The sequence below is a fragment of the Gymnogyps californianus genome, chromosome 1 (genome assembly GCF_018139145.2).
Source record: "Gymnogyps californianus isolate 813 chromosome 1, ASM1813914v2, whole genome shotgun sequence".
In the NCBI taxonomy this organism is placed as follows: domain Eukaryota; kingdom Metazoa; phylum Chordata; class Aves; order Accipitriformes; family Cathartidae; genus Gymnogyps; species Gymnogyps californianus.
The window spans coordinates 140427248-141003963 of NC_059471.1; the positions used below are offsets into that span (position 1 = coordinate 140427248).

General features: G+C 41.9%; 4 protein-coding genes across 12 annotated transcripts; 1 reads left to right on the plus strand and 3 right to left on the minus strand.

Moving 5' to 3' along the window:
* Positions 1-2003: 2003 nt before the first annotated feature.
* NUP50 (nucleoporin 50) lies at positions 2004-400019 on the minus strand. Of its 3 annotated transcripts, none has more exons than XM_050914934.1 (8): positions 400001-400019; positions 17132-17210; positions 15537-15620; positions 13155-13347; positions 11199-11861; positions 10117-10195; positions 8318-8436; positions 2004-6114 (listed from the first exon to the last, which is right to left on the minus strand). In XM_050914934.1, the coding sequence occupies exons 2-8, from the start codon at positions 17198-17200 to the stop codon at positions 5912-5914; spliced, it is 1410 nt and encodes a 469-aa protein (XP_050770891.1). In that variant the 5' UTR covers positions 17201-17210; positions 400001-400019; the 3' UTR covers positions 2004-5911. The 3 variants fall into 3 exon arrangements, with proteins under 3 accessions (XP_050770891.1, XP_050770889.1, XP_050770890.1); XM_050914932.1 differs by lacking the exon at positions 400001-400019 and adding an exon at positions 20204-20436; XM_050914933.1 differs by lacking the exon at positions 400001-400019 and adding an exon at positions 19827-19854.
* Positions 153170-318019, plus strand: PHF21B (PHD finger protein 21B). Of its 2 annotated transcripts, XM_050914930.1 has the most exons (15): positions 153170-153223; positions 153845-153877; positions 154161-154226; positions 254347-254676; positions 278048-278140; positions 291759-292109; positions 293890-294012; positions 299271-299322; positions 305099-305175; positions 308014-308068; positions 311685-311707; positions 313089-313247; positions 314283-314358; positions 315322-315425; positions 317795-318019. In XM_050914930.1, the coding sequence occupies exons 1-15, from the start codon at positions 153170-153172 to the stop codon at positions 318017-318019; spliced, it is 1821 nt and encodes a 606-aa protein (XP_050770887.1). The 2 variants fall into 2 exon arrangements, with proteins under 2 accessions (XP_050770887.1, XP_050770888.1); XM_050914931.1 differs by lacking the exon at positions 254347-254676.
* ARHGAP8 (Rho GTPase activating protein 8) lies at positions 343160-426897 on the minus strand. Of its 2 annotated transcripts, none has more exons than XM_050914936.1 (13): positions 426775-426897; positions 403328-403439; positions 400001-400138; positions 388674-388761; positions 385864-385995; positions 382755-382841; positions 378824-378922; positions 377578-377688; positions 366548-366621; positions 354606-354683; positions 353800-353928; positions 350619-350722; positions 343160-343827 (listed from the first exon to the last, which is right to left on the minus strand). In XM_050914936.1, the coding sequence occupies exons 2-13, from the start codon at positions 403362-403364 to the stop codon at positions 343630-343632; spliced, it is 1275 nt and encodes a 424-aa protein (XP_050770893.1). In that variant the 5' UTR covers positions 403365-403439; positions 426775-426897; the 3' UTR covers positions 343160-343629. The 2 variants fall into 2 exon arrangements, with proteins under 2 accessions (XP_050770893.1, XP_050770894.1); XM_050914937.1 differs by lacking the exon at positions 426775-426897 and adding an exon at positions 426605-426652.
* Positions 426898-468767: 41870 nt separating this feature from the next.
* On the minus strand, positions 468768-563017 carry PRR5 (proline rich 5). Of its 5 annotated transcripts, XM_050914940.1 has the most exons (10): positions 562952-563017; positions 539754-539890; positions 523917-524030; positions 513258-513338; positions 505432-505480; positions 504701-504758; positions 500466-500557; positions 498139-498279; positions 473011-473149; positions 468768-470135 (listed from the first exon to the last, which is right to left on the minus strand). In XM_050914940.1, exons 3-10 carry the CDS (start codon positions 524018-524020, stop codon positions 469585-469587), a joined length of 1215 nt encoding a protein of 404 aa, XP_050770897.1. In that variant the 5' UTR covers positions 524021-524030; positions 539754-539890; positions 562952-563017; the 3' UTR covers positions 468768-469584. The 5 variants fall into 5 exon arrangements, with proteins under 5 accessions (XP_050770897.1, XP_050770898.1, XP_050770896.1 ...); XM_050914941.1 differs by lacking the exon at positions 523917-524030; XM_050914939.1 differs by lacking the exons at positions 539754-539890; positions 562952-563017 and having other exon boundaries at positions 468768-469768; positions 469847-470135; positions 523917-524118.
* Between the last annotated feature and the right edge of the window lie 13699 nt (positions 563018-576716).

The following is a 576716-nucleotide window of genomic DNA, read 5'->3' on the forward strand; positions in this document are numbered from 1 at the left end:
CTTAAATACGTTATCCCAGAGGCGCTACGACTGTTGCTGATGGGCTTGTCCGTGGCCTGCGGCGGGTCCATCTTGGAGCTGGCTGGCATTGGCTCTATCAGACATAGGGGAAGCTCCTAGCAGCTTCTCACAGAAGCCACCCCTGTAGCCCCACCGCTACCAAAACCTTCCCACACAAACCCAATACAGCTGCTCCTCCTGTATTTCCTGCAGGTCAGTCAGTTACAGGTGCTCACAGTCATATACTGTAACATGCAGTAGTGCAGAGGTTTGTAATCCAACTGTCATCTACTGAATATCAAAGAAGTTTGTTGCTCTTCTCCGCCTAAACTTGAGTTGTCTTGTCTGTCTTATGACATTTCTATGAAGCAAGTATTTTACCAAAGCAAGCTGTTTACCAAACTTTGAGTCTGAACTTATTCACAGCTTCACATGTCGTGTCATATGTAAGGCTGCATTATTCAAAATTACTTGGCTGGCTGTTGCTCTTCATTTGGCTTCCAGTTTTGTCTTTAGCAGGAGATTGATTACAGCAGGTAACCTGTCTGTCAATGCATTGTTTGGATCATGATTAAAGTTTACTTGTCACCTTCACTATTTTTCTAGCCACTGACATGTACATAGCCTTTAGCTTATACTGGATGTGTGTTGCAGATGAATCAGTTCTGACTTCTGTATGACTTGGTTGCTGTAACTAGTGTGCTGTGAGGGGCATTTTCCTGCTGGATTAGGAAAGAGACTGATTCTGATTAAGGCAGACTGTTGTTGGAGTGTTGCATTTTCTTAGCCTGGATGTTCAGGACTTGCTGTCTTCTGCACTGTTACTTTTGCCGCTTCCTGTTGTGCAAGTGGTAAAATCTTTGGTGATTAGCAAAGCATTAGGCATTAGATGTTCTAGATTGCCCCAGCCTGATATGAATAATAAGCTTGTTTCTGCTATTGAGAACTTTGCTTTCTTTTCTTTATGGCTGCCGAAAGCTAGGGAGACTCTGTAAGCAGTGCTGGCTGTCTTTTTAAGTAGAAGGAAGTAAGAGATGTCCAAAATATGGAATAATGCCAACATCCCAAGTGCATGAAGTTGTGGAGTGGGTTTTTTGTTGTTTTTTTTTGTTTTTTTTTTTTAAGTACTGGGCAATTTAGGTAGAAATGTAGCGCTCTATTGATAGCAACTGCAGCCTTAAAAACGGAACATAGGCTCTTGGTTTTCTCAATCATTGTAATTGGGGGGGTGATGAAGGGGGGATGTTAAGATAATTTTTGCTAACCAATAGTTGTATCCTCATGCAAGAAGCAGCTCCCATTTGTGGGCATAAAGTGGATAGCTCCAGAACTATAAACAGAATTAAGGTAGGGCTAAACGGCATGATAACGGCCAATGGCAGAAAGTACAGTTGGATGACAGGCACTCTCATGGTCTCAGCAGTTCATTGTGCATTGGAAGGATCATCTACGCGTCTCATGACGAGTCTGTCTTGCTTTTATTCTCCTTTTTTTTTTTTCTTTTTCTATTTGCCAAACTGTCACAAACCAATGAAGAGAAGAATCACTTTGTGGCCTGGCTTTAGGATAGCGCTTTTAGGCTCGATCTAAAACTATGTTCTACATATGTCATCAGGCAAACAGAGATTACTTTTGCTCTTAAATCTTTTAATATTCCAAGTGGAGGGATTTGTAGAAGTCGATCCCTACAGTCACTCTCTTAGCATGTAAGAACTAGTTTTTCTCTTTCTAGTAAAAGGCAGCCCTAGCTCCTCCCTCTGAGCTGATTCAGCTCACTGACCTTGCAAGAAGAAAGCATTTTTGCTGAACTGGCTCTTAGTGACATGACAGGTTTCAAAGCTGGCTTGAGGAAGGGGCAGGGGAGGACATTGCTTCTCTTAGCAGCAGTAAAGCTGTGCACAGGATTTCTTAGGCAGGAGTTCACCTGCAAGCAACTGATTGTAAAATTCATTTTATTAATACAGTGTTATACAGTCAAAGTGAAAGGGATACACACGAGACACTTCTCTCCCATTCATTTATTCACATTTTCCATGGATTTTTGTACACTTCCTCAACGTATTAGAACGAATGAAAACATTGTTACATGACAAGTTATGTGAAACTTCAGTATCCACTGAAAAATTCAGAGCAGTTTGAAATCTATTAACAATTAACAAATCATCACATTCAGCATTTTCATTGGATTTATACTAGCTCATGCCACTTTAAATTGTTTAATGTCAGTTAATTTCTGCACACAGGCACCAGCTACAAAATTTTAGCAAATGCAAATAAGTTAAGGCATCGGAAAGAAAGTCTTTAAGGACATTTTAAATGTTACAGTGCTGCAAAGGGAGCTGAACTGAAGTTCTTAATAGTAAAGCGTACCTCCTAATTGGTTTACGTTCTACATGTTCATTTGAACTGTAAATTTAATTTAAACTTTCACATCCATCAACCAAAAGGGATTATAGGAACATGCTGTTGTGCTCCCAAATAGATTTCAAGTACATTACCAAAAAAAAACCTGCCTGCATATAGTAATTTAATATTTTAAAATAAAAATCAAACCAACTGTAATAATCTCTCTTACAGATGATTCTGATAATTAAAAGAAGCAGAGATCTTGATTTTTCTATTTTGGGGAGGTGAGAGGGAAAAGCAAGATTTCTAAGCAGCTGAAACGTCAAAATTACAGCAGAAGGAAGAATGCATGATCCGTAAGACACTCCAACACCTATGTACAGCTGAAACAGTGAAGGCATTAACTCAAGTTAGGGAGGAAACTTGCATCTTTAACATCAGGTATCTGATATCCAGCTGTGAAATATATTTAAGTCTCTACCAAGATACAGGAATGCCTCATTGAGTTGGAATTCTGATCAAAATTCCTTCCCTGAATAGCATGCACCACTTTGTTACGAAGGCATTAGTATATTGATTTCTATGCTCTCCACTAACTTTTGCTTTTAACTCATTTTAGGCCTTTATTTCTATGTAATCATCTCTGGCTTTTTACAGTGTTTATGTATTTTAATATTTCTTAACTAGAAACTGAAGCATCATCAAAAATTTGTTTTTGTAACAGTACTGGAGAAGGATTGTGCTTTATAACTGAACACCAAGTGAAAAGGGTATGACTTACTTTTCCTCCTTCATAGTGCAGATAATTGCAGGGTCACTATGAATGATATTGATTAAAATCTCTGATTTGCAGTAAAATTCCTCCCTATTCTTTTAGTGGCAACTTCCCCTGTGTAAAAATTTTTAAATTGTATGTTTATGCATACATTTGACATTCTGATTAACACAAGATTCCAATTATATACCTTCCCCTAGCTTTACTGATAAATACGTATGTTGCTAAAGAATTAAGGTGTCTCATCTCAGTCTTTCCCACAGCTAATAGAAGATACTACTTGCTACCATGGATATTGTAAGGTTTAATTTTTCCAACACAATTTATTATTATTCTACGTATTTCTCCTTACACTCTGTGCTCACCCTCAGAATGCCCACCCTTGAAAACATGACAGAGATGCACTAGCCATTGATCAGTTTGTCTGCTTTACAATTGGGCCAAATACGCGCGTGCAGAACCCCAAGACTGCCTCACTTTGGAGGCAAATCATAAGGATACATAGGAAGTTCAGTTCGTCTCTCACTTGTTTAAGTTAGTTGGTCCACATTTCAATGGATGAAGAAACAGTTACGTACCCATGAGCTTTCAGAAGTAAACAAACACAAACCCAAGACCACCGATACAATCTGTAGAGTTGCTCTTCACATGGGATGCGTAACAGATCGGCTTGCCACATCCAGCGCTCTAGCCTATACACCTTTCTGCATGGAGACATGTTTAAGACGCTGCAGTCCAAAGACAAATGCAAAATTAACTGAGCCCTTGGACATTAAACCTGAGCATGTAATAAACTTTCAGGCAATGTTCTGCTTTTCATTCATACACAATTAACATGCATGCCTTCAGCTTTTGGCCTCCAATTTAGGTATCAACAACTTTTTAAAAAAAAAAAAAAGCACAGTATTTTGAGGAAAGTAATGTCACTTACTTTTACTGGTTAAGTACTGAGCCAGATGCAAAAACAAACAAACAAAAAGCACCCCTTTGTATTTCAAATAACATTTGAAATGGTATCTGAGCTCCCTTTACACTTGAGTGTTAAAAATGCAATTCTTGTGACCTCAGCGTAGCTGATGTGAGCGAAGGCCTTTGGTTTTGAACTTCGGTCAAGAGGGCTATAGATCCTATAAAGTTTTTCCTCCTTTTAGTTAAGAGGGGGGAAAAAAAAGGCCATAACCTGAATTGTGCAGTGATTTAGGACTAAAGGCAGCCATTTCTCCCCCTGCCGAGAGCAGGCAAGATGTGCTCCATCTAATCGAATAGTGCGACTCCTTTTTCCCCACCCATAGGATGCCACTACTGTGGATTTCCACGCCCCCGGGAGAATTGCATCGTGCTGCTTTTTTTAAAGAAAGAATGGGATTTTTCCTCTGTGCCGCATTAGCCAGAGGCAGGTTGGCATGTTTCTTCCATCTCCCCAGAGCTGGTCAGTGTGACAGATCCAAGAGCAGTTCAAGTTTAATATTAACATCTAGCTCTTGGATAGTTCCCAGAGCTGGAAGTGAAGCAGAAAAGCAATTATTAGGGAAGGAGTTTCCAGCAAACAAGATTTGAAAAAGAAAAGGATTAAATAACCAAACACGGTCTGATAAAGTTGAGATGGAAACTGAGGACAGAATGATGTTCTGATCCACAAATTATTGCCACATGGTTAATTTTAACACAGCTGAAAACTAAGTTATAGATTAACCCAGTGCTCCCTACTTGCAACAGAAAGCTTGTCCTAAAGCTGCAAACTACTGCTTTACTTAACGTAATGTAGTAAAGTGCTGTAGTTTTAGCACATGGGAAAAATAATTACCGACACACACATTTATGCATGTATTTCTTGGTAATGGCCAGAGGCAATATAAAGATCTATAAAAATGCTGAAATTTGTTTGTGAAAAGAGCTGTCTTCAGAAAAGTACTAGTAGCAAGACAAGTACAACATTTACAACTCTGCCTCTGGTGGGTTTCAGTTTCAGCCCAAGGGACTAGGGAAGAATACCTCGGAGGGACCACAATGGAAGTGCAACCCTTTGCCTCTGACTTGTCAGAAGTCAGCGAATGCCAGCTGTGGTTGTGGTCCAGGATAAACAGTCTTCCAGTTGTCTGCTTGTACTATTGCACATCATTAGCTTGTTGCTACAGTAAGAACAGAACTGACAGTTCTTCTCTAAGAAACACTACTGTCAACAAGACTACGCAAGCAAATTTTCTTTTAAATATCTGGAGATGCAGGCTCCGAGTCCCAAAAGCGCACAAGTCTGTAAGAGTTAAACACAGTACAAGATATATCATCATTGTTGTTGGGGTACATTATTGTCACAGAGTTTGAAAAATTAGTCTCACCAGAATATGACAGACCAATTAAAATTCAAAATCTGGAGTCTAGAAACAGTTTCAACAGTTAAACTTCAACATCCTCCCTTCTCAAAACAGGAGGTTGTTGCATTGCACTGCAGTCTGTGAGGAAGCTCTGGTACCATATTTTTGTACTCTGATTTCAGTCCATTTGGTCAAACTGACCAGTGGTAAAAACATATGCTTTAATTTAAATCGATGTGCTTTATCCAGAAGAGGTCCTGCATTTAGATATTGAAAAATGAGGGAGCACAGTCCAACACTTGTGTTCTATTAAAGCTTTTATTAGCTAGTTTAGCTTTTCCTCACAGAATTTTTCCAGAAATCCTATAACAGTTCTTAATATCAGAGTAGAGAGTTAAGTGTTCAACTGAAGTTATGGAAGAAAAAAAGAGCAGCAGCAGTTTGGCAATAATTCTTCAAATCACTGACTGCGACTTATTTAAGCCTCCTTTTTCTCCAGTAAGATTTTGTGCAACTCATCTGCATCCTCACTTGTTTTCACCCTTATTAACATAGTGACAGGAACAGCTGGATTCTTCTCATCAATCGGTGGATTAGGAACACAAACTATAAGAACATTGTTTTTTCCGGTTCTTGTACATGGCATCTTAGGTGGAATTAGAACATTCAACAGTATGTTTCCTGCATGTGAGGAGGAAAAAAAATTACAATTAGCAATTTTTCAGCTTTTACTGCAATACAGGTGTTAGTATACTTACTAAATAGGGATTTAAGTTTGTGTTTGGAAGGAAGGCAATTCACAAATGTCATATACACTTGTCTTATTCTTCCCTAAGCATCTGCTCATGGCCACTGTTCTCACAGATTTCTTTCCTCATTAGGGATGAGGAAATCTCTGAAAATACTGTGTCCTCCTTTTTTAAAGGGAGGAGTCTGAAGAATATCAAATTATAGTAGGGACACGCAGGAAAAAGGGAAGGGGACAAGGGAGAAGCAGCAAATGAGGACTTGAGTCACAGTGCTTAGTTTATGCTTATGCAAGTTACTCATTCTGACCATCAAGCACAGTTCATAAGCAGAAGCAAAAGGTTAGCTTTAACACACATACAGACATGTTAATCTAAAATCGGACAAACTATGGTAGAATAAGTACTTTGTATCCTCAAATCGTACAACACATCTGATGTGGTGTACCACCGGGTTACTAACAGCAGCTCTATGTCAACTTGTTAAATTATGTAGTGAGTTTGAGAGCTTCAGTATTAGTGGTCTATTAAAACAGTTGCAAACAAACTCAAATCGGCTTCCACGGAAGATGCACACATTTTGTAAACCTGGTAAATAGTTCAGAACACGGTAGTAGTATTTAGGGAAAAGTCAGTCTTCGCCTTCCTTTCCAGTTCAGTTTTTCAACACAGTGAGATTTTAGGAAAGGATTACAGCACTGTGTGAAGATAGCAAAAAGGAAAGTGTGCATCACTATGACTGCAGCAGCTTCCAGAAACCAATGCTTGGAAACACCAAGCTGAAATGTCTTAGTGTATGAGCTGAAGAAAAAGGAAAGATTTCCTAATACATCACCTCAGGTGAAGGTAGAGGGAATGTAAATCAACATCATGAAAATTAGCATCAGCTGAGTGAAAAATCAAGACTTGTGTTAAAGAGTAGGTAACTTGGAGAAATCAAGTTTTCATCTGCTCTATTCAACACATTCAAATCCCCAAGGAAATGCTGAAAGCACTGACAACTCTGCCAGCCTTCACTTTTATTGCTAAGAACTGCCCTTCAATCTGGCAAACCTGGTCTCCACTGAAAGAAGTTAATGATTTAAAAGTGACTAACACAGGAGTCCCAATCTCACCAGGTATTTGCAAACTGCCCCTAATGGGCCTGCAGAGACTTCGTGTGGACTGCATTATAAACTGAAAGTGAGGTGAGATTTACCAATGGCCTACAGTGCAGCATGGCTTTAGTCCTCAGGTCTTCTATAAGCATAATATTCTATTTTATGGAAGTTGTCAAGTGCATGAGAACCCCACATACAAGTTTGTTGAAATTAGGTACTGAAGTGTAGCAAAGTTTCTCAACAATGAATATCAAAACATTGATTTGCATGGTTTGAATGTGTAAACACTCTTCAGCCAGAACATTACACCTTAAAAACTTTAATACATCAAGTCTGTCTAACTTCTAAAAGCAAAGAAGTGGTTGGGTTTTTTCTCTTTAATTAGCTGTATGTGTTAACATTCATGTCAAAAGATATTCTGAGGAACTATCACTCTACAGGTTACTCTAATTCTGTAGAGTCAACCTACCATTTGTGATCCAACTGAAGTTCGCTACAACACAGTTCAACAGTTGGACTTCAGCATGCATTCTAAGAGTGATGCATCTAGCAAAATCCTGCATGCCTGATCTCTATAATGCTCCCCTTTACCCTCAAGTACAACAGATGTCAGCCCACATGGCCAACTATTTGTTTACATATTCAGGATGAATTGCAGACAAATGACAGTTGGCCTGCCTCTTAGCACAAAATTTGTTCCTCTTCATTCATCACGCCTGATACATATAGACTTCATTGTGGATCTTAAGCCACGCTTCAAAGCCACTCAAGTCAGGGATGGAGAAAAGCTATTAAAAGGGCAGGGGGAGGAATACCCAACATACACTATAACCTTTTACTTCCTTGCACTGCTCATGTGCACTGTTTTGTAATACTCATTAGAGGCATCTAATTGTTTGTTCAATACTTGAAATTATTGGGAAAAAAAAAGTAGAAAAGTTTTCACTAATCGTGTCTCTTATGCTGTGTAACAAAAACTTCCTAATGCTTAGCAGGGAATGTCACATCAAAACTTGCTACTAGAAGAAACTTACTTACCTAAATTGGTATCCGCTCGGACTAGGAGTTGAGTTTTTTCATTTCCTGCTGGTTTTAAGTGTAATGTTCCTACACCTTTTTCTTTAAATTCATTATCCTTTTTGTAGAACAGTTTGCACCTGTGCAAAAAAAAAAAACCCAAACCAACCTTGTCTGTGCAGCTACGTAGAGATAAATACAAAGATATCTCCCAAATACACACACATATATATGCACACATCTGACTGGCAGTAAGCCAATAGTTTAACAATAACCAGGAGTTAACGTGCTATGAGTAGCATAAATCTTTATTCTTCTTGACCTTGTTTCATGTGCTAACGGATAGTACTTCCAGTTCAGAAAGTTAATTATTCTTTCAGTATTGAAATGACAAATGTATTACTTTCAGGGAAAAGTAAAATGCACAGCAACCTGTACTCAGGGTCTATAAGGAGTTGTGCTGGTTTTGGCTGGGATAGAGTTAATTTTCTTTGTAGTAGCTCGTATGGGGCTGTGTTTTGGATTGGTGCTGAAAACAGTGTTGATAATGCAGAGATGTTTTAGTTATTGCTGAGCAGTGCTTACACAGAGCTGAGGCCTTTTCTGCTTCTCACCCCACCCCACCAGCGAGGAGGCTGGGGGTGCACAAGAAGCTGGGAGGGGACACAGCCGGGACAGCTGACCCCAACTGCCCAGAGGGACATCCCATACCATATGATGTCATGCTTAGCATATAAAGCTGGGGGAAGAAGAAGGAAGGGGGGGACATTTGGAATGATGGTGTTTGTCTTCCCAAGTAACTGTTACGCATGATGGAGCCCTGCTTTCCTGGAGATGGCTGAACACCTGCCTGCCGATAGGAAGTAGTGAATGAATTCCTTGTTTTGCTTTGCTTGCATGTGCGGCTTTTGCTTTACCTATTAAACTGTCTTAATCTCAACCCATGAGTTTTCTCACTTTTACTCTTCTGATTCTCTCCCCCATCCCAGCGGGGGGGAGTGAGCGAGCAGCTGTGTGGGGCTTAGTTGCCAGCTGGGGTTAAACCACGACAGGAGTAATAACCGTAAGCTACTGTTTAAAAACACTAATTACAAAACCGTAAGAACTTGCTGTATCATTCTGAAGTTAACAGGACTTGAATGTAAAATTTAAACACATTTTTTAAGTGAAGCTCTAGTAAACCTGATGCCATTCTTCATAAATTAGCACATACCTCCTCTCAGATAAAGCAAATGACTTTTTGTAGAAGGACAAATTCTGTGCTAAGTGTTAAGCAGACATGCAATTACTTGGACTACTGAACATGCTTTGAAAAACTGCTTCTAGTAAAGCTAGTCCCATTTTGGACTCAAGTACAACTTGTTCACTCCTTCAGTTGGAAAATGCTGATTGTTGTATGAAGAGTCTTATTTTAGGCTATGCTAATAGCTGCACACCTGACTGATTTTTCAGAAGTACAGTATGTTATTTCTGTGGTACAAGCCTGACAATTTAAACATACAAAACCTGATGAAGGCAGAAACATCATCTTCATTTGTAAAAAAACTGATCACAAGTAGAACACAAACTAGCTATTAGTGCTGTGTCCAAGATACACAAGAATTTTAGTAAGATCTTACACATTTTTGTCTGTAATTAAGTTTTTTACAAGTGGAACTTCATATTCGGTATGGCTTCCTAACAAGCTTTATTAACTAGGAAGTCAAGAACATATATGACATTAATTATGCACTGCAGTGGTGAAGAATAGCAATATGCAGGTATGAATTTTATTCTCCAAGTTATAATTCTATTCACTATCCCAAGTTAAAGTCACTTACTTCTTTGAGTAGAAAGCATCATCCTCTTTTATTTCATTAACAATGACTTTTGGTGGCTCTTCTTCCTCCTCTTCTCCTCCTTTAAATAAAAAGTTGTAATACGTTAATGTTGTGAGCATATAATCTGGAAGGTAGTTTTGGCATTGTATTAGAACTAGGTTATGCATGCTACATTTGACACATATTTATGTGGCCTGTCAATGATTACCAAAATAGGTTTAAGTCAGTGTGGGCTCTGAAGCAGCTTCAGCTACAGAAAAAAGTCTTACCTTCTTTTCATTCAGCCACACCCCTCAAGCAACTTTATGCTCATCTTTTGTTTAAAGGGGATGAAAACACCCAACCCCCACCAATCAATCAAAACCAAAAAATATAAAGCTTAACAAGTCAAACTTAAGTCAAAACCTTCTGTCAGGGAAAACAGTTAAAACATTTCAAAGAATCGTCTCCACAAATGGGCCCAAGTAAAGCACAATACTTTCAACAGCCAGGTTTAACTTGGAAGAAGGGAATTAGTTGCAGGAACGACAGCCAAGAGACAGTGGCAGGATTATGCCTTTCCAGTCCCTCCACTGCTAGGATTTCTATCAGCTTACTGTACCCAGCTTAGGTAAATAGCAGAGTAAAACTGTCAGGTAGTATGTAACTTCATTGGCCTTAGTGTCTATTAAGAAAGATGTATGAAATTGTTCTGTATCTTACCCATTTTACTGAGGGGATCTCTTGATAAACCTACTGGGAAAAGCAGCAGGATTGAAATGTCCTGCAGGCTCAAAGATGAACATACCAGTTGCTTTAAATGTCATCGTTTCAAGTCTTGTATTCAGCTAAAGAATTATATTCTATTACAGAAAGTATAAATCTGACAGAAATACATAGGTTTCAATAACCATATACTTTTAGTGTTACTTAAACAGTATGCAAGACTGAGATACTTCCAGGTTAGTGGTACAGTTTTGCACTTTCAAATTCAAGAACAATTATGATCTAGTTCAATTTGGTATTATTTCACCTTTGCAGTATTCTTAAGTCACATACATTCACAGCTTACCATTAAAATAATCATTTTAAAGAGAACTTACCTTTATCATCGCTATTGCCACTTTCTGTCTGAGCTTCCAGTACATTGGTGGATACTGCAGTGACAGACTTAGCCTGGTTTGCGTCTTTTCCAAACAAACCTGAATTCCCAGGAGAAAATGAGAAACTACTAAGCGTTCCCGAACCAAGGGAACCCAAAACAGAACTGTCGACACTCTTGCCAAAATTAAATGAGACAGTTGATGTAGCTGCTAATGATGGGTCTTTTTTTTCTGATGTGGCTTCAGGTTTTTTGTCCGAGGTATCCTCAGTTTTGTTGTTGTTAAACAAAAATGTTGATCCTTGCTGTAGCTTTGAATTCCCAAATGTAGAAACAGACTGAGAGCCAGGTGTCTTGTTGCCTTCATTTTCAGAGCCACTATCACTACTGCTTCCATGTTGCTGTTCGATATTTGCCAAGTACTTCTCATAGTCTCTAAAGATCGGCGTCAGGTCACATAGTGGGTTTGTGTTTACATGCTTAACTATCCAGTCACGCACAGAACAGTTTAAAGCTGCTAACTGTTTGTGGTAAACACTTGAGCTACAAACTTTACTCTGAGCATAGCCAGATGAAGACGGTTGGCTGCCACCATTAGCTTTTGGGCTTGCAGCCTTCTTCTCAGTAAATGCAGTAGTAGTAGGACCATTTGACATTGTGGATCCTATTAGAAGAAAAACATGGTTTAGAACATTTTTTTCCTAGAAACCAGAGTTCTCATAAAAGCTTAATGAATGTTCTTGATGTTTCTTTATCCAATCACTCATTCTTGCTCAGTTATGTACCTTCTCTTCGATGACAACACTGTGTACCAGATACTGTGGTACAAGTAAACAGACAATGCTGTGAAACAGACCTAAGCTCGCCAAGTTTAGAAAAGTAAGTTAGTTCAGGGATAGACAAAGTAGATGGAGCACACAGTTGTATAAAAAAAAAAAAATCCTAAGAAATCTTGTACAGAATAACATTAAAAAACCCAAAAGTTTTATGTTTCACCAAAACCTCCAAAATCTTAATGCAAGCTGTACCAAGCTGTAACAGTTATTAAAACAAAATATTCAGTTATCTCTTGCTACTTGTACTTCAAAAAACTCTGAACACACTAGCCCATGAATTTTGCATGTTTTTGAGTGGTTTCCATATAAAAACCATAATAAGCAAATTAAGACAATCCTCATTAAATATTTAAGTTTCTCCTAATTCAGTTAAGCTCACTGAAATCTAAATTACTCTCAACTTCAAACTCCACCATTTCTATTCTGTGGCATGGTTAACATTTCTGCATCTCTAACACAAAGGGATAGAACTAATATTCTTCAGGGACTACCAAAGCACGAGACTAGACTTAGACTTGCCAAAATATTTCAAGTGTCTTAAAATGTGGGTATAAATGTAACAGATAAAATTCTAGTAAGACTGTTTGCAATATAAGATGTACAGCGAAAAAAGGTTAAGACTTTAGCTATGCAGCGTATATTTACCAAGAACTGCAAAAAATACAGAAACAAGACCTTAAAAAAAAAAAAAAAAAAAAAATCACACAAAGAAACTGCAGTCCTACTAAACGGACATTTTCCATTAGTTTGTTTTTTTTTTAAATTAAATTCAGAGAATTGGGACAATTATTTAACTGGAACATGTTATCAGCTGTTTTATACTATTTGGCAAGTGTCTTATGCCAATGTCTTCCATTCCCATTTGTGCCTATAAAGCTTTTACCTCCAGTATTAGATCAAATACGAATTTAGTTTCCACCTCTTAAAACTGCATGCATTTGATAACTTGTCCCTCCAGCAGTCTAAAATCCTTTTAGAAAATCTTACAAAGAGGAATAAAGTCTCAAAACCTTAAAACAGAAGTACAGGGTTGTCTGAATTTGTTTTTTCACTATTAAAATAACCCTACAGATTTTATAGCTGAATTTGTTGATAAATATGTATGCTTATTTAAAACTTACCAAAGGCTGATTGTGTTTCGGAGGTGGTCTTTAAACTGCTGAAAGAGGGAGTGCTAGAGACACTACTGCTTCCATTAGACAGCCCTTCTAAAGGCTTTATTCCTGCACCATTACCAAATCCGCTGAAGCCACCTCCTTTTCCAGAAGGCAATATAAAGCCTTTAAACCCTTTAAAAGCTCCTCCGCTTTCAGACTGGGGAGAGGGGGGGGAAAGAAAAAGACAACCAGTTACATACATCTCCTGCACAAAAATCCTATCCGCGCTTGATATTCTATTTATTTTACCCTGGTTCAGTGTGTCATTTTGTGCATTATTCTAAGTCAGCTACGTAAACAAAGTTAATAGCTTCCTTATGATACATATTGCTACTATTTTTAAAGGACTCAGATGTTTGGCATGAAAATAAACTAGATCTAGGAAGTGGATACATAAAAGTTGTTCAGAGCAGCAGATGTGTTTGACTACCTATTTAGACATTCATAGCATCTTGTTTTCTTTAAATAATTACATAGCAATATATAATTGCAGGCTTATTTTCAGCAACTTTTAGCATTTACAACTGCAATTAGAGTCCAACACTTCAAGCCACTCATCAAAACAGCATACTTTGTACTCACCTATGTAACGTTTAAGTGAGTTACCCAAAATATTCCAATGTGACTGATGGGAGAAGCAAAGATAGACTGTACTTGATAACATAATATGTATGCTTTCTGCAGCCTTTTCATTACCTAGTTCTGAACACTATCTTTACAACCGTATTATTTTACAGTATAGTTTCTTACATGTTTTTAAAAGATGTATTGTGTTTAACACACAAATAGGCACTGCCACTTCTAGGTACTACATAGAATGTCTTTTGAGGTAATGAGCACTTGTTACTGGAAGTGGACTTTCAATGTCTCTGGAAAGCCATTAGAGGAAAAGGAGAATTGCTTCTGAGTTTCATCTGCTTTCGCCACTGAAGAAATAGCAAAACTTACCAATTTTAGGTTCTGTTCCAGTATCTGGCCTTGTGGATATGGGCTCTTTTTGCTTCCCTTTGTGCTTTACCTTTTCCAGTGCAGCCCTCTGTTTCTCACTTCTAGGTAGCTATTTTTATGCTGTCTCTCTTTGATCAGTCCTACCTACCTCTCTCTCTGGACATTCAAGTTAAACTGCAGTCTTTTTCTTTGCAGCATTCTGCTTGCTCCATATAGAAACATCAATAAATTTCAAGTTTACCTTTTTGTAAATATTTCACAGGTTTCTTATGCAACCTCAGCTGTCCTGCCATCTCTTCTGCTTTTTAGATTTTGCCCAGCCTATCCTAGCTCTTCCTCCAGCTTTGATCTCTAACAGCTGACTCCCAGCCTCCTGACTATTTCTTCTACAATCATCTGGTCCCCTTTCTCAGCCAGTTCTGTTCTTCCCATTCCATTTGCCCCTGAATCCCTCCTGTTCAAGTTGTGGTTTATTTCTTGCATCACCTCTTCCCAGTACAATCCTTTAATTAACTGCATTCTCTACCACATTCGTGGTTAAAACTACTATAGGCCAAAGTGGGATAGGACAGCTTCCTCATTTACATTGCTTGGACAGACGGAAAATCAAAAGCACAGGAGAAAACTATCTAGCCCCAATTGTGCCTAGTCCCATTCAATCCAAAAGCAATTTGAGTGATAGGTAAAGTTTCTGTCCTCTTTCTAACATGGTGCATGCCCTGTTGAAAGAATGTTTCATAGAAGGACATATAGGACAAAGCATCTGTCAGGGATTTTTGAAAGGACTACAGTTTGGTTGGACTGGATTAATGCTTTCACAGGGACTAAACTGGTAACAAAGGCCAACTTCCTTTCAATTTTCAATTTGTTATTACAAAGAGTAGGTGGCACTAAAGCTCTTCATGGGGGGGAAAAAAAAAGGTAGCGGCATTCTTAACAAAAGACATGTTTTTCATTCTCCGAACAGCTTAGTATTTTGGCTTTTACTTATTTAGCCTCTGTCTGAGACATCCCCCAGCCCTCCAGTATGGATAACTAGTAACTTTCGATTTCCAGGCTTCCATCTCTGCAAAGAAGGAAACTGGAGCAGTTCGAATGCTATTTTACCCATCCGTAGATGACATTGTGTCTGAAACACTCTGCATTTATACTTCAAAAATACACACCTCTTCACCCAGTCAATACTAATATTACCCATTTTTCATTCTAGCCTTATTCTTGCTATGGAACAGTAAGCGAAAATTAATTTGCATGTATGAGCTGACTAGTTGCATATACCTTCTAAACGACAGCTTTATACAGTATTATTACAAGCCCAAATAAGTAAAAACCTGAACACGGATGTCATATTTTGCAACTGAGTCAAACTACAACGCTAATGCTCAGTGAGTACATTACCTCTGATCCAACATTTCGGCGCTTTGCTTTTTTAATAGCTCTATTCTTCAGGACTTCTTCACTAGCTACTGAGAATGTTCCCACCTTTAAAAGGAAGTTACAGAATCATTAGTGCAATTTTCAGACTGCATAAAGTTATCATAGTCTGAAGAGATGGCTGAGATCAGTTTTTGAACACAACTGTAACACTGCTCCCTAACAAATAAGGGAAGGAGTTACAAAAACAAAAAAACCAACCCACCCAGAAAATATAGTACTGTGATTAGCTTGCCAGCTACTTGGACATTAGTTGATACTTTCAAAACTCGGTCTGTCTTGTTCTGCATTACATTTCCCTTCATGCAATCTCAATTTTATTACAACAAATAATTCAAGATTTTTTTTTTTTTTTTTTTAAACAAAGCCATAAGATATCTATGTTGAAAGTAATTATCAGTATTGCACTGTTACAAACAATCTTCAGTTTGGAGAAGGTATATTAAGATGTATGCTGTAAGTCAATTTCCTGCAGTGTGCTGTAGTTCAAGTATTAGCAAAGGCAGCTAATGACTAATTACTACCCTGTAATAAATGAGGAAATTAAGTTTTCTTATATTCAAAGTTCTGGAAGAGTACTCTCAGTTTTCCTTCTCACTATTTTATAGGCCTAAAAATTTAATACTTTTAGTAGCACAGAAGCTAGCAGTTTGTTTAGAGATAATACGTGAGCCATAAGTACGAGACACTAAACATGAAAATCTCCTTTTACAATCAGATGAAACATATCATTTAACTGTTTGCTTAATTCCTCTGACTGTGTAGGGACATTCAGCTAAGCACTCCAAATTAACGTATTTCTGAAATTAACTATTACTGACCTTTAAAAAAAAAAAAAAAAAAAGGACTTGAGACATGAAGAAAATTTATCTCAAGAAATCAAAACCACTTTTCTTGTGAACTCAATAAATACCTGTCCTGGCTTCAGCTGGGACAGAGTTAATTTTCTTCTTAGTAGTTGGTACAGTGCTGTGTTTTGGATTTAGTGTGAGAATAATGTTGATAACACGCTGATGTTTTAGTTGTTGCTAAGTAGTGCTTATCCTAAGCAAGGACTTTTCAGTTTCCCATGCTCTGCCAGCAAGCAGGTGTACAAGAAGCTGGGAGGGAGCATGGCCAGGACAGCTATAAAACACGAGTTTGTTTGGGTTTTTTTTCTGATTCTCTCCCCCATCCCACTGGGTGGGGGGAGTGAGCCAGCAGCAGCATGGTACTTATGTGCCGGCTGGGATTAAACCACAACACCGATCACACATTTGAAGAGTTCAAAAGTATTATGCATTCTAACAAGCCTGAGGTTCCCTTTAGAAATGTAAAGTTCCTTTCCCCTGAGCTGCTGATGTCATTTTAACTGTTAGAAGTTGCTTTGCCATATGGTCTTCATATATTGGAAGCTTTATTAAAAAAAAAACCAACTTCTTATATAAAATTATCTTTAATTCATACACTTTTAATCAATTTTACTGTAGATTTCACCCACAAGCTAAATAGCACATGTAAATTACTACCCTACTACCTGCAGGGGGTGGGGGGCAGGGAATACCTAATGTGTATCTTACCTCCTCAGCTTCATCCTCCTGATCCCAGTTTCTGTCAGTCAGTTCCTTCTCTGCAATTCTCTTTGCCATTTTTCCACACCTGTGTGGGGGAAAAAAAATATGCATAGAATCAAATGCACAGAAATTAAATTCTAAGCAACAGAGATCTTCAATTTGTATTACGTAGAACAAATAATAGAAATCAGAGTTAATATAGAAGTAGGTCAAAATTGGAATGACAGTTGAAAACCACGTGTTTCTAACAACTGTTGTGCCAACAACAATCAACAAGCACTTGAGATTAAAGTTGTGGTGATAAGCCATATTTGATCTTAAATTTAAGCAACAATAGAAACATGCAGTTCAATTATGGGACAAGTTTTCTTTAGCAGCAATGCTGGCTAGAGAAATTCCTTTCAGTCCCATAACCTATATACCTGGTCACCACTTACTCTGAAGGGCTGCAAACAACAAAAATATGGAAAAAAGATCTGGTTAAAACATTCCATATTCCACTCCATCTTGCCTCAGGATACCCATGTAAGCAGCAAGAGAAAAGTAAGTTGCTTTATAGCATCTAAAATACCAATGACGACCTACTGAAGCAAATGGACAGAAAGCTTGGGTAAGAATGAAGACCATGCTCTCCTACAAAAACCAGCATCAATATAATATTACTAATTAGAAATTTGAAAAATTCTATTACAAATAAATCAGATTATTTTTCCTCCAAAGGACACACAAAGCATATAATGGACTTTAGAGCAATTACTGTAAGCAGCCAATCATCATTTTGCTAGTTATCTCTGCAATGTAAAGGGAAATCAACTTTGGAGAAGGAATGTCTGTAATAGTTCTAACTTCTGAGTTCCATTTTACTGAAGTACAACTTATCAGCTGTGTAGAAAAACAAAGAATGAATGCAGCTATGATATTTTGTATCTGAAAGACTTGGCAAGCAATCACATTACTCAAATTTTATATGAAAAAAGATTTTTTTACTAACTGATTATATCATCTGACACTAAATATGAAAACTTTTCAAAGAAAAGATGTAGGTTTGTAGCAATTTAAGTCTCAAGCAAGCACAAAAATTAAAACTCTTCAAAAAACCCTCTTAGGTTTGTGAATAAGACCTGGCCAGATTAAAAAAAAATAAATAAATTCCACAAATAGTTGAATTTCAGAGCCGAAAATGATAACAATACATGGTTACAGAACATCTTGTTTAACCAATGAAATATTTTTAAACAGAACAGTAAATCCAGATCACACGTCAAAGTCATGAATTATGGTCTGACACACTTCACAAATAAGGTCAAGTTATTAGGATCTTATGGAAGTACAGTGACAGAAGACTGTTTTGTGTAAACACTTTAAAACGCCCTAATACACACCGTCCTGAAAGCAGAGGTCCTACCATGCCCTGCCTCATTCTCTGCAGACTGGGCAACTATTTAAATCCAACCCATTGAAAAAAAAAAAAACCAACCCAACTTATTTTAAAGTCATATTGGCTCCCCAGTCCAGTTTCCCACAAGGATATACAAACACTGGCAACCAGAGGAAGACAAGACTGCATCTCTTTGGCAGCAGCCAGAGCTGAAAGGCTAGTAAAACCTGGAATTACACCATAGGATTCCATGGAAGATCAAATTACTACTCGTAACCCAGCCACTGAAGCATGACAAGCACATGAACTAGAAAGCCTGTTCTCCATTAATAGAAGAGAGGTAAACCTGTCCTTGGCTCCGGGTTCTTTGCACCTACCTGTGTTTACGCGATTTCTCTACATCAATAATGACAACAGAATCTAACATATATGAAGAGAGGAGCAAGAGAATCCTAGACACATTTTCTAACCTGTGAAACAAGAAGCAACACAAAACCATCTCTATCTGATATTCACAGCCTTCAAGAAGTTTTAGTAGCAAATGTTCTGAACAGGTTGAGACAGAGGTATTTTGAGAAACAGCTCTTTTTATTTAATAAACCCACAATATAGATGTTTTGTTGAACTACTAAAATCCACCTAGTAACTATAGCTGCCCTATTTGATGCAGCAGTTTGAGAACAAGACTTAATTTAACATTTGCATTCCACAATATCACCTATCTACCATAAGGTAACAAAACTTGTACTATTGGAGTGCCCAACCTAAAACCAGGTGGCAAAAGAAGTCACTGGTATCTCATCATACTTGCAAGACTTAAGACGTGTGGTGACGCACACCTAGCGCTGCAGACACTTTTCAGTCCCGAGCTGTGTTACAGAGCAGGAAACGCCTGCGGTATTTCGGGGTGCGCAGAGACAGCGGAAGCCAGGCTGCCGCCTGGTAGCTGACCCACGTTTCTCCTTTCCTGAGAAGATCTTCTGTTTCAACGTAGGCTCTTTCGGTTTAGCATACAAAGTCCCGCTTGCTTCCTTTCCAAAGGCCTAGCTGCAGTCCCCTGTAACAGCCGAAGTTCCTCCCTCCCACCGCACACGCGTTACAGAGCAGCTCTGCGCTTTTTAAGCAACTGGATGTATTTCTGCCCCCCCCGCCCCGGTGCGGCTCGCCAAAATGCCATCGCCCCCCAACACCGCGAACCAGGCCCTAGGTAGCCGGGAGGCTCCAAGAGCGAACTCCCTCCCTACTCGGCATCCCTCTGGCTTGCAGTCCTCCTGTTTGAGACCCGCGGGTGACATCTGCGGCCAGATCATCCCTTCTCCTCACCCCCGTTTGAAATCCAGGCGCTTTCTTCAGGGAAGGCGATGCCCGCGGCCGGCCCGCGCCCGGGCGGGGAGGCCTGCGGGGAGACATCCGCCCGCGGTGGGACGCACACACGGCCAGGCGCCCCGGGGGAAGCACCAGCTCGCCGGGAACGAGGACGATCTCCCTCCGGGGACGGAAGGATCTCCCTCCGGGATCTCCCTCCGGGGACGCCGGCCGGCCGGCCGCCGCAGCACTCCACCTGGGCCGACTGCCGGCCTCAGCCCTGCCCCGCGGTGTGTCCCGTCCCCCCCCCCCCGCGCACGTAAAAGGCACCAGGGCGGGCGATCCTGGGAACGGCGGCGGGGGAACGGGAAGGGAAAGAGAGAGCTGGCACTTACCCCCACGGGGCGTCCCCTCGCGGGCGCGGGGCGGCGGGGCCGGGCGGGCGGCTCTCCCCTGCGGTGCTGGGCTGCGGGGCCGAGGCTGCGGCGGGCAGGAGGCGGAGTCTGCTCGCAGGCTGCCCGGGCCCGGAGCCCGCTCACCATCCCCCGGCCGGGCCCTCCTCCCTCTCTGCCTCCGCGGCTAGCCGGCGTCGCTTAACCCGGCGTCAGGCCGCCGCCATTTTCTCCCTCCTGAAAGACGGGGAAGAAATTGTTTTAAAAAGAGAGAGAGAGACGCACCGTCCGCCGCCGTCCCCGCCACCGCCTCCACCGCGCATGCGCCCCCCTGCTCCGCGGCCGGCGCTGCAGGGGGGAAGAGAGGGGCGGAGCCGGCGGCGTCGGCGGGCCCGCAGCCGGCCGCCGGGGCGCGCGTCACGTGGCTGTGCGCAGCCCAATGGCAGAGCTCGTCTTGCCAACGGCCGGCTGGGCCGCGCATGCTCGCTGCCGACAGTATGGGTCTCGCGCCGGCCGTTCGAATTTTAGTCACGTGGCCGGCGCCTCCTCTTCCCCCCCACCTTCCAGCGTGGGCCTGCGTGCGGCGGGGGAGCCGTTCCCGCGGGGGCGGCTGTGGGCTGCGGGGCTTCACGGCCCCAAATTAGGCCGCGTACAGTGGTGGAGGGGTGTCCGAACCACGCGTGGCCGGACGCATCCTGCCCCAGCTGTACCCGCCTCCTTCGGCCGGCCGGCCGGGCGCAGCTGCCGCTGACTCACGGGGCAGGGCCGGCTCCGGCCTGGCTTACGGCGGGCGAAGCGGTTGTTCGCCAGGCTCTGTGCCTGACTGACCTATAAAGCCTTGGCTCGCTTGCTGCCTCGCTCGTGGCCTTTTCTCCCTGCGGCATAATAGTATGTGGGATTAGTGCTAGCGTGAACCGACTGGAGAGAAGGTAACGTCCTTTGCTGTAGTTACAGGTTGAAAACAGTGACTCCCAAGCGCTTTTGCATCATGTACTACCTTAGAACAGTAACAGTAAAAATGAAGGCAATCAGTAAACCTAAAAACTGCAGTTCTCGTGCCCTGTCTTAGGTGCTAGCTTACAGCTACGACTTAGGGTGCTAAGCTTGCTGGCTGAAACACCTTGACCTAAAATGTTAAAAAAAAAAAAAAATTACTTTTTATAGAGAACTTGCCCTTCTAAAGCATATAAATTCATTAAATGGTGGGAAAAACAGAAAAAAAACTTTAACAGTAGATAAGAGGCACTGGTACTTACCGTATCTGGGACCCTAAGACTCCTGAGGCATAGACCTACTCCCCAGTTGTGTTACCTAGTTTTAGCCTTCAAACAATGTATTTTCACCGTATGTTTTTCTTTTTTATAAGATAGTACAAATATTTTGGAACCATCTTCAGGTAGTAATTTGGAAAACTCATTTTACCTGCCCTCCTGGGATTTCAGATACACTATTTTAAAATGTGTGTCACTGCATAATGATGGCATAAACCAGTGTTAAAGCCTTGAATTTAAAATTAAATGTTTCCTAAGTATCTTGTATGGCTTACTGTCAAAAATAGGACTGTCACAGTGCCATTAAAATTTTTCTTTAACTGGCTCTCAGCTGGTTTAGATCCAATTTATGTTTTGATCCCATCGATGACTCCATGTGTTTTTAATATTTCCTTTAATCCAGGAACACAAAAAACATTCTCCTTTAGCCTTTTGTTGTATTGTCTATCTGGCAGCCCTTTTGAAAAGTTTCCTCTTTTGCTTAAAAAATAAAATCCTTGAAATATCCCTATTACCTGTGGTAAATATCCCACCTGTACTTGCTCTCCCTCAGGCTTCTAATAGTTTAAGGTTATGCTTTCCCAGAGTTTGAGTGCATTCTAGTTTGCCCCTTCATAGTTGCAATAACAGTCAGAGACGCAGTCTCTAAAGAGAATTTCTAAAATAATTGCTCTTTGCCTCTGTTAGCACAAACAATGTGCAAGGCTGTTACTAACAAACACTGTGACCCTATTGTCTGATCACACCAGAAGATTTATAGATTTTCAGATGTGTTCCTGGACTTTTCTGTCTCAGCTGTGGAGGTTTCTCCCTGAATCTCGTGTTGTTTGGCTTGTTTAGCCCCAAAACCTCAAAGTTGCTTCCTTCTGCAGGCAAGCTGTCTTGAGTTCCTGCTTAGAGAGCTTTTTTCCCCTCTAATTCTTAAAGACTGACTTGGTGCTAGTATTTCCTGCTTGCTTTCCACTTGATCTCTTTGAAATGTGGTAAGAACACCTTTCATTCTGGCTGTAGCTACTGTTGTATTCAGCCATTGTCTGACCTCTGCGGTTGCTGGGAGCTGTTAACGGCTGCTCTGTTTGTACCCTTCCCAGGATCCTTACACTCTGCACAGAAGTTAGTTCTTTAAGGCCAGGCAGATAGCAGTGCAATGAGTAGACAACCCTAATCAAGCATGATTTGCGTAAACATGCAGAAACATTCCGTGTTCTCCCTATGAGTTCTGGATCAGATAGCCAATTCTTGTCCCTCCCAAAGAATATACACTTCTTAATTGTCCTTCCTAGTAGCTCTGTTGAGGCTCAGTGTAACACAAAACAAGAAGGGTGTCTGTGGCTGAGGTCAGTACTATGTACCAGGTATTTCGTGTTACCTGTGTTCAGAAATGCTGAGATGAGAATGAAACTGTGTAGAGAGAGACGATAAAGTGGTCAGTGAAGCAAAGTTTTGTGTGCAGACACCAGCAGGCAGGCATGGCTGCAGGAATACGAAAGCAAAGAGCCTCAGGCATTCAGAGAATTCTGCAGTTTTAACTGGACTTCATCTGTGCTGTCTTCGCCGGGTCACATTTTTTCCCCATTCCTTCTTTCATATTCTCTTCAGCTCAGTTTCCTTCAACTCCTGCCCCTTTACCTTTTCCTGTGCCATGCCCCCCATATAGTCACTATTGACTTATTTTTTTCCCCCGACTGTCTCGTTCTCTCCCTCCACATAAAACCATTATGCTTTTTCACTATTCCTTTGTTTTATACCCCATTTCTCTATCCTGTGTTCTTCTGAAGCACACTGCTTGCAAAGCTCTGTAGGGTTAGTATTCTTTCTTTGAGCAGTGCCTGCCACACAGAGGAGCCCCATTCTTGGGTGGGTTTCAAAGACAAAAGTGACTAAAAAGAGGATGCTGCAAAACACAGTTTAAAGGAGTTCAGTTAAAAAGGAAATTTTAGAAGGCATTTTCTTGAGGTCTTTATGATGGTCATGGTAGAATAGGATTATCTTACTTGCATGTCATCTCATAATATAGAAACAGAGGTTCAACTTAGTGAAATACTACAGTCAGTCAGTGTTGAACACTTAGAAATAAGTTGTTCAGAAGAAGTGCAATTGGCCAGTGGAAATTCCTCCTAGTGGAGGGCAGTGACTTAGCTGATGCAACTGAAAAAAGTTGTAAGAATAAGCACATAACTTCATAAATCCCAGAAAGAAAATGAAAAGTGTATCATCTCAGAAATAAAATGAACAGACCCTCCACAAATGCAAAGTGTGGAATAACTGGTACAACAGAAGCAGGCTGAGGAGGCTGGGGGTTTATAGCAGACCACAGGCACTGTTTTACAATGTTCTAAGAGGAATTAAGGCTTGGAAGTTTACTAATGAGTGGACTCAAATAATTACAAGCCCTCAGGTGAAATACTTTGTCCAGATTTGGGTGCTAAGCTTTCAGATGGATGCAAAGTATCCACATGCGATCATAAAAGATTATAACAGTGAAGAACAGATGACCGATGAAGCAAAGTCAAAATAATTGTCTGTTTGATGAAGAAAAGTGAAGATTTGGGGAGTAAACGATGATTTGTCCTCCAATATGTAGCAGGTTGTTAGAAAAATAATAAAACCTCCTTTTTGTCAATTGAAGAGATGAGTAAGTAGTAATAGACTTTATTTGTAGCCAGGGAAAGTAGAAGTTGACATAAATTCTGTAAGAACAATTAAATACGGTTACAGGCTACCAAGGAAAAATCACTAGATATTCATCATTAGAACTTTTAATTACAGGTTAATGACAAATATCTTTCAGTTACGTTTTGTATAATTTCTGGACGTCTTGTTTACCATTATCCTTCTATTGTGTTTAGTTAAGATGTACTTTGAGCAATTTCAAGGTACTGTGAGGATACACAGGTATGCCTCCAGGACGATCTGGTTGCAAAGCAAAACGATGTGTATGACAACATAATAACTGTCAGAAGCAAAACGCCTATGCAAATCTTAAAATGAACAAACTTAGACCAAAATACATCTACTTCTGTTTCAGAAGGAACATACTGATTAAGAAATGCATGGGAACGTACAGCATTTTTATACAAAATACCAAATTTCTAAGGACAACCCCCATGTGATTTATGCAAACAGTAGCTTTATTGCTGCATTGTCTTCCTACTTGCATCTGGTTTTCTGTTAATTTTCTTCCAGTACTCTGTGTTCTCTGAGTCAGGGACCTGTACGACTTATTTGCATGTGCAGTCTCACAGTGACATTCACAGTGCTTCTTAAATAGATATATACATCATCAGTTTAGTTTATAAAGTTTTTAGGATAGTCAGTGTTTTTCTTAGTTTTGTACAGCACCCAGCACATTGGAATCCAGACAGAAGAAGTATGCATGTCTGCATAATAAACACACGTGAGAGTATTCACAAGAGGAATATTCTCCGCCATGCACACTCTTTAGGGCAGCTTTTTAAGACAATTAATGTAACACTATATAGGATGCCATTGTCTCACAACAAGTTATGCTGCAGGTTGAAGTTAGCCTTTACTGAACTTGTATGTCTTAAAGATTGGAGCATAAATTGTAGCTGAAGTAAATTGGGAAAAGAAGAGCTGATATTTTGGCATAGTTGTATAAATGTGTATTTTTCTGTTCCTGTAAATCAGTCATTTTGACTACATTTTCAGGAATGGTTTTGTGCAAGTCTCTTGCTGGGTACCAACTTCTGATACCCTGAGCACTTAAAAACTGACAGAGGTAGTGGCCTGGCCCAAAACAAGACATTTGATGTCTCTAGTCAGCTTTTAAACATTCATTTATGAATACATTTTGCCTGGTTTATATAGTCACCTTGTAGTACAATGATAGACAATTACATAAAAATACAAAGCTATCTATTTCTAAATAACTTTTAGTGTAAATTGAGTCATCTCTGCTTTATGTAACTTCGCTGTTGTTACAGTTCATGAAAGTTGCATACCATTTTCTTCCCAGAGTGCTTTCTTGTACGAAGTCTTGAAATATTACCACCTGATGTGTAATGCATTTTTCATTGGATGCAATAGCACTAAATTTAGGTGTTGAATCTGCAGTGCTAACATGTTTGAGCACTCTTAAACTCAGTAGGCTTGTTCAAAGGTGTGGGTATTAAGAGGCTCAGGGTCTTACTTTGAGAGACCCTGAACTGAAGTGGGCTCTGTATTTGTTGTTGGCATAGTCCGCATGTCCAGATGAATGTCTGCTAAAATGATTGCTGTAGTTAGACTTCACTGTAAACTAGCTATACATGTATATAGAATTTACTTAAGCTTTTAAGTAAAAGTAAAAACAAAAAGCTTAAGTACTTAATCCTCTTCTTTAAAAAAACAAAAAACCCACACTGATATTGGCAGTATCCTTTTTAGGCTCTAGCACCACATTTGTTTATATACTTCTTCTGGGAAATAAGGAATAAAACTAAATAAGCTGATTGGGTTTGATCACAGCTTGTTTAGTCTTAAAACTCTGTACTATAATCTTGTTAGAACTTAGTATAAGTAGACCGGATTCGAGAAATAATATACTTTTGAGAAAAGAGCTAAGTGTGTCGCAGACCTTACAATCCTTTATGTAGTAAATTAAGCCACTTGATTCTCATGGGAATGCCGACCTATGTATCAGTTTGTAGAACTGGCCCAAGACTCTCCCCAGGCGTCGTGGTTTAACCCCAGCCGGCAACTAAGCACCACGCAGCCGCTCGCTCACTGCCCCCACCCAGTGGGATAGGGGAGAGAATCGGAAAAAAAAAAACAACCCAAAACTTGTGGGTTGAGAGAAAGACAGTTTAATAGGACAGAAAGGAAGAAATAATAATAATAATAACAATAATAATAATAAAAGAATTAGAATATACATAACAAGTGATGTACAATGCAATTGCTCACCACTCGCCAACTGATGCCCAGTTAGTTCCCGAGCAGCAATCCGCCCCTCCTGGCCAACTCCCCCAGTTTATATACTGGGCATGACGTCATATGGTATGGAATGTTCCTTTGGCCAGTTTGGGTCAGCTGTCCTGGCTGTGTCCCCTCCCAACTTCTTGTGCCCCTCCAACCTTCTTGCTGGCTGGGCATGAGAAGCTGAAAAATCCTTGACTTAGTATAAACCCTAGTTAGCAACAACTGAAAACATCAGTGCGTTATCAACATTATTCTCATACTAAATCCAAAGCATAACACTATACCAGCTACTAGGAAGAAAATTAACTGTCCTAGCCGAAACCAGGACACCGGTACAGTGAAAGATATCAGTATCATCCTGGTTGGATGTAAACCAGAGATGACTCCTATGCTTTTGTAATGACTGATTATTTTCCAGCATGAGAAACCAAAGATCAGTACATGACAATACTTTCTGCTGGCCTAGGGAGCTGAATTTTCACATCCGCATCAGGCAACACTGATGTTTGCAATCCGTAAGTCCATGCAGTTCTCTTGTAATCAGAATATCCCATTAGAACAGCTTCGAAATCCTCCCTTTCATTATTGCAACAGTCTAAGATCAGACTTTACCTCCGGCATAGCCCCTCTGGGGCAAGCCAACACTGCCAGATAGAGGTTGCATCTGATCGCTCTCTGGCAGGTAGGAGCTGGCTGCAGTCTCCCGGTGAGCAGAAAGCGAGAGAAGGGGTGTTTGGGGGGTGCCTGCACTCCAGCCAGCCTTGGCTGCCAGCTGGCACAAGCGAGAGCACTGCCATGACTTGCATGTGCACCGCAGACTCGGGGAACCATAACCTGCTCTTAGCAGATTTTGGCACAGGAGAAATTCTGGCCCATGAAGTGTTTGAAGTAAGTAATCAAAAAGCATGAGTAGGCAGATACAGTCTTAGTGATGCAGGAAAAGCTCCCCAAAGAGTGAGTTTGGGGAACATTCAGACTGGCTCCAGTTAAAACACCAACTCCAAACATGCGCTGGAGAAATATGGATTCACTCCAAGGCTTGCAGTTGAGCTCTTTGTTCAGCCAGGTTAAACCAAGCTTCTGGTTTGCAGCTACACTAGAGCTGTATGAAGTCCCATTCTAGAAAATGCTAAATAGTGTCTTGTTCCAGCAGCAAAAGTAATCATCAGAAGTAACTATATGAGACAAGAAGAAAGTCACCCGTAGACAGGGGTTTGCATCCAACTCTGTCTTCAGCCTGAATGCTGAAAATAAAGATTGTAATTTTGTCTCAGTAGGGGGCAGAGAACACGTAAAGAGGAACTGAAAGACGAATCCAGCATTGTCCTCGCAAGACACATTCGATTTAAATTGAAAAGGTCACTGCCCACATGATTGCATCACCCACCATGCCAGGTCCGTTGAAGGTATGAGGCTTTGACAGGTCGTCTGTTTTTACCAAGGGTGAGGCATTTCAGGTGTAGTTTGCTGAAAAAAAGCCAAGAAGCTGAATACAGATATCATGCTGAAATGTAATAAACAGGAAAAGAAAAAATATCTTTTTTTAAATACATTTTTTTATTAAAGTAAATAAACATTTCGTCCACTGTTTGCACATTTTATTATTCCAGAAGTGTAGCTTTTTAAATTGCTTTACCTGTCAACTCTTATTCGTTGTAACTAAAGCACTCATAGTGCTTAAGAAAAGGTCCATTTATAAAATGTTCTTTCAATAAGGAATTTTCCGGGGTCGCTTAGTAGGATTCTAGGCATTTCCTCATTCTGTTTTTTATGCTTGTATGGTTGGACATTGTTGCCTGGAAGGTTTCTGAGGAATTCCTAGCAAGTATTTTAATTGGAAATGTGTCTGTTATGTTGTATAAGGACTCCTGATCTACACTATGCAAAAGACTGGACGATTAGAAATATTCAGCACTGTGTGATAATACAGGCATTAGCACCTACATTTCTGTTGGCAGGTAACAAACTCAGTATTGATCCAGGGTTAGAGTGTCGTTACAGGTTTTCCTCTTGTCATTGTCTCTGTTTTACAATGTTTTACCTGATCATCTCTTACAACCCTGAGTACCTCAAAATAACTATCTGTAAGAAGGCTTTGTTTTCTTGGCTGTTTCTTTCTAGTCCAAAAATTATAGAAGAGGGAATTAAAGGAATATCTCCCAGCAGGGAATTGGATTTGCTAAAATGTCACCACCAATCTCTTAATTAGCCCCTCAGAACACCATGTTGTCTCTTGGTCCTCAGTGAGAAAGAATATGAGTGGAAATGAAATGGAGTTTATTCTTAAATAACAAAACTAAATAACTCCTAAATAACAAAAATCACCAGTGCAAAGTCAGGGGTCATGTGAGAGATCTTTTACAAAAGCTGCATTTCAAAATATTGACTGACTTAGAAATTTGAAAGTTGATGAAAAAAATGAGAATGAAATATAATTCTGAGGAAAGGATTAATGTTTACATTAAAATAACCTGTACTTACACAAGAATATCCAAACCTTTTCCATTAATATGGCTAAGAAATGGGAAAATTTCTTCTAGTGGTCTGTAAGATGTGTTGACTACAGTTGTTAATCTCGATTCCCTATTAATTTATGTAAAGTTAGGCCTGAAACCTCCTTCCTGTGTTTTCAAATTTTTTTTTTGTTTTTGCAGTTCTGCTAAAAGCAAGGTGTCTCAAACACAGCTGTTCTCCCCAGTGAGGAAGACGTTTGAGAATATATGAGAACTCACCTTTTTTTATAATACTCTTGGAGGGAATGAGCACAACTGTCATTCCTGTTGTCTCCTAATAGGATTGTCCCTGCTATAAACTATTTCTAATGTGTTGTGCTCATCTCCAGTGCTACCAAGTACCAAAGATGGCTGTCTAGGCTAGTTAGCACATTTATATAAGTTTCTAAGGGATGATGTGTAAGGCATGTTCATCACTGTGCATCAAAGAGCTCTGGAAGACATAACACCCATTTCCCAAAGGAGACAGAACTCTACAACGTCTTAAAGAGGGTCAGTACAGTAGAGGAGCTATGTGAATTATTAATAGTTCCTTCCCTAAAATATTCTAAAAATTAAAATTTCATATTAACTTGAAAAATTTTTGTTGGCAAAGAAAGGCAAAATTTACAATAATTGAGGACCGGTTGACATGCTTTGTCCAAAATGAAATTAAATATTTCCATTCATTTTTTTGTGTGTTTTAATAATTCTTTTAAAAAATTGGGGAAAGGAAAGGAAAGGAAAAAGTAGGATTTTTCTGCACTCTTCCCTATATTGGGGAGGGGGGCAAATTTCAATAAAATACTCCTCAACTAATATGCACTCACTTAATTCTATATAGTGGATTTGTCCAAAGAAGACACAGTTGATCAGTTCAAAGTCAAAATTCAAAGTCAGGGGTATATCTGTTCAGTTTGGTTTCTGCTACCTCAGTTAGAAAAATGTCTGTGAAAAGAGATTTCTTTGATGCCATTTTCAAGATTCTTCTGTACATTATTAGAACTCTACTTTATCATCATTGTGATAGTAATTACTTACTTCAAAGTGGGGTCATTAGCCCTAATTAATATTTACAAACACACCAGTATTAAGGTGAATCATGTTCTGAAAGAGTGGAATATTTTGTCATAGTAACATATCTCAGCAATCCAAAAGTGCTTACAGCACTCTTCTGCTCAGTCTTAGCTGCAAAATAGGTCAAGACTGTCAATTTTTCTCGTTCTCTGACTGTAATGTAAATTCTGCTCTACCAGACTTCAAACAAAAGATTAGTTTGTACCAAGTTTGCAGATCTTTGCAGCAGTAACTGTCTTAATTTAAAAAATACTAATTACTTGAGCTGTTTTTCACATGTAAGCTTTTTCTCATTTTACAAACAGATGTCATAGTTTTGGCTGCATCTCCATAAACTTTTAGGAAACCATCAGGTTTATTAACATTTTCTATATTTATAGAAAACTATTTCTGTATGAATATCAACTTATGTTATTATCTACATGTGATAGTTTGTAGAAATACAGTGCCTAATTCTACCCACAGTGAGACTGTGGGCATGTTACAACAGCCTAGCTGTAGAGAAGCATTATTTCTGCCTTTCAGTGTCCAGATGGCCAGAATGTTTGTGTGGGATTTTTTTATTGTTGTTGTTGCTTTCCATCGTCTCTGCTGGAAATGTAAAAGTTGTTATTCTAAGCCTATAGTCATTGTTAGAAAAATGAAATTCCATCTGCTATTGACTGAAGGAAGCTGGGGGAAAATCAACGGAAAACCCCATTTGCTAGGCAGCATTTGTTGCCAGTTCTGAGCCAAAAAACTCAAGCCACTGTGCATGAAGAACTCTGGATAGCTGGTGATTTAACCTGGTGGACAAGGCAGATGCACGTTTTATTATGAATCTTCATTTGTTTGTATGATTTTTATTGTGTCCTAGTTCGTAACCATAAAACCTCTAAAGGTGATTGTAAAGTGACAGCAAGCTTACCATTAAACAGACTTTGTATATTCATTTAGGTAAAGACATGCTAAATCAAGAGTAGACTTCTCAATACATAAAAATATCTTAGCTGTCATGGGCCAAACTTCCAGAAGCCTCAAATACTTTGCAATTAGTTCAGTAGAAGTTGTTGAACTGTTGATATTTTTCATTAGATATGACCTTGCTTTCATTATGCTGGGTACATATTTGGGTAGACTCACAAAACTCTGGGGAGGGAGAATGGCAATGATTCCTTTTGTTAGTCCATTTCCCCGTGAATATCTTTCATGATGACATTTTTATTTTATGTAAAATAGCTAGTCCTGTTCCTAGCCCTGCTTTTCCTTAGCCAGTCCTTTCCCAGCTTCCTTTGGCTACAACAGTCTGTAAGGCTGACCTCCTGAAACCCTATGTCAAAACTGTTTCTGGTGCATGGCCTTTTGCACATTACATACATTTTATAAATCTTCCTGATCTTCAGCTGCTTAATGATACCACTGTTAAATTGCGCATTTGTATTTTAGGTACTATTCTAAATCATTGAAACCCTCTATACAGGGCTTAGGGATGTTTTAGCACTTGGGCACCTGAAGGGACTCAGTTGTCAGTCTCACACCCCTCATAAGCGCATGTTTGGCAGACCTTGTACCCTCCTCCTCCTGTATTTCCGAGAACTCTAAACCTTTGACATAGTTAACAGTCTAACAGCCTCTTTTCTTCTTCCACTCTTTCATCTTCTGCATCATTGTTCCTTGCTACCAACTCGTCTTTCCCTAGCAAGATTCCTGGTGAATCCAGGATCACAGAGGGCCAGCTATATTACTTCTGTGTTCCTGGCATAGGCTGGTGTTAACGAAAGGTCAGAGGAAGATGTTGTACAATCTTGAACTTCCTCAACAAGCATACTTCACCCCCGAAGGCTTCCTCAAAAGCAGTTTAGATTGTGGGGCACATACGAATATTGACCGATCAGAGAGGTCCAGGCATAATACGTTACATTTCGCTGTTCTTTATACGTTGTCCACGTGGGATAAATGGAGGCCCGTCTGGTAGTACAAAGTTATTCTGTCTTCTGGTTTGCTCAGCAGGATGAGGGTCCCTTTGCTCCATCTCATGCCACAGGGATTCCATCTGGTTATAACCATAATTCATGTGGTGATGAACAGGTCTGTGAAAATGACTGGCGCCACTCGCTGAGGTTGCCTGAGCCAGAGGAGGCCTTTTCCCTCATGGTTGGACTCTCTCGTTTATTGCTGTAAATAAGATTAATGCTCTCAAGAATTAACGGTCTGGGCCTCTGCCTGTGCTCTGTGTGCATGAGCTCTTGTCGACTGTAAGTTCTCATAGACTGTGTAATTTAGTCAGTGGAGAGCAGACGCTGACTTCAGTTACTCTGAAGTAGACACCTTATGGCTGGTCAGCTCAATAGCTTTCTAGATACCACTAGGTAATATTGACTGTATCTCCATTTGATTGTAATGCAACCTTATAGACAAAGTGCATGTATAATCACCTGCATGTAGACACCTAGATTTATGTCTTCATCTCAAAATTGAACCGTGCCTCTAGTCTCTCTGTTACAGCCTTTCATAACAGGTTTCAAGATAAGTGTCTGGAATTTGACACAGTGGAAACCATCATTCTTCACCTAATGTTGGCAGAAAGCAATTTACGGTCCTTCTGCTGCTTGCTATAGAATCTGTTCCTTGAGAGACCAGGCTTGCCCGGTCTGTTTAAAAAGCAGGCACTTTTCCTGTCTCCCTTTGTTCTTCTATAGAGGTTATATGCCTGCAAACACTTTCAGCGTCCACAAATTTTCGGCTTTTGTCTTGCTTGACTTAGATTTCTCTTTCTCCCAAGGTAATGGAACAGTCCACAGTAAGGGGAAATATAAGCCAGAAAGTGGTACCTACCATCTGCAGTGATAGTTACAGTTTTTGGGTCTTCTAGAAAATTTATAGCCTTGCCTGTTTCTGGGGACTTTTAACAAACTGGTTACAGTCTGCCTTCAACTTCAGAGTGTTAGTGTGCTATTGACCACCATTGCAAAAAGCCATGCAGCTTCCAAAATGTAGTAAAACTCAAACGTTATTTTATCTTATCATTGTACTAATTCAAAATACCGTTTAGTCCAGGGGAACTGAGTAAAGACAAGAGTAAGACAAGTTAAAACACCAAGTCAGTTACATAAATAATTGTTTCTGTTGTATCTCTTAATTTTGATTTTTATTATTTTTTTCTTTTGTCCCAGAAATCAAGGGTAGCCATAATGGTATTTTTCCCTAAGGAATTGTATTTCTGCTTTTAATAGATTGTAAAAGAAGCTGTTGAACGAAGTAATATATAGGGAAAGTGAATTACTGAGCTTAAGGGATATCTAAGAAATGAATTTGGGATTTTCAGTCAGTATTAAGGAAAACCTCTTCCAAAGCTGTGACAGCAAGAATAAATAGCTTAAAAGAAGTTAACAAGCTTTAAAAAAATCAAGCTGTAAAGGTTTTTACAAATGAATGTTTATTTTTGTCCTCATTTAACTTTGCTCTGCAGAAGCAGTGATATATATTTAGTAAGGTGTTTATGGATAGCTCTAGGCCTTAAAACTAAACTTCTGCATGATAGTCAATATTTTGTCTGTTGTCCGAGAACAACACGGACAGTAACCTACTTTTCCCCACAGTAACCTACTTACCCTATCAATAGGATCAGCTCCAGAGCCAGAATCAAACCAAATACTTTTAAGACTCACTTATTACTAGGGTAGAGGGAGCAAATTAAACATTTTTCTGGGGAAAAAAAAAAATTGTCACTGAAAGAATCGGTGAAAGATTTGGGAGTTTGAGGAGAGAGAACATTTCTTCTGGAGTACCTGAAGGTTTTCAGTAACCATGGGTATCATACATGGCCTTTGCATTGGTGTGCCGTCTGCTTTTGATTTAGCCATGGGTGGATTATCCAGGTTTCTGGATAATTTGTGCTGCAGATGTGCAACACTTGCTGAATAGGCATGTTGCATCTAAAAGCAATATATTTTCATATTTTTGTTGCACTATCTGCACCTATCACCTAATGTGTGTAGGTGTCATGTCATCTGTGTTTTGCTCTACCCTGTGCAACAGTGTGCTGTCTAATGACCAGTTTTGATGATGAGTTAAGAAACATGGAGCTGGAAGAGAGAGGAAGAGAGGTGGTTTGCTAAGAGAGACATCTCTTAGCATGGTTTTTGTTGTTTGTTTTTTTACAGCAATTAGTATTATTCAGTACTTCATGTATTTAGGCACAGTGACAATTGATTTAATTTACAGCCGTGAGTGCTGGAGACATCTGCAAATCGTAATCCAGGATCTGGAGATGCAAAAATGAGAAACACACTATTAGTGATCACTTGTAAAAAATCTGTACTTTGAGTAAGATTTTCCAATTTTCAAATAGATTTAAAGCCACAACATTCTTCATACCTGAAATTCACTGATAAGTACTTTTACGAGACTTCAGATTGGCAGAAACTGCAATTGGTCCCTAAAAATCCAAAACTAGTAGAAAGATGCAGAAGGCAGGCTGCCCAGTTCAACGCTAGCCACTAGGAAACACGTTCTACAAGCGGTACTCTGTGCTGGTGTTGCCCTCTCTTTTGGAAGCAATGCCTCAACTTAGCATTTAAAATCAGTGGATTCTTGTGATCTCAGGTCTTCAGCTGCCACCAACAATACTCTTTGTACCTGCTGGGTATTTGTAAGAGTAAACTCGCTACTCAAGAGACAACCAGGCACACTTTTGCTAAGAAATCTTAAGGGGGTAAAAACAAAAAAAGGGCAGGGAGAAAATCAATTACTTCAATTTTTAGAGCAGGATTTGAATAGCATGCAGTAAGAAAGGCTTGAGTCTCTCATTGAATGAGGAAAAAGCAAAGTGTTATGAGACTCTCATCCACCTTGTGTGCTGAATGAAGTGGGTTCCTGTTGGAAATCGATCTAAAAATGCTGTCAAATATAAGGGAAACTACAAAACGTTTCTTAACAGAAATGTAGGGTATCCATAGTACACAGTAACTGTCCTATGATGCATGACAGCTGTTTTCTGCGAGGCAGTGAACTTGAAGGTGGTATGGAGGACACTGGGAGGCACATGCTTTTGTGGATAGTGTCTGCTGTTTTATAGATATACGGTACACCATGTAGACAGACTAGTATGGACATGTCCTTTCAGCTGATAAAAACCCCTCTAACTGTCAAGAAATATGTGATAAAATATTTATATGTGCTGTTTCTTGACAATAATACTGTGCCTGCCATCCAAGAGGAACAGTCTTCAATTCTGTTTTATAGTAAAATTATTTACATTCGTCTTATTTTTGAGGCCGAACAATGTTTCATATTGCATACTTTCATGCTTCTTTTTTGCGGGGCTTTTTATGCTATGTTTACATAGAGAATAATGTTTATTCTGAATTCTGTAGCTGAGGCTGTTTTGTTATGATGAAATAGGCATTTCTTTATACCTAGAAATAATAGTCCATCTATGATGTAGGCAGCCTAAGATTTATAGGGTCCTTAAATACTCATTTTCTTGCTTTTAAGTACTTGGCTTTTCTAAGTGAGGTGATAGATAACTCTGTTGTTTACACAGATATAAGGGGAGGGTTCTGGACCAGTGCTTTGCACTTCAGTATAGTTTTTTTATCTGCATTTCACCTGACCGCAAAGATCTCCATGCATTTGAAAAATGTACGTTTGTGCTATTAACTTGTTTTGTGATATGCCTGCATAAATGCAGAAATTTCAGCAAATGTAAATGCATCACACTATATATAACCTCTCTGAGTTTGTTTTTAATGGGTAATGCCTTTTTGGCTTTGTCCTTTTTTAGGAAGTCTCTCAGTTACCAAAGGGGGGAAATAAAATTTCCTTTATCAGATCTCGATATGTCCTTTTTTTTTTTTTTAAAGTAAATGAATTTTATTTATAAGTTTATAATGGAAATATTTTCTAATAATTTTTGAAGTACAGAAAATGTTTTAAAACATTTTTATCCATGCTTGGAAAACTAGCTCTTCTAGGCATCGTTATCAAGATACAGTGATTGCCCTCTATGTCAATGACCAGCTGGAGTGCATGGAACTCCGCCTGGGGATGGTTGAGGAGCCGACCGAGAGCCTATGGATCAGGATTAAAGGGAGGGCAGGGACAGGTGACATTATAGTGGGGGTCTGCTACAGGCCACCCGACCAGGAAGACCGAGCAAATGAGGCCCTCTATAGACAGATAGGAGCAGTCTCATATTCACAAGCCCTGGTCCTCATGGGGGACTTCAACCACCCCAATATCTATTGGAGAGACAACACAGCAGGGCGTAAGCAATCCAGGAGGTTCCTGGAATGCGTTGATGGCAACTTCCTTCTCCAAGTGACAGAGGAGCCAATGAGGAGAGGTGCTATGCTGGACCTTGTTCTCACCAACAAGGGTGGGGAATGTGAAGCTCAAGGGCAGCCTTGGCTGCGGTGACCATGAAATGGTGGAGTTCAAGATCCTTAGGGCAGCGAGGAGGGCGCACAGCAAGCTCGCTGCCCTGGACTTCAGGAGAGCAGACTTTGGCCTCTTCAGGGATCTGCTTGGTAGAGTACCATGGGATACAGGCCTGGAGGGAAGAGGGGCCCAAGAAAGCCGGTTAATATTCAAGGATCACCTCCTCCAAGCTCAGGAGTGATGGATCCCAACAAAGAGGAAGTCAGGCAAAAACACCAAGAGGCCTGCATGGATGAACAGGGAGCTCCTGGACAGACTCAGACACAAAAAGGAAGCCTGCAGAGGGTGGAAGCAAGGACAGGTAGCCTGTGAGGAACACAGAGACATTGTCTGAGCAGCCAGGGATCAGGTTAGGAAAGCCAAAGCCCTGATAGAATTCAATCTGGCCAGGGACGTCAAGGGCAACAAGAAAAGCTTCTGTAGGTACATGGGTGATAAAAGGAAGACTAGGGAAAATGTGGGCCCTCTCCGGAAGGAAACGGGAGACCTGGTTACCCAGGGTATGGAGAAGGCTGAGGTACTCAATGATATTTTTGCCTCAGTCTTCACCGGCAAGTGCTCCAGCCACACCACCCAAGTCGTAGAAGGCCAAGGCAGGGACTGGGAGAATGAAGAACTGCCCACTGTAGGAGAAGATCAGGTTCGAGACCATCTAAGGAACCTGAAGGTGCACAAGTCCATGGAACCAGCTGACATGCCTCTGTGGCTCCTGAGGGAACTGGCGGATGAAGTGGCTAAGCCACTATCCATCATATTTGAGAAGTCGTGGCAGTTAGGGGAAGTTCCCACTGACTGGAAAAGGAGAAACATGACCCCCATTTTTAAAAAGGGAAAAAAGGAAGACCCAGGGAACTACAGGCCAGTCAGTCTCACCTCTGTGCCCAGCAAGATCATGGAGCAGATCCTCCTGGAAACTATGCTAGGGCACATGGAAAATAAGGAGGTGATTGGTGACAGCCAGCATGGCTTCACTAAGGGCAAATCGTGCCTGACAAGTTTTTTGGCCTTCTATGATGGGGTTACAGCATTGCTGGATAACAGAAGAGCAACGGACGTCATCTACCTGGACTTGTGCAAAGCATTTGACACTGTCCCGCATGACATCCTTGTCTCTAAATTTGAGAGGCATGGATTTGATGAATGGACCACTCGGTAGATAAGGAATTGGCTGGATGACTGCACTCAAAGAGTTGCGGTCAATGGCTCGATGTCTGAGTGGAGACCAGTGACAAGTGGCGTTCCTCAGGGGTCGGTATTGGGACCGGTGCTGTTTAAGATCTTTGTCGGAAACATGGACAGTGGGATTGAGTGCACCCTCAGCAGGTTTGCGGATGACACCAAGCTGAGTGGTGTGGTTGATACTCTAGAGGGAAGGGATGCCATCCAGAGGGACCTTGACAGGCTTGAGAGGTGGGCCTGTGTGTTGCGGAGTCTCTCAAAATAGACGAGGCAGGTACTCAAAATGAGATTTATTCTAATCAAAATTGTTTAGCACTCCAACAAACATTAGTAAACTACAGGTTCAGATGTCTGTCAAACAGAACTAATACTACACAGTCGATTTAAGCTTAAGTTATAGGGATGATGACCCAAAATGCGCAATCACTCACCCAGTAAGGCAAGGGCTCGCAACCTTGAGGAGTTTCCTTAGGTGGCATCCCAACCTAAGGGGAGAGCCCCCAACTGCAGACTCACTGCTCCAAGGAGAACCAACTCAATTTGCCCTCTGACAGAACTCCATTTATACCCTAGTCAAATCTGATCTGTGGTCATATATGGTCAGCGGTCTAGAAACTTCTCCCAGCCAAGGCATTTCATTGGCTGAGGGCCTTGTCTGTTGACCGAAGGGCCTTGCCTTTCGTATCCCTCAACTGAGGTGTGTATGTGACCACGTGGCTGGTTGGCTTGACCCCCAAACTGCGGCTTCTAGTTTTAACTCTTTCCTTTCAGAGGTTGAGAAGTTTCAGTCTTTATTGGGGCGAGCGCACCTGCCACACCGTGAGAATCTCGTGAAGTTCAACAAGGCCAAGTGCAAGGTCCTGCACATGGGTTGGGGCAATCCCAAGTGCAAATCCAGGCTGCGCGATGAGTGGATTGAGAGCAGCCTGGAGGAGAAGGACTTGGGGGTATTGGTGGATGAAAAACTGAATATGAGCCAGCAATGTGTGCTCGCAGCCCAGAAAGCCAGTCGCATCCTGGGCTGCATCAAAAGAATTGTGGCCAGCAGTTCGAGGGAGGTGATTCTGCCCCTCTACTCTGCTCTCCTGAGACCCCACCTGGAGTACTGCGTTCAGCTCTGGGACCCCCAGTGTAAGAAAGACATGGAGCTGTTGGAGCGAGTCCAGAGGAGGGCCACAAAGATGAGCAGAGGGCTGGAGCACCTCCCCTATGAGGACAGGCTGAGAGAGTTGGGATTATTCAGCCTGGAGAAGAGAAGGCTCCGGGGAGACCTTATAGCAGCCCTCCAGTACTTAAAGGAGGCCTACAGGAAAGATGGGGAGGGACTCTTTGTCAGGGAGTGTAGTGATAGGACAAGGGGTAATGGTTTTAAACTGAAAGAGGGTAGATTTAGATTAGATGTAAGGACGAAGTTCTTCACTGTGAGGGTGGTGAGGCACTGGAACAGGTTGCCCAGAGAGGTTGTGGATGTCCCCTCCCTGGAAGTGTTCAAGGCCAGGTTGGATGGGGCTTTGAGCAACCTGGTCTAGTGGAAGGTATCCCTGCCCATGGCAGGGGGGTTGGAACTAGATGATCTTTAAGGTCCCTTCCAAACGAAACCATTCTATGATTCTATGATTCTACAAGTCCTGTTTTGTAGTATGATATACTGTGATATCAATGGATAGATAGAAGATCAGACACAATAGATTAATAAAGGAAGAGGAATTGTAATATCCTTTAACCTTAGAAAGATATTAAACTTTTAGAACACTCTCTAGTTGTCACGGTACTGAAGATACATGCTGGCTGTTTGGAGTTTTTGTTAAATCTCTGTGTGTGCTTGGAATACCCATATGATCTCTGTAATAGTTCCCCTACATGTTAAATAATGGAAAAACTCTCACCTGTGGGACTGGAAGTCCGTTTTTTTGAAAAATCCTGGGGGTTTTTTGCTAAGAGAGCAAGGGAAAATCTGTCTCTTTAGTCATAACATAAAGAAATAATTTTGTCTTTGAATTGTTGCACTTAACAGAGAACAACTTTACACACATTTAGGGGTAAATCTGATCTTAAACTGATGAGAGTTCCCACATCCACCCAGTATTCATTGTTCTAAATGCTCCTCATTTACATTTGAGGATCTTGCCAGTAGCGCACAATAGTCCTTTAAATGAAGTCACTGATAAAAAGATGGTGAAAAAAATCTTCTTGATATCACTGTGAGTTGAATTGGGTCTTCAATTGTCTGCAAAAAAATCCTTAATAGTTTTGTTTAAGTGTTTTGTGTTGTCTTCAAATATAGCTGACAGGTGAGATTTTAAGCAGATTTAGTTGAGATGGTGTGGGGGCAGAGTTGAAAGAAGCATTAACAAGGTGTTTCTGAATTGATGGGAAAGAAGATTTTAGTATTTCTTTGTGATAATTGTTTAATGACACAATGGTGGGGTTTCACAGTTTGCAAAAGCACTGTCCTTTGTCTTCCCAACAACTGTGGTAATTTTCTGTTCGTGCTTCTCTCAAGCTGAGGAAGCAAGGAGGTTAAAACAGGACTTCAGAAAGGAAGTTTCTAGCTGATGCAGAGGTTACATATTGTCGGTGTTACCCTCCGTAACACCAGTTTTCCCTGGAGTCGGTTCAACCAAGTTGTCCTGGTTTCGGCTGGGACAGAGTTAACTCTCTTCATAGTAGCTGGTACAGTGCTGGGTTTTGGATTTAGTGTGAGAATGATGATAACACTCTGATGTTTCAGTTGTTGCTAAGTAGCACTTATCTTAAGCCAAGGACTTTTCAGTTTCCCATGCTCTGCCAGCAAGCAGGTGTGCAAGAAGCTGGGAGGGAGCATAGCCGGGGCAGCTGACCTGAACTAGCCAAAGGGGTATTCCATACCATGGAACATCATGCCCAGTATATAAACAGGGGGGAGTTGGGCGGGAGGGGTGCATCACAGCTCTGGCATCAGTCAGCAGGTGGTGAGCAATTGCATTGTGCATCACTGGGGTTCCCCCCCCCCTTTTTTTTTGTTATATTCCTTTTCATTACTATTATTATTATTGTTATCATTATTCATTATTATTATTGTTAGTATTATATTTTACTTTACGTATTAAACTGTTCTTATCTCAACCCACGAGTTCTGCCTTCTTTCCTGATTCTCCTCCCCATCCCACCAGGAGCAGGGAGGGGGGGACAGGGAGTGAGGGAGCGGCTGTGTGGTGCTTGGCTGCTGACTGGGGTTAAACCACGACACGAGTAATGGGTTAGCCCAATGTTGCTTCATTTAGTTCATTAGGTAGCAGACTGAAATGTTGTCCTTCTATTTAAAAAAAACCAACACAACAAAGTACATAATGTTGATCATAAAATAATGAGGAAAGATCGCTCATCCTGATCTTTCTCTGATATAATTCTTTTCTGGGAGCTTATTGCAAGAAGACATTTAACACCTTGTCTGTCTGCAGCTAACCTTACGAGTCTTGTTGAATAAGGCAGGCTATAGTTTTATAAACACTTAAACTGGTACCGCTGCCAGAAAAAGAAAAAGTCGTCCTACTACCAGTTCCCAGTTCAAGCTGTTGTTTCCTCTGTGTTGGCAGATATTTTCTGCAGCTGAGGTTAGAGAACTGGTTTGAATTAATACTAACTGTTTTATTTCTTTGCTAGGATGGTTTTCACTTAGATGAGTTTCCTGATCAGGTTCACCACCTGGCTGCGGAAACAATTCTGTCAGCTCAAGGGAACAGCAGCACAAAGACCAAAATAAAGCTCTAAATTGAAGCTGCTTTTGTTTAGTGGCAACCCTAGTTAGTTGCTGTAGGACTTTATGAATCCACAAATTACAGCTGGACGAGTAACAGAAGATCTGTGTCAATTGCTTTGGTAGGCGCAGTGAAGATCATCGCATGGCTCGTTGAGTAAGCAGCACACCCTGGTTTGGGTTGGATAGGTCATGCCTGTTCTGCACACTGATCCCAGTGCTCTACAGCACTGAAGGTATCTCACAGATACCCATGTATCATACATACAAGCTTCTCCAACACGAACTTGTCTGCCTCTGTCACTGTCCTCAGTGACCACATCATCACACTCGAGAGCAAGGACTGTAACCGCAGCTGCCGCCTAGCCGCTCCTTGGCCCTAATTGCACAGCCGTGTTGCATGCTGCTGCTAGTGAAAGCTGCTGAGGACAGCAGGCTTAGGGCTCTCAAGACAGGATAAACTGAGGTGATCCACAGGATAGGGTGGCATGCATATCAGACACTGAGAGTAAAACTGTGGGAAAATTAATTAAGAAGCTGCAAACTGTCCACAATACATGCAATGTTTGTGTGCATTATTTCAGAAGATTTGTTTTCTTCTGAATTTGCAGAGAACAATGAATTAAGGAAAGACACAGGATGGACAATTTTAGAATTCCCTCAGCCTCACTGAAATCCTTTTATTCCAGTTTTATTTGTGTTACAGGAGGAAGAAGCTAGACTAGCACATCACATAGAATAATCCACACAGTATACAAAAATTACTTTTATGGAAGAGGCTAAACAAAGCCAGGAGATAGTATAGATTTCAGCGTGGCATGACTGCAAGCAGACCTAGTTTATGCTACCTTGTTTATTATAATTTTTGGCCTACAGAACTCTTCTCTAAAAAATAAATGTCACTGAAAACAATTATAGCAACTCCAGAAAATAAGCAGAGGAACAACATAGGACGCAAGTCAATCGCACATATGATTTTTTCCAGGGACACAGTAGTTGAGACTAATCAAGGTAAATCAGATGGAGCACAACCTTGATACGAATCTTGCTTCTAGTATTAAGTCCCACAGAGCTAGACGTAACTGAAATCTTCACTAAGGTAGCAGTAGAACAAATTCTTGAAGACATTTGTAAGAGCTGTCTCAGATCACATGGACAGTGGTCAAACCAGGAGGGATAAAATAGCTTTTTCATCCATGAGCTCTTTTTTTTTTCTTTTTTTTTTTTCCTGAAAAGTTTAATATGAAACAAAGTTGAAAAGATCATACTTCCAGTCTGGGTATTACTGATTTCAAAGGAAGGAAAATTTTAAGAAATCTGGCAAATGACCTGTATACTATAACATGATAGTTTTGAAAGAAATATTTATTGAGGATGTTACTAGAGTACACAGGATTCTGTGGATGTATCTTACTTAAAAGCAAAGATATAAGGTATATTAGCATATAAAAGCAGCTGAAATATTAGCCAGTCTTAGCCCATCACAACACAGTATAGGATTTTCTGTGTCCCAGTGACTTGGACAGTACAAATGAGCTGCCTGAGGGGCAGCTGGGACCTCATAGATGGGGGCCTAATATCAGGGCCCTGGCAGCACTAATAGACCTTACTGTCCTTGCCCAGCCCCACCTGGGACCCCCTCCCACCCCTGCCCATGGCCCCAGACCCCATTTCAGCCCAGCCCGGGGCTGTCAGTCCCTGCCCTGGCAACCCCACAGCAGTGCCGGTCTGCAGCTCTGCTGACATCCTGTCCTGTCCCCAGAGAAGTGCCCCATGTCCGGGGCTGGGGCTGTCCCTGGCTCCCCCACGAGCCTGCCCTGCTCCCCCACAGGGAGCCCTCGCTGCCCCCAGGGAGCCGCTGGCTGGCACGGTGCCCTGCCACTCGGCACCTTTCAGGGCCCACGTGTGGAGTATGAAGCACACATCGCAAGTGCTGAGACAGGTGACCGAGTTAAGAAGAAGGGGCAAAAAAAATGAAGTCATTAAGAGAAGTGAGAGCGAGGCAGCTCATTTTCTGTCAGGATTTGGAAAGATTATAATGAGGCAAGGAATAAATGGTTCAATGGCAAAGCTCAACACAGGGCAAACCTTTGTGGCTGCAAGTCCGCTATCAGTAAGAGGACACAGCTGTGACTATTGCCTTGAAAGGAAAAGAAACTAGAGAGCAGCTCATGTGCTTATGGCACACACTGATGCCAGGCTCCCAAGGTGTGAGAGGGCGGCAGTGAACACGGTTGGTCAACGGTCTTTCCTGCCTTCCTTGCACCATGGTGCACACCAGCCCCGCTGTTGCTCTTGAGGACAGACGTAAAGATCCTAGAATTTGTCAGTGGCTGCTGATGTGAAGGGGATGTAAAGTTACATGAAACGTGAAGGCTACAGAAAGACTTTGAATTATACTGTAAGGAGGATACAGATAGTGTTGCAAGGGAGATACGGAAAAAGTTGCAAAGGTGAATGGTTGTGGTTACGTATCTATAACTGAATCCATTTTCAAAGCCAACAGAATAGATGTTTAATATTTAGCTGTAGTTCTTCAAAGCCTCCAGACTGTCTTTTGTTTCCTCCTTTAGGGAAGCTAGAAAGATTTTGAACTCCGTTATCAATATTTTTTGCATCTTCCGATGCTCAGGACAAGTGTCCTTGAAAGGGCAGCAGTTTTGGATTTGCTGATTGTCATGTAGACAAGGATGTTTTCAAAATAAAGGCACACAATCCATTTGTAAATCTTCCTGAATATATGAAAGTCTAATCAGGCTGACTCAGACAGCCAAACTATGGCATATCTCATTTGAATTCTCTCTTCCCCCAGGCCTTGTCTACAAGAAATATGCATACATTGTATTGTAAGTAGAAAACATGAATGATAACAATACTCAGCCTTGGTGGAGTTCTGAATGTATTTTAGTTTTAAATGCATATGAGCATTTACCTTTTTCATATACTGCATGTAGCTGTAACAGCCCTATATAATGCCTTTTTTTGTCACCAACAATATAGTCCTGAAGCAACACAACCTTCCACTGCCCCGTTTTTCCTGAGTGTTAGTAGTTGACGGTACTTTCTACAGTAAGCTACATGTTTATTGATTTGGTAGATGAGCAGTGACAAAGGGTCCTATTGAGTACAGATGTGTTGGTTGTGTGGGTATGATTTGTGGGTCTTCTCTCTGTTCTGAGAAATCTCCTGTTTTATTCAAATAATAATTTGCTGGTTGTTAAATATACTGAACTGCTGGCTGGTTTTGATTTTCAACGTTACCTTTCATAGTCGATATGTAAACAGTAACACTTCTCACATCATTGAAAACTGTTCTTCATGGCTGTGTCTCTTACAGTACCTATTTGAAATGTCTTTCTTTTCAATGACAAGCATTTGAGGAAGAACTTTGCTACACAGGTAAGCAGCAAGTTCAGTGTTTCTGAGCAGTATAGGTAAAGCGAAGTTCTACCACCCTCAGGGTAAGGGGCAAAGTAGCTTGTGTGATCCCGTTACTGGCAGCAGCAAAGGTAATTTCTGTGGTCGTGGCTTGGTGGAAATAATGGGGAGGCCTGAAGTAGGTTGCTTGGGCTGTGGAGAAGAGAGGGTGGGAAGAGGGCTGTGAAAGTCTGTAGAAAGAGAAGTTTCTTTCTTCCGCTATAGTTCAAGGGCTGCAACCTGCTTCTAGAGGGACTTCATGGTGGCCATCATACTTCTTTGGTCCATGCCCGTTGATTGTAGATGGCCATACTCTGAAAAGCAAGTTGAAGATACAGGTTCTTGTCTCCCAGTCCATTCCCCTCAACTATCTCCATGATTTAGAGACCCTGTTATCTCTTCACGTCCTAATGTAGGATCTGAATGTGCATGGACATTTGGTTCTGCTCTGTCTGCCCTCAATTCCATCTCACTTGTGCTAAAAGCCCTAATCTGGTTGAAGACTGGGGAGGGAGGACAAAGATGAATTAGCACATATGGCATCTCCTGCCTCCCTCTCCTATGCCAGAAACGGGAGGAGCAGCTGAAGGCACACTGCATTCCCCTTCCTCTCCCCTGCTCTTCTTCAGTGAGCTCGTGCTTTCCACAGGCAGCAAGTCACAGCTGCCCTAAGTAGGCATTTACCTGGAAGGCATCTACCTAGAAGGTTCTCTGGTACCTCTCATGTTGTATTGGGTTTGCGTGGCAAGGTTTTGGTAGCGGGAGGCGGGGGTTACAGGGGTGGCTTCTGTGAGAGAGAAGCTACTAGAAGCTTCCTCTATGTCCTATAGAGCCAATGCCAGCTGGCTCCAAGACAGACCTGCTGCTGGCCAAGGCTGAGCGCATCAGCGATGGTAGTAGTGCCTCTGCAATAACATATTTAAGAAGGGTTAGAAACTGTGCGGAACAATAGCCTGGAGAGAGGAGTGAGAATACGTGAGAGGAACAACCCTGCAGACACCAAGGTCAGTGAAGAAGGAGGGGGAGGAGGTGCTCCAGGCGCCAGAGCAGAGATTCCCCTGCAGCCCGTGGTGAAGACCATGGTGAGGCAGGCTGTCCCCCTGCAGCCCATGGAGGTCCACGGTGGAGCAGATACCCACCTGCAGCCCGTGGAGGACCCCACGCCGGAGCAGGTGGATGCCCGAAGGAGGCTGTGACCCCGTGGGAAGCCCGTGCTGGAGCAGGCTCCTGGCAGGACCTGTAGACCCATAGAGAGAGAGGAGCCCACGCTGGAGCAAGTTTGCTGGCAGGCCTTGTGACCCCGCGGGGGACCCATGCTGGAGCAGTCTGTTCCTGAAGAACTGCACCCCGTGGAAAGGACACATGGAAAGAACCCACACTGGAGCAGTTCGTGAAGAACTGCAGCCCGTGGGAAGGACCCATGTTGGAGAAGTTCGTGGAGGACTGTCTGCCATGGGAGGGATATCATGCTGGAGCAGGGGAAGGGTGTGAGGAGTTCTCCCGCTGTGGAGGAAGGAGCAGCAGAGATACCATGTGATAACTGACTGCAACCCCCATTCCCCGTCCCCCTGCACCGCTCAGGGGGAGGAGGCAGAGAAATAGGGAGTGAAGTTGAGTCCGGGAAGAAGGGAGGGGTGGGGGGAAGGCGTTTTTAAGATTAGGTTTTATTTCTCATTACCCTACTCTAATTTGATTGGCAATAAATTAAATTAATTTCCCCAAGTCAAGTCTGTTTTGCCCATGACGGTAATTGGTGAATGATCTCTCCCTGTCCTTATCTCGACCCATGAGCCTTTCGTTATATTTTTCTCTCCCCTGTCCAGCTGAGGAGGGGGAATGATGGAGCAGCTTGGTGGGCACCTGGCATCCAGCCAAGGTCAACCCACCACACATGTCATTGCTGCTGTGCTCTGTGATTATTGCGTACAACTTGTTGTCACTGTGGGCCTTTTCTCCCCTTTACTGAGCATTGCTTTTTTGTAAATTCATTAACATAAAGTAGTTTCTTAATTTGGCATGTTACGTGATAGCCCAAGCAGCCAACAAATAGTCATGAAAAAGTTAATAATTTAATTTATTGCTTTGTTAGACACATCACTGTGGTTGGTGTATTTTGTACTGGCATGGCTGGGTGATGGCCAAGGTGCCCATTTTATCTCTCTTTTGGGGGTTGGGGGGGGGGGTTGTGTTTCATTACTCTGACTTTAAAAGTCAGTCTGTTGCTCTTTCCCTTATTCAAATGTCCTCCTATTTTCCGTCCCAAAGAATGGGGAGAGATTTGACATCTTTAAAATATTTATGGTATGGGAAAACATTGATGCTAAATTTAGTAAGATATGTGTTTTGATTGTTATCTTGGCAAGTAAAAGTCATTCAAGTACTACTTTGCTAACTGCTCTGCTTGTTTGTCTCTCTTAGCAAGGAGATACCATTGCAAATTTCCATTATAGAGAAGAGATGACAGAAAGTTTGACGTGCTATCATTATGTAAAAGAATACCAACTCATGCCTTGTTACTGGCAATTACTGTACTCCTAAGAGCAACCTTTTCCTTACCATCAGAGATGTTTAAACCAGATGCAAAATATGAGGGAGTTTATATCAGGTACTCTCATAAAATGTGCTCTATCATTTTTCTTAAAAACATCATTGACTAACTGGATCTTTCCACTGCGGTGAGCTTGTTTAACACCAGCCAGGAAGAAAGCCTGATACTATGTCTTTGCTTTGCTCAGTTTGCAGCCATTGCATTTGTGTTCTTATCTTAGTAAAAGCGAGCTACACTATGAAGAGACTTCATCTGAATTAAAGATAATTAAGATAAGATTGGCTGCAAAATCTGTCACCTTTTTCTCCATCCATCATCCACAGCAATGAGGCCACTTTTGCTGCACAGTAGATACGATGTGATTCCATTGCCTCTCCCTAAGAGAGGAGAGATGCTTTTCTGGTAGCAGAGCTAGTTGAAGATTCATTACAGTGTATATAATTAATGTCAGCAATGAGACAAATGATAAACATCAGAATTCTTTAGAAAAAAAGAAAAAGCATTTTTGGAAAATAACTTTGAAATAAATGTTAAAATGAGGACTCTAAGGGGATCAACATTTAAGAGGGCTACATTTAATGTCTGAATTACTTGAAACTGCAATTTGCTTTTGTCAGAATCAAATATTCCAAGAAAATGGTACTCAGAGCTATTGTACAAGATATTTTCTAAGTCCTTGTGATTCAAGTATAGAAAAAATGTCAGGAAACATTATGATTTGCTCTCATCTTTTCTTTTATTTTTCAAAATCCAAGGTAATAAAGCCCTCATTTCACATCTAGAAATACTTGAAATAATATGCTCTTCAGGGGGGAAACAGACTGAACAGCAGTTAAGCTATTATTTTCACTAAACCAAATAATAGGCTTTAATAAAAAGCCTCTTCTTAGCTGTATTGTCCATTATTAACATGACTACATCAGTCCTGTAATATTCTTATTTCTAAAGGACTCTTGATGCTGCTTTTTCCTCAAGAGAGAGTGGTAATCTATATGTTAGTAGCTGATACATATGGCTGACTGACCCAACAGTTGTGCCTGTCTGCAGAAAGCAGCATTTTCTATGGCCAGCTGCTTTTTGTGACACAAGAAGGAAGAAGTCTCCGGCAGCTGATGCACTTTGGTCACCCGAGTTTGGTCAGTCATCCCTGTGTAAAGTGCATGGCAACTTTAATAAGCTTGCTAAAAAGATTGTTTACAATGCGCTTGGGATTGCAAATGCTTTGAATTTTCTGTGTATTTGTGAAGATTAAAGGAGATTTTAATGCTAACCAAAGGGATCATTACTGCTGGGGGGTTGTCTGTATTGAACCATGGCTGAAATATATACGGAATATTTTGAAGGCAAAACCTTTCATGTTGTTTAACGTTGCTGTCTCCACACATGCCTGTAACGAGGAGGCCAGGACTTTGGGTGTTAAAGTGTAGAGCCCGCTGATTCTCTTCCTCTCTGAGTTCAGCATCCTGCAGATCAGAAAACCTCCAGAGTTTGTGCTCAAGTGCCCAACAGCTTCTTTAAACCAACATATTTAATCTTTATAGCCGGAAGAGAACAGAACACAAGAGAGAGGCATTTTAACGCAATAAAAGAGCTACATGCCTGCCTTTCTTACCCTAAGGCCTTTGCCCTGTGGTGCGGAGTCACAGAAGTTTTGCTTCTTCAGATTCTACAGTAGAATCAATGCTCTTTATTCTCTGTGGAATTTCTTTAGGGAGAATATTTTAGTCTATCTTCATTTTTTAACTGTTGCCGTCCTTTTGGATCACTTTGCTCCCAGATGGGCAAAACCAGCTGTGTTAACATTGCTCGTAGTCTGTCACAGGCTGGAGTTTATTACGTATATTGCTCCACTGCCATGGCTTGATCTTATTTCAGTAGTTACTACTTTCTCCCTAGGAATTATTTTCGGCTAGATCTTTGTCGAGACCTGGCCTAGAGTGCAGTCTCAAAACTACTGAAGTGGCAATAACCTCTAAAACTGATGAAGATAATGTTGGGAGGAATAAACAAGAGTTAGAACAGGAGTGAATACTAATGTCTTAGTCATCAAATCTACCGTTTCCAGAAAAGAAATGTATTTAGTCATGTCTTGAAAGCAGCATCTTCTAAGGTAAGCGCAAAGATCTTTCAATGATCCTCCACTCTGTTTAGCAGGAGGCTGCTTATTTGAAGCCATTGAATAGTTTTAAGTCAGCTTTCTAGCCAGGCTGTCATTAAATGAACACACAAATATATTAAACGTTCTGATTACCTTATATAATACAGTATCACAATACCGATATTTAAAAATTAACTTCATGTCCTTTGCAGCCTATGCAAACTTCAGGGTTATTGACTAACCTAGCTTGTACTCTGTTACGTGTAGCTGAGTGCCAGTGAGAAAGGACTACTCAGAGGTTCCATTACATTTTGATGAACACCCTGTCTCAAGGCAAGGTGTTTCTTCCAGAATGCTATTTATGACATTTTTTCCCTTAAGGAAATATCCCATAATAAACTGCTGAAAAATGTTATATTTTTGCAGCAAATGTGAAATTTTCAAAGTTATTGGCAGGGTGCCTCATCAGTCCACAAGAAGGTTTGAAAGCCACAGGGAGTTATGTGTAGGGAATATGTTTCCTACCAATGCAAATTTCACTAGTCCAAATGCAAGAAAAATTTCCATAGTTGCTAGTTTTTTATGTGTTGTGCTGTACCACCACTGAGCTACATGACTGGAAGAAAAAACAAAAATATTCTTTTTTTTTCTTGTGGAGTAACAGATCTAGTGTATTAAGGAAAATGGATGCAGCTGTTGGATCTGAAGTTGAGAACAAACAACATGATCACAACTTTTCAGTCATCATCTTAGAGGTCAAAACTGTAAGTGGACAGGCTGAGGCTTGTGTCGTCATCAGTTGCTAACTATATTGTGGCTATTCCTGCTAGCTTTTGGCTAGCTTAAGGAGCATGTTTCCAATACACAAGGTGTTGTATGAGATCCTGGCCATTTCATCATCTGAAATTGTGGTGATCATTTTTCTACCTGGAAATAAGTAATCAGATGGTCATCTATGTACCTATACAGAGATTATGCAATAATATAATCTTGACATGAAATGTGTGAAATGCTGCTTTCTTTCTATTTGTCCTGTCCTGAAGGGTTTAAAGACAAGATTTTCAACGTAGGATTGCCAGTTTTCTGGGTACTCCTTTGATAGAAAGTATCCGCAACCTAGCTCACAGCTGAGTCCTTTGCCTGTATAGTAAAGTGTATAGATTTATGGGTTACGTTATGTTGTCTCTTAACAGAGAAAAGTTATTTTCCCCTGTCTGAAAAACAAGCACATTTATTTTAGAAAACCCAGAGTCTCTCACTTCATATCCTCAGTATAACTGTGCTGTAACTGCCCTTATGAAATAGGATCTTCCCTCAAACACGACAGGCATTTCCCAAGTAAACTTTTAATTTCATTAATTAACCAAACAAAAGCAAATCCACTGGTCGAAGAACAGCCGTTTTCTGCAGCTTTTCGCATAACTGCTCTGGGAACAGATGTAAAGAATGATTTAAGTATCCCATTACTATAATTCAATTTTTTTCTCTTACCACTTTTCTGTAATACTGTGTACTGATAATCATGTTACTTCATTAAAGAGAGGTTCAACTTATTTCTTTCAGAAAGTTGGTAAGATATTTAGAGCAAATCAATTTTGTGCTGTTAGCACTTGGGTGGAAGGATTTGCTATAATGAGTGCCTCCCATGGCAACTCCTATACCATAGCATGAAGTAGGTGGGCTAATCCCTAAAATACAAAACACTTGCTTCAAGAAGCCACACAGCAATGCGTGAAGGAGACCCTTTTCATCCTTGCAGTGGGATGGTGGAAAGGAATGTTATAAGCTCAGGATGAAATTATAATTGTAATGTGCTGTCCCAGACATCAAGGTTTTTCTGGCTTCCAGTGGATACTTTACTTACTGAAGGCCCCTGTGACCCAGCAAAGTGGGTGCTACATGTTTTTTTTAGGGCCGATCATCAGGGGTGCTTGCACATGGTGGCATATCTGTGGCTATGGCATATCCGCCTTTCACACTGGAGAGACTTCTTCCAAACTTTTATGTTATTAATACCCTAAAGGTGAAAAAGCATTTAAATTGCTGCGTTTCTTTTAGCATTCGCTGTTCTAGAATAAGGGGAACCACCAAGAGAGGATTGCGTGCTGGAGTCTGCCGGACAGCCTGAATCCTCAGCTGTGAGGTGCCTTACAGAGGCCGTCCAAGTTCTTCCGTTCAGCCAGAAATTCTCATATGGCCCATAAAGTTTATACAGTCTCTCAACCTGTGCACTGATGGCACATCAAACTTTCATGAGACTAGAACTGCGGGCGTTATGTGGCTAATAGCCACTGTTAGTTGCAATGTTAAAGCTCTAAATTCTGTGAAACCTTAGATACAATTCTGACCATACCAATACAAGCTTGCAAACCCTATTCAAAAGATATTTTAGGTGCTGTGAAACCTACAGGCTCCATAGGTGTAGCCAGAAGAGGCTTGTATGTAGATACTTGCCAAATAACTAGTGTTCAGCTGCATACTGAAAGACTGGAAGTGGTCTTCTGCCAAAGATGATTTGGAAGCCAACGGATCAATAAATGGTGCTCAGGTAAACACTTGTACCTAGTCATTTATTCCCTTCAAACGTTGACAATAAGGAATGTTCTAATAATTACTCAATGTCATAGCCTCCAGGAAAGAAAACAATGGGCTGAGTTCATCCCTGGTGTAACTGTAGTTAAATTTGCCTTTTGCAGTTATTTAGAACGTCTTTTAGGGAACAGCAAATTGGGTCTGGCATTGCATTTGTTCAAAGACTGTGTATGAGTAAGCCTTTAGTTTTATGTGTCCTCTAAAGCCTCCTGAAAAATTGGCATGGAGTATCAGGGGTGTTAAATCATTAAATCTATTTCTAAACATATTACATCTATTTCTGTAAGCTTTCCTCAATTCCTGTTTGTTTGTTTTTAATTTGAGTCCAAACTGAGATACAGAATTTAATTTCTGGATCTCTGTTTCTTTCAGCAAATAATACTACTGAAGTTATGCTGGGAAACGAGTTGCAGTTTTATCAAAGCAATTTTGCCTGCATCTAAACCCATGGTAACTAGAGCTTTGAAAAATTACTTCTGGCAGGTCGTTTACCTTTAGTCTGTCAGAATTTTGTTCAAAAATATGTTGTGGTACTTTTGCCTGTTTGTTAACCAAAATTGTTTGACTCCTTTTTACAAATTCATGACAAATCAAGGGTCACTTAAAAGTTGCTTGTTTCAGTGGCATCCTTGATTGCCTTCTGTGATGTGTATTAAGAAGCCCAGGTCAGTGTTGCATTATTTTTGCTCTCTTAGTGGACTATTGAAACTTCTATGGAAAAGGGAAGAAAATGAGATTTCAAGGGAATAAAATGAATCCTGATTTCAGTACATGTTCCTAAAATACTTCTGATATATTTTTGCAACTTGCTGGTAATAAACACTGCTAGTACAATCACTCCTGGAAGGTGAAAGATAGAAAAGTAAATTCAAAGTTTTCATCCAAACACATGTAAATATAAATTCAATCCTAACCAATGTCAGTTATTGCTTGATAATTCTTGTCCAGGCTGTTAAGACCAGTGAGCCTTCAGTCTTTTGATTTTATTGATATACTGTATTTAAGCCCTATTTCTTTCCTTTAATCAGTGTCCTGGTTTCGGCTGGGATAGAGTTAATTTTCTTCCTAGTAGCTGGTATAGTGCTGTGTTTTGGATTTAGTATGAGAATCATGTTGATAACACTCTGATGTTTTTAGTTGCTGCTAAGTAGTGTTTATACTAAGTCAAGGATTTTTCAGCTTCTCATGCCCAGCCAGCAAGAAGGCTGGAGGGGCACAAGAAGCTGGGAGGGGGCACAGCCAGGACAGCTGACCCAAACTGGCCAAAGGAACATTCCATACCATATGACATCATGCCCAGTATATAAACTGGGGGAGTTGGCCAGGAGGGGTGGATCGCTGCTCAGGGAACTAACTGGGCATCGGTCAGCAAGTGGTGAGCAATTGCATTGTACATCACTTGTTATGTATATTCTAATTCTTTTATTATTATTATTGTCATTTTATTATTATGATTATTATCATTATCCTTATTATTATTATCCTTATTATTATTTTCTTCCTTTCTGTCCTATTAAATTGTCTTTATCTCAGCCCACGGGTTTTACTTTTTTTGAATTCTCTTCCCCATCCCACTGGGTGGGGGGAGTGAGCGAGCGGCTGCATGGTGCTTAGTTGCCAGCTGGGGTTAGACCACGACAATCAGCTAAAAGTATTATGAAGAATATGTTACAGCAAGGTATCGTTTCCTCTTAGTAGGTACTGAAAAAAAATAAAAGGAATATGAAGCCGGGCAAGTACATTTATTCTGAAAATCAGGATTTTGACATGGCCAATACACATTGGGAAGGATGAACTTTTAAATACACAACAGTGAGACAGCAGTTAATTTTCAGATCAATACAATACCCAGTGATGACAGTGGTAGTCTTCGCTGATTTCAATATTTGGTGGGTTGAATCTCCTGAGCAGCACTTTTTTAACTCATAAAAGTGTCCTCCTGACACATCTTTCCTGTACAGATTTCCTGCTGTTTTTAAAGTGTGTTATAGCTATCCAAACTTGGGATGGTATTTGAAATTCTGCTGATTTTTTTGAGGTTGGTTGGTTTGTTTGTTTTAATTTTGATATACTTCTGTGTATTATTTTAGTCCTCATTGATAAACTCATTTATTTAAAAAGGTTTAAACTTTTTTTGAGACTCTAGCTTTTACATTATTAACATATGCATAAAGACAAGAGTTGGTCTGAATCACTGAAGATGATACACTGAAAAAGGATTTAAAGGCACTAAAGAGCTGAGATCAGTGAGGCCATAAATAATTACATCTTGAGTTTACTGAACAGGGACGTGTTTTGTGTAATCACAGATAGAGAGAATTGTTTGGTCACATTCATGCTTTTGTTAGCAAGTTCTCTATGAATGGAAATGAAAATTGATATCAATAGGAAAAAACATTTTTCTAGAAAGCTCTTTCTGATGTTGAAGTGCAGTGTCAAATGTTGATTGACTGCATACTTTGTAAAACATTTGAAATATGTATTACCATCTGACAAAGCCACCTCTTTAAACCAACCAAGACATTTTCTGCTACTGGGATAATGTCTTTTAAGCACCTTGTTAGAAATCTTAGGATGTTGTTTAATAGACTTCAAAGGAGCTAGCCTTCAGCCCTGACTCTCCACAACTCCGATCAACACCCTTGTGCATGCTCCCTCAGTGCACCAAACATGACCCACGTATCCATCAGTTTGGTCGTTCTGTAGTATTGGGCCAAAACCTATGAGAAGTGGATTTAGATGTATCTCTGTTTTAACTATTTCTGCCATAGTGTCGTCAAATATCCTGGCCGGCTATGGGCAAAGATACTCAATTTTTAATTTTGTGAGAAATGAAGTCAGGCTTCTGTCATTTTTTGGTCCTCCAACTTTCTCTGCAAAGCCCAAGCAGGGACAAGAATGAGCCATGTGGGAGACCTCGCACCTACAGCACCACCTACCTGTTCATGCTGAATTGGATCAGGATGAGAGAAGTCCTTGCTTCTCTTTGGAAAAAAAAGCTGAAGGCCAGTCTATGTCTCTCCTTCACATGCTGGTGCCGTAGGGTAGATGAGAACGTTGAGCACTTCTCACGGGCGAAATCAAGAAGGACCATGTGTCCGTGCTGCGGGCTGGGACACATGGCCAGGAGCAAGGAGATATGAAAACACATGGACAACCCAAACTTCCCCTAATGGGCAAAAGAAACCTGTGCACTTGGAGTATCTCCACACAGAAGCTGTTTTGGTTTTGATTTATTGATTTATTTAATATTTATTTATATTAAAATAATTTTTGACTCTTCAGATAAGGCTTATTCCTTGGAGTAGGACAGTAGTAACTGGCAGAAGACATGACGGTGTCAGTGTAACTGTATCTATAGTAGGGACAATAGCCCAGAAATTACACTGGTGGAAGCACTCTTCCGATGACTGAAATATTCAAGCCAGTATAAAATTGGCATGCGTTGATATAACTTAGTTGGTTCTGTTTAAACAGCAGGACAGGGGAAAGCCAGGGATAAAGCTTCGCTCTAACTTCTCCTCAGGCTGCAGTGGTTGTTGCAGCCCCCAGCAGCTGCAGCATGCAGGCAAGGGCAGCGGTTGAGGGAAGGAGTGCTAGGGATCAGGTGTGCCCGACACAGGGAAAAGTGTTTCCACACGGGGCTGACAGAGCTTTCTTCACCTGAGTAGCATCACCCGTCTAGGAAGAAGAACTTAAAACTAAGACAGGGACAGAAGGGATCAAGATGCCAGCTGCTGTTCCTCTTACGAAGTTTTGGTAGATGGAAATGAGCAATGATTTGACAGGACCCCAATCAAGAACGGTGGAAAGAAAAGGAATCTGTTTGACCCTTCAATCCAATCGCTGCGATAGAGTCAAATAACCGTATCAGGGTATATAAGTGTATATATACATATATGTATGCACATATCTTTATGTATGTGTGTGTTTAGCAATATAATTTTTCAATTGCTTATGGTTTGCCAGACATGCTGTATGCCTCGCAAGTTACTGTTATGATGTACCTCATCAAAAAAAAAAAAAGTAGCCAATTTTAAAAATGTGTTATTACCCAATATATTAAAGGGGCTTCTGTGGATCAATGACACTCCATTGCATACATATATGTTTCAGTAACTTAACAAACTGGATTATTTGCTGAATGGAATATATATATATATGTAAGATTTGTGCTACTAGTCTTCTGCATGTTGGATGAATTGCTAAAACATGAAATATAAAAGACGAGGTGGGATAAAACAGCAGTCTGCGTATACACTCCACCTTTAAATATATACCTTATGCTAAAATGCTATGAAATCTCTTTCAAGTCTGTAATTATTTTGCATCCACTATTTTCAAATACTGACTCTTTTGATAAGATGAGATTAACTAACTCGTGATGGTGTCACTGACGCTTGAGATACCTCTGTATACTTTCTCCACTTGAAAGCACTGTGTATTTGTGTCCCATTCTGTGGCACTGTGGAGGGCTTCTCCTAAAAAGACAATGCGTGTCTCTTAAAAGAAAAAGTCACTGTTGTGGAAAAACAACAAAACCAATTTCTGAGAATTAAGAAGCATATCAAAAACCATGTAGCTCTTGGCTTAAATTGTTCAGCGCGGTCTTATATTCTTCCGAGCAGTTCAGAAGGGAGCCATTTCCTCCTTGTTTTCTAAGCCTGAGCCCCTAAAGATTGGGTAATGGATGAGAATAAAAACATTTTGATGATAAGAGGTTTACAATGGGATCATTGTCAGATTGGTACCTCGAGGGCTCTACTGGGGGCCATTGTCATGCCTGTTTCCTTTCTGCTAATGAGTGGATCCTGGTTCTCACTGAGGTATAATGAGAGATCAGTGTAGCTACCCAAGAGCTAGCAGTGGCTCATCTTTCTTGTCAGCCTCCCCGTACTCACTGTGACAAAGTGAAAGGCTTTGGAAAAACCAGACTCATTCAGTGTAATTGAACTAAATGGATAATAGGACACTTATTAGAGCATTAAACAGAAGAATACTCTTCGCCGGCTTTTGCAAAGACTACAGCTCTTTGTCATTTTATAATAGACATTCACTTAGGAGTCTATTCTTTTTTGTGTGCATTGGGATTTTTAAGATATCTAACTCCCATCAATATTAATGGGAGTTGTGCAAGTAAACCCTGGGAATTCAGAAAAATAAAAAATGAGACCTTTGTGTTTCTAGGAAAAATGCAACCAAAAGCCTAGAATAACTCAGAGTCTGTAATTGTTTCTATTATGGGACTATCTTGGAGGCAAAAAAGAGCTCGAATTATAAATAAAAGACAACCACGTAAGGGCAAATTCTACAGTCTCAACTTAGCCTAGATAGTAACTTGCCCTTCAGACAACCTAAGTCTGTCCAGTTATCTCAGCTTTTTGTGGAGTGAAAGGAAACTCAGAATAAAGCAGTACAATCCTTCTGCTTCCCAGTCTGAAACCTTCATATACATTTCTTATATAGGGTTATCCTCTTGCTCTGTTGATATCAGTCAGAAAGATAGTTTTCAACATGAGGAATCAGAAGTGTGTTTTAATTCAATGTTACGATTTGAAAATCCTGGTAAGGCTGGTAATTTCACCTTTCCAATTCAGCTCTGCATAGATTCAATAATACTCAGTTTACAGCTTATTGATGCCTTTTATCCTCAAAATGCTTTGCAAATATTAAACCAGACTCTCTTGTCATTTAATCAATGCTTTGGCATAACCCAGAGCTAGGTGTGAAACTATTAGAGTTCACAGCAAATGTAAATTAGATAAAACCAGGAAGAAATGATTACTCATTAGCATTTATCTTATGGAGAAGTGTTTCAGCTGGACACAGCTCTTAATATCAAAACTTACATGATAAGACCAACCTCGCAGTAAAAGAATCCCAACTTTTAGGATTTTTTCACCCTGCCGTTTCTCTTGTTTTACAGGTGGAGAAACTGAGGAAGGAATATGGCTGTAAATTGCTCTAGTCTGGTGTGCTGGGATTTTGGCTGGGATAGGGTTAATTTTCTTCATAGCAGCTAATATGGGGCTGTGTTTTGGATTTGTGCTGAAAACAGTGTTGGTAACACAGAGATGTTTTAGTTATTGCTGAGCAGTGCTTACACAGAGTCAAGGCCTTTTCTGCTTCTTATACCACCCCACCAGCAAGGAGGCTGGGGGTGCACAAGAAGTTGGGAGGGGACACAGCTGGGACAGCTGACCCCAACTGCCCAGAGGGACATCCCATAGAATGATGTCATGCTCAGCATATAAAGCTGGGGGAAGAAGAAGGAAGGGGGGGATGTTCGGAGTAATGGTGTTTGTCTTCCCAAGTAACTGCTAGGCGTGATGGAGCCCTGCTTTCCTGGAGATGGCTGAACAGCTGCCTGCCGATGGGAAATGCTGAATGAATTCCTTGGTTTGCTTTGCTTGCGTGCACAGCTTTTGCTTTACCTATTAAACTGTCTTTATCTCAACCCATGAGTTTTGTCACTTTTACTCTTCTGATTCTCTCCCCCATCTCACTGGAGGGAGGAGTAAGTGAGCGGCTGTGTGGGGCTTAGTTGCCAGCTGGGGTTAAACCACGACACCTGGAAAGTGAGTGGAAGTCAGGAGCAGAATTAACATTCAGTTACCACTGCTGCCCTTCACTAAAGCATCTCTCAGTCTTTCAGAGTAACTTGTTTCTTATGAACCCAGCTGGCAATTAAAATGAAAGTATTGGAGTGGAGAAGGAACAGGGGAGAAAGGACAGGTAGTGCAGTTCTGCATTCTCTTTTTACTAGTGCATGGAAAAACAGAGAGATTTGCCTGGTATAGAGTGCAGCCTGAATGTGTTTTGCCTCCTCACTTAGTTGCTACGTTAGCTGAAAAAATGTCCTGTTTGTCCCTCGTGGTTTCCTCATTGAGTTGGTATAGTGCTGCGTGCATTTGCTTCACACTTACAAAAAGCAGGACTTTTCCCCCCAAGGTATTTTATGGAATGGAGCAGTACACACCCGCTCACAGCTGCAGGGAAACTTCAGTCCTTTGGGGTCACCTGTGGCTGTGCTAATGGTAAGAACAAAACCAGGTTTCTTCAGGCAGTGAGTTAGTTTTTCTATTAGTTGTTTATACCTGTCTCAAATAAGCAAGGCCTGGTTTTGGAAAAATAGATTGCTTAGGGAAGCAGCTAAATATATGCTTAATAGGCCCAATTCCCATCTCATTTACCTTTATGTAATCAGAAACAAACTCATCTATTGCAGAACAGAGATACATCAAAGTAGAACCAAGCTGATAGGAGAAATCAACCCATTACATTTGGGGATCCTATATTATGTTTTCTTAAAGACAGGAGGTTGCCTAATAAAACTGCTACTGTGTAACTGAGAATTATGCTTTAGGAAGACTTTCAGTGAGGTGGTTGTCCCTTTCGATTTACTGGGTCTTTGTACCGAGGTCTTCTGAACGCCTGAAATAACCCTCTCTCTTTATTTTTTTCCTAATTGGGAATATTTCGGTTGCCTTCCACTAGATGGCTACACGGAAAGCAGTTTTGCAGGGAGCAGAGGCATGCAGCCCTTAACGTCTGTGGGAAACTTATTTGGTATTTTTTTCTTTTCTTTTCTAGTTCAGTCTCTATGTGATGCAGCTGAGCTTTCCAAGCCAAAAAGTCCTGTTCAGTGGGGGCTGGAGAAGGTCACTGCCTTGGAGGAGCCTGCCTCAGAGCCTGCAGCAAATCACACATGATGATCCATTTGATCCTGGTTTCATTCAGCACCAGTTTGAATGCCAAGGCCACGCTCAAACCGTACATCCCCACCAGCAGACTGAAGGAATATCCTGAGTGTTGTGTGCAGCAGACCTTAACACTGGCCCCTGTTATGTGGCAGATACAAAACCATAGCCGTGCGCAGGTTATGCTGTGCAGGGTATTTGGCCATAGTGCTACAGCAATTAATACTTAGATCTGTGCCTGACTTGATCACCTGCAGTACCACTGTGATCCAGAGCACGTGTGGGCACATGAGTTTGTGTTCCCCAAATTAGCCAGAGCACCTTATTCCAGCTTTCCACCAGCTGTAGGAGGACAGAGAGTACCTGCTTGAGTATAAAAAGCTGCTAGGACCACACTCCCTTGTCAATACTTTCTGAACATATGTAGATTGGGAGAGTGAGCTTATACTAGGTCAGCATTTTGAGTTATGTGGCAGTGGTGGTTTTGATCTTGGGGTACAAGCCCAAAGCTACTGCCTTGCTGTTTTTTTTCTGGAACCAGCTTATCTCTAAGGGCATGAATATTAGATAGTCTTAACTGGGATCAGTGAGATGTGGCAGGTAAGATTTCTGTTGTTTCTTTTAGCCAACAACTGTGCATGGAAAATTTCTCCTAATTATAACAACTTGTTAGGGTTTTATTATTGTGTTTTTCCTTATTTGACTGCAGCATGTGAAGGAAGTATCATTATTTGCATTTTATAAATTGGGAAATGGAAACATTTCCCAGTGAGGTGACTTCCTCAAAGCCTTCCAGCCTGTCTGTGGCAGACCTGGGAAGAACAGAGGTAAAAATCCCATGAATCCCAAAAGAGATGGGGAAGTGGGGAGACCAAACTGCAACGTCCCGGAGGTTTTGGTGTGGGGGTTTGGCTAGAGGGAGGATTGTAGCTAATGTTAGTGGAAAAACTCCTACTGACTTCTTTACTGGCTTTACTTGTGCAGCTCAGGATGCAAACATGTGGACACCCTAGAGAAGGCTTTTTTTAAAGCCCTATTTGTACCTAAACATCATGTTGAATCTGGAATTTACTCTCCAAAAAGCTAAGGATGCAAATAGTAACCCAAAAATAAATTCATCTAGAGCAATGGATGCTGTATTGTAAACAAAAAACACTGTGAAAGAATGAAAAAATCCTGCTTAATCTTTATGACCCACTTTTTCTACATTTCATGTAATATTTTAAATCAAGACAATCAGATATAAGTCCATATATGAAAGTTATACTTGCATATCAGTCTTAATTCTGATTTAAGGTTTGGCCAGATCATGGGGCATGACTCTCCTTTGTCTATTGCCCTTTCTAGCTGCAACAACAGAGCTGAAACTCTCCTCACAACCCCAATTTTTAGTGGGTTTTGTGAATTTATTCCTCCTCCCCCAATATATCTTTCTACTCTGCACTTTCTGCATCTCTGAATATTACTATTTCTATTGTGTTTTAAGGTATGAGTCTCAGTCAGGATATAATCCTCTGTGTTCTTTTACTGTAAATTAGTACAGTATTTTGTGTGGGAACATATGTAGGTGTAGAGATAGAAATAGTAATCTTTAAAGTTCACAAAATGAGTCTAAGTCAGACTTTTCTACAGTTTAATTTTAAAATATTTATGAAGGACAACCTGCTGTTTTTCTTGCAGCCTCAATTATGCTGTGTGGGAATATAGTTCTACTGTGCCAGTGGTTTCTGATATATCCATTGCTTTAATGAAACTCAATTCTGTAGCTTACATACAGCTAGGGAATAAGGGTGAGAACAGAGAAGTGCCTACTGCATCATCCAATTCTGTGCGCTGTATGAAATTCAGTATATTGGAAACTTGCGGTCACAGTTAAGGTAGTTCTTGCACAAATTCTAATTCGTGCTTATATTTTATCAGTGGCCGTGATTTAGCACAGCCAGTGTGTGTCTTGGGGTAGAGAATGACGATGCTGTGGTAGGAGGGGGACGAATCTGGACTGGTGCATGCACAAGTGATGGAGAGCGCCCATGCTTCCACAGCTGTATTTCTCCCCCAATTTACCAGGGTGTCTGAGACTTGCTGCTGCTCTTGCTATTGCTTCACCTAACACACTCTTCTAGCCCACAAGTACAATGTCAGTATCTCAACTGCCTGTGTTTACCCTAGTTTATCTTTTCGGACTTGTCAACAACCAAGGACTCTGTATGATACAGTCAACCCCTGCATTACTTTGTACCACCTGCCATTTAAGAACATTTTCCATGTAATTCCTAGGGTAGCCCTCTCCCTACCGCAAGAAAACTTCTTAGAATATGAATTGGTATCTATCTTTAGGAACTAAGTGTGGAAAACAAGACACAAGTTGTATTTCATGTGTAAGTTAAAGTCAGTATTTCAAGGAATAATTATGTTTATGGATGGGATCCTCAGTTTCCACGCAGTAGCATTTTGAAGAATCAGATATTAGAATCAACATATTAATTGTGGCATCTCTAGCAGTTTTAAGTGTTAACCCTAGGGACCTCAGTCATAGTTGTGAGGCACCACATAAATACATAGGATTAACTCAGTCCCTTTCCTCAAGCCCTTGCCCATCTCACAAAGTTCAACTCTTCAACAACTGTGGGTTCTCCAGTTCTTGCACTTGGAAGAGAGTTGAGGGTTTTTGTTGAGTGAACTGTTTCTGTGTACGTTGACACTGGATAAATCAAACAGTAAACAGGAGATGAAAATGAAGGGGCCATAAAGTGAGGGGATGTTACTGGAGGTTACAGGGTTATAGCTCGGGAGACTTGGTTTTCGTTCCTAGCTCTCTCAATGCATCTGTTGAACAACTTTGCAAGGCACTGCACCTCACTTTGCCTCACCTGCTCCATCTGTATGCACCTGTCTCTTAGGCCACTTCAAAATCAGGTAATGATAGTGTAAGTGTGAGTTGTTAATGCTGAACACAGACGGTGATGCTGCTAAACTCTAAAATCATTTTGTTCACCTTACCAGTTCATCTCGGCATTACTGGCATGGTAAATCTGTTTATCCCATGACTAACTTGCAATAACTGGAACTGAAACGTATAAATTGTTACTTTTTCAGCTCTGGCTCCCAAAGACGCTAAATACACAATGACTATACCTACATTTCAGATCAGTATTGATCAGCAACAACAAGGCTAGGAGCTAAAGTGCTCTTGTCCATTATGCAGAGGCAGTAACTAGAATGAAAACTCAGCTTTAAATAAACCAACGCCCAGACAAAAATCCTGCTTTCTGTGAGCAAGTCTCGATTGTGTTGTGTGGAGGAGCCGAGCAGCACTGTGCATCCCTGCCAGAGGAGTCTTCCCAGGCTGGCGTGGAGGGCGAGGAGCTCTGAGCTGCACTGCTGACTCCCCTGGATGGGACCCAAGAGAAGCACCTGCACTAATTCTTGCTAATTGTCTCCTAGCAGACACCAGCTCTGCGGGGGCTGCTCAGGAAGAACCAGCTTCAAAAGTCAGCTCCACTGGAAAAAAAATAAAATTCAGCAGCAATTAGGAGATGGTCACCCAGATGTGAAATTTGTATTCACTTGCAAACAGTAGTCACGGTTAGATTCCCCACAACCTCTCTTCACTTCACATGCATTCACAGGCAATAGAGAGGATAGTCAAAGCTTGTTGCTCTGACAGTGATTTTTCTACTGCCTGTATGTTTTCCTCATTGCACGCAGGGAGCTGCTGTGGGAGAAACATGAATGCAATCAGTAGCTGCACAAAGTATATCAGGGAATACTGCCAGGGCAGCCAGTTTTCTCTTCACTTGTTGCAGCTCTGTGAGCAGAATCGTAATCTGCATGTACGCATGGAAAAAAACCCCAACAACAAAACCTACAGTGATAAAATAACGGAGCTCGCAAAAGCCAGAAAACTCAGAGCTAACACTGACAATCCTGCGCTCCCTGTGCAGCTCAGAGAGCCAAACTATCTCAGCTAATGCAAAGGGATTTCAGTGACGCTATGAAGTTCAAATACTCTTTCAACAGATACTTGCTGTTTAGAGAACCTCCACCCAAACGCTTGCCTACTGATTAGTTAAATTTGACAAGCAGCTTTCGTTCCTATTTCTGTATTGCTTTTCAACAGCTTAGTGTATATCCCTCGTGTTACTTTACTGTCGTGTTTTGATAACTTCATTTCTTTTAGGCTGCCTAGTCCCCTTGTTCTGCTTCCAAGTGCTCAGTTTCCCAAATTCCTTTTCAATCCATCTTGCAGCAGTAGAGAAATGCTTTTGTTTCCATAGGACTCTGCTGCTCTGTGTTCAGTGGTGTTGTATGCACTAAAGGAGCCTCTGAACAGATTCTCTGTTGTATTGGTTGCTGAAGCCTAGGATGCTTATTCTGCACCCAAGAGAGGGGAAAACAGAGACGGGTGGAATTTTTCAAGTCTTCTGAAAAAGTTTAGTTTGAATATCGCTCTTATGCAATTTTATCCTAATTTATCTGAGACTGTAAGTCCCACTTTTGCTTCTTTCTGATGTTACTTACTCATTCTCAACATGGGCTGCAATAAGGCTGATCGTGTAGTTTGACTAGAAACCAGAAGTCTCCACAATAAAATCTGTGGCTTATATTCAGAGATATGAAGGTAAATTGTGAAGTTTAAAGATTTGATTCCTGTTTAAGTCTGGTGGTTTGAATTGGAACCTCTCTGCTGTTCTATGCAGGCATCTGGATGGGCTTTGTCTGTCCACATTTGGACATCTAAATTTTCTACAGTCTAGATCTATGGTTGGGATTCCCCATCTAGTCAACAGCAAGAAAGCAGCGTTACTAAAGTACAATGACTTGTGTAAGGTAGATGTCTAAAACAAATTTTGCTCTGTGAGTATCTGTTTCTCTCCACTGCCCTTGAAGGATCCACCAGATCAGGCAAAGACAGTTAATATTAAACCTCTACAGCCTGGGCAGAAGAGCTTTGCTTTTGGTGTCTACAGAGCACAAGCTGCACCATTTTTCTGGCACGAGTCCCTTACTGTGCATTTCCTCGACAGCTTATTTTTGTGTCTGCCTCTGTTACAACCTGTTTGGTTGGGCCCCGTTGGAGGACTGCCTTTTTCATTAGGAAGTGTAAGATGTAAGATTTACTTACCTTTTTTCTAACTTCATAGTGCAATAAAGCTACGGTGGAAGACCATAAAACAAATAAAGATAATTCAGTGTTTAATATCTTTCATCCTACTGGATGAAAGTTATTCACAAGGTTTAGATCTAAATGCCATCCTCTCTGGGGTGGAACAGGGCAACTCTCTTCCTATGATGCAATAATATGTAATGATGGAAAAGACTTTCCCATCCAAATGAATTTGAAACTTAGCAAGAATATAATTATTTCAGTTGCCATGTACCCAGCAGCATGCATTTCTGTGATTCAATCCAAGATCAAGTTCCCAGAATAAAGGAACATTTGTGGATTAACACACAGACATGCAGACACACACACACGCTACAAAGGGTAGAGCTCTGCAGATAACTTGTTTCCTTCTCAAAGTGCCAACAAACTATGAAAACGAATAGTTTGGAGTAAAAGAAATCAAAACAACATTAATGCCAAGATGGCACTAATTGTCTTCCAGGTTAAGAGGAGATATTTTAGTCAAAACAATATAAAACATTTGCAAGTAACTTCACGTTTTCATGATTAAATTTACTTCCAACGAAACAGTAAAACAGGTCTGAACTGATGAAAATAATTTCTATGAGGAATTTGTTCTGACTAAAACAACTCAATTGTAATCAACACTTCAGTCAATGTGAACTTTTGTTTCTTAAATGAAAGAATTAGTAAAAATAATCTACTCTGTTCATGTTGCAATCAAATTGCAAAACACAACTTGGAGAGATCTAAACACAGAAAAGGAAACCCAAATAGCAACCAGAGGTAAAGGAGGGCAAGGAAAACTTCTGAGTTTGAATTTTATAGTGAGGGAAAGATTAAAAAAAACACGTAATGAATGTGCTCATTTCTCTACTTTCACCTTGGCACATCTTACTATCGTCTTCCAATTACTGCAGCACATGAACAAGCACAGTGTGCACAAGGTAGGGATTGAGCTGTGTTTACATCAAGCGGTAGCCTGGGATATTAATTAGTCTGAGGATCCCCAAGCATCAGCTGAGGAGCTTACAAGCCTCCTTTACCAGAGTAAAGCACTTGCTGAGGGAGATGAGCTCCTGCGGCCCATTTCCCATGGTGGGCCAGAAACCTTTCCTGAAAAATGCTTGCCAGCGCCCTGTCCTTGCTTCCCTCATTCCTGCCCTCATGGGTTTTGTCTTCCCCCAACAAGGCAATGGTTATGGAAATTGGCCAAAGCCATCGCTGGCTCACTAGAGAAAGGTTTCTGTCCCGTAAGATTGCTTACAGCAGGCAAGGAGGCACGCAGGCTCACGGCAAGTGAGCTGTGGCTCCGTGCGTTCCTGGGACGTCATACGGCATGCCCTCAAATCACAGCCATCGTTACTCTGTTTAGCTTTAATTGCGTACGCGGGTTGATCTGCTCGAGATTGATGAGGTACTTACTCCTAACAAAGAAACAGTTCAGGGGATGTGCTTTCCATCAATGTGTATGATAGATAAATTAATTAATGCCTTTCACACCCCTCTTTTCTTTCTGGGGGGAGGAGGCTTAGAGGAAGGTCGGAGGAGGAAGAAAAATGAGACGAGAGATGCTGTGAGGAAGTTCTGAGGTTACTTTTTCCTGATTATTATTGGAAGCAGTTAAGCCTCTGAAAGGGAAGAGCTGCTATGTGATCAAATAAAAATAATATAATAGGCAGCAATGTAAGTGCAGGTATAGTTACTCTAAATTAATTTAAGCTGACAGAAGGAAGTAACAAATGCTTGGTTCCCTTGAAAAATAGGTTCTATGCATTTTCTTCATGAGAAGAAAATGATATCTTTTAAATTTTAAAGTTGTTTCATTTTGCAGTTCAAAATGTGTCCTGAAATTCGGGGGATGGAGAAATAGAGAGGTTTCTTTTCATGTCTTTATGAAAATAGTCATTGAATAACAATCAGAAGAGTAGAGTTTAATGTAGAGTTTTGGGGTGTCATGGTTTAACCCCAGCCAGCAGCTAAGCACCACGCAGCCGCTCCCTCACTCCCCCCCTGCTCCCAGTGGGATGGGGAGGAGAATCGGGGGGGAAAAAGGTAAAACTCATGGGTTCAGATATGAACGGTTTAATAACTAAAGTAAAATATAATACTAACAGCAATAATAATGAACTATTATAATAATAATACTAACTGTAATGAAAAGGAATATAACAAAAAAAAGAAGAGGAAAAAAAAGAAAAAAAAAAAGAAAAAGACAAGTGATGCACAATGCAATTGCTCACCACCTGCTGACTGATGCCAGAGCCGCAATCCGCCCGTCCTGGCGAACTGCCCCCAGTTTATATACTGGGCATGATGTTCTATGGTATGGAATACCCCTTTGGCTAGTTCAGGTCAGCTGCCCCGGCTATGCTCCCTCCCAGCTTCTTGCACACCTGCTTGCTGGCAGAGCACGGGAAACTGAAAATTCCTTGGCTTAGGATAAGCGCTACTCAGCAACAACTAAAACATCAGAGTGTTATCAACATTATTCTCACACTAAATCGAAAACACAGCACTGTACCAGCTACTAAGAAGAAAATTAACTCTATCCCAGCCAAAACCAGGACATGGGGAAATGAAAGTACTGATAATCACCTCAAAATTGTAAATAATCTCTTTGTAAGAAGACGTAAATTAAGCGCAGATTTTTGATCTAATCACAAAATAGTTGTTACTTTACAGGCATTTTTGGGAGAAAAAAAGGAAAAAAGCAAATACATTTAGGTAAAAAGTTTTCAGAGGAAAATTCAAATTTTCCCTTTTTGATAAAGTTGTAATTTCAGGGGAGAGGGGTTACAGTCCACAAAGAAAATCGTACTTGAAAACGAATTTCTTGTTGAAAACTTGCTTCAATTATTTTTTGTTAATAGTTCCTAGCTGTTTTGGTAGAAATAGCTGTATTCAAAATATGTGAGACATTAAAAAAATAAAAATTTTGACAACGTGAAAAACATTGAAAGATGTTGATTTACAGAAGATTATATAAAATCCTCTTCCTTTGAAAAATTATGGCCAGCTGTATTTAGTATCCTTTAATTATGTATTTGATCCAGAATGTCATTTATTCATCCTGCTTTCCCCAGCTGATTTCTGGCTGAGCAGCTCTAAAGCATACAGTGGTAACTGGGTCAGCTATATTTTTGGTGTGACTTGAAAGAGAGAATAAGTTTTCCTCCCTAAGAAAAATTTGGAACGTATTTGGTTTTGGCCGTGAGAAGAAGAAGTCCAAAGTGAAGGAATCAAGCGTGAAAACATACAAAAATTATGTTTTGTGGAAGAGTTTATATAGGACAAGATAAAATGATGTTTGCATCACCAGTTATTCTGCGTGTCAACACTCTTCGCTTTGGGTGAGGAAACGTCCTACTGTTGGCAACATTCGGGAACCTATTCCAATACGTAGGTGGCATTCAGAGAAAATTCAACGCCAAGAGAAATGATGTGACAAACTACTGTTTACTGCTGTTGTGGTTTAACCCCAGCCGGCAACTAATCACCACACAGCTGCTCGCTCACTCCCCCCACCCAGTGGGATAGGGGAGAGAATCGGAAAAAAAAAAACCAACCCAAAACTTGTGGGTTGAGAGAAAGACAGTTTAATAGGACAGAAAGGAAGAAAATAATAATAATAATTACAATAATAATAATAAAAGAATTAGAATATACATAACAAGTGATGTACAATGCAATTGCTCACCACTTGCTGACCGATGCCCAGTTAGTTCCCTGAGCAGTGATCTACCCCTCTTGGCCAACTCCCCCAGTTTATATACTGGGCATGACATCATATGGTATGGAATGTTCCTTTGGCCAGTTTGGGTCAGCTGTCCTGGCTGTGTCCCCTCCCAACTTCTTGTGCCCCTCCAACCTTCTTGCTGGCTGGGCATGAGAAGCTGAAAAATCCTTGACTTAGTATAAACACTAGTTAGCAACAACTGAAAACATCAGTGTGTTATCAACATGATTCTCATACTAAATCCCAAACACAACACTATACCAGCTACTAGGAAGAAAATTAACTCTATCTCAGCCAACACCAGGATAACTGCCTTGAGAAATTCACCCTCCCATGCCCAAGATTTGTAAACTTTCACACCAGAGCTTTGTCTTCGTCAGTAATGAGGAAGATCCTTCTCCAAAACACCATTATTTCTTCTCACAACTGGCTAGAGGATAAAAAGACAAAATGATGGAGCCGACCAGGGCTCCAGCAAGACAAACAGAAAAGCAAAAGTCAAGGAGGTCTTATCACACTGTTATTTTTGATGGACCATTGATCTATTCTTCTATTTTAATGCTTGCACCTTGCCTGTTTGGGAATCAAATAAATTTTAAATAAGGAAATGGGTATTGACACTTTTAAAAAGTAACATTATGAAAAGATTTCCTCTTTTTCCTCTTCCCTTATATCCACAAATTGTTTTCACTGAAGTGCGCACCTGAGGACTGCAAAGTGGCAAGGCCCCAGGTATTATTCTGGGGAATATTTTTGTTGGAAGCATGAAGTTTTATAACCTGAACTGTGAACTCAAGTAAACTCTTCTCACTGGGGTGGGCTGTAAGCTGGTTCAGTACAACCTGTTTTAGGGCACGTCTGAGGAGCTTGTAACTCTCCAGAGCTGCAAGACTCTCCTCCAGCCCACGGGATGCTTCGGGGCGAGGCTTCCCTGCTGCTGACTTCAGCTGGATGCTGGTGCTGCGGTGATCCCACCCAGAGTCATCTCAACATGGAAGCAGAGCCTTTCTCTTTTGTGATTATCTTTATCTTCATCAGTTCAGGCTTATTAAGTTTATTTTGGCTTGTGAGTGTTCATTAAGCCTTAGCTGGCTGCTTTGAGAGGTAAAAATGATTTTTATTTCTCACGCGGAAAGGGCCACTTAATTGTGAGGAGAAGCTATCTGCTCCTACTGGTCCCTCAGTATTTCACAGGTGGTCACTTTGGCCCTTTCAAAACAGAGACTTGGGCATAGCACTGTAAAATAGTTCACACCTTTTCTTGCAGTTCATCCAAATTAAACCCAAAAATGTAACAAAATCCAAATCCATATAAAGTATGAGGGAGGGGGGAGACGTCCAAGTGATGTTGGCCCCAAAGCGCCTTTGTTTGGAAATTTTTTGTGCTGACATTTCTGCCCGCTTACATAAGCTAGATGACACTGCTGCAGAACAGATGAAGCATCTGTCTTGGATATTTATAAAAATGCCACTTTTGGAAAAGTGTGATTAGTTGTTTATTTGTTTTTTTTATAACTAGAAAGGCTGGATGTGAATCACTGGCTGGGCTGTCCCAAGCCTGCAGGTGTTCTGGAACAGACGCGGGATGTTTTTGGTCTCTGCTGCTGAGTGTGGACTTGTTGAGGGATGGCTTTGCTGAAGGAGGCTCTGAGAATCCTGCCTCCTGGGACAGCTTTGCTCTGGGGCCCTGCCTCAGCAGCAGGACTGTACTTGTCCTTGTGCCTGTCCCAGCAGCACGGACGTGATGCCAATTAGGCAGTGAAAAACATCTCCATTAAGTTCAACTTCTCCCTGTTACCTTCTCAGCGGGGCAGCACAGCATCTCAGCTGGATGTGCAGCTCCTGCTCTGACATCCCTACTCATCTCACACGTGCATCCTTTGCACAGCCGTGGAGCTGCCTGGTATTAGTTGGCACAGTCCTGGAATAGATGCTCCTGCTGGCGGCCTGGATTTTGATGGCAGAAACTGCAACCATTACCTTTGCAAACAGATAATGATGCTTTTACCACGCTGCATTTGTTACCACCCTGGTGCCTTCTGAAAGGGGTTAGCAACTTGAATTTCTTCTGTAGCCTGAAGGGTGAGTGCCTCTCACAACAACCCTGGCATGATGCACCTGCCTTTGCAAAGAGTGTGCTAACACTGATGGGGCCAGAAAATTGTACTTGTTGAAAGAAAGTTTCCTAAGGAGTCAAATTGCCCTCATGGCTCTCATTAAAAACGTCCAGAAAGCGAGGAGGCCACAGCTGCTGTCACTGAAGAGGAAGCAACACCAATGCAGTATGATGCTTTAAGACACTAGGAAAAATAGGCCTTTATTTTCTGGCCCAACACAGACTCTAGAAGTGGCTCATTTGACTTTATCTATCCTGACAGATACTTTTGCTTACAGTGAGTGCATCACTGTCCACTTCCACAACGCTTTTGTGGTTTTTGGTTTGCTGTAGAAGCTGAGCTATTGCTTGATAAGTCTAAATCAGTGAGTTTTCAACATTTTCCAATTGCAGTCCCCTAAATATTTTTCAGTGGCGGTGCAGCCTGTTATCTAGCGGATTTAAGTGTATTGACAACAGGCTTGCTTCACTGCATGACCTGTCACGAATCTCTTAGAAGCTGTTCTTACTCTGTGGGGATATTTCCACCACAGGTTGAAAATTGCAGGTCTGGATCATTAATATCCTCCTAGCTAAATCTGTAGTGCACTCTGCAGCAGCGTACACGGGCTAGATGGCAGTACAGCCTGCCGATGTGGTGTTACCTTGCTGCTGTGGGGCAGCTCCCCGCTTCTGCACGCAGAGGATAAAGGCATCTTCCAAGCATCCTTTTCCTCCAGATTTTGCAGCTGCGGTGCTGGGACGAGATGTGTATCTCACTTCTTCCACAAAATCCAGCTGGAGGAGAAGGCGGAGATGAGCACGTGCCTGTGCCTTCTCCGTTATCTGCCAGGCACAGAGCCAGTCCGCCACCAAAATCCATCCAGCGGTGGTGAATTTAGGACAGATGCCGATGAAATCCAGGGATGCCAAGTGAGCTCCAGGGGCCCAAGTGCCCCAGCGGGGAAGAGGCTGGACATGGGGGACTCAGCAAGTAACCCCACTGCAGCCGCTGCCAGAGGCACAGGTCACTGCCGAGGCGGGCGATGGACCTACCTACAGGCACTGGTAGGGCAATGCTCATGGTCCCTTACCCTACGTGTTCTTGGGGCTACCCTGCCTTTTCTACAACACCCTTTCTTTTTCATCTCACACAGCAGGGCATTTTCTGGCGTGAACATGACAGCAGTGCTTTCATTGCTGCTCTTCCTCCAGGGGCATCAGTAGAAGATTTTGTAGCTTAAAAATTTTTGTCAAGGTAAGGAAGTGGGTAACACCTATTCCCCCAAATACTGTACCATATGTATGGTATACCATACTTCTAGAAACTGGGCTTACATGCCATCAGCTTCAGTATGACAGATACACGTATTTCAGCTAAACTCATGTTTACGTGACCCTGAAAAGGCAACTTTCCAAAACTAGTAGCAGCAACATACGCCTACAGCTGTGCGTGGCCTTCAACTGGAGCCATCATTTATTAGCTCCCCTGAAAATAAAACCTGTCAAGACCGCACTGGTAAACTTATTCCTGACTTTCAAGAGAAAAATGGGGAGCACTGCACTCTCAGTGATGAGATGAAAGCTTCAGCAGGAATGTGAAAGATCCAAAGAAAAAAAGTCTCTGAGTAAGTTTTGATTTACAGCATGGCCCCTTTTCCCCATACAGCCTGCTCAATGGCTATTCAATGGCTTTCTGATATTCTCTATGTGAAATCTGCATTGGTAAAAAAAATACCACCTGGCTGGGTAAAAAAATTACTGATGACCTGATCCAAAGCTAATTGAAATGAATCCTAGTGAAAGGGCTACAGAACGACGCTTTTGCAAAGACTTAATTGGATTTTGGATGGAGCTCTAAAGGGGCCAGTTTTGTGGGAGATGCTTTACCCGCTGTGCTTTTATTTTTTTTTGCCTCCGACCTGCTGGAGCCCAGTGGTGGTATTTCAGGCGCAGCCTGGTTGCCAGCTCTGCTGGCAGGCGGAGGATATTTCTGAGTCCGCCCACGTGAAATCTACATTGGCGAATATCCCTGGATGTTTGCATGCACGGACGTAAACAAACACACAGGCTGCGTTAAAAGGCATCGCTGGGGTTATAAAGTCAAATAAAGACATAATAAAAGGCAAAACGAAGGCGGTGTAATTCCGTGTCACTGTTGTATACTCAAGGGCATTTTTCTGACTTCTTAATGGTAGATTTTTCAACCTTAATAATGTCCTTTTAATGCATTTATGAAATCGCCTAAGGTTTTTCAGTAGCAAATTAAAACAAAACAAAAATCCCATTGCTCGGCATTGTGTTGACACTCAGTTTGATCGTAAACAGGGATGAAACTTCTCAATCCACTTTTCCTGGCTGGTTTTCATGGGACGTGAGCTCTCTTCAGTCCCATCCCATCCTAGAAGACAGTGTCACACACTTTTTCCTTTCTTGTTCCCGGCTCTGGGTCACCAGTCTTTGTCTCTTAGCCATCTCCACCTGATTTTCATTTCCCAGCCTGTATTAATCTTATTTTCTGCATACCTCAGTCCAGTCATAGGCTCCTTCTGAGCCCCAGCTCCCACCTCCTGGTTCCTCAGCCGGTGTCCTCTCCTGCCTGGGTTTCCAGTCACCCTGGATAAGTGTGCTCCAGGCTGCCGTTTCCAAACACCTTTCCTGAGATCTTTGCTTAAACTTACAGTTTCAGGGAACGTCCTGCTTAACCTCTCCTGCATCAGGCTCAGTGAGGATAAAATAGTTAAAGAAATAAGCTGTGAAGCCTAAAAAGAGTCTTCCATCCATGTACAAACTGATTTTTTAATGGTCTTGCAACTTGGCCAAATTTTGCTAAAATATCATGTTCCCCACAAAAGGTTTTTCTTTCATTAAGCAAGCTGTCTCCCATGACTTTCAGGATACAAATCATAAGGAAAGATGCGCTGCTCGAGAAAAGGAGCACTAAGTTTGTGTGTTTACTTTTACCAGGATAGGGCCACATCTTTTCCCATTGTTTTGTTTACAGGAAGAGCAGATTCACTTGGACTGAAATGAAATTAAATAAATGCAAACACCCTGCAACCTGTCTGAGCCTGATAACTGGAATGGTAAAATTCACCCGAAATGCTTCAAGTTTGGCAAAGTTATAAGCAGAGAAAACAGGCCTCACAATATCAAATATTGACTGACATAAAAACTAGGCAGCGATATCAGCTCCACCTATAAAGTTACCGTGTCACGGAGTCAGCAGAGGGTGAAAGGAGAAATTCAAAACAAAACCCAGTACAAAAGAAAGACGCTTTAATGGCTTAGAAAAATAAAAACAAGGTCCCTACTTGGGCAGTTTTGGAGTCTGAGGAGATAATATGCTGGGTTCCTTCTTTTGCTGGCTGTATAACAGAGCTGAGAGAGAAAATTGATTTTTCATGCAAAATATTGAGTTGCTGTTCACTTGTAATTTAATTTATTATTTTTATACTCTGCACATAATTTGTTAGGGCTCTCTCCTATCTCTGTAACATTGTTGGAAAAGGTAATATTGAACAATTTGCTAGCAATATTAATTTGCTATATTATAGGCATTTCTCTTATCATCATTACTATTGTTTCCAGGCCATAAAATGTAACTGGTGTGTGAGCATGCAAGTATTTGCAGGCTGGGAAAGCGCTGCGCACTGCTAGAACACATCGGTCACGCAGGTAGGTGGTATACCCACAACATCTCCAGGCTAAGGATTGTGTCACAGCTTGTGTGGAAAACTGGGTTTGGGGCCATTTTTTTTTTTAAGTTGCTCATCTGTTTCCATTTCCCTTTTTCCCCGGTTCTTAACGCTTCACTCCTGCCTCCCTCCTCCTTTTTTGCCCTTTACTTATTCTAGAAACTCAGGAATGCAGGGTTGCAAGAAACCAAATTTTGCAGGGTTTGTGTCTGTTTGATACGGGCTTTAAGAGGAGTTACAGATGAAACAAAAACAGATAAACCTCCCAAACCCTAAAGCTGAGGACCCCCCTCTTGAACTGCCATGTGGTTTGCAACGCATGGATGAAAAAGACGGTACAGGTGATACAGAGCGACCTTCAGCCACCTTTACTCCAGGAGAGATCTCCTCCAGCTGGTGGTGGAGCCCCTGAGGCGTGGTCGTGTCTTCTTGGTGCAAATGAGCCAGAGGAACCGGGGAGGGTTTGTATCCCGAGGAGGCAACTGAGCTCTGGTGTTGACTGCCCGCTCTCAAGTGGAGCCGGGGAGGCCAACAGACCGACCTCCTGTGGCTGGTGTTTCCCGTGAGCCCACCTTGGTTGCCTGATGTAGACCGAAGCACCGAACTGAAAGGATTCCCAGGGAAACCCTAGGGACAGTCTGTCTCTGGCTTGGGGTTTTTTTTATAGATGTCATGAAGCTTAAGCTCTGCCTCTGTTCAGGGGGAGGGAAGGTCTGCTGCTCACCCAGTTCCCCGGAGGGCTCCCTGAGCAGGTAAAATATGTGCTGCATGGGGCAGGCTGTCCTGAGCACCAGGAGCAGGCTGTGCCGGACACCGTAACATGATGGTGCCCTGGTGGTGTTTGCAGTTTCCCTTTCAGCTGGGTTCAGCAGCTCCATCTTTCATACCCAGTCGTGTCTTTGCATCCTTCAGGTCTCAGGGCACAGAGGGCTTCACAGTTGTCATCTGAGGTAGGAACTAAGATTAAGTTTCACTGGAAAAGAAAAGGGGAAAAAAAGATTCCAACCACAACTTCACCTTGTAGGATAACGTCATCTCTTCCCCTCTCAATCTGATATATTATTATTTTCCTTTTATATTTTTTCTAAAAATACCAAGCCAAATTGAACCTAGCTATGACCTGAGTTATGTCAAGGTTAAATTTGCTGTAATTAGGTTTTTGTCAACTTCTTCCTCCTTTGCTCAGTCTTAGTTTAATTATTGAGTGGTTCAAAGATACCCCTCACCCCAAATGTTTTTCAGCTTACGAGTAAAGCTAGGTAGCCTGCCAAGTGGAAGTTATTGTCGAGTGCCTGTAGGTAGAAATGAGTAGCACTTACTTCAGTAGCCAAGCATCTCTAATCAACAGTTTTATTCTCAGTCACCACATATGTCCAAACACCCCTTTGCCAGTGAACCTCTGCTACCTAGCAGACCTCGGGCAGGAAGGAACAACGTGTCTCTTTCTTTCATAAAGGCTTTTTTTCTACAGCCTGGAAAGGCTGGAGAGCAGCCAGTTGTGTTGGAGTCACTCTATTAACTGCTAAGGTTACACTTTGGGAAAACCTGCATGCGCACAGAGAAAAACACAACCAACAATTTAGTACAAAATGTCATTCCTTAGTCACACAGAACAAAACCAGGATTGCACAGAGAGGGCTTTTTCTTTTATTTGTCCAAAATAAATTTATGTGCATCTATTCAGAAGGTGTAATTCCTGTAATAAATGCTGAGGAATATCTGCAAGTGACTTACAGCATGGGGCTGGACCTGAGAAGGTGACTGAGTACACAGTGGGGCAGGGAACATGGTTTCCTTTCTTCAAAGAAATTATTGAATTCAGTATAATTAAGACAGATGGGGGCAAAAGTTCTCCTGGTACGTGTCTCTTATTTGAACCAGCATCTGTGGCTTCACTCTTCGCTAGAGAGTGACTGCAGTGTTGTTGGCAGCAGGGGCCTTGGCGCCAGATGGTTTGATCAAGCTCGTCAGTGAAACACTTCTCACGCAGCCCTTGCTATACACCTCTGCATCAGGGTACAAGCCAGCTCCAAAGCTCAGCAGCAGCGTTTGTGCCATTGCGTGGCTCCAGGTGGGTACCATCCCTCTGCCCGAGGCTAGGGGGCATACCCCAACTGCAGCAAATTAAGAGTATATATAAAAGTGACTACACAGCAACAGCTCCATAGTTACTATCTGCATGTCTGCTCTTACCCTGCCATAGGTAACAGCATGTCAACCTCTCGGTGAAGTACCGCAGGGCACGAGTGGGTCCAGTGGGAGGTTATCATGGGCATCTCCTTCCCCACCTTCCCCGTGGTGCCTGGCCGGTGTCCTCAGCTTGCCCCAGGCTCTCCACGCGACCCCTGGACGTGCCACCCGGACAAGTTTACACCTTGGGAGAGAGGCGAGAGCTGCAAGACACTCAGGTTCACTGGTTTGGCACTAATTACAGGAATCCTAAAAAGCTCTGTTTACTACTCATCTCTCATTGTCAGTTCCTAGAAATAATAATCCCAGGAAAGAAAACGAATGTTTCTAAGCTAAGAGGGTACTTCTCATGTCAAGTGAGATATTTGCCATTTTTCATGATGTTACAAACAACTGTATTTAAAAGAATGACATGAAGGTTACAAAGTAAAGCATAAAAAGATTGTGAAATGTCAGTATTAAGGTTGCCCTTCCTGTGTATACGGTATGACATAAACTTTAATAATAAGTTTGGGTGTTATGTTTTTCCATGGGGCCTTTTCAACAGTGGATGTTAGCAGTGGTATACTCAGGGTTTTACAATGCAGAAAGCTTTTCTTCATAGGACCTCCATATCATTTCCTATTGAAACAGCAAGTTGTTATTTAGGTGGGAGATTTAGGAAGGGAAATGAAGTTTTTATGGACTGGAGGAGCTGACTGCTGCCACGAGGAACTAGATTCCCCCTCTGTTCTTTAGGAATAACCTAAAGTATGTCTTTGCAAAGCACAATGCCAGACCGTGCACACCCAAGTGAGATTTAAATGAGCTTGTGCAAGTGTCAGAGGTAATACAGCAGTGCTAGTGTAGGTCTTAACCAAGTACTTCCAACTAGCAGGCAGGTTTTTCCAGAGCTACCCCAGGTGTCTTTGTAGCCCTGAATTATGCTGCATAGACATGTCACAGATGTGTAGACACCTGTGGGTGGTGTTAGAGCATGTCTATGTGGCTTTTGCAAGCAGATGCTAGGGAGCTTTGCCTGTGCCGAAGCTGGCTGAGCACATCTGGCCCTGTGTCATGCAGCCAGGCAGATTTACCCTAAGCCCACCAGTGTCGGTAGTAACCTGCAGGTATCCACCTCCAGCATGTCCCGTTCTCCTGTACTTGGTTAACATCTCATCCTCCTTTGCCCCATAGCTGGGACCCTGTGGGACTGCACCTGCAGCACCTGAGCTGCAGAGAGTGGGAGGATTTTAGCAGGGCTTCACTTCTTCCTACCTCAGCTGCTATTTGCAAGTAGCCTGTTAGCAGCTGCAGTAGCTCTGGGTTTCTCCAGGTCAGTTTTTGAGGCCCAGGAGCAGGGAAGCCTGTAGAAGTGGGTCTCCCTGCTGACAGCCGTACAGGGTTGATTTTTTCCAGGCAAGCATCTCCAGCTAGGGCTGCCCTTCATCTGTAGAAAATCCACATCGTGTGTTTTCAGAGAGGAACCCCTTGTCTGCCTGTGCACAATTTCACTCTTCTCTTTGGAAGTCAGCGTTTCAGCATGTCATAATAAGGTCTCCGTTGTGGCGAAGGTGATCATAATTAGCATACCCAAATTTCTCTGGAGACTGAAATCAAGATCTATTGACTGAGATAAAGAGGAGGTCAATGCATTTGATACCAGGCAGAAAAAAAATCCAATATATGGATGACCATTATTAAGCACTTTCAGGTGTTGTACCTTCTCAAGCACTTCAGGTGTTGCAACTTACGGAGAAGGGGGAGGAAAAATCAGAAAAGTACCATGCTTAACTAACAGCTGAATAATTGCAGCGACCTTACTTCTCATGCACCAGACCAACGAGGCTCACAGCCTGCTCAACCAAAACTGTATATCAAATTGATTGTAGGAGGAGGGGGCAAAGTGATTTTTCAATGTATATATCAAAGGGGAATCCCAGTAATGAAACCCTAATGACAGATGTCTACGGATGATCTATTGGAGTAGGCCTTTGATTGAGGTGGAGGTGAAATAACTTCATGTGGCAGGGGTAAAAGCTGGAAGCTCAGTTCTCCTTGATGCAATGAATTTCTCAGTCCAATGTACATGAGGACAGAGTCCTCTTGTTTGGACCTCACATCCCTTCAGGTTGACTATGGCCAGGGAGTAAAAGAAGAACAGAAGGATTCAAAATTTCTTTTGAGACATTTAGTATTGTAGGCTGAAAAATACGGAGGCCCTCACTTGTGAAGGCACATGCAAGTTGAAGCATTCAAGTGTGGTCTTTGCTGCTTGGGAGGTCCTGCTGGTGCCTCAGCTTACATGTGCACACACCAAGCCTTCTGGTGGGGTTGTTCAAACCTCTGGCAACTTTCCCTGGGTTTTCAAACACTCACTGGTGATCAGCAATCAGAAGGAATATGGACACTATGCTGCCTCTTTCCCTTTTTTGTGCTCAGGATACTGGTGGGTGTGAAATTCACCAACCAGGTTCACAATTTGCCCCAAGATTTGTCAGAGAATAATTTGTCATGGTTTCTGCATCCCCTTTTTTGTTGTAGGTAAAGCCTACAAGCTGCCAGGGTAAATCAGCACTGCCAGGAGCTAAAAGGAGAGCCTGCTTTCAAACTCAGAGCGCCATCACTTCCAGTAATCTGAAATCCCTTTCCTCCTTAAATAAGAGCATTATCTTTTAAAAACTGTAGCTATCAACCTGGAGGGATAAGTGAGCACGGTGAAGTGAAGTGGGAATGCAGTTCACAACACCTCCATGAGGTAACGAAATATAATTTCTGTTTTACAAATGGGAAACTTGAAGCAAACGACTGAAATAACTGACTGAAGGCTAAAGAGGAATTTGATATTAGTGTTTTGTTGGGAAATCAGTGTCCCCAGTCTAGTGTTCATGATATCAGATCACATCTTTCCCTTTTAGACAAATAACTAATTAAAACAGTTTCTTATATAATAGCTGTCTTTAAGCCCGTGCATGCCAGAGCATACTTGAGTGGATGCTGAAGGGTAAACGATGCCAGCCAGAGACCCACAGCGGCACAAGCCCCGTAGGAGGGGCAGGTGAGGAATGTCTGCATGAAACACTCAACAAATATCTTTTGGGGCTTTTATCACAGAAAGCTAATTAAACAGAAAGCATAAAATCAGACAGGACAAGACATCATCATGAAACGAAGGACCGGACAAATAGCATTTGACAAATATAATGTTGAGTGAATGTTACAGCGCTGAGCCCTCTCTGTCTTTGAGGGAATTATATTCAGGGAAAAATAATTTCACATGTTCCATGGAATTTGGTATGCTTTGAATACTTTTTTGTCCTGTTACTTGACCAACCCTAATGCAAACCTTCAGTTTATTTTGTACGTAACCTCTTCTGGTCAGATTGTTTCAGAGTGCAGCTATTTTGAAAGCATTTAGCTGGAATTTTGTCCACAAGCCATTATTATGATTATTACATTTTTATTTTTAATATTCAAGAGAAAATGAATGAAACCCTCATCACCCTCCGTATATTCCGTCTTGCTCAAGATAGATTATCTCTATTTTGGGAATTAACCTTCTCTTCCTCCAGCTCAACATAATGGAGTGCTTCTGTACAAAATACAGTGGTCCTCAGGTGGAACCTGTGCTTTTTTCTGCCCTTTTATTGTCTGAGTGTATTGGCTTAAAACTCCTCTCCCATGCAAGCTCATTCTCAGGACTATGGAAATGAAAGATAGCATGCAGCAGTTCACACACTGATTAGTCATGGTCAGAGGGAATTTCGTTTTTGACTGTTCAGAGAAAAAGATCTCGTTAGATGCTGGAGAATAAGTGTGTTTGCTATTGAAGTATCTGAATAATGAGTCCAGAATTACGTTTGAAGGAAATCTTAGTCATCATAGACAGTCCCTTGCAGGTGTAGCTGATGGGAGTAGGGCTATTCATACATCCTGCATGAATGGGCGACAGTGTGGGTCTAAGATGGACAAACGTAACCGTGTGAAATTTAGCAAGAACAAATGATGGATTCTGCACCTGGGACAGTGTAATCCTGGATGTATATACAGACTGGGGGACAAGAGGCTGGCGTGCAGCCCTGCAGAAATGGATCTGGGGGTTTTGGTTGATGGTAAGCTCAGTATGAGTCCACAATGTGCCCTGGCAGCCAAGAGGGCCAAGTGTATCCTGGGGTGCACCAAGCACAGTATAGCTAACTGGTCGAAAGAAGTGATTGCCCCAGCATTGGTGCGGCCTCAGCTCGAGTACTGTGTGCCATTTTGGGCTCTGCAATATATGAAGAATATAAAAATATTAGAATGTGTCCAAAGGACGGCAACAAAGATGTTGAAAGGACCAGAGGGCATGACTTACGAGGAGCGGCTGAGGATACTAGGTTTGTTCAACTTAAAGAAGAGGAGACTGAGGGGTGACCCCACTGCTGTCTACAAGTTCCTCATGAAGGGGAGAGGGGAGGGAGGTGCTGATGTCTTCTCTCTGGTGTTCGGTGATAGGACGCGAGGGACTGGCTTAAGGCTGCATTGGAGAAAGTTCAAACTGGATATTAGGAAAAAGTTCTTCACTGAGAGGGTGGTGAAGCACTGGAACAAACTCCCAGGGAAGCGATCATGGCCCCAAGCCTGTCCGTGTCCAAGAACAGTTTGGATAACACTCTTAGATATATGATTTAACTTTTAGGTTGCCCTGTGTGGAATCAGGAGTTGGACTCTGTGATCCTCATGGGTCCCTTCTAACTCAGGATGTTCTGATTCTATGAAATGTCTTGCAAGACAGCTCCACTCCGGAGCTGATTGCCCACTGCACTGCTGCTGCTACAGTAGCCCGTACCTTATACCTTACCTTGCTGTTCATGTTCAAAGAGGCCTATGCCTCCGCTGCAGCTAGCAGCTTGAACAATTTCTGCTCAGTTAAGCACACCTCAGGTTGTCTTTGTTTTCTTGGACAAGGATGCTTCCTTCTTCCATGCTCTGTTTCATTGTATAGGAGGTGCTTGGTGTTTACCTGCTGTCCATAAAAATCATGTGCCTGCCATTTGTGTGATCTTTGCTGTCTGTGCCTTTACAGCAGGATTCAGAGTGGGACATGGAGGTGGGAAACCAGGAATCTGTCCTATCTATCCATGGGAAGTCTACCAGGGCTAGCTGTATTCCTTCCCTTTACTGCCCTCATGTGTTACCCCTCCTCTGTCCCCGCCGCACTGCTGCTCTCCCATTGCTGTTTTGGCTCCATTGCCGAAATTCCACTGTTGGTAGAGGTGCAATATTATTCCTTATCCATTGAGAGTTTTCATCCCACAGGGTTAAATGGTGATCCCTGAGCTTCTACTGTCTCCCTCCTGCTATTTTTTGCGCTCTCTCCAGCAAGCTTTTTCCCCTGTCGCTCTGTGCAATAAAGCTACTAAGTGATGTGGTGCTCGATCCGTGTTAGTGTAGTGGCTGCAGTTTGCCAGCCAGCAGGTCGTGTTTCTCAGCGAGCCGTAGGAGCAGCCATGCTTCCGAGAAGCTAAATGTGAGGGGAGAGCTGCTGTTCTCGCTGCTTTTCTAGCTTTAGGGGCTGCAGAACATATAGGGAGGAGGAGGATGGCTGTGAGCTTCCTGCAAATTCAGGTGCACAAAAAAGGGGTGTGAACAAGAAGTACAACCAAAAAAGCTACTACTTCTGAGACTATTTCTGTACCCATCCTGCTTTTTGCATAGCATCCGTGAGGCCCAATGATATTAAAAGCACTTATCTGAGAACAGAAAAGTTGGAAAAAAGTAGCTTTCTTGCTGTCTCCACTAGAAGCTCCTTTTTGGGCTTCTGGGACTTTGAAGGGACCAGAGGGACAGTTTCTACAAGCCAGGAAAACCTCAGTGTTGAATAAAGCAGGCAGTGGGCACGCATAAGCAGTTGGCTGCAAAAGCCTTGGCCAAAAGTTTATGCCAGCCATACTAAGCACCCAAAGGAAAAAACACTAGTGCCGAAAACCACACCTACTACTTGAGGGTTTGATGCAAAAAATAGTCTCTGTTGTGCTAAAGGTACTTAGCTTCCCTTCATCAATTCACCTGTCCTGGTCATCAGCGGATGATCTTTCTCCAGTCCTGCTGGGTTTTGGCGGTGTTTCCCGGTACCAGTCCCCCAGCAACCCTGTTTGGTGGGGACAGTTGCTGTGCTGCAGACAACGGCTGTAAAATGGCTCAGTAGATCTCAACAATAAAAATCTAATTGTATTATTCAATCATGCAATAACTTGCTTTCATCTGTACAAATAATGCAGCACAAATGGCTAAATTCATAACTCAGAGGAAGTATTTCATAATTTTGCTGAACTTTTTTGAAGAGAACAACTAACTGTTAATTTTCTCCTTACTGTATTTCTGCTATTTTTTAATGATATCACTTACATCTGAATGCTTCAGTGCCCATGTAATTTCCCTACTTGTATTTTTGAAAGAAGAATGGCTAATATTTTCCAAATTATATACCGTGGCAATTAAAGGGAAAAGAGACCTATATATGATTTGACTGAAGAAAAATAAATCTTTTCTTAGATTATCCCCCCCTTTTAAAATAAAATTGCATTTCTTCAAGCTCATACCTGTCTCATTGACACCTGAAGCTATAAATTACCTACATAACACAACCCCATTAATTTCATACATTAGGACACATCAGGGCCCAGCTCTACTCAGAAAGCAGAGTACAGCCCTACCCACACGCTCACCGTACAGCAGCAAAAATCTGCAGGCATGCACAGTAATAACAGTTGAAGAGAAGTGAACTGTTACTCTTTGTCACTATTAATATGAAGTTCGGTGTTCACCGAGAACAGTCACCTTCACAGAATATACAGAAGCAAACGCATATGCAGGTTTTCCTGGCTGCCACCTCCTGCTGCTTAGCTGGGATTCTTCAAGTTGCTCACGAAGCCACAGCTCTTGGAAGAAGATGATTACTGAGAATTTCAGCTGGGGTTAGCTGGCTGGTCACACAGCTTTTTTTTTTTTTTTTGTGGTGGAAAATAGCTTGAAAATACAACCCCTAGATATCCAGAGCAAAAAAAAAACAACAATGAAACTCCAGCATTTTTTTTTTTTTTAAATTTCACTATATAGAGGGTTGAGAACAGATGATAAGACCCACTAAGTAACTGTAGGTAGTGCACACAAGAGCTAGTGCTCACTTCAACCTTTGGGGTTCAACTGGTAATATTATTTAGTTAAGACCCATGTCACTGGGTTCTCATAGTCTGCTCCTTTTTCTCACTGAATTTGAGCAAAAATATTGGCGTAGAGATTTAAATCCTGATTGTGTTTCATCCATGTTTTAACATCAGAACATCAGCTGAAATCCCAGTTTCATCTACTTTAATTATGTGCTCTGTGAAGAGAGATGCTTTCCTGAAGCCTATGAGGGTCTTAATGTTAGTTAAAGTGGTCTTAAGTTGTGCACAAAGGCTTGCAGAAGCACGAGCAGAGTGGGGTTCATCTTTTCCAACAGATAATTCTAATCGTAGCATCAGAGAGAATATTTCCCTCCAGTACATTTCTTAGTGCTTTGCATTGCCTTGTTTTCATTATCCCTCACGTTGCTTCGCTCTCTTCCCAGGAAGCAACATGCAAGGCTGATTTCTTTTTTTCTTTGCCTTCCCTCTAGGAATGCCACTTCTCAGGTATCGGCATCTCTTGCAGCCACCGCAACAAACAAACAGTGGCTCTTTGATGCAGAAGCTGAGGAGAGAGCACCTTGCATCATTTTAGAAATCCAGTAGGCTTGGCTGGCTTTGCGGCTTTAGGCAACTGTGTGGAAGCGATTGCTCCAAGTCCAAAGGGTGATCCAGGTCTTTTAAAGATCTCTTCCCGCCCCCCCCCCCCTTTTTTTCTTTTTTTCAGATCAAACAAGCAGCAGTTCTTCATTTAAATGATCTTGATCATGATGTGAGTAGGAAGGCGCCTTCCATAGTTAGCATTGTGAGGGAGAAACCTGATAATTCATTTATTCCATGATAATAGCAGGGGTAGCTTTAAGGTTTTTACCATCTGTGCTCCTATGGGAAGGAGGAGCAAAGCCAATACAAATTTAACCTTCAGATTTATGCTTCTGTGCTTCTCCATTGTGCCTCTAAAGTTCTTCAGAAAAAATCCTTAACCATTTCACTACTGTACGAGAAGAAAAAATACAGCTTCCAGATTCCACTTTTATTTTATATCTGCAGGATTTCATTTAATTTTAGACTTTAATAACTATTCAAGGCAAGATATATATTTAGTAAGTGTTAAGTTTGATTGCATCTGTTTGTCTGTGTGACCAAAATACCCAAACCTAACATTAAATGCTGTGTCTATCTTCAAATCTTTATCTCCTAGCAAGTAATCTCACAGTATTGTAGAATACATAAATAGAAAATGCAAGATCTCATTTATGCCTACTGCTTTTACAAGGACAAAATTCTCGTTGAAGTGGGAGTGGGGACCTGAGACAAAAGGAAACTGTTAGCACAGTTACATGCCAAAATTTAGGATAAAAAGGCATATTGATTTGTAGGTTCGTCTGGATTTACAGACAGATGACCTAGGAGAAATCAAGGATATCTGAAAGTGGGCAGATGACCTTTGAGCCAAGAGTCAGTTTATTAGGCAAAGATCAAAATGTAACTGAATCCAAAAAGGGTCAGTGAGTCTTACTCTTCCAGCCTTTAACTGGGAAGGACTGAATTTCCTTAGTGCATTGTAAAATGATTAAAGGTTCAAGGTTAAAATTCAAAAATGGCTACAAAGTTGGGGGCAGGCTCTAGAGAGCAGAACTAGTTATTGTTGTGAGAGCCAAGGATGGAGTCATATGAAAAACTACGCACTTCTTTCTTTCTCTTTTATCTAGGTCCTTATCAGACTATGGAAATGCTTCACGTGTACTTTACTGCATCTAAGTACTTGCTAATTACACTGCAAAAGTTTAATCATTGCTACTTTCTGGTGAGCTTGCCCCAGACAGTGGGGTCTTCAGGGGCAAAATGTTCTTCTTGCTCTGGCTTGGCTAAAAAATTAAAAATAAAAAACCACGGTCCACTAATTTTCTGCAGGACATTGAGTTTAGAGTTCAGTTTAGTCCTATACAATGTACTTGGTAGAACAAGCTTTACAGGGGGCAAGAAAAGGGATGTGTTTCTTATTCACCTACTTACTGATGAATGCCATGGGATTCTCTGGCCACGTTGCATGGTGGGGCGTAGAGTCTGTCCCACAAACAGCAATATGGGCATACCTGAACTACACTACCATGATGCTCCCTTGCAGCCTTTCCAAAACTCAGATGAGTCCTGCTGTAAATAATCGAAAGATGGATATATTTGGATTAACTGTGCCTTGAGAACAAAGGCACTTAAACTAGGTCTGCGTGAGGCAGCTTGGCTCTGCAAGCATTATGGTTATGTCTGAGTGCCTCCGCATTGCACGGGCTCAGCTGCTTGCTTTGGTCCTGACTGAGGAAATTTCAGGCATCACAGCAATGGGCTATCTGGCCTTTCTTTTCCTCTTAATGCTGTCACTGTGTGGTTTCATTTGCTGTGGGTAATGTTTTGACTTTATGCAGGTTATCCACTCCTTCATCGCAGTAGACAGTGGAGAGCTGATTGTAGATGCCTCTGGTTTTCCAAATGAGAGTGTTCAGGCTTTGGCCTGTGAAAAGTTGAAGTTTTCCATGGAAGAAGTTGAGGAAGCACTTGCTTTCATTCTTGCCAACCTTTCCTGTGAGGAAAAACCCTGCTGTTTCTGACTATCCATGGTCCTTCAGCAACAGCTACCTGTTTTGGGAGGAGAGAGGCTGGGCAGGGCTGCTCCCCCCCTGCCCGCTGTGCACAGCCCAGCTGAGGAACGAAAGGGGTGATCATGGTCCTGCCCTCTGGGCATCAGGAGGCACCTGGTTGTTTGCCAAGAGCCATGACAGAGCACCGTGTCCATAAACCATGGTACAATACAGAAGAAACTGTTTCATCTGAATAGGCTGCTGCTAGGGCAGTACATCTCCATAAATGCTTTTGCTAAGAGGCATCTCAAGGAAGTCACGTAGGAGTTGTGGTACCCATGCCTTTCCTCATCAAACTCGACAGGAAAGTCTCTAGTGCGAAGGGCTTCTTAAAAAAAATTGTACCTTGCAATGTTTTTGATAGTCATTTCTACTTAGGATAAAAATGTTGAGTTTATGTCTTACAAGTTGCCTATCTAGGCAAATAACTGGGACCGCTTCTCAGGAAAACCCATGAACTGAAGCTTCATTATCACCTCCCACTGGTAAAAGACAAGACAAGCTTAGCATTGAAATGGATGGAAAATCGGAGAGATTGCAAGCCTAGTTCCACTATGATTTTTTTGTAAAAGTTGGCTAATTATTGTTCTTGAATTAAGAACTCATAATCAGCTTCATGCCTGATATCTTTGGCTTTGTCATGTGGTCCATAGGGATTTGCAGGAAAAAGACTAAAACAAGGAGTAATGCACTTAGACAATTGTACGATGTTATGGCTGGGAGGAAGAATTGTCTGCCTAATCTCTATCTGGATACTGTGGAGGAAAAGATCTTATTAGTGTATTTTGCTGGCTAAAAAAGAGGAACTCAATAGTTTTTTCTGTGTGTAGGTATGATCGTAAATATGCCCTTGAGTTTTCCTGTTTCAAGGTTAAATAAAAGCAGTTGTGCAGGCTTCTGTCATACAAATAACCTGATAGAAATAGGAGAATAACCAAAAAAAGCACAAATATCACATGCTTACAGGAAGGTTTCATTAGCTTGTAAGCTACATTATAAGCATTTTGATAAGGAAGGATTAAGACTGCATCAGAAATTTTGAGCTTTATGAGTCTTTACGTACTCATAACACCTGTGCTTAAAAGATAGGACACCAGGAAATGATCACTTAAGTACTCCTTTTCACGAAAACCCACCTGGTACCTAAGACTCCTCAGAAATGTCTGGGGTACAAGAGAAAAAACAGCCACTAACTTACAAAATATTCAGTCAAGACATAGGAATAAAACTTTTCACTGAAGAGCCGAACCCTACCACATAACATAGGATGACTTTGCCTGTAGCCCTTTTGCCAGGCTGTAGCCTGTGCTCTGTGCGTGACACTCCCCTTCCTCTGTCCTGAATGGGGCTCAGAGCAAAAATGATTGAAAGGAGAAATAACCCAGGTCCCTTGGGAATCAGCAACACACATTTAAAAAGCTCTCTGCTCTCCACTTTGTAGACTCAAGAAATATCAACAAGCTCTGAAAAATCAGAGAAACAGAAAGTAAGAGTATCAAGGAAAAATTGATTTGATTTTATTTGATTTGAACTTATTTCAGGGCTGGAATGATTGTCATCTGATGCATAACACCAACTGAAATTTGCCAAGGCTGAATTGTACTCTACTCCATCACTTGACAAGCAGTTGTGTATATAACCAAGATGTGCTGTTAAGTCCATCTAGCAGGTCGGCATACCTCTGTCTACATGATTCTTAAAACAAACCTAAGTCTTCAGCGCGTGCAAAGCTGCCTCTGCTGCTCTTTCTAACCCTTTAGAAAACAGAAAGACAAGCTGTGAGGAGTTCATCCTTCAGAAATCTCTGAAAGACAAGGAGTTCATCCTTCAGTCATGCAAACTCCTACACCCTTGAGTAACTTAAAGGACAGCAGTAGGCCCCTTCGTATATGTAAGCCTTTGCTGGATCAGGCCCTAGACTGCATAGCAAACCACATGGTGCTGTTAAGTCCACCAGCTCTACCTGTACTGATGGTAGGTAGGTATCAGTCAAGTTTGTTGTGTTGAGCTGCCCGTTACCTGGGACCAGACTTCCAGGACTACTAACACCGGATCTGTGAGCTCAGACATCAGCTCACTACAGATATTCCATCAGGAGCAGGCAGGGCAAGCGATCCCATTTCTGTTGAATTAACCAAAATGCACAATTTGGAGTTTTTGTAGGCTTTTTCCTTTTATGATGGGTTTGGGTCAGTTACAAAGATACTTGATCCTTCCTGGACCCTAATGCAATGTTAATCCCCAAACACTGTGAAGCAGCGGGATGAGCTTGTACGAGATGAGCACCACTGTGTCACGCAGCCAGGGCAGGTTTGATTACTGTTGGAAGACCAAAAGCCAGATTCACAGTAAATTATTGAACTGGGGCACTGCGCCCACTGACTGTCACGCTAGCAATAGCAGCATGGCATAAATCTTTGGATCGAATGGTTTATGTGTTGCAGTCACGTATTGCCCTGGGAGGGCAGTGGAAAGAAACACAAAGGAAAGCAGCAAACTTCAAGCACTGAGTAGGCAGTAGCCTCTTTGGTAATGCTTTGGCACAGGTACGTTTTGTTGTCTTCTTGCCTGTTACTGTTTGATGATCATCCAGAAGTCACGTTTTACGTTGGGGTGAGAAGGTTTTTAACATCTCTCAGCCAATTATACCTCAAATTACATGTCCTTACTAACACACTTTTTCATTAAAGAAACAAAGAACATTTTTTTCCAAATACACACTTCCAGATGTTGCCTAGATACAAATTTCTGTTTCTGCTCCCTAACCCTCCATCATCTGCCGCAAGGTGCTGGATTTTGCTGGGCTCAAGTCCTCTAGCTGAGAAAAGACGCTCGGTTTGTAATCAGGCATGTTTGCGGCTCTCTTCTCCATTGTTATCCACAAGGTTAGCTGCAGATTCTGTTTGACAAGCCATAACTAATTTATTTGAGCTAAATTATATGAAAGCAGTTATCATATTAACCGTGCTCACAGCTCCGCCTCTCGTATTGTGTTTTTTGGTTCTGGTCTCCAGTTATAATAGGTATTTTTTTAGATTTGTGTTTTACCCAGATGCTAAGGATTAAATCATGGCTTTTTAGTTTCTAGTGTAATTGAATTTTATACTGTCTGGGCAGCCTTCATTTAAGAATCTCAAAGTGCTTTGAAAATGTTCCTTAATGAAGGTTCACAAAACTTGAGTGAGGGAGGTAAATATCGTTATTAGCATGGTTTTATAGGTGGGTGAACAGAGGGGCAGGGAGCTGTAGGGTATTGCAAATGCTTTCCAGGAAATCATTGGTACAGAATTCAAGAGCAGACTTGATCAAAAAAAGGATTTAATTTCGCATGGAAAAGAGCTACTAGCAATTTTTGACAAAAAAATTTAAAGCTGACAATTGCTACAATAACCATTCTTTTCAGTTGTCAGTCAAAACTTTAATTTTCTGACAAAAGGAAATAAATGTTAGAGAAGAGCAAAGATATTTGACTGCTTACGCTGAGGAGAAGTAGAACAAATACACACATATATAAATTAAACTTCCTTCAAAGAACTCCAGTCATCCAGGTTCAGATGTTCAGGTATCCTTACACATCTCTCTTTTATTGGCATTTTTTTTTAAATTAATAGGAGTTTATCACCCAACTTAGTGAAGTACCTAATCGTTTTTAGGATCTGTGACTCACATCCTTTGGAGATTCAGTAGATTTCACTCGTGTAGCTTGCTTAGGTGGTTCTGAAAATCTCCGTGTGAATGTTGGAAGCTGAATCGCTTCATTTTTCATTCAGATCAGACTTAGTGTCATCTGTCTCCTGGTTCCACTCCAATCCGTTGTCAAGAAGTTCAAACTAATGGTTCAGTTTTACTTTGAGATTAAAAAAATGGTCTGAGCCAATCTTCATTCCGTCTGTTTTTGTGTTTGGTTCGATGCCCTGGTTTTAACTTTGTTTTCAATTTGTTTGCATTCTCATTTTCGCCCTCTCTTTTTTTTTTTTTTTTTTTTAAGACAAGGAAAGTGTTAGGAAAGGCTTAATGTAGGAAAAGTTACTTTAACTGTTTTTAAAAATTTTTTGTTTTCTTTCCTGTTTTGCACACAGCATCTGCTTCATAGGCCACCCGGCGTGGGCTTATGGGCCACCTGGTGCTCCAGCAGATGCTGAGCACTCAAGGAGTGAACCATCGCTGTACCACCAGCAACATTTGCAAACGCATTTAGCGCAGGAGCCTCTTCTGGGTTTGGATTTTACCCAGGACGATGACCACACGGGAGGTTTCCAATCCGCAAACTTGTGCCTGACCTTCACTCTACTGCCAGGCAAATGTTAGGATGTGGAGCAGCAGGAGCTGAGGGTCTGTACAGGGCAAAAAAAAGCTGCAGCCCTTTTGGCTGAGGCTAGTGGCACATGCTCACACAAGCCCCTTTTTCCTCAAGTCAGACAGATAGATCAACTTACCTGTGCACCAAATTTATAGTCTGATGGTACCAGCCAAGGGTTCATTTCGATGCTCTTCATCAGCTATGCTGCAAGCTCTGGAAGTGGAGATTACCCTGAGCAGCTGGCCTCCTCCCATCCTCTGAGAGAAACTTCTTCTAAAGCATGAAACTATGCCTGCTGTGGTCTGGGAAGAAACAGGGCTTTATTAATTACACTTTAAGAGCATATGAAAAATTAATAATTGCACTGCTAACACTGTTAATATATGTACCGTTATAGAGTCTGGTTTGTAAAACACTGATAAAATATTTACTTGCTGCTGTGGTGACCACTTAAAATGGAAGCATTATTGCTGTCTTGCAGCTCTGCTTAAAAAATACAAAATTATTTCTCATACTCCACTGGAGCCAGAATTCAGCGAGGATATATGCACTCCAGGCTTCAGGTGCTGGTGGCCTTTCCACATTGAATTAGATCATTGGAGATTAGATCATCCATTAATCCTCAAGGCTTAGAGCGATTAGCTGGTAATCTGTATTTACCCCTTGAAGGCTAAGAACCACCCCAGGGAGCTACTCTTCCCTGCAGTGCAAATAAATGTCTCAGGGAGGGGTGGCACGGGGGCTCTGTTCTGCCCTGCCGCCAGATGAGGAGCAAGAATGTGCCACCCTCCCTCCGCACCGGATCCGCTTCCCAGCTGTCTGGCAGCCAGAGCCCTGTGGCTCTTGCTCCGTGTGGCTTGCTTGTCTTTTCATGGAACTAAATTCCCTCCCGCCGAGACAAGCTGGCTTTTCTAATTGTTGTTCATTTTTGTGCGTATGAACTTAGCGATCATGAAAGGAGCTGTGCTGGCAGGCCTGGAGAGGGAAGGTCTCTGTTTAGCTAGAGAGCTGGAGCAGCGTGGATGGAGATGACTGTGTCCCTCACATGATGCCCCACCGATGGGACTCTCTGACTTGAGCGACTGGGTCTGAAGGAATAAAGGGGAAAAAGCAGGGGTGGCCCAGGCATTGTGGTGTCTTGTTAATGCTTCCTCACTGGACTGTGGTGGGGTGGTTGGGGTGGGGAATGGGGATGTCCTGGTGAAAAATGCCCTGGGTTTTGGAAAGTGGCTGCTCACTGAAGAGAAAATTAAAAAATGGGAGCCAACCTTAGCAGAGCAGAGGTCACCACGAAAATGTCTTTGATGTTCACAAGAAAGTCTATTTGAAAGACAGCACAGGGAGATGCTCTTTTGCAGAACTTAATCTTGGTCCAGCAAAACTCTGGGATGGGGTGTCCCAGTGAGCAATTGTCAGGGTTCAACTCTTCCTGCTATCAGCAAACATAGACAAGGCTAGCACACCTTCTCCTAAGTGTTCTTCATGGTTCCCCTAAATGGGCCCCATTTGCATGTAATTTCTTTTAATTTACTCACTTCTGACAAGCCGTAATGATTTCTACTCTTTTAAAGCCCTTTTTGCTTGTTACGTTTCCTTAACTTAATTTCCTCTGTGAGCATCTCTTCCAAGGGACATCCTCTGGCCTCTAAAGAAGATAGTACATCGTCTACGCTTCTGAAAGTCAACAGAGATTCTTGATACAGGTGCGAATGAAAGGAGAAGGCAGCAATAAAAATAAAGTTCATGATTAACAGAAGTTAAACATTTTAAAAATCGGATGCAGAACAGTTGGGATGAATCAGAGCTGACACAAAACCCAGTTGTTCTTTTTACAAACAAGCCGGTACTTTAAACACTTCATCTGGTACTACTGAAGTCAACAATAATTTTGCCATTAATTTCCACAGTGGGAAGAGTTGGCTGTCTCTATGAGGAAAAGCCTATGTTTACAAGTGATCTGAAAAGAGTGATTGAAATTACAGTAAAAATGTCAGTACTTTGAAGAAAGGAAAGGGAAAACTGAGGAGTTGGAAAAATAGTACTGGGTTTCAGTTGTTAACACTTGATAAAAAATAACACCAAATTTTAGAAAACTTTTTGCATATGAGAAACTTGGTACAAGTGAGTATTCTCAAACTACTCACTACAAGTGAGTAGTTCACAATATAGTGAACTATGCCTACAAATAAGCTCTGTTAGGATACCCAAGTCCTGGTCCCCACTCCAGTGAAACTTGCAGAGCTTCTGCCATTGGGTTTATCATGGAACCAAGACTGGGGAAGGGGCCAAACTGTGACACCGTTGTTCCTCCTGAATAACACTATGTATCATGATAACACTATATATCATGAATAGACCCATTGGGCTCAGTGGGAATTACTCATGACAGAGGATGCTATTCTGTGTGAATGAGACGATTGCAATCTAGACTGCAGAAAACAGCATCCGAGCCTCTAACATGCCTTGGAGCTGGCAAGGAGTGGCAAAGCGATGGGCTTCCCAGGGAGTTTTATTGGAATTTTGGGGATGTTTCGGGAAGAAGCTGCTGGAAGTTTATAACAGTGCACTGTGGAAAAGCGAGCTGACAGGATCGATGAGCCAAGAAGAGCTAATCACGTTGATTTACAAGAGAGGAGAGAAAGAAGACACATCAGACCGGGAACCAGTCTCTTACTGAATACTGTGAATACGATATTGGCAAAGGTATGGCAATGGCATTAAGAGCAGCTATCGAGGAAATTAGACTCAAAAGCGTGGAGTCCTTGAAAGATAATTTGATTTGAGAGTCATGTGATTTGTTATGGGAGAGAAGGAAATATGTTTCCTACTCTCAATCCGCAACTGTCTGATGTCGTGATCAAGTATGAAAATTATTTGGCAGAGTCAGCCAGAGATTTCATTGGGCAGGTTTATTGAGAAGAAAATGGAGATCCATAGTTTAGCTCTTTCATCTTTATTTTATAGATTTCATGTTTTTTTCCTTTTTTTTGTCATATATTTTTATCAACTTTTTTTCTAATGAATACAAAGCCCAGTTGCACTTTGGATGTGCATCTTGTCATGGTAAAAAAGTCTCAGCTGAAAAAGGACAGACATATTGCTAGAGAATGCACCTAGAAAGAAATTTAAGACATGACATAAGTACACAATAAAGTAATCACCATGAATGAAAAGAAAAACATAAAATACCTGTGTTTGCAGGAAGTGGATTTAGTACTGAGCTGACAGCACAAGAGACAGCAATCCTCTATTTATCTTGGAACAAATTCAATGCTAAACTGAAGAGAGGACACCTTACAGATGCAAAAATATTAATACCTATTCAGTTAGTATGAAAACAAGTTCCACGCACACACAGAAATCCCAAGGCAACATTCATTGTATTCATGTAATAGGCATTTATAACCCTTTTGTGGACAGTTTGACCAGAGGCTGTTAGCTATCAGAGGGGCAATCCTCCTACACAGCTAGGCAACTAGCTTTTGCAGGAGACCATGTAAAACCACTGAGAGTAGCTCGCACATCTTGGGGAAAAAAGCACTTCTACAAAAGGCTTGCTTTGTGCTCCTCACACTTTCATGCTGGATGACATTTCGGATGACTTGAAAAATTTGGCTTGCATCAATCAGATGGTGCAGTATAATTAAGAGAGATGTGGATGCCATGTCTACAGATGATGTCAGCGCTAGCGTATGATGGATAGTGATGGACAAGATCATCAGCTGTTGTTGCTCTGGGCAGCAACATAGGTTATCTTGAGCCAATACTGTAAGATGTATTTTATTTTGGCAGTTGGTGAGGACAAATATTCTGCTCTCAAGTTCAAAAGCACCTGCTAATGCTGCAGAAAGGTAACTGCTTGGGGAAGTCCAGTCCTGGAATGAGAGGGGAAGTCCTATGTGTTGAAAAAAACCCCTTGCGTTCAGGTCTTCCATTTTGCCCTTAGATCAGGAACACAAGCACCACTGCAGCACCTAGCCATGATGGCACCCTACTGCCATTTGTGCAACAGCAGTGGTGTGTCACTGCCCAATTCTTTGACAGCCACTAAAAAGACACCTCTTGCCATTGTTTTCCAGGTAGGTACTCTTGTTAAAGGGGCTTTGATCCCAAATCTGAGGTGGTCTTGTATTTCCAGTGAGGTCTTCAAAGACACAAGCAAGTTACTGCTGCACAGTAAATAACTGCGTGTCAGCTGAGTCACAGTCACTGACTGTGTGCACACGCTTAGCCCGCTGCTCATATACTTCAGCTTAATTTAACCCTCTTTCCTTGTGGTGAAAGTGGACTCAGTAGCTGATCGCTTACCGTCGGAAGGCATTTAGAAACCTGGCTGTGGACATCAGCATTCAGATTTGTGTGCCAGTAATGCATATGACATGTAATAAGCGCAAGGTTCTCTGTCATATGGCTTTTATCTCACTTTATAGCATATATTAATTACTAGCATGGCTATATTTTTAAAACCTGCTTAAGCGATAGTAGGCTGTATTTGCATGCCAACAAATATAATTAGATTGCTTTCACTTGGCACGGATTTGACTGTACTAGCTACAAACAGGCAACGATCACCTTCTGCTGAAGAAAAGGAGGGCAGAGAAGCAGAAGAGAAACTGGATGCGAAGCGTTAGTTAATGGTATAATGTTGCAGTCACACCTGTTTTTCTGCTTTCCCTTCGTTGGTAGTTCTATAACTAGCTTAGGTTTAGCCTGAAATATGTCTCTCTTCAGACAGATACGTCAAGTAAACCCGAGTAGTCCTATTCTCATTTAAACTAGATAAGGTGCAGGACATTAGTTTCTCCTCTTTGCTGCTAGGAGTTGCATACAAAACACTGAAATCTGCATAAACGCTATACTTCTCAAATAAGTGAATTTACTAAGCCAGCTCTATTTTTGTGCCTACATGTGAATTGGGTCTTAACATGTGAATTTGTTTGCCAGTTACATAACCAACTTGAACTGTGATAATCTACATACAAGAAAATGTGAGTTTCCTGTGAAGGGAGCAAAGATTTTTATCCTGAATCTTTTCTGCAGGCGATGAGGTTCCTGTCTAGACACACTGCATTAACTTTATTGTCCCTTTAGTTTCTTGGCTGGAGTGCTGTGTTTCTGCTTGTTTGCAGTTTTTCTAGATACCAGATGAAAGTGTGCTTCCAGTCCGGACACTGGTTTGGAACAGGCCAGTTCCAGTGAGTGAACTGGGAGCTAAGCCCCTGCACCCCGGTTCAGTGTCTTCATCAGAAGCCTGTCCCACCTCTTCAGCCAAGCCTTGGCTGGAAGCTACGTGCAGAGAATAGTCCAAAGCAATGTCAAAGGTCTCTCTTGGCTTGACAGTGGTGAGGAAATCCTGAATTAAAGCTGCTCTGTTACTTTCAGCTTACTCCCCCATGCTGGAGCAGATGCTGTGTAAGCGCAAGGCTTTGGCAGAAGGGGATGAGAGGAGAGGGCGTCTCAGTGGGAACTCTTCTTCCTTTACTTGCTGCAAGTCACAGCTTTAATGCGTCTGTAATTTTTTTTCAATTTTGTTAATGGCAGGTCAGCTGCTTCCGAACCATACTTTGCACTTTGCTCCCACTCACTTCATTTCCTTTCTCCACCATGGTGATGTGAGAAAGGGGGGGGGGGGGGGGGGAAGAAAACTTTGTGGCACATCAATATTTGTCTCAATTCATTGTCTTGCATGATGACTCACCGTCAAAATAGTGCTGCAGTAACATTTGACATGCCACACTGCAACAGCTTCTGAACTGCTACAATGTGCTATTTCCATCTATAAGATTATGGGGGAATTAAAAAAGCAGATCTTCTGACACAATTCAGCATAGCAACCTCAGTGTATTGTGCTACTTTATACCACAGAGTCACTACTAAATGGGCTGTTTGACGTGATGCATTATAAAGGATTTAGAGGTGTCATGTATAAGTACTTTATAGTCTTTGTGATGCAAATGAAAAAGGATGTATCCTGGAAAAATATTAGGAGTATTGCAGACACCATTAGTCCAAAGGTGTTTCTCTGCACAGCTGTGCCATATAGCCCGGGTCAAGTTCTGGTCCTTGCTAATAACTGTAATTAGGGCCAAGCAATGGCATTGTAACAGCTAAAAGACCCTTTATTCCAGCAACGTTAAAACAACAGGTGCTGCATGCCAAACAGCTGGTAGGAAGCAATATGTAATTAAGAGCAAATAATGACACAGAACATTTAGATCGCACATTTCTCCTATGTCTTTCAAAGTTCTCGTGTTATCTGGCTACCATGCAGGGCAATTTGCATAGCTATGTATTTTCAGTTCACTTAAAGATAGCTGCAATCGATCCACACTTGCTTGCACTGCAATTGCAGGTGAAGGGAAACAGGGAACGGTGAAATCGGGTAATTATAGACTTTCAGCACTGGTGGCAAAATATGTGAAAATGAATTTTTAATAAGTAATGAACACAGAGTTACACTATGTGGACAATTTGAAAAATGTGACTGCCAGCTGCGAAGGGTGAAGGAAACCTCTCTTTGTCCTGTGGACGTGTAACCCTACATCTCACAGTGAAGCCCTCATTTTCAAGTCATATGTGCTCTCAGCACCAAAGTGCTCCCTGCCTCATGCTCAGTTTATATCGTGCTTATTCAGAGCTGAGAAACCCTTTTCATCTTTCACTGCCATTGCATGGTGCTTCCATCACCTTAATTACCTTGTTTCACAGGAATCTTATCTGGGTTTTGAAGGACCCCTCCCCAGCATGCATGCAGCTCTCTTCTGTACCACTACATCAGAGAGGGAGAAGCTGCTTTGGCCCCAAGGTGCATGTTTTGAAGGCACCTCTTTGCAGGCCAAAATCCTTCCTTCTAGCTAGCAGTTACTGTGCTCTGGCTCCTCGGTCTCCTTCCAACCTCCCTCTCTGGGAACAGGCTGTGGTGGTGGTGGGGTAGACAGCAAAGGGGATGGAGAAGCCTCACTTGTGGCTTCTAAAGCTTTTGAGTGCTCTAGTCTTCACCAACTGAACTTCTTGTCCTCTGACAGGTGCAGATGCTCTCAGGAGCAGGTTTCTGACAATGTGCCATGCCTCGTGTTATTTAAAGACAGGTACCACCTGGGGACAGTATAAATATATTCTCTGGGAAACTGAGGTAGAGCCTCCTTCTCACTGCTCATTCCTTTTTTTCCCTTGGAGACTTGACATTTTTTGTGTTAGTTATTTTTCTTGGTTTTAATTTTCAGAGGCAAATGAAACAAGCCATTCAGCCTTACCAAGCCATAGCATGTTGTCCTCACCCCGACCTCCTGTGGTCACAGGATGGGGCGCCGTTCTTTGAGCTTACCAGCCAGGTCTGCCAGCTCAGGGGGAAAGGGAGACCCAGTCGTTAGGCTGTTTGCCCAGACCTCATGAGCTCTGGTATTCCCTTTCTGTTTGACTACAGACTTTTTCTGATCTCTGAGTTACAGTGCCTAACATGTAGGCAGCAGGTTTCCAGAGTAATGTCCCTGTACTGTTAGACACGCTAGCTATATGTGTAGGCATACATATATATATGCACGCGTATATGTGTGTGCATATATATGCTTTTGTACATATGTATACGTGGTGGTGTTTTTCATGGGGTCGATGTAAGAGATGGGGACTAGGACCAGCTCACGTGCTGCCACTTCAAGGCAAGGAAGACGATATGCTGAGATCAGGGCTGGTTTTGAAATCCCATGCTTTCTATCAAAACTCGAGGAGAAACCTCTCTGTTTTAAATGAGTGGCATTAACCCTTTTCACTCTAAATGGGGGTTTGATTCTCCACCTCTGCAGGGGCCCTTAAGTTAAAGACTTGCCTGAGGCAGGAGCTGGGGTTTTTTCTGCAACCTTTCCAATTTACCTGGCATAGAAAAAAAAATAATAATCCATGGGGAGTGAGAGAGAATGATCAGAAATATAACACTGATGGGACTCTTGTAGACGATGATTGGAAAGGTTGCTTCTAGTTCAGAATAGAAACCTAAACCTGGGTTTTTCACGTATGGTGTAGTACTCCATTGGCACTTCCAAATACTGAGTGGTTGTAATTAGAAAAGGAGGGTGATACTGCTGCTCAGCCCTTACATTGTGGCCATGTTTTTGAGTAAAAGCTACAGCTGTCACTCTGTTTTCTGAGCCTGTGTGGGTGAGAGAAGGTCAAGCCAATACCATGATAGCAGGGGCTGTGTCAGCATCACAGCCAGGCAAGGGCAGTGGGAGCTTAGAGGCTATCCAAAGCCACCGGAGCCCATATGTGTTTGGAAAATACCGTCACAGGTCTTTTCGCTTCTTTCTTAGCAGAGATTCAGAAACATTTAAATCCTTGACAGACTTCAAAATCAGAATCACAATTAAATTAAAATGACCAGGATGGCAGTTTCTAACAGAAGAACACGAATGCAATGACTGCAACACAAACAATACAGCAAAACAGCCCAAAAGTTAACAAACATTTATGCAACAAAATGTTGTAGACTGTCACTTCTTTAAGGGTTTTGACTTCAGTCAAAGCTTGGGTAATGAAGAGGAATCCCAGTGCATTCAATGGTACAGGCAGGAGGAAAGACTGTGTGAGGTTTGCATCGGCCCAGTATGTAGGGTGGTAAATGGAAGATTCCTTGTAATTTAATGCTTTTTTTTTCCTTCAGAAGCTTCTTAGGACTTCTTGGTTGTGAGATTATAAACAATTGTCAGAAATTATCTGTGTCAAATTTCTTTTAGGATTTAAATATACCAACAAGAATGTACTTGCTGTGGTGGAGATAGACTTCTTTTGACATTTTTCTGAAGTAACCCATTTCAATGACAGGGAAATAGCAGTTTGGTGGTTTTGTTTCAAAGATTCACTCCACCATCAGTAACTTTCTCTCAGACAGAAGGCGAAGGTGCTGGAGGCAGTGATCCTGTGCAGAGCATGGCTGCTGTTGTCAAACAGCTGGCACATCTGGTAAGACTTCTGTAGCACTGGGTTTATGAGAGGCTCTCCATGGCCACGAGACAGGATTGCTGCTCCTGTCTATGGCCTGGGTAATGTGCTGAGGCATCAGTCAACGTGCCTTCAGTAGGACCTCTGTCAGGTAAGGATAGATACCTTGGTTGAATTCAGCTGTCCCTAATGCTTCAGGCAAAATGAGGCTGATAACTCAGACCAGGTTAAGGTGCTTCGGCTGATCCAGGTGAGTTTTGCCTGAAGCAAATTAGGAAGCACTTACAAAGCCTACTCTGTTAGCAGGTGAGGAAGTGTGTTAATTTCTGACTAAGGGTATAGTGTGTGGGATCTTCTACTGCATTAGCTGCACTCAGAAGACGACCTCTGTCTGGGGCCCTCAAGTGACTAAACAGCAAGGTAATTCCTATCACAAAGCTGCCTGCAGACCTTTTGTTGTTGATATGGGTGTGCTAGTGGAAGTGTTCCTTATAACTATTGTTTATTTCCATACAGGAAGGAAAAAGAATGAGGTATGTTGGTGTAAATTGCCTTAATGCTGCTCTAACCATATTTATCCTAGAACGGTGAGTACACCAGTGTGATAATGCATTTCAAAATAAATTACATCCCAAAGTAGGTACGCATACACAAAACCTGTGTGCAGAACTGCTCTGAGTGGTTATGAGTGTGTGATGGATCTGACTCCTTACTATGCTGCATCAATATTATACTGTTGTAGCAGTCAGAGGAGGGAATTGGCTTTCAGTGAAGAGAGTTCATCAAATTCAATTGTAGACTCTCCCTATTCCTTTGGATGTGTAAGCCTATGCTTGTGAAACAGCTCAATCCTGAAAGTCCCAAGTTATTTTGAAAATTTGGTCACTCCTGTAAATGCCCAAGTAGGGACTGTTGGGTACTCCGGTGTGTGGTATTGTCCAGCAGAGCAAATCAACCGAGAAAGGAAACTCTCACCTAAAAAACTTTCAAGGGAGAATTAGTGTGTGCTGAACCACAGTCCGTGCAGTTACCATCCTGGTTTTATTCAGCATGGAGGCAGAGAGATTTCATCATTTTGTTCTGAATCAAGAACTGTGTTTGAATCTTCTTTTTCACTTGTGCCAAGGACCATTGCTTCTTTATCCATTGAGGTGCCTGGAGAATTAAGGTGCTAGCGAATAAGAGGTAGTCCTCAATTGCTGTTGCTTATAAACAATGCTGTTGACTACTTGGAAAGGCTGCCAGGATAACGGGTGGCCGTGGATTGCCTCTAGGACAATCCTAGATTCCTGTTAAGATGCTATTAGCTGACTTTTTTAAAGGATTAATAGATGATAAACAGATGCCGTAAGCACACAGTTGACTTGAGAAATCTGTGTTAAAATGGTAGCCACAAAGCCATGCAATCCATTTACCTACTGTGTGCTGATAAACTGACCATATCCATAAGGCAATTAATAGCTCCCTGCAAGTGCAAATGTGAAGTGTTTCTATTTTTGTTGGTTGACTTCTAATTGTATGTGTGAAACTGTCAGGATTAATAGACACCCGAAAACCTTGATGGTTCTGCAAACATGTTTAGAGACTACAAGCTGCTCTAGAGGTCTGAGAATATGGTTCTTTCCACCTTTAGTTTCAGCAATGGCACAATAAGTCTGTTCCCATTTCTTTTCCTGGCTCTATATAGAATTAGGACATGCAAAGCAGTGGAAAATGAAAATTGTGTACAAAAAATACCTTAACCTTGTTTGGCGTTAAACACCACCACCAAAGTTTCTGATGGGTTTGAGTGGTGCTATCTGTTGAGGTGGGAATTCTGTTTTCAAGAGAGCTGACCCAGACAGTGACATGCTGCTTCGTCAACCTTTGCTAGTTTGGATTCAGCCAGCCTTGCCTGAGTTAGATTTCAGTCCACCCTGCAGAGGTGGACATGAAGGGCTTGATGCTGTTTTTCCATCACCTCCTTCCCCAGTGTGTGGAACTGCTACAGGCCACAGGAATCCCTGAAGTGAGTCAGAATGAGCTCAAATCAAAAATATTTGGTCTGTGCAGCAGTGAACTGAACCTCACAAGAAGCCCCTCCACCAGGCATGATTGCCAGACTGGGTTTTGCAAAGGGGTGCCCATTATGCAGCTCTGTCTGCTCACCTGGGCTCTTGCCATGCTCCCGGTGTCAGCTCCCTGAGTCTTCCAACATCCAGGATAACAAATGACTGGGAAAAGCAATGTCTCATTCATTTAGTTGAATTGCTTAACCCTGGCAATACCGAACAGGATTTTGCCTTTGTGCCTCAGTTCCCTGTTTGTAAAACTGGGATAATAACACTGTCTCGCATCACTGACGTGTGCAGTGGATGAACATGTTAAAATTGCAGGGCCCTCAGTTGATATAGCAATGGGAAAGCTATACTCATTTGTCTCTCTCAGATGCCTTCCCCCCGCAAAGGTGACACTTAACCTGTAGCTGCAGGTATACTCTTAATTCTGACATAAAATGAACGTAGTTCCTGCCCACCACTGGCTTGGCTTTGCTTTTCTTTAAAATGTAATGTGTCATGGCCAAGTTGTTCAAAATAAGAAAATGTCCTTTTTCCACTTTTCTGTTTCTCACTTAGTCTTTCTTTGACTGAAAATTTGTAGAGAAGAATAATTCTTTATGCTAACAACTTTCTTAGCCTTGCTAGTTTAACCAAATCTGCTTGACTGCTAATGGTGATGTGAGTATCACACAAGCACAGGCGCTACTGTCTGTGTTGGCCTTTTCAAAGGCTGTCTGAAAACCCCATTTTCAATGCTTTCCAAATATTTGTTATAAAGATGTTTCTCAGAGTGAAGAGTTTGAGTGCTTTGGAAAACGTGCTGTCTAGTACACTGTCGGCTCCCTAAATATTAAGGTGCAGCAGTACAGGTATTTCTTCCACTGAAACAGCTTCCTGTGGCCGTAAGGTGGCAGTGGCCTGGAAGGGGTGGGGGAATAAAAAAAAAATCTTTGGGACATTAAATCATAATAAAGCCAGGGCACGAACTGCAGGCAGCAGCCAGCTCCTTCTGATTCATTCCAGCAGAAACTTTTCTGTCTCTCTCTCTCTCTCTCTCTCTCTCTACCTGTAACGTTGTACATTTTTTTGCTTTGTCCCTTTTCATGAGCTCATCAAAGCCGATTACGCAGCCCCGCTGTAAGTGAAAGCTGTGAAGCTGAGCTGAGCAAATCAGGCCATCCCTGTGGATGTATAAATGAGTCAAATGACCTCCAAAAGCATGAATCTTAAAATATGGTTGTATAAGCTAACAGATCTCAATGGTGATTAGTGCAAGGAACTCTTGGAACATCGGGGGGGGGGGGGGGGGAAGAAGCAGCAACCTCTTTAATTCAAGTTTCATTTTGCTCTTCCAAAACACAGCACTGACACGTACAAGGGCAAATGTGCACAGCATTGAAATAATGGTGGGGAGGAATGGGAAGGCATGTTAGCAACTACTGCTGAGGTACTACGGCTGGCAGTAAAAGTAATTTCTACTGGCAAACCAAATGGTTTGTTGAAGTCGAAGCTAGAAAATGAAGTCCTGTTCCCTGATGCACCAAATGGGAGCCCTTGATGTTAAAGGTTTAAACACTGTGTTTGACTTGTAAAGTAGGGTACCAATTATTTGACGGAGACCAGGAGTAGGGAAGATTACCAGAATATGTGTTAACTTCTATTTCTTTGTCGAATCATGGCTGGGTAACAGGAGCTGCACAGGCACATTGCAGGGTGTGAAAAACATGATCTGTTAGCATATATGTGCCTGGGATAGCAGGAGATGGTCTGTGGCTGACGGGCGCCACCATGGTTGGCAGTATGTGATAGCTGTTGCAGCGTGGTGTGTTCCTGGTTTCCTGTAACAAATTTATTTAGCAATTTCAATCCAGTTTAGGGCAAGGACTATTGCAACAAGAATGGTGCAAATGATAATAATGGTTACACTAGGACTCACAGTTATTTGAAATTGAGGCCTGATAGGAAGCTCATGCTGCCAGAGAGCTTATTTTTCAATTATCGAAGTAGAACAGGTGGCTTAAACAAGTGGTGGCTGAAGGGAGAAAGAACAGATTTTCTGGGGCATGGAAAGTCACAAGTGACACAACGTAGGTGAGGAGGGGTCCCCACCAGCCCCATCCTTAGCCTTGCCTGGGGTGCCCAGCCTGCCACCTCTGCTGGCCCTTTCTGGACACCATCAGCCAGTCCCACTTCTCATCCTGGGGTGGGATCCCCAAACAATCCCGCTCCCAGAGTGGCAAATAACTGATGAACGAAAACTTGGGTGATCTTCTTCCATAGACAGAGAGGTGGCTCTTAGCTTTTGTATGAGAGAGACATTGGCTGAATATGCTGTACATATGTTTGACTTGCCATTTTGCATGTATTCTGTATCTGCAGCTCTGACTGTGAAGGCTGTCAGGCCAATTGTTTTTTAGATTGGATTTGATGATAAGGAATCTCCTTCTAGGACTGAAGAAGGACCTACTAGTGCAAGAAAAATGCAATGTTCCCATTGCATATTTCTTTCTTCATTATACTTTGAATTTTCCCAGACTTCCTGTTTCTGTGGCTTCCTGGTACAGATTTGAAGAAACAGTAAATAGACATGAGTTTAACTGTTCTGTTACTGATTTTTTGCATGGCACAAGTTTGAAGGCTGAGGATGGGATTGTTCTCTGGTGGCCTGGAAAGCACAGAGGAAGAAAAAAAACCAACTTTCAGCTTTTGCTGAATTTAATCACTAAACTTTGCAAAGCTCAATAGAAAATTGCAAAACAATATTGACTGGCAATTCTCATGAGTTAAGTGACAAGAATGAGCTTCAGTTTAGAGAAGTGTCCCAATATATGAATGCTGTTCTGACTTTCTCAAAGCTGTTTGAGAAGCTTTTCAGACTGTCCCAGACTCCTCTTTTTCAGGCCTCTTCCAACTCTTGCTTGATCCCTGTGAGCTGGTAGCAAGACTCTCCTAACATCTTTTGAGGATCATAATTCCAAATTTCCCTTTTTACAGTTCTATGACATACGTTTGCTTTTCTGATAAAAAGAAGTCTTCTAAATGAGGCTGAAAACTTCTGGATGCTGAGATGTGGAAGCAATTTTTTGTTAGCTTTTATTAGTTTTTAATTAAAAAAACCATTTTCCCCAGGAAAATAAGTACAAGACTATTTTTTTTTCCATGAAGGCTGCTAAAGAGCTGGAACATCTTTCTTCTGTTCTTACTAGGCTCTGCTTCCTGAATAAGTCCTGTGAGGGAGAACTATTATTTCTCATTAACACCAGAGCGTAAGCACTTTCCACTTCCTGATGGACATATGTTCCCCAATTTCACTGTACAACCTTACTTGAACTCAGCATTGTTGAGCCCAAAGCAAAATAGGAGAGGGCAAGCAGGGGTTGAGACCAGGAGAGAGTTCAAGATGTTTATCTGACTGCTGAAAAAGTTGTAGAAGGCAAACATCAAAGTGTTTGGGACAGAAATCTTGTTATGGAGCCTGGGGATAATGAAGTTGAACATTCTTGCCACTCAAGTTGTCTTCATAGCTGTTTGCACACCTGTACAAAGGGTCAGGCAGTTTGGTTTGCAGTTTGGTTTGCATAGCTGCTGTAATAGATATATTTTTAAGGATGTGATAGAAATGTGGCCAGTTAGCAAAGTAAAATCAAGTTTAATTATTCTAACCCTGGTCATGGTGAAGATGCCTTTCTTCTCATTATTATAGAGGAAGTGTGTAAGTCTTAGGGACCAGCCTGTGCTTGCCAGATACCACAGGAAAGGGGCTCTGTGTAGCTCAGTTCTGCAGTGCTGTTCTACCGAGTTAGATATTAGCAGCTCTCCTCTCTTTAAAAATCACACCCTGGTTATATCAAGTACCTTAGCAGCCACAGGGTCTATCAAGCGTTGTAGCCATGTCCCTTGTCAGACTTGCTCTGTTCTTCTCAGGAGTGGGCTCCTGGAGCCCCCTCATGAGCCACAGGTGTGATCTTCCCAGGTTATTAGATGAGGAACCTGCTAATAGCCTCTATTGGGTTAAATCTGGGGGCGGCTTGTGAGCTATTTGCAGTTGAGCCTATGGCAATGTGAGAGCTTGTTCTTTAACTTCCAGGTTTCTCTTTGAGTGCCTGGATCTGGAAACTTGACTGATAACCATGGTTACTACTCCTAGTTGATGCACTTGTGCATCAGCAACTGCTGCCAGCTCTTGTAACAATGTTAGATTTTTTTTAAAAAAACAAGCATGAATGCAAAGTTAGAGTCCAATCCTGAACCCGGGTGACCCTGCATCTGAATGATTGTGGAGCTCTTCTTTGCGCTAGCAAAATAGCTTCTGTGTAGTAAGACTCAGCAAGCATCTACCTTTTGCTTTGTTCCCACTCTTGGTATAAATTAGATGACTCTGCTCTGATCGCTCATCCAGGTGATCGGATCAGAGGTGGTAGTTGATAAACCGTGAGACATCAGTGGAATTAAGTTAAACTGCTGGAGACAAAGGAGCTCTGAACCCCCTCCCTGGCTGGCAGATCAGAGAAGGATTTAACAGCTTGAGCAGAAATCGCTCCATTGAAAGAGAGGCAGTGCAGTTACATTGATGCTCAGAGTAGAAAGCTAGAGGTATCTCTTCTTAAACATCCAGTGAGCCTTAATGACTCGCCTTTTCACACCCTGGAGCATTCCATTTGCCAGAGGAAAAAAGCAAGTAACATAAAGCGTTTTTGTATGTGAATCCTCCTCCTATAACACTCCTGTCATTTCAGGACATTATTCAAAACAGGCTGATTATGATTGCTTCTCAGAGCCCACGGAGGTGACTTATTAAGCCCTCTCTACTTGCTTCTTGCTACTGGCATGCAAGACACCTGGGCTGCATTCATGAGCTATTTCTGTATTTCACTCGGAGCTCCCTTTAGTGAGTCAAGATACTCACACTCTTCATGCACAGACTTATGCAATGTGTTGCCATTACAGGAGTCAGAGATGACTGCTGAGAAACTCTGGAGCTAAATATGCTATATATTTAAAAAAAAAAAATTTTTTTTTTGCTAGTGCTTATAATTTAAAGGGATCAGTGTAGAGCTATGCAGAGGTCAAAAGGGCAGCTACACCATGGGTAGCCATGCATGTGCTAGCTTTAAACCAGCTAGCTCAGTTGTCAGAAGTGATAAAGAATGCAGGAATGGACCTTGGAAGAGGATGCAAAAGCCCAGTTGGACCTTAAGTGCGTACTTGTGCTATCAGCTTGTGATGGAGATCATGAACATGTCCTGCATGACCACGCGGTAAAGTTAGCTAATCACCCTGATAGCTGTTCACGCAACTTAAAATATGCCCTGCATATGTGCTCAGGAAACACAACTCTCACAGTGGCTTTATTTAAATAGTGTGATTATACTACAAATTCTTAAATCAAGGCCTCTGGGATGATGCCTTCTTACCATGCCAAAAGTATGACAATCCCAACTCAAGCCCCTGCCTTGCACCAGTAGGTTCAGCCACGGTGACAGGAGCGATAAGGCTGTTTTTCCAACATCCAGGTCACAACATGCAGGAGTTTTAACATTAAAAATATTACTTTGAATGTTATTTGGAAGTAAACTTCTAGCCTGAACAATTGGCAGATAGGGGACTTCTCACTTTTATTCTCAAACTCCTTTGAGAAGGGTGGGACAGACGTTCACGTCCATTTGCTGTGGGGCATTAAAATGAGAATAACTTGCATTTACAGTTGTTGTAAGCTTTTTCAATTATGAGTAGTGTAAGAGCACCCTTAGAATAAATGAGAATTGCCCTTTGAGAAGAGCTGTTGTAACTAGATGTTGCATTCCTACAGCCCCAAGTATCTCAAAATACTAGATAAGCAGCAAATAATTATTTTTGCTGTATCCAGCTCAAACTGAGATAAAGTGGGATTCCTACCAATTTTTTTCCAAACCTGTATATAGTACTCTTCAACCAGAAACAAAAAAATTTTAAAAGCACATGAAGTGAAATGATTAGTTTAGATTGTGCCTTTTTTTTTTTTTTTTTTTTAAAAAGCTGCCTTTTTATTTGTCTCACAAGTTTTAAGCTTTTGGAGCTTATGTTTCCAAGCTTACCAATAACAATGGTATGGGAAGATGTGAATTTAAGCTGGGAAATGGAAGCTGGGAATCTTTCATAATCGGATGAATCCAGCAGCTGGGGCTATAACGACCAAAATGCTCAAGTTATCTCCCAAATAAAACTTTGTACTGGAGTAAACTTCTATGGGTGATGAAAAGCCAATGCATGCTTTGCCTTTAAGGCTTTACTTCTAGGACACACTTGAAAATGTGGTTCACTTTGGGAATAAAATTCTGAGACCAACTTTCTTTTTTCAACCAAGAAGCCACCTTTTGCCCTCCAAGTCTGTCCCAGCCATTTAGTGGATTAGTGGTTGTGGCCTCGAATGTGGCACCCTGTCAACAAGCTTTGCTCTGCCGGGGAGGGGTTCAGGGGTACTGGTGACTGACCCAGCTTCAGTCCCATGTTGAAGTGAGGTAAGTGGGGAAATACTGTGGTAGAAAAGATGTAAGGCATGAACTGAGTGGACAGATGAGCCCTTGTGGAGCTGCCCTGGAGGAAACTGAGCAGGATTTTGTTTAATTTGTTATCTTGTTGTTTATTTATTTGTTAATAACATGAAATCCTTGGAAAGAGGGTGAGTTTATAGACTCTAGCTAGCACACTGACTATCTGAGAAAGCATTGGAAAAGATAGCAGCTCATAAACCATATCGTAGCATTGATTTTTTTTTTTTAAAGTTCTCAATTGATTTCTAGTTTAAAATCAATGCTGTGATATGACCTAAAGACAGGAAAGAGGCTGGCCATCTAAGAACATATTTCTCCCAGTACCTTTAAAAGATCAGCTTCATCATGTTCCACAGCAATGTCAAAATCACTTAAATAAAGCAACAGTACAAAGCTCTCTTAAGGAAAATTTTGTTCATGTTGGCATCTTCATTATAAATACACATTAACTCGAAATAACTTTGGTTGGGAGAAATGAAAACAGCTTTGTTTCCAAAATAAGATATGAAGCATTTGCACTTAATCACAGTTACAGAATATTCTCATTGCTTTTAATAGTAATTCAGCAACTGGAGGAGTCTCCACCCCAGTCAGCAGCTCTGCTTCCAGCCTGACCATGTCCAATAACTGGCCCCCTCTTCTTTCACCTACTGGACTGTCTGGTAGATGATCATGCACCAGACCCTGCACACTTATCCAGTAAATTTAAAGCATCAGCTTCTTAGACAGAAGCTCCACTGGTTCTCCTCTATTGCAGAATAGTTATTTATTTTTACTGCATTTGCTACACTTCAATTATACAACAGCATTCTTGTAGGTACCACTGTCTAGGACTTGAGGGTGCTTTCCTCTTTGACATGCTCTGCTGACAACAGGCAGAGCTGCTGTCTCAGCACTTCCTCTTGGCAGTTGTTCCATTTTGTTGTACACTAACATCTTTTTATAAATCAATAATAATCGTTCCCTTAATTGAAGTTCTGTGACTGGAGGTTTTGTGTTTACTGGCATAGCATTTAAACCTTACAATATGGCCTTGTGCTGGTGTTATTTAACACCTGGATCTGGGATCCTAGATCCACTTAAGCACATGTTTTCCTTAAGTTAATTTGAAATTTGGTGCATTAATATATATTTTTCTGGCTACAGTTATGGTAATGGAGGATTTCATAAGCTCTTAGGACAATTTTTTCACTAGGAACATGAACAGTGCATGTTCTATCATTAGAAGAAACGTACTAGTTCTTATGTTCAGTGTGTGTATGCATATGTGTATATATACATACATTATTTAGTATTATGAAAATTGGCACAAACTTCCACTGGTTTGTGCTATGGTCAGTGGCAGTGAGAAACCCCAGGAACAAGCAGGCCTGGAGCTATGTGTCAGTTCCTAAATCCACCTAAAGTGAACCTAAAGGGTCTTTCCATCAACCTCAGTGACTTTAGAAGAGTCTCTATGTGGTTTCAGATGTAAGAGAAGATGCTGGTTTTCTGCTGGGGTAAGGAGAACTGGCATAAACATGTGGGAAGTAAAACTGCACCAGCAGTTTTCACACTGAGGCTATTCTGTTCTGAGGGGAATGTAAATACCAGTGGAAATACCTTTTGCCCAGGATTTCTGAAGGGACATCTCAACTGACTAGGTTTTAATATATCTTGAGCACCAAAGAAACTCCAGGACAGTGAAAAAGTAAACACAATGTACTAATATTTAAAAAAATAAAGGGGGGTGGGGGGGAAAGCAAGGTGTGGCAGGTCAGCTTTGGCGAGCAACCAAATTCCCACTCAGCTGCTCACTCGGTCCCCTGCTGCTTTAGCAGGATGGAGGAAGAAAATAGGAAGAACAAGATCAAGAAAGCTCATGGGCTGAGATAGACAGGGATATTGCTTACCGGTTACCCTTGCAGGCAAAACAGACTCAACTTGGAGAAATTAATTTATTGCCAACTTAATATATATTTGATTATTGATTTGGATATTGGGGAACAAAAACTAAAACAAAACAACCCCAAGCACTAAAACCGTTGGTGAAAACACCTTTCCTCCTATTTTCCCAGGCTCAGTTTCACTCCAGACTCCTCCTCTGCCCTTGTTATTGCTGGAGGTCATGCCCAGCCCCTTCAGTGGGGAGATGAGTGGCACAAGGGATATGAGGGGGTTTGCAGTGAGTACACAATGGTTTCTCTGCTGCTCCTTCCTCATCACTCTTTTCCTCTGCTCCGCAGGGGTCCTCTGTGGGCTGCAGTCCCTTTGGGAATAGCTGCTCAGCCATGGGGCACCTCCTCCTCCTCTGACCTCCATGTTCTGTTTCTTGTTCTCTGTTCCTTCCTCTTTCCCTGTAGTGTTTTCTGCCCTTTCTTATATACGTTTTCAGAGAGGTGCCACCAGATTGGCTGGTGGCCTCAGCTATGTGCTGTGGTGGGTCTGTTATGGAGCCAGCTGGAACTGGCAGTGTCTGGCATGGGGCAGCTCCTGGCCTCTTCTCACAGAAGCTGCCCCTGCAGCCCCCCATTATCAACACCTTGACATCTACACCCAATATGTAAGGTTATAGACTGGTTAAAATAACATGAATTCCAGGAAAAATCATTGAAATTAGACTTTCAATTTATGCAGAATATAATTCTATGGATATGAATACAGTTATTGCTAGTAAACCAAACTTTATGCTAAACCCAGCTCATTAAACAAATCTCATGTAGTCCTTGATTTGACTACAAATTTGATTAATAGAAGTAACCTGGTGTAATATGCTTAGTCTTGTATAGTCAGTCCAATATCATTGCTCCTTTTCACTAATGACCAGAAGGAAGTGTAAAATCCCTCCTGGTAAAACTTGCATATAGCAAAAAATATTGGACCAGCAGTTCACAATCTAGAGGGCAGTTGGGTTCCTCTGGGTTGCTGTGTAGCAAGGGCTCACTTAAATGGCCTGTGTCTTTATCCAAGGGCAAACACTAAGTTGAACGTGTAAGACCAAGGGATGGGGATAACCCCTATTCCCCCATGGGACAAACTCTGGAAAGGACTTACAGGAGATATGGAAAAGCATGAACTCCAGCATCCAGTTAGATGTTGTAGAGAGGGAAAACAGAGGCCTTATGGCGCTAGCAAGTGAGAGCAGTGAGTAGGAACAGAGTGGTGATACCATCTCTCCATGCTGTGGAGCAGTATTTGAATTGTTTTGTCTTCCACATCTTGGAACTAGGGTAGAATAGTGGAGACGGCACAGACTTGCAAATGTTATTTTTGCAGGCAAAATCACATATTTTTTTTCTTGAGAGATTGTAGGTGTGTCCATACTGAGCAAGGAACAGCAGTGTGGAGAGTCCTCTGTTGGTGGCAGACAAGTGAGTTTGCATCCTAAAAGCACCTGGCAGCTTCAGTGCTGTGCTGCTGTGTTAGGAGTTGTTCTGCTCCTTGTGGTGCTCTCAGTAGAGCTAATCACCCTGGGGGCAGGACTGTATGAAAATGCTCCTCTGCTCTTGGGACCTGTGCTAGTGTTTCTGCCCTCTATATGCGCATCTGAAGTCCCTGGGAGACAGGCTGGTCATCTCTGCTGTTCCCTTAGGGAGTTCATCTTCATGGACCCATCAGGTTACTGTGGGGATGCAGTGCACAAGTACACTTGCAAAAAGAAAATATTGGTTAGCCAGCCTGGACACCCTTGAGCTCTTAGCACCTCCAGGCCCCCACTTCCTTCTCTGTAAAATGTTGAAACCAGGGGGAGAAAAGTTGTTTCAGTCTGGAAAACATCATGAAGTGGCCTTGGCTGGCACTGCTCAGCTCTGATTAAAGAACACTTTGTTTGGATGGGCATATCTAACAGAATAATGTCTTTAGCTTGCTTTAAGTTTGTTTTCTGTTGTTGATTTTACAGTATATAATGGAGCTTTTATGCTTAAGCTTTCCATCTGAGACACGAAAGGAAGTTAGCCTAAGATTGTTGATGTTTATGTAAATCTGGAGAGGTGAATAAACATCACTGTGCTTCCTCTTAACTACTGGGCAATCAAACAGTGGCTGATAATTTACTTAACTCAATGACCTCTCCCTCTTTGCTGCAGTTTGAAACATTCAGAGATTCAGGTACCTGGCCTGTTATTATCCCTATAGTATCTATTGGTGCATTCAGCAGAAAATCTTGCACTATGTACAAATCTTCCATTCTCCACGTTCATAAATGCCTGGCTAATTGCTTATTATCATATTGAAAAGCTGCACATTACAGAGCAGATGCCAGCAATTCGAACGGCTGGATGAAGCTTGGATACCTACTTCAGTCTGCCTAGTGCGGCGGCTGCGAGAACAAGAGGCACCAAGGAACACTGGGAAGCACAAGCCAGGGACAGCCTTCTTGAAAATCAGGATAGTCAGCAGTAAATGTTAAATATGCTGTTACAGACCAAAGATTTCCCTGCTTTAATCCTTTGGCAGTAAAGGAATACATCATATGAAATAGGTATAACAAGTGGTCTTCCACAGAGGAAGCATGCTGATCATCTCCTAACAAATGCTGGGATAACCTTTTTAGTCTTGCTTGTTTGCTATGTATCTTTTTATCATTTCTGTCATTCAAATCCTGTTGTGTCTTTACCTTGAATGTGTATCTAATAAATGCTCTTTTGAGCAGCTTTGAAAAAGCTGTTTGTAAGATCCTAGTACCTTTTCTACCCCATGTCTCTTTTACCAACTAATGCATTTGCTCAAAGAAATCTCAAGAACAATTTGCCAAACACTACCTTCCTCCTGCATACAAGCAGCTCCTTTCTGCCCCTGCATTCTGCTTCAGTTTTGCCAGCAAAAAAAATCTGCGCTGTAAAGCACCCTGGATCAGGGAACTGATCAGAGTTGAAAATAATCTGCCAAAAATCTGAGTTCTCCTTTAGTAGGAGTGGCTCCTTGGTTTGTTTCGGAGCGTGGATGTATCTACCTCCAGTACTCAAGAAAAGGCGCAAGGGCAGAAGTAGGGACTGGGGCAACTTAAACCAGTGTCACTGGCAGAAAAGTATGCAGAGCCACAGTCTTACTAAGATACATTTGTCTGTTCTAATTTATTATTTTGGGTCTTTTTCTTCTCCATAATACTTAACACGGTGCCTCTGCAGTGACTTTTCATAGTTTCAGAACAGGGCCTATAAACTGTTCCACCCCAATGCACAAGTTCAGCTAATGTCTCATGGGAAGCGCCTACAAGGTTAAGGCCCAAGAGGCTCTGATGTCTGCTGGTACCTTCAGATATTCTGAATTTTAGTGTACTGAGGATACTTGGATGAATGGTGTCTGGTAGCGGGGATTTATTGCCTGGAAGTTACCCAAGTTGTTATCACTCACTTATTTTATACCAGCACAGCCTGATCCTCCAGACTTGCTCTGTCTTCTTGGACAATAATCCTACTGGGCCAAATCTTAGCGGGCAAGAACTGGCATATCTCTACTGAAACAGCTGAAATTAGGTGAGAGGGTGGAGCATCAGACTATGGAAAATAGAAGTAGGAGCAGCAGGAATCAGCTTTGTAAAACCTCATCATGCCTTGTAATAAGACTGATGCAAAGAAACAGTTGAAGTGGTATACAATTTTCCTGTATTCTGTCATTTCCATCTCCATTTTGGATCACTCACCTGATATTATAGTATACATTTTAATAGCCCATGTATGTAGCTAAAAGTGTTTGCCTATAGACAGCAGAGATTACACAGGTCCAGTGGCTGCTTCTGACTTCAGGAGGAAGTTTGAGGTGACGCAGGTAACTCAGCCGAGCCAATCAGTCACTTCAGCTGATGTAAAGTATTAAGTAAACTTTGTGGAACTGAGAAACTTGTACTAAAATTTTACATGAAGAAAAATACTTTTGATTCCAGAGTTTTGGGGTTTTCTGCCTACATGCAAAAATAAATTGTTCCTTTTAATCTTTAAAAATTACTATTTTAGGCTTTCAAGACAAGAAAGATTGAATAAATACTGTAATCCTTTCCCTTTTCTCTCCAAAGTTATCTGTCTGCAGCATTGTCCTATTGCAGTAATTTTTCTTAAATTGTATACTGTTTATCTATTTTTGAATATATGTCTATATCATTGCCAACAGTAACACCAGTGAGATGTTGGTACAGAGGAGACATCCGTTTTTCCTTCCTTTTCTCATGGACCTGAGAGGATCGTAACTGACAACTGCGGTTTGGCTGAGTCAAAAGCAAATCAGAACAGACATCAGAGTAAATGAAATGGTATTAATCGAGGCAAAAGGTGATCATGGCACAGGCAAACGTTTTGACTGCTGGGAAGAGCTGCGAGGCTGCAGCAGAGCCAGCTGCGGTATGAAGTGTGGTTGCCACCTCTTGAGAGCAGAGTGACAGATAAAGCTGCTCTGGGAAGATCAGGTTGTTGTCTTTGCCTTTCCCACGGTGTTTTTCACAACACAGTTACCTGATTTTTTTGAATGGACTAAAATCCTTCTTATTCTTTCACTGAAGTCTGATAATTATAGCCACACGTCTGCAATTTGTCTACTCTAATTTTACAGGCTGATCATGTGAAGGGGGAGGTAGAGCTCAGTAAGTTATTTAGGAAAGGAGGTATTGAATGCCGATGCAATATGCCCCATCTTAACATCCAGGTTGTCACTGTGTCAGCTGTCTGGCTGGCAGGAGAGTGTAAAAATATTTCTGGGCTGACTGGAAGATTTTCTGAAGGAAACACCTGGGAAGCTTTCACTTGCATGCAGGTCACTGAAGGAAGACAGCAAAGAAGGGTGCTCTGAAACTTCAGGGTGATGTTTTCTAGAGAGAGGGTGGTTAAACTAATTCTGTTGCTTTTTTTCCATGTTAAGACCGAAATCAGAAGGTGAAAAATACAAAGGTGGGAAAAAAAGTCATCCCACAGCAGAAGGCTAGGTTTGCCAGAGAAAGCCATCTAGTGGTCACTGCGTGCTTTTCTCCACCTCTCCCTACACTCAGCCTTGCAGGCATCTCGCCAAAATGTTCAGGTTTTTAGCCATCACAGAGGTTTCATACATGCTGCAGGAGATTACACGCTGACGGGGCTGTAGTTGTACCCTCCCGAGCAGAGGTGGAGGATGGAGAGGGCCGGTCTCTATTGAGTAGGACAAGCAAAGCGAAATGACCCACCTGAGCAGAAGAAAAGTCAGGTTGTCCGTGACAAAAAATTTTTGTAACGGTGAACAGCAGAGGACACCAAAGGTTGTGGCTGGTCTGGAAGAACACTGCCAGAAATGGAGTGACTCAAGTGTGTAAGCCTGTGCTGAGCATCGAGACCGCGGTGACCCCAGCTGTGCCTGGGATGTACACATGGCAGCAGAGTAACAACTACTGCTGGCACGTTGCACATGTTAGGAGATGTAAACCCTGTTTCACCAAAATGCTCTGTTGCATTAATGCTGAATTTATTAAATTGTTTCATCCTCAAAAAAAAATTCATTTTAAAAACCCAAATGTTTTTGTTTTGACATATTCTAAATGTTTTGACATTTACATATAATTTTTAAAGTTGAAAACCATGGAGTTTGGACAGCAGCTTTCACTTGATCACCATATGCAGTTTTTCCACTTCCCCTGGAAAAAACAATCAAGCAACCAAAAATATTTCATATTAATCCAAAACACTCTCCCTTGTGTTCTGTAGTTCAATCAATGAACAAAAATCATGAGTATTTGCAGTGTGAGGCCTTGGTTTAATGCCCACTTTACTCTTTAAGGTGATACTTTGAAACCTAGTCATCTGCTGCTATCAGAGCTGGCACTATAAACTTTTCAGAAGGTATTAAAGAATCCACACTAGAGGTACATATTTATTAGGAAAACAACCACCTAGGCAACATTGCGTGACAGAAATGCAGAGTTTCAGAAAAACATGGTATGACTGCATGCAACGCAGGCTGTGCACACTCCTTTTATGTTTGCACAATAATTTTCCCGCCCTGCGGAGAGTAACTAAAATATTCGCAGTATCGTTCTGCCTCCACCTATGCCGAAGCCCCGTGCAATTGCACGTACTCCTCTGAGCAAGCTGCTCCTGTCTTTAACTTCCAAAACTACATCCATCCTGCTGATGGATGTGTGTTATGAGTTCCCCTCTGCGATGAATCTGTAGGAGACTTAAGTTTGTGCAGAAGGTGGAAGTCTGTGGCGAGCTCTGGGGATCCCCTGACCAACCCCCAGGGCGTTGATCGAGATGAGGATTGTCACGCAGCCTCAGTATGTTTTTGATCTCTGTGGCTGTTACAGAATTAAACAGGCTGTTTTCTTACAGAATTGGTGAATAAGCATCAGTTTTGTAGTCTGTGCCCAGGCAAAGCATCAGTGGAGTCCGATGGCTGTTGCGGTATTGTAGGACTGAGTGCCTAGCTTTATTTCTCCTCTGCCCTGCCCCAGCCCAACGCGTGCATGTGGCCACTTCTGCGTGATCCTGGTCAGACAACCGCAACTGTAGGAAGGTTGTATTGCAGGGAAGCACGCAGATCGTCAAGAGAGCTGATGAAGTGAATGTGTGCATTGAGTATTTTAAAGTGGGTAGAGATGAACCGTCAATGTCTGTGAGGAAATGCGGCAAAGTAGACAAGCCCGGTAGAATTTTTTCTGCTGTGTACCCTTCCAGGGGAGAAGACAGAAGATTAAACAATTCATTACTTCAGTGGGTGAGACTAATTGCACAGCTTCTAAAATGTCTTCATAGTGCATGTATTGTGGATTAAGCCACAAATACAATCCTGTTATTAAAATCCAGCTCCAATGTATGTGGGTGTTACAGGGCTGTATTTCTCACCTTTTCCAAAACTTTTAAGGAAAAAAAATTCAGAAGTGTGCCTGTGTAACTTAAAAGCCTAATTTCAAAAAAGTCCCAAGGAGCCCTGAGCTAAGCAAAAGCTGGCAGGATTTTTGGCTCCTTAAATCACCAAGGTGCTCGTTGTAAATTTGTCTCTTGCCAATATCAAAACTCTAGCACATGAAAAGTGAGCCCAAACTCTCAGTAATGAGGAGGTAGAGAAAAAGAACGTGCATTTTATTTTATTTTTTTTCCTCTCCCTTTCTTTTATCCTGTCCCTGGTAAACTATTTTTGGCTATTCCAGGGATCCAGCTAATGAATCTTTGTACGTTTGGAGTTTGCAATGTTGCACCTTGAATGACTGCAGAGTAAGTTGAGTTCTTCAGGTGCAAAGTTACAAGGAGGAAGGGAGAGTAGAGTGTGCCTCAGGAGCAAGCAATAGAATTCATCTTCTTTTAAGAAAAGAAAAGACCGGGCAGTTTCTTCTGGTTTCCTTCATGGTTTTTTGTTTGCTTGTTTCTTTTGAAGAGCACAAGCTCAAGAGAGGATATCGGGTCGGAAAAGATCATTTTGCCTGTCAGCTGGAATAGAAGAGACCATCTGGATGATCCTTCCTTCTCTTTGCCAACACGACGTAAAACAAATAGGGCTAACAGAGTCAGCAGGCCACATTTCCCCCCGTTTTCAGTGTAACTGCTCATTTTAAGTTGCTGTTTTAATAAGCAGATGGATTTTTCATAATGCTTAAAAGGAGTTAAAGCATGAAAACACTTAAAGAAACAAGATGTCAAGTCTTTAACTAATGGGATTATACAGTAGAGGCCCTTTCAAGATGGCTTGGCCTAAGTGATCCAGCAGCCATAAAGACCTTATTATAGGTCAACAATTTATTTTGTGGACAATAGTCCCTTTTGAAGAACTCGCGCAATCAAAATCTAGATTTGTGCAAAGTGCTTAATGTTACTGAAGTGTCTTAATATAAATGCATGAGCTTTCCTGAGCCAGCTGTGTATGCTTCTCTCTGCATTTCTTTACTAGAATGCTGGCTCTTTTGCATGTTTTAATTAATAAATGAAAAATTCTGTAAATTTCTTTGTTTCAAAATCATGTTTTTATCTCCTTTGGGATCCAATGAATGCCATCCTTTCAGGACTCTATTTTTGCTGGAGCAAGAGGGGGGGGAAGTCACCACAAATTTTTTTAAAAAAGAAAAAAAAATAGTTCATGCTTTAGTATTTAACAGTGCAGTGATGTTTCTTTAAAAATGACACAAAACTCAGCTGTGGGCTAAGGGCCATGCCTGTTACGTTTGACTGTAAAAGGCAGGGTTTTTTGTAAAGACTTGAGCATTTGAAAACATAAGGTTTTATAGAAACCACACTGCGTCTTTATTGCCTTCACTGCTGGTGAAAGTCAGGATGCCTTATGGGAAACATAAGGAGCTGCTGAAGAGATGTGAATATTCTTCTAAATATTCTAAGGTCAAATCTCACCTACGAATTCTCCACTTGCTCTAAAAGGATCTTTCTCTGTGGTGTCTAGGGCCTGATCCAAATGCATTCAAATAAATTGCAGTTCTTGCATTGACTTCCAAAGCCTTTAAATCGCATCCTAAGTGACTTACTGACTAAACACACCTTATTTGGTAGACTCCTCACTGAAATCAATGGGGAGTTTCCCAGGTTAAGGAGAACTTTCCTTTGTACCTCCAAAGAGTGTTGCAGATAACTTTGGAAGATCTGCTTTGGCTGTCCGTGCTTTTGAATTGAGTCACACCTGTTGGTACAGTGCCCTTTTTGGCCGCTTGTTTCAGTTCACGATGATTTGGGGTTCTGTGCGTCAGGTGCAGACATGGGGCTAGCGCAGGCGTGGTGCCCATCCTGTGGCTCTCAAGCTCCTGAGCAATTCACATATGGATCCTCTACTGCGCCTATGTCGTATCGCTGGCAGCAGGGCTGGGCAGACACGAGGGCTGGCGGCTGCCAGGAATTCCTCACTCTTGGAGGGCACAAGCCATCAGAGGCTAATGCTGATGCATTGCCATGGGAGCAAGAGGCACAGTCAGAGTTGCCGTGGCCCACAGGGATGTTTTGTGACTCTTGCAGAGAACCACTATCGTCTCTGATTTCTGAGCTATTTCTGGAATTTGCCCTTTTTTCAGCTTTTTGGTAGTGGTTGATATATGGCTTATGAAGCAGGAAGAATGGTGACTTGTGGACTAGGAGTGGATCCTGTTGGCAGAGTTTTCGTGACATTAAGTCAGGGTATCATCCTGGTGAGTCCAGAGGCAGGAGACCCACCTTCCTGGGCTGCCTGGGGGAGATGGAGGTGGCTGGTCCTAAAGTCCTACAGCCACAACTTTACTACTGTGACTCTAACACCTCTAGGTGGCATGTAAGGGGTGTGTGTGTTTCTCTAATCTCCCACTAAAAAGGACTTGAGTGGTAGGAGAATGAACCCAGGAGTGACTGGATTGCATAATTACTGTTAGTTTTGAGTTCACATTTCACAAATTTTACATACAGTTACAGATTTTAAAGAACAAGGAAACACATAGGCACAAGACTTTTTCATCTGCACCTTATATATGCAGGCACGTGCATGGACTTGCTGAAGTGTCAGGGCAAAGGAATAAATCAGACATTCCTATAGATATGCTGATCCGAAGCTAGGGACTGTGATATGCTATTTGACCACTCACTTCTGCTCCAGACCTGCCACTGGTCTATGCCTGTTGCAGTCATTCGTGGTTTTAAGGTGCCCAGTTTCCCCCAAAGGAAAAGTAACACCACACTTGTTTTGCTGCAAGATGCCCCAGGTACATCTGCACTGGAGCACAAAGAGAGAGACCTGGGCTTGCTCTGTCTCTGCTGGCTCTGCCATGGGGAAAATGGGGAACCTGCTCCAGGGCTGACTGGTGAGAGCCAAGTGGGAATGAAGAGGGCCAAGGTAGCCCAATGCTGACAGACCCCAGCTGGTATGATCCTGCCCTCTGTTAGCTCCGGGCGCTGCTTAACCATGCTCCATTTTGCAGTGTAAGCATGCCCCAAGTGTCTTCTCCAAGGTCCACAAAAGGAACTGACCCCAGGTTAGCTGAGTCCCCAGCCAAGCCCCCGTCTCAGGCGCGATACGTTTTGCTAGAAAGGCAGCTCTGTTGCAGGCAGGGAAAGGGGCGTGACCCAAACCCAACTGAAATCTTCAGTAGGATTTAGATTAAGCCCACAAATCCTGATTCTGCAAAGATTTAAGCTTGTGCATAACTTTACATACGTGAATAGTCTCATCGAGGTCAAATGAATTAAAATAATGCACGAATAACGAATTAAAATAATGCACCTGCTTAAGTCTTGGCAGTATTGGGGCCATAATGAACTGGAAGAAAACAGGAAAGAAAAACACTGACTTTTTCAGAGCTATTAAGGTGTTATTTCAGAAACCTAGCCAATGACAATTGTATTTACATGTACCATGCAAAGTCTAAATGAATGGAAGTGTTTGTTCATCCGTGTCATGTATTTGGGTCAATAAGGGATCCCATATGGCTTCAAAGGTTTGGCTTTTCTATTCTACTCAGAAAAGCACCTGAAAGTATTAGCTTTGCAGCCTGATCCTAGAGGGATCAGTGGGTGTTTTTACTGTACAGAGACTGCAGGATTGGGATTGCAGGCCTTATTAAAAATGGGCCCATATTGAAGGAAAAAACCATGTGACAGGCTGAGTGAAAGGTCTGCAATGCTGCAAAGGCTTCCTCATGGTGTGAGAAGCTGATTCCTCTCCAAAATAAGGGTAGGAGAAGTTAAATTATTACAGGGGGAGAACGAGCCCTGTGCTAAATCAAGGTTTGAGCTGAGCTGTGAGGGTGATATGTGCTGGTGCCTGCAATGACTTTGCTGCTTGCCTGTCCCATCTTCTCCTCCCTCCCCTCTGCCTTCAGTCCCGGGTTTCAGTCCTTGGGCTCCTCTCAGCTGCCACTGGAAACCAGTGCCTCCCCGCTACTCTCCCAAGTGGCAAAACTAGTGAAAGCAGCACCCTTGGTTTTCGCCCCATCTTTCCTCTGTGTTCAAGGGGCACAAGCTTCCCTCTGAAGGCATGGTGTTTCTGGGGAAGGCGCCTGCCTGCTTGCCCCTTCTGCTTTTTGCCTGGGTTGGGCTCCATCTATTTGGGTGTTCAGAGCAACAGGTCATCGCTGCACAGGTAAAGCAACTCAGCGTAGAGGGAGAAATCACCCTGTGCCAACAGCTGGCAGCGCTTGTGTGCCAGCAGCGCCCTCAAAATGGGGTCTAAGCAAGAGATGAATTGTGCGTGGGCACTGGAGCAGCTCTGTATACAGGGAAGATTTTATCCATAATGTGTAATCATCACCCTTATGCTTAAAAAGTCTTCTGTGCTTCATCAAGCACTATTAAAACATGCTTACTTAGGAAAGGCAATACTATGCCAGACACAGCGTACGTACAAACTTACTGATGGCAATTTTTTCCCATGAGCTGACCTAGATCATTCCCCCAGTGCAAGCACTGCTCTAGGTCTTATCGAAGACAGAAATGTATTTCAAAGATGGAGAGCTCTTATTTTTATATTTCCCAGCCCCAGAGGAGCAGGGGGGCGAAGCTGGCCTTGAAGTGCTGGCCTGGACTCACGAGCTGGACTTGAAGATGCTCCACTTGGTCTGACCAGTGTCGAGCCTTGAGGGAGGAAACGGAGCTCACCAAGCAAAAGGTGACATGCTTATAGTGTACATTTTCTGGAAACAGAAGCCCCACAAAGGGGTGATCAGATGGGACTGTCTGGTCCAAGCCCTAAGTTTGGGAGGCCAGAGATTACATTGCAGTATGAACCTAATATAGGAATCGAAACAGCCTCCCCTGTTGTACTGGGGTCCTGGAGAGACACTGTGCAGTTCCTATCCCAGGAGCAGCCCACGCTATTTAAACAACCTGAACCAGAATCAAAAGGGATAAAAGACAAGATGCTTTCAGTGTCCATACCAGCCATCAGCTAGTGTCAAGAAGCAACACTTGGGGAAACCAAAGCCAAAGAAAGTCCGTCGCCCAGGCTTGAAGGGTCCAGGGCAACCCCACGGACAAACTGCCTTGTCCCCAGGAGCCATAGCTGGAACAGCGTGGTTACATGCACCATGGTGGGCGAAGAAGCAGAGCACATACCAGTACATATGGGGAACAAATCGTAATTCAGATGGTAAGATCTGATTGCCGCATTATAGGAGACTAGAGGCTTCTGCTATTGTCTTTGTGGGAAAAGATTGGGCTGGCTGGGAGTTTCTGCTTATAGTAGCATTGTATAACAGCGTGTGGGGGCCAAAACTCCAGGGAGTGGGGAAGATTTATTGAGATATCCAAGTCTAAAAGTAATCAGAAGAATACTCATCTCCCACATGGCATTCCTCATCTCAGGATCACGAAAGGGAACACGTTGCTCATATTAAATGTAGGGAAATGAGGTGAAATGGCTTTCTCCAAATCACCCAGCCAGCCAGCGCAGAGCCCTCTCAGCACTGGGCTGTCGTTGCCCAGTGGTCTGTCCTCTAAGCCAGACCAAAGAGGTCTGGGGAAGAATACAGTCTCCATCTAACTCCCAGTGACAGGATTTTTAACGATGGCTTTGAAAATACTTTTTAAATGATTTTTTTTTTTGTGAAGAGAAGACAATGTCACTGTGAGAAAGTTCCGCTCTATCCCAATTATTTGTGTATATTTGCAAGTACTCCCCACGAAGGCACAAAAATACATACTCAATAACTGTGGCTTATTAGTGGCTTCAGACCCACAGAATCAGTCCTGTAAACATCTCCTTAGGCACAAAAATAATAGTTACAAAAATATGAAAAATTATTTTATTGCATATGTGCATTCACTCTTCATTTGCTGTAGAAAGACACTTTCTAACTACTAAATGCTATTAGACTTTTTAGAGGGGAAAAAAAACCCTGACAAGTGTATTTATTTATTTTAACTAGAAATTATTTGGAAGGACCAGAAGCATGAGCAGCCGGTAAACTTCTCTTGATTATTTTCCCCTACATTTCTAATAATGAACTCAAATGATTTTAGCACCTTAAAAATACTCTGCTTAAACAGACTATGCGTAGGCAAATTTAGAACTGTACAGAAGTCCTGGAACACAGAAGTAATGATGGGGAAAAAAACAAAGAGAAATGAGAGGTAAAGAGAAATAGTAACGGGGAGAATAAAAAGCCATTTGAGGGACGCACACAAAAAATTAAGAGAGAAGTCCACATAGTAAAGGGTGTTGCAGCCTTACCGGAATGTATTGAAGAGCAGGTGGTTTGTAATAATGCCAATAATTTTGTGGGTCTCTGAGCTGTGAGCTGAGGGAAAGCTGAGGATCAGAATATGACAAGATGGGAGGGAAGGGGCTGGGGCAGCAGTGCTTGAGGAGAGCAAAAGAAGTGGGTACCTCTCCCTACCCTCCCTGACGGCCAAACACAGCGTAAGCCTTTCAGGAGCAGATCCTGTTGTCCCTCCACTGAAGTCACAGTGCCAGAGGGAGACAGGACAGAAAAAGAGCCCTTCGCATGCACAGCCCCCCAGCAACACCTCCCGGGACCCGACCGTGCCACCCTAGGAGCCCAACCGAACCATCTCAGCCTGCCCCTGGGATCTGCTGTGCCGTAGCCTTGATGCTGAGCTTTGCCTTTGCTGTCCGTGAGAAAAAATGAGTGTGTTCGTAATGACTGGGGGGGCAAATTCAATGTTGCTCGCATAGCTGAGGTGGCTCTGAGGGGGAGTTTAGAAAGATGATTACCAGCTATCTATCTCCCGTGCCTCCCTAGGAGGTTGGTGCAAACCTGAGTCCAACAGAGGGGTAGGAAAATGTGTTTGGCAGAGCAGGACGGGCATGGGTGTTGTTTTCAAGGTGTTTGCAGGAACAGTGCAGTAGTGGCAGCCCTGTGTGGGGTCTGACCTGTACAACTACGTGGATAATACTGCTGGTTTGGAAGCAAGTATGGGATTTGTGGCCCCAGCTGTCTTCAGTTAGACTGTCTGTAGCTTGTTTTGGAGGCCACATCTTTCCAAAAATCTCCCATTCAAAGGGCAGTCTCTAACTGGGAAGTGTATGACTTTTTAAACTCACTGGAGCTTTCTTAAGGGAAGACTAATTTCATGGTGTGTTTGAACAATACCTGGCACAAATATGTTCTTTTGGATTACTTCAGTATGAATACTTAATAGAAGTAACTAATGACAGATATCCTGAAGAGCTGTGCAGAAGAAAAAGACCACTGCAAACAAAACTGAAGATGTACTTTAGGATCCTGTTTTTAAGAGACCTTGACTGTGCTCTACACTTTAATAATGTATTTGAAGACTCATGTTGTGTTCCCCCATCAGTGAAATTGTGCAAATAAGTAAGTTTATACACCAAAAGTACCATTATGTAATTTTGTAACCATGTCTAATTTTCCTTGAGTACACCAGGAACAATAGGAGGTTATGAGCAATCTACACCCTTGGTCACCGCTCCAAGTCCTCTCCTAGCTAGCTCTGTCTCCAAAAGATTCCGCCCACCACCACCCCACCCCCGTGCCCCCGCCCCAGTTTACTCCCAGGCTTTTTTTTCTCCTGGCAGCCTTTTGGCTTTTCTGGTCTTATCTATCGCTTCTCACTTTAACAGTGTCTGAGCTTTCAGTGTGCCTGAGGAAAAACTCCTCTCCCCTCATAGCTGAGGGAAGTTGGAAGCAGGAGGGGAGAGCAAAGGCAAGGGGGCTGAATGATGCTTCCCTACAACATCTCACTAGTGATCCCTGGAAAGAGCGAGGCTGGAGTTCAGCCTGGCTCTGCTGCTCCTTCTTCATTCGTGAGGTGTCTGCCAGGCTGTTGACTTTGCCGGCGTCCTATCAGGATTTCCTTGTGGATTTGAGAAGTCTTTCCCTTCGTCGCAACTCACACTCGGCTGGGAAAAGTTTTGATTTTGATACTGATATTTTATGACCAAAAGTTGTTTTGAGAACTCTCACGCAACTTCACTACGTGTTTTGCAGCAGCACAGGGAGGTGAAAAAGTTATTCTGTATTTGTAAAATCAAGGAATAGGTTAATTGCCAGTTGCCTGTAATCTAAGTGGAGGACAGCAGCGTGAAGGTCAACTGGAAGGGTAGAGCACCTCAGATGATGTGTTATTTCTCAGCTCTGCAGGGAGATTGAAAGGTGGCAGTGCTGCCACCGCTGTGTAAGCTTCCTTGGAGTAGGAGGGTCATCAGATGTGCAGTCCAGCTAAGTACAGTTTCCCACACAAAATGAAGAGGGAAGATGGAGAGGCAAGAACAGCTAGGATGGCACCGAAGTGGAATTGCTGTGGCTCTTCCAGGGACCATGATGCTACCGAAGGCATTGAGGTTGGTCGTTTTTCCTTGTAGGTAGCTCTGTATTTAATTTGCATAGCTCACAGTGAGAGCCTGGTGCTCTGGCACCTTTAATAGACAGCCAGAGCACAGGGATTTGCTGTTTCTTTAATGAGATGGAAAATATGTGAATCTCACTCATTCGACTGGTTGTTGTAACCCCTCTGCTCCAATTGGCTCCTGCCCTGCAATATTTTAAGCTGTTTTGCAAGCAAGAAAAAAATGCAACCTCAGCTCTTCGTAACATTCAGCTGAAGTAGGAAAAAATCCAAAAATTACATGAAAGAGAAGAAGATGGGAAAAAAACCCACCCCAAAAGGCAAAGCAAATGGGCTGTGAAACTGCTGATAGGGAAAATGTTTTCATAAAGCAGAGAGTGCTCTGAGTCACTCTTCTCCTTTGAGTCCGGCATTGCTCCTGTTGGTGTCGACAGGAGTTTTGGCAGTGGAGTGTGTGGGGGCCGGATCGGGCCTTTCCCTTCGCTCCCATTGATGCTATCTGAACTCTCTCTCTCAGGTGGTTTTGCTGTGTTTACGATGCTCTCGAACCTTCTTGTTCAGTTTTGTGAGGAGTCCCCACAAATGCGTGCTGCGCATCCCCCTGAGATGGTGTAAGACCGTTCCCCAGTTTTTCCCATGGAGGATGTCACCTGGGGGCTCGGAGACTGCTGCTTCTGACAGGTGCTTTAGGAATCCTCCGTTCCAGACCTGCGGACACCTGGGAAGGGACTTGTCATCTCCAGGCTGTGGGAAATGTTCTTCTCTCCCCACTGCTGCCGACTGTGGCCTGCTTATTCCTGGGTTTACCACAGCATCAGGGGAAGAGCAGCCTAGAAGACAAATAAGCTAGATAATGGCTCTTTGCAATTTTACTAATCTCCCTTCCAGCCTCTCCTATTTTCTGCCACTTCCCTATGCTCTGACTGAAAACCATCCCGGCAAAAACCAGGTATGGAGGTTATGGAGCAAGTCAAGTTTGTAAACACTAAGGAGGGAGGCTATGTAAATCTGTTTAGGCGATTTTCACGTTGACAGTTGGCATTTAGCACTTAAATAACTGTGTAAGCAATTTAGGAATAATGACCAGTGTGCTCAGCATCAATGCTTTTAAATCTTCCTTAGCTTTTCTCTGTTGAAAGCCCTACAAAAATACCTTTGAGAAAGTAGACAAGCAAATAACAAAAATTGTTGGCGGGCCTTAAAATTTATGTTTAGTTACAGAAATGGAAATCAAAATTATTCTACCTGAAACAAAGCATTTCTGATAAATGCATCTGAGAGACTGCGTATCCCAAATCCAATCCTAAAAGTACCCATTCTTAAGGCAAAGTCATGCTTCAAGGCCTTTGTTACCAGAACGACAACATCTTCCCATGTGGTCTCTCTAATATTATCACAAATGGCCCTTTTAAGTTTGACTGACAGCTCAGACCAGTGTTCCTTTGATTATAAATGAGGTAAAGTGTTTGCATAGAAAAATGGTATTTTATAGAAGATCTCTCAGCGGTAGAACTAGTAAAATTTTCAAACACAGAGTTTAGTCATTGAAAAGTGGGAGTTTGGCTGAAAAAGTAGGAAAATCTGGATCTTTTTAACTACCAAAGTTACTATCTTGTGTTTAGAAATAAGGCTTCATTTAAAAAATGCTGTTAAGCACATTTTTAAAGATGAATAGGACAGGAAAACAAAATATTTCAGGTTGAGCTAAATACTTAGTTTGGCACCCAAAATACAGTTTTCAGTTCTATGCAGTTTGGGTTTTTCTTTCTGGAAACACGGTTTGATGAATTAAAAGTGCACATTTGGGGGAACACAAAGCAAGTTTTTACCTGATTTTTCTTTTTATCTATCATGCTAAAAAAAAATAAAATCAGTTTGATGTGGTCAGATGGTCCTTAACAATTGAATTCCAGTGCTCTAGAAAGTTACCATCCCTCAGTTGAGATGTGATAATTGACCATGTGTATCTTCCTGTTTCAAATGCAAAGTAAAATGAGCTTATCCTGTTTACTGTTCTGGTAACATCTGAAGATATTTTCACTTAGTAGTTTATGATTATATTTCCATAATTTGGTTTTTAAATTAAAGTGATTGAACTTCCATGTTTAGGTAAGCTGGAAGTCTGGTGGTCTTGATTCCCACTAGTGACATAACTTCTGTACTTAGAAAAAGAGGCTCACAGGCAAAATTTCATTTAAGGAAAAAGAACATATATTTTCTGCTAGCATATGTTAACATTTAAGGTATGTCCGATAACAAGTCAAACCTGGTCCCCTGTTAAAATTTGCAGTTCCAGGCTATGTCAAAGAAAACAGATGAAGTCTTTGAAATAAAGCTGAGTCAAGTACATAGGGAAGTGTTCTTTGCTTCAGCATTCATGCAACTGAGCAAGGCTCAGGTATGATGCATTAGAATACGAGGAAAACTGTTAAGGTTATAACACTATACAGAAGTAGTGAAAATACTTTATATCTGAATGAAAATAGTAACTTCATATCAGTGCGGGAAAAGAAGTTTAAATGATGGAGTCATCAGTGAAAACAATTTTGGGCAATTTCTTCAATGGAGGAACTGTTTTATTGGCTGGTAACTTAATAAAAAAATTAATTATAAAGAATAAGCAGTACAAATGTCAGCACTGTCTGTAGCTTATTAGGTTATCTGATACAATGGGACAGATTCTGATTGAATTCCTGTTGGACGTAAACCTAAAATAACTTCCATGATGCCATCACACTTTTTTTTACTACTCTGGGGAAAAAAGAGCAAGCAGAAGGTCCTTTTTCTGTCTTTTTCAACACTGTCAAGGGGAATCACACATCACTAATGAAACCCTTTTGGTTACCAATGCGATTACCTGTATGAAAAAGGCAGGGGGTATAGACTGTCCATAGAGATACCTGGGCAGGTGGGTGTTGCTCTCAGGCATGCTTCCTTGGCTCAGCAGCCTGCACCCACTATAAGAAAGCCGGGGCAGGCACCATCTCAGATCTGCGTACCTGTCTTCTTGGGCACTGTGGATACATGGGTCTCTTGTAAGGAGGAATTACAGCTTCACCTCCATCATTTTGTTGCTCCTGTTACCCATGGTGTCTCAAATAAGTGGTCACAGCTCTCACTACAGAGATACAGGAGATACAGGGCTTCCCATACCATCCTCTCTTCCACTCCTCTTGCCAAGTCTGATTTGGGATCCATCACTCTAGAAAATTCTGCCAGACTAGTGTCCCTTTGAGATTAATATATTTGAATGAAATATAAGGCAGTGCAAAATTTGCCTCTGTACAGCAAAGCAATGTGTTTCTTTCTAAGACTGACCTGCAGATAGGATGTCTTACACAGGGCATTTGCTTCAGGGCAGTATTTCCTAGCAGCAAAAAAAAAAAAAGAAGATAATCAATAACAGGCTTTTACTACTTGCCTTAGTATCTATTTTACTCACTGTGTCGAGTAAGAGACCTTGTTTTGGGGAATTCAGGTTAAAAGGCATATAGATTAAAAATCACTGGTATATTCTACCATATTGCATCAGACTTAGGGTCACTTTTCTTCAGTATTTAATCTACTGCTCATTTACTATTAGACTTATTTTTAATTTAAGTCAATGTGCTGCGATGTATCTTGGAGATAATAGCGGTAAAAATGGAACCTCTCTATCCCTACTTTCACTTCTGCCCTAATACTACCGTGCATGATCTCCACTGTCGCTGCTCTATTTGAACCATGCTGTCATGCCACAGGAGCGAGACAGCTCCTCTTTTAAGTGGCACTAGATGTCAGGTGGTCCACGTGAATGCCAGGTAGACAGAGTCGTACGTGATCCTGTTCTCCTTTTATTTGAGGGGCAAATATACTTTTAAGATGACACGATCAAAGTCATAATTCCACTCTGGTTTTCAGATGTGCATTCCCCATGCCATTCAACTACTGTTACTGATTTTTAGCAACTTTTGCAAGGAGATTTAACTTTGCATATGATTAAACGGGTGAGATCTTGGAGTCTCCCTCTGATCATTTATTTCTTCTTTGCAAGTCACAGGGAGAGCAGGGTTTAAATAGCAAATTGACATCTGCCATACAGTCACATGGAACCTGTCTATATTTAGATCGATGTCTATAGCAGCTACACTCATCAGGATCATCCTCGGTCAGAAAGACTGTAATTACGGCATTCAAACAAACCAAAGTCTTGCTTTCCTGCTGGATTGAATCTGGAGTCACATCACAGAACTTGCCTGGTGTAACAAAAAGAAGTATCTGCTTCCCGCTGCTCAAGCAAGGCTTCAAGTAGAGTTTACGCCAGGTTGAAACCATGTCAGTTTTTAACGTATAGTCACAAATAGTTACCTGGTTTGTGAACATGGAGAAGATGGCTTCTGTCCATGTTATAGCTACAGCTTTGTCACATGGTATGGGAATATAAACTTGATGCAGAATCTTTGTTCAGAATAATTGGTATAATTGAAAAAATGGGGAGGTTTTTGGCACATGAGTGTTTCCTCCATTTTTGAAAAATTTTCTGGCTAAGAAATTGCGGAGTTTAAGTGTGGAAGACATTAAAGTTTTTAAAGTCTTTCTTGCTAGAGTTATGTTTTAACATAGTTGCTTGCTTAGAACTTAGTGAAAAAAGCCAAACTTGAATAAAAAGAAACATCTGAAGGTGTATCCCAAACTGAGACACCTTTAGTAGCAAAGTTCTCCATGTTGAAAAAGCCCATAGGTTGAGATGGCTAGTAAGAGCTAATGGCAGCTGAAACTGAAACCCTAAAATGGCCTAAACATGGCAACTTTGGGTTCTGAAGACATCATCTGGAAGTTTTTCAATTTGCTAACTGAATATGAATTTGTTCACATTTACGTTACATTATGTGCTTGGGGGTGCTGACACCACAGTCCTGACAAAACTACCGGCGTAGTTGCAGCTACTCTTTCTCTTGGCAGGATGCTGTCTCTGCTTGAGGGAGCACAAGCAATATGATTATGCTGGCAGAGCAGTATGAAAAAATGCTCTGTGGTGTGGACAAGGCTTTCAAGCACTGATCTGATCTAAACTTCTGGAAGTTAACAGCTGTATTGACTGCAGTCTCTTTTGGACTAGAGCCTGAAATGCCCTTCACATGCTGCTCGGAGGGACTGGTCCTCTTGCAGGAAGAGGAAGATGTTTTGCCAGTGGTGGTGCAGTGGACTTTCTGGGACACCTGGAAAATGTGGAGTGAAAATGGCAGGTATATATAATTAATGCAATTTGAAAAGGCTTGTGCTTGCACCTGGTTGTACTGTGCTGCTCCTGGAGCCAGTCTCGGACCACTCTTTGCGTGGAGTGGTATCCAAACACAGAAGTGCATACCTTCTGCCCCTACGAGTCTCACCGCAAGGGACAGTGTTGCCTCGAAGCTAGATGCAGTGAAGCTTTTGCAATTCTCCTGCCTATTCCAGGGATGCAGAAAGCAAAGTAAAATGTCCTTGGTAGGGTATTATGATACTTCTAGGAGAGGATTTGAAATTTTCTCACTTGTCGGTGGTCAGTGACGCAGCATCCTCTAGGGAGTCATCAACTGCCAGGAAATGTGTACACTTACTCATGTCTGCAGAGAAGCTGAATAGGAGAAAAGGTTTGTGTATTCCTGGGTTGGGTTGGGTTTTTTCTTTTTTTCTTTTTTTTTAGTAAGATGACCTGTGCCAGAGAAAACAAACTAAACTCTTTTTTTCTCCATTCTGAATCTCTCAATGTGATATAAATACCATCCCACAATTTAGCGTTGTTAATTAATATGTACTTTCCATTACCTTCCTTTTGGAGAGTTCATTATCTTGAGGAATGTAACTCTTCATTCAAACATTTCATTTTGTAGCAGGAGAAAGAGACGGAGGCACAGAAGAACTATTTTAACTGGATTGTGTAACAATGGCTGTGATAATAATTGTCTGGGAGAATTATATGGAGGTAACAAAAGGCCTCACAAAATGAGTACATTACAAAGACTCTTTTATGACTGAAAAATACTGATGTCCTTAAAAGAGAGAGAGAGAGAGAGAGAAGTAGGAGTTGGGTGATTTTGTAGGAAAATGCAAAGATTACACTGAAGTTTGTCTTTGCACAGGGTAGACATTTCCTTAGGATTGCCAGAGGAAACCTTACACTTTTCTCTCTTGTTTCCCCACCCCTATTTCCACAGCACATGTTCCTCCTCTTGCTCTAACACCAGTGAGAGGCTGGGCTGGTCAGCCCGACCTGGTCTTCGCCAATTTTGCGTCCACTGAGTGTTCATCAAGTGGAGCAGCTCTGTGACTTTCTTCAGCTACTGTGCCAGCATGATTTGCCTCTGTACAGACAGCCTGTGCCCAATTTGTTTTGGTAGTCTAGGCTCGCTGCCAGTATGTCACCTTTTAGGATCCAGTTGTGCAAATAGGGCCAGATGAGGTAGTCCAGAGTCTCCACTGAGTTTGATGAGGAGAGGTTGGGGCGACATATAGGCTAAATAAGTGGGAGACTGAGAGGAAAGCAGAGAGAGAGGCGGGGGGGGGGGGGGGGGGGGGGGGGGGGGGGGGGGGGGGGGGGGGGGGGGGGGGATACTAGTTATTCTGGGCACCCATCACCATGACAGCTACCTATTATTAGATCTATCATACACACACTTATTTCCACAGCATGCAGAGGGCTGGTCTACTAGTTGAAAGATGGTTTTCTGCCCCTTTTAAAAATGTCAGAGACTCTTTATTGGACCAGCTTGACAAGTGGATTCAAGCTTGTTAGTTTTTTCTTAACTCTAAGTTATAATCATGAGAAGTCTGTTTTTCTTATCATTTATTTCTGCTAAAAGGTTGCACTTGCTGTCACCATTTGGAACGCTGTAGCCATGTGTACTGAACACTGTGTTCAGAAATTCTTATTTTTGTCACCAAAGTACAGCTGTATTTTAAGGGTGGTACAGAATTAGAATAAGGTATAATGAAGTACTGTAGGTTGCTAATACACATTACACTTAGCAGCACCTTGGTATGTGGAAATGTGCTACTTTACACATCTGGATAAAAGGAACAAACAAGGAAGAGAGATTGAAATTCCTTTAACGCTAGCAAGGGAACTGTCGTCTTCAATGTAACTGGTGATTTCTTCCTGTCGTTCGTGACTCCCCAGATGACCACCTTTCCATGGCTAGCGTTAACGTTAGGCACTTTAAAGGGATGAGAATGTGGGGGGGGAAAAAGTCTGCTTTGCAAAGCAGTTTATGTTGCTGAGAGGGTAGTGGTTGGCTGGATCAGCTCTCTGAACCGGCTAACCACATAACTGTAAGTGCCGCTGCTGCAGGGAAGGTGGTGGTGGGGAACAAGAGTGTGTGAATGGAAGCAGGAGAGAAAGCAGAGCATGGCACTCCCAGCTAAGGTGCTGCTGCGGTGCAGCACCCACCTCTGCGGTGGAGGTGGCTCTCTGATGTGAAGTGCTGCCATACCTCATTTCTGTGGGCCCAGCTACAGAGTGAAACTTGCAGCCTTTTAGGTGCGATGCCGGGTTACAAATGCAACGTGAACTGGAAGAGCTAGGGAGCCTCTGAATAAAATCCACCAAAGTCAGCAAGCGAAGCAGAATTTGCTTAAGGTTAACAGGAAGATCTGAGGAGAAAGGCACTTCTTAAATCCCATCCCTGTCTGAGTGTGGAATGTCTCAGGCAGCATTAAGGACCCTTTGGACTTCAATTTGGAAGTGTCCCCTTGAGGCAGACATCTTAAGTCTCTCTTTCAGCAAACTGTGGATGGTAGAAATACTGAAGTCCCATTTCCCTATGGATTTGTGACCCAGCCTCTCCCACAATCCCACTGCAATGATCGTCCATTCCTGCTCTGTTCCCCCACTGCAATATGGCTTTTGTCCTATAAGGAGATGATTTCCCAGTTGCGTGTTCAATACTTCTCCTGACCAAAGTCTGTGGTTGGGGGCAGCATGGTCACCGCCATGTCCCTGTACTCCACAGACAGACCAGGGCTTCGGCTTGCATCTCTGAATGAAACTGAGTCACTGAAGCTGGCGGGGAAAGAGAAGAAAGACTAGGGACACCGGTTAACAACAGAAAAAGTATGTAAGTACACATTAATAAATGACAGCAGTGGTTTTCAGTGTGTGTGTGTGGGGAAACGGAGTAATCCTAATCTTAATCTCATTTTTGACTACAGGGTTTGTAGTTCATGTAAAAATCGGGGCAGTCCTGAAATGGGAACAGGAGGTGACACCCACACACCCACCCTGCCTGCTGGGTGCTCTCAGGAGCTCTGAGCGAGGCTGGTGGCAGCGGGGCTCTGCCTCATGGACAAAGTCGGTGAGAGTCCTCATGGCTTCTTCCGAGCTGGAGACCCAGGACCTCTGCGGTGACATGGGCTACCGGTTCCTCCCAAGCAGTGACTGAGAGGCAGAGCTGCTTCGGGGATGCTTGTGCAGCCCCCGTTCAGGGAGCGCAGGGCAGAGTTGCTTTTCCAGGGCTGCCTGCTCATCTCAGCAGATGCTCCTTCCTTAACCCTCCCTCTCTCTCCCTTCCCCCCAAACAGACCCTTTCCCCGGTCAAAGCCTGTTTTCCCCAGCCAGTCACTAAATCAGTCGGATGTGTCTCCCTTCCCCCACCTGACACGGTGACGATGAGTGCCTGCTGATCATTCCTTTCATGTAGTCTCTGCCGGTTGCTGCTTCGGTTATTTAAAAGACCAAAAAAAAAAAAAAAAAAAAAAAAAAGGAAAGAAAAACCCAAGCAAGCCCACTGGTGCTCCCACCTTTGTGGCCGGAGCGGTACCCTCAGACATACGAATAGCAGAGATGTGGCGGCGGTGCAATCTTTACCCGACCCATCCACACCCCTCCGGCTGAGACCGAAGGAGGGGGGGGACGGGGGGGTGCTGGTGGTGGTGTAAAATTATTCCTGTGGACCTGGAGGAGGTGGAGCTTTCGTTTCTCTGCTTTCTTTGAGTTGCAGCAGTCCTGAGCAAGCCCAGGGCTGCAGTGTCGGCGCGTAAGGGGAGGGCTGAACTTGGGCGCACTTTGCCAGCCCTGGGTTTAGAACAAAGCCCCCGTCCTGGCGAGCCGCGGCCATGCGCCCCCTCCTCTCCCACCTCCCACAGCAAGGCAAGGAGGAGAGGCCGGAGCATTCCTCCCCTTCCCCCGGCCGCTTTCCCTGCTGCCCGGCGGATCTGGCATCCCCGGCTGGCTGGCTGGCTGGCTGCCCTTCCTCCTTCTCCTCCTCCTCCTCCTCCCCTCGCCCCGCTAAAACACACGCACCCAGCGGCTTTAATGTGATAAAAGACGAGACCTTGAGAAAAGTCAAAAGCATCTGGGGAAGAAAACAGGTTGGACGTGTAAAGAGAAAAAGAGTTCAAGAGTTTCACCAGTGAGCCATGAAATGAAAAGTAACAGCTGATGTACTGGAGGGAAGGAGCAGAGAGTCATCAGCAGAAACTATGGATCCAAGGTTAACGCGGGGGGGGGGGGGGGGGGCGGGGATGGGGAGCTGAAACTTAAAGTAATTACCAAGGCAAAAGAGAGAGCGAGAGAAAGAGATCCGGGCTATTGCCTTGCATGTGCTGCAATCGCTGGGAAAGAATCACTAGGAAAACTCCCGGCGACACATTAGCAAAAGCCTTTGCGTTGTCGAGAGCCAATGTCCCTCTCCTTTAAAAGCACGAGGCTGAGCACCTGATTTCCTTAAAAAAAAAAAAAAAAAAAAAAAAAAAATCCCAGAGGGCTTCCAAGAATTTGCATTTTCTACCCCCACAGTTGCTTGCCCGGGAGGCTGAAAGGAAGAAATTATTTCACTTTTTCCGCACCCCCCCGCCCCCGCCCCAGCTAGAAAATAAATACAGAAATAAAGAGATGACGAATGGTAGTAGTGGTGTAGGGGGTAATCATGCAACTGGGTGTAGGTTAAAAATACCAACAATAATGGTGAAAGAACACCCCCTTAATTTTTCATTTAGAAATATTTAAATGAATGTGTTAAAAGCTGGGAAGAATGTTGTGTTGTCCTGGCGAGATGCGAAGTTGAAGGCATAAAAATGAAATCAAATCCAAGTGAGAATTTTTCCTGCTCCCATTTAAATTAAGTACCTCTTATATACAAACAAAAAGCAGGGCCAAAGTTTTCCCGTTCGGCAGCCCTAGGACTAGGAGCAGCAGTTCCCGTTGCTCAAGCCCGAACACAGCGAGCGGGGTGGCACGTCATATCCCCGTCCCAGTTGTAGCATCCCACAGCAGTTCGCGTGTGCGGACGAGGCTTTTCCGCCAAGTTGGCCAAACCCCAAGAACAATGAAGCCAAGGTGCTTTGAGGGAGGGAGCTCTCCTGCAGCCTCCTCTCTTCCTCCCCAGCCGCCCCCTTTGCCACGATGCCCTTGGCCAGTTGTCCTGCCCGGGTACCCTGCGCGGGGGCTGCGGGAAAGGGCCACGGCAGCGAGACCCTCCTCACAGCAGCCCCTGCTCTCTTTTGTTCCAAGGCAGCTGCAGCTGGACTACATTTCCCAGCAGACTTTACGGGGGGGGGGGGGGGGAAGAAAGGCTTTTCCACCCTTCTTCCTCCCCCATCACATTCCTCCTCGGTGAGGGGAAAAAAAAAAAACCCAAACATATTCACTTTGCTGACACATCATGTGTGTTGAGCATGCAAGAAGGGCAGGGCTGCAAGACGCAGATCACAGAAAATAAGGGGGAACTTGCTGCCTCCAAAATCAAACTCCAGAGACACATTAAAAAAAAAAAGGGGGGGGGGGGGGGGAGCCACAACACTTAAATCCTGAACTAGGAAGGACATAGCCCTGAGCTTTGAAATCTTAATAAATACATACAGAGAGATGATACTTTGTTCTTTTGTGTGCAGGGATGAACAAGATCGTTGCTTGTCACTCCAGATACACAACTTATGCAACTATTTCTCCATCACAAACTAAAGCACATGTATGTCTTGCATAATATTGTTTGTCACCATACAAATGTTTCTTTTCTGGCCCCTGTAATGCCTACAGATTGCTTTACTGATCTTCTGCATCAGATGGCTTTATCCTTCTGGTACTGCATATATTCAGATCTGAGGTCTGTGTAAATATATATAAACAAAATGCATATTTTGTAACAGGTTTATTTTTAGTCCCTGTGTTTTTACGCTAGGGAGAAGAAGTTTGTTTAATTAATACTGAATCTGTTGGTGTAAGAGTGGTTAGTGCTAACAGAGATCTGGTGGAAGCTGAAACCTTATCAAGGCTTTTAAAAAAAACACATTAAAAATTGCTGGTTTTAAGTGGTCTTCCTATAAACACTAACCTCTCAGTTATACCTTTGACTTCAGCAAAGTGATGCCAGTTTAAATGAAGTGATGTTGGCCTCAGGTTTCTAAAGAATCCTGGTGATAGAGTTTTTCTCTAACAAGAGATTGGAAGCGGTGATTATAACAAACTACGGAAGCTGCTCGCCAAGCCTCTGCTCCTTGGGGAGCTGATTCAACTCACACAGTTGTGTGCTACGGTGTGTGCATGTGTTTAGAAGCCAGATTTGAGTGACTAAAGCAAAACTTAGTAGTAGACTTGACATTCAAGCATGTGGGTGCGTGCATATATGTGTGAGTGTATAGGTATTTACGTATGTGTGTGCATATGTGTGTAGACATATATAGATATATAAATACCAAGTATCCACTGTGTATCAATTGTCTGTGTGATAAGAGATAAATATGTCAACATACACAATTGTCTGTGTGCTAAAAGACAAATATAATGTCAATATACATGAGATTGAATTTTATTTTAAATGGTAAGTTAGATTAACTTCTCTGGCTGGTTTGGCAGAGCAAATTATTCTTGTTCAGCTGTAGATTTCATCACAGTATTTGTCCTTGGTGTCCTAGGATACCTTGCCATGATTATTTTATTTTAAAGACCTTTACATGTATATATTAAAAAAATATATGCCTGTGCTGCTGATAGCACATAATGATTCTGGAGGGAACAGTTTTAAATCTATAGTTTTCGCATTAGTATTTTCTGTTCACTTTTGAAGTGTAACAAAGGTAACAGTCCAAGCTGTTTCATTCCATTATACCTTCACTTTTGTCCCTGAAGTCTGGGCTTCAACCTGACTGAGGATTCCTAAAATATATTAACAACCAGCATTGTTTTCACTGAAATGAAAATCGATATCAAGGTGGTATTTTTATATCAACCGAGTAGGGCTTAGATGGTTGTTACATTTTTATTACACATAGGATAACAAACAGAGTTTTGAGCCAGATTTGTGACTTCAAGCCCCAGCCATGAGAAAGAGGTGGTAAGGAGGCACTAAGTCTCAGGTGGGCCCCTTGGGGTCACATTTTCTTCCCAGATCCCCTTTGTTCCTAAGAACAAGTACCAATTTCCCTCAACAGCATGTTGCTACCTCCTTCCTTTTCCAAACACCTCCTGGTCCCATCCACTCAGTGGTGGAGGGATGGTGGCAGGTTCTCTCCATTCCCCCATCCTCACCTTTCCACCTGTTCCAGTGGAGAAATATCTGAACTTCCTATTTTCTGTTTGAACTCCAAGCTCTGGTGTGTTTTGTGTGTGTGTGGTGCTAATGGTGGGTTTGCTCAGATTCCTGTGGCTGAGCTGTAGTATGAGTCACAGTCTAGTCATCTAGCAGTGACAAAGCTCTGCCAGGATGTTCGCTTGAACGGTGAAACTTTATACTGCATTTTTTAGTCCGTCTTGAGGCTAGCATTACATATACCCTCTCTATAGGACAAGCTCGAGGGCTTCGTCAGCTCTGGTATAGGAACTATGGATTAGAGCCAGATGAAGAACATTTTTCCACATTTGCTAGAAGATGTTGAAGATGTCCCTGCTCATTGCAGGAGGGCTGGACTAGATGACCTTTGAAGGTCCCTTCCAACCCAAACCATTCTATGATTCTATGTTCAGATATTCAGGTGCCTTCAGATTACGTATAAGGTAAGAAGGAAGGAGGATACATTTTCTAAACCATTTGTTGCTTAGAGTGGACTCATTTCTATAATTCTTTGATTTCCCAAAGCTGAGTGCAGAATTGAGTAGAAGTGGAGTTTCTCCACTGCAACCTTCTATATAGCAAGAGTTAGGTGAACTTGGTTTAACCAGTTTATTCTATGGCCTCCTGTTTAACACTTTTGCCACATGTTTTTTCTGCAGCTCTTCATTCTATGTAGCTGCATCTTGTCAAGACATCCATCCTATACTTGTGCTCACTGAATTCCTCCTGAGCTCAGAGAGAATATGATGTTTCTAAGGTGTTCGAGACTGGGCCCAAACATAAATTTTTCCCTTTCAACATAATGAAAACATTACTCTTTGTACCCTGTTCTCGCTGAAATTCTCTCTTGTTCTGCTATCATTTTATTAATAATTCTTGTCATTATATAGCTAAAAAGCTAATTTTACTGCCTTGTTGGTGTACTGAGCCCAGACCTGGCTTCCATGAAAATAAAGATCTCCTAGGTTTAAGAAGGATCAGGGCTACCGTTTGCATGAAAGGCAAGCTGTAAGCCCAGTCTTGCAGTTCACACTCAAGCAAGCTGGACCACTGGAACAAACCCTGCATGTCCTTAGGCAAGCCTCATTGAAGTCAATGCGCGTTAAGGCTGAATAAAGGAATTCATTGATTTCAGTGGTTCTAATCTCACATGTCAAGATTTATTCATGTGAGCTGCAGAATCGTGTTTCAAAACTGATGGTATTTCATACTGTAAAACAGATACCCAGACCTGAAGCTAGATCTCTGGTTGCTATTCTGCTTATGATTACTGCTAGATTCCTGTTAGTATTTTATGTATAACATTTGAACCAATAACTGAGGATGTTTTACATCAGGTAGATACAAAAATATTGTTAGGGGCAAATACGTTTTGTGTTTTCCTATTGCTTCAGAGCAGATGAGTGTGGAATGCATTCAGCAAGGTAAGTCATGTGTTTCAGAGCCTAACATAAAGATAATTAAGAAAAAAAGATTAACACAAACCATTGTATCACTGACATTGTAACGAATCAACACAAGTTGAGAAATGGAAGGGAAGAGTAGAGACCAACGGGCTCACTTCCAGTCCCGTAGAATCAAGTGAGGGAAAAATTGGACCCCAGCAAAACTTGTTTGCTTGTTTAACTTGGTTGCTGCAAAGTAGTCCTAAAGAGATTCATCACTGAGGGAAAGTGAGGACAGAAAGTCGCTGGGCCAGCCCTTTTAGTAAGATCGCATTTATTTTCATGATGTCTTTTTACAGTGTAGATTTACGACTGGGAATTTGAAGGGAAACCTTTAGGAACAGAAGCCAGCCAGTACAGGAGAGACCTCTCCAAGTCAGGTTCTTTAGATCCAAATTATTTTTCATTACTCTTCTTTAACTTTTGTAATCATGTATTTCCCCAGCAATGCAAATCAGCTGAGGGTGAGATGAAGGAGCGTGGGGACCAGAGGACGTACGCAGACGTTCTGACAGCAAAAACAGTATTGCTGAGCCAGGGCACTCAAACGTCATGAGTCAGCCTGTTCCTAGCTAATCATGAGACTGAATAAAAAAATCATGAGATGTTCCCAAAGTAAATTTGGGCTTCCTTTTGCTCGCTTTCTGATTCTGGTTTTGTCGTATGCCTGGGATACGTCTGCAAGTTTCTTCCAATAAATAAAAGGACTAGAACGGAATTTAAGTCCAGAACAAAGGGCATTTAAAAAAGCAAGTCAATGCTAGTCTTGCAAGAATGGGCAAAATTGTAAAAAAGGTTCCTGCAGAGACATAAACAGAGTAAAACAGGCATTACAGAACATAGTAGTATGAATTGCTTGGCATCCTTATACAACTCCCCTAGTATTTAACTGGGACAAGGACAGGGAGGCTGACATTTAGCCCAGAAAAAGACAGGGAAAGCATATAGACTGGGAATTTAGCGTGGAAAATACATAGGAAGTATCAGGACACCGGTGGCCTTTTTTGCTCAACTTGGATGAATTGCAGCTCCAAGGTTTGCATCAACTTTCAGGCTGTGTGTAATTCAATCTGTTTGTTCTTATCTATGTAGCGTGGCCATGGCTAGCGGACAACATCTTCCCACGAGAGACACCATTACACCTGAGACCTGCAGAGGCACTTAAAGACTTTCTATGTTCAACTGGGAAAGGAGAACGAGCAAGGTGTATATACCTAGTGTGTATACCCCCTCCTTTATTTTGACAGCCCTGGTGACTTTTAGAAAATGCTCAAAAGCCTTTTGTTTTACTAGCTTTTGGAGGAGCTTATGAGTGAGGTGAGAGCGTTTTAATACCCTACCAGAACATCAGTGGTCAGGAGAGAAAGACTCATTCACTCAAGGGTTTAATCTATTTTTTCTGGTGCTCTGTTGTGTTTTGCAGCCTTTGCACATCTTTTGTTGCACTTATGCTTAGTGCAGAGAGGACTATTTAAAGAACCTCAGTATGTTTATTTAAAGAAGAGAAAAAAACCCTGAGAATGCAGAATGTACATTTTAATATTCTTTAGAGCTGTTCCCCATGATTACATGTTAAGTAAGACACAACAACCAATAATTGCATTGAACACAGGGACTTTCTGTCATAACTGTTTTATTTATTTCCTTTCATTTCATTTTTTTAACCTCAGCATGTACAGCTCCTAGCACAGTTTTCATACCGGGGAGCCTATGTGTGTGCTGCTGCAATACTAGGAGATAATTGGTATCTCCTGCTCCAGAGAATGAGTGCATGGACTGCATGTACAATATTCTGTTGCTCAACAGTTCTCATTTGGCTTTCTCAGACCCCCTATTTTGAAGATGATATTCCCATAGCCTCGCTGTGGTGCTGTTCAGTGTTACTTTCAAGTGATATTAACAGGGATGATATTGATCTGAATATATTCCCAGAGTGATCCTTGGAGCAAAATTTGTTGAACGAGTGTTATTTACAAATTCACCCCAATGTACAAAAGAAATTCAATTCTTTTTTCAAAGCAGAGTGATAAAAGGATTCTGGTGACTGGATCAGCCTTGCAAAACAGAGCGAGGCTGGAAGTGCAGGACAACAGCAGCAACAACAAAATTGAAAAAGGGGGTGGGGAGGAAGAGAAAAGAGAAATACAATATCTAGGAGGTTTCTGTAATTAAAACCAGATTAAATATTCGTGCTTTGCAAATGATACAAATTGATATAGTTTTAAAAAGCCATTACTGGTACTCCACTATGGGAGTTCAATATGTTTTCTGCCCTAGGGCTCTGTTCAGCAGAAATGTTAAGCAGGGCTTCTTTGTGCAGGAGCCTGCTGAATACAGTGAAATGGCCTTCTTCATCTTTTCATCCTATTCAGCAGAAATTTGACTGTCCCGTGAAAATGTTTCTCAGTACTGCTGGGGACTTTTGCACAGAGCCAAAGAGAGGTGAAAGCTTCATTGTAATACTCCTCTCACTCCCTGCTGGGTCACTGTCTGTTCATTGCACTACAAAGCCCTGTTGCATTCTGCCACAGAAATTAATTTAATATTTTCATCTGAAGTAAAAGTGGTGTTGGGTTAAATCACTGCCAGCGCACAGGGGAACAAAACCTTGGGAATACGTTTGCAGGCACTTTGTGTAAGAGCAAAACGTGGCATCAGGCAGCTAAGTCAATTAGGATGGAGCCAAGGTGACAGGTGTCAGTGCCTTTTCTACACTGACCATGAGAAGATGACAGAGATCAGAAATTTTGTGGCCTCTGCCAGAGCCAGGCCTCATTTCTAGGGTATTAGGACAAACACAAAATTTCCCCCATGACAGATGACTTGTTTGGTAGAGTGAAGACATTAGTGGCACAGGTACCTTCCTCTACCATAACAGTATGGCTGAAGTGTGAGTAGGCTTGGGCTGATAGTTGGTTATTCTCTCCTATCTTTCCCTACTAGAAAGCTTAAATAAAGGATTTTCCAAACTGCCTGTGAGATTCAAATTTGTAACACTTGTTGGAAAGAGGCTTCTAAATCTCCTTGGCAGCCTGGGAAAGCTCAGGCTTAGCGTGAGATGTTTTTTGCATTACTGTGATTTTCAGCCAGGTTTATGTATCAAGCTGCCCAAGTTTTCCCATGTGCAACTGGGAGCTGAACCTGTTCAGAAAGCATTTTGTAGAGACAGTTGGCTCATTACCTCCTGCCTGAAAAGGAGGTCAAGGCACGCTCTGGAGAGTGATGCTGGAAGGTATGGACCGCTCATTCCTGAGGAAGAAGACAGATCAACTAAAAGCGAGGAGAGGACTTGCTATGACCTTCAGTATCCTGTTGAATTCTTCATTAATGTGAAATGTCTGGGAGTAGGTGATATTCAGCAGAGATAGGATTCTTTTCTCAAAGGAGATTAGGAGCCCAGTCTCGATGACTCAATGGGACTCAAGTGTGAATGCACACAACCTGAAAGGGATGGAGCATCCTGAGTCCAAGTGACTAAGTCACTTGGAGGATATAAGTTTCTTTACTAAACCTTTTACACTTTGACATAATGTTATGCTTTACTAGCTGTATGCCCCAGTTCTTATGCTTCTAGCCTAAATTAAAAAAAAAAAAAAAAAAAGGCAGCTAGTGAATTTGGCTACTCTTTGTTTTCAGGTGTGTAACTTGATACATCTCAAAGTGACTTGATTCTCCAGAAAAAATAGATAGCACCTTTCCAACATGAGAAGAGAAACACCCAGAATTTGCTGATCAGATTTTAAAATATTCTTTGAGCCTCAAGGTCATGGGAGGGATTTTCAGAAGTGCTCAGTGTTATTATACCTCATTTGAATCTTACTCTTCACTTTGAAGTTAGTGATGTTAGCCCAGTATGAGAGCTTTTGAAAATCACACTGCATTGATTTAAATCTCACAGGCAGCGATTATACTGCCCTGACACCACAGGTGTAAATCAGGGGTGTGTTACACTCTCAAGACTTGCTTCAGCCGTTCAGCCCAGGCACATCTCCTCCTCAGAGTAGGGTGCTAGATGTTCTTTCTGCACTGGCTGCACTGTACAATTCCTTGACATAGTAGGAGCCTTTTCCAGAAAGAACATTTTCTTGACCAGCTCTTCCCAAATGTCCAGGACTACGTGGAGCTTAGCTACCTTTCCAAACAGGCTGCTCTATAATATGGGGACAGTGCTAGAGCTTGGGTTTTCACAGTATTACACTTTGTATGGTCGTTTACATGGATATAAAAGTCTATTTAGAGAGATTCAAAATGTTGTTCTTTCAAAACAAAAAGAATTGACTGAGAAGTAAACTCTTTAACTCTTCCCAGGGAAAAGGAACACAAAAATCTCCTATAGGGAATCATGCTTCCAAAAAGCAGCTCTTTTACTTTACCAGGCACTGTAGAGTACGTGACATGTGAGAAGCAGCATACAAAAACTAAGGTTGGTATTTAGATTAAAAATAAGTTGGGTAAAGAATGGAGCTGACTTTACCTCTTTGCCCCCCAAATAAGGCATGTGTACCTAGCTTGTGATTTTGGGGGGATGAGTAAGAGAACTTAAGTAAATTCTTCATGATCACTCCTGACAAGAGAGAGAAATGTATTGTTTATCCCTTTTACCTGAAGTTCTACTATGTTATGCTTACTGATGCAGCTGTTTTCCATAAAAACAGCATGAGGGCAGTACTGCTGAGACTTGCAAATGTGCCAAAAGTTTTGATTTCAATAGATCTTTTTCTTGCATCGGAATGCCTGCATTTTTCAGAAGTCCTTTTACCTGTGGGTATGACAGCACAGGGAGGGACTTTCCAAGGACTGAAATGAAAGCAAAAGCCCAGTTGATGATTTACACTGTCATGTAACCCACTGGTGGTTTGTCAAATGCATAAAAATACTGGTGGCATTTTGCATTTAAAGGGCCAAATCTTTTCTGCAGAGGTAATCCGGTGTTTTCCATTGAAGTCAGTAAGAGTCGTCTGCACATAGAACAGAATTTCATCCTGTCTTGAGATTCAGAGTCTGCTTGGTAGGTCTGATCCTGTGATTCAGATAGGAGGCTAAAATGAGATGGCTGGGAAAAATCAGGGGAAATAAAAGAGAGAGATGGAAGGACAGGATGAAAGGCAGAACAGGAAAGCGCTTATAACACAATGGGAGAACAAGGGAGATTGTTATAACTAGAGAAATGCTTAGAGATGATAATGGAAAGGAAACCATTTAATTGCAAACAATGGACTTGAGACCACAAGATGAAGAGCTCCTACCTCAAGGGAAAAGCCAGATTTCAAGGGTATACAGGCACCTAACACCTTCTGAAATCAAACAAATTGGTGCTTTGCAGGCCGAGTCAGATTTCTAAAGGTGCTTGGGATCCAAGTCAGAGGTGTAAATACCTTTACAAATCTGGCCTTCTGGGCCCTCAAACCTTCAGTATTAAGGAAATCTGTGTTCCAGAACTGCGATGCAGCTGATATGAATGAATGTAGCATGACAGAAAAATCCCACGAGCCGAATCCTGAATGCCTCGCTAGAGCAAGGAGAGGGAAATTTGCACTTATAATGATAGGACAAAGACTGCGGAAAAGCGTCAAGACGTTCCATTGTGAATGCCAGTTTTGTAGAAGTAACTTTTAGAGACAGGCCAAAGTGAGTATTGTTGTCTTTTGGTTGCACGCTAAAATTGCTGCGTATCTGCTTTTAGATTATGACAATACCCTAGAACAACATCCTGTCTTCTGTTATATTGATACTGTAGCTTCTACAGGTTTTGATGCGATCCTTCTCTCACAAAGAAAGCCAGGAGAGTGCGTTTGTATCTACTTGCCTCTAGAGTCTTTGAGTTAGGAAGGATCTTGTGCTTGTCCTGACTGATACTAAGAGTATTTCTGAGAAGTCAGTATGTGTAAATCATTTCTGTGGATGTGGAAAAAGTAAAGTAAGAAGATAAACACGTTCAGAAAAATTGTGATACTTCTTTAAAGACTAGCAGTATTTTAGACTTCTTTCAAGTTGTGTTTTACATTTGGAATTATTACAAAGAAAAAGTGTCTATTTTCTTTCTTTCACTGACTCCACCCCAGATGAAGGTGACTGGAAGTCTAAAAATCCTGGTAACTGGAATATGGTCATAGGGAATCACTTTTTTCTCCCTTTGCTATTCAAGCAATCAATGGGAAGTTTGGGGTTATGATAGTTTAACAACAGAAGCAATAGGTTGCAAGGCATAAGGTTAATATCTATTGTAATTGGGTAACTGGGAATGAGAGTTGTGTCTGGCCAGTTAGAGAGTGAAACATAAGACAGGACAGCCGAGTATCTACAGGAGAAGCCCTGTGAGGAAGAAGGAGAGCTGGTAGTAGATGCAATTTAGGGTATCCTAATATGATGCATCAGCTGTGTTATCAGAGGGATAATAGTATACTGGTCCAGAAGAGGTCTTAAAATGTCATCTTGCCTCTCTCATTCCTCCAAGAGCGTATCAAACAATACTCCTATCTTTTCTGGAGGTTGTTTAACCTCTTCTTAGAGATCTCCAATACCAGTGATTCCAGCATCTCCAAAGGGAATGTGTACCAGCATACCTACTTTTGCCTTTAGTTAAGTTTTTCATAATGTCTGGTCTGAATCTCCCTCTCTGCAATGTAAATCTAACCCTTCCTGTTCTCTCCCCCTGGATGAGAAGAGCCAGTTATTCCCTTCCTCTTTTTATATGTCCGAAGACTGTTAATACATCTCTCCTCAGTCCTCCTGCTAGCCTAAGTAACTCCAAGCCTTTAACTAACTCTTTCTTTGCAGATTAAACATTGTCCGGACCTCTGGTTGCTCTTACTAATGTCCTCTGCTTTCTCTCCAATTCAGCCACGTTTCTTGAAGTGTGGTACTCAAAATTGGACGTAGTTGTCCAGCTGAGACTTTGGCAGTGCTGAGTAGAGCAGAAGGATTATTTCATGTATCTTAGTGACTTCACTCCTGTTTACGCATCTCAGCCCTTTCTGCAACAACCTGACAGTTCTGACTCTCATTCAGCTTGTGATCCATTATAAACTCAAATCCCTTTCCTGTAGAACCACTGTCTAAGCAGTTAGTTCCTATCTCTGTATTTGTGAAGTTGATTACATCTACATAAATTTAATCTCTAACACTTGTTCATATGGAACTGCAGATTACTTTTTCAGACCATTTCTCCAATTTGTCACAATCATTCTGAACTCTCATCCTATCGTTTAACATATGTATTGCCCTCCAAACTTCAGATTATCTCCAAATGTAATGCTCTCCGTTACATCACATAGTTCACAAATGACAATATTACATAGTCATAATCAACAGTGTGAGAAATCTGGTAAGATGTGATTTGCTGCTTCTCTTCCATTCTACCTTAGAGGAATAAATGTTACTTGGAGTCAAAGATTTTCTGGCAGGAGATGGGCAAGGGAGTAGGTGAAACTATTTGTCTGTATTGCCAGAAGATCTCTAGATGTCAGACCACCATCGGAGACAGGCTGAAGTATCTTAAATGCTTGCCTCATCTGCAGGCACCTGATGCTGTCATACCATTGTGCTTCCAGAACCATCTGAGGGAGCAGAATCAGGTTGGATAAAGTATGTGAGTTGAGCAGCAGCTGGAGGGAACTGAAAGACTGCTGAAAAAAACCAAAGACGACAGCAAGATGAGGAAAAAGGTTGCACACAAGGAATAATAGCTTGAGGAATTCCAGTTAAGTGGGGGTTGCCAAAGTTCAGCAGAGGTCTTTGTCATGGTTGGTAGGGCAAGCTCTTCCCCCACCCCCCCCCGCACTGAATCTCCAAAGGAATTGAAATGCAGTCTGATGTTGTCATCGTCATGCGTCATTAATAGTTGGGGTCCTCTCAGCTTTCAAATGCATGATGCAGAAACAATCAAAGGAGAATAAGTTCTGCTCCTGTGACCCTGATTTTACTCAAGTAAAGGAAGGCAAAGGACACAATTCCTCTTGCAACTGCATGGAAGGGCTAACTTATGAACCTGTGAAGAGCGAATGATTTGCAACTCTGGCGAAGGAATTGTGGGGATATAGGCACTCCAGGTAATGAGACAGCGAGGATGTCGAAGACTTAGAAACGAACCCAGAGGATCAGATCTTTAGACGAATGTTGCAGCCTCCTGCATATCTTGGGCATCAGCATTTCATTGTTCTTCGTATCCCTTCCCTCTGATAATCACAGGGAATTAATGAATTTCCTGATTCATTTTGCCTCTCCTGAAGGTTTTTCCACCAAAGACAAGAGCTGGCTACATCTCTCAATCTCACTGAGATAGCCATTGTCTCTAGTCCCCAGTTAAGTTGACTTTGGGAAGAGGAAAAAGTTACTTCCATAAAATAATTCCTGTTCTCTAAAGCATCTTCTCAGTTAAACTGGAGAGGTGATCTTAAAAGGGGAAGGAACACGTTGCAGGATGGAGGTATCCAGAAAATACAGGGCAAACTACACATCTTGGATAGACCAGCTAACCTTAAGCCTCTCAGTGTGGCTTCAAGCTCCGCTCTTCTTTTTTCTTACCTGGCTGGTTCCTAAGTTTTATTACCACTGGCTATTCCCACTTGCAGAAAGAGCCCTTGCTCTTGCAGGAGAGTTGATAGTGGCTTACACAAAGATGAACCTGCATGGTACATTGCCATTCACTTCACGTACTTTCCCAGGGCAGCCTGTGTGGAGCAGCTGCTCCCTTCTCGTTCAGGTGCCCATGATCTTATTATCTTCAGACACTTTTCCTTGCCAGTTTGGGAATAGGAATTCGACGTGCATGGAATTTGCAATAAAGCCATTGATTGTCTTTACAAATCACTGTCCACTTTATTCCTCCACATCTTTGTAGCACTCTTTGCAGGGAAAAGCGGGAGCATATTACACAAGGGTATGTGGGGACGTGGATTTTCCAAGTTAATTGTAATAGAAATATGGCATTACCAAAAGCAATGAAGTGCCTTGTTCTCCTTTGTAGCCTTGCAAGTCTTCTGAATCAGGAATAGTATCTGATAAGGGGGGAACATCATCACCTCTTGCGGGGACTTGAAGTGTGAGATTCGACTCCCAGGTGTCAGATTCCTGGCTACCTGTAATTAGATGCATTAGAAGAAAGAACTTTTGGGTGTCTTGTGTTCTTGATACAATAATTGGTCCTGAGTCTCTGTATGCAGGAAATATTGTTACAAAAAGTGTTATTTATTGGTCTTCTATTGATACGGTACTGTGCATTTTTAGGTAATCCTATAAGGTAGGTCAATCTGTCAAATACATTTCTGCAATAACTTTTGCAGAAAAAGGGTCTGATTTAGAAATGCATGTGCACATAAGTAACTTTATTACCAAGGACTATCAAGTTGATTCACGTGCATAAAGCTTTTCATGAGCGGAAGTGTTTGTAAAATTGGCCTCTGCATCCTTATTCATCCAAACAACATCATACAGAAACCAGCAAAACTTTTGGCAACAGAGAGGTTACATTCATACTTCACTGTAGAACACACACCTTTTCTCCAGGACTGCAGAGTATTTTTGTATGTAGAAGTCCCCATCCAGGCTCTGAACATGATCTCCACCGCGAGGAGAAAGGAGGGGTACAGTTTCTTCTGGAGGACTTCCGAAGTTCCACAACTTCTAAGAGCAAGGATAATCTTTCCAGGGGTGAACGAAAAATGTGTTTAATCACATGACATGTCACACTTCATATAACATGACTTTTTTTTGGTTAGCACCAACCATAAACGTCCATGCTTAAGCAGACCCCTCTGCAACGCTGCCAGCCGTTCTATTTGGCCTCCCATTCCCTTTGCATTTTCCAGCTAAACTGTAAGTATCCCTTATGCAGATGAATAGATGGAAGGGAAGCTCACTGAGCTCTCATGTCCCTCCAGCAAGCAGGATGACTTTTGCTACCATAATCTCCAAGTAAATTGCATAAAGCTGTTAACATTTTTATAGGTGACTGCATAATGTCATTGCATAAATGTATGACAGATTAATGTATTTTACGCAACTTCCCTAGAAAACAATATAAGCAGTATCAATAAATGAAAAGCAGTGTACTTCATTATGTTTTATAATTTATAATTTATATTTCTATTAAAATCTGTGACCCATCATAGCATTGTAGATATATAAACCAATTTTTGAATGGCGGGCAGGTTGAAACAAATTTCTAAACTTTTCCTGTTGGCATCTCACTGACGTGGGAAGGACAACACAATAACCCTTGCCCCTTGCAGGTAATGTCATAAAATTGTACACTTCATGAAACTGTACACTTCTTTGCAAGAAGTTAGGCTTACAGTAATTGCTATTTTTATTCCAATGAACAAGTGACTATTTTATAATGCTGAGAAAAAGTCACTTTGCTCTACCAATGAAATATGCATTAAAACAAATCAACCAGTGTAATGTCAATGAATTAACAACTAATACATAAAGAAATCACACTTGACTAGTTTAGTCAGTTTTCTTGGCCTGATTCTGAACTCACAGAAGTTTTGCGCTAATATAACCAGAGGTTACAAAGGTAACATTCCCAATTTACAAAATCCTTCAGGCTTCCCTTTTTCAAAAGTTAGTTCAAATGCTTCATTAGCTTGTTTAGAGCCACTTTAATTTTCTGAATAACTGCTTAGAAGCCTAGCCTACTCACGCACCTTACTTCAGACATCAGGTCTTATCAGGTATTTATGTACCTTGCAAAGCCCTACTTTTGTTGGGTCTAGCACTACAAAATACCTTTGTACAGAATGCGTGAGAAGTTACACTGATTCTACATTGAAACATTTTCATATTCATCAGTATCTGCAGGATTGACCTATTTGTCTTTACAAATGTGAGTGGAGTGTAGATTTTAAAAATCCCCCATACGGCTAAGCCATTTTATTGATTGAAGAATTAAACACCCCCTCCAATATTTTCAATCCACACACCAAGTACACTATGGAAAACAAACTGACTTAGACATTATCTTGAGAAAGAATGAAACTAGCTTCTTGATTTCACCTGTTCAAGCCATGTGCAGACACTAAGCAAATGCTGTAAATGTAGTCCGTTACCATAACAAACATTACTAACTTGAATAAGGCTCTTCTAAAATAATTTCTTTAATTGTAAGGTTAATAGAAATTTTCAATTTAATCTTTATTCCTAATTTTGGCAGGCTGAGAATATTTCACAATGAATCTTCATATGATTTTAATGTCAGAAGTTGTGTTATGTTTGGACAGAATATATTTGAGAAGTTTAATGAAAATTGGATAAATTGTTCTGGACTCCCAGCATGTTACATCTCAAAACAGTTTTAATTACAGTATAGTTGATGTAAGTTGGTTTTGGTGTATATTGGTGTCTTTAATTAGTTTTGAGATGAATTTAATTAGTTATTAAAATTGGCATCCAAGCACATCTGGAGCACAGTGGTGTTTTAAATACTGACTAATCATTTAGAGTGAGTTTCAACTTAATGTTTTAGTGAAGTTTAAATAAAATATCAGCATTCAATCATTGCAGGAATGGGAGTGTGTATGCACCAAGGTTCTTGTCCCTAGCACTCCATCAGCTTAACTGCTTGTTAAAATGTGCCCTAAATTTTGACTGTCATCAATAAAATTATTCTGAGCATTATTTTTGGCTTCCAACCCCACTCCGGCCACGCGTGAAGACGGCAGTAAATCTAACTGCACAGCTCCTGTTACTGCATCGAAAATACTGCAGCTACATGGCAAAACACTGACTTCATATAAATTTGTGCTGCTGGTTTAAATGTATTTTAAAAAATTGACAGCAGGCTTGATGCTGGATCAGGTAGTGTCTGTCCGTAGGACCTGAAGCTGGGTCACATGTTTGTGGAACCAAAGTGACATAAACATAAAGGTAATGTATTTCTGTCCACACCTGATCTAGACCACATCTGTGGTGCAGGGTGACTCAGTGGCACACACATCTGTTACTGACAGCCAAGGAACTGTAGCTTCACTTGGTTGAACTGGAGTATCCACTTAAGCCAGCCCTTCTGTGCTGGCTTAAAGTCTTGCTGCTGTTGTTTAGTAACTCAACTGAGGCCGTGGTTCCATGTTGCCATCCCTCCGCAGCAAGTTTTTTTGAGCAGGTCGTGTGACCGAGCATCCCACACTTCCCATCCCTTTGCCCTTTGGCTGCTGCAACTCGCCGTTTGGGTGCTTGTGCTCTCAGTTAGCTGCAGACCTGCAAACAGCTCGCCCACCAGAAAACTTTACCTCCCCTAAAAATACTTTGCTTTTTAACGCGGCTCAGGTTCGACATCCCATTTTGGGGTGCGAGGGCACCAGCAGCGGGCTCGGCACAACCCAGGGGTCCAGCAGCTTCTTCTGGTGAGGAGCAGGCGGCCGAGGATGGGGTGAGCGGGGAACAATTTAAACTCGACGCGCTGCCAAGGGGAGAGTAACCCTCCCTGACGCCAGGCTGCCCGTCGCCTGAAGTTGTGTGTTGAAGCGGGTGAAACCCCACTCGGTGTCGAAGCCAGTACCTGCTGTAGGTGCCGGTTGTTGCACGCACTGCCTGGGTTCCCCTGGACTGCCGGGACGCCGGCAGGAGCCCGGGCTGCCGGGGAAAGTTTTTGGGGGGGGCAGGCGGGGGCCCCTCCGCGGGGCAGCGCCGCGCAGCCTCCCGGGGGCGGGGGGGGGCAGGGGTCCCTCACAGCCCTCACCAACGGCTCGCCGCGCGCCGCCGGGCAGACCCGGTCCCGGCAGCGGGAGACGCCACCGGTCTGTGGCGGGACGGGGTGAGGAACGGCTTCGCTGGCTGGCAGCTAATCCCGTGCCGGCAGGGGCGGCGGGGAAGGGGAGAGGAGATCCAGCAACGGGAGAAGGGGAGCGGGGAGAAGATGGCGGGAGAGGGGGACTGGAAGAAACTTCCCTTCCTCAGCCGCTGGGACCTGTCTCCCGCCAAGCTGTGGCAGGGGGGGGATGTCCCCTTCCTCCGCCCCAGGGCAGCCCCTAGGGGACACCCACGGGGCGGGGAAGGAAGGCCGCGCTGCCCGCCACGGAGAAGCCCATGCCCCGGCGGCGGCGGCCGCCCTGAGGCGGGTGGGGGGGGGGAGGAGGAGGAGGCTCGACCCGCCCCGCGCCTCCGCCTTCGCCCCGCCCCTCTCCTCGCGGGCCCTCGCGCCGCGGAGCGCGCGCGCGCGCGCGCCGACACTTTGTTGTTCTCTCGCCTGCGGCGGCGGCGGCGGCGGCGGCGGCGGCGGCGGCGGGGGCAGGGCGCATGCGCGGGCCGCAAGCCTTCACTCCCCCCGCTCCTCCCCTCCCTCCCCGCCGCCCCCCCCGCTCCATCCGGGCACCGCCGAATTAGCATTGACAGCCGAGGCACAACTTTTTCCCCAGGCAAAGTGAAATCAAGGCGCGCACTCTGAGGAAATATAGTCCCTCCCGTTTTCAGCCCTTGCCGTCCCCATTGGCGGGGGCGGCGGGGCGGCGGGAGGCGGCGGAACGGCTGCGGGGCGGAGCGGGGGCGGCGGGGGGGGGGCGGGGGGCGCGCGGGCGGGGGCGCGGGGGGAGGGGCCCCCCTACTTTGGCGGAAAGTGAGTGATGAGTCTGTGTCCCCAGCAAAGAGGCAAAGAACTTGCTTTGCAGACTGAGTAGTTGTTTCTTTCGATTGTTGTTGTCGCTTTTTTTTAATATTATTATTATTGTTACTGCCATTCCTTTTTCCTTTTTTTTTTTTTTAATTTTTCCTGGCCTTTCTTTCCTTCCTTCCTTTTTTTTTAAATTACTTTTTTTTTTTTTTTCCTTTTTTTCCGTGGAGGGAGGGGTGGCTGCCTGGCTGGCTGGCGGGTCGGTTGCAAAAAGCGAGAGAGAAAAAAAAAAAAGCCAAAAAAAAAAAAAAAGAAAAAGAAAAGAAAGCGAGCAAAAAAAAAAAAAAAAGCCAAACAAAACCAAACCAAAAACCAAACCAAACAAACAAACAAAAAAACTTCATTCGGATCTGAAAGTGGCAGGAAAGTGCCTGGCAAGTTGCAGGGATGGAGCTACACAGCTTGCAAGAGGCGTTAAAAGTGGAAATCCAATGTCATCAGGTAAAAAAAATAAAATAATAAGCAAATAAAAAATGCTCTTCTATCCCCGGTGCTTTTTAGAGGGAGAGGAGGATCGGAAGGGAGCCAGTGTTGCATGCTTATCAAGTAGCCTTTGCTTCTTGTCGCAGGGTCTATCGATCAGGGGAGGGGGGGGGTGCGGGGCCGGGGCCGGGGCCGCGGCCGGGGCGGCGGGGGAGGCCGGGGCCGCGGCGGGGCCCCCCCCCGGGCCCCCCCGGCCCCCCGCGGCAATGGCGAGCACTTCGCCAAAGTAGTTTTGCGGCTTGTTTGGCTGAGTTTTTTTTGTGTGTGTGTGTGCGTGTTGTGGAGATGCGGAGTTAACGTTGCGGTCGGTGCTTGTGTGAGTGTGTGTGTGTATGCGTGTGCGTGAGTGTGAGTGAGTGTGTGCGAGTGTGTGTGTGTGTGTGTGTTGGAGAGATTAGGACGAGACTTGAATATTTATGAGCTTTGCTTGAAACTGACTCGCAGTGTTTACTTGCCTCTTTGTTCCTTACCCCCCTCCCTCCCCCGTCCACACACATACATACATTTAAAAAAATCCATTAAACTTGAAACAGTTTCTAATTCCTCCTTTTTTGGGGGTGATTTTTTTTTTTTTTATAGAAACTAGTTGCACAGATGAAGCAAGATCCACAGGTAAATGCAGATCCTTTTTTTTCTCTTCTTCAGTATTTTATCCCTGCTGTAATAAGCGCAGTTGTGCTGGGACAGCAGGATGAGAAACTTTATCAGTAAGAGATCTCATTTTGTAGTCTGCACTGAGCTTTCTTACTAAGGAGGGTGTTTTGTGTGTGCATGCTTTCGTACGGCTTTGGTGGAACGGTTTTGCCTTTGAACAATTTCTAGATCGCAAGTTTATTCATTACAGGGGTTAGTTTACACTTTGCCTTTAATATGCATCTTATTGCCGTTTTTGCAGAACGGGGATCTTAAGAAACAAATCCATGAAAGGCAATCAAGAATAGCAGCTCTTAATGAGAAACAAGTAAGGAACAGATCGATTCAGTTGTGTTTGGTTTTTCTTCTTGTTTTTACAATGCACTATCTAAACATCCGAAAAGTGTCTGCGTTAGCTGAAAAATACCGACAGCAGAGAATATAACATCCATTTTCCTAAGCGTAAAGTAAGAAAATGCATGTTTTCAAAATGAGGTCGGATTCTCGGATGTCTTGCTGGGGGAAAGAATGATTTTAGTACTAGTAGTAAAAAGATAAGCAGTAGTTAAAACGTAAAAAAAAAATGAGGCGTCCATTTTGAGTTGGTCGACATGTTTTAGGAATATGGAAAATTCTCCTGTCTTGGGCTACTTTGTGCACTTCCGTGTAATGTGCAGAGCAAGAGTTGGGAGGGAGGGGGCTGGAGCCCAGTTCGGAGCCATTTCTGGGTTTGATTACAAAACTGTTTTTTATTGATCACTTTATTTCTTTTCTTCTTCTTCTTCTTTTTTTTTTTTTTTTTCCCTCCCCACTTGCCTTTCTCTTCCCTTGGTCTGATCTGACGTGTTAGCTTTTGATTCGAGTTCACTTAGGCACTTTCACTTTTTTCCCCCTTCCAAAAATACGAATAAAAACAGATTAACCTGTTTCAGCTGCCGGGGGAAAAAAAAAAAACCCAACCAAAAAAAACCGGAGGAGGGGAACAAAACAAACCAGAAACCTTCCTTCCTCCCTCCCCCTCTCTCCCCCTCCCTCTCCCTCCCCCCTACCCTCCCCAAACTTTCTCATCTCTCTTTTTGTGCCGAGTGACCCCCGGGCCCGCTGCTCCGCCCGTGACCCGCTCCCCGCCCCCCCCGGGAGGAAAGTTGCCGGGCGCGGCGGGGGGCGGCGGGCTTTCAGCACCGCGGACAGCGGCCGCCGCCGCCGCCGGGCGCACACTCACTCCCGCACACTCGCACTCACACTCACCGAACTATCCGCACCCCCACCCCCCTCCACCCCCACCCCCCGGCCCCCTGTCCCCACTTTCAGGACTTCCAGTGCAGGAAGGGCAGTTGACAAAGCCAGCAGGAGATCTACCGGCTTGAGCCTCCCCCCCTCCCCTCCCCCCCCCGGGGTGAACTTTCCCTCTCCAGCCCCCTGGCCCTCATGCCCCCCCGCCGCCTCCGCCTTCCCGGAGGGCCGGCGCGGCCGTGCCGAGCTGCCCTCCCCGTCCCTCGGCTCCCGGCCCCGCCGGCGGCGGGAGCGAGCGCGGTTCCTCCGGAATGCAGCAGCCCTTTCAGCACCAGGGCCGGGGACAGCGCCTGCGGGGCGTCGGGCTGCCAGCCCCAAAGCCGCCGCCTCCCTCCCGGCGAGGGACCTCCGGGGGAGAGGGGAAGGGGGCACGTGTGCGATTCCACCCCCTTTTTTCCCTTCTTTTTTTGATTTGTTTTGTTTTGTTTTGTTTTGTTTTGTTTTGCTGGAGTTGTGGTTAAAGTTGAAAAGTGATCCGTGCATATATAATCTGTGCCCATAGGTGATGGGGATTATATGCCACCCTTTTCCTCCCAGTTTATTGTAATCAGAATTTGTCAGCACTCTCAATTTGGTAGTGGAAGCTTCCATTTTGTGAGGAAGGGGTGTTGGTTTCTTCTAACATGGAGAAAAGTCTGCAGAGTTTGAAGGTGGGGGATGGGGCCCCATTCATGCTGAACATTACCATTTTGATTGCTTTGATGCCATTTTTGGAGGGGGGAGGGGATAGAATACCCTACTCAGCAGAGCACAAAGATGTTTAATCACTGTATAGAATCAAATCAGATACTTTCTTTTTTAAAGCAAATCTGACACTACATGATAGCTAAGGGCTGTTAGTCCTTTCTTGCAGTGTAAAACAGCAAGTTGTTGACTCTAATACTACTATACGGAGTAGAAGATTTTTTTTTTTTAAACAAGGTAACAGCCTTTACTGCAACAATGCATCTTTATGTGTTCTTTCTTCAATATGGAAATAGTTTTACTGTTCTAAGTGGGTATTTAGAACATACATTTGATCATTTTCCCCTGTATTGTAGCAACTATTTCAAGGCTGTTTAAATTTTTATGATGATAGTAAATGAGAAGCTATTTATTATGTGTCATGTTGGAATTTAGATAAGGCAGAGAGACACATTTGAAAATACAGTTTGAATGTTCTGATTCAGCTCGGTGAAAAAGGTTTTTGCTAAGCTTGCGCAACATATTTATGTATAATCCAAACTAACTAGTAAACAATCATCGTATATTTATGACTTGCCCTTCTCATAATCTTATAAATAAATCTATAAACTATGAAGTAATTAAACATAAAATACTAAAATTCTGTAAACAGCAAATTTGGCCTAGCAGGAAACCTACTATTTTTAGGCAAAAACCTGGATTTCTTTTACTGATTTCAACATCCCGTGCAACAAGAGCTTATAAATAAGAGACTAGCTGGTGCTGTGGTGTCCTCTTGCTCCAGACTGCCACCTCTGGAGCTCTAAACTGAAATCCTTCTTGGGTCACAAGTGAAATGAGTTTGGAGGTCTTAGCCTTTGACCAAGTCACAAAACCATCGTGTAACTTTGCAGACTTGCTATAATTAGTAGTTACTTCTTAGGTAATGGCTTATATATGAACTATCGGTCCTTGAGGGCATGAAGAAGGTGCACTGAAGGCTACTGAGATGATAGATAGGCTAATGTTGGAGCCGTTTAGTGGTTTCAAGCTCTCACTTTTGTGGCTATACCAAAACACTGATGTAAACTTAAGTAGGCAGTGTATGTAGGGAGGTTATTTTTACATACGTATTTACATTTCTTCCCTCCTTGCCCCCCCGAAGATTTGTTTAGGCACAACTAATTCATAATTCAATAATGTATACCTTTGATTGTGCATGCACTGAATACAAAAGATGCTAAAATTGCATTTCAATTAAACTGCACATGTGGATGATGAAACAGATACTAAAATGAATGGATGATCACATCATCCACATCTGTTAGAAATATAGCAGGAGTGAGTGTTATCTTTCAGTACCCCTGTTCATCAGTTTTCCATTCTAGCCATTGGCATTTGTCGCAATATTTCCTTTTCTTGAAAGTTACAAATAAAGACAGAAAGAACTGAATGACAAACTCAACTTTTGGTGCATGAGGTAAACGTATAAAATAGACTTTTATGCACAGTTGGATTTTAAGTTGCAACCTAATTAAGGATCCCTAGCCAGTCATCGATGTTTCTTTTATGTTGGTGGTTTAGAGAAATATGGAATTAAACATAGTTTTAATATTTTCTCAGTGTTTTCAAATAAGTACTGTAGAGCCATCATTTTCATTATTGAAATGGTGCAGCTTCAGTCAATACTTAATTTGGCATCCAAGTCAGAAAGACAAAAGTTAGGCTTTTGTTAGAAGTGTGTCTTTCGTCTACTATAGTTTTGATGAATTGTAATAGCATTTGAGAGTGGGTTACCTCTTCTTTAACAAGATATGATGTGTGAAGACTCCATTAGTTGGTCCAGTGGTTTTACACCTTCAATCTACAGCACATGCAGAGCAGTGGTAACATTTTTATCTAAATTGTCAAGCAACAAGCATTTATATGTAAATAAAAGAGCTATCATAAGAGCCAGCAATGGCCTTAAAAGCACACCAGAGGTGCTCTGCTGCATGTGTTTCTTGCTTTCTTTATGTCCTTAAAGAGTCATTAAGGGTCTTTTAATTTTAGAAAGTTGTTTCTTATTAATTAATAGATCAAAATAAACAAATAAACAAACCTTTAACCTCCAGTCGGAAGTTACTTGTTACTGACATAAGTATTAGGTGGTAAGCCAGGTCTTAAAAATTAACAATGAGCATGTGTGGGCTACTATATTTTCAACTGTGATGAACTCTGAATTCAGACAGCCTGTCCTGGAGCGCAGTAATAAAAATATGTCTTCCTGAAAGACATTATGTATATGCCATTCACTTGTGCACTGCCTCATTTCTTTACCATAATTTACTATCTATGCAGAAAATCAACATTAGTTTCAGGCAGACTGTCCCAGCCTGTGTTATTGCTGGTTTGTATTTTTGGATAGTGTATCTGAAATTAAATCGCTGACTGTATTTTGCCTGTGGTGATCACCAGCAAAGCCTGTTTGTGGAAAGTGTTAGACTTCTTAAAATTTAAGTACAGTTCTTATGCAGGTTGTTGGAAACGATTTAGTTCAAGATGTCTGGTTTTACTGATGTTGCATCTTTGTTTTGGGGAAAAGGAGGAATTGTTTTTTTGGTTTGTTGAAATTCATGCTGCACTGTGCCTGGAAATGGCAGCATTGTTTACACATGTTAACGGGTAAATTATTGACATTTGCCAAAGCTCAGTATTTCGTATGGCTGGGTACTTTCAAAATTGTTGAAGTAAAATAAGGGTTATAAACTTCAGTGAAAAATGAGGTAAAACCTGAAAGGCATGTCCAAATCAAGTTGAACCTAGTGTCAAACTCTGTCCCAAGGTACACACAGCACTCCCGTTGGTTGTGGCAAGGATTGCATCTATGTATGACTCGCTGAAGTCAAGGGAGACAGGGTGATGAGCTCCCAGTTGAAGTATTAAACTTATCAATCACTGTGTTGAGTCTTTAAACACAAAGACAACAGGTATTAAATATGGGCTTGACTTTGCAGTTCTTCCGCACATTGAGGTCCCGCTGACTTTGCTGGGAAACCTGAACAACTGCGGAATCAAATGAACTTACTGGATCAAAGTAAAGATTAGTTCTGGATTGTAATTCAGAAAGCTTCAGTTCCTTTTCTTTTATTGCTAGAATCAGCTAGTAATTTATTGGTTGCTTTGCCATCTGTAGAAAAAGTGACAAAACTAGGGAAGAATATACCTTCAGCTCCTTGGAGGAGAAACTTGGGAATATAGTTTGCATAATGGCAATCCTAGCATTCTGTTTGTGCTTTCAGTAATACCATATTGAGATTCCCTGTTCATATTGGGGAAAAAGGGTAATAAGGGACCTTTCCATAGAGGTGAAGCACAATGGAAATATGTATATTTGTGGCTTTCTGCCTTCCATTAGGTTGCCTTTATAAGATTCATGGAACTTGCACATCTGTAATGAAAATATTTACTGGAGGGGGTTAGAACCACCTTGTGTTTGGTAGCTGCTTGACTGGCATGTGAAATGCTATTTCATTCCAGCATTTTTCTTTGACTGTACACTTTTCTGTATTTGTACAGTATATCACTTGGCAGGGCTAAGAGTTGAAAAGTGAACATTACATTCATTCTAACCATTTTAAAGAGTTCACTTTGATATTTTAGCCACTTAAAACACCTGCTGTCAGAACAGTACAATTGATTTCAATTAACTTTGAATTTCTTCAATAAGATGACTCTTATAATAACTCCAGTAATCCCATGATGCCTCATTAGAGGAGCTGGCTATGATGATTATCCCTGTGATTTAGCAATTTTTTCCTTACAATGCCTTTGTCTATTCAGAAAAAGGAATTATGCCAACAATACCTTTTTATTTCGCTTCTGGTTTTACACTAACAGTACTTGCTACCTGTTACACATTGTAAAGTATTAAATTTGTACTTGCAGCAAACAGGTATTTGTTCAGATGTACACAATACTTTGGTAGGGATACCCTTTCAAAGAAACTTTAGTTCTATATAGGAACTCTGCATCTTGGAGTTAGAATTTGTTTTAATTTTTTGGTAGACGCTTGGACAGTTAAACACGGTGCTTCTGCAGGAGTCTTTGTCTAGAGCTCTGGTTTAATGGAACAAATTCTCCACTGGTTCATGCCATGTGTGCAGCTTATCCAGAACAGTGTATCATGTCAGATGTTTATACCAGTTCACCTTGTTTCAGGATCTGGTCCATGGACTCATTCTGCTTGTGGAAGAAAAGGGGAATATGTCTCTAGATGTCTCCTTTCCATAGCATGATGCTAAAGAAGGGGTTTTGACTGGTGATTTTAAATGACATTTCCAATGGGATACTGCATCACTCTAAACACTTCTGGTATGTTCAAGTAGAGAAAATCCCTTTTCATCTCATTCCAGATTTGATTTTCAAGTTGAAAGCATGAAGGCGTATAAAGGCACGTTAATACAGTTACTTTTAACTTTTCCCTCTATGCCTTTCTCTTTGTGATCAAAGATAAAATATGCAGTATTTTTGTACTTGATTATAAAATGATACCTCCCTCTCCCCTCTGCCCCCAAAACAAAATCTGAAGCATCAACACAATTTCTAATCAATAAAGTTAAAGGGTAGAAGTTTGCAAATCAATAAGACAAGGCCGTGGTAAATGGTGTATGTGCGGCCACGATGTCAAAGAGGGCAATTTGTACACGCAGAGTAGTTGGAGGTAAGGGAAGTATGAAAATGGGCTGCAAGTTTAAGATAAGAACAAAGAAGAACAAAAAAAAGAACTGGACTAATTGAAATGCAAATTTGTCTTTCTGCCATTAAAGTAGACAGTTATTTCAACCTAACAGACTCATATTTGGTCTATCCAAATCCTCGTCATTGAATCACCTTAAACACACTTCCCTTATATGCATGTATATAAATGTATGTGTATCTTTTTTTTTTACCTTAAGGTGGTACTACTTTTTTATTTGGAAATGTTCTTCTTGAGCCAAAATGTACTTCCTTAAACATGCTTTCTCCCCCCCACCCCCTTTTTTGAATCAGCTACTTATTGTTATGTAGTAGCAATTTCCAGAGTGTCATATGAAATTGCTGATGCGGCTTAGTTCTAGCTACAACCTGCAACTGCCAATAGTAAGCATCTATTGAAATCTAATATGTACCACAGGGCTTTTTTTGCACATGTACAGACAGACCCTTCTGGTTAATATACAGAGACAGTGGAAAAACAGGAGGATGTATTTTCTTTTTCTAACCCATGGAGGAGTTAAATATATGCCCGAGTTTAAACTACAAAATGACCCTTTTGACTGACTGAAAGTAAACCAGAGAACTGGCCTTAAATGCGGCAGCAGTAAAATCAAAACAATAAGTATCTGTGAACTCTGTAGATATGATGGGTGGTGTTAATTTGAGTTTTTGAGAGGCAATCTTATTTTCAGAGTTGGAATTTAGTCCTAAGAGCCTGGGCATTGAGGCTGTGGCAAGAACAGTGTGTTCACCTGAAAGTTTGTCTGATTGCTTGCATTTAATCAAGAGAAGCATACAATTGGTCTTGAAACAGAAGTTAAATCTATACAGTGTGTAGGTCGTTTTCCTTTCCACATTGATTTAACTTGATCGTGTTGGTACTTGTGATGTAGCTTACCTCTTAGCCAGAGAGAAGGAATAGAATAGCCTTTCTGCACAAACTCAGTTATTGATGACAAATCTTACAAGGTTACATAAAGTGAAAATGTATATTACATTTTGATTAACATGAGTCAAGTGAGAATCATTGATACTTTTGACATGCAGCAGAGATTAACCTGCATTTTCTGTAATTTTCCGTTTTTCTAAAGCGCTTTGAATCAGCTAAGATTGCCTAAAGATTTATTGGTCAACCGAAGCTTTTCTAAGAATGAGAAAGATGAGAGAAGCTTCCATTCTCAGAAATGTACAGACTTGAGTGTCTCTGTGTATAAATGTGCTTGTGTGTGTGTGTGTTTGGGTGTGAGCATAAGGTCTTTCTCTTTGATATCATTCAGGCAGAAAGCCAATATGCGCATGTAAATGAGCCTGAAAATGTAATTAAAAATATATACATACTGGGGACTGTGATACAGAATTTAATATGAGATGCAGGTTACAAAGTGACAAGTAACATTTCCTATATAATCACTGATACTAACTCTCATCTGTGATTTATGCATCTCGTGTTATTAAGTGCTGAACAGATAAATGCTGAAATTATTTCTTTAGATATAATTTTACCACAATGAGTGAATGCAAAGTATGCCTTGCCCATTCTTTTCCCTTCAACCAAAACAAAAGCCAAAATACACCTACCATGAAAATGTTACTACGGAGACTAGAAGTATTTTATATAAGGTCAGATAAAGACCTCTTTGATAACATATCTTTCCTGGCAATAAAATGTGACAAAATAGACTTACTTGTGGTGTTAATATATTAAGATCAAGGAAATTCTACAAATTGTTAACACACATCTAGGAACCCATACAGATGAAAAAAGATAAAGATTGCCAGGTGGAAGACATAAACAATCTTGGCCTTTATTTCAATTGTAGATAACAAAGGCTTGCACATAAAAGCTTACATGAGAGGCATCTCAGAAACTCCAAACTTTAGGCAAGAAGCCAGTTTTCTTTACGTGAAAGTATTTTCTAAAAGTTAGGTTAGAGTGCTGGGTGCAGAAGCTGATATTTCTGCTCTCCAGCTTGGGGAGAAGCTACTTGGAAAAGCTTTATTTTGCATTTAAAAATACAAGTGGAATCCAGATGTATTTCTATCAACAGCTCCGTAGCCCATAAATATATACAACCTAAGCCAGTGCCTTATTTACGTTATTTTATTAACATTCTTTGCTGAGTGGGCTTGAATGGAGCACAATCTCTCATATAGAGGATCTAATTATAAACACAAGGGACAGAACCAAATAAGCAGTCTTTAAAGGGAAAAGAGTCTGGCAGCTTTGTTTAAAGTGTCCTTTAATGAACTTCTTTAGCAGCTTGTATCTTAGCAACACATTTTATTACATACCAGTGCGGGAGAAGCAGTTTGCAGATGGAGTTGCACACAGTAATTTATTTCCCCCCCCTTCTTTTTTTCCTTTTTTTTTCCCTACTTCTCTGTGGTGACTCAACTGGAATGTGCAGAGTAGCTTTTCTAACACTGATAGCTCACTCGAAATCCCTGATTGGTTCATTTGTATCTGTTCTGTTTTGTTAGTTGATGAAAAAAGCATTTAGTATGGTAAATGCATAGTGATTTTGCTTGCTCTTAGAAATTCAGATATGACTGTTTTGAATAGGCATGGATTTAAATTAAAAACAACCCAAGATTCTTTCAATGCACTTTTTTCCTTGTATGTGTTCCACTCAGTGCTAGTCCTCGTTGCACACACAGACGAGTTTCCAGATTTGTAGGTTATTTACTCTCCACTGTTACATGGGGTTGTTTTAATCTATTGTCTTTCACTCCTCTAAAACTAATTGGAATATAGCAGTGGCAGGAACATTTGCAATCTTTTTTCTTTCTTCTTAGACAAAACCTGGCACTTAAACTGCAAATATATTTAAAAAAAACCTGTTGTTTTAAAACCAGTTGAAATACTGCACTACTGTCACTCCCTCAAATGACCTATAGTGCTTATCTTTGAAGAAAGAAATACTTTTTGTTCTCTCCATTACTAATTGCAGACCAAGTTCTGCTTCTATGTTTTGAGTGAAAAAGTCTGTGAGTAGCTTTTTTCAATAGAGTTTGTTGAGGAATGCGGTACTACTGAAGATGTGTATGAGCAGTAGAATCTAGACTTCATTTTTTTTTTCTCATAAATTAAAGGGGAAGAATGCCTTTTATGAGCAAACTAAATACTATTCAGCTCAATTTACATTTTCTGCTGGCTAGGCAGGTGTAAATCCAGAAATATATTTCCCTGGAGTTCACTGGAGTTACCCAGAGTTTGCACCGGTGTGATAAAAATCAGAATCTGGCCAGAGGGAGAAAAGCAGGTAAGAAGATGAGGGGGCGAATGGAGGCAGTCCAGAGTGTTAGAAGAACCCACAGAAGATGGAGATAGTTGGCTTAGAGATACTGCTCTGGGGGATGGTTTCATTAAACTTCTGTTAAGAGCTAATACGTTAGGGGTTGATATTAAAAAGACAAAACCCATCCATTTCATAAAGTCCATTGATATTTGCAAGTAGACAGGAGATGGTTTTTGAAAGAGATTGAATTGTTTCTTTGCTTAACATTAGTAAAATGTAAATGTATTTCCATTAACTGGCAAACTGTTACATTTCTTGAGTCCTTAGTTCAAAACAGAAGTTTCTTTTCACTCCAAAATACGGATGGATGGATGAAATTGACTCCAGTTTTCTGTTTTCAGTATGTCAGGTGACAGTCTGCCTGTTCTCCCCTTTGGATCTGCAATATCTCAGCCTTAGTAGGAGCATAAAAGAAGTCCTTTGAATTTTAAAAACAGAAAGTGTGCCACAAATGGAGGAGTAAAAGACACAGTCCTACCTCCCTTTAAAATGCTGTGATATTAGACCCAAACCAGAAGAATGTCCTCTGAAGCCAAAAGCGATTAAGTTGCCATGTGATTAACTTACTTTTTTCTTTTGCAATTCAGTCCACTGTTTATTAACTTAAATTGGATTGAAAAAAATCTAAGCTGGGGGAATGCATCAGAATCTTGCACAATCACCGGGATTAATGATGACAGCCTGAACTGTCGAACAAGCTAAATCATGAAATTCGCAATATTGCTAGACAAAGGGGTTATATGTTTTTCTGCAGCTATAACAGAAGGGACCAGTAGTTTCTGGTACAATTCATGTCCTGTCATGAGAAATAGTATTTACATTATGCACAACATTTGAAGACCGTGTCTCAGGGTCATTCTTTTTAATGTGGTAGTGCTGGGAATGTTTAAGTGAGGTATAAAAGCAAGAGTCTTAACATATTTAGAAATTTCCTCTGCAAATGTTGCAGTAACAGAGAACAAAATGAAGAACTTAATTATTTTCTGAAACATTTAGGAAGTAATTAGGAACCTGTGTTTCAGATTGGCCAAAACAAATCAACCAGCTCCAGTTGTTCATTTTTCCTTCAATAAAGAAAGAAAATATTGTTTTTTCCAGAAGCACAAACATTTCCAGAAACTTCTTTAACCCTCTGAGCGCTAGCACCGCTAGTACTTCATTACAGAAGTACTTTTACTAAGGGAAACTTAAAGGAACTTCCATCCCCAGATGAAGCAAAGACTCATTTATAAACAATGAGAGCAGGAACAATAGAAAGCTGAGTGCATTCTGCATGAATAATATAACTGAGGGTTGTGAAAAGCCTATGATTTTTGTATGCCAAACTCAGTGTGGGAGTGCAGCATTCAGCTGATTTTTTCGACACTGGAGATTCATCCCTTCTCCCCCCCACGTGTATGTGCAAACATACACACACAGAGGACTAGCACTGATGATTAAAGAGGGAAGTCATCAGTAGCTCCTATGCAGTAATGTTGAGACTCGGGTGTAAATTCATAAAACTGATGGAACTTAAGTTGAAATCTAGGCCAACGCTTAGCTTTAATATATGCCTTAGGTAGGTGGAGGAAAGGCCGAAGACCTGTTTTAAGAATAGAGTTTCAGCGTCAGTCTGTATTCTTGGCTGTGAGTCTGATTTTGTTTGCATTCATGAGTTTTTAAGTCAGAGAGCTTACAAGGCCTTCAGTATGAACTCATATTTCTGGCACTTTTAGATATATCATTTTTATTTATGAGACTATATCTGGATTTAAGCTCTGGATTTCAGGCCTCTTGGTTGAAAAATTTTGGCTATAGGTGGTTATTTTCTCTTTTTTTTTTCACTTGCATTTTCTTAATTAAAGTCATTCTCCTAAAGGTGCTGAACTGTAAGCTCTTTGGATCTGGGTCTGTCTTTGTCCTGTGTGCGTTTAGTGTTTGGCTTAATGAGATTCTCTTCCAGGACTCCCAGACCATAAGGTAATGCAAACAGTGAGTAATAAATTGAAGGCAGTAGTAGCTGATGTTTTGCCATAGACAGTGGCAGAATAAACTTTTCCCAAAACTCATCTTTGAGTGTCTTTGCCAAATATGTTACAAATATAGAGCAAGCAAGCTGGAATTTTCCTGGCTTAGGCTGGCTGAGGTGGTCCATTCCATCCACTGTTATGGGTTTGCTATCCTATAAAGATGTTCGTAGTTTTATAGAAAATAATATATATAGTTATTTTCTTAAAGTTGAGTTGTTGGGTTTATTTGCAGTTCAGCCCCTGGTTGCTCTTTGAAATTGCCACCTGTTAAACTGAGTGCTGTCAAATGGTAATGATGGATTTTGTAAGATGATCCAATGTCCTGAAAGCTGGACTAAAATCCACTAATGTATTTCCTGACCATCTTTTTACTGTATGGCACATTTTAGTTCTACTAGTGTTAGCTGGGCATAGTGGCGAGCAAAAGCTTTGTCCATAATTACGATTTCTGATAGTCTTCCATTTTGCTTCACCATTTGAAAAAAAAAAAATAAAAGAATGAAAAGGTATGACATCAGTCAGATTAAGATTTTGTAGTTTCGTTGGGTTCAGTTGAGCTGTGACTGTTGATACTTTCCAAGCATCTGGGCCAGGTGGACATAATTTCCCCCACCATCCCCAAACTACTCTTTATAAAAAAAAAAAAAAAGTCCTAAATTGGCCAACCACTGATACAATGTTTGACTTGATCCCTAAGATTCTTACTCTTTCATTAAGCTAGTTTCAACTGAAGCCGCTGTTAGTTTGCTGATGGTCTTTCTCTAAAGACTATGGCTAAACCTTCAGATTTTGGTGTCGCTTGCAGTTATTCCTTTAAAAAATAGCTTTAAAAATGTTATTGCAGAACAAGGTCCTAATAATAACTAGCTGAAAATTACTACCTATTTACTTAACAATTCACTATTGCTTGAAAAAGATCTTTTGATCATCGGATACTTATGTATTCATCAGCTGGGCTGTTGCAACACATCATGTAAATATATAAAGTTTTTAAAATGCATAGTTCTCACCAGATTGGACACGTACATGACCTGAGGTTTATTAAAATGCAGATTCTTGACACGACTGAGCTCAGAGGTGTTGGGTTATGATCCACTGAAGGAGTTTTACCTTCCCAGGTTAAGGATCCATTAGGTAGGAACAATTCCTCCGAAGTCATTACACTATTTTCAGCTTAGAAAGGCTTGAAATTAGCATTAATGGAGTACTGGACTTCCGTGGGAATTTGGTTTGATATACTGAATGTGCAATGAATCAGTCTTAAACAAAAATTATTTCATTGCTTTACAAGCCTATCCAATGTTATTCTGAGAGATCTGTCTGCTGTCTAGACTAAGAGCATCCAAAATGTTTTTTTAGTGGAAATGGCTTAGCAGGAGAAGTAGACAGAGATTTATCTTTCAAGGGCCAGATTCTGCCAAACTCAAGGGCTTTGGCATAAGCACCCTTCATATTTTAAGGCAAAAAAATCCCCTCCTCCTGGCAGAAGAAGTTTCCAGACTGTACGGACATCAAAACACCCAAAGAGCATGAGAAACAGGAGTGAGAGATGATATCTAGAACAAAGGGAATAAAGTTTAAGCTTATGGGTTCTTTGTGAACACAACAGGGAGGCCCCAGTATTGGGATGAGAAATCAAGAGGGATAGGTAAAATTTTGCGTTGGGAAGGTGATTGTCTTTCCCAGTTCCCAGCAAAGGGGAGGCTGACGAGTTTCTGTGGAGGAACTGCTAGCAGGCAGGTTGTGACTGTATGCATACCCATAGCTGGCATAGGTCTGAGCAGTTTCCTCTTCCCACACTTCCTCCTTTCCCAGAAGAAATAGAAGCTAACATTTTAAGACTAATTAGCTCATGATCATAGGCAGAAATTCTGTTCTGCAAGTTTGATGCTAGATGGGGAGTTAAGATGAGGATTGATACTCCTATGCACACTTTTCAGTCTTATTCTGTTTATTTGCATGAAGTTGATCCATTCTTACATGGAACAAACTTTTGCTGAATGTGTACCCGGGAAATGTGCGGGGAGTTGAGTTTTAATGTGACTCAAACCAGTAGTGGTTGGAATTGTCAAAATGCTGTGCATTTTTATTTCTTAAGGCTAATATACTCCGTCTTTTTTTAATTACCAGCTATAACTGGAGGTGTGATTGATTTTCTCTACTGGAGTGTCATTACTAGCCTTTCTATATTCAGAAGTCCGTGTTAAAATGTTTGATTAACCCTCCAGTTACAGTTACGATGTCTCTGCTCAGTGTAGTAATTTAAAGCTGAATCATTTCATTTGAACTTATTCTTAACTCCCAGAATGGATGAGTTGGTTTTCTTACCTTAGCTGTGTACCAAGAGGTAATATAAAGCTGATCTAGCAAAATGCATGAGGGACCCCCTCTTTCTTTTTGTTTAGGTAGGTAAACCTACCTCAGCTTTCATTGGGCAAGTAAGAAAATACATCAGCGTTGTCTGAGAGATGTTCACACTTGCCATGACTAAGATGACCTGTTTCTAAAGTGGATGTTTATAGCACTCTCTGAGTAGTGGAAGCAATTGCACAGCAAAGACTGAACTTCCGCTAGTCACTGGTAACTGGATTGGCTCCCAGCTGGCTTCCTGTCTTTACTGCACGGCCTTGGCTCCTTCACCCTGAAGGATTTTTAGATTGAAACATAAAAACATACTTTCTTGCGATAAGATACCCTTTTCTTTAGTCTCTTGGGGTTCGTAGGAAGATGGTGGCTATGCCCCCATCAGCGAGTAGTGCAGTGCAATGGAAGGAGATCTGGAGAGCAGAACAGTTGGTGCTGAGGACCTGTTGATGCTGAGGACACTGTACACATCCTGAGGGTTCAGGCTAGCCCTAGTCTGGTCCTGAGGACTGAGTGTCTGTTACTGCATGGAACATGTTAAGTGTGCTCCGGAAGTGTACTATTCTACTGAGTTTAATCAGAAAGGAATCCACTTGGTGTACTCCAAGATGACTTTCTAATGCAAACCGAAGTACAAGGTCTGCTTTGAGCAGATCACTGGGTGATCTGCTTCAGAAGTGAGCTCTTGATTTGGAAGTGGTAATTAATGTGGATTTACCCGATATGTATTCCTTGCTGATGGGTTCCTTTGACACTTAACACAGCACTGCTCAACTCCAGCCCTTCTGTCTTTATAATGATATCGCAAGCTATGAATGGAGAGGAGGGAGGAAGACAGTTGACCTCCTCGTGAGCATGGGTTGACTGTATTCCTCTGTATTCTGCATGCTGGAGGGAAAGGGAATGAAGAGCCAACTCCTGTTATCTTTTCCCACGCTATTTTGAGGGCTAGAAATGTTTTACACCCCTGAGCTCTGGGCCATTTCAGGTCTAATGGAATTCTGGAATCCTACTTAAAGCTTTTATTATTTTATTTCAGATGTAAGGCCTATACCTCACTATGGCTGGGAACAGTGTCCCTCAAGGAGAAAGTCCCTTCCATGGCATAGCAGTATTTTGGGTTGCAGTCTGCAATCAATTTATCTATGTTAACAGAAGTTAGTGTCTGTCAATTTTGTTACCTTGGTTGGATTTAACATTGGAGGGACACTTTGGCACTCCTTATATTTCTTTAAGAAAACATCACCAATTCACTTTTTCAGTAGGAATTACTGCCTCTCTTTTCAGATTCCTAATGTTTGTAGCATTATCCAGTACATGAGACCCAGAAAAATCAATGTGATTCATAAACACAGTTGAAACTTATTTGGCTTAGTTTACTCTTAACATTTTGCTCACTGTAGAAAAGTAAGCAAACCTACTTGGAAGAAAGTATACTAGTGCCATTGTTTAACATTAAATAATATTGGCTGTTATAAAACAAGGGAACAAATGAGTAGTCTTCCAATATTCCTTTTTTAAAAAAAGTAGCATTCTTTCACCCAAAACTGTACCACTGCAGACCTTCAGTGCTACTAGGAGCTGTGTAAGCAGCCTGGTAGGGGATCAAAATGCCAATGGTGCTTCCTCTTACCAGACTGGGGACTGTATAGGTTGGGTTAGGTCTCACACTGACCTAATGGTATGAGGGTTGTGCCATAATGTGACTGACCACTCTTTTTTCCCAGCAGGTGCTCAGATACCACAGGTATAGTTGACCTTATATGATTCTTGCCTGACACACAGTCATGATTTCATGCTGTCAGGATGTTTTTCAATGGCGTGACACTCCTCCTCCACAGTAATGAGTCTGCATAGAAGCACATGACTACATCACACAATTAAATGGAGAACTGTGTATTCTAAGGGATTAGTACAGTGGTGTGCTTGGTGTGTCACAAGCATTTCTTTAAAACTCGTGAGATACATGGTGTGTAAAGGTAAATTATACAGTAGTCCTCTTACTGCAACTACAATAGAAATGAAGGTTGGGTCTTGTGTTAGCCTCAAAGAAGTGACAAGAAGAATGAGGTTCTGGAACAACTTTCCAATAGAGAAAGTGGAAGCAAACAACCAGTCTCTTAATATCCAGGGGAATCTGTGACATGCAAAGGCATTGAGGAGCCTTGGCTGGCTGCAGGGGAAGAAAACGCATAGCAGCCACTTGTTTGTGAGCTATAACGTTTGGAACTATTTCTGCAGGATACAGAAAAAAATGTTAAGGGATGAAAGGGTAACTCAACACGGTAGCCAATCTCTATTTACCACGTGTGGGGAGTCAGTTCCAGCTATCATAAAATACCTGATGCACAGATGCTTTTGTCATATTAAGAAACTGATTTCAAAATTATTCTCTGTTCTGGTTCTTACAGCATCAATCATAGGAGTGTCTTTTATAATAACTTGAATACAGAGTTTTTTTCAAAACAGAGGTTGCTGACTTAGTTTGTAGGACAGAGTTGGTATTCTCACAGTAAGTCAAAATGTTTCTGGCACTTCATTTTTCGTTGTGAATTTGCTACCTGGAAGGGCCGTGAAACGTTTTTGCAGAGTGCAGTGTTGCACTCAGATACAGGGTGGTAAAGGGAGGGCTCCCTACACAGTCAGAGATGGAGGTGACAGTTTAAGTTCTGACACTGGTATTTCTTTTTTGCTGCCAGGAAGCACCAGAAGATGGCATGGTTTGTACAGATGCATGCTTGAAAGTGAATGAGTGAGCTTGTGAAACTGCTATTAATAATCTTTGGTAGAATGTTAAACACTGTCATAAAGAAAAGCAGCAACATGCAGTATTTTAATCCTTATTTCTTCTTTCTGCCAGTAAGGGACAGCAGTGAAGTCCAGCCTATCCGCCTATCCTTTTCTGAGTTTAGATGGCACAGAAAAGGGGAGGGAGAAGTGAAAAGAAAGCAAGTGTGATGTAATCTTGGTGCAACATACACAGAAAGGTCAGCCTGACAAAAAGGGTATTGATGGTAACTGGAAAAGATGGCACCTTCTCTCAAGAATTTTAACACAAAATTTTCTGTACCTCCTCTGTATCTGTCAGTTCAACCCTGAAAGGCACAGACTTATTCCACTCGCTTTCCCCTTCTCTCCCTTCAGTTCCCAGAAAAAGTGCTGTGAGGAGCACAGGGTATTAAGATACTATTTTACCATCTTAACTGAAGTGCCAGAGTCTGCTAGCTTTGTAGATTCAGGGTGCAAAAGTATTTGTTTCATCTTAACAATCCTAATGTTAGAAAAAGTAGGAATGTATTTTAAAAAGCTGTGTTTGTGGGATTCTGCAGTATTAGCAGGCTCTGCGTGGCCTCCCGACATTTTCACTGGAGGAGAGGAGGAGGCTTCCACACCTCACGCTGCTCCTTTCCACGCGCAGGGATCCCGGCTGCCGTCCAGAGGGAGGAGAATTGGTGGAGCTTTGGCTCTTTGAGTCACCATAGCCTGACCAATGCACATTATAATCTGCTTTTTACAAATAGAGACAGAAGTGTATTTGTTTTCTCCCATGGGAGGAAGAGGACAACAGGAGAGGAGCTGTATATGATGTGAAGGGACAAGATGCTGTTAATTTCACTTTAATGAACTGAGCCAGCAGATAAACATTTAGATTTTTTTTTTTGGTGTTTGAAAAGCTCAAGCAGGGAGGCTACTAAGAGGCAATAATTCATGTGGGCACATTTGAAAGGAAATTTTTCTTTTGATCAGATATAGAAAGAAAAGTATTGCCTGTACTTTACTGGACTCAAAGTTTGCTTTCACATAGCTGAAACTGGTGAAGGTTCTTACCGGTTTATTGAAAGACTACTTCAGTGCAGCAGTTCAAGATTATGGACTAATTGTTTAATATTTCTCTAGCCTTCTGAAAGTGTAACGAACTATGAAAATTTAAAGAATTATACAAATTCTTACTTAAAAATTAATTAGTACAGATATGAATTTAGACAGAAGAACCAGTTAAAACTATCTTCCCTACCATAATTGTTTCAGCATGTGACATGCTGTGGCTGATAACCACTACGTTGTAAAATTTGTGGAAGAACTATGTGGTTAAGGTTGACAGTACATAGTTGCTTTGATTTTTATTTTTTTTCTCATAGGCTATCCAGACACTGGTACTTCCTTTTTTAAGGGCAGGTTGAGTTTAACTCTGTGACTCAGTGTGTTATGAATTTTTGATGCAGAGAGCTTGATATAGAGTCTGATTCTGATGTACGCCAGGAGTAACTCTGCAGAAGTTGGTGGAGTGCGGTAATGTTGAAACTACTTTTAGACTGACCACAATACTTACAGGGTACTTGAAATTTGCTCTTTGCCATCCTGTAGGCTTGTTTCTGCAAATGGGACGTTTGAATGTACAGGGACATCTGGGGGATGGGTCGTATTTTCTGCTGGTTTAAAATTTTCTGAAATCAGTACATTTATGCTAGTGGAGAACTTGGCTCAGTAGGTGTAAAGGTGGGATTTTAACAGAACTATCAGATAAGTGCACTCAGTTCACTTGTTTTCGTCTCTCCTCAGGTGCTGTCTTTCATTTTCTGTAGTAACTACTGTATTCTGATGCAGAGATACACATAAGCACATTGAGTTGCGAAGGTGTATAGTTTGGATTTTCATGTTAAAGCTGTGTGTGTGTTTATTTCACGAAGAATCTGTGTGTATGTAGAGGTGTAAAGAGTCAGTCATTTTTTTACATTGTTGACCACAGCCTTCGGGCATTGAATAATTATTTCAAACTTCTTTGGAGTAACTCATCTTAACTGGGATCTCAGACTATCTGTTAAGGATGCTGGAACTCCCTGGTGGTTGGCAGGTTAGAAAAGCTGCCCATGTATTTTCACGGTCTGAAAGAGCTGAAGGAAGGTTTGTATCAGACTCTTTTCTTTTTTCTTTTTTCTTTTTTTCTGGCTTTATTGGACTAGTTAGAAGTAAATGTTGTGTTGGATCGTTCTGGAATTTTATATCTGTGCAGTATCATGTGAATCACTTTGCAGATGGGATGCTTCCAAGTATAAAGAGTCTATAGATGATGTAACAAAATATAATTTTCAAACTGAAACTACACTAACCACAGTGGGGGAAGGAAACGCTGTGCATGTATAAAGCTAACAAACATTACAGTATTACAGTCAGAAGCTTGTAAGGAATACAGGGAGTCGGGTTTTAAATGCAGTTCTGTACCTGTAGTTGCATTGCCTCTCCAGTATGCTCTTTGGTGTATTCCTCATGGCATAAGGAGTAGTACTGTTAAGTGCAGCTCTGCTCTGAGAAGTGTCAGTGTGTACAGCTAGACTTTTCTTGCTCAACAGATCTGCTTTTTGCTGTGTAGCTTAATGATGCAGCATTGGATTTTCAAAAGCTCTTGACAATGGCCTCTACTATCTCTTGCTAAAGTCAATAGGAGTTTTACTATTGACTTCAGCTGAAGCAGACTAAGTGCTTCTACAGTGAGAGCTTTTGTTGAAACCTGTCTGTAACTACAATCCCGTGTGTATGTTGTCCCAGAAGGGACTGATCACAGCAGCACCTCTGGTCCCTGTCCCCAAGCCCTTGATAAGTGAAGTTCCTGTCTCCAGTGTCAGCCTTAGTCCAGCAGCCCCTGGGATTTTCTGATTGGGAAGGGACAATAGACAGCAGGACTGATGCTCATTAAACTTCACTAGATTTGTAGGAACTGCCCAAGGAACATGTTCAGAAGTGACTTTTTTCCCAATTACCTTTAACACGTTCTTCTTTCCCCTCCAGATTTAGTCAGTGTTGCTGTCACCAGTAGAGACTGGGCCAGCCATTTCAAAGTCAATTGAAAGGTCCCTGGCATACAGCATGGATTCAGTTCCACTTCTTTACCAGTTAGACTAGTTCTTGGTGCCTTCACTGGGCTACAGATCAGTCTTGATGTCCTTGACAGCTGAGACAATATGGGTTTAAAATGGGGAAAATGTATTTACATTCACTCTTGGAAATCCCCAAACATCTGAAAGGGTTTGGTTCAGATTAAGAAAACCCCCAATGCTAAAGCCAGAGGTCAAGCAGTGACCTGGAAAGTTTCAGATGAGGGTGAAACACTGGTGCTGCAAAGCAAAGGAAAGCAAAGAGAGGTTTCATCTGATTGGGAACCTGGAGTCAGAATTAATTCTGCAAACAGATGTTTCCAAGGCCAAGTTATGCATGTGTGGAAATGGAATTATAATAGGTGTTGTTTTGCTTCTTTAACAGACACCGCAGGAAGCTTTCTGTAATATTGTTGACCTTCAAAACACTTTAGAAACATGGCTCAGTTAAGTCAGGCTACCAAAATGGTGTGGGTCTCAACTTGCTGTGCATGCACAGCTGTGGTTATTTAGGTCTAATGGTCCTATGGCATTTTTGCTGTCTTAAATATATTGTTCTGTGAGCATAAATGCTTTGGAAACTAGGTTTTTGATGGTTTTGTGCCTTATATTGGTGCTTAAGGAAGAGGCAAACTCTGATTCAAGATTTTGCAGTGACAGGGGCATACAAAGGTGTTCTCAAATATTAATTCTCTAGTGCCTGTTAAGGGGTGGTCTATGGTACCTGACCTTCAGTTAGGTCAAATAGTGAACCTCATGTTTTTGTGAAGCTTGCTGGTAACTTAATATCGTTAGGATGTCTATCCTTCTGTCCAGTTTTGTTGAAATTGCACAATAGGTTGAAAGTAGCATACAAAAGTACTGTAATTTTGTAAGTATCACTTCCTTAGAAAATGAACTTTAAAATGGTTTTATTAAAATACTTTTGATACACTTTTTTTTTTTTTTTTTTTTTAAGCTCAGTCTTATCTAAGAGTTTCATCTGCTATCTGATGGGAGTGGTGGACTCTTTGAGCTGAAAAGGTGTCCTTGCTATAAGTAGCTCAGTGTTCTTTCCTACTTAGCAAGTCATAATAAGAATCTTTGCACCCTTTTCAGCACTAGTGAACAATATTTCTACTTTCCCGTTTATTTCAGTAGGCAGCAGTGGCATTTAGCTGTCCCCTGGAAGGGCTGAGAATCTTGTAGGACGAGGCTTCAGCCAGGACACCTACTCCAGGAGCTGCTGGCCATGTCCCTGCTCCCTCTAACGGGAGCATAGCTTGGCTTTTGTTCTGTCTATGCTGTTGCCACCAGATTGTGCAGCTAAAACTGTATTTTGCATTTTGAATTGGAATTTGCACAGGGTGGTAAAATTTTAAAATGGAACAGCTTTTTAATTTCCCCTCTGGGGTCTAGGTAACAGCTATGAGGGTAAGAGCACCTATAGGAAACCCCTCATATTGACTGGGCCAAGCACCTTGCTTTACTCCCCTGCAGAACTCCAGGCTGCCTTTGCTTCTCAGAGGAGGCTGCTCTAAGAACCTCATGAATGAAGCAAAAGTCTTCTGGAACCTGTAGGGCTTTGGTTTGGTGTTGTTATTTAGGTGCAGAGTGATATGCCAGCCAAAGTTAAGGCACAGTTGTAACATGCTGCAGATACAGGTCTAAAAGACTGTTCTTCAGAGAGTTTACCTTCTTCGTCCTCCATCTAGCAACTAACTCTGAGTAAGGGCAGCAGAGCAGTTGACCATTTGGTAGCTAGGTAAAAGCTTAATTTAATTGCGACGGGGACAAAGAAAGGGAGGAACAAGGAGGTATAGAAAGGCCCCAGATTTGATGTGACTTGGAAAGAATATTCTAGTGGCTGGCTTGTTGGCTCGGGTCTTTGGCGATCTAAGATCAGTTCCTTGTTTTGGTGGTTTCTTCCTGTGTGTAATTTAGCCAGTTCCTTAAGGCACCTGGGCCTCCCTTCCCATTTTTAAAATGGAAGCAGCAGATCGCTCTTGTTTCAAATAATCACCGTAGTATACTTTCAGAATAAATACTTTCAAGATTGCTGAGTATGACAATGCTGAGTAGTCCAATTGCAGTGTATATACATTTATACATATAAATGATATAACTGTAATTTTGCCATGGTCATATAAATATCTGAATTCAAAGGTATCTAAATATCTAAATTCAAAGATGTACAACACAGAAATCCCAGAGAAACTGAGAATGTTCTCTCTTTAAAATACAAAACAAAGCTCTTCTTCCCTTCAGAAGGTACAACCACACTGCTGTTCACTGGTTTGTTTCTGTCGACAGTCTTGAAATAAGATTTGAGGAAAGGTCTGAAAACCTGGTGGACTAATTCAGGTCAATGTATTGTCAAGAGCTCTTTGTATACTCATGCATTGGGCAAGGGCCAAATGAAGCTAGGAGAAATGTTTTCATTGTATCACAGAGTCATTTGTTCCAGGAGCCTGAAAAGGAGCCCTGTTTTCATGAGAATTGCAGTTCTTGCTGTCACTGACATCAGTGGCAAGACTTCATTTTTCTTCAGCAACGGCACAGTTATCATAAGTGTTCACATTTTGGGGTGCTATTTTAAGTGAGGATGTGGCCACGTTTTACCTTGCCCTGGCATGATGCTCCTGCAGTGATGTGATGAGCCAGCTTAGGGAGCTGATTCAGCCAAAGTTAACCTTACAAAAAAAAAAAAATAAAGTTATTTGTTTCCCCCAGGCTATGGGTTGGCTAGTAAGACCCCTGTGCAGGATTACGGCTGCCATTTGGCCCAAACTATTCTTTATGAAAGCAGAACTGGGCTGTATTATTTTGTGGCACATGGCATACAGATCAACAGTGTCACCTGTAATGTAATGACAACTTTGTTACAACCAGAAAACACATGACATGCCTGTTTTTTTACTGATAGTTTGCAGCGTGCCACAGAGTGGATTAATCCCACGGACCTGTCATATAAAATCTTTCCATTTGGTTGCTTTCTTTCACACAATGTTCTGTAGCAGTTAACTAAAGACTATTTATAACTGTGTTAGTAACTAATATTGAATTATGCTTCCATTTTTACATGAATAATCACAAAAAATTCAAATGAGGAATATTATCCATATTCTGTCTCCCAGAAATAGAGATTTTCATGTATACATTGGTGCAATCAGCGTGGTAATTTACAGTTGCATAGACCTTCAACAAGTCATGCAAAATCCATGGGGTGTCTATTGATGCTAGAGTTTTAGCTGGAAATCTGATAGAGCTGACAGATGTATACTGTGCAAGCTCTTGTTCCTTCCCACACAGTTTCTTTGTACTCACTCATCTGTGAACTCTCATCCACAGCATTGGTTCCTTCTCAAAGCCAGAATAGCTCCAGTCCCTTTAACACACCTTAGGTTAAATTAATTTCTGATGTAGTGCGTGATCCTCCACCAGAGAAAGTTTGATTTTTTTTCTGTGATTTACATTGTTGAAAGGGTTCCCTACTAAATTTCTTGAATCTTAACAGTGCATAGTTAGGTGGTGTTAAGATACAAAGCCTATGTAAAAAGCATGCATTATCTGGAAATTATGTGATTTGCTGAAGTGTAATATTGGTCTCGTGGCTTGCTTCATAGACTTTATTTGATTTTGGTGGCCTAGAGGCAAGGACTTCATGGCCAAACGGAGGTCCTGGTGAAGTTTTGTCTTTGCTTCTGGCAGTTCTGGGATGAAGCTTTCCAGTAGGCACTGACCACATGTCCTAGTAACCTCTCTGAACTTCAGTTTCTTTCCAAGCATATTCTGTTTGGCAATAGCATGAGAAATTGATTTTTCTGCTTCCTAGCTGGAACCAACAGGTAAGTACAGTTGGTCGGTTGAGCTATACACTCAAACTGACACTAACATTGCCATTTAGAAAGCCTTTTAGCTACACCCTGCATTTCTTCAAATGGATACTCAGTCTGGGTGTTGGAATTTAGGCACTCCAAAGTGCAGGATAGTCATAGTCATATCTGTCCAATGCCCCAGGTTTTATCTTGTTCATGTCAAACATCAGGAAGATGATGTGTGCCTCACACTCCTGTTGAACTGCAGGGAGTTGAGGATGTGTAGTACCTCTTAGGAAGCGCCTTACAGAACTGGCCTACAGCTTGCCAGGCAATTTCTGCTCTGTGGTGTGCGTGACTCTTGCATTTAGTGGAGTGCCAGTGCCTCTCACAGCACAGAGTCAGGCTTCCTCAGAGATTTCACATTCCAAAACAATTGTTTTAAATAAATGTAGGGGAGAACTGATACCGGCTGTGATTTTTAGGAATACTAAAGTCTTCTTAAGCAGGTCAGATTTTTTTATGTCTATATTCGGCTAATTTTGGTCATCTTGTCACAATTTTAAGTCCCCCTGATTACTGTTTGCTTCAGTAGCCTCCAGGTGCTGCTTCTTGTATGTGGAAAACTTGGCAGTTACGAATGTTTACTCCTAATGAGTTGCCTTTTGTGAAAGTGCATTGATTTCTAGACCAACATCACAATTTTAAATGGCCTTTGTAAACTCTGTTACAAGTAGCTGTTTGCAAAGTTCAAAGACTAAAAATTAATTAAAATCTGAGGCACTCTTCAGTATAAAATATTTAGTTGTTTTCTTTCTTCTTTGCTAGGAATGTCAAACGTTTGTGCTAAATTGGCAACTAATGCTAGCTGTAAGTTAATTTGGTTGAGGCACCGCTAAATATTCAAATACAGTTCCACTGTTACAATAACTATGGTCTTTTCTGCATTTGCATTTGTAAAAATAGTGGCTAATGTTTTGGAGCAGGAGTTAAGTGACTGCACATTTACTGATGACAGCATTTTGAGGATATGTGTTTCTGTTGTGACACAATACAAAAAGTTGGCTGTTGGTTTTCCCTCAGAAAACTGTTGGCTGCATACATGGAAGTGGTTGGATTTAGGTTGGGGGAAAGTCCTCAGAAAAATGGAAGGATTTGAGAGCCTGATCTTTCAGGAACCTTAAAGATTTCCAAGGGCTGTATCGGTACTTTGGGGAATAAGCTCCAACCTTACTTCAGTGTTAAGTGTGTGTCTGTGGCAATTTGTGCTGTATGTTGTGCAGGACTGTGGGTGGAACAGTAGAGTTCACTTCAGTTCAATAGTATCAGTACTCTGGAACTGCCTTTTTACCTGCCTGAAACTCCTTTCCAGAGTGCACAGATCTCTGGTACACCTTACAGTCCCCAGTAGGATGGTCACCTATTAAAAATGTATAGAACGGTGCAGTTTTTAAAGGAAGAAGTTCCATTAATTTTTTTCAGGGTGAAGGAAAATCATATATTTGCAAATGTAATTTCATTTCTGGAAACCAGATTTTAATTATTTTTATTAAAAGAGCTTCCAGAAGCCTGTTGGGGTCTCTTTGTGTTAACCCAGGCACAGAAATGCAGTGGAGAACATTTTCTATCTGAAGAGCTTTCAGTTTAGACAAAGACACATTATAATCCCACTTCCACAGACAGGCAACTGAGGCACAGAGGTATTTAGCAAGGCAGCCAAGGTTGTGCTGGAAAGTTTGCAGCAGAGCTGGAAACTGAATCCAGAGTTTCTGCGTGTAGTTTATCGGTTTACCCACAACACTGCCTTGTCTTTCAATTAGCGCCTTCTACCACTGAAATCAGGTGTTTCTCAATAGCTCCTTCGCAGAGTGGATGTGTGGACATCCTCTAAAGGTGCTGCTCACCTGCATGTCTGCTGGGAGTGATCTGAGCCATTCCCCTCCTTTGTGGGCAACAGCAGCGGTGGCTGTGTGAGGCTGAGAGGCAGTGCAGTACTGTGCGCGTGTCTGCTCACCTGCTCTGGCTCTTAAACAAAAACATTTGGAGTGCCAAATAGTCTTTCTGATGGCATTTTCTACTACTTTTGTCGCAGTGTGAAATAAATGAAAAAAGCCACTGGCCTCTCCAGACAGCCATAACAAAAAAAATGAGAACAAAGCTTCATTTTTTATCCTTGCTGAAATGTTTATTTGAAAGCAGCACGGCAAGGTGGAATAGTTTGATTTGATTAGCAAGTCTAAATGTATTAGCAGCAAGACAGAAACTATATTACAATTAGTGATAATTAGTTGCACTGATTACTTCAGACTGCAATACTGTTTGACAGATGTTTTTCTGTGGTACGGTATTGAAATAGGAGGGTGCTTTACCCTTGTGGTGGTTCTTAGCTTTCCTTCTGGTGATATCTTTGTCTTGTCATTGTTTGCTAACGAAGTCTCCACTGTGGCTACTGTAATTTGTGGCTTTGCGAATACAAGTACTCTTTTAAAAGTAAAGTTTAAACTGGGAAAATACATCTTAGTGATGCATCTTCTCGTATGGATGGTTAGTCCTAGAGAAGGCCTCTTGTTCTCCAGAGGAGGCCTCTTGTTCTCCATGGAAACGATTACAGCCCAGCCCATCATCCCTGCTACTGCCTATCAGCCCCGTCCTTAAAGTCTGATCCAAACCCATTAAACATCACAAGAGTCTCTTCTTTGACTGTAGAAGACTTTGGATCAGATGCCTGCAGTGAGAGAGGAATCTAGCTTCACTGTCCGTTCAGCCCTCTGTCTCTGTAAAACACAGTAGGGGCAGCTGGTGTTTTCAGGATTAGTAGCAAAAAGATGCTTCTTGGGGTCAGACTGGGTAGAGTAAAACCCTTTGGGGGACCACATCCCACAGGGAGGAAATGACCTCTTCAGCTGTCTTGCTCAGGCCCACCTGTGCAGAGAAACGTGGAAACCAAATTGCCATTTTCAGACTGAGTAGCAAGCAGGGAGGAGAATGAGCGTTCAGGAGCGACAGCTTATGTGTCTATAAACCACCTCACATTCACTGATTTGTTAGTTACAAGGTCCTGAAACATTCCTGTGAATTACAGGTACTGCTCCAAAGACAATCACTTTTCAGATTGGGTGTCCTTTTTTATAGACGGTTGCTCTATCAAACACTGACTAAGAATCCTGTGACACAATCATATTCTCTAATTTCCAGGAACCATATAGAGCTAACCCCGCTGGCTCAGCCTCATGATGATAAACATATTAGGCTCTGACAATCATTCAGTTCCTTAGGAATAAACTGATACAATTTTGGATGTCTTGCTTTTGGTGTATGAGCAATAATCCCATTATCAGCCATCCAGAATAAAGTGCATTACGGTATGTATTAGTATAGACCTGTGCACCGTCTGTGAGCTGTTTGGGGACAGATAAGCTAGAAATATGAATTTGTACAAGCCAAATGTTTCTGCGTTTCTCCTAAACATACATCTTGTGTTATTGTACATGTGTTTTGCTTGTTTCAAAAGAGGGTTTTACAGACTCTACAAAGTACTCCTATCAGTTGGCAGACATGATAGGTCGCACCAAAAGGGATCATTTAAATGTGTGACACAGTTATTTACTTATTGGTATAGTAGCAAAAGCCAGAGGATGAACATCTGGAATTGCCCATGAAAAACATTTGAAGATTTCTGGACAGCTAGCTCTGTAAGAAAGGCCTTGGTTGCTAATACTGCATGACCAGTTACTTCATGCCTATCAACTCTTTCAGAAATATGTGCATATTTCCAGCCAGGTGAAGTTATGAGTCAAATTTTACTTACAAAAAATAAAATGTAGACTCTGTCTTATCATTCAAGAGATGAGATGTTTATGTCCTTTACCAATAAGGCTGTATTTCTGGATGTTTCATTTGGCAGATCACCTATTCCTTGTCACTGCTCTGATAACATTGAGCATTGAAGGATTTTCCTGTATTGTGACTTACTGGGGACCATTCTAGGTGACTTGTACCTTGTACAGTTCTCCAGGTCCGTTGTTAGTTTGCGGTGTAAAATCAGGGTAACTGTACAGCAAGTAAGGAAGTATCAGCTAACCTATGTTGTCAAGAAATGTTAGGAGAGATTTGTTTTTTCTTAGTTTTTTCTCTGATGGTGGGATCCTGCCCTTCTGCAAAGCTCTGAGCACCGTCGGTGCTTGCTGACTTCTCTGGCTGTGGGGCATTTCACAGGGGAGCTCAGCACCTGGCAGGACTGAGCCCAGAGCTTGCAGTGAGCTGCAGCAGGAGCAAAGTGCCAGCTCTGGTCTTGTTCGAGGAGAAAACAATCACAGAGGTTGGGAGAAGTACACAAAATGTGAAATGAAATAAATTTGAGGAGTACATAAGAAACAGAGAGTGGGGGAGTGTGAAGAAGGCAGGAATGAAGGAAGGAGGCTGACTAGTTGCAAGCCCGATGGCAACTGCGCCACAGTGCTCCCTCCCACAATCGCTGCCTCCCTCTGTGCGCCCTTTCCCAGTTGGGAGCCTTCCTTCAGGATTACAGAAGTTGTCCCACTTTTTGTCTTCCAACTTCCTTTAATAAAAAACCTTTGCTTTTATACTTCCCTCTCTTCCACAGCTCTCCAAGCAATTAATAAGCACAAATTAATACCAAACTCCCCAAGCCCTTGTTGTAGATAATGCTTGTCCTCCTTTCCTCCGTTCACAGGTAGGTGAGGTAAAAGATGAGGCTAAGTGATGTGATGAAGGTCATGCTAAGAGTTTGTGGCAAAGATGGGAAGAGATCTGACTTGCATGCAGATCCACAGAGGCATTTTACAGCTAATAGCCCCTTGAAATCAAAAGCTTATAGATATGTTTATGGATCTGGACCTTATTTCTGACAGCTGCACTGTCTTTGTGGTATCCACCTAGTCAGCAAAAGAGACTTCACTGAAATAATTATGCTCATGTGGCTTTGCAGCTGTAGCAAACAGGAACTGCACAGTATCTCTTAAAATAGTATATGAGTTTTCCTGCATGTTCCCAGTGCAAATGGAATACTTTTCTCTAGCTTGAGCCTTACAGGCTTATAGTTAGCTGGTCGACATAATGAGTCGAAAGCCATCTGTGAATGCATGGTTTCCTTGGAGCATTTGTATGTAAACTACAACGTCATGACAGCAGTCCATAGAAAACTTCCTTTACTGGAATTGTAGAAGGTGGCATATTTATTGGTCAGCTGAAACAGGAAGTTTAAATGAAGGAGAAAAAGGGTAGGTGATATAAATCTTGTTACGAGGAGCTTCAAATATGGAAAAATTGGATTTGCAGAATTAAAGATAACTTAAAATGAGGCATTAGAAAAGACATAAGGTAACCTTCTGGCTGTCTTGCTCTATCTGTCTTGATTTTGGCAGTGCACCTGCATAGGCCATTAAACGGATTGTCTCAGGATATATGCTTGAGATGGAGTAAACTACCTGATATTAATTTAAGAAGAGGTGATAATGGTATCATGCTGACAGTGTACATTTGTAGTGATCAACCCTGGCAACTGTTTCTTTGAAAGCTCTGAAACGTAAGAGCATGAATTTTCATTAATGGGGGGAAAAAATTAGAGACATGCCTAAAAAAGAAATTAGAGACAGCTTTATACCAAGCTATTAAAAACTATGTTTTTAAAAAACATTACTTGGATTCTTGCACTGATCAGAATGTTGCATTAAGGGCCTGTCGTGACCTGCTGTACTCATTGCAGAAAGCTGGTAGAAAGCCTGGAGAAACCAAATCAGCTCAGAGCCCAAGTTCACAACTACATCTTTTCTTAGTTACTTGGCCAGATGACAGTCCCTTTACCACTCAGGATGTTATCTTAAAAATCAAAGTCTGAATTTGGATTTGGATTTCATAGCTTGGTTATGTAGATTAATTTTTGTGTATACATATACATACATGTATTCTTACATATATATGTATGTAATCTCAGCGTGAGTATAAAGCTTAGAGTCAATGCAAATTTTTAAGTCTTTGAAGCTGACTTACAGAACGTCCTTAAAAATAGAGGCCCCAACTGAGTTATTTTAAAATGTATAATTTTAAAATATAAAAGCTTTATTCTGCATCCCCAGTGATGCTTCTAAGAGTCTTTTGCCAAGAGGAAGTAAATGAATATGAGCATAGCAACCCCAGATAGCTACTGCCTGAGACAACTAATCAAAAGCAAAACTCTGAACCCATCTAGACACAAACTGCTGTCGAATGTACGATGAAGCTTACTTAAAAAATTACCGGGAATGGTTTCCCCTTTGCTAGTGTAGTTCAGTTGTAACAGAGTTAGTCACCATTTGTAGCCATAATAGATAAAGTAATTTCACTGTTTTTTGAAGCTGATAATGTTTCTTTAACTACAGTGTTACAGGTCATACAGTCTTTTATACAGCTGGTCACCCTCAATAAATCTGTTTTTAAAAATCATTTGGCAGTTGTGGAATATATGACAAGTGTCTTATTAGATCTAATCTTTATATAAAACATACTTAGCGGTGTTCACTATATAATACTTGCCCTGTTAAATTTCAATTACTATCATAGTTAGGAAATACTGATTTAAAGTACCCTTCTAGGTGGAATGGAACAGTGCCTAGTATTTAAAAGAGCCATTTTTCTTTCTTTTCTACTTTCTAGTGTTTTTTGAACCCAGTATCCTATGCTAGGTCACATTGGGTAATATCATGGACCGAATGAATACGGACATAAGCTAATGCAGCCAGGTGCGTTATGATGTCTGTGTGCAGCTGTATTAGAAAATTGAATAAGGCCTATGTTCAATGTAGATTTGTCTATCTGTTTGCAAAAGAATAAAAATCTAGAAGTGTCTGAAGTTACCTCTTGGAGCAGACATTTGCTGCTGTTCACGGATAGGGTATACTACACTGGTGATTATTTTCTAGAGCTAGTTACTGCTATGCTCAGGATTATGAACCCAAAGTCATAAGAAATGACACAGTTGTGTTTTAGCACTGCAAACATCCAAGTATATATCCAAAAGACTTGAGTATATTAAAACATTTGCAAAATATAGCTGTGTTTTATATATTACACCTGAGCAGTTGCTTTCTGGAAGTTGTGCACTGGAAACTTCTGCAAATTCCCTCTCCTTTTCTACGACAGCAAATCTGCTGGCTTGCTTTCCTAGCACAATGTAGCAACATAAAGCATCGCTGGCTTCAATTTCCTCCTGAACCCCTTTAACTTTAATCTTGCAGCCTCCTGCCCTCTTTCGCACTGTTTCCCGGTTATCGAGCAAGAGCAGAGGGTCACTTGGCTTTTCAGAATTTGATTAGTGCCATTGTTATGAATCACTCAGGTTGTTTGGTACCAGCAAAAGTAATCCAACTAGCAATTTGCAAAATCTGATTTAGGATTTAACATCACTTTAAAAAAATTAATTAGTGCCACTGTTGAGGGCTCTCAACTGTGTACGTTCATATTGATGAATTTAGCACCAGTGAAAAGCAAGATAGAAATAATCCAGCCAAAACAAATGTACGTTTCTGTGACACAGAGCCCATATTCCATTATAGACAGCCAGTGCCGCAGTGCATACACTCCTTCCTTTTCCGTTTCAATCTGACTGTCTTACTGTGTGCACTTTTCTTTCTGGACAGTGAGTTCCTGAAAATGGAAGCTGTAGTAAGGTGCTGCTGTCAGTAATGGTAGGTGTTGCATAGGTGATCATGTGTCCATGATTTCTTTGTGGATATAGTTTTCTGTGATCCTACTATACATTAATTCACAGAACATTCCGCTTCTTTTGTTCTGTAGGAAATTGAAACTGCAAAAATCCACCTCATTTGTGACCAGAGCTTAGTCAATGACAGCAGCCAGGTTTGCCTCTGACGTAAGTCAGTGAATTTAACTTGGACATAAATTTGACACAAGTCTTTCCAATACTTTAATATTTGAACAGTGATACAAGACCTTTGCATGTTTAAGACAGTTTTGCACTGCTTTCATTAAAGAACTAGTTGTAAGAGTCAGGGGTCACTGCAGTCACTGTACCTCTTCTCCTTTTCTCCGGTGTCTGAAGTTTGCAGTCTCCCAAGCAGTAAGATGTTATTGTTTTACCCATTGAGGCACTGAGAGATCAATGGAGAGATTTTCAGGAATGCCCAACACTTTCCCCCACTCTTGTCAGTGGGAACCCCTAGCCACTCTGGAGGATGAAGCTTTGTGGCAGAGGTGAGCACAGCACCCCTTGCCTTGAGTCCCAGGGTAACGTCACAAAGGATTAACCAGTGTCAGTGGGCCATGGCTAAGGCACGGCTTGGAAGCTTTCATGCTCTGAAAATCTACCAAAATCCAATTGGTAGATCTTTTTTGGAAAATAAGAACTTACACTTCATCTTTGAGCATCTGGCTGGTGACTGTGTGAATTATTTCAGATTCTCCCTGGCAGCTTTATTAGATGTGATCTGATAGCGGCCCATCCTCCAAGGGTCCCTGCACTAGCATGCCTCCCACCTGAAAGAGCCCCATGAGAAGGCCCCTGTTTGCCAGACATGTTGGAGTTTCAACTCAGATTCTGTTCAATCATTGTTGAGTTAGGCAGCCACAAGATAATTTCTAGCTTTGTGGATGGGGCTCCCTCAGTTTTGAACGATGCTTGTTTGCTATGCCCCTTTTTATTCAGTCAGCTGTCAAGTTGGCATCTGCTGAGAAACCCTCTAATTTTGGCCGGTGTTGGTCAGCCATTTGCTCTGCGCTGCAACGAGAAGCTGCCTGCATAGCGCACATCAAGCAATGTGCCAGTCTTTATCCTTGTCAGCGTTATGCAAATCCTCAGCACTGATGTTAATGCCAGTTTGGGTTTTATAGCCTGGTGACAGCAACAGCCCTCAATATTAAATACAAATGTACGTACACAGTTACGGCAATGATTACTCTAGATGTTCAGCTAGTCATAATATTTGCACTTGGCGTGATAAGGAGCTTTGAATGATAATAGCACTATAGTAGAAGCTTATTAAAGTGACAGTAACCCTGGTGTCATTATTGAGTGGTGCACTCGCGCTTGCTTTCCTACAGCTTTCTCATAGACTGTCCGTCTCCATTTGCGTGTATGTAATGTGTAGAAAGAGAAAGTGCTCTAGCTCAGCTTGAGGATGCTATGTGAAGTCCTCTAAACTTCTTTCAGAGTTTCATCTGCTCTAAGACAGCACTGAGACTTCAGAGTGATTGTAGTCATTAGGAATCTTTTTCTACGTAAGTCTTGTTTCGTTAAAATAATCCCGTCCTGATGCAGGATAATTGAGTCCCAATGGATGCTGCTTTTATTTACTAACAGAAAAAAGGCTCACAGCCTCCATCCAGCTTCTTTAAATGGTACCAGCTGCAAAGGGGAGCAAGTAAGAGCCATGCTGTCATATCATGACAGCATTTTGTGTTTTGTCTTTCTGTTTTGGCTAAGACGATAACGTATCAGAAGAATAACAGCAGCCATTCCGAACCCTGTGTCTTTTTCCAAAATGCAACCATGCAGACTGGCTTCTATTTTGGGAATTTCTGGGATCCCACACCACAGTTGGGTTGGTAAGACCCAGGACACTTCTGCTGTCAAGTGAATAGAAGCAAGCTTCCAGAATTTGCTGGCAGGGTCAGTACTTGTGTGCCATTGCACCCACAGATGTCATTCAGTAAACCCAAGCCAACAATCCCCCACTTCCCAAAGTCCCACTCCCCCTAGGCATGGGCTGGTCAGAGTTCTCCTTGCACTTTGGGATCTTTGTTGGCTCCCAGAACTTTTAATGTCTTGTTAATGCAGGGTTGTCTTCATGCGGTCACTGTTATGGCCAAGTGTGTCAGCACATGAATGGCCCTCTTCTAAGGGCTTTTTTGTGTGCATGGTTGTAAAAACTTGGTCCACGCTGTACTTGGGGAACATTTAGTGTATAATAGTATCTACTGGCCCTTGGGATTTTGGAAAGGGATGAAAAGAAATATGTTTCAGTGGATGAAATATTTAATAGCTATGCTATTGCATTCAGCTTCTGCCAACAACATGGTGTGAGGATGATCTGCATCATCTGCAGAAGCAGTGAGTTTTAGGACCCTCAGCTTTTGCAGTTGTGCAGCATTCACGTCTGCTGGCCATAAGGTTGACTGACTGCACCGCTGGGCAAGAGAGGGAGGGTTACATGTAGTGTAGGGGGCAGACAGGCTGGGGGAGGCTGGGGGCCACACATTGGCTGGGTAGTAGGCCCTCACTGGAGCCCAAGCCAGATTTCAGAAACCTGCTTGTGTGCCTAATCTTGAAATGGTAGATACTTGATGGTTTATAAAAGTCAGACCCTTTAATCTGTGTCAGTCTTACACCCAAAATAAAGATGCAGCGGTAAACCTCTATTATTGTGTATAGATCTTGCGTCATCTAGCTCCCTGCTTGGCAGCCCATACAAGACTTGCAGCTTTCACATATTTATTGCATGTAACAAGTCCTCATAAGAAGAGCCAAGTGAGGTCTAACCAGAGATCTGTCTTGCCAAAGCTTCAGCTTCCAGTCCTGACCAGTAACGATTGTGTAGAGAGACCTCCCTGGAAAAGGAATTTAGATGTATGCCTGGAAACATGTAAATAACAACAATACTAAAAATATATATTTATATAAGTATATGAATGATAACTGAATACTCTTGAGTTATTTTTTAAAAAAAAAAGAAAAGAAAAATGCCTTTTTATCTGATATCCAAGAGACCTCTCTGGTAAATAACAGGCACTTTTGAATTAGTCTTTAATTTGACCCATCTTCAGGAAAGCTCTCCGGCCATGAGCAGGAAAGCTCTCGCCATGCATTACTAGAGACCCATGGAGCACCCAAGCTATTTGCCAGGTATTGTACCACCCATGTCCCCTCTGCGACAGTGGCCTCTCTGATGCTATTAAGAACAAGAGGGATGCAGGAATCACAAGTAACTGACTTATGGCAGAACAAACACTAATGAAAAAAATCTAGTTATTTCAAATGGGTTTCTTGTTAAAGCTGATGTTCTACAAGTAATAATCACATTTGGAGCAGGCTGTATTGGCAGATAATGTGCCTTTAATGCCATTTTATGACTTTGCCACCTTTTCATCGTGAATAACTGAGATTAGAGCCCATTATTTGCCCAGGAAGCCCACAAAAGTCCCTAACTAAATGTAGTTACCTGAGTGTCCTCATCCAGGAGACAGGAGTTGCTTCTTTGAAGCCATTTTGTTGAACATTTAATGTGTATTTTAATTCCAGTTCTTCTGTGTTTAATATGCAGTACTGCAGTTTCCATATATATTATACGTATGCTGCTTCTAAAAGATTGGAATAGCTCTTTTTTTTAATTGAGTTTCAATTTTATTTTACTTTTGCAAAATTAATGGGCACTAGACAATTAATTTATGTTAAAAAAGAATATGTGAGAGTTTTGGACAATTCGTTGAAGGACAGAATATTCTAATTTGAGAATATAATTTGCATAGTTTGTTGTGAAATTTGAAAAACATGGAGCAGTTGAACTCCGAACCAGCAGATATTTCTTTTTCTAAGGTAAATTGAAATGAAACACTGACAAGATACGTATTTTATAGTCCTTTACGATCTTGAGTACATGTGTACAGCTACTTAACTAATGCTAAAGGTTGTGGATGTCTATTAAATGTTACGAAGTTCAGTGTGTTCATGCAGATTAATTATGTTAGTATTTTGCAGTTCAAGTTAATATATGCTGTAATCTTGTGCATATTTCAAAATCAGTAAAACATTGCAAGGTTGTTGTAATTATCCCAGAAGCAGCTATTATGCATACACAGAAATAGAGTTAAAAGATTAAAGTTTGGAAGTGCATCAAGCATGTTTTAATATGGAATTGCAACATTTAGCCACATGGATGTTCTTAACTCTGCATTCAAGCAGTGTCTGGCCTTAATCATACGATTGTGATTACTACAATTTACTCTTTGTAGCACTAGTTTTGATTGATTGGATTTGTTTCAAAACACAGGAAGGCTTTTGTCCTTTGCTTATTTTTACATTTGTGTTTGTGCTATCACTTCAGGACAGAGTAAGGGTGACTTGATTTTCTGTCATAAAACATGCTAAAATGTACAAGAGAGATGCTATAGCATCGGCTGTGGCATTTTAACACAAATAATCGGAACAGAATTGGTACTTTCTTGCTGTTACTTCATAAGTATTGTAGCAATTCCTACGAATGTCAGTCACAGCTCAAGATCCTTTCTCCTGCTTTTTACAGAAATGCAGTACAAAAAGGATAGATCCAGTCCCAAGATCTTACAGTCTAAGTTACCTTAATTTATAATAAAAATTAGCACATAGTGTTGTTACGATCTGAAATAATGCAGTGAGGTCCTTTTATAATGAACTGACTTCTAGACAAGCATGATAATGTATTTTTACATGAATAATAAAATGAATTTTAAATTAAGAAAAATGAACCATGTTCTTTGCAGTTTTGAAAATGACGATACTGAAACTCCAGTAAAGTCTTAGGTATTCTAGAGTCTTTTGTCAAGGAGTAGTAGCTTGTCATGAAAACCCTGACTAGTAATTGTGCTGTGTGACTTTTTATCATGCTGTCTCTCCACTGGGGAGTTTGTCATCAGTGTGTACTACAGCAAGCTCTAGCTGGGTAAGCTTAGTTGAAACAGTGTGTTTTAAGCAAACTTGTCCTGAGCACAATGTTCCTTAATACCTTTCCTGAATACATTACTGGTAGTTTAAAAGAGGTGCTGCACTGGATGGGCAAGATTCAAATCTTGGGGAAGCCAGTCCTATTGATTCCAGAGGTTTTCGGCTCACATCTTATGTTCAGACCTGTCACGTCTTTTGCTTAGAGAAGGGTCTCAAAAGAATTTGCTTCCCATTTCCCTTCCCCCGCAGGCAGACTGAACACCTCACTTGAGTGCAGCAGTGTACAGTGGCCAGTGTCCTGCTCCGGGATCATTTATGCCAGATGCAGCATGTTAGTCAGATCCATGCTTTACTGGTCAGCTGGCTGGGGCAGGGGGTTGCAGAGTTGGGGAGGGCTTGAGACAGGAGTGCTGCTAGAAAATGCGCTGCCTGACAGACATGCTTCTCTTAAGTGCTTGCTTCTCCTGGCACGTGATTCAAGATGGTGCTGAAATCCAAGGAGTGATGTTCACCTAGTTTTTGAAAGTATTTCTTGGTATTGCTCTGCTCCCATTGTGGTCAGAGCTGTAGGAACTGAAATGAATGCCAGGATGCTGAGCTGGAGTGGAGAGTGGTGGTGTCACCAGAGATACCAAGAGCTGTAGCTTCTCTTGGGAGGTCAAGAAAAGTTGGGATCAGCTAGGAAACTGTATGTAGAAGCATCACTGTTTTTCAGAGACCACAACTCCCAAAATCTGACATCCCTTGAAGATCTGTATCTCTTTGTTTACTGCTGCCTTTGAATCAAGCTTTTGGTTATTTCTGACATCTGTACATGGTCAGCCCAGTGATAGCAGTCTATATCTTTAATTATTACAGCACCTTTCTCAGTACGCAGTATCCACAGTAGGTTTTCAATGGCGTATTACTGAGTAAGTGCAAAAGGAAGTACATCTTATTTTTGAAGTAGTTACTTTGAGGGGAAAGCAAGGAGACAGATGTGCAAATTGTACCAGCAGGTTAGGCTTAACGAACCATTTGTGGACAGTTGGTGAGGAATCAGAGTCATGGGCTGAAAGGGTGCTCTGATTTCAGTGCTTCTAGCTCTGCTCCCGAGTTACAGTTTGGCCTCAAGTCAGTTGTCCTGCCCGTGCATCGTTTCCTCTGAGCAGCCTGGCTTTTCTCATCCGTCTTGATAAGGAAATCCTTGGGGCAGTGGACTGCCTGGTGCTGAGTTCGTACAGTCCCTCTGATGTGGTGCTTGGTCTCAGTTGAGGTATCCTAGATCCAGTGTGCAGGGCCACTTCTGTGGACACAGGCACAGCTCCCCAGCCCCTCCATGCTCCAGCAGGACCAAGGCAGTGGTGGCACAGGGATGGCTCTCATTTGGACAATGCCCTTAACAACATGCTTTAACTTTTGGTCAGCCCTGAAGTGGTCAGGTAGTTGGACTAGATGATCGTTGTAGGTCGCTTCCAACTGAAAATATTCTCTTCTCTTTTCTCTTCTCTTCTCTTCTCTTCTCTTCTCTTCTCTTCTCTTCTCTTCTCTTCTCTTCTCTTCTCTTCTCTTCTCTTCTCTTCTCTTCTCTTCTCTCTCTTCTCTTCTCTCTCTTCTCTTCTCTTCTCTTCTCTTCTCTTCTCTTCTCTTCTCTTTCTCTTCTCTTCTCTTCTCTTCTCTTCTCTTCTCTTCTCTTCTCTTCTCTTCTCTTCTCTTCTCTTCTCTTCTCTTCTCTTCTCTTCTCTTCTCTTCTCTTCTCTTCTCTTCTCTTCTCTTCTCTTCTCTTCTCTTCTCTTCTCTTCTCTTCTCTTCTCTTCTCTTCTCTTCTGTAGGTGTTGTTGAATAACCCCTTATTCTGTTAGAAGCCAGAGTAACAGAAGATGCTGATTTCCTTACACCCTTACCAGAGGGGCCATGCTCAAATTGTGTGAGCAAAGCTCATGTCTATCTTTGGCTTAAGCTCTAGAAAATGTGAAGATAAATGTGTATTGTATGTACATAAAAGGCAGGGCTCTCAAGTGGCTCTTGTGGTTGAAAGAGTACCACAAGCAAAACACTACACTCCAACACTGTGTCCAACTTCCAGTTTCTCATCTCTAACTGTGGGCAGATCATTACATGCCTCTGGCCTCAGTGTCCCCATCTGTTGTTGAGGGTAGTCGAACTCTGCTTTAATGTGATAGTTAATGTGCAAGTGCTTTGAGACACATGCATAGAAAAGGCTGCCGTGTCACTTCCACCCAAGTTATTGCACATGCTGTTTTCTCTTTAAATATGGGAGATGCTTAGTGTGTCACAATTTTTTGTGGCCAGACCTTTTCTGTAGCTAGCAGAAGCAAGGCAGTGAATGCCATCTTTTATACAAAACAAGAGGAATAAAGGATGAACAACATGTTATGACCGGGAACTCTAGCTGCACCCATTGAAATCTATTGATTGAAAGGGGAGCAAGATCAGAGCACTTATGCTTTTATTAATGATACTGACAGTTTAGTATGAGTGGAGAATGGCTTGTAATTAGGTTTGGAACCGTTATTGATTATTGTCATTTTCAGTATCGATTATCTTACCACTTGGAAAAAAAATAATACCGAGACTCCTCAGCAATGCAGAGCAGGGCCTCTCTGGCCTGCCTTTCTGCTGTTGCAGTGAAGATTAAGCTGCTGCTTGTGATCAAATGAAGTCCTGTCAGCCGTGTGGGTCGGGCTTTTAGTTTAATGATGCTGCCTGCGCTCTCTTCCTCCCGCATGGCATCTTAGTTCATTGGCTGCAGTTCAAGGAAGGATACACCCATTCTTTTTTTGAACTGCTTTCCAATATAAATTTCTGAAGGAGATGGGGGCTAAATCCTTACATCTTAGATGGAGAGCCAAGATTAATGGTAGTTATTTGTCAGCTGATAACCTCTGAAAAGAAAACATATTTGTCACCCACCCCTACAATCAATGTTGTATAAAGCCATGCATACAATGACTTGGAACAAATGAGAATATGCATGATATGAGGTAACAGAACTGAGGTACAAAATACACAGAACTCCTTTGAAAAGTCTCTGTGATCCATCTGATGCCTCAAATAATTGCCACCAGTCTGTAAAAACAGACACTACACTAACTTTAAACAGCTCCAAAGCTGCTAGATTTCAAAGGCCAGCAGTGCTGACCGCTCAACATATCTGTAAGATCGAGGTTATATAAAAATAGATTCCAGAGCAAAGGAAAGGTGTGCTTTAAAAATAACAGCAATGCCCGAGTTGCTCTTCAGTTGTGGTGACATGGCTCGTAAAGGAATTTTGTGGATGGCTGTTTCAGAGGAGAAGAAAACCTGTGTGGTTCGGGTCTGCTGAGGTCACTGCACCTCTGTCAGCACCCTGGGAGAGCAAAGCTGTCTGTAGCAGAGGCTTGGGATTGCGGCGAGGTTTAGAGGGCATTCCAGTGACTGGGCAGTGTCGTTCATTTGTCTCCTGCATTCAAAACAAAACAATAAGATTTCTGGGGAAGAAAAAAATTCCTCACATGCCTGGGATTTTTTCCAAGTCTTTTGCAGCAAGGGCATTTTGCTGAAGTAGTGCCGAGTATTGAATTTTTGCCTAATGGAAGTTTCTTTGAACCCAAGAAGATGAAGTGTTTCCAGTGAATAAGAAGAGAGACAAAAGTATGCTATTTTTTCCCCTTGGTCAACTTCTGCTAGATCTTAAGGTTTTGTTTTTTCCACCATTTCTGTTTTGATTAGTATGAAACATCTCATTCCACAGTGGATTTTTTTTGGGGGGGGAGAACAAAGACCCCCTTTGACCTGGATTTGGATGCATCTGTGACAGCCTACTTCACTGGCTGCCAGCTGAGCATAGTGCATTTAATTGATGAAATAATAATGATGAACCGCGCCTGAACTTGCTTTGACGACCACTTGAAGCAGAAGCCGTAGTAAATCAGGCCAGTGCAGCAGCACCCCAGTGGTCACAGTCCATCCTCAGGCTTGGTGCATGGAAGACATCATCTAAGTGCTGTGCTCTGGGTCCCGAGCGCGTCCCCACAGGCTTGCTTCATTCCCATCTAAGAACTCACCTCTCCTTCCTTTAATTAAAAGCTAAGTGAAAAGAATCTGTAACTCTTTTTTTTTTAAAAGCAACATTTTTATGCATCATCTTAACTGCCCACTGCATTAAGCTGATTAAAACAGAGAGCTTTCCCGTTCTAAACTGTCTTAATGTAGAGACAGGCTAGGGTAGAACTGCTAAATAGATACAATGGCAAAGCAATATATCTGCCTTAGTAACAGTTCTTTAGTGTGATTACTGCTGCATGTTCCCTCTAGCAGCCCAAGCTTGCATATCATTAGCTTCCAAACTGGGACTTTCACTGATAACTGAGGCTCCAGCCCTGCAGTTTTCACATGGGGAAGGTGTAAAAGTCTCAACAAACTTTGTATCAAGACTCAGCCTTTTTGTGTACATTCCTAAAGATCAGCGGAACATACCAATGGTTTGTTGTAGTGCTTTAATGAGGGGAATAGATTTGGAGGGGGTTTTGTATGGCTTAATTAACATTACCCATTGGCTTAATGTTGTGAAAGAGGACTTTAAGAAGATAAATACTTTGCCTGTAAAGTTCCCCTAGGTGTCCTTTGCCTTGAAAATTGGGCTTTTGTTTTCAGGACTCGTGTGGAAAGATAAGTACAGGATGTAGAAAGAGAAAAGGTTTTCTTAGGCCTTTGTTCGAATTTCAGGCTGTTTGTCTCCCCGCGCCCCCCCCCCCCCCGGTGCTCTGACATGCCAAAATGTATCAATTAACTGCAGCAAAGACATCAAAGCAGTTCTTGCTTTGCAAAAAGGAATATTTATGCTCCAATATTGTCTTTTAGAGCATGGGATACTGAAAGTTTCTTTTTAAAAGTACTACAATGTCTTTTTTCCTTTGGAGAAGATACTTAATCCCACATAGTGATGGTAATTAAATGAGCAAATGACATTCAAAACAGAAAATTAATTTTTGTTTTTTCAACATGAAACACTTGGTAAAGGAATTGCATGGGGTAAGACAACTATGTACATGTATCGCTAATAATTGTGACTGTTAAGTGTGCAGTTTATTCCAAACAGACTGGTAATGGAAGAACTTGAGCAGATATACTGAAGTCCTTGATACTTCATCATGATGGTCAACTGCTGCAGGATTTTTTGTAGAATGTAAGGAATTTTGCAAGCAATGTGAGATGTGGTATTCCAGGAGATGAGGATCACTTAGAAGCCCATTTGATTTGCTTAAGACTGTATTGGGCTAGATAACCTAGATAGACTTTACAAATTCTATTCTACAGAATATTATTTTCCCTTAGTCATCCCATATAAAAGTTATCTTTTGAATGTCAAGGAAATACAATGACCAGGTTGAGAGAGAACTACCTTGCTGTGAGTCTCAGTTGTGTAATGTTTTGCTGTTAACTGATTTTACCTTCCACTCTAACCCAGGTATGTGCCTATTGACCTGCAGCCTGGGTGCTTTAAATCTTCTGTTCACAAATGCTTATGGAGAATGCTGTCTAATGAGTAGAGTACAGGGGTAGGAACCAGGACTTTTGGGTTCTTCCTTGCAGCCTTGTGGCTTTTTCACTGTGGGCATTATCCGACTCATAGTGAAGGCATTCCCATCATCTTCAGCAAGAAGTCACATATGGCCTTGGCTGCATCATTCAGTTTATTGGTGTTTTTAAAGAGGGATCCCAAGTGTTGAAAGACCTAATTTGTATTTGTGAGAGATCAAAGATATGAAAAGGAAGGGGTTCCCTAGAACAGTGTGTCATTAGTGCTTTTCTGCATTTTTTTGTCTCTCAAAACTTAGATGCATTGCTCCACCCAGTAGGTGTTTTGGTTAAGGTGCACAGGTAGTCACATTGGCAACTTTAAAATTGTTGACTTGGCTGTGTTACAAATATGGTAAAGCTGTTGGTGTGTTGGCTGTGATGCTGTGGCAAATAAAAATCCAGCTGCATTCTTGTGAATAACTTTGTAACTTCTGGACTTTCAAGATCTCAAAGGCATTTGTCAAAACTCAATGCAGATCTTTCAGGAGATCAGTAGCATCAGCAATTAGAAATACATACTAGCATGATTTCATGAACTTTAGCAGTTAGTAATTGGCTTTATCTTCTTTGTGGTTTGCCATACACCATACATGACCTCTTCACTACTTAAGCACAGTGTTTTAGGATCATAACATAAGGCATGATTCTGGTTTCAGTTTTATGTAAATTAGGAATGGCCCTGTTAACAACAGTAATTTTACTTAGGCAAACCAAGTGCTAGGGGAGAGAAGTCGAGTCAGCAATCTTAGAATTCCTTCTTGAGCTGTATAAATCCTCAAAAATGGGCATGACTGATACATTGTGGGTAGATATTACTGAAATTCTTTCAAAGTGAACAAGTGTTGAGAGTCAAGGCTTTGTTTGCCCTTTTTCTTATATCTCAGTCTTACTAATCTGGAACTGAAATGCCACTAACTGCCAGGATTGACATTTCTTCACATGGCTTTAGTGGCATGTTCCAGTGTCCAGCAGCATTATGACAACCTGTCTATAACTGGAAACTGATCTGTCAGTGCTTAAGTGGAGCGAAATAGAAGCAAACAGTAGGAAGAGTGAATATTATTGACTTAAAATTGACTTCTTATTGGCCTTGTTATCCTAGACAGTGTATTAGGATGGACGAGGCATTCCCCATACCCACACAGCTTTCAGCTAACAGCATTTGTTTTGAAAAATGTAATCTTATAATACAAAGAAATACTTGTGTTACTCCATTATTTTTAGTTTGCTGCAGATCCTGTAAAAACGCTGACAGCATCCTGTTAGGGACTAAGTCTCATTTGGCACTAAGTCTTGCCCTTCACACAAACCCTCCAGCCTGTGCAACCTGCCTGCCAGGACACCCCTTATCAGAGCACCTTGCTTATTTATTATTCCCCACTCAGCACTGTGGTTCTCTGAGAGCGCAGAATGATGCCAAAGGATTTTGAGATTCTGCCTCAAGTGTGGCTGATTTTCTGTCAAGCTAAGGAATTGTGAGAGAAATGTAGGTCACTTTGGCACTCCGCTTCTCCCTGGCTTTCAGGCTGTGGTGCAAGTTCAAGCAGCCTTCAGGCCACTGTCCCAGCTGGAAATTGAAAAGGGCACAGTATAAAGACTATAAAAATAGCCAGACTCTGCCTTGCTGAGTGTATGTATGAGCTGGAACTGTGCTAAAGTGCATTTTTCAATGTGCAAAATAAGTTCATGTTTGGTGGATGAAAATATTACAGGATTGATAATGCTTCCCGTGTTTTCAGCTCAGAGCAGTCTGTTTTTAAATCAGCTGAAAGAGAAGTCCCAGATTAAAAAAGAGAAAAAAAGAGAGAGCGTATGGAAGGGAAGGGCTGGCAGAGCTTTGACAATGGAGTTAGCATGGAGTTGAGCTTTAGATCCTACAGAAAAAGACCGGATAGATGAGAAGGAGATAGGGGAGCAGAGGTAATAGGATGGCGTGGTGACCGGCGAGGTATAAAAACCCGCCTCACTGGAGAGGCTACCTGATGCTAAAGGAGGTTCACGTCTCACATTCTGATGGTATGAAATTATCTGCCTGGAACTGAGAACCTTAAAATGTCAGGTTTTGAGTTTTCTATTTAGCGTTCATGCTATGTTGTTGAGTAATGGAGAATCTTGGAGAGCAACAAAGTGTCTTTAAACCCCTTCCATGGTACCTGAGGGGATTCCTCCCCCCTTCCCTTCATATTAAGCAAGGATGTGCCTCTCCAGTGAACGAACAGGCTTCTAAAAATGTACCTCCTGTCTTAAAATGCCAGAGGGATGGCAAAAGTACGGCAAAGCAGATAGAAAAAGTTTAGTCAGATTGAGATAACACAGGAGAGAGAAGGGGAAAAAAAAAGAAAAGAAAAGCTCCTACTAAAATTGTACCTTAAATGTGAAGAAATGGTGCTTATATGAAGTGACAAGGAGCTAGTTAATGGGATCCATATCCACAAGTTACAATAATGCAGTTTTTAAATTGAGTTTTTGTGGCAGACTGGCTGAATAAAATTGCTAAGCTGTGCTTCAGTTGTGTAGTAAGTGGTGCATGTGGTGTGAAAGACAAGCTGCAGCGTGATAACAGACTATCTCTTTTATGCACAAAGAGTTCTGTATTCTGATCAACTCAACAGCATGTGCTGGTAAATATTGGTCCAAGCTACTTGGTCATTAGAATTTATTGTGTTGGTTAATCACACTGAATTTAGTCACTCTTTCTGTCTGCATTTACTGGTTTACTTTCAGAGACACTCCTGTGCAATTATTACCTTGTGTCCTATTGGCATGGGATGCAGGATTACCGGCGAGCCCAACGAGATATAATGGCACATGCGAGAGATTGGGGTGGGTGAGAGTGGAATCAGCTTTTGCTTCCCTCTGGGTTTTCGGGGTCGATTCCAGAAGTGAGCGTCTCCAATCTGAGTTTTTGGCAGGACTAGAAATAGAACAAATTCCGCCATGGTTCATTGATCACCTGAAATTCATTTGGAGAAGTTTTGGCTCATGTTTGTCAGCAGTGGGGTAGCTCCCCTGTGTCTCGCACCACCACCTCTTGCTGTGGCAGAGTTGCCATCCTATAAAGAGGGACAGCATAACCTTGAAATCGGCTGCTTTAGTGACTTGCCAGTGATGCTGCTGGGATTCTTGCAGCGCACACCCAAAGCATTGGCTTCATTTTCAGACATTTCCCCCATGCTTTTCCTCCTATATTTTACAGACGTCAACAAGACCTTCTCATTTTTTAATTTGGTTTTGTATTTTTGTTCTAATGTAAGGTCTGTTGCTTGTTGAAGTGAAATAGTGGAAAAGTCACATTTACTTTGGACATAGCTACATGCCTCGCAAGTATCCTTCCATCCTGGGCTGATGTGAGCACAGAGATCCTGTTATTGCAATTCCAGGAGTCTTTTGGAGAGATACTCCTAGTTGTCCCACTATGTTTTGTGAATTTGGGATGTTGACAGACGGGGATTAGGATGAGATGAAACACATATTTTACTGCTTGTGATTTAATCCAGGCTTCAAACCCAGACCGATGCCCTAATTTAAAATGCTGGGACTCTTTGAGGCTTACGTTGCTGGCGGCCCTCATGGTTTTATCACAGATCTCACAGTGGTGAATACTTTTTGGATTAAGGCTCAGCTTTTGTCAGCAAATGTTGAACTTTCATTCTGAAAAAAGAAAAGTTTTTAGCTCGCCTGATGGTGGAGAGAAGCTCGAAAACTCAATTCATTTACAGGAGCCCACCTGAATTATTTCGCTCACATCTTACAGTTTTCAAGCTCATTTCTGTTCTTCTGTATGTGGGAAGGGGGCCTAGGTCTTGAGTTTTTGAGTGTTTGGAGCTGCCAGTGTTGCTTTTTATATACCACTGCAAGATTGTAGTCCCAGGTTTTTAGGCATACAATAGCTTTTAACTCTCACTGAAATCAAAGAGAGCACAAGCACCTAAATACATTTTAAAGTTTCATACTAGCTTCATACTAGCTTGTACCTTCACAGCCGAGGTTATTATTTCTTTGAAAGCAGTGTCGGGGTCAGATTCTTTTGGAGGGAAGAAAAGTTTCTAAAATCTCTGAAAGAACTTAGAATTATCCATGTTGTCTATTCTGCAGGCTTCCCTGAAGTGGAAGTAAGTTAGTGAGAAGACATAAGCTGAAGCTTTTTATTTTCTAATTGCAGTCACAGCCACACCAATTTACTGGATCCAGCTTGCTATTTTTGCCTGTGATGTTTGGAGAAATAAACTCCTTTTAAGATGTAATTTCCAGAGTACTCTTTGTAGTATCTGCAATCATTCTGGCTCTGGAAATGCTAGGAATTATTGGAAAGTCAGGGTTAGGCATTCTTTCTGGTGCCAGTCAAATGGGAACCTGGTGTCAGAGTTCATCATGTGCCTGCCAAGTTGGTATTTTTTATTCTGGTGATGGTAACTTGAAACAGTTAGTATTAGGGTTGAAATTTTTCAATCCTCACTTCTTACTGATGCTGGCTTCTTAAAAACCAAAATATCCATAAGAACTTAGAGTGACTTACAAGGTCAAATCAAAGGTCTACTTAGCCCACTATCACATCTCTGATAGTGGAGTGGCCCATAACAGGTACAAGGGAAGGGTATTAGAGCAGGGCAGGCAAACAGGGCTACTTCACTCAACCTCCCACAATTTGTGGCTCAGGGACTTCCTGAGCCAGAGGTGGTCTTTTTCTAATGTCTCTGTAATGGTCCTTAGCAATGTCTTTATTTAAAATTCAAGTAATCGTTTGCCTACTTAGACTTGAAATAATTTTGGAGGCATATTTATATTGAAGGCCAGGGGCCCATTGGATAACCCAGAATATATTTTGAAGTGTGAATCACCACAGGCAGCATATATAGCTGTGCTCAGAAACATGAACCCGTATCAGCTGCCTTCATTATAGTATTACACTTGAGGGGAGAAAGCGAGATGAAGAAATTAAACCCCACAGCCAATTAATGAAACAGGAGTGGACTGTGGATTTACAGCCAGATTTTCCAAAGTGCTCAATACTCAAAGGTCTCACTGGAAGATGATAGTTGGATTTTCTAAGCAGCTCAGTGCCCAATATGTGAAGCCCTTTTGAAAATCTGCCTTAGACCCTTAGTGAGGGGTTTCTGAATGGTTGGCCTTTAGGTTTGCAACCTGAGGAGCCCTGGCAGACATTCAGGAGTCATGTCTAGTGCTCTTGGGCTCTTCAAATGAGCCCCAAGCTGTTGTGGTGACGTGGGTAGAGGGTGGCTGGCAGAGTGGGAGTGAAGCAAATTGAGGGCAGACGAAGTAAGCCTGTGCGTGATTGACCCACACGACACAGAGCCGCTCGCTGGGCGAGCAGGTTATTGCTGCTGCTGCTGCTTTCCCAGCTCTCATGCTTTTCACAACCAAGGGCACGCCATTTCTGCCTGGAGACCAGTGCTTTTCCTCACAGTGGGGCTTTTCTTGTTATTTGTGGCTAGAAGCTTGGACGAGCTGGCTGATAAATTATAGTACGCTATCCTTAAAGCACTCTCTTGCCCAACTATTTTTCCACCTCCTACACCTCTGTGCACCATTCATGGACTTGCTGAGGCATTTGTGTGCCAGCAGGACTATTTGGAAAGCATGGGGGCATCTTGGAGCAGTCTGAGGTGACAGAACTGGGCCTGAAATACAGTGAATGTAAACACTCGAACTACTCGTAGGCCAGCACAAGGTCAGACTGCAAATGCATGGGTGGTAAATGTAGAGGAAACCCTTGCTAAATCATCACTTGACCTACAAATCCCTGGAGCAGTGCTTCTATCCAGCCACGCAGGTGTGGTGCACCTCCTCCTGCCTCTTTGCATGGCCATGATCAGATGGATGGAGGAGTGGGAGAGGGTTTTGCTCGGTCACCCGAGGGTATCAGTGAGCGCTGCTGAGTGGGGTTGGTGCATTGTAATTTACTGCTGCCGTAGATCAGCAGCAAATTACTATCCCTTGGAGCAAAGGGGAGGCAGAGATTTGATTCTCTTCCGATGCTGATGCTGAGGAGGCAGAGTTATCCACAGTGCTTGGGGCAAAGATACAATCTGGCTCTCCATTGTTAGCGTTGTAGTTTTTGCATGGGATCATTAACACACGCACAAATGTAAACAACGCACCCACAATTTGTAGGGACTTACACTGAAAGTTCAGATAAATAAAAATTGATCTCTAAGCGGAAAGAAGGCTTTTTGTCTATGGGCACAATTTTGTTTTCAAATAGCTACAAATATGAAATTATTCAACTCATTAATTGGCTGCGCAGCTTTATGAGAATGAGCATATGGCTACAAAAATCTTTTTCTCCCTTATTCTGCTGCACCGCCCCCCCCAGTGATAATCAGTCTGTGTTTAGACCTGGAAATTCAATGCACCATAAATTTCCTGACGTTGTGAAGCATAAAAGTCTTTTTAGTATCAAGCTCATTATTCCGTTCTGTCAATTTAATAAAGATTAGAAATACTTTTGGTCTGGTTCAAAAATTTAAAGAGAGAAATTTCTAAATGAAAACCAGAAAAGTTTTTTGTTTGGTACAAATGCTTATGACAGGACCAACCAATTGAAATGTTTGTGATGGAAAATAGGGACAAAATTTCACAGATATTTTTGTAAAGTGTGCCTGTTTTTCAACCAGATCTTTACACATTAACAGAAAGCAAAGTATGATAACTGTGCGTTCCGTAATGACATACACAACACATGGAATTCCAAACAAGTATATGCAAACACGTGATTAGCAAAGCAGATTGTTACCCAAATTAATCCCAAAGCAGCTTTTTAACTAAATCACTTACAGGAAACAAAAGCACATTTCCGGAAACTTTCTTTATCGACTATGTAATTGCACAGGTTGTAACGTTGTCTTAGGGCTGAGCTGTTTCTTGCTTTGCAGGCAGATACAGGGGACACCTTTTTATGCGCTAGCATCTCGGTTTGGGAAGCCTTGCCTGCGAGTGGCTGCTGTGAGCACAGGATTTCTCACTTCAAGCCAGTGGGGAGCAAGGAGCAAGGGATGTGCAGAGCCCCCTCGTGTGTGAGTTCCTGCAGCTGAGCCTTCGTGCAGGGAGAAATAATGTGCTGCCAGTGTTCATAGTGCAGAAGGGACCCTGTTCAAGGCAATGTTGGAAAAACTCAGTTGCATTTTTCTGCGGGCAGGAATTCGCAGGGGACTAGGGGGTGGTAGAGGCCATCCTCAAGCACCCCCCTACAAAGCTGCCTTGATCCCAAAGCACAGATGAGCTTCTGTAGCTTTTCAGGGGGAGAGAAGGGCTGAAGTCTTTGTGCTTGTCTGCTGATGCTCTGTACCAGCTTTCAGCTGGTGCTCGCTAGCGTCCCCCTCTCCTGCAAACACCGCCTCACTCACCCCCCAGGGAGTCACTTGAATACGGGTCTTTATACAAGCAAATACTCCTTTGAGGTGTGCGGGGATTAAGGCAGACTTGGCCCTCAGTCCCCTCTCAGCAAGAGAGGGGATGAGAGAAAGTTGAATGCTCAGCCTCGTTGCGCCTTTTCTTTCTAATTTCTGACCTTTAAGCAAGAGCTAAACTGTCCATGGCAGATATGGTGAGGTTTCCTATATTGCAGGAACTGATGATAGTGGAGAAGCCCCATTTTTCAGGGGGAAAGGGTTTCAGCGTAAAGTCTGTCTCATCAGGGAGCTGAAGTGTGTATTTTGGTTCACCCAAAATAGTGCTAACGAAACGCAAAAAATTGTAGCATGTTCATGAAAAGGGAGCAATAACATTGCTGCTTGTTTTCTCCTCTAGAAACAGGGCGAAAATGATCTGTCTTCAGTTGATGAACTCTTAAGTGGTCAAAAGGTCAGTAATGAATGTCACCAAAATGTTTCTGGTTGGACTCCCCCTACTTGTGTAATGGCTTTTATGTAAGTAAGCCAGCGGGGTCAAAAGAGTAGGAATTAACCCTGATTGCCCTGGACTGTCATTGGTATATCAGGTTCTTCTAAATCCAAATGTTCTGTGCCACTAGCTAGTCAGCAGGTGCTCTTAGAAGAATAGAAGTGTAGGTGCTGTCACAATCAGCTTACTAGGTCTCTGGACACTCACACAGCACCCTTATGCCTCTTCAGTGATAGTGAGCACCCAGAAAAGCAGGGAAAAGGAACATGCCCTTAGTGTTCAAAATCTGCACTCTCTAAGAGTGACGTATGACTTAAAGCTGCATGGACATTTTGCCTAATGAAGGAACCCCATATCTTCTGAAGACTCATAAAAAGTGATAAATACCAATATTTCTGTCATTAAATGATATCGTAACTGGAGCTAAATCGCCACCTGCAATGAGTAAATTAAATATTGACTATTTCATTGACTGTTAGATTTAATTTGAAGCAATCATGCAGGAGCTATAATGGCGCAGAAGATGAGTGACTATTTAATCTTGGCTGTCATCCCTGTTAAGTGTTGAATAATGAGAAAAATATGCACTTGACAGAGTAAGGGAGTTGACTTCATCTTGGGTTTCTGTGTCAGGACTTCCACTTCATAAATTTGTAACAAAGCTGTTAGGAACAGCTGTTGTTGCAGCGCTTGCCTCCCTTTTAACATGGCAGGATTTGGTAACCTCAGTACTCTGTCTATGAAAGATCCAACTTGACTCTGTTTCCAGCAGAAATGTTTGTATGAGCTAGCAGAGGGAATCGGTGCTTTTTCGAGAGCCTGTGCTCTGCCACAGAGGACAGCTGTGCCCAGAGGCCAGATATAGCTCTCATTAACCACATTGCCTTCTGCAAGCTTATCTTAGAAAGTAATATGGCCTGCCGTGTTTTGCCTGGGATAGTGTTGTGCAACTCGGACACACATATAACGTCTTCTCCTCTTTTTCCTTTTCACTTACTACTTTGCCAACTCTATTAAAATCCACACCTTCTTAGCAGAAATCTTTGTCGCCTCTTGGGGACTGCTCTCTCATTTAAATAGAAAAAAGCCTGGTTCCCATGGAGTGCTGAGCACTTTCATCTCCCATTGAAATCAGTGGCATTTCAGGTGCTCAGCACTATTTAGCATCCAAACAAGTCGTGTACAGCACCACCGCTAGCGGCATTTTCCAGTTTTTGGTCTCCCAGAATTGTTGGGTTTCTAAGGGACAGCAAAGGGTGTTCTTTACAAAGAATGGGAAGTTGATCTTATCCCATGCTTAAAACCCAGAGATCAGATAGAATTTAAATCTTTCTTTTCAATTGAACTTATTTTTTAAAATCTTCTCATCCTTCTCATTTGAATGGATATTTCTGGAGTGTGGAACAGACAAAGGTTCTTGTTTGCACAATGCTGACATTTTTCTCCCTTACATTCACATTTCTTCATGAAATAGAGGGTCCCTCAGCAGTGCATTCAAACTAGTAGCTCTCTGCAGGTGAATGCCACCATTACTATGTATGATGAAGAAATCTGCTCTAAGATGATTAAATTTAAAAAGCAGCTGTCATTTACAGGCAAGCATAGAAAAAACTATTAAAATGGTTCTGTTTGCCTTTAATGCCTTCTGGGTTTTCAACTTTGCTACAGTATTGCTTACTTAATTGTTTTCTCCTGCAAGTAAGGTCTTCAGCTCTAGCTGGTCAACTCCCGACCTGTCTTTCAATGCATCTGTAGCATCCCAGTCTTCAGCTACACAGAAAAGATTGGGGTGAATTTAATACAGTAAATGAGGTCCCTTTGCTAAACAACTTATGATCTGACTTTGAATGTAATTACAGGCAGTCTGTGTTGCCATATAACATCTAGAGGCTTTTAAGGCTAAGCCATTAGGTCTGTAGTTTTTTTGCAATGTGCTCACAATCTATGAGAAATGACAGTAAAAATAAAGGGCAGCTGGCTCTTGAAAGGACAGTGACACTGATATCCCTTGGAATCAGCATTGCATTAAACTTGGCAGCTGCTGCTAGACCTAGTTCCTAGGTTTAGTTCTGGTTTGTTATTTGAAGAGGAGTAGCAGCAGGCCCAGACTTTCCATCTCCTACTCCTAGATCCCAAAAAGTGAGCTGATGTGAAAAGTTCTCTGCTTTGCTGTTTTGAGGGGAGGATCAGTTGCGGGATGAGAGAAGTGGAAACAAATCCTGTGTCGGATTTTGCGGTATGACTGTGGCGGCTCCCACCTGCCATCCAGGGCTTTGCAAGAGGCACTGAGATTCCTTCAGCCTTGCTGTAGCACGGCAGGCCTGATTTGTGCGGTTTGTTGATGGCAGACAGCTAGGCAGCCACCTGCACGAACACTTCCTCATGTGGCTGGACCTGCTGGAACAAGCACAAGGTGGCTGCTGCAAGCAAAGCAGCTGCCTTGACCTTGTGCTTGGGTGGTCTCCTGCACACGATATGTCCCATGTAGGGAGTCCTGCTTTGCGGATGACCCGAAGCTGTTTCACACAAGGCCCTGTCCAGGCGGGTCTGGTAGCATGCAGGCACATTGGTCCAGAGGCTATGTCTGAGCCTGAGCTTCCACGTTTGCTGTCCCCAGCGGCAGTAAGTCTGGTCTTTGGGGTAGCTTTGTGAAGCCCTTTGTAAGACTGTGGCCCCACTGCTCTGGGGCAGTCCTTCATGTAATCACCCATCCTGGGCAATGACTTCAGCAGAATTGTGCCTGGTTTAGACAACACTAAGGAGCTCAAATTCAGGCCCAATATCTGCTGGGACAGCCCTCTGCATCCTCTTTGGATTGAAATTTGTGCTTTAGGTGGTGGAGGATTTAAAGGCATGCTGCTAGTTAAAACTGTGAACTACTTAACATTATCTCCTTGTGTCAGTCACACTAATATGTTCACCATGAAGGTACCATGCTGTAAAGTTTTGCATGTTCCATTGAGCGCACAGAAGAGTCCAGTGTGTGATCCCCATCCTAGTGTGTTGGCAAAGGTGCTAAATGAAGTTTGTACTTCTGCAAGATAGTTGTTTTGCCTGGCTTCGCTTGCCCAGGTGGGTTGTGAAATAAGGAATGTAGATCTGAGATCTTCAAATGACTGTCATCCATGTGGTGTGCTTTCTGTGAAGATGCTCCTGGCAAATGTTTAATAAGCCTTGAGGGGAAAAAAGGTAAAAAAGCCACTAGATAATTTGCTAATTAAATGAATTGTGTTTGCAAAGGTAGGTATTAGAGATGACAGCTAAAATTTAAATGGAACTCAGTGATGACTGCAGGAATAAAATAGAAGGACAGAAAGCTTGCAGGTGTAACAGAGAAATAATTATTTCATGTGTCCAGGGCAAGATGGATCAGACTTTTTCTTCCTGCCCCCCCCCCCCCCCCCAGTATTCAGCAGTTCTAAGTGAATATTCCGCATGTTGGATGTTTTTCGAGTTTGACCACAATGGCACAGCTTAGATTTCTTTTTAAGATGATAATCAAGCTAGTATAAAGAAAACAGTAACTTGAAAACTGAGCGGCTGCAAAACTAATATGCTCACCATACCCATGATAATCTAGAATATGCCTTCCTTTCCTAGAGCAGGTAATATCTATTAAACAATTTAATGCAAATTGAAAAGCAGCCATTCTGTGACTTAATGATGCCTAGGAATTAAAAGATCTACCGTTACAGCAATGCAGCTACTGACTGACAAGAAAAAAAGTGTGACCCTGCCAACTATTTGTTTCCAGTGTAAGTAAAGACTGTGCAGGCCCTGATTTAGAGCAGCAAATTGAACAGCTGCAGATTTCTGCAAGTTGGTACTGGAGGTTTATTTTTATTGGTCCATTCTTGATCTTGGATAAAAAATTCCCCCACTTTAGTAAAAGCAAGGTTGGGCCTTCTGCTTGCTGCAGTGTATGTGTATGGTGGTGGCTACAGGTTAGCTAAAAAGTTGTGCTCTTTGGAGACAATTTCATCTGAAGTTCATTTACTACCTGGTGACTCACGAGTAGGCAAGTAACAGACAGAACAAATGTACGTAGTACATGACTAGTTATCTTTCCCTTTTCTCTTTCCCTTCTTTCCCTTACATACTTCACAATTTAATCCTGATGTTTATTATTATACGACTGAGGCCCTAACCCTCTGTTTGTGGCATAATCTCAGCACTGTAAGTAATTGTGATATCACAATGTTCTGCTGTACTGATGAGTCTCTCAACAGTCAATGGTTTTGTCTGGATAAACATAATTTTTTTAAAGTTTCGTTGATCATGGTCCCTCAGTTAAGGCAACTTAATGATATTTGTTTCCTATGTCTTTAATACAGGACTCAAATCCATCACTCAGTTCCAATTTAAGATACGATTTGAGGGCTGAAAGTAGACTGACATAGTGGATTGGATTGGGTGCTGGCCTCCTGCACGGGGTGAATTTCACTGTTTCCTTGTTTAGCTGAAATCCCTTTGAACTCCTTGAGAATTTGTTTGAGTGTAAATTGAGAAGGAAGCAACAGTACCGAGGACTGTGGGGAATGAGTTCAGTGAAAGATTTACTCAATAACTGAGTAAAGATTTCAGAATTTTGTCCTTTGTCTTGCCCAGAAAAGAGCTTCTGCATGGGAAAAGTATCGAGAAACAAAATTACTCATCAGTGAGACCGGTCGTCTCTGGATTACATTGCTCTAAATTGTTCAGCAATTCCCAGAGGGAAGACCTACTCCATTTGAGAAACATTCCCTCCAGAAAACATTCAGGGGTTTTAATTGCATTAAATGAAATACACTGTGGCTGGATTATATTTCAAGACAGCTGATTAATTAATAAATTAGATCGGCTAAAAGGAAATGAAAGTGAATGTGAAAAAAAAAGGCATTGAAAATGTGAACTTATCATACAATTAGAACACAATGAAATACATTTACTGTCTTAATTTGCATAAAGTAAGAATGGTGAGTTTTGTCATTAGCCTGAAATATATGGATTGCTGAAAGTGATAACAAACAGTTCAATACTTGGGTGCAGCTAGTTTTAAATGACCACAGCTGAGAAACAGGAGAATGTCTGGCAGTATGTGACAACCTCTGTACAGAATGTGCCAATGGCCAGCTCAGGCAAAACTCCAGATCCTGCTCTTCAGTGAGCAAAGACTTCCTTCTCTTTCAGCTATGATTACAGGATGAGGCATTTGCATCTCTGAACATTGTCGCTGAGACTGAATATCTTTCTAAAAGTCATGCTGCTTCTCAGTGTTCCCCATACCTTATTGAACCACCTACCATGATGAGCCCTGAACATTTTGGGGCTTCAGCAGATACTGCTGTTTCTAGACTTCTAGTTGTTTTCAAGCTAAAAACACATTTCAGGAGTATGGTTTCCAGAGCAGCTGTGGATTGCTGGCGTACCCAGTGGACCATGAATTTGGGCCAATTGTTCAGGAATTAGAGCTGGAACCCAGTCAGAAGTTATTGAGCAGATATAGGAGTTCCTCAGTGGGACTTGATGCCTGCTCAGAAGGTAGAAGATAAGACTAAACAATCCCTGCTGACCTTGAAATCTTTGAACTGCAGACTGACTGCAAGTCAGAACCTTTTCTGACTCGCGAATTCTTAGAACTATGACTTTGCAGGAGAGAAGAGATTGTATGTTTCCAGCAGTAGGATGGACAGTTGCATGTTTGGGAGGAGCTATGGTATGGTACAAGTGGCAACCAAGAACAGACAGTGTAGGACCAAATACAGAAAACAATCTGTGAGAAGAGAAGCTAGAAACTATAGCCGTTTTTTTGAAAAAGCTGAGTACACACAGCCAACAAATGGAAGACCTCATATTGGTAGCCTTCCTTTAAACAGCTCTTTTAGAAATCCTGCCTTTATTACTGCTAGAGAATGAAGAAAAAACAATTTGTCTTCAGGGTAAAGGTAGAACCAGCTCTCAGTCCTTTCTGAACATTTTAAAGCTAGCATATAAGACACCCCTTAAGAATGATGCTTTGTGTGAAATGCTGAAAATGCCAAGGATTATCAAATTCCACAGAAAGCATCCTATCGAGGAAAAACATTGATATATTCCCAGGAGACCTATTTAAAGAGATTAATATTCCAACTCCTTTCAGACATTCCCAGCAGGAAGTAATAACTTCAGACCTAAGCAGGTTTTAAGATTTTAACTGTGGCAGTTGAAGCTGTTTTAAGGAACCATGCTTATCTGTAAATAGATAAAAGTAAGGACAGAGTGGCTTTGGAGTCTCAGAGCTCTGCAATAAGACATTAAATAAACCAAGATCCTAATTTAAAATGGTGAACCACATCCTGAGCTGGTGTAAATTATGTAATTCCTTTTGAGTGAGTGGAATTATGCTGATTAACATCATCTGAAGATTTGTCTTCCTGTTTCTTAGAGTGATTACATTTTTTTAAAGTCTGTAACAATTCTTTGCATTTTGATAATTGGCCAGATATGAATCTCAGACAAGAAATTTATGTTTATTCAAAATCGTGAGTAAAGCTACTAGTGTCAAGAAAGAAAACATAAAACAGGTTCACCAGAGAGAGAAAGAAAAAATAGATAATTACAATATTTGATTGCTGCTGTTGTTGTCTGTCTTCTTGATAGTAGATAGTTGGAATCAGAGACTCTGAAATGGTTACTTTAGATTAATCTTCATTTTAATAGCCTCACATGGGGTATTTTGCTTGATGTGGTTGAATGTTGCAAACTTTTTTTGTGTTGGGTTTGGTGTTTTTTTTTTTTAAATCACTTCTGCACATTAAATTTTTTACTGAAATGTTTTAATTTTATAAGCTGGTCCAAAACCAGAAAATCTTCATTGGTAATAGAAATGTTGAAAACTTTTTGAACAGTTTCCAGGATAGAAAGAATACCTGTTCTGTTGGATGCCTGGGCTAGAAATAATATCAGTTTCACCAGAGTAGCCTCTAAAGATGCCCCACATGAGATCTCAAATCCACAAGCTATAGAAAGGCAGTTGGCAGTAGGACAGGTTGCAGTGATGTTACTGCTTTGGAGCAGTCTCTCACAAAGCCAGAGCTGGAAGTAGTGCCCTCTATGAAATGGTTAGGATTGTGTGAACTCACCTGAGCCTCCTGGATATAAAGTCCAAAAGTTTCACTTCAACTCATGATGAAAATTGGGTTTGATCTAAGCCTGAACTTTGCATTGAAACAATCGGGGGAACACCCATGTACCTTGTATTCAAAAACTCTGCTGAGGGAATGGTAGTCCTGGGTGAGGACAGATGAGGGCCATAAAGTGTTTGACTGCTAAAGGTGGAGTTGCTAGACCATGTCTGGACTGAAGGAATTCCTGACCTCAAGATTTAGATGAAGCCAACAAAAGATGAGGGAAAGAGGGTTGCATCATCCTCATTTTACACATGGGAAAGTGATGCAGAGAGGGGTGTACCTTAGGTTTCAAAAAAGTGGTAGCACTTAATCCAGATTTCCAGTTAGAGCTCTGCCCACCGGACCTTTAATTAAGATAGAGTTTTGGCCTAGATTTGAATCATTATTCTCTGATTGCATGAGCTAGGCAGCCATAAAGTTTCTATTCTATCTCTGTAATAGTGAGAATGAAATGATAGTCAATCTCAAAACTGATGATTTTTGAAGCATAGAAGGTGTTTCCATACGTGTGAGCTAGGAATGAGCAGACAACACAACTGAATCTTGAGGCTCAGATCAAAATCTCAAACACGCTTCCTATCATGAAATGCTGTTTTTCTCTGTTTTGGGAGAGGTAGTTACTGGAATGGTGAAATGTCAGCAGCATAAAACTCTAAATTCCTATGTACTGAATAGTTCTCATGATAAATGATGCCTCAGGGTAGAAATGCAAATAAAGAGATACTTGAAGCACAGTTGCTTGTGGATTAGATATTCAGGACCTGCTTCTCGGCTCTGTTACGCTGGAGTAAGCTGATATGACACACAATTAAAATCAATAGAGTTGCGCAAGCATAGAACTGGTGTGTATGGGGGTGGAGAATCAGTGCGTTGCATTCTTAGGAGGGCTGCCAGTTGCTAAGGTAAGTCCACGTGCTGTAAAACGCTGATGATTTTAAATCAGGTACCCACTAAAGTGCCTGTAACAGCCTCTTTTGTTCCTATTGACTTTAATGGGAAATGAGAGCGCTCAGGATGCTACGGCAGGAGGCCTGATCTGTGCCTATCTGCAGGCCTTACTTATGCCTGGTTTATGCTTAAGGGCCTGATCCTGCTGTCCCTATGTGCATTCCCGGAGGCATCAGTGCAACAACTATTGTGTGAAAGGGCTGCAGGATCAGCCCCCATCTCCTTCATTCTCCGGTTGCTAATTTTTAAAATATGCTGGAGGAAAAATAATGTGACTAATTAATTATGCTTTTTTTCCTTGCAGCTCTTTAAGTGTAAGGTCAGATTTCTAATGATGAGAATTTCCATTGAGAATTACTCATGAAAAACCCGACCAAACATTTTTCCTCCGCTACAAGAAATTCCTCTTAGAAGAAACATTAGAAACAATTAAAACATTTAAAAAGTTAATAAAGAGCACTCTGAAGTGGGAAAAGGAAAGCCATGCTCATCTATTGAATTGTTCGGAAAGAATTGTTTTATAGTATCTTCCAGGGAGTCTTTTAACATTAATGTAATTAAGAGCAGAATTTTGCACCAGTTCATTCTGGGAAGGTTGTTCACTGAGATTTGTGTCTTCTACTTCCTTTCATGCATTTTATCCTTCTTCCACCCAGAGGATGGATTTTCAAGCTGGGCAGCTCTAGAAGGAATGAAGCAAAGGGGAAGGGGAAGGGGAAGCGTAAGGGAAGAAAGCCAGAATGCAGGTTGCATTGCTGCTGCAGCGGACCCCCCGGTGGCAGGTGTGATTTGCTGCCTGGCCATTTCTTCACCAGAACAATGCCAGTCTGCATTGCCAAGGGGATGCCTTCCTGTCCCCCTCATCTTCCTTGTGGCTGCGCATGCATATGTGTACATATAAGTGTGTATGGGGTTTTCTCCCTCTTTCCACTCTCTCCTGAAGGATAATTGGAGGAAGAGTCAGAGAAAGGAACAGCTGGCAGGTTATACAAATGGTTTTAGAGGGGTCATCCAGGGGGATGTATACATCCTTGCTCACAAAATGGCAGCCTGCAAAGAGATTTACCAAACACATTCTGGCAGATGGACTTCTGCTCCCAATTACCAAAGACAGATGCAACTCTAAACAACAAATCTACAAGCACTTGTCGTTAAGGAACTGCACTTCAGTCATAATCAAACAAAAAAGTCCTTTAAATGCCTGCATACTCCTTGCCCTCATGCAGCTGGAACTCCGAATTTCATCTATGTTGCATGGAACTTCTTAAAAGGCAAGTGTATTTAATGGTGCAAAATGTCACCCCTCCTCCAGCAGGGAGTTTTAACTGGTTTCTTTAAAAATTCATTTGGAACATGGCTTTCCATCTGACTCAGAAGAGGTTATTCTGGAGTACTACAGACTGAAACTCTTGCTGAACTTTAATTGTGAAACATCGTAGAGGCAGTCGAGGACTGTCTGTAGTATATTTCCACATCCCTGGGTCTAAGTGTGGTGTCAGGGGAGTGATTTATGGCTCAAATAGGTAAGGCTTTTGGCTCTAGGCAAGTTGAATGTGCCTTGCATGTGCAGTCATACCAAACTTCTTTGTGTACCCATCAGCTCTTTCTTATAATTGAACTCAGCAAGAGCAGTCCTACCTCTTTGCAGCTAATCACATCTTACACTTACAGTTAAGTTGTGTAGCAGCCGGCACCTTATAATATGAAAACAGTATTTCTTTCACTTATTGCTAATGCTGGCACCTGTGTTTCAGTCTGCTGTGTAGTTAGGATCTGTTTGTTATTGTTTTCTTCTTTTTTAATCAAAGTTGACATTTTTCCACTCATTCAGTAGCTATCAGGAGATTTGCAATCACAGCCAAGAGAGCCAGTGGCTGTGCCAGACTACCTGGAAAGCTCAAAGCTGAGTCGGTTTAAGGAAGTTCTCATTTATTGCCTCAAGGAAAATGTTCATTTTGCAAGGGACAATATCTCTCTTTAATCCTATGTTTGGAAAGCCTTGGATTAAGGCTGAAATTTGGAGAAAGGATATTTTTGATTTGAAGCAAATTAAATATTCTGTGTACTAAATGCTGTGAAAAGAAATGGAAACAGTGTAATTCCCAAATATGTTAAAGTAATCATGGCAATCATCTAGAAGTTTCTGTGACTTTGGTGTTTCAGGTGTGGATTGCAGGCTGGTCTGCTAGGGAACAAGAATGAAGCAGCATAAACCAACTACAGTATCTTTTTCTGATGAGGACACTGCATTTTTGGGTAGGAGTCTTTTGAATACCTTCAGCTGCCCATCCTGACACAAAGTGTTCACAGAGAAGTGAGAGTTCCTCTAAGCTCCTCTTAAAAGTTTTTCCTTTGTCTTTCTCATCATTTGCTTCTTCCTTGTTCTTGGTGATGCCATGTCCGTGTTGTATGTGTCTCCCTGACTCATGTCCAAGTTTTTCAGATTTTTCCAGTTACTTTGAAGGCTGCTTGGACCAAGGCTCGCTTTTGCATGCTGGCAGGGATCCCAGGTGTCCTCCTTGACTAGCCCCTCAAGAGCTGGGAATTAATTCTTGTCCTCAGTCAAGTGAGAAAACAATAGTTGTAAAAATAGCAGCAATATTTAGTTGTTAAATACATGTCACTGAAATATTCTGCTTATCTGGAAACAGTCTCGGCCACCACATGAGAATGTGATGACAGAAATTAAATGTGAGCCTCCTTGGTTTGACAACACACAGAGTGTGTGTGTCACGTGCTGCTGAATTCCACAGGCCAAATGCAATTTTTTGTTCATAGATCAAAATCTAGGTGGTCACCAATCTTCCTCTACTAGGACAAAGAGAGGGAAGCCAGAAGAGTAAATAATCATGGTACTTACCCTTGATACTGCAGTTCCTTTCATCTTCAAAGTGCTTTGTAAACATTAAGTAATTAATCAGATTCTGAACAGATCCTTGAAAGGCAGTGAGACAGCCAAGTATGGTAAGCATTTGAGACACATGGCAGCGACAAAGTCTGCAGCTACTAGGATGAGAGCTGGGAGGTGTGCAGGATGGAGAGGAACGGCACTGGGACCTGTCTTGTACTGGAAGGAACCTTGTGAAAGATACGGTGTGTGTGAGGGGGCTGGGGAGAGACTGGTGGAAAGGAGAGGCGGAATGTCATGACTGATGTGAACAGCTATTCATCTCTAAGACCCTCCTAGAGCTTGTCAAGAAATCCTTGCATTTTCTAAATGCAGCGATCAAAAAAAGTACCTGCAAGCGATGCAAGCATCCTGAGCAAGGAACAAGACCTGCTTATATCTATGAACCTAAAAGGGGTAAGATATTGCATGTGCTACCATACATGCACAGAAGTCTTGTCTGCCCCTCTCCCCAGGACATATAGGCATAGTCTAATCTCTCCATGAAAAGACCCATCTGTCCAGGCTATTCAAGTGACATTTACACTTCAATGGCCTGTGATCATCATTGTTCAGTGGCTTCCTGTATATTCTGGAGAAAGAGGTACAAAATCAGTTTTTCTGCACTCACTTCCAATTGCCTAGTGTGAAATGATTTTAAGGCCTGTGGAACGTGAGGCAGCGTTTCACAGAAATGTCTTCTTTCTCTTAGATGACATCATGATTACATCCCTGCTACCAAAAGAGAATAGAAGGGATTTCTAATCTGACTATTTTCTGATATCCTCCAGATCAAAAGGCATTTGACCTCTCTTCAAACTCAGGTCACTGTTGCTAAGGGGACTGCCCTCGTGTCACGAAACTTAAGTTCTGCCTTTTGCCTTGGAGTTAGCACTGGAAGCGTTTGAATATTGTTCAGTTTATGTACATCTTCAACCACTCCTCAGATGCCTTTAGCTGGTTGTAGACAATTAGGATGGAAGGGGAATCATCTCAATCTTTTATCACCACAGCATTGACTGATCTGTAGGTTTTATATTTAAAACAAAGGACTAATTTCTTAGCATGTTTGTTGAAATAAATAAGCATTAAATTCTTCAGGCATTAGTTTATCCAAAACCTAAAATTAAGGAAAAAAAATAAGGTTACAAATGGAAAGTGAAGGGTTTTTTTAATCTGTGTTGCAATATAAGTAAAAATCAGCAACAATCGCAATAGCCCCAAGATGTTTAAATACATTTACATTTTAACCTTTTCACACTATGGCTGTAATGTAACAACGTGTGACTTTTAATTACTAATGGCATATCAGCTGCCTTGAGGAAAAGTATCATGTAAACAAAACATTATTTGTTAGCTTTATTCTGGCACGTCTGCTGTTCATTAACAAATTAAGTTAAAACTTTATTCTAACTAATTCCTTCTTTAGTTCCTGGGAGCAATAATACTGACAATTAATGTTGCATTTTGCAGTTTGCGCTTGTCTCTGTAGCCTGGCCTACACACAAATAGTACTGGTTGAAATAAATTGGTTTCTAAATCAGTTTAATAAAATCATTGCAACCCCCTTGTGTGGACATTCTTAAAACTGAATTAAGCTAACATGATATTAGCCATTCTTAAACCAATTTATGTGTCCTCGCTTGGGAGCTGCTCCAATTTAACTAAATTGATTTAGAAACCGATTTAGTTAAATCGGTGTAATTTCTGTGTGTGTAGACCAGACCTTAGCTTCATCATAAATTACTGAAAGTATCAGTTTATCTAATCAGAATGCATTATAAAATGTTCATGGTTGTGAGAATAAAGCAGAATCAGAGGCAAGAATTATAGGTGAGAAGTTTCTATGAGATGCTTGGTCAAAAGACAGTAAACAGGGCACTGGCGGGTGTAAATTGGTGTATTAGTGGAGTTGCACTGATTTTTTCAAGTTGAGGACCTAGCAAGATGCCCTGGAAAGCACCAAGTATCCTTAAATGGTGATAATGTGATTCTGTTCTCTGATAGTATGTCTGATGTTGTATGAATCAGATATTGTACCCTTAGTTTGTCATGGCTACAGATGTGTCTGTCCTGTCTGAGGATGCAAAGAACAAGTACGAGAGATCTGTGTTTCTTGTGCTTGATTTTTGAGGTGCTCATGCCAAAATATCCTGAAGGGGAAGTGAGTCCTTAGGTCTTCAGAAATTCAATGTTCAAATAAAATCTCATTATACAAGCAGTCTGGCAGCAATGTTTTACATCAGCAACCAAGGAAGAGCAGGGTCAGACATCTATTGTTGGGTAGCCATCACTCAAAAGTAGAAATTATACAATGGCCTATGAAAGCCTCCTTTCCAAACCTTAATATGATAGGAAGATGAATACCTTGCCAGACACTTCATGGCATTCTCTCTGTTGTTTCTAGATTAAGACAGGTATCAATCCATGTTTTCTTTCATAAGAAAAAATGTGAATCTATGTGCCAGTAGTCTGAAATAGAAGCCAGTAATACTTTCCTCATGAAAACGATATAATTAGTGCAATAGAAGTAGTCACTTATTTCTGTCACTTAGGAAAACAATTTACAAATAACCGTGTGTCTTGGTTTCACCTGGGATAGAGTTAATTTTCTTCCTAGTAGCTGGCATAGCGTTATGTTTTGGATTTAGTATGAGAATAATGTTTATAACACACTGATGTTTTTAGTTGTTGCTAAGTAGTGTTTATACTAAGTCAAGGATTTTTCAGCTTCTCATGCCCAGCCAGCAAGAAGGCTGGAGGGGCACAAGAAGCTGGGAGGGGACACAGCCAGGACAGCTGACCCAAACTGGCCTAAGGGATATTCCATACCATATGATGTCATGCCCAGTATATAAACTGGGGAGAGTTGGCCAGGAGGGGCGGATCGCTGCTCAGGCATCGGTCAGCAAGTGGTGAGCAGTTGCATTGTGCATCACTTGTTTTGTATATTCTAATTCTTGTAGTATTATTATTGTCATTTTGTTATTATCATTATTCTTCCTTTCTGTCCTATTAAACTGTCTTTATCTCAACCTACGAGTTTTGGGGTTTTTTTCTTGATTCTCTCCCCCATCCCACTGAGTGGGGGGAGTGAGCGAGCGGCTGCGTGGTGCTTAGTTGCTGGCTGGAGTTAAACCACGACACTGTGTTTTTTACCGGTTTCGTCAGGGAGCATGTATTTAGTTTTATCACAAATGGACCTGGCTGCAATAGGATGATCAACATTTATGAGTACAGTCATTCAGACCAAGGGAAGTTCTCAATGGCAGTCAGGAATTTTTCATTTAAAAAAGAGCAGAGTGATCTGAAATAGTGTTTTTGTTAGATCCATGTTTGCTAAAGCCCTTGTCCTTTGAGAATGTGTACAAAATCCTACCTGTCATTGATACTATAGCTCAGCTCTACCCCGCTTTCAGCATGTTAGGCCCTTGGTTTATTGTGATACTTGAACAAGGCTTACTATGGACAAAAACCCACAGTTTTTGCAGCACAGCCTTGAGGCCAGTGCAATATGGTCCTGATGGGCTTGCCTAGAGGTAAGAATCTTTACTAATTGAGCTATGACTTGCTCTCCTATTGCCACTCATTGGAGACCACAAGAGTCAAGAACATGACTGCTAATTTCCTGTGGCCTTCCTGACAACACAACTAACAGTTAAGTACTGCTTCTTTTTACATTAGAAACAAAAAACAAAAGAGGTACGGAGACTTTCCTGCAACATTATGCTCTTTGGCAGGAGAACTTACAGATACATAGATTCTATTACGAGTTTGTCCTCAAAAGCAGCTTGTTATCACAATTTTTTTTCCATGAAGGTAAAGTATTTCTTTCATGAAAAGGGTGGACAATTAATAAGTTTATTGTCTTTCAGATCTTGCAGAGGTTTACTTTTGTCTCTTAATTGGAACAGGGTTCTTTTTTCTTTTTTCTCTAGCAGGAAGAAAGTCTTTTTAAGAAAGAACTAATTTAGCATAAAATGTATTTAGTGTCAGGGCTTAATAGAATGAGTAAATCATCATCTAATACAGTAATATCTTAGGCTAGTTAGAAAAATTGTCAGAACATGAAGTAAGCATTGGTATAGTGAAATCCCAGCAGAGCACATCTAACATGAAAAGCTGACTAATAAAATTCCTAGTTTGGCTAATAATTTTTCAAAGCATTAATACTGCAGCTAGTGTGTGCAGTATTCCACCTTTAGCACCATGAATTATTGGAACTCTGAAAACACATTGTAAATAAGTTATAAATGTGAGTGTGTTCACAAGGATCTTTATGTTTCCTTTCATTACAATGAAAAATTTCACATAATTAAGAACCTGACTTCTACTGCCAAGGAGGAATAATGGTTAAAGGTGGATATGAAAAATGATGCTGAGTGTGTAAACATGGAAACATACTTTGAGATAAATCTTACTTCCAAATCTATCCCTGTCAGCTACCATCTGAATTCATATTGCACAGAGAGAGTATATAGAATGCTGCATCCGTCTCCCTGAAAAGCAGGGAATATAATGCTCAAGCAAACCCAAACCTCATTAGCTATTATAATTTCTTATGAAGGTACGTAGTTCGCACTGTCTTAGTAAAGTGCATTAGCTGTCAGGCTTTTTAAATGCCTCATAATAAAAGTGCCAGCTGCCGACAAGCTAGCCTTCTCTCCTCCCCCTTCCAGTGCACGCTGGTTTTATGGTTGCTAACGCAGTTTTTATTAGATGTTCCGATTTAACTAGCAGAAATTAAAGTGTGTAAGTTTTGAAAAATCCGACTATGAGGGACAAAGAAGGCTGTGTGCTCTGCTATATCTTTCATTAGGAACGTGAAGAAGTGAGTGTAGCCATGGAGGCTGTCAAAGGCATTCAGGGCAATGTAGCTACACTTTTATGCAGCAAGGAGCAAGTAGGAAAAACATCTTTAAAATTACGTAAGATATTTTACTTTTTTAAAATGGCTGTGCGAGTATTATTCCAGCTGTAATTTTGAAAACCTAAAGTAAAAGATCCTCCACTGGAATTGCTTTGCTTATAGCTATTAAAGGCAGTAGATTTACATGACCTTATATTGGCTGAAGAAAACACTCTCCTTTGCCAAGCTCGTTTGTGTTTCCAGTGATGTTAATAGGAGCTGTGTTGTTATGCATGTGAATGAGAATGGGACTGTTGTAATTCACACGCTTGTATCTCCAACTAGAGTCCAAAGTCAGCTCTGATTTGACATAACAGTAGAAAAATCAGCTTTCACTTGTTAGTCCTCACATTTTAAGGCAGGGAAAGCACAGATGCTTAAAGATCCTTTCTGGACAATGTGTAAATAACTGTAAAATGGCTAGAAAAGAGGTTGGAGTGAATTTAAGTTAATTTCTTCTGATCCTTTTTTTCAGTTAAGATGCATTGGCAGAATTTACCCCACCTGAGATTTAAAGAGTTTTGTAATTCCCAAATCAGAGTGGATGAGTGAAACAGTCTTGTGAAGTGTCCTGAGTTCAGTAATGTTTTTCGCTGAATATGGGTATTCCAGATCCATTTTCTACAGTATATTTCTTATAAGTTAACTTCTCAGCAGAGTCTTGGCTCAGTTCCTGCCCCTGTCACAAGCTCTTTCTACTAGGTTGGAAAAGACACGTATGGCTACACAGTGCCAACTGTCCTTAGTTCTGCTTGATCTCAGTAGCTATTCAGGACATGTTTAGGAATGTCTAGGAAATACACCTCACCCTATAGATTGTCTCCATTTATAATCGTAAGCCTAGTTCTCTGTCTCCTCTGCAGAAGTAATAATCACAGTAATATCTGGGTATTTTGTAAAGGATGAGGTGTGATGCAATTCATCAGCGTTTGAGAAATTCTTTGGGATCCCAGGAAGAAATTGGCTTCATTAGGACTCACTTTATTACTGGTGCTTTATTGTGACTGGTGCTTCCGCTTCCCCGTGGAAAAGGTTATAACTAGATCAATGGTTTTCAGCATGACCTGAGGGGTCTGGGAGAGGTAACAAAAGGCTCAGAAGGTCTGAGGAAGCCAATCATATTATTGCTGTGATTAAATTTATTGTCCTGATATTAACACATGCACAGGAAAATTTTAGGAGTGCACAAACAGGAAAAGCTCTGTTGCTTTGCATTAAGGTTTTAAGACCATGTAGTGGTATTACAAGCACTGTTAGTTAAACTGGGCACTTAGAAAAGATATTTCATTTATACAAAGGGCTCCTTTACTCCCCTCTGTCCGTGCTCAAAGAGGTCTTAAAACCCTTATAAAGGAGTGTTACGTTGCACTTCAAGCCTCTTTTCATTAACAGAGCGAAGTCCATGAGAATTCAGTCCAAAGCTGCCACACGTGAGTTTCGGGAGCTGCCTGCGAGCCAGGTGGCTCAGTCTTCGGGGAGATTTCTTTAGGGTGAGAGAGAGGAATTCTCTGAGCCAATCTAAGTGGCACCTGGGTAAGCAATAGACTTTGCAACAGACTTTACTACACAGAGCCCTGCTGCTTTACTGCCATCCTTATTGCCTCCAGTCATGTCCCACTGGGTTTCTGTGTGCCTGGGCCCTCGGCACAGGCAGAACAAAGAGTGATATGAAGTGGGAAAGGAAGGGACGAAGAGGAATATATCAGGGGAAGACAATGCAGTGTAAATGTTGAACAGTGGTGTCCATGTGACTCCAAAATAACAATTGGTGGGCAACAAACAAAAATCCACCTAGCATAATAGGCAATCAAAGTGCCGGTGAAAATCAAGCTTATTTGGAAGATGATTTGTTAGTGTTATTTGTGAAGAATGATTCGAAACTGCTGTGTACTTTTTTGTTTCCGTTCTTTGTGCTGCTTTTGTTTGCATGAGCTGGAATACGTTATATTATACATCTGTGATAATGTTAGATCTCACAGGCAGAGAAAAGAAATGAGATATGGGACAGGAGGGACACCAGTAGATTTTATTATTATTATTGGCTAGAAAATAAGAAAGATGGAATTTGAACATATTCACTATTTTTAATCAAGATTTTTGAAGTGTAAATTTTCTCCCTCTGTTATTCCCTTACAGATGGGAATAGTAAAGTGGTTTAAACCTTGAAAGCATATGTAAGTAATCTTAAAGTAAAAATCACTACAGGATGTTGCTCTTAGAAAACAAAACCAGTAAAATCAGGAAATCCAAGGTCAACTCAAAGAATACCTAAAGCTTTATTTAGTTATAGAGATGTGCAATTAACGCAAGCCAAAACAACCTTACCTTATCCTTCCTATGGTATCATTCAGTAATTATATATGACTGGATGTGTAAGAACAAGTGAAATTACGCTGACTCTGACATTTTCCCCTGGTTTTTCCTCTTCCTCTGATATCACCAGAGATCAGTTTTATAGTCGTCTGGACTGAGCTTTCTATCTCAGATTGTCGACTACAAGATGAGTGGTTTGTAAAACCAGCCATTCGCTAGCATCCATGGTTAATCTAAGGATGAGGCCCCAGGCTTGACGTGTATAAAGCTGCTTCAGTGACTGAATGTGCAGTTCCCGTATTAGCAATCGTTTCAGCGGGGACTGAGGCGGGGTCAGGAAAGTGGAATAGGTATGTTTTGATCCAATGTTTCCTGTCCCCAGAGGTGACTGGTTCACCTTGAGTGCTACAGGTGGAGTGTGGAAGTGGCAGCATTGTTCCTACCAGCCGACTGCAATGCAGAGTCACCACATGAGCTGATAGTTCCCCCCTGTTATCAAAGGGATCAGGCATTCCTCTCTTGTTGACAATACAGGGTTTGGCCAGTTCCTTTCCACAAAATCTCATCTTTTCCTCTTTGAAGGACGAACTCATTGTTAAATGTCCTCTCAAAGCTGACTTTGATCAGTGCTGTATACAGGCAGGTTCATGGATGTACGCTGAGAAGCTGTTATGCCTGCCACTCAGTGCAGCGTTCTGACCTTAATAATTTTGGCACTCCAAATCCACAACCCAGCATCAACAAATTAAACTTTTTTTCTCTTGGCAGGCTGTACTTTACTCATGTGAACTATAATTTTCTGCTGCTCCTCTTCCCCACTGTAGAGGTTTTTAGCTTTATAGATTTAAAAACTAGTCATGGTGTGGCTTATTTTGAATGGATATTGAGATGTAAGGAAAGGAGCTTGCCAAGGTAAAAAGGAGCAAAATTACCTGGCCTGATTGTTTTAGGAAGAACATTAACAATTCACTAAGATAAATTCAGCCATGGATTAACTGTGTAATAACATTAATATTCCCCCTGCATTTATACTCTGTTGATTTGTACCGGAATTATACTGCCTTTCCCTTACTGCATTTTCATAGTTGGATTGATACCACAAGGCTTTATTGTCACAAATTCCAAAATTATTTTATGCTTTCTGTTCCACATCACTTCATTGTCTGTTGGGTTTGGGAGTACCAAAAAAGTGCTATGTGTGTCTCCTGGGTGGTATGCAGACCACTTCAAAGTCTGGCAAAGAGCAGGGAGCTCAAGGACAGGGAGTTTGAAGCCCTGGTTCAATGGCCATAGCTGTCCCTACTGCTGCTTGTCTGAGGCCGTCTGGCCCTGGCCTGTGTGATACCACTTCTGCCAGAGATGTTATTTACTGCAGGACGATCTGGCTGGTTATGCCTGGGTCAGTTATCTTTGCTCCTTGACTTCTTTCTTCCTGGCATATGTTGTATTTATTTTTGTGGCACTCTAGTGCCTATATTTAATCCAAATTTGTCAGTGATCTCCACCTTTATTTCCTCCTCTGCTTGCTTCAGCTCAGGTTCTTTGTGGTGTGATCAGGAAATCTCAGTATGTTCTGATATCTGCCTATGTTAAACCCACATTAGCTTTCAGTTGTCCCCCATTACTAGAAAACCCCAAATTTAAAATTAAAATGTACTATCATCCTACTCAGACCTACTGTTATCCTCCTTTTTCATTATTCTAGTTTATTAACATTTGAAGGCCTGAGAAGAATGCAGCGAGACAATAGAGGACCTTGTAATGTGATGACTCGGATGCAGACACAGCAGGCAGAGCTTCAGAAGATTAGAAATGGTAATACTTGTAATTAGAAATTCTGCAGTCAAGTAATGTTAGGTAGGAACTCGCAAGCAGAATTTAAGTACTCAGATTAATCTATATGGTGTGAAAATAATTATGTCAAGCCAAGTGTTTCACCATCAGGCTATCTCTGGGATCAGTCCCTTGGATCCGATCTTCATTTTGAATTCTAGCGATGCGGACACAGAGTGTGAGGCATGACTGAGTAGGGTGTAGGGTGTGCCACTAAATACAATGTGTAACTGCTCTCTTCCACAACTGTAAGAGAAACAGAACTTCCCAATTCTGGGTTTATGGAGGTGCATTTACATACTCAGCCCATCCTTGTAAACTGTGCTCTAAGTGCTGCAGCACTGAAAAGCACTGGGCTGGGCAGAGGAAAGTTTTCAGTAGGTACAGATGAATATGCATTTTTTTCAGCTGATTGGTAAATGCCATTACCATTAGACAAGTATGTCTTAATTCTCTTCAGCGCTGAGTACATATATTTCCTATCCATGTCTCCAGGAGAGTTGTGGGCATTGAACACCTTGCTTACAATTTTCCTTTTAGGGAATTTGTCATTGTATAAAGCAGTAAAGATCGATTTTGTAAGGATCACAAAAGCATTCACCTTTTAACTAGCACTAGAAATATTCAGGTTTTGGCAAAATAATGAATACTTACAATTTTTTTCCCTGGTTCAGTTCTCTCTGCTCTTGGATGTTACTTAGCAAGTCAGGGATCCCCATGCCTGGGTATGGCTTGTTCTCTGATGGGTTTTTTTCCGTCACCTGTACCTGCAGTTTCTCTGGTTTTGGCAGCATGACTTTGCTCCTCAATATGCTCATGCTACATGTGTTTCTCAGGCTAGTTTTCCAAGCTCCAGCTTTTACACTGGCTTTCTTTTTTTATGAGAAGACTATAGACAACCCCCAAACCAACCCCTTCAGTCAATCCCCTGCAGATACTGTATGGCCAAGCTGATTTTCTCAGTCCTCAGCGGCTCCATCACCTTAAGTGAAACCACTTGAGGTGAAGCCATCAAGATGTATCAGCCATTTCTTGTCTGCAGGCTGGAAGATGCATGAAAAAGTGCTGTCAGCACAGGGCAGGCTCTGTATACACTGAGGCACTCCGTGACAGAACCATCTCATGACGTACACCAGAGCTCTACAGAGGCAGTCTCCTGCATCGTCATGCACAGCAAATGCTTCTGTATATTTTAGCATTTAGAAATCAAGAGCTTCTTAAGTTACAGCAATTAAAAAAGGCTGCTGCACAAGATCACTTCAAAAAACTGTCTTTTCTAGAACATGGGAAACTAGGAATATCAGTTCAGAAGCTGAGGTGAAAAAGGTGGCGGATTTATTTTAACGAGCATTAAAAAGCGTCAGTCATTTAAGGTGACTGTAGAATCAATCTTTCAGTGGCTAGGTTAAACAAATATCTGTGGGGGAATGTCTAGATATACTTGAGTGCATTTGAGCCTGCCTCAGAGCAGGAGTGCAGAGATGACTGCCTAAGGTCCCTGGGACCCAATATTTTCTGTGTTTCTGTTTCTTTTTTTGCATAAAGAATGTATCTTGGTCTGAAAACTGTACTGGAATGTACCCAGAATTCTTTACCAGGTTATATCCTTGTTTCACTTCCACTGTAGATCATTATATTTTTAATACTGTAATTGACATAATTAGAAACATTGATTCCATTTCAAATGAAGCATTTTAACTGTAAATGTGCCAAGAGGCCAAAAAATAATCAATCTACAGTTGCTTTGCTTGCATGAATGAATCTTGATCCAGAGTCAGCAGGGTTTTTTTTTCATTCTTTGGTTTGCATCAGTTGCCACTGATTTAGTATTGTCCCCAACTCATGTATTTTTTTGATTGTTTGGTGTCAAAAAGAGATGCTAAAAGGTATAAAATGAGTGTGTTAAAATAATCTCTGATAGTATCATTAGAGGGACACAGCACACTTAAAATGTGAAACAATTTTCAGTTTTAGTGCATGCTTCTCCAGTGGGAGGTCGTATGGTAAAATTTAAAATAGTGTGAGTATAATCCAGGTCCTGGAGAGTGGAGCAGAATGACATTCTGCATGAGAAGAGAAAATTAGAAGTTATGTTACTTTTTGTCTAAATAAAGCAGAAAAGTGAAGTATTTACATTGCATCATTTGCAAAAAACACGGTGTTTGACTAGATGCACATGTTTCTGAAACAAGGGCTTTGAATAAACGTGAATAATGCACAAAGAACATCTTGTTGGTCTCCAGAGTGGAAGGAACAGATTTGAGCCTACAGTTTAAAAAAATATTATCCACAAGAAACCTTTTAATCAACATATTGATTACCGAATTCTCTTTTTGTACCTCTAGCACAGCAGTGTGATTGTTTTTTCTCATAAAGCTTTAGGAAAGTTCCTGGATGGCATTTCTATGTAGTACTTGAAAAGAATGGCAGAAACAGCCAGTGCTACTCTAGGTCTCCCTGGAGAAAATGCCCAATCAATTCATTCTGGTGGAGGAAAAACAGTGAAGGTTCTTTCAGTCGAACTAAAACTGTAAAAGTAATCTTTATATTTAGCGTGGTAAGATTTTTTTTTTCTTGTTACATTTTAACTAAAAGTCTGAAGCTGATTTTCAACTTACTACACATTTCCAGTAAAACGTGCTGTTCTTTCTAAAAATGGAGACTTGGAGGAGAACAGAATGTTTAGTACCACTTAGCCAGGAGTTGGCTGTGTGCATAACTCCTGCTACAAATGTCTTTCTGTGAATGCTGTTTGAAACTGGTTATACAGTTGGATTTGTGGCTCCAGAAAAGTTCAGTGTGGGCTATTAAACAAGCTTGTGCTTTTTCATGGGGTTAGGCTTAAAATAATGGATGAGTACTGAAGGAGGAAGGCAAAGAGTGGAGGAGCGCTTGAAGGCTTGGTTTGTGTGTCACTGCCATTGTGGCACCACATCTTCTTTTGTAATGCTGTCATATACAAACTTGGCATTTTTCTTGGCATGACATTTGGAGGCTGCTTTCCCCCCTCTCCTCCCTCGCTAAATTCATATGGATGTATGGCCAAGGAGAGATTTAAAAGGCCAGAGATAGACTCTGTCATTCTTTAAAATCAATCACTTTTGTTACGTTACACTGACAGTAGTATCCGAAGGAAGAATGAGAAGTGTAATGACATATTGCATTGCCTATTTTTATGCCTGTTGTTTTCCTGGATTGGAATGTTCTTAAAATACAAATACGCAGTCCATTTTCAAAATACTGTATAAAATCTGAGTCAGAAATAACACATATGTTGGGCCCTTTAGAAAAGTGGTAGTTTGACAAAGAGAAAAGTCAAGAGTTTGTCCATCCTCTATGGTTTTTTGTGATCCTCTGGAGCAAAGATACTATAGAAATACGAAGCATTTCTTTCATGAGTCTCACTGGTTTACTCCACAGATCCAAACTTTTAACTTCTAGAAGATTAAACTAGGAAAACAAAAAATCTTTGTATTTGAAGACCAATTTTTTGGTTTCTTTCATATGAATAATATTTAAGATGCCCGAGTAAGAAATTAATATCAGAAAATCAGCCAAAGACAAAGTGGGGAGACATTTATCGAGGAGCTGGTGCAGTTATTACATAATTACTGAAATGATACTTAACATGTCAGGCTCCATTGTACAATTTGCTTGTAATATAAAAGACTTTAAAGTACTCAAAATAATAAAAAAGCAATCCCTGTCCCAGTACACATCAGTCAAGCGGTTCATTTTAGCATATATATGCGTATATATACATACACACACATAAATATATATACTTACATATGTATGTTCTCATATATATGTGTGTGTGTGTATTTATTGCCTTGATTTCATTATTCGATGTCTGTTACAGCATTTCAGCTTGTTTACACTTGTTTGAGTTACGATGTAAATTTAAATTGCCACAGCTAACTGGAATAGTTACGTGTGTAGACAAGTCTTGTTTCCAATAGTGATGCTATGAGAAATCTAATGCAGACTTTTTCACACTTCTCCTTGAATTTCTATTCCTTCACTTTCTGAAAGCCATTTTACCTCACAGGTATGTACTGATGTTTCTTTTAGAAATGTGTCAAGAGAAGATCGATGTATTGCATGTGGCTGTGTGAGATGAGCACAGCAGATGCTGCTAACTTGTCACTTCTTAGCATGCCTGTTAATAATTACATTACCTAAAAACACAGGATGTTGAGAGTATTTAACTACTAGCCAACACTGCAGGGATAATATGCATTTGCTGTTTCATGTATAACTCCCTATGCATTTTAGTAGTAGTCCAAATCTAATACAAACATATTTATTAACTTTTTAATGGAGTAAAGACCGACCCTGAAGTGTTATAATTTTAACCATCCTGGTGCAGAATAGCAGAGCCCTGTCTGATGGCCTTTGAACGATCATGCGTATCACTCTATGGGAGAAAAAAAGCAGAGGTAGCTGGTGAAGGTTCCCATCTGATTGCGGTTATTGATGAAATTCTGACTTCAGCAGAAGCAGAGCAGGGTCCTACAGCAGGATATAAGACATAGCCAGTGCTTTAATTGATTACAACCTCCCAATTCAGCACAAGTCAAACATTTCAGTCTTCCCTGAGCTTGATTTAATTTGTTTAAATGTCGTGTGCAGAAGTGGTGGGGGCTGTTGGCTTCTTGACAATCTCGTTGGCATTTGATCAAAGTCGAATGTTGCTTGCACTCACCAGGAAAAAAAATGAGGAAAAAATGGAGTATTCAAAGGTAGAACTTGTGCAGGAAATGTTACCATTTACCGTGTAGTTACAAAAGTCCCCCCCACCTCCACTGTGTCACTTAACCCCAATTTAGATGAGGAAGAGATTTGACACCTGCCAGCTGTATAGTACTGAAAGGACATTCAGTTTATTTCTGCTCAAAGACTTTGTGGACAGCCCACTATGTTTTTGACTTCAGTTTCCATCAGAAACAGAAGACATGCCAGTCTAGTAGGAGAGAAAACAGTGACCCCGGTCAGCCTGCAGAAGATGGAGGAATGGCTTCAAAACTTTTGCCAGCTTACAGTTACTTTCACACTCTCAATTCAGATAGCACATCCTTGGAGGATGGTTCACTCTCCTGCCAGACTCTTGCTGGGTTATTTTTTTCAGTTCTGCTCACTGAGGTTAGGCTGAAAGCAGCACAGTAACCAATGAGATAAAATATAGATAACTCAGCATTTGAGTGAAAGGGAAAGATTTTTCAAAAGGAATTAAATTAATTAGAAAACAAAGGTCTTCCTTAAAAGAAAATGATTCATTGATTTTTTTTCTGATTGACCGTAATCAGAAATAAGCCTTTCTGAAAATTGCAGCTGTTGTTCCATTGACTCCTAAAATATTTTTTATTTTTCTTTTTCATCAACAGCAAGAACTGAACTCTTCCTCCTCCTCATATATCTTTCAAATACCCACATTTTAATCCTTTGGAAATGATTCAGAGTAATTGGCACCATGAAGTCCCATACTTATTAGCTCTCACTGATTCAAAATCAGGTTTGCATTTGAAAAAAATGGTGTTCTTAAACATTATAACTTCAAAACTATCCTGCCTTCTGCAAATCAAGTTGAGTTCTTCTCAATTACATATCATCCACAAAATCAAGTTAAAACCCAAAGGCCTGATTACTATTATAAGAACATAATAATGGTTGCACTGAGTCAGACTGGACGTCCATCCAGGTCGGCATCCTGTCTGCATTAGCAGCCAGAAGTGAATGTGTAGGGACAAACAGAAGAGCAAGACAAGTATATGGGATACTTTCTCAAAGAATCCCCAGCCATCAACTATTTCATCTCAAGTTTCCTGAGCCAAACATAGTCTCCATGTATTTAGACACCCTCAGTGGCATTCTTTACTATGAACATGTCTAGTTTTCCCCTGACCCCATGTGAGCTTTCAGCACCCACAGTGTCCTTTCAAAAGGCTCTTCATTTTGAACCTGGCTTCCACAGGTTTCATTTGATGGCCCATTGTTCTTACTGGATGAGACATAAACAATGAATCTCCACCTACTTTCTCCGAGCCACTCAAGATTTAGCAAACCTCTATCATATTCTCCTGTGTCAGCTCCATGCAAAACTGAAGAATCACAATTCTAGTCATTCCTTGTATAAAAGGTATTCCTTACCTTTGGTCATGATGTGAAGCTATTTCAGTATCTTATTGACCTCTGAAGCTTTTCCGGTTCTAACAGTAACCTTTTGCGATGGTAGGATCAGAACAGTACAGAATGGCAGGACTTGCTTCTCTAATCTATAATCTCCTTCATTTGTGTTTGGCTATCATATAGAGAATGAAATTGATTACAGCAGAACCTTCTCTTTAATTATTTTCTAATTCAGAAAGAAAAACCCTGCCAGTTAGGAAATATGGAGAACTTGAGAAATAAAATTGCTGGACTTGGAGGAAGGGAGAGGGATTCAAGGTTCCCTAGGAAGAAGAGGGAGGAGAAAGGCATGGTAGAAGAGCTGAAAAAGTGAAAAGCAGAGACCGTAGATGGCTTACTGTTGCATACTATAAATATATTGTTTCTCTTCTCTTTCCTCCTTGCAAAACTTAAATTTGGAAGAGAAACAGCCTGCAAGTTTTTCTTGAGCTTCTTCTTTTAAATTTGTCTTTTACCTTAACCTTTTTTTTTTTTAACATGGAGGAACCTTTTTTATCTAGATATTCACAAACTGGGATCTGTATTTTTTCTACTAGTACGCAACTTTAAGAACCAGATAAAGTGCCCATTAGGTAATACAAAATTTAGAAAGTGAGAATCTGAATGGTTTGTTAAAAGAAGAAAAAAGCTGGAAAAAACCTCATCATGCCCAAACTGTTAATACATGCCAAGATGGCCTCAGTGAAAGAAGGAAGCAATCAAATGAAAAAAGCACTTCAGATGTGCACAGACATGAAACATGGGCATATCAGGATTCTCTGGAATACGTGTTAAAACATAGCTCCCTCGAGCAAAGCCATGGCTCGGTGCTTTGAAAGAAAACCATATAGCCAAATCTCCTATTAAATGGATAAGCCCTCAAAGATAAACAAACACCTCTAGGTTGGTCTTGCTGAGCTTATTATTTTCCAATTCCACTCTATGTCCTCATTTGACATATTTAGTCATGTGAGATGCTCCTCCTGATGTCTGGCCTTCCCTGCCAAGTTTTCAGAATTAGGACCACAGTTGGAAGCCGTACAAATAATCTCATTTTATGAGCAGCAGATCCACAGATCCAATCCACAGCAGAGACTGGACTATCTAAAATATCCAGTCAGCTTTAATTTATTTTATGTATACTTATCCAGCTTTTTCTAAAAAGTGTTGAGAACCTGTCACACAAACCAAAAGCACCATGTGCTATTTATTAACTGCTTCAGCATTTTTGATAAAGCCTGGGTCTTACGCACTGAGACTGACTGTTCAGTTGAAGCTCTTCCCTTTAGAACAGTGCTTGGAGGGTTCCCAACAGAAGTAGTGCAGGCACTTTCCCTGATTTTATAGTTCAGGAGCTGATGTTATTTTTGATGCATACAAAGATGAGAGGGAAAATATAGAACACAAAGTATTACGAAACCAGATATAGTAAGGGATTCACTCCTCCACCCTGATTCCAGCATCCAGATACATTTTCCAATATGATATTGTGAGAGGTGTAATCTGATTCACTGTATTCCAAATCCCCAAATCTTACTTGATGTTCAGACATGGGAGCACTTCAGTCCCAGCAGCTGTCCCCAGTGGCTGAAAGTAATGACACCCAGAAAAAGACTCCTGCAGGTCCAGTCCTCTGAAAGGACAACACTGAGTGCTAAAAGTCACCAGTATACGCACATAATTTAAGCATATTGATGAATTTAGTCTAGAGCCTTTGACATGGATATAGTGAGGAGAAAAGGGAGAGCCTGAAGATCATTACAAGTGCAGTGTATGCAGTCATAATTACTCTTGTAAAAAAAAAAAAACCACCAAAAACCCAGGAGATGCGATTTGCATTTATGTGCGAAGTATATTGTGAGACAGCCCAGCGACATAAAGTATTTCATTAGAGACCAATCATGACAGAAAGACCGACATGGATGCAGTCAAGGGCACTTACTACATGTGCATTTGTATATGCTTGTGCTAGCAGTGGGCTGTAGGAGTTAGTTCTTCTGATTTAGCTGAAAAATAAAAGAACAGTAACAAACCCAATACTTTCTTATCTGGTGGTTCCAAGTTCCCTGTCGTGGATGTTAGCTAGGGGTTTTTTGTTGTTTTTATGGAGAGGAGTTTTTAAAACTGTTTTGTATTCTTTCTGAGCTTTGCTGCAGTTAGCAAAACCCTCTAAAGCATAAAATCTGGCAATATTATATCTCTGTAAACAAAAGGTCATTACTGCCCATATTTTCTTTTATTGTTGCAGTTTTGTTCAAACAAACAAACAAACAAAAAAACCACAAGTAAACATACTTCTCTGTTACTCTGAGTTACTGGTAAGACAAACATTGCAATGCTGTGTGGGTGTCTTTTAGCAAAAAAGTGATTCAAACTGAGGGGGTTTTTTTAATCACATAATATTAGTATTTCATAATAGCACTAACAGGTAATTCTATGTATTAAGCGCTGTAAGAAAACTTGGGCCCAGAGTCACAAAAGCACTTCGGACTTTGGAATTCAAGATCCCCTCTATGTGAATCCAGGACATGGTGTCCTTGCTGAGATGTCATAAGCTGACAAACATTGCCAGGCATAGTCTCTAAAACCGTGAGTAGCGTATGAGTATTGATCCATAGGGGGTGCAAAATTGGCTTCAGTTTACTTAATTCACCTGAATATTCACATTTATAAACCATACCTAGTCCTTAACCCTAGTGCATAATCCTTCAAATGTGCATGTGGTTACTGATGATTCAGAGAAACATTTGTGCCTTGTCACTGCTTACAGTAATTGAAGTCCTGGTCTGTTTTGATACACAAATGTTAGAAGGGTGAAATCTGAAAGCTTGAAAAGCTTGTGACTCACCAAGAGTGAGTAAGGACTGAAATACAAGTTTTGAACAGCAGCATAAGCTAAAACGCTGCTGGAAAATTTTGTTTCATTGTCCAGTTTGAGTATACAGCATGTAAATGAAGTACCGCCAACTGTAGCAGGGATACTGTGTCACACAATACTTGACTTTATTTTTAAAGCCCTAGCTGTTGGAATCATGTGATTGTATAAATTCTCCGCTTTAAGTTGTATAAATAATTGCATTTCTAGTGATTATTGCTGAAAGTTTGACAACACCACTCCTATACAATGAATTATTAGAAGGGGAAAAAAGACCTTACAATTTATTGCTTTTTAAAAGTCTCATATTTTTAAATTGTTTCTGTGATTAGTTGGAGTTACAATATTTGAATACATGACTTTTGTCAGTATTCTGAACTTAAATGAGATTATATAAAGGGATTTTGGGGTTGTTTTTGGTTTTGGGGTTTTTTTTAGATTTTGTTCATTTACATTCACTACTAGTGACCTGGTTCAGAAATATTTGAACAGTGATGTTATTGGTGGTGTCCTACTAAAAATCATGTGTAGTCTTTACACTGCAGTGTGTAAAGGTATCTTAAGATTAGAGACATGGCCAATGTAAAGGTATCTTAAGATTAGAGACATGATATCTGCTGAACTGGAAGGAAGGCTATGAGTTTCTTTCTCGTCTCTCTCTGGTGAAGAGCGATGCAGTTGTAGACCCTGCACTCTAGTTTCCACTATGGTTCCAGAGTTACGGTAGCACAGCAGTGGGAAGGCATGTCATAACAACAGCTGATCTTCAAACTGTTCCAGGGATAACTGAAATAACTCCATTTATTCATTGAAATATTCTCATCAGATAATGTAATTATGGAACTTAGTCTCCTCTGCCTTTAAGTTCTCAAAAGCAATCCTATGTTTATCAAGGTTAGTGCAGGATTTTGACTATTTGTTGAATATCTTCCATGGCTCATATCTACACACATGCAAAATGTGGGGGCAGGAATGTGCAGTATGGCTCATCTTATTCACAGAGGACCAGTTTGGTAATAATCCAGGATGCTGATCTCTCAGATCAAAAAAACTAGTGGTTCAGAGTGAGGGTTGGATGCTGGGTATGTTTTTAAAATCTTGTTATTTTTGAAAAAAAAATTGATTGGGGCATCATAACTGACACCAGAACTGATTTAAACCTGTAAAATGAGGGGGGGGGGGGGGGGGGGGCAGGCAGGGAGAGAGAGACTCTCTGGACCTTGAAAGGACAAATAAATTGTTGGTTCCCATCCCTCTGGAGCACCCCAGCTTATTTAAAGGCTGAAGTGAGCTGTGGGACTGCTTAGCTTGTTTTTAACTTCACAGAGCTGGAAGAAGCATTGAAGGAGCAGGATTTCTCTGTGTAGTGATGAGCCATATGGGGAGTTTGTGTAATATCTCCTTGTGGGGAAAGGAATGAAATAAGATCGTGATTCTCTGTTCCTTCTTTAGAAAGTCCCTCATTATAAGACTTCTGCTCCTGGAAAAGGCTCCACCCTCTGACATGCAGAACCAACCACCTTCTTAATAGCAGATACTCCCTTTTAATACACACACACACACACACGCACATGCACACACAATGTTTGGCTCCATGCCAGGCTGTAATTTGTTTTTGACATCTATCTACTGACTAATGTGACAACCCACACAAGTATTTATTTCCAGAAGGAGGCATGCATAAGGAGAGCAGTAGCTCTCCCAAGTTCTGAAGAGCTGTTTAATGAAAAGGAGGGGGAAAGAGCAGCCTCCCACCCTTCCTCCCAAATGACAGGTTTTTCAAAGCCCAAGCACCAAATTCAACAACTTTGAAGTTGGCCTTTTGCGGTTTTCTTAGCTACCATTTTCTCTCTGCTGTAGCCTCACAGAAGCTGGTATTTGTTCTTTGTTGGGCTGGGGGTATTTGGGGACTTAAAAGAGAAATGTTGCCAGAATGCGAATGGCTGAGAGCTAGGCAAAAGGCTGGATTGCATGCTGCATTGAACATGAATACCACATGCTTCTGCACACTCAGCCTGCTTTGGCTCCCTAAGTCTGATTAAAATACAGAAATCCTAGAGCAATAAGGCAACTGTTAGAAATTCTGGCCATACTAGAGGCCCGGTAGCCCTAGCAAACCTAGCAACCACTGCAGGTAAAACTCCTGAGCAATTCAAGTCAGAAACCAGGCTGAAGGCTTTAAGGGGGAGGGGGGGAGATTTAACTGTTTGACGGGATGACGAAAGGAAATAGAGGATTTGCTATTTCATGAGAGCCTCATATCAATGCAGGATGCCTTCTCTGGAAGGTCAAGCTTTACCTGAAAGTAAGTTATTAGTCTCCAATTGGTTGAATGCTGTGGTGGTGTTATATGAGATGTCAGACTAGGTGAAACTGGATCATCCTTTGTAGCCTGAGAATCTATGAATGGCAATGTGTTGGGTTTTCTTCCCTTCAGCTGTACTACTACAACTACTGGTCTTTGCTTGGATGGGAATTCATTTAGTTCCAGCATAGGTCCGTAAGTGTACTGCTAGATCTTCAAAGTCTGCAGGTTGTGCATGTTACAGGTACCTGGTTGATGTGCTTATATTCTTTTAATTTGCTCCTAGTTATTATTATTACATTAGTAGGTTTAAAAGCAAAACCAGTGATAGAAGAGTTTGCAAAGCTATTTTACCAAAGAGCAATGCATCTTACTGAAAGTTTAACACAGCGCCACAGGCGAGCTTCCCTCTGATTCAGCTTTTTATTACGAATAACTGTTCATTGAATATAGATTTAGTGTAACTGAAATGGGTTTTATTTACACACCATTAGTTAATATAATGAGTTAATTTTATGTGAGGCAACTGTCTCCTGGGAAAATCTCCTGACCTGAATCAAGAGAATTTGGCTTCAGTGCGCAAAATTCTGAAGGTAAAATATAACTTGCTGGTGGGTCCTCTGGCCCTGTTCATTTTTGTCCTAGTATTGAGCTGGGTTCAGGGGTCAGTAGAGCAAGCATTGCATTTCCCAGGAATCCGACAAGCTGATTTGGCCCCAGACATAAGTTGAAGCAGTCAAAAGTGCTCCCTTATCTTCTACGTCAACTGCAGTGCCCTCTGTGGGTATGGGTGTCCTCATGGAGAAAAAGAGAATTATCATTCCTGTCTTCCGGGAAATGAACGTCTGGGTTAGCAGGCAGCTATTCTCTGTAGCTGGGAAAAAGGTATAAGTGGCTAGAAGCTAAAGCTGGAAATAAAATGAGGATTTTTAAGAGTGAAAGTCATTAACCTAGTAAAGCAGTAGGTGCTATTACTTGAAATCCTTAAATAGAGGTTTAACTTTGATTTCAGAATGGCTTCTGGGAAGAAATTGTAAGCTTCATGCACGAATTCCTGAGTTACATTTTCCGGTTGGTGCTATGTGATCAGTTAGTTAAATAATCGTAACGTTGCCTTAAAACATTTAGCTGTGCATATAGTCATGTCCAGACCACTCTGTGATAAGCAGCAGGATGTGATAGCCCATGAGATGGAAACCAATGGTAGTCCAAAGGAGTTTTGGTGTGTACCTGCACCAATGACTTCTGTCCCTTCAACAGATTTTCTGGGAGACATGCATTACTGTGCACACCTAGTTAAGCAGTTTTGGGCTGGAACCTGACTCACACCCTGTGGCTTGAGGCACTGATGGGCAACTGGCAAATAAGAAATGCCCTACAGATCTGACAGGCTTCCTCTAGCAGTCATTGCAAATGCTTTTTCATTGGAGCTTGTCCCAGGAAAAATGGAACCAATTTTGGAGTGCTTGGGCCAGTCTCCAAGGTAAATGTGACTGCTTTGCAGGGACAACAGTTCCTCAAGGTGCTAAGGAAGGTGTGCAGCCCTCATTCATTCTTGCCCACGTGCTAGGAAACATAGCAAGAGGCCAAGGAAAATAAAAATGCTCTTGTAGCTTCCTGTTGTCTCCTGTGTTGGAAGTCAGGTGTGGTGGCAGGCAATGGTTAAATGCATTCCCATTCCTGCAGATGGCTGTGAAAAGATTGTTATTGCCCTTGAAGGGCTTGTCTTTTTCATAAACAATGTACTTCCCATAGTTGCTTGTGGTCCAGCAGACACATGTCTCTTGATATTTTAATATAACGCAATGCAGAGTAATTGTCCTAAAACTCACCTTTTCTTACTGTACGAGGCCCAAAGCCTACAGCACCTGTCCTATTAGTTATCGGTCAGTTAAGAAACTAGGCGTTGTGAGAATTTTTTTTTTACTACAGCATGAAAAGGGTTTAAAAGCCACTTTAACAATATTTCTGTGTAAAATTGTAAGAAATTTACTCTCATATTGCCAGCCCTTAAAAAGAATCATGAGTGATTAAAAAAAATGGAGGTATCTAATTATAGTTTAGTCACGATGATGCGAGGGCGGATTTTTGTTGCTGTGAGCAAACTTTTGCTTGTTCTTGTGCTCTTTGCCAGGACACTGAGTTTGTCCAGATCATTTTGCTCTGTCTCCTGCATAGTTGTAAAAATCCTTGTTGGTAAGGTCACACCCAAGCTTCATTGCTCAGCATGAGCAACCTTAACAGTATCAGCCTACCTCCTAACCAAAATCGGTCTCGTATTACGTTGCAGCCTCTCAAGGAAAGCCAGAACTTTCCAAGGTAGGAGGACTTCTACATAAAACTGTGCCTAAAAAGACAGATGCGTGTTGCCTGTGTACCAAGGGGAACAATTCTTAGGAGCTGTTCTGCATTTTGCCTTGAATTTAAAAGCAGGAACAACTAACTGGCGCTCTCGGAAAGGGGGAAGGTGAGACTACCAAGCTTCACAGGCAGTGCTGTGCCCCCGTTGGGGAATGCTGGCTAGTCAGCAGCCCATCCCTGTGTGTGGGAGATTATTGATGCAGGTGCATGGTGACAGCAGATCCAGTTCAGGGACGGCAGGATATTTTGTCAGATGGCAAGTTATGCACCATTGTGACTGCATCAGTCTGGGTTCTGAACACCTGGATGGGAGATGTCTGTACCTAAATTGCCTGTCCCTGAGATCAATACACAAGTTCTCCTGCTTTTGTCATTTAGACTAATTCTTAACATGTTTGAAGCCAAACTAAATGCTAACATCAGCTATTCAGGAATTTTCTCTGAACATCAGGAGATGTTCAAGGTCTAAGGCGTAAAGTCCTGGACTACGGCAAGGTGAGTCTGACTTGTGGTTTGGGAACAGAATTCCTGCAGCTCACTCCCCACTGAGATATCCCATTTTTATACAAACACGTCTCCCAAGATAAAGAACGGTGCATTTGCATGACCAAAGGTTGCACTCTTTAGTTTTCTGGGCTTGAATTCTGCAACCTTCATCACCTAATAGGGATGATTAAATTAGAAGCCCACATGCCGAGTGTCAGTGGAGAGAGACAGACCTCCTCAGAGGGAAGTTCACCTATCAGGTGGGGTGATTTTCCCTCTGAGGTGCTTGTCTCTTTCCAGGTAAAGGCACTAGTAGGATGTTCCCAGAGAGACTGTGGGTCTCTCAACTCATAGTGGGGTCTGTAGGGTTCCCACAGGGTGACTGAGGAGCCTAATGCTTTGCTCCATGTTGGAGCTGTTTCTCACAATTGACAGTGGAGAGAGCCTCATCAAGCTAGTCTGCCTTGCTTGTAATTACCCTTTATGAAAATAGTGACCACAGAGAAAGCAGTAGAATCATTTAAATACATTAAGTTGGATTTCTTTCTGCTCTTAAGCCAGTTTGAACCCAGACTAATTCTGCTGAAATTGATAGGTGTTAGTCTGCTGTAGGAGAGAAGAATAAATCTCAGTGAGCAGATAAACTAAAGTAGAAGTTTCTTCTGACTCTGTAGTCCGGCAGTGCTCCGAGCTGGAGGTGTGCCAGTGTTAAATCTGCAGTTACTAAGTTCAGCAAGGAGGGAACTGCAGAGGCATAAATCTTGGAAGATGAGTATCACAAAATCTGAGGCCCTGTTTTCATCTCCTTGGCCCAACAGCTGCCTTGCTCTGAGAGTGGGCACCTCCTCTCCCCTTTATGCCAGCAGAGAGGCTAGTCTGGACATATACACATGCCAGTCCAAAACAGTTGGGTTGTTTTTTGTTTTCCTCAGACCTAGAGTTGTTCTTGGAACAGCATAAAGACTGCACTGGCTGCTGTGAAGCCACGTTTGTCCGGAGCAAAAGCCTGGTTTTATTTCTCCCTGTACTCCAGTCATTCTGGACTGGACTTGCCCTGTTTTTCTGCAGCTTATGCATGGGTGGCACTGCAAGTCCTATTATACTCACAGACTGTACATTAACCAGCAAACTCTCTTAGGAAATTGCTCACGTGTCTTAGAGCGCATTTAAAAAAACAACCAACACAAATCTCTCAGCTGAGAACATATGTGCCCTGTTTCAACATATGTGCCATCTTTCATTCATCCACACCCTCCCCAGATAAGCAATCAACTAATAAACTTCTATCATGTTGAGTTTTAGAATGGAAATGCTGATAAGCCCTTAAGTGCAGTGATGTTAATGGATGATACTGATATAATAAATAGCAGGAGATTCAGTCATGCTCACCGCTAAAATACTTAGGAGCTTCGCTTTCTTTCCAGCTTGGAAAAGTTTCCATTTACAGATTGCTTTTCCCATTTATGATTTAGCTACTGCTGCATTCAGCAGTCTTTGTCTCTTGCCACTTTGTCCACCTTCACATTAAGAAAACATCTCTGATGCTGTACTTACTTCTTCCTGAAACTTTTAGTTAAAAAATTGCATGCATTTGCCTTTAGCCTAGCACAGCACTGCATTCCAGCATATCTCGCTTTTGGTTCCTGGAAAGAATGCTGTCAAAAAATCTTAAGTTTTGAATGCCTTTCCCTTAATGTCCTGTTTCTTGTCTGCTCTCTCCCTTTGCATTTGACTGATTTTTTTTTTAATAATTTTTGTTGAGTTGGTTTTTTGATGGCTCCCGTTCTTGTGGTTTATTTCTTATTTTTCATGTCAGTGTAAGACTCGGGGTAGTGTCTTGTAGGTGGACGTGTCTACATGGGGATGTTAGTGTATATTAAGCTGAGGTGTGAACTTGCGGTGCATAAGCTTTTTTGGTAAAGATTGTTTGTAGGTAGAAATTGTTATTAGAATTATTAAATATAACAATATAATAATTTTTATAACCAAGAGATTTATTTTGCTTGAAATGGCTGTTGAGAATACAGAATCTATTCCCTGGCAAGCTATAAATGCTTTAAGACAGGTCAAATTTTAGATCTGAATGACTTGACAGAGACCTATAATCCTCTGAGGGTTGAGAGGGTAATTTACTCACTGTGTCCATACAGTCTTTAGCCTCTCTGCTGAGTCTGCCTATTATCATTGGTTATGTTGTAGGCAGCAGTCTGCTGGAAATGGGACTGCTTCCAGACAGGCTGCTGAACACCCAACTGAAGAAAGTGAGTGTTGATTACTACTGGAAGTGGTATTACTACACCTTGTTGGCCTGGCATTGAAAGGCATGGTGGCTTTTTACTTGGTTCCTTTGGCCAAGGTGCCTTGTCCTAACAGGCTCTTGCATGTGTTCTGTTTCATTCTTTTATTCTTTAATCCCTTCTTTTATATTTCCCAGTTTCCTCACAATTCATTGTGAAGTTGCCAAGCCTATGCCCACAGCTGCCCAAACACCACACCGGCCCTCTTCTGGAAGGGTGATTTTCCCTCCTGCTTCACTCTTCCTCCCCACTGCCTCCTCCGGCCGTGTTGGCCCACTTGTTTTAGCAGCTAGGGTGTGAACTGAGGTGGGTAACCGATCTGCGTTAGAACTTAGATTTTTTTTCTTTGCCAGGTTAGCTTTAATTAGTAGAGCTACTGGTTTATTGCACAGCTATCTGAATGCTGGTGCAGTCACATCGATTGGGATGGCGCAGGAGGAGGATCAAGAGACCAGGAGACGGCTTCCTTTGGAAGTACTGCAAATTTATATTGGCGTACAATGTTTGGTAAAACATGGCCTGTTCCCCTCACCTCCTGGAGAAGGCCATCATTATTAGGCTTTATTTTATTTTTCCACAGTTCCTTTTAAAGGCTTTAGTTCTTCAGAAAAAAGAAGAAATAAAAGCAGGGGCGAAAGCAGGAATAAAATGATACGGGGCTGGATGCAGTCACAGTATTGATAGAGAAGCTGTGCAGAGAGCTACTTCTTCTACATTGAGTGTTGTTAACATCCTCACCTCCTGCTCAGCTGGAGTCCACTGGAATGAGCAAAGCATCATTTTGCCCCTTATTTGCCCCATTCTTTTTCTACATCATGCCTTTGCAGTTCACACAAGTGCAGCCCAATCTTATCCCAGGGTGGGGGTTACACCCCAGATGATTTTGGAACATGGGAACTGGAACAAGGACTTCCTTTTTCTTTCCCACTTATGGCTTGACCTGTATTTGAACTCAGATCTCTATGGGCTGATGCACAAACCTGCAACAGAACTCCACGGCAGTGTCCTAATCCTTGCCTTCTGCTCTGAAGAGCATTCCACTCTTGCAGAAGAAAAGGCTGGCCCAAATGGAAATGTAAAAATTTGGATGCGCTGCAGAACTGGACAGCCAGAAAATCAGTTTTTACTGACCACCCTGTCATTTTTTGTGTTCAGCTTCTTTGCAAAATGGCTTTTATCAGAAGAAAAGCTATCAGCTGTGATAAATGTTCCAGGCAAAGGATCTGAGTGACTGATTGAGGTAGAGTTTGTATTAAGTAGCTGTGATGTTTTGCACTCCATAGCACACAATGGGAAATAAGGCCAAGAGGATGTTGTTTATTCTGATCCTTAAATGTAACACAGTTGTGAAAAAGTTTGCTAAAGCTTCTCTCATTCTCTTCTCGCCTTTCTTTTGTGCCCTTGAATCCTTTCTAAGTATACACACAGATCTGTGTCACTCTGTGCAGCTCCCTATATAGCTCTCGTGGCTGAAGTGTCTAAGTGCTTTCCACTAGGAGAGCAAGAAAATCAACATACAAAATGTCTTTCTTTCTCCTGTCACTGTTCATGGGAGTAGTTTAAAAACTAGTTCAGACACTCACAACTGCAGACTAGCATCTAAATTTTGCAGATAATTTCCATTTTATCTCTGTGTTATATAATCATCTCCATCTTTATGTGTGAAGGCAGTGGCAGAGTTACCGTGTAGTGTGTCCTTGCTTTCTCCTTAGCCATTGTGTTCCTCTCCTATTGTTGTTTTGAAGTGGGCCCCGTCTGTTCTTTCTCATTCTCTCTTCTACGTTCCATTTTATTTACTGCCATTGGCATGATCTGCATTATTTATTGCTCGTTACTCTCTCTTTGGCCTCTGGAATAATGGTTGTGTAGCGTCTTAGTTTCATCCTAGGATCTACACGGTCCTTCATTAGCAGCTCCTTTGTCTCTTTTTAATATTCTTTCCCAACACTGCTGCTGTATACCTTTCTTTCCCTTTAAGCATTATCTTATCATTTGCATTTCCATTAAGTTAGAGTGAAAGCATATCGTTCCCTTGTTTCTTAAATTTACCCAATATTTTCAACATCTGCTAATATATTTGTACATTTTGGTCATTCTAAATAGTTTTTTCATGTGTTCTCTGAAGTCTCATTAAAAGAAAAATATTACATGCTGTATCCCCCTCTTATTATGACTGATCAATTATCTGTATCTAGTCAAGTGGTATTACTTGTGATTCTCAAACTGTAAAAGTTTGCTTTTGATTTTTCACATGTATGTACTCACACAGCATTATTTGTCAGACTGGGGGGGATTAGGGAGGGGAGGTTAATTTTTCCTTTATCTATCTAAACCACCCATGTCCCTAGAGGAACTAGGCCATTATATGTCCCCCATAAAAAAAGTAGAGCATTGCATAGTGGTCTGAGCACATGACAGAGGGCTTGGAGTTCCTAATTTCCAGTATCTCCTACTTCTGTAAGGGGTGATATTTGATCAGGTGGTATTCACTCAGCCAGGTTTTGAAAATTACCTTGTGTTTTTGATAATCCATTGTTTAATAATCTACCTTTTTGAACACTCACTTCTTGAAAGACAGAAAAAACCACTCACTGTTCTTGCTGCCTCAAGTGCTGCGGCAGCCACCCTGCCTGCACATTCAACCATAAGGATGGATAAACAGGGCCGTTCGTTTGACTATTCAAATTTATGTTTTGGGTAGGGCACATGGCAAATGAAGTGGTGCAACTGAAGGAAAAATGAAGTGAGGAGTGAGGAAGACTAAACTTTTTGGTTTGTGACATCAAGGTTCCATTTCCAGCTTTGACTTGATACGTCATGTGAGTGTGTCTCTGTGGCCTCAGTTTTAGCTCCTGCAGCTTCCTTCCACAGGTGTACTCAGAGCTGCTACCTCTGGAGGGCTTTCATCGGATCAAAGGGGTTTCTGTGAATGATGTGGGGATGCTCGGAGATCCTGGGAAGGGACAGAGAAAGGCATTGAGTCTGTCATCCTCTGTGTATTAAGGTGTATTAGGAAGTAGTAAGTCTTGAGATGGAAGTCCATTGTCAACTCATCCTTCTAATTTACTTCTGCAAAGCACCTGCACAATTGTTCGTCATTCTCATTCCATAATTTGTAAGAAATTGTTTTATCTTATGATGCAGGATGAAAATATCTGAGAGGTTTGCCACGTCAACCCTTTTCTGTCCATTGACAAGCAGAGCTCCAAGAGCGCTATTGTGAGAAATTTGGCCGCCTGTGTGTCTCCTCTCCCATTCCTTCCAGCTTCCTTGAATGCCTTTCTTCTTCAGACTTGTAGCACCTCTCTTCAGAGGTGTAGTTATCAGTTGTGTGTTTGTCATCTCTGGCTCTGGGCTTTGCTGCATTTCTGGATCTGTAGATTGCTTTTTATGCAACTCATGGAAAAGAAAAGACATATAATTAACTTTGTGCCCTCCACTTGGTTCAATATGTGGCCAGGCCCACACACACAGACCCAGAAAAATACTTGGAGCTGTGAAGTCTCGTCTTCATCTCCACAAGGGTTCCTTTGGAGGACGTTAGAAAATATTGCCAGGCAAGATTAGATAAACAGTGCAATAGCGCACTACCTTTGATTTGACAGCCATAATCCTGTTGGATTAAGATGAGATCATATGACTTAACTTGCCTTTAATAACAAACAGCATTTAATAGATGCTAGCCAGTTAATTTTCACAATACCTTTGCGAGGAAGACATGTTATCAAGTTGGGAAACTGAGGCAAAGGGATTTATCTAAATCTTAGAAGACACCTCCGATTACATTTCGGTTCTGATGTGCTTAACCAGAAGTAGACACAGGTCCAACCAGAGGCTGGGGTGGAAGGACACTACTCACTGTGCTGCTAAACCATATGGGTTTTTCATTAGTAAGGTGTGCTAATAGCTGATGGGTTTTGTCAAAAACCTGTTCATAATGTTGCCTTCCTCTTCTGTCCTCTGAACTAAGCCCTCTCTTCAGGTTTTGCGAAAAAATCTAGAGCTCGGTTTCATTCATGTACCAACATTCACTTGCAAAAATGAGCAGGGTCACCTGGGTTCAGGGTGCACGAGCACAGGGTGACTTTGCCTCCGGCCGCTGCTGCCCCTGTGCCAGTTGGCACTTGTCTGTGTGGACACAAGAGCCTGGATTTGGACTGAGGTGCCTCGGCGCAGGCACTCAGTTTGGGCTCTTTATTTCCCCTTCTGCTTTGTTTGCTTTCACCAAAGCTATACTTTGGCGTGTCGGAAAATTGAAAGGTTGCTCCGAGCAGTTTCATGACTACCATGCAAATATGCCTGCCGTTGGAAAACAGTAATCACTCCAGAGTAACACAGTAATACTAAAAGCTCATGCTGTCGGGATGAAATGTGCATATGTAGAATTGCTGGGGAAATGTCTATACAAGGTCTGGAGAGGAGGCAGGGATTTTTTTTTTCTTTGCAACTTATCCAGAATTTCTGATGGGAATACTTCACAACGGAAGCTCTGCCTTCCCTTGGGGGAAATGCAACCATTTAACTTCTTTCTTCTTTATATGTATACCGAGGAACTGATGGTTTGATCCCATGGGAAGTCTGTATCTGTTCACGGTTACATTTGTTCATTTCAGGAGGATTCTGTGTTATCTGGGAAAAAGAGAAAAAAAAAAGGATTTGGCTTAGTTTATTGTATTGCCAGTTCTTCCTGCTACAGCAAGGAAGATGTGCATTTCCAAATTTGATTTTAAGCTGGGGTGAAGGAGGGAGAAATCAAAGAAATGATTATCAGGTCTGGGGTGGGGGGAGCTGGTGGGAGGAATATGGGGGGAGGGAACGTGAATCAGGAGGCAGCAGCTTTGAAACTGGATATAATAAATTACTCTTAATTTATTGTTTATTTTTCTGATTGCATGCAGTTGCATCTCCTTTTGCCTTGCTTGATCATAGGAAGCAGCGCATTTTTAAGCAAAAATGAGAAGCCCCTGAGTTCATGTCTTGATCTGGAGACATACTAGGATGCAAACTTCAATGACATTCATGCAGAGGAAAAGAAAATAGTGAGGCAGAGTACTGAAACAAAGGGAGGCAGGATAGCAAGAAATGCGAGCTTTGATGCCATTTAGAATGGGTCTGGATCCCATGATTTATCTAAAAATGACAAGATGCCCCTCTAAAAATGCAAATGTCTGCACTGCATCTTGTAGCTATAATGAATGAGTCTTTCACACAATGGAAACATTCAACTTGTTCTAGGGCACTTACTGTGGCTCCATATGCTAAGCTGCATGCTCCTGGCCTTTAATCACTCTGCCTTTGTTTTTTCAAAACTTAAATTAGAAGCACATTAGTGTTTATATGGTGTACACTTGGGTTTCGGTTTTTTGTGTGTTTGTTTGCGGAGAGTTGTTTTTGGTTTTTAACATTAAATAAGCCAGATGAATGCGGTCCTCTTGAATGCACGGGACATGGCAAATCATGGGAAACTTAAGTTGGCAACAGCAAAAGGATGTAAATTTTGAGCTGCTGATGGCAAGTAGGACTCCAGCTTTGGGGCTAGGGGAGAACCCATGTTACACAGCGGGGAGCCATTTAAACCCTCCTCTGACCTGCCAAGAGGATGCCTGTATGCTTTCTGGTTTATTCAAAGTGAGATCAAGCCAAAGTTTTCCTTTGTCATAAGTTTGGGTTTAAAAGAAGCATTTCATGGATGTGCAGACTGAGCTGCAGTCTTGCCGCTACAGACCTGATCCAGAGCACAATGCACCCCATCCAAAGGCTGTCATTAACAGCGGCTTTAGCACAGGCTGCATCTTACTATTAGCAGTTTACTATGCAGTTTTTCTTGGGATTAAGGGAAAGAATAGAGATCCATCCATCAAATAAAATAGGAAACCAACCACTCTTTCCTTGAAGATTTTTTGGGAGGGGTTTATCCCACATGCATAATATTTAATTTTCTAGATGCATGTATGCAGCGTATGTGTGAGTGGGCACACGTGTAACTCTGTTGCAAGTTTTAAAAGCTCTGTTTCTGACAGAAAAGCGGGCTAATTAATAGGAGTAGGAGACAAAATGCCAGCTTGTAGATTTGTTTCCCCTGCAGAAATCGGCCCCCCCGTTAGACTGCTCCTTCTTGATCTGATGTAACAAGAAGAGAGAGTCAGCTGTGAATCAAGCGCCTTGTTCTCATTTCCTTGATCATTGACATGGTTTGAGAGAGAGAAAGGAGGAGGGATTATTTGTGAGGTTATTAAAAAAAAAAAAAAAAAACCAGCTCCCCCTCCTCCTCTCCTTCAAGATGCACAGGCACTTCCAGAATGTTCCATAATATGAATCTTGACTTTTCTCATTAAATATTGTTCTCTTTCCCCCCTACTTCTTGTTAGTTAAAAAGTGCTGTTTACAAGTCACTAAGCAGATAATTCCAAGCTTTGACGAGCGGATTGCCAGTTAGCAATACAGTTGAAAACGTGTTGGTTTTTTCAGTCAGCAAGCTGTTTAATGGTTTCAAAAATTAAAGGCTAATTGCACTTGAGTGAATATGTGCTTTTCTAAGCCCACTGTTACCATTATTAGGGTATTTACCAGTTTGGAAAATTCTCTCTTTACATAAATCTGCTAATTCTTCATTGCTGCCCTGTCCTGGAAAGCAGCCACGCTGAGAGTTTTGGCCATATCAGGCTGATGAGCTGGGGTGGGGTTTTTTGGTGCAACTTCAATCACTGCCTGTCATCACATTTCTGTGTGATAGTTTTGCTTGTAGGATTGTACAAGTTTGTTCACATAACATTCACGTTGTAAATGATCCCTTGTGAAAGAAAATTGTGTGTCGATATTCTTGTTACAATATCAAGGAGATAAGGACCTTGATTGTCTTCAGAGAATAAGCGAGAAATACAAGGGTAGATTTGGTAGCGGAAAAAGTTTAGCTTTTGTACGCTGCAGTATGCTTCTGCAATATATAAAATTGCTGATGTGTAGAAGAGCTTGGGAATGCTTCTAAAACAGATTTGTAATACCAATAATATTAATGGAAGCCTTTCCTGTAGAACGCGGCTGGTCAGAAAACCCAAAGTCACTGCACCTTAATAGAAAGACTGTTTCATTATTTCCTGGCATTTGCTTTCTTTCTAATTAATGTCATATGCAGAAGGGGTAATCATTCAGCCATCTTTCTAGCTTAAAAAGAGTCAAATATTAAAAAACAAACAATTACCCAATCTAATTAATTTGAGAGAGGATTTTGGGGGGTATGTTTAGAGGGAAGGATTGTTCCCCTCTTCTGTTCCAGGCAGTGTTTGTCATTCTTTGGCAGGAACGACTAATTTATTGTCTGACTCTGCAATCTGGATTCATACAGGGTGGCTTTCATTCCCTCCCCCGCCGCCAAAACTCTTCTGATGTGCTGTGTATTTGTTTGGGAGGGGAAAGAGGAGGGGGGGGAGGGAGAAGGTTATATGTTTCTGACCTGCTTTACTGCTTTTCAACTGAAAGTAAATTAATGCACACACTAGATTCCCCTCTGCTGTGCTGATTGGATCCTTGTGCCGATTAAATATTTCACACTGATAGAGGGATGCTGAAAGCACTCAGCTGGTAATGTGGTATGTACATCAGTGGTACAATAACTGACTTTCAGGTTAAAGTCAAACAAAACCCCCAGTTTGCTGCAGTTTTGATTAGAATGAGTTTCACTTTGAATTTAAATCCTTGAGCCTGCTGCAGCGATGGCTAATTAACTGAGATCTGATAGAGAGAAAGGAATACATTCTTACTTCTAATGACAGGCAGGCAGGAAGTTGTCAAGGAAAAAAAAAAAGAAAGAGAAAGAAAAAGAAGAAACCAACAGACAAAAGAAGCCTTTAAAAAAAAAAATAATGCTGAGATTGTACTTCAGCACACGTAAACCTCCCTGCCCGTGTTTCACACTCAGCTTCCTTTGGCTGAAAGTCCGCCCCTGGAAAGACCGTTTCGATCGAGTCCCAGATTTTCTTCAGCTATTTTTTTAATCCTCCTGACAAGAACTAACACCCGAGTTCCACCTAGTCGGGCAGTCACTACCTCCTCGTTCATTAATAGCGCTTTTGGGGGCTTCCTTTAGGAGAGGGCGGGAGGGGACAGGGTTTTGCTGCACGGAGCAGCCGAGGGGGTGTCCGCTCAGCTCCGCGCAGCGCCGGCCTGGAGGAGGAGGAGGAGGAGGAGGAAGGCTTCCTGCCCCCGGGTACGCACATCATCCCGCGCCGCCGTGACTCCTCCCTGGGGGTCATTAAAAATACTTCTGTCGAGCGATTTCTCCTCCCTCCCCTCCTTTCTCCCCATCCCTTCCCCCCGCCCCAGCTTGGGCGTCGCAGGGAGAGCGCTTGCATCAAACTGACAGGTCATTTACCAAGAGATTGGCAGGAGGAACTACCCCAGCCTTCCTTAAAAACGCTCCCGCTCCTCCTCCTCCTCCTCCTCCTCCTCCTCCCCGGTTGCACGTCTTGAACACCGTGACATCGAAACAGAGTGTTTCAGGAACAGCGCATAAAACTTTTCTGTGCGAGGGTCTTCATCCTTGGTTGTACGAAAACATGTTTTAATGTCTTCTCTCTGGGCACAGGCAACCTGGTGCCCAAGGGTTGTATGCAAAGGGAAGCATTTTTTATGGGAGTCCAGGGGTAAAATACAGACTACGGAGCTTTTCGCCTCCATAAATATCCACCAAAGCCCTGTGGGTGCCCATGTATGTGTACATATGTGTGCTAAGCCAAAGCCCTGCTCATTTCTCTTTCGGTGTGTAAAGGTAGGCAGGTGGTTGGTTTGTGACTTAAGGTGCAGATCAGGCAGGATCAGCCATGTATGTAAGCAGCAACTTGGAAATACATGAGAAATACATGGAAATTCATAGGATTGTACCAAAATCCTAAGACACTATACTAAAGCGCCATAGCTGGTGGCCTGTCCGCAATGCATTTGTGTGTTGTCACTCTCTGAATATTAAATATTCCGTTGTTCAAGAAAATCTTATTGTGACGATTGAGTAAATGAACAGAGGTCATGGCCCTCATTGCTGGAGAAGTCTGTTCAGCTGTTTTGCATGCAGGGCCTTAGATTAGTGCCGAATGTTAAATTATTAATTGACAAGCCATCGTTTTGGTTTGAAAGTGGATTGCCAGTCTTCTGCAAGCTAAATAAACTCTCAGGGTTACGCCAAGTGTTTTCTCTTAGCCATGGGGCCACTAAGGAAAAGAACTGATATTGCTCTGAAAACAATTGCAGTTTTTCACAGCGAAACTGCTTTGTCAGGAGCGCATCGTTCTAGAAAGATTAATGGACTGAAGTCTCTATCTACAGCATGTAGGTGTTAAAATATAAATGTGATGGACAGTGAATTTTAGGTCCTTTTTAAACAGGTCTCGTATTTTACTAGGAAAACCTGAAGGTTTGTTGAGAGGCATGCATCTGTTTTAAATCACTGTCGCGGCGAAGAGCAGCCAGTAGCTGAATATTCCTCCGTTGTAGAATAGGACCGTATTCTTATTTGAGATGTATGTGCGAAGTAAAGTTGACATCAGATCGGTAAGGATTTGAAGATGTGATGTAAGCTGCAGCAGAGTAAAAATGTAAGGTTTTGGTTCCTTCACTAAAAGTGATGCTGTCTGTGCTGGGTCTGGCTGGAGTCTGTGCGCACGTGTATGTGCGTACGTGTACCGTATTGCTCAGTGTGCGTATCACAACAGCACAGCCGCCTTCAAATCCTTTCTCCCTTTGCTCTTTCCATTTCTTTATTCACTAAACAGGATGATTCGTGGTACGTGATGGGAGAAGTAGCGTTTGAGTAACCGCTAGTAGGGAGGCTAGAACTGTTGCCCGGTTCCCTTCTCACCTGCAAACCTTTACAGCACAGACCTCGATAGAAAGGAGGGGGTGGAGAGAGGGCTTACACGTACAAATAAATAGAAAGGCCAGAGTTATTTTGATACATATGGAAAAAATATTAGCTCTGCTTTGAATAGTTGAGACCGTGCCATGCACAAGATGGGAAATCATAAACAAGCGGCAGCTTTCCAGCACATTGTAGTGTGTTTGCATGTGACTGGCATACATATTTCAAACTCTGGTTTGCCTGTGGCATCCTGCAGTGAAAATGAAAGTTGCGTTGCTATTGAAAAGGCGCTGCTTCAAAACTGGTGTATTGTGAGGACTGTTATGCTGTGGATGAGAAGCAGCGACCTGCTTTCCAGCTTTTAAAGCCAATATTTTTTTCTTTTTTTTGTCTCTTTTGGCTCTTCCATTATATCAGCACATGTTTTCAGCTGCAGTGTCCAAAGCTTGCTTAGTTTCTTATTATTCATCATTCCAAAAGTGTCAGAGAATACGTTATGCTGACTGATTCTCAAAATGCAGATTTTCTTTCTCTTTAAAAACGAAGACTATTCTTTTAATTAATCTGGCAGAAATAGAATACAGCAGATGTAGGTTTTGTTGAGGATTTTTTTAATCTCTCATACCGTAATCTTTGTTTCTGCCAACACTCCTTTATCAATGTCTTCACGGGGGTATAAAGTAAAAATGGTTGTTACAAAGAAAAACTGCATAATAGCTCATCTCCTAACTAACGTAATCTGATTAAGGGGGGTATTTTTTAAGTTTTGGTAGGTACATTTTCAGAAAATTAATAAATGAGACACAGAAGAGATACTGTCACTGCTTTTCCCCAGACAATTTTTCTGTAACTCTCTTTTGGAAGCTAATCTTGAGCACCTGATCCTGTGTATATGCTTCCATATTTAGTTTCTAAAATTTGCAGTTATTTAAATAGATTTAGCATAGCATTGTGCCCTGGGGAGGTGACTGGCATGGGCTGATTGGTCCTTGCAAGCCTGTCACAGGGACACAATTTTTTCCCTGTAATTACTTAGAAAAGCCCCAAAACCTAAATTAAAATGAAAGTTTTCCATTAGATGATGAATGTTCAATTTTACAAGCATTTAATATTTATCTCAACTTAGACTGAAACAAGCAGTAACCCTTATTTCCTTAGCTTTTTTTGTCACATACACGTGGATAGACAGGTTTGTCAATTTATTAGGAAAATACTACCACACATCACGTGCAAAGACACACAAAACTAACTCACTGTTAATGCATATAGGGAGAACAGTGGAAATTGGATGGATGGTAGTTTGAGTAGTGAATTTTTTTGTTTGTTTGCTTACAGAATTTCTGCTTTTGTACTTCTTGGTATGATTTCCTCCTTTGGAACAAGACAAAAAACAATTACTTGCTATTGAATTTTGTCAGGAAAGTCATAATCTACTCCTACTTATTTACTTGCTTTTTCCACTGAGCTACCAAGGATTGTATATCTTTTGGGATCACAGAGTTTTGTTTACTTAGATGTTTTCTGTTGCTGAACTGCCTGAGAGAAAAGTAAAGCTGGACTAATACCACTAGAATATTGCATATTAGGAATTTTATTTCTTTTAAGTGAAAATATAAAATCAGTACAGTAACACCGAGTATTTCTGTGAGAAGTTTTTCATTCAGTAATCCAAATGTTCACATGTCTGAGGACAAACATTAAAAGACACTTCATCAATACAGTGACCTATCAGGGATAGCGAATGCTCTTAGTTTCACAAAAAAAGAAACCCTGGTGCTACTGACGTCAGCAGCAAACCTCTGGTTGTCTGCAGCAGAGCTAGGATTTCACTCCTGGACTAACTCCAGTTAGGTAATGGATTTATAGCACTGTAACCAAGTACAGCATTTTCCGACAGTCCGTGAGCTTTTAGCGTTTTTCACATGACATAAATCAAAACAAAAATACAACCACGAAGCCGAACTCTTAATCTGAAAGCTTTGTGTCACTGTACAGGTTAATAAGGTGCCACGGAAGGAGGTTTTCAATAGGGTAGGAGAGGTGGTGTTCAGCTCTCCTACGTGCAGTTGTTTTGCGTCTGTAGCACCATACCACTGGGGCATTGAATCAGTATGAGGAACATCAGTGGAAAATTGTACTACAACAAAACAGAGAAATAGTAGTTTTATAGAATATTGTCATAAGCAACTTTTTCCACCTACATAAAACGCCCCTGAGCTTCTTGGCTTTCACTTGAGTACTTTTAAACTAACAGACAGGTGTATTTCTGTACTGAAAGAAAAGTTCTTTCCTCTTCAAAATATCTATGACATGCAACAGCATAATTTAAGGAAAATATTGCCTATGCTTCCTTGGGATGACTGTTAGGATAATGGAGAATGAAAGGTACAGGCAAAAATGAGCAAAGCTTAAAACAATTTATATGAAGTCACGATTACTAGAATAATGCTGACATTAAAAAAGTGATTTCTTTATAGATACCTGCTTCATATTTTAGTATGATAAAGTGCATGCTTGCTATTTCATATAATCACAAAAACTACAGTTCCTGGAGCAAACATATTTGACAATTAAAGCTTTACAGCCTTAAAGTGTACAATGGGTTTAAAGGTAAGAAGGAAGGTATTTTCTTAGAAGTCAGTTAGTTTTGTACTACAAGGCTTCTACTTTATGCCCAGAAGTAAGATTTTCAGCCTTGATTCTGGAAAGAACCAAGCACGTCTGTGACTTTATATACACACACATGTATATATACACACTGTATTTTAAACAAGCGAAGTTGACAACAAAACTTTTAATGACTTTAATAGTACAGCAGCAGACCTAGACAGGCGGTGAAGTTTTCTGAAAGGCTACACGTTAGATGTAATTGCATTGAAGCCGATAGGACCGGTCAGCGAATGAAGTTAAACACGGGCAGAAGTCTTTGCAGGATTAAGTACCTTTGATGTCAACTCTTGTAAAAATGACATGTTTAATACTTCAAAGTATCAAAAGAGGCTTGAACCAGCTTTTTTTTTTTTCCCCACATATACCTAACCTGCCTGTTTAGGCATTAATAAGAACAGCTTCTGAGATTATTTAAAGTGCAACAACTTTATAGAAGTTTTTTTCTTTTCAAAAGTAAGCATTTTACGCAGACGCTGGCATTTACCATACGGCAACTTCATAGTGCCTGTAGAAATCTCAAATACAAGTCTTTTAAGAGATACTATAACAAGACCGTAATTAATGTATTCCTATTACAGATGACAGAATAGCCACTCTGTAGCAATTTCAAAGTAGAACTGTTAAGAAAAACAGAGAACTGCGAGTTAAAATGGGTGCTGTGGAGAAAAGTTGGCTTGGGAAAAAAAAAACAACAACAAAAAAAACCAAAACACTGGAAAAATAGTGGAAGTTTGTGAGGAAAAAAAAAAGCTAAAGGGAAAACAAAAAAACCGACTCCAAAGTAAGTCAGGGTGAAAGAATACGAGAAGTAGCCAAGCGCTGGGGTGAGGCGAGCACGTGTAATGACTTTCAGACTAATGGAAGAGAAAGTCGAAAATAACATTCTTTAAGCCTTTTATTATTAATTAAAGCTGCAGTATTGTCTAGACCTATACCAGGATCGTTAGTTCCGGGCACAAACAGATACCAAAGGAAAAAAAAGACTTTGAAAACCCCGAGTGAAACCGCGAGTTCCCGAGCGAGTAGGGGAAGCCCAGCCTTTCCCCTGCCCGCCCGCCCGTCCTTCCAAGAAGGAAACCCTAAAAAAAACAAACAAACAAAAAAAACCCCAAAAAGGGGGGGAGGAGGAAAGAAACCCAAATCCACGTTGGCCGGGGCCGAGGCCGGCAGGGGAGCTCCAGCCGCGGGAGCTCGGCCGGCCGGGGGGCAGAGCGGCGGCGGGGGCCGGGGGGCCGGGGTCCGGCTGCAGCCCGGCGGGTGACGATGCCGCTTCTCTCTCCCCTTCTCTCCCCCGGCAGAAGCTGGCGGTGCGGAGCTGCCCCGCGGCCGTGCTGGTGGGCAGCGGCGCCAGCGGCAGCGCCAAGCCCGGCGGCGTCCCGGCGCTCCTCAAGGCACCCGGCGGCGGCGGCGGCGGCGGCGGGAGCCCCAGCGGCAGCCCCGGGCAGAGCCTGGCCATCTCCGTCCTGCCGGCCAAGGCTCCCATCGCGATGGTGACGGCGCACCTCAACGGCGGGCTGGGCTGCGGCGCCGCGGGCGTGGAGCCCCCGCAGAGCGCCCCCATCAACCTGCAGACCACGGCCAAGCTGGTCGGCGCCCGCCGGCCGCCCGAGCTCGGCTCCAACGCCCAGGTAACGCCGGGCGGGCGGGGGGCGGCGCGCTGCGGGCTCCGCCGCTGCCGCCGCCGCCGCCGCCGCGGGGGGCGGGAGGGGGCGGGACCGGCGCCCCGACGAGGCGGGGAGGGGCGGCTGCGGGGGGGGGGGGGGGATGGAGGGGCTCCGGGTGGTGTCAGGGCTAGGGGAGGTGCCGGGGGCGGGGGGGGGAGACCTGCCCCTCCCTCCAGGTGCCCTCAGGGTACGGAGACTCGCCCCGCTGCCCTGGAAGGGGGAAGGCTTCTCCCTCTGGTGCGATGGGGACCCTCCGCCCCACAGCGAGTGTGGGTGTTTGCCCCCTTGGGGGTACGGGGACTCCCCAGCCCTGCCCGGGGCAGAGTAGGTGCAGAGCAGGCAGGGGAGCGGGGAGCTGGGCTGAAGCACGGGGCTGCGGGTGTCCGGAGGGTTTGGGGGACAGGCAGGTCCCCTCACCTCTGACAGCGTGGACGGAACGTGGGCCCTGGTTGAGGAGAGCCGTGCTGAGCGGAGGGGAGTCGGCTACCTCTTGTTGCTTGCCCCCAGTTGCCCACCTTCTGTGGCTACTTTTCTGATTAAGAAGCAGTTCTTAAAAACAACAAGGTATATGTAAAGAAATGTTGGTTGCCACGTTGTGAGCTTAGATGCGGCGTGGAGGGTCTCCTGGCTGTGCCGTCATTTCAAGTGTCGGTGGTGTGGTGCCGGTACCTTCCCTGACTTAGGCAGAGGGAGCAAAAGCACAAACTGTATGGGAGCTGGCAGGCTGGCAGGCTGTTGCTTCCAGGTCCAGGTGTATATATATGTATACGTTTAATGCTTATGTTCACAGTAATCTAAATACGAAGTAAATGGATTGAATTAGTGAAAGGAGGGCAAAAGAGGAAGGGGTACTGTTTGCCGGACACATCATTTTGTGCAGTCCGTTAACAGCCACAAAAGAGAAGTTTTTACTCCAGTCATGGTGTGTGTCAAGAGAGGGAAATGATGCTAGCGAAGTTAAAATGTGAGGAAAGTGACAAAGCCTTCCTAAAACTTTGGAGAAGAGGATGTAAACTATTATTGCTAACATTGGACATGTGGATTTCTTTTCTACTTCCTGCACATAGAGGCTGTGGTCATCTGGTTTTTTGTACCTTAATTCCCCTTCACAAGCTCAGGATATGAATCTCTAATAATCAGGAAAGAAGAACACAATATGAATAAGGGCAACAGGCAAACTGTAGCTGAAGATGTTTGTAAATCAAGGTTATGTTGGAATGCATGAGGCTTTTTAATACTCAGGAAGCCCCTTCCTAAACACCAGACAGGGAATGACCATCACCTACTGCATCCGCTAACAAATGGAAACCACTTCAGGAACCAAATCGTCCTGGCACTTTTTCTGGAGAAATGGCGTTGTCTTTAGCTGTCACACTAAAGTAGCTGTGTGGGGAATTCGATTTTGAATCTCCGTTCTGTATTCATGCTGGGTAATTTCCTTTATTGAAGGTGTTGTTTATGCTTTATTGAAAAGATACTTGAAGCTATCCCAGTAGATATTTCTTAGAATCCTGGAAAATAACTATATAAATGATAATCCTATAAAAGATAAAAGTTTCAATATTTCAATGGTCTATCATTTTGTGAAGGACTATCTTTTACTGTCACTGTCAGGAGCCATAGGAAGAAAAGAATCAAAACAGTGAAGGAAGAAGCTTGAAATGACATTCAATATATTTAGCCTGAATAGTGAAATAACAGTCCCAGGTGCTGGAGAACAGTGCCGGTTAGAACAGCTGGCTGCAAACTTGTAACTTCTGCAAGAGTTGTTAGAGGAAAAGACTTTCTAACCCGGTAAACCGGTGTGCTGCTGAATTATCCGTAGTGCTTCCCATTTACCTTTTCAAGAGGGCAAACGGGTCCCACTTCCACTTTCTACATCCCCAGATGTGCTGCAGTCAGCGGTGTATCGCAACCTGCTGGAGCAAAGCACTGACGCTCGTGCACATGTTTCTATTCTATGTTCTCTCAAACCTGAAACAGTATTTGCCCTGGCATTACAACTTTTCTTGCAAAGAACAGCTTCATTTTCAGCAGAAGCTTGCTGTTATTAGAATAGCATGGGAGTATTGTCCAGCATTTGGGTTTGCCTTGGTTTTGCTAGAGGAAGAGGTCCAGTGTTTTTCTTTAGAAATGTCTTCACATTGCGAGTTTTCAACAGCTGTAGTTTTGTGATTTAGTATCTGTGATTACGTTAGTAATTTACGGAAGAAGAAGCTGAGCAATGGTAAGTTTCTGAAGCAGAGGACTATAGTGGTTTCATCTTTTGAGAATAGTCAGCAGGCATGGATAAAAACAATTAGAAATATTGAATTGTAAATGTAAAAAAATGCGGGCTGACCTTTCGTCCTAAGCTGTCAGGAAGCTTAGTGCTGGATTGCATGTTAATTATCAGTCCTCTACCCAAATTAAATTTGTTTTGCAAGGTTTCTTTTTCTGGTCCAATGAAAAAAAAATCTATTCTTGCTTCATGCTCAGTATTCTTGATTGTTCCCGGAGTGGTGATTACAAATCAATAGCAGTAACACCTTAGCTACTAGCACTGTCATATTGGAGGGAAATTTCATTGTTGACATTTATTAATAAGCATTTACTTTCTCTTCTTTTTTGTGGCATTGTTATGGCTCAGAAAAGTATTTTTTTCTGCTGAAATGTATGAAGTTTGTGAGATGGAGGGTAATGACAGCCTTCTGCAAACTGGGTTAAGGTGGCAAACTGATAGTAGTAAATGAGATTACTGGTGTAGTGTAGCCTATTCCTCTGCATCTGCAAAGTGAGGGAAAGGGCAAGGGCATGAAATGTAATGTTATGAGTTTCTGAACAGTGGTTTCTGCTCAAAAGCATTTAAGGGGATCAGGATGTGTATACGGTCATCTCAAGTGGTATCTAGCGGGAAGAATGAAATGCTATATGAAACTCAGCAGGAAAAATAGGGCATCAAACACTATAATCTAAATACAGAACTTTCAAATATAGATAGGATTAAATGTAAGTTTGTTACAGAATTTTCATTTGGGCAGCTGCGTGTCAGCACTTTCATTTTAGGCTGTTGTTTACCCAGCAGCTTTTTAAAGTGATTTTGAAATGTTGTTGACTATAATGGAAGCCATATCTGCATTGAAAAAAGTGTCTAAATAAATACATGCATAACAGATACTGGAGGATTGTTTAGGTATTTATCACATCTTTTATCAGAAGCAAGAAACGTTGCGATATTAACAATGATTGAAATCTGTAAGCATTGGAATTTGTGAGCTCTAGAAACTAGCACTAAGTCTACACTATTCCTTGGCAGTCTTTCAGTGTCAATCCAGTATATGAAGACATGACTGATGGAGCTACATTGATGAAAGTGTACGTGCAGGGATGTCATGAGTATAGCTCTTTCTCCCGCTTAGAGAAATGAAGCTTAGAGCTTCATTTGGATGATCTGGAGCAAGTTATGTTGGCAAAAGCAGAATTTTGCTGGCATAAGCTGAATTTTGCTGGCATATGCTGTATACACGCTAGGAGTGCTTTGCCTTCAGAGAATAGCTCTTGCCATTCTGTATAGAGAATGCCCTAGAGCTACTGGATAGTTGTAGGCTATCAGCATGCCTATACCTACCAAGTACTCTTGGCATAAAGAGATTTTTTTTTATTGTAATTGTATTTATGTGGTATTTGCTATTTCCTATCCTAGCCACCATTTCCTGACTGAAAGCAGGATCTGAGGGTGCTTTGCTGAAGGACAAAGTCCCATCTGCTGTGCTGGAACAATGTACCGGGTAAAGAAAATGCCCCTCTGCTACGTCCTCATTCTCTTCTACATAGCAAAACCGAGGGCCAGCAGGCATCCCAGAACCTAGTTTGGGGAAAGCAGAAAGCCTTTTGGCCGTTTGAAAGACAGTTGGATCAGCCAGCTATTGGGAGAACAAGCAAAGAGGGGGGAATACAGCTGTCAGACCACTCGGCTGCTTTTCAGGAGCTGTAGTGAAAGAAAAAAGCACTGGAAGGGCATATCTGCACTGGGCCATGAAGCACCATGCTACAGGCACACAAAGTTGCTCCACAGAAACGTGGTGCAGAGTGGCTCCGCAGAGGTAGTCAGTGTCCTGGAAGCAGTACAGAGTACTGCTCAAGGTAACCTTTGCCTCTCAGGCAGCTCCACTTCTCTAGTTCCAGAGAGATGTTGTTTGCAGCTAGCTTAGCTATCTCTGCGCAGCCCAGTGTTGCTGGCTTTAAACTCGCCCATGACCCTGGAGTGAGAGTGCTGCCAGAACTGGCTCTCGCTTTGTCAACATAAACCGTATTCTCTGTATATACCTGTCGTGTGCTGTATGTGCACTGTTCACCTACCGTAAGTCCCAGAGGCTTCTGAAGTGCAAAGTAGATATTAGGTGCAGGAACATTTGGATACTGCTGTAATAAAAGAGCTGTCTTTTGTCTGTGATCCTGGTGTGATGCTCTGTCCCCTGTTATGCCGTGCGGCTCTTAGAAAACATCTTAGCAAGGCACTGACTCCCTGTCCATCAGGACTCCACAAGCAACAGCATAAAATCTGCCTCCTGCTCCTCTCCGTGCTTCCCTTCCCACACGTGTATTCCCTGGGTCAGCTGGAGAAAAGTTTGGCAAGCTTCCCCATGCACATGTGCTGTTGCGTCTTGGGGCTTGCCTATACAGGGAGGTTATTTCAAAGTAAAATACAGTATGAGGATTTATAGTGCTATAAATTCTTGGCAAGATAGTAAACTGTTCTCCACAAATGCTTCATTAACTCCACAGCTCAAAGAACTACTTGTATCCCTGTTTAGATTGAGCAGGCTACATGGGTATCCATTTTTTTTCCGGAAAAAGTGGCTTTTATATGTGTAGGAGGATGCTCATATATACTTCTTAGCTATCTGTATATTCAATTTACTAGAAAAAACTGCATTCCAGAAGTTTAAGAACATACCTCTGCCTGTGATGCCCATTTTTCAGAATAATTTATTTGTAGAATGATTTATTACCTTTCTCTTCACCATCCTACTTAATGTGCTCCACTCTGCTCTCTGTAAAAGTGCTTCCTCCATAATTGGAAATCCACCTGCGTGTATGACTAAGTCTTTTTGGCTTTTATTTATTATTTGTATTGCAGTAGTACTTAGAGGTTTTATTTATAGATATATTTATCTGTATTGGTTATGTGGCTATATATAGCTTTTTTCTATGATCCATGTTACCACAGTGTCTGAGTACATGGCAATAGTTAATTTATCCTCACAATATGGAGTTATTATGACTGAGGTGCTATTATTCCACATTTTGCTGTTGGAAGACTGAGAAATAAGGGATCCATTTATGCTTCTTCACAGGAAGCTCCCAAGGGTTGCCTTAGGCAGGATCCCTGTATTGGCAGCCACACTACTGGCCTGTTCGGTCATTTTGAGAATGTCTCAGACATGTCCATGCTGCACATGGCATCCTTGGGAACAAGAACTGTCCCACAAGTCCTTGGAGCATGCTGCGGCGCCTTTTAGCTCTTGCCATAGCTCTTTGCCCATCTGCCACGTACTTACTTCTTGATCTGCTGCTCAATCTTCAGCATCCACGTTGATCTCAGTGTGCCAAGATGCAGGCGGAAGGGGTAACTAGTGAGCGCAGGGAAGGACAAAAGAAAGATCCAGAGGCTCCGCATAGGTCTAGGGGAGGGGAAAAATGGAGACATTGCATTATGGATTATGACTACCGTGGTCATTTTGGCAATCTACAGGAGGACCGGCAGTCTTGGTGGCATCAGAAGTGTACCAGGCTGTCTGTAATGTACCAAAAAAATCGTTGCGTTTCTGGAGTCCGTGGCTTCTGGTCTTACTGTCACACCAGTTATATCTTTCTCCAGGTACGGGCTGATCAGCAATGGCTCATGAATTTCAAGATGTTGAAGAGTTTTTTTGAGGGCTTACCTGAGCTTCATTTTATCTGGCACTGTGCTGGTTTCTGGATGTCTCTCCTGGAGGAACAGAGCAATGAATTTTTCTGTGTGGGTGACAGTTCCTACTGACTTTCCCCAAATTGTGCTGTTTTTTACAATCTCCTCAAATGCAAAACGGGGGCTGGGTCTCCTGCCGGGGCCAAAGTAGCACCCTGAGCTATCTGCTTCTGCCAGTTTATGAGGGCAACTTGGTGTGGTAACAGGGTTCTATTAGAAATAACAGTACAGGAGAGAACTACACAGAAAGCCTGTGGCAGGAAGATTTTGGACAGGCAGGCCCAAGGATGAGATGGTTGCGGTACTGCCCATGCCATCATGCCCATGGATTCATAAACCAGATTTATTGTAGACAGAGGAATTCCGAAGTATGGTCCTACTAGACAGTATTAGAGGAACCTGTGGAGAGCTCCTAAGGACCAAAATCCTTCTCTGGGATCCCACTTGAGCTGCTGTGAAGAACAGTAGCATAGATAGGGAATTTTGCGTCAAGAACTTTGCAGAGATTGTGACAGGCAGAGGTAGAGACTGAGATTCTCTGAAGTATTCCCTGTCCTAAATCCCATTGGAAATTCTGCTTGTGGTACCTGGGCCCTGTGTCTTGCCTGAGGACACACAGATGCCCTTATAGAGCAGAGAGTTGAAGCAGAGTCTTATTAGCATAATAACTACTCGATTAGCCTTCCTGTTTGGTCTCCATGGCAGACATTGAAGGCATACCTGTTGGAGGGAGTGTCTGCTAAAGAGTATACAATGCAAGCAGGGAAGACAAAATTTGTGGGGGAATCAGAGTGCAGAGAGATGAAGTGAGTTCTGGGGTCACACAGCAGGAGAGAGCCCAGATTCATCCATCACAGTCCTACATTCTGTCCAGTGGACCACACCTCTCAGGCTTTCAGAAGGATGTCAGCCACACTGTGAGTAGGACAAAGACATCGGATGGTTTTAGTTTTGGGCCTCAAAGGATTCAATCTCACATATTCAGTCTCCTGGATCATCCTTTGATAGCTTTAGGGTAAGTTATCTTCAGGAGGTATTTGTAAATGTAGAAGAGGAGAGGTGGCTCAGCCAAATTAAATTAAAAATAATAATAAATAAAAAGACAAGGAGAGGGGGAACCCCAAGGATTCACAGCCCCACACACCATCCAGTGATCCATTCTGTCATTGGGGCTTTACTAACTTTTAACTCTATCATTAGAATGTTGTAAAGAGCATGGTAATTTTAGGAAATGGATTATAGAGAATGTGTGACAGATTCTGCTTGTATTTACACCATCTTAGCTGCAGGTTTATTAAGGGAGGTACATTAATTTACTTCATATTTAAATATAGGTAGCTAAGAGTAGGATTTGGCCTTACTACTCTGATATATACCGCGTAAAAGCACTTTAAAATTTGTATTTCTTGCTAAATAGCATAAAATTACATCCTTTCAGGTTAATTAAACCGTTTTGCAATGCTGGTTGCTGTTGATGGGATATTTAAATGTCAGATTCAGAATAAGCACTTATGCTTCCTGATTATAAATGGCTTCCTTTTAAATATCCCAGATGTACGTATATGGTCAATACCTCTAAAGTGTGTGGATTTCTGCTTTTCTCAATCTGCATTTTCATTTGGTCTACAATAGGGTCAAACACCCACTGGTATCAAAGACTGAATAAAGACTCTCAGGAACTGAATAAAACCTGATTAGGCCCAACATGGTATTCCTTACACAGCCAAAAATTTCCAGTGAAGGCAGTGGAGTATTCAGCAGGAAAGGGTAAGCAAAAGTGGACTCACACTGACTGTCCGACGCTTTGTTGTAAGAATCTAGGAGCAACCTTTCCAAATTTGTTTCTGTGGGGACTGGCAAGCAAACACCACGCTGCAAGAACTTAAACAACCAGGAAACAATAGCAAGTCCTAATTTTGGGGACCATACTATGGTTCTATCCTTTGCAACCTTTGTGTCACTAAACGTCCCCTCTGCAGGTTCATGTGAATTGGGATGTAGGTATGGATGTGCTACTTCAGTGTTTATGGAATGGATTTTCCTGCTGCAAGTGTCTGGGAAGTGTCTTTACCAAGGAACACAAGCAAAAGGAGATTAACTAAAACTACTTTCGTTTTGTCAATGATTCCTGATACTGCAGAAGAATGACGGAGCTCTCAGCTTGTTTGTATACCTAGGTCCTTATAGCCCGAAGTAATTAATCGGCCTGTGTATAGAGAACCAAACAAAAGAGACCAGGTTAAAGGAGGGAAATGCATTTGCTTGAATTTCATGCCTTTTCTTGGGAGCTATTTTAACTTCCTAATAAGGAAAGTCTTAAAATGTAGGAATATATAGGCAGTCCCCTTATGGAAGTTTCTGTGATATTTTTGTACATGCTTATATATCATCCATGTAAACAAAGTTCCAAGTCCCTTGTTCTGATGCTGAGAGTTTATAGCACATTATTGTTTTGACGCTAATCAGAGTAGCTCCCATGGAGAGCTTTGATTCACTTCAGAAAACCAAAGAATGCTCTAAAAATGGTAATACACTGTAGCTATTTCATTGTAATTGGAGGCTGTCTGTGCCTCACAGAAATTACCAGGCAAGCATTCTTGAAAATGTCAGAATTTTCAAGTTAGTTCTATTTAAAACGGGGGAGCAAGAATTTGAGGGGATGGATAGAAAATTTGAGGGCTGTGTGATTCAAACTGGAAGTGCAGTTTGTAATAATGAAAGATGATCAACTTTGGGGGTGGGGAAATCATCTCTTAGGTTTTCTAAATTACAGGATGCATAAAAACATCCACTTATTCTACATGTACTGTTACTTTAATAAAAGGCACCACTTTAGGAAATGAAAGGCTATGGAATATCGCCAAACGTCTCAGTTCTATTTGTTGTCAAAAGGTGGGGTTTTTTCATTATCTGTGGAGTTTGTGGGGTAGTTGAATAATTTGCAGGAATTTGAGTGTTTGGTACCAGACTGAAAACTCTGTATTTATCTTATTTCAATGTTCATATTGCAAATACAAGCATGATAAGATTTCCTGTTGGTGTTATAACTGTATCAGGATTTGGCAATTGGACTGCTACTAATCTCATAATGTGCATTTGTGTCTATATTTAAATTAATTGTAAAACTGTATCAGAAAATACTGCTCTTAAATTATTTTAGGTATAAATGGGGGGAGGGAGAGAGGGAGAGAGACAGACTAGATGCTGTAAATAGAGTGCTGATGAATACTCAAGTAGTAAATAGAAATATCTTAGAAGTCATTTCTGACAGTAATAAAGGCAGCAATTTGATTTCATCTGTGGATAATAAACTGGTTTCACACTGCAATAAAAGCGGTGCTTATGTTATATTAATATTTATTAGCACTTATTGATGTTAGGGTTTAGTTGTTATCTTTTCTTCACATCACAGCCATTTTATAAAAATTCAAGCTAAATTGCTACACAATAAGCAATTAAAAGTGTTTGTGTATGTGAGAAAGAGAGGAAAAAAAAAATCTATCTGTGGAGATCTTACTATACGGAAGGGCAGACCCTCACCGCCTAGGAATCTAGAGGGTTGTGCTCAAAATGATGGAGTTATGTGAGTTTCCACTAGTTAAAGATTTGGCTCTCTGAATGCGTATTTCAACACTTCTGCTGTTTTATATCAGAATTGTTTGCATGGGTTTCCTGTTGTTTAACAATATATTTTTGTATTCCTTGCTTTGACTGTGTGCAGTGCCTCATAAAGGTAAGAGATTATGTATTACATTCAGTGGCCTTTTTTGTGTGGTGTGTGAAGGATTGCTAACTTGCAGGATAATGTGAGTCAGAAAGTGATGTGATCCAAATTTAACCAAGTTTGTTCATCTCTAAATTTAGAGAATAGCTGAATGGCAAGACAGATACATTTCAATTTCCATCAGTGACAAGGACAGAGTGTTGGCGGATGCCTGTTAACAGCTATATCGTGTGTTTTTGATACTTATATATGTGTGTATGGGTGGGAAAAGACTAGTTACTAACTTTTATTTATCATAAGCCTGTTTCTTCTTTGACTGCTTTTAAATTACTCTTGGGCTTGATGTTCCTTCAGTGCAGATAATTCTTGTGCAGAAGGTGTGCTGTAGTCTTGAGTCATGTTTTTGCCCTCTGAGTAGAAAGACTTGCATTGGACTTGGATTTTTATCATTATGAAAACTGAAACATAGACCCTTTTAAAATAAGCCAGGTACCAGGCAAGGTAAGACAAACCAAAATTCTTTTTGTTGATCTTACAGTCAGGCTTCAATATCAATAATTTCAGAAAACAGGTTCAAGTTTATCCTTCACTTGAGCATAACCCTGAGTTTAACATGTATATAATTCACATGTGTTCAGTAGGATTAATCATGTGCTTGTAACTGAGTTTGTATTTACCTGCTTTTCTGTGCTGGGGTCTTATTCTTTTTGATTATTCTAATTCTTTGGCCAAATATTGTCCTTGGAGATTTGACCAATGAAAGCAAGAACATGTCCCCACTGCTTTTATACAAGACATATAGTTAATAGGTACAACTGTTATTTTTTTCTCAGTGAGATCCTTATTATAGACCTCTGTTTAGCCTGTTTCTTGTGTTTGATTTTATTAAGACCCCAGTTCAGTGACTGTGTCATCAAATTTGCACGTATAGTGATGGATTGTGATATTACAAACAATTTGATTGTTGCATCCCTCACTGAATCAAACAATGAGACTGGCTGGGTTGGAGATAAGTTCATTTTTACATACAAGATCACTGAACTAGCAGTGATTGAATAGGTAATACCAGAAAGTGCATGACAGCTTTGATAAGATTTAAGTAACATTGTGTTTCCTGTAGTTTGCTGAAGTGGTAAGGATGATTTAAGGGTCTTACCTTAAATGTTTGCTGTCCTTACGGGTGTAAAATAAAAACACAAGTCAGCCTTGTTTAATTTAATGTAATATTCATTTCTCTTTAAAGAATGAGTACGCTAAAATATCTTAAAAAGACAGCTATTTTAGCATAATAGTAATGAGAATATTGTAGAAATTTGGCAGGGATACTACGGGGTATGATTTTAGAAGACTGTATGTGGTAATTAATTAGCATTTGCTCTAATAAAATCCCACCACCGTATTTGCTGATTTCACAATGTTTTCTTTGGAGTGAAACATTACTATATTCATTTTCCCCTGCACTTGTCTTTTCAAAATATAAGCCAATAATCTATATTCTGTCGACTTGTATCACTTTTTAACGTTTCTTGTTATATGGGAAATTAGACACTGCCTTTGTTAGTATTGCTGGAAAAGAAAAGCCCAACCTCCCTAATAACTATGAGAAGATAAAAAGCTTCAGGTTTCTGCTATATCTGTGTTCTTAATGTGGGCTTTAACACCAGAGTAAGTAGCTTTGAATCACCACTATGATGCCTCAAAGTGTTTACACTTTGTTCTCAAGTCTTGAGGAATATAAGCTCAAACTCTGGTTCCTCTAGCCTGAGTCCAGAAATTGTTTCTGAATTTAGAAGTTGTTACATAGAACCAGAATCAACCTATGTCTTGATATACATGATGTCCTTCAATAAGTTTAAATTTATAAGTCTTCTTAATAACAAAGTATTACTCAACAAATTTTATGCGCATTTTCAAATGTGTGAATTTGGAATATCTCCAGTGAAGTCAAGTATAGTGAAGCTAGATTTGTACCAGCAGAGTTAATCTACAGGATTACATCACTAGCATGTCTCTAACCATTTTCCTAATAACAATACAATAAGTTTAGTATGCCATTGATGATTATTATTATTACATTTTCTTTGAAAAGGAACTTTTAATTTAAAAAAACCCACCATCTTTGTGACCTGTTCATCCTAATTTTTATGATTTTTCAATTTACAGTGTAAAGATGTAGACTATACAGAACTTTCATGTTTGCAAGCAGAAGATAACTGAAGACCTGAGTAACATCCCTTACCAATATTTTGCTCTTTGGGTCAATGGCATGATATAAATAACCTGGTTTGAGTAAGAGCCAGTCGATCTAAAAAATTAATAGAAATTTCAGGTAGTAAAGTTCTCTTTGTATCTCCTTGGCAATTACTTTGGATTTATGATACCATTGTCCAATTAAAAAACAAAACAAAACAATTTTTCCCCTTTTAGCTCTGGGAATGACTGGGTTGAAGTCCTGATCTCTGCAATGATCTCCGTATGGATACATGCGCCGACCTTCATTGAACTGAGTTAAGACTCATAAAGGTTGATGGTTCTGCCTTTATGAAGACATTGTTGTTGTGCTGTCTAATTTGCAAAGCATGCAAGCTGAAAACATAGGACATATTTAGCAAAAGAGATTTAGACTAGATCTTTGGAAGTGCTTCAGTGTTGAAGTGCACCTAGCTGCCTGGAGTTTAAAACTTAGATCCTCAAACTCTGCTCAGTAGCCATCAAGTCTGGACCCAGGTGAAATCCATAAATGCCTCTATTTCTGCTAGTCATATTCCCTATGCGCCAAAATGTTTGCATTGGGGCATTGTAAGAACCGCTATCATGTTAACAGGGTTGAACAACAAGGTAGCCAAAGCATTGATTGGAATTGTCGGTTGTCTTTTCCCCCAGGTGTTCTCTAACCACTAGGCCATGAGACCACATTCTTTCTTCTCTCACTGACTAATTTAGCAGAAAAGCTTGGAAGAAGAGTCTTTCTCCCAAGTATGTTCTGATAGTTAAATGGCTTACAGAGCGACGTGTGAGTGTAGGAACTGAAATCTTCCTTCTCTGGAGCAGGTGATTGGACTGCTGAGAAACTGGTTGAAGGGAAAGATGGGAAGGAGGAAGAAAGGAAAGCACAGCTTTCTTGGAGTGGGTTTTGAATGAAAGTGGTTGAACACAGATTAGCCTCCAGGAGGGGGCTCAGGGAGGTGAATCCCAGTGGAAAAGAAGCAGGTCTCCTCTTCAGAGCAAAGTACCAAGGCCTGGAGTCAGTAACACAATAAAACACACCTACTGAACACATCTGTCTTCTGCCCTAGGGTGCTGGTTTGCAAATTTCTTCCCAAGGTGCCCCGTCATAGAGCTGGACATTGTACCATGCAATACCTTCATGCGTTTGTGGATTCAGTTCTAGGTACTGAGTAGTTGATACCTCAAAGGTGATGTTTCCAGGCTTGCCGAGAAGCAAACCTTCAGGTGTCCAGAGAATATTAATGGTTAAATCTGAAGCACATGAGGATTTTACTGTCTTTAGGGCTAGACAGCAGCTAAGTGGGGGGCATTGAGAAGGTGATTTTGAACTCTTTAGCTGGAGCTAGGTTGGACGCAGACATATTGGGGCATTTTCTGAAACTCAGCCTACTAGGACCTTGGAAGATGTCCCAGTATCCAGGTTATCTGGGACTAGCAGGTTGAAACATCCAAAGTAGGAGCCAGAAAAAGTCACACAGGCTGGATAGTAGACCAGAGTTGCGGTTTGATTTTTTTCCGGTTTTCTTATAATTTCTGCACTCCAGAAACAGATACAATTTCTAGGCTCAGAAACAAAGGAACCTTTGCTGACTTTAGTGTTTATAAAGCTAGTTCAGCTAGCACTAATATTAATGCAGCATCTCAGGAAGAAGAGGAGATTTTCTGCTTACCAGCTCTAACATTTCCTGGCTTTGTCATTGTAGGGAAACACTGGTGCTCGCTTTGGTATATTTACAACTCTGAAAAAATATTATGTGTAATATATTATTATGTGTTCTGAAGTGTGTGTTTGTGTATTCACATACATATAGTGTATATATATATCTTATGTATATATTTATGAGTTTATTTATATAAGCATAAATTTGCCAAATCCTGTTACTGTTTGAACGAATCAACATAAAAGATCAGCCTTTTTATTTGGATCATCAAAGAATCAATTACATTTGTAAGTGAATAGTGTAGAGTTTATCACCCTCCAAAACTAAATAAGGTGCTGCTGTATTTCAGTATTTTCTTTTAATTAGAAGGCGGCACCTACGTAGCAATATCTGCACTGATTTTTCACAGCTGCAATCCTAGAACTGTGGAATACCAAAGTTAAGAATTCAATAACAATGGTAATTCCGCCATGCTGTACTAAAGCAGTATTTTCCACTGGGTTTTGTTGATGGGCAAGTGGCTCAATATTGCTGAGTAGTCTGCCTTAAAAAAAAATAAAGCAACTTATGGGATGTTCTGCACATTCAAATTAAAATTTCCTGGGAAAGTTATTGCTTCCTTTTTTCTAACTAATTATATTAACAGTAGAATTTTAAGATCAGTCATATTTATACACACTTTATATGGAATTCAGGCAAAGTCTTTACGTTCCTTCCCCACGTTCTATGCTCAAGGAAGTTACTTTTGGTAACAACATCCAGTTATTATGGCTGAACTGATCTAATAGCTTCCTTTCTCCAAAAAGGTTGGAACCATCATTCCATTTTTCTGTTCCCCTGCCTTTGTGGTTTTTGTCTTCCTCTCCCTCCCCCCCAGCTAAGAAACGTTGCTTTTTCCCTTGCCTTTGTTCTGTTGCTTGTTGGATACTTTCCTAAGCTAATTCAACTAGCAGAAAACTTTCTTTATCCTAGTTAGCAAGCTGAGTTAGCTCAGCTCAGGGCCTGACAAAAGGGACTGTGTGGCAGTGAGCAATTAGATCGTCTCAGGCTGTCACTTCCCTCATGTTTTCCAGTTCTTCAGAATGACTGAAGAATGCATAATAAAAACGCAGAGCAAGAACTGCAAAGGCAGCTCTGAGCCCTGTGGGTGCTAAGGTGGAATGATTTGGAAGATAACCTTAATTTTTCAGTAGCTGCTAATAGGCTGCGTGGGCCATTCTGATAGGTGAGGATTCCTAAATCACTAAGGAATGATGGTCATTTGCTACTTTATTTTTCCTCTCCCTGCCTTATCTTTCCATACCCTAATCCTCATGTCCTGCAACTGGGGTAGAGCAGTAGTACTTTAGCAGCTGCTGGGGCTCTGCTGAAGATTTTCACTCAGGCTTGAACTCACTTGAGGGAGAGGCTAGAAACTGCTTTGTGTGACATGCTGTGCATGCGTTTTTCCCTTTACTCAGAAATATTTCTGTGGACTGTGAACAGAGAATAAGTAATTTGAAGACATTAGTCATTAAAAACAACATCAACCTGGAACAGTTTAGTAGTTAAACAGCAAATCTTTTATGAATCAGCTGAGCAAGAGACTATAGGTGTGATCACAGCTGCTGAGTGGTGTTGTTGCAACTCAGTGAGATTATACTCATTTGTGCAGGAGGTGGAGACTTAATTAATAGAATATGATTTCTGAATAAAGCTTCAAATCACAGAACAGGTATGTGCATGCTAATGCAGTTCACATAGCCAAACTTTCTTCTTCTTTCTTTTTTTTTTCTTTTCAGAAATTTAGAGTGTGATGTAATGACTGTGGAAAAATCCTGTTTCCTTTGATAAAAAGAATGGTGCTTTAAAAAAAATACTAACCAGTAAATAATGTGATGGAACCTGTGTTTAAGAACAGGTATTTGGCACAACTATCTATCCTCTTGCGTAAGTAACCAGTGGGATTTCTGAACCAGGGAAACTCATGAACTTTATTCATCATGTTTTTCCTTTGCCAGAATACATACCCACAGTGTATTCAAACAAAGTTTGTATTTTTGCGTTTACCCAGCTGGGAATGTGCAAGTGGCAAGAAGTAGAGATAGCGGTCTGAAAAGTCTAAGAGCCGTGGCAAAAGCAGAGGTAAATTAGATGGTGCTCTGAAAAGCCTAAGAGCCACAGTAAAAGCAGAAAATTGTTTGCTTTATCTCTGCATATACTCCTCTGATACACTCAGGAGCTTTGATACCGCTGTGGGTTTCCTTGCAGATGAGTGGTGTTGAAAGGGATGAGTACGAATACCTCAACAGCAATTAAGAATTCGGTCACACCGTGGTTTTCAAAGCAGGTTTGGAATTTAAGGTGGTACCTTGCCTCCTGCTGCTTGTTCCTACCCCGATACTGGGCCTTGTAACGTGCAGTGAGAGCAGTTGTAGGCTGTTTCAGTGCAAAAGCATCTGGCGTAGTTTAGTCATCGTTAATTGGCTATAATGAGGGTTGGTTTAAATGGTATTTTTAGTGCCCAAAGAAAGGATGGTTTCAAAAATACTGATATTTTAAAAAATCAACAGGACTTGTTGTGTTTCTGATTGTCTGCTTCATAACAATAATAAATGTGCATACAAGAGCATGATTAATGAATTCTGAGTGAAGAGAAAGGAAGTGGGGAAAACAAACACTTTTAAAAGCTGGAAGAGAAATCTTTAAATTTCTGTGAAATTCCAATTAAATTACTGTTTACACAAAATATGTGTCTGAAGTGCAGTCTCTCTGGGATACAATCTGAGTGTGAAACTGAAATATGCCATTATTCCACCAGATTATTAGAAATACCACGCACCATGATTTCACCATATTTTGAAAATGAAGAATGATTTCCACAGATTTTTGTAGAAGTTAAGTCTAGAAGGAAAGAAAAAATATGTAAGCATACATGTCTTGCAGGAGCCTCAAAGTTATATCCAAGTGCACAGTGCTTTTACTGGTGGACTATATGGAAAAATAATAGCATTCAGACGTTTAGGTTAGCTAGAGGACAGCAACTATCCTGGATTATTGAGGTAAGGTGCAGCAAGTTTTAAGTCAAATGAACTTGGAGGTTGCATATAGTGCTTGGCATTTATATAAAGCAAGCTCAAGGTTGAATGCAGCATTCAAGTTGTAAAATGGATATAGAATGGGTAAAAAAACCCTGCAATTACTTCAGTGACGATCCATTCAGGTTAAGAATTTTCATCTTTGCTGTTGCCATAGCAATCTGTTCCCCTGTCACTACCACATTAAAAATCCATTCTGTAAAACTGTTGTTGCCAATATTGAACACATAACAGACAAAAACATTTTTTTAATAGCTTAGGTGTCTTATTTGCAACACGAAGAAGATCTAGATCTTAGAGAGATGCATATGTACTTTAAAAAGAAAAAGATTAGTGTTTCTATAATACATTGTAGGAACACAATATTTGTGCTGCAGTATTGATGTCAGTATAAAATAGTTTGCAAATAATACAGCAATGCAGTGTCAGTTGAACTCAAATAATTGAACTGTTCTGCTAAGATATAACAAACCCATATGTTCCTGAGTTAAGTATTTATTTTGGTAACATGCTGTAGTGAAAGGCTTTTGAAACTATGTGGCTTTTTAACCTTCTGTTACTCATTGAGTCTGATTCTCTTCAGTGATTGACTTCAGTGATTTTATCTGTACTGGTGTAATTTTGGAATGGGAGGAGAGTTGTGTCCCCTAACACTTCTACGTCTGTGATCTAATCCTAAACTGCTCATGTACCCAAGCTCAACAATGAGTTTGTATGGGTAATGAGTTGTAGGAACAGGTCCTTAAGCGTTTGTTAGTACATCCAAATGAGGGGGGAAAGGAATTTGTAATTCAAAGCAAACATAGCAATGGTCTGACAAATATATTTACCCAAACAGAGTAAAATGTAAATATCTTTCAATAAAGTAGAGATACGTATCGGGGGGGGGAGGGGGCGGGGAGATGTATTCATTCAGGGCTGAAATGCAGAAGTTTACTAAAATCACAAATGTGCATAAGTCGTGGATTTAAAAACTCAGGCATTGACTAAAGAAGTCTTAACATAATAGTAGGAAACTAAACGTATGGCCCTTAGTTTGATCATCGACAATGTAAATCTCATCCTTGTTTCTGCCTCAGCATCCTTTTATCCTCTAACCATCTCTAGCCTTCATCCTTTGAATTCTTACTCTCTGTCCATACCATACTTCTTTGTTTCACTTTTTATGTTTTCTACTTGCCACTGTCCCCACACTTCTATGCCTCAGTTGTCTTTGAGAGCCTTGACTTAGGGATGGTGTTGATTTAAAGTAGGAGAAGCATAGGAGGAGAAAATACAGCAAATAGTTACAATGCTATTGGGTATTAATAGAAGAATTGAGGGCAAGAAGTGATTTTCTTTTTTAACCACACTTGGCAATAAGCACTGCTTTTTTTGTCTTTTAATGGAACTGTGTCCTCCTGTTTTGGGGCTTTTGGCTTAGTTTTCTTTTTTAAAATTCTTATCTTTATTATTTTCTTAGTGAGTAAACTGACCACTGAAAAAGATTATTTCATTTGCATCTCTTCACCTGTTTTTGCAATTCGCAATGTGACCCTTCGGAGCATGCTGCTGGATGACATTTGCCCAAGAACTGAGATTGCAGGTCACCGACACAGTGGGCCTGCTGTGGTTCCTGTCTGAGGGCATCTGTGGATTACTCAAGCAAAAAAGGTGTCCTTGACGTGCCAGATACCTGTCTGCTCTGTATAGGTCACTGAAGACAGGGGTTTGGAAGTGGCTTGTGTTGCAGCCATATGTGTTCATTAGCCATTAACTCCTACGGTGGGTGATGCAGTGGCTGAGGTTCCTGTTCCAGTCCAGGGCTGGGACTGGTGCATGAGGTAGGAGTTAGCAAGGGGTCATGTGCTCCCAGATGCTTGCCTGGGATAATAAGTGCTGCTGGCTGTAAAGTTTAGTGAATTAGACAGTAGGAAATACACCTGATGAATTTGGTTTTATTTGAAAAAAATTCTCAGTATAAAGATAGTAAATCTGGCTTAAATGCATACAATCAAATCAAAACAATTCTAAGGCAAACCGAAACTTGGCTCTTCACTTTCCCCCATCACTGCACGTTTCAATGCTCCCTCTACATTGTAGGTGTTGCAGGGGGTCACCAGAAAAGCCCAAGTAGACTTAGATAGAGGAGAGATTTGGAGTTATCTTTGACTTTTATGGACCTTTTTTATTAAAATGCTTAGAGCTGTAAATGTAGAAATAAGAAACTCATTTATCTTGACAAAAGTGCTGCCATAAACTATTCAGCACTCATAAAATAACCTTTTAAATTATTGTTTCTGCTGGTATCGATAAATTCATACAAAGTGCTTAAAGGTCAGGCATTGCCAGAAAAATGTCTTTTCAGCTTGTTAATTAAAGGTTTATAAGAATGTGCACCAGCTTGCTCTTTGGACAAATTGGAGAAAAGGAAGGAGAAAAAAGAAAAGGCCTACATGGATGAAAATGATAGTGTGGAATTAGTGAGTGACGAGTCTTTGATCCACCAGGCTCACCATGGCAAGCCTGGACAGTTTGTGAGTGAAAATAGGTAGCACTGTTAACAGGAGGAAAAAAAGTTTATTTCCCTTTTTTGGGGGGAGGTATCTTAATTACTCACTTCTTGCAGCCCATGGGCTTGAGCTGAGGACCCAGCTAGAACTGAATTATTAAGGTGAGTGTGAGCAGTATTCGTCCTGTTACAGCTTGAGCCATGGGAAGTTTGTCCAGTTCTCATTGCCTGGCCAAGAACATCAGATAAGGACATTTACTTTTTTATTTGCCAGGCAAGTGGTTTTATCTGCTCGTTTATTTACCACTTAAACTGGAACAAAGCAGTGCTCTGAAATGCACTGAAAAATGTACCCAGAGCCAAACTGCCCAACCATCTATTCTAGCACCTGTGCCTCCTTCATTGCAGAGACCACGACTGCGATTCCCTCTGTTTTATACTTCACCTCTTTAGCCCATCAACATGGAGACAACCTGGTCTGAGCATTAAAATCTGACCTAAAAATCAGGCGACTCACATGTGACTCTACATCAACATATGGGATGAGGTTAATCAATCACATGGATGAGACACTGGAAGCAAGAAGTCTGGCCTGCATTTCCACCTGCACAACAGTCTAGCCCTGACAACATTATTTTACCTCTACATCTCGATTTTTTTCATCACTAAAACGGAAACAATAATACTGACCTAGGTGAGGTACCCTGAGATAACAGATGAAATGTGTTACAGGAAAAGTACAGAGGTTTCTGTCATTGAATTCTGCTGATACAACAGCTTGAACTATTTATTGCCCAAGCTGGGAAACAATAACAAAACAATGTAAATAGTGAAAAGTAAAATAGATTCTTAGATATCTCTCTGTCTGAACATACTATAGTGCTATTATTAATGTGAGATTAAAGTTTTGAATTTTCCCTTGGCCATATGATTTTTATGCTGAGATTGTTTCCTTGAATATTAAATAACAGATCCTTACTATAAAACCATTTGTAAACAGGAGGCTGCATCTTTGTCACTGAAAATTTCATAACCTAAGAATGCCATAATTTGTTTTTGTTCTCTTGAGATCGTTGCGGAACTCCTATTTCAGGAAGATAAATCTGACGAATTTTTTGAGAGTGCAGGTGACGGAACTAATGATAGTTCATTTCTCTGATACCCACAGACAATACATCCTGGCTTTGTCTTCAAGTGAAGCTAAGAGAACAGTGCAGAGTGGTTTTATGGTGTTGTTTCTTCTCTCATTCCCATTCCTTTTGGCTCAATCGTTCAGTGTTTTGAAACATAAAACAGAGTTGGCCCAGCGATGCACCCAGAGGCTGAGATGAGCTCCTTCCTCACAGAACAGAGGTATTCTGTTCTAGACAGGGTTGGTTTGTTGTTTTCTTTCCTTGTGATTGATATTTGAAGTAGTACAAGAAAAGAGATTTGTTGCTCAGACATGGAGTTTTTGTGCATCCTACCAATTGATAACTGTATCTTATCTAACTTCTGAGTAATTTGATTCTTATCTTTGTAGTCAATTCCCAATTTCACTCAGTGTCAGCGCTTCATATTTTAATACATGGTATTCTGTTGGCCAGTTTGAAAATCCTTGCAAATCCACATGTATCTGTAGGAATAGGAATATCAGAATGTGTGTTTTGAAGGTCAGAGGTAGCATATATAAAAATGAGAAGTGCAGCCACACTTTAAGCACGACCGTCCAGAAGGAAGAACTTCTTGGTTTAACTTTCTGTAGAGGGTATATGTGCAGCCCAGGAGAAGTTGTGGTGCTCCTGGTGTTTCCGGGGAAAACTCAGGCTTCACTGCATTGTGAAAGAAATCTCATTCTATTTATAAACAGTGTTGGGATGGAGGGAAGATATAGATCATACTTGTGATAAACTTTCAGATCCTCTAGTGTGGGTTGGAAAGTTCATTTTGGTATTCACCTTAAAAAGCAAAATAACTGGCCTGAATTAATTTTAGTTCATGCTAATATAAAGCAGGAAGTTGTGATATGTCTAATAAGCGGCAATAGCAGCAGGTGGCAGCTCAAGTGCTCCTTCTCTCCAGACTGCAGGAATTCATCATGTTGTCCTTCCCAACGTGTGAGGCTGTGATATGGTAGACAGGGCAAAGAAGTCATTCATTCAGATAGTTTATAGTATCCTTGTTTTTATTCCATGTGTCACCCTATAGGCATAACTGCAGTGGAAATACCCCCTTCTTTTCCTCGCTCTGCTGCCAATACCTTTACTTCTGCAGGAAGGTATAACTTACTTGTTCTGGCATCCATGGGTAGAAATGCTGCTTTCTCCATGTGTCCCCCCAACTCTGCCCTTGGCTCAAGACAGAATTTCAATGGAGTATGTTTTTCCATGGATAATCCAGGGTACTGATAATCCACGAGTACTCAGGAAAAATTGTCTTGCATGTTTATAACTGTACAGCTCTCCTTGTTTAACTCAGGCAAATCTTATGCAAATTTTAATCTTTGCTGAATATATAACATCACACCCCCAAATGTCTCCAAGAGGAGTAGCGGAGTTAAAAATATAAACTCTGTAGGACAAGTTTATTAAAAATATTCTGCATGAAAATGCATGGATCGTATTCTTATCAAACACTGTAGTTAGAATGAAATAGAGTGTTTTACCACTCTGTTGTTGAGGTCTGAGGAGAGCATATTGGCATCGACCTGACACAGTTTTATTTTGCTTGAGCTGATTGCATGATAGTTTCCTTCTTACTGACAAATTTCATTACCAGATTGGGGTAATATTAGCACACTTTATCTTGCTGGCTGTGATCCGATACTTTTGTTTTGAGGGGAGTTAAATTTAGAGAAATTTAGCTGAATCTGTTTTTCTTTCTTTATTATCCATTTCTAGCAGCCTGATAAGTTTTTGTGATCAGTGACTAAGTGTCTCTTGCTGTTATAATGACAGTCATCTGCTTGCTTATATTGCCATGTCGTCCCAACAGCAATTAAGAAACGTTAGATAGAAGTTATAAAACCTTGTCTTAAGAATATTGGCCAATTAACCAAAATATGAACTGTATTCAGGAGTGAAGGAATGAAAGAGGGTGAAGGGGAAAAGTTAGCTGTGTTCTTTAGACCTATGGCCCAATCTTAAATTTATAAACTATCTGTCCTTTTTAATGGAGAAAATAAAGTACGAGTTATTTACAACATCCCAGATCCAGTATTTTAGGAGCTTCTGCGGGTGAGGCTTGAAAAAGAGGTGCCATTCAGACCATCTATAACAGAACTCATAAATGTACATCTATAGGTACCAGTATCACTACAGATAGATGAAAAGTCAGAAAAGGACTGGGGCTAAACAGACACAGAGATTTTTAGAGGGGGGGAAAACTTGTATGTACTTGAGTCTGTATTACGAAAACATATTTTGCTTACTCTTGGTATCTAACTGTATTCATAAGGGTTAAAGATAATACTGGGTTAACACATATAATTTCTCCATCTACAAAATAAACTTTATGTAGAATACAGCAATATATTTGCTCATAGAAGGATCTACCTCAAATATTTTAAACAAGCTTTGAATAAAATTGTTATACAACTAAGAGAAGGGTGAGTAGAGAAAATAAACGTCGATAGTAATAGCTGCTGTGTTGGCCCAAATGGATGTTGTCTTAGCTGAATGTTATGTTACAGTGTGCTGTAGTATATTTATAGGTAGCTTTCAGTTTTAATAATTCAGTATTTACTATTTACTAAGACACAGTGAACTTCTCTTGTGACCCTGGCTACCATGAAATGCATCATCTTACCAATGCACGTTTTGAAGTTTCACTGTAGTGCGTTTTACCTTTCCTCAGATCTCTTTTGAAAGCAAGATAGTGCCTAGGCAGCCTTCAGCCATGGCAGCACACTTGTATTTTCTTTGTGTACCAAAAAAACTTCACAACAATGAGAGGTATCCTTTGCACTCAGAATTACCAAATGCTCTAAGGAGACAATAGGCTTTAGTTAACAGTGCTTTGTAGAGAAGGTTAAAGAGAAAGACTTTAGTCTTCTGACTCTTTAGGCAGGAAAGAGAGCTTCAAATGGACTGGTGTATTATACTCTTCTGTCATGAGTTGGGAAAAGACAGAGAGCTGGAAGGGGAACCGCTGAGTCGGGCAGATTCTATCTGGGGAAGCTGTGCAAGTGTTTTAAGCTGTGTTCAACTGTTTTTCTTCCAACAGACTTTGGGAACTATCACTGCAGTGCCCATTAAGGTTCCTCAGGTCAGCTCCTTGCAGAGGTTGGCAGGACAAGGACCAGCAGTGCTACCTCAGGTACAAAATACAGTTCCAAAGCGGGTTTTGTGTCATTTTATATGTATTCTACTCTGTTCCTGTCTGGTGCCCAGGCCTGGGTAGGTCAGCATGCTCATTTTGCTGAATACTCACCTGCAGTGAGTTGAACAGCAGAGTTGTGATTTTCTCCAATTCGTGGAAAAAAAAGATAAATCAGTTTTCTTCTGGGAGCATACTGTTAGCACAATGAAAAGCTATAAACAATCCTGTAGACTCGTTGTGGAAGAACAAAGTACATACGGTGAAATGTAAATTTATGCTTTATAAGATGAATCACAAATCACGGAAGTGAAAATCTGCAATTCTGTAATTAAAAAAAGTGGTGGAAGTATTAACTTTTCTGTTCAAGATTTGTCCTCACACATTCTTCTACTAATTTACTTGCCTTATCCCTATCTATCCCAGTATAAAGTTTTGGCCCAACAAACCCAGCTGCCAGACTGAGGTAAGGTTGGCTGGGTAGGAGTGAAAGGAGAGTTACACTCACAGATTTTAAAAATCTTTTCAAACTGTGTTTTCTTTTCTGAATATCCATCACTGTTTCCCTAACCATACACTTTATTCCCCATTTCAACCGCCTTTCTCAAAATTTTTGGATGTCATTTTCAACAAGTGTTTTGCTGCATTTCTATGGTTTGCTTTTTGGATTCAAGATTATTAAGTATAAATATATTTCTCCCTGTGTGGTCCTTAGAGGTCTATTTCTCATATGTGAACACTTTTCTAGCATTGAAGTCAATGTTGGGTCTTCCTCTTGTTCCTTTATTTTTTTCCTAATATTTTCTTAGTGGCAGAATCTAGTAGAAGATCCGTGAGCTAAGTCTGCCTGGAGGAAGGAGTATTTCCAAGATAAAGTTCTTAAATTCTCTCTTTAGATTACATTTAGTGGAAGGCAAAGTTGTGAACATAAAGGAAGGTTATAGTTTTCTTATCAAGTTCAAGACTTTGCTTTTCAGTTGTTCTTACAGCATAATAACACATTGATTTCTGCCATTTTGGGGTGTCAAAGATGAGCAGATTGCTCCTGAAAATAGATGAGGTTCAAGAGCAGCTGAAAGACCGGTAACAGGAGCTTAAATTATCATTAAGGTTATGTTTCAGCAATGATGATGGCATTGCAAATGCTGCACTTAGAGAAGCATCAATGTTCTGTACTTTTGTTAAGTAGAAGAATTTTCATTCACTGTTAGATTCAATTTTGAAGAATTGGAAAAAGTGGAGGAAGCTGATTTCCTCAACTTTTTCAAAAGAAGACATATCCTTTCTGTCTTGCTGTTTAGCTCATGGCAATATTTTTTTTCGTATTTCACTTTGTTTCGCTCCTTTCCTAGCACAGCCTTCAATTTCAGACCTGTTTATGCAATCATACTTAATACTAATGAAACACCAACCCCTCCTCAGCAGCCCTAAGCCATAGTTCACTAAATTTTCTATTTTGTATAGATAGCATGGGAAATAGCCACATAGCAATCTCATTTCTGTCAAAACTAAAAATTAAGTAGGCAGCTGTATGTAAGACCACATTATCGAGGTACGTTTTATGTTCTGAGTTTTTTCTGGCTTTTTCACAGGCCAATACCTCCTTCTTCAGCAACAGCCTGCCCCATTTACAGGCTACGTCCTCCTTTGCAGTTCATCATGGTCCATATGTTCCTCTCCCACTCAAAGCTTACAGAGAAGTTTAAAATTTCCGTATTGTTTCCTAGTGGGGAACTCCCTCCACTCATCAAAGCTTTCTGCTTGATGTCTTAAGAGAGATCAAGTTTTCATCTACAAGTGGAAATTTTGGCTTCTAACTAAACAGTCAAATGCCTTCAAAATATATTTAATATAGCCATAAATCAGTGACGTAAAGCTGTCATTCCCCAGATACAGCTGGATACAGGTGATCTGAGAGGCCACTGTAAGTGAGCTGCAGCACTGTATCACTGTGAAAGCTCTCCTTTGTAATAACTGTAGGTGAGTGCATAGTCACCTCTGGCGAATTTTGGGGGTCGATAGTAATCTGTGGTCCAGGAGAACTGGAAACTTCAGATGGAAATGTAAAAATGCCAGGAAGCAAGGCCATGTAATACCACAAAGGTATTACAGTAAAGAACATCTCTTCCCTCTTCTCCCTCATAGCTCTGAGAAAACAAGCATCAAATGAAAAATTATTTTGGAAATTAAGGGGTGTATATTATCTTCCAGTAGGAGCTGGAAAATGTGCAGGATTAAATCCTATCGCAGTCCATGTGAGCAGGCTGGCTACTAATCTCCTTTTGTCCCCCCTGGGTGACAGGCATGGCTCCTGTACCTTGCTCTGAGTTAGTGGCACAGTCCTACCATTCTAGGACTGACTTTCTGAGAGGCAGTTTTGCCACTATCTCCCAAGCATACTAACAAGTGGGGTCCAACTGAATTTGGCATCTGCTAAAACCTTTACTTTGGGTGCCCGTGTAGCAGCAAATTAAAGGGACAGCTTTTTCAAAACAAAACAATATTCATCACTCCTCTAACAAGAAGTCCATAGTATTTCGCACAAAGAGTTAAAGCAGTATAATGTCCATACTCATGCATGTTAGCTATAGCTGAATCTTGTTCTGCAAGGTATTGCACCTTCGCCGACCTCCATCTCTGCAAAGTCTAGCTTTAACAGTGAAGTGTGTAGAGCCCTAACAGCAATGAAACCATAGCAGCAAAGGCTTCAATAAGCCCACCTGCATGCCTGCCTATTTACTCAAGCAGCTACGTCTAGGTGTAGTTTGAGCAAGTGCAGTGGCAGGCACAGTGGCAATCACCTAAGCTGGTTTAATCTTGTCTCTGGAGGGGTGGAAGGCCTGGATGGATCCCTTTTGGGGTGTCTGCCATGTTAGGAGCCTACTTGTCTCTGAGTCGCCCTCTGGAAATGGCTTCACTCTTAGCCAGACAGATTGCACTTCTGTTTCAGGTGCATGCAGATAAGTGGGATTAATCCAGGTCAGTGTCTGCATTCTTGACAGCACACCGATTGCTACCTGACATTTCTCCTTTTGGCCAGTCTCACAATTTCTTTGAGATTTCAGTCTCCCTTTAGATTTAGATGTAGCAGTAAGAGGCATAAACATTGCCAGGCTGGCTGGAAAGAAGCAGGGGACTCCTCCATTTAAGGGCCCCTCGTCACATCTGAAGGAGTTTTATATTTTTGATGCTTTCATTCTCCTCATCTAGACAGCCTCTTTTGATTTACCTTTATGCGGTCAAGAGGAAAATATTACACAAGTAAACTGAGGCACTTAACAATACTTATGTAAAATAATACATACAGCTTTCTCATTTTCCACATTTGTACAGATACTTGTAATTTGTTTTGTTCATTTGAATGGGTTTATGATATGACCCCCTGGGAGCTCTTCCGTATGGGGAATGAAGTTTCAAAATCTGCATTTTCACAAATGGCAGCAAAATCCCATCACTTAGTGCAGAACTGCTATTAAATGGTGAGCAAACAAGCATTAATTACAAGTTCATTGCACAATACAAACAATATTTCTTTAGGCATTCATTATTTGCCAAAACAAGCCTCTTTGGCAGACTTTTTTTCTTTTTTTTTTAAGATTTTTTTTTTACAGAATATGAAGTTATTTTTGCTTTCATCAAATAAATAAAATTTCTGCTATGAGCTGTGATGTTTGGGAAGTTAATCCCAGATAGTCTGTCTCTTCTTACTTTGGCCTTTGAGGTTTCCAGCTGGGTGAAATGTTTTGAAACTGCAGACTCTCCATTGCACTCTGAGAAGCAAATCCTTGAGGTCCTCTACTCAAACACATGGGTGACGCACTCTCTTACTCTTGAGCTGTTCCTTTGCTTTATGGCACCCATCAACTGTAAGGAGGGGGTGGCCTTATGTCAGGCTGGAGCTCTAATTTCCAGCTGCAGTGCACACAGTCTGTCTATTTCAAACCGGTTTACATAAAAATTTAAGTTGCACTGTAGCCACCTGAAGGCACGTGGGAAATCTTGTTTTCTGTTCTTCAAATGGAAGACTTCAAATGAAATGGTGAAGATATGAAAATACACTTCCTATTTTGTTGTCAGTAATTTGGGCCCAGTCCAATTTTTGTTCAAATTAATGGAGAGACTGTGATGATTTGAATAGCAGTTAAATCAGATTATAATGCTATTTCCCTGACCTATTTTTCTAGTCCTGGTTGAAGGCAGGGCTTGGGATGGCTTTGCTCATGACACTGCTGATTAGAGTAGAGCAGAGAGTCGCGTGGCAGACGCCTGCAGTGGAGCTATCATGCAGGTTAGTGGTGAAAAGAAACAGGTACACACAATCGCTTTAGATGAAACGTGCGTGTTTTTCAATCGACTCTAGCCAGTTCTGCTGTCAAGTGCTGCTTATTTTTTATCCTCTGTGGTGATTTTAATATGCATAATTCAGTAGGGTCTGAATTCGGTCACGGGGTTGCAGCCTCTTTGGGACAGGGCCTGTTTTGTTACCGTGTGTTTGTTCATCACTGGGTACCGTGTGAGCCCAGCCAGAGACTGTGGTCTCTAGATGTTCCCAAAACTTAAACGCGCATTCTCATTTTTAAAATTTCTTGTCATAGTTCTCATGAGCACAGTTCCACTGATAGCTGCTGCTTCTTTTCACATGTGTACCAAACCCAACCACTACTCCTGGCTTCCCCGGCGACAGTGCTTCTGGAAGATTTCTTGAAAGGAAAACAACTCCTATAGACAGAACCCAAGTTGTGTGACGCCACTGTGTACTGTAGAAGAAACGTGTTAACAAATTGGTCTGTGGCAAAGCTCCTCTCTGCATCACAAGTCTAAAAAAAAAAAAAAATCATTATTTTTAAGTGTAATGTGTTAAGACTGTGCATATCCATTAGAAAGTGGAAAAATATTACTGAATGCAAGTCAGTGACACTAGAAAAGACGCTAGCAGATATCCATGTTTGTATAAAAAGTTACACAGAATTGTGCAATGGAGAGACAAGAGCACTTTATTGTTTGTTTGAGTAAGGTATAATTGAATTGAGTAAAGTTGTTATTACAATATCAGAGGAGAAAAGGACTATAATCCCCTAAGGGATGTCATGCACCTTTCTGGTATATAACCCTCAGCACTTCCAGGGGGATGTGTTGGAATGCTAGTGGAGGAGAAGAGAGATAATCTAATTCAAGGTAACTTAATCAGCGTGGTATATAACCAAGCTAAGGGTTTTGCAACAGTATTTAATATTCATTGACTGTATGCCTGCAGAAAACAGAAACAAAATTGCTTTTTCAAAAGAAAGGTTTGCAGAGGCCTGGCTGAAAATGTAGCCCTTAATAAATATAGTTGTTAATCTGTTTTATTCTATATAAGCTTTTATACTGTGCTTGTCACTGTATTTGAAGCACCTTCCAGTAATGTGTTAAGCACAAAGATTAACATCTGATGTAAGCGATTTCTTCTCTCATCCTTTCCCTTTGGGAAGAAGCGTATGCAGCTGAGAGTTCTGGTTAGGGTTCCTTTTTATCAGTTTGCTTATTTTTAATAGGCATGCTACTATTAATTGCATGCCACTATATATTTCTGTCAGAGGAGTATAACACAGAAAGTGTTTACTGCAGAAAGTGATGAGCTTTGTGCCCTTAATTCGTAGAGAAGGTTGAGATGCCTGCCTATATGAGCATCAGCCTCACTGTAGAGTCTCCCTGCACCAGAGACACATGGCCACCTTGGCCTTTCATACTCAGTCTTTACAGGGAGAGCTTGAAGATTGGGATGAAAACACGGTACTTTATTGAAAAGTCTGTGGGAACCTCAGTTATGCACTAGTGGATAGGTTTGATAGCTAGCCTGTGTCGCTGAGAGAGGCATGGCCTTGTTGGAGCATCTGGAGTGCTCCATGGTATGTATTTTACACTGCGGTAGTGCAGCCAAGACAGATGAAGGTATGACAAAGGTAGTGTGATGAGAACTGTTCCTTGTGGATGGTGGTATGCCAGAGGTTGGCAGTGACGAGAAATCTGGTCTTCTGCAGTATGGACAAAGACGAACGCATATGCTATATTAAGGGGGACTACACCCAGATGCAAATTTTCCAGAGTACCTCCCTCTGTTACCTCTGCCTTTCTGAGTTTCAGTGTCAGTTGTCTGTTCCTAATTAGAGAACCGATCCAGGGTGGTGGGGAAGGAGAAGCAGAACTGGCTGTTACTGATGCTTAAGACCTTCAGATCCAATCAGTGTCGTGAACATTTTGAAAAGGACCTCCATGGAAGTCAGATCTCCATGACAGTCTGCATGTAGGAGCCTAAAGTATCCATACAAACCCCAGGAAAGATTCAAGCCATTTTAACACCTGACATGGTACCTTTTTCCCAGGTGAAACCTCTCATGTTTCTCCACGTCAAATGCTGCTTTTGCAGCGTATCAGGAAGATGAGAAGAAATGTCCCCTCTTTCCACTGACGCCATTTGCATCCATGTGAATGATGTGGCTTTAGATCCACGTCTGGCTTGGATCTGGACTGTGCTGTGTCTCTGAGCCTCCGTGCCAGTTGTACAAGTTTGCGGTAGGCCTCTGGCCGAATGACAGGTGGATGGGAAGGTTTTCTGTCTCTGCAGTACGTCAGCAGAGGGTTGGAGGAATTCACTGCACTGCTTTCTGTCCCTAAAACCTCCATTTTCATCTCCTGATGTCTGAGCTTTTTGTGTGCTTCCATCTTGCTCAGGCTGTCAGCAGACAGAAACTATTTTTGTCATTATTTTTATTATTATTTTGTCTTTCATGTTTTTTGATTTTGGCTAGTAAATGAGTTGAGGCTGGTCAAATCATTATAATGTGCCATTATTGTTGTCTAGAAGCAGGAAAAGCTCTTAAAGTGATGGACAGTACAAAGCAATGACATCCATGGTCTTTAAAGTGACACCAGATTTTGAGTCCAGTGAATGCCCAGCTGCGTGGATTAGTCCAGAGCTCTGCTATGAAAGTATACGGATAGGAGGAAAGCAGGCAGATGTTCACTTGTTTGTGCCTAAAGGCTTCATGGACACTTTATATTTAAATTGAAGTAAGTTAATCATAGATGAGTATCTGTGAGAGAAGCAAGCTGACTTGTAATGCTGAAAAGAGAAATGGAAGTAAGTTATTGACTGGTGTGTATAATCACAGTCTAGCTTTTATATTTCTATTGTAATCCTAAACAATAAGGATTAAATTCTTTCCTCAGAGGCACATAGATAACTGCATATTCAAGGACAGAATCATTGTGTAGAAGGAAAAAAAGCAGAAATCCTTGTCAACTTCAACCCCTACTTGTTATTTTTTGGAATAATATTGATTTTAATTTGCTGGTTTAATGGTAGTTTTCCCCTTTGCAAATGGAAAAGAGCCACTTAATGAATCATCAACTCAATAGCAGCAATGCCAAACCAGAAAATGCAGGCAGTATAGCTGAGGAGAAAATGTACATTTCATTAGCAAAAGTCAGTCAAGTTCCTGTGAAAATACAGTTTTGTGTTCAAAACGCTGGTACCATTTTTAATAAAGAACTCCTACCTGACTGCCTTATGCCAACATCCACACAAAGCAGAGCTGGCGGATTCCCACACAAACATCCCTCTCAGCAAAACTTCCATTTCTGTGGTATTAAGCAAAGCTGAAGGAGAAGAAAACCTGAATGAAATAGCTTTGTCTTCTTAAAAATTGCACAGGGGTTATATTATCTGTGTGTCACCTTTACACTAAAGAAGTTGGCTGTCCATGACTAACAAATTGAAATACCAAAGCACAGTAGGTATACAGTCCAGTGGAAAACGTCTGATATAGTGCACGTAATTTGAATATGTGTGAAATACCACAGAGTGATTCTTGGGTTGCATGGCATGTAAAATGAAAGACTAGGGTTTATTTCGAGGTGCTAGTTGCAGTTCTGGCCTTACTGAAGTCGATTCAAATTTGCTGTTGGTTTCAGTCAGATTAAGATTTCTTCCCTGGTCCTCACTGTCCAGAGCAGCAGGATTGGAAACGTGGGCTGCAGAAGTTGCTTGGGTTTTGCCCTGCATTTCATATCATTCTTCTGTGGCTTCCCAGGCTAATAATATTCCAGGTAGATGCTAAGGAGAGGCTTACGTTGTATGTGAACACAGGATTCACTGAACTGGGTCATCTTGCCTGGGGTTTCCTCATGATACGCACTGAAGAGTAACTTCCTTTTTGTGTAGCCCCATCAAGGGGAAGGAGGAAAAGTGTACATGGATCCGCAGTCATGTGTGGTTTTAAATCTTCCCCCTGCGGCAAGAAAATAAACTGTGGTTATTTTGACTGTGGTCTCAGACCAGGCTGAAGATAATAGGAGCTTATCAGTAAAGGAACCAAAAATCAACCAAGCTGGAAACACTTGTATTCAGGTCAGTTGGGCAACCTGGATTTTAGAGTGTGTCATTGCTGTAAAGTTACGCAGAACCTTTTCTTTTGCATAATTTTTATTGATTAAAAAAAGAAGAGGGAGAGAGTCGGTCCTCAGCTGGCATAAATAGACACAGCTTTACTCAAGTCAGTGTGCATCTGTTCATTCTGATGAAGGATATAATTACCCCATATTGCACTCATTTTATCAGCCATTGCTAATGTTTTCTGTGTGATCCTCTAAAGCTTTTCAAGAATGAAAGCTCTGTCTGCTGCTCCCAGCACTTTGCCTCCGTGACATATGAATTGTGCCAAATCCATTTTGAGTTTTTGTTTTTAAGCTCTGAGTACAAGGGTGAAGTGAAAATAAAGTGTGAATAATGGTCTTTCTCTCAAAGGCAATGTGATACTGCGTTGAGCTGAAAAATTTACTCTCATACAGATCGGCCCTGCCAGTATGAAGGGCTGATTGATGCTGAGCACGATCCAGCTGATATCTGATCTTGGGGAGGGGGAGGGCTCTTCAGTGTTGCTGACAAAGCTATAACAAGATCCAGGGACTGGAAGCTGAAGTTAGGCAAATTCAACCTCACAATAAAATGCCAGTCATGAGCATAATAAACTATTACAACAGTTTATTGGGGCTCGTGATGAATTCATCATTGAGAAGTCTTTAGTATTTTCTTTTAAAATCAGTCTTCAGTTTCTGGAAGAAATTCTGTGGCCAGTCTGTGAGCTGGAGGATCATGGTGATCCCTTTTGGTTTTGTAATTGAAGTGCACTTGTTAACTTCCCTTCTTCGCTAGGCCGTAAGGAGAACACATTTACCAGAATTGCCCTTAACAATTCTCATAGCACCTGCAGATCTGCACAGAGATAACTGTTCTAATTAAATCCTGTCCTTTAGGACTACATAGGATTGCCCACAGAGATGGGAGGAATTGTGTGCTTTCCTTCCCTTCTCCTCCTGTTCCCCCATACTTGTTTGGGTTGGATCTTGAGGGCTTATTTTGTAAGAGTTTTTCTTTTTTACCTTCTTTTTCTTTACTGCAGCGTGGGAGCGGCTCACCTGATGGGATGTAGCTCAGGAAATAGATTGCCCATGATCACAGTTGCCTTTGTCAATGGTGACACACATCAGGCTCTCCCACCTCGGTCACTCAGCAGTTCGTTCACCTCTGCAGCATTCAACAATTTGTGCTCTTGAGAGCTGGAATGACGTTTCGGTGTAATGGAAGCCTTTGGGCTTCATATAGGGACATCTGGATGGAACTTAATGATATGGGATATACAAGAAGTCATATTAGTCACAGGAGCTGATTCCCTCCTGATGTAAAACTCTTTAAAATATATTAAATTAGAGGTTGCTGAACAAAAGAGCACTCTGCACATCTCACAGGATTGGGCTCCCTGTTATTTCCCTGTCTGAAAAGCAGACAGCCCCCACCTAGTGAATTCTCAGGTCTGGGAATATCTTCTTGAACAGTGTGCTCACCTGCAGGCTATTTGACAAGTACCAGGGGTGTCTGAATATTGCCGCCTAAAATCAAATGTTTCTGTTATTGTGGGTATTGAGGAAACTCAAGAACAACACGGGTTTGTGAAATCATTATATTCAAGAAGAAGCTCTCTCTTCTCCTGCATTTAGAGCCCTGGTAGTATCACATTCTGTTTTGACAGCTGTCAGAAGTTAAATGAGAGATATTTGGGGAGAGGAGGATTGAGCTACAGGAGAATTGTTATTTGCAGCGCTCGCCAACAGTTGCAGTTTTCACTTGGTAACATACATGCTGTCTGTTATTCTTTCTCTTTTCTTCTCTTTGCTAAACTTTTGTGCCTTTTATTTCTGTGGCTCCTGTAATGGGGACCGGTGCCATCGAACCTGTGCTACTTTCAATAGAAAACGTCTTTTTGATATCTTGCATGTGAAATGCTGTCCGTGCCCTGCCCTAGTTTTTCTCCACTTCTTCTTTGGTGACTGTCAACTTCCAAACTTCTGCTAGTGCCACTGTCCTTTCGTCTCCCAAATTTAAGCTACAGTTTTGCCATGAGGAAAAGGAATTTACGCTAGCTCTTTCCTTCATTTTTTTTCTTCCCAGCTGGCACCGTTTATTCTCACAGATTACTGTAGCAGTTTGGTTTTTAATGTGCAACTCTGCTAAAGGCCTTTCACTTAGCTGTTTAAGTGCTTATGCTTAATGTTTACATTCAAGGGGGGAAGGTTCATAGGTGTTAGAGCACAAGGGGCTTCTATGCTTGCTTTCTGTTTTGGATTCATGCCTGCGGGCTGTAGAAATAAACACTTTTAACTTTAACTTATTTTAGCTTTAGCTCAGGAGCACCTGAAACTTTTTCTGTAGTCAACCCTTTTTATTATTCTATAATTGCAAATAAATATGTTCTCACAACGTTAGCTGAACTTGCCAGGGAATTTCCAGAGGCTTAGACTATGAAGACCGCTATACCTCCTTTGTATCACACGGTGGCAGAAAACGCCCGGCCTAAGTTCTTGTGCTGTACCAGTTTGGTAAGCCGTATCAGCTATTTCAGCATGCAGCACTTTATAGAGAATATGTTACTTTGGAAAATTAAGTCTGTTTAATTGTCTGTGCAGGAAGAGCTTATTTTATAGCAAAGTAATATCCATTCACCCACGACTTGCAGAATGTGTATTAAGGGTGTCTATAGGATTCATTGAGGTATTACATCTGACAGTCAATATATATATGTAATAGTGTAGAAAATATAATTTTATAGCTGGAATATATATAGGCATTTAGTTTTAATTAGGCTTTTGATTAAATATAAAAGTGCAATTAAGAGTGACAGATACACTAGAACCTGGTAGACTACATGACAGGTTTTGGCTAGAAAAACTCCTGAGCTGATTTTTTGTCAGACTTGATTTTTTCTGAAGATCTCAGTGACTGTTCTATTGAATCTTTGATCTGAACTACTCCTTATTCTCTCTCTCTCTTTTTCTCTGTATGTGCTTATCTGTTTGTTTACAGTATTTCTGCTGGTAACATATGTTATATTAATTTACAAGAAAATTATTTTGTTTTAAGGAGAGATGGTAAAATTTGTATGTTAGGCAAAGAACTAAGAATTAAATTTGGATTTTTTAGCCATGGTAATACATTTTAACTGTATTTTGCCAAGCTTCTCAGACTTTCTTTTCTGAATAATGATACTATTTCTGTGAACGTGTCTCTGAGCACATAAGCATGAGCAATTTGTTAAAGGCTTACATATGAGAGACATGTAAGATATAACACAGGAGGGAAAGGATATTATTATGAAAATATGAAGGTAGATATTACAAGATCTGCTTGTGTAACTGACTCTGATACAGACATGAACAAGTTGCTTTAAGTATCATGTCTCCTATTGCACTGAGCTGTTGCTTATGTTAGAAGCCTTAGTTTTGCAGAATGCCTGGGCCAAGATGGGTTTAAACCCATTCTCTGTGCACAACTTCTGAAAATAAGACCATTGACTAATTATGGATATGAAGCTAATTATAGACTCCTCTCTTAAACACCTTGGCCAGGGTATTTGTCTGGTATCTTAACTAAATAAATAATCATTACATAGAGTGATTGGATAGAGGAGAAAGAGCAGAACACCTTTCAGTTACTGTCAGTGTATCTTGAATATGGTTAATCATAGTTTAGCATAGTTTTGCATCATTTCATGGTGGGTCTATGAGGCCTTCCAGTGTTACCCCAAAGCTGTGAGCCGAACACAGCGGCTTCCTGGCTTTGTCACAAGGCTGCTGCAGGACCTCGGGCAAACCCTCGTCTTTGCTCTTCTTTGGCTCTGTTTCCTCTTTCACTTCCCACCTACCTTGGTTACTGTCAATTTAGACATTCCCGAGCAGGACTGTGCCTCTAATACACGTTTGCACTGCTCGTAGGTGTTAGGATACTATCGGCAATTGAGGGCCGAGTTACCAAAACACAAAGAGCTTGCAATATGTGTCTTGCTGTGCTTAATATATGCTGCGGGGACAAATGGGTACGGCTCCTCCTTGGCGCGATAGAGGATGATGGCCAGCCTTGAGAGATGATTTTCTGCACATCAGTAAATCCCCGCGTTTTCATTAAATTGCTTACTTAGGCTCGAGATTGAAGTCGGCATCATTGGAAGGACTCCTGTAGACTACAGTGCAGTGACACAGGCAGCTGTTTCCCATGCCTGTCTGTTACAACTTGTCATTTTGTTTCACAGTATGGAAGGTGCGAGAAGTGACAGGACTAAATAAGCACAGAGGGAACCGACTGTTTTATCTGGCCATGCTAACGAATAAGCTGGGAGTGAAGTTAACTTCATGTGAAGCAGTTTAATTTATTTATTTTCAATCCTGGAACTGTACTTAACGTGTTGTTAAGGCAGAGCTGTGTTGACAGGGTGACGTTAATTACCCCACTGGAAATACATCACATTAGCTGAAAACAATTGTTCGCAGCTATCATTCATGGCTCTGGGTGAAGCCGCAGCCTTCACAAATCTTGGCAAACAGTTTCCCCCTCCATCCGTGGAAATTCCTTCTGCATCTACCTGCAGCTGCAAACTAGCTCTTTACTTACAGCAACAAAATATGAAGTTCGACGGTTGTGTGTTTCTTTTCTTCTCCTCTCTTTTTTTTTTTTTTTTGTGAGCTCAGTGATTGTGTGATTGATCTGCTCTCCATTAGACATGGCACATCTTAAAAATGTGAGGATCTTTCATTCACTGATCCACCAGTAAAAATGCATACGCTTACTGTTCCTGTAAATGCTTTCCCACAACTCCCTTAATGATTCAGTTCCCACTCCTTAATTCATAGCAAGAGTATTGTGTCCTTCAGAACAGGAAATTATTGCATCTGGTGTTTCCATTCTTTGCAAAGGCTTTGACTTAAACATCCCTACTGAGAACTGGATGTGACTTGAGTAGCATTTGTATGGACGTGTGCTAATAGAAGTGAGGAATTGACTTTTTCCTTCCTTCTTGTTCAGCATTGCAATGAGTTAAGGACTCCAAAATGACCCAACTGAGGAGTGCTGGGAATATATCTACAAGTAAATGAATGGCTGGCTACTTTGAGTTGCAACATTATGTTTTTCTAGATGCTCCTGTTCCATGGTTAATGCAATTAGAGATTCTACTGGGGGAGTGCATGTATGTAGTGTTGGTTCATTACAGTGTGAGGCTGTGCCTAATAATGTCTAACTCTCTGTTTGTAGGTTAGGCCAAAGACCCTGATTCCAGACAGCCTCCCTATCTCCCCGTGCAGAGACCAACCTTCCAAGCAGCCTCCTACCTTCCAGAAGGCAACCGTAGTCAGCATCAAAAACCCCAGCCCTGCCCTCCCGACTGCCAATAACACCGTCAGCCATGTACAGACGCCTAACAGCCAGTCACAAAGTGTCACCGAGTCTACAGCTATTTCATCACCTCTGAGCAGTGCAGGTGTGGCGTACGCCATCATTTCCACCTCCCCCAACAATGCAACTCCTATCAGCACCAGCGCGACTGTCTCTGTGGTCAACGATAGCATTAAAGTGCAACCACTCCTCATTAGTGCCGACAGCAAGGTAGGTTCTGCTTTTCACGGCTTTTTTATGTTTTGGTTATCAAACACAGGAATTACATTGCAGATGTAAGCCCAATATTCCCCTGGGAGTGCACAGCCCTCTGCAGAGTGGAGTCAGTGGTTCCTTTTGAAGAAAATAATCAGAAAGCAGTGAGAAAATTCTTAAGGGGAGACATGGACACTAGTAGACATTTATCTGTGTACAAGCATATTTTTTAGTGGGAACAAAATGCATCATTATGTAGCCTGACATTAATGGGACCATATGATCTTCCATTTCCTTAAACCAATCCTCACTAATAATATCCCTGAATTCTGTGCAGGCTCAAATTTCCTATGGACTCCCTCTTCAATTATACAGTGATACTAGTTCTATCAACTGACTCTGGGGGATTATATCAAATAATCAGGCATTCCCTTCTACACTTTTAGGTGAAGACTAAACGAAATGGGAACTCAGGTTTCAAAACTGATCAGCTGATGAATCAGTAGGAAAAAATCAAGTTATGAATTACTTGTTTCCTCTTCGTACTGCTTTTCAGCTTTGAAATGCAAGAACTTCACCACTCTTATACGAGAAACAGATTCAATAAAGGCTGCCAATATACCCAACAGACATTCCCTGTAATTTGCTACTGGGATCCTGCTACTTTGGGTCTTGTTGGCAGCACAGGTTCTCCTACAATGCTAAAAAAGAATACAAGATGTAGGATGGCTTTTGAGGTAAATGAAAGCAGGCATCTCTTCCCCACTTCTCTAACATAATTTATTTTTCTCTTACTTAAATTGGCTGCTGGTTAAGAAAACCGTCCCTTTTTATGCTTTTGAATCTTCTAGAGTGACTGAGTTGAGATAAAGTATCTAACAATTAAATAACATTGATTGAAAGTTAGCAATGAAATAGACGGAAAAGGCCCAGCGTTCAAATCCAATAACCTTCATCAAGAAGGTAAGCTTGGGAAGGTCTTCCATAGTCCTTCATGAAGCTTTGATTATGGGTATAAAGTCACATGTGTAGTTCTGTGGTCAGAAATTGTTCTTCATTCCTTTTAATTTAATAGCTTCTGAGATCATGTTATCTGCATCGCGTAAATCTTCATGTGGTAATTCAAATACGAGCAGCTGGATATACTAACGTATATGCATGTATAAGAGATCTGTGTAGCAGTTCCTATGGGTTCTAAACCAGAATTAATTTTGATTTAAACCACATACAGTTTATTTTGTTTATGCAAAACTGGACATCCACTGCTCATAACACATAAATGCTGAGGACTGAACTCTGATCTCAGTTACATGAGTAGTACTGAGGAGTATCTTCCTTCCCATCCACATGTACTTACTCTGAAATAACATGGGTATGACTGAGATCAGACTGTGGTTTTGAATGTGTAGTAATCCCATCTCTTCTACCTGCAAAATAAATCAAAGGAAACACCTTAAAATCACTTGACAACACGAGTGCTAAAGCTAGGCTGCTGAGTCAGCTTCAGAAGTCCTCTAAATAGAAAGTGTCCTAATTTTCAGAGGCACTGATCAAGTGGCTCCCTTAGGCTGCAGTAGGTTTATAATGCACCAATAAAAAATAACTTTTAGAAACTTAAGTATGGATTTAGAAGCTTAACCTAGGTATCCAGGTTTTTATATTTTTGGCTTGTGACTTGCATTTGTTGTCTGTAGGGGTATCAAGTAACCCTTCAAAGAAGAATCAAAGGTTTCAGGCAGAAAAATCCAGTTTCATATAGTGAATTCTCTTCTTTTATTTGTACATTGTCTTTTAGGTTATCATTATTCAGCCTCAAGTCCAAACCCAGACAGAAAGTAAAGTGGAGACAAAGAAACCTCCTGAAGAGTCAGCTCAGGGACCCCCTGCTACCAAAAAGAAAAAGGAGGAAAATCCGGAGGTGATCTTTTTTCCTTTTTTTTTTTAATAAGTGAGCTACAGTATGATTAAGTTTTGGGGGCCAATTCTAAACATTTTTCTGGGTGCATATGTAATTACTGCATTTGTGCTTGTGCTTCTGCCAGCTGTTCATCTCTCTACCCAATCACTGCAATCAGGGTGATTTCCCCGCCAGTGAGGTGCTCTGACAAATTTGGTTTGCCTCATTCAAACCTTTCAGTGTTATAAAGTGTAAGAATTGTAGGTCTCATAATAATCTAGGCACCTTGCATGTGTATAGCTGTATTTCTTGTGAAAGGTGTATACAAGCTTAAGAAATTTTCTTTTACGTTATCGAGTATATAACATCGAGTTTACAGGCTGCGTATGAGGTTGAATTAACATTTCTTTTGTAAGCTGAGCTTTTACATCTTCTCTGTAATGAATCTTGCAATTTTTAGGTTGTATTTAACAGTACAGTTTCTTGCATTGGCTGTGTACATGTCTTCCCACATGTACACAGATTCTTTCTAGTCTGAAATACCTTAAAATCCTTCAAATTGAGTAAAAGAGAGTAGAAAGCAGGTTATAAGATTAAATCTCTTTCATGAACTATATTTGCGATGTAAACTAAAAATATAAATCAGAAGTCCTTGTAGAAATGGGGTCTCTCTTTAACAGCATTTTGGTTTTTGACTAGACGTATTCACATTAGATTGTGTTTGAGGCAATTTGAGAAGTTATACAAACTGAATGTACTTCTATTGTGGAAAAGCTCAGGTCATGTGAAATCTTAACCTTACTCGTCTAATAAATGTGTAGCACAAAAGCATCCTTGAAGCTGTAGGTTTAAGAGGATTATTACAATATAAATCTATAATGTTACTTGAGGCATGTGGGTGGTCATTTGTTTCACCATTTTAAGAGGTTCGTATAGTTAAAACAGTGTTAAGGATAAATAGTGGCTTTTAGCCTAGAATGTCACAGCTTATGCAGAAGCTCTGCAGAACTACCCTTATGAAACCTCCCAAGTTTAAAATCTGACCCTTATGTGAATCTTCATTGCCACTGAATGATGGGACTGTAGGGTCCTGTTTTGTTTAGGGAGATATTTTCAAAAGATTATTTATTGTGTAGCACCTTATGGGCAGAAAGGCTAGTAGATCCTGCTTAAAAACAGCATGCTAGAAAAAACATCCATTTTTCTTTGCCTGTAACTTATCCCCACGGAAAGAATATTGAGCAAAAATCCTCCAGAGAGATGCAGGAAGAGACCATGGGACTGGGCACACTTTTTGGTATAGCATTCATAAATTGAGTGAGCTTTTCATTAAATTGCTAACTAGAATATCCTGACTACCTTTTTTGTAACCAAGAACATTGTTCCTACCGTGTATACTGGAGGTCTCGGGAAGCACAATTTTCTGGGTAGGATGCTGAAGCTATGCCCTTAAGTATGACGGTTCTTTTCTTCTCATAGATTCGTTTCATGGCCATAAATATGTAGGCCTAGAGTTAATTTCTTTTGTTCTTTGAAAGTAAACTTTAGTTGATTATCATGTATTTATGCAATTAGTGTAATTAGAACTAACAGCATAATTAGTGTAAATACATGTAATGACATAAATAGAACATGTAATTACAAAATGAAATGGTTTTGTAAAAATCTTTGTTTTGCTTCATGAAAAGACATACCGCGCATTTCTAAAAGCACTCATGGCTTTTAAACAGATGATTAAATTTAAGGCAAAGAGTAACAAAGATACCATGATATTTTTAAAAGGAAAATAAGCACTCTAGGCACTTCTCTCCACACCTTTATTTATCTTCAAAGCACAAAACTGAGGCAGGAACTCCAATATGGCTCTACATAACTGTTAGTCATGACAGACTGGGATTTAACAAATTAAATTGAAAATTTAAACCAAATAGACCCGAAATCACCAGACTTAGCAGTAGCCAGGAATCCCATATGTAGTTACTGAGTGTACCTGAACGAACAGAAAAGACTGAGGATAATTACTGTCTCTTGTTCCCGGCTCGGTCATTCTGCTGGGGAGCCATGAAGCCGATCCTGGACACAGCCCCCTGCAACACGTATGCCTTTTGCAGAAGCCAGAGATTTCTCCTTTCCCAAGTACGTCTTCATCAGACTAAAGCAAACCTCCTCGCGTCCGCTGTGTTGCAGCCAGGATGCCTGGACGCCTGGCTGTGGAGCGGCTTTCCCAGGAGCAGGATGGAGGGTCTCTGCCACCCAGGGTGTCCCAGGTCCGGTGGTCAGAGCCCTCTCCTGGGATATGAGCTGTGAGGGTTCAGTCCCCTCGGGGCTGAGGAGGGTCTGGAGGAATGGGCCACCCGCTCCCTGCCGTCAGCGGGGCTCTGCTGCAGATGGAGGCCAATAACTGCCCGTCTAGTGATGGGCCTTCTCCCACCAGAATGAATTCTGCAAAGAAATGAAGGAATTACGCAAGGGAGCTGCTCCTCCGGGGAGAAAGTGCCTGGGGGTTTGGGGTTTTTTTTGGTTTTGTTTGTTTCTTAAAAGGACCTGAGTTCAGCACAGAGAGAAACAGAATTCTGTCCAAAACTTTTTACTTTTTTTAAATTTTATATTAGTAAATTTTTGTATTTCTGGCAACATTTTCCAGCACATTCTAGAAGTTTTTTATTTAAAAGAAAAATTACTGCCATAAGTGCTGGTTATTTAGCCAACAGTGTTTTTAATCCCACCTAAGAAGGACAAGAGAGACACATTGCGATTGTGAACTAAATGCTAGTGTTAGGCCTGGATTGAAAATCTGGAGAAACTGAAGCCTCAGTTTTGTGGATTCCTGCACAGAGGAGAAACAATAGACTCTGTGATATTTGAAAGACAAGCATTGCAGCGGAGGTAGTATTTTGAGTTGAATCCAACGAGCTACATGAGTGTGAAATAGCAAAACCCATAAAAACAAATATGCTGTTAATATAATATGCTTGTTAAAAAGAATACAGCTTCCACTGGGACTTTTTTAAAAGGAACCATCTTTCAAATATCTATAAAAGCTAACCCTTCCTGTGTTTAATAGTGAGATAATTATCAAGTCCATTTATGAAGGCTCTTCATATGTTAAGCAAGTATGCTGTCATTACATTTAATTAGGTATGTATTCAAATAATTTTAGCATGAAGAGAGGAAATTGTTTAGCAAGCATTCCAGTACTCAAATAATTTTAGTTTAGATGTCAGAAAATGTATGCTCCCCCTACAGTTTAATCTTCGGGTAATACAGGCATTCTGCACTCCATTGGGAAAATACAATTGCACGTCAACCGTTCCAACTTTCTGATTCTATATCTAAATGTTGTTATTACTTCTCCTCAGAGTGCTGAGACATATCCTGCCACAAAGTTACTTTTTGGTGGGGGTGAGGTGAAGCTTGTAATTCTACTCAGTTGACTAATTTTCTTCTCAGATCTGCACAATGAATCTCAGATCAAATATTCATCTTTCCCTTCAGGTGTGGAGCCCCCACTGTGTCTAGCTGGTGTTTTAGACATGTAAGGAGTGAACATGATTGAAATCAAGGTCTGACATGCAAATGAACACACGTGCTAGTCATTACCACAGTTATGGAAGGCAGAAATATAGCATAAATATATCTAAATTGCCAGTGATGAGATTCTACATAACAATTTTTTAATCTACAGGGAGAGTTACATACTAGGAGATTGTGGAAAGAAAATATTCCTGTCTCATGAGGTTGTTAGTTCACCTGTTTGACAAAGATATTTTCACAGATACGAGAGGGGTATAGATGTCCAATCCTGACCCTCAGATCTTCAAGAACCCACCCCATAGCTAGATATTCTCATTTACAAAATGAGAATGTGCTTGCTTTCACAATTTCACTGTGTGAAACTCAGAATTGCAAAGGAAATGGTAGTTCCAGTGACTTACTAGTTGATTTTATCCTGAACTGAAATGAAAAGTTGAATCATCAGGCTTTTCACAAAACAAGAAGGTCAAACTAATTTTGACTTGCAAGTGTTGAAACGTGTTCTCCTGACACATCTTTGATTGAAACAGAATGTTTTGACCTTCTACCACTTAAACACTGTATTTTAGTTTGACCTACATCTACACATTTTATTTTGGGTGAGTATGATAATTGCATCTTCCTATGGTCTTTGGATGCTTTATCAGAGTTGGATTGTGGGCTTTGCTTGCTTGGATTTCCTAATAGCTTAGGTTTCGTAGTCAGATTGTCTCTCCTGTGGAATTGCACCTTGTGAAAATGCCACTTGGGTAACATGATCCGACAAGATTGACCAGCACAGTAGAAAGAGGAAGAGATCCCCAAGGCCCCACAGTACCACAGATGTGACTCAAAACCAAGGAGTTCAGTTCAGTTTGGGCTTGGAACAACACAGCAGAATTTCAGTTTTCCATCAAAAAGATGGAGTAAAAGCTTCAGCAAAACTTCTTCCGCAAGGAAAAATTTCCCAGTGAGAAGTCACTGACAGAAAATTTAGAATCTGCTCTAGTACTTGCCCTATTACTGCATCAGCATGTTTTGAAGACTTGTTAGTATGAAGATGTTTTTTGTGCATACATAGTGTACAATAGTTCTGAGTAATATTTTAGATCAGATTCCTCACTGCAAAATAAAATAAGTTCACCAATGTCAGTGGGAAATGTTTGTTCATTCCCCATTGAGGCAAAATATTGGATCAGTGTACCTCTTCATAATTCATGCACGTATATTCTTTCTGCAACTTGGAAAGAGAAATTTCTGAAAGTTTTTTTTGGGGGGAGACGACTTTCAGTATGCTTCAGATGTCTTGTTTAGTGTTGTAAAGATCAGTGTAAGTGTATCCTATCTTGTTTTACTTCATACAGCTTGCTCACATCCAATAAGAGCAGTGCCAGGTCCAGATAGTAATAAGAATACACAATTACTTCTCTAAAGAGTGGAGTAACAAAGCAGCTAGCAATATGAAATTGAATTGATTGAATTGACTGAATTTTGATCATACGCTGTATAAAATCGGTAGTCATACAGCATTGGCTTCATAAGTCGCTGAACTGCTGAAGTTCATATAGTCATCCGAGTAGGACATGACTGACCAGGCATATCTGAAGCAAATCTTCAAGTTCTTCGTATTACTATGCATTCAAATAAGATGCATTTCTAAAAGACCTTTACCAGGTTTATTCTGTCAATGCTAGATTTATTTATTTACTTACTTCTACCATGATTGTTGTAGTAGAAAATCTAACCCCTGTTTATTTTTTCCTTAGAAAATTGCCTTCATGGTAGCATTAGGACTGGTTACAACAGAACATTTGGAAGGTAAGATGGCATATGTTGTTTTACAGTTCAGTTTTTGAGGGAAATCTTTTCTCTGCTCTGCAGCCAAGAGGTGATTCTGTTCTCTGAAGGGCAATGAAAAATCAGGTGAAATGTTATCTATGCACAGTTGTGCTTTTCAGCCTCAAAATAATGGGTGACCTTACTTTGCTCTGCCTCCCATCCCATTGCACAGCTCAAGGGGCATGAGAACTGGCTCTGCAGCCAGCACCAGCAGGCTTGGCATAAGCTGCCATTTGGGTTCACTCAGTCATCATGGTCCTTTAAAGGATGTTAACAACTTGGGAATGATAGTGAAGCAACAAGCCTGCAAAGGCTCTGACCAGCACTGATCTGGTTGAAGAATCAGCAAGGTTCAAAGATGGTTACCCAGATCTTCCATAGCAAGCATGCCCTCTCCTCTTTCCCTAAGTGAGCTGGACTTTCATTTTTTGAGTTAATCATCTGTCATCTCTAGAGTTCCACAGAATAATGTGTAAAATAGTGGTGAAAGTCTGGCATTTGTTTTATAAGATTTTAAGCAAATTAGAAAACTACCTCTCACAAAGACTTCCTTCCCTCCATTTCCCCTCATTTAGCCAAAAAATAAACAAACTTCCAGTCTGATCCTGCTTTTGTGTGAGCTGCTCACATGCCTTCCTAGGCTTCTGAATATGAGTTCAAACAAATATTGCACATAAACTAAATGCAGTATCGCATAGTGTTCAGTTCTTGGCAGAATGGGTTAGTTCTCGTGGACACAGAAGATACAGCTATTTTTAAGAAAAAGTGTACAGCTTGATGTGTTTTACTTACATGCTCAGCTAATACAAGTTGGTGTGGTTCCGCTGGTACAAGGAGAAAAATCTGGTATCTGTGTCAGCTGACAATGATTCTTGATCACAAAAAATGTTAATGATAATTGACATTTACCACCCATCCCATGGACCATTGTCAGCAAAATACTTAGAAATTTCCAGTGCACTGAGTTTAAGTTTTATGTGCTTTAGAGTTAGGCCCATTCTTAGATACCTTGCTGACTCAAGAGGTATCTACCATTTTACAGCTTGATTTCTTTTTAGTAAGATTCCCTGTGCTTCTGTTCCTTGGTTTTAAGAGAGGTCGTGAATTAGGGAGAAAATAACACCTTAATTGTAAGGTCTCCTCAATATATGCAGCAGGTTTTCTGTGGGTCTTGTTGCCTTTTTTCAGTGTCTTTCCTCTTTAAGTCTACATTTTAGAAAATCATTTAATGTCCCAGTGACTGAGAATTTGAAAGCAGTTTAAAGAAACTTTAAGCCATCGGCCTTTTTAATCCCTTAATGGTAATGGATTGAAATGGAAATTAAAAAGCTACAGCAATTTTGGGAGAAGATTTATAATCCAAAAGGTGCAAATGATGACTGGTTCTTGTTTTCTTTGTCTAAGGAAAATAGGACAACATTTGAAATTATGCTGAAGTGCAAATTATGCTTGCAACAGAGGGAACTTCATTTTGAATAATTCTTTACCCTTTGATTTTATTGGAACTAATAAATTGTTTGTGCGGATTTAATGCGTATGTTCAAAACGCCAAGTACCGCTCTGCTCTGTTTGTTCTACAGTAAGTGCAGAGACGCACATTTTGAACCTAACTGCTACAATACTAATCCTGCAGAATCAATTCTTTCAGACAAATTCACTTTTTATATTCCTACTAGCTTTAAATAAATGGCTCCCACCAAGACCTGTTTACTACGGAAGGGGTATTTCTTCATGAGTATTGGTGATTACAACTGTCAAAAATACCCTTATAGCTTTCACATGCTAAAGGTTATTATTTTAGTGTTATGTCATATTTACAGTTATCAGCCATTGCTATTTATCAGGAAGCAGTGGTCATTACACAGTTCAGTTTATTTTAGTACTTCTAATGTATTTCTCAATTTCACATTTTTGGAATTAAACTCTATCAAGATTGGGTCATTAAAAGCTTATTCACTCAGTATCATTAACTCACAGTGTTACTGCTTTTCTTCATTTTATTCATTAATTTTGTGGTGAAGGGCTATGATCCACTTCTATATGGATTTCTCTATCAGCCTAGCAGCCTTTCCACCTAACATCCAGAGGAGCGTCTTTCCCCTTACTGGGAAAAGAGCTCTGTTCTGCAGAGCCCGAGTGTGAGGCATCTTTTGAGGCCTTTACCAGTAAATGAACACAGCCGCTTCCACTGACTGACATTCTGTAAGGCACGGCTTTCCCTGAAGATAAATTGTCATTATGGGCCTCATAGAATGACCATACAGAGTGTTTATTGATGAAGGCAGCAGCTCATTGAAGCTCTGCCTCCAACATAAAGCTATCTTCAAATTTATTCATCTCTGTCAAATGTATTACAGTTTAGAGGTTTTTTTTCTGTTTGGGTTATATTTTTTAAATTAATAAACTAAGGAATAAGATAGCCCAATTCTGTGATGCAGTGCATGGTTGTAACATATTAAATCTCTTTCTCTAGGCTATTAGAACACCTTTTAGCATTACTGTTGTGTAAAAAAAAAAAAGTAGATAGAAAGCAAAACTTTAAAAGAATTCTTTAGTTCAGGTCATTCTAAAAACGCACATCTTGTTTTACTGTAGCAAAATAAAAACCCTGAAATATTTCCATCTAGGTTACTGGAATGTTTTAATCAGTTAAAACAAATCATTTATTTTTACTTTATTAAGCCTTGTGTTGAAACATACACAATACTTTTTAGCAGAAGTAACAAGTAACAAAAGATAGTATACCAAGCATATGCCTTTGTTCTACCTTGGTGTGATTATTGACAGATACACTCTTAGATGTACACACTCCTTCTATCAGAAGCATGGATATTTTTTGTTCAGAGCTTCTATAAATAAAGTGCTGACATTGTGCTCTCCCTCCCTGATGGCTGCATAGGGTGGAGTACATCTAGAGCCGTTTCAGTTCATTACTCTCTCTCTCTCTCTTTATTTCCATCTATTGCCACTGCTATTACTTTTCCCCCCAGCCAGCTTTTATCTCTGTACCATAGCGATGCCTCTTCCAAAGCTGCATTCCAGGTATCCACCACATGTGTGATTCAGACTCCGTCAAATATTTCTGTTGCCTTGGTGAGAGCATGTACTGAAGAAATTCTCTCTTAAACTTGGGACCCAAAAGGGCAGAGAGCTACAGATCCATCACAGTCCTCTTGTGAAGACACTCGGCCCAGTTATGGACACAGAAAGATCTGCTGTGTCAAATTCTTTTTCTGGGCCAGTGAAAAGTCACAATCTTGTATCCCTGTGACCACTTCTGAAGGACCGAGCCTGGGCTGCCCTAACTCCAGCTTTTTCCCTACAAGGGTGCCGAGATGCTGCAAGCCCTGGCTTCGCTGACCACGTAGCGTGGGTTACTGAGCCTGGCTGCAAGAACCACGGCTCCAGCTCACACTGTTGAGACCAAAGTAAAGAGTCAGCAGAGGGCTCTTTCCTCCATTTCTTTGCCAGCATCAAGGCACATGGTTCCTCTGTTGTGACATCTCTTGTCACCTTTTGGCCTTGAGAGCATTCCCCTTACAAGAACTGACGCTGACATCAAGAACAACCATCTCTCTTCTGGTGGCTCTGTGGCAGGCTACTGGATCTGTGTCTAGCACTTACCCTGCTGCTGAGGCCTGATTCCCTTTAGAGGATGCCAAAGGGTCTGGAAGCTTCAGGATGGAGATTTCAGCATAGCCAGATGAGCGTGTCATAGGAAATACTTTCACAGTGGGACAGAACAGTTACCCAGACAAGATCCTCCAGTTTGAAGTCTGCATAGCACCGAGGATGTTAACAAGATGCTGGCAGTGGTTGCAGCCATGGCGTCTATCACAAGTCTCGGTGCAGCCTTGGATCACACGTTTCTTGGTAGTGAGATTCTGTAGTCACATGGCAGCATATGTCTAGCTCATGTCAGACTGTGAATACAGACCTGCCTGTACTCTTTGAATTGCCCTAGGAGAAGACACCTTCTGAGTGTGAGAGGTGACATGTTCCTGTGCCAGTGGGAAAACCCAGCCAGAATATGCAAGTAGTTGCTCTTCTGTTTTTCTTGTCTATCCAGTTTCCTTCTAATACATCCATCACTCCAAGAGTGGCGGCTTAGCCAATAGTCTTTTGTGTATGAAAAGTTTCAAATCAATATCTTGGAACTCAGGCCAGTATAAAATCCATGCAAAGTGTTGGCCTCATCTCTAGGGACTCTGTGTCCAAGACATGACCGACAATACTAATACCATTTACTGTAGCAACGCCTGAAGTGGTACGTGGCCTGTTTTACTCTGTGGGGAAGTGATCAACATTTGGAAAGGGTGCCTGGAAACCAGAACTATGTGTTGAGAATCCAACTCCCACGTATCATAAACATCCTGAAAGCTGGACTGTATCTTACTGTTGGATTGCAAGCGGGAGATAGTGCTCAATATCCTGAAGGCCATTTTCTGGCCCTGGGGATGTTCTGAGATAGACCTCTTTAGCTCAGACATTGACGAAAGATGCCAGACCTTCTGCAGAACCAGATGGTGTCCTGAGTTTCTGTTGGGTGGGTGTGCTCCTGGTCCTCTGGGCTGAAGAGGTAGTGCTCCTGCCAGTTCCTCTCATTCTGAGAGATTTACTTAGAGCAAGACAGAACGGATGTATCGCCATCATGGGGGCATTTAGAGTAATAAGATCCCTCTGGCACCTCAGCGCAGAGTCTAAACTTTGCCTTACAATATTCACATAGGAACCATTTTGAAATAGAGCATCAGCCCAGCTGTGCACACTTGTCATGGGATGGATGCTGGGTGGCTCTCCGTGCTAAAGTATGTCTGCTCTTACTTTATTATCAAAATTAAAAGTAGGCTCTAAAATACATGGTTGTAATAATCTCACCATTCTGAACTGACATCAAGAGCTGGAAAAAGAAATTCCGTATGACGGAAATTAAATCCTAGCTCATATAAAAGTTGCATTAAACCTTCAGTGGTTGAGGAGTCTGCTCACTCCTTCTGTGTGTGTTTACAGAAGTACACACATGGCTAATTGTTGCTAAACGCAGTCCTCAGCAAGTACCATCTCGAATAGATGTTACCATTTAGCGGAAGGGAGTTCTCTTGTATTTCACCCTTCTCCGAACAGGACTGCAATTCGATGAGCCTATCTTTGCACTGCTGTTTCCAGTGACGCAAATACATGTGCGGTTCATAACAACATTTTGCATGCTCAGGATTGTGAACTTGTATATTTTTTGGTGGATAAATCATCACGCACTAGCTAGAACTGAATCTAACCATGCCATTCTAACCATGCTTTTTCTAACCTCTGCAGAGGAAAAGTAATGTAAATTAAATTTAAAAGGATCTCTATGCTTTCATCTGATATGAATTACAAGGCTTAACTGCTTTAAATGCTTCATTTTTGTTAATAGCAGACATTGATAGTATTTTGAAAGCTCTCTGTTGATGCTTGCTGAATATGTGTCTGAAGGGATCATAATAAAAATCTTGTAGGGCAGCAGAAGTCCACCTTGGAGGAAGGAAAAAAATTAAAAATGCCTGTGTTCTGAATCTTACAACGAAAAGCTTATTAATGTCAAACCTTGAACTGCAGCAAATAACAATGCTGATGCAACCCAATTATACTTTAGAAACTGAAACTGAACACAAAGCCCAAGGGGTTGAGGGTAAGAGCATCTTGCTTAACAAGTTAGATCTACTTTTTTCCCTGATGAATGAGAAACGCACAATTCATGTTCTTTCCATGGCTACAGAAATCCAGAGCAAGCGTCAGGAAAGAAAGAGAAGAAGCACAGCAAATCCAGCCTACAGTGGACTCTTGGAAACAGAGGTACTTTATCATTCACTTTTTTTATCACAGTTCTATTTCATGTCAATAAAAGGTTTAAATGCTTCTTATTACAAAAGTATGTATGAATGCAGAACCACACATTTACTTGTAAAGAGATATTGATGTGGAAAAGAAAGAAAAGATCTCATCTCAGTAGCTAAGCAACAGGTTTTCACCCCACAACATCACTTGCTTCAAACTAGAATTCATCTTAGTTTTAATAAAGGCCAAAAGGACTAAATTAATGTGGGACCTAATTACTCTTTCACCCACGCAGACAGTCCCTTTAGGTCAGAACTGAAGAACAGAACTGCTGCATTATGTTCGAACTTGCATTGCTATTTCTCTTCTCCTATGTGCCAAATAATAAACGGAGAACTTTGCTGTTTTTATTAGTGATATTCATAAAAGGGATGTGTTGGTTTAAGAATCAGTGTGCTCTGCAGGGTGTATGGAAGCCTGCATAATAAATATAATAATGCGTAATTAAAAATAAAATGCTCTGGATAATCTCTGTTGTCTGTTACACTTATGCTGTTACATTTATAGTAGTAGCAAAATTTGGTCCTACATAATATTGGATTGCAAACCTGGTGTAAAAGCAGCATATAAATAGACTTAACTTTTTCTGAAATTGTTTTTTTCTTTGTTTCTGAACTGACATATATGCATTTATTCAGCTTATTAGAATTCCACCGTTAAAATTTCACCACAGTTTGGGGTTACTATTTCAACTTCCTACAGGAATGAAATTGATTTGCAGCCAGCTCTCCATTTAAGCAAGATTTCTCTGTGTTCTGAGTTCTTTAAGCCTAAAGAAAGTGATTTTTCTTTATTTAGGTACAAGCAATGCAGAATTTTTGGTATGCCAACATTTCAGATTTCTGTGTTTGTTGGCAGACGGGAGACAGATGAGGCTAAGAAGAAACCCACCACTGTAGTCAAGCTGCTTAGGGGCTTGATTGTTCTTTTTTTGAAAGTATTGGAGATTTTTACACTCCAGAGCAGCTCTGGGCACTTGAATTCTTCAGAACTCCTCAACTTTTCTCTAGCGACCTCTTCAGAGCAAATGCCGATGTTCATACGTCCAGTATTTAACACAGTAGGAACCTTAGCCTTGCTAGCGTTAAATTTGTAGTGTCTCCTCTTAGACCTTTTGTCCCGATGAGTTTATTAAAATACTTGCAGCGGAGTTTTGTGGCTGTAGTCTGATCGGTGTTTGTGAGAAACTCAATTATCTGGGAGCAGGGATGGAGGAGGTGATGGAGGAGGTCTGCTGCACCCCTAGTTCATACTTCTCATTATATCTACTCTCAAAAGCATATCCTGAAGTGAAAGATGGCATGGAGAAAGAAATGTCTGTGAAAGAGTCCTGTGGCTGATCAGCTGTGTCCTCATTAGGAGTTGTCATTAAGTACTGACCATGGGGAATGCTGTTCAAGTAAAATGGAGGCAGATGGTTTTTCTCTGATCAATTAGCTGCTCAGATTGATTTGCTAATCAGTGAGTTGAGGTATTTTGTGGCATTTCAGGCATTTTGGTGCAGTTTAATTTACGGGTAGTCTACTGAATGATCTTTAATTCATGATTGTTTAAATTGAAATTGCATATAAATTAGACTTTTTATTTGCCAACGCCCCTCAAAACGGCAGGAGCTCAGCATCTGTAGTGGTGATGCTAACTTCCTTGATTACAAAAATGTGATCACGGTCTTATGTCTTCACTTGAATGTTGTGCTTTTTCTTTTCAAAGCTTTTTTCGTTAAAAAAATTGAGATACCATTCTATTTTCCCACCCTCAGTAGCTTTTTTTTTTCTTTTTTCTTTTTTCCTTTTTTTTTTTTTTTGCATAGGAAAGGGTGAATTTTCAGGCTGAGTATTTTTTGAAGGAAGAAACATCTATTTGGAATTCATTAACAGACTGGCAGGCACTCATGTATAAGAGAACAGTTTACTCACCACAGAATAAATCATTTATTAGCAAAAACCCTCTAATTTTCCTCCAAGCAGAGTCTAACAACATCTAATGGAGGAAAATGGTACTGTTTCCAGTCCTGCTGTACAAGTATTGGGTGGCTCAGAGAAACAATTAGGGATTATATAGACTGTTAATGAAGCCTGGCTTGCTATTGACCAACAGCTTTTACCATCTGACAAGTTGGCGATGGGCTGCATTAAATTAGTTAAACATCTCAGTCAGGTTTCCAGTGGTCTGTGTTTGCAAGTTTGAAAATCTTTGGTGACCTCAGCAGATTGAAATCACTGCCAGCTCCTAGAGGTCGTACACATTAACTTCCGAAAGAGAAATGTTTTGCTTAGGCCCGAATACATTGCTTGCAAACGAAATATGTTCCTGTGAACTGTAGGCAAGTGTCACATAAGGTAGTGATGTTTTTCTGTGGGTGGGAAGTCCATCACCATTTCCATATATGCAAATAAAGATGTCATCTCACAGCAACAATTTATTATGCTGTTTTTCCCTTATGGACGTTGTTTATCTGCTAGGCTTGGAGTTACTGTTGCTGTTGCCTTATTCTTACCGACCTCTGCAACATATCCTGCAACCCAATCAATAACATTTGCAATTTGCATTTCTCTCTTGTTAATAAAATCTAATGCACATCTAACTGCTCTGTGAAGAACTTGTTAGAAAGGTAAATAATGCAACTGTTTGTATGACTGTCTCAGGGGCTAGCAATGAATATTCTAAGTCACAGAACCGGCTTCTGGATAGCTGGTTATGTATGAGGGAAGCTCACAGAGATTGTTAATATGAAATGGTAAGACACAACCAGAGCACTTTTCAATGACACTGTGGTTGGTTTCTTTTCCCTTGTAGCGGAAACGCCTTGCATCAAATTATTTTAATAACCCCTTGTTCCTTTCAACAAGAGGTAAGCTTTTTTTTAAATGAATATACTACTATTCTAATGACATGTTAAATATTTATTAGTAGGATTTCATATGAATTACTGCTAGGGTACCATAAGGCATTACTTTGTGTAAGGTCCCTGCACTTTTTAGTGTGCAGTGAAAATAGATAGTTTTCCTGCAAAAACAATTGAAGGATAAGGTCAAAACTGTGCAGAAATGGATCCAAAGTCTCTGCAATCAGTGGAAAATCTGATCTCTAGTATTGTAAGCACCATGCAGTGAGAGGACTGATTGAAGAAAGCAGTGTTGCCAACCCCAAGTGCTTAAAAATATATATTGAAAAATTGAGATTTAAAAAATAATTACTATTCTGGGCTTTTCATTTGCCTTTTTTCATCATTTTTAAGAAACTGCTGTCCATCCTCAAGGGCTGGAAATTTACCACACCTTTGGCTTTAAAAACGACGGCTGAAAACCACACAATTTTTCTGACTCCAAGAACTGGAGCCATAAATCTAGATTTGATGACCTGGAAGATGCCTTCCAATCTTTATTTATAAGAACTTCAGATGCTGAAAATTTCATGGTAAAAGCCTTGAGAATGAACAACTCAGAGGAGCCATTTGGGCATGATGATGATTAGCTCATGTGAAGAAGCCCATTCCAGGAAAAACGTGCAACATATAGAGAAGGCAAAGAGTTGGGAGGTGGGACATGAAACACGGAGAACACTGAGTACAGTTTAATTCTTCAGACGAGGCCCATGTAGGATTTTAAGAGCGAGAGCGAGAAGCTTGAGTTGCATTTCAGAAGAGGAGAGAAAGCCAGTAAAGAAATGTGATTATGTCCTTGCCCTCGTGTTGCCTTTATAACTTGCCTCTACTGTGGTGCATTAGAGGTAAGGGAAGACAGGCCTTTTTCGAAGCCAAACATTATTTCAGTATTAGGAGCATTTACAGGGGTAATTTCAATTAAGACATGAAGTTTTGACAGTTTTGCAGTGTTTGCTTGATATCCCTGTCAAGTGTCATATTTAGTGCTTGGGATTCACCTTTCTGGCCCTGCCTTGAATTCCTGCACCACAGGATCACCAACTGAAATGCAGCGGTGCTTCTCTCTACCTTCAAAACTTCACGTGCTAGATGCAGACAATTGGCCTACTTACCATATGCCTCTAATGCATAGGGTCTCAGAGGACAAGAGAAGTTATTACACGGTAAACAGCTATGATGACATGCCTCTTAGCAGGAGCCCCTGCTCATGTGAGCCCCAGTGGAAAGAACATTATTCCTGGCTTAGTTTTATCTTCAAAATTAAAATTATAATTTATTATTTGTCTTACCATAGCACTTGTTTTTCCCATGTAAACACATGGGAAAAAACAGGAGAGAATGGCAACGTTAGCAAGCTGTGCTCCTAGCCCCTCAGTGGATTTCATTTAAGTTAGGGTTTCATATCTCTGACCTTCTTTTCGCCACGTGTTTCCCATTTTATTTGCAAGGAAGTAGGCAAGTGACAGAGCTGCAGTGATGCAGCTGTCTCAGAGCCGCTCGGAAATCAGCACTCTCTCCTTAATTGTTAATTCCTCTTCGAGTCCCGTATCTTTGTTTTTTCCAGCATCCAGAATCTGTGCTGGGATTCTGCATATTCTGACAGTTTTAAGCTGGACTTCTTTATAGCGGGACTCCCCACCTCTGTAGGGGTTTGTTAGCTACGTGCACCAGGCGCCATTGTGCTCGGTGCTGTGCAAGCTCTGAACTGAAGACAGACACTGTCCCAGGCAGCTTGGCATTGCGGTGATGTAGTTGTCCACCTTCAGTGCAGAGCTGACTGCCCCTTCTCTTATAAAACGCTCCTTTAAAAAAATTGTCTTCAGTTTAATTTTTCAGCAACTAGAAGGCAGAAGTGGATTCTTTTAATGGAATATTTTAAACATATTTTAAAATGTTTAAAACTTTATAGTAAAAGTGATCTGAAAAGAGAAATAAACAAACTAAAAAAATCCCTATGAAGTACAGGAAACAACTGTCATTTCCAGAAATGCAGAAGAGAACAATTCTTGTAAATTTTGAGCAAAATGTCAATTAATCAGGATTCATTTATCTGAAAATGTCTTACCTGAAATGAGGTCACATCCCCTGACATGTATCACTTGTAGAAAAGACTCTTCAATTATCAAGCCTCTGTTTATCTGAATAACATTTATATCCCCTGAATAATCATGGTGTCATATCGCAGTGGATCTCTGTGTGTGTATTTGTGTATATGAAGTGACATCTACAGATTTTATAAGTCTGTGATTATTTATGGAACTCATTGGCAAAGGATGCTACAATTGTTGGGAAAAGTAGACAAATTTATGGAAGAAAAAATCTATCTAAGACTGTTAAATATGAAAATGAAGATGCAAGCTGCAGGTTAGGGAAGCCCATAAACTACTAGTGTCTGGAAGGATACTTCTGGAGTAGAAAAATTTACTCTGTGCTTGCCCTGTTCTTGCACTTTGTGCCTGAGTGACAGCACTGGATGCTGTTAGCAAAGGACCCTGGGCTTTATAGCCTTTCGTCTTACTTAGGTGAAGCTGTTCCTTCATTCTTATGTTCGTCTTTCTACACGTGTGTGAGGTCTGAATGTGTCTGCATCTTCACGTGTATGCATACATCAGTGTGTAACAGCAGGAAGCAGCTCCCAGGTTGGTCTGTATACGAGGGATCCTACTGGGGCAGCTATGTTCCCATTGTGATCAGAGAGGGAGCTGAAGGTCAGAAGGACAGAAATATCAGTTTGGTTGTCTCCACTTTAATCCAGAGAAAGGCCTCTCCATCAGCTGTTTGTCACTGGGACAGTGTGCACCAACCTCTTACAAATCAGCAGCAAAAATTACAACCCACTGTGCGGTTTCCATAAAGCTGTTAAAATTTTCTGGCTTTTTATTTTTGGACCAAAGTGTGATGAATTTCACAAATATTTTTATGAAAGGCTTGGCCTGCTTTCCAGTGAGCTCTGATGGTTCTCGTTCTTATCAGGCTGTGAATGCAATCACTACAGACTCGGTTCATCAAAAGGACAAAAAATCTTGGCGTTTTGGGTGGCAGTAGTTTGATGATAAAGAGGATGATAACATAAAGCTCACTCCCACAAGTAGCTGACCATTTTGGCCATGAATCAGCTGAACATTTAAACATGTGTCTAACCGTAAGTCAGTGGCACCAATTTCATACTCCAAGTTAAGCGCCTGTTTAAGTGCCTTGCTGGTTCAGGGCCAGACTATTCATCACCCAGCAGGCTGAAGTCCTTAAGAAAGACTTTTTGACTACTGGCATGTGGAGAGGAGCTCCGCGTAAAAATTTCTGAAAATTTGAAATAGAATGTGCTTCTCATACTATGACATTTTAGCATCAGACCTCTGGACATGGGATTCCTGTAAATGTACATGTACTTACATGTAAAGTTTTAAATCTCAAATGCTAATTCCACTGCTTGCTGTTGCATTCTTTCTGCCCATGTTAATTTTGGCAATGTCCTGATCTCCTGTGTCACAGCTTGACTAAAATTACTCCCATAGCTGAGAACTAGCATTCACTGCAGCGATGTATTTCCCACTAATCTGTTCTCTGCCCTTCTTTCATATGCTAGCAAATGAGGATCCATTCTGGAAGGTATGTGTAGCAAAATTTGTGTATTACCAGTGTCTTTCTCATCACCGTGCTTGCTTCTGATTATTGCAGTTTCTGTCAAGGTACAAAACTGCAGTATTCTCTTTGCCTTTCAAACTGCTTGTATGAAACATTTCCCACTTAACTAAATCTTTGAGCCCCTAAGTTAGAATTTCAAAGAGATGAACTCTTGGGCTTTCGTATGCGAGGCTTGAGTTTAATCCCTTTGTAGAATCCACTGATTGAGAAATTGCTAGTCCAGATTTGTGGTTTTAATGAAAATTTTAAGAAAAATGAGTAACCATTCTAGTTTGTATAGATTAAATCTCTTTACATTTAGGTTAAAATTAAGACTTTTTGAGCAGGTAATTTCTAAAGAGTAATATTTTGGAGAGCGATTTTTTGACAGGACTGAGTTAGAATTCAAGATATAAGCCTGACTAAAACTATCATAAAACATTATAATTAATATCCCTAAACATGAAAATATGCTTTTGGAATTATCAAAGGTACAAAATTATTATGCTCCTTCCTGGAAAAGCACTGGGAAAATTTAGGTTTTTTATAATGATTCACAAGCCATGAGAGTTTCAAAATCAGTATCTCCTTTATTAAAATGCACTTAATTATACAAAGAGTAATTAACGTTGCCACCAGATTAGCATAGCAATTTACTACATGACATTGTAACTTTGTTGATGAGTCTTAGTTCATTTTATATATTGCTTCAGACAAAGTACTAATCAGTCTTGTTGGAGAAAGGTTGTCAGAGCAAGTCTGAACAATTAGTGCCAGGGAGAACAGAGGGACAGAGGAGCCCTCTAGAGGAGTTCGCAAAAGAGGGTGCATAGCAAAAGGTTGCACTCGAGCCTACTGTTTTCCTAGCTGCTCTTTGAGGCAATGGGCATAAAACATGGAACTGTGCTTTTTCCCCAGAAACTTTTTCTTGCTTGCTTCCTTCTGCTTTGGACTCGAAGGACAAGTGATCCACATATTGACTTTGACCCACGCTTCAGAATAGAGCTGTGCATGGTGATACATGCATTGGAGTGACACATTATCAAAACGAAGTGAAATAATTCCTACGTCACAAGCTGGCTATATTAGTCGGCTCCCTCCTGTGTTTGATTAGTTGGGTTTTATTTTGCTATCTGTTTCAATTTATGGAACTTGCTTCTGGCTCGTTTGTTTTTTTGTTTGTTTGTATTTGTTGCTATCATACACCATTATTTCTGTCGTCTTCTACAGTGGCCAGGGTCCTTCTGACAATTAGATTTTGTGTTTGAATGAGCCTGTCTGCTGCAGTAGAGGCTTTGAATGCTGTATAGAGAGAAGTTCTCAATGGATTGACTTTACCCAAGCCATCCTTCTTCTTCTCTTGCAGAATGAGATCCACCATGATGAACACTGCACTGCTTGCAAGCGTGGCGTTAACTTGCAGCCCTGTGGCACGTGTCCCAGAGCATATCACCTCAACTGCTTGGACCCGCCCCTCAAAACTGCCCCCAAGGGGGTTTGGGTCTGTCCAAAGTGCCAACAGAAGGTAAGCTACATGGAGTGTAGCACACCAAGAAAAGAAAATGGGACAAACCTCGGATTTGTCTACCACTAAACTAATCTCACCTATGGTCACGGCTTAGAGGACTACATTAGCTAAAGTAATACTGAGAGGCTTTTAGTACAGTTTGCAGCATTTGTTTCTGGTATTTTCACCGTCCTTAGAAGGTCACCAGTTAGAACATACGCTGAGTGCCTTAGCTTCCCTGTAATCGCATCTGCTGAGATTTGTCCTTTTAAAATGTCTCTTCATTTCCTTTGTTTCCCTTCTTTACAATAAAGCCACCAGCATGTAGCGTTGCCAGACAAGTAACGTAAATCTTACAGATGAAGGAGACGGTGTCAGAAGGAGACACTGTTCACCAGTGGATCTGAAAGCTGTGAGGAGAACACTTCCTTTTCTTTAAATCATGTTTATTACACTCAACTATTGATCATAGTCATGTCAGAAATGCTAATTTGTCTAGTTGCTGTGAATAATGCTGATTGCATGAACAGGAAAACAATTACTAAAACAGTACAGTGTCACTAAATTGTAGAGTGGAGGTTTAGATTTTGTGCCGTAGAGTTCTTTGTGTTTGGCATTGAGATCACTGTTATGTTCCTTTGAAAATGTCAAGGGAAAGTTCTAGTATGCAGTTGCAGAGAGCAGGATTAGATCCGCGCAGTCATGTTCTCATATGGACCTGCAACTTCTCCCATGCTGAGTAGACAACACTCCTGACAGTGTGGAGATCTGCTTGTCAGGGGCTGAAGAATGTCTTCTGGCCACAGCAACAAGAAACAGAGGATTTGTAGCCCCCGTTTAGCACTGTTTGGTAGTGCCGTTTATAGTGATGTGTACAGGAGTAAGCCCCAATGGAGACAGCTACTCAAATTATTCTCTCATTACTTTTCAGCTTGTGAATTCTGAGACAAGGACCCTAGATCTGGTCCTGCAGAGCTGTGAGGCTGGAGGAAGAAAAACATTAATGTGTGTCTTTGTGGAGCCCTAACTTTTTATTGTTTCCTGGGCTTACAGGTGTTAAAGAAAGATGACAATGTGCCATGGACTGGAACTCTGGCTATTGTTCACTCCTATGTTACTCATAAAACAGGTAGGGATTAACACAGCTATTGACAAGGGATTCCTTGCTGGTGATGGGCGATGCCATTTGAGTCCTTCATAGCACTAATATCAAAGTAGTGTTGTAATGCTACCAGGTATGATGGCATTATTAAGCAAAGGGACGTAAGGGGCTGTGACTGGGAACAGCAGGTCACTTTCTCTCCGCTTCCCCTCGGTCTGCTCCTTTGCTATTTTCTCTCTTTAAGGAAGCTGAGATTGATGTCTCAGGAATTTCACTCTGTGGAGGAGGCTATTATCAAAGTGGGGCCTTCCTGAGAACAGGGCTGAACACGGGATTTTGAGGCAGAATCGTATCCGGCTGGGAGGCAGAGAGACACAGTCAGGCTAGGCAGAGCCTACCCTGTTATTGGGTATGTAGCACGATGCCCGACTAGTGTCTCAGATACTACAGCAATATCAGCTCCTAATTGCTTCAGTATTATTTGGTAGCGCAATCATGAGTATCAGATGTTGTATGATATCTGTGCATTGACCATTACTCTTTTTTAGTTCCCTGTTGCAGTCTTACAGTGGGCTGTTTGGGGCATTAGATCATATTTGAAAGGAGCTTTGCAGAGGTCTGGTACTGTTATGATTGTGCTTTTCAGCCAGGGTCGCTAACTATTGCCATTCCAGGTGGCTGACCTGTTCTTAAATACCTTCCATCTCTTTCTTGGAGACCTCCAGGACCACATGTGGTCCAAGGATTAATTTTAATTCACCTCAAAGGTGCACTACAGCTTTTGGGTTGTCCTGTGTGCTAGCCGTTGACGTAGACACACGCATGCAAGCAGAAACTCCAGATTCATTTGGCTGTACCTGCTGACAAAAGGCTAATGAGACCTGAAACTCACTATTCAAAATACATGCTTCTGCTTTCTGTTGTCAGGCGCGCAGTTCTGCCGTATGTCCTTTTCTTAACTTCTGCATCCTTAATCTTATTGTTCCGCAGTCAAAGAAGAAGAGAAGCGAAAGTTATTAAAGAGAAGCAGTGAGTTGAAGAGTGAGCATAGACAGTTAGAAGAAAAAGATCGACTTCTCAACAATGCAGTGAAGGTAGGACACCTGACTGGGGACACAGAGTCTCCTGCAGAGACGTTTATAAAGAATTTATGCCTGAAAAACTGATATTTTGTGGCTAGAAAATGATTTATGCTCCAAAGCTACAGATGTTCAAGTGTGAATGTGTTTCTGAGGAAAAACACGTGGATTTCCTTTATGCACAAAAGCAAGCTGTTTTGGCAGGCTGAGGAGGAGAAATCACCTGAATTCCTGTTGCACACACAAAAAAACCCCAAAATAGCTGTGGCTGCCTTCCTTGTAGTGCCGTACACAGCTCTGATCTACCCAGTGACTTTAAGGCACTTCCATTCTCCAGGTGAAAAGTTTAGTCACAAGTGTGTCCTCCAGTGGTAGCTGCTTGTCCATAAGCTCAAAACTTTTGAGATTAGGTAGAAATAACCATCTTTATTTGTCTCAGGGGCTGAATGTTCTAACAACCTCTCCATGACTGGAAATGGATTCACAATCATTTTCTCCGTGAACTCGTTTCAAAGCTAAATGTTGGCTGGAGATGTCTCCCACACAGGCAATGCTATGAGGACCAGTCCCTGGCAGTAATGAATGGGCTGAGTTCAAAGCCGTTCCTATCCTCCGTGGCTGAAGGAACTTATTTGGGGCTACCTCACCTCAGGCCCACTCTTAAGGGGTAGCTGTTAGCTTGCATGGCAGTCTCAAATATTTGAAACTTCCTTACCCTGGAAAAATCAAAGTGGCAGCTGCAGGAGTAACTGGTCACTACTTGTTTTACCACTGCAGTTATCCAGAGGAGGCATGTTAAAATATTTATCACATTTAAAATAGAGTGGAAGGGAAAGTAATTACTTATTAGAAGACATCACAGTGGGGAATATTCCCTGTACATGTGTATAGCCACCATCAGCACTAATGGAAACACACATATGTATGAGGAAGTGACTCTGGGGTACGGAATATCTTTAGTAGGTAGGAGAGTGCAGTGGGATGAGGTGTTCGGAAAAAGAAAAGCATTTGGGGATGCAGTCAGCTATCAGGTGTATGTCAGAGCTGTCAAAATCAGTAAGATTTCTACCTAAGCAGAATCAGGTTCTTTCAGTGGGCAACACTGTCTTATTTAAATGGTAATATCAGCCAATGATTATATTTATTGGAGATATATCCACTTGAAAGGAGAAAAGTAATTAAAGGTGTTTCAGCACAGAGCAGTTTCATTTCTGACATTTGCCTTAACAGAGATTTATATTAAAGAGAACACTCTCATACACACCACAGGTGGAATAGTATTATTTGGTAAAAACAGAACATGATTTATCCTTCACCTGAGATTTCATCTATCTAAACCAACATCTGAGCAGTTCCCCACAGGTGCTTTTCAAAAAACTTGACTTTCAAGTGAGCATTTCCCGCTTCCCCAGGACTGGAGAATCCCCCCCTACCCCGGGCAGTCTAGACCATAGCCAAAGAGAAGCAATCTGCAGACAAGTAACCAGTTTTGCCAGACGCCTGGGCCCACTGGGAGAAAGAAAACAGGACGTTTCAGATATTAGGGAGGCCACCATCCCCTTCCATCTAGCAGACAGGCTCAGCGTTTTGGTCTGTCACATAGTCCCTCGCAGGCCAGTTGATAGTGTAAAGGATGGGATGTTAGCTGCAGCAGTACGTGGTTGGAGAGGGAAAGGAGAATTACTGATTCTTCCTTATCTCTTCTTGGAGAAGAGGGAGATTTGGGATGCCGTCGTTTGGCTCCTGCTCTCATGCTCCTTTGTCATGTAGGTTTGTATGAAACATTTCAAGTGATTGTGGGGTGCAGTTTGGCCACCCCATAGGAAAAAGGCTTTCTTGTGACTGCGGTGGTATAACAGTAGTGTCTCAGATCAAGTTTTCTGCCAGAAAAATATTGACATCATGTTTAGAGAGATCAACTTATCTTCACAGTACTGACTCCCTAAAATGTGTGGCATGTACAAAATGCACGATGGTGAGGTTTATCCCTTAAGCGCTGATCAATGCCTTTTGGTAAGATTTAGAGACCTCACTGGTGCCTTCGGTACTTTCCAGTAATACAGCTATTACAATCCCGTGCCAGTAATCTCTTTGGAGTGCAGAAGGCATTTCTGCCAGGCTGTCTACAGGATGAGGTCGGAAGCGTCCTCTGAATGCATTTGGACTGGGATGAATATTGTTACCTTAGACAGCTGCTGCAGTGTATGCAGCACTGGTGATTACTCCATTCGTTAAGCTGTGGTTTTGCTATCCCCAAAGGAGAATATACTTCATTTGAGCAGGACGTGCACTCAAGACACAAAAGGATGTTTGGAGAGATGTTTGACACCAATTTGAATGTATTCTCAGTCTTTCCTTCTCTCTCCCCTTCTCTTATTTGACAGAAATGCTTAGAGCTAAAAACCAGCCTGTTGGCCCAGCAGAAAGGGACTCAGTCATCACTGGAACGTCTCAAAACCCTCATTAGACTGATACAAAACGAGCAGATGATTCAGGTTACCATGACGACCACCACCACCTCCTCCCTGCTAACTGTCCCCTGGATCAAACCCTCCCCTGCCTCCGCTGCCATGCACAAAGCCTTGCAGCAATCACAGGGTAACAACTGACAGAGCCGGCTGCGAGAGAGCGAAGGAAGGGGGGAAAAAAACTTTATACACACGCGCAGAGGAGAGATTAAACTGAAACAAAGGAGAGAAGGAACAATCTCAGTTTTGATACGCGTAGAAACTTGCAAACCAATCAGTCCAGTTTGTAGGTCACTGTGGCAGCAGGGTCCCACGGAGCGGGTTGTGCTGCGGTTTTGTATTTGCCGAGACCTTCAGTGCTTATGAGATTTTTTTTGTTATGTTGGCCTTAATGTATTTATGACTGAGGATGAACAGGAAAAAGTATGGCCGATAGGAAGCAGGATATCCTTTTGTGGGGGGCAGACAGGTTTCCAGTTCTGCTTTAAGGGGAAAATTTTCAATGCAAAGAGTTAGTGAGCTAGTAGAGAAGTAGTTGGGCTGAAAGCTATGTGTGGGAGGGAAATCGGTGAGATGATAACCAGAAACTGAACTACTTAGGACTCGACATGGATTCTTATCAGAGGAACAAAGTTGGCCCCGTTGATTCAGGTGACCTGGAGATGGGGCTGTTTTGACCAGAACGGCGTCACAGACACTCACAGAGCCTTCGAAACAAAAGATCGGTTTTTTTCAGTATTATTAGAGTTGAGAATTGCAGATATTTAAATAAAGAAACTGTATGAAGTTAGCGTTTCTAGTAAAATATTGAAGTATTTTCATGCTGATGCTTCTGTATATGCGTTCTGAAGTATTTAAAAAAGTATGACTGTAAAACTCCTTACTTTTTTGCAGGTCCTTTTTACTTATTTTGCTATCGGTGTATTTTTCTCATGGAGTTTTTGTGCAAGATTTAGCATAAACCATAATAGTGGATGTCTTTGGCAGGTTGCGTTTCATTTTTTAAAGAGATTATTTTGGGAGTTTTCTTTTTTGTTAATTTTGGATTTTTTTTTTAAAGAAAAAAAGCAAATAAATATTCTGTTTTTTGTTTCTTGCCAGTACAGATAATATGCCAAAAAGATAACTTTACATTTTTGTACTGCATTTTTATTGTTAAAAATATGTAACGTGATTTTTTTAATTATTATTATTTTTCTTTTTTGCTTGCAGAAATATCTGCTCAAATGGTACAGGAAAAAAAAAAAAACTGCCTCAAGGGGTTGTTTCTCATACTGGATAATATCAAGAGTTCTGGGGGAGGGACAGGCCGTGGAAAATTTAAAGGGTTTGTTGGGGTTTTTTTGGAAACTTGATTCCTTTTTAATGTTTTGTTGGATTTTAGCACATTTGGGAAGCGTTTAGCATTAGCCTGAGAAAATCCCAGTGCGCCTGCTTGTTTCACTAGCTAGTCTTCCTGATACTGCAAGGGTCCGCCTGGCCCCCCCGTAGGCCACAGGCCCCCCCGTCACCCTGCGGCCTGCCCGGGAAGGTAGTGATGGGCACCCCGGTTTTTCTCAACGTCACGCACACACACCAGATGCCATCGTCTCTGTCGTTTATGAGTTCTCCGTCAATTAGCACAACAGGTACTTAAGGAAAGCAAGAAGCCGCCAGAGCATGACACAAGGCTAGTCTCTCACATCAGCATATCACACGGTGCCGAATATCTTTTTTTTTTTTTTAAAGAAAAAAACCACACGAGGGACTGGCTTTTTCCGTCGCCCATCACTAGGCAGCACATGGTCCCTTCAACCATTTTCACAACTCCGGGAGAAACTGTGCAGTACTATACAAATCTATTTTAATACACAACACTCGGTTGAACAAGATTTTTATATTCTTTTATTGATGAACAAAGTGAACTAAGTAAAACACAATTGTTATACATTTGTTATTGTATGCCAATTATGCATTCTAACGTGGCTTGCAATGTAAATGTTTTCAGGTTTAATGATTTTTTTCCTTCTCAGACAAATAAAAAAAAGGAAAAGTGTGGAAGGTTGAATATGTGAAGAATTTCTGAAGAAGTGTCTTGGACTGTTAAAAGTAGTTATTTTGAAAAGGGGACTGTCCAGTGGATAGTGTGCATAGAAAAAAACAAGTGTTTGTCTTAAATATGCCAATGTAGTTTTACTTCTTTATGATGCATTAAACTTGATTGACAATTTAATGGCGTTGTCATCGTCGTGATATCCGCTGCTGAGGGGATGTAGCATGGCCTGCCCAGGGCCTGCTGCTGTGACCCCTTCCCTGGCCAGACTCTGGCTGACAGGGGGAAGTGACTGGTGCCGATTTCTCCACCGCTCTCTTCAATTTTCAGCTTTAAACGATGCCAGAATGACTACAATACTTTCTGCTTTCCTTCTTCGAGGAAGATGGCCTCTTCCTTGAGGCCATTGTGTCTCCCAGGTGGGGGCACCCTCTCCACTCCCTTTCTTGGCTTCCCACCTCTTGGAATAATTTCCCATCCCACTCTTCCCCGGATCTGCACGCAGAGATGTTGGTGGTACCTCAGATCCCTCCCTTTAACTCTTGCATCTCTCGTGGGTTGCATTTTTGATGTTTTCACCAGGATTTAAACACTGCAGTGGGCTTGGCCCAAATTGAGATGAACTGAGTCAGCTCGGGAGCATGCCTAGGGCTCTGAGACAGAAAAAGGTTACCACAGGGTAACGTGTTGCCGCACGTCAGCCAAGCTGTCTGCGCGTGCTCCTTACCTCCTTCGTTGCACATTGTGGGCAGCGTTGCCTTTGCTTACGGCATGTTACTGGAGAGGGACTTGCTGCAGACTGAGGACACGCAGTTGGCTGCAGCAGATCTGCTGGCAGACCCGTGGGCTTTGGTTTCAGACCTGCACTTTCAGGTGCTCTTCAAATGTGTGGTGGGCCCATTTCGTAAAGTTGTTTGTTTATAAATCACTTTGTAAATGTAGTAAAGAATGAGAGAGAGGTCCCTCGCACGAGTTGTCTCATTTCTGGCCAGTGGAAGGGACAGAACTTCCCGATAAAATGAACCAAATGAAAGCAAGACAATGTTACAGCTGCATAAAACCTACCACAGTGGCAAATGCTTATGCAGAGCAGAAGCAGGGTTGGGGTTTTTTTTTGCCAGGGGTAGGGGGAAAGGGTATTTTTTGTTTGGTTGGGGAGGGGGGTTTGCCTTGTCCTCACTTCCTGGCAGTGTCACAGTTCAATTTCGGGCTGTGGTTAGCAGGGGGACCTCAGCACTGCGTCCTTGCTTCCCCTGCAGCTAGGCTGCCCCCTCCCTCTTGGCCTCTGCCATGGGAAGGGCACCCTGATTTTTCCTAACATTGCTTCCAATTTTAGAAGACACCTCTCCCCCAAGCTAGCAAACCCAAAAATCTTATGTGATCATCATCACCATCCTTCTGCCACCACCCTAACCTATAAACTCAGCGCTGTGCTAACAGACAGGAGCCAATTACAGAGCTCTGCGTGTTGCCTTAATAATTAATGCGGTTGCAAGGGAGTGTAGGCTTCCGCTAGCCTTTAATCTTCGATAGTAATTTAAATTAAGGTTTCGGTGGAGATTTGTAGGAGCCACAGTAGCCTCCGTGTTCCTTGCTGCAGCACCGGGCATTGTCTTTGAAAAGAATCGGGAGCCGCGGGGTTCCCAGCCTCCCCTCCCAAGCGAAAGTTATTTTTACAGCTATGCCAGACTTCACAGCTTCAGAGCTCTTTATTTTAACATGACAGACTGTTTTCTGCACATAGGACCTTTTCACATGCCATTAGTTATCATCTCGCAGAGGAGCTGCTCTGCAAATAGCCATTCAAATGAAACGTGTTGTCTCCAAGCCTGTCAGTTTTATATTTGCACCTCTTCAAATGTAATTTCGCCTACTCTTCCTTCTCTCACTGTCTCCCCTTCCTCAGAAATGAGAGGAAAAGGCACGCTTCTGTCTGTTGGGAAGTGACATGGAGGGATGCCAGCCCTTCCCAGCGAGCAGAATGAGGAACGCTGGCACGGCTTGTTTGTGTCGGGATCTCAGATGTTTTCAGGCTTCATACTCTTAGAGGGAGAAGCCACAATGGATCCACTATGCCCTAAAGGCTCAAAAATCAGGAAGCAAAAAGTCAGGACCCCTCATTTTTTTTAATATTTAGTTCATGATCACTGGCAGCAATTTTTGCACTATGGATTTAACGGTAGCATCAGTCCAACTAGCGGCTTCTCTTGTGGTAGACCTCTATGTAAGGATGATGGCACAAACTCTACAACGGCTATATTAAGAGTTTATTCTACATGCCAAGGTACCTATTGCATGCTGGTTTCCTAGCAGTTTGATGGCCTATTAGGAACACTTAAACTTTTAGAAGAGTGCATTATAAACTGATGTGTTCTTTTTGTTCTGTGTTCTGCAGGTCCTCTGTAGTTGAAAAGAGAGACATTACACCGAAATGAGTGGCAACAGCCACATCAGATAAAACTCCACTCACTTTAATCAGGTTTTGCCAACTGCAGCTTATTTTACTTAGAAAATGAAGCCTGGCTTCTGAGATCAATCACTAGCGACTGACTGGTGCAAACAGAAAATGCCAGCTTCCACTTCTGTAAGCCACTTTTAAGTTCACCATGGTGAATATCATTAAAGCAGAAGGGTTTTTTTTCCTCCCTTAAAAAAGCAAACAAAAAATTAAATTGTCATAATAGAAAAAAATACTACAAAGTGTACACAGGCATATAGAGATTCTAGCCAGGGAGAAGAAAAAAAAAAGATGCCACTGCTCTTTGAAGTTGTTGTTTGCATTTGTACTGGCAGATTTCAGATGACTTCTGTGTTGTTTAAATGCAGCAGAAATGCTACACCCCAACCTTTGATTATCATCAGCCTCGCTCATTAAGCAGTTACCACAGAAATTTTAATTCACTTTTGCATTTCATCTTTGCGCTTGAGATGCAGCAATAAATAGCCTTTCCCCTCAATATTCATGCTGGAAACATAGCTGACCGGCAGTCCAGTTGCTGTTGACAAAGCAGTCTTCCAGTTGCTGAGATGTAAACTTTGCCCTGAACACCTCAGTGCTTGTGCTTTGTCCGTTCCGCTTGGCAACGGCACTATTTTGTTGATCATGTGTACTCCTCTCCCCTGCTACGGTTGTGGCTAGACTGCAGAGCAGAAGTGCTCCCGTGATTGCGGCTCTCTATCGCTTGCCGGGGAGGTGGGCCGGCCCGGCGAGCGGGTGGTCTGGCTCACTCATTGCACTCTTGAACTCCCGCACGCTTACCTCCCTCTCAGGGAGCTGAAGGGAAATGTATGAGAGCCCAGGGTGCCAAGCAAGAATCATGGCTAAGGCATTGCCCTGAAGATCAGAGTGATGGTAGGTTCATTATTTTCCATTTGAGGAGGCTTGAAACAATAATTTCATGAGTGAGCCCAATATCTCTTTAAAAATTACATCTCCCCCCCACACACACTCTCCTCATTTTCCGAAGTGGGGAGGTTTGCTGCAGCAGCACAAGGGAGAACAAGACGCGTGCAGCCCCAGGACGGGACTTTGTGTCCCTACACATGGGTGAGCAAAGCTCCAAGCCTGTGAGCGACAGGCGCTGGGCAGCACCAGCAGCAAGCCCTCCTCCCTTGGTAGCCGAGCACAGGCAACTTCTAAGGTATATCAGAGGAGTTAAGAGATCTTTAAAAAAAACCAAACCCCTCTCTCCCCATCATCCAGAGCACCTATTTGTCCCATTGCCAATGTGCTCTACATTATTGAAACCCAGGGTTGTGGTTTAAGCTGTAGCCACTGCAAAAGAAATGGTCGTGACATTGTCGGACGTGGACATGAGCATCCTTCACCCTGATGAGCTTTCATGTCCCTTCACAGCAGCACTTCCCAGTTGTCTTCATCTGCTTCTTGGGGTCACTTCTGCTTTGTTTGGCCATAGAAATATTATTGCTTTGTCTTAGTTAAAAACCCAAGGAGGATTAAGAAGGGGTGGCACTAGAAATAAGTGCACGAAGCAGCAAATTGAGAAAAATGAAATTCTGGTGTGGATATTATGTTATTGTTTAAAGTGCACTTGCATAACTCAGAAAATTTCTAATAGCTTGAAATTGCATCATAAAAAAAATATACGTTGAGCCACTGACTATGATATGTTACATTCTTCTTATCTTCCTTGATTACTTCATGACTGCAAAAAATAAACCAAGTCCCACTCACATAGTTCACTTCATCTGGGGGCGCCACCTGGATCATCGCAGCATCATTTGTGGGTCCCATCCTTAGAGCGTGGAGGAGGTTGACGGTGCATCATTTTTAGCTGCAAACTTGCCGGGGGAAGTTAAGTACCTGGCTTCACTGTGGCTTGGGAGGTTCCTTGTCACCGAATTGAACACCCGATGGGCGACAGCTGCTGCAGCAGGTCCCTGTTGCCAGCTGAAGGCTGGACTCCATGTTTGTGCTGGGCAGTAGCCACCAAAGGGAGAACTGCATTAGGGAACATCAGCATGAGTCTTACCAGCTCAGGAGCTAATCCCTGTGCTATGCCGTGTGATGCTGCTAAGCACTTTTAAGCCATCCCAGTGAGAGCTTTTGCTTACATCGGTATGTTTATACTTTACCTATGATGGCTCCTTTGTTTCATCTGGCTTCTCTTAAGCTCATGGCTAGACAAGGGACCATTTAATGGCTTCCCAGCTGATGCTTTGGATACACATTGGAAAAGCTCCCAACAAGTTTATGTCTCTAGTTGCTTTTTTTTTTTTTTAAAGCTCTACCTCACACATGGCTTTGAATGCTATCCAGGACCTCAATGTAATGCTGACCTTGGGAAGTTCCTGGTTCCCTGGTTTACTTGCCCAGCCCATCCTTCTCCTATGAACTAACACTCCCATCATGCTTTGAAAGAGTAAAATTTGTCTGTCATTAAAGCAGAAGTGTCGAGCCGGGAGGGGAAAGGAGAGCCTGACACGGCCCTTCTTCCTCATGGCCATTGACAGAAGTGGCGGTAGCTCCACCACCATCACCTGTGGGAACAGTTTGCCCTGATATGGATGTTGCCAAGCCCTGTTAGCCATAGCCAGCAGCAAGGCTCATTCGTCCAACCCTGCTCAGCTCTAGGAGGCTCCAGCCTGATGGAAATGGCTGATTCCAAGGACTTTTCACACAACATCGTATTTGTACATGGTTTTTTGTCCTCCCAGTGAAATTTGTCTCAGGGTCTCCAAGCAGCTGGGGAAGTGCTGAGACTGTGCTGGGTGCTGCTGCCCCAGCTGCCCTTCCCCTCTCCCTCTGCTGAGGGGCTCCAGGGGCCTCATCCAGCCAGCATTGGGGGGAGGGGAGAGACACAACCAGCCAAGCACAGGTTGCGTGAATTCACCTGGGTTGGGATTTGGTTTGACATCAGCCGTGCAGTGGCTTCACCCTGAGAAGTGTTGAAATGGGGCTAGAAAAGGCTAGGGCGGCAATGCTGATTCAATGTGATTTTTCCAAAGCAAAACCAGCCACTGTCATGGTCAAATATGAGATACTTAAAGTAAAGGAGATGCCCCTCTGGTACACAGCTTCTCCCCACTGCTCCTCAGGTTGGTTGGGTTGGAAGGGGGCGAGCGAGAGCAGGGTTTGGCCCTTAGGCAAAAGGAAATTTGCTTTATCAATCCTTCATGTCTAACATCATTAACTCCTGTACAGGAAGTCAGGGCTGTTGCTTCCAGCAAACACTTGCGGTCTCTCTCCACCTCCTCCTCTCTCTCCTGTTTATTGAAAAGCCTGGAGTTGGCCCAGGGAATGAGGGATTTCTGGGTTCAGACCCGGGGCAAGGGGTGTTGATCTTTAAGTCAAGTTTTGGCATAAACTTCAGGGGTGAAGGTCCCCTTTGAAGAAATGGCAAGCAGGGGAAGAAATCAGCAGGTGCCAGCATGGTGGGGTGCGAGATGAGAGCAGGAACAAGAGGAATCAGCAGAAAATTAAACAAAATTGTGACGGTCTGTGGATGATAACCCTCCTGGCTCTGGGCAGGCTCCTATTTTGTAATGGGCAGTCCCTCCGCTCCACGCAGTCCGTGCAAGGCAGATGCATCTCAAATGCTTTAGACTGTCAGGCCCTTAGGAATATCTGTTTGATAGCTCTCTTCCCCACCCCTCACTTATTTAATAGCTGAAGGACATCAAGCCAAGTCTTTTGTTTTTATTTTGGGGGTAACTAAGAATGAAAAGTGTATAATTAGCTGCAAAACAAGCACCATCTACAAACCCAGAGCATGAAGGGCTCTTTGAAGGCCACCAGTGTTCGGAGTGGAGCGATGAGTAGGTCTACAAGGAGCGATGCATCAACCTGACCTCTCCACAAAGCTGCCTGTCCTGTGCCAGGCTGGACAGTGTCCGGCACTGCAAGGTGAAGCATGTTTTGCATCTCTGCTTTGGACAGACGAAGGGACAGAGACAGACAGACACAGAGCAGCACAGGATGGTCACCTCTGTCTTTGAGCTGTTGCGTGGGATGAGCTTAGCACCTCATGGGAAGGGGGAAAAGTGTTTCAGTCTCTGTGAGCTCTCTCCTCCTCCCTGGCTTGTGTTCCCAAAGCAGCTTTTCTGCACAAACAGCTCAAAGCCACTTGACCTGGTGGGATTCCCACTGGGTTGTGCTGGGTGGGGAATGAAAAGTCGTAGTGGAGACACTCACGGTGGGATCTGAACAACCCTTGCCAAATGCTCTGGCGGGGTATGATGGCTGCTGGCAGCTGTCCAGGCTGCTCCCTGCAGCTTCACTGATGCAAACTGTGCTTTCTTACTTTCGCCCATGGCTGAGACGCATGGCAGTGCCTCTCACCTGCCTAAGCGAAGGCAAAAGGGTGCCAGTTGGGAACCATGTCCCCATCTGTCAAGCATGGGTTGGGGTGTCAAAACTAAGTAAGAATTAACAGGCTGTGCAAACGGCGTTTCCTTTGCCGGGGGATCTGCCTGCTCTGGGGGATCTGCCTGCTCTGGGGGATCTGCCTTTGCCGGGGGATCTGCCTTTGCTTTACAGGGCTTGTCCCGTCCATGCAGATGAGTGAAAATCCTTCTCCTCCAACTCTGCCTGAGGGCCAGCCATCCTTGCCAATCTGCCCACGCTCCACCAAGACACACGGGGAACCAGTCAAGGGAGCTGCTGGGGCTGAGAGCTCAGTGGCAGCAGCCTCTCTCCTCTCCCACTCACGCTCTTCCCACCAGTCCCGAGTGGGGACCAAAACTCTGGAAAAGTCCTCTCCAATCCAACTCTGGACTTGGAGGCTTTCACACCACAAAGCCAGCAGAGAACACCACCACTGTGACTTCTCTCAACACCTATTACCTCATTCACGCAGATTCACTTCCCACGTCCCCCTGCCTCATGCATGTTTGCAGCGCTCAAGCTAAGCTTTCTGTAGGGAAGGAAAAGCCATGTTAAGAAAACCAAGTCCGGTCCCTGGGCGTGTGCCATTAGCCATGCACAAGTTCATGGCCCTTCAAAGCTCCTCATGAAATGACTCCATCAACACCAGAACTGGAGTCAGAGTTTTTCTTCCCCACACCAAGCTAATCCTTGTCTCTCAAAGTAAGTCACCTGTTTTGTTTTATTTTGCTTCCGGGTACCAGAAAAATGTCCTTAGTGAAACTCCACCAACTCCACACACAAGCCACACTCCACAGAAGGTTCAAAGCCCTTCACCACCCTTGGGCAACACACAAAAACCTGCTACTGCTTTGGGAAGCAGAAGCAGTGGAAAAGGAGAGCAGAGGAAGATGCTCTTGAAAGCTGAACCTCTGGGGACAGGGGGAAATGGCAGCATCAGATCCTACCAGATACTACGAGAAATGGAGCCTACAGGACTCCCCTTGTTTCTTTCTTTCCAATTCAACACTAAGCAGCTACAGACTTGGAGGACTAATCCATTGGAAAGATGATACTCTACCTGTTGTCTCCTTCTGAATTCCAACACTGGAAAGCATAGGCTGCTTTCCCAAAAGCAGAAACAGTGTGAACAAACAGGCATTCTCTGAAGGCTGCACCCTTTACCAACCAAAACCGAGTATGACCAGCAGTCATCTAGTTTGATCACCAAAAAACAAAGCAATGCACAAGTGGTATGTAGACTTGCCATTTACTTTCAAAAAACACAACAAAGGGGAGTTTTAAAATTCTTGCTTTGAACACGACAGCGACAGAACTACTGGGGTTTTTAAAGGTGCAATTACAAACATTAGAGAACTAGCCAAACAGAAGTCAAAACAAAGTAAGAATTAGCAGGCTGTGCAAACGGCGTTTCCTTCGACGGGGGACCTGTCTTCTCCAGGGGATCTGCCTTTGCCGGGGGATCTGCCTTTGCCGGGGGATCTGCCTTTGCTTTACAGGGCTTGTCCCATCCACGCAGACGAGCGAGAAGCCTCTTCCTCCTCCATCTCCACCTGAGGGGTGGCCGGCCATCCTTGCCAATCTGCCCACGCTCCACCAAGACACACAGGGAACCAGTCAATGGATTTGCTGGGGCTGAGACCTTAGCGGCAGCAGTCTCTCTCCTCTCCCACTCGCGCTCCTCCCGCCAGTCCCTGGTGGGGAGCTGGAACCGGACTTGCTTGGGGCGGCTGTTCCTCTGCCCTTCCCTACGCAGCATAGCTACCAAGGCCACTCGGAGACGCAGACGCCGCACCGGCGATGCCACAGGACACGTGGAAGGCGTGGAAGTGCTCCTCCAGCTCCTGGGGTGCGGGAACCGGAGAGCCGCCACTCTCGCCTCCTCCCACCTCCGCGGTCGCTCCAGGAGCGCGGGGCAACTGCCAGCCCAGGCCCCGGTGACACACCAGCCCCGCCGGTGATGCGCCAGGGAGCAAAGGCTCCTGGGAAATGCTGCAAGCAGCCAATGGGCTTCCACATGCAAATGAGCACAGTGACACCAGCCACCGGCAGGGCCTCAGGCCGTGGGCACGGGACCCCGAGGTCGCCGGCCGGCCCCTTCTCCACGGCCTCTCCTTGCAGAGCCCTCTGCTTCCACGGCCCCCGGACAGGCTCCCAAGAACACACATCTCCCACCATAGCCCCCCCAACGCCTCCCGAACCCCCGGGCCAGTTCCATCCACGTCTGGCCGGGGAAGGGAAGTCCCACGGACAACGTCTACCCAGAAGCGCCAGGGAAACAGAGGCGCAACGAAGAAACTCTCTGTTCGAGGCCTCTGGCGCAGGGCAAGGATGAAGCTCGAACTCACCTTTACAAACCACAGAATCCACCTGCAAGAACAAACCCAAAGCACCCACGAGCCCAAACTGCCCAAAAGCTAGTCCTTCTTCACCAGTCAAGAGACAAGGCAAGGACCTGGCAGGTGGCCTCCCTTCTCCTCTGTGTCACACACAAGCGATCCCCGCCTCAGCCTTACTGCCACTGACTGTGGGAGCCTAACACATGAAACAAACCTGAGGAGAGACTGGGTAAAGCAGCATTACCTTCCCCTCCCGTAAGACGTCACACTGAGTTTTATCGCACAAATCTCCCCATGCTGCCATCCTCCATTGCATCCCTTACTCTGTTTTAGAGACTTTTCTGGCTCTCGCTATAAGCCTTTGGAAAAGCCCTTGCAAGTGACCGGGGGATCACGACAAACAGCCTGGCTACCCAAGCACGACAAGGGACTCTTCCGCAGGCTCAGCGGGGGAACTGCCAATGCATTGCTCCCCAACAGCTCAACACCACCACAACTGCTTCTCCCCATCCCCTTCCTGAAATAGCTACAGGCAAGGAAGAGGAACACCAAAATCCTTCCCCCATTTGCCTTCCCACACTCAAGCACAACACCAGGGTTTTGTGCTTTCACCCAAAAAGCCACTCTTATGAGGAGTGGCTGAGGGAACTGGGGTTGTTTAGCCTGGAGAAAAGGAGGCTCAGGGGAGACCTTGTCGCTCTCTACAACTACCTGAAAGGAGGTTGTAGCAAGGTGGGTGTCCATCTCTTTTCCCAAGTAACAAGTGATAGGACGAGAGGAAATGGCCTCAAGTTGTGCCAGGGGAGGTTTAGATTGGATATTAGGAAAAATGTCTTCACTGAAAGGGTTGTCAAGCATTGGAACAGGCTGCCCAGGGAAGTGGTTGCATCACCATCCCTGGAGGTATTTAAAAGATATGTAGACATGGCACTTAGGGACATGGTTTAGTGGTGGACTTGGCAGTGTTAGGTTTGCAGTTGAACTTGATGATCTTAAGGGTCTTTTCCAACCTAAATGATTCTGTGATTCTGTCATCACTTCTGCCCTGTGCCCTGGGCATTTGGGGCTGCCATGGGGCTGCCTCGCACAGGGTTACCCAATGTGCTGGGGCCAGAGGGGCACTTTTTTTGAGGCAATGCTGGTCTGGGTGTGTGTCTGTGACCTGTTGCATTTAACCGGGCTCAGACCAGAGCCAGGAGGTGAGTCCCAGCAATGCCTGTCACCTGCTGGGCGGCCACCGGCTCCTGCTCTGCCCACATAGCTCTGGAGCAGTAACTAAACATCGCAGCCTAATAAGAATTGAAAGGCACATGTAAAGGCCTCAGACATGAAATAATAATGAAACAAAAAAACAGATCAAAGCTTTTAATTTCACTCTAAGTACTTTACTCTCACTCTCAGAAATTCTTATCAAAGACAGGCAGATGTCACTGCCTCCAGGGGTCTCAACTTGGCGGTTCCCAATTTGCATTTACTCCACAAATTTGCCTTCAAAACTGGAGACCTATGGTGTAAAAGCAGCAGCGGGTTTTGCTGTGGCAAAACCACAGGCTGAAATTTAAAAGCACTGCAGAGCTGGGTAAGGCTTTCCAGAGCCGATTCAGTGCTGTACAATTGTAGATACAAATAAATCCCTGTACAAATGCCATCAAGCCTTTGCATACTGGTAAGATGAAGTATTAGCAAGTAACATAAACATTTATTTCCATGGTAAAACGCTAGCACAAGCCTTCCTTTTTGGGCTGTATATTAGGCAGGAGTGGGTTCGCGAGGTTTATAAATAAAATGTGATCCCAGCCCCATCGTGCCATGGGCTGGGCACCCACTCCTGTGGCGCTCAGCCTGCGTTAGTCCCCTTTTTCTCCAGATGAAGGCGGGGATTGCTGGGCTTTCACATGAACTGGTTTGCCTGGTTTTCTCTTTTACCCCTCTGGTCATCAAATTGCTTTTCTCAGTCAAAAGCTTACTTAATGAGCGACACAAGTGATCAGTTTATTGGAAATGGCATTGCAAGGGCCAGCTGGGAGCAGGGCAGGGGCACGTCACCTGCAGAGGGCACCCTGAATTTGGGACATTTCCCCCTGAAATCTGGACTCATCCTGGCTCAGCCGGCCAGGCTGGCAGCCTCTGCGAAGGTGACGTCAATGCAACCGCATCATCAGGGAGCACAAAACCGGCCCGTGCCCAGAGGAGCAGGAGCTGCTGTGGCTGCGCCGAGTGTATGCGGCTCAACCTGTAAGGGGGCGTTGATGTGTGGGTACCACTCGCTCATGGCAGCAACTTGCTGAGGAGGTCATTAGCGTGAATATGCAGAGATCACATTATAGGGACAGCAGCATTGGCCTGTCTGCAACTAATCGGGTCTCCCTGGGAACAGAAAGGGCTGAGGACAGATGGATGGATGGCCCCTCACGCTTCCCCAGCCAGCAGGCAGAAGGAGGTCTTCCTCCATCCCTTGACAGAGCTGGGCCATCAGTCGCTCACCCCCAGCTGCCCCAGCCCCCAGGAGATGCCTGAAGGGTCATGGGACTCCCCACCATCACAGATGCAAGGAGCCAGGGATGTGCCGCAGGGCTTCACCCTCCTGTATTTTGGAAGATGAGGTTGCACAGGGCAACACCAGGTCACTGGGATAACTCCTCAGCTGCCGGCAGCAGTCCAGCTGCAGCGATGCTATGAGAGGGCCACACGGTGCCAGCCCAAAGGGTATCAGCCAGGGGCGGGTTGGACAGACCTTGTTTCTGAGCTCAGCTAACAGCCTAGAAAAATAAACCGCACTCTAAAGCCTCTTGGAGAGAAAAAAGCAACATCCCGTGTGTTATCAGGGCATAATAATAATACCAGCAGTGCCACAGATGTGCATCTTCAAAGAAAATAGTGCAGAAAATAATTGAGCACTAACCTAAAAGCCTGGTGCTGCTCCCTGGCTTTGGTGGTACTTCCCAGAAGTGGGGTCTCCCCAGGGCCCCACTGCCCTAAGCTCATGATGAACATCAGGATTTTTGATTGAGGCAGGTTTTGAAGCACCAAGACTGAAGTTGGCTCTTCTTGAACTATCAGGACCCATTCGCCAGCTGTTAGCACAGCTGGAGGAGCACAGGAGCTACGGTGCCAGGAGCTGGGGATGTCCAGCCATGCGATGGAGGAGGTCACAAGAGCTTTAACCTTCTCCTTCAGCGGCTCTGGGCAAACACTTGGACCTCTGGGGAAAGCTACAGAAAGGGCGTAGACTTGTTTTTCCCTGCCCAGACAGAAACAAATCACTGCCCCCAAATCATCATGATTACACCACACCTAAAAATAAATTTACCTACTTAAGCCCTGGTTTCCTCTGGTGTCTGCAGTGTGATGTGGTCAGCAGGGACCAGGGGTGCAAGGACTCCCCAGGGTCACCCTGGGACTGGTGCTGGCAGAGACAGGATTGACCCCGAGGGATCGACTCTCTCGGCGTAGTACCAAAGCCACCCTCTGCTAACACTAGACGCTTCAGCCCAAGAAACACCCATTCAAGCCCGGCCAGCTGGCTGGGCACCACGGCCATGGCACACAAGGCCAGGCAGATGCTCGGTGTGTCCGTAAAGCTTTGCTCCGATGTTTGTCCCCTGCCCCCTCCCAGGCCCAGGGAGAAATTAAGCATTTAAGCAGTGCATGTGGGTGCACGTCTTGTCTTGCAAGTGCTGGCTCGAGCTGCCAGGCTGTTGTTTTATATCTCAGTTGTTCCTACGTAATAAATATTAAATTCTGGGCACCGAGTTCAGATGCTCCCGATTGGAGGTGAGATGTGACTCCCACCCTTTGGCTGCCGGCACAATCCTGCTGGGCTGGTGGAGGGACCTTGTGCTGAGAGGGCTTCAGAGCTCCTGGTAAAGATGGACGTACTGAAGACCCTCCCATCACAGCCTCCCCCTCTCCCCTAAACAACCATGCAGAGGAAACATCTCACCATTTTGCAGCAGTCCTTCCCCAAGGCGCTGCTGCCCCAGCTCTGAGCACCGCTCCCAGCACACACTAGGGACGTGGCCCCGGCCCCTGGGTGCTGTGGGCACAGGCAGAGCCGCAGTGGGCAGGCGGTGCCGCGGCCCCGGGTGCTGGCAGCTGGCAAGCAGGGGCACCACCAGGCTGAGCCGCTGCTGCCGCCGTGCCCGTCAGCAGCCGGTGGAGATGAGAAGTCTGTCAGGCAGCCATCAGCCGCCGTGCCGGAGCCACTCTCTGAAGTCATCCTGAATTAAAAACTAATGATAGTTTTCTTTGATAGCTCGTTTTTGATAGTGCAGCTGGAGAAAAACCAGCCACAAAGGGAATTCAATTTTTTTTTTAAATAATTAATTTGACTCTCTTTACTAGATGATTTCTGGGTATTTTCAGTCATCTTTTTAATTTTTCTTGTACAACATGAAAGAGGAAGTCTTTGGCAAATAAAAAGATTGTCAAAGTCCTGGGCGAGGGAAGACGGAGGAATGAAAAATTTCCCAATATGCTGATATTAGCTTATCAGCCAGCCTTGCTCTCCATGGACAAAGAATGGAGCAAATGGGATTAGGCCCAGACAAAGTGCCTGGTTTAAAGACCAAGGCTGGCTTCATGAGGAGGAAGCTGGGTGGATACTTGCGATGAAGGCAAGAAGCAGGATGCGCCAGTGTGCAGGGGACCAAATCTGGCACAGCACGGGTGGAGACACCTAAGCAGCTGTCATAAAATGGTTACGTTTCCCACTCACAGCATTTAGCGCGTATTCACCAGAAATGTGTCTGTCCAGGTGCTTTCCCTTTCTCACCTTGCCTTCTCCTCTCCTTTAGAAGTTGAAGCAGCTTGGGGCTGTGAGAAGCAAGCACAGACTGTGGCCAGTTTGGGGGCTCTCGTGGGCAAGAGGCAGGGCAGGGCACCACAAACCTCTTACGGGTATATGGAGAAGTTCGCTGGCATGAAGGACAACCGGAAGTGCCTTTGAAAAATCCTCTCCCCAGGAGCTGATCATTTGCTCATGATAATCAAATCAACAGTTCATTTGCACTTGGCTATTCTCATGTGCGCAAAGACAGAAGGAATATGCCCAAGACAGAAGTGGTGGGTATACAAAAGTGTATGGTACATGTTCTGATACACATCGTTAGCTTAACGGTGTCTTTTCTTCTGCTGTTCAACTTTGGAACCCCCTAATGGAAAGACCAAAAGAGGTGTGATGCAAGATGCGTGTATGAAGAGCTTGACATACCAAATCTAACGTCAACCCACTCATACTTGACACATGGTCAATTCTCAGATTTGGCGACAGTCAGTTCTAGCAGAGCAGCTTTGGCTGTCTGCTGTGGCAGACGGACACTTAGACCAATCCACATAGTCTAATGATCGCATTTAAACAGGTTAAGAATGATTTAATGTATTACTGTTGAAACGCTTTCTGTCCAGATCACGTTTAGTCTAAAACCTCCCCAAACCGCTGTGATCACGGAGCATAAGCAGTGTGTGATAGGCATCAGCTCCAGCTGATTTACCACGCTAACCAGAGCAGACACCGAGGGGAGCCCCACCAAAGCAATCCACTCCTGTGGTACGACATTTCATTAGTGTCGGTGCCTCTTATCCTCCACCTGATGACAGCTGTGATGACTTTTCAGGTGACACTTCTCATGTACAACTTTACTGCATTTCATTAAATTTAGTTGGACACACAAGGGCATTCAAAACAATTATTAGGCCAAAATGCGTTTTTCCAGCAGTTGTGTTAAGGCTGAATTAAAGGGTCATTAAGAGTCCGATATCTGGCCTGCTGCAATCTGCCTTGACCAGTGTGTACCGCTTTATTCTCTTTTTACTGTACCTATCGACCAAAACATTGGTCGTTTAGAAGAACCAAAAAGGTGCCAGTGCCTGTGGTTAGGCACACGGAGCCGTGAAGAGGTGCTGGGTTGAGTTTCAGGAGCTTGAGGGGTTTGCCACTGGTTTTGATTATCACCCTAGTTGTGATGTTAGCCAGGTAGCTTTGGTTTCCTTATCTGCCCCATCCTTTCCTGCTCTTCACTGGTGTTGTCCATCACGACTCTTGTGAGGGGGAGGAACTGCCTCTCCATCTCTGCACTATCCATTGTCTTCAGTGCCTCAGTGCAACAGGGTTTCCTATAGGGAAACAGCTTGATTTCTGAGGCAGCCTCAAACAACTTGTCCTCCCTAGTCGGTGCTGCCACAGCCGGGGCCCCAGTGACGGCCGTGGACGCAGGACATGCAGCGACTGTAGAAAATACAGCCGTCACGCTGGGAGAAGAGTCCTATTAACTTTCAAGTGGTAATTATACAGAGAAGTTGTGATACTGTGACATGCAGAGAATGGGGTGTTTATTGCCTTCCCGGCAAGAGCATGCCAGGTGTCAGGGCTTGTGAGCGAGCTCTACAAAGCCTCTCATTATTTTCATCCTCTCATTTATATTATTTTGTAAAAGCTCTTTTGGTGCAGAAGAGAGTGATATTATCTTACTGAATTTTAATGTTATTTTGTAATGGAATGGATTTGTTTTGTCCTTGTGCCGTGGCCACTTACCCATCAGGGCTGGCAGCGTGCACTCTGGACCCTGGAAGGCGTTTGCCGCAGCATTGCTTGGGAGGTCAGCCACAAGCCAAAGATAAGAAAAAAAATATTTATTCAAGCTTCAGAGTAGAATGTGGGGATGGGAATAGAATGTAGGTCTGCTAATCCTTCTGCAAAGGTGGAAGTGCTTTGTGATAGTTCGACATCTTGCTTGTGTAGTTGTTTTGCAGCAGCATTAAGTACTCCATGCAGATGGGAGTAACATGAAAGCATTTGGGGGCTAGCGGCTGCTGCTGTTTGGTAGCTCAGTGAGCGTGAGGGAGCTCCTGTACTGAGAGGGAAAGGGAGGAGGGAAGGAAGTCCCCTCTACGACCCCCAGCATGGAACAAGGCAGACACCGACACCAGCCTGTGCCTTGCTCAGCTCTATGCACGTGTTCAGAGTGGAGAGCTATGCAGCCTGATGAGATGCCGTTTCCATTCTGGGCATGGTTATTAAATACAATATTAGCTTTACTGGACATCAGCTGTGGCTGCATTTCATGTATGCACCAGTATAGTAGGTTTTTCAAAAGATAGAGGCTGATGAGGAAAGCTGGGAGTGGTGGGAAATACGGAAAGGAAAAGATCTTCCTAACTTCTTTTCCTCTTCATCACAACAAGTGTTGGGTTATTAGATATAAAAGCTCAATCTACTTATCAAAGGCATAACTGTCTTTCTGCTTCAGAGATGGGGGAAACATGATTTGGGCAATTTCACTCACTCAAACACTGTAACTTGAAACTTCCTCACAGAACCGAACCTCTTGTGGTCTCAGTTCAGTTTATCCGGCTGCAGAACGACCGTGACAGCCTTGGACCATTCCTATCCCCACAAAAACGCAGTGCAGGGGGTGTGTGTGAGCGTGAACACCATCCCCCAACTTACACAGACTGCTGACAGACTGCAGATGAAGAAGGATGTAAATGGCTATAGGCAGAGCATGCAGCTTTGAATGGGTGGGAAATACATAGAAAAAAAAAGACAACGCTGCCAGGTGAAGCAGGGGGAGAACATGTTTCTTTGGAAGCTTTTGAAACAGAAAAACTAACTTATTATAGCCCTTACTATTTTTAGAGCTTTGGGTCAAGAAATTCTTGAGTGAAGTGTCAAAAATCCACCCATCCAAAGACTCTTCCATGACTGCTGCAGAAATCCAGTTCAGACACTAAAGACGATGCAGTTTGGTGCGTTTTACAGTTGCTTTTTATTGTCCCATTAATTAAGGGGATAATTTTCATGGCAGAAGAGTAAGAGGCTGTAAACTGCTTTTGTGGGCAATTAAAGGTTGAAGTGCAGAAATAATTTGAGAGTACAATTCAGTATTGGGGAACACAATCCATGTAATGGAGAAAAAAACCCCAAAAGATAGAAATCCTGATTTCATATTAGGCTTGAGGAGGAGCCCATTAGTGTCTGGGCTAGCAGTAGCTTAAATGAGTAAGTTTTTGAGGATCGAAGCAAAAGAAAATGAAGCAGGTAGTAGACCAGGCTGTGTTTCGGAGAAGCATGTTTCCATGTTGCAGCCTGCAGTTTTGCCCCCCAAGCATTTGGGTCAGGCATCAGATCCAGCTGCTCCCAACTACAGGCGCAAGCCCTAACCCTGTGAGTGACAAGCTCATGCTCTGGGGACTACAGACAGACTGCCAGTCAGGAAAGCAGTTACTGCACGATGATTGCACCATGGAGAAATCAGGGCCACAGAAAAAAAGCCAGCTTTAACGATCAGTCAGCTATGTGTGTCATCTCCCCCGGCTCCAGCAGAATTCCCTCCTTACCTCTGGCAATAATTGCAACGCCGCGTGTGCGGAAAGGTGACGCCACCTCAAAAGAGACCATGAATGGGAAGCAGCGATGCTCTTTTCCGCCTCTCTGGACCACCACAGGGGCCGGCAGAGCCAAAGCTGGGCCCTGGGCGAGCCTGGGGGTCCGTGGCTCAGAGGCATGCGGGCAGCTTTCTGGAAGAAGTTCACGACTTCTGAAAGAATGGCACCAAAACCAAGCCTTCTAGGAAAATGCTTTTATTTTTTGTTGAGTTGTGATGTTCCAGCAGAAATATTTTTCCAATCAGTTAATTATTTTTAAGGCTGAACTTCTGCCAGCTATTCTAGAGAGGAATAGCCAGGATAGTAGGGCTACAGTCCTTCTGTGTACAATTACCATGGCTTTCCTAGCACTACAGGCAACAGACTCCAGCTAGGAAGAAACAGGAGAACTCACGTACCATCGTGTGTTTGTGTATCTCCAGCGTGGAGAGGCAAACCAAGACTCTTTTCCCTCAGATGACAATTCTGGGTAACGGTTTTCAGGTGCTGATAGGCCCACTGTGGAAAAGGGCTTTTTTTCCTGGTTGTATTTGAAAGTTTCCTTCTCAGTCTCCAGGCCAGTTCACTGTCCAAATCACCAACATAACCCCAAAGAAATCTCATCGGTTAAGGCAGTCCTTTCTCAAGCTTTCCAGTTCGCAAGAAAGAAGATAGCGTTTGTAGCACCCCACTACAATCCTCCGCTGCTCTCAGATGATGCTGGAGGACACTGGAATCCTTTGCTACATTAGGTGCAATACACTGAAATGGCTTTCCAGGATGTGCACGGATAAAGACAAAAATCAAACTCTTCGGATGGTGAAAATGAGCATTACTCCACCGGGAAAGGCAGAACACCGTTCACACGCCAGCCACATGTATCATTTAACACATGATTTACATACTTCCCAGTCATACCTTTGGCTTCAATGGAGATGTGCCTACTTAAAGCAGGGTATGTTTGCTTCTGACTTCTCTTTGTAGGTAAAAACATGTTAGAAATGAATAGAGTATGAGCAGGAATGTGACTGGCCAGTAGAGCTTCAACTGAACATGAGCTGCTCACTTCACAAATTACAGGTGCTGGCAGTAACTCGTCCTTCCCCCACACCCCAACACCCCCACCGCCACTTGAAAAGTGGGAATGTTGGCAAACCTACATTTTCCAGGGTTGTGAAGACAAACTATTCAGGAAATGAAGGGGAAGGGTGTGTGTGTGTGTGACTGTACCGTCAGTCCTGTGGTGGGTTGACCCTGGCTGGATGCCAGATGCCCACCAAAGCCGCTCTGTCACTCCTCCTCCTCAACTGGACAGGGGAGAGAAAAATATAACAAAAGGCTCATGGGTCGAGATAAGGACAGGGAGATCACTCAGCAATTACTGTCACAGGCAAAACAGACTCAACCTGGGGAAAAAAATTAATTTAATTTATTACCAGTCAAATCAGTGTAGGATAATGAGAAAAATAAAACCAAACCTTAAAAACACCTTCCCGCCACCCCTCCCTTCTTCCCAGGCTTAACTTTACTCCTGATTTTCTCTACCTCCTCCCCCAGCAGCGACGCAGGGGGACAGGAATGGGGGTTGCAGTCAGTTCATCACACGTTGTTTCTGCTGCTCCTTCCTCCTCAGGGGGAGGGCTCCTCACACTCTTCCCCTGCTCCAGCGTGGGGTCCCTCCCACAGGAGACAGTCCTCCACAAAATTCTCCAACATGAAAGATCTTCACAAACTGCTCCAGCGTGGGTCCCTTCCATGGGGTGCAGTCCTTCAGGAACAGACTGCGCCAGCGTGGGTCCCCCATGGGGTCACACGCCCTGCCAGCAAACCTGCTCCAGCATGGGCTCCTCTCTCCATGGGTCCACAGGTCCTGCCAGCAGCCTGCTCCAGCACAGGCTTCCCACGTGGTCACAGCCTCCTTCAGGCATCCACCTGCTCCGGCATGGGGTCCTCCACGGGCTGCAGGTGGATATCTGCTCCACCGTGGACCTCCATGGGCTGCAGGGGGACAGCCTGCCTCACCATGGTCTTCACCACAGGCTGCAGGGGAATCTCTGCTCCGGCACCTGGAGCACCTCCTCCCCCTCCTTCTTCACTGACCTTGGTGTCTGCAGGGTTGTTCCTCTCACATCTTCTCACTCCTCTCTCCCAACTGCTGTTGCTGTTCACCCTTCTTAAATATGTTCCCAGAGGCGCTACCACCGTCACTGAGGGGCTCGGCCTTGGCCAGCGGCAGGCCTGTCTTGGAGCCGGCTGGCATTGGCTTTATTCAGACATAGGGAAAGCTCCTAGCAGTTTCTCACAGAAGCCACCCCTGTAGCTCTGCCCCCGCTACCAAAACCTTGCCAAGCAAATCCAATACAATCCCATTAAAAGTTCAACTTGCTACCTAAGTACACAATGAACATGTGAATAAAATATCTGGGGCTTTCCTATTATTAGTCTCCTCACGAGTGGATGAATATATTAAAGTTTATAAGGCTCCGAGAGATTCTGCAACGGGTGCTGCTCGAGGAGTGCAGCACACACAGACAGATCATCTGCACACATGTAAGTGATATTCATTTATGGAAGTTTTTTGTAAGAACTGTAAAGACCCCCCTTGGTTAATGACATTGTTCAATCTTCTTACATTTCTTCATAGATTCAGGGTAGAAAAGTATTCCCTTCCCCCTTTGGTGCTTGTTGCTAGAGGCATCCTGATAATCAGACTAATCTTGGGACCAATTTTCAACTCCTAACAGCTCAGTAAACTAAAATGCTTAGGCAATTTATTCTCTGTATATCGTCAACTAGGTAACACTTGATTTCTCATTCCATGACTGCATTTTATTGTTTTAAACTGAAATCCAGCATGTGTGTTTCCAACAGATTATCTCCATAATCACTTTCTTTTTGCTATGGAAATGATCTGAAAATTGTTCTTTGATATGAGAGAAGAGTTCACAAGGCCACACTGTACAAAAGCTCGAATCGTGCAATTATCATTTGTAAAGAGAAACTGTTATCAAAGTAACTGCAGGGGACACCTCCAGGACTCCTCTTAGAGTCAGGAAATTTGAAACATATATTTCTCTAACATGAATTTCACTCCAAACCCTTCTGAATAATTCATGAGAGCTGATTTAATGTCATAGTTAAGTCTGGCACTCAGGACAGAGATCGGGGGCTTCTGCCGCAGATGGAGGATTTCGCCAGTTCCTGTAGGGTAGGGGAGACAGAGCTGGGGTCTCATCACTGCGAGGGTTTTGCTACCCAGGTACCTCTGACCTGGGAAAGTCCCTTCCCCGTGACAGGCAGGCTTGCAGGGAAAGGCTGGGGTGGAGGTGAGTTCCTTCCTTACTTCTGTCTCAGGCTGCCTGCTGGGGAGGCAGGAAGGTCAAGGGGAGCAGGAGCCCCCCATCCCCCTGCCTCACTCTGCCCCCACCAGCGCTAATGGCAATCAGAACCAGAGCCACTACTGTTCTTAAGCAGCATCAAATTACCCGTACTGGCGGATAACAGATGTTATCTGTTCTTTAAAAGAAGGCACCTTGAGATGAGAAAACGCCATTTTGTTCTTCATTCGCTAAATGAGAGGAGCTATAAATTGCTGGAAAATGGTAGTTTACAAAGCACTAAAAGGAAGACCTGCAGTTTGGCATGTGACCAATACCGAAAGAGCGAGTCTGGTTCTAACTATCATCTTGTGTGTCTACAGGCAGGCAAATTAGCTGAAAGGATGCTTGTTGCTTGTACTTTTTACTTGTAAAAGTAAAGGGGTCAGAGGCAGCTGTGCCCTGAGGGCTTGCTTCACCAGCATGACTGCTGCTGCCAAATTCCTGCTCTCTCCCAACCTTTGATGAGTTAGAGAACTAAATCTATGAGGGAGCCCTCTCCCCAGGCTCTGGGGACTTTTTGAGCAAAGCTGACTTCCACGAACTCAGGATTTCACCCCACAGGGCTCTGGTATGTTACTGTGCTAAAACTATCCAGGACTCACATTCCCATTACGCAGTGTAGCCTGAAGACTAAATGCCATTTGATGTTGCTGGATTTTTGGAAGAGGACATGGGGAAATGGAAAACAACCATTTTATAGGACTCACCAGTATTTAATCCCAAAGCACTTTTCTAATGTCAGGTGCTCCTTCTTTGTACAGGCAGCAAAACTAATGCATATGTATTTTGACCAAGGTCAGAAAGTGGCAAAATACTCAGGCTTTGTTAATTCCCAGAGGCCAAATTCTTCCCCTATAAGAACAGGGTGCTGATGCACAGAACCATGCTGCCAAGTCGCTGAGCAGTGCTGAGTGTAATTGTGTTTGTTTGTCGTAATACAAGGCTAGGATGCTGTCACTGATAACTCAGATGTAAAACTGACGAGTTGCAATATGACATTATGACAGTTTTATCCTTGGCAATCTCATTTTGCTGAAATGCAACAATGATGAATACTTGTTAATTATTCTCTTTGTATTACGCAAGATTTTATATTTAGATGGGAGTGATAGGTGGTTATTACTTACAGATATTCAAAAGCCAACAAGTTGTCTTTAAGACACTTGAGGAACTGGGGAAAACGCACAACTGTGAGGTGAGAAGTTGGTCCTAACACATCTTGTTCTAACGCCTCTGTATTTTTCAAATTTTAATCATTGCCTAATGCTATAGATGACACCTACTGGGCAAACGAAGGCCTGGCACATCCAGCATTCCACAGCCTTCTGAATACTTGGTTATTTCCTGAAATTGCTGACAAGAACGAATCCTCTGTACCCTCTGCAATAAGATTTTGTTGCACCCCGTTACATAGGCAGGCAATTAATAACTGCTAAGAGGAAGGCCAGAAGTACAAGTCCTCAACTCACTAGAACCTACAGGATAAAAAGCGGTTCTGTGTTTGCGGAGGAGGGGATGCCTAAATTGTCTTCCTGAGACTGTTACTTTTACTGAAGTCTAAATAGTCCCTCTGTTTCATTAGCTTTGTACAGAAGCAGGAAGACCAGAGCATTAGGGAAAATACCACTTACCTTTTTTTACCACTGGTTAATTTTCTTTTGCTTTGCAGGCAACTATAATGACAACTTCGTTACACCGCCCCATTACCAATCAGTGTTAAACAATGAAATAGCAGCATGTTAGAGTTCATCAAATACAAGTGATATTAATGGCATAGTTAGAAAGAAAACACTGAAAATTCTCCCGTTACGTTGGCTAATTATTCACATTGGGACTAATAATAGACTTTCAATGTATAAAAATGATATTAGTTATATTATCCAAGTTGTTGCTCTTATTGCTTTCCAGAGAAACTGATTTGAAGACCAAATTTCTATCAACTCAAACTGCAAAAGCATGCAGCCCAAACATTAGGGGTACTCTTCTCAAAGTTAGTCTATATTCTGTATTATGCACTCACTGATATAACTCCATTGATGAAAATTCCAAGTATTTACCCATAAGATTATTGTTTCCCATTTGAACTTTTAAGAAGAAAAAAAACTTCCACACACTTTGCATGTGCAGCTACAGTGATTAACTGCATATATTAGATATTTACAAGCATAATTAGTTAGCTGTCTGCACAGCTCAAATTACCCAGGAAACACTTTATTCTCAATGGTAATTGCAAACCTGATGTGCCACAACCGCCCACACCTTTTTGTGTAAAACAAAGACACTTAAATATATGGAAAAATAGTTTAGAAATTTTAGTATCTTAAAAATTGATTCCAACTTTATTAACTTAATAGGGAAATTTCTAACAAACTTGTATTCAAATAAAAAAAAAAAAAAAGAAGAAAGCTGTACATTCAGGAGTGGTCCAGAACTTAGCTCTGCCCATGCAGAAAATAATACCACATAGTAAGGTCTCCAGATCCCCAAAGAAATGACAGACTGGCATGTAGTGTCATGATTTTTTTTAACATACCAGTTTTTGTCAGCTTAATAAGGGGATTCACTTTGACCTATTGGTCTTTGAATGTTCATATTCTCCCCCATGTGATGAGAATATATGGGGTAGTGTGCTTCTCCCAATATCTTTGGTATTTGGAAAGCTATAGAAACTTTACTCTGTACTGAAAGTTTTCTTTGCAGGAGAGAGCCCTGAATATAAAGCTCCCACCAGTTGAGGCACAGAGACCTTTCCCTCAGGCAGCCATACTCCATCTTCCTTCCTGGGACCATTAAGGTAAGATCTCACCAGGCACTGTTCGGGAGTTGAATATATTCGTGTAGAAATCTATCAGTAGTTCAGTGAAGAGATTCAGAGGTACCAGAGCGCTCAGGGAGGCTGTTCCTTTCGACGGCCAGATCAAATTCAAACCAAAGACACAGGCCAGGCTGGACGCTGTCATTCTGTTATATATGCTCTCCTGTGAAACCTGGAAAAACATAAACATGAATAGGTATATACAGACATGTGCCCCAGAGAGTGAGAGACAAGGCACCATCCTGTAGTGAGGATGAACCAATGACGGGAGTGGACCCTGGCCACAGGACATCACTGGCTTCTTAACAGCCTCAGGGCTGACTACGCAGCCTAGAGCTATGGGGCCACTGGAGTCTGTGTCCCTCAAGTACAAGATAAGATGTCAGTAAGTCAAGCAAAAAGGCTGAATTGTTTCCTTATCCTAGGAAAATCAATTGTTTTCAATCCTTCTATATGGAATCTATTGTTATCGCTGCTGGGGGACAGGGAAGCACAGCATAAACAAACAGCTATTCCATCTGCTTCGGTACTAAGTCCCCTATAAAACAAACCTTGATGACTTCTGAAGTTGTTTGCAAGGGTTTAGAAGGATTTTTTTTTTTTCTCCCACTGATGCATGACTTTGCTTTCAAGTACCTCCACATCCACCCAATTCCTCTGAAGCAATGGAGGTGAAAATGGGCTATAGGCAAAATACACAGTACTGAAATCTGTTCTGCGCCTGGATGATGTGTCCTACTTCTATCCGTGGATGTGAGCCCAGAACTGGGTAGCAGGAGTATTTTCTTCCTCTGTGTGAGCTTGGCAGGGAATTTGTGTGTGTTTTGCATTCCTGCATTGCATGACTGGTATCTAAAGCCCAATATGGTCTGGGTGTCCTATGTGACAAGTTCTCTGTTATTGTAAAGAGCCATCAAGCTGACGGTGCTCTTGATTCCTCCTGACCTAGGTAATTCAGCCAGTTCTTCTCAGGCTGATGGTTGCAGTTGTTGATCAGTAATCTATCATGGGAAGACCATGCAGTCACAAACTGTGATGTACAGGTTACTCTGAAGCTCTCACCTCAGAACAGAACAAGGAATTATTGGGCAAAATCTCCCATGTAGTCTTCCTGCTACAATTTCAAGTGGAGTAGGAAAGCAAAAATTCTACTTCTCAGTGTCTCTCCATTTCTGCCTTGCCATAAAGCCTACTGAAAAGGCAGCTCTGTCGTACTATGAAAAGCCTGAGGGCACTAGAGGAAAACCAAAGAAACACTATGATCATGTGAACACTTCTTAGCGTATGCATAAACTCCAGTTGCCCTCTGCCCGGTAACACAGGTTTCATTCCCCTCTATCTCCTACAGCACAGTCCCACCTTCCTCAGTGTTCTACCTAGCAAGGAGCCTATTTGCTCAGGAGGGGATATAATGCCCTTTAGACACGTGCGCAGGATGGAAGTCTTTCCCGTGAGGGACATGAAAAAGCACTTATGTGCCCAAAAGCATAAAATTTTCTTCCTAACCATATTAATTTTTCCAATAATAGGTACTATTTTTCCCTCCAATCTTTGCCTTACACTTCTGGGACATCAGAGCTACCATGATGCTACTTCTACTACAAATATTAAAGGCTTCAATTGTTTTTAAGGTCATGAAGCAGGGCTGGATAAAGGAAGGAGATACTGGTGCCATAACCACCTTTTCAAAGGATTGACTTCACAACCTGAGAATAAAAAGTCATCAGATTAAATAGCAATGCCTGCTTCATGACCTTATGCAAAACCCACATCATTCTCTCTAGAGCACGAACCACGTATAACCTGCTGACCTTCACATACTGCTCTCAATGCACTATTTAACTATACAGAAAAACCAACAAGTCCATCTTGTTCATTTAATCTGCTTCAGATGAGATCAGCTCAAACGAGTTCATTATACTACAGCAATGTAGCAAAAGCTAAACTACTACCAAAATAACTGATGAGGGAAAACAATTAGGACAACGATGAGTACCCTGTTAACAAGGAGACACAGACCTAGATATTACCCTGAAGGTAGCTGGACAATGAAGCTGGCGTTTGGATACTAATAAATATAACAAGGTTAGGGACTGCGTTCTGGCCTTTGGGTCAAGTGGCTCATATTGGCTGCATCCACACTGTGTAATGTTGTACATATGAAACACCTGTGGATCAAGGAAAAATTATTTTTTGCTGTTTCTTTCAGTTTAAAGTCTCTAAAATAACGTGAGCGCTACAGCCCATCACGTTGTGTTTTCTCTATAGCACAAAACCAAAAGATATGTGCTGTATATCCTAAGGCAGGTACCTTAAGCATATACAGAGCAGGTACCCTGTGATGGCACAGAAGCATGTGGTATAGTACCGGAGGACAATGGAGGGTGGAAGGAGCCAAACTTGTTGCAGTTGTCTTCCCCTGGTTTTTGGGAGTGCTCCCTGACACACTCCATCCTGCAAGTCATGTACAGGTGCTGTCTTCAAGTGCTAGTTGAAACACATCCAGCTTAACCTAGCCGCTGCCTTCAAAGGCCAATGTTTCAGCTCAAAGCAACACCACTGCAACTTGCTGGTAGAGCTAGATTTATTTTTTCTCTTTAGGCCAACTATTTCAAAGAATGTTTCTAACTCCAAGATAAAATCATCTCTTCCCACCTGCCACCACTCTGTGAACATTTCAAGGAGACAGTCAATGTTGAAATAATCAACAAAAATACCCATGACACAGCTTCTCCCTTGAGAGAGAAAATCCTTGAGATAAAATGAAACAGTGATTATATCATCTGAGGCAGAGCTACACTAAGCCTTATCTGTGAGTCATCCATGAGGCTGACACTTAGGAATTCAAGGGAGACACGGCACGCTGCTTTACTCCAAAATGCACAGCAATCCCTTCCTCAGCAGATCCAAGAAAGTGTGCAACTGAATCCAACTCTCTCCACAATAATCTTTGCCGGCTCACCAAGAGCTGCAAGCAAGGAAGCCTTGTCACATCAGTGGTAATGGCTTTATCCCTCCCCCAGGGGATCAGGCTTCACATCGTCTCAACTCCCTCACTACTCCAATGCCGGATTTCTCTCGAAGGACACGAACACATGACTTCATCTACAACACCATCATGAGCAGCTGATGTTTTTTTCCAACACTAGACCATGTAAGGGCAGCATGCAGTCAGCCAACCTCTTTATGGGCTACCCCTCTAAAAAAGTGCACCCCAAAGCTATGTTCTGAGAAATACAAATGACATCTTCAGCATTTGGACTAACGCCCTTGACTACTTCTTTGATTCCCTCACAAAGTTAGTAACCATCATCTCTGTTTCAAGTGAAAAATACACTTGCTCTGTCAATTTGACAAGCTAATAAAAGACAATTCCCCAAGGACCTAGATCATATCTTTGCAGGAATCATCTGAACATCACAGAAAAGTATTACAACAAAGAACTACACAGCTCCAGTTTGTTGGGCTTTTTCCCCCTTTCATTGGAACATGTATAGAAAAATCATTAAGTAACAGCAGCCTATATTGAAAGAAAGTCCTCTAGAAAGATAAAATTTTACATTGCAAAACTCATCATTGGGAATAAACACTGAAGATTTAGTGCCACATCAACAAATCCAAAATATACATCTTCACTATCCCAGAATAAACACCCAGCTCCCTCCAGCAAAATTGTGACAATTTTTGGATTCCACATACTTGCATCCCAGCACCCTCATGGATACTGCAGGAGTGAAACCAGACCGCCTCTACACTACCTAATGAACTTAAACAGTGAAATACAGAGGGTAGAAACAGCCAGTTACCATCACATTTTAAAAATATAAGGACATCACCATCTCTTTGGTCTCTCAGTCGCAATGCTGAAAGTAACTCCACAAAACATTTTCAAAAGAAAATTACTAGATATTAAAACGCCCCCACAAACTGACTGGAAATGTACATTTCTATCCCCCACTCTCAGCTACCTTGCAGACATGCCAACTGCTTGTATCTGCTCCATAAGGCTTAGTCATCTAATCCTTCCCAACGTGCCCCATCATCTCCAGCCACCTCCAAGCTTTGCTGGTGCTAATTACACTTTTCAATTGGACAAGCGACTGAGACAAAACATTAATTCAGAGTGGTTTACTTTCCAGCTTATACTTGGCTTTAACTTTGCTGCTTCAGTTACAGATCTGAAGCATAGCTCATGGGCTCCAAACTGTGTCCATTTTTTCTAGTTGGTCCATGTTTGACGTTTTGAATTTGGCAGGTTTTTGCAATGGTACTTTCAGCGAAGATAGCCACCCTTCCCCTGCATCAGGCATGACGGCAGGGACAGAAATAAGCAGCAGAGAGGGAAAGTGTGTAAGCCTAGAGAGAGGGCCTCATCAGCTGGTACCAAAATCAAAGACATGGTTATAAAACATAATCTAGACGATATTATTGCCTCTACAAACTTTCCTGATTGTTTAGCCTTAGACTGTCATAGAAAACTACAATTACAGTTTTCTACTAAATGGTTTCTGGCTTCAGAACTGGGTAACCGTAGCCCTCAGAGTGTTCTCCCAAGTAATTTGCAAGAAGACTTCTTTGAGCCCTTTAAGTTTGCACGTGCATTCATAAATCCACTTCACTGCACGTGCAACGCAGGGCTTGTGGAACACAAACACTTGTTTGTGCACACTCATCTCTTGTGAGATCAGCTGAGCAAGCACGGACATTTTTTACAGACATAATTCAGGGACTGACTTGTGAAAACCTGCCTGTGTTTTCCCTCTTGCTCCTGGTTGCCCAATTCTGCCTAGGGACCTCAGTCCACTGCAGCTCCAAGAGGACCTCGCAAATCCCTCTCTAGCGGCCAGATGCACTGCAAAGTGGAGATGGGTGGGTTATACCTTTCACAGCATGCTGGGCTCATTACTGGCAAAATCACTGCTAATCTCAGGCTAAAGGATTTGGACCTATTTTTGAAATTCAAGTCTGTTACTTCTGTAGGAGTTGCACTGTCTTGCTGTAGCACTCTTGGACTAGAAGGAGCTGTTTCATTAAGGGTGTTGAGACTGCAGAGAAAACAGGGATTTTTTTTTTTTTTTTTCTTCTTCCACAAGCCTGTATCAAACCTGGAGTGTTCAAAACCTGTATCTAGTGATTACAATTCATCCCACTTCATGAAATTACCACAAGTACCTCTTGCACTACTCAAGGCTGAGCTCATGGAAGAATTAAATTGCCTCTTATATGTAAGAAGGTTGATGCTTGCGCGTAAAAACTAGGATTATTGGTAGAGTGCTCTGTTAAAGTTTGAACTGTGGCAGCTTGTGCAGCACACTGATCCGCAATTAATAGAAATCTCTAGTTCCTGGATTGTTTCACATTCCCTTGACCTTTCCAAATGCAAATATTCCCTGAGACATTAAGGATGAAAAGCCATGGATCAGCACAAATTGCGGATCTGAGCACTAGTATCAACTTGATGCGGTGCTTTACAGAACAAGGCATACTCAAAAATAATGCTGTGTTCTGTTGCCCAATTACAGAAAACACTATGTAATACTTTTGCACACCTCATTAACACCTCAAGTGCTCAGCTCTTAAGAAGTGCGTTGAGATGGCGCACCTATTATTGGAACAAAGTCACTTACACGATTCATAACACTGAGGAGAGATATCAGTTGCTAAAATAATAGCAAATGACATGAGGATCTCCTTAATAGCATTAGAGTTCAGCTAAGCAACAGTAAACGAACATGTGGGTATTACAGGAACCTTGCAAGTGCTGTCTGAGTGAGGGTTGTATCAATGTGTTTCCTTTAATCTTGCTTTTCTCTAGTGTTTTGATAGAAAAAGGGATTAAATGTACTTGTTTCTGAAATATGCTGCTGGCTAGAATATGGCAAACGTGATTGTAGTGCAAGAACAGTTACTGAGGGCTAATTCCTCCACTGGTGGAAATCAGCATCTTTCCACATACGTGATTGCTTTGGTGGGCTCTTAGGACTTCTGAAGGCTAGATCACTGTATTTAGGTGTCAGCCACACCATGACCCTCAATTTTAGGCACCTGGGTTTGAAAAAAATGCAATCTGGAACAGGCAATGTATTGGATAAGGCAAAAAGAAGGGAAATTTACACTCCTATTACTGTCTTTTCCTGCACATAAACTGGCAACCAAAGGATGTCACTAGGCTAACTGTAGAACTATTTGTAATGGATGTTCCCCAAACCCTCACACTTGGGGGGTTTTCAAAAATGGGTTTAAAAAAAAAAAAATCAGCAGATCAAAAAGTAGGACAAAAGACACATGATTTCATTTATCCTGAAGCATACCAAAAATCCTTGCAAAATGGCATGTTCAAAGTTTTTTATTTACCACTGTAGTAAATTACAGAATGAAAGGCTATTTTCAACAGGAAAATGTTGTTTTTAAGATTTAATATAAAATATTTTGCTGATTGTTTTTCTAAAGCTCATTAATATTTCTATCATTTTCTAAAATGACAGTAATTTATTTGGTTTTAGTTGCCCAAGATTTATACTTTGGAGAAAAAAGGTGATTTCACCTAGTTTTTCTCCGGCACTGAAAATTACACAACCACAATTTTCAGGCATTTTTTCCACTCCAAAATAGGAAAAAAACCCAAAACTAAATCAATAAAAACATGCATTTGTGAATGTGGAATGGAGGGGACAGGACTTTTAAATATTCCAGTGCAGGCACAGTTCCACTTAAATTTACACAGTAGTTTTCATTACACCTAAAGAATTTCATGGTGAAGGGATGGCCAGATCATTGTTTAGCACTGACTTGTATTAGAACTGGAGGGTTCTGCATCCTGAGTTCACTCCATTGGCAAGTACTGCACAACCACTTCACCATACTTTTTAAATTATCCAGTTTTATTTTCCGTGGAGATGTTAAATGTTGAGTTAACAAGAACAGATTTAGAAAGAAAAGACCAGAAATTTTGCCTATACTTACCATATGGAGAAAGCATATCAGATATTTCAGAACAACGTAATTGTGTTCAGGAAGTCCTTGAATGATTTGTTTACATCTGGTGACTCGTAAACTGCTCTCCACACCTGCAATGTCAAAGTCAATCTTAACTCCAAAACATCAAAATATTCCCAAGAAATAATATATTATTTATATCTGCTGGAATTACTTTAGATATCCATCTGTAAAACTGACCACAAAATTCAGCTCTACTAACCTCCACGACCACAGTAACAGTTAGGGTTATCCCTCTGAATGTCCCTATCATATTTTGTATTATCATATATCTGCCTAAGACTAACTTCCAGAGTATTTTCTTGATTCAGTAAAATAGCCAAAATAATTTCTTTGCTAGAGGGGATTTTCAAAGGTCTTGATTTGAATCCCATTATCTCTCCACGCACTGAATCCAGACATCTACTTTTTATGCTCTGATTTTATTCTTGCTGAGACATAGTCCTGCCCAAAATGCTCTTTTGGCACTCCACTAACTTTAAAATCACTTTTGTGATTCTGCAGGAAACTCTTCTGTCTTGGCAAAAGTTTATGAGATGGCCACTTGGGTGGGTAAGAATTTTCTAGAGATGAACCTAAGCAGGTTCATTAACTCATTTCTACAGATGGGCAAAACCAGAACTGAACCCCAAACTCCCTGCATCATCTAGACAGTCTGGGTGCGAATTACACTAACACTAGATTATATTTCAAATGCTGTACCAAGTGACTGACTTTTTTCTTCTGGAATATTGTAATTATTTTAGTACTGGAAGTTTAACACCAATTTGGAGAAAGGTCTGATGATTACAATCATGCCTGACCTAACCAGCCCATTTAAGCTGATGTTTTTTCTGCATTTGTTGCATTTCTCTCTCTCGCCCCCTGACACAGCTAGAGATGTGCTTAAGCATGTGTGCACGCACAAAATTCCAGCATGTTAAATGTTCCCTTAAGCTCTGAATTAAATACATGAAGCTATACTGTGGTTAGCTGCGTTGACATTTTTCCTACTGCAAAACTATCCGTTCCTGTAAAACACAATAACCTGAATCCCAAGAATTTTTTTATCAGCCTTCTTCAGAGTAAATAATGCAGGAATTGTAGCAATACTGGGTAAAGGAACTCTTGTTAGCAGTTTTCATGACCAAAGAAGAAGTTCTTTGACAATTATAAGCTTCAAGGTTCCATTAATTTTTTTAGTCAGTCACTTGGCTAATTTATTTCACAGCTCCCATCAAAAACTCTTTAAAAAAAATGTTTCAGACGCGACACTAAAGAGAAAAGTTTCGCTGTTATTTCGAAGTACTGTAAAGCACAGATACTGTATTTCTAGGTTTGCAGGTTAAGAGATGTAATAGATACATCACACACTGCTCTGGTGTCTTCCAGAAGACAGAATGAGAATTTTCAAATCATCCCAAGACAGCTGTCTGTGATCACACCTCTTCAAAGCTCCCTTCTGCACTGTATTCACAGAGAAAATGCCTTTGCTGCGGTCCAGCTTGGCTCTCAAGCTTAAGATCTTTTAAAATCAGGGTATCACCACAGCATCAAGAAAAGATAATGGACATCACACTGCATAACAAGAAAGCCCAAGGAGAAATTCTCTTAAACTCCACTTTTCAAGATATTTTGTCAACATTTAAAACACCAGTAAACAAAAATAACATGGTATGAACGTTTCACAGGCGCTTTGCCAAGCAAAGCCTCCCAGTGTTCCTAGGACAATGCATTGCGCTCAGATTCTTTTCAGACTTGTTCTCATTTTTCACTTAGCTCTAGCACAAGAGCTCTAGCACATCATGTCCACAAATTCAGCACAAGATTAATTCAGTAAAAATTAGAATTTATATATCCTTTTTCCAAATTGCCTGTCTTCTTTCCTCAGTTCTGAGTGACAATCCTTACTCCCTCCATTTCTACAACCTACCTGTGAATAGACCTGTTTTTCTAAATGCCCTGAGACATTCAGTGCGTGGACAGATGAATCCAGGATTTGAAAGGTGGTGATCTACAGACTTGCAAATAGAAAACCAGGACAAACCTTCAGAGGATTATGAACATGACCTGATTAAAGTTCTTAATTGAAATGCATAAATAAAGTTAATGATATGAAACAGTACATGCAGATGCTAGTGATGGGCACAGTATAAGAATTTTACTTAGAATACAGTATACCTAGGTGCAGTAAACTTGCTGTACTTCTCCACTTTACAAACATGTAGCAATCGAGATTTATCCCCAGTCTGATTTATTTTAGTGCCCTACCCCAACAGGAACAGTCATTATAGTGATGATAACCTACACTTTGCAACCGCATCAGCCCATGGTTACCAGAGGTACATCAACCGACTCTGTTGGAAGCTGTACTCCATTTAGACATAATTTCCTCAAAAAGCAGGTTTTGGAAAAATGTGTGCTTGTGACTGAAGCCCTACGAGTTCCCTGCTAGCTTGACTATAGCCTGGATGGCAAAATACCAGTCTCTACAAGTACTGGGTACTAACTCCCAGATATTCTGGGATCTCAGATATTCAAGCCCCATGTATTAGGGGGTTGCCTTGCCAGCGTTATAACCTCCTAGTCCCCGACAAAGGCCACATAATTAAAATTTTATAATTCAGTTTCATGTGGTGCCAGATCTTCAGATAATCAATGTCTTCTCATGGCTTTAGATCCTTTCTTCCCCAATATGTTATCCCATAGGAATAGTTCCAATAAAAACAACCCCCTCCCCACAAAGAAAAAGGAAAAAAACCAAAAGCAGAGTACAAACAACAACTAGATTTTGTTTCCACAATTCTGCCAATACTGCTGCTAAAACTAAAGCTGCTTTGACATAACTTGCATCACTGAGACTGACTCAGTGCTGTGCCATGACATAAAAATGGAGCCTTGACAGTGAGAAGTCCAATCCAATTCTTAATAATACAGTATGATACACAGATAAACCAGTAAACCTTGTCAAAAGCAGAGAGGGTCTCGGTAACCCTGACCACCTTGCTCTGGTACAGATTATGAGGTTGTCCATTCATGGCTGCAGTGAAGCACTAATAATATTATATACCCACAACTGCGTCATGGTTAGCAAACAGCAGTGATTATGAATTACCCACGTCCAGTTCAACTTACTGTATAAATTTTTCTAAAACTTATTTATACTCACTGGTGATTCCGAGGATACGATCATAACACTCAAACGTTAGTAATGGCTGAGGGAGTTCCCTAAGGAAAGTCTTTAGGATAACAGCAGGAATATGGATATCATTATAATCATCGAAATTCACAGACTTGCCTAAAAGGCGAAAAAGAAGAAAAAAGGTGTTCAATCATATGTTTTACTTGTTCTTTGGACTACTGCTTAAAAACTGTTTCACACTACATTTTGAACACAAAACCTCTTGGCTTTCTGCTGCTGGTAACTCCTGGCATTTTCTTTTTGTATTTTTTCATAGAGTTTTATCAATCTTGCTATAAGAGATTCTCCCCATAAAGGCATTTCTTAAAATGACTTCATGGGGAAGTCAATGACTTTCAAAATTACTTCACTACATTTCATAAATTATTAGGTAAAATTATATTTCTTTGCCATAACCGTGGAAGAACGCCAGAGGCAAAAATGACACAAAGGCATTGTACTTCGTAACTAAAGTAACTCGAAGCACATAGAGGTGATACAAATATTTATGAAAAAACAGACTGTTTTTTTACTCAAACCTTATCATTCATTAGCTGCTATGGATTTTGTAAGCTCTGGTCTGACATCAGCTGATGACTTGCTATTCAGTAAGCGTTAAGCGCCTGTTGCTATCTTTCAGGTTTCTGTACTAGTGCTCTTATTATGATATTTTATGTTAGAAATGGTTTTATGATTAACTAATTATAAGAAAGCTAGCATTTCTGCTTCACCAACAAAACCAAGATCAACAAAGCCCTCATGCTATTACTGGCAACGGTATGATGGCAGCTTACCCTGATTGTAGAGTTTCCGAACATCTTTGATAGTCTGGATGCTGGCTGACCTTCTGAAGAGGCCCTCTACTTGTAGTCCTGAAAAAAGAATTAATGCAGGTCTCATCTGTAAAAGCTGTCACTCTCTTGTTTTTCTCTATAGGTTCAGTCAAAAACAGAACAGAGGGAGAAGGTTTGGGAACAAAGCCACTTGATACACTCTTTTTTTTTTTTGAAAGAAAAGTCCTTGAGAAGAGAATGTAGGATCAAATCATGTTTCAGCATTGCCTACAGCACTTTAACATGTCTCATAGAAATACTACCACCTTTCCTTAAGTGTTTTAGAGTGTCTTGCCAACTATAATTTTTCTTTAAAAGTAGCTTTCAATTGCACCTAATGACATAGAAGCAGGAGATTTAGATTTACCAGGCTGCTTACGTACCCACTCTCACTGAGTGTATCTGCAAACTGAGCCCCAAACCACGCCTGTAAATCGGCTATTCTCCTTCTAAATGCCTTAAACCTTTAGCAAGCTAAAGAGGGTATTTGCAAAGATTCCCTAAGCTCCCTCTTCTGTCAGTGGATGAGACAAGATCCATTAGGCTGGGGAACATTTCGTAGGATCTTTGGATGGAGAAGCTTATTTCTTGTCCTTGGAGGGATACTGGCCTCCCCAGCTTAAAGGTAGTTTGGGGCAGACCACTGCTCCTTCCACCTCTCTCTGGAAGTCAGAGGGACTTAACACTCTGCCTGCCCGTGGTATTTTGAAATACCCGATTCTAGTCGAGGCACTTATGAAATATTTATCCTAAATCTCCTGAAGAGTATCTATCTAATTTGCTTTCATGTCTTGGACTGACTGAAATCTGACTTCAGCTACAGAGGAAAAACTTCAATAAAATGCATCCAATCAAGGATCTATTTTGGACCACAGCTTTCAAGGTAAGTTAATTATCTGAATTATTATGCAAAACAGGACAGGGGCTAGAAGCGTTACTTTTCTTGAGACTTGTGGTACTTCTTGCTTTTGAGTTTGGTAAAATCATCATGTCCCTCTCTCTTTCCTTCTCTCCAGTTTGTGCTGTTCCTTCCACCCAGCAGGTAACGCAATTTGGCTCACGTGTAGTCTCAAGTGGAGATTCCTACTGGAAGCACAGTCATCTAAAATATTAGCCTACACTGGTCCGACAAAACATAAAATTGCTGACATTTTGACAGACCACCCACTGACTTGGAGGGACTGCTGTATGTTTCTTTATGTGAGTGTGAAAGAGCAGATTGACTTTTTTATTTTTTCATGCTTATCTTTCAGCAGGTAAGTAGCCAGACTGAAATCAATGTTTATGTATTTCAACTAAAGTACACGTGCATCTACTTGCATGATCAAGAATCTTTATGGTGTTCTAGAAAAATTTTGAGTCATACATTAATGAAAGATACTCAGTCACTCTTGTAAATTCACCCAGGTTGCTTGCGTATTTTATACATGAAAAATTAGTAAATTAATACAAAATTCCTTAATGAACCCATTCCTTAGAGAATATCATTTAGTATTGTTCATACAAATTTAGATCAGTATACTAAAAGAATTGATAATGTACTACTGAAGCAAATTTTCATAGACGTTTCAGAGACTTTTGCAAAGAACCCCAAGCTCTACTTGAATTGCTCCACCGACTAGATTTAGAGGCTTAGCTGGACTTTAGGTGAATATAGCTCCTAGTTACTTTCTAAGCATTTATGCCCTTGCTTGTTAAATTCCAGGTTGCATGTTAAAACGTTAGCCCGTGAACTCAGTTCTAGAAGGGGTATGATATCTCAAACTACAATGTATTAAGAAGGACATGTGTGTTTACTAAAGGAACCAAATGGACAATAATTATGATCTATTTGACCGCTTACTTTATTCCTGACCAGGTCATGTTTCAGTTGAATAAAGTTACAGCAAATGGCATCACTGCAGAAAAACTGTTCCATTAGATTTATACCACAACCTGTCAAAAGACATGGTTTCGGAAGTGGCAGCTGTGAACAGCTAGCTCGTCAAGGCATTGCCCTCAGCAAACAAGAAATACAATAATTTCCTGAGAATTTGTAGAATATTATGCTGTCTGTTAGTGGACTAGAGCTTTTCTGTAGAAACGAGTCTTTCAGAAAATGGACATCATAAACGCTTGCAATTCGGTTTGCAGGAATTGGTTTAATAGTTAATGCTTTAATCTGATGTGAATCTCACTATATATACTATAGTGTAATAAATATCAATTTTTAACATGTTTATGCCTTTATTGGCTAAGCTTTCAAGAGTCTAATTAAAGACATTAATCTGTAGTGTAGACAGCAGCTGTACTCATCTGGCCCTGCATCCCATCAATGTTACTGTAATGGCATGTAACGCTAAGCTCTTGCTGGATATGTTTTTTGGAGGTCTGAGGGGGAAAAAGCAACTTTTACCCTCATCTGCAGAAATCTGGGATACAGGCGGTATCTGTGCTTCTTCCAGAATTCATTTTCCAGGTCAGCTGAAACTGAATCAATATATAGCAATTTGTTTGATCACAGATGGCAACAAGCCAACTACTAAAGCAGGTATCTCCAATCCTTACATTTGCGGGCAACCTATCCAAATGACGTGACACTAATTAAACGTAGGTTAGTGCAATTGTTAGGAAAAAAGAAAAAGCTATATTCTCCTTCTAAAGTAAAAGAATCGCAACAGCAAGAGCCGCATCTTTTTTGCATAAAAGATGCTCAGACCAGAAAATAATATATTATAGCAATTTTTAAATAAAGCATGGGTCATAACTTCAGCCTACTGGTAAACAGAAATGAGTCAACCGCAATTATGCTATTGAAGAGGGAAAACTATGAGCCTGGGTACAGAGACAGCCCTTTTGCAATATATTTTGCTAACTTCTGGGATGCATACGAACTGAGCAGGATACTTTTTTTAGAAGTCTGTAAGTCTATTAATTGCTCTCTATGCTTTCTGTGTTTAGGGAAAGCTACCTGAAAACATGATTTGAACGATGGTGTTTCCCATGACACGTAACCTGAACAGCATTAGCAAATACCCCCAACTGGGGTCTCATAATAATGGATGGGAAGGACGAAAGGGACCTGAAGCCTCTCGTTGGTTATTCCACTGTGATGGATAAATACACAGCCTTATATACAGTCAGGAAATACTTTCTCCAAACCTGTCTCTTCCTTTTCAGACACTAGGGGAAAAAAAACCCAGTTCTTGGAACTACCATAATTAAGCTAACACAAAGTACCCATGCTAAAATAAGATTAATCACTTTGTCGTCTTTTTGCAGACAAAATACATGCCAGAGCCACCAGAGTTACAGGATGAGGAAACAAAATTGCCTGAAGACAATCCTGGTCATTGCAGTTCAAAGCATTCATTTACGTCCTTTTAAAAAAAATAATTTTGAAGTAGCCTATTTAATTTCTGTTAGTAGTATTCTTCAATCAAACCCTGTTTACAGCATGACTCATGTCAGCTGTCTCTAAAGAGAAATATTTTTGTTTTGGTGTGCAAGTTGAACTATTTTGCCATTAATAGCATGGTCCATAGAGAATACCAATCCTGGAGCAGCAGCGCTTGCCAGAACACTGCTAGTGGATGACTGACACGAGCGGCTACCCTGGGCTTTCCAGTTCTGATAAACATGCATGTCACTCATATTCTATCAACGCTGCAGAGCCTCTGTTGAGATAACTCAGCACAAACTGCTCCCTGCCCCTCACCAAAAAAAGACAGATAGATACATAGATAGAGATCAGTGGACTTTTGCTACCCTGCATTAAACTCTCCAGACCAAAAAGAGCAAAATTTTGTTTTAAATATTAAGTGCTATACAGAAAAAACGTAGTGATGTGACTAGTGAAGGAGCCATCTGCATTCAATGAAAAGTGATTCTGCGATTGAGAACTTAACTGAGTAATTATTTAAATGTCAGTAATCATAAATGAAAACAGGCAGGCACTTCATTCCACACTGAAATAAGATGGCTTTTACCACAGCAGACAAAATTTCACAGTGCAATGACACAACTGTGTCACACTCCGAATTAATAAGTTGTTGCTAAAAATACTTAACCCCCTTCTACCCCCTATCAGTTGTCCCACAGGAAAGACACAGAAAATCAAAACTGATAAAGATAAATTAAAGCAACACATGCTGTCACATTGCTGCAAACTTGTCAAAGAAAGAGAGATGAGAAAATTACATTCTTTTTCTTTCAATCATCCTTGATTTGAGGGTTTCTGGCATCAAAAACCTTTGTTAATTTGTCTGCTTTCAGAAGAGAAATAGCAAAGAGTGAGCATCTGAATTCCTTCTGTCCCAAATTGAGTTTGGAAATGTTTCTTTTGACTGGGGTCCTGCCAAGTTTCAGGAAGTGTCCATCCTGGTTTGGAAGCAGTTTTCATTTTCATTAATACAACTGATTTAGACATCTTCTTGCAGATTACCTAATTCTAGTAAGATTCCTTTTTAAAAATTAGAACTAATTTATTTCTAATACGAGGACTGATGAGTTTATAGCATATTTTAATTGTCCTTCTTCAATGTTACATCTTAAATGCCCAAAGTGGTGGCAATTGTGAATTTTTATGCTTAAGACAAATTCAAGATTTTTTTTTTTTTTGACGCTAGAATACAGTACAAGTTTGAGGAGGAGATTGCACAGCCTTCCTTTCCCTTGTACTCTGTGCAATGAATACAGAACAAGTAAGTGTGATGTCTGCAGTCTGTAAAGATGATTTGCACTGCAAGAAGGTGCATAGCAGATCAAGGGCAGAGGGGAAGAGAAGGGACAGTTCCAGCCCTACTGAAAAGCTGAGCAGCAGCAGCAAGGATGTAAAACTGTGCATCCTCCACAGAACTCAAAGTGTATTTGTGTCCTTCCAGTTTTGAACAGCATAGTCTCTAGCCTTTGGATTTATGAATGAATATTCTCAGTTTACACTTGGCACCTCTGAACATAATTTATTTACAATGCCTGAGCACCAAAAACACAAACTGTGCTTATTAAAAGGTTCATTTTTATTTGATGGCACATGAACCAGTCTTGGGATTTATCTCATCTCCATGAACTCTAGGTAAAAACATTCACATGAAAACAAAAGAGCCAAGAACTCAGAAATGTTTATACGGCCAATGTCAAGCTTTCCCAGTGTTGCATTTTTAAAAGATATTTGATTGATCACAAGAAGCAGAGGCCAGGAGGCAAACTCGCTAAGCTGCAGCAATCCAAACGTATTCAGAATGCATAACCATCCATCTCTACCCATTCTGACTATCACCACCAGGATGTATTCATTCACATTAAAAAATGGAACCAAAACTTTCTCCATCAGCAAGATTTGTTGTGCTTCATGGAGGGGATGAGGAGGAAAGATTAATCACTGTTTACCACTGCTTCTGCTACTGAACAGATAAAGGACAGCTTTAGTTGTCACTATAATCATACCATAGGACATTTATTACTTTATCATTACACTTCTATAGCATGGTTATTACCATTTCATTTAGAAGTCTTAGTCATCACCCAGGACTCTCCTGTGGTACCACAAGACAACATTGAACAAAAACTTTGTGCTGCAAAGCACTTCCAGTCAACAAAAGAGATGAGGTAAGAGAGAAAGACTCGGCAACGGGGGCTACTGAGAGGTAATTTTCCTATAGGGGACAGTTATCTTTTCTGCTTTATAATTCTGTAGTGTGATTCCTTCACCGTGAGTTTATTGTTCCATTACTTCTGAGCTGCTGCTGATCTCACATGGTCTCTTTAGTAATTAGTTCTCTATGCAATTTTTTTGTAGCTGTTTCCTTATATGGCCATTCTATAGAATGCAAATGTTATCAAACTTTGGAAACTTTAGTAATAATCCCAGCAGGATAGCTTTGGTTTTAAATTGTTTAAAACACGGACAAGCATGTTGTTTATACCTTTGGGGATACTCTCTAAAACATAAAATACATTAACAATAGTAATCCTACCTATATATTTCAGTTTGGTATTTTGCATAAGACCAATACAAATGACAGTGTATTAATATTTGAGATAGGCTTGAGCAACATTCCTGCCCTTTGTAACCTATTTGACATCTTCATGCAGGTCTGAACAGTGCAGTTTATACCCACCATAATGAATCAAATAAAAATTCCCTTAAAAGCTGTCACCTGACCTCCAGATGTTGGGGGGTCTGCAAACAAAATATGGGTTTTGCCATGCAGTTTTATTTTTAGTGTGTATCAGATAGTACACTCAAACTGTGGGTCACAGTTTAAAAACTAAGAGAGCATGGTGAATTGTACTAACACTGACCTAAACAAACACCAAAACCACCAGCCACACACCACCTAGCTTTTAATTTATCACGATACCTTATATCCAGTCTGTAACCTGCTTTTCTAGAAAAAAAGACATCTAAGTAAAAGACACGAAAGGGAACTTCTGCTGTGACATCTTATCAGAGTTTAAAAGCAGAAGTGCATTTCTGAATCCTAAATCCTATGATGGATAAAACTGCCTCGGAGGCTGGGCAGCTCCGAAGCGAGCAGGCCCCTTTCTGCCCTGCCGGGTCAGTGTGGGCAGCACCAGCAGCCTCAGCCCCGTCCCTGAGCATTACGGAAGCCATACACACAAAGATGCATCCTCCATAGCATGGCATTACTGAGATCCCCGGTTACCAAAACAGCTGGTTAGAAGTGACAGCCCCCATTTACAGTCTCACTTCAGCACAAAATAGGTTGCTGAGGACACGTGGGGACATATTAACCAGAGAAAGAAAATGACTACCCTGTGGCATAAGTTGGGCTTCTTGGAGAAAAGGGCCTGTGAGCAAAGCATCAAGATCATTACTGCCAAAGGAATGACACCACGTTAGAAACATTTATGAATTGTTCTGACAAGAGAGTGAATATTTAATTAAGCATGGTAATTTCTCACGGCATGGTAGAGATAAGGTAGCACACACACACACAAAAATCTTATTTAGCACAAGTGAAGTCAAGCCTTGCATTTATAGACTAGACAGATGAACAGGTTGTGGTTTTGAGGCTGAGCATAGAAAACAGTGTCCTCTGGTTTGCTGGTTACTACGAAGATCTAGTCACAAGTGTGCTATGTTAAACCTGTCCTTCCTCTTTGGCCTAAATCATCACTTGGGTTCACAATGATACCAATACTTTACTTCTGAAATTAAGAGCACTTCTCTGGTTCGGTCCAGAAGATGAACTCTGAGGCTTAGTCTTAATGAGCTGATGATTTCCTCAGATACTGAGAACTCATTTTAGGAAACCAATTCTTCCCTGTGAAGGTTAGCAGGAACTGAAATTAAGCATTTTTAAAATTCAGTATTAAAAACTTTAAAAACATTTTTCACTCTGAAGTAGAGCTAGAATGAAAGTGGTGAAATGGCTACTTTCTCTTCCTTTCTTGAAAAAATAACCTGAAAATTATTATAGAAATTAAGAAACTTAATTTATTGTGTTTATTGTAATAGTGTCTGAGGCATCAGCCATAATAGATCTCATTTATATAATACAAACAGATGTAGAGGAATCTCTGCTTACAGTAGATTCTTTAGTCTCTGTTAAGGTACCGGCTGACTTACTAACTGGATCCAGTGAGAGTCATCTTGCTCAGAAATAGCTATCTACATACACAGTCGGATAAATATATGAGGAAGAAACCCACGCTCACTGTCATAACATTAATTTGGCTGTTGAGGATGAGGACGTGCTTGCTGCTGTCAGAGCCTGCTCAGCTCGGTACAAGAAGGGGAGTTTTGGCTCATTTGTACAGATGAGGATGCCTCCATGCTGGGAAGAATACTTCTACAAACAGTGTTGTCTGAAACTGAGGCAGAAAATTTAAAAATCAAGGAGGAAAAATGTGACATGAAGCAATCTGTCAAAGGGATTAGAGTCATTAAGATGAAAAAGGCTGGGTGAACTTTAGAGACTGAAAGTTTCCTTAGCCTGGTAGCATACTCCTGCAGGCTGGTGCCTCATTTGAATACCGCCACAGCTCCTGCATCAGATCTGTTGAAGAAATAAGGGCCTGAGCAGTACAGAATGGACTTAATGAACGTCAGAGGGTCTCTGATGTTTCAAGAAATCTTAACCCTGTTGATGAAGCATGATTTTGCAGAAGCTTTTGTGACCTAAGTCAGAATTTCATAAACTGATTTCAGGTACATAGATGCGAAAATGTAGCAATGGGAAGAAAGAGTGGAAATACTGCACCTAGGGTGAAAAACAAAACCCACTCCCTGCTAATTCTGTGAGGCTGGAAACTATGCCAAAATCAAATGGAATAGGGTAATGACAGTGAATTTTTGTCACTTCCGGAAGATGAACTGAAGCTTTCACTGTGCTCATGGCCACGTCTGGAGTGCAAAGAATGCTGCCAGTCAGCCTCCCCGGGCTGTCAGCACGGGAACCGACACTCGCTGAAGCTGATGGCAGAATTGAGATATTCCAGATTTAGAGAAAGAGTTAAAATCATAGCAGACAGCAGGTACAACAGATACCTGCACACTTATAATCAAGTGCAAAAAAATGCATGTCTATCACCTACTGCTTAACAGCCTTGGCATGGCAGGTACTTGGCTTTCAAGCATCAGCTGGCTGAGAATGTCAGAAAACACTCTACCTGACAAGCCATCTCTCCTTAGAAATCTGGTTTGTGGAGATCTCCTTATGAGAGGGAATATGACAGCTCTGAGCAAACCTGGGCTTGGTTGGAAAATATTGACGTTGACAGAGCCCGTGCCCTTCCTTCCTGGGGGTACAGAAGCACAGAGAGCTGGGGAAAAAATAAGATAGTCTGGCTAGCAAGCGCATGGGCTGGACTACGTATCGGTGGCCAGCATTACCATGCCACTGACTTGCGTAGATGCACAAAGTAGGACAAGGGCTTTGTTCAGAAGTATCATCACATTTCCTCAGAGACTATCCTTTACAAACTGTGCACTGAACAGATGAATTTTTAGCCAAAAAAAGATGAAGTTTGGAGAAAACCCAAGGATGATTACTGCTTTCAGCATAACAAACATTTCATCTAGGAGAAATTCTGCAATGACGAAGTCGAGCCAACCCTATCTTTTATCACAACCATGAGAGCTAAAACTTGCTATTTTTCTCCTGTACTGTGCAGCTGGCGTTGCTGCTTCAGAAAACTGTGGGTATCTGAGCTGGAATCAGCAATTGTTGAGAGGGAAGAGTATGGGACTGGTGCAACAGTGATGAGACAGAACACCCAGAAAGAACAAAAGCAAGACACGGAGGAGGTTTTGTGTCAGATCAGTGCAAGAATTACTAGTTACTGGTCACTAGCACAATATAATGATGGCCGTAAACCTCCTATTTCTTTAAAAAAATCTTTAAATAGGTCCAAGGAAATGCCAGATATGCAAAGCCCTCCTCCCAAGCACAGCCAAAAGTTTAAATCAATTAACATTTTAGTGGCTAAATTTTCACTCAATTTCTAAATAATAACAGCTGTGAGAAGTAATGATGTTAGTGCACATTCATCCTCATCTTAGCTCTCTTGACTCCTGTGATTAGTGAGGAAGAGGTATTTGCCTATTAAGATAAGCTAAATATATGTAATGATGATTGTTTCATAACAATTTAAAACACGAAAAAGTCTGGCTTTCATCTGCAGATGGGGCATGTTACTGATACACTACACAAACTCTAATTATCCACTCACAATTATAATTACAGGGATTGTCTCAAGCTGCCAGTCACTTGCCTTCAACATTCTTAGCAGTGAACTATTTACATTCCCTGTATCCAACCATAATATTTGATACAAGCTACACCTGCAAAGTTTTCATCATTAGCACCAGTCTGGAAACAGCACACCCAAACAGCTCTATGGGCTTGAGTGGAAATCCTGAATTTGGACCAAAAGGCCCTCAGTAAAGTCTGTTAGGAACTCTTCATCTACTGCAGATCAGTAGATACCTTTAATAGCAGAACTGGCCCCACTCCAGTACTTGGCCTTAGCTGGTGCAGGTATTTTGAAGATAAATCAGCAATTTCAAGAGGCGAGGAGCTACCTGTTCTGTACACAAGCATCCCTATAGATGCTATGGTTCATTGCTTGCAAACTGTAAGCAGGTATCCACTGCAGTGGATATCTCTCTCATTCTCCTATGCATATCATTAATCAGCTTCACTCAAGGTATGAAACACACACAAAAATAAAACGGGCAGTTATTTACTGTTCTTATTTACCATGGGGGAAGCTAAAATATGAAGGAGCATATCCTAGCAATGAGGGCAAGACACTAATTGTCGAGTCTGTCCTCATTCCAATCAGTATGATCTTGCACTGATTTAAATGAAGCCAGGATTTCTCTTGAGAATCCGCAATAAAGCTGAGAAGCAATGTTTTTCTTGGCCCTCCCCCACTTTGTCTTCACAAATGTGAAGCCTATTCAGTATAAGTTTTTAAAAAGTTTGAAATTTCTCACTTAGGATTCAAACAAACTCAAACTCAGACCAAACCCTAGTGGAAACAGTTAAAATGAACAGAGATCAATGACGCATACTATTTGAACGCTGAAAGCAAAGTTTACGTTGTTCAGAATGACAGCTCAAGGATGCAAATTAAGAATTGGGAATATTGTGGGATATAGTTTTTGGGTGAGCCTGTCTACAGAAGAATATAATTTACTCACAATTTGTGTGCTGTCAATACAAATAGCTCTTTAAATGAGGAAAATCTCAGATAACACTCATTTAACAGCAATATAGAGATCTGAGTCTGGTTTTTGTCTTAATAAAAATCATGCTGATCCTCAACATTTGTTAAAACATTAACCAAACTTAACGGCATATTAAACGCCAGTGACGTTTCCTTTTGGGTTTGTTTTTTTTTTGCAAATAAGCAAACCAAACATATTTTGATTTTCTTCACTTGACACACCTGTTAGAAATTTACACCCTTCTTTCAGGGATCTTAGGGATCATCCCAGTTCTACCACTGTATAAAGTTGTGCCAGTCACATAACTGTGTTATGCTCTGTTTCTGTTCTGTCACCTGTAAGATAAATGTACCTAGGCTATAGATTTGGTACTGTAAGATTTAGCAAACATTTGTGAAACTCTGAGGCCTTGGAGCACAAAGGGCTATGGAAATGTTGCTGTGATTGCCTTAAAAATCAGGGATCAAAATGTAAAATCACATTACACTGGGAAAAGGAATTTCAAGACTGCAGCCTTATCTCTGACTTTCTCCCTGTATGCACCTTTGTCCCTGTGTAGGGAATACAGTGCACTTACCCTACAGACAGCACCTGATATTTGGTCCTTTACGTTGGTCAGGTATGCACTGGGGAGCTCAGGGGTATAGCCAGTGGTTCAAAGTCTACCCTCTCTTTGCCCTGTAAATGAAGGTGATACAGGGAACTCAGATTTGGATACTCCCATTTCAAATATGGGTCTTTGTATTCTGTATCTCTATATAACATAACTATAGATATGAACTGCACTCAAAGGGTCTGTAAATGCCAGTAAAAATATTTTGTGAAGGGAGGACTTCAGGCTTACTCCTGCAAAACACATTTTTTCAATGAGTTTTTATGGCCACTGGTTCTATAAAAACAGAACTTCTCATTGATTTTTACTGTGAGTTCTGCTTAAAACCAACAATATGATATGAGTTGATGATGTGTATTTCAAGACATCTCATTTGCTATTCCCTAATCTAATCCTAAGGGCAAAAAGTTTTGGGTTTTTTTTCATAGTGGGACAATAATCTGATAATAAGTATTCCCTATCCATCAAAGCTCTCAAGGCAGTGCCCAATTACCACTCAAGTTTTCAGGATTCAAAGTAAACTTTGCTGAATCAGGCACTGAGCGTTATATAGTTTCATACTATTGTCCTTATTCTGAAAGACACATCCCCTTTTGACACAAAACTCACCTTTTCTTTTCAGGTAGGATACAGTTTCCTTCATTACTGGGGGGATTAGTTCGCCTTTATTTTTGTCCTTGATACTGTTAGGAAAAAAAAAAAAAGCAAAAGTAACAGCCTTTAAATGGCATGTATAGAGTATAGACAGAGAGTCCAAACCAAGACAGAACAGTCTCAGCAAAAACCTGAGAGATATCTGAGAACATACGTTAAATTCCACAAATTAAGGAGCCCGCACCAAACACAAGAGTCCTCCACAGCTCTAACAGGTGCTGAACAAGCCATTGAAACAGGTGACTTCGACTTCTATTCAAAGAGACATTCCTAAACGCTTTCTTCTTGCTGTTACAAGCTGTATAACTGCAACAGCTCCAAGTAATAAACAAGTGCTATTTACTGTACTGAAGGTGAGCCAGGGCCAGAGCAGCAGAATGGTGTTCCAGACTAACTTTGCCCCGACTTGAGATTGGTTTTGCTCCAGTTTTGTACCCCTCACTTGGCACGCCCCAGCAGGGTTGCGTTTAACCATGATGCAGTGACAGCGGTGGTGGTGGCTCTGATCAGATTTGGTTGAATGCCGTTGGTGGAACAGGGTTTCAAGGCAGCTTAGGGGCAGGCAAGGAAGGAGTTTGCAGTGAATGCTTCAGAGTAAGTCTTGATCAAGGGATGCTGCAAGATTAGGAGCCTATTATCATGCAGATTTTTCTTTGTCATTTGTCTCTTTTTAAGCCACAGTGTACGTATAATTAAAAGGATATTGTACTATTTATTTTGAAGGCAAAGTGATGCAGCAAGATTATTAATGCTTTTGAATGATTCCCGTGAGCTGACATTTCTTTCTCTTTCACGAGTGAACAGTTGAGGCAAAAAATCAAACATAGCATTTTCTTGATCTAGACAGTGCAAAAAATTCTGCGATTATCTTCCTTATTTAAAAAAAAAAAGTGCCGTTTAAAAAGTATAACAAAAGAGATGGTCAGTATCTGCTGAGTATTCTGCTACATTTTTACAGTAATCAACAAGAAAATAAAGGACCAATCTCAGATTTTAAATTAGACTTAATATACATTTATGTGTACAATTTCATATTTGATATTTAAAAGGTGACCAGCTTTACTGACAAACTCTAAAGCACCAGCACAAAGCAGCACAGAGATCTATGAATGTATCATGAGAGGCTGAAATGCTGCAGCTCATCCACAGAAAACATGAGATCTTTATACAACATGTAAACATAGCCTTAACCTAGTGCTACCAGCTGAGGTTGCACCTGTGTGGTGGGTTGACCCTGGCTGGATGCCAGGTGCCCACCAAAGCCGCTCTGTCACTCCCCTCCTCAACTGGACAGGGGAGAGAAAAATATAATGAAAGGCTCATGGGTCGAGATAAGGACAGGGAGATCACTCAGCAATTACTGTCACAGGCAAAACAGACTCAACCTGAGGAAAAAAATTAATTTGATTTATTACCAGTCAGAGTAGGATAATGAGAAATAAAACCAAACCTTAAAAACACCTTCCCGCCACCCCTCCCTTCTTCCCAGGCTTAACTTTACTGCCAAGTTCTCTACCTCCTCCCCGCCAGCAGCGCAGGGGGACAGGGAATGGGGGTTGCAGTCAGCTCATCACACGTTGTCTCTGCCACTCCTTCCTCCTCAGGAGGACGACTCCTCACACTCTTCCCCTGCTCCAGCGTGGGGTCCCTCCCACAGGAGACAGTCCTCCACAAAATTCTCCAATGTGAGTCCTTCCCACGGGCTGCAGTTCTTCACGAACTGCTCCAACGTGGGTCCCTTCCATGGGGTGCAGTCCTTCAGGAACAGACTGCTCCAGCGTGGGTCCCCCACGGGGCCACAAGCCCTGCCAGCAAACCTGCTCCAGCGTGGGCTCCTCTCTCTCCATGGGTCCACAGGTCCTGCCAGGAGCCTGCTCCAGCACAGGCTTCCCACGTGGTCACAGCCTCCTTCGGGCATCCACCTGCTCTGGCATGGGGTTCTCCACAGGCTGCAGGTGGATACCTGCTCCACCGTGGACCTCCATGGGCTGCAGGGGGACAGCCTGCCTCACCATGGTCTTCACCACAGGCTGCAGGGGAATCTCTGCTCCGGCACCTGGAGCACCTCCTCTCCCTCCTTCTTCACTGACCTTGGTGTCTGCAGGGTTGTTCCTCTCACATATTCTCACTCCTCTCTCCCAACTGCTGTTGCACAGCAGTTTCCCCCCCGCCTTCTTAAATATGTTATCACAGAGGCACTACCACCGTTGCTGACGGGCTCAGCCTTGGCCAGTGGTGGGTCTGTCTTGGAGCAGGCTGTCATTGGCTCTATCAGACATAGAGGAAGCTTCCAGTAGCTTCTCACAGAAGCCAGCTCTGTGGCCCTCCCGCTACCAAAACCTTGCCATGCAAACCCAATACAACCTGCAGAGGAGAATGATTCTTAGAGTCTTTTTCTTTTCCAAGTACTGCGATTACTTCTCTTTCTGTCTAGGCTTGCTTATTACTTTATTAGTATAAAACAACTCATAATAACTGGAGTATATTTGATACAACTTCTGTAACATTGTTGCATGGAAGGAGCAATCCAGTATTATATTTTGTGTTTACGCTACACATAAAAACTACTTTAAAATAAACGTTACAGCAACATAAGTCAGCATGGAGCGACAGGGAAATTGTCAAATCCCCCCCTCCTCCTCATATATGTTTTCCCTATGCCTATGAAGGGAGTTAGAAGAAGATATGTAGACTTTAATTTTGGATCTCCAAGCTTAGGAGGTTGGTCACCCCCAGCTTCACATATAGGAGCAGTGGGGGAGTTCCTCCAACAGGAGGACTCAGAGCAGGGTCATGACAGGTACTGAATCACCTTGTGGTTTTGCCTCTCTTACTCATAAACTGACAGGGGAATATACTTCAGGCTATTCGGTTATTCTGCCATCAAACCTTCTGACCTCATTCATCACTCCAGGGACACAATGCTGAGCCACCAGTGCCATTTCTTCCAGCTACAGTTTCATTGCCCACCCAGTCCTACTCTTCCTCTTTCCTATTTTCACCATCCAATCTCTTCCCAGGCACTAAGGTCTGTACGTTATCCAGATTCTCCTAGACCGTATTTTTTTTCCTCTGCTGTGCATATTTTGTGTGTCACTTCCCCTACTGCTATATAAAACAATGCAACTTGTTAGGTGATTGTAATAAACTTGTTAATCCAGCTCCCAGAGCTCGTTCTACTATTTCAAATACCTAGACCAACCTGCTGTTTGAAAGCAAGTTGTTCCCTCAGTTGCAGAACTAATGAAGTTGATCTGCTATGGATTTGTATCCTGTGTCCTACCTCTTTCCTCATCATAGTAATCTGAGATCATTTCCTTATGTCATCTATAATCTCACTTCCCTTATGGAGTATTTTCATTTCCTCCCCTCACCTCTTTATCTCGTATTTCCTCATAAGGTAAGGAGTAGCTCATAACTAATCACCATCTAAACACTAACCGATGCACCACCAGACCAAAGACAACAGAAGACTGAATTCCTGCTATAGCTTCTCTCCTTCCAGCCAATGATTTTTAGAAGCTTGTAGTATTTGTGAGCGCTCCACTCCTCTGTCAAATATGGTTGACATAAGCCCATAGCTCTTCTGTGAACCTTACTAAAAATCAATCCGTTGAACAAATTTTTCCTGCTCTTTTTCAACAAAGTATCCATACCAGAATCTAGAGTATATAAAATTCAGTACTGCTCTATGTGTGGGTTAATACTACTTTGTGGACACTGCTGTATCTACATCTAACAGGAACTGTTTAGGAAAGGGGAATTTTCCTTGATGTAAACAGACATAGGAACTTTGATAAAAAAATATAGCCAAGTTTGACAAAATCATGTTCATAACATGATAATTTTAGACATTTGACCAAATAAATTCTACAATGTATGCAATGCACTTGCAGGAAGAATAAGACTAACAGCAAGGAACAAGTTTAATTCAGATAATCCTAAAGTATCATCTTATACGTTAGTAATTCTCATCATTTGCTGCTGCTTGCAAATGACCTTTAGATGAAATGATACAACTTCTTGTCCTTACACACTGGCAAGGCACCATTAATTTCAGTATGAAACAGTACTGGACTTGCTGGAGTAATCATTCTCTGCAGTATCATAACAACATGATAATAGCCAGAAGAAAGATTTATGACCTGACTTGTAAGACCAAGTCCAACCTCAATCTTCCCCACTATCACAGACATCTTAGAAGAGCTAAACCAGAGGCTGTAAGTGCTTCATGAAAAAAGCTCACTGATTAGAGAAGGCCATGGCTTGAAATGCTACCAGGACCAAGTTTATGACCTAGTCCTCAGAGCAGCATCCTCTTCTTACCCACAGTGACAATCAGGTACCTTCGTAAAATATCTCTCCTAACAGCAAAATCCTCTCAGCCCCTTTCAGGATATGTATCCCGTCACTCCTAGTCTCTCCTGCTCCTTCCAGCTTCAACAATCTTATAGCAGTTTCACGCATGCTGGTGACACTGTAGAGCAGAAGGTCAGTGTTAGTGTTACAACCAAGCAGGAGCTGCGCAGTGCTCTCAGACCAGCTCTGAGACCCAGGCTGCTCTCCCCTTCCCCCTGCCTTCCACCTAGACCCTAGAGCAGAAAAATTAGTAAGTAACTTTGCTTCAGTACCATAAGCTCTCGTACCAGCCCCTGCAAAAGTTGGCCACAGGAAAGGGAACAGAGCCACACAAACACAGAACACATGAACCCTCTACCCTGCTCTGAAAGGCAGCTTCTGTACGTGAATTTTTTCCTCTCGCAGCAGATCAGTGTTGTATAACAACCCTGCTGCAACAACATAGAACAAAACAGGCAGGGACTGTGCAGCCCCATTAATAAATTAGCCTTGCTAATAAACCACATGAGGAAGGAAGTTCTAGGGGTTCTTTGCACAGCATGCAAAGTTGAAATCCCCAGTGAAATGATAACCCCCGGTAAGGGACTAAAGAAGAAAAGGAGCTGGGAGATGAGGTTAGTACCAAGGTCAATGTTCAGGATACCAGCAAGGAAAAGCCTGCAGCAAATCAAGGTAAGGGGAAAAAAACCCACCACATTTATTTTAGCCTTTCTAATAGGGGTGTTACAACACACTCCTTGTGTGTCAAATAATTTTGTTTCGTGTATTCAGATCAGTACTCTAAACATTTAGGGCAACTTTTATTAAAATTAGTCGAAAGCCTAATTCACTCAAATGGGAACATCATCAAGACTTTAATTTGCTTGGAAGCTGTTACATCTTTATTATTGACACTTTAAGCTCATGGAACCCATTTTCAGTCTCTCTGAAGTTGCACTGATTGTTTTTGCTTTCTTACAGCTGCTCACTCCAGAGGCACCAAATAGCAACCCAGCAGCTTTTTATAAATGTTTTCTAATTATTATTGTTACCCATAAATGTGTTTCCCATTTCAGTGTATAAATAGTAAACTGATTATTTACAGCACTTGCTCCTGCTGAGCACTAGTTTATCTGTCAGAGAGGTGAGACAAATAACTGGGCTATAATTTGTAATAATAAAACCTACACATCATTTTTCTTTTTCTAGGAAAAAAAAAAGATACAGTTTCTGCACTTCTACCATTTTCTATAGGATTCCTGTTTCCCTTGAAGGAAAGGTTCCATTCCCAGTACAATGAAAGAGGTCCTCAAGATAAATGGTATTTTAAAATAGAGCAAGATATTCACTGAAAGTCACATGCAAAGGATTGTTCTGTTTTTGCAACACTGGGGGAAGCTGGGATGCATATTTTCATAGCATTTCACAATGTGGGACACAGCGTTCAGTTTACTGGACCTAAGGTGACAGAAAATAATAGAGACATTACTTCAGCTGATGTAAATCAGACCAGCTCAGAGGTCAATAAAATTACACCTCTATCCTCTCTCTGCGGATCCTGTCAAGTAATCTGCATTTTTCTTGCCTTGTTCACGATGGTGTGATGAGCAGCTGTGCTTTATGATGGACAATGCAAACTGACATTGGAGATCAGGCACTACTATGGGCAATTTGAAATGAGAGATCTCTTATTCCTTCTGCTTAAGAGATGAGCATAACAGAGCATTTCAGTGTATTGTTTTCTGTAACTGATTCACAGATCTGAATCATATTGCAGCAACATGTCAGATTCAAGAGGGACCTAGTCCGGTAAACACAGTAGCCAGAGAGAATGAGTACTCCTCACTACAGTTTATATCATTAGTTACTGCAACACGTTATATATCCAATGACTCATTTCTAGACAGTGGACAGTTATCATGAAAGGCCTTTACACATTGTTCTGAAGTGTCATTAAGTATTCTTGGCTGATAGTATTTCTCTCTTTGCTTTTCCTCTCCTTTTCATTTTTTCCCCTGCTGAGACATGCTGAGATTTGGTTTAGAATGCATTCTTCCTCCCTGGTCACGCATGCACAGCATGCACAAGCAGAAAGATTATGACCAAAAGGAAAGCACCCTGAAATGTTTATGGTAACAATTCAACAAGCAAAAGCTGTACAGTTGTGGCAATTTTGTGCATTTTCTGTGCCCCCTCTCCCCATCCAGGGCGACAGATAGAAAAACAAAACATCTCCTGTCTTCCCACAAAAGATATTTAATTTTAGATTTTAAAACCAATTGGAGAAAACAGAACAATGTCAATAGCTAGTCAAGGTCAACTCTGCGCTGGAGCTCAGCTGTAGCCTTCCTTGATTACAGAGACAATCGGATGCAGCAACAGGGGTTTGTAGGAGCTTGCTGAACATACAGCAGAGGACAATGATGCTGCTTGGCCCATATAGTCAATTATTAATTCCTTTAAAGTGTTGCAAATTTAGGAAGCTTCGTTCGTCCATTTTAACTGCATTTATCTGATCAACATAAGCAGAGGGTCCCTCAAATTTTTCCTTGCCTTTTTAAACATAAAATCTTTACTAATGGCTTTTAGAATAAAAATCCTATTTTCCACCCTGACATGCAGTGCAAACTAGCGAGGATATATTCTGAATAGCTAATTCCTGCTGCTCTACGTTTCGTGTGTGAAGGTAGCATTGCTGAAAGAACAGAAAAATAATCTTGCTATATCAACACAATACATGAACATTCTTTGAAATGTCCGGATTTATAAAAGCGATAGCTACTGGTGAGTAACAGAAAGTCATTTTCATAGTACTGTAGTACTCTCCTCTGCAAGTCTCTGATCACTACAGGCTGGGACATTATACCCGAGGAAGTATCGCTGTACGCTTGCCCTGCTCTAACACTGCTCCCTCTACCATCTGCTATTGCCCTCTATTGGCGACATGACATGAGGCTTGATAAACCTTTCAACTAGCTCATTATGGTTGTTATTCTCCTCATTCTATCTGCACATAAGAAGCTTGAATTAGCAAGTTAGAGAAGGACATAATAAACACTAAACATGCAAACTATCCCACCCACCCTGTGCTACACATTCTTAAGTACCCGTCAAATCCGAGCATGGATTCTCATTACATTGTAACTGAAAAATTAAGTGTGGACAAAACCTCTTCAGGAGGACTGTTCTGTCTGATATCCCCATGAAGATGAACGTTAGTTTCAGTTGTGTTATTTTATATTTTCAAGAAAATCACATAGTTTTTAACATGAGTTCAAACCTTTAAAGGTGCAATTTGGCAACCAGGCAATCCAGGCTGGGGATCAGAAATGCTATGGAAAGACTGTAATTCAGCAAACTGGGCTGGTCTGCTCTATACATGTAGGCATAAAGAATTAAATAGGGAGACAGCCAATCTTTTTTGGTCTGCCACACTTTATTCTAAAGACATTCTATAAGCCATCTTTGGATGATTCAACTGCCTTTACTAAGCTCATTTATTATTGTTTGAATTAGCGTAGTTTCAGTGGAAACTTCAGGACAACTTGGTATTAGATTCAAGTTCTAGCTGCAAAGACCATATTATTGAGTCCTCACAGGAGCTCATAATGAAGAAGGTTTTCCACTTCACATCTGTGCCTAACAAAGTACACGCTTAAATCCCAGACAAATAAATGTAAATAAAGCTGGATGGACACTTAAGATGAAGTCAGCTTGGTGTGTGTTTGTTTTTTCTTCCCCACAAAGAGCTTAGGTTGACACTGAGGGGTTAAAGAGATCAAAAGCAGCCATTTTAAATTCAGATTTTGGATCCTGAGTAGATGGGGGTAACATAAGAAAGGTTTTGAACTAACTTGATAATAAGCCCTTCAGCTCGCTCATAAAAAGTAAACCCAATTCAGTATAGATTACATTTCAAAGAATTATACTTCCAGCTCTCACAGACCTTCCATGATTTTTAAATGCCCAGTTGCCTTATGTCATTTTGAAAATCTGACTCTACAAGGTTAAAAATGTCTTTGTGAGTTAACAGATTCCTCCAAGACGAGGCACTGGTCCCAGACAGTCATTTATCAGTGTCTAGATAGAAACTTCCTTCAGCTTCGTTTTGCTGTCCTAACAAAACAGGGTTTTTTCCCCTCTGCCTGTTGGACAAAAGTGAGATATTTTGAGCCAACACTTAAGTCACTTTTTGCTCTTCTAGTTTTTAATTATAGCTCTGGAAAGCAAATGTATTAACCAATATAAACTGAGAAAAAAGTTAAATGAGGAAGTGTTAACCAGAAAGAGCATTGCCTGCTGCTTTTAGGGAGGCACGTTCAAAAGGGTATGGCTTTACCACCTTCCACACCAGAAGTCATTGGGACACCATTATCAAACATCTTAGCAAAATTAGGCCACCTATGAGGGCTTTGGATAAATCCCATTCACCAACCTTTTACTGACTGAATAAAAATCATCATCCCAGAAGTACTGACTCTGATGAAACCTCAGGCCTATGGGCCTTATCATTTCTTTTCTTAAACTAAAGAAAAAGACTCCACATAGAAACAGTCCTTTAACAACAGTAGCTTTATCTCAGCAGCATCCCTGACAGTACAATTTTTACTAGCTGTAATGAAATACATAGCACACATATTCCCATAAGCCTATACAAAATAAAATCAGAGTCTCCCTGTAGCTCTCTTCAGAAAAAGGGAAGAGCCTCACCCAGAAGACGACTTCAAACCTGCCTCTTTGCTAGACAGGTGGGAGGTCACTTCCATTTTGCCATTACATTCTATAGAGATCATAAAAGGAGAGGGAATTGGCAAAAGCAATTCATTCATCAAGATAAAAGTTGATACTTTTTTTGGTTCAGATTTTAGAAGCTCCCAACACATATCATTTCCTCTCCTCTGTTACCTTTACCTTTCTTCACAGACAAAGTCTAAATTAATTCCTTTATTTCTAATTTAGAAGTTGTAGGGTACTTGTTTATTTGTAATTTTTAAGTGGTGATGTCTCACCATCTCTTCTGCAAAAGGGAATCTGGACAAGGGTGGGCAAACAGAAGGAATGAGTATCCCCATGTACGTCCATTTTGGACACCCAAGTGCTGTGAACTGCACCCACACATGGAGGATGTCTGTCCGTCAGCACCTCCATTGCCAGCACTGGAACTCTCTGGGTCAAAAGTGATAGTAATGCCTCGCTTGGTGTTTCTCCACCCACAGATCTTCCACAGAAAAGCTCTTTATGAAGTAGCCACCCTTTTTATACTTATAGAAAGCTAAGGCATACAGCAAGGACGTGATTTGCTGACCATAACGCAGCTGGAAAGCAGCAGAGCCAGGAAGGGTGACCACCACACCCTCACCACGTGCAGCCCAGCAAAAGACACTGTTTACTGTTCAGGCACAGTCAGAGAAATAAAATATGACTAGCAGATGGCAAGAGTGGCACACAACACGCTGTCTGATCACATAAGCCTGCGAGAAGTTTGATAGAGCTGCTTGAGCAGCCAGGCTGGGCTGGAGGCAAGTGACAGAGCGTGCCCTGATGCCTGCAAACAGTCCTGGTTTTACTACTGCAGCAGCGGCATAAAACATTGTCCTTCTTAATGACCCAGTGGAGCCCACCTAAAAGATATTCTCTGAATTAGGGAAGTGAGTTAGCCATGTTTCAAGTGTTAGGTTGAACTCTAAAGAGATATCATAAAAGTTAACGTCATAGTAGCTCTTACACAATAGATATTGATTGTACTAATTTCAGGCCTTCTAGAGAGGACTGATGCTTAACATTTAACCAGGGGAAAATTATATTTTATATCTCATTTACAGCTGAATCATTAGAACCAGAAAAGTTGACTGGGGGTGGGAGGAGACTCGACAAATGTCCATGTATCAGACAGCCTAAATTGCCTTTGCTGAATGTGAACAATATTCCTCAGCTGTTTTTGAGAAGGATGCCATAGAAAGATGACAGAAATGACTGTGGGTAGGAAGCTAGAAGGTTTTGTGGGGGTTTTTTTGTTGTTTTTTATGAAAATTGAATCTTGCAAGTACTATTGCCATCCCATTCCTTGTGTAAAGTAAATCATTTTTTATACCACATACAGTGCTGTAATCTACGTAAACAGCTGTCAGGGCATTTCTGGAAGAGAGTGATTTTATTCATTTCATAAAACTCTGATCAGAACAATATGTGAGCAACAAAACAACAATATATAAAGGCTCAAGCATCCATTTTAGCTTTATGCAGCCATTTTGGAGCCTGAAGCTTTGTTTTGGCTTTGCTATCCACCATCTAAATATCTTCAAAACACTTTCATACTGCCAGCATCCACCAGCAACAGATTAGCTCAGGGCTCTGTCATATATGGGCAAATTTCTGTCCATTGGGAGAAAAGTTGTGCAGCCATGCTAGCATTAACTACCACAAAGATATCGTAAACATGAAGACCAGGCAGGTCACTGGGACTGAGAGACCTGTCCTGAATTTATAAAACCTATTGTCTAGCCTCGTAGTTTCGTGGCTTTCAGAGAGAACGAGAAACTAAACATATAATAAACAAAATATTTGCACATGTTCTGTCCAGTGAATCTGCACATTACAGAAGGCTGCAAGGTATAGAAATCTCATATTTTAGAAGTCTCATGGCTTACTATTGCAGGCTGACTCCAAATTGCTGGGTAGGTAGAGGTGGCCGTGGTGGAGGAACCTTAACCACAGGTGGCAGTTTTCCCTTCTCTTTCCCTCGAAGATTTTCATCATGTCTGCAACAATCAACAAATCATTGATTTTCTGTGCACCATGGCTGACAGACTATATATATGAACAGCTACCAGTATTGCTCATGATGCTGATCTCCTGACAATAGTGCATATGCTGCAGGTCTTACAGAACTTACATTTAATTTAAGCATTAGGGAAATTTTTAAGTAGTATTTGTGGTAGAATACTTAAGCAAGACACAGAAGAGCTCTTATGCTTCAGCCAACGGAGCATAGTAATAAATGTGTCCAAAAAATAGGAACACACTATAATTTAACAGCAAAATTCAAACCTATTTCCTACTCAAAATACAACTCCTCTTTCTTTGGCAACCATGCAATCCAATTTATAACCTTAGAGCTGTAAGGTACTTTCAGTTATTCCATATTTACACAAAAGGTGTGTAAAAACCCACCAGGCATCAATAACAGTCATAATCAAAGCTTCCTGTTACTTTCATTCAGCAGTGACATAAAATCACTTCCTGTCAGTACATCAAAGCATTTCCATGTAAAGCGCTGTGTCGAAAAGACTGTTATTGATAGTAATACTGGCACTTGACAATTTCAGCCCTATGCATTTCTTTTTCTTTTCCTCTCCCGCCCCCTCTCCAATACACCTCCCTAACACACATACACGCACAATATAAAAGTAATGGATCCGCTAACAATAGATGTATCCATAAAGTTTAAAATCAATCAACACTTTGCTGACTGGGAACGCTCTTAGCAAAAGGAAGTCACTTAATCTGTTACAATATGCAAGCAAAGAGGTCAGGATTACATTTTTACCCATGAACGTTATGTGATACTCAGAAGCAGTAAAGAAATATGGATTGGTTTTGCTAACACTCACACAGAAGCTGCAAATATACTAAGAAAATGCTCCACAACTGAGACGGAGATGTTCCAAATCTGTAGAAAACTATATAGCATTCTCTTCTCTAAACACCTGACGTACTTCAGCACGTCTTTGATGGCAATGTAGGTTTCAGAATTAAATCCAACCAAGCACAAACAGTGAAATTAGACTTTTAATCATTGAAGAAATAGGATTAGATTCTGCTTGGAATACAGTGAACAGGATGCAACTCTACCTGAGAAAAGGTGAGACAACCTATTTCAAACTTGCCACATACCGGATGACTTCTTGAGGGATATTTAGCTGGTCATATTTGAGATGCTCTCTCAGGTCACTTAAATAGTTCAAGTAGGTGATTTTTTTCCCAAACTTATGGCTGAAAAAAAAGAATCACAAACAAGTATAAAAATCAGCATGGGAGGAACATTTATGAAGGGTTTAGTTTCTGTTACAAAAATGTAAGTGCTGATGCAACTGTAATTGAAGCAGCAGGAGACATAAGATGTATTTCATTTCATATGATCAAACATATACAGTGCATGCCTGAGAGTCTGATCTGAATAAAAATAACTGACTTCCATCTGAATGTTTTGCAATTTGCATAGATATGAAAAACACTGCTTTAAAAGCCACTGAAAAACAGGTTTCACACAGCATTAGAAAGCTCACTAAAAGAACTGTTAACTTTGGAGAAAATGTTACACAGCCAACAGAACAATGTTTGTGTTATTTAGGTACCTCTCCCTGCCAAAAGACAAAATAATGGGTCTGCGGACACAAACTATAAAGTAGTAAGCCACAGGCGACATTTTCAAAGCATAGTGTATACCCTTGAAGTGCTGGGCCCTCAGCTTTACCCATTTTGAAAAGGGTTGGATAGCTTCTAGGAAACATCCTGAATAATAAGGTTTTTCTATGAGTTGTACAAAACAGACTTCCAAATTTGAAGCACCACGTACCACTAGTTAGGTCTTGAGTTTCAGCCAGAATACACTACTTTACAGGCTGAGGTGTTCAAACAAGGTTCAGAGACACATTTATACACATGGTCTGAAATAATTTCATATTTTTCCACAACACAAAATATCTGTCTTGTAATGAAGTGTCAAGCAAAATAAGGTGTTTGTGATAAAAAGTGTACTTTGCTGCAACTTACTTTCATAGCAAAATCGGAGAAAAATTCTCTCACATTAATGAATTTATCCCTGGATTGTCAAATACACATACACACACTCCCTCTAGTGGGAGATGGTACAAATACAAGTCACTTCAGCATTTTACAAGCTTTTAATTGAAACGAGCTAAATTTTGCTAACAGGCAAGCAATTTTGGGACACTGACAGATATCAGTCTGTGCGTGTACAACTTCAGAGCTCTTCAGTGTGTTTTTTATCCAAAACAGCCTGTAATTTCAACATCTTACCTAAGCCACGGGCCAGCGCAGAACTCTCTGGAACTAACCACCTCTGGTAATACAAATTATGTGTTCTGTAACATGTCCTGTAACTAAGTTGTGGGCAATTAGGAACTATTGCTGTTCCTTAAAAATGCCACATCACCACCACCACCTAAATGTATATTATTTTGATAACAGGTGGGTGGCTTCTCTTAGCTCACACGCAGAAATGTGCTGCTCTTACAGTTTTTTTGCAGTTTGGAGTAAATACATTTAACCTAACACTTTACCTTCTTGCTCATCTCTTTTGGGACTGGAAAGGAGATCAATCAACTTCTGGAGCTTGAAAAATTTCAAGTATTTACATTTTCTTAAATACTTTCAAATACAAGTATGCTAAAATACTTATTACTTTTGTTCTTCACTCTAATACTTCTGTCATTCGTTCAGTTCTTAGCAAACACATTGTTCATGTAAAAGTACTTAGGCCATGTATTAACAGGTACCAAATGTACTAACAGACCTCTGAAAAATAAATATATGTTTCTTGATAATGAAAGTTATTTTACATCTGCTATTTTTATTGGAAACACTATCTACAAATGAGTCTGGGCTATAATTCAGCAAAGGTAGGAAACAGAAAGTCCAGAGGATTTTTCTCCCTTCTTTTTGTGAACTTTGGTTTAATATTGACACTTAAATAAAAGCATGATCTGCTAAGATAAGATTATTCTCAACTGGAAGGAAAAGGTACTGTGAACAAATTTTAAATTGTACTATTCTAGTAAATTAACAACGTTAATAAGTTTTAGTCTTCAATAAGAGTATAATTTAGGCAAACTGTACATGGGCACTTTCACACTTCAGTTTTAAAATTATACCCTTACGTTTTCCCTGACTTGACAAACCCAAACTTAAGTCAACCTAAAGCACAAATGCATGTGAGCATTTGGCAATTAAACCATTTTAAGGAGTAAAGAGGTTTTTTCCCTAGCTTCAGCTAATTCCCGCCTTCTGGCTTACGGACCTTTTCAGAGTTTATTCATACTTTCAATTATTTTGTCAGTCCCAGTGTACAAATAGCTTTGTTTCTGTTGGTCACATATTTTAACAACAGTAAGTAGAGTGTTACTAAATTAGACTCAAAACAAGTATCCAGGTACACAGTGGTAACAGTTGAGTACAAACAGGAACAGCCAATCCTGCTGAAAGCAGGATGTTCAGAAGGTCAAGATGATGATGCATCTAAGATGACAAGCCCTGGTTTGAATTTTCTACGCTAGATATGAATGCTTATGCTTACCAGGATCACTTATTTTCACATTCAAAGTAAACAAGGATTTAATTGCCAGTGTATCATACTGTTCCAAGAAAAAAAGTATTCATCTTATTTACACAGACATAGTAAGATCCAGGGAAAATGGGTATTTGGAACAGGTACCTGTAAACTTTTCTTTTGTAAGAATTAGCAGCCAATTATTACTCTAAATCAAATAGCATGGCTGTTGTCCAGCTGTGGCTCCACTGAGTGCATTAACATGCACAGACTGAAAACTGTCAGTGTCACAAAACCGCTTGCCTGGAGCTATTCCCCAGGAGCTCTCAACTGCCTCTGAGAAAGAAGTTGGTTGCACCTGAATGTTGTAATGTCCATCAAGAGTTTTTCTGGTTTTATTGTTTTTTGGGTTTGGTTTTTTTTTTTCCTAGAAAGCTCTCCATACCCACCCTACAGCAAATCAGGAACAAAAAAAAAGAAAAAAAAAAATCCATCCCCATTCCTGAGGCACCATCAGCTGCTGGACATCCTGCTTCTGTCACACTTTTCTCACCATTGCTCTATGACCTGGATCTCTGGCATTTTACTGCTAGTTAAAATACAGATTTATAGTTAGTCCTCTTGTTTCAAGAACAGCATATTCTGGAATGATTTTTAGCTGTAATTACTTTTTTATTTTCACTTGCTTCTTACATGTTCTGATCTGTCTAGAAGTTAAACTTCCCCTTTCTAGTTAATTAGCTTTCTACCAGTCAGAAACTGAATCAATTGCAAGTTACTGTAATGCACATTTTTAGTTGGTTCATTATGGCTTCTCAAGATAAGCTGTTTTCATCCTCTAGCCCTGAGGCCATTCATAATATAATCTGCAAAATGTTAGAATTACTTTGAAAGTGACAGAAGTTCAGGAGCAGAAACTAAGAAAACCCAACCGTCCTAGCACTTAGCAATATCCGCCCATTGTTGCTGGTTCCTTGTAGACAGCATCAATTTTTACAATGCAGAGGAAAAGAACGCACCAGTAAAATACATCCACCTTCACCATTATACCCTCCATCTCAAATTCCTATGGGCACTTCAGAGCTTATCCATTAACTTTGAACACACAAGTAGTATCATTCCTATTCATCTCAGCACTTGAGATCAGACCGAAGGTTAACCATTCATTATCCGCTTTACCGTACCACCTAGTAACTCCAGTCACGGACCCAGTTCTATTGTGCTAAGTGCTGTCAAACAGGACAAAAAAAGTCATTCATGGTCCACAGAATAACTATGGTTTAAAGTGATATTTACTTTAACATACCAGTAAAACTACTACGAATTGAGACTCCCTTTTCTTAGAAAGAAAAGAACTCTACCCTATTATTCATACCCAAGCTTAAGTTCACCTTACTCATTAGTTCAAGACAGTTTAAATGGGTATTGTGCTGTTACCTGATATATTTTACCTCAAGCCTTTTTAAAAGCAACTTATTAGAGAACAAACCACCCTTAAACTAAACAGGACAATGTGCTGAATAAACTGCTAAGTACCTTATAAGAGGTTTAAAGATATTCCACAGAATTTTTATGAAGTTGGTTGGATGTACAACATAGAGTGCTTTAAGGTTTTTCTTATACCTAGGAAAAGAAAATGAAATTGTTAGAAGACTGTTGAATATCATAGACAGTGGAACTGAATAGCTACAACTGAATGGGAGGTATTATTACAGGAACGTTATACAGCATTCTTTTCAAATACATTAAAAAGACCTAATTCAGAAGAAATTGAATGTAAAATGAAAAAAAAAAACCCAATTTTAAAAAATGGTCAGTTTTGACGATACAATAGTAGGCCAAGATAACACTATTATGTTCCTAACCAATGTCTGCTGTCTCATAGATTTAATATCAGGGGGACAGAAGAGAAATTAGGCAACTTGGAAAAAAAAAATATTAAGAAGAGAATGAAGAGTCTACAAAAAAAAAAAATCTGTGATATAAAAAAACTACTTTCTTTCATCTCCCTTTATTTTCTGCTTACAGGAGTTTCATGTTGGAGAAAACTTCTAAATTTTCAGATGTAAAATTTATACCTAATCTTTTATTTTTACCACTACTTTTGTCTTGTTTTGCTAGTAATTACTAAAGGTGAAGCCAACTGCACGCTGTTTTATATTGGATGGTCCCCTTTGTATGAAACAAAAGTCCTTCTCCATTATAGCTTTGCTTGACTCTACCGTGTCATATCATGATACATAAACAATAGATTCTAGTAGGCTGAAACTGAAATGGAAACGAGGCTGCACAAAAAGACTCTGCTCTTACTCAACGTTATTGCAAAATGAAATTGAGAAATGCATAATGAAATATCCTGCTTTTATATATAAATTGTTGCTTATTACTTTGCCAAGTTCTCTTCCCAGTAGGGAGCGCCCCTCCCAAGTGTTCACCACTCATTGTTAGAAAACAATGATTGTTGAAAAAAAAAAAGATCGTGAACTCCTAAGAAAAACCTTCTTGTAACAGGTTATGGTAAGGGGGAAAAGGGACCAACTCAGCAATTACAACAGTTTTTCCTTTGGGGTTTTAACTGGGCCCACACATCTTTGAATGAAAAAGGCATTGTTTCCACAAAGCCACTATCATACACAAGCAAACAACTATCCCTGTGCAATTGGCACCACTGTGGATAAGAACCCAAAATCAACAATAAAAACTAACACGCAAAACACCTGAGTTGCTTTACTGAAGTTTCCATTTTAACTGTGTTCTGTACCTTGAAGCAACGGGCATAAGCCGTTGCTTCTGTGGAAGTTTACGTACTTCATAGTTTCCTACGCTACAATTAAATGCCCAAAACACTTTACTGAGCCTCTGCTGTAAACCTTCAAAGCAAGATCTATTCTTTTGAAACTATTCCTGTTGAATATTCGCTTTCATGACGCTAGCTAATTACTATTGTCCTTTGTACTCTCCTTTGACCTCTCTTTCCTTTGACCCCAAAACACACACATGGAAGAAGTCTGAAAGGTACTGGTTTTGTTTTTTTCTCTGGCTAGTACAGCTGAACATACATGTTGGGCTGTGAATATTGCTTTGAGCTTCTCAATGACAGTATGCTAAGAAGTTCCAACTGCGAATAAAACGATGGGTGTACGGTTTTGCCCAGCTACCTGGGCTTCTCTGTTCCTCTTCGGTTCTCCTGCTTTCTGGGTCAGGGTGGGGGAATGGAAAGAACAGATTTTTGGCATAAGAGAGAGTCACATTGTGCACTTGTAGGCATTGCAAAAGGCAACAAAGAAGATATTGCCCTTGTACGGCCTCTCCCCATACAGCAACTGTAAAATTTGGCTTGGGATTCTCCCAGAACGACAATAGTAAGACGCTTTATTTTCAGGAATTGTCAGTGCGTGGCAAAAACCAGTATCATAGTCCCAATCTATCACCAAAACCAAAATATAATAAATTCTTTGCCTTTCTTCTCCCTTAGCCAGTCCCAGGAAGAACAGATACATTGTACTAACCCTATTCAGAAACCTACTAGCAAAAATAACCTTTTTTGGTCTGTTGCTGAGTGGAGAGCAATATCTCTTGAAAGCAGTTAGAGGCTTCAGATGACAGTTTCCCTGATGGCTCTGATGGCTGCTATGCGCAACCTCATCTTCTCGCTTAATGGGTTTTAGAGTTTCAGGAGGTTATTGGGCGAGATTCAAAAGAGTCTGAGCTCTGGCACTAGACGACCAAAAGGTGGTGTGCACACAACTTTAATTTTCAAAGCAGGGTCAGGTATTTCACTGGGACTGCTCCCAGTCTAATCTAGAAACACCCAATAATCTTTTTCACAGCATCTTTTTTTGAGATTTGCTTCTTGCTCCAGCTCCCAAATTGGAAAAATCAGACATGTATGATCCACGCCCCCCAACATGCACACTCACATACACTCTCAGGAAAGAGCTATATTTTTGCTTTCAGTCATGTTGACCTCGAGCCCAACTTACAAACAAGTAAAAGACTAACTGATTTCAATAGGAACTTTCAGCTTCATTGGTAAGTGTGCACTTTCAGAGAATAAACATCAGAACTTTAGTTTCCACTATTAAAATGCTATTTATCTAGGAGCTTTGGCCTCGACTACACCCTAACCAACTAAAACATGAAGTCATGAGCCATAGCCATTTTGACTCCAAAGGTCAGGCATATACGAGCACAGCAGTCCCTTCAGGGCTTTACATCTAACAATCAACGAACGCTGCAAGGCCTGTGAGATACGGACTGTTAAAAACCAATCTTTCCTTTTTTGTACACAACCTAGCCTTGGGATGATCAAAGGTTCAAACAGAACTGTGAGATAATGGAGAATGATGACCAATAAGGTGTCACAGCTATCTTGTTAAATAGTGCACAGAAAAGGCAATGGCTCTTGGTTTTGTTCCCAAGGCTTTTTATACCTTTGAATAACCACTGCAGCACCCAGGCCATTCTTTAGTACTGCACAGAAGACACTTACAAGAGAACCAACAGCACCAGTATCACTACAAGAATTTGCAATGGCAAAATTAACTCAGTTAGCCGTGGGTGGATCAGGAAAGATCTGCTTCCTTCATGGAAGTTAGTTACATTACACAACCAAAAGAGTAAACCAAATATTTTGGAGACATACTTCCTGTCAAATTCTTTGTAGGCTGCTTGTAACCATTTCAGAGATGGTTTATTCAGACTCTTCAGGCCATAGTGAAAGTAGACAACTGTATAATCATTCTCTACATACTGGTCCAGAGTATACTTTAAGTACCTGAGGAGAAAGACAACATTTTAGTTTTAAGACAGTTTACTGGATGAGATTTTTTAAAGCAGTAACTGATAAAGAAAATGTGCTATTTTTGCACAGAATGCTAGTGACTGCAAATTCACGTTTGCTTCAATGTATTTCTCTAATAAGTTCATCTTGCTCTAGTGGCAGTGTTGCCAGTCATTCCACATCACTGCAAAGCCTGAAATTTGAAAGAATGTATTTAGTTACTTTTATTTTGCTTTCTTCTGGTCTTTGTAAATTCCTTCCTTTTAGCCAAGCAAACAACATCATTTTGACTTTTCAAAATAATAAAGAATAAATCTTGGGTTTTCCTCTCAATTTAAAACTTTCTAAATTCTTGAAAAATCCATTAGCCGTAATTACTGCTAATTACAACTTGTTACTGTAAACTGTTTTCTTGAATATATTTGCCTTTTCCTTGTTTGTATTGTGGGGACTACGTTCATAGATCATTTCCCTTAAAACTAATTTAAAGAACTACACCACTTATCCCATCTTGAAATAATACTGCATGTTTTATAAGCAGATTTCTGTGTGTTCATTCTTTTATGGTATAGTTTAAGATGCCTTTCTCTTCCCTTTCTCCTACAATTGAGAACACTGTATGGCCTATTACACAGCTCAATGATTCAAATAAAGCAATGATGGAGGAGTACAATCTGGCCTTATGTCTTGCTGTGTCAGACTTCAACTTTCTCATGTCATTCTCAATGCTATCTTATTATTCTGTGACAGAGCCCCAACTATTGCTCTTAATTGTATGTAAGCGATTTTCATTCAATAAAATAGATAATTCCATGTGCCATTTATTAGGCTGTGGCTATCTGCAAGTATCAAGGCCACTCTGACTATCCACCTTTGCATGGAAAAGCCCACAACTTCACTCTTACACTGTACTCCCACAGTCTCATTTATCTGCCTATTCCCTCAGCATACTGTAAATCTTAAGACTGCAAATAGCCTGAGACAGAGACTGCCACTGCAATTAATATAACGCTGTTTTGATCCCTGACTTAAGTATTAATGGTATTTTAATGGAAGAAGTAGTAGTAACAGTCATTCAAGACTTTTTAAAAAAAAGAGTTTGAAATTAAAATATATCTAAACAGATATTCTTACATACAGATTGCCTCACGTTTTATTTTACAGCATGTAAATTCCTTGGTACATTGTATCCAGAAAGCCTGTACTTCTAAAAATAATTGAGATAGTTTTGTGGGCATAAAATAACCAGTATTTTTGCACAGTCAATTACCTGTTCCAAGGCCGTAGCAGAATTGCAGGGACATTGCAAAAGCTTTACCAAATCAATTCTTTAAGTGATTTCATCACAAAATACCTACCAATTTGGGCCTACTCTGCAGCTTTTCCTCAGAATTCAACATCTGAGTCTAACTACTCAAAAGCAGATCACTTGATAGTTATATTGCTAGCTTCACATTCAGACACCTCCCTTCAGTTCTGTCTTAGCACAGACTTTCCAAGTGAATTTGATGTGGGCTCAGATACAGGAAAACATGTAAGCATTCAAGTCCGGAAGAGTCTAAGGGGTGGAAACCCTCATTTCATCAAGGTGTCTCCTCACAGAACTGAGGAAGGGTTCTTAGATCTGGTAGCAACGTGGTTTGTCACACTCCTTTCTTTGGCATTTCCTATTAATCACTGTAGGTAGCTCCTCTAGGAGAGGAGCTGACTGGTGTGGCTCTTCCTCCTAGGTGCTAACACTCCCTCTATGCTACACAGGAAGCTTTGGCTTAAGGCTGTGGAAATAACCCTAGCTGTGCAGAGCGTAAAAATGAAGCAACATGGTCTCAAACGCATTTCTTAAGTAACCTGTCTTTTAATACCTCTCCGTTTCTGAAAAGTTGAGATAACAGCACTTCCGTTCTTTCCAATGGTGGTGGGTACTGATGGTTGAAAGGTGCTCAAACATTTTGGCAATGGAGGCTCTACAGGAACTCCAAGTAGGTTTAAAATGCTTAATAAGGACAGGACTCTCATGGCAGAACAGATCTCCTTGTAGTGACAAACTACAAGGCAGAAACATGTCCTGGTACCTTGCTGCAGCAAGTTTATAAGGAAGAATGTTGTGATTTTACATATTCACACCCTCTTTTAACACAAAACCCCCAAACATTACAAAGTGAGATACGTATAAAAATGTTAAGCATAATATACTGTACATAATGCAGATCTTTTTATAAAAAGAGGAAAACCACTAAGATGTAAATAACTAAACAATGCTCTTGCTGCGTGATTTAGGAGCTAAAGTATAGCAAATTAAGGCCAACACCGCAATTCATGAGAACATATGTACGGAGCACTAAAATACTAGAATTTCTCTTTCACTGGTCCTCATCATAAATTCAATTTTTAAAATATGATCAGAATTCATAATAAAATCAAGACAAGTTAATTTAAGTACACAGTGAATGGCTTCTTCTAGTCAAGATTCCAGGTGAAGTAACTCTCGCAGTTTCATCCACATCTCATTCACTTAATATTAACACTAGCAGGTCTTACATCCTTTTTTTCATTTCACTCCTTGCCTCACTCCTGGTTCTCCTCTCTGAAAGCTCATTCACCTGGAAACAAGCTAATAGAAGTTCACTTATAAAATGTAAAGTAGTCCACACAGGAGATAGAGAGAAACTTACTCCAGCAATCTGGTGTGATTGAGCTGATGGGAGGGGGGCATACGGCAGCAACTGAAGGTGATCACCTTCCTTCCAGAATTGTCATCACCTAGTGAACAAAAGAGTTAGTAAAGACAACGCTCATTTACTTATGCAACGGGACCTCAGTGATCTGAAGGAATGGCCTGTATCTTCTGATATTTGCGGCTACCTCTATCTCCCATCATTACTCAAAACATACTGCGAAACTTCACTGTCAAATCACACGTTGCCTACAGAAAGCAATTTGGCCACCGCTGCAGTGAAATGAAGCAGTTGCTGGGCAAATTAGGAAGCTAAGCTGAGAAAGCCATGTTCAAAGGTGGTTGGTGGTGCTCAGCTCCTGACAGGGAACACTTAAGTCCTCCTGCAGCATTCAGTCATGGAAGAAAACAGGCCTGCTTTCCCTAGTAGTCTTCAAAGTGACCTGTTTTCAGACTCTTCATGCTTTATTTCTGGAATTTATAAGAATACTGCTCTGCCTACAAGCACTTTGGGCATCTGCTTTGTCACACATCTAAGATTTTTTAACCAACTTAAGCTTTCTTAGATACTCTTTTCCAGAAGCACTGCTACCTTCAGATCACATTTAAAACACAGTAAGCTAGGCATACAAGTATGTTTTTCATGATCTGAAGATCCCTAAGTGTCCATCCCTCAGTTCCTCTGGCAAAATATATATTGCTGCACTCAAGTTCATTTGCTCATTGACTCACGACGGCTTCTCCCACGCTGTCTGTATAGTCAACGTTGGTGTTCATGCCATGCCCACCCCACACCCAAGCTCCTCTATCTGGAAAGCCAGGTGCAGAGCTTAAGTCATGCTCGTACTGAAGGCAACTCAGCACTGAAGACTGTGAGGTGTTAAGATTTTAACATATATCGACATGAAATATACCATTCCTTTTAAAGCAGTACAGAAACATCCCAGAAAATGTTTAGACTGAATTCATATTTGAGACATTCTTGGTCTAATTTCAACGTTCAAACTAAATGATATTTAATACTTGCTTCTATTGTCACTAAAACATCAAAGTTTGGTTTTGATATCAGTAGGAGTACAATAAAGTTAAGAACTGGGGGGTTTTTAGATATTATTCATAATTTTGTTGTTCCCCTTTCACCTCTAATTAAGTAAGTACCTGTAATGAATAAACAAATAAACAAAGTAGTAAAATGGGGGAACTTTGTAACAGAGTCTGTACAGAAATCTGTAACAGAGTCACTTAATGAATAAATAAAATCATATGAACATTTCTATGAAAACTAGGTAGAACAGCTTCAGACCACTTCTTAAGCTGTTCCAATTTGTATTACTGATGTTGGTTCAAATTACTCGATCTGAACAAACAGAACACCTCCCAGCTTTGCAAACACACATTTTCCATGAAAATCCACTACTGATAGTAATATGCTTTCCTTCATTCAACTCAGGAAGAGGTGGCTCTCCTCACCTGACAGATTCCACACTAAGAAAAAATCCCCTGTATTTGCTTTGTCCAGTTCCTACCTAGTTGTGCTCAACAGTACTTACAGAGGTCATGATGGGACAGCATCTATTTAAACCCATTTCATTTTAGGTGCAGAAGGAGAAAAGGGAGGGAAGAGGTGAGATTAACACCTAATGACTTTTCACATATGAACATGGACTGGGAGGCATCTTCTGCATTATCAATTCCAAGCCTGTGTTATCACCAGGAACTGTACCACATAATCCTTCCATTGATTTGTTGAGCTCTATCTTAAAAAACAGTTAGGTTTTTCTGTTTCTTGCTCCTCCTGCTCACTGCTTTGACAACTAGCAACCTGTTTTCTCAATTCCAGTCTAAAAGTCATAGCATGTTTGTCTCAATTTGTTTGTGTGACAATGACATCACTCAGCTGAAGCAGCGCTTCTCCTTCAGTACTATTTACCAGCCCAAAGGACTCTCTAGACAATAATCATATCCCCTCCCAGCCTGTATTTTACTGCTTGTAAACAAGTTAGATCATCTATCTCTTCCCCAACCTAGCTATTCTCTACCCTGCTCCAATCTGAATGCATCTTTCCTGAACATGGGCAACAAGAGTTCGATAATAAATTGCAGATGAACATCACATACAGGACTTAAAAAGATTTCCTAATAATATCAACATCATTGTATTTACTGAAAACCAAGATGAAGTATTAATTTAGTTTGACAGCTATAGCTGGATTATCTCCGATGGCCGCCCCACTCTTATTTCACAGATCACTTCTCTCTTTTTTTATTTATACAACCAAAGAACCTTTTGCTGTTTGCCTGAACATCCTTTAAAGACCTAACTCAGCTTGACTTTTGGCAATTACCACTTTAGTCCTGTAGTTTGACTTCCAAAACATACCTTTCTCTGCTGGCTGGTTCTTTCTTCCTGTTCCTCTTTAGCTGACTGCTTATTTTTATTATATTTCTCAAAGGTGTTCTTTCATCCCACAAGGCCTGGTACCTCTTCCCACATCAAAAATAAATTCTGATTTCTGTGTTAAATAAGGTGCTTGAGCACCACTAAAGTAAGAATATGTACAACAACATAATTATACGTACTCAGGTATGTCTGCATGTTGTTCTTTAACAGACCATAATTTTATTTCCTGAAGTTATTTTTAAGTGTCTTATTTGATATTCTCAGAGTACTTATAAAGGCATTATAACGTGACATGCATTAATATAAGTGATGTACTAAAATGAAATTAAAACATTAATAAAAGATTGTTCTCTAACTCATGCCTTGTTTGTGAAAAATTGCTGTGTTACAATGCACTGTAGAATATTTTATTTGTTAGAGACAATCATTTTTATGAGCAAAATAAATCTAAGAAAGGTTTCCAGTTAAATTACTAAATGAGTCACTAATTGTTACTGTTGGTCACATTCGACTGCTTGAATTAAAAGGCAGAAAAAAACCCCTCAGCTTTATAAAAGACTGCAGATACACTTAGAACATAAACAAACATAATTGCCTGTTTTCAATAATGGGAAAACTGAGGCAGAGAAACTTTCTCAAAATTACCAGCAGAGCAGAGCACTTCCTTCTCCCACCCTGCAGTGCCACACAGGCAACAACAGCAAACCAGAAAAGGTGACCGAGAACCTCAATTCCATTAAAAACTAAATAAAGCAATGCCAGCTTCCCATTAGTGATGGCAGCTAATGAAAGTGAAGAGGCTGTTCTTTCTTCATAGGTGTCAATAACGTTTTGAACAACATCAAGTTTCAACATGACACATGAAGTGCTGATCAAAACAGAAGCAGGCTTTCCTTGCCCTCCACCAGAAGGGCTGTGACTGAGCACCCCAGGAAATGCCCATCGCATTTGCTAGAGCATTTGCTTCCCAGTCTGACATAGTTTGAATCCCATGACCTTGAGGATATAATTTTTACCCAAACATGCGAAAGTGCAGGTTGAAGGGAAAGTGGGGAGTGGCAGTTATCTGCCCATTCAAAGGAGAGCGTAACTGGAAGCATGCTGATTTTAAATCAGCACAGAGTATATTTTTATCCCACAAAACCCATACTTCCCAACTCCTTGGACTTAAACAAGATAGAACTGAAAGATGTCTCATTTTCTACAGGGGACAAAGCAAAAAAGAAGTGCAATATCAGCTTTGCTCCTTCATGTTTCGCTTTCAGGTCAAAAATGTAGTTTTGTATTAACCTCCTCTATTTCATAGGCTAATGGCACCAAACACTTTCAGATGAAAGCTGATAACCTGTTCTACCCTCCCTGGAAAACGTGCTCCTGCCCTTATCCTTCTGCACTGATTTTGAGTTCCAGATATTTAGGAGGCATTCCCAAAGACTGAGTGCCGTAACCGCTTGGGCCGTCACACTCCTCTAGCCACCTACCTATGCCTTTTTAAAAGTCACTGGCTCAGATTCTGCCCTCATGCACAAAAAGGTCTGATAGACTTTTCTTGCCCATGGGTAGGAGACTCCTGCCTTTGAATCAGCCACTTGCTATCAAGCAGACACATTCCTGGGCAACCTCAGGATTATCAGCTGTGCTGGCCGCAGAGCCACTCCTGGGAGCACAGCACGGCGACGCCAGCCACCTCCTCTGCGCCTGGTGAGTAAACACGGGTGTGTAGAGCCCGCTCTCCAGAATGAGATTTATGCACATTAAAATACAAGCTACCTGCTGGGGTTTTATTTGTCTGGATTTCACTGAAACAGACATGAATCATACATCACCTTTGATATTAAACTTTGCAGTAGGAAAAAAAAGTTACAGTAAGACACAGAGAAGGGCAAGTGGGAAAGGGGATTGTTCTACTTTTTAATTAAGAATTCGGATGGCACAGCACTTCCTAACTGCATCTTGCAAAGTTTTTTTCTAATGATATAGCTCATTCCAATTTGCAAATGAGATCTTTTGAATGCTGTAATTTTAGCATGACTTTTTAAGAGCTTTTGTTCTGATGATACTAAACATTACTATTTTATAAGTGAAAAGTGAAATATCATTTTACTTCACTGAAGCTTGTCATTATCACATTACAGCAAAGCAAGATCCTCAAGTCAACAGAAGTTTTGCCATTGGTTTCAATGGGAGTAGAAGCAGGGCCAAAATCCAGGGGACTTGCCACACCAGTGAAAACACTTGCTCGCGTATTTGTTTCTTTAATAGAATTTAAGCTAGAGAAAATCAGCCTAAACCTCAATTACACTATGTTAAATGGCAAGACAAACTGTGCTCTCAAGCCTCCTACTCTCTACAACTCAGGGAAATACGGGGTCGCAAAAAAGCCATTATGAAACTTCTATGTTTTGCCTAGGCTGAGTAATGGACAGTAAATGCACCCACAACTAATCCACTATGGGTCTCTGCCCATCCATAATGGCAAAATTCTTAGTCAGTTGAGAAATATACAGCCAAGATAACACAGCTGAGTGTCAACATTAGCAGGAGAAGCTTATACCTTTAGCTGTAGAGATTTGAGTCCTCTTTCTCCTGGCATTGATCACCTCGGCTGATCATATGAAAATACATTACAACAGATATTAGCCAGCTTAAAGATGAAGTATTAAAATATCCATTGTAATGTTTATCCTTTGGAACAGAGACCAGATCCACCAAGGAAATACGGAGAACGACACCAACTCTAAATTCCAAGAGTCAACTCATTTTGATTTCAAGAAGTTCCCTTTTTGCATTCATTCCTCTGGATTCTACTTGTGTCCACCTGTTTGTTTAGAAACCAGCTTTCTGTGAGAGGATTGCACCTGTACCGCACCTGGCTAATTCTGGAAAGTACTAAAATTGCAATTAAAATCAAGTACATGCTCAGGTGTCTTTCTAAATAGGAATGACTATAAGTGAATGCTCAGGAGATTTCCTATGTCAGGAACCTTGTTCATTCCCCTCAGAAAGCAAAGATTACCCATCAAAGATTCCTCCATGAACAATTTTTCTTTTAAAATTTGTCTAAGAAAAATACTTTACCATAGCACATTTTTTTTCAGATCAGCTGAAAGCAAAGGGACAGCTTGCTTTTTGATGTAATTATTTACATTTAATCTGTGCTCCTCTTAAAGTATGTAAAATAAGTTGAAATAAGGGTGAGTTAAAGCCATTCCTGAAGCTAACCTCTCTAATGTCAGTACAGTTCTATCTGGCTGACCCTCTGGACTAGAACAATGCTCTAGTCTTAAAAGGGGCACTGAAAATCAAAACTGCTTTCAGTGATGCAAAACTAAGTATTTTGATAACTCATGGAAAGCACAAAAGAAAATTTAAGGAAAGCAAAGAAACAGCAGAATAGTCAAAGAGAAAGGGAATACAATTTACATTTACTTGGTAAAGGGAAAACAGTGCTAGGCTTTTCTTTTTAATAAGGTATATTTGGGTGTAGAATGACCTGTGGTATACTGTCAGGATACCCAAACCTAAAATTGAGTTCACATTCACATTTCAATTTGGCACTTTGAGCCATCATTTATTTTAGCAAGCCTGTTGCTCTACTAAATGATGTTTAAAGCAGACCCGTTATATTTTCGCAGATTCAACAAGAAAGCACATCCATATATTTTGATATAATTAACTCAGTTTTGTCTTTAAAAAAGACACTATAACTTACAGTCTGATGTTCAAAGCGAGGAATGCAGTAAATAAGGATTTATTTCCTTTCACATTCTGAGAAGAAAATAGTTGGAGAAAGAAGCAAGAGGAAAACTGGTGCAGAATTTGGAAAATCCAAGTTCAATTCCTGCCTAAAGGATTTGAACCCATGTTTCTATCACTCAGGCAAGTTCCCTCTTCACTAGAGCAGGAAATACTTTTCATTGATATCAACCTTTATTTTGGAGCTCCTCTCACAGCAATTGAGAGAAAAACCACGACAACACCCAAACAGTTAGGACATGCTTTGCAAAGTGCAAAGCCCACATTAAAATCTGCTCTTGTGCTGCAAACAGGTTATGAACCAGAGCTCTCAGCTTCCTTCCTGAAAAGTGCCCAAGTCTTAGGTCTCTCCAGTTGATTTGTTGTTTTCCCCAAAAGGGTACTCATGAAATAATGTCAGAGATACTGATTTCAGGAATACCCTTTGGAAATAAAAAAAATGAACACAGTAAATCTTTTAAGAAAAAAAAAAAATCTTTAAACCCAGTTCTTTCCTGTGGCACTGCAAATTACAGACCACAGATATGCTCCTGAAGGTACTGCAAGAAGTAACAAAGCTGTCACTGAGATGGACTGAAAATTATTAGGACTTGTGTCTTAAGCTTAATAGGTAATTCACTACAGTTTCTCCTCACATGTTACAAAAACTAAATTACAACTTTACCTTTCACAGTCTGATCTACATAATGCTATTCTAATCAGTTTCTAATGTACTGGTTCAAAAATCAGAAAGGGGCATGAAATCAACTGGATCTTGAAGAAAAATATGCAGTCTCTACGAAGACCCAGGCTGGATAGCTGAAATCTTTAAATATAACTAGAAAAGCAATAAAAGGCTATGAAGGGAAATACAGATTTAAAACAATGATGGACTGATTCCATTAAAAAGTTTTGTCTAACACATAAAAGGATGTCACTGGCAGTTAATGAAAACACAAGCATCAGACACAGAGTCCTACAAAATAAGCACATGTTCAAAAAAAGGTACTGCAAAAAGTGGTCAGCAATCATATTATAGAAGCAAACTATAGAAAATAAGGAAGCTTGATGTACCATATATGCTTATATGTCCCTTTCTTTTTGCCACAAAGAAAAACAATCTTGAGTTTTGTTTTAGGCAACACATTGAAATTTCTCCTTCAAAATAGAAATAAAAAGAACCAGCACTGCAGCACTGTTCCATTTACGTATGCTTAGAGTAGTCAGCTGCACATTGGTATTTGTGACATAAATCAGTCTGTAATTTGTAAACAATTATTAAAGCTCACATCTTTTTAAAATGTCCTATATTCTTATTTAATTAATTGTATTTTCACACTGTATGAATACAACTCAAAAAGTCTCCTTTGCATATAGTCAAAGCTATTGTTATGGAAAGCAGGTATAATTTATTTTAATTTGTGAGAAGGAAGAAGGAATTTTAGATTTTTTTAAAAATTAACTGTTGGAAACTAGATCACTGTAAGAGATGGATAAATTACTGCAAATATTTTCACTTCAGTACCTCTCATTGTCTTTCAATCACAGAATTAAAACTGAAGGAACAGCTTTCAGAATTGCTTTAAAACAGCCATTCCAAACACTGAAATTATACTTTGTCTTATTCAAAGAGATTAGAACCGTTACAAACTAGGTACAAATCATTTTAAAATTATTTGTTTCAAAAGGGACTGGCCTCTTCCAAGATGGGAAGGAGATCTGAAGAGCTCACCCTTTCCTCACTTGAATCTAAATCCAGCAAACATTCAAACCTGACTCCACGCCAGTTAACACCGGGGATAGGGAGGTCTCATTCTGTGGAGGTGAAGCATGTCTTCAGATCATATTTCACCTTCCCCATGTTCTGCATTCATATGCACATCTCTGCATTCTCCTCTTACATCCCACCATCAGAGCTGCTTTAGAGGGTACAGACTGCTGTCTGAAGCACAGCTCCTGGCTTGTGCTTCGCATTTAAATTGTCCAGTAGACTTGCAAAACCCCATCATGTATTTCTGACTGAAATGGCAGCTAAGGTTACTCTTTTCTGAGCTTAAACAACGGTCAGGGGACTTTTTTCCCTACCAAAGATTGCAGTATTAAGGACAAAACCATCAGAGCTAATCCAACATTTCAGCCAAGATTCATCTTGTGAATACCTCCATTTGCTCCGGTGAATTTAAACCAGGAGTATACCTGATGTTTGGACTTTATTCCAAGCAAATACTGATACAGAGCAAGTTCCTAGATGAAACTATGGAAGCTACAGGTAAGCCTCTTTAAAAAACACTGTGGCTTTCACTCCACTATACTGAAGTACATTCCCATTCTCTAACACAGGAATGAGACATATGCATAAGATGAAGCCAGGTGGGACTGCTCAGGAAAGGGCAGGCTGGTTATCATTCTGTCCCCACCACACGTTCTCTGTTTCACCAGCAGTAAAACCATGAATTTTTAAAAGGAGTTGCTCCAGTATATTTCATCTTCTCATTCCAAAATTTTCCCATTTTTTTGAGTTCCCTCACCATTTTAGCTCTTCCAAGTCAAATGACAGAGTCCTTCCGAGGCTACGATGTCTTATTGGTCAGCCAAGGAGAATTTACTAAGATTGCCAACTTGTCCCCTTTTCCCGCAGTCTGGAGGGATGGAGAAGAGCTTTGTCTAAGCACAGACTCAAGGGTTTCAGCTCATCATCCAGCAGCTCTGCCCATAGCTGCAAAAATCACGATGGTTCGTCCAAGGAAAATAAACACCCAAGGACCCTTTAGAATTAACACCAGCTAAACCAGTCAAATACCAAGTGCTTATGACTTCCAGGGCAGCTTTGAGTGAATGAAGAACGAGGAGCAACAACAAACTTTTTAGTAAATAATTGTGCATGATTAAAGGTGAAGCAGTAAATACATGGCCCATCACAATTAGATGTTGAGTATACTAGCAGGAGAAAAAAAAGTCTTGAAGATCTCTTTTAAAGCGTTATCATGTAGCACTGCCTATAATACAGCAGATAGAAAAGGTTCTTAGGTGGACAGTTATAGTGACTCTGGTGTATCCAGTGTGTCTGTTAACACATCTATTTCACACTTTGTCAGTTCAATTTCAATGGTTTCATTAATAACTTTTATATCTTGGTATTTCCCCCATCCCAAAACTGGTGCTTGAGTGAGAAACATCCTAGTGGGTTAGCAGGTAGTAGCTTCTGAATGGCAAGAATGTGAATCTGTTACTCCCTTGTTTATGGATTCAAGTCTTATGTTGGGGGGTTAGTTTCGAAGAAGGTAAAAAATAATTATTATCCTGTGTATAACTAGCTTCAAGAAGAGAAGTTACTATGGGTAAAATTCTCCTCCCACTATAAGTCAGAAGTTAAATTACCACAGATTTCACTGCCCTAGTCAATCATACCTCACTAGAGGACTGGTTTTGCTAAAGTTGACATTCACCTGGATGACATCCTGTTTATGGCTCAAATTCAGGAAGTTACCTATATATAACCTGACTTCATCATTTTCCTGAAAAATCATAATCTAGGCTCACTAAAGTATGAGGTACAAAAAGTGTGCACAATACAACACAATCTTAGACTTCATTAGGATGAGCAGTGTTAAATACTGCTGTTTGTTTCTTATTGTACACATTTCTTTAGTTCAGGATTGTGATTATTAATGCTATTTTAACAAGCACACTAACGCCAAAAATAAGCCAAAAGGAAAAAAATATGCAATGCATACTTGAAAGAGGTGCTTTTATATCATAAATATGCTTGAGGGTAGGAAGGCTCTACAGAGATATCTGGACAGGCTGGATCGATGGGCCAAGGCCAACTGTATGAGGTTCAACACGGCTAAGTGCCGGGTCCTGCACTTGGGTCACAACCACCCCATGCAACACTACAGGCTTGGGGAAGAGTGGCTGGAAAGCTGCCCAATGGAAAAGGACCTGGGGGTGTTGGTCGACAGCCGGCTGAGTATGGGCCAGCAGTGTGCCCAGGTGGCCAAGAAGGCCAATAGCATCCTGACTTGTATCAGAAATAGTGTGGCCAGCAGGACTAGGATAGTGATCGTCCCCCTGTACTCGGCACTGGTGAGGCTGCACCTCGAATACGGTGTTCAGTTTTGGGCCCCTCACTACAAGAAAGATACTGAGGTCCTGGAGTGCATCCAAAGAAGAGCAACAAAGCTGGTGAAGGGTCTAGAGGACAAGCCTTATGAGGAGCGGCTGAGGGAACTGGCGTTGTTTAGCCTGGAGAAAAGGAGGCTCAGGGGAGACCCTATCGCTCTCTACAACTACCTGAAAGGAGGTTGTAGCGAGGTGGGTGTCGGTCTCTTCTCCCAAGTAGCAAGTGATAGGACAAGAGGAAATGGCCTCAAGTTGCGCCAGGGGAGGTTTCGATTGGATATTAGGAAAAATTTCTTCACCGAAAGGGTTGTCAAGCATTGGAACAGGCTGCCCAGGGAGTCACCATCCCTGAAGGTGCTTAAAAAGACATGTAGATGTGGTGCTTAGGGACACGATTTAGTGGTGGACTTGGCACTGCTAGGTTAACAGTTGGACTCGATGATCTTAAGGGTCTTTTCCAACCTAAACGATTCTATGATTCTGTTCTATGATTCTACAAATATGCCTACATGTCTTATATGTTGCCAGACTGTTTTAAAAATAAATAACTGTAACCATTAAATGATCCAATATTCAAATATGTTATGTACCCATAGCTTCTCTCCATGTCACAACAGAAAGTCAGGTGATAAATGCAGTTAACATTTATGTCAACAGTTTCCTTTCTGCCTTTTGTTAGTTTTTATACAGTAACCCATATCTCTTCAGTTGCACACCCTTTCCAGGGCGGACTAGAAAAATGATTACGTGTGGCTACACAACACTTCAGATTATTCAGAAAACAAAACAGCTTATCACAAATAAAGTACAGCTCTGTTAGAGCCACAGTTAGGGCTTAGATTACAATATATTGCTATAGTTATATTTTAAAGCAAGATTAAGCTCAAATATTTCACTCATAATTCATCTGTAGAAAAGCACTGAGTTCACATATTACTATTAAGCTGCTTTTCAGGATGAAGGCTGAAAGCATCAACATGATTCCTACGCATCACCTTGAGGAGTACAGCAAGAAAAATGTGGTAAGGGGTGTAGTAAGGTAAAGCCATAGTATTTTCCAAACATACCTGCTAACTGGATGATGCCATGTCTTGCAACATCATAGTAGGGGTGATTGATATTTAGCTCAGGATCCTCAAGTGGTGGAGGCATAAATGTTTCTTCCTGTTCTGACTGTGTATCTTCCGCTTCATCTTTCTGCAGTTCTAAAGGAGCAAGCAAGAATGCTTAAGTGCTAATGAACAGAGAAAAACTTTTGCCTCCAATACATTATTGAATGGTTGAATTTTAGCTCAGTTTGACAAAAACACAGGCTTTTATCACTATTTGTTGCAGTTTCAAATCAGTTTCTTGTTCTTTACCCTTTCTCATGTGTGGGAAAAGCAACCCCTCAATACCCCAAAGCTACCTTCACATCCTCCTTAAGATTAATATTTACTGTGACGCTCACAAAAATCTTGGCCATGACTGGACAGCTGGCACGCTGTGACCTTGCTATTCACAACTGCTGGTGTTGTCGCATCATTTTCTACACTCCCACAATCTACTTGTATCCATCTACAGCTTCTTGCCTTTTATTTCAAGGTTGCCCAAATGGAGAAGTCAAAGTTTCAGTACGCTAACATGTGCATTGACAGCTACTCTACATTAACACCCCGTGTGAATGCCCTCTGAGAGTGGACTCATTACTTTGCATAAAGGTAGCAAATTGCAAACAAATCTCCACCTCACCTCCCCCAAAATCCACTGTTTCCTTGAAATCCTTTAACCTTCTGAACTTGCAATAGGCAAGGCAGCCAAATGTCCATCCAGAATATACTCCAGCTAGAGACCATGCAAAGGTGTAAAAGTCTGCTCAAAAGCCCAGTAAAATCAATGGGCAACCTTGCCCGAACTTCAGTAGATTCTGGACTTGGATTTTTTCCAAGTTTTCTCCAAACTGTTGTAAGGTTCAAAAAGAGCTGATCCTAAGTACATATCCAAATGAACACAGATTCTGGGATAATTACTGTCACTAATGCTTCTACGCTATTCAGATTAATGTTTTCTAGAAACTGACAGGAATAACATTAAATTGACACACTAACACACAAGTATCTCGGTGGCTTAAGAGAAGAAAAGGCACATGTAAAGAGAAAAATTAATGTTCTGATAAGGTGCGCCACCCCCTGTACATCATCCACCTCTTTTTTTCATGCAAGTTTTAATAAGGTAGAATTAACAGTTTTATCTATAACATTATTAGTGCCACTTTAAAAAGCACTTCAAGAACATTTTGCCTTCTGATCATCTGCATATTTCATATGCCTTGACCACCACGCAAGACACACTCAAGCAGAGAGAACATATTAAGTATTGATTTCAGTCAGATTTATGTGCCAGTAGCTAATAAGTGTTAGAGAAAAACTCTTACTAAATATTTCTGAATGCTTTCCACTCACAGTTTCTCAGTATCTTTCTATCCTATAAACAGCCACTTGAAAGCTTTATTGTCTCATTTTTATTTTTAACATGATTTGTACCAAAAATGCATTTCACAAGGATGAAAAATGCCACTAGTGGCTGCGCTTCTCAAAGACAAAGAGGAATCAGGAACACGTGTACTACTTTTACATTTCTTTATGTCTGAATTCACATTAAAGCCTCCCCAGAAAATAAATCAGCAGTCCTATAGGAAAAAAAAAAAATCTGCCTTTAGAAATACACTGAGTCCTCTTCATACACACAAAAAAGTTTAAATTCTTATTCTTATATCCAAAATGTGTATTCTTCTACCCTTTAAAAGTGTATCATACATAAAAAGCTACACTAACCTTAACTGGAAAAGTATTCTTTAAAGAATGCTTTTGTCCCAAGAGCTGGGAAGAATAACACAAACATAATGCAGTATATGAATTTCACCATTTTTTCCTTTTTAAAATATTTAAGTCATGTTAAAACTCCGAACAAGAAAAACACTACTTTGTTTATTAGGGGTTTTTTTCACGTCTGAGCACTGTAACCATCTAAAGTAACAAAAAGCTGCAAAGAAGAGAGAAAAAAAGAAATAGAAAACGCTAGTCTGTGGGGATGTGAAGCAGGAGCTGTGAACCATTTACCATAATCCACTGAAACTTAACAGGCTTTATTAAAAGTGAAATGTATATTCAAGTTAAACACAACAGAAACAACCAATATGTTAACTACAGCCTTTGGTACAGAGAGGCAGAGGCTAACTCCTTCTGTAAAAAATTATTTTGTACTATGCATAGAAATAGACAGGTTTCCAAAAAGCAGGGGTAAGGATTTGTAACAAAGTACAGATATCAAGCTACCTGGGTTTGGGATGTGCCAAAGAACTAGAGAAGCAAAGTAAATACACACGCCCACTTGTACTGCACTTATTCACAGGGACTAAGGAAGTCCCAACAGTAATCACATCTACTGAAAAGCTAGTTAACCCTAACCTAGTAAGATAGTTCTTTGTATATTCTTTTTCTTTTCCTTTTTTTTGTTTTTTTCATGTGTGAACAAGAGGACTGGAGCTCAAGAGATGTTTTGTAATAAACACAAAAAAACCAAGATTCATTGTTCCAAACTAAGGGAAACCTCAACTCCATTTTTCTCCTGCAAATGATAGAGGAGTTTATTGTCCTGCTCCATGAGCTATAGCAGAGGATCACCTGTTACTACTCACACTGTTATTGCTGTTTAATCCAGGCTGGGAGACAGCATGAGGGGCCTGATCCAGAGCTTGCCAAGGCTGAGGGGAAAATTGCTTTCAATGGATTTTGAATTAGGCCCTAGGAGTAAAAAGGCCAGCCAGCTGCCTCTGAAAGTCATGATGTGGGGAAATCAGAGCTAAGGTGAGGGGCAGGGAAAGGGAGGCTGAGGCGGGGGCGGGGGGGAGGCAGGGGCGCGGTCAGGGAAGAGATCTGGAAGACTCTTGCTCTGGGGTTCAGCCTGGCACCCTCAAAAACTCAAGGAAGAAAAAAATGTAACATTGATCTTTCAAAATGATGAGGCCCCTAATGCCATGGTCATATTGCTCAGCTCGACTAACATCTTTGAAGATAACATACAGTACAGCAATCTCTATGCTCATTCAGTACTTGGCTGTTTGGAGTAATGACTCCCATTTGTGCCACAATATGTGATGATGGCGATATTCCAATAGCCTAGAATTGCACTAGGAACATCTACCAATAATTCATAAAAGCTGCATGTATTAAACTAACCTTCAACCCTAATGGCTTTAATAGGGTACACATCAGTACAGTAGCTGTAACTCATATTGGATTGCTCCAAGAAGTATTACAAAATGTTGGTGAAGCCTCTCACTTACTGAAGATGCTCTATTAAATCACCTGTAACTCTACACAGATGCCATTTGAAGTATAATAAAAGATATTTACCTATTTCAGCTAACTTCTCATAGTCAATCTCAGACATGTTTCCCCTTAGGAACAACTCTATGCAGATCTTGCTAACTGATTCTTGCAGGATGAAATGGTCCTTGGGTCAACCCTACAAAAATAAACAAAAGTAGCTGTCATCACAGTGTGCCATATTTTACCCACCATACAGATACAAAAAGAAAACAAAAAAAAACCCACCCCGGAAATCCTACTGCCCAATTATTGTTGAGGAACCAGCTTATTGGCATTTGGCCACTATTTTCTTACAACATAGAGTATTACAAAAGTATTTTAAAACAGCGGTCCAAAAAAAGAAAAGCTATGTATAATAACAAGACTTTCAACAAATTGACCTGTTTTTATTTCAGAGGGGTTGTTCTTCAAAATACTTACATATTACACATTTTTAATAATAAACATCAGAATTGCAGATTAATTCACTTCCAGAAACAACTTAAACTTTAATTTTTTCTTTACTTTGTTTCTCTGATGAAGATGATGTATATACTCCATACTCTCACACCAAAGTCACTTATTCTATGGCAGCTGTAAGTTTTATTACAGGAAACATTCTATACCTCACATTGCACATGAAAGAGCTTCATGAAAATTTCAAGTAAGCATTAACATATAAAAAACTGAAAAAACAGCAGTTCCTGTGTGTAATCACTGCTTTTTGTCAAATGCTCTGTGGAGTGCTTTGTAAACAGAATATTAAGTAACATACCCAAAGTGAGCATCAGGAGCAAAGAATACGATTTGGAAGGTCTCTTTCCCCAAGCAGCTGCTCCAAAAAGCAAAATGAGTACTTCCCTTAAATTAAAAATCCAGACTCGGGTGTGGAGGTGAGAAAGAAATTGAGCTTTTATAACTCTCCTTTTAATTTAATTTAAAATCCCTGTTTTATACCAGTTTGGTTTCATCCAACTTGTTAAATAAAAAGAAAACAGGCAAATTCATGGCTTGGTTGCTGAAAAAAAAAAAAGCATACACAAGCATGTTGTTCTCCTCTGCTAAGAGGTTAGATTTTGTGTTGCTGCTTCAAAACACTGAAACTGGGAAATTATTTTGGACCAAAAAGACCAGACAGTTTGCCTGCTTGCTGCTGCCCACCCTGCACATCCCAAAGCTTAAGTAGGTTTATTCCAGATTCACAATTCTGAAAGCTAGACACCATCTTTTTTTTAACCAGAGAAGGGATATATAAGTCATTTTCTAGAAATAAAATGTACATCAACAGAGTAAGTAAATGTCTATTTAATTATAAGCATATGTTTACCTGTTTTCCTGATGAAGGATTAGTCATTAGAGCAACCACAGGTACGTGTGTGAACTAGAGCTGGGCTCTAACCAGCTAATGCAAAGTCTATCCTTTGGGTTTCAGTTTATGCAGGCAAAACAAATTTGCATCCTACTATATGACTAAAAATCCCAAGTACTACAGTGAAACAAGTACCTGCTAACCATCATAATATTTAAAAGAGCTTCTGATGGCTAATGAAGGTTTTCCATAAATTTTCAAAACATTTCACAGATCTGATACTAATGTAATAGTAATTATCAAAGGCAACCATGCATTTCCATAACTTGCTGCACTGCAGATAAAATATGAACATGGTTCTACCACTTTGAAGTTTTCAAACACCAACTATTTTATAACAGTCTTATTTGTTTCTTGTTGAAAATAATTATCTCCATTTACAGAAAACTCTCAATTTAAAAGCACATACACAGGGAAAAGTCCCATTAAGTTCAAAAGAGAATATTATGCAATTTCTCACTGAGCAACAATTTTCTTAAAAAAATGAAAGCAATTCTGGGCCAGTGTCGTGGTTTAACCCCAGCCAGCACCTAAGCACCACAGTCGCTCACTCACTCCTCCCCACCTCCCACGGGAAGAGAAACGAAAACAAGTAAAACTCACAGGCTGAGGGAAGAACAGTTTTAATTGAAATAAAAAATAAAATATAATAATAATAGTAATGAAAAGATAACAAAAAGAGAATGAAATATAACCCAAAAAAGACAAGTGATGCACAATGCAATTGCTCACCACTCGCCGACCGATGCCCAGTTAGTTCCCAAGCAGCGATCTGCCCCTCCCGGCCAACTCCCCCCAGTTTATATACTGGGCATGACGTCGTATGGTATGGAATATCCCTTTGGCCAGTTTGGGTCAGCTGTCCTGGCTGTGTCCCCTCCCAACTTCTTGTGCCCCTCCAGCCTTCTTGCTGGCTGGGCATGAGAAGCTGAAAAAACCTTGACTTAGTATAAACACTAGTTAGCAACAACTAAAAACATCAGTGTGCTATCAACATTATTTTCCTACTAAATCCAAAACACTGCACTATACCAGCTACTAGGAAGAAAATTAACTCTATTCTAGCCAAAACCAGGATAGCCAGATATATTTCAGTTCATGTTAATTTTACCACATGGTATTCAAAATGATAACTCCATTGTTTTTTTTTAAATTATGATGCAAAAAAAATACTTAGTGATTGATATTCCAACCAGTAATTAATTTGTTTATTATTATTCTGAGTTGTATTTAGACATTTCTAAAATTAACAATTAGCAACTAGTGTGAGTGATTGATATTCCAACCAGTAATTAATTTGTTTATTATTATTCTGAGTTGTATTTAGACATTTCTAAAATTAACAATTAGCAACTAGTGTGATAATGCATCTTTTTTTAGCAACTAATTTGTGGCAGGTATTGTAGACGGTTTAGTAATTGATGTAGTTTGCTCATAAGTACTTGGTATATTATCTGATCATGTGTCCCTGAGATGGTCAGGAGTAAATGGTACATAAATACCTACTTCAAATAAACAAAATTTTAAAATGTTTTTGAAGCAAAGTGTAGTTGCAAAAAAAGGAAAGCTGACTTTTTCTATCTTATCTGAACAATTTCCTCCCAACTTTTTTTCCTAAACAAAATGTTTACATTTTATAGGAATGTAATGATACTGAGAAGTTTTCATGGGGCTCCGAATTCAACCTACAGCTCACACTTGCATTCACACCCCTTAGCCTCCAACTCCACCGAGTATTTCAAGCAGGCCTTTCTGCTCTTTGAAGCTGGAACTTGACCATAGTAAGCTCTTTGTGCCTTATTTTTCTGTTCATTTTTCAATTTAGTTTTCATAGACTACAACCTGCATTCAGCCAACCTTTCACAACAAAGAAAGCCAACGTTCAATATATCTGATCTTCACAGATTTCATCCCAACTAAATATTTCCCAAAGCTCTTATAAGGAAATTGGGCTCTACCTTCTTTCTAAAGTACCTATTTACACCAGGCCTTTCCATCCTATTGAATTTTAACCGTAAATCATAAATAAAATCATAAGTCATAAAAACTAGGCTATATCTTTGACACTACAATGCTTTTCAGATGACGTGAGTAATGAAAGTCTCAATGAATTGATGGAACAGGGGAAAAAAGCCATCTCCTTGAGCCCCTGCTTGAAGAAAAAAGATACGATCCTGCTGCATAGCATGGAATAAAGAACAATTTCTCCTTCATACTAATTGCTAACACTAGATTGAGCCATGACTTCTAACTATAAAGAGGACAGATTTAAATCTCTCCCAAAACCTGCCAAAAAACATCTGGCTTTTGAACAGCAAAGTTACTGTACAAGTGAGAGCAACTATGATAGCGTTAAAACATTTGCAAATGTTTAACACACAAAGTTACTAGGAAGCTAGAAATAATTTAGATGGAATCAAAGAATAAGGGAAATGGGGAAGAAACCATCTGCCTGGTTTTCAGCTTACTGTTCCCTTGGGGCAGCAATTAGAAAGTTTCCAGTTACAAGACAAATTTACTGTAGCACCCTCGGAAATTGATTTCCCGTTGACCGCAGCATTCTCTGTTCCAAGGAGATAACATAATCTCCTTAATAGCGTTCCATGCCACGTATCACTGTTTCTAGTAAACTGTCAGATTTAGTGCCTTCCCCCACCTCACCTCACCAAAAAGGCAGTAAAAAAAAGCCCCGAAAAGAGCCAAACTACAAGCCTTTTATTAATAATAGAAATTTGGAAGTATTTTACAAAATACCACATCCTATATCCCTCCGCAGGCGAGGCTATTACTTACTGACATCCCTAAAAGAGCATTACTTTACTGAAAATGAAGGCAGTCACGTACACAGAACTGCCTGATAATGAACTTGCATCTACGGATAGTCCAAACAAAGGCGAGGGATTCCTCCCAACATTTGTCAAGGCGCAGACGTCTTTGATGCCTATTCTTTTTGTTCACTCAGCTGTCAGATATGTTCTTCTTCAAATTTAAATAGTGTGGTTTCTCTTCATTTTTTTTTCCTGATGTTCTTGCCTTCCACTGATATTCTTTGTTACTTTCAAAAGGTGTGACACAGCTCACAGTGTAGCATCAGTCTGCAATTTACATTTTGATAGGATGAGAATTCTGCATAAACCCAGTATTTGCTAAGGGGTATCGTCTACAAAACCAGGTAAAGTGGTTTCAGAAGATTATTTTATTATTTATAATACCGCAGGAACTTTGCTATGGAATTTATAAACACAGCAACACATGAGCTGAGTGCATAATGTACTCGTGAAAAGCATATTCAAAATATCATCCTTTTCTTCCCATAGGTTGTCTGCACTAAACAGTATTTTTCCTCAGTGTATTTCCTACACAATGTCTACCAAAACCAAAGTCCGTATTTGTCATTAGCAGTTGGTTTCAGGTATTTGACATCATTTATTTTCACATTCTTTATTGACCTACCATTCTTTGTTGGCAATACGTTGGTGAAAATCAGCTAGACCATGCATAGCAAGTAGACACCAAGACTGCCAGCGACAGCACGCAGGGCTGTGGTTCTTTGGGCCTCTTATTTTAAGGACCGATCTGGGGCTAGTTCAGCTAATGTCAAAAGCCTGCCTTGCTACTCAGAGGGTCTGTCACAACCTAGAACAATTTTCATGACAGAATAAATAAAATCAAGAGGATTACCATATTTCCACATACACAATGCATGGATTAGCTTTTTAAAAGGAAACTCTGGTTCAACAGCACAGCAGCTGTACACCCATGCAATACGAGCAGTACAGATGACGGCAGCTTTCCTTCACTGCTCACCATCTCTTCACAGCCTTTTCCTCCAACAAGCTCTCCATCCCAGATCCCAGATCCCTGCTGCAGCAGCACTAATGCCCAGCCAACTATTCTTGTTCTTCCAGCTTCTGCCTCCTATTTTGCGCAAAATGCTGTGAGGGTAGGCTACCTATGTACGGCGTAGATACTCGCTCATTTTAAAATACCAGTATTTTTTAACATTGATGTTGAGATCTGCGTCACAGGTAAAAATATGTAAAAACCTTTCTTTGTTGCAGTTTCTACAAATTATCATACCATAGAAACTCCTAAGTTTCACTTGGCAGAATAAAGGGGTTTGGGTTTTTTTTAAAACCTGTAGGTGCCATACTAACATTTCCCAGCTACCCTCTTCCCTCTCTTGCTCTCTATTCTCTTGCCCTCTGTTTTCTCTTGCTTCTCTTTCTGTCAGGCCACTGTTAATACCGTGTGCGTAACCTAACTGATAGTAGAGGTTTACACACAGGACTCAGATTCCCCTAAACTGCCGTATGCATTTGGTATTGTATTTCCCCTGGGCAAAAAAAACCCCACCACTTCTCCTGTGAGAGCTGGTGCCTCATTTGCCTTCCTAGCATCATGATAGTGGGCAACGCACTGCTACCACTGCACACTGAGAGGCTGCAGGTAGGGAGGAGATGGTGTACAGCCTGTTTGCTGCTGTACCTTCCGCCAACACACCAAGGGATGAAGGACGAGGGAGCCTATAACCTACAGCCACGCTCTCTGTTATAGCTGACAGCAGCTTGCATCTTTTGGAGAATATACAGGGTCCTAAAGTCAGGCCTATACTCTGTGATAGAGATGTGTAGATGTGTGATGTAAATGCCCAACTGTACCTACCATGCTGACCAGATCAGAAATGGGAAGTATGTAAGCAAAAAAAAAAAAAAAAAAAAAAAAAAGAGAGAGAGAGAGACAGATGGATGGAACCGTTCTTAAAATAAAGGGGGTCTCCTGTTTGCTGCAATGACTTCTCCTTCCACACTGACAGCCAGTACAGATTCACCCTACAGCCTGGACTCCCGTACTCTGCAAGGATGCCGGCTGCATAATGAGGCTTTGCATGCAGCAAGCAAAGCTGCACGGCTGCATCTCCAGTTTTGCACAGAACAGAAATACCCTTTTCAAAACAAAAATACTGTGAAGCCTGGAAAAGTAAATATTCTAGTGTTACTTCCACACATCAATATTGATGTGAACGGTTATTGAACCCTGAAATTCAGGAAAATTTAAACAGCCTTAATTTTATTAAATTTTACATTTGGGCTCTAATCCCAAATTAATTTTACTACTGTAATAAGTTCCATTGATTTTGGTGCAGTAAAGATAAATATACAAAAATTCCTAGAACTGGCCACATTTCTCTGCAATGTCAAAACATTTTTAACCAAACTTTCCATGAAGAATTCATTTTCAAAGGAAAAAATAATTCAGCAAATTGAAAAAAAATAAAGAATTTGAAGGATGATGATACACAGGTTGGTAAATTAATATTTACAATTAGAAAATTATTATTTTGAAAAGTTCAATGCAAGTTTACAAAGGGTTATCCAACTATGTATGGATATTTTAATCAACTTTAAAAGCATAATTGTTATTCTTAATTGCATCTATATAAATTGATTTCCATATCACTTAACACACAAAAATGTCATGCTAAAATTTAAAGCAAAATATCAGAAATATTCCTGCAACTGTTCAGCATTTACCTTGTGCATAAATTTTAACATGATTTGGGTTCTTACATGTTAACTTGACACCTCTGTTCTTTCAGAATTAACAAAAACAGTAAAGAATTTATAATGGTTAAAGCTACCCATCTCCATACAAAATAACATTGTGTTGTAGCATCGCTACTCTGTCGCAGAAATAATGTAAGAACTTATCTGGTTTTAAGGCTAAGATGAAAAATATTATGTTAAAATGGAAGAGTAAAAATAAAAACCAAATGCATATGGCCTTAAAAAGAATCCAAACAAAGACTTTATCCTTTCTATATCACATTAGTTTGGGGGATTTTGAGCTTCTTTTCATATAATGATCAGAGAAGGAGCACACACAAAGGTTAATTCCTGCGATGGATTGAGACACAGCTTTGAAAATCACAAAGAAAGGAATACAGTCTCCCCGTCACGAGTCTCTGTGCTCTATCATACCAAGTTACACACTGATCAAACAGCACTGATTTCTCTGAAAGCAATTTTCTACTAGGCTCATCCATTCAGCACTTGGAAAATAAGAGAACAGTGTTTACTTGGTGATGGTATATATTGTCCTAAACTTGGAAAAAAAGCCCATGCTCATGCAGCTGGGTTTTTTCAGTATTTACTCCTGGATAATACTAAAGCATTATTCTTTAATTACCCAACCCCCCAAACACCTGAATTGCTTTGTTTCCTTGGAGTTTTGAAGCCACACGGAAATGTGGCTTTGCTCCTCCAACGCCTGGGCCACTCCGAGCACATCCACATTGCAAATTTGAGCCACGAAAAAATAACTCTCCATGGCAGAGGGACTGGGCATAGCCTAGCGCCATGCAGAAATCCTGGCTGGTGTCTCAACTTGGCAGAGCAATTACTGTGGACAGCATGCTATGGGTGTTTGGCACTTCTGTGGTCCTCCCCCCCCCAGTGCGTGACTTCCCTACAGAGCCTGCACCCCAAACCCTACCTCCTTACTCCCAGGCATTACTGCTCTTCGGTCCAGGGACGCTGGTTTTGATGGCAATTTTTGCTGGCGACTCGCCCCTGGCTTTGTGCGCTTACACTCTTTTAATACTCCCGCTTCGAGATAGGATGGGATAATCCTGTCTTCTGTTCAGCCAAATGCCAACTCTCTGGTAAACCTGATCCTCGCTAGCAACATGAATAAGGAGGGGGAATCAGTGACCTGCTACTTGCCGTTCCCTCCATGACCGTGTTTTTAGTTGTACTACTTTGCGTCCGTTCAAGCGGCTCTTTTTTCCTCCTTTAACTCCTCTCACTTTGTTTTCCTGTCTTCCCATCCACCAAGTTCTTCCTTTCTCCTTCTTTCTGTCTGGCCTTCCCCTTTGTTCATCTCTTTGTTTTCCCTTCCACCACGACTCTTTTGTTTTCCACCTTCTCCCTAGTTCCTTCAGCTTGGCTTAGTTCCTCTGTGCATAATTTTTCACCTGCAACCACCACCAAATCTGCTGGTTAACACAACCCTCTGCTTTGCTGATGTCCAAGTGCCTGAAGCGCTCTCTCTTCTCATCTCTCCCACTCCCTGGCACAATCAGACTGCGAGCTCTCAGGCTGCACGTGAATAAATGAGCCTCCAAGGTTGCAGACCCTCCAGGAACAAAGGGAATGAAAAGTCCAATAACTGCAGAAAAGGTGTTTCTTCAGTCCACTACATTTCTTACTGCTACTCTGATATTTGTTAGAACAGAATTCTGTCTGAAACTTGCAGGCAGATCTTCTTTTATTTGTACAACTTCCTAAACTATTAAGGCTTAAGAATTCATCCCACTATACTTTTTCTGCTTAAACTGTTAATGATGAAACCTGACTGAATGAGCAAATGTATTTGTTTGTATTCCCTTAGTACTTACAATTATACTGGCAACTAGAACTGTAATTTTCTAAGCAACAGTTTTCATTTGTGATACAGTGTTTGGTGAAGCTTGATAGCTCAATAAGCTGGTACACAAACAATCTTCATCACCGAGTCACCAGCGTGAATTCAGTGTGAATACAAAGCAAACTCTATGTTCACCACATGGATGTATAGCAGCAAAGATAGACCAGTAACTTAACAGAAAGAGTCAGCATTTTTATCAAAGACAATAAATGTAAATTTGAAGCATCCTCTTAACCCCCGTTGGTACAAACCTTGTTTAGAACAAAAATTTATTAATGTTGAAAGGAGGGGAGGAGGTGCCTACATGCTATATTGTACTTGTTCTGATGATAAATCAGACTTCAGTTTCTGATGTCATCAACTGGGTCATTTTTAACTAGCACTGCATTCATTTAAAGCAAACATCCACTGTATATAAAATAGATAAAGCAACATTTGCTACACTATGCAATAAAGTGAATTCTCGGCAGGGAGGATGGTAAACACCATGTAGCACAGTCCTGAAAAGAGAAGTTTAGTTTTTGTTGGACAGAATTATTTTTCCTCTCAGAAAAAACCTTGGGGGAGAACAATGTATTCATTAGGGTTTTTTTGGGGGGTTGTTTGTTTGTTTTTAACATACACACGTTTGTATATAAGAAAATTTAGAACATAATTACCTAAAATAGTACAGATGCTGGAGTGGGAAAGAGATACGAAGTACAGGGTTACTGCCTAGAGCAGCACAATCACACCCTTCCTGCGGCAGGGTCTGTGTTGCGGTTTGGGATGTCCTTTACAGGCTGCCCTGGGCCACGAACAATGCCTGTGGGATGCATAAACCCAACTCTGTCCACTTTTGTCTTTCATCTGAGAGCTGACTCTGGACTTCAGGCTGCCATGCAGACCTCACTCACCTAATAAAACATTTTCCCACAGTTATATACTATGTCCAACCTCAAAGCATATTACAACTTGCCTGCCTCTATAATGCTTGTGATCACCTCTGTTGCAGGACTGGAGCAGGTTATACTTTGAACCTACAAGTTCTACTACACTGCCCATCACTAGTTTTCCTCCTCTACTGGGAAACCAGTGATGCACTGCCATTTCATTGACCATGAAATATTTAAGCATAGTCTCTTCCCCCGACCCTGCCATACCTTCTCTGCTGGAAGGAGTCAAAAAATCTATTTATGGGAAGAATTAAGCATGTCAGAGTGAAATAAAAACTGTTTCCCTACTACATATAAATATCTGCATGTATCAGCCATTCCCAGTTCTGAAAGGACTAAAGGGATTATTTCTACCCATTACTAACAAAGAGGTTTTGGAAATACTCTTTTGTTGTCTGAAACAGTGCAGCTATTTTCTTATCACATCCACTCATTCATCTGGCACAGTGCAAGCACATGGGAAAAAAAAGTGCCTAATGTATAACCAATTAACAGAAAGCCATGTGTGCTTGCTGTATTATTAGGACAAAATTATCTGAACATGGATAAGTGGCTGCAATATGACACACTACACCACCATTTTTTGATTCAGTGTAAATGTTTATTGACTAAACAAAGATTACTATAATGTAATCATAATAAACATTAATGATCAGTCATCTATGGAACTTGCTCTCTAAATTAATATACTGTAATACACACTAATGTGGCAGAATTATGTTGGGCTGAACTCATGTTTAACTAGCACTTCCATCTCAAGGGATTACACACATTCAATTTCAGACAAGTATATTTTTAAGACTGTGTTTTTTCATTAAATTAATCTGACAAGTTACTGGACAAAGGGTTGGTGTATTATGATAAAAAGGGGTTTTTTTAATTGCATAATTATTCACTGGGGATTCCTCTGGCTGGAATAAATTAGGGCTTTTAAAATAAATTAATATTATTCTTATATTTATGCAACACAAGCCAATGTTTCCAGTTCTTGTCAAGATGTAGCAATGCGCAGGCTTACCATCACCCCTCCCACCTCTGAGCTGCACCAAATTGAAATAGTACTGTAAAGCACCGGAGGTGAGTTCCAAAAGCCATTTTATATGGTGAACATACAGCCCATGTTTAGTTATAAATCTCAATTCAAAATCAAGTTAAATGACAATAACAGCACCTACCATTCCACTGTTTCTCCATTTGCACTGGATTGTTTCTTAACCAGTACACTGAAGACCCAGTTAGTTGTCGGTTTGCCCGAAACTAATTCACAAGTATTAAACGTTTTCCACCTGGCCAATTTGTAAGTTATCATAACTTACTGTGCAAGGCAGGAAATTTAGTACTGTAAAGCCTGGTAGTGTTTTACTACAAGAGTTCAATGCACAATGTCCATGAAACTGCCAAAGCAGTCTAGTAAGTGTTTCAGATGAGAATTCAGTCGTTGATCTACTCGTGCCAAGGGGCTTAGGAGGGCCCAAAATAGTTCACATGTTCGATACTAGCAATATAATCAAGCAGCACCACCAGCCACTTCAAATCTAACCTTGAACCCAACTTTCTTCCATATTCAGTCCACCTCAAATTTCCCCTCTATTCACATCAGCACATTCCATCCTCAGAATCTGAATTTTTAAAATCAAATCCCATGCTAGATTTCTATAGATGCTTTGGAATTACAACTGAACAAAAACTGAAAAACAGTTTTACATTTCAAGAGCCTCAACTGTTTTCTTGATGTTAAAATTGTAAAGAGTGTGTTAAAATGTTTCTAGCTCATCTTGCCACCAAAACTAAAACTCACTAGCAACTCATACACACTTCATTTTGCTGGTTTTTGTGAGCAAAATTTTGTGATAGGTAATGCTTGTGGAAGAGCACAAAGAATTCTTGTATGTGCAAAACTGCAGAATAAAATATAAATTTGTCAGCCAAGATTATGGAGTAATGGGAACTAGAGGAAGAAAAAGAAATAGAAGAGGAAAAGGGAGGAAAAGGCAGAAATTTACTAAAATTACTAAATTGTAAAGGCTGGGAAAAAACCCGACCCAATCCTAAAGTTAGGATTACACCTCTTTTAGAGGTGTAATTTTCTTACCTGGTACAGCATACAGAAAACTAACTCCAAAAAGACTAGCTAAAATCTGCATGAGAAGCATCTCGTGTCATGGTTCAATGATATATTAAGCGTGACTTTCAAGTTCCCTGTACTGGATCAGAAAAACAGGTCACATGAAAGAAAGAAATGACACAGCATAAACGAACTCTATGAATTCAAATTTGTTCAAACAATTTTGGCAGGTTAACTTTTTTATCAGAAAGATTTATGTGGCATCAAGTATCTCCTGTCCTCCTGAGGCTGACATAAACAAGGATTTACGCTTTTTTGCTGCCTCAATATACTTTGACTAAATTGACAGAAATGGGATTGTGCATCACTGCATGATCTGGATCAAACTTTTATTGCTGGCTGATCTGCTTGCATGTATATTTGGTAATAATAATTGTGGAACCATTGCCCCATTATAAAGGCTTCTACCCTGAAGACTTCATCACCTTATCCAAAGGTATTTGTCTATATTCATGCATGTTACAGAGCAGTTCTCAGGTAAAAGATTATAGAAAAAGAAATGAAGCAATAGCAGTAGAATGGTAGCTGAAACGATGACTTATCATTATTAACTGGATTCTGCCATCAGACCTTTTCCATACTTTAACGAAAGTCAACTTCAAAAGAAATCTTGCCAATTCCCTACTGTCATGTAAAACTACTTGCTGTCATTGCACCTGCTTTATTACCTTTCTCTCTTTAACTGCACCCCCAAACAGGCACAAATTGTCATCTTATGAAAGAATCAAAATTTCTAACATCTGGAAAATAATAAATCCTATTTCCCACTTAAGAAATCTAACACTGGTAACATATTGCAGGAATAATGCATATTAGCCCATTAATCTCCATGAAACACAACTCGAAGGCTCTTCAGATGTACTTAAAAACACTGGTATCCAGATCTTTCTGAACTTTCAAACATACATATGCTAATCACTACACAAATCTAAAGATATGAATGCATCCGTTGTATACACACTTACTTAAACCTATGCTAACATCTAACAAGACGACATTGTTTATTCATTATTCTTCTCTGTCAGCATGGAGTGTCACAAACATGGAAAACATATAGAAATTTTATATTACTTACACGTTGAAGTAGTCTTTAGTGTTGCTACAGTCTATAGTGCTGTTACAGGCTCAAGTACTGCTACAACAGAAGCGACAGGAAGGTCTGAATTTAAGCAAGGCACAGAAGGAAACAATGTTTTTTTATTAAATCAAAGAATGCAGCAGGGTTAAAAAACAACTGGTAGGTTTTCAGGCACTCAAGCACTTCAGGTGACCTGAAACAGAAGCCTGTGCACCCAGCAACTTATCATATTATGCACCTTCCAACAATATTCCCTTTGATATGTTTAATAAATATTTAATAAGCAGTGTATAAACATAAGAGTGCAGAGTTTGAGAAAAAAGCAAGGGGACAAGGATACCGTAAGTCAGCTGTGGAAAACAGCAAGGCCATATAGCAGAGGAGAAGAACATACAAATTACTCATTAATGCAAGGATCAGAAGTAAATAAGGTTGTCAGGTGAGGCTCTTCTCTAATTGCTATAATTTGAAATTTAACCTTTTAAATAAATCCCTAGTTTTTCTTGAACAACATTTATACCCTTTCCAAGGACATGGACACACAGCTTACGTCACCAGAAATGCTACGTAACACACTCGCTTTACCAACGTGGTTGGCAAGAAAAACATTATTTCTTTAGACTGATGTGCTGTCTTTGTCTTAGCTGTTGGCCATAATCAATAAATGCCATATGAAACAGCCGGAATTAGTATTACTAAGCCAGCTTGCTTTATTTTTTTTTTTTAGAAGCTGCTTAGATGCCAAACCCTGGAAAGAATTCAGGGCCAGGATAAAGAACTCTTCCATTCTCTCAGAGGGTCAATTAAAATTACACAGTACCCACACACAAAAAAACAAACAACAAAAACCAAACCAAACCAAAAAAACAACCTTGCACACTGCCTACCAGATTAGTTTTCAGGAACATGACACACAAGCATAAACTTTGAGAATCCCATCAATGCAACAAAGCACTTGATGGCATATTCTGCCTCCTTCCAAACATGGATTTTTATCCTTTTCTTCACTTTTATTTATATATTAAAAACACATACCTGTAAGACACCTGCCATGCCTCAGTGTAAAGTGATATACAGCCCTATTAGGCCCAAATTGAGGAAAGCATTCGGGACAGCCGTAAAGCACCAGCTCACATATACGCTCAACAGAAGTCCAGCTGAATTATGAAATGAAAGTGTTCAACGTTTTCATGAATAAATGCCTCGAAGAAGCGTTAGCTGCTTGATTAATCAGGAAGCAGTTCTGCCACTCTTCACCTAATCGGATCTTGCCACTCTTAGCTCACGTTGAGATATATTTTGATTCAAAGTACTTTCACAGGTACCTGGACTACAACGAAATCTGGTTCCACTCCCACCGACTACAGCTGCTAGAACCAAAACCTTCAACTTGTACCCCATCCTGCACCCACCTGGTAGATACTTGGTGAAAATAAACAGGACTCCTTGAGGGGAAGCGTACTATTCAGTGTCAGTAACAGTATTGTAGCAGAGCTCTTTATGAGCTTCAGTTGAAAAATATCATTCGGGAGTAAAGTACTATTGCTTTTTCATCCAGTCTTTGGTATATGCCTTCTAATGATTCTCCTCTTTCTTTTTTCATAGATTTAGTCAGGCTTTCAGGAGGCTTCTTAAACATTAGTGAAAATTTTTCTCACCATCTGACTTTAAAACCCTCAGTAAGTTATCCCAAGGGCAGATAAGGATCACATTTGGCTCTAGAGCCATTTCATTCACACTTCCTGTCTGCTGGGAAAGAAAGAAGAGAGAGGAAATAAAAAAGAAACTGAAAGGTGAATTTATAATAATCTCATTTATAATAATTGGGCTCCACTACGTTTATGGCTGCAACAAGAAGCTACTTTAACCGTTCAAAGGCATCTTATAATTAAAATGGCATTTCTATCCAAAACCTTTTACCTACTGTTGGTACAATTAAGAGCAAAGATAACTACAAGAAAGTAAGGATAAGATTTTTCCCCAGTTTACAACTTCTTTCTTTTAGTTGGTACCATTCTATACTTGGATATCTTCACAGACTTTTCAGTAAACAATCAGTTTCTTCGCATGGGTCTTTTGCAGAAGGGAGAAAAGCCTTTTTTAAGCGATTAAAAAAAAAAAAAAAAAAGGGATGAGAAAAGTTACCAGGTTGTCAGAGGAAATAAGAAACGCAATATGTGAAGCTAATTACAATTAATTACTTAAAAATTACTAGCTTTCAGTTCATATCAGTGTCGCTCTTCTTTCTATTTTAACTGCAGCAAGTCATTACATAGTTACATATTTATACATGGGATGTCACCAGGTTACAGTGAACAATCAATGAGGCCACCCCACCCAGAACTAAACTTGAGACTCATGAGACCTATAATATCACTTGCATTTGTATAACACCAATATGCAGTACTACAAGCTCTACTCGCAAAGACAGCTGTTGAATCAAGCACAAAAAATTCTTTTTTTTCTTTTCATTTTTCCTGAGTATTTTCCTTTGCAAGTCTTTATAACTTATCTTTTATCCTGACTTATAGGCTTCTGACTGCAAAGATAAGGTTACAACTGTGAGTTTGTCAAGTCTGCTTAATCTTTCTGTCAAGCAAAACAGTACGTATAATAAGTCCAGATGCAGAGACAAAGCTGCAAACATAACCACAACTTGGTTGCTACCTGTTGTGTTATCTTCAGGTCTGCTACCTGAACAGTGTCACAAAAGACTTTTCCTACCATTAGGCAAGATCAAAAAACCATTGCCAAATAAACAAGACTCAGCAGACATACCGGAGCAGGGAAGATGATACTAAGACTTCAGGCACTGGTTATTTCTGGCTTCAGAGTTTAGCATGAAAACTTGCCTACAGGTTTAATGGCATTCATGCGTACACAGAGTGAGATTCTGTGCCCAAGAAAATCACCACCGTAACTCACACTGAACTTGTAACTCACACTGACCTCAACTGAGTTGGGACAGGATCTCACTCCTATGCTGTCAAGTATTTTCCTCCCAAGCATAGGATCATTGCTTATACTAAAAATGCTATTGTGAGGAATTCAAGAATTATTCACCTTCTGTGGCAAGTCACCCCCACAGCACCCAGCTTCAGCAGGGGACTCCCTAGCATCCCACCGTGAACACAATCTCAGCTAATTCAACAAGTAGGTTGAAGCTGACAGTTCTCAACTTCTAAAACACAGGGTGCAAACCCTGTAAACCTAAATCAATAGAATGTTTTTCAGAAAAGTGACCTTTTCATTCCTATTTCATCCAATAGGTGACAATAAGCGCTACACCCATGCAAAAGAGCGCAGTCATATCAAACTGAGATTCAAAGCTAAAGCTACCATAGTTTCCATGCTACCACATATTGAAGCTACATAAAAATGAGCTGCTAGGAGTGTCAGTATTCTCTGAAATAGAATCTTCTTGATCTCTGTTCAAAGCCAGCTTTGTAGGGAACATGCCAAACTTCTGAATTTCAGCCTCAAACTCAAGCTTCGAGCAAGTGGTTTCTCAAGCTTGGGACAGCTTCCAAAAGTGGAAACTCCCATGACACTACAGACTTTCATTAGTAACATTTACCAGAACAGAGTGTGAGATTTAGAGAAAAAAGACCATAAAACTCTTGACTTTTTTTCATTGTTTCAATTCATTTACATATTTAGTATGTGTAAACACGTGAAGAATTATGTATATAGCAAACAAAACAATTTTTGCACTTTTTTCTGCCTCGCATGGTAGATTAAAATACTGAATGATATTAGTAAAGATGGATGTGGAAAGTCTGTGAACGGAAACACCTTAGTTTTTCCAATTTCTTGTATGGCAGGTTATGCATTCTTCCATAATAATCCAATGTCTTCTTAAAAATAAGAATGGACTCACTAGCTTTATGTTCTGAATCTTCTCCAGTTCTTCTTAGTTATGTGATAAAAGATACCATGAAGTATTTCACGATGTAGCATCCAATACACTGGTTTCTCAGTGTGCACATTATCGTGCATTTATAGACCTTATATTCAGTGGTCTAACAAATGACACGGAATAGGTTTTCTTTAATGTTCACACAAAAGTGGCTCTACAGCTTTTTAGCTAGTAGGCATCTCTGGAAAATTTTAGTAGACATGCATGTGTGCATGCATAAAGCAACAGAGGTTTGAGAGAGCAATATCAGACAGAACAGGAATAGCGTAGATTATATGGTATCTGGAGAATATTAAGAAGATGTGGATATTTACAGAGATTCTTCACTGGAGACTGGGGAGGGGGGGGGGGGGAAGACCTATTTCCTTGTAAACAACCTTGTAACTTTTTTCCTGTTTCACACCTAGCCCAAGTTCCCCATGCTCATCAGTGTGAGCCTGGAATGGCCAGCAAAATCCCCACTGCGGGCTACCATGAGGGCACACAAATGCCCAAGAACTGTGTATGGAGTTTAAGGTTTGGTTTAATTTTTTTTGTTTTGTTTTAAAATGTCTATCTGCAGAAACTTGGCATATGTTGTAACTTGCTACATGTTATCTTCATTGTGCTATGCTGTCACCGTATGTCACTATGTCAGAGAACGTCACTGTATGTCACAGAATAACTAATTCCTGGTGAATGTTCTTCTTGAAGCTCTGATCTTCAGCTTTATCACCACGATCCTACAGCATCATGCCAAAGACAGTGTATTCCCTGATGACTGTGTGAGCCATATAGAAGAGGAAGCTCAAAGTCTTCAGCAGGCTTAATTTCAGTTAGAAAGACCTAGTGAAATACAAGCACTGCACAGCACACAATGTCAGCTATAGTCTTTGCTAAGAATTTACAGTTAAAAGAAAGATTCCCAGAATATATTAATGTAAAAAAGTATAAAAGATATCTTCAGAATGAACAAATCAAAGAAAAAGCCCTTAAGGCAGACATCGCTGAAGGGCAACGAAGTTACACTGTTGGGGATTTTCTTTACTATGGACAGGACTGGTATCATAGCCTAGTTGGTATCACCTGGAACTTCCAAGTCTGAGACCCTATTTTCAGTTCTTCACAACTTTATTTGTGGGCTGAAATTTTCCAACCTCAAAAGAAGCATGTGAGTAACGAGTTCAGGAAGGGTTACTGAGAAGGCTAAGTGAAAGAAATGGGATTTGAACAAGATAAGAGAGAAGAGATGAGATAAGAGAGAAGTTGAATGAGTCCCAACTGGGGATAATAAGCAGAAAATCTGTGCACACTAATGTAGCTTGAAATGAAACCCAAGATTGTTCTGTCTCACCTTTTTTTTTTTTTCCCCCTATCAGCACATCAGCTGTTACATCCTCTTACATTGCTTGGCCTCAGAAATAGCAACACACAATTCCTATCAGTTATTCTATCACATCAAGACGCAGAAGTCTGTACAGCTAATCTTGAGATTCAGCCTTGATGATGACCTACACTGGTGTCAATATGATATCCTACAATAGAATTACCATGTTTTTTAAAATTAAAAGTTTATTTATGGATCCAAAGCCACAGAGTTTGTTACAAGAATACCAATGTGCTTCCTAAGCCTAGCACGCAAACCTTCAGGAACGCTAGAGATGAGTTTGCCTCAACAATGGGATTTTTAGGTCTCTGTGCATGTGTGCACAGACATATTTTTAATTACCGGCTCAGAACAGTATTTTTTCTTTCCACGTAATTCTTACTTCAGCTTCTGCACAGGAGAGCATGATCTGAAGAAGAACCGTTCATTTCTACTGAGATGATTGTCTTTCCCTCTTGTTAAGTAACACAGTGGATGTAGTCATAGCGGCAAGGCTTGCACACAGGGAAGAGGAGAAGGGATGGTCTCAGAGCTAACATGAATGATCTGGAACCCATTTTTGCTTCTGCTAACGATCTCCAATGAGATACTTTGTAAGTTATTAAACAAAACTTTTCTCTTAGATAATTTGAAGACTACCTGTGAGTTTGCCAAGAGACAACATGTAAGTAATATGAACAGAGCAGTTCCCTTAGGAGAGCCGATCCTAGCTTGCTCCCCTTGACTGACAGACCTGCCATGCTCCCCGAACAGTGAAAACAGAAATATAATCCTTACTTTTGGAATAGTTTAAAACCATGAAAAAATATCTTAAAGGAATACCTATATATATTTGTTTTTTCCCCAAAATGGGGCGGGGGGCGGGGGAAGAGATGCTTTGCTCTTCAAAGAACTAAGAATACGGAGACTAGCCTGACATAAAGAATCTGCTTGAGAATAAAAGAAAACCGAGTATAGCCACCAGTCTACCGAAAAATCCAAATAACAGCTGGAATTCAGTGCTGAGTGCCTGGTATTGGACACACAGTCCTTGATTCTCAGAGGCACCTGCAGCCCCAGGTGTAGTAAATGGCAGCACTCACAGGATTCAAAATTTCTTATAAATGCGTGGTTTGACCCATCGCATCCTGTATTTGCATGATTAGAGGACTTATTTCTTACATGTTTGTCAGCTCATGCTACTTATTCCCCATCTGCAGTCAGTTGCATATGCCGTGAAAATTATTGTCATCATAGATCAAAGATTATGCCTCCAAAAGACAGAGTAAGCAGGAGGAGGAGAAAAACTCTCAAAGAATATGGATTGCATCAATATCATATAAAGTGAATTCAGTAATAAAGAATGAAAGATTTGGTAAGTATGAACAAAGTAAGACTTCCAGTAGGAGCAGAGAAGAAATAATAATTTCTTCTTTAGTTTTTCTTCCCTCAAATGTTCTTGTTTCTTAAACCAGATATTATAAGTTAATGATTATATTTAGTTCTCTTCTAAAAATGCCTTATATTTTATAACAAAAGAGCTTATTTTAGTTAGAGTCAGAGAAAATTTGATGGTTCAACTAAGCCACTCTTTAGTATACTGGTAATACTAACTGCCAGTCTCTCATTTGATGCAAAGAAAGCTTTGTTGATAATTGTCTCCTTGAAAAGGCACTGAGTTTTCAGTTTTTAAGCTGTCAGGCTTGAACAGTGTATACGTACAACAGAATTTGTGCCTTATTATAGTAATATTGAGCAGTGTTGCTAAAATAAAGGTCTTTTGGCAATACTTTTATAATTACTCTGCACTTTCACTCCTTTTCAGTCTTAGATGTTGCTGACTCAAACTTTCCCTTCATCAGTACTTTTACCCACATATTCTAAAGGGGTTTTTTGGGAAAAAATATCAGTTAAAACCAGTATGATTTTAGATTTTTCAAATTATTTTTTTCTGTATTTATTTTATTTTGTTGTTAACATTTTTATGCTGTCCACATAGCCTGTTTTTTTATGAAAAAATATGTGCTTTTTTTTTTTTATATGTAATATAAATCCTAACCAGACCTCTTCATTCCTGGACATGAAATAGCTGCTTCTTTTCTGCAGTTCAGCTGGGCCAGTGAAGTGGGGGATGTGCAGGAAAGCTGCCATATACAAATGTCATTTCTTTTTTCTTCAAAAGCAAAGCAGGTCAACCTGTGTGACTCCAGCCTTGCGTAACTCACAAGCAGGTTATACGTGATTCCCAGAGCCAGTCTGTATCATTTGCCTAGCAGTGGGTTATGTTGGTGTGGAGGCTGGCAAGAAATCTGAAACCCCAGCTGTGGATGTGGTGAGCAGCAAGAGCTACTCATACTAATGTTGGGGAGTCACCCCCAGGTGGCCTTGGCTGCTTGACCCATTCCTGAGCAACAGCCTGCCTGGATTCCCTAATTTCCACCTCTCAGAGCTGCATCCTACATCCCCAGCCACAGCGAGATCTTGGACTGTGGTTTATATCGTCTGCAGGGTGACAATCCTTACCCTAGAGTTATAATGTTAAGTCTCATTTAAAAAAAAAAAAAAAAAAAGTTGTAATTTTAATTAAAAAATCAATTTTAAATAAAATGGAGTTATAGTTTCAGTAACACAATGCCTATTAAACAATGACTGTTCTGTTGTATCTGAATTTCAAAATTAAACCAATCCAGTCAGCACAGCATGAACACAGCTACACTATGCACAAACCCTTTACACCAAGAACTGTTTTGACTCCGAACAAGTTATCTGGAAAAAACCTGTTAAATTTAAAACCAATAAAAAACAATACCCACATAAGCACGTAGAATACTCACTCAGCTCAGTCACACAATGACTTCATGGGTCTATCCGTATTCTTAAAAAAAAGCTTAAGAGTTCATAGGGGAGTAAAAAAAAAAAAAAAAACCACCGTTTACACATTTCCCCAGAGGTACTATTATTAAACATTTATTCAATCCAGAAGAACTTTAAAAATACAGTTTACATCTCCCCATGTTTATTTACTTTTTGAATTCCTGCTCTAACAATGAAGAAAACCACACAGGGAACTCAGTTTCATTTCACTTCTTAAAGTTAGTTCCACCTAGCATTACTGAATATTTTTGTCTGAAGACACGGGAATAAGCGACTTGTGTAAAAGCAACTTTAAAAAATAATTTTTTTGGTTACAGAAACGTTACTTAGATCTATTCAGAGACTTCTCAGCAAACTCCTAGATTTGAGGCCAAAATGGCATGCTCTTTTAGGCAGCGTACCAAAGGTCTATAACACGTCAGTGGCAAAAATCATACTTAGATGCCAAAACGCCTCCCAAAAGCAGAGGTCACTCCTCCTTGGAAGAGGCTTTGGTGTCAGAAGCAAGGGTCTTACCTTCAATGGCGCTGAGTACTGCTCCATGAGGAGCTTTATTCCTGCGTCCAGCCACCTAGGTTGGACTTGCAGAAGTAAAAGACCAGATGAAAAGAAGCTGAGCAATCATTCAGCTCAGAGACTAACAGGCCAACAGCTCATCTATGTTAAAAAGAAAAAAAAAAAAAAAAAAGCCAAAAACCCAGCAAGGTCATCAATACCACACACAGAATCAACTGGACAGGAAACTCCTGGCTGTGCACTCAGTTACCCTTGTGGGAAGGGAAAAGGCATCTAACTGGGAATAGGCCTTTCCTTCAGATTTCAGGCAAGCTGCTTACCTGCCATGCAAGTGTGGGAAGAGAGGCTTAGCCTCTTTTGTCTGCCCTAAAGGGTTTCAGCCTTTTGGTGGACTTCTACCAGGGTGCGTTTGGAAGGGGGGCTGGACAGGAGGAATTGCAGGAATGCTCATGGCAGCAAACAAGAGGAACCGGTTCCAGTCTGTACTCCCAGCCTACCACAGTTCCCCCCCCCAGGAGTTAAATCGGCCTTAACTAAACCTTGTGCCACCTCCTGCCTGGAAAACTTACTACAAAATAACAAAGTCATCGCTCAGACATCTAGAAAGGTCAAAACGAAAGTTTCGTATATGACATGAATTCAGCCCCTTGTGCACGTGCACGCCGATACAGATTTTAACTACATGCCAAATATATGATGCAACACATATAGAGAGAGTGCTGAAAAGTGAACTAACTTCATGTATCTATTATAAAGGGGGTGAAGAGGAATTCATTTTCAAAGGACTGGTAACAAAGAGGAGGAAAGAAAACCCTAAAAGCACAGCATGTCAATATATAGCTAGAGATATTCTTTAAGAGATATCTTATGGCTTATAGACAGTGTTGAATCTCAACATGGACAATCTGTATCATATGCAGACAACCACGGAATGCTTCCTGTAATCTACACCCCATTTTCTCTGTTTCTTGTGACGTTTCGTATTGATATGAGCTCTATTTCTGCAATAGGACTCATATACAGAAACTTTTTGTCCTATGAAGTTCTTCCATGAAGTCAGTGGGGATGGCCACAAGAGTGCAAATTCACCTACCTACCATCAAACCTGGCAAACTATTTCACATATTCTTAACGTACAGAATCCTATTCAGTTCAGTCATATCCTTCTGCAAATAACTGCAAGACTCAGTTCTCAGACTGTGGTGTAAGCACCGATGCACAGTAACAGCCTTGTATCATACATATTACAGTATAAACCTGTCTTGTTATGACCTTTGAATCATATTATTGTGGGAAACTGTAAAAATGAAAGCATCCCGCAAAAAGGACACATCGAAAGCCTCCCCGACCCCCACCTGCCCGTGCCCACCCGGGCACCTTCCGCGGGGTAAGCTTCATGCAGCCGCTACCCAATGGCGCGCAACGGGGAAGGGGGAAATCCCAGACCCCCCAATTGGTCCCTTCGCCTTTAGAGAGAGCACCTTTCCTCCGAAGGGCAGCACAACAGGTTGTTATAACGAGAAGCACGAAGAGTGCTTGGTTTGACATACACCTCTATACATATCCATACACATCTCCGGAGCGCTCTCTGGAAGAGCCCCCGGGGCTCCCGCCTGGCGCCCCGAGAGGAGCCCCGGGCCCCGGCTGCGCTGGGCTGCCCCGCCACCCCCAAAACCCCTCCCGGCAGCGAGTTTCTCGCCCCTCCCGTCCCGGGGAACCACAGCCGCTTTTACCTTCCCTCACCGGGAGGAAACCGCTGCCGCCCTGGGGGAAACCGCCGCGGGCCCCGAGGATAAGGAGCCGGGGCGGAGCAGGCCCCCGGGGACAGACGAGCCTGGGCCTCTCCGCACCCCCCGGGGCTGGCGGGCAGGCAGCCGGGCCGGGCCGGGCCGGCCTCACGTACCTGGTGGCGGCGGGGGCTCGCAGGCACCACAGGTGCTTCTCCCGACCGCGACGAGGCGGGCAGGCCGCGGCAGCACCGCCCCGGGGCCGGCCCTACCTGCGGGCGGCCGGAGGAGGGGCGAGGCCGCGGGCCGGGGTAGCGCCCGCGCCTCCGGCCCCTGGGAGGCAGCGGAGCGCGGTGGCGGCGGTGGGGCCCCGTTGTGGCCGCCCTCGCCTCAGGCCCGAGGCGGGCCCGTACCGGGCCCCACTGACCGAAATGGAGGCGGCGTGGGGGGCTGAGGGGCGGAAGGGGCTCCTTAGGGGAGACGAAACGGGGCTCCCGTCGTCGGCCCCGGGCTGGCGGGGCAGGGCGCTTGGGGGTCCGGGCCGCCCCACCACCGCCCTTCTCTCACACAGGTGCAGGGGGCGGGGGTGCAGCTTTTAGAGCAAATGTCCGCCGGGTGTCGGAGACACAGCACGGCCCCGGGCCAGCCCCGACATTCCGGTTTCGTTTCCCGCGGGTGGTTTGCGGCAGGAGAAGGCGAGAGCCGGCCGGGGGGTGTGGGGCTGGGGCGGCGCTGCCCGGGCACACGGACCCCTGCCCACCCCGCAGGCCTGCTGGGTGATTGAAGCGGGGAAACAAAACCAGATGCAAAAGCAAGATGTGGAGATTAATCTCTTTTTACGGCCTCTTTATTGTTTAGGGGGAAAAAAAATAAATTAGTTACCAAGTTTTCAAGCATCGCCATCTGACTACAGCGGGGAGCAATGAACATATTGACAAAGAGCTCCGGGGGGACGCGCCCTTTGTAATTCATTCAAGTGATGTAGAGAAGAGGAGGCAGATGTGGCCCTTCGCTGTAAGGCACATGCGTGCTGGTGGGCTCTACGCTGCAAACGTTTGGTGGCATTGCTCCATCTGCCCGGGGAGTGAACAGGCGATGTCTGCCCAGTGTAATTTTCCAGTCTGTATGACCGACATTTATCCTTTTCATGTACCTTTTTTACAAGCGTGTGACACCAGCGGCTCCTCTAGGTCTACCCAAGTTTCCCCATGCAGTTAGGAGAGGTCCAAAGTACCATCAGCATCCTGACAAAATACTCCAGGTTGATCTTTTGTCCCACAATTTCACCAGGATCCTGATATTTTCTTTGTACTCCCTCAAACTCACACTAGGAAATTGTCATTGCCAGTAGAAGAGTGGGAAGTAAGCTGAGCTAAATCAATGTAAGCAAAAAAAAAAAAAAAAAAAGGAGGGGCAAAAACATGATTAGAGGCACAAGGACACCACCTCACTGAGTCACAAATTGCCGGATGCTTCCACTGCTCCAGGAAAATCCTGCCAGACTCCCCTTCCCCAGCTTCTGCTGGTGACTACTGTCAGAAAGGGGGGCTATGGGACGTGGGGTCTGACCTGGTACGTCTGCCCTTACAGCTCTGGCTGCATGGTACACCTCTCATGCTGCCTTTTCCAAACAGAAATCAGCCCACTGTGGACTCGCTCCTGCTTTTGAGTGATTAATTCATGCAATATCTTTTCTTTCTTCTGTCCATCTGGAGAAGCCTCTTCCTCACCCCACTTTACTAGAATTAATAGGAATTTCTGCTAAGTGCACAACTTTGTATTCCTACTATTAAATTGCATGTCATTTCTCTTTCTCCTGTCCACAGACTCATCCAATTCTTTCCGTAGGGTATTCCAATCCTTTTCTGTTGTAACAGCAGGGCTTGGGTTTATGTCATCAGCAAATTTCATTAGCACACTCATGTTTTTTATGCCAAGGTCACTAATAAAATTTTAACTAAGATTAGTTCTGAGATCAGTCCCTATGGAACTGCATTAGTAACCTCCTTCCATCTAGAGTTTCCCTTTCAGCACACGCTATTGTCCTTACTTTTCATTTCTTACATTCGTCCGCATCTCTCCATCTTAATTAATATTTTCTCGCATGGCATCCTCTCAAATGTTTTATTGAAGTCCAGATAGATTTGATCTACCATATTTTCATTGTTTGAGAAAATGATTTATCAGACAAAGATACTGGCTTAGTCTGGTATGTTCTATCTTTGGTGAAGTCCTGCTGCATTTTAACTAGTTTTTCGTATACCTCCACATCTTTAATTAGTTTTTCCTTCCGCGTTTGTTCTAAAGCTTTGTGTACTAATGAGGTCAGATAAAAAAGCCTGTAGCTGCTTGGATCAGTTTGCTTTCTCACCAAGTACAAGTCCCACACAAAAGGCTCTAGACTTTTCAGTGTCTTTCCTGGGCTGCTGTAGCCACTGGGTCAGACCTGAAATTAAGGCACAGCATGCCTGTGATATTGATTTTAGACTAACCCCTCATGCCAAAAAAGCCAAATGTTGTATTTTTTTACTTCAAAGCCCACCTCACAGGTTTCTTCTGCAAAACCACGTGTTCAGATTGCCTAGTTCCCAGATTTACTTACAATCATGCCTTCTGAGATTTTATGTACATAACCTGAATGCTCTGGCATTGCTTTGTGTATACCTCTTTTCCATTTCAAATGCACTTCTTTATGTTTGTCTTTTTATTGTATTAACATTTTGTCTGCAACCCAAAAAGAACAGTTGAAGAACACTGCTTCTACTTTCCTCTTTATGAACATGCCAGTCAATGGATTTAGAATAAATCTTAAATTTTAAAACAAAATAATTTTGCTTTTCTCCAGTTGCAGCCAACTGCCACCTCAAAATGAGATGTAGAAGTGAAGGTCATGGGTGAATAAAGTGTTAAGTTTGTCCTACAGAACCCAGAGAGAGCTTTTTCTCTAGCATTAGTTTGGTCTTAAGAGATCTCTTTCCATGGACTTTGCCACTTTCTTAATTAGCTCCCAATTGATATGAGACTCCAGGCTTCTCTCTTCCAGATGGAGAAGACCATGGTGAGGTGCTTGCTGAGAGTGACATTTAATTCCTCAGAGCAGTAGCACAAATGGGAGGGGAGGAAGGCAAGTCCAGATTTTTGGCTGGACCACCGTACTCCCATATCCTTCAGCCAGCATGAAACTCTCCCCTATTGTACCTCAGCCCCTCTGCATCCTTTTGCATGTCTGAATAAACAGGTTGTTTAGAGGTGGCTTTACATGGACCCCATCCTGTGGCACTGAGCTCAGTTTGTAAAAGGAGATTATACAGAAATTTGGAAGAGGGGAGCTTCCAGTCACTGAGGTCTTCTGAGCAGCAAAATTCAAATCAGAGCAATGATGACTATAAGGATTGTAGGATCGTCGCTGGAAGACTTCAGTGCTAACTCAGCTGTTCATCATCTCCTGTTGGCAGAATGGCTGTGCAAGGTGTATACCACTTGTGTTATTTTAACTGCGCTGGTAGATCATCAGTATTCTGGAGGTAGGATCTAAAGCTAAGTATAGACTAGACTTTGGTCACAGAAAGCAAGTTTTACTGATAAAATAATGGAATAACATCAGGTTGCAGATTTTTACTTGGTAAAAGATCACCTCTGTTTTCTCTCAGGGTGCAGCAGGTTTGCATGGTGGGTCTCTAAGATAAGACTCAACACTGAGGCCAGCTGACCTTATGCAAACTGGAGGAAATATCAACAGAAACAGCAAGGTTATGTTTTCGAGTAAGGCTGTGACGTCTCACCAGGCTAAGCTTAATAAGTCATGCAACCTTTTTTTGTTCAAAATAAGAGAGTACTATGTAGGAGAGTGTACCCAGTTTGACTCTACCGTGTGTATATATTCTAGCCTTTCATTTCATATGAACCAGAACCAAATGTATGCTGTTTGTCATCTCTAAAACTGTAATTTATATACCGGTTCACTTAAGGAACATAATTCACTATTGTTAAAATTTGCTTTAGAGAAAGTTGCAAATGAGAGCCCTCTAACGCAAAATGACTTAATATGGGGCACTGTGTCTTTTTATTTATTATGTATAATGTATCAGTTACCATGATGAATGCAACATAAATACATAGATTCAGTGGAAGCTCCAGTATTCTTTCAATGCGTCTCTAATTTCTAAAATGGCAGTGCAGTACTACTCTATGGATAATACAGCAAAAACATTAATTTAAAAGGCAAGAAGAAATTCCTGTTACACCACTTAGAGTAAAAAATAATATACGTCAATAAAAAAGAATTGCTTGGTTTCTGGTTTTGTTTCTGTAATACTTCCCCCATTCAAGCAGCTTGTCAGAGCCTTTCATTGCTACAGAATAGAATTGAACGCCGAAGGAAAGCTGCGAATCGAAAGCAAGATTTAAGGGACTGAAGAGTTGTTTGAATTCTTTTTTTTCCTCTCCATTGCTTTCACACATGTTTATGAACTCACAGTTGGATTTCCTCAAACAGGAAATTCCACGATAATTATCATTAGTGAGCTATGGTAATAGCAGTCCCATGAATCCACAGGCTCTTTTCAAAGTCATTCCCTTTAAAGGAAATAAACGCTAATATGGGCCAAATCCTCATTTGCTGGGTTAGTGTCACTGAATTTAGCAGCAAAACCATTTACTCTGGCAAATCATCCATACTCTCGTTTCAGACAAGCTTATTATGAGGCATAGAATAACTGCAAGAGTAGTGTGGTATGACCCACAAGTACTACTGAAGCACTGCTGTACAAATATATTTGTTGCTTTAGCAGATAATGTAAACAAAAAGCAAAGTGAGCCTGGCTGGTAATTTCTGGAGGGCAGAGATAAGTAAAGATCAATGGAGAAAGATTACAGATATGGATTTGTCTGAGAAATACCTTCCGCAACCACAGGCTTCAGAAAGAAGCACATTGGCCCCAAGCAGTGGTCCAGCCAGCCGAGGCCCTGCCTCTCAATGCATACCAGATGTGTCAAAAAAGTCTCACACTTTCTAGAAGGAAGACATTACAAAACCTGTCCCTCGTGAAGATTTTAATGGAATCCATAAAAGACGTGGTCTTCAACAAAAGTGTGAAATTTAAATCCCTTTCTAAATTTTTTAAGAACTGATGAAAAATCTCAAAATCAAGTTCTTTTCATTATTTTCATCAGCCCTTGTCCAGAAACGTGTTCATGAGTTTCTTTCTACCTCATCTTTAGCACCTGCCTGAATTACACGTAAGGTGGTAACTTAAACTTTGCTTTCTGACATGAGTTCATTAAGCATGATTTGTTCCCAAGTTATGGACTGAGAAGAACCGGCTTGTTTTGGGTCATGAACTGCTTTGATCTGAATTTCTACCAAAGCTTTGCAGCAGTTTGCATCAAGAGCTCCCTCTCAATAAGCACAACTTAGAAGTGCGACTGTGAGTGCAGTTTCTGTGTAAAAGGACATTATTATCATCAGAACAGAATTGAGAACAGAGTTTTTCCCAAATCAGTTTCCAATGCAAATAAAACAGCAAACTGTAGAATCAGCACATATGGCAGTAGATTTTTATTAATTGGTTAACAGCTCCAATAACATAGATGCCTACACATCAAAGTCATGTAAACAGAGCTCAATCACCATATGGAACTAGACCAAGACGATAATGGGCAACAAAGCAAGACAATCCTATTCATGTTCCATATGGCTTCTGTTGACTTCTATCTATTACGCTGAAACTTCTCTGTATGCTATTAAGGAGTATGGTGTTTTGCTTTTCAAAATGGATGTATGAAATTAGGAATCCAAGTGTACTATCAATGGCCCAAAAATACAGAAGGTATGTAAAGAGAACTTAAACTGGATATTTTTAATATGATTTTTTTCTATATCAGCGTCATGCTTGAACCCTACTTAATTTTTTTCTATTTGATGAAGATGGTTAAGCTAAATCTTACGCCACTACCAAGAGAGTCCCTTCTACACTAATGAAACAGGTCCTTTTGTTATAGCACAACTATTGCAATATTGAACCTTAGGATAGAAACACAAAGGCTGCTGGCAGCAAATACAAGCAAAGGTATCTATTTACACATTCCTTTATCTGCACCATTCCAAGTGTATAGTACAACATAGATTATTTTCCTCTCTAGCAAGACAAATGGACATAGATTCTTATTCCACAATGAAAAGGATAGAAAGATGTAGATACTTTGAGGAATTCACTTGGGAGAAACAAATCACTATTGTGAAAAGCCTGATGCTTTTCCCGCTTTCAGCTTGAACATATATATCATTTGGACCTAATAATTAACAGTTTGGATTTTTCAGACAAATGTGCTAAGTACACCTTTTGAAAATCAGGCATAGAAGATGACCCTTGCAGAGTGAATTGCCAGTGCAATGTAAGTGCTTTTCCAAGTGACATGGGGGTACAATCAAAGCATAGTGGCTTTCAGGTCTGAGACTCAGTGAGTAGGAGGAAGAGATGAGGAGAAAGCAGAAAGAAGAGCCTTCCATCTAGTGGAAGCTTTTTTTTTAACAGCTGATTCAGAACTGTCTGCAATTTTAACACCGGGTTCAGTCTAGTACCATCACTCGCAGAGCTACGTGCTTCTGTGTATCACAGCATTTGACTACAGATTGGGATGCTCCACCAACGGTCCAGCCTCAAACCACTTTCTTACCTTCCTTCCTTGGGATGCTCCAAACTCCTATTAAGCAGTCAGTGTTCAAGTCTAAATTATTTCAGAAATGAGGTGTGGGGAGCATGGTATTGCCTTTATTTTTCTTCCTAAAATAAGAAAGTGATTTGAACTGCAATACCTGTTTGAACTTGGAGCTTTCCTTCAGAAACCGAGAAGGATCTAGAGGCTGGCTGTTGAACCACATCTTTATACACTACCAGACACATGTCTCATGGTTGGTTTATGTGCTATTGCCCACTGGTTTTGTCATTTTGACTGGAGTGTTACTGATTTTTTAGCTGGATCAAAGCCAGTTTGATGTCTGGTGTCCAAAGTATGGGAAAGAGCAAGTGAAAATGGGGCAGCTGCTGTTTGGGAATCCACCGACTATCAAACAAAAGGGTTTTCCATCCTCCTACTGCTGAAAAATGAAGTGAGACAACAAAACTTCTGGCAGCGGGAATGGTCTGCAGTGCAGAATGAAGGAGGCATCGCATGCAGCTGCCACAGCTAGTACCGTTTCTCCATAAATAATTACCTGCTTGAACAGTTAACATTAGTGCCCCGCACGTTAATTCATTTTGACTCAGATCTGGTGCCTCTCCTACGGTCAAGTCAAAAGAAGGTAGTGCTGCTTCTTTCCTCAGCGATCTTGTAAATCTGAAGTGTGTACCTGCAAAGGATCACCTCCACCTGGCGAGGCATGAAAAAGAAACCTGGTCTACACCGTAAGACACACACTACTGGGCTTTTTCCTTTCTCCCATCAATGATAGTCTTCTGAACAAAAGGCAGCGGAGGACTTGCATGCTTCATTTCCCTAAACAGATTTATAAACCACAGCAGCACCCTAGCAGGTGCTGAGGTTTGAAGTCTCCCATTTGCCTTTTTTTTTTTTCCTTGAGCAAAGGCAGCTGGTGAACTATAGGGAAATTGCAAACTTTTAAAAAAAGGGCTTAATCCACCATCTGAAATTCACAGAAGCATTAAGTCATTATTCAAATGAAAAGCTGCTTTTAGCCATTAACATATTTTTGTCAACAACAAAAAAAGCAAGATGCTGATATGAGGGGAGATATGCGCATTCTTATTTATATGGTAATTGAATGGTCAGGGAGTTTGCCTGTTATTTTCCTAAGACATGGTATGCGTCAATTAAAACTATGCTGCGCTACTCTTCTAATGGAACCTGGCACCATTAAGAAATCTTTTCTTCTTCCTAAGATGTGATGGGGAAAGAGGCATTGAAAGTCAACCAATTTATGCAACCTACTTTGTAACATGATTGCTGGCTTTTGCCTTTCTACAGACAAAGCAAAATTAATAATTCTTCTCTGTAACAAGTGACAAGAGAATTATTTCTGTCTATCAAACCCATCCTAAATAGGAGTAAGAATATTGCTTCCCCTCCCATAAATTTGCATATTTAGAGTGTTCTTAGTAAAATCTGGCGTGTTATAATTCAATGGCTCATATTCTTTGTCAATCAGGCTTCTTTCAAGAGTGAAAATATTTTTAAAAGCCAGCGTACAACTGCAATTCTCTTTCGTCCAAGCAGCAAATGTTGTAAATCACGGTGCAAAAAACTCCGGCTTCATTTAGATGGGCAGAGTTCAACTGACGCTGGTGGTGCTGTGGTTGGCCTGAGCTGGGTCCAAGAAGTCCAGCAAGCTCCTCTGCAAACGCATCATTAACAGAGATAATTGTCAGTGCTGAAGAAGAACCCTGAAAAGACATCTCTTACTGTTGTATTGTTTTAATATCCTGGGTTCATTACTCAAGCTGGAGCTGCTGCTTAGCGTTCAAGCCAAGGGAGCCATTCGTCACCGTTTTATGCCTACTTGTCTCTCGATTTATGCAAATTCCCCAGGGCCTCACCAAAAAGAAACCAAAAAGACAAATCACTATCCAGTGGTGTGGGATTATTAGCATTTTTTGTTGAACGTGCTTACACGTATGGCACTAGTTTTCCTACCTCTGCAGCCTCAGCCCGAAAAGGGACAAGTTGAGGTGCAGAAAGGTAAATACCTAACTGCTATCAGGAATTACAGAGGTCAAAACCATCATTTAGAAAGGGGTTTGAAAGGGTTGTTGGAGAGAAAATATGAACCACTCGTCAGAAATTTCTAAAAGGTGAATTGCCTAAATCTCAAAGTAGCATGTCTAGATAACAAAGATAATACAAAAGGACAAAGCTCAGACTCACAGGCTGTCCAACACCCCTCTGCTCTGCATGAGTTTCCAGCATCCCATGACAAGGACACGTCAGAGCACAAGCATGGAAGACGAATTGCATAAACACTTGGCATGCTAAGCACAAGACCAGTCCCTAAACACAGACTCTGTAATCCTGAAGAGGAGAATAAAATATCTTCCCAAATAAATTTGCACTAATGTTGCCTTTGTCCTGTCACACGTTTTGGCCATGGAACATCTTTCTGCAAATGTAATCTGGAGAAGATTTTACATTTGGGAGCGATTGGAGTATTTTGGCAGTTCTCCTTTTCTGGTAAGCATGAAAAATAATGCAGTATTTACAAAACCCAGTGATGCTGTCATACAAGTTCTCAAATTTGTATCCCACCTGCAGTGCCCTAAAACATATAAATTTTTAATTTAAAAAAGAGGGAGGGGATTCAGAAAACAAGAAGCATTCATAAGCCAATGGAATAGATGTACTTAAAGCTAAATAACATGAGTTGGCCAAAGCAATGCTAGACAGTCTAATGATCTTGTAACTGTGCAACTGAGATAATGGGGAACTTGAGAGTGTGACTGATAAGCAGCTAGACTAACATGGATGATATCTATAATCCATCGGTGAACTAAAAAAGGACCAAGAAAAAGCTATGCTGGACACTGTGGTTTTGTACGATGAGGAGGTGCAGTGGAGGAAGTCTCCCAGTATATTTGCAGGTTGATTTAAAGTGTCCGGAGTGGTTAGGAAGAACTCTGGTCTTAGCTGAACACATGATGAATGGAGTTAGGACTTCGCATGCGGGTAAGGTAAGCAGCCAATTAACAATTGCATATAGAAGATGGTAGTACTACTACTGCTCTTTGTATTAACAATAACAAGTACATGCCCCAGCTAAGTTCAAAGGCTTGTGGTGTTTGACACTTTTTATATACCTAATGGGCAAAAATGCGTCCCAGGAAAATGACACATAACGTCTTATCAACACTAAAAAATTGTACTGCTTTAGCTGTATTGATGTACTTATTGCAGGACAACTACCTATAGAAATGGATGCTGATACAAATAGGAATAAGGTGTTCTGCCCATGCACTACCATTTTCATCAAAGACCAGGATTACCACAAAAGTATTTAGGACTGTCAAAAAAACCCACATGGTAAAACAAAAGCTTAGACCAGATTCATTATGTTCAGAAGTCCATGGAGCCTGAAGGGATTCATCCCAGAGTTCTGAAGAAGCTAGCTGATGTTATGGCAGGACCCCTCTCTATCGTCTACCAAAGGCCCTGGGAATCTGGGGAGGTCCCTGCTGACTGGAAGCTAGCCAATGTTATTCCAATCTACAAAAAGGGTGTGAGGGAAGACCCAGCGAACTACAGACCTGTTGGTCCTCAGTTCCTGGAAAAATTATGGAGAAGACTATACTGGGTACTATTGAAAGGCATTTAAAGAATAATGCAATCATCAGGCACAGTCAACATAGGTTCACAAAAGGAAAGTCCTGTTTAACTAATTTGATTTCCTGCTATGGTAGGGTCACCTGCCTAGTGGATGAAGGGAAGGCGGTGAATGTAGGTTTTTTGGAGTTTAGTAAGGCTTTTGATACAGTCCCTCACAGCATCCTTCTGGACAATTTGTCCAACTGTGGGATGAGCGGGTTCATGGTGCGCTGGCTGAAGAACTGGCTGAAGGGCAGAGCTCAAAGGGTTGTAGTGAATGGGGCTACTTCTGGCTGGCGACCGGTCACCAGCGGTGTTCCTCAGGGTTCAATTCTAGGGCCAGTCCTGTTCAATATATTTATCAATGATCTGGATGCACCATTAGCAAGTTTGCTGATGATACCAAACTGGGAGGTGCTGTTGACTCTCTTGAGGGACAGGAGGCCTTGCAGAGGGATCTGGATAGATTGGAGAATTGGGCTATGATTAATGGGATGAAATTTAACAAGTTGAAATGCCGGATTCTGCACCTAGGATGGAGTACTGACTGGCACAAGTATAAACCGGGAGAGAACTGGCTGGAGAGCAGTCCTGCAGAAAGGGATCTGGGGGTGCTGGTTGACAGCAGGCTCAATATAAGTCAGCAGTGTGCCCTGGCAGCCAAGAGGGCAAACCGCATGCTGGGGTGCATCAAACACAGCATAACCAGCTGGTCAAAAGAGGTGATTATCCCACTCTACTCAGCATTGGTGCAGCCTCACCTTGAGTACTGTGTGCAGTTCTGGGCCCCACAATTTAAGAAGGATGTTAAGCTCCTTGAATGCGTCCAGAGGAGGGCAACAAAGCTGGTGAAAGGGCTGGAAGGCATGTCCTATGAGGAGCGGCTAAGGACTTTGTGCTTGTCTAGTTTGGAGAAAAGGAAGCTGAGGGGTGACCTCATTGCTCTCTACAGCTTCCTGAGGAGGGGAAGTGGAGAGGGAGGTGCTGAGCTCTTCTCCCTGGTATCCAGTGATAGGACACGTGGGAATGGTTCAAAGCTGTGCCAGGGGAGGTTTAGACTGGACATTAGGAAGCATTTCTTTACCGAGAGGGTGGTCAAACACTGGAACAGGCTTCCTAGAGAGGTGCTTGATGCCCCAAGCCTGTCAGTGTTTAAGAGGCATTTGGACAATGCCCTTAACAACATGCTTTAACTTTTAGTCAGCCCTGAAGTGGTCAGGCAGGTGGACTAGATAATCGTTATAGGTCCCTTCCAACTGAAATAGTCTATTCTATTCTATTCATGTATTGTCCCTGTACATATTCAAGAACCCTGTTGGTAGTCATATGTACCAAAAGGAGAAATGTCAGATTTAAGCTAGGTGAGTTAAAAAAAAAAAAAAAAGTTGCACAGATTTGCACTGGGATTTGAATTCTCCCAAATTACAGGACTGTAAAAGTTTATAACATGTAAATTTTAAAATCATAATTCATTGAAAAGCAAATGAGCATTACACATTATTCTTGAAAACATTAATTCCAACTTGTACACTATTACAGAAATATCCCACTTTCCAATACCAGAGTTTTTAATAAAAAAGCAATATGAAAAGCATCCATTTAATCATGATGTAAAGATACCACTGTGGAAAAAAGAACAAGGAAAACCCAAATGCAGAAGGAAAAAAAAATGAGTACATTTTGCTTACTGAAATAATAATATTTTTGATCAGGAAAAATAGGGAATGCTAGCTGAGGGGATGCAAGCCTGCCTCCCCTTCAGTTCCTGAGGGAAATATGTTTGTTATATACCCCCTCAAACAGGTGGAGGCCATATGCAAAGACAATGATGGAGCTTAGAGCAGAGCTGGATATTAGAGCCGATGTACTGGAAAGAAGCCTGCTGACAGCTAATGCTCATCAATGTCTGCAAGTGGGGTGAGGAGGCGGCAGGAATACAATGATAGAGATTGTGGGCACCCGTTGAAGTTTTCTATGGCTGAAAATCATCTTCTGTAACCAAAGAGCTCATGGGGAGGAAGGGGCTTCTGGGCCAGAAAAATGATTGCAGCTACAAAGCCTGGAAGAGCAGTGTGTGGGTTACACTTTATTCGTAGGAAGATTTAAGAAATCAGTGGAAAATAACAGGAAGTCAGAGAAGACAAAATGATGCCATAAAATAACTGAACATTGGAAACAAGGAGTTTATATTTTTTCATGGACTTTTGCATTTTTCATGTATATTTTCACTCTAAGCCCTCGTATGCCCTCCCAGAAATCTGCCAAGACAGAAAAAAATGAAACCAACCCCATTTTCCCACCTCACCCCCATGCGAGAGATTTTTTTTTGTCCTTTCTGTTTTTATCCCAGGCTTTCCTAATGACTTATTTTTCTCATTCATCATGTATGCCGTTCTGCCTGCCTCTTGTTCATTTATACGTCTCATCACACTGCACACCTTCCAGGATACAGAGGTTGCCAGAGTGATGATGCATATTTCAAGGGTGACAAAAGAAGTCATTCATTTAAATAACACACCAAAACTTGTGCTGAATATTCCCAAACACATCAGTACTTGGCAGATAATCATTCTCCTTGACAGTCTCTGAGTAAGGATGTACCAAGTGAAGATTATTCAGAATAGGCTGTAAATGCAAACTGAGTTGTGTTTGAAAACCAGCAAAGCCGAGGCAGCTTGATAACGTGTAGTTTGGAGCTCCTGTAGTTATAAGACCCTGTGGATCAATTTTTGGAATCCCTAGTGCCATTATAAATTCCACAAACAATATTCCGCTCCTGGATGTTAACATGCTGAGTGTAGCAAGGAATGAGTTTACAGAAGTCCCTGTAGAGAGGGCAATGATATTATAAGCATCTGTTGTATTTTCAGAAGCATTATGCTGCCTTTTCTCTTAGGGGTTATTACTATGAACAACCACTGCACATGAAAAAGCCAAAAGCCATTGGAAATAAAGCAGGAAAAATTAAAAGGAAGGTGTATAGTGCTTAGAAATTCTTTGAAAATCTCTGTACTTACACAGAAACTTTCTTCAGAAAGTCCCAAAGCTACAAGGGAAATTCTACATATTCTATAGATGGTACTACTCAACCGCTGGGCTATAGCCTTTTATTCCTTTATATGCATTGGAGGAACTCAAGCCTCGGGCTTCACTGTGCTAGGATCTTCACAAATGCAGAACAGAAGGGAACCAGGCCCACAAGAACTTACAATCTAAGAAACATGCAAAAATCAAGCAGCAAAGCAGGGGCAGCAATGAGTTAGGCTGTCTTACTAGAAGGTCTTCCCAACAGTGCAGGCCACGTACTATCTTCTAGCTCATCCTACCAAAAATCTCCAAATGAATACAATTACGATCAAGTAACTTGGCCTAAAGGCCTAAAGGAAGGCTCATCTGTGTGTCATACTAATATTCCTTATCCTGTATGTGTGTCTGCATTTTAGTGTATGATAGCAGTTTAAGGTTGATTCTAGCAATAAAGATAGCTGGAGTTTCCAGTGATAGCAGATAACAACAAATAGCCTTCCTGGTAGTTGAATAGTACATCTGATGAAGATCTTTGCACAGAAGAGAAAGGATTTTGCAAGTCTGCTTACTGCGATTAGAGGTAGTTTTAGAACGACTTATACAGTGTCTTTAGAAGCTGTAAGCTAGATAAATTCCTCAGTACCCAAGAAAAAAGGCCAAAACAAAAAGCAAGACTCCAAACTTGTGCAAATAAACCTTTGACTTTGCACTAAAATCTCTAAGCCTATACAGATAATCAAGCATTGTATGGTGAATTTCAATTAGATTTTCATTCAAGATTTGCCTAGTATGCTTTGACATATTTTCCTTGTGACACTTTACATTTGATCCATCTTTGCCAAAAAGAGAGGGGAATTTTTGGGCACGGTGTTTACTTAGTACACTTCTCTGTAAGCCCACCAATCAGTGTCTATTGTGTCTGTTGCCAGTTGCGTATTACTGCTAAATAATATATGCACATTAAGTCCTCTGCTTGGGGAAGTCATTAAATCTGAGATGATCAAAAATCTCCAAATCTAGAAGTAGTACTACAGCAGCTGCTGCCCAGGAGCTTTATCAATAGAAGAGAATTGATACATTGGCTATCTTGCCATCTCGAATTGCCAAAGAGCCAATGTCGTGTATGCTTCCACACAGAGAAGCTGGAACCTTTACAGAAGTAATTGGTAGCTCACCAGTTGAAAGCTTAGGTCAAAATCAATGGTGCTGCTGGCTTTCTAGGAATTGCTGCTATCCATTGCTGTAAATTACGATCGGTCACCTTGAGAAAAGCACTGAAAGTTGAAGAACAGACCAAAAGCCTATTTAAGTAGTTCATCATCAATTATATTTAGACAAAACCCCCTGTACTGAGTTCACCCATCTTTCAAGTAATTTAAGTAACTATGAACAGAAAGGAATCTGTAATTAAAGCTGAAGTGCATCCATCCTTCATATGTTACATAGATTCTAGTGAAATATTGGGTTTGTCCCATTCATTTATGTTAACACTTTGTCTCTCATTAATACTTTAAAAGGACAAGACTCCATGTCTCTGAATCTTTTTCCATGTTTAAGATGAAATGTGATTTGCTGAGGACTCCATAGCTTGTGGGAGAGGGCACACAGAGCTAGAAATGAGCATTTGGCAAGAGAAGAGAGTGCTATCATTTCCATACTATCAATTTCATTTAGCTTTGTTATTTTTTGGCAAGACACAGGCATAGTTGAAACGACTTGTCCCAGGATGTAAAACATTAATTGCTGTTCACATATTACTGTTCCAGGTATATTTGTTTTGCAAAGTAATCTTTAAAAATAAGAAACTGAGTACCATGAAAAGCAGCATTATTCTGAAACCTATTTAAGAAAAGCAAATTTCTTTGCTGGAACTCATACTGCATCATTACCGTGATCAAAAGTTAGAGGAGGCTTTTTGATGACATTGCAAACGCATCTGGCAGATGTGAGAGGTTGTACAAAGATGTTGCATGAAGTGTTGTTACAAATAGAGTGACTCTTAAACATTGGAGACTATCGATTGCCCTCATGTCAAGTGAAGTAAGCCAAGTTACACCAATTAGTGCTAATAATAACATCCTCAGCTGGCATAAAGTTTTTAATGAATGTTAGGATAGTAGTGCCTAACAAGCACTCAGGGACAGATTCTTGCCTTGCAAAGTACTCTGCAGAACACATTTATAACCCTGTGGGCTAAATAGACAAGGTGATGGCAAGTATCAACTCTACAATTATTACTTTTTCCTCTCATGGGTTTACTCTGGAGGTGAAGTGGTATATGGAAATCAAAGCAAAAAAGAAAGGGAACACTGGAGAAATAAGTGTGAAGAGAATAGGAGATAGGGTTTGAGCAACAGCCAGGTAGCACAAAAAGAGAGAGAACTGAGCGCGAGCTGTTAGTTGTTTGTGGGCTCCTGCTTTCCCTGTTTCTGTTGACTGCTGGTGCTACCTGGCTCTTCCCTCTAGTGTTTCACCACCACCACAGGGTTGAAGGAGAGACTGTTGGATCCAAATTGCTGCCAAATGCTGCAAGGGAACCCCCTTTCCCCATTGCCGGATGGAGAGAGGTGGCACCCCTCATGCCATGCTTACCCCGCTTCTTTTAGAGCGGCTGCAGAAGACAGTAATAGAGGGACTGCTGTAATGCTGCTGAAGTCTCACCCTAACGCTGGAGTAACAACCTCTGAAAACGAGTACCCTTGTATTATCCAGACTGCGTTTCATTTTAGCACGTGGCGGGTGGCTTCAGTATTGCAAGGTAGAAAGCATCGCTCAAAATCAAATAGCCTTCACTGGCAGGGGATGGCTCAGCATCTCGCTGGACTGAGCTCAATTTTGCTTTATACCAAACAAAGCCAGATGAAAGTAGAAGTCAAGCAGATCTTGGCCTCCGGGGTAATCAAATAAAATAGACTACATGCAGCTCAGGCTACAATGGGCCAGTAAAAACAAAAGTGTCAATCAGCTGTTAAGGTAATACATGAGGAAGCAATCTCCAAAACTGAATTAGGAAGCTAATGCATGCATTTCCAGGAACGGGAATAAAGGGTTTTACTCTCTTCCAGGTAAGCCCTGGAATTCAACCAGATCTCCATTTTCTAACTACATCCCCCATAAAACCATATAGCATTAATAAAAAATAAAGAAGTAATAACAACATTTGTACCACACCTTACATCTCAAGATCTAAAATTCACCGTCTAGAATTCTAAAATTCTAATAGTTTTTTTATACCTCAAAAATGCAGTTTGTTTCATGTCATTATTATCTATTTCAGAATCAAAACTTGTATATTAATTGAAGATTCTTTCTGTGAATTCATATGACATTATCAAATTATGTCTGGTCTGAAATTATTTCAATACACAAAATTTTGCTTTAGCATTTTGAGACAGATTTTTATCTTCAGTAAATCTGCCTCTGATTGTGCAAGGTCCACTAGGTGAATGTAAAGTTATTACATTGAGCTGCTAACAACGAACAGCGTGCAGAGAGCATCACTGTGGCTGTGAATGTTGCTCGAAGTCCAACATATGAATTTAAAAATACCACACAGTTCTGTCCGTGTCAAGTGTCAAAGCAGCAAACTGGAAATCCAGTCTGACATGCATTAAGGGCCTGTACTCTTTTTTTTTTTTTTTTGGGTGTGTGTGTGTATGAACTGTAATCACAGCTATTTGCTTTGAGAAGAGCAAAAAATAATCTGCTGCTCTCAGCACTGCAGCTCATTGAATTTCCTCTCACGCACGTGCATTCACATACCCCAACCTGACAAAGCAGAGTTAACAGTGTGTATTTATTAAACAAAAAGATAAGGACAATTGAACTGATCTCAGTGTTTAAATACGCCGTAATGTTTCGATGTCTATAAATCTTGTAAAACAAAGCTGAAAAAATTTAACAGCACTGAATTCAGCTATTTACACTGAGGCTAAAAAATGGCTCAGCTGGTATTTCCTGAATGCAAGGTCACAGGCACTGTGGCTGCGGAGGAGGAAAAAAACTTGCAGGAGTGGGAAGGAAGCATTGTTTAGTTGCAAGACAAGAATATATAGAAAACACTCTCCAGTAGGAAAAAAGAAAATAATTTAAATTAAACTATTAATAACTACCTAGTTTATAAATATGTAACCTGGATCCTTCTGTCTTAATTTTCTTCCCATTTTTTGCTGTTGCATTTTTAGCTTTCTTGTCTGTAGTCAGGCCCCGATACTGCAATGAAATCCAGAGCTCACCTTAGGCTCCAGCCTTTCACTCTTAAGTATCTCATTTAAATAAGGTCTACCAAGATGTATGATTTTAAACAGATTCAGTCAAACCTGCACAAAAGGCTGCCCGGGTGCTTATTTTGGTTGAAGCCAAGTTTAGTTTGGTTCGGCTGATATGAGCTAGCGACAGTTTTGCAGTGTTTGTCCTGGTCTGGCATAAACTAAAATAATAAAGTACAGCCAAAATCAGAATTTTAGGTGTTAGGAAAAATGTGTGCGCTCAAACCAGTAAAATTTTTCTTCTGGTCTACACGACTTTGATTAAAAGATACTAAGAAAAGAGCTGGGCCTGTGTTATTTGTATAGCTAACCCTTATGTACGGGACATAGGATAAACAACAGCAAACAGAAAAAAAACCCCAACCTGTAGAAAAGCTGTTTAGAGGTACATAAAGAGTCACAATTATGGTGTCTCTTGAAGGTAAAGAAACCTGCATGAGTAACAACAATAGGCTACTCCTTTTGCTATTCTTTTCAGTGCTGTAGCATCTTTGAGATGCCCTTAGTGCTTCATAGTGATTAGGGAAACGTGCACTTTCTTCACTTACCACCAGCCAAATGTTATGTACCCTGGAGGAGAAACTCCACAGTAATGTAAATACAGAAGAAGAACATTTATGATCTTACTGAAATATATCATTTAGGCCGAAGAAGTTGAACATCTGCACATGCCTTGACATTTTTAAAATTATTCTTTCAACATGGAAAAATGAAATCGGCAACATCCCTTTTGTTACAATACAGACTAGTGCGGCTGCCCTTGATGCTGTGAAGGCGCTTTCAGATTCCCCAGCAATTTTGTGTGGTTGGTTTCTTTCTTTCTTTCTCTCTCAGGGGTAAAACAAAATAATTATCATCAAAGTTGTTAAGAGAATCTTTGCTACTTTTCTATCTTGAGAGATTCCCTGCTTCGCGGTTTAGATCCTCTATTCTGCAGTTCTTAGGTGGTGTAGGCCAATATTGCAGAGTATATATTTATCGTTGTGCTTCCCACAAGCTGAGCACAGATATTTTATCACATCCATTTCAAATTAGAGGGTTTACCCATTTCCTTTCAGGAGACAGAGAGATTACCAAGGGCAAAGAATTGCCCAACAAAGTTCTGAACAGCATTGCTACTAAAAGGGGATTTTTTTGCTTTTTTAAAGATGAAGTGAGAGGAAGTATAACTAGAGATGGAAGATGAAAGCATCTTTCCTGCTTTGGTGATGAAAGGGAGATACAGCTTAAGAAGTTTTCTGGAGAGGAAGCAGCATATTAGAAGAGATAAATATTTCTTTACAAAAAAAAGCAACCCCAAAACATCACTGTGCTTCGGTGTAGAGATCAAAACCAGGCCTGCCATTTAGAAAAGAACAAGAAGGGGTCCATGCAGGCAGGGAGCACTGGAGCCTCTTCCTTTGGCAGATTCTTGCATGCTCACGTTAGTGCTGGCGTGTTATTAGTGCTACTTAGGTGGAATTACTTAATGGAGTAAGGGATATAGTTTTCCAAATTTCATCCCTGGCCTGGGCTTCTTGCACACTTCTTTGCACAAACATCAAAGAATGGGGTTTTCTTCCTCTGCATAGTGGCCATTTAAGTCTTGCTGGTTTCAAGAGAATCAGCACAGGATGAAAACTAAGTTTTTTTGAAACTTCCATCATTATATGCCCTGGTTCATGATTGAGGAAATGCATAAAATATTCTTTTTTCTCATAGATAATGTACTGTCCGTGTAGGGTCAGGGCAGGGACTTCATTCCATAGTTTGCCAGAAATTTTTGTGAAAATTCCTCTCGGCTTAACATGTCGATTTACTTTTTATTCTTAACAGAGCAACGTAGCCCAATACTGGTGAAAATTATTGTTTGACCCCATTTCTGTTTCTCCTTATGCTTTATCAAAGGCTGACCTTAGCCTACGAATGCCACATTTTCTGTATTGCATCTGGAGGAACCTAGCAGCTCTGGATAGGAAAACTCTATTGGCTCATAAATCACTTTATTGTTTCCATACACAATAGTCACTTGCCTCACCTCCAAAAGTCAAGTCAGCTATAGCAACTGAGAGCTTTGGCTCAGGGACTATGTAAGGAAATCAGTACTATGATATCAACTGGATAATTAAAACAGATTTAATATAATCTGGTTTGGTATCAATCCAGTTCTAGAAGGCTGTAATCTATACCAAGAGAACACAACCACCAGCTACTGCAACCACATCAGCAGGGAGACCAAAGGAAAAACAGGTCTCTTGCTCCATACAGGGCAATAAGCATACTTAGCATATTGCTTAGCAATAAGCATACTTAGACCAATACAGTTGGCGCAACTGAAATGAGATTGCCATTCTGCTCCTCTTCTCTGTATAGAAATTTTAGTTCACTTCTTCCTCCCAAAGGACAGAATTCACACTGAGAAAAAAAATAACAAACAAGTCCTCCAAGCGATGAATTGTCAGCAAGTTCTTTGTGTTTGTTACTTGACATATAATGTAATACCGACAGAAAATAATTCCCCCTTCCCAGTCATTGTCAAAAGTCACTAAGCCATTTTTACGGTGTCTTCTACTGATTCAAAAAAGTCTGTACATAAGAGATGGCCTTACAGAAGGATAATCCCAACACATGGTATTTGGCTGCCAAATATTTAAAGGGCAGGAGGAAGGGCTGTGTAGCACATAACAGGAGAGAATCCAAAAGGGAATCAAGCTTTGATAATATCTTTCCCTCCCTGCAGTCTGTCTCCAACACTGTCCCTTCTTGACAGTGTTATTTTATCTTTATAGAGTGCTTTTTATTTTGTGGAGATGAATGCCCAGAGACAAGCACCAGTGAGCTCAGGGCACAAGGCACCAGGCATCATCGTTTAACAGTTAGAAATACGGTGGCATTGCTCTGTAGCTGGAAGTCAATGAGTCAGCACAGAGCTGCGTGGCAGTGCGCATCTCAGAGCTGCGTCTGTGCAGCTAGAGCTCAAGAACAAGGGGAAGCTCTCCAGAGAGCGTGGTATGCATGGACGCTTGATATTACTCACCCAAGTATAGTATGAAGTATAAAGCTCAAATGGGTAACACTTCTTTGCTTAACATGGTAGCTATTCAGTGCCGTATCCTCTCCATTCTGAAGCATCAGGTGATGCTTCTAGCACCTAGGCTTCTGGTGAAACCCTAATAATTTTAGTACTGAGGGTGGGGAAAAAAAACCAAAACCCAAAGAGTTAAGAAGGGAGTGAAGGCAATTGCAATTCGTTAGAAAGCTTGGAAGACGGAAAAAGAGCCCTTGCAAGAGAAGAGGAGAATGGTATGGGAGAGGCTCTGAGCAGAAACATACTACATGCAGTAGCCCTCATACACAGGCATACTCTGCCCTAAAGCATCTCAAATAAGATTGCGAACAAGAGGCTAAAAGGAAGAAATGACAAAAAGAAGAGCCATGGAAGGAAATAAAATCAAACGGTCTTGGAGGTTAGCTGCTGTGTAAGTCTCTTGTCCCAAAGGTGATTTCAGTTTTGGTCTTCACGTGGCTTTTTAGGAAACATCTGCTTTCAGTAATTATGGCTCATTTTGGCTTGCTGATTTCTTAGAGATATTTTTGCAATAAAGCGGCTCATGTCGAAAGATTTGGAGGAGACATGTGTGGCTTCATGGAGGAGTGCCAAGAAGAAATCATGGTTCTCAAGGACATCCTGCTATTGCTCAAGGACACCCTGCTATTGCTCAAGGACACCACACACAGGTGACTGCAAAGACGCTCAAAGCGGAAGCAGCATTTGGGAAGAGGCTGTGGCATTTACAGATACATATCAACCACGGGAAGCAGAGTGCAGCATTTTGACAGCATGGCAATACTTGCCTCAGTTGTCCCTAAACTTCTTAAGCTACCAAATCACTTCCAGCATAATGATCTCAAGGACTGAGAAGTTAAAATAAATCATAACTCCATCTTATTGCCAGCAACCCAGTGCTCCCTTTTCCATGCTAGCAGATGACACTGCTGCCTAGGAGGTGTCTGGACGAGGGCAGGTGAGCACATACAGGTAGCGTGTACTTTCTGATTGCTCTTTCTTACATGCAGCATACGATATAGTACAGGAGCATAGGATATAGTACAAGTGGGTGAGCAGAAAAAAAAGTGAGGGGAGAGCAAATGGATGTTCTTCCCAGCTATCCCCTGCCCTGGTCAATCCATGCCTAGGTATACAAATGTGCTGACAATTTAGTCTGTAATCAGGTAGCTTTGGTAAAAAACAGCAGCAACAACCCTTTCTCTCACTTCTCAACAGCCACTAGCATTAAATTGCTGAATGCATTCTGTTGCATGTTGAAGAAGGGACCAACTAAAGCACTGCATAGCTTAGCTCCCTTTCCTTTCAGCACTGTCTACTTTGGCACTGGTATAACCTGGCATGACTATAACTTGGGGGTACTAAACATGGAATACTGGCTGATTCATCTATGAGGGCACACAGAAAGCAATCTGAAGCCTTCATGTCTTCTGTCCTTTAGATGCAAAGGGCTGCATTCAAATTACTGAAGACACCCCATTCACTTCAGAAGGAACTAACTACATCAGGCCTTTGTGGACAGCTAGTCAGAAAATGGCCCTGAATTTGCCCCTCTCTTTCCAATTAAATTATTTTGCTTGATTTACTTTATTTCTCATATACAGCAAAAATGAGACTGTGTACAACTACTACTCTTTTGGGTTTTTTAGGTCTCCCCTGGCTTCCTTCACAGTATCTTAACAGTTTCACTTTTTATGCCATGTAAGAAGGCCTTAATGCAAAGTTTCCAGTTAAGGGTGGATTAGCTCTAGACAGCAGAATCATTGCCAAGCTAGAGTAATGCAGACAGCTTGACCAATTCATTTAAAAAGCAAGTGATCAGAGCACAATAGCTTTGTGAGAGAAAGCATGCGTACAGCAGGGGTGAGAAATAGCTTGTAGACTTGAGGGCAATCCTACTAGACAAATGGATCAGTAGATTCTCATTTTCAGCTCTCTTAGGCACAATTAGTTGCCTTATCTGACTTGTTGGTGTGGAACCACTGGGAAAGTCCCAGGCTGGGTCTTATACCGTAAGGGACATACATTTTTATTTCTATTCAAGACAGTTTTAAAGTGCTGTCTATGACTTTGAGGGAAGTAGGTTAAACAGTACTAGGATCCATGAATCAAGCTGGGTTTCCTTTTCGTAGTTGTTACTGATGAGGAAGAACATGAGGTAATGTGATCGCAGGATTCAGTCAGTTCATCCCTTGTCTATCCCCATCAGCACTGTTGTTAGTTTTCAACAACAAGGGCCTACACAACATATGATTTGGGCCCCAAGTGTAGGGTATTGGCATTCTTCTCCCCTTCCTCTCAGTCAGCATCCTACTCTGTTAATAGCTGCACTTTCACAAGACAGGGATGTCGCCAGAAACAGCCTGAGGTCTTTCAAGGTCATTCTCGAAGGATAAGCTTTCTGTGGTGGAGCAACAAGGGGAAGGAGGGCAATAGGCACCCCACAAGATTGTGGTGGGCTCTGTGCGATCCCCGTGCACTTAGAAATTAGATGCAAGATCTGCCACCTAAGTTAGGCTGTGGCTCTGAATTGCTCCTTCTCTTCCACTGAGCATCCAAACCATCTGTGGAGAATAAGCATCGGATTTCCATGCTTTTGAGATACTGTATGAGCTCCTGCCCCACCATGGGTTTGCTTTAAAAAAGAAAAAATACTAAAGGGGCTTTACTATGTGTAAGTAGGGTGTAACCAATATGAGTAGACAACTAGGTTCATACCTGAAATAAGTAGTTCCTGAGTACCATGGTCTCTATGGCCTTGCTCTTCATTTGTTAACTGGTGCTAGCTAGTGACCTTTCACCATGGTTTTACCTCTTGTTTGTTTGCCTACAACTAACCACACAACTAAAATGTATCTCTTCCTCTCTCTCTCCCAAAATTGTTACACCTTAAAATATGATTTAACTTAAAATGGGGCGGGGGGGGAAGAAAATAGAATTAATCCACTGACGTTCTTGAGTTGAGTTAGAAACATGCCCGGGCCATACAGTTTTATTTGGTGCTACTAATTAACAAGGTACTGACATTTTTGCTCATTGGCTCTCAGATTCGTAAGATGAGGGGGAACTTTTTTCTTTAAAGAAACTTCAATTCAAACCTTCTGGTTAACTGGGAGAATGTTCGCACCCTGCAGAATTCATTTCTGTATCACTTCTTGCAGCTAGTCCCAGTGGGAGGGTGGAGAACTCAGTGATTTTCTGTGTTACTTCACTGTTTCTAGATCCCTTTGCACATCCCCACACCTCAGTGCCACTTAGCAGGTATTACAAGTGCATTTTAGTGAAAGGATTTCCTATTTTGAATCCAACAGACCCCCAGCATCTGGGGAAAGAAAAGCCATGGCAAATACCAAAGGTTCTCTGCAGAGAACCCTTGGTCACACTTTTCACAGTAGCTTTATAGGGGTCCACACTCCACCTGTAAAACAGTAAGCTGGATGCTATTGTGTCCTGGTTTCAGCTGGAATAAAGTTAATTTTCTTCCTAGTAGCTGGTACAGTGCTGTGGTTTGGATTTAGGTTGAGAATAGTGTTGATAACACACTGATATTTTCATTGTTGCTAAGCAGTGTTTATACTAAGTCAAGGACTTTTCAGCTTCTCATACTGCCCTGCCAGAAGGGCACAAGAAGCCAGGAGGGGACACAGCTAGGACAGCTGACCCAATCGAGCCAAAGGGGTATTCCATACCATACGACGTCATGCCCAGTATATAAACTGGGGAAGTTGGCAGGGGAACACAGTGGCTTGGGGATTGGCTGGGCACTGGTCAGCGGATGGTGAGCAATTGTATTGTGCATCACTTGTTTTGTATATTCTATTATTATTATTTTCCCTTCCTTTTCTGTCCTATTAAACTGTCTTTATCTCAACCCACGAGTTTTACTTTTTTTTGTCCAATCCTCTCCCCCATCCCACTGGGTGGGGGGAGTGAGCAAGCGGCTGTGTGGTGCTTAGTTGCCAGCTGGGGTTAAACCACGACATATTGAAGAATACTTTCTAGTCCAGAGAAAGCTTTTCCTCAGAGGATGTTTCTAGGCAGGATGGGAGGAGGATGCTTTGGGGAAATGTGGTTGGAGAAACTCTTCCCAGAATCCACATTTGCCTGCAGCTGGTGTTCCTGCCTTGAAAAAAATGCGGACAGACATACATGCTTCTCCTAATTAAGAGCCAGTTTTGTTTTTACAAAGCCTTTCACGGTACTACCCAGCCCCTGCCAGATATGACACACACTGAGACTACAATAGAAAAAGTGTTTCCTTCTCTGACTTAAGAGCCAGGTAATGAGTTTGAAGAGCTTTGACCCGGTACTGCCAAGAACCCGAATGATTTGTTAGTCAGATTCCTAGAAAGGGAAACAGAGCCAAGCCCTTCTTTAAAGGGCACAACATTTCAGAAGGCTCTGAAGACAAAAGAAATGAGAAATCAAATTTCACATCTTGTTCCTCCCACATATTCAACCATTAGACACTGACCAGTTCCTGCCTCAAAACAGTCTTCACGTTTGTAAAGAGAAAATAAAACTTTCTGCTGGCTATACCCGTGCATGTCTCCCTCTATTAACGTTCAATGGAAGTAGAGAGATGAGACCAAACCCCTGCGGATTAGAAACCTTAGAAAAATCCCACCTGAGAGTAACTTGCTCCGCTCCAGATGAAAAACAAGCAATACTGCCACTCTGCTCTTTTTTGGTCTCTTTGAAAAACTCAACTTTAAGTCTGATCTTATGTGCATAGCTTTGAGTTCACAGCATGCTCCTACTCCAAGGCTTTTGGGGTGCCTTACTTCCACTTGATATTCTGTCCCTTTTTGCATTTCTGATGTCTGGCTGCACAAAGTCTATCAAAGGGAGTGCAATCTGATGCTCCTGCTGTGCTTTCCTTGTAAGGTCATGGATTAAACACTGCTGTCCTTGTTTGTTACAAGCCCTTTTCTCTAGTTCATAAGGTTAAAGAAATTCCATCACATCGCTCACGCTGTTAATTAGTCTGGCATACAGCAAGTGCTTGTAATTAGAAGTATTTTTCCAAGTGCTTTCTAGAAAAACCCTGTTGCAAATTCCCTTGGAAGTACAAAGCAAAGTGGCTTTTGTGGGATCACACAATTCCACGCGGCCTAATACCAGACCTTCATATGACCAGATCACTTAACCACAGAAATACAGTCTGTGTCAAGCATTGATCACATTTCTATCAAGTTTACCAGCACACGTGATGCAGAGCTTATGCTAGGTGTAAAAGGACCAACAACCCCTACTCCACCTTGCTATTGTCCAGTTGGTTTATAATTACTTTTAAAACAAGTGTGACCAGTAGAGCAAGTTTATGTTAGTTCAGCACTTTGCATGCTGTGGCAGTTTTCACCTTGCCCTACAAACCTCACAGCTGGATATGCTGCACTGTAGAACCACAGAGGGCTGAAAACTGATAAAGCAAGTCTGATAAATCCTGCTGTGATTATTTTAGGAAGCTTTTAGAACAGCTGTCTGTTTTTCTCCACTTCCACCTCATTCTCCTCATGCCCGTGCTCTTTTAGCAGGGAATATATTCACACCTCAGTTGCTTGAGCCTATTTAATTTAAAACAACAAGCTCTGAACTGACTACAACAAAAGCATATGTTCCTTTATAGTATTGACTACAGCCCCAAAGAGAAGAACAGGAGAGACCAATATTGCCTTTGCTGGATACCTTGAAGGGTTCTGAGATCTGCAGAGAAGTAAGGAGGAGAGCAGGACATGGCAATACCTTAAACTGCCATACAGCGGCAACTCTAGGGGTGGGGATCCCAACAGAAAATTTTCTAGTATGTGTGTGTGCAGACATGGGAAAAATGCAATAAAAATTTAAAGAACAAATTAATGCAAAACAAGAAGAGTGTAAGTTATTGGGCAACATGGGAGGCTGCCCCATGCCTGTCTCTATGACTTTGTTAGTAACTGAGAAAATCCCGACTCAGTGTGACTGTGCAGGCACAGTAAACTTCCTCTTCTGGTGGAGTCCTCCTGGCCAACTTGGTTGCAGTGCTGGGCTTGAGGCAAGACAGATACAAGAATGAGAAAACAGCTGTGGAGAGTTATGATGTTTTCATGGGGAGGGACCAAACTCTCCCCAAGATAAAAGCCAGGCTTGTTTTATTAACTTCGTCTTCACAGCACCTCTAGTCAAGAACTGGGTGCATTTCCCAGACCACAGTCTGAAGGCACACAAAACAAACCAGGGATTTGGTTCTCCAGAAGAAAGAAACAGAAGTTCAATTAAAACAAAGCCATCTCTTTTGGAAGTGCACCATTGTTTCACTTTCTTTGTAAATGTAGATGATGGGAAATTCCAGACAAATGGACTGTCCACCAGCCTCTTCGGCATTCCTTCTCCCAGGGATGGTCCTCCTTAAGGGTTTATCCGTAACAGAGTAGGCATATTGTTGCAGAACTAAAGAACCTGCTTTTGAGAGCAACCTTTGAGGCATGTTTCCCAAAGAGAAACCTGTTGACCAGAGACTCCCATTTATGCCTAAGAAGAAGTGCTCAAGAGCTCTTTCTTACAACCACAAGCCCCAAACTAATGACATGCTGGAGAATCAACCAGTTCTCATGTTCTGACTTGTTCCTGCACCCATGCAGGAACACCCTGCCACTTTTTTTGGCTTGGTGTATGCAAAGACCTCTCTTCCTGCCAGGACATTGTCCGTGTTGCCACGCTTCTGTGGCCAGCACTGCCTTTGCGCCCATCCAGTCTGTGACCACACTGAGCAAGGCTCTCTGGGTAGCCTGCCACAGGAGATCGATGACCACTGGCGCTTTGAAAGGAGCTGGGCAAAAGATAATCTGGAGCCTCAGCTGGACTGTCTTCTCTGTAGCTTGGCAAGGCCTCTGAAGGAAGCAGCAGGCAGGGATGAAGGGGAAGCTGTGATTTGACTGTGTGCTTGGCAAGGGCTGATTCCCTTTTTTGCAGCTTGGGTGCACCCACATAAGAGAGATTTGGATCAACAAGAGACATCTGGGTCGAGCTGAACTAGGCCTGAGTGGTCCTTCAAAGAATCAAGGGCAGAGGCCCTTGCATGACCTCCAAGGCCACGTTACAGAGGGCTCCTGAGCTGCACTGAGCCAAGAGCCTCAGCTGGGTGGCAGACATGGGGTGAACTGGACTGCTTTTGCTCTTTCAAGGAAAAGCAACCCCTGAAAAGCTCTTCTGTCAGCAGTGGTCCTTGCCATGGGCCTTGGCCAATAGCCAGAGTTGGGGAGGAATTTTGTTGCAGGGCTGAAGATCCTGCTTCCCATGTTCTTCTTCCAGACCCCCACAGCAGGACTCCTCAGCATTGGCCTTGCTCACCTCTTCACCAAGCATCTTTCCAAGTGGTGATATCCCTGCATCTCCTTGGGGAGTCCTCAAGGATGACTGGACTCCATCCTTTTCAAAAAGGGCTGTGTTCAGTCTCCCAGACAAGCAAATATCTGCAGTCTCATGGCCCCAACTCTGATGCTTCTTCTCCAGGAGGACTCAGAGCCACATCTGTCTCCTCCAAAGAGAGAGGAGACCTTGCCCTGAGATATCTTGGGGCATTCTCACTTATGGTTGCAAGAGGTCAGTCTGTCCTCCTGGAAGAGGAAGGCCTTCATTGGGAAGAAGTATGATGTCATCTCCTGAACTGAGAAAAATGTTGAACACTGTCACTCCAGCCTGGTGAAAGCCATTTGTGAAAGGCTTCATCTTGTGCTCTTCTTAGTTGTCCTCATGTGGCACAGGACAGAAAAGAGCCTGAAAAGGCTGACTGCAAAGTGAATGTGCCACTTCAGATTTGGACCATTTCGCTTGGCACCGAGAGCAGAAACTGTGCAAGCAATGCTCAACGTAGGCTCTGTCAGCCCAGGTACTGCAAACATGTGGAGCTGGCAGAAGCATCTTCTGGCACTATCTGATGCAGCTGCGTTGTGCTACCTTGATGTGATCCTCCAGTACAGCTAGAAGAAGGAAGGACTTCCAAAAGGGTAGAGGATCAGGATCTGGTTTTCTGGGAATTAGGCTCTCTCCACTGATGGGAGCTCCTTGCTATTTCCTTACAAGTGTCCACAGGTTTTCACTTCTCAGAGTCTCGTTTGTGTCTCCCAGCTCTCTGCTTCATGCCTGAGCCTGGAGGACTGTGTGTTCACTGGACTATGAAATGATCTGTTCAATCATGAATTTAGATAGGTTCTTTTTATAGCCTTGTACAAGCCCTTGAACTTCTGGATCATTTTAGCTGGTTACTTAAGAGGAATCATAGAAAATCCCAAAGGACACAATTAATATTAGTGTGCCTAGGCTGCAAGAATGCTGTCCCAGGTTACCTCTAGATACTGTAAAGTGGCAGCAGAGATCTACACCTGCCCTTGCCTTTACCTATACCTTCCTTCCTCTCATGCCTAAAGATTTAAAAAACTGAGCACAATACTCACCTTCATAGTATATAAAATATGTTGATCCAACATCAGCAAGTTAACTGTAGTTTGCTTTTTAAGCTAGATGTGCAAAACAAAACACCTACTATGCACTTTAATATATTACCACACTAATGGCATATAAATAAAAGCACAAAACCTATTATCTCATGCTCTAAGATATATATTAAATTCAGTCATTCAGTCAAATATTGTAGACCTTTGTATCATAGCCAGGAATAGCAGCATAGAGCTTTTATCAACAACAAACTGTTAAACCTTCTTGCAAGCCTAATTGAATCATCCAAAAATGACTGAACAGTTATATCAAATAGTCTCAAACAATTGCAGATATTTGGCAACTTGTAAAGCTAGGTTACTTCCTACCTACGTTGAGGATATATTTTTAAGATAGATTCTTTTTGAACTCACCATGTTCTAAGGGCATCTTAAATTACAACTCAACAACAACTGCAACGCTTAACTTTCATGTTTGCACAATATATCTGGTTTTCAGTGAAATAAATACACATTCTACCCTTATTTCTTAAAATAAGAGTGCTGGAGCATATTGTACAGATAACCATCCCTGGATTCTCTGTACATACAAGTATCCCACTGACTTTCATTGAAGTGAAGTTTTTTTAATTTAGTCAAGGTCTTTGGGCACAGTGATAAAGCAATGGATATGTCTTGCTAGACATGAGTTAAGCGCCTCAGTCTGAACTTGTTTTGAAGTCTGCCTTGCCTTAAGACCAGCTATACATGAGCTAAACAACCAGATGCAATGATAATCACTCCCCTTCTTGCATGCTCTGGGAATGGGTGTCCCTTAGTTGTGTTGGCCCATTGCACCACCTGAAGCAAAGCAAAGCTCTTCTCGTGTTTTCAGTGCCACCTCTTCTCCCACTCCCACAGCTGTACTGATTCTGTGCAAGCAGCCTTATATCCTCCTCATCTCTCAGAAAAGCCACCAAGGTGGCTCATCAATGCTAAGGTTTTCCTTATCATTAAGGTTTTGGTCAGCATAACAGAGTCTTTGATGGTGATCTCATTATCAAAAAGGTTCACGGAGTTAATATCACAGATTTCAGACACAAGCACTCAAGTTAATACTCACAAGAGGAGCAGTGTCACCAGAGGAAAATAGGTAATATTCTCCGCTGAGCTGTGGCGTATAAGCACGGCACAGATGAGATGGGAAGATACAAAAAGCCCAGCCTAGACATCTAGAAGCACAGAGGGCACAGCTCTGGCACAGGCACGCAGAAAGAAAGGACTAAGCACTTGGCTGAAATGCTGTGCCAGGCAGAAAGCACAATAAAGACCACTGGTCTCACGTACACAATTAGCAAATACTGAACTATGCGTTTCAAGTAAAGATGCTGTGAAATAGAGAAGTCAACCACCTCATGGCTGAAAGCCAAACCTATCTTTTTCCTTCCCCACTTAGAGGAAAAGTTTGCCATTTGAACCCAGGGAGATCAGGGGAGGCTGCCTCTCAGAGGCAAGGTGCCTGTGAGCTTATTAACAGTAATTTGCATCCTGAAAACCTCACACACGGGAAGGAACAAGAGACTGCCTTGCTGGGGACACCCTGGCCCTCTGCTCTCAACCCCATGCCAGCCCCTCTGTGCCTCTCCGTAACCTGCCCATTTACTCTGCCTGGGACCTGTGGAGGAGTCCGCAGGGCCTTCCCTGGACACCTGGCATGTGCCAGAGAAATGCCTAAACTGTGGCTTTAAGGTGATGAGCAGGATATGGAATGAACTATAGCTGCAAGGCAGCCAATCAAAAGTCACAACAGAGAGTCATGGTCCACTGGAGATTTACGACAACCAAGTAGCACCAAGGCAAGACAAAGAAGGATCTAACTGACTGGATGACCAGAGACCTCCAATAGAAACACAAGCTGTGGCAGGTCAGGTTTGGGAAAGCTCCCCCAAAGACCACAGAGGAGACCCGTTGGTGGACCTGAACACCGATGGTAGAGGTCCCTGCCTTGCAGAATGCCTGAGGCAGAGGAGCTACATGTGGTCCAAATCTGTAGGAGGGTCATCTGATCTCTCTGTAGAAATGGATCTTTTAGTTCTTGAGCTTCAGCAGCCCTGTGGCAGTGCCCGTGTCTCAGGCTCCTGGCTCCTGGGCTGGGGTATAGGGAAGACATTCGCAACTCCAGGCATGCCTGGGGTTAGAGAGGTGACGTGCGGGGTGAAAGCAAGACAGCTATTGCAAGAGCTATTTGCTCCAGTTCATTAAAACGCCCTTCCACATCCCAGCTCTCCACATCTCAGGAGACGGCCCTGCTGTGATGGCTGTGTTGGGCAGCCTGGACTCTGCCTTTCTGTGCTCCCCCTCTGCTGTTTCTTTGTCTCACCAGAGTCTTTCAAAAGAGCAATTAGTTCTCCAAGTTGCTCAGTCTTCTCACCTTCACCATGAGATGAGAGACCATAGAAGGGGCATTCTTCTGAAAGATCACGCAGCAGCTCTTGCCCAGCTCATCACCAGACTGTGCATGGCTGAGTATGCCACAGGAACCAGGGCCCAAGGAAACCAAAGGCTGCTACGGTTGTCATGTTTCCCAGTCCCCGTCAGCCCACAAATGAAGACACAAGTTTGATCGGAGACTGATTTTCTTGTAGCAAGCTCAGCATGTTGCTGCTGTTCTCTCAGAGGGACTTTGGAAAGTAAGAACACAAAAGGCCTTTTATATACAGAGCTGGCTCCTCCGCTCTCAGATGCTGCATTGCTTTCAGATGCATTTATTTGGAGCAATGGTGCAATCCAGTGGCCAGTTTGGATAGTAACACAGTAATACTGTACAAGCGCTAATCCACTGCAAAACCAGGAAGCACCTGAAGGGAGCTGCAATACCACTGGGCCTGCAGAGAAGCAGTGATGTCTGTCAATGAGTGATCTTAAGAGATGCACAGAAGATCCATGTTTCTTGATAAGCGAGGCTCAGGACTGAGCTGTTGGAATCAATAAACGGGGCGGCTCTTCTTTAGGGGCAGTTAGGGCCTATCCTCACAAAAGTGTACAACCCTCACTAACATTTTTCTGAGTATCCCTGTGGCGCTAAGCACAGGTGCTGTGCATGCTGGCACCAAGCCCAGCACCACACTGCTCTGGAGCGGAAAGCACGTCCCAGAGGAGGACCTGCATGCCAGACCAGGGAGCACACTACTTCCACAACAGTCCTGCAGTGAGGAAGGGGCGCACCGTCTAGAAGGCATTAGCACTGCCACTGTCAGTAATAAATTAACATTTTAAATATGTTGATTTTCTGAGGGCCAGCATCTGGAGGCAGGAATGTGGATTTATTTGATCTGTTGCTATAGACTAGGCATTTTGCCCTGGAGAGCACGTGGAGAGAGGCAAAGAAGTGGACCTGCAGGATCCTTTCATCCCGATAGGAAATGGTGTAGGCTTGATATCACTGCTTACCCAAGGAATCACAGAGGTGAGGCCATAGAAATCCTGCACAAATATACTGTAGAAGATCTTACTCTGAAGACTGACTGCTACCCAGCCAGATGTGAGGAAGGATCTCCCCTCCGAGAATTGCCTTTGGACTCTTGCACTGGGAAAACATCAGCTTGTGGCAGTGACTTGAGCAAACCTTGCACTGCATAGACCTCCTGAAAAGCCTCTGCTGGAAAGGGAAGCATTTATGCTGAGTAGACTCCTTACTCTGTGTAGTTTTGACATATGCTTTAGTCTGGAGAAGAGAGAGGAGGAGGTGTTGCTCAAGGAAGCTGTTCACTGCTTTTGACCATATGAGATGAGAAATAGTATTCTGCAAGCCAGGCTGCAATAGGAGTACCTCCAAGGAGATGCTCAGCTCTGGGTGCATCTCCTTGCCATCTTCACCTCCCTCACCAACAAGCTTCTTGGCCAGGCAAAAAGGAGCCCAAGAAACAGATCCTGAACCCCAACAAGATTATTGTTGTGTCTTTCTTTGTAGCTTGTAGGGTCAACAAGATTGGTCAGAAAGGCAACAGCAGCTAGATTAATGAGGGAAAAGAGAAATTCCAGTGGAAAGAGCAAACAGCATAGCCATTTTGAGTTAGTCCTGTTTACAGTTATGTCTCCCTTCTTAAACATGCAGCCTGGCCACTGGCACACCGCTGAGGGAGCATCTCCTTACATGAAGCCAGTAGTCAGCTTTTGTCACAGAGCGTCCCAGTGTTGCTGTACAAAAGAAGAAATAAGAACAGTATAGTCATCTGTATTAGAAAAGACAGAGAGATAATCCCAGCATGTGCCAAGAGCAGAAAAGCAAGACTTCAGGTTTGATTTAAAGCATCCTCTGGGAAAAAACAAACAAGTAAAAAAACCCCACTCACCACACACATAAATCCCTGAACTCTACTTAACTAGTAAGAGGAAAACATATGACAGTTTCAAGAGTAGGGGGGAAAAAAAAAATCATATCTTCATATGTATGAGACTGTTTAGCAGTGACTTGGTGCTATATTTGAATACTCCTACAACCTGAACCAAGACTGATACATCCGCTGTGAGCATTTAAAATGAAGCAATTGAACTGCAGCATTACCAGCCAAGAACCCCTGCCCACACGCAAAATTTAAGGAACAACTTCTGGAAGATGCAAAAGGTAGAATATCAAATTAGTTCTTCAGCGTGAGCAAATCATTAAGCGATTCTTACTGACAGAAAGTTGGATTCACTTGAATCTGCACACTAACCATGTGCATGGTCCTTCCAGACTGCACATGCAAACAGGAGGCATCAATGTGCAGTTTCTTCCCATGCTAAGTGTGGCATCAGTTTTACTCTGTTTCTTCATCATTTGCTAATCCCAGATCCTGAGCTGCGCTGAATGCTGCAGTCTCTGATTGCAGAAGGCTCCCTGATGCTCCATGCATGAGCTTAGTGGAAGTATCTGGATGGATCCATACACTGTGGATGCATTTATAGTACCTTCCAGGGCTTGACCCATGCAAGACCAATTTCAAAATATTAGAGCTGTTTGTCAATAATCAGCAATTACTTGTTTATAGGAAGTCAAAGAAAGAGAGAAGGCAGGGGGACTAGCGCTGCCACAGGTATGTTTGGCTATGTCCGGATCTGACAGATTAAAACTTCAAATGCCACCTTGACACCCAAATGCCATTTTATGCATGAACAGAGTCCTTGGTGTTTGACCCAAGGAGGGGAGAAGTGAATCTGGAAAATAACGCCCCAAGCTTGTTTTTCTTGGCAATGTTCGTCATATCCTGGAGAGTGCAGCTGATTGCCTTCCGCCTCACTGTACACAGCAGCAGCTGGGGAGTTGCAGGAATGTTTGTGCAAAGTCCTTTCCTCCTCCTCTCAGCCAACGTGCCCTGGAAATCTGGAGTTTTCTTCAGAAAACTTTTATCCACTTGAGTACTGCCTGGTTGGCTAGCAGTACAATGTACTCGACTGCCAGCACTCCTCACTCCTGGAGTGGATGACACAAAAAGCAGTTTAAAATAATTTTAAAAGCCAATTTTGCCAAAGATTGGGAACATTTGTATGACAAACCAGGATTTAAATTGAACCAGTGAAACTGAAAGTGTTTTCCACCCTTACCCTGACAAATTCCTCCCCTCACAAGCCTTACAAAACTCTCCACTCAGAGCTGTGCACAATTTTTTCTTCAGAATAATTTCTGTTCACCCTCCTCCCCCAGGGAGACTTGAACAAGGTTTAAGAATAGGGACATTACAAAGCTGCTGGCGCAGATGTGGGGTGAGATCTTAGCTACATTTGAAGTCAGTTAAGTTTTGCCTTTAAATGGTTTGCATCTTTTGTCTGCTCTAGCACCCACATGCCATTCTGTTTCCAATTTTTAGGTGCAGCATTTCCATTTCTACTTTTACTACTCTATCTTACTATGTAAAGAGATTGCCTGTGGATACCCCAAGAGGTTACCAACTTCTCCGGCCTCCTGTAGTGTGTTGCCATCCCAGATGATTGCATACCCATGAGGTTTAAGAATGAAGTGGTTTAATAATTCACAGCAAATGGAGTATTTATGAAAGACAGACATTGTAGAGAACTGGAGAGCACAAGTACTGTACCTGTGTTTTAACATAAGCCTGAGGGTATGATCCAAATGCTTATAAACTAGCAAGCTTTACATCTATATCTGGGCAAAACAGTTTGAGTGATCATGAAGAACAGAACATTATGATAGCAATTTTCCACAAAACTGCTGCAAGTGGGAAGATAGTTTTTCCTCTTTGGAAATCAAGCCTAATGCCTTCCAGTTTTTTGATTGGAAGAGATGGATGAAGCGTGAAGCAGAGATATTTGCTCCTGGGGGTAACTGACTATATTCAGGACAGAACATAAGGAATTTCAGAGGAACCTAAACTATTTAGAGTATTGAAGAGGTAACATCAGCTGAAGAAACAGAGCCTAGTGTCATTGTAAATGTGTCAGTGAAGATTGCTGTCGAGGAGGAAAGCCAAACAAGGCATGTAGATAGATAGGGAATGGATCATAAATAAGAATTAATTAGCATGTATAGACCTAAATCAGTGATGCAGCTACATTAAAAGAATATGATGGCAACAAAGTTAAATACACAAAAGTTAGGGATGCGTTGCTAATTTACATTCAATCATTCTCCAATACACTGCCTCCTCTCCTCTTGTCGTGCATGCTTTATCATGAAACCTTCAAGCAACAGACAATCCACTTGACAATTTAAAATGTAAGAAAGACAGATAAGAACATTATCCCCATGTTCTGAAGAGGTATAGAGCTATTAAGTGACTTAAATCTATGCAAAAAGCCCATGGAGGACATGGAATTAAGCCATCGCAGTCTTTGAGTTCCAGCCCAGCAGTCTGATCCCAAGACTAATCTTCATTGTAAAGACAACAGTGCCCTAAGAATTCCCTTCAAATCCTGATTTCCAAACCCAGAGTTCAGAGGGCTAGGATTTATAAAGGGAATGCACTTTGAAATCTAGCTAAAACTCTGCCTAACTATTTGCTTTTGCAAGGGGAAAAAAAATCATCCTAAAATAATTAGGAAATAAGTATGTTCTGGAAGAGTTAGCAATCTTAAGGTAAAAATGCTGACGCAGACCCTCAGTAATAGAAATATAAACTTAGTTCCTGCTACTTCATTTTACAAAGGCAACTAACTAACAATAAACTTCTGGCAGGTTTATTAGCCCAGGACTTCCACAGCTGTTCACACACCCAGTTTTCCCTTCCCTCTCCTCTGGCTTTGGCAGGGCATCCTGGCAGTTCCTCTCTCAGGTAGGCAATCCTGCCAGAGGCAGGCAAGCAGCCAACTTGCTAATCCAATTATGCACTACAAGACCTGAGGGGTGCACCATTTGTGAAAGAATAGGCTATTTTCATTATTTAATTACTAGTCAAGTTACCTGCCTGAAGAATATTAAAATGCCAGTGTAATTATGACATTGAGATAGTAGGTCAAAGCTAAATCCTTTCTGCAGATCTCCCCAAAAACGTGGCTTCTGAGGGCAATGCGGAGGAGTAAGCAGCAGCTTTAAGCCAGGTGGTTGATTTCACAGAGACAACATATTAGCCTAATTCTGAGTCTGATGAAACCAGTCGAGTTTAACCATCGGTTTTGATGGAGCAACGAGGCCAACACAGAGTGCCTGGGAGAGTTCATGTCCACTTGTTTGCAGTAGCCTGGGACCACACAAAATACTTGAACCACTTTCTGGCACATCTCTCAATAGCTCAGGGAGTTCAGTCGTTTGGTATAATCTCCGTCCCTCAGAGATCCCTAATCCGTCGGTAACATCAGAAAACAGGCAGGAGCCTGAGATCCTTCAGGCCATATGGAGTGACCAGGAGCCACCTTGGATGCCTCCAGCAGCTATTCCCTGGCAGCTCTTCTCTGCATCACCTTCCTGGGAAGGGTGGGCTGGTGGCTGACCTGCAGCAGCCCAACAAACATCCGGTGGTCTGTGGTTTTCTGAAGCCTGCTGCCAGTTAAGACAAATAAACTGCCTCAAGAAGCTCTAACCCGAGTTGGATTTTAGAGGACACAATGGCACAGCTGCTTTCTTGGCACCTTTCACCCACATCATCTCAAGATGCTGGTCTGCTCTTCCAGCCCCAAGTACTGTCTCCTCCCTTTGCATGGGAAGAGGAGTCTAGGAACTTGCAAACCACTGAGAACAGCAATCTGCTGCTGTTGCTACCATGCTACGTGAAGAGAAAGGGATGTTAGAAGGCTCTTCAAGGCAAAATATTTATTCCCCTTTTAGAAGTGTATTTTTTCTTTTGTGGAAAGGTGCAAACAAGACTTCAATTGTAAACCAAGCATTTTCTTGTCCTGGAGAGCACGGTGGCAAGGATTTATGTATTATTAAAATGGCTGCATATGTTATTTGCAGTACTGCCAGCTCACTTGATATCTGGATTTCTGCTCCCCCCCTCCAAATTTTGGTACTTTGAGAAAAAGCTCTGGAACAACAGTCGCACCTCTGCAGACCAGAGCTCAAAAATAACACTAAGGGCTTTCTGACATCTTTATTTCCAAGATGTTCTTACAGGAACATTTATTATCCTAATAAAGGGACAATCCATACATCTCTAACCAGAACTTTAGAGAGATACCAGATATTTTCATATAGTCGCATGTCTGTATGGTGGCCCATAGCTCTTCTGTCACCACAGCTTAGTGGTTCATATGGTATCAGCAAGCACATTTTAGTCAAAAGCACTATCAAAACCAGCTTGCTAGGAGCTAATTGAATAATGGAAAGTCATTTTCCCCATTTCTACAAAAAAAGCACTCTATTTGGGCAGCATTATTTGCAGCCAATTATTCTGCTATTTCCAGTTGTGCTCCAGGGAGCTGTATTACTTCTCCACAGAGCTCAGCAGCTGTTCATTAGGTTAGTCTCCCAGTTCATTTCGCTTGCATAACGTTCACCCTGCAGTGCCAGATGACAGGAGCTTTAAGTGCTATCTGTTGCTCTGTATCTCCCTTTGGAATGTGTCCCAACCAGGGAAAGCGCAGAGAGCTTTTGAGTTTTAGATTAGGATACAAAATGCCACAGTTTATCATAACAAAGGAAGGGTGGAGAGGAATAACTGACATACCGAGAATGCCCCCTTAGGGACAAAGCTTGAGTATCACTGGTGCACTGGGACACTGCCATGTAGCACCATTTGAAAGCTGAAAGCCATCACTTCATAAATGTATTTTGGCAAGAACCTGCACTATTCTCTTTGATACACATTTTCCCTTTGTAATGACTCCATGATTTGTCTCTACGAAGACCATATCCCTGACTTGTCTGCATTGGGATTACTAGTAGAAGGATCATAAATTAGGGTAGTCTCACATCCGTGCAGCATTTAAAGTCACTGAACACTGGGCTTTGATTGCCTGCACACACATGGCTCAGCATCACTCACATGATCAGTCCTCCCAGTGCTATGTCTGACTCCGTGCCCCTCCGCACCTTGCACATGCACACACATGATCTTGCAACTACAAACCAGACCTGCACAAAGGCTCGAAGCACAGAGCTAGAGCACAGCTTCACCTACATCTTTCTACAGAGTACATAGTGCCCCCAGTCATGCCACTTGTGGAATGAGTTGATGAGAAACTTCATCTCTGAGGACAACAGAGATGGTGGCTTTCATAAGAATTAGCTAGACTACCACACCCAGTTTTCAGTCATACCTGCCTGCATATTTTAATATAAACTTGGAGAGACAAAATGCCACCCTATCACCATTGCAGTAGGGAACTTAACTCTGACTTCAGATTTTCAGGCTCTTCATAGCAAGCCTGCTGAGTTTATACTGTTTTCTTTAATTAAAAAATAGCCCTGAAACTGCAGCTTGAACCCTTAAGAGTCAGAATGCATTTGCTCCTTCTTTAGTCATTACCCCAGTAGAAGAGCTTTAGCATAGCAGACAAAACACTTGTAAATACATTTGCTACCAGAGACGCAAGTTTAGTCCAGCAAGCTCTAAACCACAACAACAGCAGAGCTCAGCCTGTTCCATTACAGCATCATCAGGTTAACTTACTTTAACTGAAGCCAATTGAGATCCTCTTCATCCTAAAGACAATCAATATAAGCCTTTTATGTCAGCTCAGCAGCACTCACAGATCATCCCAACACCTAACAACAACTAATGAATCCCAACAGACCTGAACCCAACTTCCTTAAATATTCAACCCTATCAATCACAGCTGGTAGTCACAGTTTTGGGGGCTGGGCTGGGCTGGGCTGGGCTTGGCTTGGCTTGGCTTTTCTGCCCTTCTCCAATGTGGTGTTGGTGAATGGGCCTTGGTCTGTATCTTCTGAAGAGTCTGCATGCTGCTCATGAAAGCCTACATGAGATCTTTCTGCTGCTAGAGCTTTGACCCTGAAGAGCCCACTTTAAGTGTAAGAGTTAGAAATGTAAAGTGCTGAGCTGCAATGCTACTAATGCTCCAGGATAGCTGGTTCCCCACACAGCTCACGTGAGAAGGTGAAGCGTCCAAGAACCGGCTTTTACAACAGATGCCAGGCTGCCTGCCTTGGCCAAGAGGATACACTGAAGACAAGACTATTTCCTAAATCCTGCTCCTCTTTGAGGTTTTCTGAGGTGGCTGTTAGGAATACTCCTCTTACGCAGTCACCGTCTCGAACCCTATCTTTAAATAACCTTTTAAAAAAGCCGGAGGAGGATTTTCATTCACTAGCTCCATGCATGCAAGGTGGGAGAGGTTAGTTCATTGCCAGCATACCAGCGGATTCAAGGTCTCCTATCATAGGGGAGGGCACAAACCATGCAAAAGCTCAAGTGGGAAGGGTCCTAGCAGTCCCTTTCTCTTCTCCGTTGAAACTGTGCTTAAATATTCCCCAGTAATTAAGTAAGCTTATGACTCTTACTACATTTAATGTTCCTTAAAGGAAGAAGGTGTGCAGAGGCCTTGATCCACTTCATTTTTTAAATTTTCTTGTAGGGATTTGAATCTATCTTCTCCTCCCCTGCACTGTGTCCTTAGAACAAGGCTGTGGATACTCTTTTTCTCCAACCTAAATAATAATTCAGGAAATAGAACAGTGTTTGCCAGAAGGAACGAGGGTGGGGGCCAAGGGCACCAGCAGAGGGACTTGTAACACTTCAGGACACTTTTGGAAATCACTGATGCTGTCACATATTGGATCGAAGTTCAGTGAGACCACCTCTCTTCCCTGTGGTTTGCACAGGGCCAAATGTGGCACCAAATGTGCCTTGAGACTGCGGGCTCATCACACCCCCCCAGCTAGGAGAGGGTGGGCAAACACCCATTGGTAGCACCAACCAGTTGGTAGGAACCTGATAAACCTCAGATGTGAGCAAGCTGCCAACATACTCAGCCCCATCAGGAGTGAAGTACTCCTGGGTGCGCCCCGGTGCACAACGGCAGGATTGCACAGGCATCGCCATGGCCAGGAAGCGGCCAAATGGGTGACCTGATAATCTGCAACGTTTAGTTGCACGTCCAGAGGGCTAGTTATGTGCCTGCATCCTAAGCCGTTTCATGTATTGGACCTCAAAGATCCCCCCAAGCACCGGAGTTGCTCTCGCTGAGGGTATGTTCTGCTGCACCTGCGTTTCTGCCAGCTGGTGTCAAGTCCCTCCGCACTGACTCTGCCCCACATCGGAGGGTCCCATCCAGGCGTGTTCCCTGGCCATTAGGTTTGAGACTGTCGGGACATAGAAGCAATTATTTATCTCTGTGTAAAAGAAACTTTTAAGTATGATCTAACTTAAGTGCCTAGCTGTAGGGGAGGCTGCACAGCTGAACATGCCAAACACAAAGAAGCAAAACAGACACCAAACCCCTGCCTCATTTATGGGGCTCCTTCCTCAGCTGGCTTCTGAGGTTCTCAAATATCTGTGTTACAGGGAGCACATCTATCTGGAAGCTGAAATCTCCAGCAGTGAAGCAGGGCAGTAGCAAAAGATTGAGCTAACACTTTCCAAAAGATGAAGTAGTGAGGTGTCGTGGTTCAACCCCAGCCAGCAACTAAGCACCAGGCAGCCGCTCCCTTACTCCTCCCCTCTCCCACTGGGATGGGGAGAATTGAAAAAAAAGTAAAACTTGTGGGTTGAGATAAGAACAGTTTAATAACTAAAATATAATACTAACAATAATAATAATAAAAATATTATAATAATAATAATTGTAATGAAAAGGAATATAACAAAAAAAAAGAAAAAAAGAGAAATAAAACTCAAGAAAAGACAAGTGATGCACAAGGCAATTGCTCACCACCCACTGACTGATGCCCAAGCAGTTGGCCTCCTGGCCAACTCCCCCCAGTTTATATACTGAGCATGACGTTCTACGGTATGGAATATCCCTTTGGCCAGTTTGGGTCAGCTGTCCTGGCCATGCTCCCTCCCAGCTTCTTGCACACCTGCTTGCTGGCAGAGCATGGGAAACTGAAAAGTCCTTAACTTAGGATAAGCGCTACTTAGCAACAACTAGAACATCAGAGTGTTATCAACATCATTCTCACACTAAATCCAAAACACAGCACTGTACCAGCTACTAGGAAGAAAATTAACTCTATCCCAGCTGAAACCAGGACATGAGGCCAAAGGAAATTAAGTATTGGAAGTGGGGCCTTGAGCCTAGAAACGTAATCAAAGCCTGGGGAAGAGTTTGGCGAATGCTGGGGTCAGCAGTGCAAGTGCAGAGCGAAGCTGCAGAGTCCTTGAGCATCTGAGCTAAGCACCAGGCGCTGCCAGACCAAACTGACGACCAGTCTCTGCTGAGCAGCTCAGGAGTTACCGACTGACTCTTTCCTCCAGAGCAGATGCCTAGAATGGAGTGACCTGAAGTAGCTCTTTCTTCACTGTAAAACCATCTGATCAAAAATCTATCACATATCAGGATTTCTACTTCACCTTAGTATCATGTGCATCAATCCTCTGTAAAACCACTGACACAGCTTACACCACCATGTTACTGTGAGGGAGAATCAAAGAGCTGGGAGTGCTCAGGAAGAGAAGAGCTGCAAGGTTCACACTCCCCAAATATCACTACATTGACCTTGTATGCATTATTGTATTTCTTTAAGAACATAAATATATAATGAGGATTTCCACTGAGAGGTCATATTTTTATTTATTTAGGAAACAAGTAAGTTGAATTCTGCTGGAATCTCTCCATACAACGGATGCTCCAGGAGTCGACAGTGCACAGATTTCTTGGAAGTGCCACATTCAGAGCAAATTAACACGGCCCTAAAAGCCCATTTCAAGACAACTCTCTCACAGACACAAGCTATTGGCTGTGAAACAGAACATGAGACATGAGGCATCGCGTGACATCAGGTAGCGCACTTCTGTTTATTTGCCTTTCTTCAAGAACTCTAACTCACCATTAGGCAAAGGAGTGCATACAAGATGTACAAGAAAAAGATTAAAAGAGACTTCTTTATCACTGTATTCTGTGGCATGAAGGCCCACAGCCTCTGGGTTTTTTTGTTTTTTTGAAAGGATATGTTTTCACTCTGGCTGAGGTGTTACAGTTCAGAGAACAACCTGCCGTCTACAGGAAATTTCTTGAGAAAATTAAAAGTGAACACAGCTATTTGCTAGGCTGTTTTACAGAACAAACACTGCCAGCTGCACTAATGGCATTTTACCAGACACTTGTCAGCTTGTGAACCCCTAAGTTTATAAAGACAATAGGAAATCTGACTGCAGAGTGATGGGGACAGGGAGAAGTGGTTGGAATTTCTTCCCCCTTGCAGCAGATTCCCGCCTGCTGTAAACTTGTGTTTGTGTACTTCAGTACAGCTGTGATGACCTACAACAGAGGTTCTGCCCTAGACATATATAGCTTGCCCATAGTCCGACTCAATGCGTTAGTAACTTTCATATATAATATTAAAACCCAAGGTTTGTCTCCCAATGTCCTTCACATGATGCTCTGTCTGTTCACGTCCACATTGTACGCTGATGAATTGGAACAGCCTCGGCCAAAATCAATAAAAATGCCTTCAGAATCAGAGTCGATCGACTCCAAAATCTGATCCACTATGTTCTCAGGGCTGGAAGAGGGAACTGGAATCAAGGAAGGGTCCCTGTCCAGCTCAAAAGACCTATGCGGGTCGTCCATCGAGTGGAAGAGTCCTTTCTGTTGCTCAACTGTGCTGAGTTTGCTAGAACATTGCACTGACCCGGTGCTGGGCCTCTCCTGGTCTCCTGACAGTGAGTTTTTCGTGGCCGTCATGGAGCTCTTGGAACCGTTGTCCATGATGGTGGTGAGGTTGGAGTACCCCTGGAGCTCCAGGCAGGAGGTCATTTCTGAAACGGAGTGCCTTCGGATGCCTGTTCCATTGGCAGCCATGCCCTCAGTTTCATACTCGGCCACTGGTGTCAGCAGTGGATTGTTGTAGCTTTTTGATCGCACCACGGGGTTCTTGGCGAGGATGTCACCTGATTTTGAACGCCTGAAGAACCGCTTCTCTGTAAATAGAGAAAGATCCAGAGTAATATCTACAAAGTCTCCTGTTTTCATGGTAGTAATAATTACGAGTGTTCAAAAGAGAAGTCAAGGCCTGAATATTCATGAGCTTCTCTTAAATGACAGCAACTTTTACAAAAGAATATATTTTGCTGGTTTTGTAGATCCATAGGCTTCAGATTTCCTAGATTTCTTTAGCATATTGAAGACCCCCAACCTATCTTTACAAATAATAGCTGAGATTCCCTTATATTCATACAGCTTCAGCAGGTGGAGTAGAACAGTAAATATTATGGGAGACCTGATACACAATTGCAAAGACTTTCTTTAGACAAGAACAGAAAAGTGCAATCTGTTCTTGTTCAGGCTATAAAGGTCATCACTAATTTCCAGTAGTTGCAATTTAACTTTTCCACCCACCCTGGGAAAATCAGGTCTCTTCAAATTTGGGGCACAAGGATTAAGACAGGCAGTCTTACTAATAATTCTGGAAAAACTTAGATTCAAAGCATTGTTCAGAGACCACACAAGGAGAGAGCATCAAGAGTGTTTGGAAATGTTAACTGGAGGGCGGTGCCCACAGCAACCTTTTTGGGGAACAAACCTGCACTCAATCTGGCAGTGATTGTATGAATGCTGCTGTTCACCAAGTGGGCTCTTTCCAAAGAATGAGCAGCAGGTGGCAGCAAGTCAGCACGGAGATCCTCCACCAGTGGTTTAGGGCTGGAGTGCTCTCCAGCAGCTAGATCAAAATGACCATCACACAAACTTTCTGCAGATCTCAGTGCTCAGACTCGCTTGTGCTAAAAAAAAAAAGCGGTCTGAATAATAGGTCTCACTTTTGAAGCTTTCTCCCTGGTACTTTCACTTTGCCATCCCAATGAAAGGGGCACGGCTGGAGAAGGGAATCAGGTTGCACTCTGGAAGTCAACCACAGCCACTGCATATAAATTGTCTGCTTTAAATCAGGATGCTGCTATGTGTTCCCCTGCAAACCATGCAACTTCCTTTACAAATTCCCGTCTGTTCTAAAATTATACTTATGTATAATTATGTGCTTACTTGGACACAAATTCCAGTCATATGCCGTATTATTAAAAAAGCCAGTTTCTGTACTTAAGATTGTATTTTGCAGTTGTGTCTGCCTCAGCAGTGAAATCAACTGAGCCAAGTTCACTTTTGGACTTTTTCTTTGTTAGGAGTTTGACCTGGCAAACAGAAAAGGTTCCCTGGGGCTGCCCTGCCACAGGAACTCTGGCGTTTTGGTCACACCAAAGGTTTGGCTGGAAGGGAAGGCTGGGTGTGCTGGCCAGACAAGGAAGAAAAGAGGTCAGTGGCCTCACCAGTCCCAAGGACAATATGTCACAGCTTTAAATCATGCTACCAAAATAGCTGGACAGAACTAGATGCGTTCGTTTAAAAGCAGCAGAGACTTATACTCTCAGTTCCCTTGGATCCAGGTTCATTGACTATAGCAAGATCTATTCAGGGGTACTGCTTATGAATCTACACCCCAGACTGCAGCAAGGGGAAGTGCCGGGTCCACTAAAACCTTCCTATCTTCTGCAGTCATGTAATACAACATTTATTTTCTAACAATCCATTCCACTGGAGTTTTATTCTCTTTGGGTGCATTTTTTCTGTCCTGACATACAAAAGCTTGTATTCAGAAAATGTCAATTTGGGGCTCCATTTAAATGCTTGTGGCCTTTTAATGGCAAGCAATGAATACAAAGTAGTAATCCTGAACCATTTTCCATAAATAACTGGCCTCTATTTATTCACGTAAAACTGATTTGTTTCTTAAACGCCTACTGCAATACAACCATTTTTCCATTCAGCTTCAAGGGAAAATCAACTACCTTATTAACCATTTCTGACAAGCAAACAGATTAAATTGACTGCATAGAAAACACACAATTGAACTTATTTTCCCCTCTGTTTTCTCTATTCAAGCAGGCCATCACAGTATTTACATCAAAATACTCAGGGTACTACCACATTTCCTTTTTGATTTACGCTGGTAGTATCCCCCTTGCATTTTCAACAGATTGAATTACTACGTGGGGTATTCAAAAGACCTTCATCTTGGCCAAATCCTGCCTTCACAGAAGTCACTGAATGCTTCAGAGCTCAAAGAATCCTAGAAAATAAGCTGGAAGGGACTCAAGAAGGTCACTCACTCAGCCTCTGCCACCAGGCAGGACCACGTTTACCCACCTTGCTCTTTATGGATGCCTATGTATGTGACATGAATATAGCGCCTCTAGCAGTGAAGATTCAACAGCCTCCAGAGGCGGTTTATGTGACATCAGAGATTTTTCCTTCCATGTAATCTGAATTTCCCCTGCTATGTGTGGTCCACTCTATTTTTCTTATCTCCAGTGGGATGGAGAACAGTTTATTACCTTCCACTCTGCAGAAAGCTTTTACATGTTTGAAGGCTTACCTGTTAGTCTTCTTTAAGACAAATTCCTACTCTCTTCCCTGCTTTAAACAGCCTTGTATGATCTTCATGCACTATTGAACAGACACTACTCAGCACTCTAGAAATGGTTTCTTGCTTCTTCCTCTCACTGTCCATAAAGCATCCTGTGTTCAAGCTCTCTCATTAAAAGGTAGAATGGAAATCCTAAACACACTCTAGATTCACAGATTTATTAATGAGCACTGTTATGATGATCTGTTTTCATCTTCTGCCACTGACAAGTTTCACTGTGACTTTGCACATTGCAAAGAGCATGGCCTTAGAAAAGGAGCCTGACTGTGTTGCGTTAGTACTGGCAGTCTCCTCTCGTGTGGGCCCTGGCCCTGTGTGGACCAAGGTTTTGGTGAAGCCCTCTGTGCTGTGTCAAATCGAGCCTCTGTTATTCTTACCCAAGATACAGGACGAGTGCGTGAAGGGTCCGTCACTGGAATACAGACCATATGTGCCCAAGTAAGGAGAAACGACTTTCTGGATCAGGGATTCCAGTTTCAAATAATCTTCAGTCACACCTTTCGACTCGTGAACCCCCTGAAAGAGAGAAAATACCCAAGATGAGCACTGTCCCCTCCAACCACAAGCTTTCATTGCTCACTGGAGCAAGCAGAGAGGCAGCAAGCATTTTCACTAAGTTACATAGCAGAGGCGCACCGTGATGCAATACTGGTTTGTTACTACAGCTGATTCCTCTTACTGTAAAGCCAAGAGGTGTGAGTCGAATCAGAGAGACTCACCATGCAGGTACTGCACAAATGCTCAGAAAGAGGCAGTAGCTGCTTCCAGGACATTTAAATCCAGAAAGGTACCTCCTGCTTAGTGCAAAGGCACTCAGGGAGGATGGAGGATGTGGTCTGTGAAGATGAATTAAAAACATCCCTGGACTTTTTGTTATTGCAATCTTATACTGACTTCCTGAACAAACTACCGCCGAGTGCTGCACCAGCGGCTGGTACCACAGGGTGTCACTGCCATCTAAGTAATACCAACAGCGTTAAGAAAAAGGTGAAACGGAGACTCAGAAATATTTCTTCCAGGATATTTTCAACAAGAAATATTTATAGTGAAGAGGTTTGTATCTCTTTCCTCACCCCCTCCCTGGCACTTGCCATTATCCAGGCAAAAGTCACATTATAACTAGCATGGTAAGATTCACCATAGGCAAAATCTTTTGCCCTTAGCTGTTAACTCTGCACTTCCACCCACAAATGGGCTTATAAGGCTGCAGAGGTGACAGGAAAACCCTGTGGAGCTGTAGTCTCCCTTCCACTTACAGCTGCAGCGTGCGTGCTCCTGCATTGTCTGAGCAGAGCATACACATACTCATGTGTAGGATTCCTCTTGCAACCCGAAGTAAATTCACATTTTAGTGTGTTGCTATGTGGCCATATGTTTGATATATCTTGTTGCAGAATTAAGATCCTAAATGTCATACTCAGCAAGAAGTTTGCTTGAATTTAGCAGAATTCCAGATTTCATAATATGTCCCTGAATTATTGTAAAAACAAACATGTTGGGATGAAAGCCTCCAGAAAGCAATATGCAGATCAAATGAGTAAAATTGCAACACTTCCTTCAGCATGTGAAAGGATCCTGATGTTCAGGATGCATTCGCTGCTCGGTATGATTCACCAACCAGTGTCTATGGGTGACTATCAGCCTGCAATGTGTTTGTGAATGGCTTACTTCACCTCTTGGCTGCTGCGCTGCCTGAATGCCGCCTGCCATTACTTGATAAAAGTTTATGAATGGAAAATAAATAATGGCCAACAGGGAATGGATAGAATTTGGATGCCAGTTCAGCGGGTTTTAAGTAATGAATAACAATCTTTGGAGATGTACTACGTCCTGTAAAACTTGGGGAGAGTCACAAATACAAATATGAACACAAGGCCATATGCAGTGAATCTGAAAGCTTGCAAACACCAAAGTAACAGCATAATGAGCCCATAGCTATTCAACCAATTTAAGCCAGACAAAAATAACATAGGAATAATTCAGAAGACTTAGTGAAGGTGCATGTAGTATTTCCAAATATTGTTGGCCTATATTAGAGAAAACATTTCAAGTAACAGGAGGAAGGGTATCAATTTTTATCATGTTGAGATCTGCTCCAGGGTTCCCCCTCCTGTCTTGCTGGGATTTAGCCAAGATCTTTTCAGCCCTCAGAAGGGCAACATGCCTGCTACCTTACTACATATTCACGATCATATCAAGCTCATAACCCACTGGCAAAGACCAGCGTGTTAGGCCATCTGCTCCAGGCTCCCACACCAATTACCTCCGGAACTGGCCTCCTAAATGTGATATATAATACTAGTGGCAAAAGCCAGTGATATTTAGTATTGCTCATGCCCAGACTTTGTGGTAAGGCTTTATTTACTTTTCTGCCATTTAAGTATTTTTGGTACTTGTGAAAGAGGGTAGCTAAATATCAACTGTGGAGAATGAAACCCAGTAATTCACTAGTACCATGCTGCCCACAAAATAACTCTTACCACTAGCATAACTGCGATGCTGTATGAGTGATCAAAGTGTCCTTGCCCAGTGGATCTTAACACTGTCTGATTTCCTATCAGCCTTACATGCCTGAAAAGTTCTTTTGGTTTCCCTCTTGGCTGTCCATTATCTGTTCTGCTATATACTCCTTCTTCCCTGATGAACACCTCAAAAGCCCGAGCTGTATTCTGCATTGACTGCTGCTCTGGCAGATATACAAGGAGGCTTCCAGCAGCTGTTTTGGGTTGGGGTAAGCTCCTGGGGTGCGCTGAGGGGATGGAGACTCGATCCCCAAGCTCCAGCTGCTGCGACACCCCTCCATCACGGGGCCAGGGAGCAGCTGTGCTGGGGCACAGGTTCGCCCCATTCCCACCACTGCTGCCCTGCAGCTGCTGTGCCTGGAGAGCCCACCAGCTCACTGCTCCTGAGAAACACCCTCTTCTCTCAAAATCCCAACTCTCTAACCACTTGCATCAGCTGCTTCTTCAGTTTTGCCCTCAACCTTCACTCCTGCTCTCCCAAGAGCAATACTAATCTCCACTCCCCTTTTCACTTCAGCCTCTTTTCGTTCCCACCTTTGAAGAGGCCACAAAATACCACCTTTACAGTGTAAAATCACCCGGTATTAACACAGCCTGCCATTAGTCTTATTCCTCAGCTCTGTGATCGTCCATGGGATGCTTTTCAAAACATACTGAAAAGTCATAAAACATCTGGCGTCCGCTAGAGCTGTGGTGACTTCTCTTCTGCTCTGCACCTTGGCACAAATCTGCCGTATCCACCTGCGACATCCTTCCTGCGTTGGCCATTGTTCCAGGCCTTCCTGCAGGCGCCGGATGGGGCAGTTCCCTTAAACCATTTTCTCGGTGTGGAGCTTCTGTGAGAGCAGGAGCGTAACAGGCTGCAGACCATGTCCTGAACTTGTAAAAGAGTGTTCTTCCTGCACTTCTTTCTGCTCTGTTATTCAGTGACAAACATCCTCCGGGCTTCTGTTTAACCAAATACAAGTACATCCCAATAATCAGCAAGGACCATCTCAGCTTTCCAAACCTAAACCTTCCATATGACCTGAACGACACCATCACTTATTTATGAACTACCCCAGCCCGAGTGGCCCAGAGGAGTGTCTGCAGGCTCACAGCAAGCTGGGGCCGCCTCCGCCTCCGCCTGGCCGCAGCCCCTGCCCAGGGGCAGAGCAGCACCACGCTGCAGTCACTGCATGCTGCTCACAAAGCCAAATGTCCCCTGACCCAGAGCCAGCTGGTCCTTGCTGCAGCTGTGTCGACATGACATGGCTGGAAAGCGTCCCAACCCCAGGGTCCTGGCTGTAAGCTGTCAAAGGCTGGGTCATGCAGTGTAAGGCAGCCCCTGCTCCTCTTCATGAGCTTTTAAGATCATGGCCCAGGAAGAAGGTTCACACAGCAGCCCACAACAGGTTAGCTTAGATATACCAAAGGTAGCAACAGGGGCAGAGGTGCCCCACAACCCTATCAAGAAAGTGGGGCTTTCCAATTCTGCAATTCTTCCAATTTCACTTCTTTAGTGAACCCCAGGCGTGGCTGGTGCTGCACTTTGTGCAGCTGAAGGGCAGCCAGAGAGGGGCTTGCTGTGGCACCGGCGCCTGAGCCAGCCGGGAGTGGGGCGTGGGGAACAGCAAACCCACAGCAACAGGGGCTGCAGCAGCTACCAGATCCCATGGCCCTGGGGGGGCTGCAGAGTCCCAGCTCTTACTGCCTCACTGATACTAGTATCCACCATAGCTGGGTTAGAGAAGGGGTCTGAAACAGTGACTGACCTGCCAATTCTTGTTACCTGAGCAGCGTGCAAACCTCACTTCAGAGGGTACTGTAATTCGGCACCATATGGGGCTGAGGGGGGCAAGGAGCTTCAAGGGGAAGGATGGACACCTCCTAAAGCAGATCAGCTTTAGCAGGCTGGGGGAAGCTTCTGTTTTGCTTTAGCTGCCAGCCCCAAGGGTGCATTTAAACTCTTCTCTCCACCAGAGGTTTCCACCCCGTCCATTGTGCCACATGTGAAATCACTTGTTTGTGTGACACCAAATTCAGTGGGAAGGCACTTCTGGTGGAAGTTTAGGATGGAGCAAAGTATGGTTATAAATGCTTCATATATCTATATGTAAATATAGATAGATAGATATACATGTATAGACATCTATGCTTCTATCTACATGGATATCTATATATACTTAAAGATATATGAAGTCCTTTTTAGACCCCTTCCCAAATGTGTAAGTGATTGTGCTTATAAAGGCAAAATCAGCTTTAGAGTAAAGCCAACTTGGGATTGTTATCTGTGTCACAATAGTTTCCGAAAAACTGACGGCAGGACTTAAAAGTCATCAATAAAATAATAAAAAAAATTATTTTCCTGTTATTTTGGCAGCTCATGGTTCTTCTTGTACTTACTGCTTGATGTCTCACTAGTTTGGTATGTCACTATATAGCAATAAAGCAAAAGTCGTATCTAGCAGGCTGGCTGCTTAGCTTGCAGGAAGCTGTATCGTAATTTGGAGGAAAAAAGAAAACTTGGAGCATTATCAGTAAAACAGAGACTCTACCCTTATCTTTAATGCAATATTTGCTCTGCAGACATGCAAAAACTTACTTTAAAAGATAACTGTGACCTTTCATGAACCCAATTTCATTTTAGCAGGAGAGTTTCATGCTTCTGTGCAAGTGTGAGATGTATCTATTAAATTCCTTTCAAAGGCCTTGCCTGACCTGTTTATTTCTCAATTGAGGGCCAAAATAGCTCAATATCAAATAGCTGCAAGTACCTTAGTACTTCTGCAACGGTGTAGTTGCTGGCTCAAATCCTCATCTTGGTCACACTGTTTTGAAATGCAATAAGAGTCACCTCTTGTTATTATCTTTGGAGGGATTATAATGTAGTGTTATGACAAGAGTCTGCCCTACTCTCAAGGCATGGATAATGGGGATTTGAGTCCTGAATATGTGAATACCATTGCAAATGCAAAAGGTCTATACTCAGCATCAAGAACAGAGACATGTATTTCTGGATGTAACACAGTGTCCAAGTCTCTTACTTCATTAACCTGTAATGAAATCATTTAGAAACAGAGAATTGTATATAGTAGTTCAAAAGCATTCAAAGGACCCTATGCACTACTATTTTTGATATGTAAATCTGTAAGCACTCCCAGAAGGGCCATATACCCTAAAGACTACAGGTTACTGAGGTAGCTACTTTATGAAGTTACTGCCCCGCCTGCTGAACCGTGACACTGGCTGCATGCATGCCCCCCGTTGCTGCACTGGAGTATGTTGCTGAACAAAACATTCCTTGTGTTTGGGAACAAAACCCCATGAGTCAAAACCATAAGTCATTCCAGCAAGAACAGACGCACCGAACCGCTCAGGTTTCCATCCCTGTTAATTCTGTAAGTTAACCACAAACTCCTACTGAGGTTTTTTAAAGGGCACAAGGGCTTCTTATGAAAGCACAGAGGAAAGAATAAATTCGTCTTTTGGCACTGCAAATAAACAGATACGTTCAGAAGAATAGCTGGGGGTTTTGTAACCCCACGTAAGGCCACAGCCTCCTTTTTCAATATACAGGACTTCTCTAAGCCTCAAAGTAGTCCTGAAGTGGAGGCCACTCCAGGCAGGCATTTAAGGACTTGAAGAGTCCTCCTCAAACACAACCTTAAAACCTGCCTGAGGCTAAGGTTTATTACTTTAACTTTTTGCATGCTGTAAAACAAAGATGGATTGCTTTGAAGATTTTTTAATGAACATATGTTTTAACAAAAAATACTATAAAGCCATTATCAATGTTGTATCTAAGCGCAGGCTACACGACTTGCAAAGCTGCCAGAAACCTAAACTCTATTTTGGTAACATTTGCCACTATTTTTCTTACCAAAAAAAAAGAAAAGTATCGAATGTCCTTGCTTTATTTTACCATGGCAATGAAATAACCATAATCACAACTCTTTTATTTCTATATCCTATTATATTAATTTTTAACACCCTGCTCTTCTCTTCATAGGCAGCAAACAGTGATAGTGGCACGCAGGCGGTTAGACCTGCCATCAATCCAACTCGATGTAAGATGCAAGCCTGCCTGCTGCCTCTGTCCCTGTGCAACTAGGCGGTCATTGCTGCACACTCCCCGAGGCTCCGTCTCCGTCTTTTTATTCATGACCGTAACTGAAATCCTTTAATTTTTGGTAAAAAAAGACACCTAAAACATAACTGGATAGTATCAGGACTTCCAAACGAATGCTGTGAAATGACCAAATGCTGCACCAAGCCCAGCCCATCGGGGAGGCGTTCAGGCTGTGAGTCACAAAGGAGCCCAGAAATTAATCATCCACTTTCCACCACTTTTCACTTGGTGTTGGCTACTTCACTTCCTCGGGCTCTGGTAAAAAACCCAGACATGAAGCAATCCCCAAAGACAGTCACAGCCATGAAAAACTATTTAGGCTGCTGATGGTCCAGTATGTCTCATTAGACAGCCTGGCTAAATTAGGACGCAGAGTTTTAGGCTTCCCATGCTCCTGTGAGCAGATGTAGGACATTTTATGGAAAAGACCTGGCTCATGAAACCCTGGCATGTGGCAGAAAGGGAGTTGGTTTTGTGTATCGTTTGCTGCTTATGCCTCTCGCTTCTCACCCCAAAAACTGGATGCAAAGCTGCACGTCTCCTTTTTACCTGTATTAGGGAGCAAAAGAGGTGGCAAAACCTCACTGTTTCAGTGGCAAAAACTGGTTGCAAATCCCCACTGTTCATAGCCTGCCCAGAGAGACCAATAATGAAATACAGCCCTAGGAGCAGAGACTGAGCAGGCTGCATCAGTTTCTGCCCCATCGCTCTGTGAATTACAGCCTGCTCACAAATGCTTGCTAGCACAGCACTAAGTAGAACAAAGATGAAATTTTCTTCTCAAGTACCCCTGGTGGGCAGAGCAGCCACCAGCAGAAGAATGGCATATTCACCACTTCATCCAACTGTCTTGCAATCCTGGGAATTGGTGGGTTACATTGACTGAAAAATTATTTAGCCAGGCAAGACACCAGACCAGAGAACTGAGCACATACATCACAAGAGCTGACGACAAAAGAGCTACAGCTAAAGCTGTCACGTCTTCTGGCTACCAGGCACACCTCAAGGGGACATCTCATGCATGCCAAGAGGCTAGAAATAAACCTAGCTGCTGGCTGTTCTTTTTGCTACCTGGCTGCTTTTTGTTGATGCTTAGCTCGTGTTGTTCCACTTCAGTGTCTTAGCTGGATCTCCACGTGGCCATCACTCTCCCATGCCTGACTCCTTTCGTTTTAACCCTTTGCTTCATCCCCTTGACATCTGCTGTTTCATAATACCCCACATCCATCCTGAGCTACTCTTTCAGGCTCTGGGCAAGCCCCGTCATCCGGTGAGCTCCTCTGCTGTATCAGCCTCCCTGTATTCATCTTTACCACAGGCTGCTTCAGTTCTGGCTGGACAACTGCAAGTTGCCCCAGGTAACTTCTCACTCATGTGAGTCTGATCATAAACCACTATTAAACACCAAACTGCCTTTAACTGACCAGCAGTAACTTAGTCTTTTGCTGACTACTTATAAAAGGTCACAGGTCCTCTACAGTTTCCAGTTCTGACTAATAGCACCCACCACTAGTAACATCTAGAAATGGTGGCATCACTCAGTCACTTTTCACTTCCCTCTTTAGCAGAGAGTATTACAGGACCATTGACCTAATAAATTATACATTAAAAGATATTGCCAGTGTCTAAGTGTACCCTAACAACTGGATGTAATGGTGGGAACTACTTCATGCCCACCTGCAACTGTAGATGTGCTGAAGTATATGCTGGTCATTGATTAAATGATGTAGCCCTCAACTTTAGCTTTAATGCTTTAGCTGATCAGCATGTTTACATGAGTAAGTGCTGGTGCAGAAGACTGCCTATTTCAACTGACAAACTTCTGGATAGCTTTTCAATGAAAAATAAAACAGAACAGAATAAAATAGGATAGAATAAAATAAAACATAAATAAAATCTGCCTTCCCCCAGGTCAGGCTGGGCAAAGCAAGCAGGCCTTCTGGACCCAAGCCCAGCACCCTGCCAGGAGCGGACATGGCACCGACGGAGGCACAGCATATCTTGGTGCTTGATGTGGGAGCAGCTCTACCACAGGGGACACCAAGCAGGAACAGCCAGGAGCTAGATCCTGGGTTACCGACTTCTGGACTCAGGAAAGAAAGGAGTAAAAGCCAGACTTCTGGATTATTTAATGAAGTCATTTCAGCAATCATTACTCTTGGTGACTTGATGGCCCAGAAGAGCAAAGTCTTCTGCCCACAGGACAGGAAGCGGCTGTGTACAGCTCAGCTCACGGCCAAATAACCCACCCTGAACCTCAGTCTGCTGGGGCGTCCTCAGCCTGGGTCTGCTGGGCCATCGATGGCTGGCCTCCACCCTGGTCGACCAACAAAAAGCTGTGACCTACCGCCTGCTGAAGCAGTCCTGACCTGGTGCTACCTGAAAGGAAACACGCTGCCGGAAGCGTTTACAGGGTCAGGCCCAAACGCAAAGTGAGGTCCTGGCCTCATGTACTACCCTGTCTTAACCACACAGGAAAACAGCTAAGAAATGTAACTATTTTCTGCTTAAAAGCAGCAGATTCCTTGGAGGAAAGAAAAACACATTAAGAACCACATTTCTTTCTTTAACTCGCAACGGGTCAGATCAATATGACTGAAAGAAACACAGACGCAGCGGCGATAATCTGACAAATACTGGATAATAATAGTTGCCCAACCACTCCCAGGGAAGACTGAAATTAAAAGTCACAAGACATACCGCAAGGCAGACACAGAATAATATCTATAGGGATAACACACATTACTCAGCCAACACTTCTAGTGGAGAATTGCAAAGGGTGTGCAGACTGCAGTGCACACCCTGGTGACCACATAAACGCAAGATCTGCTTATTTCAGTCAAAGAGATAGCAGCACCCTTGCTGGTAAGAGATTTGGAAACCAGTGCCCTTACAGGCCATGACTACTTGTTACCCACTTCAGCGCATGTAACACCTTTCATTGCATCATATCTAGCCTTCTAAAACTTGAGCAACACAGAGCAACCCGGTCTCAGGGCAGGCACGAAATCACTGTGAGGAGGAACTGGCGACAAATGGGCCACCAGTCCTTGCCATGTGCACCACTGCTGGCACAGCATGTGCTCCCAGTTATGCTACGGGTCACATTCTGGATTGAGGTCTGCATCCCTCCATCTTCCTTTGAATAGACATATGAACATACTTAATATCATCTAATAGCTAATCATCTAATTTTTACTGATCCTGCAATGCTCACACACAAACCTATGGCAGCGAAGTTATGTTATGGTTTACTCGGTTGAGAAGAGGCCTCAGGACTGGTCCCCAGGTGTGCACAACTCTTGTTTTCTCTACAGCACTGTGGCACTTTCATTGACCAAGCCCACCCAGCCTCACGCTTTGGCAGAGACCACAGTGGCTCTCGGAGCAGCAACTGTTGCCCAAACAGCCGAAGCTGTCCTCCTGTGCACAGCTGTTCAGAGCTGCAGCTCTTACTGCACTGCGGAGCATCATCGTGGGAGTCTCCTGCTCACATTTACACCATCTTCAGCTGACGTGCACAACACACTACTGAGAAACTCAAAGATCTCGCTCTTATACCCCCTGCAGGAACTCCCTGGGCTCCAACACAAAATCAGGAAGCCCAAGTAGGTGGAGAGATTGGGCTCCCTCACCCTCAACTGCCTGCCTTGTTCCCTGGGAGTCAGCCCTGCAGAGCAAATCCCCCAGTATTATACAAATGGATTTACATTTGTGGAGCAGCATCTGGCCTTCATTTACGCATGGAGTAAATGCAAACTCATGAGTAAACTCATGGAGGTATCAGGTGTGATAACGGATTCTTCTCAGCCTTTGCAATCTTGACACCAAGGGTAACAGCGCACAGAATCAGCCGTGCAGTGTCAGACCAAAAGTTAACTAAATTCAACATTTTCTTGCTAACAGTGATAGCAGAAGTGCACGGGGAAAAAAAAAGGAAATAGGGCACGCTCAGTGTGGGCTTTCCCCTAGAATACACTGGTGCTTCTGGCAAATAGTGATGTAAAAACTTGCTGCATGGGACTTTGCAGTAGCCCTTAAGCATAAACAATCTGTGCTAGAAATTATTTAACCAACAAGATGAAGATGGTCAATAACTGATAGAATAACTAGTTTCTAGAAATAAAGAACCAGCCTAACTACTGAGTCCTCTGAACAAGGGAGAGGATGGATTTCTTTGGTACTTTTGCTATGAGCTTTTCTCGTGTAATTGCAGCTTTCCTATTTAGGAGGTGAGTGAGTGCAATGCTGAACCCTTCTGCTGTTGGCAACAATTACTCAGCTTAGCTCTGAATGTTAATTGCAGTTAAGTGGAACTATGCTGACTGACATCAGCTGACGGTCCAGCCCAAGCTAGCAAGGGTGGAAACAGGGTGAAAACAGATCAGACATGGAGAGAGTGATTAATTTTTCCACGTATATTGATGAAATCTTGATGTTCACAGAATCACAGAATGGCTAAGGTTGGAAGGGACCTCCGGAGGTCATCTGGTCCAACCCCGCTGCTCAGGCAGAGCCAACTAGATCCAGTTGTCCAGGACCATGTCCAGATGGCTTTTGAATGTCTCCAAGAAGGGAGACTCCGCCACCTCTCTGGGCAACTTGTGCCAGTGCTCAGTCACCCTCACAGTAAGGCAGTGTTTCCTTATGTTCATACGGACCGTCCTGTGTTTCAGTTTGTGCCCATTGCTTTTGGTCCTGTCACTGAGCATCACCGAGAAGAGCTTGGCTTCATCTTCTTTACATTCCCCCTTCAGGTATTTACAACAATTGATAAGATCCCCCTGAGCCTTCTCTTCTCCAGGCTGAACAGTCCCAGCTCTCTCAGCCTTTCCTCACATGAGAGATGCTTCTGTCCCTTAATCATCTTCACGGTCCTTTGTTGGACTCCCTCCAGTATGTCCATGTCTCTCTTGTACCGAGGCACCCAGAACTGGACACAGCACTCCAGGTATGGCCTCACGAGTGCTGAGTAAAGGGGAAAGATCACCTCCCTCGACCTGCTGACAATACTTTGTCTAATGCAGCCCAGGTTACCATTAGCCTTCTTTGCAGCAAGGGCACATTGCTGGCCCATGTTCTTCTACTAGCTTCAATGGGGCTCAGCATTTCTGGAGGACTCTCCATCTGAGAGCTTCAAGTCCCGTAAAAATGTAAAAATGTTGAGTAAACTCTGGGAGCAAACTGAGAGGGACTACAAGATCAATTGATCCATTCTGAAGAGACATCTGGGTAAAATGAAATGCCCTGCATCAAACTAACTGGGAGCAGAAAGGGGTCAAGGACTGGGAGTTTAATCTTCCTGCTCCTGCTTCTAGCCCACTTGTCTGTGTTTGCCAGGATAGAAAATTTCAGGTACTTCATCCTGGGTTTCCCTGATGATTCATGCCACTTTCATGCCAAGCAGACAACTCAGACATTTTTTAGCCTTTAGGAAACAGACTCAAAACAGGATCAAAACTGCTTCAAGCAGGGACTAAATTTTGCTTTGTCCAAGCCTGTGTTGACTAAGCTGAACCTGATCCACTTGAACTATGTGTGCCCTCTTCCCCGTGGGGGTTTCTTGGCAGCAGTCCAAAGGCAGAACAAGAAAAATGTGGCTGGGCTGGGGGGAAATGGAGACCACACGTTTGCAGACTGGAACAAGCTGGAAGAAAGGACCCTCTCAGAGGGCTATCTCAGCCCAGTGGAGGGGGCTAGGAATTCATAATGGACTCATTTTCACTAAACCTCTAAGACTATGCTATGTGTGTTCACAAACAGGTATATCTCATGGCGGGAGGAAATGTGGAAAGTAGGACTTGTACATCAAATTCTCAATTGCTTTAAGTCAGAATAACCCCTGTTAGGTTAATAATTTTATACTGGTTTACAATCATGGGAGGCCGTGCCCTATGCATTACATGTCCATTCCTAGGCACTGGTATTCTTTTTGCATGTGTTGGACAGATGCAGCTGCCCAATTCATGGTTGTATCATTACGAGCCTTCGGTAGCATTGCCTCACATTATTTTTTCCTCTCTTCATTTTTTCCTAAGCCACTGGCATACTGGTAAAGCCTAGAATATTTGAAGGGTTAAATCATGTCTTGTCTCATCTCTGCCTCTTGCTTTTCTCATAGCAACAGCGTTCACCGAAGGGAGAGGCAGAGAAGCTTGCCATTGCCATATTGACAGAAGTCAGCACTTCAGATCCCTGTGACTGCCTCAGAAATAAAGATCCTGTCACATTCACTTTAATCTCCAGCAAGTGCCAAGTTATGTCAATGTCAGCATGAGAAGCTGCTCTGTCTCTCTCTTCCTTTCATTGGTGGCACTGAGACACAGACAAAAGATAAGGAATACAAAACACCCAGACACGGTTTGTGTTCAGCTGGTGAGTGTTTTTCAAATGGCTTGGCTGCAGAAAGATAGCAATAGGATTTTTCTTTCCAGAAAGGAACAACACTAAGAACAGGCTAGTCTTCCCCAACCCACAGAAATCCAATGCATTATTTTTCTTTAAACTGTTATTCAACATTTTATATGAGACTGCAAAAGATGAAGAAGAAGGCTGAAGATAAGTAAAAGATATGAAATGATTAGAAGTAAGGAAGTTACTTTGAGGCTTTAAACACAGTGCTTAGGATCCTGCAGAAGCTGAACAGCCAGTTTGCTAATAAAGATCCAACAAAAATAATGGTATGCATTTCTGCCTTTCATAGTTTTAGGGCTAGAGGTTGTCTGATTCCCAGCTAAGCGACTCCCCTGGGCACAGACGAGAGCTGCAATCATCTCAGTCAAATAAGCTAATGTGACTTTGAAACAACCCACCAAATGAATCTATGCAGAGGTGAGTGTCTCTGAAGAGCTGTTTATGGAATAAATTTGAGCTAGAGTTAGTTTATCTGCATTTACAAATGCTTTAGCACCGCCACATTATACTCACAGGCAAACACACACGTGCACGGAAGAGCATGTGCAGCCCCATGCAGAGATCACCCTGCGAGTTACCAAATAATTAGATGTGATGTTTAATGTCCAAGAGAATAAAGCTTCTCACTTCTTTTTAGGCTCCCTCCTGAAGTTCTTACTGATCTATCCACATTAAGCTCATCTAACCTTGCTGGGGAATTGATGACTTTTAACTACGAGCATTCAAGACTTTTACCTAGTCTTGGCTCTGAGTGTCTTCTCGTTTAACATTTATTACAAGAAAATCCATCTTGCATTTATTTTCAGGTGGGTACTCAAACAGAAAAAAGGATGGCAGAGCCCTCCCTCAGTGCATCCAGGCTCTTTTGAAGAGACATCCAAGAAACACTTCTGAAGAGCTGCAAACATTAACTTGACTGCTGTTACCTACTTGTGAGGATTTCTGATACTGCCTTTCACAGCCACACTCCCCTTTTAAATCATTAATGAACATTCATCCCTCAGCATCCTCCATGCTGCTTCATCCTTTGCAGGTGACTGAATCTAATCCATGAATTTTCTTCTTTTCTGAAATACACTTGAATAGACTGAGCAGACGTGTCAGTTGTGCCTTCTGGATTTTTTAAATTTTTGCTGTTTCTGGTGACGACACCATTTTCATCACCAACAACTCATCCCTGTGAGCCAGAAAGCAGCAGATCACCTCCAGATCACCCATCTATCCTGGCTGAAGAAGGTGCGTGGTTCAGACGCCACTCGCAGGCAGCTGTCTGCTTGGGCAACCAGCCACTCAGGACAGCTGCTTGCCCTCAGCCTGCTGCTTGTGCAGGCAGGGAGCAACCCACCTGGATAACGGAACTGAGCAGCACACTCCTGAGCAAGCACTTCATGGTTATTCTCTTCCACAAGGAGGTCGAGCTTCCATCAGTCCCAGAACACAGAAGTTTTGGAGCCCAGGTGCCCAGCAGCCTGGGCCTGAGGGAGCCCTCCTGGCTTGCAGCAAAAGCTTTGCTGAAAGCAACACATTTCTACAGAACAATTTAATGTCAATAAAAAAGTCTTTGCCAATTCAAAATACTTGGAAAGTGACTGGATCTAGAGCAGAAACCCTCTCTCAGCAACCCAATGTGTAAAGGATAAAAGGAAACAAAGAAATACAAGCATACAAAATCTGAGTTTACAGCCAGAGAGCACTGAGCAGTGTACTCCCCAAATGCAAACAGTACACGGATTAGGGATGAGATCGCAGAAGTGGCTCTAAAGGGCTGACCTTCCCTCCTTCGTCCCCATCACCCGTCAGGGACGTGCACACTGGCAACTCCATGCTCTGGCAAAATTCAGCAGCATTCAGCAATTCTTACAACAACTGTGGTAGATCTACATGTAGTGGAAACCTGTGTGGTTGAAACCAACAGATGCCCTGACCTACCTCTTGTTGATATGACTCTACTACTGAAATGAAAGTCCTCCCCCCCCCCCCCCCCCCCCCCCCCAACGCTGGCTCGTGCTTTAATTTAATTCATATAATATCACACAGCCACCTCCACAGAGCAAGCCTTCTCCTTGCTTCTGTTTTAAATGTTAACAACACAGCTACATATATAACCATATTCTAGAGCTTTTCAGGCAAAACTATTGCCCAAGTCCTCCTCTATATACAAGGGCTTTAGCAGAGCTGCATTAGCTTCATACTGCCTGAACATTTGTCCTCATGTGATTCAGACATTTTGAGAAACAATGGAAATACCCTACTGCTTCTTCCAAGGTTTTGTTCTCTTCAACTAAACAAGGAAACCACAAGAAAGGCTCATGAGTGATACAGGAGGAATTAGGAATGTATTCTTCTTCTTGGAGCCCAACAGGCAACCTACAACAAGAGGACAAGAAGGACCACATTGCCCTTAGTCTCCAGAGGACATCTAGACCACTAAGGCCAACGATGTATTATTTGTCATAAAATCACTTCTAGTACGTTTGTCTCCTTGTTTCCTTCTGTTCCCCATTTGTCTGTCCAGATACATCTACTGTCTCTTGCATCAGGCTGCACGATCTTTAGTGCAGAGACCGTATTTTCATTGTGTTTATACAGTGCCCAGTACACGAAGACTCTTGTCTACCCACGCTTGCAAGAAAGGAGGCTTGGAGATAGCTGGTGGCCGGTAACAGAAGCAGCTGACAGCTCTTAGCTGCTCAAGGAGAAGAAATTTAATTGGTTTTATGCAAGAGCCACTCCGAGTACAACAGCTGTATTTTGCAAAATACCTTTCTGACAGATTTCAACGAGGCTAAATGACAGCTTTTCCTCTTGCCAGCATCTGCTTGATTGCAGCATGCTTGCTTTTTGCTTTGCATTTGGATCAGAGAGCACTAAAGTGAAATCCCTTGCCTAATGACTTCAAACCGGAGGCCTCTGGATCCATTTTGAAGAGCACATGAGTCAGGAGCGGTCCCCTCCCCTCCCTGCGCCCCTGGCTTGCCCCGCCACAGCTCCCACACTCTTCCTGATGGATGGTTGCTTCTCAGCAAAACTGCACCACCACAGCGAGCCAGTTTGCTCGCAGCAAAGCCATAACGTAGCAGGGATGCTCGGCGCGACTGCCCACACGCCTGACTCGCAGGCACAACCTGTCACATCGTTGTCACCTTGTACTGCAGAAGTTTTGCCACAACCACCCAGTAGCTCACTGGAAACAGGAGAAGGCTCCCAACAGATAATGGTTTAAATCAAATAACATAATCTGAATCCTGCTCTGTCACATGATTAACTGTTTACCTTTTAATTGCTTGTAATAATTGGGTAGTGGCAAGTTAATGAATTTCATAGTACGTGTCGCGTATCACCATGCCACATAGTTGTTTCTTCTGCAGCTGCAGCAGAGCTAAGGGTAAGACTGTGAAATTACTGATAGAAGACAATTAACCCTGTCCACTCACCATGGGAGATAGGATGCCTCCGAGAGACTCACTCAATCACTCCCCTATCTTCTGCAGATGGCAACACACAGCCTGTTTATTTTTGGAAGAAATACACCACAAAGCAGCTACCCTCTGCACAAGTCCCCGTGCCACTAGCCTGGTACACGCTGTCCCTGTGGGCTGCTGGTTCTGCCACTAGCAACCACAGACCAGGAGAGGAAAGGCTTGGGGACAGCGCTTGGGTGGCATTGCAGAGCAGGAGCTTCCGCATCTTTCACAACTCCTTCCCTTCTCAGTGCACCTTCTGGGGAGAAGGCGGAGACTAGGACATTTTACATAACTTGTTTTAATCACCCTGTTGGCTTAAATGGAAACATGTCTTCCCATTATAATAAAATTCTATAGCATAGACAGAGAAACAGGCAAACACCAAAACCCCAGGAGAAACCCTGACGGAAAGCAAACAGCTGCCAGAGTTGCTTCCACACAATTCATACAGGAAACGATTTGTTTCGCTCCTCTCTAATTATAGGGGACTCTTTCACAAAGTTGCCGTTCACATCGGTGTGGGCAAACCGCTCCGTGCCTGCTGCCGGGGGACACCTCCTTTCCAGGGCAAGGAGTGCTGGCTGTGCCCTCATCTGTCCCCAAACCAGACGGGCAGCTGGCTGCCTGCCAGAGATCGCAACCAGCTCCAGCTCCCGCTGCCTACATGGCAAACGGAGCTTCACAGCATCTGCATTTCCACTAGCTGCCGCCCGGGTCCCCATAACTTGCTCAGGTCACGGCTGCCTCTGGGAGGACTCAGCAGTCTGGGCATCGCCGAGAGATGCTTGTCAGTCACGACCGTCTAAGGGGCCTGCAGCGCAGGCAGCTCCCTGTTGTGTGCCCTGGCACTCTGCAACTGGCTGCTACTGGGTCTCGACCCAGTTTATGGGCATAATCAAAGACAGCAGGGGGAAACTGAGATCAGCGAAAGAGTTGCCTGCAAGGATGAGCTTCCAGCTGTCCTCCATGTGACTAACACACTGCCAGCTAGCTCCCTCTCTGCCTTCCTCCCTTCTGCCTTGTGGGGAAATAAGATGGGGTCAGGGGAGGAAAAGAGCCAGAAGGCAACGTATGGGAAGGTAAAAGGTGACAATGCAGCCAGCAAGATGATGGGAGAAGAAGCTGTGCTACCAGCAAGCACCAGCGTTCAAAATCCAGCGAGCACTGTGGAGCCCCGTGTCTGCCGCAGGAAGGGCTCCAGGAGCAGGAGAATGGGCACATGGGCTGCCTCTGAGATCTCCTGGCGGGAAACTTCTCTGCTAGCCCTGTGCTCAGCTAAAAAGCTTTAGGCAGTGAGAAGGCAGGGGTATGGTGGTACCTGCACAGGGGACTATCCTAGCTGCTCTGCACCCAGCTGCAGCTCAGTATACATCTGACTGGAAACCGATGTCGACTCATCTCCGAAAATCACAGGGAAGCCCATGTATGCAATGCTACGAAACAACCCTGCACAGTCTTTCTGTTGGAAATTACTTTTGCCGTTCTTCTCATGAGCAGGACCAGGTGAATCCCAGCAGGACAGAACAGGAGGTGCTGCACCAGCGACCCCGACCACAGCATCGGCTGACCTTGCTACCTGCACGGACACAACTCAGTCACGGAAAGCAAACGGTCCTCCCCTTTTGTGCCAGGTGCCACCACTGCCGTAGCTGCTAGATAGCACCCACGGTGCCGGTGGCACCTGGGATGGCTCCCAGGTCTGTGGTCGGCCATAACAGCTGAGAAGTGACTGCCACCTCTTGGGGACACCCCCCTGTAGTTCACTGGGCAATTCAACAGCCACGATTCCCTCATGGCTTTGTCTACCTGGGGACACTCAGGAAAATGAAATTATATTCACTAAATTAAGAACAGAAAGCTGTTTAGATAAATTGTGCTTAGGCCTCTGATGTAGAACTGAAGTGTCATTAATTTAACTTGCCTCCCCTCCTACCCCTTTAATTCTCAGAATGAGTGTCCATACAGAGTTTTAATGAGGTTTAATTAATCTTCTTTAAAAGGTAGCTTAGATTAACTTTCTTATGTCCCCCCTGTAGACAACCTATGAATTACAGTATTAAAGCACCCTGCCTCAAAGGATTCTTCCACCATGGGAACATTTCCTGCTCAGAGTTTTTCAACAGTCAAAATTTCTATGCTATCTTTTATGCCAGTTTTAGTCTACTGGCCCAAATGGGTCCACAAAAGATTTGTACAAACTAATGCAATTAGTTAAAACCTTCTCCCCCTTACTCGATAAAATTATAGGGTCTGCAGGGACATTCTAATTCAAGTTAAGAATAATTTTACTGATTTAACTCTATTTTGTTAAGGACTAAGGATTTGCCTACCAATGAACTTGTACTGGTTTTAATAGGCCAGTTTCATTAATGGAGGCAAAGTCCAGGAGACAAACATATATTTTAGTAAGGACAACATGGTTTAGTTGAGGTTAAACATGTATGTAACTGACTTGAGCTGAAACAACTCACACTTAGGTTGCACAAATAAATTATTGTGGGCTAAGGTAGTCTCAGGTGCTGTAGGCAGCAGCTACACCGTAACTCCATGCGCACCCACCCTAGCCCCAAGGCAAGTGTTGAGTAATTTGAAGGAGGACAAGTAAGCACTTCTCACCTACCACAGTGCCAGACAGCAAATGGGCAGTAACTGCAGAGGACCTGATGGACGGTAACAGCGTAACTCAGGGCAGTCTGGACAACTGCTGCGGCATTTGACCAACTCAGTCTGAAGCCATACCTTTGGTTAACTAACTGGTATCCTTCAGAGAAGCAACATTTTACTTAAAGCGAGCTACTCTTAAAATGCACTATAAGCGTACGCCCAAAGGGGGTCTGCACAATGCAAATTGCCTTCTAAAACAATGGTGTTTAATTGGTATGGACAAGGTTATGGTCATGTTCCCTTGAACACTGTCTTTCTGTTAGGAGGGACAAGACGCACATTTGAATTACTACGCCATGGTGTTCATGAGACAGGTTAATATATAACAAAGCAAAACAACTACAACATTTTATGTTGCCTTCCTGTTTTTCCGCTGCTTAAGGTTACAGAAGTGGCAACATGTAGTGTTATCACATATGTTGAGAGCTAGTTTTGGAGAGTACTCGATTTCAAACCGAAATCTATTGTTTTCATATGGCAATGGACTTCCATTGGCCTTAGTTACAAAGAGGGTCCACATGAGTGCAGATCTTTCAAGGTTCATGGTGTAGAAACACTGGCTGCGTTGGAGTTACTATTGAAAAAGCCCCGTCTACCAGGCTTACAGAATGGTTAAGAGCAACCATGCTCGCTCCCCCTATCTCTGCCCCCAGAGAAAACATACTCGTGGTGAGCCATGAAATTAAGTGCCAGGTGGAAACAGAGCTAAAACTATTATAGAGGGAAAATGCCTCTGATGTGGTTTCCCTCCTTAACTATAATCCTACAGCTTGTAAATGGAAGACGGATAGCCACCGACTGTCACTGACTCACATCCTTACCACTTACACCAAGGGCCCGAACTATGGCAGGGGGATTGCTCTTGCTTGACATGCAAGCAAGCGAAGGCTGTACTTTGGTTAGTACAAATAGTGTATTTAGCACTCCCGTCTGGCACCATCGGCCGACCAAAGTGTCAGCACCGCTGTGATGTACATTTAGACCTTTCTGATTCCCCCGTGTTGCACTCGGGCTACTGCTGCTGTCACTTTTTTGAACTCCCAGGTCAGTTCCCAGCTTCTTGTCTCATATTCATTAACATGGCACATCCCAACCTGCTTAAGGCAATACTTCAAGATGTAGATTAAATGGTTCCAGCATTTTTACTGCTTCCATGCAGAAATGACTCCCAGCACCAGAAAACTAGCACAATAATAAAAACCATACAAAGAAATTCAAAATCAAATACAAGTACTCCTCACTAGCAAAAAGGTCAAGATTTTCTTTCAAAAAGATCTTTTTCCTACAACAAATGAATACTATGCCTTGTTAAAAATCACGGCAATACAAATTCATTCCAGGATAACAAACCCCTGTCAATTTGATTACTGCAAACTGCACTTGCTGATAGAGACGATAAATAAGACAGAATAAGACAGAGGATATTGCTTAGAAGCAAGCATTGTTTCTACAAAGTACTCTAAGGTGTAAATCTTGAGGGCCAGATTCTCAGTTTCGCGTATGTCAACACAAAGCAATGGAGGACTCTTCCCTTTGTGTCAGGCAGTGTCTCAGCTATAAGATTTCTTACCTGACTCCTTACATGCCTATGGGGCTGATGCAAATGACACAGACAAGCCACCCTTTCACCAGGAAGGAAGAAAACACATTTATGCACAACCCAGGGGAAGCACAGGTTTTTGATATGGTGATTTATATTTAAATAGGGTCTACAACACATTTATTTATTGGTTTCTACTTCTTGTGTCTTAGAAACCAGGAATTCAGAAAAAGGTAAAGAGAAATTAAAAGCATGTTGAAACCTCACACCCACACCACTTTGTTCAACCTATGCTTCAGGTCTAAGAGACTTAGTAAGACAACCTCTCAAAAGCAACCACCAAATTCGAAAACTTACGGCCATAAAGAATTGACCCCAGTTGACACACATTGTAGTGTTACAGCAAATCTGCTGTTCCACAGGCAGGACCCTGCAGTTTTCCAATAGCAAAGGGTATTTTGTTTTTAACCACTACGTTGTCTTTGGTTTGCTATGTGGCTGCTGAGATGGAAAAACAGCACTCTGCATTTTGCTTTCAGCTCTTGCAATGTGCTTTTCTCATCCCTTTAAAGTGCAAGGAGCTGAACCTACATTTAGGAACTTTCCAGAGATAACAAATAGGTCGCACTGGGCAGTTTTATGTATTTATTTTGTCTTCCTTTACAGAGAATGACAACGGGCAAGGGAGTTCAAATGAAGCTCAGAGAAGCCAAAAAGGAAACCACAGGTTTTATTTTTCTCTTCAGAGCTTATGTTTAGTGAGGCCTCATCCCTCAGCATGAGAGATATTGTGCTGTGCTCTTCTAGGGTTTTTAAATGCCTCAGGTCACCCAGAGAGATTCTGTGAACTCAAATAATCCTGATGTTAACCGAAAGATGCAGATAAACACTCTTTAATTCTTCTCTTCCAACTTTCTCAGACCTCAGGAGAGATACCTGGAGATAAGATGTTCCAGTTTCAGTGGCAAAGGTCTTCCTTGACAACATGCTTTGGGAAATAAGTCAGATTGTTTATCCTCTGGTGGTAGTTTTGCTCTTTTTGGTTCACAGAGCATAAAGGAGAAAATTCTTTCCTAATCTCTCCTTCTGTTTATCCCTCTCCCTCCAGCTTCCTAATTTCACCCAAAGAGAAAGGTTACCGAGGTGAGACTAACAACTCAGTGTAGTTACGTGAGCTCCTGTGCATCACTCTGTGCTCAAAAGCAGTTTTAGTTCTTTTACTTCCCTCAGTCATGACTCTGCTCTTGAAGGCCCTGCAACTTAAACAAGAGCATCCTGGAGGCACTTCAGCTTATGTTGCCTACATGCAGCCAGAAAGAATTAACATTTCAGTTTGTGCTTTGTAACTGGGTCAGGCTATGCTGGCAATCGAGAGTTTGAGTGGTGTAAGGCCCTTCTTCCAAGCTGTGATAGAACTCCCACTGACTTCAACAGCACAGGAATATCACTCCTTCCCCCAGTTCTGGTGGACTGCTGCTTTCCTGATAGATTGCTGGTTTGTAATTAGACCAGGTTATAGCACTGGTAAGAAGTGGCTCTACTGGATTGGAGAACCTAAGTCTAATAATTAACTCAAGGACTAATTTCTAATCCTTTAAATGGAGAGTATCTTACAACAAAGCTTCAGATATACAATCTGCTATTAGAATACTTGTAACAGCTTTATCCCAGAAATGGAGGTTCTTCTTTCCTTCAAAAGGGACTGCATAGAGAAGACATAAGATTTTTCTTCCCTCCTTTTTTTTTTTTTAATTTTTTTTTAGTCTTTGATGTCTTAAACACAAAGAAATTGAGGTATTTGGCTCTCTGGGCAAATTGTGAGGTATGTGTCAGGTTGGTGACCCCTTCTGTCCCAATGTATATCCTCTATTATGTCACTGTATGCCAGAGGACGGGTGTGGGTGCTGTATCACATGTTAAGGTATTAAATGCATGGCTGGTAGGCATAATTCTAGCAAATAGTTTACTGTGGACAGGAAAAAAGATTTGATGCAAAGAAGGAAAAACAATCACCCAAACAATGAAGGGGTGCAACTTCATTTCAGGCCCTTTTATTCAGGAGTTCTTTGGCAGGGACTGTTTTATTCTCCTTGCCAGAGTGCAGCCAGCTGAGCAAGCAAGAAATGTGTGCAACTTGCAATAGGTCAGTAACTTCACAGAGGTCAATGAAATCGCTCACATGCTGAAGCCAATGAAGCTAACCCAAGCTCAGGTAAAATGTGTGCTTACCGAGCTTTGCCAAATCGGCATCTACCTCGTGAATAAAGTCCAAGGATTGGTGCAGCTTCCATTTCCTCTTTAAAAAGCTTCCCTTCCCCTCCATTAGGAAACTGTCTTCTGACAAACTGACAGAGCTCTTCCCCTACACCATGACAAGCTAAAACATGAGCAATACCAGATGCACCCTGCGTTAGTTACCAAGTCTCTGCCGCTTTAATCCAGTCTAACAGGACAGACTGGTGCATGTCAGCATGGGCCTTTGTCAACCTGTGACCTTCAGCTGACATTACAGCTGCTGTCTTGAAGAACATGACCTACTCCTTAATTACATAACACAGCTGCACAAGGCTGTCAAGGACAGAAATGGGGAAACTTAGCACCAAGTTCAACGCTTGGTCCAGGGCTGACATCACTAGACTCATCTTCTAGCCCCAGGGAGTCTGCCCCAGTGTCACTGAGCTTGTTATGGAAGAGATTCCATGGTAGACAGAAATAGGGATTAGACAATGTCCACACCAAGACATCGCCTCTCACTCTGAGAAATCCACGCACACAAGTCTACCATGTGCTCTTTGGACAGCTGAATTGCTATCTCTCTTCCAGCCCTACTCACATGTTGAGTTGATCTAAGCCAAGGAAATCCCATTATTATGCCATAAATGTATAAAATTTGGTTTTGTTTAACTTAACATTTGAATTTGGGAAAAAGCCTTTGCTCTGAAATCCAATTGTTGACTAACACTGCTAAGCATGTAAATAGCTCATTCCCAGATCTTCTTCTGACATGTTCCTGTCATTTCCATTAGATTTTAAACCACAAGTTTGGCAAAGCAATTGCCAAGAAAGGACTTCTCACCATCCCCACCACACAACCATAGGTAACATATGCAGAAATAAACACCCAGGGGCAAACTCCCTCTCACTTCGTTATTGATTTCCATCAACAGCTTTGCAATGAGAAGGGATTTGGCCTTTTATCCTAAACAAGCATCCACCTTGTTAACACTTGGGGTTGTTGAAGAAAGCAGATTTGCAAAGAAACTGTTTCTTTTAGCACTGATCCTGGCAAATGACTCCACATCACCTCCTATGAACTTTCTAAATCAGGATGTTATTCAGTTCCCAGCTCACCACCGAATTCATTCGAAGCCGGATCCTGCCCATAGCCAATACAGACTCTCTAAAGAAGAAACCACAAAAAAGCTAGCAGATCTGTTAGCAATGACACTGCTGAAGCCTGGTTTAGAAGGGACAGTTTACCTCGCATCTAAGAAAGGATGAGGCCTGATAGACAACCTTCCTGTGATTAAGGTTTTTGCAATAGTACTCTCTTATGTGGAGTCTCCGGTGTCTATTAACACAGCTGGGTTCACAGTTCAATTATGTGAATTCTTTGATGTCTCATTATGCAGTTAAGCCATGCTCCAGTTTTTCCCTGAGGCTCCTCTCCTCTCTCCAGACACTAATTTCCATGAAATTCCTAGGAATCTTAGTATCTCCGATATTGCTGTCATTGTGCCACAATCAGCCAGCAGTTTCAAGAAGCATTTGGCAAGATGGAAGATGGGGAGAAGGGAGACAAGGGGCAAGCAGGCAGTCCTATCCCATAAGTATCTTTTTCTGAGAAAACTAGGTTAAACACACCATTATACACTCCACCAAATGTACACTGCGATAGCAGAGGTGAAATACCATTTCTTGACCCAGCAGAGAGAATCTTACTCTTTGCTCCATTTTCATCACTGGCCTTTAGATTATCCTGCTCTTTAAAACAATTTCAGACACAGAACTAATTCATACGGTGATGAAGAGCAAAGAAACATTTTAAGTGTGAGAAACTATATCCTTTCATTTGCTGTAAATCTATTTGTTTATAAAAAAAATCAGCAGCCAGGAAAATCTCAACTTCCTCACCCCCTAAGAATCCACTCCTGGGCCTCTCCCTCCCTTCTGCCTGATCCCCCTTCTCCTCAACACAAGCTCATGCTTTTCTTTAATTAAGGAAAAAAAAAATCTTAAACTCGCCTTTTACCTGGAATTCCTCTTTTTGTTTCTCCTCACTACTACTGAAAAAAAATAAAATCCAACACTGAAGGCAAATACCAGTATCTGGTCCTAATGTTTTTATATCAACATCTTTGCTAGAATTTGGTTCCAGTGACCAAATATGACCACGATTCAACCATAAACTGCATATTCACTTTGTTGCCTACTCCAGATGTGAAGCTTCATATCCAGAACTGCTAATGCAGCAACACGCAGCATTTAATGGAAGTAATGTTATTACCACATACACTGGTCTGCTTGCACAACTTCGTATTTCAAGGACCACAGTTTCAAAATGAGTCTTTACTCTCAGACCCTCTGGTTCTTAAGGCATGAAATCTGAACCTCTACAGTCTCTACTTTTAGATATTAGGACTACATCTGGCTTTCTGGGTAAGAAGTTTTCAATGAATGAGCAAAATCAGAGACTGCTTAAGAAGACTTCAGCAATACAGTACAGAAAGACAGATAAAGAAAACGAAAGACAGATAAAGAAAACAGCCTGAGAAAAGTAACCAATTTACCTGGAGTATTAACAGCATCTGAATAATAGAAGGTGGAACTCTGGCTCTGGAACGTGATAATGCATCTTCCAATTTAATGTTGAGGGTAATTATATTCCTAAAGTGCAGAAGAGCCAGCTGCCGAACCGAGGGCTCCTTCCCCTTAGAAACAGAAACAAAGCAAGACGGATTACGAGCAGTATAAAAATGCGTTTCAAAATCCTCTGTCAAAATTCCTTCCTCCACTTCTAAGGGATTACAAGAATGGTAAACCTGAATGAAAAGCAAAGGAAACATAACAAAGGACACAGAGCAGCCTACAAGTCTGCACAGTGAATTTGATTTGGCAGTAATGAATGCTGCAGACAATGACTGAGTCTGACTGTGTGTGAAGATGATGAAGGGGTGGTGTGGGGGATCATACCTGAGAGCAGGATATATATGAATATTTTGTACTTTAACAGTAATGAAATGTATCATATGGTTAAAAAAAAAAAGCAGGGCTGAAAAAGGGTTGAATTTCCATTATTTCTCAAGATTTTGAGTACTGGCTGGGTACTGTCTTCAAATTATGGTAGGAATCCTGACTCAGCCCACCTGTGGATCCTCCTTTTCTCTACCGTTTGGGAGACTTCACTATAAGGCAGGAGCAGAGCTGAAGTTTCACATTGCATTTTCAAAGACATCTTTTTGCAGTTCAAGAATACCTTCTCGTTGAAGAAAATCTCATCTGAAGAATACAATGCTAGCTCTGCCTGCAGAGATTAACACCGCTTGCCTTATGACGAGTTGTAAAACTGTTCCTGGCATCAGGGTTTTTTCCTTGGGTATATATGGCTGTACATATATATTCTTGCCTGCAGTTATGAGCCCTGCCAGCCAAATATTAACACTTCCAGAAGGTCTGGTATTCAGCTGGTATTGACTTATCTTAGTTTGGAATAAAGAAGCCTGACCCGACCCAACCCCACCCCACCCATTCCTTTTCACTTTGTTAGTTATTTATACTGAAGTAAAGAAGGCCCCAAATCTGCTTCAATTGCTAATGAATAGAATTTACAAGAGCACATAAGCACCAGCTGGGCTTTTGGAAGTAACCTCACAACATCAAGCACCTAGATCTATCTGAAATTACATAGGACTTGGGGCTCTTACCCCTCCAGGTTCCTTTGAAAATTCAAGCAATTATTTCCATCTGAAAGGTGAGGAAACTTGTGTTGCTAAATTATTTTCAAAGGCCTCAGTGAAAAGGGGCATTTGGTGCAATTTTCAAAAACATCTGAGTGAGTTCTAATTTATTCAAGTGCTTTGGAAAACCAGGTTGAGAGCCTACCTATATCTCTACATGCCCAAATGCCTCGGATTTAAATTATGTGGCACTTAGAAAAATCTCCCATCGTGTTCAAACAGGTTTTTAATACCATCTTATTTCTATCATTTTAAAGTTTCTACTGGTAGGACACAAGTCAATGGGTGAAGTAGCCCTGTATGTTTTTAGAGCTCTTCTCTTTCAGAATCAAATTCTGTGTAAAGTTGCAGCTTTTCCACTGAATTCAGATTTCATGCCTGTAATTATCTGCAGATGCAAATGGTAATATCGTTAATATTTGGACAATCATTTTAGGCATAAAGTCCACTTGGAAAAGTGGGAGAAGGTTTCCGAAGTTTCCCAGATATGTTTAGGCACCAAGCTCCCACTAAAATCTGTAGGCATCTAGGAGCAACTCTAGAAGGTCACTTATACCTATCTGGTACAGATTTCCTTCGGACTTAAGTGATAAACAACACTCTGCGGCCATCACTAAATTAGAAGATTGAGCCTTCATCCAAATCAGATCAAGTACCTATTGTGGATTTAAAATTACTGGAGTCAAATTCTGTGCTCATGTAAACTGGTCTAACTCCCCTGACTATTGCACTTACAGTAGCATAGAATTTGATCTCGGAAATACAATTCCTTTTCAAAGGCGGAGATACTTCAGAGACAAATTCACATTGCAGAGAAATGTATATATTTAAGCCAACACAGCTCCACTTATTTCACTGTGTGCATATTTCAGTTTATCATTCATAACCTTTTTTGACTTTCAGTGTGAACTGGCAGAAGGACTAACCATCCTCCCTGCACTCCACTTTTGTTTTCAAAGTTCCCCTTCAACTTTTTCACCCAAGCACTTCAAACCTGTTTGCATAAGTAACTTATTTGCATGACATGACTATACAGAACAGCTGCACTGGGAGGCTGGCCCAAGGAGAGAGAGTTAAGGATTGCATCAATCTGTTGATGAACCAGTAAAGTTGCTTTTTCCAGTTTTTCAAGATTCTATAGTAACAGAGTAATTTTTCACCTGCACAGGATAGAAAATAGCCTGAAGCATGGGCAGGACATCACTGAAGAAAAAATCCCAGGTTTCAGCTAAGGTATCCAGTAGTTTCTGCCCTGCAAAAACACAAAACAAACTAGTGAACTGTTTACGTTGTAATCAGCCAACTGCAAAGACTAAAACATGCAGGAAACAATGTGAATCTGCTATTGTACACAAAGATGAATTATGTACCAGCTACTATTAGCAGTATGGAATTAGTATTCCTGTCAGTGTATCAGATCATTCAGTATTTGTGTCTTTTCAGGTGACACAACTAATGTTCTTAGTAAACTCAGACACTTTGAGGTTAAAGCTTACCCAGAAAACCCCCCGTGAAGAACAAAGAGTAATAGCCCAGGTTACCTCCTCCTCTTCTTGCAGTAAGACCTACTGGACAAGACTGTGGAGGAGAGCAGTAGGAGGAGGACACAGCAGGTTAAACGTGGAAGCACTGCTGCAGAGAAATCTCCCCCACCATGCTCCCCTCTGCACTCCAAGCTGCAAGGCAGCAGAGCAAACCGCACTCTGTGGAGATGCTCCACACAGTGTCCCCTCAAACTGATCCCTTAGCTTCCCTGTATCTCCACTTACATAGAAAATCTCACCCAAGATCTATGGAAAAAGACAATGGTGTTGCGGCTCTATTTTTTACTGTAACTTTCAAAGGATGCAGTCAAAACCTGCTATGACATGAGTTCCCCATGGTCCTCACAGCAAAGCCAGCTCCTTGTCCATTCCCTCCCCAGCTGCAGCCACCTGGAAGCCTCCCCAGCGGCAACTGGAGAAGCTCTAGCCAGGTTGTACAACCAAGCTGGACACCGAGTTCCTCATAGAACATTTTGTAAAACACAGAGGCACATGCAGGAGCCTAAATCTATGGGAGAGGAAGTCTGGCTTGATAGCTGGATGCTGGCTTCAAATCCCTGTTCCCCAAAATGGCCTGTGTGACCTTGGGCAAGCTCTTTAGCATCCCTGTGCCCCTAACCCAACTATGAAAGGAGAGCAATGTCACTGCACCTCCACCACCAAGTATTATGGAGATAAATACATCAAGGATTATGAGGCATTCAGACAAGACAATATGACTTATCAGGAAGCAAATTCAATAGCAATCTATCAGTATTACTATTGGTGTCAGAATCAGATATTATTCTTAATTTTTGTATTACAGCATTACTTAGGGCCTCAGCCAGGGAACGTTTTGCCCAGAATTACACACATATCACAAAGAAACTCTGCATGAAAGCATCTACACTCAAAGTTAGCCAAGTGCCAATCTTTATTATGGGATACTTGATCTCCCTGCATTTTTAAGCACATGACAAATAGCACCAGCTCTGGCCCATCTGCAACTCCTGAATTATTCCTGGGTTGATGACTTTAAGTGCTTTCAGTGACAAATTTGGATCACCATGCTATACTGCAGCTGCTGGCTTGTGAACAACGCCAAGGTCTTTGTTTCTGCATCACCAGGCAGGAGTTCTCTCTGTCCTACACACTTGTGCACAAGATTGAAAAGGGCGTTCTCAGTTTCAATTTTTAAAAAATTTGTCTTGCATTAGTTCTAGTGAAACACAGCAGGGAACCAGGTCCAAAATTTCCTAGCAGCTGTAGCAGTAATAATAAATACTGTTGCATTATAACCTCCATATACTAGTGTCTGAAACACTAAAGTGTTTCAAAGATATAAATCCGAGCATGAAGAAGCCCAACCACTCTATGCCTTGAGGGCAGAGTTTTAAAAAGAGTTAAATACATTAGCTGCCCACAAGTTGAGGTTAAGCGGAAACTAAACCCTTGCAAATTTGGCTCCAGATGCAGGTGCTGAACATTGGTCCTTTTCAAATCTTGCTGCTAGAATTGCACGAAGGCAAATTACCCTGTTGAGATAAACATGCCTTTACTGTCACACACTCCTTTCATCTTGTAGGCAGCTCGTTTTGTGAAGTGATGGATTTCTGTACAGCAGCTCTGAAAGGCTGCAGAGTTACCTGCCTTTCGCCAGGCAGACCCTTTACTGGGGGCTGTGGAAGAACTCCTACGGTTTGTTGATCATGAGTATCTTTCACATGGAAGAATGTGACTTCCGTGTCCTTTCAAGAATATGTTTGTTTTACTGTCAGGCAAAGATCCCTACCTTTACCATAAGCATTTGCCGGATTCCAGGAAGCTGGGTTACTCTAAATGCTCATTTTAATGAAGCACAATATAGTCAATTTTGTATGACACAAAAATGCATGTAGTACTTTTCACAGTGCTTCTAAAAGCTAATTGAAACTCCTGAAATAAATATAAGAATAAAAAAATCAACATTTCAAAACAAAAGCTAAAATTTTCAAAACCTCCTGCAGGACAAAAACCCTCCAAAGTGTGCTCTGAGGTGATCTTTTTCCTCTTTTGAAAACTTCAACACCAACTGGATAGGGAAACTCAAACCATGGGATGTGGGACAACCTGAGATTTGAGGGCAGGACCGCTGCTGCTGCAGACCCAGGAAGGGAGCCCTGCTCAGAATGGGAGCTCCCAAGATTTCCGTGCTCCCAACTTTATCTTGGGTGTTTTGGGAGCCATGGGGTCAATGACTACGGGATGGACTCTGGGGTGCTGCTACCTCTGCTGCCAGGAAACCCAAATTCCAGCCTTGGAAACTCACATCCATCAGCAACTCCCCAGGCACGCTAACAGAAAGCTGTCGGTCAGAAAGACCTCTGCCCCTGAATGAGGTTCCTAAATTACAGCTACCCTCCCGTAACGTGCCAGTTTTAGTGAGCTGACATTTCCAAGGATGGACTTGGAAAAAACACGACCAATTTAATCCGCACCTTACCAGCATTTCTGACCATATTTTAAGGGGCAACCACAAAATGATACACCAAATTCAAAACCAAAATAAACTTAACAGCTTGTTGAAATTTTGTATTTGCTAAACATGCTCCTACATTTGAAAGCCATTTAGTGGTCTCACATTGCAATTTTTCATCTCAGCTTTGACCGCAAACGTCAGAGATAGTATTTTTGATTTTCGAGCTAGTAAAACCAGAAGAAAAAGGGGTTGGACTTCGGTTGGACTTGGTAGGTCTCTGCACCTAATTTGCTGATTCGATACTTAAAAAACAACTTCCTTTGTGATTTACAAAGCAGCTATGAAGGCCTTGAGATCCTTACAGCTCCCATTGTGCTCTCCAAGCTGCTATTTTATATAATTGAGGAATTCTGTGTTCAGCTTAGAAGAGTTTGGGTACTTTTTGGGGGTATTTTTTTAACGTGAAATTTGTTCTCTTTTTGCAGTGTTCACGGCTATTGTCTTTTCATCAGAAAAGCTGGGTCCCATAGCACCATCTTAATCTGATCAACTGTACTGTCAGTAATGAAAGGTCACATTTAGGATTTATAGATAGCTGAAACTAATGGAAATTGTTGTCTCCAGGCTACTGCTTAAACAGTGTATTTAGACTAAGTGGTATTATGACTGCAGCTTTGGAAAAGGAAAGATGCATTTCATTAAAATTGCCTCAAGACTCCCCAAAGATCTTCAAACTGTTTACATGGGCAATAATTCTTGAAGATATTCTGAAAACATATCACCCTCTGATGGCGTATGCCTACATCTAGGACAAAACAGCATATTTAACAGCGCATCTAAATGCTGCACAATAGCATAGGACATGAAATGAGGGTGACTGTAAAACGACACATTGGGTGGAGGTTATCCTTGCTGTTTACTTCCGTTAAGATGACACCTCCAGAAGGTGCAGACAAATGGAGCCTTGACTGTAATAGAAGAGACAGCGTCTGACCTTGTTTATGTAAGCATGAATCCAGAATAACTCTTAAAACAATCTAGAGCATTATTTTGGACTTAGCCAGACACTTCAACTAACTAGCATCTTAGTGCTTAGTTTTTTGTTTATTAAGATATCTCAGTCTATTTTTCTACTCTTCCTTAACATTGAGCAGGCTATAATTAAAGGAGAAGGAAGTGTCCATGCTGGAGGTATCTTCCTTTACTCCCTCGCTGCTGCTCTAGGCAATCACCTCTCCTTGATGAAAGCCGATGGGAACACCAAGGCAGGACACAACAACAGACTGCAGCAATGAATTGATACAAGCTAATCCATAGTCCCAGGAAGATAGTAGAAAGCATCACACTGCCTCCAGAATGCATTCGCTATAACTCCTGTGACAGATATAGATAGCCATGCTAAAATCCAAGTTACCTTCATAAAACCGGATCTTGTCCCTTAGGATCACCATGCCTTTCGTGAGCAGCTGATTCTGTAAATAAAATATAAGACTACCTTTACTCAATTCTGTACTTCCCTAGCCATCATATTTCACATTTTGTTCATTCTTAACTTTTCACAATGAAGCGGCTCTTTTATTTTAATGATCAGTCTTCAAAGGACTCCTCCTGTGGCCATCTTGCTTAAATCGCTTGGGACACTTGTCAAATCATGATCTGATCACCTACTGCTTTCAGGCTACAGCACATGTTCTGTGCAGTACAAAGTGCTTCTCAAACTTCAAATGGCTGACCCACATAGCATGTACTCTGTCTTAGAGAAGCAGCAAGAATACTGCTTCAATAGACAGTGTGTACTTGCTGCTAAATGTCTTTCCTATTAACTATACTACAATGAACTTAACTGGTTTACTCAGGAACTTAAATTTTAAGTTAAAAGAGAATGTCTGAAGTCTGCTGAAAGACAGCAGTGTCATACAGAAACACAGTGACCGCACAAATCTACTCCACGGCTTGGACTTTCACTATCTAACTACGTATGTATAAAACCCAAATCTCATTAGCCCATAATGACAGAACACGGAGAAGTCAGTGGACATCTCTGAATGGTTTCAAGGGTCTCCAGATCAGGACTTAGAGTGGGGGAAATGATTTTGCTCAGTGGCATATAATGAAATCTGATTTAAATGAAAGAAACATGCCTACCTGTAGATATTCAGTGAAAAAGGATCCCAGTTCTGTTTTCAGTAATTGCCTGTATTAAAAAGAATAAGAAAAGGATCTGTGTAATCAGCAAATCATATTAGCTGTGCGCTGCACAGAAAAGGGGAAGTCACTAATAGCAAAATATTTTCATATGAGCACAGAGCCTGTCAATAATGCCTAACTACAAATAGAGCAAACAGGGTCAACAACACCAAGACTCCCAACCAGCATTTCGGTGTGTTGAAAAATATCTGCTGTGCTTTTAAGATGGCTCAGTTGCACAAATACATATGAAAGGAAATTGAGATTTGACGAAAAGAGGATGCATTCCATCCTACATCTAATCCTTTTAAAAATGCTCAAATTGTTCTCCTGCTGAGCCAGGGCTTCAGTGGCGCCTGGTATTGCAGACATGGGAGAACTCCTGGTGCTCTCTGCCCATCCGTGGGTCTGAGCCAAAAACCGAGCATGTGACTTGGCTGACATGTTCAGAGCCAAATCATCCCCGTCCTGCGTAAGGTTGAAAAAAAGAGCTGTGACAAAATGTTTAGAGAGAAACCTGAAGCAGGATGATATTCTGTGGGTTTTGTTGCAGGTGTGAAACTTGGCCAGTTTTCATTGAAAGGGTCACAATCTTCCACTCAGGAGACCCATGACAGCTGAAGTTTCATACGGTTTCAGTGAAAAAACAGGTAGGAATTTAACAGTTTAGCTCTGCCTCTCATGATTCCTCTACACTAAAACTTACAAAGCAATCTCAGAGAGCAAACCAAACTTACATGCAAAAAAATTCCCACAAACAACCCTCAAATTCAGAAACTGAATTCAACCCTATCTGCAAGCCCAACATTTGTATCCAGTTAAAACTCACTACATATTGCTAAAAAGCATGTCATTTATGTCTCACACATTGGATGCTAGACATACTTCTCTGCACTCAGGTCACTATTTAGATGCATAAATGAGAGCTTGGACCTTATAGAAATGTAGCCCCAGCTGGGTCTTCTGAACACGTGTAAATGTGGCCTGGAACTCTTTTGAAAACCTGTCTGTGTGTGACCACCTCAGGTCCCATGAAGAAATGAGGTCAAATTCGACTTAAAATCTAAACACCCACTTCAGTTAGGGTAGTTATGTAAATTATATATTCAGTACCATGTTATCATCTATCCCTTTCGGTTATGTCTTTAACTAACAAATAACTAATTAATCAAATCATTTAACTAGTAAGCAAATACACGTCTGGTTTAAAAAGTCCAACATATGCCTACGCTCCATAAAAAAGTCTGCAGGAGTTGGATCTGATGTTTTTAACACCACACGCTTCAGCACAGCCTCTTGAGATCTTCTGAAAGTTCAGGGAAAGGAGGAGCAAGTCAATCTTTAGGAAGCCGAAATACAATATTTATTTATCCTTAAGCACATGTCCACACTGACCTCATAGCACCCTGTGGAATCACTCTAGGCATAAATGAAATAGAAAATAAACAAAAGGAAGGGGGTTTTCAGATGCTCCTAAGCATCAAAATCCCTTTCAGCTAGAAACCTGATTAATTCAGACAAACTATCTACGGACAAAAATTTTCAAACCCAGCTCAGGCTTTAGCCATAGGTCTCTCATTGCCATGAATGGTCATTGTATGGCTAGTCCCCTTGGCATGCTGTTGCAACATATGGGAGAGGACAACCCTTGCAGTGCCCCAAGACTCCATCCTCAATGGTACCCACTGACAAGCCCTTGGCAGGGGTTAAAATCCACCTCCCCCAAAGACTGTTAAATTCTTAAAGCCTTAAAAGTACATCAGTGAGTACAAGAACGCTATAGCCAAATTGTGGCATACTCACTCAAAGTGGAAAATTACTGTCAAAGTGGTGTGATTTTTTTCTGGATCGCAAGCAATGGCACTAAAGGTTTTTCTTACTTTGAACATGGATACATAAACCATTTTTAGGTTAAAATAACAAGAAAGTTGCAGTTTTGAATTCTCCTATGATAGAGACAATTTATTCCCAGATATCTATTTGTGCCACTGTTTCAAAAAAATACTGATACTTTATGCTGACAGGTTTTGCTTAATTTTCTACCTTCTCCTCAAGCTAGCAGCTCTTTGAAGTCTAGTCCTGGATTCCTCATAGTCTTGAACAGGATTTGCAAATACCTTTTCTTTTCATATTTTAGGTTCTAGTGATAATTCCTGACATTTAGGGCAGGAAATACAAAATGACATTCTACTTATCCAATAACTAGCCCGCTGATAAAATCCCACCACATTTCCATTTTTTCAGCTGCGAATGAACTACACAACCAGCTTGTAGTTAATTATATGCACTGGACTGCATCACACCAAGCAGTGCTATGGCTACATTAGCATCTCTGTTTACAGGGTAGAAGAACAACTGACAGCACAATTAATGTGTCTTGCTTTTTCAATCCCTAATAATACAGACACTTCACGCTTCTTAATTTCCAGTGAAACAGTGAGGCCCTCAGGCCACATCAGAACACTGGTGTTTGATGTTCTCTGTACCCATATTCATTTAAAAGAGATCCACAACAAAACTGGATCCAAGACATTGCTTGCAATTTTTTTTTTATCCTTGCTTAATTTCCTTTAACAAAGATCAGTTAGGTTGTCACCTGTCAGATCCTGGGTAATTCAGATTACTGAATAACCTTATCTAGATATGCAGACATCATGGTGGAATCCAGCTAAAAATCTGATTAAACCTAAAAGACATCCCTGATCAGATAGCAGACCTCGTTTCAAGTGCATCTGATTTTGAAGCCAGTCATTTTGCACTCTTATGAAGCTTGTATATCATTGGTATCAGGTCTTCATTGCCTGTTTAATGACTTCATAAATTAAGATAATAATATAAATTCACATAAAATATGCTAAAATAGCTCCTGACTTTTTTGTATCTTCCTGCTGCTGCTTCTTTGGTTCATTTTGAAATTAACTCTTTCAATGTTACTCAGAATGGAAAGTCTAACACTGTATAGTATCTGTTAAATAAAGTTAAGTGAAGCAAATGGAAACAAGTGATTTTACTGGGTTTGAACTCTTGCTGCAAAAGAGGAAATGCCACTAAAATGTGCTTTGTTTGCATCAAATCAGTATCCTGAAACTCAGAAGAGAGGCAGCTATAAATGTGTATTAGCTTTAATACAGGACATCCTGCTTCCACTGTGTTTCCCTTTCCTTCTTTTTCTTCCTTGATTTACAAGTGGTGTAAATATATACTTTGAAATGACATATGGCACATGAAATGAAAAAGGAAAAAAAACAGTGTATGATTACTAATATCACACACATGCACCAAGAAAAATACTAAACAGTAAGTATATGCATATAGATTATTATTACCTGACTTTTGAATCAATCCCCTATTAAATCACCTAGTAAGGGCTCAGAAGAAGTAATGTACAGGCCACACACTGGTGATACTCCCAGTTACTGGAGTATCTTCTCACCACCTTACTGTACTTCATTAGCCTTAGCAGAGTTATTCAGGAGTTACAGCAATATAAAAGACACTGAAATCACACACTGGTTTTATTGGTAATAGGGCTTCAGCGTGCTATGTAACTCCATATTTAAGGCCACTTCTAATGCCAGAGGAATGAAAGAATGGTCTCAAAAGGCATTGGTGTAAACAAGTGGCAGCACCTTTTCTGAGCCGCACCTAGAAGAAAAGTAAATAGTACTGTAGAGATTTGTACCCACCGATGTTTTCTTAAATAATCAGTGCATACATAATCAGGATTCAAAGCCTCGAGATGTGTGCTCAGAAAAGGAAGTTATATGTATTTGTTTGCACGTATGTGACATACAGTAGTTGACTATACGTGACATTCCTGAGTCAAAACGATGGTGTGTAAATATTGCAGGCATAACCTAACTGTTCAAATATTTACATTTGGTCTGTGAGTCAACCTGGATATTCAAGGTTCAATTATGAAAAGTATCCCAGAATCTGCTCTAATTAAAGTGGTAAAATAAAATAAAATATCTTCTTTTACTGTCCTGTAACTGTTGAAAAAAGTTTCTGATACAAGCGATTTACCTGAATGGTTCCACACTCAAATTCTGCCCAGTGGAAACAATGGCTATTTGTTTCTTTTTATTTATGTACTTGTGGGGAAAATGCATCTAAAACAATCGTAAGGCAAATATACACTTGTATTGGGCTTGCGTGGCAAGGTTTTGGTAGCTGGGGGGCTACAGGGGTGGCTTCTGTGAGAAGCTGCTAGAAGCTTCCCCTATGTCCGATAGAGCCAATGCCAGCCGGCTCCAAGACAGACCCACCGCTGGCCAAGGCCGAGCCCATCAGCGATGGTGGTCGCGCCTCTGGGATAACATGTTTAAGAAGGGGGGAAAAAAACTGCTGTGCAACAGCAGTTGGGAGAGAGGAGTGAGAATATGTGAGAGAAACAACCCTGCAGACACCAAGGTCAGGGAAGAAGGAGGGAGAGGAGGTGCTCCAGGCACTGGAGCAGAGATTCCCCTGCAGCCCCTGGTGAAGACCATGGTGAGGCAGGCTGTCCCCCTGCAGCCCATGGAGGTCCACGGTGGAGCAGGTATCCACCTGCAGCCCGTGGAGAACCCCATGCCAGAGCAGGTGGATGCCCGAAGGAGGCTGTGACCGCGTGGGAAGCCTGTGCTGGAGCAGGCTCCTGGCAGGACCTGTGGACCCATGGAGAGAGAGGAGCCCACGCTGGAGCAGGTTTGCTGGCAGGGCTTGTGGCCCCGTGGGGGACCCACGCTGGAGCAGTCTGTTCCTGAAAGGACTGCACCCTGTGGAAGGGACCCACGCTGGAGCAGTTTGTGAAGAACTGCAGCCTGTGGGAAGGACTCACATTGGAGAAGTTCGTGGAGGACTGTCTCCCGTGGGAGGGACCCCATGCTGGAGCAGGGGAAGAGTGTGAGGAGTCGTCCTCCTGAGGAGGAAGGAGCGGCAGAGACAACGTGCGATGAACTGACCGCAACCCCCATTCCCTGTCCCCCTGTGCTGCTGGGGGTGAGGAGGTAGAGAACTTGGCAGTAAAGTTAAGCCTGGGAAGAAGGGAGGGGTGGGGGGAAGGTGTTTTTAAGGTTTGGTTTTATTTCTCATTATCCTACTCTGATTTGACTGGTAATAAATCAAATTAATTTTTTTCCCCAAGTCGAGTCTGTTTTGCCTGTGACGGTAATTGCTGAGTGATCTCCCTGTCCTTATCTCAACCCATGAGCCTTTCGTTATATTTTCTCTCCCCTGTCCAGCTGAGGAGGGGGAGTGACAGAGCGGCTTTGGTGGGCACCTGGTGTCCAGCCAGGGTCAACTCACCACAACACTTGTTCCACTTCTGAGATCATATTTATGAATCACATACTTTTGCATTCAACAAGAACATTAACACAAAGCAAGTTATTTTAAATTAAGTAACAATAGTAGTAAGCCAGATATTTTGGTATGTGTCAAATAATTTCTTAGTTAGGTTTTGAGCTGAATTTAAGTAAGTGAGGCAAAAGGGCTTTGGTTGCAAATAGTCAGGAGGCCCTAAAACGTTATTGACTGTGGTCGGCAGTGAAATGAAGCACACAGCAGGAGCGCAGTAGCTTCTGGAAAGAGGCTGTGGCTGGACGCGTGAACAGGCATGTTTAAAAAAATACCACTATCATGCTCTCCTCTAGAGACAGATCTTTTGGCTGTTGTGTCCTCTTCACCCACTCGCAGTTTTCTCATCTTAGCTTTTTTCTATGAATGAAGCAAGCGGGACACACACGAGAAGCTTCACAAAAACAAACTCAGAGTTGTCAACGAGAGGATGGACAGCTTTTGGCAATAAATTAGAAGGCTATTCAGGCCAAGTCGGAGGCAAGAGGGAAGAACCTCAAAGCAGCAGTAGACAAGAACCAGTCTCGAAAGCCATGCTGCATCTCGCCAAACACTCGCTCATCCCAGGAGAGTTACGCTGCTGATGCCTCATTTATGACAGCAGCTTTCTAGCTCCGTCTAGATTTCACAATATTTTGTCCATCAGCTCAGGTATGAGTCACCAGGTGTTCTCCGTGAAGTGAGCAATCAGCCGAGATAACAACAAAGCAGCATTGTCCTTACCCTAACAAAAAGAAATTGGCCTATCATGCGGCAGCAAAGCCCACCATAAAATGGAAAAAAACATCAGTTTATTTGTAGTCAGCTCGCCTGTTCAGCTGCCTGGGATGCTGCAATAAATTCAATACAACTATACTAGCAAGCATCATCATGGTGCAGGGTTTATACCCATGTAAATGAAAGCAAAATCTGGGCACAATTCACCAAGTAACATCCATCTATCTATCTATCTATCTATCTATCTATCTGTTGGTTCATACAAGATTATATTTGTCTGTGTCAGATCAGCAGATAATTTTTCCTCTTCTGTCCCTCACCCACAGACAAGCATCCTGAGGCAAATGCCTTGGTCCAGGAAATCTCAGCCCAGAACTACCATTTTTTGTCATTCAGATAAAGCTGAAGAATCCTAACTGCACTTACAGTAATAACGATCAACCATTATCCCAATAACTAACTCAAAATGATTGATGGATCATGCTAACTGACAGCCATCCTAGAAAAGCTATTCTTTGTATGTCATTTTCTCCCCAGAGAAGTAAGAAATAACTGGAGAATAAGTTTCTTTTAATTTCAAAAAGACAGAGAGAGAGGGAAAAAGAGAGATCACACGCCAAAAGTCATTCGCCTGGACTTCTCTGAAGATATTCCCACAATCAAAGGAACCAGACTGGGCCACCTATCCCAGACTGGGAACCAGACAGGGACAGATAGTCCCAGAATATCTGGATATTCTGTGGATTTTGTCAGACTCTGATGCCTGGATAGAGTGGGAATAAGCAGTAAGGGAAAGGGAATCACTAAGGCTCTTATCTGAAGACAGCTAGGGAATGTAATAAGCTGTCTGTCTTTTGTAAGTGCAGCTTCTTTTCCACCGTTTATTCTTCAAAGCGTTGGGACAATTTTCTAAACAGAAATCTGCTACCTTGCCCTTGTCAGTGAGAGAGGGTTTAGTAAGTAATAATAAGTGCTAGAAAAAGTAGTAAAAAGTGAAGTGCTGTAAATCCAGATATCAGCTTGTCTCTTGGTAAACTTTTCTTTGCAACTATAACTTAAATAACTCGAATGGTAGGATTTTCACCTTCTCTTTTTTTTCCCCCCAGGGAAAAAAGTTCCCATTATACATCTCACTGGTCTATATTTAGTCTGTTGTGAACAGTATCATCACAGTATGAGAAAGAAATAGGAACCTTAAACTGCATTACTCAGGTCATTGTGCTGACAAAACAGCTTTATAACATCTACAGCATATTCAGCCTTTGCGGAAGAAACAGCTAGATATAAGGGACCACCAGGCAGGACATCTTTCCTTGCCATGTTGCACTGAGCGCTTGGAGGCTTTACATCCTCCACAGATGGAAGGGAAGCACCTCAGAGCTAGGCCTGGCACCTATGGAAAGGGCAGCAGCATCGCAGTGGAATAGGGCTGCATTACTAGAGGGGTCCAGGTTTTCCCTTCCTTAGTTTCAATCCAGTACGTCAAGACAGACTCTGAAATAATCCATCCTCCCCACGGCTAAATACCTCCTCTGCAGAAGGAGGAACCCAGCTCTCCCTACACAGCAAGGTGTTGACACATCAGCATCAGCTATTCACTAAGGCCCAACTGACTGTATTGGTTGAAACTACCACTGGGAAAAAAACCCATAATACTGCTGTAGAAGCTTTCAAATTCGAGTGCTAGCAAACAGTACTGTACACACCTTGCATAGAGTCGAGTCTCTTACCTGACTCCTTCATTGAGGTTGTAAAGTTCATGGTCTGGGAGACCTTTACGCTGGAACACCGCTATTACTCCATTGTGGATACTGAAAGAGGACATTAGGAGTCATTAGCACCTGATCACATTTTAGAAGGGTATCACTTCCACAATAAGCCTAACATCTCTGCCTAGACACTGCAGGACCTTTTCAAAGGTCACAGATGACTTCTGGTACCCCATCCCAGATGCCTTAAAGGGCATTATTGCCTAGAAAATAGATGACATCTTTGAAAATCAGTTCTTTTTGATTTGTTCCAACTCGGTAACTTCAACAGTTGCACATCTGAAATCACTAATTTCAGAAAACTTAGGCTTATATGTTTAAGGTACTTTAAGTATATTAAGTATAACTTTTAATATATTCATATATTAAGTATATTTGAAGTATTTTCAAGTATATTTTTGTCTCTACGGCTCACCACAGAGACAATTAACAGCTTCACTATGAGATCAGTGATGATATTCCCAGCGTTGTTGGCATACATTTGTCTGAGCTACAGTTACTTGATTTCATTATCAACAAATCAGCATTTATCCAGGCTGCACACTATACCTGAAGTTTAACCCACAAATACAGCATCCCTTTACTAGAATGTAATCTCAAGAACAGTTGTTCTTTAAAAAAAAAAAAACAACAAAAAACACTGGACAATTATGAATTTTAAGTCAATTTAACCAATTTCTCATTCATTTTCAAAAATGAAACAATAGGAAAAGGGCAACTGGTTACAAAGACTATTTCCTATTACCACTTACTTATTTCTCAAAGATTTACACTCTTGCTTCAGCTAAAGGAAAACCAAGGCTGCGCTGAAAGAACAACAGGCCTAGAGTTTCCAAGGCGGACAGCAAGAGAGGCAGCAATGTGCTCGGCATAGGCCAACCATCTGTCCTGCAAAAATGCTCCCTTTTCATTTTCAATGCTGTTCGTAACTGTTCTGCAAGCAGATGTTGCTTAGAGGTGGTGACTTTCTGCTGCAATCAGGCACAACTGAAGACAGGATTGAGACCACAAAATTCTCTAGCTCAACAGAAAGTCACATACCCAATGCTGTCCGTCCCTGGGGCATATGGCCACCAGCCCCGTAAATTCTAGGATGCTGAATAACAAAAACCTGCCAGGTACTGCAGCTACCTGCCAATCCATGCTTAGCAGGGATGCTTACCAGTCCCATGAACTTAACAAGACTGCATCTCAAAGGGTTACTGAAATGAGTATGTGCTTCAAGATGAAGCTCTGAAATGCTCCTGAAATACACCTGACACAATTAGTGTGATGACACATCAGCCTTAATCACTGAGCTTAGGTCTGAGGACAAAGGTAAAGAAATGCCAGTGAAAGGTGAGACCAAACCTGTTCCAGCATTAGTAGAAGGGAGCAGAAGTCTCCTTCCATTTCCTCAACCCAGTGCCCCCTTTTATAGCCTCACAGCTTTGACTCCAAAAGGAAAGAAGACTCACACGGTCCCTCCGTCTGTCAGCTCATCCCCACTCCTCCACTCCTGGAACTGCTTGGCAACTTCTACCACATTTAACTATGGAATGGAAGTCCCCAAAACATGAAGGTCTTTCACGTTTCAGCTGGGGTAGAAGGAGCATCTTTTAGTGACCAAAAACATACGGCAGGGTGAGCTGAGCCTTTATTTGACATGCACACAGATGCCTTAGCTTCCTGAGGCTAACACACAAGAAAGCAGCCTTTATCCGCTCCACTGCTTGTACTACTGCTACTCGATTTCCAATATGACTGCTTTTACTGAAATGACCATTCCCACTGCTGGCAGTGACTGCAAGCTATTTCATTTCTGTCTGACTCAGTTACCCCATGTGTAAAATAAAGATGACGACACTGACCACTAAAGGGCATTTTAAGATATATTTATGAAAATCATAACAAAAGCAATGAGTGTGATTATCAACAGCAGTATTACATGCCATCATTATCACTGGTTTTTTCTTCTTCCCTCACAATCCTACTAACTGCAAAGGGAAAATACAGATTTTTGGCATGTGGCTCTTCCTATTCAAGGTTGCGCCTGAGAAGGGGAGACAACATCTTAAGGCATATTACAAAAAACACAGGGCATAAGTCTTCCTGCTCTGCACCATCTCCCTGGGTGTCTCTCATTCTGCATCCCACATCCCAGCCTGTACTCAGCAGGAGCAAGGAACAGCAACAACCAGCCTCAGGGACGCTCAGGTGTATTTAGGAGCCACCGAAGTGAATCTCACCCCTAGAACATCTACTGAAAAGATCTTCCAAGAACAAGAAGCTACAGCATGCACATCCCTCCTGGGGATCTGGTTTTACCAGTGACTCTGCAATATCATTTTTCAGAGCTTTGCAGTTGACCTCCCCCTGCTCACACTGCACTGGAGTCTGGTGCAATGGAGCAGCAACCAGCTTTGGAGCTCTGGAAAGCAAAACCAGGACCAGATTTGCCCATCGTGGAGGTATCAAGATTTGGGGTTGCCCTGTCTTGTGAAGAAGGGCTAAAGGTGATATCTGTTTGTAAGGTCTCCAGAGGGAGGAAGTCTGATTCCTACTGGCAGACAAGCTTGGTCAGCTCTGGCCTGGTGTTGGCTCCAGGGCCAGATCCAGCCACACGTGGCTGCTCCCACTGCAAGGGGATGTCATTGCAGGCACTATGACAGGTGGCAGTGGAGTGTGCCTGGGGACCTCAAGCACCCTCATTAAACCTTCCCAGGTCCACAGTAAGACAACCCCTTTCAATACTTGCTGGGAGCAGAGGACTGGGTTGGAAGGTAAACCCCACACTATTCACTGAGAGATTCAAAATGCAGGCACACAACAACGCTGAACAGCAAAGAGATGCGCTGTTAGAAAAGCTCAGCCACGTTCATCCGTGCAAAAAGGAAATTAAAAGTGGCAGGTGAAGGATACGACCCGCTGTGGAGAAATGCACAAGCAGATAAAAATAGGAACCATTATCCTCTTCTCTCTTTTGCTCCTTTGACGACATTTCCAAGGCATTAAAGCACTCCCCCTGCCACGGTGGTCCCTCTTTCCCCCCTACACCCACGTGCACAGACATACACTCATGATCTAACCCAGCTTATTTTGGCTGGCTCAAACAGACACACTCAATTTACGATTATTTGAAAATTGGCAGCTAAATGTCTCTGGTATACAGTGAAGCGACTTGGGTATTTTAATATTATGAGTAATATGTGAAGTACGATTAATGTAGTGAATAAAACAAGCAGTCTTTACACGCTCTTCTGATTCGGAAATGAACTTTGCAATGTTCCCTGCCAGCCTTCTGCAGAGAAGAATGACTAAATATCTCTCCTAAAAGCCAACGTGCTCTCTCTCCTCTCTGGCACTCCTTTCTAAACGAGGGGGAGGTTTTCTCTTTCCAGCTTAACAGGTCCATTATTATTCCTCAAAGAAATAAGAGAGCAAGCTTTTTTAACAAGAGCTGAGGGGGACAGGTTGTGAGCATTTAAGTTATTGCCTGTGTAGTAGAACTGCACCTACATAAAACATCCTAGCGGTGATCTTTTTATCTGTCTGGGATCTCCCTTATCGTGAGGGACAACTGACTTGTCTGGAACACAAGTCTTGGCCCTGCTACATTGACTACCTGCCTTCCCATCACAGACAGCAGCGCTTGCGTGCAGGGTGCAGGCATGCAGTCCCAGGCCGCAGGTGATGTGGGAACGCCACTGTAATCTGGCCCTCCACACTTGCTCAAGAGGCAACAAAGAGGAGTCGGAATAACTGGGATGCTATCGGTGGCATAAGTTGGTGTCAGGATAATAAAAAGCTAGCTTAAATCTTCTTAGTTACCTTAAGCTAATGAAAAAACCAAACCCAACCCTTGCTTAAATCAAAGTAATGCTATGGTTTCTATAATGAGTGATTGTTTAAAAGGATTTAGTCAGCATGGTACAACCTTTTGGTGTAAAGAAAATCTGAGCTGCTGCTTATACACAGAAGTCCTGCAAGATGCCTGAGGTGGGTGGATCACTGTGCCTGCGACCAGCCTCCACTGAGGCTTAAGTCAATAATGTATGTAATTAAACTTATATTTTAATAGTTAACCTGAACTGGAAATGCCTTGTAAACTCCCTTCTGTAACACTTTTACAACATGAAAGTTAATAATGGGTGCACTCATGCACTGATACTACTCTGACCCCTTCCCTGTAGTTGCTGTGTGTGTAAATGTCTGCACAAGAACACAGCACCACAGAGAAGACAAAGAAGAGCCCAGAAGAGCCCCAAAAAAAGGCCAGTTGCTGAATTGCCCATGCTCAGTACTGAATAAGGTTCCAGTCTCCAATCAAGACCAGACCTCACACTGTATGTCCAGGGTTATAAATGCTTCTGGTTTGCTGTATTGTACCAACAGACACATTTTCCACAGAAGCGCAGATGTAACCTCCTACTCCTGCAGCACTGCACTTTCTCCTGCTTAAGAAAATGAGCGATTTCTAATGCTCCCCTGCCAGTATCTTCTGCTGGAACAAGGGGGACCTGGAAGCTCTGTACACCTGAGCCGTGCACCTTTGAAACAAGCTAGAGCCACCCTCACACTGTGAGAAAAGGCAAATCTCTGAGTTACAGGATTATGGCATTTCTTCAAAGCACAACACCAATTCATTAGCCAGCTCCTCAACTGGTATGAATCGGGGTAAATTGCTGCGGCAGTATTATTTAACCTGAGCCCAAGCACTAAGATATATTGTGCAGGCACCTTTCCATAAAAACATATGCTATGGGTCACTCTTGGTCTGAAGACTATAGCTAGAAGAAGACATTTTGAGAGACCAGCAATGGGGCAGAAAGAAGCCTGGGAGGAGGCTTCCCATGGGTCAGTGGGTGGGCAGGGAAGAGAGAAGCATGGCTAGAGCAGGCTGGCTGTAGGAGGGGAAATCAGGATCGGAAAACTGCAGAGACCAGTTTTTTTTGGCGGGGTTTGCCTTTAGAATGAAGACAAAATGTCAGATGGCTCCAGCAATGTATTGTACTTATCGATCCCACAGTGGCCACAGATTGCCAAAAGAAAACTGCCTACAACCAAGAAGGCACTCACAGCAACAAAAATCAACCCAGCAGCCTAAGAAACTTCACCTCTTTGGAGAGACTACTCATTCTAGATTTGCCCAATCCTCCAGAGGAGGCGGCGGCTCTAGGACTCGCTATTCAGCTGCCTCAAATGCGGGGAATAGCAGCTCCAGCATACACAGCGCAGACTTTCCCCACCGTTTGCTTCAGCACGAAGGGATCTGGAAGGTGTAAATCCCCAGAGCACAAAGTTGGATGCTCGCTGACGGCCTCCCAACCAGCCTAACAGTGTGAGTGCTAAGATGGGGAGGATGGGGTTTATTGTTCTGATTTTTGCATAATAAAAAGCCACTGCCTATGTAGCTCGATACCACCAAAACACACATTTCCCTTAAGTTGCTAGTTGTCCACCCAGACACCACTGCCTTCAGTGGGTGGGAGGCTGGCTCCCTCCAGCACTGAAGTACCACCCACGCCTGTTCTTTCATTGACGTTTTTAAGAAGCCAAGAAGGAAAAACTACTGTGATTAAAACACTGTTTTCTGTCGGGTCAGAATCAGTTTGTCCACAGAGTTGAGGAACAACTGCAAAGTTGGGCTCGCAAGTCTGTGTCTGAATCCTGACCTTCTGTTTGCTTCGACCGCGGCCATGGCCCTCCCAGCTCGGCGTTTCCTGGCAAAGCAGGTAGAGCGGCCCAGGTTTTCATTCATGCACAGCATGCAGGTAATTTTGGCTCTTTAAAGCAGTCACTACCTTCATATGCAAACAGCATGGATGAAAATATCACGGCTTTTTTTATTTAGTGTTTGCAAATTCTCCCCTTTCCAGAGCTCCAGGTGAAGTCCATAAGCAAAAACAATGCTGTGTGAATAATCACACCCTGTGAGTACCAGGTAGTTAAAGGCAACATTTTCATTTTCAAAAGGGACTAAGTGACTTAGGGCTCATTTCCTTTGGACAATTATGGAAATAGCTAATTAACAATAATTAACCTGATATACTTGCATCAAAACCTCCTTGAAGACACCCTCGCTCCAGAATAAAACCTCATTTTTCTGAATTAGCTTAATCCAATTGGGAAGAGCCCATTTTCAGCACAGCTTCAGTCCAGCTGCAACTCCACAGGCTTTCCATGAGGCCTTGACCCTTTCAAAATAAGCTTGCAGCTGCTAGTTCACCTACGTTTCTGAAATTCCTACCCAAGGTAAAGCAATCTGCAAAGAGGGGTAGGCTGCAATTATGCACTGGATCATACAAGTGAAAATAAGCTGGTCTGCAAAACTCCGCCTTCAAAGAGTTTGAGAGGCATTAGTTCACCAACTTCACCAACTAAAAACACTACTCTTACATATGAAGAAGTTGAGACAGACAGGTGAAGGGACTTCCCTGAGGTGTTACTAAGAGTTAATATCTCTACGGAGTGTAGGAGTAAGGAGATTTTGGCTTCCAATTATACCTGTATTCAAGCAAGTATAAATATGTCTGGAGGGCTATGGGGAGCAGCAATTCTCCACCACCACCACCACCACTTTCTATTACTGTAGTCAAGGCTGGCATGTGCTCCATGGTGCCGTGGTGGCTTGACCAGCTGGGAAGTCCCTTTCACCCCCCTGTCCCTCCTCCCCACCCCACAGCTCGACTCTGACTGCCCCCCGTGCATGTACATGGCCAAATGCTCCAAAGAGGGCTCCAAATAAAGGGTCAGGAAAAAGAAGGTGATTCTCAGACATGCAGAAATATTTCAAAATATTTGTAAATAAACACTAAATATTGGAAGAAAGAAAATTTCCAACTAGAAGTTGTAGACAAATATGCTGGTCTGGAATGTTTTCTCCATTAGAAAAGCCTCCCTGTGATCTGAAAAACATTCATTTTTAATTAGAGGATGAAATATGGTTCCCATGACTGTAAAAATTACTTTACAGCAAGTTATTGTGCTTATTACAACCCTGTAAAAATTAGCCCAAACCATAAAACTCTTTCTGATTCCGTATGTCTCCTTGGATTTACTGCTGATCTCACTAATGTCACAGCCATCTCATCTGTGTTTTGTTTGCCTTTTCTTTGCTATCTCCTACTCCTTCATGTCTCTGTGAATCTTCCCCAATTTCTTACACCAAAGAGGATCTAAGTGTCTTTGACTAGAGGCTTTCTCACAGCACCACTCAGACAGTATCAGCTCCTGATTAGGCAGTCTGTGCTAGCTCAGTCAGAATGAAAACCTCACGATGGGTTTTATTTGCCCTGAGAGGGCCCCCCCCTGGCTTGCAAGCTCAAGATTAAAACCCCTGGGTTTCTCAGTCCAATTGGTTTAGTCAGCATCCAGCCCTCATTTTTTGCCTGAAGCAGAAAAGGGGGGGAGAAAAGGAATTGAAGACAATGCTAGTGAAAAAATCTAAGCTATTTTAATCCAATGCAAATTCTGTGAGCTGTAACGAAACTGTATTGTTCCACTATGTTGCTTTTGGTTGCTAGTTAACGTGCACTGCCGGTGTGTTGCTGTACAGATCTTTTGGGGTTCATGGGAAAACAAGCTCAGAAAAAGCCGTGATATAAAGTCTAATTTGCATAGTAGCAGACAGCAGCTCGGCACCAATTCGTCTTTGATCTAACAGTGTTGAGAAGTTTTATAGCATTTTAGTTTGGAAGCGAAGGAAAGTTATCAGGGAGGAAGAGACCTTCCTTGCTAGCACTGAGTGCTACATGCCCCCTGCACACTGAACCCTGCGACTAGGCTCCTGCAGTTTGCCCTCCCTTGGTGTCAGAAAGCAGCAGGCGTCCTCTGGTATAAACAGTCTGAGGGCTGAGACTGGTCTGAACAGAGCGGAGGTGGCAGAGGGGCTGTTGCTGGGCAGCCAGGCTGCAGCCACACACAAGCCAACTGCAGAAGGGGAGCTGCACAGCCTTCTCAGAAAAAGCCCGCAGTGACAGAGCTGCTACCTTGTGGAAGACCCCGCTAGCAAAACTCCAGCTTAGCAGCGTTTCAGCGCGGTCCCCGGCAGAGCCAAGGCAGCATCCTCGCTCCACCTCAAAGGGCTGACCTTCAGCGCGGGATCAGCAGTCTCGTGTGGGGCAGGGCCTGCCATGGGGTTGTGCTTTACCTTTCCCTGCATCGGTTTTGATGAACTTGGTTCAAAGCCTCTTTCAAAAGCAGATACACACATGCCACACCCAGGCACAGCTGCTAACATTAGGCAAGAAACCAGCAGACATTTAAATATAGAACAGCCAGGCTTGGTGAGAGGGAAGAGCTCTGCTGGTGCATCTCAACTTCCTTGATCAGCAAGCTCTTACGCTCGATATTGCACAGAATGAAACAGCACAGGCAATCCTTTTGTTTGGAAGAAGAAATATTCCCATAAACCAAAGTATGCTAGTCCTCTGTTGGGGTGTTTTAATTTTGCAGGGGAAAAATAAAAAACCTTCCACAGCCCAAGATTTTCAAAACCCACCCGAGACTTCTGGTGAGTCAAAGTGTAGATGCCCGGTTTGCCACATAGATGTTACGGTCTCTCCAGAAGAGCTGAACACTGCCTTCCTCAAGACCAGACCCTGTTACACATGCCAAGATGGGGACGTGCTGGTGATAGGCAGAAGCTACACTGGATAACTTCTTAATACAGCTAATCCAACATCATTTAAGCCCTGGCTTTCCTGAGGATAAGCTCCAGAGAGGATACAAGTCTTTTTGCGCTTGAAAGAAGAATTACCCTCACTCTCTCTTCCACTCAGGAGAAAGTCCTGCACTATTAAATAAGAAATAAAGGACCTTCCCTTTGCCCATGCAGTGCAACTGGCTCGTAATCTGCAGCACTTGCCATGGCTTTAGGCAGCTGTTAGCGCAGGCACGCGATGCCCACTTGACTTGCCACCACAGGTAGCACCAGCCTGCCACCGCACAACAGCAGCCCTGCCAGCGCTCCCAACGCGTTTCGGAGGCACATGCCACCAAATGGCAGGGACGGCCCGGTGATCCCTGCACAGGGAAAAGGCAACCCGCAGCAGCAAAGCACGGTTAGGCCTGAGTTCATGCACAGCAGCGACAGGATGGCTCATGGACACCTATTCCAGGGACAGTTGTCCAATCGTTTGGCTGAAATGTGCAGATGTCTAGCTCACAGATCGGCAACCGCTTCTGGCCAGAGCTATACCTGTCCTGTCCGAATTAAAAATAACAAACTCTTGCTCCGGCTCACTTAGGAAAACGCTCTGGTTTGAATATCAGCAGCCCCTAAGCCTGGAGCTCTCCCCCTTCCAGCAATCCCGCTGCCTGACCTGCTCTCCATTCACATCCGCCTCCACAGCTCCCTCTCCGCAAGCAAGACCTGGAAACGCTAATCCCTGCCAACAAAAGCTGTCAGCACACCATCACAAAAAGGCTTTGGGGACCATATGCTGTCACCTTGGTTCACACCATGGAGTATCTTACTCCCTGCTGCTTCCCATGGGGCTACTGGCCAAGTGAAGTCCCAACTGGCACAAGCCAAGGTGGCCCAATCTAGCCTTTAATTAGCACCACCACCCAGACCTTGGGTGCAACTCTGGGTCATATAAATAGCATGATATTTGAGCAGAAACTCGGTTTCTTCTGTGACCAGTACAGTTTCAGTGCTTGGTGTGCTGCTGGCGTTCAACAACTAATTCATAATGCAGACATGAAACCACAAATCGAGTGGTGAGAGGGACAGAAGATGTGATATTTTATAATTATTTTTTTTTTCTCAAAACTGAAATACCTTTAACAAATATGTCTATAGGTCACTGGTATTTTTATTCCTACAGCTGTACCGCCATACATTATGAATTACGCTTTCCAAGCTGTGGCCCAGAAGATGACATTTCATTTTCAAAAAGAACGTAAGAATACAATTCCTAGACTTAAGAGACTTAGACTCATCTTTAAGAGTGTCACCAAAACGGTCATTAAGATGCTTTCTGAACATCCGTGCTGATACATTCACAACAAAATGTTTGCATGGGTTTTTTTGTCAAACTAATAAAATTCAAATGCATAAACACAATAAAGGAAACAATCAGGGCTGATTTTTCCCTGTCCAAAGTGCATGTGCTTGCGTGTGCACATACACACACGCACAGACATATTTGTATTAATATGAGTAAATTGAGTAGACTTTGTCATATCTATATCAACAACCAGCAATATATACAGTTACGCAGATAAAAATAATGTATTGTAATAGCTGCGTATATGTAAATTTTTTTAAACTAAAATAAACCAAATCAACCTCAAATGAGAATATCTAGTAGACACAAAGACATATTTGTAGCTGGACCCTTGTCCGTCACAAGGAAGAGCAGGCTGAGCCATCTGCAGGAAAGGCTCTTTGCTATCAGCCTTCAGAGAAAGGTTAACAACAACGGGGAAAAAAGCCGCTCCCGTCTTTTACTTGAACGCGAACTCCGGTACGTGTAACACACTAACGCAGAAGCCCGACGTACTGTAACCTTGCCGAGCTGGGAGCAAGGCAGCCTAGCCTGCAAGCCGGTGGAGCGGCTGCCCGCACGTTAATCACGGCCGCGGGAGCGTGGAGAGGCTGCAGGGGAGTCGGCACATCATGCGAGACCTTACCTGTTCCAGGTAGCGTTGGAGCAGGCCCGTCGCTGTTGGGTCCCCCGCTCATCCAAGGCTGCCTGCTCTCTCTTGCCCAGATCACTGAGGCTGGGCGAACTCATGAACTTCAACCTGCGAAGAGTCCTCATGGTCAAATGTGTGTTTGCGCGTGGCAGCTACAGATACACCATCCTGTTTACACACACACACACGCAGCTGGAGCAGCAGCAGCGGCAGCAGCAGCAGCAATGCGAGCAGTTCCCTCCGTTTGCTGTTCAAAAAAGAAACTTAAAAAAAAAAGAAGAGAGAACCAGTCTCTACGGAGCACACCTCTGCCAGCAAGAAAACAAACCTTTAATCAGATCAACTCTGACGTCATCAACTGTGGTTAATAATTTCTCCAGTCCTTTCAAAAAATCAAAGTGAAACTTCTGGCTGCTGCTGCAGCACTTTGAAGGGGCCCCTTGCAACCGCAGCTGCCCCAAGTGCGAGGGCTTCCCCTCCCCCTGTCCCTGGGCACCACGACCCAGGAATCTCGCTCAGCACCGTGGCAGCGTGCTCCACCTGTCGTGGGAACTGCTGGGCTCCTCCGGCAGCTTGGGGGGGTCTGCTAGCATTTCTCAACCTCTCCCTCTCTCTCTCTCTCTCTGCACTCGTAAATGGAAATGAAACTGGAGGGCAACGGACAGAAAAAAAAAAAAAAAAACCCCAAGCAACCAATACTGACGCACTGAGACTTTATTGGAAAGTTTCATAACTGCCTGTGCCCTGCCACGTTACGACACTGCACACAGGCGCTCTCGCTCCCTCGCTCATACGTATACATACTCACACTCCCGCACTCCCTCTCTCCCGTACACACACAGCACAGCCTCACGGCTCGCCCAGGAGGCTGCTTCGGCTGAAAGTGTCACATAAGCCACAAGACGGAAAGTATTCGCAAGCAACACAACTGCAGAATGAAAAGTGCTGGTTTGGGTTTTAGCATTTTGAGGAATTTTTGGTGGTGCATAGAAGAGCCAGATGCTTTGTCTTTCTCGGCCTTTTTTTTTTTTTTTAAATCAAGATAACAGCTGCACAACTCGGGGCATACTTAGTTTCTACAAAAGCCCCAGATGTCTTATCTTCAAAGGAAAAATCTTCTTTCTCTCTCTGACTGCAGCACTGGAGCTGAAGGATATGCTGCTACAAGACTCCAGCCCATGCTTAGCTCGCTGTCACTCACTTGCGGTTCCGTTTTAAATTCAGGAGTGCCTGGCTCATCTGCTGGGAAGTAATGTAACAAAACAGTGATTAGCTTTCTCAGAAAAGAAATTGTTTGCAATAGACTGAGCCAGAGCGTAAGAACTGCTCTTCTGTTGCTACAGCATTGGTCTGCCAATAGTTTGGTAAAAGCCACGAGGGCTCCTTGCAGAGTAACCTTCCATTCACTGGAAGGGGGCTGCAATATAGCAGAACTTATCCTTTCTTTTTTCCCCCACTTTCTACTTACTGTTTTCACCTGTGATAACCTATTGTCTAGATTCGGGCTATAATTGGACTTGTTTGTGTCCAAATAATACGGCAAAGCTTACGCTACAGGAGAACTGGATTTCTCACAGCGAGATCTGCCCTATGTGCATCATTTACTGACATATTTTAGTAAAAACTGATTCCTCTCACTACTCACCCAAACTCTCAGTGGAGCTTATTGCACATAAATATTTACTTCCAAAATTTGTATTTGGTATTACCTCTGTGGGAACCAGTTGCAGAACTACCTAGGGAAATAAATCCATTTTTACCTTGTGATAGTTTTAGCAGTAGCAGTTTTATCCAACTGCTTGGATTAGCATTACATTGATTGTCCTTCCCACACCAAAACCCTCAAGTATACAAATGAGCATCACAGTAGATGGCACATCATGTTTCACTTTGGAAGGGACCTGCAACTCCACATCTAACCTATGTACAAAGACATCGCTATCCCCGGTCTCTTCCAGATGTTTAAATCCTTCAAACAAATGAACAACAATCCACTATGTACACAGCAGCAAAAGGAAAACAAACACAACAATATATGGCTGTATTCTAAGGAATGAGATGGCTTCTACAGCATACAAATCAGTGACCAAAAATAGATAGCAGAACACTGCTTTGTTCACATCGGATGACAGGCACTCCATTTCTGCGGATAATACAGCCCAGGAGAGCAGGGTAGCACAACTCGGTCTGAGCTTCTGCTGAGGGCTCAGATAAACGTGTGTCTACCTTGTTAAGTGAAACAACTAGTTAGATAAACCTGTGGCAATATAATTCCATCTAATTTCATTTTCCACCTAGCTCAGTTGCTTTTCTGCTTCTCACTTGCTGTGAATTTGATAGGCCTTGCAAAATGTTATTATACTGGATTAAACCCTTGGAATTTTTAACTCTTTGATCCCTCGGCAGCACCGGAGACTTTATAAACTGTACCCTGACGATGCCAGTACGTCAGCAGCTACACAATAACGTTTCATCTGCTTTTTTTCCTGAAATCCTCAACTAGCTAATTGACTGAACCCAAGGAGCTGCTGTGTCAACCTTGGATACGCCAGACAACACTGCAAAAAGCAGTACTTTGCTTCCTCATAAAATGCCAAATCCCAGGAGAAGGAAAAAAAAAAAAAAAAAGGACCTCTTTCTGGCTGTATGTTGAAATATTACACCTATAGAAGTCAGACTGGTTTTATGCCACCCCATCAATCTCACTAACCAGAACTAGATTCAGAGTCGACGCATGCACAAAACACATGGGAGAGGCAGCGTTCCAGTTTCCTGAAAAATTTCGGATTGAGGTAACACAGGACAGGCTTTCTCTACACTTCTTCCTCCTTCCTACGATTCCACCTGATCAAATGTTGATTTATGATAAAATAAATCATTTTTAACAAGGGTTACCTCCACCCATAATTAGACAGTAATACTTCACATTTACATTGTGCTGTGCGTCCACGGACATTCTTGACTTCATGGCATTCATTAATTCAGCCTGAGCAGCTCTTGGGTATGAAGGTAAAAGATACGATCCGCACTTCAGCGTTAAGAGTGAAGAAGAGAAAGGTGATGTGACTTGCCCAGGCCACCCCGTGAGCAGGTGGCAGAGACGTCAAGAGATCCCAAGACCTCTACTTCCCGTTCCAGCACAGTATCGAGGGGATGCTGCAGGGACTGGGTAGCCGGGGACTCCTTGGGCCCAGGCGACCGGAGGGAGATGCAGAAGAGAGAGCTCCTCGCCAGGGCTTGTGGTGCAGCCGTTCCTCTGCAGCCACTTGTGAAGAGAGTTGTCGCAATACAGCACTGCTTCAAGACTGAGAGGCTAAGCGGCAGAGATTGCTCGCTATTGGTCATGGAGAGGGATAAGAGCACTGACCGGACTAATTGGGAGGGAGGGGAGGATGGGGGATTGGCAGGGGCCCTCCTGTAGGCTCAATAACGAGCACTACAAGCTTCTTAAATAGAACAACTGCACTCAGCACATTTATAGAGCTGAGACTGTAAAGTACTGTTACGTTAATTCATTTAATCCCAGCATGCTGTAGACCATGCTAATACCGCTATTTCACTCACACGAAACCTGCAGCTCAAAGGTTAAGTGATTTAATCAAAGCCACACAACCACCTCAGTGTGGAAGGCACATCCAGCCCTAGCTCCTGCTCGCTCCCTTCCCCTCCAACATCTCTCCTCATAAAAACAGGCCTGTCTCTACTAGAAACTGTTCTTTCATCTGTGGGGCCCACATCCTGCGGGTGACTGCATGGTAAGTCCCAGAGCCGCCACGGTGCCAGAGACATAGGGAAATTCTGCTCACCTGGACTTACTTGCTATCTTGAGGCCTAAAACAACATACAGGTACATGAATATACGCTGACAGCCCAAGAGGATTTATGCTGTTATTACAAGACGACGTTAGCATACAGATCCAGGACCTTGTAGCAAACATGGCTTTTAAAATAATCACCAAAGGTAACTCTGTAGTTACCTCCTGGTATGCCTGTAACGCCTGCAACGTTCTCGCAGGGAGCTGTGGTTTAAAGATTGCATTGCTGCCCCTAGCAAATGTTAAAAAAAAATCCAGGCAGATCTCCCCAAGCATACACTTGGTTTCAACAGAATGAGATTTGCTAGGAAAAAAAAAAAAAAGAAAAAAACCCTACATTTTATTTATGTAATGCTATGTTAATTTTTACAGTACAATCGTATTTGTCTTCTTACAAGTTTCTTTTTGACCATGATAAGAAGGGAAAGGAAGCAAAAAGTAATGTTCATGAACGGGAACATTAAGAAATTCACAATATATGAAATTCATAATAGAGCTGCCAGTGCTGTGACTGCTACGGGTCAATGTGTCTTCAGCTACACCGTTCTGCTACTGCAATGACAGGTTAACACTGCAGTGATATTGGTGCCAGTGGGAGGATATAATCAGCAAGAGAATTTGCTATCTCAGCTTTATTCACCAGAGCTTTGCCATGTAAAAAACAACTCAATACAGATAAATTTTAATTGGGGGGGGGGGGGGAAGCCCACTACTTCACTTTATCTCCCCTCCTCTTTTTGAGAAGAGAGCAGAAATCCTTATGGAAATGCTGAATGGTGTACGCTCTGCAAGCAAAGAACAAAGAGATAAAGTTTATCTATGGCAGAAAGGCGTTAAAAACCTCCCTAGACAAATGCACTTTAGTTTTTCATAAACTACACCACAAAACTTAGGGCATGCCTCAACACATGCCAAAGCTCAGGAATTAGTCTTCTGAAAAACCACACTTCTTAAAGGCACAGCACGTTCTGCTGCACCAGCAGAGGAGGGGCAAGGCGGAAAAGGAGAGAGATGTGACTATCAGGGAAAAAAATGAAAAGAGCAGAGGGGGAAATGAAGTTGCAAACCTTATGACTCATCAATTCCTTTGCTACAATATCCACATAAAGCTTCTTTGTCATCAGAAAACAAAAGAATAAAGAGAATAAAGAAAGTATGAAACCAAACAGGCAGTATTTACACCCTTCCCCCTCCATCCCACTGACTCTCTGCAACCTCTGGAGATAAAGGCACTCTCAAGGACAGTTTCTGCCTGTCGTTTACTGAGGCTGGTCACAGGACAGCCTTGGTTTTGCTAGTCCTTTGCTTTATTTCTGCCCTCACCACAGCCAAGTACTGATTTATAGGAAGGGACCTGGGCTTACTGGGCCATCTCCCCAACCTCTGAAACACCTCCTGTGTATTCCTGTACTTCTGCATCCTGTGACCAATAATGCCTGCATGACCACAGTTGCCTCCCTTTAGACAGAGGTAGGGTTTCTGCTCCTTCAACTGCATGTAGGACTCACACGGGGTTTCTTTGTCTTTTACGTTGTGAAAATGAAGAAATGCTCAAGACAGTATCTCCTTCCTAAGCAAGCAGAAGGCGCCACCTAAGAAGAGTCCTTTGACTACCGCTAGAAAGGGATGCTCTGCCCCTCTCGCCATTTCTGCAGTAACACCTGCAAGTGCAGTCCATCCTACAAAGCTTCAGACCCGACCCGCAGGCAGTCACCTCTGCTGCAGTTCCACTGCCTGCCTTGGAGATACACTGGCTTGCACCAAATGTTGACACCCATAATCACTGCAACCTGCTGAGGATCAGGGCCATTTTCCTGGACCTTCCCTTCCCAGTGTTGTTCAGTGCGAGGCAGAGCAGTGTGAAAGTGCCTAGGAGACTTTCTCAGCAGAAAGAAAGATCTGCATCTGAGCAAAGGACCATCCGGACTGCAGCAACCATCCATGTCTAGTTTCTTTTCACAGTTTTCTGCTGGAAGCATTTCTTACCTGTTCACTGACTGTTCGAGCTTCTCAGTCTCCCCACCTTGTTCCCTTCCTGCTTCCCCATCACCGTTTGCTCTTGTGCTCCCTCTTCCTTTTTTGTCTTTCTTGGTTAGCTAATTCTTTCTTAGGCAAAGTTTTTAAATATAAAGGAAAGGGAAAGGAAAAAGAAAAAGGAGACCAAAATGCTGGTACTAACACAGTGTTTGCAAACCACTCTTCAGCTGGCTTTAAGGGAATCAAGTCTTCATCTTGCCTGTTTGGACTGTGAGCTCTTCTTTACCCTTTTCACTCGGTGTTTGTACTCCAGCTAGCAAAACAGGGCCCTGAGCTCAGATTAAGTCCCCAGTCAGCAGCTTAGCCTAACACAGGTCATGAATCCAGCAATACCTGTAAGGAAACCTTTGCTCAAAGCATCCATGAAATCCTGTCCCCTTTGCCAGCAGAAGTTTTTGGTTTACAGAGCATAACAATATAAGCAGTTCTTAAAACACAGTAGATAGCTAAATCTTTTATCCTTGTCCTTCAGGAGATAGGAATTAGAAGAGAATTAGGATAGGAATAGGCCTGTTACAGCCCCATCAAAAATATCAAGCTTTCCATCAAAAGGCAATTCCCCTAGCTCGTAGTATCATTCCTCATTATCTCTTTATAGGTTCTGGGAATTAAAGATAGCGCAATGATCCGAATGAGCATGATGGTTACACTGGAGGAGGTGAGGATCAACGCTCTGGATTACAGGACCTGCAGCATTACTACCTTTTCTATTCACATCACCTCCATGGAAGGAGGTGGGTTTCAGAGCATCAGATATGCCTGTTCGAGGTTTCACTGCTGCCCACTCACTGAATTCACAACCCACTGCAATCAGCGTATACTCCAAGGCAAGCCCACAACTTTGCTGTTAAATGGAAGTCAAACCTTTAACTGTGATTTAGAAAGTAAAGTCTCAAGAGTTCTGATCAATAAGCAAATCAAACGTTTAAAATGCTTTGTACTCTTATTACAAGATCATGAGATAGTGGAAAATTAATCTTACAAAGTAACTGAGCTCGTAACGCATATGACTTTTTTTCCTTCCTGAGCTCTATGTGAATTCTTTCCTAAATTGCCTATCTTGCATAATTTTAATTGGATCCCAGAACACCATGACCTTGATGCAGCAGCTACAGTATCTCTGTGCTGTCTTCTATGGTTATATATGGTACAGCGCCTTCCAAATCTGTGAACCCTGCGAGATCAGAACTGTGTGTGCAGTGCTATTTTTCTTATATCCAAACATTTCTGATTCAAGGTCTTCCAAGAAGGCTCTGATTGCCTTGGAAGGTCACCACGATAAAGAACCCACTTCAGCAACCAGCTGAGTTTCTAATAAACTGCAGTGGTGGCCAGCTGTTAGTTACGAGTGATATCCTGGCTTTACTCTCAAAGCCAGGATATCGCTTGTGTGATATTCTCTCTCTATGAGAATGTGAGCATGGCTGGAAACATGAACCATGCCTTGAGATTACTGCCGCCTCCTCTGCATAAGTCAGGGAGGTCACTTCAGTACTGAGCAATGCAAGAGACAACCGTGCAAATTTAGAGGATCTTTGACTCTGGTAGTACTACACTACTGTTACTCAAACGGTACGATAGCTCTCTGGAACAGATCTTGCAGTCCTATAGAAGTCATAAAAGCCTGGCCTTCAATGCAAATGGATTCTTTCAGAAAACTTATCGTTCTCCATTGGCATCACAAGGATATTCTTCTGAATGGAAAAATCGCTGGACAGATTTTAAAGACAATCCAAAATGGCAACATCTAGCTGCGTAGTTGGACTCTGCAGCCTTCAGCATGGTGGAGGTTTCATTAGGAACTTAAAAATCGGGACCTTTTGCCATCTTTTCATACACACATGCTGAGACAGTTCCTGCAGACTGAGATACTGGGCAGTGGAAACAGCAACGGTAACAAAGGCCTTCATCACACAAATTATTTTACACTTGTACCTTTAAATCTTCATTTCACCAGGCCAGCAGGTCCAGCACTACAACCTCCCAGTACGTATCACGTCAGTGTTTTCTCAGGATGCTCTGGGAAATAACTTATCTCAAAGGGCAGAGTGCTGGAATTTTTAGACTCCACAGCAACGTTTGGAAAAACTCCTTTCACTCTTCACTCCAGCTCATTAGCCAGTCTCAGTCTTCAACCAGACATCAAAATGACATCACCATTTGAGTTATCACCTGGAAGAAATGCCTCGTTATCAAGGTGATAAGGCAAATTCCATTACATCTCCTTCCAGAGAACATTTTTTTTTCCCCACAAGGTAGCAACAACTAGATAACTAGTCAAGGTACTCCTCCCTCCCTGAAGTCAGCATAAACACCAGCCTCCTCAAGCTACTCAGGGATGCGGTGGAAGAACAGAGGTGTCACTCAGAAGGTTTGTGCGTCTTCAGCAGCTTTGTGGTATCTTTCCTGTCTCTCTTTCCTGATGAGTCCTGCTGCTCCAGCTTTCTTGTTCACCAGGCTTCCTTTAGTCACTTCAAATGATCTGTTCTCCAAACTCAGGTTATATTAACTTTTCATTGCAAAATAGTTCAAGTTCTCTAAATATATGGAAAACTAAAATTCCCTCCCCCCCCCCCCCCCCTCAGAAAACTGCTGGGACCACAAAGGTTTTAGGCTTCATGGCATCTGGAGCTGTAAGCCAGCCAGGGTCTTTCAGGCTTGCTGCTGTAGGGCCAGCGGTTTGAAAGCCCACGCAGACTGAGCTCCCCCACTCCGAAGCAGAAAGGCTGAAGGACTTATCTCGAGCAAGGCTCCCAGATGCTCTGCTGGACTGCTGCGATCCTGGTACTGAAAGCCCTAGGCCATGTTTCCAGGATGCATGACTCCTTCATACAGAAAGCCGTAGGCCAGGTGGTCCCAGGCTTGCAGCCAGCACTTGCTTGAATCGCTTCCTGCAGAGCATACTTCATTTTCAGAACATCATTGGAAAAAATAAATAAATTGAAAACCTCTCATGAGTGTGGAAGCCTGGACTGTGGTCAGCTCCATGCTTAAATCTGTCTCAAGTCCTTTTAAGATACTTTGGTGTTTATGAATAGGCTGGCATCAAACTTCACCAACTTGACACTTCCACGGTGAGACACAGTGATCGCTGAAAGGAGGCTCACAGGAGGATGGACAAAGCTGGGCCTCACAGACAAACTGCAGCCTTTGCTCACCCTGGCTCTTAAAAACTGACAAAAACTCCTTTGTGTCAGCCTGTTGGGTTTTTTTTTAATTATTATTTTCAAGCCCATCTGAGTCACATGCCAGGTTTCAGCCTGATGATACCTAAAGGGGAGAAGACTTGAGGTGATGAGGACACCCGGGAGGGCGGTGGGGCTGGGCCAGGCCTGTGTGTCCCCCTCACCGGCGCGGGGGCTGCTGTGGCAGCGCTGAGCACGCCCACCCACCGGGTGCATGGCAAGGAAGCCCTGAAAACAGCCATATAAAACACACACACACAAAAAACCCCAATAAAAATTGCACCATAACGTCTGGGAAGGCGTGCTCCCAGGCACGTTGCTTTTAACCAGATTCTAACTTTCTGACAGAGCCCCTCACGACTTGTTACGGCCTCCTTCGGGCGGGATGCACGCTACCGCCGCCCGACCTGAGGAGACGCTGCCAAGGAAGCCGCTTCATGACGGCTCACCACAGGCGATACACCGATCGCCCCCGCGGGCCCTGCCCCGCCCCGCCCCTCGCCCCGACACCGGCAGCGGGGGCAGGGCGGGGAGCACCGGCCGCCGCCGCGCCCCCTGCCGGCCGGCCGGCCGCGCCGGCCTCAGGGGAGGTGACACAAAATGGCAGCCAGGGCGACCCACCGAGACCCCACCACCTGACGGCTGGGCCGGCGGCCCCGGGACTGAAACAGCTGAACTCCCGCAAACATTTATAAATCAACCGCTGTTCCGTCACACGTGGGTTTGTTTTTTTTTTTTATAAAAGAAGTCCATCTTTTGGTTTTCCACATGGCATGAAAGGGGCAGCGGCAGCAGGGCAAACACGACAGGCAGGGCCCATCCCTGGTCCCCTGTTCCCTCAGGCAGCTCGCAGGAGCAGCAGCGTATCACCCCCTGTTTAGAGGGGGACAAAAATCTGAGGCCAGTACCCCCTCCTTGGTGGGAGATGCTTCCCACAGGACACTCTCGTGTCCCTGGCAAGCAAATAGCACCTCCTTGCCTCGCACTTTTGCTCCGTTCTCCACAGCCCGGCATTGAATTGGGGGGCAAAACAGCCTTCTGTTTTTAAGTGCTGCTTTTTCTCATTCCCGCTCTTTTGAGCCACAGGCACCACAAGCAGTGGTAGTGAGGCGGGTTGGCGTACTGGCAGCTTCAAACCAGCCGGGGCATCTGGGCATTTCCAGGCGGCCGCAGGGGCTCCCCCACCGCACTCCTGGCGCGTACCTGAAAAGCGGCCGTAGCACTGTGAGCCTTCCAGTTTTGCCATTCATCAGCTTTTCACCAGGACACACATCCATAAAGCCTTAGTCCCTGCTGTGACATTTCGGTGCTTGCAAACTGTAGGGCACCAGTCAAAAGATAGAGACACAACCTTTTTTTTTTTTTTCTTTTCTCCCCCCCCCAACTCAGAAAGGTCAGATTTGGAATTAATTTTGTCCTGTGTAATGTTTTGGCTTGGTTCGTATTTATTCCAAGTGAGTTCACCCATTTCTACTGCAAAAATAAAAGGTCATGAAACCAGTGAATTCTCTCTCTCCTAAAAGAGGTGAAACCCTTCTAGGGAGTGAATCACCAGTGAAGTGTACTGAAAGAAAAGAAAATGCAAAAATACATTCTGTGGGACTCTAATCACAGCTGGGTGCAACTATAAAATGCACAAGGGCACTTTGGATGCCATTTGCTTGCATCAATTTTTAAGCTGATTGTTTAATTTGATTGATGAACACAAGGAAAAAAATAAAACAAAACTTTTACCTTTTGCCAAAAAAAAAAAAATCAAACCAAAACCAAACACCCCCCCACACACACACACACAAAAAAAAAACCACCAACCCCAAACTGTCTTCCTTTCTGCAATATTTGGTTATGCAGCAGTAGGAGCCAACACAAAGATTTGGCCAGACTGGGAGAAGGGAGGAGGACAGGGAAGGAAGAGTTGAATCACTTTGTACATAAAATAAATCTAAAACAATCCTGGCCCTCAGTTAATACTCCGCATGTTAAAAAGGAGATATGTGCATGTCATTACGTTAGTTTTATTAGTCCTCTGTTTTAGAGATTGGCTCCAACAGAAAGTTTTGGATCCCGATCTGAACGCTCTGAGGAAGGAGAGTATCCAGAACTGAACTTTGACTCAGACTGGCATAAAGATAAATGGCTTTTTGGATCCAGGTTTTTGGTTCATTGACTCCATTTGGGTTTCCTTGGTTTGTTGAGTACAACAATTTAGTGTGTCATATGAAACGTAAATGCATCTAAACTTATTCTGCTGGAATAAAATAGAAAGTTTCAGTGTTTGTTTACTGTAGTGTATTGCTTCCTACCTAGTGCTTTCAAAAGAAAATCTTCTTGGTTCAAATGTTTTGAAGCAATTTTTTAAAAGGCAAAAAGCTTTCCAACTCTATTGTTGGTACCCAGTAGTGTTAAAAAAAAAGTATAGGAGCCTTAATTTTTAAAGGCTGAATCCTTAATATTGTGTAACTGTCTTTCCCTATAAGAGGGACTAAACTTTTGTAGCCAAAACCAAAGGCATCCAAAATTCTTGGATACTTTGTTAAGTCCTAATTTAGAGGTTTAATCTAGTCATCAATGTTAGGTGCTGAAACAGTTAGCAGTTCCATTTCAGTTCAAATGCAGAACACAAGTTCTAAAGAAATAAAAAAAGATAATCCATTTTCGAGCCCACATCATGATTTTTTGTGGCATATGACTTTTTAAGACCTTATTTTGGTAATCCTCATTATTTAACTTTTGGAAGATAATTCAGACCTCAGTGAGGTGACCTGTCCTCCTTTGCTCAGCTCTATGAAAGTTGTTTGGGTTGCATTTGTGTGGAGTGGAGGAAAAAAAGAGGAATGAAAGATACTATTTTCACTTTCCTTTACTTATAAGCAAAATTAAATGTAATAAATGTAAGACTTGAGCTGTTATATTGTTATTTTACATACAGTTAGATAGGTAATCTATAGATAGAATATTTATGCTTTTATCTATTCTTTACTACTGTCTGTATTTTACTGAGATGGTAAATAAGTAACAGGAAGAAAACTGGAAATAACATTTGAAGTAATTCCTTACTTTTGATTAAATTCTCCATAAAAGCTGTGAAGAGAGACAAGACACCCATGACCACAGTGTCAGCATCATAGTGACCTGGGAGGTCAGAGCTGGAAGGTGCAATTGTGGTAAAGTTCAGTCACTCTAGCTTGGCCTTCCATTTTTTAAGCTCATTCAGCACTAGCTACTAGGAAATGAGGTAATGGACATCGGGAGTGGAGTAAGTACGTGTTAGATAGATTAGAATTAGATAGAGTTAACTGTCCCAGCCAAAACCAGCACAGTACGTCTCACAAGTAGAGATGTACAGGAAAATCCAGACCTCATTTTGTAGTTGCTGGAGAAAACTGGGCACATCCAGGGTGCACTTCATCGCATCCTATAAACGATATTTAAATCTAGCCAGGAAAGTCATGCTGGGGACGTGCCTGTTCTCTCCACCAACTATAAAGAGAACATAATGTGAGTATCCATACCATCAGATATGGATATGGTATTCCAAGCTGTAAATATCTAAAATTAGATGAGAGGAATGCATCCCCACTCTCTTACTGCCTGATTGATCATGACACAAGTGTAAATAATCTGGCATCCAACTAATCAATGTTTCATTTCCTCACGTACATGCTCTGACTCCAGATGAAAAGACCTTTGGGAGCTATCTGTGGTTTACAAGCTCAGTTGGTATTTCAAGTAGGGAGATATTAAATTAGGAGTATTTCTAGGAGAGACTGCTGCTGACCAAAGGCATTGCGGGATTGAGAGAAAAGGACAAAGTTCACAGCCTTCATGGGACAGCCTCAACAGAAAGGCAAGTGGGATTTGGTGGTTAAGAGCATCTTCTGGCTAGGGAATCAGCTAAAATTTTAGGGAAGAGTTGAGCTGAGAGTAACACCCACTCCAGCAGTGGACAAGGAGAATTAAACAATAAATAAAAATACTGTCAGGTTCTCCTCTCTATATTGGAGGAGGAGAAAAAAGGGAGCAAACAAAGAGTTACAGCTTTGCCAGGAACTTCTCATAATACTAATTATGAAAAGATTGAGTGCTTATCAGCTGTGACATAGTAAACATTGCTAACCTCCTTTATTATCTCAACACTCTCCTACTGACTTCTTTCTCCTTGTGAGCACAGCAAACATATTACTTTGCTGTTTCTGATTAGGCCCCTGCCATGCGAAGGCTTCTGTATGTGCTGGATTTGAAACCTGTGACATTTCCATAGAATAATATGGGACACATCCAGAAAGTGAAACCTATGTATAACCGTTTACAAAGGCCGTGGCCTACAGATGTAAACTAATGGGGGCCTGAAACCTTCAATACATGTTTTCTATGGTCCCTGTTACAGTAGGACCAGGCTCCTAAGACCTTTAAATTATATCGTACCACAACAAAGAGCAAATAATAAATGTAACTGTGAAAATACGCACACTGTTGGAATATAAAATTTGAATACAATAAAACCGTAAGCATCACTTAAAGTCTATTATATTGCCAGCAAGTTATGGCTTTTGCAATGAAAAAAACCCAAGTGGTTATAAAATGCTGGGTTTGCAGCAGGCAGGCAGTGTTTTTTCATAAGGCACTGGTATTTCCAGTCAGCAAACACTCTGTCAGGTTGGTGGCAAGTTGCTCAAGGCATAACGTCTAATAATGCCTCCTCGCGTGGTAGGAACTCTGATCTGACTGTCCATCATAGTGAGGTTACAGATTACATAGTAATCTATAAACAGTTTACAGTGGGATAGTTTGCAAATGTTCTTCTAGAAACAGAAGGCATGCACATGTGTCTCTGTTTACTCTGAGGGGCAGTTATTTAGAATACCAAAAATAAAGAGTTTAACAATGAACAAAACAAAGATGGAGTGTTCACAGTGAACTTTTCAAAATATTTCAGTGAAGCATTAGAGCAGCTTTTAGTTCTGCTGGCAATGGCTGAATCCTCCTAGCAGCCGTATCTGGAGTTGCTGCTGACGGAACTCATGTTTGGTAACAGGTAAGTTGGTAGACTGCTAACTTAGTTAACAGCAGACATGGGTATTTGTTTTAGAGAAGGTTGTAAAGTTCAGGAGCAGAAATTTTCTGGGTATGCTTGAAATAATGTGGGCGGAGGTAGCAGAGATTTCCTAACTGAGTTATATCCAGATTCTTCCCATTGCTTTTCCAGAGGAATCGCTTATAAGGAGAAAAGCAATGCCCATACCCATACTCTCCATGACCTGGAACTATCAAGTTCCCGTTGTACAATACCCCCTCTCTGCTACTGATACTGCAAACTCACTTCTCAGGGAATCCAGAGAGGCAGTAGCTAACAACACTCTGGAAATCCTTAGGGAAAGAAGTGCAGCGCAAGTGAAAATGATTTCTCTCACTTTTAAACATCTGTGCCCAGTTTACAGACCAAGCTAAATTCTGCGGTAGGTCACAGCCTTGCACTGGATTATGGTGCAAGGCCCCGGTGGGAGCTGCAGATTATAAGGGACTATTTACTGCTGCAGCCTGAGATGAGACCAAGTAACCACTGTAGCAAAATCCAGCTACCACTGCAATGAAGTAGCATGGAATAGGCATTCCCATCATTTGCTGCTTGATACAAATTGGAAAGAAAGCATGCATTACCACCAAGTAAATCAAAACAGAAGTTCTCAAAAGTGAACCCTTTAGAGAAGACCTCTTCGCTTAAAAAACACAGGAAAAAAAATGTTGAAGCCATGGCAGAGGTTAGATTCTGCAGCTGAGTGATAAAGTACATAAATCTTTAAGAGAAAATAAGTCTCTTAATATGTTCAGAAAGAAAATTCTTTTGGAGGGGGAAACTGGCAATTGTTTTCCGAGAAAATTTCTAAGTTGCTTTGAAAAAATAAGAGCTACTACATGTGATGAAAATGTTAAAAGAAAAACAGAACAACATCAGAGACAGATTAAGCACATTTACTTGCCTTTCACATAAATGCGCACACACACCCCCATACACACTCTCCTTTAATGACGAGCATTTACTGAAAGTGTTTTCAAGAAATCTGTAAAAATTTCCTCGTTCCTAAAAACCTTGAATCTCAAACGCGGGAATATTAAGGAACTCTAGAGGGTTGTGCCAAGCACCTCTGCAGAAATAGCTGCAGCTGTGTAAGATACTACTACCGCTCAGCTGTTCAGTGCTGCTTCGTGCCACACCCACGTATACATCAATCATATATAGGTCATTTGAGAATTCCTCATATGCTTCAGTGCACAGTCAGCCAGGGCAGCTTAATCTGTTTCTGCAATGGTTGTCTGACTATGATCTTGGTGAACAGTATCTGAACCCTCTCATTCAGCTCGAGGTCACTGTGATGGGTAACACCCGAGCTTTTGCATCACCCATTCTGGCGCTCTACTTCAGGGCTTTTTTCCCAAGGACATGAAGTTATTTAGAGGCCTCTCTCAGACAGCAGAAATTCAAGCAATTTTCTACATTGCTTGCTCACAACCCTGATTCAGCTGTAAATAGATTCACAGCTGAAAGTTCATGCATACCATTTTTTAAGCTGCACTAAAGCTAGAGGGATGTAGACTGACATGAGCTGATGTTAAAAATCCCGAAGTACTGCATTGTTATTCAGGTATTTTTCTAAGGCAGAAAATACAGTGAGTTCTGTGGGAAATTTTGGAAGAGAGATGTTAACCCTAGTGAGTCCAACAAAACAAACTCTCCAGGTGTCTGAAATTGGAAACATTTTCCAGTTGCAAATAGTGTTGCAGAAACATGTGCTTACCTGCTAAAGGGAGAAGAAAACAGCACTGAATAGCAAATAGGAAGACTCTGCAGCAGGTTTCCAAGAGTCACATGAAAATTCTTGACAGGCGATACAATTTGGTTGAAAAAAGTCAGCCCTTTGCAAAAAAGGCAGCTCTGCAACAAAAGATGAACAAAAAGTAGTATTGCAAATATTGCTATTCTAGGAATTGTTTCTCAAGAGTGCACTAATAAGCCCATACAGGACACACGCAGAAGTACAATAAGCACAATAATCAGTGCTGTTCCACCTCATCACTGACAGAATTACACGTTTCTTCCTGCACTTTTCCCTTTTCTGTTTTATTTTCTTCAGGGGGAGCGACTCATTGACACCAATGCCAAGAGCTACACTTAAGAGGATAAGACAGTTTCCACGAGCACACACATTGCAAGTAGTTCTGTGTTCCAGCACTCAAGAGGTGACAGAAAAAGGTCTGAAATATGCCGCATGATCTGTGGCGATCACCTTTGGAGAGCAGCTGTCCTATAAGGCCCAGCAAAGTCTTAAATGCATCATTTAGAAATACTGGAAATTCCTTCTTTAGGGCTTCAAATGATGGTTGTAATATCACTGCCTGTCCTGAGCTGGTCTTGAAGTGCCTCTTTGAGACGACTATTAACACAACAAACAACCCCAGAGTGGATATCTTGGTGCAGCACAGAATTTATAATTATGTGACTTACAATACAAACATCTTCATAATTTAGAGATTTTTTTTTTTCTTAAATCACTGGTCAATAAATATAAAACACCATGAGGAAAAAAAAAAATATATATATACATACACACACACAGACACACAGCAGTATTCACACACATCCGCATCCACACCCTGAGTACGGTTCTTCATCCCTTGCACTTTGCATAGTCATTACTACCAGCTCTAACAGACTGCTAAATCCTTTTTGGTTCAGTTTATCCTGTGTACAAACCGCTCTTGCTTTTGTTTTGTGGCATTTCATACCCACTTTGCAAGGATGTAAATAACTGCATGTGTTTAAAAATACGTATTTTAAGGTTAATCTTTCCTGCATTTGAGCGAACTAAGTAATCCCCTTACACTCCCACCTTTTGTCTGCCCTATGGGTGTGAGCTTCATTCTGTTACCACTTATTTTAGTCAAAATCAGAGGTGTTAGTTTAGATAAGTGTTGTGCGAAGTCAGTGCATTTTGACTGCAATGCGTTAAGGAGTGCATACACAAGCAGCTCAGCAGACAGCCTGCAGAATGGGAGAAACTATCCGCAGCTTGTAGGCTACAGAGCCATGAACTGATATTTTCAGTACCTGGGGGCAAGGTAGGGAAAGCAACCTTTTCAGCGACACGTGTGCATCTGGGAGATGACACATGAACAAATTTGAAGTGAGGGATGTATAGCAAAAACACAAGATATGAGCATAGTACACTGGATACGAACATGCTATACCAACAAAAACTCCAGTGGACACAGCTAGACATTGTACTAGTATACGAAAAACTGCTCTAAGCAAAGCAAGCTCTATCAGAGTAGAGCTTTCTTGATATAGCTGAGTTTATATTAGGAGTGTCTGCCAAAACTGCTAGAGTGGTCAGGACATTGAGGTCTTCCAAAAGCTATGACCAACTGATCTCAGCTGGAAGCGGATACTATCAAAGTAAGTATCTAAAATAATAGGTCTTGTCAGGAATTTTGGCTTTTTTCCCCCTCCCTGCTTAAAAGGCAAATTGAAGACGATTCTTAATCTTCTAATTTAAAGTATATAAGAAATCCCACTGATTTTAGACTGATATTGTGGACAAAAAGTGTAATAATAGCTATTTGGTTCTCAAAGGATTAGATGCTTATGGGTATGAAAACAGTGTTTTGCTTGGATATCCTGCTTTGACATTTCTATGCTAGCAGGTAAAAAAAAAAAAAAAAAAAAAAAAAATCCTCCATTTTGCCTATAACCTGTGATAATTTGATTAGCCAGGATAATAAACCAACATCACAGTGCTATTCTTCAGGATTTGAAGGGGTTATTTCAGAATAAAACTCCACTGCCTTTTTTATTTAAATCAACCTAACTTTGATGATCAAAGCCCAGCTATTCCATCAATGCATGCATGAAGTATAATTTTTTTTTTTAAACTTGTGAATTACATTTATCTTGCTTTCATCTAATATCCTGTATATCTTAAACTATTTATAGGTTCAGGGGAAAGGGAGAAAGAGAATGCCTGAAAAAAACCAACCCATGATGCTGTTGTACAGAAGTTCCAGGAGACTGTAATTATTCCTTGCACCAGCTCAGCAATCAGTATGTTATTTTGGCAGGTAAAGCAAATCAAGAATTCATATAGCCTTTTGTTACCAAGTATTGATACTATGCCTTCAACCAGACATTTCCCAGAGGCAGAATTTCAGAACTGCTTTACAGTTTTATGAGGCACATACTACTTACCTATCCCTCCACTTCGCTATAGGGAAAGCAGCAATACAAGTCTCTGAGGAGAATCACTGTGAATGACCCAAAATACTTTTGCAGACATAACCGTCACATTGTAGCTTTAGAGACCTCCTGACCAGCATGGAAAGAAACACGACTCCAGAGGGTTTTGGACCCCAAAGCTGCCACAAATCCAGATTCAGCTCAAACTGCTCTCAGCCACAGGGCAGTGTAATTTCCAGGTATATTCTGCGTGTGAGGCAGAGGAGGAAAAGGTGTAGCATGGCTGATGATGCCGCTTGAAAAAACCAGCTATTTTGGAATTTGTTCAAGTCCAAAATGCTACTTCTGGCAGAGAGGCTAGTTGTCCAAATGCTAGAGAGTATTCAAAAATACAGGGTAAAACACAGGCTCATGCATCACAGGTGTATTATAAATAATACATTAATATAACTGCCCTCCTTTTCTAAGTGACCGTACTTGAAAATTAACTTATTTGTGAGTGTGGGTGAAATTCATTTCTCATACAGCATGAACTTGCTCAGTGAAGGGAATGTCAGTTCCTCCTCTGGACTGACAACGAGAGCTGCTGTAAATCAGTATTTCAGTGGAGCTGACACAGTTGCCCCACTTACACCTACTGCTTAGCCAGCTACAGCCAGACAAATCAGTCACACGGACTCTAATTTCAGGTATTACTGCGTATGTCTTTCAATTCAGCCGTGAGTGACCGGCAAATAAGCTCCATCATTTCAGTGACTGCAGTCTACAAAGGTGCAAGCCAAGAATCAACATACTGGCTGGAAATGGTGATTGCAATTAAACTACAATCAGCCTCGCAGGCTGACATGATCAAGGTCTGTCATGTGAAAACCCACAGCAGCAACACTATGGACCTTTTTCTATTGGAAGATTTTGATTTGGGGCTGCAATGACTGGGAAGAATATCGATGGCTGGAAATCGCAAAGGCTTGGTCAGTACTTTCAGAGTTTTGCAAGCTCAGCTCAATCAACCGAAAGTATGGAAAAAAGTGCATGGGAAGAATGAATTGAAAAGATGTCGATATAAAACATACCATCTGTACTCTTGGCTTTATCCCTTGAGTTACATACGTGTAGATTTTCCGTTGGGCTAGCTAAGTGTTATTTCAGCCTATGAAGCAAGTGGCCTTTTGTGCTCTTGGCCTTCCCCTCCCTGGCTATTTAACAAACCAGTCTACATCTGGTCCCAACAAGCAAAAGCATGGGGTTCAGCCTATGCTATACCTGGCTTCCCAAGCACCTTGGTTCACCCTTCTTTCAGACCTGTGAAAGACTTGCAGGTATAAAATATTTTTTCTTTTTTTTGCCAGAGATAAAAAGATGGCAGTATGTCTTTTGGGGTTTACTTCCCTGATCTTTCTCCTTTAAAAAAATATTTCACTTCAATGGAATTAAAGCTCATACTATAAATTCAAATTATAACTAAAGGATGAATTCGGATGAATTCTGGCTACAGAAATGGATAGGAAAGCCCTTGCTGACGTTCCCTGGGGCAACACTGTACCTCAGACAAATAATACTGTTTTTAATGCTGACTTCTCATAGCTGAATTTTTTTTGCTGACAGTCTGTTTCTGTTGCATGTATTGCTGAGTTTCTTCTCTGCTGCAATAGTGACACTTAATCTGCTTTTATATCTCTGAGGACATAAACTTCTGAAGATAGAAACCTAAAGGTGATAATTTCTTGGTGTTACTCTTAAAAGAAGTCGGATGAAAAAGTTATAGAAAACTCTACATTTAAAAGTGTCAAATTTAACTCCATGGAGACAAAGAAAAAGCTAGAACGTACCAAAACCAAAAATGAAACTTTAAGGAGCTAATTACAGGATTAACCTAGTCTAAAAGCACCAAAAGATCTCCTCTCTTATCTCAGATTATGACTTTCTCCACACTCAAAACTCCTACTTAAAACCTCTCTCCACACTCAAAACTCCAATAATTCATATTTAAAACCTCTCTCATTTTTCCTTTCCCATAGACCGAATCTTAAACGTAAGGACTAATTGATTGCACAGGCAAGTGGCACACAGATTACAGCAAGTGTGCTTGCACAGATATAGGTGGTGATGCTCCATTTTGCAGAGAGCACCTTGTGAACTGGATTTCACAGCACCCCAAGTTTAATTCGTATTCAGCTGAGCAAAAACATCTCACAAGCAAAGCTTGCAAATGCAACTGCATCACTGCCAGTGTTTTCACGCTGCAAGCAGGCTGTGAATTTAATTGCGGAGGTAGAACAGTAACACATTTTTCAAGGGGTGACTACCACTTAACAAAACACAAAAAAAAAATCCCAACAGCAGTGCTCCTCGAATTCATAAATGTCTTTATAGACTGCGATTTTTAAATCTTTCTGCACTGCCCTGGCTCTGCTTTAATGAAAATTATAGAAAAATATTCAACAATTTCAGCAGGAAAAGACCGGAAAATCCTATTCATAACGTCCATCATTTTAAGCTAAATTCCTATTTGATGTATTAGTGCCTTGGTTTTACAGGCTGCCCATTTACAGGTCTCACATGAAAGTCAACATCCTACAGCAATTTCAATAAAACATTAAAGCTTTAGGTAACTCAGGGAGAAGAGTTCTTGGATGGGTGAACGCAGAGTAACTAAACACTGAAAGTTCCCTTTGAACTTTCCATGGGCTCTTTCAGGATGCAACAGAAAGGTCTCTCCTTTGCTTCCATTAAAGCACTCAAACTCATGAAATTTTGAAGCAGCATTTGAAGGGTTTTACCGGGAAAGGATGCAGTGAGTGTAAACAAGGGCATTTTGGAAGAATTTCACTTGAGCACCCGCTGGGTCTCCTTGCTGGCTCAGTCACTTCAGGCAATCTCACGGACAGGGACTGTCAACTGCTTTACCCCTGTATTTGAAAAGCAAGCAAATGCAGGCAGGAGTTTTTGCACAGCAGCCTGGTGCTATCTCTGCAGCAACATTTTGAAGAAGAAAAAAAAAAAAAAAGGCATTCCCCTTTAGCTGCCTTTGCTCTTTGCTTTTGACTAAAATGCCAATATTTCTCATTGGCCTCCTTCCTCATTCCCAAGAACTGCGGGAGGTGGAAAACCAAAAAGGGAACATTTCAATTTGTCTTCCTATTTATAAGCAATTCCTGCACCGCCAGGAGGTCCTGCCCACAGCCATCCTCACCCCGGCCCCTCTCCGAGCCCAGTGCTCAGCCTTTGTCTGCAGAGGTGCCAGACCACATTTAAGGCAGCTGCTTCTGAAGCCTATGTGAAAAACATCCGCCGCGAACAGTAGCTTCCTATTAAGAACAACAGCAACCCTCTATGGAGAGATGAAGAGGCTGATGGATCCTGGGCAACTGAGACTCATAATCAGCTTAGAGAAACAAATCACACCCTTCTCAGCCGATCCATTGCTCCTGGCACAGCCAGCGATAAGCAAGCGTTGGAAGAAGCAACAGGAGAGGGAGAGTCATCTGACAGCAAAGCGCAGCCAGAAGTGACTTCCAATGCAGTAGGAATTTAAAGTCTGCATGGCAAAAAGGAATGACAAGGTCACAACCCACAAACCCCCTTGACAACTTCATCTGTCTCTTCACAAACCTGTAGACTTTGCTGGACATGCTCTAAGGCTCACCAACATTAACGTGGCCTTCTCTGCTCAAACCACCAAGCTTCTGGCTCAGCACTTTTCAGGCATACACCAGAGCAAAAGCCACTCACATTTCTCTATCTTTAGAGCAGACCTGGGGTTACTTATGGCCACGGTAGGGATAACCAAGCCTAACGATGCCAGCATTGGCATCAGATGAGAGACATATGCAGGACCTGCAGCAGAGTTTTACAAGAGATGCTCACAAGGCCCTGGCTGCAAAAGAAAATTTTGGTTGGGTGGCATGGATTGGGCAAAAGGAATGTGAAACATAGTAATTCTCCATTTCCAGGATCACTATGACTGCTGGGGGAGGGGGGGAGGCAGGAAGAGTCCAATCCTTACATGGGTAGTACTCTACAGTCATGCATCCTGAAAGCAGAAATAATTACCACTTACCACTTGCATTTAATAATGTGAGGGAAAAGGGGGAGAAAAAAAAAGAAAAAAAGAACAATAAGAACAATAAGTAGGCACTTCATCCTAAGCTCATTACAGATGGTTTCCAAGTCTGCAAAGAGAAATTTAAGAAATGATGACACTACTACCCCTTTGCCCCTTCCCCTGCTCTACCAAAGCAAAGTTGGCAGGGGGGATGTGTTATACTCTGCTTCTATGCAAAATTCAGGGGTGTCAGCTCCACTGCCAAGGAAGGTAAGGTTCTGGTGAAGCTGCCAGATGCAATACTGAGATACTTTCTGCTCTACCAGCCTTGCAGATTTTGGAGAAAGGCAGCAAATAGCTGGAGGCAGCGACTTCTTACATTTCCTCTGATGTTTCTACTACACTCTCAGACTCAGCTTCTGACTACGCATGAGACCGCAGCTGCTTAGTCAAAAACTTCCCGAGGAAACCCAGTAACATGAGAATACAGCTCCACAGCCTGCATCTGCTGCCATTCTCAAAGCAGCTACTGCTGCCTGAACCCCTTGGGGAAAAAAGGGAGAAAAGGATATAAAAAGTTTTTGACTCCTCTCCAGTGAGGATGATATGCCTGGATAGCAGAGGATAAAATACCGTTGGGAGAAGACAGACCAGGTCTCTAATCTCTCAGTTGCCAAAGTTTGGGGAGGTGTGAATGTTGGGCTTGGACTTACACAGAACTTGGCAAGTTCATGGCTCCATCGATCCTCCATCACTGAAACCAGCCAGAGGCTGTACAGCAATGTCAGGACTTGGTGTGCTGGAGGCAGTATGTAGGGAAGGGTTTTGTGGGAAATAAACTGACTTTAAAAAAGAAGAGGTAAATAGAAGTAGCAGCAATAACAGGACTATCACAAAAAGCACCTGGATTCAACTCAGCTATCTTTTTGTGCTCCTGCCATCAATAATTTAAAGTCCTGCAGTGCAAATACTAGGGATGTAAAAACTGTCATCCCATCCTCACCTCTCTGAACAGTTATGAGAGACACCTTGAGCCTCTAAACAATATTCAGTTTTTCAGTAATGACTCAGGTGCAGAGCTATTTTTGGGGATTAACAACTGCCTGAATGGTCCTTCAGGCTCAGGAAGGGATACTTGCCAGTGACTAATCTCTGGAAAATCTCTATGATCATTAGTAATACCAGGAGAGGAAAACCAAAAATAGTGGTGTGCTGGATTTTTTTATATTGGATACACAACGTATTTTTCTATTGATGTCAACAGATACTGGATCAGGACCCAGGTTGTTATGAGACCACCCTGAAGAGCCTGCAGCTCCAGGAGAGGAGAGGTGGACTCCACACACCTTGTGCTGGGGGAAGGCCTCAGACACCTCTTGAGTGCCTGACTGAGATTTCAAGAAAGGTATCTAAAGCAATTCACAAAAGCACACTACACCCTTGGTATTTTTGTTTAGTTTCGAGTACTTGTTACCTTGAAGTCCTTGTTTGTCTGTTTTCCACGTTTCCACAGCAATTGATGCAAAATACATATTCTTCACAAATAAAACGAGGGCATCTTCCCCATGCCTCTGGAGCTGGGACTGTCAGAAACTGTGCAGCCCCAGGTAGCAGATGGAGACCCTGAGCTAATGAAGCATTTAAACACATCCTTAACTAATTCTAAGGACAGAAGTAGTCCCACTGTAGCTCTAACTGGCCATTCCCCTTTGCTGCTAGATAACCTTTTAATGTTCCAAAACTGATCACGCTGCATTCAGAGGTACGGGATTTGATCCAGAAAAAGCATGCGTACTGAAATTATATTTGGCTCCCCAATTCTGGGAAGATCTTGGGTGGAGAGAAGGGAGAAATGAGAGAAGGAAGAGGATATTGAAGGTTTTCAAGCAGCTAGAGGCTCTGCCTCCAGGTACAGTTTATTCTGACCAGGCTATTTACTAGTATTAATCTTCAGTGGTTTGTGTGCACAATGCAAGTCATTTGGCTGTCTGCACCGGGTGGAGAGACGGCAACCTGTCAATGGCAGAGCAGCTGCCCGAGTCCAAGTGGACAGATGGCAAGGACGCAGCTCGATTCTTTCCTCCCTATATTTCCCTCCTATAATTTTCTTTCCTTTTTCCCCCTCCAATTCTTTTGGCAGGGGGGAGAGCTACTTGGACCTCAGTGTGCTTGAAGAGCAAATTAAATTCGCCTTCTAATTACTTCCTGAGTCTCTGTACTAGCAATCTGTCCTCACCCCAGACAGATGGCAACTGCTGCTGCACAGCTGGTCTGGCACTGGCAAAGCCAGCAGATGAATGGCAGGCAGGTGTGATGCTGGTTTGGCTCACCAGCTGCAAAGAAATCAAGGAAGAAAACCCAGCCTATTGGCTGAGGAGAGCGTGATTTGGAAGCTGTTCCTGCAGGATGGCTGGTTTAATCAGAGAAAAAGCTAATATATACTTGTCCATTAAGACTTAGATCATGCCAGTTGACACTGGGCATTTACCGGAAGACTGAAGGAGGCTGTAGCATCCTCACTGGTGCTGGCTCTAGGTATCCTCTCACTCCAAGGAATTCTTACCAGACCTCTTATTTTTTATTAACTTAGAATGCATATACATATATATGCGTGTGTATATATATGCATTTTAAGTGTCTATTTCCATGTACTTATGTAAAGTCTAATACAATGGTTCTGCTAATAAGTTGCTTAAGTACAATCATGATCAGATAACTGCAACAGCAGCAATACCACTGAGTCTCCCTTCAGTCATTCTACAGCCAGAATATGATGTCACTTTGTCAACTGTCATGACACTGCTTTGTCCCAACCTGCCACTGTTGTGAGCATACAAACATGAAAGCCTCAAGACCATCTTGAGGGCTAAACTGGTATCAGCTGAACTGAAAAGAAACATCCTTATTACAAAAAGAAGGAGGAAAAAAAGGAACCTTGATTCATCAATAAAAAGAAAAACCTAAAACTTCTTCCCCATTCTCCTCCACTTGGTAAAAGCAATGAGTTATCCTGGACTACCCAACTGGTTCCCAGTTTGGCTCAAGTTCTACACAACTTTAAACTTTTTAAAATAAGACTCTTTTCAGTCTGGGTGTTGGTGTCTTTTTCTTCCCCATTTTAATTTGCCAGGTTGTCCTGAGAGACTTTCATTGTCACGTCTTCATTCCTATCCAAGTTTCCAGGACTGTTGAGATTTTCACACACGAACAGATGGATGAGTTGTTTCCAGCAAAGGAAGAGTTACCACCTGCTGAGAGACCACAGGCAGCCTGCTACCTGCACAGCGCTCTGTGAGCTTTGGGAGCATGTACCAAAACACATGGACAAAAAAACCACTCATAAATGAAAGCCTCAAGTGTTAGCCTCTCACCGGGCAGCGAGGAGGAAAAGAGCTGCTAGAAAAACAATACTGGGCAATTTAAAGGCAAACATTTCACAAACTAAGGTGTTATCCAGGCTCACTAGTTCTGCCAAAACACGATTGCTGCACTAGTGTTAAATGGATTTATTTAAACCAGTCTTAAGCTGCTGCTTAGATACTGTCACACTGTGCAAACAGATCCCTTTGCGGATGCAAGTGGGAGGGTTAAAGCAGTCCCCAGGTCCAGGGATCCCTCCTGCCCGGGGCAGAGGAGGAGCAGCCGCTCCAGCGCTAAGACAGCCATCCTCATTTAAGCATCTCCCATTCACAGTTTAACCTGAGCTTTCTGATTTTGCCTGAATTGGGTTAGGGAGTGCTCACACAGTCCCTTCTGCTAAGCAGACACATGCAAGACTAACTGCTGGCTGAGGGGCAGGGGCAGTATCAAACAGCTGGGGCAGAGGGGGCCTCTCCATATTTTAACTGGAAACAGCAGTTTGCAAAGTGGATGGCAGTGCAGCATCTTTGCTGTGCTTTATCTAAATCATCCAGCAAAAGCCTCAACCCAATTTTCTACTGGTGCAAGGAGAATGCAAACCTACAAACTTTTTTAACACTATTTCCACAACCCTTTTGTAAGCAGGTAACAACCCTTTGCAAGTAGGAGGAGTCATTTAAAACCTGAACAAAACTGCTTCTTCAACAAAAGATGATGTAGTTGGAGAATTTTCAAGCTTCTGTGAAACCAGAGAAAACACTGGAGATCCAGTATCACAAGTAGTTGAAAGGCAACATGATTCAGATTTCAGATCCAGCAGCACAACCCAACCAGAAGATCTTGCTACATGTGAAACCAAACTTTGGGAAATCTTATGAAAACTCTGCATTACAATAGCAAAAGTTAGGTGATAACCAAAGAGAAGGAAGAATCTGGATATCAAGGCATACTGTGGAGCTTGTTGAATCTGTGCTGGTGGGAAATACTGGTTGGTAAGCGCTTTGATGACGAATCTCCCTGGAGTCTTGTTTGTCACTGTTCTGGCATTATACAGAGACAGAATCATCTGTATAGCGTTTATCATGAAGGGAGAGAGAGAGGCTTTTGCCAGGGCCACAGTATTTACACTGGAGCATCAGTTATTCCACTTATGCAACAAAAAAAGAAAAAATACGCAAAAAAAAAGTGAATCAGAACAATCCTGAAGAGCGATGGCCAGCTTTGGTAGCGCTTGCCTTCACTGAGTAAGAAACAGGCATGTACAACAGGGAGGAATGACAAGCTGACGCACGTGGCCCGGTGGGTGACTCTGAACCTATCCTCAGCCGGCGTCTCTAACCTTTACCAAAAGTTATCGCTCAATCTCTGCTGAATTAGTGGCGAGAGCATCGCTCCTCCACTCGTTCACAGCAGGTTGGAGAACAATGCTGGAAAGCCGCCAAGGGTTCAGACGCAAAGAGAATGAAGAGGGGGAAACCCCAAAGAACGCAAACCCCAAACCTGAAAGCTGCTGGAGAGACTGCACAAGGCTAAGCACAGTTTCTCAGACTTCTTATTCGGGGAAAACTCTCTCCGAGCTTCAAGGGCAATCGCACCTCAATAAAAATTAACTACAAGTTGGACAATTTTTCCTCCAAGTTTTATCGAGCAAGTTCCTAAGCATCTACAAAACAGCATAAAAGTAGTTGTATTTAAGGATTTTGAATTATTATTTGTTGGGGTTTTTTGCATTATCCTCAAACTATGGAGCCTCAGTCATAGACTCACAGTCCAAAATCTGACTGAGGTAGGTGCTGTGGGAAGGCAGCACAAAAAAGATAATTAAGCATAAGCAAAACCAGAAGCATATGTTCTCTCAGAATATGTTCTAGGCACAATCATTCATGGGTAACTAAAGAGTAGCGAAAGCTTTTCCACATAATCTCATAGCAGCAAGCCAGATGACTCAAAAAATTCCTCCCTATTTCCCTTCATTTTCAAACAATGAGGGAGAAAAAGGCTTTTACAAGACGCCACAAAAGGCTGGCAGACTCCATTTGTTTCACACAGAGTTGGTGTCCAACTCTGAATACTGAAGACCTCACTGAGACAACTACAACGCAGCGGTCCCCAAGGAAAGATGGTCTGGGTCATTGCTGCTCCATTCCCCACACAGTCAACGCAGCTTTTTTTACTCCTCAGTGCTCTATTTAAAGGTAATTAAAAAATTACTTCCCTGCCTCGAAATTAATTCTGAAGCCTCAGAAGAAGCTGAAAGCCTACGATTAATATTATATGACTGCTATAAAAAAACCTCCTGTTTTTTTCCTTGCATTTGTTTACCTTATATATACACCAGGAATGTCTTCGTTCTGCTGAAATATTCGTGGGATGATGTTTGGTAGCTCTCATCCGCTAATTAAAGGGCAGGAGAAGAAAGATAATCTAAAAAGTTAGTTTCCGATATGATAGTGATGCTCAAGGAAGTGAAAAAAATACACGAACAAAAATAGCTCTCAAAAGTGAAAAACAAAATCAAAGACAAGGGAACGCTCCCTCCCCCACAGCCCCCCAAGTGCATTTTCTTCAGTGATGGAGCAGTCTGCAGGCAGGCCTTCAAGAGCTGAAAAAATCTGCTGCCCTTCTAAGGTGGTGGGATTTGACCAGAAGGTTACAGGTTTTGCTAAAGAAAGAAATGCAAGAGTCCCTCCTGCCTTGCCCGACTTACTACGGTCACAGAGACTCACAGGCTGGGCTGGATCTGACTTTCTATAAAAAATCAAACAGAAATAAAGAAGGGCATAATCCCATTTGGTTTCCTTTCACAGTAGTTTTCAAGTCTTGAAAACTTGGGTCAATCCCCCTTATACACATTTGTTCCTCATTTTTACCAAATTTGACTTCCACCTTGTGAAAAAGCTGAGAAAAAGGACGTGGCCAGAGGCTGGAAGAGAACACCGAATCGCCTGGAAAATGAGAGATTAACACAAATGCCTTTGTGTTCATGGAAAACATACAATGAAATGCGACAGCAGAGAGCACTGCCAGGGAGCCACAAGAGCACAGCAAATAAGACGCTGCAGCAGGCAGCCGGCAAACGCACCAGAGACGAGGATTTTCGATCCCATAAAAGCTCTGCTTGTTTCTATTTTAATATAAATGTCCTCTGTGGAGCCAGAGGACCCTCCAGGCTTGGTATACCCCGTAAGAAGAAGGCTCTTCCCCCAAGAAGGCGTTAGCCAGACTGGCTTTTTAAAATAAACAGCTGGAATATCACCCTAAGGGCCAAACACAAAGGGGTTTTGGTGGCTGAACCAGAATTAACTGAAATGAAGACCAGATTTCTGCTCTCTGGCAAGGGTGGTGGGTTGACTTGGTGAGTTTTTAAACTGCTTTAGCTTCAGGGTGACTTCATGAGGCCCAGGTTTTCCTGGGAGAGAGAAGAGAAAACTGGAAGGTCATTTCTCTTCTGTCCTCATTCCCTCCTGCCACTGTCCCCCACTGCACAACCTTGCTGGGACAAGGCACAAGGTCACAGCCGCATCAAGCTCTGCTGTGCCAAACGTCCATCTTCCACTTAGGTACCAGGGAGCTGCCCTGCATTTCACTTCGGTGTACCGAGGTACAGCAGGGGGCAAATCTGCATCCTCCCCTGAAGTTACTCCATGCATAGAAGCTGCAGTAAATATTTCCCTTACATTTCTTCAAGCTTGCAATATCTGCCTTTCCACTTAGTAGAAACTAAAAGCCCTCAACATGACCTAGTATCCTAATTCACATGGTCTTATCTTTTAGGCTGTTGCAGTTTCCTTCAGTGAAATCGGCAACAGATAAACATAACCCCAGAGAGTAATAGGTTTACTGTAGTAATTTACAGTTCTTAAATAGGAGAAACCGAAAAGTAACCGGAGGGGGTGGCGAAGAGGAAGGGATGGGAAATAGGACAGCACACAAGACTTGGCTGTCAGTGCTGCAGGCATCAGCTACAGCACGAGATAGCACTGTTCACATGGAAAAGCTCCAAGGAAGAGGGCACACGGTGCTGCTTATAGACAGGATTCATACCTAAAAACTCAATGCAAAATTAATCAATACCTTTAGCTACTCTAAGTGTATGGGCATTACTCAACTTCTCCACACTTGTTCACATAAACCCTGCACTTAGATTTCTTACCCGAGCGCTCTCCCAGAATTCGCCCAACTCTGTGACACGACAGTGTAAGCCCCGGCTCATCACACCCCACTCGGCAGCTACAACGCAAGCCACGAGCATCGGGATTTGTTTGCAACAGCGCCAGACTCACCATTCCCAGACACCTCCTGCCACCACCCAAAGTGCCACAATCCATTTGACTTCCTCTCAGTAAGCAAAAAACATAATAAATTAAGAACTAAACTGAGTGTTGGTCTGAGAGGGACCTGCGTCACTAGCATGCTAAAGGTTTTGTACTTTGTTTCCAAGGTAGGAAGATAGGGGCTTTGCTGTAGTCAGCAAAACAACAAGGTGTTTTTAAAACATAAGCAAAGTCAGTCTCTCTTAAATGACCTCAAACGTCCCCCATGACTTTGGACACCCTGACCAAGAGCACCATCTTTCAGCTTTATTCCAGCACACCATGCTGTGCTCCTCAGAGGTCAGAACTGTCTTCAAATTCCAATAAATCCACTGTTATTTCTTCTTCTTTAATCTATCAGCTTAATAAATCTGCTCCATTACTGTCTCATTTGAAGAGGCAGGCAGGAGACTGTACAAACACAGCCGATGCAGGAATCAAAAAAAAAAAAAAAAAAAGGCAGTGGGAGCAGAACCTAAGCAAATGCCTTTTATATGCTTTTATCTGGGATCTCTGAATGTGTGCACGGAGCTGCTGGGGCCAGCCAAATCAGTAGCAATGGCTGCCTAAGCTCCCCATGCCCCTCCAGGAGGAGTTCTCCTAATCACTGTGGCCATCTCAAACCACAACACGCCTCTAGACTTTATATGGGAACATACAGTGGTAGAGAGTTGGGTCATACCCAAAGATCAAACCACAGGGGATCCTGCCCCAAGTTATGTAAATATTACTCAGTAGGACTCGTGGATAAAAAGCCATTCTGAGCTCTTCAGGGCTCTACCAGATATCTTGCCAGGCTTTGGAAAGCTCAGGCTGGAAGAGCAGGAATCCCAATAGATGTGTCAGCTGTTTCATTGGTCTTCACTACGTAGCATTCCCCACATTCCCTGTAAGAGCATGAAGCAAGGAGCATTCAAGGGTACATCCTAGCAGCGTAAAGCCACATCTATCCCTCCTGGCACCTGCTTGTGATGGGATCACCGCACAGAAGCCGTCCAGGGTCTGTCTGGACATGCCTTCTCCTGGATCAAAAGAATGGCAAGCCCCATACACTTTTTCCACCAGCTGTGCCAGTACGAGAAAGGCATCATCCGGATACCCGATGTATCTTTCCGGGAGTCACATTCCATTTAATTCCCCAAACAAGGTTACACGGGGCACTAGGGAGGACACGTTGCAAAACCTGCAGAGTGGCGGCCGCTGTTTTAAGAGCAGCGGGTCAGCCTTCATGCTCAGTCTGTTAAACATTGTGCGTCTGCATGTGTATCTATGTATGTCTGTGTATGTATAAGCACCTGTATGGAAAACCAAAGGAAAACCAAGGAATGCTTAGAAAAGAGCCTAGTTCAGTTAACTGCCCTCTGACATCCCCAAGCTCTGCCTCTGAACCTCTGCTGCCTACAAAAATCACACTCCAGGCTGTAGTCTTCAAAGGGTACAGAGTGCTCCACATACAGTAGTCTGCGCTCAGCAATGCAATGATTTGTAATTTCAATGTGCTTTTATCATTCTTCTTGCCATCACAGATTTCAGGGCCAGCAAGGAACCTTTCTAGTTTGACCATTTGTGGGGGAAGCAGAACATCCTTCTTCACAGGATTACGTGGTAACAGACTATCTTCATTTTTAGTAGTGGTTTTCTTCTCCTGTGGTTTAGCACTGAATAGAGAAGCTGTTGAAAGAAGGCAAGCAAACAAGACAGACAACAGGAGGGGCACATTTCGCCTAAGCATTCATCAGCCCATTTGCTTGAATGAGAGGAAAAGTAAGGCAAAGAAGAGAGGAAAGAACATCACATTTTTGCCTAAGCACGCAGATGATAAGTAGGCTTTATAAACTTAAATTTTTACAGCTTCCAACAAGCACAAGGCTTGTTTTTGCAACAGCGGTGCTCAGTTTTAAATTGTTTTCCCTAAGCTGGAGATTTACTTTCTAGGATATCTAAATGCTGCTAAAGTGGCAACTGAGAGTCTGGAGAGGTCTGAGTAGAGATCAGTTAAGAGGAATCTCCCTCATTTAGCCATAAAAAGAAAGTGTTAATGTGCAGGGCAGGGACTGCACTTTGTTTTGTGTTTGTACTCTCCCTAGCACAGGGTGGTCTTAGTTCCTCAAGCCAAGGGTTTAAAGGCAGAAAAAAAATCTAATCACCAATAAACAATAGATACTAAGGCAGATAAATGAGGGACTGGAACTATTTGTTAAATAAGCATGACAAAGGCTACCAGAATTAGCATCTACAGGACTTCCCATATGCTACAAAATAATTATGAGGGCCAGGATTACAATGTGAATGATCAAGAAACCTTCATGGGAATTCAAGAAAGACCTCGATGTATTCAGGGCGAGATAATAGCTCTGCAATTCAGTTGCATCTCTCATTAAACATTGTTAAAAACTCCATGAAAGGGAAATTAAGTTAACTGAATTTAAATCAGCTAATAAATATTCTTCTGGATACTCTTTTCCCAGGAAAAGAGTAAAAAGGGATGATGGCAGTAGTGTATTATCAACGTTAAAAACTTGACCCTAAAAACAGCAAAAGGAAGAGGAATTTACTATACATGAGTATGCTAAGCATAAACCTTGCATCTTGTTCCTGGCTGGGACCTTTCTTCAAATTAAATCCTCTGGTAAACTTTGAGAAATCCTTGATGACTGTAACAAGGTATATATAGTGCTGTAGGTGGGAAACATTTCTCTTCTAACCTGCATTAATATTTTCTGTCCTGTCTGTATAACCGCAGACAATTCTGGTAGTCATACAAACATACTTAAGCCTGAGCATCTCCAGGAAATTGTTTAATAATGATAAATGAACAAAAGTCATGCAGAATAAAATGGAAAATCGACTCATGCTGGCATTATACATTACAGAATTAATTTGGGAAGCATGCTGCAATGCCAAATTTGATCCGTGCAAGCAAATCTCACAAGTTTGGGCCAACATCTGGCTTCTTATCTGAACTTTCCAAGCTGCTTCTCAGTTATACAAAACTGGCTTGGATATTTTATGAGAACAAGCACTCTCTCAAATTTTCCAATACTTTCTATCTTCAGGGATGCCAGAATTACCACAAGAATGTCTTTTTCCTGGCACTTTGAATTGGACTGATTCAGACCTCACTGATAGGATACACTACAGGATAATTTATACCAGGAACGACGCTTTATTTAGGAGTAGAGGTTTTGTTATGCCAAGCCAACCCAATCATCTGTTAAGTCTGATAACCTGCTGACAGTGGCCTTTGCCTAGTCCTCCAGAGCAAAAATTAAAATAAATCTTTAAAAAACCCAAAACAAACAAACAAACAAAAAAAAACCCACCACAAAACACAGCAAAATAAACAAGCAAAACCATGACCACAAAGTCATGGTAACCACCAGTGGAGCAGTCAGGAGTGAATCAAGACTCTCTGTATGTAATCCTTAGTGCCTGTACTATAAAAAGTAATTGATACTATAAACCCAAGTCATACCTATGAACTAATGCAGACAACAGTGGGTGTTCCTCTTACAGGCACAATTGGATGTGAAATTAATTTACTCATTGGAATCAATGAAAATCACCAAATTCAACCAGTTCACTGGTATTTCTCTACATCAGGATATAAGCAGTTAATCAAAGGAAAAAATGTGGCTCTCCATCCTTCCTGGAGAGAACCTTAACAGAATATTTTGCAGAAAGAAAAAATAATATAATGGTGAAAAGAAAACCAGCAGTACTGACTTACGGAGGGGCTGGATGAGCACATCCAAGCTGGGCTAATGCACTTTCTGGAAGAATGCTTAACCTCTCTCAGCTTTCTGATTTCCTTTGCAATTAAGACAACAGAATTTCATAGTTTCTTTTCTTCTGACTTTCCACTTCAAATGGATGACGCAGGAAGTAAAGACCTGGTACCAAGTCACCAGATGAGGAAATTTTGGGACTCAAGTTACACTTAATTAAAGGAGAGTCATCCTTAAGCCAGCATTGTAAATGTTTGTCAATGTTTTCCCTGCCCTGCCCTCCAATAAAGCATTCATGCTGAAGACACTCACTGTCTCCAATTTTTAAAGCAGCCACTATGAATCAGAATAAAAATATTCCTCCCTATCTAGCAACAACATACCATCTCGGAGCACTTATAACTCCACCTGTTCTGCAGTAAGAGCATGTCTAACTTATATAACTCTGGTTTATTCTGGGATACAACAAGAAATCCAGTGAAGGAAAGATTATATGTTAAGACATCAAACCACCCAGGAGAGGTACGTTATCGTACTATCATACATCACACTACTCAGTGGTCTCTTTAATCAGACTTTTCATGAACTGATCCACCTCGTATCTGAAGAGAGGAACAGAACAATATCACTAGTATACAGCAACATCATAAAACTAATTAAGTTCAAAATTGCAACCTCTTTATATTGGAATTCTTGCATGTTAGCTGCCAGCAAGATAAGTGTTCATATATTTCCTAGATCACAGGTTAAAGATGGAATAAGATCTATTAATTAATCCAGTCCATTTCCCTCCCTACAGGCATCTAATCCAAGCTAGCAGAGAATGACCCTGGCCCTTCCAGCAGACCACACAGAGGAGTTGAGAAGTTGACTCCCAGCAGAGGAGTTGGCCCGCTCACTGAAGAGCCTTATTTCTAAAACCTCCACCCTCCTGTTTCTAAAACCTCCACCCTAATCCCCAGGCACAGTTCAGCCACGGCAGATGTGACCCTGAGCTGCCAGCCCTGCAGAACATTTTCCAGGGCTCTCTATGAGCTTTACAAAACCCCAACCAACAACGCTACCAGCATTTTTCATGGAAGATTATTTAGCTTCATTCCACCAAGAAGCTTTTCTTGATGTTCAAGTTACCTTCTCTTTTGCAGCCCATAAAGTCTGGTTGCACCCTCTTGCAAAGGCTATGTGATTATCTCTTGAGTACCCACACTTGAAATTGTTGGCATCTTTTCTTCTTAGATAATCTATCTATATTAAGCGTTTTTAATCATTCCTCGGACATCAGTCCCTTTGCTCTCCTAATCACCTCTTTCCCTTCCCTCTCAAACTTTCAAAGGGCAGGTGTCCTATATTTAAGCCAGGGAGCCAGATGCATCCACACTGCACACGTAAAGCCTGTTATTCTTCCATTCTTAACCGGGATATCACGGACAACTGAGCTGCCTTGTATTACTGCTTCACTGCAGCAGCCATGCCTGACCACAGGCCCTTGATTTGTTTCAGCGCTGTGACTTTGCGTGTGCCCTTTCACACCCAATACACACGTTAACCTATCATTCATTTTATTTTCCTGCTTCCATCCCTCAGTCTCCTCAGATTGTTCTGCACTGTTGGTCTGCCTGCAGAGGGACAGCTCATCGCCAATAACCGCAGACACCCAAGTTTTACACATGAAAAGGTAAAACACACTGAGCTCTCCTGGTGCCTTTCATGTTCTTTCCTCGGTTGTCATCATCCTGGGCTTCTACATCACGCCGCCACTAAGCATAAATACATTTTATTCTTATACAGGAGATGCGTCTCCAAGTTTCCCCAAAAGAGCTGCTGCTTTGTCTGCTCACACAAGCGGCATAGAGGGTACCTCGCTGGTGATACCCAATATCTTTCAGATCACAAGTGCGCCCCGAACCGCTCGTCAGCCTCCCAAGCAGATTGAATTTCAGCCTGAGCAACACAAAGGAGTATATCGTGGCTAGCTGATGGGCAGGAAGGGATTTGGGGTTTACAGTTCCTGTGAGTCTTCCAGCAGTCACAGGATAATGTGACAGAAAGTAAACATCTTTCAAGTGAAAATAGCTCAGAATAAAATTGATGTCCCATTTTTTTTCTGCACCTGTCTTTGTTTCAGGTCCATAATCATTACAAGAAACAATCTTCAACTCAATTGTCCGAGCAAGGGAATGCCTGGCATCGTTATGTGGCGTTTTCCAAGTTAGCTGTCAGGTTTCGTTTAGCATTCTGCACCGGTCCTACAGTTTGGCTCGCCTGGAAATTTTAAATGCAAATGTATTTGCGGGGTGGCATGAGAGAACAATATCAGAATTTTACCTCAAACCACAGCTCTTCATTCGGATCCATTCGACTCCCTTTTCCTCCCTCCCATATACACAGGTTTTGCAGCTACTAAAAAAAGACTTAAACAAGAAAATCTTTACCTATTGTTTTTTCCTATTGAAAGACTTTCCCTGGCCCTTCTGCTTAAACAGACCTAAACCACAATTTAAATAATGCTTTAAAATCGCCTACGACTCCAACTTGAGACGTACAGCAGGCAAGCAATTTCTTTAATAGCAGGGAATAACAGCACTTAATTCAAATCATCCCCATACAGTATTTTCCATCTTCCAAAGGCTAGATATGCACTAGCTAATTAATCACTGTTTTCTCCACACCCCAAACTCGCCAGTCTTATCCTAAGAAATCAAGGAGAAAGTGAACGCCACCGAGAGGATGTGCTTCTGGACGAGCATTTGTCATTTTCCTCTCTTCTTTGTGCTCAGTGTCAATGAGTCCTGGGCCACAGATGTAGGCAGATAATTACCAGCTCTCGTAATTCAACAGTTCCTTGAGAGGCTGTGGTTAGGGCTATCAGAGAGGCAAATTTTTCATTGACCTCAATATGAAGGCATTTATCTAGCAGTGATGTTGAAACACTTCAAACACTGTTAAACGATCAGAACCAGACCTAATTGTTTTCTTTCTGGTGCAAGGCTGCTCTTGCCCATGCGTGGGACCAACCACTTGCGTAAATCTAGGCACAACCTGAACACAGCTCAGCAGTTTGTGCTGAGCCTCACGAGATCAGAATACATTCTAGAAATTATAGTGCCACTATTGTGCAGCAAAAAAAGCTCCTATTTTCCCTTTAAAGAACAGCTTTTTGGTTTGCATTTGTGCTTTATTATCAAACACACATGCAAGAGCGATACTTTAAAGGAAAATAAAGAAGTAGGCCAGAAGGTCAGCGGGTACGAATGGTCACAGCCTCCAGCTCTGGACAAAATCTACCTTGTTGCAGTTAATATCCATTACAATATTTAACTCTATTGTTGAAACAGGAAATACTATTTTTAGCCATTACCTATTATTTTTGTTCAAAGATTAAGTGCCACTTACAGTTCTGTTACCGATCTTGCATTTTATCATGTGTATTTATGGAGCTGTTCATTAATCCCGCTGGCTTTTACATTTAAAAAAAAAAAAAACCAACCAATTAAAGTAATTTTACTTGCTTTCTTTATTGTGGCTACATTTTATAACTATAATTCTATCTGTCATAAAAATTAAAAGGAAATGCCTCCAGAATGGAAATGGGGGGATGTATGACTGTAAACCAAGGATCAGATTTTTTGAAATGCTCAGGGCTTGATTTTCTCAAGTGTTGAAGACTCAGAACTTGGCTTACATAGATACATTTCCCTCAAGGTCCCCCAAAGAACTCTAGATACAAAAGTTTGAGAACTGAAAAGAAAGACCTGAAAATCTAGCAATTTACTCTGGAGCCTAAACACAAGCCTAGGAGTGTTCAAAATCTGGCTCTGTCTTGGGTGATGAGTACTTCTGGAAATACCTCTTACACTGTCTGCTTTGCAGTGTCTTTTTTACTGCATATCCACAGGGAACGTGTCTTAATTCCATATTCCTTCCAGAGTCTTCCCCTAATTAGATTATTAATGAGAAAAAGAAAGATGAAGCATTAAGTCATTCAATCAATGGTGTATATTATAAATATGAAATCCCTGTCAATACATGTTTCATAGTAAGTCACATATTAATAGCCTACCATAGAGAAACCAGAGTTACGTGCAGTATTCATCTGACTCCCAGAACTAAGTTTTAGATACGCTATGCCTTGGCTAGGGGCAAAGTTACGAACAAAGAACAGTTTTGCAAGGCAGGACCACAGCTCTATATCCAACTATGCACAAGATGCCAAGCGTGTCCATTATTCCGCAGCCGGCCTATACTGAACTATTTCTTTTATTCAAATTGTAAGAAAGCTGCCTAATCATCACCTAATAGTCTTCTTTTTCCTAAAAGCTAATAGGTGTGTGAGACAGAAGAAATGAAAAGCATTTATTTTAAATGAAGCATCAAAATTTAGTTTTAGACCTATCTTTCCATTATTAATCAGTATGCTGGTAAACACAAAAACTGATTGTTTCCTGTAATTTAAAATGAAATGCTTAAAAGTACGCTGGCTGGAAACGATGAACATTAGAAAAGCGAAATAATTTCCTCAATCCTTTTTCTAAGGCTGTCTCTCTTGTTGCTTCTACAATATTAAAACACTGGCATACATCCAACAATGTATTCTTGAAGAAAATGAAGACACCGGACCTTTACCAACGATCACTTACGAGCTGCCAAAATTAACAGCGACTGCACACACACACAAAAATTGAAACAGGCAAGCCCATCTTCTGCAAAAGCTATCAGAGATTATATGCTTCAGGGTGGAAACATGCAAAATCATTCTGCAAAAAATATCTTACTCATGCACATAGATCTTACTTGCGTGCATAAGGCTTAGAGCAGTCAACCCACAAGAATCACATTTAGAGTCAACTCCAGTTACCTGAGATAGCTATTTCAGACTGCAAAAAAAAAAGGAGATGAGTGTCTGCACAAACACTAATTTAATATTCAGTTAGTGTGCAAAAATTGCGAGCCCGAGGTCTAGAATTAACAGAAATCATCTAAACGGCTACGAGGGCTGTATTTTATGGCACTTCACAAGAATAAACAAAGCCGGGAGCCCCCCTTAGACCACGGAGACCATTCCTCTGCAGGCTCACCTATCTCACTAGAAACCCCTGACTTCCCACGGCCGCACGGCCCTCGGGTGGCCAGAGGGGTCCCCGGAGCCGCTCCCCAAGCCCCCGGCACCGCACCCCCGCCGCAGGCGCCGTGTCCCACTTTCCCTTCCCCCAGTTTTCCGGGGCGAGCCCCAGGCTGGGCACAGACCCGGCGGCCGCAGCGCCCGGTTCCCCCAGACCGTGCCGCCGGGGGTGCGTGGCCCCCGCCGCCCTCCACTCACCGTGCGCGACCGCGACCCCGGCCGCCGCCGCCGGGGGAGGAGCCGGAGGCCCAGCCCGGCCCGACCCGGCCCGGGAGGATGGCGGGGGGGGGAACGGGGGTCCGGCGGCCCCGCTGCGGAGAGGGACCGGTGCCGGCGCTGCCGCCCGGGGCAGCGGCGCGATGCACAATGCGCGGCCGCGGGAGCCGCGGCGGCGGGGCGGGGGCGGAGCGGGGCGGGGCGGGGCGGGGGAGCCGGGCGGGCGAGGGGGGACGCCCGCTTCGCCGCCGGGAGGGAGCCAAGGGAAAAACAAGACCTCAAAAATCCCAAATCCACCAAGCCGCACGCCGGCCGCAGGCCCCGGTCTATTTATCGGCAGCCCCTTCCCTCCCCGCCCGCTGCTGCTCGGTGGGCAGGGTCGTCGTCCCCCCCCCCCAGGTCCCCGCCGCCCGGGAGCGGGGCTTGGCGGCGGATAACCGCGGATCCGGTGGCAGTGGCGGCTGGCAGGTGAGCGGCGGCCGGTTTGGGACAGCTCAGCGCTCAGCTTGTTCCTGCAGCCTCCGAGCTGTGTTGCGGAACAGCCGCCGAGCTGAAGCCTGGCTGATGAGCCCCTTCTCTGCGCCAGCGAGCTGCTGGATTGCGGCTGCCGAAGGGGAAGAGAAGGGAGTAGTACGCAGGCAGCAAATCAAACGTTTAACTCCTACGAGAAGGGTACAGACTGAGTAGAAACGAGCCCGTCCACGGGTGCCAAGCAAAGGTGTCATTTCTCAAAGAGAGCCGATGCTGCTCCAGGCGCTCTGGTGCCGGAGGGGCTGGAAGCCCGCAGGGAAGCCCCGCGCCTTGTGCCAGGGCTCGGGTGTGCGGAGGTCCCGGGCGAGGGTTTCGCTGGAGCCTGAAATCCTGCGCAGGGACAGCGTAGCGCTGGCTGGCTGAAGTTTGCTTTATGGCTGCGTATCAATCAAAACTTGTGGTTTCACCTGGTCTGCAGTTGGTAGTTTTGATATGAGTTATGGGATTTAAAGTACACCCTGCAGGGATTTAAACCAAAGGAAGTTTTATACAAATCAATTCCACCACGAGTTTCAGCCACATCAAACCATAGCTCGTTTGGGGTATCTGGCAGGCACGCTGCTTTTTTTTCCAACCTGCTCCAGCTGTCCCGCCTGAGGGAATGACACTGCCAAGAAGCGGACTCCAGTGATGGCTGTGTTTGGGTGTTAATGCCACAACATCATGTCACAGTTCCACAGGCTTCAAAATACGTGGTCTTCTGATCTCAGAAGGGGCTGCTCATGCTTCACATTCTTCCCATTTCAGTGGAAGCTGGACACCAGTGACTTACTATATTGATTTGATCCAGTATGTGTTCAGACTATAGTGACTTTGAATGGTAACACAAGATGAAGGAATCTGATAGAGGAGAAGTAAGGATCATACAAAGGAGTCCTCCTTTGCAGTGTTCAGGGCAAATTGTTACACTTTAAAAGCAATTGATAAAGTACACCGTTGCCTCTTTTCTGACTGCAACGACAACAACAGCAGTGCACGCGTTGTCATTGGGTATTTATACCTGCAGAATTCATGGTGTCTTTTGCGATTAAACGGTGAAACAATCAAGTTCATGACTAAGTAGTCCAAGAGTCATGTAACCTATAAAACTATACCCCTGCATAGAGGAAAGCCATGATTTCTCATAAGCTTAACTGACTTAGAAATCTGGGGAAGACAACTTTGCCCTTCTGAACTTTCGGTAGAAGAATGAAAGGAATGTCCCCAACTGCCCTTGTCCCTGAATGCAAAGAAGAGTTAATCTGAGAATCAGGGAGCAGTTTCTTCTCCAGAATTGGCATTTTTTCCAACAGTAGGTCTCTAGGACAAAATAAAGCCCTTGGAAGAGACATTTTCATCACTGTGTTTTCTTTCAAGTTGTCTCCATTTTAGAAAATCTAAACCGAATTATTAAAACACAATTAATTAACACGCAAAGGAACCTGAGTTGGGTGTTTGATCTATAAGTGTTACAGAGTCACTATTAAACGATGCTTTTTTGGTAGGAACTGATATCCGAATTTGTCATCAGAAGCCGTGAAATGTTAATTCATTTGTTTATTTAACAAAGCAAAAACTTACAGGTTACATTCTCTCTGGAAGTTTTCCAAAAGCTTTTCTATAAAAACTATATACTCCCTAACAAGCATAAAAATTAGAGAATTGGTACTTACAATTGATTTTAATGATGACTACCAGGATCATAGCTGCAGCCGAATGAGCAACCTCTCTGCACCCCTCCACAGCCCAGCTGACTTCCATCAAAACTAGCATGGGCACCAAACCCCTTCTGTTAGGAACCTCTTACAGGATCAGAGCCTTGTTTTGCAGTATTAATTTGTGATTACCCTGGGTAGGTGAAATACCACCCCAATATGGTATCTTGGTGTGAGAAATATTTAGTTATGCTTCATTTTCACAACAGGAAAAAATACCAAAGGATTCAAATTAATCTCAGTGCCAGATAGAGTAACATCAGTCAGAATACACTCAAATCCTTTGCTAACAGCCAAATGCATCCAGTTGCTTCAGTAAAAACCCACATCACTAGCACCATTTTCCTACGAAGGTCTAATCTGTATACTTACACTTTTTACTAGTGTAAGTACAAGAGATGATGGGCAGAGTTCAGTACAGCATAGCTACACTGGTAACAGTTCTAACCTGGAGACAGCAGCAGTTCAGAGACAGCGTCAACTGATTTTATTGCTCCCCATCAGTTCAACACTGATAGAAGTGCATCAAGAAGCAGACTAGGAGTGTTACAACTATAGTCAGCCCAGGTACCCAGGGCAGCAAAACAGTCTGGTGTAGAGTTATCTGTACACAGGAACCAATCGTTAATTTTTTCCCTGTCTTAAAGGACACAGCCAGAGAGAAAGCAAGCCCTCTTCAGTACCTGTATAAAACTAGAAATGATCAACCAAAGCATGCCCAGGAAGGCAGCAGAAGCCAAATCAACAGGTGGCTCAGCCCCATTCTCTGTGTTTCAGTGGCTCCCTTCCCAGAGCCAGTCTTAGATTCCTGTCCGAAAACGTGCTTCCAGCAAAACAGGAGATGTGTGGAGCCAGCCAGGGGGTGGGGGGTGTGTGTGTGTGTGTGTGTGTGATGCAGGAGGATCCCCTCACTGCTCTTCACCTCCTCGCAAAGGTGGCTTTGCTAGCAGGCCGCGCGTGAGAGCTGGCAGGGCACGCTCATGCTGCAAAAGCCCGATCTGCTGCCTTGCACATGCAAGTACACTGTTGGTCAGCGGTTGAGGGAGGCAGAAGTTTGTACGGCCAGAGTGGGAGGTTTCTCTACCTGAGGGAGCTTGTCTAGCAGAAGGTCTGTGCTAAGCAGCAAGGTAATTATGCCTCGCAGGAGGGGCCAGGTCTTGGGGGCTATCCTACTGACAGGACCTTGTCTAACTTCCATCTCGCTTTATTTTCCTGCACTAGGGGACCAAAGGGAGCAGCAGCATCACACGCAAATAGACTGAGATGTGGTTAGAGCCAGCAGCAGCTTTTAAGCTAGATCACCAGGTTTATGAGCTCCATTTCCCTCCCGTGGGTGATGTCACCGAGGAGACTTGATTAGATGGCAAAAATCAACTGGAATATTTGCAAGGAGCAGGGCCACCCCTGCCAGCAATGTTAATCACCAGGGCAGCCTGAGCAGCAGCAGCAAAGGCTGAGACAAGCAGCAAGAGCAGCCTGCATAAGCCACGCTGAGCCAGGCTGCCAAGCTCCAAGACAGCTCTGCAAGAAATGCGATCATCCGTGCGTTGTTGGACACACTGGTGCTCGTATTCTCAGGCTGCCAAAGAGACAGGAGGTTGCTAAAGTTAATTTTAAGCCAGCATTTCCTGGTGCCTAGATACGCTGAGGTGGCACGTTTTTTAGATGTCTCAGCTATGGCAGCAGAAAGAATATGTAGGGCTTTTGGAAATGTAGGGCATTAGCTGTTAGCACTTTTTTTTGGTGCCCTCAGCAGTTCACAATTATCAAAAAAAGGGCAAACCTCTTGCCTCCTGAAGTAAAAGCCGCACAACAAAGTTGTGGATGGAAGGAAATTCACACTAGAACAAGCACAGGAAACCACAGAGCTGCAGAAAGGATGAGTTAATGGAAAAAGGTTGATGTCCTGATTCTGGGTAAAGGCTGTGGAAAACTACCAGCTCCTACTGTTGAAGAGTATGGCTGCCAGAGAGTGTCCTCAGTTAAGCCGTAGCATGCCCACTCCAGGCAACTTCATTCCATAGATATTACTGGAGGCAGAAATTTCCCTCCATCTGCAAGAACAATACCTCGCCAACCAGTCATTTTTCTAAACAATGAAGTAAGAGCACAGAGAAAGCTCAGTTTTCACCAGCTGGTTGAAATTAATATGCGGCCGGATTTACTTTATTGCACACAGTTACGGGTTTTGTGTGCACACTTGTTTTACATGTCCCTGCTGTTGTATCTCCTCAAATTACACAAGGGATTGTTGTCAGAGGAGCTGAGGATGGGAAGCTCAGGGGAAGTGAAGATGAACCATAATCACGAAGTTTTAAATAGGGCTTGTAGTACAAAGGTACAGTTGCAGACAGTGGAAAAGGAAACCTACCTAGGCAACCAAGGCGCAAGTAGATGATTAAATAACTTTCTCAGCTATGGAACAGCTAGGATAAAGACCTCTAACTTCTGATTCTTAATGGAGACATAGGACTTTGGCTTCCTTCATAGCTTAAGTGGCTCAGAAGTGGGATGCTTCTCTCAGCCTTCTTCCCACACCCCTTCTCTAGCCGCAAAGTAATTACCGCCTATTTAACTTAGCATGGGAAGCCTTTTCTTTATTGTTTCTTGGCTAGTGAAATTGTTCGCTGTAGATGTCTTTTTCATCTGAAAAGGAAAGATCTTCTCTGATTAAGGATGCCCTCAGGCAACTGTATCTTACCTTTTTTTTATGAGCTTGTTGGTTTTTGCTATCAGCCTTAGATAAAGCAAGTATTTAGGAATGGAGTGGAATCTGATTTACAACATAAGGGATAATAATTTGTTTTTCTGTAGTGTCTTTTATCCAAGAATACCAAATGCTTCACTAACATTAATTAATTAGCTCTCAAAGCATCCAGTTGAGACACTGATAGCTATTTTGCAAAATAGCTGCAATAGGTAAAACACCAAAACACACGTAAGCGTACTTACACCAAAATAGATGTAAAAGCAGGTATGAGTTGCTGAAGGGCATGTAGCAAATCAGCAATGTACCACTGATATGTGTCTTAGACATCCTATATCCCATCTCATATTGCTTCTTGGTGGTCCAGGAACTTTCCAACCTCAAGTGTTGGATCTCCGACTGTTCTGGTAAGTTAAATGTAAGTACAGCAGTAGACGGCTGCCACTAAGGATTCAGCATAAACAAACAGGCTTGAACATTAAAACCATTTTTTATTTTGGAGTTGTTTTGGCCAGCATTGGAGGATGTATGAAATAAACCAGAGGTTTCAACTTGACAGTCAGCAGAGAAGGAAAAGGAACTGCAGTTCAGCTGACATTTCAAAAACTAGCATCTTTGATGATGCAATGTCAGCCCTGAGCACAATTACTGGTAGCAGTACTGCAGTACTCTGCAGAGATGGCGGCTGGGATCTCTGCTCTTTTTGCACTAAGCATTGCTTAAATACACACTTGGGTGAAGTCCGGCAGGAGCCCACAGTCCCAAACCCACCATCCCAGATATGAGATGGCTATGAACCACAGAAGGGAGAGAGACACTATCCTTCCTCCTGTTTTTATCTTATCTAGTAAACTAACCAGGATTGGGTAATTTTCAGATGAAGCTTTCATTAGGAAAAGAGTCTCAAATCCAGACTGAAACTTTTGATCCAGATCAGTGAGGCTGCCCTGAGAATACACGAGGCACTCAAGGACTGAAAACGCTTGTCCAGGATGCCAGGGACCCAAGTTCCTGCTTTGATTCAACTGTTGAATTTGCAGGTGGGTTTCCCACAGCTTTTGTAGGAGCAAAACTACAACTATGACTTTGGCTGCTTGAGGGAGAACCTGTCTCTGTCTTGTCTTTGGAACTATTCAGCTTGGTGTGAATCATTCGCTATGAACCAGGCAAAGAAACAGGCTCTCGCCCAGTGACCTTCCTGTTGGACATCAGGGAACTGCACAGTGATGACGTGAATCATGGGAGTACCTCCATCCCTGGCACATGAGATCTGCCAGCAAAAGGAATCTATCAAAGAAGCTATTGCTGCCCTCTCACCCTATTCCCACCCTTATTAGCTTCTCCGCAGCCCTTGCCTACTCTCCCTTACTGTGTAACAGGGCTGTAGACACTGCTGTCCCCTCTGTCCCTCAAACCTCCCTCGTGTTCCACGTAGGTCTAGACTGCCCCTGCCTCCCGCTGGTCAGCAGGTACTGGGGCTCTCCCGGCCATGCAGAGTATCTGATGACTTCCTCAAAGCAGAACAGCTCTAACAAAAAAAAGATAATATTTTGAATCTTGAAAAGTGTTGTAGGAAGTAAAAGCTGTTTCTGCACTGCTCTGCTGCAGGTACTGCAGGGAATGATGCAGGTGGTTTCTTGCTGTCATGCTCTTACCCTTCTGAATTAGTAACTCACTCTGGTCCAGGGAACTAGGTTATAGGACTTCTCTGGCCATCCTTTCCAAGATTTTAAGTGATGAATAAATTGGGACCACTGTTTATTTCACCACTGGATCCAATTCAACTATTCCTTCCATGACCGTGATGCTATTATGTAGCACGTTTGCCTTGCTGCTGTGTGGTTGCTATGCTCCATGCCAGTGCTGGCCGCATTTCCCTGATTGCAAAAGTGATTCTTACACCTCATAATATCATTAAAAGTTTAAGTGCTAAGGGTCTTTGTCAAAGGAGAGATGGTACATAATTATCATGATTAAATTTCCCAGAACAATGAAACACTCAGAAGCAAATGTGAAATGACACAGAGACTTTAAGGAAAAATGTTTGGCTAAAGAACCCACACATATCATCTACAGTCATTTCAAGTTCTTACAAAAATATTTTCATTTGAATATTTTTCACTTTATATTTTCTGATTTTTTTTAAACAATTTTTTTATTACACTGCTGAGGCTCTTCCTTAAGAGAGTCTGTTTTCTTTTTTAAGTACTGTTTTTAATACCCTGAAGATCAAACTCACAGTAGTCCTATGTAACAGATTTTAAATATTAATAGCAGCACAGTAGTAATGCTGTAGGGAATAATATCTTCTTTAAAATCCATATACCAAAATGACTTTAATAAACAACATTACAAATCTGATGCTAAACTAAAAGTAATAAAATTATAATTCATACGTATTTGCTCCCTTGTACCCACTGTTGTAACAGTTCTTTCAAAAACATTACCATAAAAAGATCTGAAATTTCTGTAAGATTCCAACAGCATATCCTATTTGTCTTTGCACAGCCACTGCTGTTTCCAAATAAAAAAAAAGTTTAATCTCTCTTAATGTATCCAGATACATTGCTTGCATAATGACTGGCTGCCCAGGACTGTTTACATCCGCTCCATCTCATTTATACTTTGGCTAACACTTGTTTGCAGCAGCACCTATAGCTGACCTTTCTCCAACAGCAAATACAAATTAACTCAAATCTTACATATTTGTGGGTTAGGAGTTTCTTGAGTTTAAGCTGCTGGCCTCTACTGGCTACATAAGGCAGCAAGGCATCATTACAGACACCTTAATACGGCTCACTTTGGAGGACAGGAGCAGTAAAAGCAGACTGAGAAAATTCCAGCTGTTCATGAGCATTATCTCTTTTGCGGAATGGCTGAAGACTTTGGGAGTTGTATAAAACAGAATGTCAGTAGGTAGTTTGCTACTCAGTCAAGATCCAAAGTCTGCAAGTTTTATCTTTTCAAAAGGTCAAGTGGCATATCCATGTGGATAGGTACATACATAGGTATGTAGCGTTCCTGCTTAAAGGACAGCTTTTCTATCATCAGCAGCTCAGCTCCCTGGTCAAAACATCGTGACATTTCCAAAGAACGGCTCTGTGGAGGAGAAATATCCTTGATCATGGAGCAAGGTACAGTCATTAAGGAGTTTTTCTTGTTGATACCTTGAAGAGAGACAGTTCAAGGAAATTTAAGAGAAAAACATTTATCAATACAGAAAGACAAACAACCTATAAGAAAGGCTTGTGTGCCACCAGAATGGCAAACACTGCCTATGTAATTCAATTCCTTTGGAGAAGGCCTTCCCTCCGATACAGCCATTATCAGGCAGCCAAAACATACACGGGTACAAGTATAATAATCCTTTCTGCTTTCATCTAAACTGGGGTTTTCAATCTCCTTTTAGCTGTGCAATTGTAAAGCCTTCCAAGTGACTCTACAGCCTCCTACGTGCCAAATGTAAGCCCACTTGCCAGCAGGATGGCTTTTTTGTTTGTACCTTTGGGTGGACCCCTTAAAAAGAGAGATACTCAGGAGCCCACAAAAAAGTGAAAGGCACCGATTTGAAAGGCTGCCCCTCAGGAGCAGCTGGAAGCCCGCTGCATGGAACATGGAGAAAAACAAGGTAGAAAAGCACACTAAGAGCAACAGTCATAGATGAACGAGGTGGGTGGAAGCAGTAGTAGGGCATTTGCTGGCTCCTAACTGCTCCAACAGTGGAAATCCTCTGTGTACTCCTCAGGAATATGTTGTCCCTGCCACTGAAGGAGCATTACCTGCCATTCACACAAAAACAAGGTGTGTTCTAAAGAAAGATTAGAGCTTTTTTTCCCCTGCACTAGAGATGTTATCTATGCCACATGCTGCAGTTTCTGCTCTAATAAATACCTTTGTTTAATGAATAATAGGTAGGGGAAGATTCCATGATGTAAAAGACTGGTTAGACCAGCTACAAACCCACTGAAGAGTTTCAGAGTGATATTGTATAACATTTTTCAAGTTCAGCTGTGCACTGATGCTTTTTTTTCCGTGGGAGGTACCTATTTTCCTTTTACTGTGCTTCTTTCTCGCATGGACAGTATGGACCTAATATACACCAGCATGTTTGTGAATACTGGGCAGAAAAGAGCTTCCTCCTTCTCCCCAAGAAATTTTCCTCTGCCTTTGCCAAAGCTTAAGGCTGGTGATAAGTCTAAACCCAGAGAGGGGGATGGAGGGTCTGGAGCACCAGAGGCAAATCTTGTAGCTCTGCTGACTCCTAAAGAAGCAGGGGAGGATGTGCTTCTGCCTTGGTGAGGGCAGGTTCAGTCCATACAGAGCTATGGAGAAGGGAAGGGAGAACAGAGCTACTGAACCAACCTTTGGAGAGGTTTAACATGCACTCCTGCCTCACAGGGTTTGATTTGCTGGCGAGCGTCTGAGGGAGGCAATATGGCTAATGCATCTGCCTGGCCTACCTGGGGCAGCACAGCAGCAGTACACCTGATCTGCCAAATTCAGAGAAAATAAATGCTCCTTTTTCCTCTTCAGAGCATCTTCCAGCAGCCTCAGCCCAGGGCGAGACCATCAATGTGCATCGTACAGTCACACAGTGCAGGACGGTTCCTGCCCCAAGGGGTGCCAGCTGAACAGAGATGGACAGAAAAAAAAGCCACACAAGGAAGTGTTATTCTTTCCATCACACACTTCGTCTGACCACTAGTCCAGGCCCCTGCCAGTGCTCTACTCTCCAGGACAGAGGAAAGCATAACCTACCCCAAAACATTGCAAAACTTGAAGATACATTTTGGGGAGGCAGTTTCTCAGTGTTAGAGGTGTACAATACCCTGATGAAGGAGAGAATTGAAGTGTCCACTGCTCTGCAAAGATGAAGTCCCTCCAGCCAGGCAGAGGCAGCCCAACTACACACCTCAGAGCAGACCTGCAGAGACCAGACAGAGGATAGAAAAGCACCTTATCTTCATGGTGATCTGATGATTCAGTCTCAGGATTTTCTGTTAAGTCTGGTAACATGAGAACAAAGTGTCACTTACTACTATAATGATTCAATTCATATCAGGTCAGATTGCTAACTCATTTTATGAAAACCACCAAATTGTGTGATGGGATCCCAGACTAGCCCAAGCTTTGATATGAGTCTGTCAAGACCTTTTTTCTTTCACAGAGAGCTCCTCAAAGACAACCTAGAAGACGTTCAAATTTAGAAAAAGCTAGTCTTTATTAGACCAAAAACCTGACTTGCTGACTTTTTAGATCAGAAGATGTCAAGTGACTAGGTGAGACAGTAGGTAGGACAGAAGTAGTTTTAAAGGCTTATAAACAAGTCTCCCCCTGCCCATTGTATCCTAGAAAGGCAGACCATTGCTCTCAAGCTATATTTTGGAGTTTTTTGGTGGGTTGCAACTATCTGCAGAGTCCCCTCAGCTCTCTAAGAAGTTTTCTCTTAAATCAGCACAGAGCTCGAAGCATGCTTGCTGCTTGTCTCAGCGGTCTCTCACTTCCTCGCTGTGCTGCAAATTGCTGCCTTGCTAAAGCCTTGCTGCTGCCTCCTCTGATCCATCCTGTAATCCAGATGTCTCTCTCCCTTGGGCAGATTCAATTGCTCCCTAAGGGAAGGAGCATCCCTTCTCCTTCCAGAGGTCTCTTCACCCAGCTGCTCTCTTCTTACAGGGAGATAATCTACAAAGCGAGAAGCAGCAAAGTAGATGCTGTCTGTCAAGGATAGTCGTCACTGTTAGTCAGCAGATGGCAATTAATATTTGTTACTCTCTGAACTGTGTTAGGTGATCCGGCAACACGAGTTGACTTCCCGGCCTTTGCTTGTGGTAGTGACGCAGGCGCCCCGGTGCAAGGTCCTGCTCACAGGACCGGCACCAAGAAACTCGCTTTCCACCCTCATTAGTACACACAGGCAGGCTAGAGGGGTGCCTGCGGTGAGGGATCAGCCATCAAGTCTGCAGGGCAGGAACAACTGATATGCTGCAGATGAAGATAAAGAGAAGACGTCATCAGATCCTCCCACAATCTAGACTTTAGTAAATCTGAAGAGGAACTTTCAGTGTGCAAAACTTGGAAAGAGGACATTTCTAAAGAAAGCCACTTGCTCTGACAGTATTTTGGGGGTGGTGGGTGTGAGATTCACAGTATTGAGACACTGAATTTGTCAAAAGATTGGGAAGATGCTTTAGCCAAGAAGCCCCAACAAATATCTGTTGGGAACAGACTCCTTGTCAGATCTGATTGAAGCTATCAAAGGAGTCAACTTTAAAATGGTATCGCCATATCTGCTGCCAGTAAGTGTTCTGGGAGAGTGATATAAAACTAAAATACATGTATTTAAAAGTAAAAGAATACAAAACTTACTCTATTAGATCTTATTTTCTGTCACATTGGGCATCAGAGAAGGCTGCAGAATCAGACACCAGCACAATCCTCATTTTTTTCAGGAGGTTGCATAAATGTATGGTCAATCATAGTGTGTGTGTGTGTGTTATGCATGCCAAAATAATTGTCAACAAAAGCCTGATGACTTAAGGAGTAAAGAACAGGCTCTTCCTTGTTCTGCTAACAGTTCAAGATTTTAGTACTTCAGAGCCCATTTTTTCCAAAGAGCACTTTTTTTAAGCTATGCTGTACTTGTGCATGAGGAAATAATTCCCACCCAGGCAGCCACAGCTTTCCCAACTCTTAACTACTCTGTGAAGATCTCTGGAGCACCACTATGATAAGTGCAAAGTGGGCAGAAGCTGTTCCACATACACATGCACCGTGTTGTCTCATGTTGAAACTGAGACTGACCAGAGTGGTGAGGAATTCTTCAGTCTGTTGTCCCCAGAAAAGCACCCCTGTCCATCAGTAAACCCTGCTCATAAACAGTTCTTGTTGCCCGAGGGAAGAGGTTCTTGCTCAGCTCTAGCAGCGAGACTTCTGCAAGGTGCCCTTGAAAGAGCAACAAGACACAAGACCCTGTTAGCATGCATGCATGGACTGCCCCCCTAACGCTTGGGTGTCTTTCTAAGCTGAGTAGGCTCCTTCTGCAGTCCATGGGGAGAGAGCATTATACCCATGCTCTGTCAGGCAAGGTGAGCAAAATCTGGAGAGAATCACCTGAAGCAGCCAGCCTAAAGGTGCTGTCCCCTAGGACAGTGTTCGGTGACAAATGGCCACTGCAAGATAAAGGCTGTGGATTCTTGTAGGGAAGAGTCTTCATACCATAGTACCACCCCCACGTGCAATCGGTTCTCAAAATTTATTTCTCCGGCGCTAGCACATTATTAATGCAGGCAGTAAACTCCCAGTCCTGCCAAAGTGGTGTGACGTTCCTCCTGCCTCTGTGCCCATTTCATCCATTTTGCCTCCTGTGGGCGTGCAGCTTTCCAACAGGAGGGCTTGTGGTAGTACTTTTAAGGATGCATGGCCCAGAGCAAAAATCCCTATGACTAAATGAAAACCATCCATGCCATGAATCGGGCACACCCAAAACTCAGGGAGGTTGAAACCAGGGGCTTTTGTGAGTTCCACCCATCTTGCTCCTCTAGCGTTTTCGCCCAACACCACAAAATGAGTTGAGAAAGCTTTGGAAAAAAGCCTCAGCAGCACACAACCTCACTGCAGAAAATTATTCCTCACTCAGCAAAAAAGAAAAGGAAAGCGAGTAAAACAATGCAAACGATTTATATCATTCCACTTAAACAGCTTTTCAAAGGGCGGTGTGTGGGCATGCCACAATTATTCATTTTTAAGCTGTATCTCACTACTGTTATGAAGTGGATTCTGCAGACTGGCTGGCTGAGGCACCGCAGGGCTGAACCCACTGGCCCCTGACATCCTCCCCAGCCCTGCCTCACAGAGAGCCTCTCTGAGGTTAAACTCAGAACACCTCCTCATTATATCATGCGTGTCATTTTCACAGCAAAAGTAATCGCGATCTTATCAACAGTGGCATTACAGCTGAAGCAGTGAGCTGTGGGCATTTTGTGTGCAGAAGTGCCGGCCTCAGCTCTCATAACATCCAAATTCAGGTTTTTATATTAGGTGGCCATAAGACATGCGGATACAAGGTGAAGCTTGCATTTTCAGAACTTCCTCAACCTACCGTACACCTACAATGGGGGCAACACTGTGGAAGAACAAAAGACCATGGCCTAGAAAAGATCTTTTGCTTAATCTTGCCATATATTTGCTAAATCACACAGGTATGATTAAGCACACACATGTGCAAGTGACTGGACCAAGAGGCCTCAGTTCTCAGTGAAACCAACAGTGGAGAATATACACAACCTTTTGAGCCCCTTTTCACTTCTGGAGCAGTGTTTAATAGCCCCAGGGTAAACAAAAGTTTTCTCTTTTCCTGAACTGCTTGGGAAGTAGGTCACAACATGTGTTATGTGAAGGGTGGTGAATATTTAATTTTCCTACATACAATCTTGGATATCACTTGTGGGTGTCTCTGCTCAATAATCTGGACTTTCTGTAAGCACCCTCTAATGAGCCCCTCTGCTAACGCAGTGCAATTTTCAAGCGTACATGAAATCTTACATTTTTGCTTGAGCTTTAACTGATGTTTTGCTTAATTAGAGCATTCTTTCACTTGTGAATTTTTTTTTCCAAATGTCAAAGCTAGTTGCTTCAAAGGATCATTTCAATCACCCCTGCAGGAAGAGAGAAAATTGCTCAGAAAGATTAAAGAGAGCACAAGAGAGGGAGGTGCAGACAGATAGACAGAGTGCAGAACAAAATATCTAACGCAAGCCTGATCCTACTCCCACTACAGTGAATCTGCAGAGAAAGCAGAGAGATCAAATATAATTTT

Excerpts from the sequence above, each read along its gene's own strand:
- NUP50 (XM_050914934.1), bottom strand. The coding sequence starts at position 17,200 with ATGGCAAAGAGAATTGCAGAGAAGGAACTGACTGACAGAAACTGGGAT. Across the intron at positions 10,196-11,198 it reads TGGCAATAGCGATGATAAAG|GAGGAGAAGAGGAGGAAGAA; the intron begins GTAAGTTCTCTT and ends TTTTATTTAAAG. Across the intron at positions 6,115-8,317 it reads CCGAGCGGATACCAATTTAG|GAAACATACTGTTGAATGTT; the intron begins GTAAGTAAGTTT and ends CCTCACATGCAG.
- PHF21B (XM_050914930.1), top strand. The coding sequence starts at position 153,170 with ATGGAGCTACACAGCTTGCAAGAGGCGTTAAAAGTGGAAATCCAATGT. Across the intron at positions 314,359-315,321 it reads CTATGTTACTCATAAAACAG|TCAAAGAAGAAGAGAAGCGA; the intron begins GTAGGGATTAAC and ends ATTGTTCCGCAG. Across the intron at positions 315,426-317,794 it reads TTCTCAACAATGCAGTGAAG|AAATGCTTAGAGCTAAAAAC; the intron begins GTAGGACACCTG and ends CTTATTTGACAG.
- ARHGAP8 (XM_050914936.1), bottom strand. The coding sequence starts at position 403,364 with ATGTCTGAGATTGACTATGAGAAGTTAGCTGAAATAG. Across the intron at positions 385,996-388,673 it reads AATCACACCAGATTGCTGGA|GTACTTAAAGTATACTCTGG; the intron begins GTAAGTTTCTCT and ends CTTTCTCCTCAG. Across the intron at positions 377,689-378,823 it reads ATCCCTCAAGAAGTCATCCG|ACATGATGAAAATCTTCGAG; the intron begins GTATGTGGCAAG and ends TGATTGTTGCAG.
- PRR5 (XM_050914938.1), bottom strand. The coding sequence starts at position 524,047 with ATGAGGACTCTTCGCAGGTTGAAGTTCATGAGTTCGCCCAGCCTCAGT. Across the intron at positions 513,339-523,916 it reads TCCAACGCTACCTGGAACAG|TATCCACAATGGAGTAATAG; the intron begins GTAAGGTCTCGC and ends GTCCTCTTTCAG. Across the intron at positions 470,136-473,010 it reads GCACTCGTCCTGTATCTTGG|AGAAGCGGTTCTTCAGGCGT; the intron begins GTAAGAATAACA and ends CTCTATTTACAG.